Here is a 513,704-nt window from a genome sequence, read left to right as displayed (position 1 = left end):
TTAGTTATAACGGAATTTTAACTTGAGAGTTAAAATTCCTTTATAGGGGAGAGTGTTATGGGTTATATTTTATATTATATATTATCTCTTTAAAAGAGATTGTGGGGGTTTAGTGTCGGTCACTTCACAGAGTAATGCTTCACATCTAATTTAAAATGCAAGACCTTTGCTGAAAGTGAGACATTGAGGCACCAGTGCCTTTGAAAGCAATGAAAACTACTTTGGAAGGAATTTCAAAAAGCAGGTGCAAATAAACAGACCAAGTTCAAAGTACTGATAAAGATCTTTCAAGGATTGGGTTACCCCTGAAGGAAGTTCTGGTTTTTACAAGCAGAGAGAGAGGAAAGAACCAACTGGATTTCTCTTTAGAGAGAGAGAGTTCTGCAGTGGCTTTTAAAGCAGAAACATGACAAGCTGGTGAAACCCCATTTTGAAGATGGGTTGCAAGTTCTGAGTTCAGCCTGTTGAAAAACCCTTGTACTTCTTAAGAGGAAATGACTGGCAAGAGTGTTTCTCTTGAAATAATGGAAACAAGAGGAACTCTATGATGACCTGGAAGAAGAGGTTATCATTTGGAAAACCCATTATGGGGCAAGTTTCTTCAGCAAGACACTGAAGTATTAATTGTGGGTAATCAGTTTGTGTGTCCAATGAGCAACAAATCTCACTCTGAAACCAACTAGAACCTTCCTGAGCAGTAACCAATTACCTTTTCACGACAGCCTGATGCAAATTCATAAATGTTAAATTCTGTGCACAGTATAAGAATTGCCTGTAACCAGTGAACTTGAGGAGTGAGAAGTGAGATTGGACTGTGATTCAAAGAATTTTCCTGAATATATACACATTAGGTACACGTGTCCTTAGAATTAGAAGGGGATTAAGTTAAGTTAATAGTAATAAGTTAAAATTTGATATATTTTTAATGTTTAAAGAAAATTAAAAGCAACTTTTGATTAAATAACCATTTGTCTTGGTGACTTTCTATTGGTGCTAGGTTTTGGGGTCCTCTGGACATAACACCTGGAAATAGACTAATGAATTTTCACTGTGTCCTCTCTATAGCAACTAATTATACCAGAAGGCTTGCAGATGTTGGGGTTCAAGTGCAAAACAAAAATGTGCTGGAGAAACTCGGCAAGTCACACAGCATCCACAGGAAATACAGTGGAATAGTCTAAAAGTAATCACACTAACCATAACCCTTTACTTCCTATGGATGCTGTGTAGCCTGCTGAGTTTCTCCAGCACGTTTGTGTATTGCACTCTATGGCAAATATAACTATTTTAAGGTAAAGAGATCAAAATTGTACATAATACTCAATTATATCTTACCAATTCCCAACACAATTACTTATAAAATATTTTTTTCTTTTGAACTCAAATCCTTGCATAATGAAGGCTAACCTTGCATTGCTTTCATAATTACTTGTTATACCTTGTTATATGATTTGTGTTCAAGGACACCTTGGTACCTCTGAATATCAACATTACACCATCGCATGATAGAATAATACTCTGATAAGGCCGCTGGTAGAGAAGCTGTCCTCACTGGGACTTTACACACCTCTCTCTAACTAGATTCTGGAGTTCCAAATGGAAAGGTCATAGTCTATCTGGGTCAGTAGAAGAACGTCAAGCACAGTCACTGGTGCACCTCAGGGCTGTGTACTCAGCCCATTCCTGTTCATGCTGCTGACCAGTGACTGCGTCACCAGATCCAGCTCCAAAAGAGTCATGAATTTTGCAGATGGCACAACAGTAGGTGGCCTCGTCAGCAACAACAACGTCACACCACAGAGAAGAGGTGGAAAATCTTGTGATATGGTGTGAAAGTAACAACCTGAGTCTCAGCATGGACAAGGTGATGGAGATTATTGTTGACTTCAAGAAGACTAGGAACGATCACCCTCCTCTACATATCAAAAACTCCATAGTGGAGAGTGTGTGGAGTTCACTTAACTAGTAACCTATCATGGACACAAAACAGCTCCTCACTTGCCAAGAAAGTGCAACAGCAACTGCACTTCCTGAGAAAACTGAAATGGGCAAGGCTGGCAGCCACCATTATGTCAATCTTCACCAGAAGTTCTATTAAGATCATCCTGGTCAACTGCATCACACTGTGGTATGGTTGTCAATACACAAAACCATAAAAGTGACAGAGAAGATCATTGCAGTTTCCCTCCCCTTGCATCAATGTGATCTTCTGGGATTATTGTCTGAAGAGGGTGTGCAAAATCATTGAGGACCCCTTCCACTCTGCACACAATATCTTACAGCTGGTCATGTTGGGGGAAAAAGATACAGGAGTATCAGATGAAGCACCACCAGGCTGAGGAACAGCTTCTGCCCAAGAATATTGACAATGCCGAATGACCAAAGGAACTGCTCACACGACTATCCAAAATTCTCATACTTACAAATCAATATTTATTTATTTGATCATCCTGCATGTGTATTGCATATGTATTATTTGCCTGTGTGTGTTATGTCTGGTTGTGTATCTGTTACACTGAAGACTGGTGAACAGTGTTTCATCAGATTGTACTTGTGCAATCAAATTATAATAAACGTACTCTGGTTGGTTGATGATGTCACCTTTTCCACATTATATTCCATTTCTACTGAATTCTAATAATTAGTCTAACATGATTTCATAAATCTCCAATAATATAGACATACACATTGATATGGAGATTATAGTATGCTCCATTCTTAAATATTACAAAGCAGCTGTCTTTGTCCCTTATCACCTGTTACATGCAATCTGTTATAAGATTAACAATTGACATGGCCTGAATTACTTTCTGTGGGAGAAGGTTCCAAACATACCTCAGTTTTTGCATGTTGAAATGTGCACAATTTAGTTGAGGTTATTGAAGAGAACAAATCAATATTGCCTTTAGAGCACTTGATCTGACTATTTTATAAATGTTTTATGTAACAGGATATATCCAAAGTGTACACACTTGGCGATCTTGGCTTGCTTCCCACAGAGCTGTTCCACTAGTCCCATTCCCCTTGCCTTATTTCCCTATAGCCCTCTACTTCAGGTATTGGTTCCATAGTATCAAAAACAAGAATCCTTCAGGATGCTGTGGCTCCACTGAGACCTCCACAGCTCCTTGTTATTAAGTATGGTGCAACTTTGGAGGGGCGCCAGTGTTGATTCCTTTGATTTGTGCTGCATTCTTGGCAAGCCTCCAATTGTATAATGGATCAGATATACAGAGTTTGCAGAGAACAATCTTCAAAGTGGGAGTCAGGGACATTCCTTCCAGTGGCTTTGGAATGATGTTGGGATCCAGTAAATTGCTATTGTCCTCAATGGAGCAGAAGGCCAACTTTAATTGCACATCCAACATAATATATCGATCTTTTATCAATCAGAATTGCAATACTCTCGAGGGCAGTACTGAAAGTCAAATGACCTTTATCCAGTTCAACATATACGGTAACTATTACAGTGTTGTATTTAGATGCCTGAAGGCTGGAATATGAATCCCAGCAACGCCTTTGACATTTTATCATTTCTTCTGCTTTTGCTTTTATCTTCTAACAGTTTTTTTAACAGTTCTCTGTTCCAAAGTACATGAACCAGATATCCAACATTCAAAATATATGAAAACAAAATGGCTTAAAGGTCTTAGTGGTTTTAGATCCAGCTGTCAAAACTTTTCTTGTTTTAGCTTCATTTGAGTCAAACATTGTCTAATCCTGTCAGGTGATACTAAATTAGGGAGGAGTTGCCTGAAGAGATTAGAGTCCTCTATTACTAACGTAATGAAGTCATCTCTTCAAACTTTTTGCCTGGCTTTGCATTACTTGTTTGTTCCAGAAATAAAGTAATTCAAAAAGAGGGTCACCTTTGCTTCATGATATGAAAAGAAACAAAATGGCATATCATATGACCGTAAACCTAGCATGTTCCTTTATACTCTTTCACATAGCAACACTGACAGAAAGCAAAGCAGGTTGGGGAAACTACAATATAAAGAACAAATGATAGAAGCATTCAATTGGACAGGCAGCATTCATAGAGACAGAAACTGAGTCAATATTTCAGGTTCCAGCTCTGTTTTGAAAACTGACACACCCTTCCACTCTCCCTTCAGTTCTAAGCAGGGTTTTTGAACTAAAACAATATCTATTTTCTCCTTCCACAGATTTTTTTAAATATTTTAAATTTCCATATATGCATTAATGTCCAAATACTGAAAAATATCCCTTGTGTATCTCAGACTGATAATACATGATGTTATATACTCTCAACCCTTCCCATCCCTTCCCTTCAAATAATAACCCCAAAGACCAGGAAAAAAAACAAAGATGTAAGAGAAAAAAACACATCTGGTTACTAAAATTTCAATACATTCAGTCAACTTTTGTCTTTATATTAATCATATAATAATTCCAAGGAGTTGATAAGGTTCTCTGAGGTTCAGGGGATACCTTTCATAAACTAATACCTACAATGTGCAAGTATAGGCACCAATTTTTTTGAAAAGTATATTTATTTCTTAAATTATATGCAATTTTCTGAAGACATATACAACTATGTATTTCAGCGTGCCATCTGTCCATTCCCAAATGTGAATCTGATTTCCATGTCACAACTATACATTTTCTTGTGACTGCTAATGCAACTTTCACAAATTCCTTTTCAAACATATTAAGTTTTAATTTTGGCCTAATCCTTGATATATTACCCAATTTAAAAAAAAAAAACAGCATTGGAGCTTGATGAAATTTAACTTTAGTAACCCATTCTAAAAATACTCCTAATTCCATTCAAAATAGTCTGTTTTGGACATGACCATGTGGAGTATATATAAATTACCAAACTCTTGATTACATCTGAAACATTTATCTGATAAATCTGATTTCAGTCTATTTAATTTCTGTGGGGTAGGATATAATTGATGTAAGAAAAAGTATATTGAACCAATCTCTATCTGACATTTATTGTATTTTTCATACCGTCATGACCCAATTCCAACCAATTTTTCTCCCCAATACTAATTTTTAAGTCAGTTTCCCATCTGTCTAGATCAATGAATTCCTTGTTTTGGTATTCCCTTTTGCAATAATATGTACATAGCTGAAATGAACTTTAAAAAGGTCTATTACAAATAAAATTTTCTATTTCACTCCTTTCAGGCAATATCACTGTTGGACCCAATTTATTCTGCAAATATACCTTTATTTGATAATTAAAAATATTGTATTATTTTGTATCACTTATTTATTTTTCATTTGATCAAATGACATTGAACATCCTCCTTCAAAACAATCCACTATTCTCCTAATTCCTTTGAAAAAACAAATATTTAAAAAGTCAGTTATTCATTGTAAATGGAATAAGTCTATTTTGATGCAATGACATTTTGGGGTATCTCATAATTCCTCATTCTCATTTCAACATTTACCTTGTTCCATATATTAATCAAATGTTTCACTTCTATCTTAATCTAGGCTGGTTGCTCTCCTTCAAAAAAGAAGAGAGAAATCTCATTTGTGTCACTTTATAATAATTTTTAAAGTTTGGAAGTTGTAAACCTCCCAATTCAAATTTCCAAGTTAATTTTTCTAAGGAGACCCTTGGCATCTTGCCCTTACAAAGAAACTTTCTAACTTATTTATTTAGTTCCTAATAAAAGTTTCTGTGGAATTAATATAGGCAATGTTTGAAAAAGATATTATAACCTAGGAAAAATATTCATTTTTATACAATTAACTCTTGCTTATAAATTAATAAAGTAGTTCCATCCATTTTTAAAATTCTTAATCAATTTTCTTAAGTAAAGGATTATAATTCAGTTTAAATATATTTTTAAGTTATTGTTTATTCATATCCCTAAATATTTTATTCCATTTGCTGGCCATCTAAATTGAATATCTTTTTTACACTGTGCATAATCACCCATAGTAAAAGGCATAATCTCACTTTTGTCCCAATTTACTTTATAACCAGATACTATTCCATATTTTAATTTTCAACATAATTAATGAACTTTCCAGTTCCATCAAATAGATTATATTCCTCTACCAACTCTAAAATCTTTAATATCTGAATCAGACGATCAATTCTGCCAATCATTTTATTGCTAAAATAAATAAGGCTAGTGACAATGGACACCATTGTCTACTGGATCTAGTTAATTGAAAAATATCAGATGTCCATTTGTTACCACTTTGGCTTTTGGTCCATTATACAAGGCTTTAATCCAATTTATAAATGTTTGTCCCAGTCCAAACTTTTCAAATACTTTGAATAAAAAGTCCTATTTTAATCAATCAAACACTTTTTCCACATCTAAAGCCACACTTGCATCTGCTCCTATCTGTGCTAAATCTAGTCACTTTATCCATTGACTTTAAAACCAATCCAGTTTGATCCACATTTATTAACTTTGGTAAGTATTTTTCCAACCTATTTGCTAATATACTTTTATACTATTTTATAATTTACATTTAATAAAGAAGATGGCTTTAAAGGACCTCTATCTTTGTTTTGGAATCACTTATTATTGCTGTTTATAAAAAAAAAATTCCATAAATGTATGTTACATCTGACTGCTTTAATACTTCCATAAAAGAGGGAATTAATAAATCCTTAAACTCTTAATAAAATTCAGGGAGGAAACCATTCTCTCTGGGAGTCTTGTTACTTTGTAAAGAGCTCCGTGCCTCCCTAACCTCTTTTAGTGTAAAAGGAGCAGCCAATTCTCTCTGAATATTCAAATTTAATGTAGGTCAATTAATGAGATTTTTAAAAATATATATTTTATTATCATCTTTTAAAGACTGATTTATGTAAAGTTATTTAAAATAAATTTCTTGAGGTTTATAAGAAATTTGAATCATTCTTGGTTGCAATAATTGTTCTCAATGCTTGTCCTGTCTTTTAATTGCCATGCAAGAACCTTGTGCGCTCTTTCATCCAATTGATAATCCCCCTGTTTAGTTCTCATTATCACTTTCTCTATTCTATGTTTGTAAAGTATTATACTGAAGCTTTTTTATTTATAAGAGATCTTCATTTATCCTCTCTAACATGCCTCTGTAAATCTTTTTCTAAATTCGTTATCTCTATCTCTAATTGTTCTACTTTTATATAATCCTTCTTAACTTTAGAGGTATAACTTATTATTTGACCATATACATGTGCTTTCATTGCATCCCATAAAGTAAATTTATTTATAACAGAATTAGAGTTGTTTGCAAAACAATTCTTATCTGTCTAATAAATTTTCCTTTTTACTAACAAAGGGTTAAACCTCCATCTATAAATTGAATATTTATTTGTCTATTCTTTTATATTTAATTATTTTTCTGTCTCATGATGCATTATGGTCATTTAATTTGTACTGTTGTGTAATTTGTGTGTCTGCGTGGATGTATATAGTACTGATGTATTAACAATAAAATCTCTTATTTATTCTGATTTGTTGGAAGTAGATGTAAAAATGAATGAGAACAGAGAAGATAATTTAAATTGCTACATATGTACTGACTGAGAGGGAAAGATTAAGCAGGATACTCGGAATGCTTTCCTGTAAATTGTTATGGAATCCTTCTTGATATGGGAGAGTTTGGATTTTTCACAATTTAGCAATTTTCAGAATTTTTGAGCAAATTGATGCACTTCTACTTATCAATTTTCATGATTGAATTGTTTTTGCCATTGAAAAATTTGCTGATGACACCAGAGTAGAGGACTGTATAAATGGGAGTGGGGAGTCAGCATTCAGAAGGAAAACATGGCTAAATAGTGAACCAACAACATCTCGCATTTAATATCACCAAAACCAAGGAACTGATTGTTGACTTCAGAAAGCAGAAGTGTATGATTCAGTGATCATTGAGGGATCAGAAGGTGGAGAGGGTGAGCAAACTTAAGTCCTTGAGAGTCATTATCTTGGAGGATCTTTCCTGGACCCAGCACACTAATGGCACCATGAAAGAGTTTTGGTATGACATCGGAAACCCTGGCAAATTTCTACAGATGTGTGGTGGAAAGTATGTGGACATATCTACACCATGGTTTGATATGGGACACAAATACCCTTGAGTGCAAAAGCCCTGAAAAAGGTAGTAGATACAGACCAGGACATCATAGACAAAACACTCTCCACCATTGAGGATATTTACAGGAAATGCTGCCATCAGAGAGCAGCAGCGATCATCAAGAATCCACACCACCCAGTACACTCTGTTCTTGTCGCTGCCATCAGGAAAGAAGTGTAGGTGCCACAAGACTCGCACCACCAGGTTCAGAACAGCTGCTACCCCTCCATTATCAGATTCTTCAACAACAAACTCAATCAGGGACTCATTTAAAGACTCTTACTTTTTCACTTTTTTTCTCTCTGTATGCACAGTTTGTTTACATTTGTTTTTACATGTATGCATTTAGTACAGTTTGTTTTCACTTCCAATAAGTGGTAATTCTGCCTCGCTCACAGGAAAAATAATTTTTTGTGGTAGTGTGGGGGCGAGTGCACCGAGAAGAACTGAGACAGGAGGTTGTGAGTTCGTTAAGTACAACTAGTTTACTTTGAGTTTTGTGCTGCAGCCTTTAAGGCCCTCTGGAGTTCACTGCTTACCAACCAGAACTCGCATCACGCTGACATAAGCACGTAAGCGTACTTCTGGTCTGTACCAGAAGAGAAGGACCCACATTACCATCTTTGCTGTGGCTGCTCCGCTGATCACACGTAACAAGTGGACCCAGTTCACCACTACCAATATGTACACCACCACACAACCCCTCCCCCCACCCAAGAACTGGCAATGGTGATCTCACTGTGCATCGTGGGTAAGGTCTCCCGCTTCGGTAGCTGACCCCTGTTTGTTGGCGGTGGGACCTCCACAGGCTGTGACAAGTCCAAGTGTGCCAATTTGAGGCAGTCTAGGGTGAAAAGTTGTTCTTTGCCCCCAATGTCAAGCATGAAAGTAGATGCATTCCTGTGAAGTACTTTGTAGAGTCCCTCGTAGGGACGCTGGAGGGGTGGCCTGTGTCCATCCCTGAACACAAACATACAGTCGCAGGTGTCTAGGCCATTGGGTAAACTGAGGGGGGGGGGGGGGTGTGAGTGAACCCAGTTTGTCTCTGTCTTTCCAGTATGATGGTGGTGCTGCTTTCACGCCCTAGTTGTGAAGGCCTGGAACTGCTTGGGGTTCACCCCCATAGACCAGCTCAGCTGAGGAGGCTCACAGATCATCCTTTGGCACTGTGCAGATTCCTAGGTGGTCCCATGGCAGTTCGCCCACCCAGTTTGGCACCTCTAGCTTTGCCATCAGTGCCGAAATAAGGAGGTGGTGAAAGCGCTCGACTAAGCCATTGGACTGGGGATGATGGTAAGTGGTTGTGCAGTGTAGTTGGGTGCCCAGGAGTTTGGAGAATTCATTCCAAAGGGTGGAAGTGAATTGGGCCCCCTGGTCAGTTGTGAATTGGACTCCAAATCATGAGACCCAAGCAGAGAGGAAGTCCTGAGCACAAGTGTCACTGGTGGTGTTTGGGATTGGGACGGCCTCTGGCCACTGACTAAATCTAGCCACCATCATGAGCAGGTAGTGCAACCCTTGGGAGGTTGGTAAGAGGCCCACAATGTCAAGGTGGGCATGCTGGAACCTGTGAGTCAGTGCATCAAACCGTTGTAGGTGAGTCTTGGTGTGACACTGAACTTTTTAAGTTTGTCAGTGCGTGCAGGTTTTCGCCCATTCACTAACCTGCTCGCACAGCCCATGCCAGATGAACTGAGAGGATATCATCCACATTGTCGTTCGGATGGAGGGATGGGTAAGGCTGTGCAACATGTCGAAAACCTTTCATCTCCATTGGGCAGGGACAATTGATCAGGGTTAGCTGGTGGAGACATCGCAGAGCAAGGTCACACCTTTGGTGTCCAGTGGGATGTCCTGAAGCTGCAGACTCATGATCACCATCCTGAAGATGTGGGTCTCAGTGTTATTTTGCTGGGTCTGTACCAGTTTGTGGTAGATGATGCCATTCAACAGGGCATGAACAGCTGACCTGGAGAGTGCATCAGCGACTACGTTCCTTTTGCTGAAGAGGTGGTGGATGAAGTTAATGAACACCAAGATGTAGGATAGGTGCTGCTGCTGGCAGGTGGACCAAGGGTCGGAGGACTTGGAGAAAGCAAACATCAGTGGCTTGTGGTCCATGTAGACCGTGAAACACCACCTCTCCAAGATGAAGTGGAAATGGTGGTCAGCTCTCTGTTGAACGCACTGTACTTCAGTTCAGCCGCTCGTAAGTGATGGCTGAAAAAGGTATCAAAGGTTCCATGATACTGGCTACTGCTGTGTTGTATGCATCAACAGTGAGGGCTGTGAGCATGTCCATGCATGGGTGGACAAGCATCATTGAGGCAGCCAGGGCCCCTTTAGTTTTCTGGAATGTGGCCCATGCCTCGTCAGTCCAGTCGAGATCCTTCTTGGAGTCTGACATTAATGTGAAGAGTGGGCACATGATGCTGGCAGCTGTGGGAATGAACTTGTAAAAGTTCACCATGTCCATGAATTCTTGCAGACCTTTCAGGGTCGTAGGCCTGGTGAACTGTCGGATGGCCTTCAGCTTGTTGGGTAAAGGAGTGGCACAGTCCTTGGTGATCCTGTGGCCCAAGATGTTGATTTCATCAAGGTCGAACTGGCACTTTGCTGGGTTGATGAAGAGGCCATATTTGGCTAGCTGGTCGAAAAGCTGGTTGAAGTGGGAGATGTGCTCCTCACATATTGCTCTCTACCAGGATATCATCCAGATGGATGAAGAGGAGTTGAAAGTCCCTCCTGACCATGTCGATAAGGCTCTGGAAGGTCTGGGCTGTGTTCTTTAGGCCGAATGGCATGCAGAGAAACTCAGAGGCTGAAGGAGGTGATGATAGTGGTCTTCTGGACATATTCCGAGTGAAAGGGGATCTGGTGGAATCCCAAGATCAGGTCTACCATGGAGGTTTGCTGTGAAATTCTGTATGGGCATCAGGTAGCAGTCTGGTGTCCTTGTGTCATTGAGGTGCCTGTACTCTCTGCAGGGTCTCCAACTGCTGTTGGACTTGGGCACCAAGTAGAGGGGAAAGGCCCATGGACTTTCGGGCCAGTGGATGATACATAGTTCCTCCATGCGCTTAAATTCTTGGCAAGGATGAGCCAGGTGCCGGGCTCAGGAATGTATGGGTGAGCCTGTAGTTGCAGAGTGGTGCTGGATGCCGTGCTTTGGCATGGTGGCAGTGAACTGGGGACACAGAATGGAGGGATAGCTGGCAAGGAGGCAGTTCAATTGGTAATGCAAAGTCTCCACAGAGGTGAGCTGGGTGGCTAGCTCTTTGGGGTACTGCCTGGAAGGTCTCTGCATGGACCAATCAACTGCCCTGGATGTCTACCAGTAGGCAGTGTGCCCGCATGAAATCTGCTCCCAGAAGTGGCTTGTCCACAGATGCCAGTATGAATGACCAATTGAACGTGGTCTCATTGAAACATACAGGGATGTGCCTTTTACCGTAAGTTTTGGTAGAGGTGGTGTTGGTCATGTGCTAAGTAGGGGAGTCTTGTGCGATGTTGGGGGGTGGGGGGGAGGAAAATGATGCCTATCTCCACTCCCATATCAGTGAGGAATCTGTGGCCCAAGATTCTGTCCAAGACATGGAGTAGACTGCTCAACTGGCCAGCCGCTGTGGCCAATAATGGGAGCTGACCCTGTCATTTCCCTGAAATGAGCATGGTTTGTGGCACCTGCAAACTCCTGCGCCCCACTATTGGTGGTAGAAGCACCACTTCGGGTCGGGCTTCTCTGTTTGTGGGAGGGGTGGTTCTGGCTCACATGCTGGTCTTGGGCAGCAGTTTTGTAACGCGGTTGATGGTCCCTGCAAACTCGAGTTTAGAGCGGTAAAGGTCGTCTGCCCATACTATGACCTTGCACAGGTCGCTGAAGTCTGCGTCGGCCAACAGCAGCTTAATGTCTTTAGGTATTTGCTCAAAGAACACCCGCTCGAACATAAGACAGGGCTTGTGTCTCTCTGCCATGGTGAGCATCTCATCCATGAGGATGGACGGTGTTCTGTCCCCTAGACCGTCCAGGTGGAGGAGCCTGGTGGGCCTTTCTCATCTTGAAAGCACGTAAGTGTTTATGAGGAGGGTCTTTAGACCCATGTATTCACCTTCCTCTGGCGGTGACTGTATGAGGTCATCTTCTCATGCATCGGCCTCCTGGTCCAGTGAGTTGACGATGTGGAAGTAGTTTGTTGAATCCAAGGTAATCTGCTTGATCTGGAACTGGGCCTTCACTTAGCCAAAAGGAGTGCGGGGTCTGTTCGTTCAGAATGTGGGCAGTTTTAATGCAATGGTGACGACAGCTGTGGTGTCCATTGTGCCGAACCTTCAGAACGTGGAGACTCGTCAGGGTCACCAGTATTGTGGGTGTGCAAGCACAGCGAGAAGAACTGAGACAGGAGGCTGTGAGCTCGTTAAGCCCAACTAGTTTATTTTGAGTTTCGCGCTGCAGCCCTTGAGGCCCTCTGGAGCCTGCCATTTACATACTAGAACTCGCGTCATGTATACAAGTGCATACATGTACTTCTGGTCTGTACCAGAAGGACCCGCGACGCCATCTTTGCTGCGGCTGCTCCACTGACCATGCATAACAAGCGGAGCGGTTCACCGCTACAAATGTGTGCCGCCACACTCTGACAATAAATCTGAATCCTTTTTACTCCTCTTTTGCTGATGTCAACACCTCAGACAATAGCAAGAACTCCTCCTCCTTAATAAGAATGTGTGTACGTACACATAAATATCACGCATCTCCTAAACTATTCTTTCACAAGCAAATTTAAATCCTTTTGTAGTCTCTGAGTTCCAACGTATTCACCATCCATGTGGTTACCACACTGCTTGTATAATTTTTGAATCACTTCTTTAATCAATTTCCATGTTATACCAATCAATCTGAGGCGCCTGCAAGCTCACACCAAGACACAAGAGAAACTTATCCGTGAACTACTCTTTGCAGATGATGCCGCTTTAGTTGCCCATTCAGAGCCAGCTCTTCAGCGCTTGACGTCCTGCTTTGCGGAAACTGCCAAAATGTTTGGCCTGGAAGTCAGCCTGAAGAAAACTGAGGTCCTCCATCAGCCAGCTCCCCACCATGACTACCAGCCCCCCCACATCTCCATCGGGCACACAAAACTCAAAACGGTCAACCAGTTTACCTATCTCGGCTGCACCATTTCATCAGATGCAAGGATCGACAATGAGATAGACAACAGACTCGCCAAGGCAAATAGCGCCTTTGGAAGACTACACAAAAGAGTCTGGAAAAACAACCAACTGAAAAACCTCACAAAGATAAGCGCATACAGAGCCGTTGTCATACCCACACTCCTGTTCGGCTCCGAATCATGGGTCCTTACCGGCACCACCTACGGCTCCTAGAACGCTTCCACCAGCGTTGTCTCCGCTCCATCCTCAACATCCATTGGAGCGCTCACACCCCTAACGTCGAGGTACTCGAGATGGCAGAGGTCGACAGCATCGAGTCCACGCTGCTGAAGATCCAGCTGCGCTGGATGGGTCACGTCTCCAGAATGGAGGACCATCGCCTTCCCAAGATCGTATTATATGGCGAGCTCTCCACTGGCCACCGTGACAGAGGTGCCCCAAAGAAAAGGTACAAGGACTGCCTAAAGAAATCTCTTGGTGCCTGCCACATTGACCACCGCCAGTGGGCTGATAACGCCTCAAACCGTGCATCTTGGCGCCTCACAGTTTGGCGGGCAGCAGCCTCCTTTGAAGAAGACCGCAGAGCCCACCTCACTGACAAAAGGCAAAGGAGGAAAAACCCAACCCCAACCAACCAATTTTCCCTTGCAACCGCTGCAATCGTGTCTGCCTGTCCCGCATCGGACTGGTCAGCCACAATCGAGCCTGCAGCTGACGTGGACTTTTTACCCCCTCCATAAATCTTCGTCCGCGAAGCCAAGCCAAAGTGATGTTATACCTTGTTAAGTAACCACACTTGAATTATTTAAAAAATGTTAGTCCTGTCAAAAAGATAATTGAGCACTACTTTTCCTTCTCTTCATTTTTTTAAAAACTAATTTTCCAAACTAGTTAAACAAAAGCATCCCCTAAATATCACCATGGAGAAATATCCTGATGGTAGAGCCAAACTAGGGGAGGGGAGAGAGCAACTTTCATCATTTCCTCAGGAGCCAAAGAACAGCTGGAAAAAGTCCTTTCTGGCTTTGATGAATTCATTTCCATTCTTGGTTCACAGCAGTGCAGTGCCTTGGCTGTTGGGGCAGAGAACTTGTGTGTGTCCAGTTCACATGCTTTGTAAAGTGTATGCATCTGTGATGGTCCAGACAGAAAGATCTAGGGGAGCTGTTGTGCACAGTGGGATTCTGGTGGGGGAGCCTTCAGAATTCCTCCTGAATATGGTTGATTCTGAACAGCCTCCTCAGTATGGGAGAGCTTAGGGATGACTAATACAGGTTTGTGTGCAAACCACATCACATGAATGAATACTTCTGAGAGAATTTCATGGTAGCTAGACTAAATACTTGAGATTAAATGCTTTTCTCACCCTCTTTCCAGAAAGTGCACTATCTGCACTTCTATTTCCTTATCCACCTGTTCCTCGCTGCTCAGCTTCCTCTCTGAAGTTTTGCCCCAGGGACGGGTTCTCAGGCTTGTTCCTTCAGTCACCTTCCCTATGGTTTCTATCTTCCACAGAGCTCCTGTTGTGCTTGAGCAACAAGCAATAATATTCCAGTCTCCATCTCTTTCAACTGGTCAACTTCATACATTGGATCCAAATGGTGCTCCATAGCAATCTAATAACATTGACAATTGGTGAAGTTCCATGGTCAGCAATAACCTGGCAGAAGATGAACAGTGGTTTAAGTCTGATTTTGTAATATTTTCTATATCATTTTGAATAGATTTAACAATCAACAACCATACAAAACGTCAAGACCACCCATTCCTCCTCCCCCCCCCCCTTCTGTATGTCCAATTAAATGGGAAAAATTGAAGAAAAATAAACAGAAAAATCCCATTGTCAGTCTTGTTTGAGGATGTCAGCTAATACTATCCCAGGCCCATACAGCAAACTCAGTCAGCCAAATACAAAAGTCTGCAGTAAAAGCACAACCTGCCAGTCTCGCAGTATCCATGGGAAGTGAAGATATATAACTGAATTAATGGGCTGGGGAGAAGGAAAGAAAGGGGAAGAAGAGGAGCATAGACCAACGGACAAAAGTTATTAATTGGATATGGTTAGGACAGGAGAGAGGAAAGGTCAGAATTGATTGGGGCAGGGAGGTAATGAGGGGGAGGGGTTGGTACTGTAAATGAAGAGCTTGGATAAAGGAGAGGAGAGAGAGAGAGCAAGAGGAAAGGAGACATGGGGGTAGATGAGGGGGGGGGGGGACAAGGGTGAGTGGGAGCTGACAGAAACTGGAGAAGTCTGTTAATGCCATCTGGTTGGAAGGTACCCAGATAGAACATGAGGTGTTGTTCCTCCAATTTGCAGGTGTTTTCTGTCTGGCAGTGAATGAGGCCACGGACAGTCATGTCAGCAAGGGAATGGGGAGCGAAATTTAAATTTGTGGCCACTGGGAGATTCCCACTATTGTGGCGGACAAAGTCGAGGTGCTCAGTGAAAAGATCTCCCAGTCTGTATCCACAATAGGAACACCAGATGCAGTAGGAGACCACAATAGGAACACCAGATGCAGTAGATGATCCCTGCACGTAGATTCCAGTTGGGCGATTGGTGGGAAGGGAGGAGTGGATAATGCCCCAATTAACCTAAAAACCCCAGTATGTTTGGCTGCAGCAAGTAAGAATATCTTTGCATATGTACAGTGCACAATGTACATGACAATAAACTCATTATCACTATCAACACCCAGATAATGTCCAGATTAGTACAGAGCACCTCTGGTCATATGTTCTGAGAGTATTCGCACAATGGCTATTACAGGCAGAGAGCCAATAGGTGCTTTTAAGCTGCAGCACCTGGGTAACCCTCCTGGGATCCAGATGCAATTAGTGGGGCAAAGGTGCCTCCAGCACCTTTTAAGCTGAGTGGAAATAGCCCCAGTAAATTGCAAACCCGGCAATTAAAGGGGGATCCCACCCCCCACAATGACGCGGTAAGTGATGTGTGACACAAACTAGTCTTCCCCATTCCCCCCCCCACCAACTGTCACTCTCCCCATCCCCCCAAACCTGCGGCAGCAACCTCTCTCCCTTGTGGCAGCAACCCCTCTGGACCCCCGCGACATTGACCTCTCCCCCATGGTAGTGACCTCTCACTCCCTACCCACTTCTCTACCCCGAGCCCTGGAAGCGGCCCCTCTCTTTCCCCCCCACCCCCCGATCACCACAGACATTTCAACTGGGATTTCGCTGTGATGCCAGTGTGTAAGCGCTGTCATCACCAGGAGTAACCGAGTTGGCCATTTTGCTGTTCAACCAGCCGAACAACACGTCCTGGGTAAGTTTAACTGGGTTCTCTGACTACCTCCAAGGTAGGGCAGGGATCTGATTGACTTTGGTCAACGCTGACTGGGTCGGACCCTTTCAAGCTGCCTTGTGAGGGGGGTGCTAACCGGGCAAATAACCCGGTTAACCCCATTTTACAAGGCAGTTTGAAAGCACCTACTGTCTCCAGGTTCCCTGCCGGTCAAAACTATCACTGAATGTTTGAGAATGACTTCCAGAATCATTCAAGTACAATCATCAAATAAAAGTATTTCTGTATTCAAAAGTTTTTTTTAAGTGAAAATAATTTTAAAAAATCACCAACACTTAAAAACAATCAAATATATTTAAATCAATAGAATTATTTCCAATATTAATTAAAATATCTTCCTCTTACCCTTGTGTCTGCTGTGGTTTCTTCCCTTTGGGGATGTTGTTTTTGTGCCAAATTTTCAAGTGCAAGTCCATGATACTGCCCCATTGGATCCACTAGTACAGTGCTGCTATCCCAGCCAGGGCTCCCATCACCCAGAGTATAAAGACTTGAAGCCTTGCTTTAGCTTGCACTCAGAAATCCTGAATTTCTACTAGTACTATCAGAATTAAAACAGGAGATATTGCCTTATTAGGTATTAAATGAACATGCCACACTCCCTTATATGACTTGCAAGTGTGCTCTTAAGTTTCTGCTTTAGGCATGACACATTAATCTTCCTGAGTGAGGCCTATGGACACAATTAGGATGCACCATGGTAGGCTTAAAAAAAAGTTCAAAACTTGACATCAAAAAGTAATTTCCAAATATGCTCTAATCTCTGTTCAAAAATTGCTATTGTAACCATTTAAGATGTGCTCATTTAAATCCATATCTCTAAATTTCTTGATAAGTTGAGAGCTTCATAATCACTTCCAGGTCTCAAAGATTTAAATTGAGGCACAGAGCAAGGAAATGGGCCCTCCAGCCCATCGAGTCCATACTGACCATCATCCACCCATTAACACTACTGTATATACTCCTGTAAAAGTCAGGATTTTTGGACCAATTTTTCAGGTTAAATTTGGGGTGGGGATGTTGAAGTTTACACACATCATACTTTTGACTTCAGGAAGTCCCTGTGTCATTCAAGACGTTAGGAGATGGTAAGCCTGTCTTCGGGGCATCGGGTGCTTGGATGGGTGGGCAGCCAGAGCCTAGGATAGAGTCTCTGGTTGGAGTGTCAGGAGCTCAGATGGGTTAGTGGCCAGGGTGAGTGTCAGTGGTCAGGGCATCGGGAGCACAGATGAGTGGGGCATCGGGGCATACGGATTCAGATGGGCAGGCAGATGAGGGGAGGATTCGCATGATGGGAGCTCAGATTGGCAAACAGTCGATTGGGGCCAAAAATAGGTGAGGGGAGGGAAAGAGAAAGGGGATTAACACAGCTGAATATGAGGCAATAGGTAGAAGGGTAGAAGAGTAAGAAGTTGTGAAGTGATGGGGGAGGTGGCAGAGGGCTAAGAAAGATAGGTCTCTGATAGGAGAAGGAATGGAAGTGGTGGGGAGCTGGAGGAAGGGAAATGAAATTTGAAGAAGTCAATATTGATGCCATGTGGTTGAAAACTGTCAAGATGGAATACAAGGTGTTGTTCATCCAATTTACCAGTAGCTTCGGTTTGGCAGTACACGAATCCATGGTCAGAGACGTGGATGTGGAACTGGGATATGGAATTGAAGTTGGCTGTTGCAGCAGAGAGAGCAAAAGTGCTCAATGAAATTATCTCAGTCATTGTCCAGTCTCCCCGATGTTGAGGAGGCCACGCTGTGAGCATTCGATGCAGAAAATGACCTCAACCGGTGAGGTGTTGCTTCATCTGGAAGGACAACCTTCCCAGATGGTTCCCCAAACAGTAGTGAGAGAGGAGATAAGTGGAAGTGTTACACTTCTTGCAGTCACATTTTTAGAGACCAAGGGGGAGTGGGCTGGGCAATTGATGGGAAGAAATGAGAAGACAACAAGGGAGATGCAGAGGGAGCGATCCCTATCAAAAGCAGAGGGTGGTGGTGGATGAGAGGAAGCATGTCACTTTTGTATTTTGTTTCATGTTAGAACCAAAGAACATTACAGCACAGAAACAGGCTGTCCATGCGTGACCTGCCAAGTTTCTCCAGCAACTTTGTGTACAGTTAACCATATATAACCATATAACCACTTGCAGCACAGAACAGGCCAGTTCGGGTCTACTAGTCCATGCCGTAACAAATCCCCACCCTCCCAGTCCCACTGACCAGCACCCGGTCCATACCCCTCCAGTCCTCTCCTATCCATGTAACTATCTAGTCTTTCCTTAAATGTAACCAATGATCCCGCCTCGACCACATCTGTCGGAAGCTCATTCCACATCCCTACCACACTTTGCGTAAAGAAATTTCCCCTCATGTTCCCCTTATAATTTTCCCCCTTCAATCTTAAAGCATGGCCTCTAGTTTGAATCTCCCCCTTTCTTAATTGAAAAAGCCAATCCACGTTTACTCTGTCTGTCCCTTTTAAAATCTTAAACACCTCTATCAAATCCCCTCTCAATCTTCTACGCTCCAGAGAAAAAAGCCCCAGTCTGCACAACCTTTCCCTGTAACTCAAACCTTGAAATCCTGTCAACATTCTCGTGAACCTTCTCTGCACTCTCTCTATTTTGTTTATATCTTTCCTATAATTTGGTGACCAAAACTGTACACAGTACTCCAAATTTGGCCTCACCAATGCCTTGTACAATTTCATCATAATCTCCCTACTCTTGAATTCAATACTCTGATTTATGAAGGCCAACATTCCAAATGCCCTCTTCACCACACCATCTACCTGAGTATCAGCCTTGAGGGTTCTATATACCACAAATCCCTTTGTTGCTCTGCACATCTCAATAGCCTACCATTTAATGTATATGACCTATTTAGATTTGCCTTTCCAAAATGTAACACCTCACACTTATCTGTATTAAATTCCATCAGCCATTTCTCAGCCCACACCTCCAGCCTTCCTAAATCACCTTTTAATCTACAGTAATCTTCCTCACTGTCCACAACACCACCAATCTTTGTATCATCCGCAAACTTGCTTATCCAATTCTCCACCCCTACTTCCAGATCGTTAATATATATAACAAACAATAGTGGACTGAGGACCGATCCCTGAGGAACTCCACTAGTCACCGGCCTCCAATTGGACAAACAATTTTCTACCACTACTCTCTGACACCTCCCATCCAACCATTGCTGACTCCATTTCACTACCTCCTCATTTATACCTAATGCCTCCACCATTTTTTCCTAACCTCCTGTGGTGAACTTTGTCAAAAGCTTTACTAAAGTCTAAATAGACAACATCCACAGCTTTCCCTTCCTCAACCTTTTTTGTAACCCTCTCGAAAAACCATGCTGATTACTCCCTAGCAATCCCTGTACCTCCAAATATTTGTAAATACCATCCCTCAGAACACTTTCCATCAACTTGCCCACCACAGACGTCAGACTCACGGGCCTATAATTCCCAGGTTTACATTTAGACCCTTTCTTAAACAAAAACTGAAAGTGTTTAATCACCTCAAAGTTCAAGGCAAAGCAAAATAAGATTGGGAAGTCTTGGAAGAATAAATTCATTCATGTTGGACTCCCTTGAAGCTGATATCAAAGAGGAAGATTTGACATTAATTGAACTAGATTGATGTTAAACTGCAACCTCAAGAGCAAATATTTATTTACCATATATGTCATTGTATAGGATGATACAAAACAAAATTTTCGCCTGAAAATCAGGTCATTCTTTACAGAGAATCTCAAATTCTTACCTTGATGATGAAGTTGCAATGCCACCGGCATCTTCTCTCCAGCAGTAAGACATGAAATTCTGCAGACACCGCAGTGGAAGTGAAAGCAATGCTGGAGAAACACAGCAGGTCAATCAGCGTCCTTTATATAGTAAATATAAAGATACATAACCAATGTTTTAGGCTTGAGCCCATCATCAATATATGGAAAAATATCAGCAGGTGTTCAACAAAAAGGTGAGGGGGAAGGAGCAAAGTCCCAAAAGCAGGAGGTAATAGGTGGAGAAGGGAGGAAGGGCACAGCAGCAAGCAGGGGGGGTGGGGGGAGAAGGGATGGCCAGGTGAATAGAGAGGGTATTAGCTCTTTACTCCCTTTTATCTCAATTCACCGAGCCATTTCCCCTCTCCCTGCTTGCTGATGTGCTGTCCCTCCCTTTCCACCTATTACCTCCTACCTTTGGGACCGTGCTCCTCCCCCCACCCCTCGCCCCCTACCTTTTTGTTTGGATGCCTGTTGACATTTTTTCATACCTTAATGAAGGGCTCAAGCCCAGAACCTTGGTTGTGTGTCTTTGCTAATATAAAGGATACTGTTTGACCTGCTGAGTTATTGTAGCATTGTGTTTTTACTTTTTTTTTATCTTCCTGCTGGCTCTGATTCAATCTCGCGTATGTCCCGTTAGTTATTTGTGAAGTTTCAGCGCACCTCTGCATGGTCTATCTGCCTGGTCTGACTACAGTCGGCTCTGTACAGGCTTTAAATGGCCTGTTATCGGAGCAGTCAGTGGTTTATTTTAAAATATCCAAATAAAATTTAAACCTTTAAATCAGTGGTTCTACCTTTCTCTTTCCACTCACATACCACTTTAAGTATTCCCTATGCCATCGATGCTATGTGATTAGTAAGGGATTGCTTAAGGTGGGATGTGGGTTGAAAGAAAAGATTTGAAAACCCGTTTTAATCGTACCTAAATGACTCATTACATTCACAGTTTCATAACTCCAAAGGAAATGGGCCAATGACAAATTTTCTTAAGCAAAATATTTCAGTAACAATTGGGTCTAGAGCAGTGATTCTCAACCTTCTCTTCCCACTCACATCCCACCTTAAGCCATCCCTTACCAATCACAGAGCACCAATGGCATAGTGATTACTTAAAGTGGTATGTGAGTGGAAAGAAAAAGATTGAAAACCACTGCTATATATTTTTAGATATGCTACGACATGCCCCTCGTTGACTGTGCCTGAAACTCTTCCCACTGATCCCTGAATAAAGGCGACAGTGCCACAGCCCCTTTCATCAGTCCAGCATGGACAGGCATCCATTCTGTAGTGAATAAAAGCCTATCAGTTTCTCTACAATTTCTAATCCAGAGGTTCTCAACCTTTTTCTTCGCAATATCGGGTATTCTCCACCATCGATTTAAAGTTGGCATATCACCCGCTCCCTATCTTCCCAGAGGACTGCCAATACACAGCCTTTGAGGCAGATGGCCACCTCTACCCTTCTGAGGGCCTCCTTTGGAGCCACCAATGGGGTCTTGGTCTTCCAGCAGGAGATGGACTGCATGGTAGACCAGTAGGAGCTGCAGGCTACCATCCCGTATCTGGACACTGTCACCATTTGTGGCCATGACATACAGGATCATGACACCAATCTCCAAACATTTTTCCAGACTGTCAAACTCCTTAATCGTACATACAATAAGGATAAGTGTGTGTTTTGTACAACTTACCTTGCTATTCCTGGCTGCATCATAAAGAACAGAGTCATTGCACCCTCTTTTGAAACTCCCCCTTCCTCATAGTTTCAAGGCCCTAAAAAGGTGCATGGGCTTCTTCTCTTATTATTCCCTGTGGGTCCCCAATTATGCGGACAAGCCCTGGTCCCTCGTCAAATCCACTTCTTCACCCTTGACGTGTAGCCTTCAGCTGCATCAAGCAGACATTGCCAAGGCTGCAATGCATGCAGTGGACGAATCCACCCTGTTCCAGGTGGAGAGCGATGTATCCAACTTCACCATGGCCACCACCCTTAACCAGGCGGGCAGACCCATTGCCTTTTCCTCCTGCACCCTCCAGGACCCCAACATCCACCACTCCTCGGTCGAGAAGGAGGCCCAGGCCATTGTTGAGGCGGTACGCTAGCTACTGGAGACACTACGTTCCTGACAAACAATTTACCTTGCTGACTGACCGACTTGCAGACACTTTCATGTTCAACAATCAGCAGCGTGGTAAAATAAAAAATGACAAGATATTGAGGTGGAGAATCAAACTTTCCACCTACAATTACGATATCTTGTACTGGCCTGGGAAATTCAATGAACCTCCAGGTGCCATATCCTGTAGAACATGTGCCAGCACAAAAATAGACTGGCTGAGGGCCCTCCACAATGACCTCTGCCACCCCTGAGTCACCAGGTTCTACCACTTTATCAAAGCATACAACTTATCTTTCTCCATTGAGGATGGTCAGAAATTTGGCGTTATTGATGTTGCATCAATTTTATTCACAATAGTTTTAAACAATGGAGCAACCTGTAGTGAATAAAAGCTTATCAGTTCAGGTTCGGCACCAGAGCATATGTTAGAGTCAGAGGGGGTCAGAGACTGTCCTGTCAACGAGGGGAGGTGCTAGAAGGAGCTTACGTGTCGATGGTGGGTGGGGGTGGGGGATGTTTTGCTAGCAAGAGGCTACCTGACGTGGAGGCCATCCCTCTGACGTGGGACAAGAGGGTGCTCTTTTTATTGCATCAAGCTTGACGCTCGCTAGTGATGCAGCCAGGGGCTGGTGGAGAGTCCCTAGCATGCATCAACCTAGACGCTACAGATGCAGGAGGGAGTGGGGCGGTTCTGATGGCCAGGATTAGCCCCGACCATATGGTTGGGGGGCACAGCACCTTGTTGGGGAGGGGGGGGGCGCAATGCCTACGGATGCCTCTCTTGATACTGACCTGTATCAGTTTCTCTAGTCTTTGAAGTTATTGATGGTACATCAGTGACAATAAACACTTACTCAATCTATATAAACTCCTATGACACTTCTTTACAGCCCTCCCAAAATCCATTCAGTTACACCTCTTTGAATTCCTGCCAACATAATCAGTGCACAAACATACTTCTGCATTCTGCTTTCTGTCTCACCGACATATTTTATATGAACTGTATGGATTGTAATCCTGCTCTCAACATTTATCTACATCATGGTTCTGTGGGGAAAAATACCAAGGGGACATAACAGGCCTTGCAAAGTCCCACTGCAAGCAGCCTTCCAGTCACTTAAAGCACTATTATCATTCCCTGAGCATATCTTGGATGCAAATTGTTGCTTTCCTCCCCTCTCTTAGTACAGGCTTCAGCTGTCTCGCATGCATTATTATACCCAAACAGGACAGTGCAGCCCCACACTGCCACCTGGGGGACAGGTGCAGTTTATAGATGCTAGGAAATATTTTAATTCCCTTCACCATTCACACACACCATGATCTGTCCTCAGCCTCATCCATTGTCAGGTAAGGCCAAATGTAAACTTGATGAACAACATATCTTATTCTACCAGATTTTTTGACAGCCCAACGGCATGAAGATTATTTTCTAACGTTAGAAAATTGCTCAAAATGCTCTCATTTCATCTTCTGTAGTATGTAGTGAGGATGGGGGGTAGGAGATGAACTTTCCTCAGCCTTTGCAGGAAATAGAGACATTGCTACTCTTACTTGGCTATGGAACTGGTGTTAAGGGACCAGGTGAGATTCTCCATCAAGCGCACACCAAGGAACTTGATGCTCTTGATGATCTCAACAGTAGAGCTGTCAATGGTCAGCAGAGAATGATCCACACCCCCCCGCCCCCCCCCCCCCACCCGCCCCCGTGCCCTCCTGAAGTCGACAACCATCTCTTGTTTTTTTAACATTTTTTGTTTAATTGTATTATTGGATCCAGGATATTCTTTGTCCCTTTCACACTGGGCTATCCAGCAGACAAACATCAGATCACCCCAGGGATGATACACCCTACCTAGGCGATCCATCCCTAGGGTGATCTGACGCCTACATGTTGATTCGCAAATGTTCACACTGGCACATTAACTGGTATATTGGCAGTTAATTACTGGGATAATTCAGGTTGGGACCTTTTCTTGAGAGTGGGAAGGAATTGTGGAAAGGCCAAAATGTGATGCGATAGTGGACCAATAAAGGTGGAAGAAAGTGTAGCCCCCTTCACCCCCCTCAAGCCAAAGACCCAGCCCACCTCTTTTCCCTCACAAGGGGACCAGGAGACCCAAGGAGTCCAAGGCCCTCTGGGGCTAAGTGGCTCCACCAGGATTTCCAAACCCCTGGACCGCTTAAATTTGTAAATAACAGTATATGTTTGGACTTTTTTCTTCTCTGAACCCATGTTCTCTGTCTTCATTCACAAACCTTAAATTCTACAGGAAGATGTGAATCCAGTGAACTGGGATTCACTGGTAGCATGTTGTGCTGATGGCTGGCCCTTCCTCACGGCTCCATCCCATCTGCTCACCAATAACCCTGGTTTCCCACTTAAACCCAGAACCCTTCTGAAAACTACCGTGAGACTTTACCCATAGTTATAAACTAATAAAAGTGTTTCTTCTCCTTGCAGTTCTGAGAGCTTTTATTCACACTACACACAGGAGAAGGGGTCTTCAGTGGGGGGGTGGTGGAGAATCATGGTGGAAGAAGTAGGCAGGGAAATGGAGGTGACGGAAGATGAGTTTGGCATTGTGGCATGCATTGAAATCTTGAGAAGTGGACAAAGGAGAATGAAGGTGAGGCTTCTAAAGAGGACAGAGTATTCCATCTCTGAGAGAGGAAGACCAGAGGGGAATAGTAAAGAGCAGACAGGAGTCGATTGTCAGTGGGGTTAAAGCTGTTGGTGGGAGGATGATTGGGGAAGTCATAGGGTGAAAATGAAGAGTTGGGGAGGTTAGAGAGTTGAGGTGGCATGTAGGGAATGTCAAAGGCAGGAGGAGGAGTGTAGAGGCTTCAGAGGAGAGTTGAGGGGTAGATGAGAGGGTTAGGGGAATGGGAAGAAAAGGGGAGCTCAAAAGTATAGATGATCACTGCCCTATGAACATAGTCAAATCCAATATAAAGGGTTACAATCAGTGATTACACACCTTTCTGCATGTAACTATTCTGTCTACAACTGAAATAATTCCTAGGTGTTTTGTGATAGGAAACTCTTTAGCAACATTGCGTAATACATTTTTGGGCTGTTTAGTCAGTGCATTAAGCCCTTGCTTGAGATATCTCAGCTTCAGAATTATACACCTTCTGTAACATGATTATGAATTTCAATAAATTCTTGAAATGTGGAATTGCTGGCATCCAGAAGTATTGGCCTTGAGACGGTGATGACCTGCTTTCATGACCTGTCAATTTTTGTTGGGGCAGATACTTCCTCTCTGGTGGGAATGGCCAGGATTTTAACCAAGGATGATGAAAGAACTTCAGGGTATCCCCAACTCTGAGAGGAACCTCGAGATATTCCTATCTGCCTTCTATTCTTGGCCTAGTGTTAGGTCTGCTTTGTTCATGAATGAGTGAGACAAACACCAGGCTGAGTCGAAATCAGGGTTCTTTGTTCTTTATTACCGGATTGTAACACTTGCGACTAACCATGTTAGTCGGAGAATGCATTCTGCCGTTATCAGCAAAATGGTGATTTTTTATACCCTTGGATATGTGCTTAGAACATCATCATATCATTACTTGTCCAATGACTAAAACTGTTGCTATCCTTTCCCTGCTAGCTTCCTGCCTCTCAATCCATCAATGTCTCTCTTATCTTGTAAGTACAAGGATGCATTCACATCTTGTTACAGCCCTGCACATTCCCATCTCATGATGTTTTACCTTACACTAGGGGCTTGGGAGTCAAAGGAATAGGAGTCATCAAGGACAAAACTCTTGTGAACAACTGCAGAGTAACCTGTAGGTCATACACAGGGCAGCCAAAACATTAGTTATATATCTTAACCTTTGTTGTATAAAGGACACGGTTTGACCTACTGAGTTTCTCTGCCAACTTCAACCACGGTGCCTACAGATTTTTATGTTTTTAAACTTGTGCAGCCAAGATACACTGATAATGGAGAGTGGAACATTGGGTAACAATCATATAAAGGACTTTGACATGGACAATGTGAAGCTTCATGGGCTTTGTTTGAACTGCCCTTATCCAACCAAGTAATTTCAGAATTTTTCAATGCTGATGTGCCTTCAGAATAATGAAAAGACTTTGGGGAGTTCTGAGGGAGTTGCCCACTGCAGTATACCCAGCCTCCAACCTACTCTTGCAGCCATTGGATTTACATAACTGAGTCAATTAAGAATGAAGATTTTTGGTGCAGTTGAAAGTAGTATTTTAATATATTTCTGCAAATGTCAGTGTGGTAAACCACTGTTTGTATATTTAACTGTCTAGGGAACCCCATTGGTCAACTGTACCTGTGGCTCCTCCCACAGACTCCTGAATAAAGGTGATTGTTCCACAGCCCCCTCCCCAGTTCAGGACGGGGTCCATTCTATTGCTAATCAAAGCTCATCAGTTTTACATAACTTGCAGCCTTTTGGGAGTTCTTGATGGTGTGTCAGTCAGCCTTTGCACTGACAGGATTCATGCCTACTCATCAGTACATTTCCCAGCCACTGTTGCAATCTCTTTCCTTCGAAGCAGACTGTCAAAACATATAATTGTACAAGTCATATCAAGTTAAGTCAATCCTCAACAATTACAGGGCAGGTGAATTTTGTGTATTTTGCTCCAGTGTTTCTCCACAGAAGGCCCCTTTCAAATGTTTTAACCAAATCAAATTGTGTCAGTTGGAAGCAGAGAATGGCTGTTGACTGTTCATGCTGCCAGGAAGAAGATCAGATGTGTTCAGAAGTGGAGATGTAACGTTTTACATCTGTGCTGAACAAATATATGTAAATAGCATGCAGGTTGATCTGAACAGTCATTGTTGTTTCGAGAAATCAGGCAATAAAACTGCACGTTCATGTAAATTCATGTAAATACTTTTTTAATAACTTTTGATGATGCAGCACAATTAGTCTTAAAATTCTATAAAACTCAAAACGCAATTCTGAATCAGTGGGTCCTGTTTTGCACCAAATACTGGGTAATCATAAAAAGAGGTCCTTAGGCTCATAATATCTGTACTGAACATGATGCCAAATTAAACTGAAACCCTGCTGCTTGCACATATAATGGATATCCTTCTATCCCCTACTTATTCATGCATCTATTTAGAAGCTTTTTAAATATCACTTGTGATTTGAGTGTTGGAGGTGCTGAAAATAATGTGGCCTGTCCTGTAGGATAAGTTTACTTCCTTTGTTATTACCTCTCAGTTTGCAGACCCAAATTTTCCCAGAGATCTGACTGGGAACAGTACAACAAGGAGAATGGAGACTGGTCTGTGATGTGGCATTGCAGAGGACACCTGAAGATCATTGCTTGTGGTTTTGTGGTATCACTGCTCTTGTCAGGAGGAGAATGTTAGGCTGAAGCTCTCTTCTGGCTATCCATCCCACAGGATGATGATGGTTCATTTCAGTCATTTTGTGGGATTTGATAGGATACTCCACTCCTCAGAAAGGAACAGTGTGTGCATGAATGAATTTTAGATGAGTAGGTGTTGGACAGGTCCAGACCCACCCTCTTGACATCCCCTCCCACATCCAGTGCCATGGTGAGGACCAAAACAGCTGGGGTGCAGTGATTGGCCAGACCAAGCTTCGATGCAAGGGATGCCCTTTCCGCAGTTCACGGCACCAGTTTGCTAGACAGCTGTTGACCCCATGGGCAGGCTTGTCTGCCCTTTGACAGGTCTTGTTTTTCACCCTGCAGGGTGTCTGGCCACCCTCTGTACCAGGCAAGCCTGGTGAGGGAGCCATTTTAGTTGCTGACCACCTGTCCACGTGACTGGTAGTACTGGGCTACATGGTACCAATAGCACTCAGGCAAGTAACCTGGGGTCCAAGTACTTCATGCACACCATTCAGTCTGGAAATGGCTTCGAAGGAATATTAATAGACTACAAGATAGAGGAACAGAAATAGGCTATTCAGGCCATCGAGTCTGCCCCACCATTCAATCATGAACTTATCCATTTTCCCACTCAGTCCTACTGCGTGGCCTTATACCCATAACCTTTGATGCCCTGGATAATCAAGAACCTATCAATCTACGGATCTACGATTGAAGAATCTAACTCCGTTATAATAAATATTTTTGAATTGCCAACTTTCAAAGTAAGAAAGGTTTCCACTTAAATAACATAGCTTTTCCCAAGGCATGTAACAGCCAATAAACTCCTGCAATAGAATTATTAATTCAGCCCATCTGCTCTACACTGTCTCTCTGCAATTGCAATATGGTCTGTCGCTTTCTCCATTTCTTTAACAGCTCTCCATTTTTTCCCTTTAGTATTTTCTCAAAAGTCCTTTTGAAAACTATGATTGAATATCCTTCCACCAGGTTTTTAGTCAGTGAACCATATCTTCATAAAATAGATTTTCCTCATGTCGCCCTGGGAGTCTCGTTGTTTTAAATGTGCATCATCTGCCCCTTGATTTTTCAACCAATGGAAATGTCATTGACTGTTTCCAGACCCTCCATAATCTTAATAATTGCCTTGAATATGTTCTGAGTTTCAAGACCACTTTTGATGCACAACAACATTCATTGGCTCGGAGGAGACATTATCATATGAAGGATCACACAACTGGTTTGACAATAAAAGGTTAATTGCATCAATGGGCCAGCCTTAATTAACTGCTGTAATTACACCTGCCAAAGAGGGAAACCTGATCAACATTCTCTGAATTAAGGGCAGTACATGAATCCTTTAAAATAATAAAAATAAACCAAGTATTCTGAATCTGGTCATTTTTATCAGGCTCTTAAACCTCCCATTTTACACCAGCCCTTTCAGAGCTGTGTGCAGTATTGTTAAGCCACCTTATTTGCACAAGGATAACAGAATATTTATATTTTTTGCATATTTATTGTCTTTTTAATTCAATTCAGTATTATTATGTAGTTTTTTGTCTTTTTTTTAAAGTACCTGTTCAACTGCAGCAAGCAAGGATTGTAGCGCCTAAGTCCATAGTACAATGTAAATGACAAGAAACTCATTATGATTATTATTATCATTTCTCTCTTCCTATTGATGTTGCTGAAATACATGTTATGAAAGGAGCCTTGATGTAGTTTTGGGTATCCCCATTATGCTAGCAAATCTTCATATTGCTCTAAATCTGCCATTCACAACCATTTTTCAGCCTTGGCTCCCCCCCCCCCCCCCACCCCCCACCCCCCACCCCCGACACTGCTCAAATTTTACGGCCCCTTTCCCTGTGGAGCAGACAAGGTTTGGTTTCTTCCATACTTCCGCTGACTACATGAAAAATAATAATGTTGCGGGAGGCTTTTACTGAAATGTGCTGTAGCCCCCGGTGAGGGGAGGGAGTTGGGAAGAGTGTAGGGCTCTCATTGAGAAAGGCTGCTCTAAATAAACAAAGGTAACTTTAGAAAATTAATTTTCCTTGATCTGTCTTTTCTCCAATATATACACTTGAAGCTTGCGGTTTAAAGAATTATTCACATCAATTACTATGTTATTGTGAGACATTTTAGTAAAGAAGTCTGCTGATTCCAGGAAACTAGAGCAACAGAAAATGCTGGAGGAACTCAGTGGGACAGGCAGCATCCATGGAAAGCAAAAGACAAGCAATATTTCATGCTGAAATCCCTTCATCAGGAATAGCAAGAACCAGGTAGATGCCCAAATGAAAGGGTGGTGGGGGTGGGTGGGGGGGGGGGGGGAATAGAAGTGGCTGGCAGGTGATTGGTGAATACAAGTGGGAAGGAGGAAGGATGCTGAGAGGTAATGGGGAAAGAGCAAAGAGTTGAGAAAGGTGCACTGATAAGAGTAAGGAAGGGAAAGAGTTGGGGCTATGGAGAAAGGAAGATGTTAATGACAGGCCTAAAAGGAAGGATAGAGGATGGGAAAGAAGGAAAACAGGAGGAGGAATGGGGCCAGAAAGATAATGTAAAGTGGGGGGGGGGAAATGGACAAGGGGAGAAAGTGGGCTCTTCCCTGATAAGAAGAAGGAAGGGTAAGTGGTAGGGGCTGGAAGAAGGAGGCCACATATAAACCTTGTATTCCATCTTGGCAGTCTCCAACCAGACAGCATCAATATTGACTTCCCCAATATCCAGTAACCTCTTCTTCATATTTCATACACGTAGATAGGGTGTTAAACTAGGAAGAATCTACTTAAATAATTATTCACATCAATCATCAAGCCATTTTAGCACTCATTTTTTCTAAATGAAACTGGCTCCCTTTGGGAAATTCCTGAGATAATCAATTTGCATGGAATTTTCATATGAGTTTAACATAGTAATAAAGAGTTAACATTATTGAACTAACAACACAAATAATAAATTGCTTTTATCATATATTTTATTTTAAATATTATTTTTTTTAAAAGAAAATACAGTCATGAAAATATAATTACAATGTTTATTTTTACAAGAAATTAGTTAAATTGGCTGTATTAAGAGAAAGGAATTTAACCTGGAGGTTAAAGTATGTAGTTATTTAACTAAAGTAAATACAAGAAAAAAGTGTATGCTTCTGGTTAATAATGGTTTATCTATAAAAAAAAATTAATCTAAACATTATCACCAGGCCTTGAATATCTAGTACTGGGTTCACATGAGGAAGTTCAAATGAGCAATTAACTCAAAACAGACAAGTCTCTGGAAACTTGCTTTAGAACAAAGGATTACATGCCAAAGTACATATCTCCTGAGACTCCAAATCAGCAGAACCAATTTATTCTCATTGTTGTAATTTTATGGAAATACAGTGAAAAACAAAATAGTGTTTGGCTTCCTTCGGAGAAAAAAATATATAATTTAGCATTCAATCTTAATATAAAGCAGAACAGTGGAGTGAACTTGAAAAGATAGAACTGTCAAAGAAAGTTACATGGAAAAGGAAAGGCAGAGACAATACAGTGAGAGAAAAACATAATGGGATTGAACCTAATGTTAAAAGAGGAGTGTAATCAGAAAAGACACAAATCACTACTCCAATCTCTTCTTCACCTACTCCTGCACCTTCTCTAACATTTCTGGCCCCACACTCCTTCCTAATGGTTTCTCCTCTACCTATCACTCCACCACTCATACCTTCTGTCCTATACTCATCACCTACTGGCTCCTCCCCCATCTTGATCTTCCCCCCCCCCACCCATACATGAAATTCCACCTATTCTATCTGAGCCTTTATAAAGGATTCAGAGCCGAAACGTTGACTATTTCTACCCATGGACGTTATCTTACCTCCTGAGTTGTTCCGGCAATTCTTTATTCATCTGCACCTCTTGTGTTTCTGTAAGATGCAAATAAAAATGGGAATTGCAAGGGTAACATGCATTAATTTAATGAGTGAATGTGCTAAACAAGGACAAAATAACTAAAAAAAAATTTCCAACAAGATGACAAATGACAAAGACTCAATACTGAACATTCTTATTAATTTTTAAAAAAATGTAGACATACAACACAGTAACAGAGCATTTCAGCCCATGAGACCGTGCCGCCCAATTTACACCCCATTGAACTACACTCCCATTACATTTTTTTGAATGGTGGGAGGAAACCAGAGCCCCCAGACACACAGACACGGGGAGAATGTACAAAACTCCTTACAGACAGCGCAGAATTCGAACCCTGGTCTGATCCCAATCGCAGGCACCACCATGCCAACCGGGCTGCCCTCATGTTCTGGTACAGGAAAGGATTCGGGGATGGGGATGAGGAAGGTTAGAGTGCAACTGGAAACCATCTCCCAGTTTTAGAGCAAAATCTCTTTTACCTCTGAGGTTGTATTCTCAGTGGTTATGCTCCAACCATGTGCGCTGCCATATACATCATAATGGAAGGAAGTACAGCCTCCACTCCTTTGGACATTCAAAGGCAACCCCGCTCAAAGCTCAACATGTACTTTAGAAAAGTGTCAGCTCAGAGAAGGCATTACGCTAAAATGTAATGCAGTTGCATTTTGATTCTCTGTTGAGTGAAGAAAACAATACAACCTATTAAGATTACAGAACATTACATGAGGGACAGTTTTCAACAATGAATACAGAACAGAAAAATTAAAATTGTTTTCATGGTGTTTTTATATTTTTTCTTATAAAAGAGAAATTTCCATGCTGCTATAATTCACTTGTGCTAATAATTTGCTGCTTCATTGCAATTCCATAAAACGTGGAATTGTCTCTGAAGAGCAGAAGTACTTTTTTCCCCCCACATCCTAAGTCTCTCGGTCATAAGTTATTAGCTTACTGATACATACAACTCAATTTGGGAACACTGTCGTATACTGGAATATTTTCATGTGGGACATTTTCAGGGAGTTCATTAAAAATAAAAATACAACACTTCAGTATTATCTCAGGAAAAGATTTACACCACATTTAATTGTTATATTTTTGGTCTTAGCTTTTTGGAGTTCATTTTGCAAAATACAGAAGGCAAAATGAAGGTTCTTAAAATGACAATGCAGAATAAACTTAAATTGGAATTTAGTTCATGGGGTCTGGCCATACAAGAAGCTATATTATTATGTTTAGAATTCAGATCAGACACCTCAATTAAAAAAGTCCTTCCAAGATGCATTATAAGTTGGAATTGAGTTGAACTTTACATTAGATTGTTTTTAAAATAGATTCATGGTGGTTTCTATTAAAAATAAAAAATACAGTGGTGATATTTTGTAGAATGAAGTATGTACTATATTTTTCCACCAGTGAAAATTCAGAGCAATAAGGGAACTGGCAACAGCACCAGTACAAGAGACTCAGTAACCTTACCACATCGGAAGCTATTTGGTTGATCTAGAGCTGGGGTGGCTAAACTACGGTCCATTGCCCATTATTAAGTCATCCAGAGTGAATTTTAAAAATAAAATGGAATATATCCTGTTATAGTCTCTTAACAATAAATTACACTGTATATACATTGCACTTACACTAGATGTCACTGCCATTTTGAACAAACACAAGACCAACTGTTACAATGCTACTCATCAATTAAAACAGTTACATCAATGAAAAAAAAATGTTTACCTCACTTGATTAAACATGTCAGAACAGAAAAAATAGTAAATAGCAAGGGAGTGCCAGAAATTTCAGACACGGTAGAAAAATAAATACTTTTTCACAGAAGTCAAGGGGAAACATGTTTCTTTGATTTGCAAGAAATCTGTCAATTTTAAATGCCTATTGTTATGCTGGCATCAGCAGTCTGCCTGAGTTCGGAAGCCACTCAGAACTGTCAGTTACTATCAGGCACCGCCTAGCCTCTCCACCTGGCCAACCAGATGCATGCTCGCCCACCAGCCAGAGCATGCATTGGCATTGGCCAGGCCCCATATAATAGGAGCCCCTGCTCCTCAGGGCGGGTTATTTAAACCACAGCCCCCATTCTCCATTCTTTCTGCCTTGTGGTCAACTCCTGCACTGTTGTCAGGGCTGGACACCATCCAGAGGGGAATTTAGGTATGGGATACAAATCCCCTATGATGACCAGGGTGTCACCATCAATTGGGTAGTCAGCGGTAGAGCAACCACAGACTTCCACTAACCGGGGATTAGAGGCAGTGTATTTTCCCCTTTAAACCAAGCCACCTGTATGGCACCTCATCCAGAGTCAGAACCCTTCCTGCAGGTTGTTATTCCCGAGCTGTAGTGAGTGCCCATGCACATTCTAATGCAACTGAGCCTCTTCCCCCAGTTAGGTGCTAGCCAATTGCGAATGTTGTGGTACTGTACAAGTTAACTCTGTGTGCGTGTGTGCGACTGACTGTTTCACAGCTGCATCCTGTTAACTTGTTTAAACCATTATTTTAATAACTGTGTACTCCAGGACTGCCCCAGAATTGATCTCATTTCGTGACTAATAAAGCACGTGTTTTACAGCACCATACTGGGTCTTGGACTCTAGTTCTTGTTGTACCCAAACAAACTCAGTGAGAAGGGTACAGAAGGACCAACCGGACACAGTCTTGCCATGGAAATGTGGAAGACTGAATTAATTCACCCAGACATGATTCCCTTACTCCACTCTGGGGGGAGTAGTGATTGCATGGATAGTGACGGGGTGGTGCACGGGCTGTAATAGCCAAAGGTGACCTGTCCGTAGCGATAGGGGACCCAAGCCCAAGCAACCTTTGCTGAGTGGCCTAAGGATGAATAGAAATTTGGTTGCCTGGCAGTTTGGCTGGCGCAGTATGCTACACCAGTTGACTGGTTGCTTGAGGCCGACCCCGGAGGAACTTCCTTGAGAATCTGGCTTCCCTTACCGCGGGGTGCCCACATGAGTGCCATTCCCCAGACAGATCGTAAAAGTAAGTACAAGCCTCCTGCGAGCTGATTCGGGCAAAGCAGATCAGGGAAACCCACTGGGCTGGTAGGCAAAGTAGACCCAGTTAAGGTTAGGGCGTTAGTAATGTAGGGCAAGGAGCCAGAGATGTGGACAGGAGGATGGATGGATGGCAGTGTCACTGGAGAGAGCGAGCCCAAAACCAAACATACCCACCCAAGCACTCCAACCAGAAGAGAAGCTGCCCAACACCATGATCTGTCCCATAAAGGGGCCCACAAAACCTAAAAGCTCAACCTATGGTCAGCCGCTCCCAGTCCCTCCAGAACGGACAAGCTAGCCCCTCAGGGGAGCAAGAGCCACCCCACTGGGATATCGCTGAGCAGGAATTCACTACAAAAGAGTTCACTGCTCTTGCACGTGATAAAAGTGCAGATTCCAGATTTTATGAAAGTTCATTTATAGAGTTTGATTTGACCATGGAGAGAAAAAACTTTTTATATATCCCTTGCATGCAATGATTGCTTGAAGTCTGTGACACAAAGACATCACCAGGTGCTATCTTCTCTGGTGATGCTCTGCTGTTGCAGCTATTTTCTACTGGAGTCATTTTCAACTCCTGTTTGTTCCAGGATTCCCTTAAATTTTCACTTCAGCATATGGAAGACATGTTTAATTGCATTTAGATCAGGTGACTGACTTGGCCATTCACGAATTTTCCAGTTTTTGGCTTTGAAAAATTCCTTTGTTGCTTTAGCGGCATGTTTGAGATCATTGTCTTGCTGTATGATGATGTGCTGTCCAATGAGTTTGAAGGCATTTTCTGTACTTGAGCAGGTAAGAAGTTTCTATACACCTCAGGATTCATTTTGCTACTGCCATCAGCAGTTGTGTCATCAATGAAGATAAATGTGTCAGTGCCTGTGGCAGCTATTCATGCTCAAGCCATTTCACCCCCCCCCCCCCCCCCATCACATTTCACAGACGAGATGGCATGCTTTGGATCTTGGGCAGTTCCTTTCCACCTCTACAATTTGCACTTGGTGTCTCTGATTCATCTTAGTCTCATCTATCCATCAGAATTTGTTCCAGAATTCTGCAGACACCTTTAAATACTTCTATGCAAACTCTAACCTGGGTATTCTGTTTCTACAGGCGTTTGGGGACTTTTCTTCGTTATGATGGGAATTTGCCTGTCATCAGTATTAGACACCTTCTTTGGCCTGCCTGTCCCTTTGCGATTACTGAGCTCACCTTTCCTCCTTTAGTCTTAATGGCATTCCAAACAGATGATTTTGGTAATCCTAGAGTTTGGGCGATGTCTCTTACTGTTTTATTCTTGTTTGTCAGCCTCATGACAGCTTCTTTGACTTTCATTGGCACACTTTGGTGCTCATGTAGAAAAATGGCAACTATAGACTCCAAAGCCAATTAAAAGCTTAGAAGCAAGCCTAGCTCAATTATACCTGACCAATGAAGCAATTAAACAAACCTGGGTACTCACAAACACTGTTAAGCCAAATGCCCCAAACATTATGGTACCCTGAAATGGGGGAACTATGCATCAAAAAATGGTATAATTTCTACATGGTCAAACCAAAATATATACAAATAATCTTGAGTAAAATCTCAAGTGGGAAAAATCCTGACATTTATTGCCTTTAAAGGTTAAAGAATGTTTGTGTTTGCAGGACATTCTTGAATCAGGGTGGAATTATTTTGTGGCGATAATCGTCAACCATAGAGATATAGCTGAGAATGCCCAACTAAACAAATATTTTCTGCCTCTTACTTTGCTCTTTGTTTCACTTCAACACCACGCTTCTCTCAAAAATGATCGAAGACCTCTGACAGAAACTAATAGGATTTGTTAACCAAAATAACTATAAAATTCTAACATTAACTTGAATACACGAATAACTGATAATGAAGAATATTCAGAAGGGCACAAAATAATGTGGTCTGAAATGATCAGGTATATTTGTGATTTCATTGATTTGCCTCAAGTTACATTTTTGAAACAAAAACCAGGCCACTTAGTTCGTTTATCCATATATTAAATAAAGAATCAGATTTTAGTATGAATTTTGGCCGAAGTAAATGTAAAATAATCTAATTGATTGTTTTCCACACATTGCAAACACTGAGAAGTATCCAAAAAGCACTGAAGTTAGAGTTTGTATGCTGTGGCTTTTATTTAATCAGACCAGAAAGCATGAAGTTTTATTTTTTGTGGAAAAAGAGAGGAAAATTAAATGTATTTGTTCTGTGAAAAATGCTTATGAAATCTATTCTTCAGAAATAACTTTAATATTAGGCAGCACAGTTAACACAGCGGCTACTGCAATGTTTTTTCAGTGCCAGAGAGCGGGTTTGAATCCGCATTCTCTGTCAGGAGTTTGTACCGTATATTCTCCCTGTGCCTGCATAGGTTTCCTCAGGGTGCTCTACTTTCCAGCCACCCTCTATAAATGTATGGGGTTTGTAGGATAATTGGGGTATTGGGGCAGCATGGGTCAGAAGGGGCTATTACTGTGCTGTATGTCCACATTAAAAATTAAATTCAACTTTCAACAATAGTGAATGAGGGGAGGAGTCACGTGATGGAGTAGTGGCCGGACGGTGAACTCCAGCCCTCTCCAGAAAAGTCAGAAAAAACAAAGGAAAACACAAAGGCACAGAAATAAAAGTTAAAGAAACGTGAGTATAAAGGTGGAAAGAAGATGGCGACAAAAAAAGAAAAATCGAAATCAACGGTAAGAAGAGAGGAAGAGAAGACAACGGAGGAAGAAGGAGAAGGCCTTACCTGTCCGAAGAGGCCCGCTGTGGAGAGAGAAACCCGCTCCCTCAGGTCGGTAGAAATGGAACTACAAAAATGGCTCGCTGAGCCGAGTAAAAGTGCGCAACCGCGCATGAAAAAAAACACACCGACGGGAGGGGGGACCAGCTGGGGAGTCGATCTCCACAGCCGGCAACGACAGCTGCAGAACACCTGCAGCAAGAAGAGACCACAGAGGACAATGGAAACAAGAAAGAAGAGAAGAAAAGGGCAACAAAGAAACAACAGATGGCCAACCCAGAGAAAGAAGAAGAGGAAGAGTACAGTGAAATAGAAGAAGGGAAAGGCAAGGTAAAGGATATACTTTCTCTTGTTAGAGGATACATGGAGTCATTTAAAGAATGGCAAACACAGGAATTTAATGATTTAAGAAGAAGAATAAACAACACAGAAGAGAAAGTGAATAAAATAGATATGACCTTAACAGAAATGGGAAAGAAAATGGACAAGATGGAAAAGCGGGCAGTAGCACCAGAAATGGAGGTAGAGGTCTTAAAAAAGAAATTAGAGGAATCTAATAAAAAAGCTATAGAGACACAAGAACTGTTAGCTCAGAAAATAGATATAATGGAAAATTATAACAGAAGAAATAACATAAAGATAGTGGGCCTTAAGGAAGATGAAGAAGGCAAGAATATGAGGGAGTTTATAAAAGATTGGATCCCTAGGATCCTAGGATGTCCAGAACTACAGCAAGAAATGGAAATAGAAAGGGCACATAGAGCATTGGCCTCTAAACCACAACCACAACAAAAACCAAGATCTATTTTAGTAAAATTCCTAAGATATACTACAAGAGAGAAGATACTGGAGAAGACAATGGAAAAAGAAAGAGAGGGCAACAAGCCACTGGAGTACAAAGGGCAAAAAATCTTCATTTATCCAGATATAAGTTTTGAACTCCTAAAGAAGAGAAATGAGTTCAATACAGCAAAGGCGATTTTATGGAAGAAAGGGTATAAATTTATACTAAAGCATCCAGCGGTATTGAAAATATTTATTCCAGGAAAACAAAACAGACTGTTCTCGGATCCAGAAGCACGAAAATTTGCAGAACAACTACAAAATAGACGGAGAGATGAAGACGTGTAATGAGAGTAAAAATGATCACGATTGATATGTATGTGGGTAAAGAGGTATAAGAGTGTATAGGTATAATGCGCATACGTGAATGTATCGTTACTTAGAGGAAAATATAGATAGTATAGACAAGAATTAATAAGGGAAGGTAAACAAAAATAGACTGACGGATGAAGACGGGTAATGAGAGTAAAAATGATCACGATTGATATGTATGTGGGTAAAGAGGTATAAGAGTGAATAGATACAATGTGCATACGTGAATGTATCTGTACTTAGAGGAAAATATAGATAGTATAGACAAGAATTAATATGGGAAGGTAATGGAATAGAGAGAATAAGGAGGGAATTAAAAGAGTGACCTTTGTTACATATGAAAAGTGAAATCTTTTCTGGGAGGGGCTGGGTGGGGGGGAATAGCGGTCACTGCAAAATCAGTTGACGCTTGCGAGTGAATTCGCAAACCCAAATGGAGACGGGAGATGTGGTTGTCCGACAAGTGATAAAGGACAACTCAGGAGGGGAAGGGGAGATTGGGGCTAAAGAAGATATAAATAGGAGAATAAGGAAAATGTTTGATGTTGTAGGAATGTTGTCTTATAAAGAGTTTAAAATAAGAAAACAGAAATGGAAAAGGAGGAAAGGTAATGATGGAAAAACGGAAAGAGAAGATAAACAAAGTATAAAATGGCTACGCTGAACTATATGACTTTAAATATTAATGGAATACATAACCAAATTAAAAGGAAGAAACTACTAAATTTACTGAAAAAGGAAAAAATTGATATAGCATTTGTCCAAGAAACACATTTAACTGAATTGGAGCACAAGAAATTAAAGAGAGACTGGGTAGGACATGTAACAGCAGCATCGTATAATTAAAAAGCAAGAGGAGTGGCTATATTAATTAGTAAAAATGTGCCATTTAAAATAGAAGAGGAAATAATAGATCCAGCAGGGAGATATGTTATGATAAAATGTCAGATATATTCGGAGTTTTGGAATCTACTTAATGTATATTCACCTAACGAAGAAGATCAAAAGTTTATGCAAGATATCTTTTTGAAGGTAGCTAATACGCAAGGGAACATACTAAGAAGATTCATGTAGAAAGAAATAAAACAAATTATCAATTACCAAAACTAATATTGACGCAAAATAAGCTACTCCCTTTTACAATAGATAACCTTTCCTTTAGAGAATGGGAAAAAAAAGGGATTAAAAGAATAGAAAATTGTTTTTCAGGAAGTAGATTCTTATCCTTTGAACAAATGAGAGATAAGTACAATATAACTGGAGATACAGCGCTGGCATATTACCAACTGAGATCCTACTTGAAGGATAAATTAGGAAGCAATTTGAGTTTGCCAGAGGGAAGTAACCTTGAATATGTGATTACAGATACAATGTTAATCAAAAGATTTATAACAAATATGTATATTAAACTGCAAGAAAAGGAGAATGAGGAAACAAATGGTAAAACTAAACAAAAATGGGAACAAGATTTAAATATAAAGATAAAAAAGGAAACATGGGAGAAATTATGTTCTGGAACGATGAGAAATACAATAAATATGAGGCTATGTATGATACAGTATAATTGGTTACACAGACTATACATTACACCTCAAAAGTTAAATAAATGGGACCCAACAGTATCTAATAGAGGTTTTCGATGTAAAAAAAGAAATGGGAACAACAATTCATGCAATCTGGACATGTGAGAGAGTAGAAAAATTTTGGGAAGATCTCAATCAGATATTAAATAAAATAACAGAAAACAATATACCAAAGAATCCAGAGATCTTTCTCCTAAGTAACATAAAAAACAAAGAATTTGGAATTGATTTGGAGGATGCACAAAAAAGATTTGTTAAGATAGCCCTAGCCGTAGCAAAAAAATGTATTATGTCAACCTGGAAATTGGAAGATAATTTGAAAATAAAACAATGGTATATAGAAATGAATAAATGTATTCCATTAGAAAAAATAACATATAGTTTAAGAAATAATATTGAAATATTCGAACAAATATGGGAGCCTTACATTAAATACAATAGCAAAAACCTACCAGGGACAAACATTACCTAAGTTGATGGAAGGAGAAGGAAAGAAAAGAATGGACTCAGTAGAATTTCTGGTGTATTTTTGTTGAATGACAACATTGTCTGACTGGTTTAATGCAACCTAGATTGTATACCTAAAATGGATGAGAGGGGTGGGGGGTGGGGGGGTGGCTTGGGAGGAGTGGGGGGGGAGAAAAAGTCACTGTATATGTGTGAAAAAGAAAAAGTGTGTATCATGACTAATGTGATTTATGGTGTGAAAAATAAAATTTTTTAAAAAAAAACCAAAAAAAAAACAATAGTGAATGAGTACAAAGACATTACGAACAAAGTGATATCAAGTACTGTGTCACAAGACTCACAGCCTTGTTTATCAATATTTCAGAACCATTAGTTTTAAATGCAAACCCATAAACATTTATGTTAGTACATCCTGTTACAAAAATACAGATTTAATTCAGTAATAAGGTAGTCTTCATGGCATTTTGTCTGGGTAGCTCTTTTCTAGTTAGCACCGTCATGGATTGAATCTCCATAATGTTGCAAGTTTTCAGTAATCCCATGATTACTCTCTTCACTGGCAACTGCATCCACAGGAAAAACTGCCAGATTAAGCTCCAAATAAAATTACACATTCCGGAATCACGAGGACAGGATGGACCCAGATAGCTGGAAGGTTTTACTCAGCAGATCAAAAGCTACAAAAACCACCAGTTCAATTACACAGAATTGTTGGTTTAGGAACATTCAACTTAACCTAATGTTGCATATGCAAAATCCTTTCAAGAATAAAAGGAATAGCTGATATGTTTAACATCATAACTATTTATATTGAAGTGCTTTCATCATTGAAATATTTTTGCTTAACTTGTTCAGAGGAACTAAATATGAACTGCATAGTTCTGTCAACAGGAAGTGAAGCTGCAAGTTTACTAGAATCGAGTCATAGAACTATTACATCACAAAAACAGGCCAAGCTGCCTTTCTGAGCTGTTGTCTGCATTTAGCGCATACCTCTCCCATCCAAACTGAATCATTGACTGGCATGTATACCAAAATACAATGAAAAGCTTTGTTTTTAAAGCTATCCAGTGCAAATCAACCCAAACATTAAACGCAGCACATATTGTAATAGTAAAACAAAAGTGCAGGATAGAGAGAAAAGTGCAGTTATGGAGTGCAAGGGCAGCATCTTTTACCAACAAGAGGTCCAAATAACAGCAGGAAAGAAAGTACCCTTGAATCTGGAGATTTGCATCCATGTACCAGCCAAAATTACATTTATTTAAAACATTTAGATAGTGCATGGTGACCGGCCCTTCTGGCCCATGAGCACATCACACAAATACTTCAATTGACCTATACGCTTATTAGTACCTATAAATCTGTACATTTTTGGAGGGTGGGAGGAAATCAGAGCACCCAGAAGAAATTCACGCAGACACGGGGAGAACATATATACTTCTTACAGACAGTGCTGGGTTCAAACCAAGGTCACTGGCGATGTAATACCATTGCACTGTTACGCTGACTTTGCAATGTTACCCACCTCTACCATTTCCACTAGGAGCTTGAACATCATACTCATTATCTTGTCTGTTGAAAAAGTTGCTCTTCAGGTCCCCCTTAAAATCTCCTTTCACTCATGCCCTCAAGTTTCAAAGCCTGGCTGATTAATATTAGCAAAAATCTCAATTCATCATTTGCAATCTTTGGAGTTGCTTTCTTGTGAAGGCAGACATGGCATTTGTTTAACTACAATTTTCTCACTCCCCATTATATAACGGAGGAATTTTTATTAAAGAATACAGACTGACATATTCTATGAAGTTGTGTTAGGTTTTCAGGTGCATACAAATTCCTCTTGCTGGCAATTGGTATAGTATATTCTGTACATCCTTTTCCCAGCTATTGTCTATCTAGAAGCCTCTTAAATTCTACAATTGCACCTGCTACTATCAAATCTGAATAGGGACAGAATTGACATAGAGCTCATTGGTAACAACTGTTGTGTAAATTGTGAACTATCTTCTTGAATTTTCTTCAGTTTCTCAGTGCTTTTAGGTAAAATAGTTCCATCTGTTTCATTTTCTCAAATCATGGTGCTACCAGCAGAATTTTCAGGGGCATTGTTTAAAATAAATTTTACATAATAGAAATGTTATAAATAGTAATTCAACTGAGGTAAATGGTTTAATATTAAAATGCCAGTTTGTAAGCCAAAAGCATTAAAACATATGGGTAAAATGTGGCGTTGGATATAGTACAAACTTGGCCCCCTAAGCCTGCTCTGTCAAAACAAACTGGCTGATCTCAATTTCACAATCTTGCCTACTCCCAATAACTCTTCACTCCCTTGCTTCAGATAAATATTCATTTTTTTCTTAAAACATTCAAGATTCCACCTGCCACTGCCCTTTGAAGAACTGATCCAAACCTTCATTATCCTCAAAACATTTTGCTTCATCTCCATTTTAGTTATACAACCATTTTTAAAACAACAATCATTTGTTCCGCATTCTCCGATGAAGGAAACTTCCAATCTACATCCAACTTTTCAGTAATTGTGATAGACAAATTGCAGTAGGTCCAGTCTGGCTATGACCAACCTTCCAAATCATTTCATCACAGTAGATGTTGGTGCTACTGGGTGATAGTCATTGAGGCAGCTCACAATACTCTTCTTGGGTACCAGGATGATTCATGCCCTTTTCAAGCAGGTGGGAACCTCTGACTGCAGCAAGGAGAGACTGAAAATGTCTGTAACACTCCAGCTAGTTGGTTGGCACAGTCAGGGCCTGATACCTTGCAGATTTTAGTGTAATCAGTATTTGCAGGGATTTTTGTAGGCACTGTTGAGTTCTCCTCAAGTTGGGCAAAGAAGGTGTTCAGCTCATTATTTAATAAAGCATCACAGCCATCTATGGTGTCCGCCTTCGCTTTGTAGGATGTAATGGCCTGCACTCCCTACCACAGCTGGCTTATATCTGTCTCTAGCTTCCTCTGGAATTGCCTATATATTGCAAATAGCCTTCCACAGGTCATTCTTGGACTTTCTTGTAGTGATCTAGATCTATAGCTTTAAGAACCCCAAAGGACTGCCATTAGGACCACAGGGTGCCCCTTACAGTTCGAGAGGAAGAGAAGCAAGAGAGTCCTTTCAGAGTCAGTGTCTGTGGATTCACTGCCAGCACTCCCACAGCTTCTGTAGCCAGACTCCTGTGTGATTCATGAGCAACCCGAGTTCCAGATCCAAAAGTCTGATACACTAGGAAGCTTTCAGCGCCCAAGGCACTTAGGGAGTCCATCTTTCCCTCCACACACTCTCAGACTGCAGCTCCGATACCTGGACCGGACTCTGCGTGGCTGCAGGAGCACTGGAGGTGAATTCAGACACACGGTGATTCTGGGAGAACTTTTTTTGCATCTCTTTCTCTGATTTTTAAGTGGCACTTCATGCAATTTCTGCCGATGGTGAATTTGTCTGCCTTACAACTGGCAAAAGGAATTTTGTGTAGTATGAGATTTTATTGCATGACAATAAATTGAATCTTCAAACTCGCTTCCTATGAGCCAGTTTCCACCAGATTGCAGTCTCTTCATGCCCCCCCTGTGTGGGTCCTTCAGCTGCTGAACCCCCTTGTTGATGTGGTCACCTTCCCTCTGTCTCCTTTGCTGTTCCTCTTCAACGAGGGGTAGTCTCCCCATTTCTGGTGCCTTGTGCTGGTCCGGTGCTGCTGAGTCTGCAGTCTCTCGTGGCTGCTGCCGAGCACAGGCACCAACATCTTGAGCAGAGACCTCCGTGGTGGCAGGAATTTACTTATAAACATTGTCAGCTCCATTAACAAGCCGGACAACTCAAACCGGTCCTCAAAGAGTCAGCAGTGGAGAAACCAGATTCCTAGATGTCAACATCTCTGAAGACTTTCCTGGGACCATCATCAGAATCAGTATTTATTGTCATGAACAAGTCAGGAAATTTGATGTTTTGTGGCAGCATCATAGAGCAAACATACATATTATAACCGTCTTATGACATTACTGTAAAAAAATAAAAATAATACCAACAACAGTGTATGAAAAGTAAGGCAGTGTCTTTGGTTCATTGATTATTCAGGAACCTGATGGCAGCGGTGAAGAAGCTGTCCTTGTGCTGCTGAGTGCTTGTCTTTAGGCTCCTGTACCTTCTCCCATGGTAGCAAAGCCTGGGCGATGGGGGTCTTCGAGGATAGCGGCTGCTTTTTTAAGACACCACCTTGTACATGTCCTCCATGGAGTGAAGTCTAGTGCCTGTGATATTTCAGGCCAAGTTAACAACCCTTTGGAGTTTATTCTTGTCCTGAGAGTTGGCGCCTCCATACTCTCCATACACCTGTAGAAGTTAATGAGGAGTCTTCGGTGTCAATGCATTTATGAAAAAGGCATGCCAGCAGCTATGTTTTGTCAGCATTTTGAGAAGGTTTGGTATGTCACCAAAAATTCTTGCAAATTTTTTCCACAGGTATACCATGGAGAACATTCCGACTTGTTGCATCAGTGTCTGATACAGAGGTGCCAATGCCGATGTAAACTCGGCCAGCACCATCATGGGCATTAGTCATCCTTCCATTAATTACATCTAAGAGGCAGCGCCTCAAAAAAAAGCATCGATCATCAAGGATCCCCACCACCAGGTCATGCCTTTTTTTCCATTCATATCATCAGGGAGGAGATACAGGAGCCTGAAGAGACACACTCAAAGTTACCAAAACAGCTTCTTCCCCTCCACCATCAGATTTCTGAATCGACAATGTACCTCACTTTTTTCTTTTTGTTTTGCACTACTTTTTAAAAAATAAATCCTGTATTTACACAATTGTGATTTTGCATCTTGTTCTGCACTGTACTGCTGCCGTAAAACAAACAAACAAAAAATCGTGACACGTTCATGTCAATAAACCCGATTCTGAGCTGTGCTGCAGTATGCCAATTTTTCCTTTCTACGGATGTAGCTTAACCTGCTTTAGTTTTCACTTTTGAAACATTACAATAGTTACAATATGGAAGTACACATACAAATAATGAGGTCACAATGCTTTCAAGAATTTATTGTGCCTTTTGCAATTTTTGATACTCATTAAGGAGAAATAGAAAACTTATTTGATTCCACTATTAGCCATTGTCTGAGCCTTGCAAACACCCTTTCCTTTCACAACAAATGGGGTTCCTTTGTATGTGGCAATACATTCTTCATTTGTGCTTAGGTCAGGCTGAATTCGATCCCATATTTTCTTCTTTGGATTTAGCTCCTTGTCAGGTTCACCTGAAGAGGGAAACAGAATCAATTAAAAAAAACAGATTCAAGGAATCAGGAAAGGAACATCCAGATGGAGGATAGAGTCCAATTTGGTGGACAGGAGCATAGACACAATGGGTTCGCCAGGACAATTGGGTTTGTGGATCTTGGGTAGGAGGTGTGGGTTTGGGAAACAATAAAGTTAGAGGCTGTACCAGGGAGTTACCAGAAATGAGGAGTTCAGAGATGCTGCATAATGGTGATTGGATGAGTTTTAGCGGGGAACCTGTTGGAGGGGTAAGTAAGAGGAGGTGTCGCCTGGCTTTGGCCAGAAAGAGGCAGTGCACCAAACCAGAAAAGCACCATCCTTGCCTGCAGGTTGAAGATCAACACTATCTAAAGCAAAAGTGGCAGGATAGCTTGCATGACGACTTTTAAAAAGTTGGGAAGGAACACAGAAATCAAAGGGAAGAGAGACAATGAGGCAATTCTATAAAGGCACAGAAACCACAGAAAAAAGAAATTTAAGATTTTATTACATATTAAATAGTGAACCTACATAAGGTAGACAATTGACCCTGTGCTCACATCATCTCTCCTTCTACTTGGTGCATTAAAGATATTCTCAATAACACTAAATAAATACATCACCTTTACAACTACTGCCTTTTGGCCATTCAAAAGGTAAATTTCAATTAAACATGTCATCTGCTTTCAAGTTAAGAATTCAGTACCATTGGAGACCATAGTAAATATGCTCAAGCGAGGCTGAAAAAGTAATTGTACTACATCTCCCCTGAGATCTCAGATTTGGAGTAAAAGTGGTTGTTCTCTTAACTGAGATCTAGTGTGGATTTAGGTTAACAATTCTGATATCCCAATGATTATACCAAGAAGTTAGCATAATACTTAAAATAAAATTAAATTTGGAATGCATTCTTCTTATTTAACTAGATTTTATTCTATTATTCTATGCATTAGCTGAACAGCCAAGTGTGGCCAATCTTTTCTATAAACACCATATATGCCAGTGCACAAGACGACTCGTGTATTAGACAAACCCTTGAATTTCCACCTAAAATGTAGGTTTTGAGCTATACTCGCTGTATAAGACTACCCTAAGTTGGGCACCTACCACTGACCAGTTGAGTGATGCTGCTAGGCACATTTAATATACTAATTCATAATCTTTTTTTTCTTTGGCTTGGCTTCGCGTACGAAGATTAATGGAGGGGTAAATGTCCACATCAGCTGCAGGCTCGTTTGTGGCTGACAAGTCCGATGCGGGACAGGCAGACACGGTTGCAGCGGTTGCAGGGGAAAATTGGTTGGTTGGGGTTGGGTGTTGGGTTTTTCCTCCTTTGTCTTTTGTCAGTGAGGTGGGCTCTGCGGTCTTCTTCAAAGGAGGTTGCTGCCCGCCGAACTGTGAGGCGCCAAGATGCACGGTTTGAGGCGATATCAGCCCACTGGCGGTGGTCAATGTGGCAGGCACCAAGAGATTTCTTTAGGCAGTCCTTGTACCTCTTCTTTGGTGCACCTCTGGCACGATGGCTAGTGGAGAGCTCGCCATATAACACGATCTTGGGAAGGCGATGGTCCTCCATTCTGGAGACGTAACCTACCCAGCGCAGTTGGATCTTCAACAGCGTGGATTCGATGCTGTCGGCGTCTGCCATCTCGAGTACTTCGATGTTAGGGATGAAGTCGCTCATAATACTTTAAAAGCAAATTACCTAGTAAGGGTTTAAATTTTATCAGTATATTTTAAAGCTTGTACAGAGTGGCCAGCAGTTGGAGTGGACAGCAGTCAGACTGGATGGCTGGACCCCATAGTGGAGTGCTGAAACTTTGCTTTTAAGGTTCAGATTTTATACTTGGTGTGGGGGGGCGCTAAGACTTTGCTGTTCAGATTTTATAATTGGTGTATAAGACGATCCTGGTTTTTGGGGAGACATTTTTAAAGTTCAAGCCCTGTCTTATATGCCAGAAATTATGGTATATTTCTTTACGTACTTCATTGGTCAGACCACATTTGAAGTACAGTGAGCAGATTTAGCCCCAAATCAAAAGATATGTTGGCGCTGGAGAGGGTTCAGAGGTTTACAAAAATTAACCTATGAAAGGGTTAACATACAGAGAGCATTTGATGGCTATGCGCCTATAATTGCTGGAGTTTAGAAAGATAAGGGGAACTCATCCAAATGCACAAATATTGAAAAGGATAGAATGGACATTGAAAAGGTGATTCTAGTAGTGGAACAGTTTGGGACCAGAGGGCACCACCTCAGAATAAAAGGGTGTGCCTTTCAAACAGAGATGAGAAGTTTCTTTAGCCAGTGAATCTTTGGAATTCATTGTCAGAGACAGCTGTAGAGGCCAAATAACTAGATTTATTTAAAGCAGAGGATGATAGGTTCATGATTAGTAAGGGTGTTAAAAGGTTAGGAGAAATCAGGAGAACTGGTTTGAAAGGAAAAATACATCAGCTATGATTTGGATGATGGAGCAGTCTTGTTGGACTGACTGGCTTAATTCTGCTCCCATGCTTATTGGTTTTTAGTCTAATACTGTTGCTGCAAAATGCAGAAAAAAACTTACTTAATTCAACCTGTAACAAACAAGCACACAATTACAATTTTGAATCTAAATTTGTTAATTTAAACTATTCAGTGCTTTTCATTTAGAACTCACAACAATTGCTTGGGTTCCTTCATATTTTTGTAGATATTAAATTGGAATCACCCTCCATTTTTACTGTGCTTCTCTTGAGTCTATGACTTCCTGAATAATTCCACATTCTTCCTTTCTGCATGACAAACCTATCTTTATTTGTAATCTTAGAGATGGTGTTTACCATATACAAGCCATCAACAGAAAGAAAAGTGGACCTAGCATGGAGTTCTGGGATTCTCCACTTTCAATTCTTCTTTATACTTACTGAGTTGGTGCATTAAGGATGGCAACAAATTTCATTATTGATATTTGCTGCCATCCAGGGGTTGTTTATAAATATGATTTCTAGGGATTTTGTGAACTAATTGTCAGAAGGCAGGATGGTGGTTGGAGGAGTGGGGAATTTGATGGAGGTTGGTAAATGACCTCAAGAGTGCCGAGTCTTGGGCCTATCCTCTTCCATATTTTTGTTGTCTTGTTCATCATTTCTTGGAGCTCAGCCACTGAGTGTATGCAAACACAAGTGTCACCTACATACTGAAGTTCAATGACCTTGGTTCTGCAATGAAATCTCCAAAGTTGAAACAGTTCCCTATTATGGACTCTGATTATGTAGAAATCCCAATGGTTCAGCACCTGGCCCACCGGGGCTCCATATCCTTCACTCTCCTTCTGGGCCTGTTCCTTCTGCTCCCTTTAAAGTTAAATTGGGTCCACTGAAAAAACATTATACCAGTATGGAACATTTAAAAGAATATGGATTAAGTTTCTTGGGAATAATTTAGAAAAAAAAACTGGCCAGGAGTGAGGGTACTGGATTATTGGAAGTTTACTGCAGTTTTGAAGATCATCTCCACTTCCTAAGAAAGAAACAATCATTAAATCCACAATAAAAGCTACAGATTCAGTCTACAAGTATGCTTTTAGTGCAAAGATGAAGTTTGGAATCACTTCATTGCAAATAGCTATTCCAAACAGATTTGAGAGGAAAGTTGATATTCAAGGAAAAATTCCACAAGACAAACCTGAAGGCAAATCAGTTAATTAACTGTCCTCACATCAAATGTTAAAAGAGTTGAGTTGCAAACCAAAAAATAGGCTGGCAAAACCATGTTTCGCCAAAATCTTTCTGGTCAAGCATTCAATTGAAATTAGACATTGCACTTGTATGGATCAGGTTCTTACCAAGATAATTTTCAAAGATTATTCTATCTCCAGGCAGAGCATCAGATGGAGGATCCAAGATTTCAATTTTCTCTGGTGAGCTTGCACACATTACCATAGCCTGTGAAACTACTCCCCGCATTTTCGCTGGTTTAAGGTTGCACAGCATTACTACCAGTCGATTTTGCATCTGTAGAAACAGAAAACCTTGTGTTTATTGAACATTTTTCATAAACCTTAAACTTGTTTGGAAAATGCATAATTCAAGATCACAATAATTTTGCAAAACTTGCTGCAGGGCATTCTATTTGTACATTTAGAGTCCAATTTGTGAAGTATTTGATTTGCAAGTGGGGCTGTGAAATGGATTACAATTGTGAAATATAACATCATTAAATGTGATGGAAAGGTACAAAAACTAAACAAAAAAGCCCACAGAATCCTCCCTTTATCAGCAAAGGTTTATAGCAGGGGTGGGCAACCTTTTAATTTAAACATACAGCATCGTGGGGTATTTTACGACCTTAACAATTGGTTTAAAATTTGAGAAATTTCAATTGGCATTTATTCGCTTAGCACTGGCAATATCCCGGAAATGTATTGCAGTTACTTGGAAGAATGATGTGGAATTGAATATTCAGAGATGGTATTCTGAATTAAGATCTTGTATTTATTTAAAAAAAAACATAATTTGCATAATAATTACTTTTTTTTAAAAAACTAAAACTTGGACCCCTTATTTGAAATGTATGGGGTTAGATATAGCTTAACTACAGTTTGTTTTATGATTTTTTTTAGGATTCATTTATTATTGCTGTTGAGGATATAACACTCACTACAGCAGTATTTATAGTTTTTGTATAGTTTTTTTGGATTCTTAGACATTCACATTTTCATACACATATATTCATATATATATATATATTATACACACACATATATTTTTTTAAAATTAAAAAAAAATATATATATATAAAAAGATTTGTATTTGGGGATTATAGGAGGGGATGAGGGGGGCGGGGAGGGTTAAAAATGGATCAATTGTATTTTAGTATATTTTTTGTAAAATTTTCTTTTTGTATTAAAAAATATATATTTTTTTAAAAAGACATCCAGCATCATAACAGGCCAATTCGGCCCACGAGTATGTACCGGGGGTGTAGGTTAATTGGGCGGCACAGACTCATGGGCTGAAATGGCCTGTTAAAAATTAAAAAGGTTGCCCACCCGGTTTAGAGTAATTTGGTGCCTAAAGAAATTTTGTAACAATAAATGAGTAATAGAAATGGTAGTTTTGCAACAAAAGATTTGCCAGAATGGTACCAGAGCCACTTGAATAAGATTATTAGACATACAGAAATTCAGCTATCAGTGTGAGAGTATCTCACCTCCTGTAGGCCTAAAACTGGATGTCATAATGTTAAGATCAGAACTAGGCAATTCAGAAAAGAAATGGGGAAATACATTGTGCAAAAGATGGCAGATGTTTAAGGTCCCTTTTATTATAACATAGCAATGCAATAAAAATGCAACATACCAGACATATAGTACAATCCTGATTATCCGAAATTGTCGGGACCAGGCCTATGTCGGATAAAGGATTTTTTTTTCAGAGAACTGGTCATTTTTTTTAAAAAACAGCCCAGTAGCAACAGCATATCACTTGTAACAATGTTGTAACAACCACAAGGGAAGGCTTTTTAGGCATTAAAATAATGTTTAAATCGCAGCAAAAAAAATGCTGGCCACCGCTAATTACTGACACCTCCCCACCTAGGCTCCACTCCTGCCGGGAGCCCAGCGTCCCTGCTTGCCACTGGCATCCTGACTTCCACAGTCAGTTCGGCTCCAAAAAAAATTGAAGATTTATGATTTGTTTTGGATATCCTCATTTATCCGAAATGTAAAAAAATATTTTGGATAAATTAGGAAATTTTTTTCAGAGAAATGAGAATTTTGGAAAATCCGATTTTGGGTAATCGGAATTGTACTGTACTAGTTTAACTTTTGCCTGTGTAAACAATAGGAAGTGGAGAGCAATAGATGGAGTTATAATTAAAATCACCTATAACTTCACTGAATACTGAACTGGATTCAAGTGATGTTATGGTCAACACCACCACTAAGTTCATCTAATTTTAATTACATCCCAATGTGTATCATGATTGAAATATTTAGGCAACAATTAGCAGCAGTCCATAATATTTACAGAATAATGTAGTATTGGAATGATTTAAAGAAAAATGCGTATGCAGTTTGCCCTGATGTATAGGGCTGAACAGTAACTAAGAAACATAGCAAAGCCATTTCAGGGTGAATGCACAAGTTGTTATTGATGCAAGTACAAACATTTAAAACCTGACCCTAAACATGATTGTACATTTATCAAGCTTGTACCTTAATACCATTGAATGCACAGATAACCTGAGACAGAGTTATTTATACTCTCAGTGTCTTTGATTGGTGACCAGCCAAACTGCAACGCAAGATTTAGAATCTCAATCCAAAAGGGGGCTATGTGAAGCAGGCAATCAGCACAAAACATACCCAGCTGCCAAATCCATATTCCAATGTATTCCAAACATACAGACTCAATAGACCTACACAAGATGACGCAATTCAGTAAACTTGTATACATGACAAAACAGACCTCTGTGAATTTCTTGTGCTTAGGGCACATAATTATAATTGGTAGAATCATGTAGAGCAGACTACAACTGAGCCAAAGCATATTGCACCAAGTCAGAGACATATTTCAGGAGCTTAAAATCTTTTAAAAGGTAAGTATAACTATCCAGATTTGATCGGCAGAACGCTCAGATGAATTCTCTCATGCTGCTAATATGACCAACATGAATGAGTAAAGAATTTACAGGCAGGATAGGAATTGGGAAGAGCTGAAATGGGGTAATGAGAAGGCTTAAAGTAGGATTTTTAAAAAAAGGTGGGGAAAAAAGGTGGAAGAATGGAAGAGGAAGGAGTACAGACCAACAGACAAAAGGTGTTAATTGGATATGTCACGTCAAGTCCATTGTCATCTGATTGCAAAACGGCATTCTTGATCCTGAGTGCCAAACACGCACACCCACAACTAAACACAAAACACATACAGACAAACAATACACATGCAGAACAAGTGCTCATATATACAAATAAATATAGTTTTGTGAATATGTGACTCCAGAATGGTTAATGTGAGCAGTTCCTTTGCTTGTTCAGCATTCTCACTGTCTGTGGGAACAAGCTGCTCCTCAGCCTGGTGGTGCTGGTTCTGATACTCCTGTAGCTCTTTCCCAATGGGAGCAGCTGAAAGATGCTGTGTGCAGGATGGTAGGGGTCCTCAATGATTTTGCAAGCCCTCTTCAGACAACGATCCCAGTAGATCACATCGATGGGGGTGTGGAAGTCTTTAGTGCCACTTATGGTCCTGTAGGTTGACTTCCAACCCATTTCTCTGCAGCAACCACACCACAGCAAAGGTAATCTGCTTTGGATCTTGGGTATTTCTTTAACTCCTCCACATTTTGCTCATGCCATCACACTGATCTTAATCTTGGTCTCATCTGTACACAAGACCTTTATCCAGAATTCTTCAGGCTCTTAAATAGTTCTTGGTCAAATGTAATCTGGCCATCTTGTTTCTGTGTCTAACTAGTCATTTGCATTTTGCAGTGTAGCTTCTGTATTTTTGTTCATGAAGTCTTCTGCAGACAGTTGTTATTGACACATCCACACCTGCCTCCTGGAGTGTGTGTTTCTGATCTGTCACGAGTATTTGGGGAGTTTTCTTCATTATGATGAGAATTCTTTTGTCATCAGTAGTGGAGATGTTCCTTTGGAATACCAGTCCCTTTGCTTTTTCTTCTTAATGATGTTCCAAACAGTTGATTTTGGTAATCCTAAGGTTTGGGCGAGATCTCTTATTGTTTTATTTGTTTTTCAGCCTCATAATGGCTTCTTTGACTACCATTGACACAACTCTGGTCTTAATGATGAAAAATGGCAACTCCAGGCTCTAAAGATAATCAAAAGCTCGCTTATACCTGAAACATTCCTGAGTACTCACATACATTTTTTTCTTTGGCTTGGCTTCGCGGACGAAGATTTATGGAGGGGGTAAAAGTCCACGTCAGCTGCAGGCTCGTTTGTGGCTGACAAGTCCGATGCGGGACAGGCAGACACAGTTGCAGCGGCTGCAGGGGAAAATTGGTTGGTTGGGGATGGGTGTTGGGTTTTTCCTCCTTTGCCTTTTGTCAGTGAGGTGGGGTGGGACCTGTGAAGTCAAATGTCCCAAACATTATGGTGCCCTAAATTAGATAAATTTCAAACGGCATTTTTGAGATTAGCTTTAGCAGTGGCAAGGAAATGTATAGCTATTTCATAGAAAGATCAAATGGATCTTAATTTACAAAGATGGCATTTGGAAATAAGATCGTTTATTCCAATGGAGAAGATAGCTTACAATCTAATGGATAAATGTTATGTATTTAAAAGGATTTGGAGCCTATACTTGATTATTTTAATTTGTACATTTAAGGCTAGTTCTGAGTGCCGCTGGGCCTCCTTACTATATAGTAAATGAATGGCGTTTGGTGTTCTCTTTTTCTCTTTCTATTTTTTTCTTTTTTAGGGGGTAGGAGGTCTAGAGGTAGGATAGAGGGAGGGGGTAGTTTTAGGGTCGGAGGGGGGGTTTGGTTTTTTTTTTGGTAAGATTTTCTGTTGTGCTTTTTAGTTTATATTTAACCATGTTTAAATTTTGACAAATAGTTATATTTCTTTTTATGTAACTGTGGTTATTGCTTTTCTTTTATAAATATTTTTTTTTTAAAAAGGTACCCTGAAATGAGAGGACTATGTATAAAAAGTCCTGTAATTTCTACCCGGCCAAACCAAAGTGCATATACATAACTTTAAATAAAATTTAGAACGTGCACTTTAATTACATGTGAATTATTTGATTGCAAATGTAAAATTGTGACAGCATAGGGGGAAATAAAGGAGAAAAAAAAAGGTGTCTTTGTCCCATACATTACGGAAGGCAGCAATATTTTGTGCCGAAGCACTTGAAAACTGATGCAACCCAAACTTTTCAAGTTAATAATTTGAGTTATCTTCAATATATATGATGTGGTTGCAGTAAAAGGATATGCAGCTTAAAATGGGAAATGTTATTCCAAAACATAACTGGTTGACCATTTTGAGTTTTGTGTGCCCGATGGAGATGTGGGGGAGTTGGCTGATGGAGGACCTCAGTTTTCTTCAGGCTGACTTCCAGGCCAAACATTTTGGCAGTTTCCGCAAAACAGGACGTCAAGCGCTGAAGAGCTGGCTCTGAATGGGCATAAACATCGAGTTCATAAAGATCAAGCTAAGGAAATGTTGCTGCAAATGAAGTGTTGGATAGATGCCTGCTTTCAACCTTCTAGAGGAGCTCTATCAAGGGCATCCTGGCCAACTGCATCAGTGTGGTATAGTTACTACAGATAAACGGATCAGAGGACCATGAGTGACAGAGAGGATCACTGGAATCTCCTCCCCCCACAATGACGTGATCTCCATGGATCATTGTCTGAAGAGGGAACACAAAAATCATTGAGGATCCCTTCCACTCTACACACAGCATTTTTCAACTGCTCTTGTCAGGCAAGAGATACAGGAGCATCAATCATCACCACCAGACTGAGGAACAGCTTGTATCCACAGCAAGTGTGAATGCTGAATGACCAAAGGAACTACTCAAACTAACCATCTGAGACTTTCATTTGTACAAAACAACATTTTTTTTGTATCGATAAAATACTTGCCCTGCTTATGTATTGTTTGTCTATATGTGTGTAATGCCTGGTTTAGTATCTGCATGTTTTGTACTGAGGAGCAGAGAATGCTATTTTGACAGGTTGTATTAAAATTAAATTATTTTTTTTTTAAATTATTTTTTAATTTTAAATTTAAATTTAAAAAATAAATTTAAACTTTAAATTATGATTTTTTTTAAAAGTTTATTTAAAATATTACAAAATATAAACAAAATACAAAAGTATAAAAAAAACACCTCCCTAAATTACCCCCCTACCCTACTATCCCACCTTTTACTATCCCTCCCCCCCTCTGGAGCTTAACAAACACAAAAAAAGTATTAAAACAAACGAAGAGTGGGTTAGATTGCAATACATCATTTCAACAATTCAAACAAGAATAAAAAAAAAAATTTCTTCACATCTAAATTCATACATTTCAAGTGTGGAGTCCAAATTTTTTCAAAAAAAAGAACAATTATTTTGCAAATTATATGTAACTTTTTCTAAACATAAACATGATTGAATTTCATTATGCTACCTCTGTATACTCATTACGCATCAAAATTATGATATTATAATAACATGTTAGACATACAGCACGCTAACAGGCCATTTCATCCCAATTAAACTACAATGGGGAGGAAACCAGAGCACCTGGGGAAAACCCACGCAGACCTGGGGTGAAGATACAAACCCCTTACAGACAGCATAGGCTTTGAACCCACTGTTCTTTTTTTTTTAAACTTTAATTTATTCGTTCAAAAAACAAATATATGACATGTGCAACAATTAACCATAAATATGAACTTTTTTATATATACAAAAAAAAAGAAAGGAACCCCCCCTTCAGCCAACTCTCCTAAGGAGAGCCATAAAGACAGAAAAAAGAAATATTAAAAAAAATTAAATATACATATTAAGATCTAATCAATATAAATTGAAATGTAAATATTCTGAATATAACAACCACTTATTAATAAAAAAATTATAATCATCATGCAAAACAATATTTCATCTAATTATGCCATCTATTAATATCAATCATATTTATATCTTTCCACGTACTAGCAATATATTTTTTCGCTATGGATAAAGCTAAATATACAAAAGCAAGCTGAAACTTATCTAATCCCAAGCCTATCAGAGGTTGCAAACTACCCAATAAAAATATTGTTGGATCTAAAACTATTTTAATCTTATACAGATATTCTAAAAACGATTGAATTTTCTTCTAAAAAGATGACCAAACAGCATGAAAAAAAGTTCCAACCGTATCACCATATCTAAAACACAAATCTGATTCATGAAAACCATACTTTTTAAATTTTTCAGGTGTTAAATATAATTGATGTAAAAAATTGTAGTTAATCATTGCATAATGTGCATTTATCAATCTAGTTACAGTATCATAACAAATATCTAACTAATCATCTTCGGAAAAAATAAAACCAGTATCCGCTTCCCATTTACTTTTAGATCTATCCTAACCCTTTTTATCCATACCCTCCTGTAATATTTGATACATAGATGAAATATAACCCTTCTCTGGTACCTTCATAAGAAAAGTCTCAAATTTAGTCACTTCAGGTAAAATCATATCTCTACCAAACCTACATTTTACCAAAGATCGAATTTGATAATAAAGAAAGAGTTCTTATCAATACCAAAACCTTCCCTCATCTGATTAAAAGATAAAAATATACCCTCTTTAAAACAATTTCCCAAATTTTTCACACCTTTAAATCTCCAATGCAATAAACTTTGATTATGTAATGAAAAAGAATTAAGTTGATTATTAAACAACAGAGTCAAAGCAGATAATTTACCCCTAGAGCCTGTTATTTTATTTTTTTTATCCATAACTTCATTAAATGTTTTAGTATAGGCACATTATATTGTTGTAACAAATTTATATTCCATCTAAACAAAAATTGATGTATTTCAAATTCAGAAATACTTGCCATCTCAATTTTAGCCCAACTAGGAAGCCGTACCAAATCCATCAATGAACCAATAAATTTAAGTTGGGATGCTTCATAAATAATTTTGAAAATGTGGTAAACGTAAACGTAATTCATATTTCCAAGTTAATTTATTCAAAGCTATTCTTGAAAATTTACCTCTCCATAAAAACTCCCTAACCATTTTATTCAAATCTCAAAAAAAATATTATCAAGTAAATACGGAATAGATTGAAACAAATATTGTATACGCGGAAAGATATTCATCTTAATTGTATTTATTCTACCCATTAAATTAATAGGTAAATCTTTCCATTTAATGAAATCAGTTTTAATTTTTTTCATTAATGGAACATAATTTAATTTATATAAAGATTGATAATTAACATTCAAAATTATACCCAAATATTTAATTCAATCAGTCCATTTCAAATTAATAATATTCTTATAAACTGAATAATCTCCTTCACTTACCGGTAATATTTCACTTTTTTCCCAATTAACCTTATATCCAGAAAGACATCCATATTGTATTAAACACTCCTTCAAGTGCAAAAGTGACTGAGCTAGATTTGTTAAATACACCAATACGTCATCAGCAAATAAATTAATTTTATACTCCTCCTCTAAAACTTTCATACCTTGTATCTGTGTATTTTGTCTTATCAGCTGTGTTAAAGGTTCAATCACTAACGTAAACAAAGCTGGTGATAAAGGACATCCTTGATGAGTTGATCGAGTTAACTTAAAGGATTCTGAAATCAAACCATTCGTCAAAACTCTAGCTACTGGTTTACTATATAGAGCCCTAATCCAACCAATAAAAAAAGGACCAAACTTAAATTTCTCCAAAACTTAAAAAAAAATTCCATTCAACTCTATCAAATGCTTTTTCTGCATCTAGGGATATCACAATCGGGTGATCTGAAGATTTTTTAAATTTATTAATTAAACTAATCATGTGCAAAATGTTATCTGAAGCATATCTATTCTTTATAAAAACCTGTTTGATCAATATAAGGCAACTTATGTAAAAATTTAGCCAATCTTTTCGCTAATAAGACGTCTCCAAATATCTACTAAATTAAGATCTTTCATCAATGCTTGAACCTGAATTGCCATCTTGGATTTCTTAACTTTCTTCGGAGATTTATCTAATAAAGGTTCCAAAACACAATTAAAATCACCACCAACTAAAATATTATCATTAGCCTGACCCAAACATAAACATGCATCTGAAATAAATATTTCATCATCTGCATTTGGGGCATAAATATTAAGTAGTCCAAAATTCACTAAAAATCTTACAATTCAATTTAAGAATACATCCTGCCTTTTCGTCCATTTATTGTAATTCAAAGATAAATTTTTATGTATCAAAATTGCTACATCTTTAGCCCTAGAATTAAATGAGGAAGAATATACATGCCCAACCCAGTCCCTCTTTAATTTCATGCTTTCCTTCACATTCAAATGTGTTTCTTGTAAAAAAGCAATATCAATTTTCATTTTCTTAATATACGCCAAGACTTGCTTACGCTTAATCGTACTATTTAATCCTCGAACATTAAAAGTAGCAAACCTCAACTTTGACATATTTACTATTATTACTAAAAATCAATACTAACTTTATATAAAAACTCAAATCAATGTATATAGGCCCTCAAATAGAAAAAAAAATCACAAATTAAAAATTAACTAAAATGAAAATAAAAAAAAATAAAGAATAAAAAAGAAAATCTCCCCCCCCAAAAAAAAAGCTACCAAAAGGTAGTAATCCCCTAAGCAAAAATTGGGTGTGGGTCACCCACCAATGGCTGATGACTAGTCAAGAACTTAGAGCAAATCTCTCCCTCCCCAGCCAAACAATCAATAATATCAAAATATCATAATAACAAAAAAGAGTAAGAAAAAGAAAATTCTTCTTTTCATCCAGAAGATTCCAATCTCGAAGATCCCATTTCAGAAGGAGTTGGACTCTTTCCATTCCCGTTTTTCCTATTTCTGCCATTTCTTCCATTTCCAGAACAACCAAATTTTTCTTTAGGAGATAATGGTGGACTACATCTTTGTCCTCTTATATCTGGCAATTAATCAGCAAAAATCATTGCTTCACGATCATTTTCAAAAAACCAAAATTGATAGTCTCCATAAAACACCTTCAACACTGCAGGGTAGCGAAAAGTAGACTTATAACCTTTACGCCACAAAACTTCTTTAACTGGATTAAATTGACGTCGACGTTGAATGACCTCTTGACTCAAATCAGGATAAATAAAACTCTGCTATTCTGAATCAATAATGGAGTTTGTCATTGTCTCGCATTTTGCACTGCTAGTCGAAGTATTGCTTCTCTGTCTAAATAACTCAAACATCAAATTATTACCGGTCTCGGTAGTTGACCAGCTAAGGGCGTTTTTCTTAAAGCTCTATGGACTCTTTCCAGTGCCAATCCCCCAGAAAAAAATTCTTGCCCTAATACTTGCGGGATCCAGTCTTTAAAGAAACGAAGAGGATCTTGTCCTTCTGGCAAACCAACAATTTTCACATTATTCCTTCTGCTTTGATTCTCCAAGAAGTCTATTTTCCTCTCTAGCTCCTTCTCACGTTCTCCCAATTCCATGACTGATTTTTCAACCTTCAACACTTTTTCTGTATTAGAAGTCACTTGTTGTTTACAGTCCAAAAAAGCAGTCTATCTTCATAAGATGCATCCACAAGTGCTTTAACTGTATTTAATACTGAACTTATACTAGCATTAATTTGAACCATCTCATTCATTAGAGGTTGAATAACTGCATTTAATTGCATACACTGTCGGTCAGAAAACCTCAGCCCTGCTCTCTCTGACGTAGTGGCAGAACAAGGTAACTGCAGCTCCTGCTGCAACTCAACAGAAGGCATTTTAAAAGTTTTACTGTAGGTCTGGACTCCCAGCAACGGCACCCCGACTTCCTCAGGGGGTCGCCGCTGGTCTCCCCCCCCCCCCCCCCGACCCGCATCTCATTGTTTTTTCATGAAATCACGAAGATAAGCGATTTCTTCAGATTGAAGTGCTTCCTGATGCATTTCCAACACATGGAGTCGTCTTCCTGCATGCTCCCTCCGTTGAAATCGAAAGGCTTTCCAAATCGGAATCCACTTCTTGGGAACACGCACCTTCTTCCAGAAAACGGGCAATTCCAGCGCCATCATTCACTTGGTGAGTAATGGACATTTTTTTTTCCAGCTCCCACAGGCAGTCTTTGAGGTTTAGACACTGAAGAGATTAAGCCTGGGCTGTATCAAGTCATCTAGGCCCCAAATCTTCAGCACTTCGAAAATGTAACTTCTTCAGCTCTTGAGGTTTAATCTTTTTACCATTAGTGGCCATAATAATTCCTTGATACTTTAAACTAAAATTTAAAAAGTTTAAACTTGAAAACAAAGAGTTAAAAAACGGGTATTTAAAAGTCTGGCCAGAGAGGTCGAGATTACACGTCTAGACTCTACGCCATCTTGCCACGCCCCCCCCCCCCACTGTCCTGATCACTACTGCTGTAACGGTGTTGCGCTAATGCCACGCCAACCATGCCTTGTACAATCATATGACAATAAACTTGACTTGATATTTTGTCCCGTCCTTCATTCTTATTAGATCTTACTTATTAATTACTAATGAATTATATTAATCCCTTATATTTAAAACAAAAATGCTTGTTTGTTTTCAAGTTTAATGCATTCTATTTGAAAAGTTCCAAACTAAGGGGGAAAAAAAAGTCCTCTTATTTACCACTGTGAATGCTCCAACACTCTTAATTTTCCTGGCATAGCTTTAAACAAAGTGGTAGTCAGATATACATGCACATGGTAGCACAGAAAATAATAAATGGCAGAAACAACTAACAATGGCACATAAATCATGCTTATAATAGCATTAGCAGATGTATTGCTGGTTAGCAGATGGGCACAGATATGTGGAACTCCTAGATCAGTGTTTAAAACAATGATCATGGCAGAACATCAAATTTTGAGATTTTGGGTTGTGTTTGACATGATTTTTAAGTTTTTAACCATACACCACAAGGCCCTTCCAGCCCACGACACCAGAAGAGCCCAATTACAACCAATTAACCTACCAACCCCATATATTTTAAAGGGTGGGAGGAAACCAGAGCACCTGGAGAAAACCCACATTGGTCACAGGGGGAACATACAAACTCCTTACAAACTGTGGCAGATTCAAACCTGTGTTGCTGGGGCCTTAATAGCATTATGCCATCCACTATTCTAACCATGCCACCCATGATAACTGATGGTGCCATCCACCACCCACCTGAAAAGTCAAACAGCAGGACACAGTATACTGAAGATTGTTGAAATAAAAAATATGTAAGGCAACTACTGGGTTGTCTGAAGAGAATTTCTTGTGTTGGAATCCCAAAGAGCAGGCTACGTTTCTATTTTTAAATGTTCAGATCATTACCAGAAACCTGATGATAATTTTAAGAGGCTCTCTCTTCTCATTTGACAGATGTAACAATTGGTTACAGATAACACATTAAAATGCTCAATTTATCTCAGCAGTATCATCAGGTCTGCAATGGTGCAAATCAATGGCAGAGTTTATGCTCAATGCTTAAAAGGAATAAGTATGGATAATTAGCAAAAAAAGAGCATCAGCTCCAGCTCATTCCTCAATCTGTTTAATATTTTGAAGCAACAGTTATAATTTTAATACAAAGTTTTGCAGATGATTAATCAAATTAAAATAATTTGTAAATTATATCTTTATGGATAAACATGATTATTATGTGCTATGTGTGTGTGTGTGTGTGTGTGTGTGTGTGTGTGTGTGTGTGTGTGTGTATAATGATCTGGTTGTTTAGGTGCAGTCAGATGATAATAAAATTGAACTTGAAAAATGCTTAATATTAATTAATTGGAAGACAAAACCCATGAAGCCAAAAGTGATAAACATTAGGAAAACAAAGACTACTTTAGACATTTTTACTTTTGTATAAGGGCAAAAATGGATGCCAGTGATAAATAAAAGTAGGCCAAAGTGACAAAGGAAAAAGAAAACACTTTCACTGGACCACAAAAGTTAGATGAGATTGAAGGGGTTAAGCAGAATATAACTGTTTTCTTCTTCTGTTAACCAATTCTCTTCTGGTGTTTATAGTAGGATCAAGAGAAATGATAAGAGTTAAATAAAATCAGGTGGGCATAACAATATTCCATACATTTATTATTTTGCATTTATTCACCAATCGAGCCTTTTTTTAAGCATGGCAAAATAATAAAAATCGGGCACTCTTTTATCAAATACTCTCTGTGATCTTGTTTTAATTCCTAACTAATAATTAATGTTGGGTACAGGATCATTGACTAGGCTGATAATTATTGCCCTTTATTAATTGTTCCTAGTTTTAATTAGTGCCTTTCCAGGGAAGTTGAGAGTTATCTATATTCTCCAAGGTCTGAAATGCACCGGCTAGACCACGAAAGGGCAGTAAATTCCCTTGTTACCATTACCAATGATAGGTTTTCAAGAAAAAAAATCTAGATTTACTTAAATTGCCCACTTGCCATATCTGATTTATTTATCTCAATTAACATTTCAATCTCTGATTTCTAGTCCAATAACATAACACCATGTTACTACAGCCATTGTTCCCAGTTTCAACTTCTTTTTCTTATATTTTCGTTAGTAACCAGGCATACCTCCTCAATGGACACATGTCTCACCAGTCCACTGACAACAGTTCTTGGATTTCCTTCTCCAATATCAATCTCTTCCACATAAAGTGAGTCAGCATCAGGATGTTTTTTAGCAGAGATAATACACCCAACGCGGAGATCCAAACGAGAAACATCAATTGGTTTGGAATCATCACCTCCCATTGTCTGTTTCTTCTCTCTTTTTTCTTTTGCAAATATAAAAAAATAAATATCAAAAATTTCAAAAAGTGTATCTCGCTTTGGAATATTAATAGGAAATATTTTAAATGAACAGATAAGTTTGCACTTTATTGAAAAGTGTTTACAGATGCACAGTATCTTCTGCAGTAAAACAACTAAAAAGAACAATAGATTACATACTGAAATGATAGGATTATATCTATTTTTAGGTCATAACCACTGTTGTAATGCTGTTATTAACAACATTTTGTATGTTGCAGGATTTGGAATGATGTAAGGCAAATACTTCTAAATTATTCCTTTTGAAAAATGAACTAAACCTTCAAGAACAAAAAAGCATGAAATCAAAACACTGAAGGAACAATTTTAAAATGGTCTTCTGAAGATATATCCAATGCTCTAATTGAAAAAAATCTTTGCTGACAAATAGTTTGAGACCATTCAGAAAACTGTAACCAGGCCATGAACTAACGAGAGAACTAAAATGTAACAGTTTATACAGAAGGTCAGCATTAGGTTTTGTGTTTAACAGTTAAACACGCTGTTACAATTATGCATAATTCTGCATGGCTTTATTAATAAAATTTAACAAACACAAAAGCAATGAGATCAATATTTCAACCACAATACATATAGAAAGTCAATGTGTCATTATACAACAAAAAAAAGATGTGTGGAGCTCTCTATCTGAATTTGGGGAAAAACACTGAAGTGATACAATCCTTGGGGGTTAAGAAGATTTTAAACAACCCATTAAAAATCTCTGAGAACCACTGTGTCAAGACTCGTTTCTACAATTATTGTTGACCAGTTTTCCATCCAAAATGCCATTAATTGGGATGTAATTAACAAGAGGAATTTCTCCACAAAATAACTCAAACACAAAGTCAAAAGACCAGATCCATTCTTGGTGCACTCTCCACCTGACTTAAAACAATGGGAGTACCCATGCTTCACCCAAAACTAGCAGTAATTGTGCACATTTTTTTTCTTGAAAAGTTCCCAATTACATTGACACAAATCATCAATTAAATGTTCAGTATATCCACAAAGATAGGAATTTTTGACAATCAGCAGGATGATGTGAGTCTGCCACTTAAAATTTGAATTGCTGTACTCTTTCATTTAGGATGAAAGCTCCAAAGACTTATGGCCCCAAAAGCTACACATTTGCCTCTATTCTTTAAATGCACAAAAACTCAGCAAGTCCTGCAGCATACTTTACAGCAAAGATACATAACCAACATTTTAGGCCGAAGCCCTTCATCAAGGCCCAAAACATTGATTATACATCTTTGGTATAAAGAACACGGCGGGACCTGCTGAATTTCTTGAACATTTTTGTGCATTGAAGTACAATCACAGTGTCTGCAGACTTTCCTGTTTAACGTCCTTCTAGTTCTACTCTCCCACAAGAAACATGCTCTCTAAATCCACTTTGCCATGACCCTTCTCACTTCTAACCTTTACCACACTTAGTCTGTCCGACCTTTTCTCACGTGATAACTATTCCATTCAAGATATCATTTGGATAAATCTCTGAATTATTTCCAATGCATCCTTCTTTGAATAAGGAAATCAGCTGCAAATGTCGTATTTTAGATGAGACTTTACCAATACTCTACATAACTGAAATATAACCTTCCAATTCTAATATTCAAGGCTCCCACAATAAATAGTTGTGAGCTTTAATTATGGTACTTTTGTAAACCATGCACAGATACCCAGATTCTTCAGCAGCTGCATTCCAGCATCATTTAGATAACACATTTTTTAAAAATTTTTCATGACAAAATTTACACTTTCACACATTATACTTCATTTGACAGATCTCTGCCTAATCACCCAACTTATTCATATAATTTTTTTTTTAGCCTCCTTTTGTCCCCTCCATATCAAATAGGGGCCAAATCAACAAATATATTAATGATACCTTTGCTACCTTCACCCATGCCAAATGCAAATTGAGGAATCTGCATTGCCGAGCATGGCACACAATTTGCTAATACGAAAAAGCCCTATTAATGGTTACTCACTCTCTCGTTAGTTAGCCAGCCACCAACTTTCCCCACTCTTATCTCCTACAGCAGCTTTTAATTCTCCACAATAAGTCAAACACTTTCGATAGGATTTCCAGAAGACATCCTAAGAGGGATGCCCTAATATCCAGTGGTTCTCCTTTATCCACAGCATAAAACTGCATTATCCTTGCCCAATTATCTTGAATTTTTGGAGTAAAATTGAATTCATATTCCTCAAAAGCAGATGTGACATTTTTGGCCAAAGTGAGATGTGCTGCACAAAATACACAATCTTCAATCAAAGGAAGAATCTTCCAGGAGTGAAAATATATTCAGAACATTTTTAAAATTTTTTGAATAATATCACATCTTTACAGACTCATGATAACCACTAGCCAAATAGTGGAAGTGACACACAAGATCCTACCTGACCCCTGGAGTAAAAAAAATGAAAGAAACGGTGAAAATGTGATTAGAGCAGAGAAAATCTCAGTTTAGATAAAGATAGAATGGTGAGCAAGCATTTGAAAATAGGCATACAATCAAAGGCCAGGGTGGTTCTGATATGTCAAATGATCCTGAGTTTGCTATTGCCAAGATGAATTTGTGATCAACAATTCATAACAGCAACAGTTATGGATTATGATGAAGGGATGAAATCAATGACATTTTACCTGACGAATGATAGGATGAGTTTCTATTGTTTAAATTACAACGTATCATCACATCGACAAAAGTAGTAAATTAACCATTCAAATGAATTGGAATGTCACTGGAAATAGTCTTGGAAATGCTGCCTATGTTTATCAACAAAACAATTTGGTGAAGGGAGGATGAGGTATAAAAACTACCACGAGTGATTTTTTTCTCTAATTTTCTTATCTTATTTGTTTTTCTTTGGCATTCTCTCATTTCTGAAAATATTTTTTCTTCTTTCTGACTGTAACTTTAGTTTGCACCACACCGCAAACCTGATGGATCAAATGCTTTTAATGATTTCATCACAAAACCAAAGACTATAAAATGCTGGAAACCTGAAATAACAGTGGGCATTAACACATTTTCTCTTCACCCTTTAAGAATATCCAACCATAATATTTTCTGTACACCTCCAGGTTGTATTATAGTCTGTTTAAATACCTTTTTTATCTACTGGTAGTTTCTTTTCCGACTTATCATTCTTTTTCTTGTTTTCACTACCTTCCATTGTTTTCCCATTTGCATTTGCAGCAGCCACTACGGTTTGTGGAGACAAATACGTTGAAGGCGTGGACTGAACTGAAGCCATTGCCGTAAACGGAATTTGTTTAACTGGAAATAAAATATTTTGATATTAGTGGTTAAATAAAAATCTACATTAACTGCACTATTCCACTCTAAAAAAAAATTGTTGCTTTCTGGCCAATTAAAGTAATTGATACAATTATTCTATGTACTATCAAGTCCTTTTATTATAATTAAATTCATAACATGTTTTAGTAATAGTGCAGGAGCCATGTCAGCGAGTCACTGAAAATATAGTCTCTTATTACCTACTTAAAATAGCTAAAAATATCATAGCTATATTTTATGCACTGAACAAGGAAATACATTTCTGCATCCGTTAAAAGTTGTGACATGTTAATAAAAGCATTCTATTAATTTTAGAAGAAGTTAACAGAATTGGATGACAAGTCAAACTGGATATGGAAGGTTGGAGATTTGTACATTTTCTAAGCTAATATTGAAGATGCAACAATTTTGCAATATTTATACTAATTCAATCAAAATTTAATAGGTGTTACAATTGCTATGGAGGGCAATGAATGACATTAGAATGGTCAAAGAATTTAAGAGATCTAGAGTAGCAAAGACCCAAGTTATCAAGGAGATCTGGGGCAGACATCCAAAGGAACAAAATATTGACAAGATACTCACCAATGAAATAGTTAGCCCGAACCAGCAAGCACAATCAGGCATTTTCAGTGTAATGGAGATTGCTGTGCTTAATTTTCATTGTCTAATACAGTATGTTTCTGGTTAACTAGATTTTTCAGATAACTGAATAATAGCTTTAAGCAGCCAAGTAGCATCAGCAGAATACTTATATGGGCCACCGAAGTTCCCCAAACCTCCCCATCATCGTCACAGATCCTGCCCGGGAGCCAGAGGTTCCCACTCCTGCTGCTGTTGCCGATCCCTAACATCTCCTCACTGCCCATCATTAATCCTGCCTGGGAGGTCGCTCCCTTTGATGATGCCGTGACAGCAGAGAACCATGTACAGTGGAGGATAAAGAAGAAATGAAAAAATGGGGAGGTAGTGACCTGAAATGAGGCCAATTTCTGCCTGATCCGCCAATCCAGATATTCATTGATGGCTCTAGATTTCAACCTGCTTTTCTGAGCCAGTATCTACCCATTCAGCATCCATCTTCCAGGCTGGTTCAGAGCTCTGTTATTACCAAAATGGTGCTAACAGCTCATCAGAGCCCCACATGAGCATATCGGGTGAATTTGCCACTGAAGTTCAGATAACCGAGTTTTTTGGTTAACTGATTTTTGGATAATCGGAAAGGTACTACAGTACATTGCTGCAAAACAAATACCCTCAATTTCTATTTTACTCAAAGCCTAGAACTTCATCTGCCATGTTATTGTATGTCTACATCTACTGAAGACATTCTGCTCCTCTACCAAACTCATAATGAGCTTAAATTAGTATCATCCAGCAAACTTTGAAACATAGTTTTGTCCCCTCAGACAAATCAGTGAAATTAATTGCAAAAAGCCAAGTACCGAGCACAGATCCCTGAGCAACCCCACTAGTCACAGCCTTCCAATCTGAAAATAATCCATTTGTTCTTGCTCTTTCTGACCAATATCCAATTCTCCAGCCAAATCAGTACATCATCTTTGATTCAACAGACTTCAATGTTGTTCATCAACCTTTTAAAATAGCTCACCAAACTGGTTTGCAGGTGCAAGTATTTGCATTATCTACACTTCCACTTACTCTGTCGTCTTGCTATAAAAATGGTATGTTTTGTTTTGAGATGCTTAGTAATTTCAACATGATTTTTGAGATTTTCTATATTTGAATCTACAAAACACATTTTTCTTATTCATCCCCAATAAATGTGAGAATGCATTCTCATACAGGGCCTTCCAAAATGTTTGGGACAATGACACTTCACCCCCCCCCCCCCCCCCCCCCCCCCCGTTTATGGTGCTCCATAGTTTTATACTTGTATTCAAACAATTCACATGTGATGAAAGTGCACATTCCAGATTTTATATTATTTGTAAACATTTTGGCTTGACCATGTAGAAACAGGACTTTTTATACATAGTTTCCCCCATTTCAAGGCACCATAATGTTTGGGACATTTAGCTTAACGGCATTTGTGAGAATGCAAGTATATTTAATTGTTTTATTAGTGCAGGTAAAAGAGAGCTGGGTTTGCTTCTAAACTTTTGATCACTTTTGGAGTCAGTCGTTGTCATTTTTCAACACAAGGTCCAGACTTGTGCCATTGAAAGTCAAAGAACCATTAGATGTCTGAAAAACAATAAAACAGTAAGAGACAACATACAAACCTTAGGATTACCAAAACAACTGTTTGGAACATCATCAAGAAGAAAGAGCATACCGGTGAGCTCAGTAATCGCAAAGGGACTGGTATTCCAAAGGAGGATCTCCACTGCTGATGACAGAAGAATTGTCATCATAATGAAGAAAAATCCCCAAATGCTCGTGACAGATCAGAAACACACACTCCAGGAGGTAGATGTGGATGTGTCAATGACAACTGTCTGCAGAAGACTTCATGAACAAAATAGAGGGGCAGTACTGCAAGATGCAACCACTAGTTAGCCACAGAAATAGGATGGCCAGATTACAGTTTGCCAAGGCTTCTTGAACAAGGTCTTGTGGACAGAGGAGACCAAGATGAATCTGTATCAGAGTGATGGCAAGAGCAAAGTGTGGAGGTGGAGAGGAACTGCCCAAGATCCAAAGCATGCCATCTCGTCTATGAGACATAGTGGTGGGGGGGTGAAATAGCCTGAGTATGAATAGCTGCCACAGGTACAGACACACTTATCTTCATTGATGATGTAACTGCTGATGGCAGTAGCAAAATGAATTCTGAGGTGTATTGACATATCTGTTCAAGTTCAGAAAATACCTTCAAACTCATTGGACAGCACTTCATCGCACAGCAAGACATCGATCTCAAACATACCACTAAAGCAACAAAGGAATTTTTCAAAGCCAAAAACTGGAAAATTCGTGAATGGCCAAGTCAGACACCAGATCCAAATCCAACTAAGCATGTCTTCCATATGATGAAGAGAACACTTAAGGGGTCAAGCCCCCAGAACAAGCAGGAACTGAAGATGGCTGCAGAGAGGTCTGGCAGAGCATCACCAGAGAAGATACTCAGCATCTGGTCATGTCTATGAATCACAGACTTCAAGCAGTCATGGTATGCAAGGGATATGCAAAAAGGTACTAAACATGACTACTTTAAAATACATAACTTTGCTATTTCCAAAACATTATGGTGCCCTGAAATGAGGGGACTATGTATAAAAAGTGCTGTAATTTAGACATGGTTAAACCAAAATGTATATAAATATTTATTACGAGTCCAGAGGACCCCAAAACCCAGAAGCAATAGAAATTCACCAAGATAAATGGTTACTTAAACAAAAGTTGATTTTAATTTTCTTTAAACATAAAACAAGATCAAATGTTAACATTACTATTAACTTAATCCCCTTTAATTCTAAGCACACGTGTATGCAATGTGTACAAGTTCAAAAAAAGTTATTTGATTCGCAGTCCAATCTCACTCCTCCAATTTCACCAGTATCAGGCAATTCTTGTACTGTGTACAGAATTTAACATTTATGAATTTTCACCACGCTCTAATGATGAAAGGTAAATGGTTACCACTCAGGAAGGTTCTCACTGGTTTCCAAGAGAGACTCGCTGCTCATTGAACACACAAACTGATTCCCTCCAATCAGCACTTCAATGTCTTGCCAAATAAACTTTCCCCATCATGTCTTCTTTCCTTTTATTTCAGGAGAAACACTCTAGCCAGCCATTTCCTCTTGTAAGGACCACAAGGGTTTTTCAACAGGCTGAACTCAGAACTCACAACACATCTTCGAAATGGGGTTTAAACAAGCCCCTGCCAGTTTGGCATGTTGCAGCCTCCAAAAGCTACTGCAGAACTCTCCAACTGAATTCTCTCTAATATATATCTCAGAACTTTGAGCCTGGACTGTTTATTTGCACCTGCTTTTTTAAACTTCCTTCCAAAACAGTTACATTGTCTTTTGCAAAGCCATTGGTGCCTGCATGACTGGCTTCAGCTAAGCTCTTGCATTTTAAATGAGATGTGTTTTGCAAGTATATGTTTGTTTGTGAAGTGTCCTACACTAACCCCACAATCTATTTCTTTTAAAGACATATTAATATAAAATATAATATACCCTATAATATAATCTTGAAGAAAATCTGGAATGTGCACTTTAATTACATGAAAATTGTTTGATTACAAATTTAAAACTGTGGTGTACAGAGGCAAATAAAGAAAAAATGTCTTTGTTCAAAATATTATAGAGATCACTGTATCAAATATAGTTCAGGATATGACCTCATGGACGTTCTTATCTTTAGTCCAGATATTTTAAAAAAAGCAGGCTATGTATCAACAATGAAATATGACAGATCTTCCTATTTCTGTTTTCGACTTGAAAGGCTGCAGTGATTAGGTCAAGGAATCCAGGAATGCTCTCTGTACCACACCTGTCAGAAACCAAATGCAGTATCCAATGACTGCTTTCATTAAATTAGAAATTAAAGGAATGAAACAATTGTAATGGGTCAATGCGCCAAATGGTGTAATTTAGGAAGTTTAATAGGGCTTGGGAAGCAGTATTTTTTTTTTTGAAGAAAAAAATAATACATTGTAAAAATAAATAATCTTTGACATTCTCAAATTTTGGAATGGATATTTTTTCTGGATTAATATTTTAGCAGATATGAACATTTTAAAAGATCAGAATGGTAAATGGTAGACGGAATTAGGTAGACTAGTTATGCATTTCCCAATAAATTTAAATAAAATGATTGGACCAAAAAAAAATTAAAGATGTGATAAAATCACTTGTCCAATTTTTTTCAAATTGCTACATTTGATCTTATAGGATGGCAAAATGAGTGCAAGGAGCTGAAAGACCTTCTCTAGCTTCCATTTCTGTTCTCCATTTAGCTGGTCATAATTTATTCCCTAGCACTACCTACATGTAATCTTGCAGCAAGAAGAAATTCAGATTGCTGAAGGGGAAAAAAAAACAACTAAGGTGGTTTCCCACCATCATTTTCAAAGACAACCAAGCAAACTCCAAGAAAACATGCAAATTTGCAAGTGAAGTACAAAATTATTAATATGCTCAGTTTATAAAATGGACTTTAACAACAAAATGCAATACACAAAAGTAACTAACGCTTTGGACAAGGCATGAGCAAAAAACAGGCAGGTGTCTGAATAGAAAGCTGGGGGAGGAGTGGAGAGAAGGGAGAGAGGGAGGCATAGTCCAACAGGCAAGAGGTAATAGGTGGGAAAGCTGCAAAGAAAAAGCTGAGAAGTGATGAAGGAGGGAATGGATGAGGGAGTCCCAGAGTGAGCAGTCTGTACAAAGTGGAGAGAAGAAGACTGGTCTGGTGGAGGGATCACGTTGTATTTGGCATTTTATTAAACATTTTGCACATAGCTTTTTGTTGCAACTTTCTTGGTGTCAAAAGTTCTACCTCCATTGCGGATCTCCGCTTCAATAAGATTCTGCTTTAAATCCTCAATTTCCTTCTTCAATTTTGCATTTTCAACACGGAGTCTCTTTTCTTCTCTTTGGGATGCTTGTAGGACTTAATTGCCACACGAAAAAAAGATAAAAGAAGAAATATTTGATATACACAATTGAGATTTGCTTAGAAAAGCTACCCAGAAAAATCAAGATTCAGAAATAATTTTAGCATGATTCTGACCCAAAGTATTAACACCATAATCAAACCTTACACTCACTGGAAATTTGTGTGACAGGTTGAAACTCATATCCAGCATTTTTTGGAACTTGACCGGTACTTAGCCAACAGAAATAGCTTCAAGAAACCCCTCATAAATATATGCCTAACCTCAAAGCTTCTATGTTCACTCTGCACATCCCTTAAATTGTCTCCCACGGAACTAGAAGCCTGCAGCATATTGTCCTCTGTTAACTAGTCCAATTCTTCATATTTTGTATTCCTGCTCAACCCCCATCACCCCAAAAATGCCATGAGTAAATTTTTAATTCTTCATCTCAATTTTTGGTAATACAAAAAAAAACGTAATGTAAAAAAAAAAAGTTAATTTGCTCTATAAAACAAAGGCATCAGATTTTGGATAACGATGGTGTTGGACCAGAGAGTTTCAACACGTAACTATTCTTTCTGAAATATGTAGTGAACAATTGAAAATACAATGCACAAATTTCCTTGGCAGACAAAATTAACATTGAATTGAAAATACTATTTAACAGATTTTTGTGTTTAAACAACATAAGGGAAGAACTAATGTTTTATCAATAATCCAACATCTTAGTGACAAAATGCATGAAATTTCTATCAACTTTTTAAGAGCTTTGTTTTAAAACAAATGCATAACCTTTTAAAAAGACGTACATGATAATAGTCGGTAATAGTCGATCCCATGTAATCACTGAACCCCCCCACCCCAATTGTTGACCCCAAAAAAGTGTTTTCCGTATGACCAGGGGAAATGATGATCCCCCTATTTTTGGCTCTACCTGCCTGCCCATCTGAGCTCCAGACACCCTGACCACAAATCCTCACCTCAGCCAGCCAGCCACCCACCCAAGCTTCCAACACCTCAACTGCGAACTCTCGCCTCAGCCACCTGCCCATCCAGTGCCTAATGCCCCAACTGTGATCTTCACCCCAGCCGCCTGCCTACCTGAGCTCGCGATGCGCCGACTGCGAAATCTCACCCTGTCCGCCCGCAAGAGTGCCAATGCCCTGTCCGCGGATCCTCACCCCGGCCACTCGCCCACCAGAGCTCCCAATGTCCAAGCCACAAACTCTTTCCTAAGCCAGCTGCCCACCTATCCCCGACACCTCAAACAGGATATTACCAGTTGGTACCAGCCATCAGAGATCTTGACACCTTGAACAAAACAGGTACTAACCGTGGTCATAAGTATAACCCATGTAAAAATTGATCCCTTAAATTTGACCTGAAAAATCGCTCCCTTAAATTTGACCTGAAAAATTGGTACACAAATAAATACAGTACATTTTGTATTTTGTCAAAATAGAACTCCCAAATGAAATGTCCCTTGGTTGTGGATGTTGAGAAGATTACACCAGAAGGAAGCAAAGCAGTTTTGGTCTCAACATACAGGATTTAGGTTTTCAGTTTTGGAAATTTTGCTTTCAAACTAACTATTAAATACTAATAAAAAAACTCAAAATACACACAATCAAATTAAAATTAAAATTTAGGCATATAGCACAATAACAGGCCATTTCTGCCCACAAGTCCATGCCACTCATTTTACACCCAATTAACCTACGCCCTGGTACGTTTCAATCAGTGGGAGAAAACTAGAGCCCTCGGGGAAAACCCATGCAGACACAGGGAGAACGTACAAACTCCTTACAGCCAACACTGGATTCTAACCCTGGCCCTGATCATTGGCGCTGCAAAGGCGTCATGTAAAGGCCACAGGATTTTTGCAAACACAAGAGTTTTTGGAAATAATGAAGAGTATACATATACATACAATCTAAGTCTTGGAATGAATGACATCTGATCCATATCCTAATCTGCTGAGCATTTAACAAATTTAATTTTGTTGGAGAGTATCCCAACACAACATGTAGTGGCCATTAATGAAACTTGGCTCGAAGGTGGTCAAAATTGGCTGATGCACATACTGACGGTTTAGATGTTTAAAAAAAATAGGATGAGAGGTAGAAAATGTGAGTAGTACCATTACTGGTCAGGGATATTACCATGACTATAGAAAGGGAGGACGCTGCAGAGAAAGTGTCTACTAAGTCAGTGTGGGTGGAAGTCAGAAACAGGAAGGGAGCTATCACTGTGCTAGGAGTAATCTATAGGCCCCCAAATAGCCGTAGGGACACCGACGAGCTGATAAGCAGGCAGATTTTGGAATGGTGCGGGAAATACGAGGTTGTAGTTATGGGTGATTTCAACTTCCCTAATATTAACTGGCACCTACTAATTGCAAGAGGGAAAGAGGAGTCTGAATTTGTCAGGTGTGTCCATGAAGGATTCCTGACACACTAATGTGGACAACCAGCAGAGAAGAGGAGAAGTCGATCTGGCTCTGGGAAATTAACCTGGTCAGGTGGCTGACCTCTCGGAGGGGGAGCATTTTGGTGAGAGGGACCATAATTCCCTTAGCTTCAACATTGCTATGGAAAAGGATACAGTCAAACTGGGAAAGTTCTTAACCGGGGAAGGGCTAATTATGAAGGGATGAGACAGGAGCTAGTGAGAATAAATTGGAAACAGATGTTCATGGATGGAAGTATTATGGAGGAAGTTTAGGGACCAACTCTGCAGGGTTCAAGATACATGAAAAACTTGGTAGGAAAAGGGAACCGTGGCAAAACAGGTGATGCAACTAGTCAAGAGGAAGAAGGAAGCATATGTTAGATATAGGAAGCAGAAAACAGGAAAGGCTCATGAGAAGGCCTTGGCATGTAGAATTAAGGAGAACCCCAAGGTATTCTATGTGTATGTGAGGAACAGAAGGATTATGAGAATGAAGGTGGGGCAGCTAAAGAATAAAGGAGGGAACATGTGCCTGGAGACAGAGGAGGTTTTGGGGTGGGGAGGTCATAAATGAACACTTTGCATCAGCATTCACAAGAGGAAAGGATCTTGATCACAGTGAGGTCAAAATAGTACAGGCCTGTGTGCTGGACAATGTGGTGATTAAGGAAATGGAAGTGTTGGATCTTCTTAAAAACATCAAGATTGTTAAGTCCCCAGGGTCAGACACGATATACCCCAGGCTGCTGTCCGAAGTGAGAGAAGAGATAACTGGGGCAGTACCGATGATCTTTGAGTCCTCTTTGGCCAAAGGGGATGTGCTGGTGATTGGAGAATGGCAAATGTAGTCCCCTTGTTTAAAAAAGGTAATAGGGAAAATCCTGGGAATTACTGACCAGTAAGTCCTACATCAGTGGCATGCAAACTAATGAAGAGGATTCTTAAGGATAGGATCCATGAGCATTTGGAGAAGTACAGTCTACTCCAGGATAGAAAGCATGGATTTTGAAGGGAAGATCATGTCTCACGAGTCTAATTGAGTTTTTTGAGGGTAGGCCCATGGATGTGGTTTACATGGATTTTAACAAGGCATTTGGCAAGGACACCCACAAGAGACTCATCAAGAAAGTCATGAGGCACAGGATCAGTGGAACCTTGGCTGTGTGGATGAAAAAAATTGGCTTGCAGGAAGAAAGCAGAGTAGTAGTAGAGGAAGGAAAGTATTCTGCCTGGACGTCAGTGACTAGTGGAGTGCCACAAGGATGTATTCTGGATTCTTGCTCTTTGTGATTTTTATAAATGACCTGGATGAAGAGGCAAAAGGAGGAGTCAGTAAGTATTCAGATGACACAAAGGTTGGATATGTTGTAGATGGAGCTGAAGGTTGTTGAAGGTGACAAGAGGATATATATGCAGAGTTGGGCAGAAAAGTGACAGATGGAGTTCAAACCAGATAAGTGTGAGGTAATGCATTTTGGAAGGATAAACCAGAAGGCTGAGTACAGGATTAATGGTCACTTACTTAGAACGTGGATTACCAGAGGGACCTTGGGGTTCAAATCCATACATTCCTTAAGGTTTCCGCACAGGTTGCTAGGATAGTTAAGAAGGCCTATGGGATGCTTGGATTCATTAATGGGGGATTGAATTCAGGAGTAGAGTGGTGATGTTGCAACTCTACAAATCTCTGATAAGACCATACTTAGAAATATTGTGTTCAGTTCTGATCACCTCATTATAAGAAAGTTGTGGAAGCTATGGAGAGGGTGCAGAGCAGATTTACAGGATGTTGCCTGGATTGGAAAACAAGTTTTATGAAGCAAGGTTAACAGAGCTGGGACCTTTCTCTTTGGAGCGTAGAAGAATGAGGAAATTTGATAGAGGTCCACAAGATAATGAGAGGCATAGATAGGGTGGACAGCCAGTTCCTGTTTTCCAGGGCAGGATCAGCAAACACTAAAGGACACAAGTACAAAGTTAAGTGAGGGAAAGTTATGGGAGGCATCAGGAGTAAGTTTTTTTAAAATATAAACACAGAAAGTAGTGGGTGCCTGGAATGCCCTTCCAAGGATTCCGGGGATGGTGGTGGAGTCTGAAACATTAGGGCATTTAGGAGACTCTTAGACTGACACATGGATGAAAGAAAAATAGACAGTTATGGGGTAGGGAGGGTTTAGTACTTTTTTTCCCTGGGTGGTTATATGGGTTGGCACAACATTGAGGACTGAATGGCCTGTACTGTATAGTGTTTTTAAATTAACTCTTTCAGAAATAATCAAGAAAAATACCAGAAAAATGTATTTGGTATTGGGACAGTTTGCTATAAATCATGGCATTAAAATTGAGAGTAAAAACATATTATGACATGCTTAACTTTAATTATTTATCTTTCAGATGAGAAGCAAAATAACTCAAGTTACTAAAACGGCTCCTCTTTGGTTCTCTTTCTATTCATAGAGGAGTTTCTCTGCTGCACAGAATTCTGGGAAGTCAAATCTGTCATTGCTTTTTCCACAGTCTTTATAAATTGTGCGCTATAGTGCTACCAACTTTCCCACGCTGTTTAAAAATTGTCCGCTATTGCTATTCATTTCCTATCTCTCTCCCCACTGCAACTTTCCCACAGCCAAGTTTAAATCTTCACTTTAATGTTTTCTTCCTTCATGTTCCTGCACTCAAGTAAAAACTTGGGCCATTTCAATCTCACAATGTAAATGCCATTTCACACTTGCATGATTGCATCGCTGGTGTCACTAGGGGTCGAAATAGTCAATCCCCGGCATGAGATGACATAATCTGACATCTGTGTTCAGCTGATTTTGCTTTCCCACTATACACTTTAAAGGGTAATCAGCTGTTAATTCCTAGGATCACTTGCAAATGTGAAAGGGGCTTTAAATAGACAAAATTAAGTCTGCAATATATGAAAAAATACCCAGTCTATTTCACAAGAAATAAAAACTCCTGATACATAAATGTGACAAAACCACCAAGTAGTGAACAATCCTGTACTGAAGTCTCATTACAGGGTTACAGATGAAAATCTCTTTCACTCAGGAGCATTAAACACTACAGCTTCAAACCAAGGATCAGAACATATCAGATCTAAAATGAATGCATTTTTAAACTTCCTGCACAGGGCAAAAATTCAAAAGATCCTTTCTATTTTCCCTCCTTAGTTGTCAACCAAGAGCTTCAACTCCTACTGTTCTGCAGTTCTATACACTACAACAACTTCTTGGCATCTCATCTGAACAGGTCACTTTTGGACATTCTAATATACTTTCACACAAATTGGAGAGGAATCTTGCATCAATTTCTCCTATTTTGACCCAAAGTTTGACATCCAGTTTAGTTTCTAATGGCACATACTCTCTAATCACCATGACTATTTTCTTCTACTGTTGCAACCATCACTAACATCTACCCTATTTCTGTTTACATGTGCATAAATAGCCACCTTCCCATTGTTAGCACCAAACTATACAATACCAATTTAATCCAACCCTTCTTCCCACCTTCAGTAAATGAGCTCACAGCAAAAACATTGAACATCTTAATATGTCCCAAACTCCATTCACACTTCACCCTTGTTTGCTAAACTGCTCTTCATTGGAAATGGTTTAGTTTTCAAACTCTTAGGTGTGTTTTCTCACTCTCTGATGGTCTCTCTCTCTTCACTTTATTTGCACAACATTTCTAACCCTATAATGCTTTGAAATTTTAGTAGCTCTCCAATTCCTTACCCTAACATCCTACAATTTCATCAATTTGCAATCCAGGGGCAGGTCTTCAGTGTATTTTTTAATTACATAAAGTGGATAATGGTGGCTAAAATCAATGAAGGCCCTTGGAAAATGAGAAATGGGAATAAATACTGGGTAAAATGGAAATGGCCAAGGCCTTCAATTACTATTCTGTGCCCATCTTCATAGTGGAAAACATGTCCAACGTGCCAAAGAATCATGTGATGAATGCAATGGAAGGAGAGGCCCTCAATACAATCACTATTGGCGCTGAGCAAACTTGTGGGCCAAATGTAAATGAGTCACTGGTTTTGATGGAATGAATCTCAGGGTTTGAAAAAAGCAAAGCCTTATAGACATTGAGGCCATTAGTGAAACTTGGTTGCAGGAGTGGCAGGACTGACAGCTCAATGTTCTGGGTTTCCATTGCTTCAGATGCAATAAAAAGAGGGAAAGGTGGGAAAAAAAAATCAAAGGGGAGGAGTGGTATTGCTCATCAGAGAAAATATCACAGCTGTGCTCAGGATGAATAGACCAGAGGGCTCATCAACTGAGGCTATATGGGTGGAGCTGAGGAACAGGAAAGGTGCATTCATGGGGTTATATTATAGACCACCCAAAAATCAACAGGAATTGGAGGAGTAAATCTGTAGCGAGAGACAGCAGATAGCTGCAGGATACACAAGGTTGTGTTGTAGGAGATTTTAACTTTCCACATATTGAGTGGGACTCCCATACTGTGAAAGGGTTGGATGCCTTGGAGTTTGTCAAATGTGTTCAGGAAAGTTTTCTAAATCAATATATAGAGGTACCAATGAGAGAGATGGCAATACTGGATCTCCAATTGGGAAATGAGACAGGATAGGTGACAGGGGTGCATTTTTGGTCCAATGATCATAACGCCATTAGTCTCAAGATAATTAAGAGAAGGATAGATCTGAGCCTCTGGTCTTTCTCCCATTTAGAATCTCAGCCCATTTTCAAGAAATGAGGAAGGATCTAGAATGCATGGATTTGGGATGTTGTTTTCTGGCAAGAATGTGTGAGGCAAGTGAAGATATTCAAAGGTGTAATTTTGAGGATAAAGAGTTTATATGTTCCTGTCAGGATTAAAAGCAAGGTTAACAGGTAAAGGGAACCATGGTTTTCAAGGGATATTGGGGATCTGATTCAGAAGAGCAAGGTGTATAACAGGTAGAGACAACATGGAGCAAATGAGGTAAAAATGCAAGAAAAACCTCAAGATATCAGAAAAGCTAAAGGAAGACACAAGGTTGCTTTGGCAGACAATGTTAAAGAAAATCCTAAAGGTTTCTACAGGTATAGTAAGAGTAAAATAGTAGCAAGGGAGAAAATTGGTCGCCTTGAAGATCAGAGTGGTCAGCTTTGTATGGATCCAAGAAAGATGGGGGAGATCTTAATTTTTTTTTCCACCATCAGTATTCACTCAGGAAACAGGCACAGAGTTGTGGGAAGCAAGAAAAAACAAGCAGTGAGGTCATAGAAGTCAGAGATTAAAGAGGAGGAGATACTTGCTGTCTTAAAGCAAATAAGGGTGGATAAATCCCCAGAGCCTGACAAGATATTCCCTTGGACCTCAGTGAAGCTAGCATAGAAAATGCAGGAGCTTTGGCAGAGATATTTAAAGTGTACCAGGGTGTTGTGACAGAGGACTGGGGGATAGCTTACGTTCCGTTGTTTAAAAAAGGCTCTAAAAGTAACCTTGGAAATTATAAGCCAGTGAGCCTGATGTCAGTAGTAGGTAAATTATTGAAAGGTATTCAAAGCGATTAGATATACAATTATTTGGATAGCCAGAAACTGACTAGGGACAGTCAATATGGATTTGTATGTGGTAAATCATGTTTAACCAATCTTAATAGCATTTTTAAAGAAGATTACCAGGAAAGTTGATGAAGGAAAGGCTGTGCACGTTGTTTTCATGGACTATAGTAAGGCCTTTGATAAGATCCCACATGGGAGTTTAGTCAGGAAGGTTCAGATGTGAGGAATTCATGGTAAAGTAGTGAGCTGGATTGGACAATGGCTGGATAGGAGAAGCCAGAGAGTAGTGGTGGATAATGCTTCTCAGACTGGAGGCCTGTGACCAGTGGTGTGACTCAAGGATCAGTGCTGGGACCATTGTTGTTTGTTATTTATATCAATGATCTTGATGAAAATGTGGTAAATTGGATCAGTACGTTTGCAGATGACACAAAGATTGGAGGTGTTGCGGACATCGAGAAAGGTTTTCAAAACTTGCAGAGGCATCTGGATCAGCTGAAAATATGGGCTGAAAAAAATGGCAGATGGAATTTAATGCAGACAAGTGTGAGGTTTTGCATTTGGAAGGACAAACCATGAAAAGGACATGCATGGACATGCACGGTAAAGGTAGGGCACTGAGGAGGGTAGTAGAACAAAGGGATCTGGAAATACAAATGCACAATTCCCTGAAAGTGGGATCATGGGTGGATTGAGTTGTAAAGAGAGTTTTTGGCATCTTGGCATTCATAAATCAAAGTATTGAGTATAGGAGTTGGGATGCTATGGTAAAGTTGTACAAGGCATTAGTGAGGCCAAATTTTGAGTATTATGTGAAATTTTGCTACCCAACTACAGTAAAGGTGTCAATAAGATAGAAAGAGAGCAAAGAAGATTTACTAGGATGTTGCCAGACTTCAGGAACTGAGTTACAGGGAAAAGTTAAACAAATTAGGACTTTATTGCCTAGAGTGTAGAAGAATGGCAGGAGATTTGATAGACATATTTAAAATTATGAGGGGATAGATAAAGTAAATGTAGATCGGCTTTTTCCATGGGTTAAGAGTGAAAGGAAGTTTAGGAGAACTTCTTCACACAGATTGGTGGGTGTGTAGAATGAGCTACCAGCTGAAGCAGTAAATGCAGGCTCCATTTGGAGGCCAGTGACCAGTGGTGTGCCTCAGGGATCTGTATTGGGCCCATTGTTGTTCGTTATATACATTAATGATCTAGATGATGGGGTGGTGAATTGGATTAGTAAATAGGCGGAATAGTGGATAATGAAGAAGGTTTTCAAGGATTGCAGAGGGATTTGGGCTGCTTAGAAAAGTGGGCTGAAAAATGGCAGATGGAATTTAATACTGATAAGTGTGAGGTGCTTCATTTTAGTAAGAAGAATCAAAACAGAACATACGTAGTAAATGGGAGAGGATTGATGAATACAGAAGAGCAGAAGGATTTAGGAGTAACGGTACATCGTTCCCTGAAGGTAGAAACTCATGTGAATAGGGTGGTGAAGAAGGCTTTTAGTATGCTGGCCTTTATCAATCATTGCATGGAATATAGGAGTTGGGAAGTGATGTTGAGATGGTATAAGGTGTTGGTTCGGCCTAATTTAGAGTTCTGTGTGCAGTTCTGGTCGCCTAATTATAGGAAGGATATAAACAGAGTGGAGAGAGTGCAGAGAAGATTTACCAGAATGTTACCTGGGTTTAAGCATCTAGAGTACAGGGAGAGATTGGGCAGATTAGGTCTTTATTCTTTGGAGCGTAGAAGGTAGAGAGGGGATTTGATAGAGGTATTTAAGATTATGAAAGGGCTAGACAGAGTGGATGTGGATAGACTATTTCCGTTAAGAGTAGGAGAGATTGAAACAAGAGGACATAAGTTAAGAGTTAAGGGGCAGAGGTTTAGAGGTAACATAAGGGGGAACTTCTTTAGTCAGAGAGTGGTAGCGGTGTGTAATGAGCTTCCGGGAGAAATAGTGGCGGCAGAGTCAATTTTATTATTTAAGAAAAAGCTGGACAAGTATATGGATGAGAAGAAGGTGGAGGGTTATGGTCATTGTGCAGGTAGGTGGGACTAGAGAGGAGTGTTTGGTTCGGTGTGGACTAGAAGGGCCTAATGGCCTGTTTCCGTGCTGTAATTGTTATATGTTATTTTACGATTTAAGAAGAATTTGGACAGGTACACAGATGGAAGAGGTATGGACTGGGGGCAGGTCAGTGGAACTAGGTAAATAAAATAGTTTGGTACACATTAGAATGGCCAAAGTGGTCAGTTTTTGTGCCGTAATGTATTCAGGGCAATTCTGTGGACAGGTCTTGCCAGATTAGATTTCAAGGCAGCAAACATGCAAAAGTAAAGTCATAAAGTATCTTCTTGCTAAATGCCTCTGCCTCTCTTGATTTCATTAAGACACATTATACAATTTTGACCTTCTTTTAATGATATTCCAGGAGAGGTTTTGGTTAATTTACCCAATTAAAACTGCAATAGGAGTGATAGCAGTGCTGTTGTTAACTAAGAAATATTGAGACAATTTTTTTTCATTTCACAAAGGAACTGCAGTCAAACTCCTATCGCTACATAGGTTCGTAATCAATAATGACAGCAAGAACAAACACTGATTTAGTTCAAATATAATTAATACAACACAAAATTTGTTGAGGGTAATCACAATTTATGAGGGGTATCTTAATAATGAAGAAAAAAAAAGCAACTCAAAATCTAAAAAATTCCTGATAAGTTTTTCCAACCCCTCAAATCAACTGAAAGTGAGGGTGGCATGGAACACTGCTATACCATTTGCTTGTCCACTTAAGAGTAAAGTGATCATGGTATTTCTCAGCAGTAACCTAAACTCCTATTGGTTAGCCAGAGTAACACAAAAGCAGTTTGAAAAGCAACTCCTTAGACATTTGTCAATCTAGCACACTATCACAGCGCATTGTGAAGTCTTTCCAAAAATTCATATCGCCAACCAAAGTTAAGATGCTTGGGTAATTTCAATGTCAGTCAATCTTGGTTACTAGACCTCTACAAATGATCAAGTTTGATTTCACGCACACTTATTAAGTACGCTTCACTTGATTTCTTTTGGAAGAAATCATCCTGATTCTATTCTGAACAATCGTTGCAAGTTTCTGTTTTCTTACTACTTGGAATAGATTATTTTCCAATTAAAATAAATGTTTGCTGTGATTATTGAGGCTACATCCCATCCTATATTAAACTCTGGATGATGCAGTATTATCGATAATGGGCATTGTTAAGACATATAATTGTATAAAAACAAGAAAGTAATCCGAAAAATACATCAACCAATTAATACATTCCAAACTTACTTGCTTTCTCTTTAAGTAATGCTACTTGTTGTTTAAGGTATTCAATGACTTGGTCAGCGTCTGCAGCCCTCTGCTCCAAGCGATTTAATAGAGCACGATCACTAGACATCCTTATCAATCGATGAATCAGAAACCTGAGGAACAAAAAAGAAGAAACTCAGTCCTCACAAAGATGCCAAGCCACAACAAATTTTAAAAAAGAGTTCCAAGTCTGGAAATACCTGCTTTGCAAGAACTAAATGTTCAAAGAAATTCTAAAGCACTACATAACACATGAACAGAACCCCAATTTTTTTCATCCTAAAGTTTTAAAAGGTCTGCTAATATCACATGATGCTTTTTATACAATTCTAAACAGAGACAATATTAATTACACTTCAAGGCAAACTATGTTTTGAAGTTCCTGCACTTAATAAATTTAAGGAGTTTATAATACAAAGTTGTTTCATCTTCTCTGAAGGCTATTTATTCACTTTTCAGGATACAAGCATGGCTGATATCAATCTCCAATGCTCCTGCAGCTTCTGCTACCTCACAGACTCCTATTCAAACTATTTGCAACCCAAGGTCCAGATCCAAACCTTCAATATGCTTAGGAAGGCTTCAGTGCCTGATGCCCTTCAGAAGCACTTCTTGCCCTCAGCACCATTTTGAATTCCAGTTTCAATACCTGGTTGCCATGATCCAGCCTCTTGCACCTTGCAGACTGGTGTGAGCCCTTTGACTTCAGGTTGCCAATATCCATAACCTGTGTGAGTCCTTCAGCTACCGAGTCCTTTGCTGGCACAGTCTTCATCCTGTTGGATCACCTCCTGTGCTTCTCCTTCTCAACAGAGGGGTGTTCTCCCAGTTTTTGGTGCCCAGTGCCAGTCTGCTGCTCCCCTCTTAAGTCTGCAACACCTCATAGGCACAGGCTTAGTGATGCAGGATTTTAAACAATGATTGTCAGCTCCTTTAACAGGCTATTTAAAGTTGGTATGGAGCAGTCAACATTAGGACTGGATGGTAGAGTAGCACTTATCTCCATTCCCTGCCCTTCGCACCAGTGACAACGCTGTCGTTACAGCGGCTCCGCTGCCTTTTTTTCGATGAAGGGCCTGAACTGTATTTCCAAATCAGCAACTTGGAGAACATAAACGCGATACTTCCATGAACCCAAAGTTTTGTCTATCTTGGTACAACAGTTGTGAGATGCTATTGCACAAACATCGACACATGAAAATGATCACTGGCTGACAAAGGTTTTCCAAAATTCCAACTGCATTCGCACAAGAAATCAGCAACTTCAGGACAGAAGGACAAGGGACAAAATTACAGAACAGATGGGAATACATTAATATTGAGGCTCTAGTTGAGAAGAATGAAGTGCATATCAGGTACAAGCTCCAAGGAAGGGAGTGTTAAGAAACACAACAGAACACCAGGAACTCAGGAGGGCTAAAAGAAGGCATGATGTGGCACTGGCAGACAAGCTGCAGGAAAATCCCAAGAGCTTCAATGGATATATTAAAAAGGAGAATATGGGACAAAATTGGTCCCATTAAAGACCAGAGTGGTCACCTATACATGGAGCCAAGAAATGAGGGAATTTTTTTAGCATCGGATTTTACTCGGGAAATACACAGAAGTTAGGGATTGCTGAGGACAAAAAGTGCTTATTGTCTTAAGGCAAATAAAATTGGATATTCCTTTTGACCTGAAAGGAGGCCAAACAGGTTATTTCAAATGTCCTTAGCCACGGGTGAAGGGGCAGAGGATAGCTAATGTTGTTCAGTAGTGGCCCACGCATGGAGGCACGGACCTGCCCACAAAATGCCTGACGAACGCAATGACTGCGCGGATCTGGGGGTGACGGCGGCCATTGTCCCAGGGGACATCCAGCACAGCAGGAAGGCGTTGAACTGCGGAAGGCCGGCGCTCTGATGACGCAGGCCCTGACGTCGGCGCCTGGGCCCATATAAAAATAAGATCCAGTGCAGCAAACCAGTCTCAACTTCCAAGGCTTTGGTCTGCGTGTCGTTCTCCTCCACACCCATGTTGTATGACCCTGACAGGTCCAACTGGCAGTTGGACCCGAAGATAACAAACCAGGTGGACCAGTGGCCATCTATGCGGTCTCACTCAGGCTCCTAAAGTTTTGGATGTCACAGCTGAATGAGGCTCAGTTCCAACTTCGACACATCGCCACCGCCGACACCCGCTATTTTTACGTTGTGAACACACTTGATCAGGACACAGCTACAAGGGTCATAAACATTCTATAGCAGCCTCTAGAGCAAGGCAAATATGTGGCCCTCAAAGAGCTGTTAGCCCGCACTTTCAGGCTCTCCTGGCACGAGCGCTCAGTCCATTTGCTGCATATGGGCATATGGACAGATTAGGGGGACAGGGCTCCGTCCACCCAAATGAGCAAGATGCTCACTCTGATGAAGGGCCACAAGCCTTGCCTGCTTTTTGAGCAGACCTTTCTGGATCAACTGCCCGAGGACATCTGACTTTTTCTCATGGATGCGGACTTCAGCAACCCCTGGAGAGTTGCGGCCCAGGCAGACATGCTCAGGAGAGAGGATACCAGCATCGTCAAAAGACCACATCAGCAAGCCCCACAAATAACCAACTACGAAACCAAGACTAGCAGAGAGGCGTTAGTACCCTGGGACAATTCTGCTACTATAATCAGCAATGGGGTGCAGAGCCCTGTCAATGCCACCCACCCTGCAGGTTTCGTTGATGGTTGGCCCCTGTGATAGCCTCCACTATGCTTGGGACTCCTTCTCGGGTAGGCATTTCCTTGTTCAACACTGGCACCGAGTTAAGTATCCTGTCCCCAGCAGGCCTTCAACATCCGCAACAGCAAGTAGGGCCCAGCACTGAGGGCAGCCAACAACTCCTCCATCCAGATTTTTAGTACCCACACCACCCCACTTCAGTTTAACAACAGCCGGTTTACATAGACTGTTAACCTCGCAGCAGTGGTGCAACCGTTCCTGGGGCCCGACTTCATTCATGCCCACTGCCTAGTTGTAGACCTCAAAGAATGGCGCTTGGTGCATGCCAGAACTTTTTCATACTTTACCTCTGGGGAAGCCAAACTACCTGCCCCCCACCTTGACTCTATAACGCTTTCAGATAATGAGTTCACCCACATCCTGGTGAAGTTCCCCTCAATAGTGGCACCACAGTTCTCCATGGCCGAGCCAAAGCATGGGGAAAGGCATCACATCCTGACTGAGGGTCCCTACATCAAGCCAGGGCACGCTGGCTCCCTCTCGGAAAAGCTCAGACTTGCGAAGATAGAGTTCAAGAAAATGAAGGAGCTGGGGATTGTATGGCACTTCGACAGTCCATGGGCTTCCCATCTCCACATGGTGCTTAAAAAAAACACTGGTGGGGGGAGGGGGTGGAGGCCATGCAGCGACTACTGTCACCTCAATGAGGCCACCACATCTGACTGATATCCTGTGCCCCATTTCCAAGATTTTGCCTCCATCCTGCATGAGGCATGAGTGGACTTCATCTAGGGCAGGGGTGTCAAACTCAAATTCACGGAGGGCCAAAATTAAAAACTTGGACTAAGTCGAGGGCCGAACTAAATATTCATTGAAAATTTTCAACAACATCTGCATGTTTTCTCTTCTTTCAACATATGTAATGTTAAACTTTTTATTATTAAAATAAATGTTTAATAATAGTTTTGGATAAACTCTTTCATTGTCATTGTCATTGGCCCATTTCCTTTAGAGTTCTGAAACCGTGCACATGACGAGTCAATGAGGGATGATTAAAGCAGTGGTCTTCAAACTTTTTCTTCCCACCCACAGACCACCTTCAGCAATCCCTTACTAATCACAGAGCACCAATGGCACAGGGACGCGAGTGGAAAGAAAAAGGTTGAGAACTGTTGTATTGTGGTAACTCCACATCTGATTAGGTTAATTGTTAGGCAAGTGGTCAGAGAAGGACCCCCCCCACCCCAAGAAAGGCTTAAATCACAGGAACAAAATAAGCTTCCGTCTCACTGCTCCCAATCTTACACACAGTCCTGATGTGGAATGTGGGGTCGCAGCTCCACATTCACCCGAGTTCAGGTGCTGTCTGTGTGGAGTTTGTACGCTCTCCCCTTGTCTTGGACTAACAGGTCGGTCGCCTGACGAAGGCACCCGAGCCCCCCGTTGAAACGCCGGCGTCCGGGGCGGTGGAGGAATTGGCTGAGAAGAGCGCGTTGCTCCCACCCCCCTCCCATGGTTGGAGAGGGATTAAACTGCGATCTCACGGCGCCAGGCTCGTCTCCAACAAAAGGAGCGGGAGGCAGGGTCCGCCGCGCACGGAGCGAGGGGGAAGGCATCGCCAACGAGATGTTCGATCTGGCGTCGCCGCTGAAGCGCAGACCCAGCGAGGATGGTCCCCAACTCCAGCCGCGTCTGTGTGTCCGGGAGCCGGGCGGGCTGAGTGCGGCGCTCTGATCCCCGGGATTCGGGACTCTGAGATCCCTCCACAGCTCCGGCGTCTTCATTTTCACCTTCAGTGTGCATGCGCTATACTGGCGCGGCGGCCAGCGGGCCATCTCTAATATATATTTAATATGATCTTGCGGGCCAAATATAATTATATGGCGGGCCAGAGTTTGACATGTGTGATCTAGGGGATCCACCAAATCCCAGTTCACCTGCAGGATGTTCCCAAGACTGTGATTATAATCCCCTTTGCCCTGTTTGAATTCCTTTGGATGCTCTTTGGGAGAAAAACGCACCACAAACTGTTCAGTGGCTGATGGACGCAGTGGGCTGGGACCTCCCATTTGCGTTCATCTATTTGGATGATATCCTCAGCGCAAGCCACAAAGACCATGCTGCCAATCTGAGACAACTGTGCACCCAGCTGAGTGAATTTGGTTTGACAATTAACCCTGCAAAGTGCCAATTCTGCCTGGACACTATTGATTTCCTGGGGCATAGAATAAACAAACAGGGCAACACCCCTCACTGAGAAGGTCGAGGAGGTCCGGCACTTCTCCAAGCCATGTACAGTAAAGGGGCTACAGGAATTCGCCAGTATGATAAACATTTACCACAGATTCATACCGGCAGTGGCCCACATCAGGCACCCCTTCTTTGAGCTAATGTCGAACAAGTCAAAGGACATTACTTGGGACAATGAGCCTTCGTGGGCATTCCAGAATGTCAAAGACCCGCTGGACAATGCCACCCTCCTGGTACACCCCAGACCTACTGCTCTGATAGCCAACGTCTCCAGCACAGCAGTAGGAGGTGTACTGAAAGATCATTGAAGGCCAATAGCAACCCCTGGCCTTTTTGAGCAGACATCTTTGCCTTGCAGAGCTTTCAACCAAGTGCTATTGGCACTGTACCTGGCAGTAAGACATTTCCATTACTTTCTGGAAGGTTAGCAATTTAAGGTCTGACCTTCGCCCTCCATAAGGTATTGGACGCCTGGTCGGGCTGACAGCAGTGACACTTATCCTACATGTCTGAATTTACCATGGATATGTAAGCACATCGGAAGTGGGGGGGAAATCAATGTGGCAATTGAAGCTCTGTCATGTCTGTGATCGAATTGGTCCATGCCCTGTCCTGGGGGTTGACTACGTGGCCCTTGCCAAAGCGCAGCAGGATCCGTGTATAGGACAATCGTCTCTGGTCTCAGGGTGGAATATATCCCTGTCAGCCCAAATAATCTGACATTAATGTCCACCGGCAGACCTCATATCATCGTCCATGCACAAAGATGCAGAGCAGCCCACAAAAATGGCCAATGAACGTGGTGACCATGCAGAGCTGGGGATGCACTGGGTATTATCTCAGGTGACCTCCCACACAGCAGGAATGCTAGCCAATCCTAGGCCAGCGCTCCGATGACGCGGTGCCCTGACATTAGCGTCTAGGGCCCATACAAGCGTGATGGCTAGTGCAATAAACCAGTCTCGACTTTAAGGCTTTTGGGTGGGGGGGGGGGGGGGTTTGTGTGTGTGTGTGTGTGTGTGTGTGTGTGTGTGTGTGTGTGTGTGTGTGTGTGTGTGTGTGTGTGTGTGTGTGTGTGTGTGTGTGTGTGGCTCTTCTCCACACCCACGTAGCGCAAATGCTACAGTTCCATTGTTTACGGAAGGCTCCAAGAATAATCTACGTAATTATGGGCCAGTGACCCTGACATTAATATACCTTTCAATAACTTACCCACTGTTAAAAACACCAGATAAACAAGTACTTAGACTGACAGAATCTGATTAGGGAACGTCAACATGGCTGTGTGCATGTTAGTTCATGTCTAACCAAAGCTGATAGTTTTGAGGTTACTTGGAAAGTTGGGAAGGAAAGGCAGTGTCTACATGAACTTTAGTTAGGCCTTTGAAAAGGTACCACGAGGGAAGTTTGTCAAGAGGTTGAGTCACTTGGTATTCACGATAAGGTATTAAATTAGATTAGAGGATGGCTTTGTGGGAGAAGCTAGAGAATGGTAGTGGATGATTGGCGACCTGAGTGGACATTGACTAGTTGTGCACCTCCAGGATTGGTTTTGGGTGCACCATTTGCCATCTAGGTCAACAATCTGCAGATGACATTAAGATTGGAGGGGTGTAGCAAACTGTAAGGAAGGCTTTCAAATCTTGCAGCAGGATCTGAACCAGCACGTAAAATTGGATACAAAATGGCAGATGGAATTGAATGCAGACAAGTGAGGTGTTGCAATTTGGGAGTACAAACCAGGTTAGGATTAGCGTAAATGGAGGGGACTGCAGAGTGAGGGATCTGGGAATACTGAAACACATTTTCTTGAAAGTGGTGTCACAGTTAGATAGGGGAGATAGATTTAAGATTGCGCTGGTGACCCACGGCGACGTTCTGCAGGGTGAAATATTCCTTTAAAATACTTACCTTCTGAGCTGCTTTAAATGAAATCAATTGCATGCCTTTTTTTCCCCTCTTGGACCAGCTGCTGAACAGAATTAATGATCTATAAATCTCCTGGGTAACAGCTGAGTCAGGAACAGGCCAGCTGAGAAGCAGAGGCCTTTAAAGGGCCACACCACCACCAAGGTCGAGGCTGGAAACGTGGAGTGAGAGCCAGGATCCAAACAAGAATGAAGTGCAGGAGTCTGAGACTTCCCTTACCATCTTTATTATTGGTGAATGCCCAGTCAACTAGAGAATAAAACTGAAGTCACGAGGGCGAGGCTGCTTTATCAGAGACAGGCAAGACAAATCTCAGCCTGGTCTTAATGCAGCAAGCAACTAACAGCAAGCAATCAGATGGTTTCACCTTTTAGTACTGGATCAGAACTCAGATTCTGGCAAAGAGAGAAGGAGCAGTGTGCGCTTTTCAGATAATGCTGGTGTAGCACAGGCATTTGGAGTTACATCAACCTTCTGCTCTACTGCCTGAGAGAAAAATCTCAATTAAATGCAGATCCTTCTATCTACCAGGAAAGTTCTCAACAGTGATTCTCACCGGAGCTTATATCCCTCCCAATGCTGAATACAAATCGGCACTTGCTTTGCTGCATGATGTGGTCAGTAAACAATAGACAACCCACCCCACGCACAACAAATCTTAGTTGGCAAATTTTACCAGGTCGGAATAAAGAAAACCCTGCTAACACCAGCATGTAACCTGCTGTACCAGCAGTCCCAGAACACTCAATCACTGCTACACCAAGATAAGGGTGGCCTACTGTTCTTTCCCGAGACCACATTTTTCCCAAGTCAAATCACCTGGCTGTCCTACTTCTGCCTTCATATTGACAGAGCCTAAAAAGAGATGCTCTGGAGAACAGGACACCTAGAAAGTGGCCACAGGAGGCTGAAGAATGGTTACAGGACTTTAAGTCAGCAGATTTGATGGTGTTCAAGGACTCTGCTCAGGGTCTAAATGATTATAGCAGGGCTGTCACAAACTTTATCAGAACCGTTGTGGACAAGCATGTCTCAACAAATCATTTAGGGTATTCCCCAACCAGAAGCCCTGGAAGAACAATGAAATCTAGAACCTGCTGAGAGCCAGATCACAGGCATTTAAGTCTTGATATTAAGGTCAATACAGAAGGAGCAGGTATGACCTATGGAAAGCCATCTCCTAGGTGAAGTGGAAATCCCAAATGAAAATGGAAAAATATTGAAGGACACCTGACATAATCGGATACAAAACCAAATCTGGTGAGGTAGCAGATGGCAAAGCTTCACTCCCATAAGAACACAATGCCTTCTACTTCCTATTTTAAATCACAGTAACGGTGAAGAATCACCCTTCTGCATCCCCAAGCCCCTGATGATCCTCTCCTGTCCATATACAAGGATGACGTATGAGCTGCCTTCGGGAGAGTGAATCCAATGAAAGCATCCAGTCCGGACAGAGTACCAGGCCTATTAAAAATCTGTGCTGACCAATTTACCAATGTATTTATGGATATATTCAATATCTCACTCCAGCAGGATGTGGTACCCACCTAATTCAAATAGGTGTCCATCATACTGGTGCCCAAGAGTATAGTAACCTGCCTAAATGACTATCAACCAACAGTAATTACATTAACAGTGATGAAGTGTTTTTGAAAGGCTGGTGTTGAAGACACCTGGACAGCAAAGATGCATTCATCAGAATCCTCTTGATCAACTACAATTCAGCATTTAACACTATCATCCCCTCAAAACTGATGAGCAAATTCCAGGACCTAGGACTCAAACCTTTCCTCGTTCCAGCACACTAATGTCTTCATGAGGAAAGTACGCCAGTGCCTCTTCTTCTTCAGGAGTTTGCGGAGATTTGGTATGACATTGGAAATTCTGGCAAATTTTTTAGGAGTATTGTTTTTAATATAGCTTTTTCTGTCCTATAGGTTTGTATTGTATTATATCTTGGCTTTTTATTCTCCAGTACTTCTGCCATATGTTCCCTCTTAAGATTCTTCGTATAGGATATAATTTGTCCCCTTAAACATGCTTTAAGTGAGTCCCATATCAGAAAACCTATTAGTAGCATGCTGTGGATCCTTGACAATTGCTGCTGCTCTCCGATGGCAGCTTTCCCTGGGGAGGGTTTTGCCTGTGATGTCCTGGACTATAGCCACTATGTTTTGCAGGGATTTATATTCAGATAATAAAGATAAGCGTATACAGAGCCGTTGTCATACCCACACTCCTGTTCGGCTCCGAATCATGGGTCCTCTACCGGCATCACCTACGGCTCCTAGAACGCTTCCACCAGCGTTGTCTCCGCTCCATCCTCGACATCCATTGGAGCGCTTTCATCCCTAACGTCGAAGTACTCGAGATGGCAGAGGTCGACAGCATCGAGTCCACGCTGCTGAAGAATCAGCTGCGCTGGATGGGTCACGTCTCCAGAATGGAGGACCATCGCCTTCCCAAGATCGTGTTATACGACGAGCTCTCCACTGGCCATCGTGACAGAGGTGCACCAAAGAAAAGGTACAAGGACTGCCTAAAGAAATCTCTTGGTGCCTGCCACATTGACCACCGCCAGTGGGCTGATATCGCCTCAAACCGTGCATCTTGGCACCTCACAGTTTGGTGGGCAGCAACCTCCATATAAGAAGACCGCAGAGCCCACCTCACTGACAAAAGGCAAAGGAGGAAAAACCCAACACCCAACCCCAACCAACCAATTTTCCCCTGCAGCCGCTGCAACCGTTTCTGCCTGTCCCGCATCGGACTTGTCAGCCACAAACGAGCCTGCAGCTGACGTGGACTTTTACCCCCTCCATAAATCTTCGTCCGCGAAGCCAAGCCAAAGAATATTCAGAGGTATTAATGTCGTCACACCAGACCGTAATGCAACCAGTCAGCACATTTTCCTCCATGAAGCCTTAGTCAAGGCACGAGCAAAACTAGGGTGGCCAGATATCCAGTTTTAGGATGAACAGTCCGGCTTTTGAGCTCTCTATCCTCCGTCTGGTGCCACTTCAAGCCGGACATCAGTTTGTCCTCCATTCGGGGGGTGAAGGGCCAGAAAGGGAAAGGGAGGCGGATACTCATCTTGTGAAATGGGGCATCCTGGGATCCATAGGCCGTGCGTGGCTATGTTTCTTCTTGCGGGTATGCACAACAGAATGGAGCACTGGGGCTGGTTGGTGCATGCGCGGTGAGCCCGCAGACAGGGGAAAACACAGTTCTGATGCAGTCAGCAGTGCTTCGAAGTCAATTGGAGTAGTGGCGACTTTGAAGAAGGGTGAGTGAGGCTCCACATTCATTTCTTTATTTATACTGTATGAATGCATGTATTGTATGTAATAAGTAAAATGATAAATCACAGAATAGGAAAAAGGGCTCTAGCAGAAAATCAGATTTATGTTGAAATAGCTAGGTTTTTGCTGGATTTATATGGGCAAAAATAGTTTCATGTTAGCATTATTATTTAATAAAATAACCAAGGTGATCATCTGTTTGCCTTTGCTGCTTTTGCAATACATTTTATATTTTTATTTTATAAACACACTATTTATATTATTTATATAGTCCTCAGAGCCGGCATCAAGGGGGGGGGGGGGGGGAACATTTGCAGACATGCCCCCCCCCCCCCAAGACAGGTTATTGTACCCCCTCCACCCTTTCTTCTTTGGCTTGGCTTCGCGGACGAAGATTTATGGAGGCTAATGTCCACGTCAACTGCAGGCTCGTTTGTGGCTGACAAGTCCGATGCAGGACAGGCAGACACGGTTGCAAGGGAAAATTGGTTGGTTGGGGTTGGGTGTTGGATTTTTCCACCTCCACCCACAGCACTAGCATCAGCATGCAATACAAGTAAGCCAAGCCCATCCCCACCCCTCACCCGCAGAGAGAGTCTTTGAATGGCAGTTTGTGCCCACCCCATTAGACTTACATTGATGCCAACCCTGCATGTCCTCCTTTTTGGAAATTTGGAACTGACTGCCTGTCCTCAGCAAACCATAAGAAAGCATCTGAATAAAATGGTGTGGGGGGAAGAGGCACAGGTCACAAGCAAGATATCGTAGGTGGATTTGGGTGAGGACAAAAGAGAAACAAAAAGTTGAGATCTGATGGTGGGGGTGGGGGGGAGGATTGCTCTCTAAATGGAGAGGGAATGAGGAGGTGAGCAGGAGGAAAAGGGACAGAGGGATGGGGAAGAGAGGGAGGCAGGGGTGTGACCTATCAGAAACTGGAGAAGTTGATCTCAATGCCATTTGGATGAAAAGTGCCCACACAGAAATTTGGCAACCCACTGTTCAAAACTGTTCAATATTAATGTCAAATGGTAGCTTGATCAATTCTCATTGGCATCTGGCAAATCATTCTGGAAGGAGGTGACCAGCCAATTATCAAGATGATATTGGTACCAAAGAAACAGGAAAAAAGGATGAGGTCCAACAAGCTGAATTTAGGAAGCTAGGAGATTAATTAAAAAAATAGGATCTGGTCATATGAGGAACAGCAGAATTATTAGGATGAATAGGAGGCTTGAGAAATGGTGCAAGAGAGAAGATTTCAGATTCCTGATTGATTGGTACCAGTTTCTGGGGAGGTGGGACCAGTACAAACAAAACAGTGTACACCTGGCTAGGCCCAGGATTAATGTTCCAGGGGAATTGTTTTATAGAGCTGTTAGGGAGGACTTAAATTAATATGGCAGCAGGACTGGAATCCATGCAGAAAGACAAAGAGAAGCAATGTAGTGACCAAAGCAAAAGTTAGAGAGGGAAAGATTGCAAAAAGACAAACATTACTGGTTTCCGAAAGGACAATTCGTACAAGACACTTTTTCTGAATGACTCTTGTATTAGAAGCAAAATTAATGAGCAGAAATCAGTAAAAATGAGTCTGCTTTAATGGCCGCTACAGAAATGTAATGGCAGGGTGGAGATGATTGGAAATCAAAGAAACAAAGGAGGTGGCATAGCACCCTTGATCAAGGATGAGCTCAGGGCAAAAGTGAGAAACAACGTACAGCAAAATCCCCCTTATCCAGAATTCAAGCATCCAGCAACCCCAAGCAAGTGGCAAAAAAGAGGAAACAAATAAAGATTTAAAATAAATAAGGATTAAAAATAAAAAGTTTAAATTGTAAAAGTAAATTTTCTCCAAAGTAATTGTTACAGGTTATATGATATATAAATGTCTTTAAAAGAGATAACTGTGGGGGTTCAGTGTAGGTCACTTCACAGAGTAAAACAAATTTCATTTAAAATGCAAGAGCTTTGCTTGAAGCGAGGCATTCAGGCACCCAGTGATTTTTGCAAAGACAATGGTACTACTTTGTAAAGGATTTCAAAAGCAGGTGCAAATGAAAAGTCCAGGCTCAAGAGCTGATAAAGATTATTCAAGGATTAGGTTTAGAGCCTTGGGAGGAGGTTTGGTTTTTATGGGGGAGAGGGGATTTTGAAGATGGGTTGTGAGTTCTGCCTGTTGAAAACCCCATTTTGAAGATGGGTTGTGAGTTCTGCCTGTTGAAAACCCTTGTAGTCCTTTACAAGAGGAAATGGCTGGCTAGAATTTTTCTCCTGAAATAAGGGAAACAAGAGGAACTCTGCAGTGACCTGGAAGAAGAGGTTATCATTTGGAAAACCCATGATGGGACAAGTTTCTTTGGCAAGACACTGAAATGGCTGATCGGGGGAAATCAATTTGTGTGTGTCCAACGAGCAACAAATATCTCTCTGAAACCAACAAGAACCTTCCTGAGTGGTAACCAACCACCTTTAAGCACCAGAGCCTGGTGAAAATAAATAAATGTTAAATTCTGTGCACAGTATAAGAATTGTCCGATACTGATAAACTTGGAGAAGTAAGAAGTGAATGATTGGACTACTAAAGCAAGGAACTTTCCTGAACATATATACATTACACACACGTGTACTTAGAATTAGAAGGGGGTTAAGTTAGGTTAAGTTAATAGTAATAAGTTAAAGTTTGATCCTGTTTTTACGTTTTAAGAAAATTAAAAGCAACTTTTGCTTAAGTAACCATTTGTCTTGGTGATTTTCTATTGCTGCTGGGTTTTGGGGTCCTCTGGGCTTGTAACACAACACATAAACTCTCGGTGAAGATGGGAGCAAGCATTCAGCCAATCATATCCCTCCCATAGCAGCTGTTTGAATAAAGTTGTGTTTGAACAAAATGCTGTCGCCCAAGATGAAGATCCAGCTAATCCCGCCTACCTTAGGGGAAACTCTCAAGAGTCCCCCTCTCCTTGCCTATTAAGAGTCTTTATTACTAAATTATTACATTTAATAGTAAGACTTTATCTGTAAACTTGGGAGATGGGGCAGGGTTGTAATTATGACATTGGTACAGTTAGCATAGCTGTTAACACTGTTATGGTACCAGCAACTGGGATTCAAATTTAAATTTAGTAAGTAACAGGAATTACCTGATTAAAGTGAACTTTACTTAAGGTCTACAATTCAGATATTTTTCAAATTACTTTACATTTTGCACTGTCTTTTAAACTGTTTATTCTTAATGCAAGTATAATAGTTAAGCATTGGAAGGGTCCGGCAACCAGAAAATTCACATATCTGACATCTGTAATCCCCATACGTTCCGGATACTGGGGGTTTTACTGTAATGTACAAGGAACTGAGGTCCTCCATCAGCCAGCTCCCCACCATGACTACCAGCCCCCCCACATCTCCATCGGGCACACAAAACTCAAAACGGTCAACCAGTTTACCTATCTCGGCTGCACCATTTCATCAGATGCAAGGATCGACAATGAGATAGACAACAGACTCGCCAAGGCAAATAGCGCCTTTGGAAGACTACACAAAAGAGTCTGGAAAAACAACCAACTGAAAAACCTCACAAAGATAAGCATATACAGAGCCGTTGTCATACCCACACTCCTGTTCGGCTCCGAATCATGGGTCCTCTACCGGCACCACCTACGGCTCCTAGAACGCTTCCACCAGCGTTGTCTCCGCTCCATCCTCAACATCCATTGGAGCGCTCACACCCCTAACGTCGAGGTACTCGAGATGGCAGAGGTCGACAGCATCGAGTCCACGCTGCTGAAGATCCAGCTGCGCTGGATGGGTCACGTCTCCAGAATGGAGGACCATCGCCTTCCCAAGATCGTATTATATGGCGAGCTCTCCACTGGCCACCGTGACAGAGGTGCACCAAAGAAAAGGTACAAGGACTGCCTAAAGAAATCTCTTGGTGCCTGCCACATTGACCACCGCCAGTGGGCTGATAACGCCTCAAACCGTGCATCTTGGCGCCTCACAGTTTGGCGGGCAGCAGCCTCCTTTGAAGAAGACCGCAGAGCCCACCTCACTGACAAAAGGCAAAGGAGGAAAAACCCAACACCCAACCCACCAATTTTCCCTTGCAACCGCTGCAATCGTGTCTGCCTGTCCCGCATCGGACTGGTCAGCCACAAACGAGCCTGCAGCTGACGTGGACTTTTTACCCCCTCCATAAATCTTCGTCCGCGAAGCCAAGCCAAAGAAAAGAAAAGAAGACAAGGAACAAAACGTTGAATCCATCTAGGTAGAGATTAAGTTTAGTAAAGAGAGAAAGAAAAAAAAACTATGCCACTAGATAAAGCATTACAGTAGTGCAGGCAATTATCCAAGAACTATCTGATGCATTTAAAATTGAAATGGCAGCTGTTGGGACTTAAACATTAGACAAAACAAATCGGTTGAGGTAGCTTTGAGGAAAACCTCAGAATGCATCCATGGTAGCTTTCTTGAATATAAAGTTACCAAAACTACAGATAGATCGACCTTTGCCAATCAAGGGTTACGGAGAACAGGCAGGTAGGTCGAACCAATTAAACAGGCATATTAGAATATAATCTTATTGAATGGTGGAACAAGCTCAACAGACCAGATAGCCTAATCTTGCTCATTTCTTATTTTCTTATGTAAATTTCACAAGGGTACACTTTTGTTGGGAATGCTGTTCAATTTTGATCCACTGCCAAAAAACAGAAGTTTTTGATCTTTTTCTTCACTGATGGTACACATTCAGAAAATTAACAATTCAATTTTTTTTTCTCTGATTTCAATTTGGAAGGTACAAGTTACTATGAAATTATTAAAGGTCATTTTAAAAAGTGTCAAAGTTTTACACAATCATGGTTTGAACCTAACATGCATTCATTACAGCAATTATGTTATGTAGGACTATTCCTTATGGTTAATATCCCTTATTGCACTCCTGAGACTTGCTGCCTAGACTCTGCAGGGTATCCAAGTGAGTGGTGGCATCTTCTGAGTTTGGCCACCCTCCTTCCTCAAAGTTTTGCTGATAGATCCACGACACCTCCAGAGGGCTCAGCAGTGAATCCCAGCATCCTGAGCTCACCCCCTAGATACCATTCACTCATTTGGGTGATCAGGTGGAATGCTTTCTCCTCATCCAGAGCCACTGACTACTCTTTTCATCAGCTCTGGAGAGATCTTTAATTATTCAATTTTGCGAACGATCAACTTCTTTTGGCTCATAAAAATATCCCATCTGCTTGATCATATTTTAAAATCAAATGTTACTGCTAAACAGATCTACACATTCTTCCCTGCAATTAATTCAATGCATGTTTGGAAATCAACACTTCCAACTCATTCTTAATTTTCCTTAGTCTTCCCCCTGATGTAAACACAACAAAAATACTGCTAGAGAATTGATACGGCCTTCAATTGTGCTCCTTATCATCTGAGCTGTCTTGCTCTAGCTCCCCTTTTTTTTTCGTGGAGCACCTCATTCTTCCTCCAGTTCAGCTTTGAAACTGTTAAACCCTCCATTCTCTACCTTGGTTCTGAGGAAGGCTTCAAAAACATCAACTGATTTGTCTTTTCCATACAAGATTGACTGGCTGAATTTTTTCAACATTCGCTTTTGCTTTCGGCTACTTTCATACAATTAGTTTTAACTTTCACAATAACATTACTGTTGCACCCTTCCCCAAAATAATCATTCTAATGTTGTCCTTAGCTCAGTAAGAGAACACAAGCCCCATTCTGAAGAATTTTGCAGATAATTTTGTCAGATATCTCACTGTTGTTGGCGCAAGTTTGCACAGGAATAGATATATTAATATACAATGTTTAAAGGCTAATTGTCCAGTTGAAAAATTCTCAGGGGAATCAAAAGGTTGTAAAATGATACAAATACAATTTCCTGTTAGATCCAGAAAAGACTTCTGACAAAAGACCATCAACATGAAATATTATGCTGTTTCTTTCTACATATGCAACCTCGTGCTGATTATTTTCAGCTATTGTGGCAGCTCACCACAAGGCAGGCGAACCGGCCCCGCTTGTAAGCAACGGAGTGGGGCAGCCGGCCAAAATGGCGCCGTCGGGGGGGGTTTCTCTTCCTTCCAGCACAGGGCTCAGAAACCCGTGCTGGGGGACCACATGACACCCAGGTGACGTCAGCACCCTCTAGTGCGGTTCTCAGCCAGGTCCGGGCTGGGAGTAGTACAAGTGCAATAAACTAGTCTGCTCACTGAGCTCAACCCGTCTGGTTGTGTGTGTTATTGCAGGAGCAGTGTAGCCGCCACTACACTATTTTCTTTTTCTCTACGAAGTTCTTTGCAAACTCTTATTTTGGGTTGGTTACCATTCAACTATAATCAATGTTATTTCAGAAAATTTGAAATAGGGCAGCCACAATGAATGGATGTTCAGGAACAATTCAAAATAGCTCATTTAAAATGCTAACTCCACAGAAGTAGAGCAACCTCTATACAAAAGTGATCAACAATCTTGTCAGAGATGAGCTAATACTCAGAAAATTAGGGAATGGGGGGGCATGGCAAGATGGCGTAAGGATCAGACGTGCCTTACAGTCCTCTCCTGACTCTATCTTATTGTTTTGTCTAGAAATGCCCGTTAAAATTCTTTAAAAGTTTAGATAACTTCAGTGCTGTTAATTTAACTTATGATGGTACAATTGGTGGAAAAGAGCAAAAAAAAAACGACAACAGATTATCAAAAAACTACATTTTCAAAAAGTTCAAGTTTTGGAGCCTACCTACAGGAAAGACATCGAGACTCAGCCTGAAATGGATCCCAGGAGAAAGGTACAGCTTTCGGATGTAGAGTTCAATATTACATCGGTAGAGCCCTCTAAAGAGGGCGCCAAACAGCCTTTAGAACAAAGAGTTACTCAGGTTCGCACATGTGCAGTAGCATCTGACGGCAATGTTATGAATGAACCACTTGTAGTAACATCAGTTGAAGTACCGGCTGGGGAAAGGCATTTGTCAACTGTAGCGGTGGCACTGCAAACTGCACCTTTTGAGATAAAAGAACCTATACAACTTGATGTACTGGGAGAAATTAACACATTATGGACTGGGGAAAATCCCGGCCAGCGTCCTCCAGTCATTGCTGGAGAGGCTGTGGCTGGGGTTTCCACACGCAGCTATACTACAAGGAAGGCAACCTGAATGAAGGAAGCAACAGAAGACCCTTTGGTTATGCAGAATAAGCAGGAATCTGTTGAGCCAGAAACTCTTCCAATTGAAAAGATTCTTGTGAATCTTGAATCTAAATTATCTTATACAATGCAGGGATTATCTAAGATAATGACTGAACTTGGTACTAGGTTCAATACTCTGATGGAAATAAATTCTCAACAGATGGCTGAGATTGGAGCTTTTAAGCTTGAAGTGAAAGATAAATTTAATTCGTGTGAAGAAGATATAGACGAAATACGAGATCAAGTTTCAGATGTGACCAAAATGGTCGAAGACTTACAAACTCAAAATAAAAATTTGGTGAAAAAGATTGATTATTTGGAAAACCAATCCAGACGGAACAATATAAAGATTATTGGTTTGCCGGAAGGAATGGAGGGACCAGACCCAAGAAATTTTTTTACTGAATGTATTCCGCAGGTGCTGGGTCAAGAACATTTCCCGGAAGGTATAATACTGGAATGTGCTCACAGAGCCTTGCGTAGAAGACCTATTTCAGGTCAAGGTCCAAGACCTGTTTTGGTTCGTTGCTTGAATTATTACGACAGAGAAATAATTTTACGAGTGGCTATTAGAAATGCACAACAGAGAAAATCACCCTTGATGATTCAAAATAATCGAGTTTTCTTCTATGCAGATTTGAGTCAAGAAGTTATGTTCCAACGACGGGAATTCAACTCTGCTAAAGAGTTGTTGTGGAAGAAAGGTTATAAGGCAACCTTTAGATATCCAGCTGTTTTGAAGGTTTTTCAAGATGGTTACCAACCAAAGTTCTTTGATTCTCCAAAGGAAGCTATAGCATTTGCTCAAGAGCTGCCAATTACTCAGTTTCAACAGAGACGTAGTCCGCCGCGATCTTTAAGGAGACAAGAGATGGAAGAAAAGAGCCATGCTCCAAGAAGGAATGGTTGTAATGGTGACTCGGCAGTTGGAGCTGATTAAAAGAAGAGTTGTTCTTTTTTTTTCTAATGTTTTTTTTAAAAAAAGGAATATTAAATAATGATGATGTTAGTTTAAGATGAAGTGAGAGTTGGGGAGAGAACTGGATGGGCACTATTTCCTGAAAGTCATCTGCTACATGTGAGTTATCTCACACCCATTTTTTTTGGGAGTTACCGCATTGCGCGTTTTAGACGGGAGGGGGTATTTTTAACCTCCTACCCATTTTTTTGTTCCTTTTTTTGTATTATTAGATTAAAGAGTGAAGGGTTTTTTTTGTAAAGTTTATTCAGTAGATAAGGAATATTTGAAATTTAAATGTGAATGGGATGGATAAGTTTTTTTTTAATATTTTTTCTTTAACTTTAAGGTGAAAGGAGTGATAATTCTGGTGTATATTATTTTGCTATTTTAGTTATAGAACGAAGGGAATAATGGTGAAAGTTATAAAATGAATTGTACAATTCTTAATGAGGCTTGAATTTTGTTTGTGGTTTATGCTCCATTTGTTGAAGATATAGATTTCGTTGTAGATGTGTTTTTATTATTTGGATATCTGAATTTTAACGTAATGATTGGGGATATTTAAATGTGGTATTGGAGTTTTTATTGGATAATTATTCGAGTAAAAGGGAAAAATGGTGGGAGTACTAAAATTGAATTGTACAATGTTTAATGAGGTTTGAATTTTGTTTTAAGATGGTGGTTTGTGTGACTAATATGATGATAGATGTGAAGTTAGTTGATATTTGGTGAAGGTTTATCTCTATAGAGAAAGTTTTTTTTTCATCTTTTTTTTCTCACGCTACAATTTTTTTAAAAGAATTGATTATTGTTTAAGAATTTTTGATAGACAATGTTACTAACTTTACTAATTTTTTATATTAAGTTTGAGTTAAATATATGTTTCATCTTAACTCTGTTAAATATATGCATTTAAGTTTGATTTAAATATGTTTTTTAAGTCTGATATCTTAGTATTAATTACTTTTCTTTTTGTTAGTATTTTAATCGGTTATGTTTTTGTTTTTTTGTAAGTGTGTTTTTTTCTCACATATATTATTAACTTTATTAATTCTTCACTCTTTATTTTGGGGGGAAAGGGGGGGTTGGACTAATTTGAGTTGGGTTATTAATGTGTAATAATTATTGAGGAGGGTATAGTTTATTTAGATTACTGATACTGTATTGTAATTTTATTATTTTGTTCTTAATTTTTTTAAATGTAATTCTATATGTTATTCATGTTATAAAATCTTAAATAAAGTTTAAAAAAAAAGAAAATTAGGGAATAAATCAAACTTGACGCTGGAATTTACAGGAAGATAATGGCATATGAATGACAAATAAACACCCATTTTTGGCAAAGGAGATAGCTGTAATCATTAGCTTTCACCTGATCCAAAATAAAATCCAAAATAGAGTAAACACAAGTCCCTTGTAATATTAATTGGCACTGATTCCAAAGGAGAACATGGAAAGGGTAGAGACATCAGATGAATGCTGTGCATTTACAGTATCAAGTAGAAGCCAGAAAAGCTATTGACAAACAGCGAGACACCTAGGCCTATTTTAGAAGGACCTGGAGATATTGTTAACGACATTGTTTTAAAGAAGTGAATGAAATTAAAAAGACAAATTGCCTGGAATCTTAGACATTATGACTGACCAAATTTCATAGTTTAAAATTTAGAATCCAATACTGAGAGGTGTCCTGTATTTGATCTTCTGTTATTCATCCAATCTTGGGATAGGTCCACAAATCAAAATGTGACCAACCTGGCATGTGCCCTCCATGATATTAGAGTCAAAGACAACTCCCTACCCCCCTTTATTTGCCCGTGTTCCACAATTTTAAATTTGTAATCAAACAAGTCACGTGTGATTAAAGTGCACATTTCAGATTTTATTCATTCCAGATTTTATTCAGGGTTATTGGAATATATTTTGGTTTGACCATGTAGAAATTATAGCACTTTTTGTACATAGTTCCTCCATTTCAGGGCACCATAATAATTGGGACATAGCAATGGTATGTATATTAAAGTGGTCACATTTAGTACTTTGCTGCATGTCTCTTGTTTGAAGTCTGTGATTCATAGTGTTACGCATTAACAACCCTTTTAATTATGTTTGGGACCAAAGAGTTTTTGTTAGAACTAACACAGGAACAGCAATAGAAAATTCACCAGTCAATGGCAAACTCAAAATAATAGTTTTTATTAAACTATTAATAACATTTCTTACTTAACATGTATGTCTGTAAAATTCAAAGTCCCACTCTGAAAAGTCAATCTTTAAAAGTTCAGCATCATTTTAGTCTTGCTTGAAGGTCTTAAATTCCCAGTCCAAAAGTAATTATAAAGCGGTTTTAAACACTACATCTTCAAGCCTCTCTTTCTCACAATTATGTTTTCCACACGAAGAATCTACCCTCTTCTCAAAGACAACAAACGTGGCTATTTTCTTCCACAATTAATTCACAAACCCAGACAAGGGTTAAACAACTGTGGTTATCTTCTTCCACGATGAAGTCATAAACCAGACAAGGGTTAAACAAAGTGGCCAAACACAAAAAAAGACCAAGTAGAATTCTGTCCTCTTTTCCAAAGAGACATCAAAGTGGTCTTCATTAATTCAAAAGCCATGGATTCTGTGTTCTCCTTCTTCTAGGAGTAACGCACAACAAACAGCAACAATTCTGGTTTTCAGGTGGATCCTCTGCTTTGAGGGTAGCCTCAAGGTGGCAGCCCTAAAACGCTGCTTGCAGCATTGTCTGGTTCACCTTAAAGGGCCCATTCATATCTGGAGGCGCAGTGGGGCGGGGAAGAAGCTGCCATGCAATGGGGCGGGGGGGAGGAAGCTGTCAGGCAGCGGGGAGTTTGGTCGTCAGCTAATGGAATCATCAGCCCGCCCCCAGGCAGCTGCTTAGAGCGGCTGTACATTCAGGTGTGTTGGTGGAGTGTGGCAGCCCGCCAATTATAGGTTGGCATCGGCACCTCAGAGGCACTTCTGCTGCATTCAGGTGAGTACATATTTAGCCGGGGGAGATTATGCGGCTTTACACTGGGTGTTCAGGCCACCTGAAAGGGCCTTGTAACTCAACACTGTCTTTCACAAGGATTCAACCCTGTACATCACAGGGTTTGGACTTTTGTGAACTCCAAGCTGAACTGTTCCAAAACTGAAAACAAAATGCCTGAATTCAGTAATATATTTCTACAAGTCATGTGACTATTACATTACTAAGGCGAGTCTAATTCTTGGAAACTACATGACCATCAGTTTTAATTCTACCAAAATTCTGTTTCTTTTTCAAAACCATTCCATCACAATCTCTGACCTCATCTCTGTTTAAAAGGCTTAAGGAGCTTTGATTAAAAACAGATGGTTTCCTCGGCAGTTCTTGAATAATTAAGACTCACTTGAAATCCATTGGTTCTGTCTGTCCAAGACAGATCAACTCCAAGAATGAACTCTCTTCTCTGAAAACAATGGTTCTCTATAAATGTGCTGTAACCTGTGTGTGACCCTGTACCAACCCACAGCTAACTTACTAAGAATACAGGTACAATATTTTAACTTTATAATTTAATTTGCTAAGACATTTTTTATAAAAGAAATATAGTTTAACTGTAGCAGCCAGTGCATGGAGATGCAAAATGGCCAACGAACATGGCAACCGCGTGGACCTGGGGGTGACACTGGCCATTGCCCCAGGTGCTCTCTGCACAGCGAAAAGATGGGAAACTCTGGTGGAAATGATGGCCTAAATTCCGATGATGCGGGGACCCTGATATCAGTGCCTGGGGCCCAAACAAGCATGATGGCCAGAGGAATAAACCAGTCTTGTTTTCCAATGCTTTGGTGTGCATGTCAAATGTTTTATAACATTAAAGATTAACACAAATCCATTACAATAGATTTCACCAGGAGCTGAGTATCTTCTCTGGTGATACTCTGCCAGGCCTCTATTGCAGTCATCTTCAGCTCCTGCTTGTTTCGGGGGCTTGTCCCCTTAAGTTTTTTCTTCATCATATGGAAGGCATGCCCAGTTGGATTTATATCGTGTGACTGACTTGGGCATTCAAGGTTGATTGCAGACAGTGACCACAGCCAATAAGCCTAGATGTTTCTCCTTCTTATCCCATAAGCTGATGAAAATAATAATCCCCTTCCAGCACTGTAGTTGACGTCAGCCAAGTCACTGGAAGCTGAAAAAAAAAATCAAACCTGGAACCTACAGCCCATGAATTAGATGAACTCGTGGAGCCAACACTATAGTATTAAATATTTTTAAGGAGATAGCAAGAGTCAAGACGATAACTGGAAGTGTTAAATTTATAGCTATAAAGTATTTAAAACTGGAGCTCTCGAGTTTTGTCAAGATATTTGAAGACTATAAAGCATTAGCATAGATCTGGAATATACTATTTACTCAGGAAAGCAAACTCAATATCACGAACAAGTATTTAGTTGTGGCTTAGATGAACAGAGAGGGTACAGAGTTGTCCGTCTCCAATGTTGGTGTCACAGAGCAGTGGTCCTATTATTAAAACTGAACAGCAATGAAACAGGCAAAAGATCCTCATCTTTTCTTTAGTATCATATTATCCATCCTCAAATCAATATACGAAATTAATCTTGCTACAAAATCTCTCATTATTACACAACAATTCCAATATTCCCCAAAACTCTCATTTTGACAAATAGGATTTAAAAAGTTGCATCACAATAAGAATGAACTTCAAATAATCAAAAACTGTATCACACTTTTGTAACATTATTTAAATTTTTCTCCACTGTTACATTTAGCATATCAAAATAAAAAGTGATGTTCATCACTTTCCAACCAACTTTTTTTTAAACTATTATTTAGAATCATTCTCTGGTTAAAATTTAAGTTTTTTTTTCTATTTTAATAAGCAAGACAACTCTGATAAGACAACATGTGCTACTCCATAAATAGATTCTCCATGCCCATGTTATCTGAAACTACATTCCTTACACAGTTCAAGCTAAATGAAATTGCAAGCATATATTTTATTTAAAAACTGAATTTCACAGGCTTATACAGGTGTTTTGAAAACCTTTCAGTGCCAGTTACTGGTTGAGTTATTACAAAACACTCTTCAACAGATAATTAAAATGAAGGTTTCGATCATTTAAAATTTAAGCAATGCAGAATGGTTTTAAAGTTCCATCATTACAGCAAAACAGCCAGGAAATCCAGGAGCTGCTGGCAAAGAAGCGAGCTGCCCACCAGGCTCACCTTACAAAGCCGTCCTGTACAGAGAAGAAACAAGCCTTCCGTCGCGCATGCAGCCATCTTCAGCGCAAACTCCGGGAGATCCAAAATGAGTGGTGGACTAGCCTCGCCAAACGAACACAGCTCAGCGCGGACATTGGCGACTTCAGGGGTTTCTACGAGGCTCTAAAGGCTGTGTACGGCCCCTCACCCCAAGTCCAAAGCCCGCTGCGCAGCTCAGACGGCAAAGTCCTCCTCAGCGACAAGATCTCCATCCTCAACCGATGGTCAGAACACTTCCAATCTCTTTTCAGTACCAACCGCTCAGTCCAAGATTCCGCCCTGCTCCAGCTCCCTCAACAGCCCCTAAGGCTAGAGCTGGATGAGGTTCCCACCCTGGATGAGACATATAAGGCAATCGAACAACTGAAAAGTGGCAAAGCAGCAGGTATGGATGGAATCCCCCCAGAAGTCTGGAAGGCTGGCGGCAAAACTCTGCATGCCAAACTGCATGAGTTTTTCAAGCTTTGTTGGGACCAAGGTAAACTGCCTCAGGATCTTCGTGATGCCACCATCATCACCCTGTACAAAAACAAAGGCGAGAAATCAGACTGCTCAAACTACAGGGGAATCACGTTGCTCTCCATTGCAGGCAAAATCTTCGCTAGGATTCTACTAAATAGAATAATACCTAGTGTCGCTGAGAATATTCTCCCAGAATCACAGTGCGGCTTTCGCGCTAACAGAGGAACCACTGACATGGTCTTTGCCCTCAGACAGCTCCAAGAAAAGTGTAGAGAACAAAACAAAGGACTCTACATCACCTTTGTTGACCTCACCAAAGCCTTCGACACCGTGAGCAGGAAAGGGCTTTGGCAAATACTAGAGCGCATCGGATGTCCCCCAAAGTTCCTCAACATGATTATCCAACTGCACGAAAACCAACAAGGTCGGGTCAGATACAGCAATGAGCTCTCTGAACCCTTCTCCATTAACAATGGCGTGAAGCAAGGCTGTGTTCTCGCACCAACCCTCTTTTCAATCTTCTTCAGCATGATGCTGAACCAAGCCATGAAAGACCCCAACAATGAAGACGCTGTTTACATCCGGTACCGCACGGATGGCAGTCTCTTCAATCTGAGGCGCCTGCAAGCTCACACCAAGACACAAGAGAAACTTGTCCGTGAACTACTCTTTGCAGATGATGCCGCTTTAGTTGCCCATTCAGAGCCAGCTCTTCAGCGCTTGACGTCCTGCTTTGCGGAAACTGCCAAAATGTTTGGCCTGGAAGTCAGCCTGAAGAAAACTGAGGTCCTCCATCAGCCAGCTCCCCACCATGACTACCAGCCCCCCCACATCTCCATCGGGCACACAAAACTCAAAACGGTCAACCAGTTTACCTATCTCGGCTGCACCATTTCATCAGATGCAAGGATCGACAATGAGATAGACAACAGACTCGCCAAGGCAAATAGCGCCTTTGGAAGACTACACAAAAGAGTCTGGAAAAACAACCAACTGAAAAACCTCACAAAGATAAGCGTATACAGAGCCGTTGTCATACCCACACTCCTGTTCGGCTCCGAATCATGGGTCCTCTACCGGCACCACCTACGGCTCCTAGAACGCTTCCACCAGCGTTGTCTCCGCTCCATCCTCAACATCCATTGGAGCGCTCACACCCCTAACGTCGAGGTACTCGAGATGGCAGAGGTCGACAGCATCGAGTCCACGCTGCTGAAGATCCAGCTGCGCTGGATGGGTCACGTCTCCAGAATGGAGGACCATCGCCTTCCCAAGATCGTATTATATGGCGAGCTCTCCACTGGCCACCGTGACAGAGGTGCACCAAAGAAAAGGTACAAGGACTGCCTAAAGAAATCTCTTGGTGCCTGCCACATTGACCACCGCCAGTGGGCTGATAACGCCTCAAACCGTGCATCTTGGCGCCTCACAGTTTGGCGGGCAGCAGCCTCCTTTGAAGAAGACCGCAGAGCCCACCTCACTGACAAAAGGCAAAGGAGGAAAAACCCAACACCCAACCCCAACCAACCAATTTTCCCTTGCAACCACTGCAATCGTGTCTGCCTGTCCCGCATCGGACTGGTCAGCCACAAACGAGCCTGCAGCTGACGTGGACTTTTTACCCCCTCCATAAATCTTCGTCCGCGAAGCCAAGCCAAAGATTACAGCATTTAGGCTTCCTGAGCAATTAATAAAGATGAACACTTGAATAGATTCCATTTTTTAATTATCATGTGCAGATCATCTTGATCTCATTACATGTTTGAAACCTGCAGCTCCACGTTCCATTCCTACTTTTTATATTTATTTATATTTAAGATTTACCTTTTTTTAAAAAATAAACATACCACTTACTATTTTGTATTCCTCTGCAAGTTATTTTTTTAAGTCTGTGATCCAATTCTCTCTGGATGCTCCTCAACAGTAATACTTAATTCTGCAACACTTCTCTGCACCATTCCAAAGTTTGAATGTCTCCCTTCTGTCTCTGGAACCAAATCCCAAATACAGATCTGAAAATATATCTGAACAGAACACATGACACTTGGGGACTTCACCCATTTGTAGTTTCAATACTCTTTAGGCTTTGAGTTTTCAAACGATGTTTAGTAAATCACTGCTGCAAAACTCCAGTCTCCTTCGTCTAACCTCAAGAACATTCAAGTCACATTTTGCCCACACCTCTTGCCTGTTTGCCCTAATATGAGCTCTTGACTACATTTCCACACTCTTATATCGATGTCACTTCCACTTTCATGTCACCAAAATCATCTCCTCTTTCAGCTTGTCTGCTACAGAAATGCTCATTCACATCACATTACCTCTGGATTTGTCAGACCACCACCTTTTGATGACCTCCCATTCATTACCACTCAGAGGCACTTTCAACCAAAGTTCTATTTTTGAACAAATGCAAAATTATTATTTCAAAACACCTCATCGACTGAGTAACCTTCACTAGTTCTTAATGAGGTCTCTCAATATTATTAAAATGTGCACACCATTTCATGGCCCAATTCCATCGCCGATAGCTCAACCACCCCGAGATATCATGTTCCTTCATTTCTGGCATCTTGAACATCCCTGTTTTTATTTGTTCTACTGCCATTTCTAGTAACAAGCCTCCAAGATCTGAAACCCAACCTGAAACATCCTTATCCGACTATTCTATTTGGATTTTTATTATCCTTGGGATGGATAATATTTGATGGATAATATTTTTGATATTACAGTACTTGTCATTGTCTTGTCAGGAGAGTTGCTGTGATAAGCTTTGTCTGCAGCACATTAAATGGCTTGCAGTCTTGCATATCTGCTTGCAGTACATAAAGGTTTGACACTTATTTTTATGTCACCATCTGATTTGTCAAGTGTGATCCCAATCATCTTTGGGAATCCGGTGCTCTTGTTGTAGAGAAGACTGTAGCTGGCTGAGCAATCCGCAGTTGATGCCACGTGTTGCTCAGGGAAACTCCTCGCTTCCAGGTGGCGCACCGCCAGCCAGGGAGCGACGCCCTGACATCACTTCCGGAAGCCAGCGCACACACCATATGAAATGGGTGTTCCCCTGTGCGCAGCGCGAGGAATTCAAATAAGTCAGTTACTGGTTCGCCCTCGAACCGTGTTCGGCGCCTCTATTCCGTAGCACTGCCATAGCAGATGCTATAGTGGTGACCCCCAACGGTTCCAACATTTTTGGAATCCAACTCGAGTGCGACAGGATGCAGGATACTGCAACCACTAAAGTCTCAATGGCTGCGTCCAATGCGGTGGGCGTGCATTTGGCGCCCTTCTGGTGACTGCAACTGGCTGAGTTAGTTCTACATCAGAGGCATGGTCTCAGAGGACACCGAGTTCTGGCACGTTGTCAGTGCATTGGACACCGCCTTTGCAGCTAAAGTAAGCTCCTTCATGGAGAATCCTCCCATGGTGTGCAAGTACAAGCAATTCCAGTGTTTCCTCCTCAATTCCCTGGAATTCAGCCGGTACAAGAATGCTATTTATATCTTAAATATGCAGGGCCTGGGTGACAGGAATCCCTCCAAGCCCATGCACAAAATGGTGGCCCTAGCGGATGGACTCACAGACTGCTTCCTCCTCGAGGCCCTGTTCCTTTCCAAGTTGCCGGTCCACATTTCCTCAGCAGTTTCCAACATGGATTTCAGCGCCCCACAGACAGACTGTTCCGTACCCCAAACAGAACTCCATCCACGCACAGCCCATCCACTCCGTCGGCACCGCCATCTCAGCAACCCCGCCAGGGCCCCCAGCAGTAGCCGCGGCCCAACCACAGATTAACAGATGCTCAGACAAACAGAATAAGTGCGTTTCTATTACCGCAAATGGGGCTGAAACGCCCAGTGGTGCACCCCGGCGTGCTCCTAACCCACTGCCAAACCAAACCGGCTATGGGAAATGGGTTGGCTGGCCGCTGATAGTGGTCTCAATGGTTGGCATTCATAAAGATCTACTCTACCTCAGGGATCAACGAACAAAGAGGGACTTTCTAGTCGACACGAGCACAGAGATAAGCCTCATCCCACTGACGTATTTCGAGACCAAATACAACCCCAAGCACCCAATGGCTTCTCCATCCCAAGCTATAGCACCTGCCTAGTCACAATCCATGCAGTGGACACAGTTTTCCTGTGAAAGTGCACAATTGCGGCCGTGGGATAGGCCTTATTTAGAGTGGACTTCCTCCAGACACATGAACTTTTGGTGGACGTGACGAGATGCTGGTTGGTGAATGCTATCACTTTTCAGTCGTATCCCCTCACCCTGCAGCAGCATCCTTTTCTGGAATTAGGAATTCTCACTTTGGACCAAAATGAGTATGCCCACCTACTGGCCAAGTACCTGGCCCTACTAGCAACCAATTTCCATGAACCTAAACCGCCACATGGCGTGGAGCATCACAGAGAATACTGGGCCTCCAGTACAGGCACAGGCTCAGCGTCTCTCATAAGACAAACTCCAGCAAGCCAACGCGAAGTTCCCCACCATAGAGGAGCTGGGGATTGTCTGCCATTCAAACAGCCCCTGAGCCTCCCCACTCCACATGGTGCAGAAGAGCTCCAGCGGTCGGCGCCCTTGCGGCGACTACAAGCAGCTGAACAATGCTACAGTCCCAGACAGGTACCCTATCCCATATGTCAAGGACTTCGCCATGAGGCTCCAAGGCTGCTGAGTCTTTTGCAAGGTAAACTTTGTCAAAGGGTATCAGCAGATCCCAGTGCATCCCAGCAGCATCCCAAAAATGGCCATCACGCCCTTCCACATTTTTTGAGTTCCTGCGAATGACATTCAGACTGAAGAATGCAGCCCAGATGTTCCAGCGGCTGATGGATGTGGTCGGCAGGGGCCTCAACTTCACCTTGGTCTACCTGGACGATATATCATCAGCCTCGATGCCAATACACACAGGATGCACTCGACTTGCCTTTTAGGCAGGCTGCAGCAGTCGGACTCATGGTGAACCAGGCCAAGTGCCAGTTTGGCCTAGAGACAATAAATTTCCTGGGACACATTATCACTCCAGGGGGAGCCACACCACTGCCAGACAAAGTAGAGGCCATCCAAAACTTTCCCAAGCTGAGCACGATCAAAGGCCTGCAAGAGTTCCTGGGGATGGTGAACTTTTATCATGCTCCCTGCAAGGAGCGGCCACGCTTATGCAGCCCGTTTGACGTCACCCTTGGTGACGCAACGCTCCAGTGGACGCCAAACACCACAGAAGCGTTCCAGACCACAAAAACAGCACTAGTGCAGGCCACAGTCCTCGCCCACCCAGACTTAACCTCACCTCTGGCCTTTACAACAGACACGTCTGACAGAGCAGAGGACGCGGTGCTGGTGCAATGGGTCGACAAGCAGTGGCGACCCTGGCCTTCTTCAGCAAACACCTCCGGATGCCTAGCACAAATACAGCATGTTCGACCACAAGCTGTTGGCCCTGTAGCTGGTGATACGCTGCTTCCGGTACATTAGAAGGATCTTAACTGCCTTTACAGACCATAAACCACTCACCTACACACTCAGCAAGGTCTCAGACCCATGGTCAGTGAGGCAACAGCGTCACCTCTCCTACATCTGAGAGCACAATGGACATTTGCCACATCGCAGGCAAATCCAATGTGGTGGCCGACACGTTATCCAGACCCCCAATCACCGCCATCTCAGGGGGGCTCGATGTCACCCTGCTGGCCAAGGACCAGATGGAGGATGCAGACATCCAGGCCTACCAGACAGCCATCACCAGTCTGAAGGTCAGCAATTTCTGCCCCTCACCAGGAGGCCCATCTCTACTGTGTGACGTATCCACAGGTTTCCCCAGACCAATCCTACCCACGACCTAGCAACGGCAGATGTTTGACCAGATCCACAGCCTGTTCCACCCCTCGATAAAGGTCCACGGTCCGCCTGTTGTCCGATAAGTTAGTGTAGCACGGCCTCCGCCACGATGTGACCCTGTAGGCTAAAACCTGTTTGCAGTGCCGATGCACCAAGGTGTACACACACCAAAGCCCCACTCCAAACTTTCGAGCTGGCGCAGTGCCGATTTGAGCATGTACACGTGAACATTGTCGGGCCATTCCCCATAAGCCAAGGTATGTGGTATCTGTTCACAACAATCAACTGCTTTACCTGTTGGCCAGAAGCCATACCCCTACCCACGTGACGCAGAGACTTGCGCCGGAGCCTTTTTATCCACTTGGGTCGCACGTTTCAGAGTCCTGACCCACATTACCTTGAATCGAGGGGCATAGTTCACTTCCTTGCTCTTTGCTAACCTACTCAAGTTCTGCACACTATGGCCTACCATCCTCAGACAAACGATCTGGTCGAGCGTTTACACCGCCACCTGAAAGTAGCTCAGAAAGCTCAACTGCAAGGCCTGAATTGGATGCAAGAACTTCCATGGGTGCTCTTAGGCATCCGTACAACACCAAAGACCTACCAGCCTCGAGATGCTGCACAGTTTCCCAATTCACTTCACCCACAGTCCAGTGCCCTAGATGTCCTCCATAGGTTGAGGGTGCAAGCAGGTAAACAGGTCCCCCATCCACCATGCCACATCCCGCGGACCTGCAGTCCACCGACTATGCCTTTGTGCGGAGAGAACAACAAGGAACACCCCTACAGTGTACCTATGAAGGCCCATTCAAAGTGTTGCAGTGGGACAGCGTCATCTTTACACTTGTCATTGGCAGACAACAGGACAGGTTCACTATCGACTGCCTCAAGGAAGTGCACCTGCGCTTGAGCCCGCCAGCCCTGGACCCCCAAGTCAGGCGTAGAGGCCGCCCACCTAGAAACCGTGCAGTAACCTGTTCAGAGGTGGCAGCAATTCTGGGGGGGGGGGGGGGGGGGGTGGTGGAGTGTGTGGTGTAGTGCACGAAGAGACCACGTGGTTAGGTGGGCTGAATCGCCGCCCCCGTCATCTGACTCAAAATGGTGCGGGCTCTCTTTCACTCCCGAGAAGCCCGCGGTTGATGCTATGTGTGCCCAGATCTCCTTGCTTCCGGGTGGCACACTGCTGGCCAGGGACTGATGCCGCAATGTGCTGACATCATTTCCAAAAGCCGGCACACACATCATCGGAAATGGGTGTTCCCCTGCGTGCAGCACGAGGAATTCAAATAAATAGTCAGTTACTGGTTCACCCTCGCACTGTGTGGGCGTCTCTTTATTCTGTAGCACTGCTGTAGCAGACAGTACAAGACCACATCAGAGAGAATGGGTGCAGATTGGGAGATCCCTTTGCTGAGCACCTCAGATCTGTTCACCACAATAGCATAGATCTCCCAGTGGCCATCCATTTCAATTCCCCATCCCATTCCCTTGCGGATATGTCTATCCTTGGTCTCATGCACTTACAGACGGAGGCCACCTTCAAATTTGCGGAATGTACCGTTGGTGTAGGCTAATTGGATGAAAATTGGGCAGCACGGACGTGGGGTAAAATGGCCTCTTACTGTGCTGTCTGTTTAAATTTAAATACCTCATCTTCCAGATGGCAGTAACATCAATTTCTCCACTTTCTTTTAAAATCTCCCCTCTCTCATTTAGTTACCCCATCTCCTTTCCTCTAAATCTCTCTCCCCCCCCTCCCCTTTTCCCTCTTTCTCCTTTCACAGAGGCAAAATCAACTGTCAGCTTTTCTCTTTTCATATCAAATCACAACTTTTTGCATGTTGGTCTGGACTCTCCCCCCTCCTATTCTTCCACTTTTATCTCTGTCTTTATTCAGACACCTGCCTGCTTTTTGCTTATATCCTGAAGAAGGGCGCAAGCCCGAAACATCGGTAATATATTTTTACCTCCTTTGGGCACCATGAGACCAGCTGAGTTCCTCCAGTATTTACTGTTATGTATTTACTACCATCACAACATCTGAAGACTTCACAGTGTTTCACACAAATTTTGTACAACATTGCTACTTCCTAATGTAATTTGTGCAAGGCTTCACCCAGAGTCCTATATTCTCAAAGTCTGTTAATTCTTCTGTTTCATCCCAATCCTTAATTTCCATCCATGTTCTGGTGAGTTAAACTCTCACCACCCATATTAACCAATCATAAGATAGTAGCATCACTCATCCAGCATGGAAACAAACCAGTTGCACACTCCGACCCAAAATGTTCTCCCCACACTAGTCCCACTGCCTACGTTTGTCCTATAATCCTCTAAACCTGTTCTATCCACATATTAGTCGAAATATTTCTTAACAATTAAATAGTAAGTACCTGCCTCAACTAGCTCCTCCAGCAACTCTTCCCATACACCCACCAACTTTTGTATAAAAGGTTAACACTAAGGTTTCTACTAAATTTTCCCTCCTCACCTTAAACCTATGTCCTCTGGTTCTCAATTCCCTCACTCTGGGCAAAAGAATACAGAGGTTTGGTTCTATAAACCAACTATCAACATTACCAAGAATTTCCAAAGTCACATCTTCCAAATAATTTTATAAAGATTAGGTCTCATTTCAAATTTTTCATAAATTGCCAGCCTATTTTACATTTCACTAACGTTGTTCCCTTTATTCCAGATATGACCTATAATAAGGAACATAAAAACAGAAGTCATCTGATAATTAATTTAAATTTTAAATTATTTATGATGTCTATCTTTTATAACAATTAAAAAAATTCCATTAAACAGATAAAAATAATCAATCAACGTGATCTCCAACCTTCAGCAGCCTGTCTGCACCATTGGAGACAGCTTCACAAGTTAAGAGGCCTACAGTTGTTGTCATGGCACCCATTGTGGCAACATTGGTGGGGGGGGGGGGTGGTAAACATCTCAATATACAATAGAGATTTATACTTTATAACAACTCAGGACCTCTGCATATTCCATAGGAGAATAACAAGAAAAGCAAAATTCACAGCAAATAGTGCATAATCTAAAATAATTCAACAATGTTACAACAATCCATCAACCACTAACTTATTGTTCTTTGAGGGATCTTCCTGCAGTCATGTACAAAGAGCAGGTTAGTGGTTACCACAACTATTCCAGAGCCAGTGATCAAGGTTTCAAATCCAGCACTGTCTGTAAGGAGGTTATATGTTCTCCCCATGTCTGCATGGGTTTCCTCCAGGTGGTCTGGTTCCTCCCACATTCCAAAGGCACACAGGGTTAATTGGTTAATTCATCATATGGGTGTATTTTGGGCAGTACAGGCTCAAAAGGCCACAAGGGTCTGTTAGTGTGCTGCATCTCTAAATTAAAAATAATTTAAAAATAAATTTCAATAAATTACTTTTCACAAATAACCACAAGTACACTACTTAGGTTCAATTTAGAACAGGAAACATGTTAACCAACTTTTTTTTCCACTTTGGGCCTTAAATATTAACATTCGACTCACTCTTTTCCACCAGTATCACAAATAGAACAAATAAGCACAGCATCATAAAGCCCCAAACATCTCCTTTGTTTTTATTCTTGCACTACCTGTTGTATTGTAAAAAATGAAGTTTAAGTTTATTACCATCTGATTACACAAGCACAACTCAACAAAACAGCGCTCTCCAGTTCTCAGGGCAAAATATGCAGACACACAAGGCAATATGTACACAGGGCAAAAATACATCTATAAAAATTAATAAATGAATGTTGCTCAGTAAATATTAGTCTTGAATGGCTAGTGTGAACATTTCCTATGGTCGCTCACATTCTCAATTCCCGTAGGAAGTGATTTTGCAGCTTGGTGGTGCTGGCTCTGATACTCGTCTATCTCTTTCCCAATGGGAGTAATTGAAAGATTCCGTGGTGGTGGTGGGGGGGGGTGGGTAGGTGTTCTCACCAATATTGTGCACCCTCTTCACACTACAATCCTGGTAGATCACATTGATTGGTTGAGTGAGGGGGAGAAAGAAATGGAGACCTCTCTGATCCTCTCTGCCACTCTTATTATCCTATGATTGACCTCCACCCCTATTCTCTAGAGCAGGGGTTCCCAACCTTTTTGTTCCTCTGTACCCCTTGGGTATTTTTATAGATTCCCGTGTACCCCTAAAAATTAAGAATTAAAAAAAACACGACGTTGTGCAATCTGACTGCAGATAACAACACCATGTATTGTACAGTAGTGGTTATTCTCTCAGACCCAATGTACCCCCTGAAAAGTGCAAATATACCACTGGGGGTACATGTACCCCAGGTTGGGAACCCCTGCTCTACAGCAACACTGAGATGCAGTCAGCCAGGGCGTCTCAATAGAGCTCCTGTACAAGGTTGACACGATGGTAGCTTTGCCCGCTTCAGTCTTTTCAGGAAGTGCAGTCACACTTGCACCTTCTTGACAAGCAGATTTTGTGTATCCACAATAGGTTACTTGGTACGTGGACTCCAAGGAACTTGGTGCTTTCCACACACTCTACTACAGAACTGTTGATGTGCAAAGGTGGCCATTCCTGGTCCTCCTGAAATCCACGATCATCTCTTTCATCTTGTCGATGCTGAAACTTGGGTTGTTACTCTTGTACCATATTCAAGATTTTCCACCTCTTCTCTGTAATGCAAATCATCATTGTTGCTGATGAGGCTAAATAGTGCTGTGTCATCTGCAAACTTGATGACTCTGTTGGAGCTGAATCTGGCGATACAGTTGTGGGTCAGTTGCACAGCCCTGAGGTGCACTAGTGCTCAGCGTGCCAGTGCACAACATTCTGCTACTGACCTGGACAGACTGTGAACAGTCATTCCATTAGTCCAGAATCCAGTTACAAAAAGGAATGCTGAGTCCCACCAAGGACAGTATCTCCACCAGCCTTTGAGAAATGACTGTATTAAATGCTGAGAGAAATCAATGAACAGCAGCCTGGCATATGAGGAGGTGGGTCAGGATGAAGTGGAGGGACAAGGGTATATTATCATCAGTGGGACCGTTGACTTACTTGGAAAGCATTCAAAAGTATTTTTTGAAACTATATCTCAGTACATAATTATAAACTCAATATTCCTCCACTTTCAGGTGTTTCCTCCTTACATTACACAATGAAAAGCCTCCTTGCAGTCTTTCCTTCATAACTCTTGCCTCTGATCACGCTGGATAAGCGCTACATTTATTTTGGGCATAACAGGTTTCCCTGAGGGTGAAAGCACCATATTATAATGTTGGTTATGACGAGCGTGATGGAAATGCATTGACAATTACGTCACCTAGGTGAAGAGAGAAGAGCCCAGATGGGTCACCTAACTAAGGTCGCCAGTTGGGCAGATTTCATGCCCAAATAGGCTTGTTTTAGAGATCGGCTGCAGGAAATTTAGGGTGCTTGTGGATTTTGGGCTATTTTTAAGGGTGTGCTCGGTTTTTGGGTGGTACTCCATCATGAAACTATGACATCGCTGACAGAGTCACTGACAAATCATTTGAATCATCAAAAGTGAACAGTGCAATTGCAAATTCTATGAAACTTTAATTATTAATTTGAACAATCAAACCAATTTTAGCGATCTTGAAAGGCAATTGCTATTATAGCGCAAAGCTGTACTCCATCTAAAAGTATGTTTGAAAACATTGTGGGGTCATCCATAATTTATCACCTATTAGTAATTTAACATAAAGCACATTCAAATTGCAGTAAATTACACTCCCGTCACCCTGTCTGCTTTCGTCATTATTTGATCTTACCCTCCCACCCCTGCTGTCTTTTGCACCCATAGGGTACGGCAAAATCCATCAGTTGTTATTTAGCCCTCAGCCAAATGTAGGCTATTTCTGTGTATTTTTGACAGTTTCAAATTAATCTATCCACTTTTGTTAGTTAACTTTAACTATTTATTCCTTCAGCAAGGTGCATCCCTCATGGGTAAAGGGTCAAATTTTCCGAAGTGTTATTGTGAAGCTTGGAAGAGAGAAGCTGATTTTAAGAAATCGATCCAGAAAGTGTCAAGTGATGTTACAAAAGTGTACTACAAATACCAAAGACATGAATATGGAATGTTCTCCACTCCAGTAGGAGATGATATCAAGATAAAATGCTGAGATTATCTCATTGAGTAATTGAACCAGATGCTGAAAAGACTTCCATCAAATTCCAGCTGTTGGAATCTTTAGTTGATTTAGCCCATCCATCATTCTTGGTTCAAAAAGACCACCTTTGTTTAAGCTCTCATTTTTGTCAACATTTACTTGAAATGTAAATGAAAGGATATAAACAGAGTGGAGAGAGTGCAGAGAAGGTTTACCAGAATGTTGCCTGGGTTTAAGCATCTGGAGTATGGGGAGAGATTGGACAGATTGGGTCTTTATTCTTTGGAGCGTAGAAGGTTGAGAGGGGATTTGATAGAAGTATTTAAGATTATGAAAGGGATAGACAGAATGGATGTGGATAGACTATTTCTGTTAAGAGGAGGAAAGTTTAAAACAAGAGGACATGAGTTAAGAATTAAGGGGCAGAGGTTTAGAGGTAACATGAGGGGGAACTTCTTTACTCAGAGAGTGGTAACTGTGTGGAATGATCTTCCGGGAGAAATAGTGGCGGCGGAGTCAATTGTATTATTTAAGAAAAGGTTGGACAGGTATATAGATGAGACGAAGATGGAGGGTTATGGGCATTGTGCAGGGAGGTGGGATTAGAAAGGGGTGTTTGGTTCGGTGCGGACTAGAAGGGCCTAATGGCCTGTTTCCATGCTGTAATTGTTATGTTATGTTATGTTATGAAAAGAAAACCTTGGGCTGTTAGAACAACAGAGGAACAAACTTCATTTAATGTCATGGTCAAACATACATGATTTGAATGTTCAACAATTCTGGATCAATATCACCAACCATACAGATGCAGCAGATGAACATGACTTATACAAAATAGGTAATTTCACATTAATAATCTTGGCATTGCCTTTCAGCAATGCAGTCGTTGAAAGAACTTTCTCTCAGATGAACTTTATCAAAACAAAACTGAGAAACAGACTGCAACAAAAACTGCTGGAGAAAATATTAAACATTCGTCCAGAAACAATTTCAACTGTAACAGTTTCAAGCCAACTCCATCTATGTTGAGTCATTTTACATCAGGTTACGACGATAATGCACACAACTTGGATTTATAGCCTTGTTTAAGATTTTTTTTGTATCCAGTTATTAAATGCAGGATTTTTTTTGTCAATTTGTCTGCATGTAATGCAGGACTTTGTCGAGAATCTTCCATAATTAATTGAATCTTGAAATTGCAATTTTTGGCTATTTTGGGCTAGATTTTGTGACGGGTTGTACTATATAAAAAGATTTAGACATCACTACCCTTACTCTTAACACACCTGACCCCATGCGGCCAGGAGCACTCCGCGCCGTCCGTCCGCCCACCCACACCAGAATCATCCCCAACCGCTTAAACAAATGGCAACACCACACCAACACGACCACCATCGCCGCCCCACATGCCAAAGAAACGATACGCCAGGCAGGGATGACAGGACCAAAAATCCACGACTCACATCGACTCCACCAACCATTCCAGGGTCCTCGACGCAGACGTCTTTACAACCGCCTGTCTATATCTACAATTCCAATGTGGATAACTAAAATTCTACATACAAAAAAAAACTCAACCTCATCACGAACTGGAAGAAAAACACTCAATTTCACTACGAACTGGAAGGAGAAAAAAATCCATTTAATTTGCTTCTTACATGAAAATAGATCCACTTGGAAAATTGATCGAATTATATTGAAGGGCCGCGGGCACCCAAGGTCTTGGCCCCCTCGCCGACGCGATGGCGCAGAGCATTGTGGGGGATGTAGTTTGCAGAATGCCTAATTCTTGCATCGTAAATTTTAGCAGAACTACAGGTTCCAGTGTTCAACTGGAGCTCGGCGACGAAACGGTTGACAAGAAGCTACAAGCGGTAAGGATTTGGGGCTGTGATGAGGAATTTAATCTGCAAGGAAGAGGTTATGGATTTTGCATCCGCAATTTAACAATTTTAAATGGTTTTACTCGTCAAAATACCACGTCAGGCATCTGTTACTTGAATACGTTATATCTGGATTTTTCATTACACCTTGCACAATCACCTTGTTCCTTAGATTTGTACTGCATCCTTTAGACGTTAACAAATGAATGCCATTCTGCCGGTCAGGGTTCTCGTAACTGGTAGCCCTTCGTCCTCCATCACAAGATTCAGATAAAATTTAACAGAAAAGCAAAGTACTGGAAATCCTCAGTAAAAACCTACAGAGAGGAAAGCCATCAACATCGATCTATGTTCTGCACTTTTATGCATTTTCTGGATTTACTAATTTCATAACGCGGGGTGGGGTGGGGAGGGGGGACCTAGAATTAAGAGATAAAGAGCAGGTGAATAGGGATAATTTGATCCTTTATTTCAAGAATGAGACTATGGGCCAAGTGGCCTAGATTTTGATGTTTAGTCAGTTTTATCTGAAATTGCTTCCCAAACAGAAAAAAAAACAAAGTTCCGTTTTAATTTAAACCCCCAAAACTGATTCTGTTCCTATATTTTCATCGGTGCAGCTTGGGACCTTCAACTTCCTAATTTCCAAAATGAGATTTAATGCGTATTTTAACTGCAGAATTAGAATATGTTAAAAGTCCATAATAAAGACTAATTCAATTGGTCATGGGGTCTTTGTTTATGTGAATAAATTCAGTGGGTTTTGTACAGTGATTTTTTTGTACAATTGATCTGGCCTTAGAAGTTGATTGAAGGGCCTATCTTCATTGTGATTTCCTCTACCAGCAAAGCAAATTATTTCTTAAAATTACAAATGTTTTTTTAAAAAAAATTGTTTAAAATAATCTGTGATTTAGATATTTTTGTATGAATGAACAGTTGTGTAGTTTTTTTTCTGATTGTAATTATCCCCTTCCCACAATTCCCTTGAATAGGGGTGACAGTAGTTCATAAATTCACAGTTTCAACCCAGAAACAACATTGCTTACTTTGTTATGCTCTCTAGATACATCATTTAGGGATTATTCCAGATTCTTAAACTTGAGACTTTGGAGAAGGACTTGAAACTATAACCTTCCAACTCAGTGAGGATGCTGCCAACTAACTCACCATTACCACTTGCCAAAATAAGATTTCTCTGAATTTTGTAGAAAATGTCAGTCCCCAAATTGTTGCACATTGCTGTTGTTGTACTTGTCTTGCTTTACCTCACAGTGTTCTCTACTACTTTCTAGTTCCATACTGACTTCACAGCTGTTTCACAGGGGAATTTAGAGGAGGCTAGTACTAGCTTTCTGTTTGATATCCCATACATCATTTGGCTTTGTTGGATTTCTTGTGGTCTTTTCAGTGATTTTTAAATTGAGATTGGGACATCGGGTATCAGGGGAGCTATGCCATGTAAAGAAGTAGATATTTGGAATGAAGAAAGTAATGGAACTTAAGAAATAGGAGCTGGAGTTGGCCATCGAGCCCATCGAGCCTTCTCTGCCATTCCATGAGTCATGGCTGATCTGATGATAGGCTCATCTCCAATTACCTGCCTTTTCCCCATATCCTAAAATTACTGACAAAATTTATTTATGGACATCTGAAAACACTGAACATGTTTGTTACATGGATACGGCTTTCATTGTTAAGTGGATCATGCTCTTCTTTGGTTCTACATTGACAATGTTGTTGTCCATTAGAAAAAGTTGTTTCACAACAATACAACTGGACCTTTGGGTCATACCTTCCCAAGTACTTGAAACTGATGATTTATGCTCCCCACTTATAATAATTTGGATTTTCCTTCAAAAGAAATAGTTTCAGCAAAAGAGGATAAAAGGCACTGGTCAGAAAGCATCATCATGTCCTTCAGGAATACAACCTCAAGAGTAGGAGTGATTGAAAGATCTTGGAGGCAAGATGTATGTTTTACGTGTCATATTTAGTGATCCATGAATGAGTATTTTTGAATGCTTGTGAGTATAGTGTCTGCAATTAACTTTAATTTACATGATCAATAAAATAGATGGTAATAGTGAAATCCATTTTAATTCTTGAGTCAATTTTTAAAAGTCAAATGTATCCAAGTGCTTGACATCTAAGAAAGCAAAATAATAAATGAATTAGTGTTATTGCAAATCAGCGAGTTTGCAGCATGTCACAATTCATCTAAATTGCAATGGAGTGAATGGAAAGTGAAGATTGAATTCCAATCTGATGGTAATTATGAGGTCTACATTGAAATGTCAGGCTAACGGAACGAAAGTACATATTTTCAATAATACTGCACTTTTCATCACATCCGGTTGTCCTAAAGCAAATTGCAGTCAATTAAATTATTTTGAGTTGAAACCATTGTTGTAATACAGGGAGACAAAAGTTTGAGAGTGCGCAGCAAGCAGAGACTGTAAAAGCATCTAATTATGACAGTTATTCACAATTAGTTAAATGATTGAGCAATACATTTACAATTTCAAAGTTTATAACCACTTGATCTTCAGGATTTTGACCACATTACACCTTCCTGACTGGTCACTCATCTGACGGAGTATTCAAGGAGTGTCCTCGGCTCAACCGTTTTTAATAACTTCATTAATAGCATAAGTCAGAACAGGAATGTTCACTGGTGCTTGTACAATGTTCAATTCAATATATTAGTTCTTTGTAAATGAAGCAGTATGCATCCTCATAAAGCAAGACTAGACAAACATCAGGCATGGATTAGTAAAGCTGTAGGTCATATTCATGCTGTAAAGCTGCCAGGTACTGACCACCTTCAACAAGAGAGAGTCTTACCATCTACCATTTCACATTCAATGGCATTACCATTGATAGTGTGCCCTCAACCCAGAGATCACTATTGAACAGAAATTCAATTGAATCAGGCTCTAGTTTCTGTAGTTTCATCAGAAGGTCAGAGGCTGCATATTACCATGGTGAATGACTCAGTTCCTGGTGCACCATGGCTTTTCTGTATCTATAGACACAAGTCAGAAGTGGAATGGAATACTCTCTCCTTGCCTGGATGAATGCAACTCAACAACTCTCAAGAAGCTTGACACCATCCAGTATGAAGCAGCCTACTTGATTAGCACCTCCACACCACATTCAGTCCCTACACCACTGTAGACAGTGGTTGCAATGTGTACCACCTACAAAATAACTAATTACTCAGCCAGGATACTCTGGCATCTGTGAAACCTGCTCTCATTACCAACAAGAAGGTCAAGAGTAGCAGTTTTATTTGAACACCATTGCTTCCAAGTCTCATTCCATCCTGATTTTGAAATAGATAGAGAGTTCCTACCAATGCAATTGGATCGCCTTTACCAGAAAAATGTGGAAATTCAAGAAGAGAGCTTACCACCATCTGTTCAAGGACAATGTTGAATGGCAATAATGTCCGGATATTGGAAGATTTTTTTTTAAATGGTTAATCTTTGTATCATCAAGGTGTGAAGTAAGGTTGGAATATTCTTAATTTTTTAAGTAGTCCTTTGGATTTAAAGAGATTTGCTTCCATTCTAGTTTTATGGCTTATGGAAAAGGGTACTTTTAGATCAGGTTCTGTAACAAAACTGGCACTCAATGAGCAGCAATTATTCACTTCTGAAAGTTGAGAATAGCAGACTCTCTCATAGATGGGGCAGAAGGTGCCTGTAGGGATAGATGGGTGATTAGCTTGCTCCTTCCTCTATTTTTACATTGCTTCTGAGCACTCTTAAAGCATGGAGACAAAATTCTTGATACTATTTTGAATCCCCATTCTCCACTCTGAGCAGATTCTGGTCAGAGATTCCAAGCAGCCTGTGAGGGGGAATTTTTTCTTCAAGGAAGCATTGAGCACAAGTTTGAATCTTTTATCCTCTCTGTCTGATAATTTCTTCTCATGATAGAGCTTGGAATAAAGTATCTGTTTCAGGGGTCTAGAGTTAGTCTGATATCAGAACTTGTGCATGCTTGGAGGCTGAGATCCAAGTCCTTGTTGGCTCATTCACTAAAGCATGCAAGAGGATTGGTGCTACACTGAACATCTTGTAAGGCAAAGGTCCTCTCCGAAAAATCACTGCTGCACCACCTTGCCCTTGGATAATAAGACTGAAACCACTTCTCTTGGGGAAGGCAGAAGTTGACGATGAAATTCACTGATGTCTTCATGCACCAGTGCAGCTTTTGATTGACCAGGGAAAAGATTATTTCAAGATCAGGATCTGGCACAAAACTTAAATTGAAGAGAGACAACAATAATCTCTATCCCTCTACAAAGCAGACACCTCAAAGTGCTGGAAAAATATCACTCATCCTCTAAATTCAAGAGAAATATAAACAAACCAACATTGCTGTTCTCTTCAAGGCTAACATCCTGAGCATTGAGCCCCAAGTTATTACCAGTTGTCCGCTTTAGACAAGACATATTGTTCACATTCTTCTCTAATCTCTGCCTCTCTTTTGGACATAAGAGCAACAGATGGTGAGAATGTTCCTTGATATTTGATATCCATACATTGTCTCATACTGTTACTTGGGTTGTAACACTGGCATGGAATCAAAGCTTTTGTGACTTTTAGAATTAAATACTAGTTAGCTAATTAGCTTGTTCAGTTTCCTTTCAAGGCACAATTCAAATGACTTGTTCCATCTACAGACAAAATTCTTTATTGGTTTGCATTGCAAATATAAACTTCAAAGTATTCAGAGTGAATAGTGTTTTCTGATCATGTCAAGGATTTTTTTTATATTGTTCCCTTAGTGATAAGTCAAATTATCAGAATAAATTTTAAAAATGTTAAGTGAAAAGACAGTTATTAAGACTATTTCTCTTGATATTTCTATTCAATTACACCAGATGTGTGGCATGTTTATTGTCATCTACATTGTATAATATATATATCAAAATTCATACTTGCTGCAGCCAAACAAGTACTTTGAAGAAAAAAAATAACTACAATGGCATACATGAAATAACTACAAAAGAAAAAGAGATGATAAATGTTGTAATGGATTCAAATATTAGTTTTGGCTATGTGCTGGATGTAGTGCCACAACCTGATACCATCTTTATGCACTTTTTATGCACCATCTCATGATCCTTCTAGAAATAGAGCTGAGACTTAAATGTTAAATCTTCCAAGTTTTGGTTGGAATTTGTAATCTTTGTAGTTGATGATTTGATTTTGGAAAAATTACGTGATTAAAAAGATGTATCCTGGTCTGGTATGATAGCCAAATGAAGTTCATTGCAATTTTCATGAGTAAATTTTAAAAAAAAAGATGTGACCTCTAATTAATGTGATTTTGAAGCTTATTAATTTATTGAGAAAAGTGTAAGATTTTTCATCAGTGAGAGTGAACTATTGCCTTGAAATAAATACTCATTTGGAATATACTTGTATCCATGGAATTACCAGATTTATATATAGTCAATCAAATGTATATAGTTATTTTTCATTGAACAATTAGAATAATGATCCATAATCAATGAATATGTGCTTTCATTGACTAATAACACAACTGTTCCTCCTACTTGAAACTATCTGTAGCCTTAAAACATTTTTAAGGCAAGCCCTGAACCATATATTTAGTAGAGTTAAACAAGAAAGTCTGCAGATGCTGTGAGTGTAATTCTATACTCAAAAATGCTGGAGAAATTCAGCAAGTCATGCAGCATTCTTTCTGCAGCAAAGATATGTACCCAACGTTTCGGGCTTGAGCCCTTCATCAAGGTATAAGCATTAGTGGTTTCCTTTTTAATAGAACTGAATGGGCTAACTAGTTAATGGATTGGAAGATCAGGTCAAGTCAAGTTTGTTGTCATCTTATTGCACAAGTACAACCTGATGAAACAGTGTTCTCAAGTCTTTGGTGCAAAACATACAGACAGACAACCAGACATTACACACATACAGACAGCAATACATACACAGGACAAGAATTCATAAGTACAAATAAATAACTAAATATTGTTCTGTAAAGATGAAAGCCTTGGATGGTTACTGTGAGCAATTCCTTAAGTTGTTCTGCATTCTCACTGTCCATGAGAAGAAGCTGTTCCTTGGCCTGGTGGTGCTGGCACTGATACTCCTGTATCTCTTTTCCAATGCAAGCAGTTGAAAGATGCTGTGTGCAGGGTGGAAGGGGTCTCAATTATTTTGTGCATCCTCTTCAGACAACCATCCTAGTCGATCACGTCGATAGAGGGAAGAGATAGTCCTGTGATCCTCTCTGCCTCTCTTCTTGTCCTGTGATTTGACCTCCAATCCATTTCTCTGCAGCAACCTTACCACCTTGTGATGCAGTCAGCCAAGGAACTCTTGATTGAGCTCCTGTAGAAGGCTGATGTAATGATCAAACAATTTAATATTAAAGATTTATTGAAGATTTGCTTATCCAGATGAATTTTCTGACACCCCTTTGGATAATAGTAGTTTCACTACTTATTCCAATGGGCAATGATTTTATCTTTGAAAATCCACATGTAGATTCAGAACACTGAATTAATGTAGACATACAGCACGGTAACAGGCCCTCTGGCCCACGAGTCTGTGCCACCCAATTTACACCCAATTGACCTATACCCCTGGTACGTTTTCAACAGTGGGAGGAAACCGGAGCCCCCAGGGAAACCCCACGCAGGCATGGGGAGAACGTACAAAGTCCTCACAGACAGCATAGGATTGGAACCCCGCCCCCCACCCCTCCATCCTGAGCACTGGTGCTGTAGCAGCATTGTGCTAACTGCTATGTTAACTGTGCTTTCAAGGTATTTGATAACATGATTGAAATGAATTATAAAACTTTCCCTTGCTTTTTACAAATTGGAGCAGATGCCCCAAAGTTTCTCTATCAATTTGCTCTATCATAACTGTTATATATGTTGTATGACTTTTTTTATTTTAATTGTGGTTTTAAGAAGATTCAAGCACCAACACAAGATTGGGTAATTTTGTAGAAAAAGATTGAAGATTAGATGTATTAAATCATTCAGTAGTTTCTCCACAGTTTACAAATATGTTGATACGTTAATTCTCTTAAGCCTGCTCCACTGTATCGCTCAATACCTTTACCAACCAATTGCAGACAACCTCCACGTTACAGCTGTTAGAGTAACACAAATGCGGAATTCAAAAATCACTACTCAAAAATTTGAGATATAAATAAATTTCAGTCTCACAGAATTTACGTGAAGGAGAAATAAATAAATAAATGTATATTTATTTTCAATTCCTGTTTCTTGATCCATAGTTGATGTGGCTTTGCAATATGGAAAATTGCAACATGGACTATTTTGAAGAAGACACCCCTGAATAACACAGCGGTCACCCATATACATCATTATCACCTTCAAAAGTTACAGCATTACAGCACAGTGTAGATATTAAGTCCTAATTGATTTAACATCATGTTTCTACTGTAATTTGCTTGTATTTGTTTTCAATAGGGATTAGTTAGGGATTGAACATCTAAATTACAATTTATAGCTTTTAATATTTAAATAGTAGTATGATTTATTACTGTTCCACTCTATAAGGTTTGCTTGCTGCAATAAACTGTGTGTTCTAATGACTTTGGTAGCTTAAAATTACAGCTCTTATCCCATACCTAATGACTTGTTTATTCCTTGATTCTTTTCAGATATGTCATAACACTCCATTGAGAATAAAATGTTTCCCCTGAAGGATGCCCAGCTTGGAGCCTTCACGTTTTTTGCTTCTGCCCTTCCACATGACGTGTGTGGCAGTAATGGACTTCCACTCACCCCAAACTCTGTCAGAATTCTGGGACGATTCCAGATCCTCAAGGCCATCTCTCATCCCAGGCTCTGTCAGTATGTTGATATATTACGTGGCAAGCACGGTGGGTTGCTTCTCATATGGCTCATTCCATGTAAATTACCATTGGCTTTGAATCAAAGACTAAGTACCAGCAACACTGATCAAATTTTCCCTGCCATGGCTTACCTGCTGCAGAAATTCTCGCCCATGTCTTTGTTACCTCAAAGTTTTATTCCAACATAAATTGTTCCATTCAGCCTTCCACAAAGTTACCTTCCAAATTATAGCCTTTATTCTAAGTTACTTTCCCCATTCACCCAGCACTCCTGCGCTTTTTGTTCAAATTTGTTTCTTATTTAGCAGCATCTGAGTTTTATCATCAATGTGCTGAATCATGCAAGATCAGCTGTTCAACATTCACAGTAAGTCCCAGATTTGTATAAGATTCATTGATAGGCATGATGGGAAGCCAAGTTGATAACTATTTTTGTTGCTGTACTCCCAAAGGAGTTCAATTGCTGTGCCAAGACTTGTTTGGATTTTTATTATTATGCTGGGAAATTTGTCTCTGAATCTAAAACAGGCCAGACCTTGCTTTAGAACTGAGACCTCATTGATTTCAAAGGGCTGTTTAAATTTACTGATTAGGAATCAAAGTGAAAGTTCAGATCTTTTTAAAAGAGCAATGTCTTTCTTTAATTAAATGTTGCTTTTATTATTTTGTGTATATGTTTTTGATTTCTTTTAAAATATAAAATAATTTTTAATTGCAATAATTTGCATGAATTGTGATGGTTTTTAAAAGTCTCTGAATGTCAAGAGTTCAAAATTATTAAAAACAATGATGGCTTTGACAGATAGAAAATTCCATCCCCAAACTACTCTCTGTCATGGACATTTTTGGATAGAATCTACAACCTTTGCAATCTGGATCTTGCGACTGAGCCAGGAAGCCCTCCATTTTCATCCCAAGTGGTTAAAGGGAGGCAAGAATTCCAGAAGATGCTGTTTGGCAATGGGCATGTTCTAGCACCGTGCAACTTCTTGTTTTCAGATCTTTCCATCAACTTGATCCTCTCTATTTCTGTGATTTCATTTCCTATAGTTTTACACTATGTAAACAATTACTTGAGTTAGATTGATGGTAAACAAAATAGTATGGGGCACTTTAATATAAGTTGGCAATCATGGTTACTTACCTTTAATTTTTTGTTCATTTGAAAAAGGTTTGGCAAAATGAAGAATGTGTTTCTGCTAGATGGTTGAAAAATAACGTTTTTAAACATGCACATGATTAAGTACATCACTTTTGATGTATACATCTCCGATGTGCTTTGACTGCGTGCTTTGACTGTTTTAAATTTCAGAAGACTCTGGTCAGCAGCCATTCTCCAATTTGTATGTGCGTGTTGACTTGAGGAGCAACTAATTCTATTGTCGAATGCACTCATTACATGCTAAGATGTAATTGTACCACAATAGCTGAATTAGTGAAATTTCTCTCCCATTGTGCTTGTGAAGTTGGAACCAAAACAACATTTATTCTGTTGCCATGGATAGGCTGCTGTGACAAAAATGTATCAACATGTATTGCTGCTGTTTTCCACACACAAGCTTTAAATTAGCTTGGCAAAACCAATTAGCTAATAAATCACAAAAACTCCAATTTTCAATCCAAAAGGACGATCCCCCAAAAATGTTATGAACCCAGAGGACCCCAAAACCCAGCAGGAATAGATACTCACCAAGACAAATGGTTACTTAAACAAAAGTTGCTTTTAATTATCTTTAAACATGAAAACAGGATCAAACTTTAACTTATTACAATTAACTTAACTAACCTAACTTAACCCCCTTCTAATTCTAAGCGCATGTGTATGTAATGTGTATATAAGTTCAAAAAAAAGTTATTTGATTCACAGTTCAATCTCACTTCTCACTCCTCCAAGTTCACCGGTATCAGGGAACTTCTATACTGTGCACAGAATTCAACATTTATGAACTTCACCAGGCTTTGGTGATTGAAAGGTAAATAGTTATCTCTCAGGAAGGTTCTTGTCAGTTTTCAGAGAGAGATTTGTTGCTCATTGGACACCCACAACTGATTCCTTCCGATCAGCCACTTCAGTGTCTTGCTGAAGAAACTAGCCCCATCAGGATTTTTCAGATGCTAACCTTTCTTTCGGATCACCACAAGTTCCTTTTTGTTTCCCTTATTTCAAGTGAAACATTAGGCAGCCAGTCCTCTCCTCTTGTATGAACCACAAGGGCTTTGACAAGGCTGAACTAAGCACTCACAACCCGTGAATGGGTTGTCCAGCTTGTCCTGTTCCAGTCCCAGCTGCTGCTGCTGACTGTAGCACTGCTGAACTCTTTCTCTCTCTCTCTCTTTCTCTCTCTCTCTCTCTCTCTCTCTCTCTCTCTCTCTCTCTTTCTCTCTCTCTCTCTCTCTCTCTCTCTCTCTCTCTCTGCGTGCAAAACCACATGACTCTCTTCGAACAGCAAGTTCCATTCCAGACAACCTGTGGCTCAGATGAGTTCTTTCATCTGTCGCCTTTTTGTAAACAACATTCAAACAACAGTGAAGTCTCTTGGGCACTCTCCAAAGCATTTGCAAAGGCTCTTGAAGCCAGCCTGTCTAGCATGAGCAGACCTCCAGTATTTTAAATAAGATCTGTTTTAAAGTGTTTCTATGTGAGCTACACTAAAAAAAATTTGCCCCATTTTATCTCTCAAAAACATATCTATAATTTGTCACACTGCATATCCATCCAAGTGCAACAGCTGTTGACACTACTTTGCCAGAAGGTAAATGGATCTGAATGTTGAAAGTTCAGTGTTATACATTTTACTTTCTCTTTATCATCTTGAAACTATTATTTAGGAAACAAGTTTGGTTATCTTAATTAATATTTTGAGAGTTTCTTTCCATTTGAGCTACTGCTTAAAAACACTGGTATTCTCCACAATGATATAAAAGCATTTTCCAAGGGCTCTATATGCTAAATCTTCACAAATAGTCTGTAAGGCTATGATTTCAGTATTATATCAAGTTCTGGACACCATGCTTCAGGGCTCCATGGTATAATAAAGATGACTTATCCACAATTTAAGATAATTTCCAAAAAAAAGCAGAAATAAGTGAGATTCCTTTTTGACAGTGTGTTATTAAAATGGAGAAATCATAGCCTCACCACTGGTGAAAGTAGATTTGATAGTAACATTAAAAAGAGAAATTTTATCAGAAAAGGAACATCCCAGGGTTATGGTGAATTGAGATTAATTAGGTAACTCTGAGTCTGAAAGGCTTCAATCTATTCTATAACATGTAATGTTTGTAACCATATTTAAAGGAAATAGCTTGGAGTGTGTTAAGTCAGTTATGTTGCTGTGGAGATATTGGTGCAAAGTAGTGCAAAAGAATCAAGAAGGTTTATCCCAACAAAGAAAGGTTTTGTGTAAGTTTGTCATCGATGTTAAAATACAAATAAATCAAAACAATAATTCTGGTTATAGGGAAATGACGGTCAAGTAAAGACTATGATTCCAAATGCCAAAACACAAATTCAGAAAGAATCAATGGTTGAATTTATTTCTAACTTGCAGCATGTTGTTTACAAGAGATCAAGGGGAGGAAGAGATGTAATGAGATAAAAACAAGATAAATGACCATCTGCTTGCAGATGTGCATTGTTATCCATTGCAAGACTCTTCTCTCCAAGCATAATGCCCTCAGTATAGTTATATGGAAGTAAAGAACTCAGTTTTAAACCCTCATTCATGGCAAGATATCAAGTTTCTTCTCACTAGCTTTTGGGAAATTGGCATACATATCGTGAAAAGAGAAAAAAAATAGCTGTATATTTTTCTCTTGGGTACTGATAACTGACATTGTGTGAAGGCAACATCTTTGGTGCAGTGACCCCTTGCAAACTCACAACATTTGGGAAGCTCACTATTCTCTAAGTTCTCTAAGAACATTAAATTGTAGAAGGGGTAGGCAATTTTTTCAACTCATACCTATTTCTCAATTCATTACGATGATGTATGATCATCTGAGTTCCCATTTTCATGTGCTAATTAATTTTCCTTTAATATTCAAAAAATGTTGGTATCTGCCTCAAAAATACCCTCTGACTGTGATTCTACAAACTGCCTGGGCAGCGGATTTCAAAGATTTATAACTACTTCTGAATGAGTAGCCCTATATTTTATTGTGCTTGTAACCTCTAGTTCCAATCCAGGAGAAAATATCATCTATGCCCTGATAAGAGTGAAAAGAATTTTATATGGAGTCACAAAGCATGGAACAAGAGTTATGGCCAACTCATCCACGCTGACCAAATTGCCCTTCTGGGCTAGTACAATTTGCTTGTGTTTGGTCATATCCATTGAAGACCTTGCCGTTAATGTTTGTGTCCAACTGACTTTTAAATGTTAAAATTATACCTGCTTCCATAGCTTCCTTTTGCGGTTTGCTTCAGATATGTTTTACCCTTTGAGTTTAAAGGTTGTTCCTCATGTCTTTCTTGAATCTCTCACCTCAAGCCTCTGTCCTCTAGTGCTGGAATCATCTACTGGGGTGGGGGCGGGAGACTGAGCATTCACTTTATCCATGCCCTCCATAACAAACCTCATTGCCAACTACCAGCCTAATTTTCTAGATGCACCTCCCAATAAAGGCAAGCATGACAATTGCCTTCTTCATCACCCTGACTCACCACTTTCAGGGAACTATGTAGCTGTCTTCCTTGGTCTCTGTTCTACAGCATTTTACAGGGCTCAACTGAATTGTTTGAATAGGTTGAGCTCTTTTTCCTTGGAGGCTGAGGGATGATCTGTTGGTGGTGTATAAAGCTGAGTCAAAATCTTTTTAGAAGAGATAATGAATTTAAAAGGGGGATGTTTGGAACACACTGCCAGAGGAGATAGTGGATATAATCATTACATTTAAACAAGTATTTGATGGGCAAGGCATAGAAGAATATTTACATAATATGTGCAAATGAGACTGGTGTCAATGAACCAAAGGGTCAGCATAGAGATGGTGATATAGAACTCTGTCACACCATGATTTGAGTACAGGAGCAAGGATATCTTGCTGCAGTTGAATAAGCTGTGCTCTCCTCAAGGAAAGATACTCTTGCAAAGGAGGGAGATCAGCAAAGGAGGGAGATCAACAAAGGAGTGTCTCATGAGGAGTTATTAGATTGGTTAGGCCTTTGGAATATGGAAAAATGAGAGGTGTTCTCAGAGAAATCTATAACTGAGTAACAGGAATAGACATTCAAGACAAAGGGAGGAGACATTTCTTTACCCACAGAATGGTCAACCTCTGAAATGTTCTGACATCGAAGGGAGCAGAGGCCAACTCAAGAAAGGAAATTTTGCCCATTGGTATTAATTTCACCAAAATGTTTAATATCTTGGGGATCCTGTTCTTTCTTTTATACAGAAAGATTGGTGGTTGTAACTGAACATTATGAAAGGAGTCTGGAAGATTTATTGAAGGAACAAAAGTCGACCAGGTAATATATTAAACCTCTATTTATTCCATATCTGGAAAATATCCATAAAAATGTTTCACATAATTATGTAATAATTTGGAAAAAGTCTGAGTCTTCTGATTCTTTTTCATTGAGTTAAGGTCTATGCATTTGTCATTGGTAAGAATAATGTGAATTAATTGCAATAAATAGTGACTTGAGCTAGAAATTATTGGAGCTTGTGATCAAACAACTTACTTAATTTTCCTCAGACTTTGTAATGGAGGTTGATGTAAAGAAATTCAGCAGCCTGAAAATGTAGAATTTAAACAAATGTACTGGGTGGATTTGTGCACAACTGCCTATTTAAAGCCATTCTGTATGATATGAACTATCTTTGTCTAGCAATTTCACACTTTTTGAGAAAGTGTGCCAATTCATAATGTCAGTGATGTTTAATGAAATGATTTAGAGCAAAATGCTAGTGTTATTATGCCTTGTGCTGTAAATTTTCGCAGATGATTGTAAGAGGCAGGCACCATGCAAATGACTGCAGTTGTGAATGGTAAATATGGAAAGTTTTTTTGATCAGTGTGTCAGAAGTAGGCAACGTGATTTCAAAATGAAGACTAAGTGCAGATAGTACAACCCTGTTATAGTGGCAGCGACAGACATTCAAATCCAGCGTTGTCTGTAAGGTGTTTGTAAGTTCATCATGTGTCTGCTTGGGTTTCCTGCAAATGCTCTGGTTTTCTCCCACCCTTCAAAAAGTACTGGGGTAGTAGGTCAATTGGGTGTAATTGGGTGGCATGGGCTTGTAGTCCAAAAGGGCCTGTTACCATGCTGTATGTCTAAAAAATGTTTTAAAATATAAAGTGTATCAAATAAAATCCAGCAGGAAATAGTGTCTGATGAAATACAGCAGGCTGAGGGAGTAGAAAGAGTGGACAACATTTTAAAATACTTTCTGTTGTAATTAACACCTTTTTGAAAGGATATGCTTTTGATCTTTTGATGCCCTGTTGCCTTAAGGCATATGGCTGATTATTTATTTATTTCAGTTTTTAAAATAGTACAAATTTTAAAATTTGAACTGCTTAAACTAATCTAGAAACTTCAAGTCAGTGTTTGTATGTTTGTGGAGGGGAACTGAACTTACACCGAAAATTGGTTAATGTTAAAATGTTCCTTCAGACCAAGTTGATTCTGGTGCTTAGTTTGATATTTTATTTGGGTTGCTAGATAAAACTGTTTTACATGTGAATGAATAAAGCACACTGGGGTTGTACATTTTATCCTTTAATGTACAGCTAGTCAGAAAAATTGCAGATAACATCTCTAGGAGGTGAACATTAGAAAGGGAAATTTGAAAAATGAATAAGTGCCTGGGCAAAACAGGTTTGAACAAATGTTGAAACAGATTGGGTTCAGCATAAATGACCATAGTGGGAATCTTGACACCTCTCACTGGGCAAAGGAAATATTCTATAGTTTCAAAAAGCACCCTATTTCTTTGCAAGAAAGTAATGTTACTTTAATATTATATAAATGGTGACGTGTAGGACTGCTGGTGCCATTGTGGAACAGTAGCAAGGCTTCTGTTGTCAACAGTCACCAAGGCCGAGGAGCTTATTGCTGATTTTTGGAAAAGGAGGCTGAGTGACCATATAACTGTCTTGACTGATGGGACAAAAATGGAGAGAATTAATACCTTCAGGTTCCTTGGACTGCATATTTGAGAAGACCTATCCTGGAGCCAGCACATCAAGGCAACCAAGAAGAAGACACAACAATGCCTCTGCTAACTAGGGAGTCAGACGAGACTTGGTATGTTGTCATATCAAATCTCTGCAGGTGCACTGTGGAATAGATATAGACTAGTTGAATCACAACCTGATTTGTTAATTTGGATACCCAGAAATGCAGAAGCCAATAAACTTAGCCAGGTTCATCACAAGCTCTGACCCATCCATCAAAGACATTTATGTGAGGCACTGCCTCAAGAAAGCAGCCAACATCATAAAGGATCCCCATCAATCTGTGGTCTCCTGATATAGGAACTTGAGGTTCTCACTGCTACTTTGAGGCAGAAGGTACAGAAGCCTGACGACCAGCACTTCTAGGTTAAAGAACTGTTTTCTACAGCTATTATGCTCTTAAATCTCCACTGATCATGGACTATTCTGTTATTGCAAAATGAGTGCTCTATTTCAAAGTCACTTTTTTCTAGGATAACTGAATATTTATTATCTATATTTTTTTACATTTATTGTCCCTAATTCAAATTATATATACTATTGTTTCCTTTTTTTAAGTACTGTTCATCTGCAGCAAATCAGAATTTTGGTGCATTTATACTGTACATTGTGCAATGTATATGATAATAAATTTTTCATAATTATGCTTGCAACTCTGCAATCCAGTTTTAGTCAGGACTTGCAGCTATCTCCATGGAGTTCATACATTCTCCTTGAGACTGTATGGCTTTCCTTTGGACGCCTTGGTGTCCTCCCACGTCAAAGACATGTTTGTCATTGTAAGATATTTCTGGTTTAGGTATGCACTCAGCAAATCAGAGAGGAGTTGATGGTCTTGTGAGAGAGAATAGATAATCATGAAATAAGTGAGAGAATGTGTTCATTTGGATTCCTCTGAAAATGACCAGAAACTCAGCAAGCCATATGTCCTGCGATGTCAAAAGGAAAAAAAATGAGAAACTGTGGCTATATATTTTGATATGTGTAAGCAGCTAAATATCTTCTTGTATTTACCACAATACACAATGATCAATCTGTCGATCCATAATAGACATAAATTCAGCTGTCATTCATATCTCAGTGGACACGTACTTACAAATGGATAGAATAAGGATTCAAATTCTACTTTAAAATGTTGAGTATATCAATGTAATACTGAGGGAGTGTGGTACTATCAAAGATGCAGCTTTCGAGTAACGCATTGGATGTAGAATATTTACGTCAGCTGGAAGACCATGGGCTTTTCCAGGTTTACTGGCATTGTTATTCTTAAACATGGAGACGGGAAAATAGTATGCGAAGTAAGCAATGCACCCCAAAACGATATTTCAGTGCCTCTCCCCTTGATTTACAAGCTTGTGCATCACATTAAGTGTATTGTGTCTTTGGGATCCTTGCTATGGTTGGGAGTTCTATGGGTTAATCACCCTACTAATCCTAATGTCTTGCCCCATATCCTGAGACTGTGACCCCTCATTCTAGATTCTCTAGTCAGAGGAGACTTTTGCCCGCATACAGTCTGTTGAGCCCTATCAGAATTTTGTACTTTTCAATGTAATTGGATTTCAATGAGAAATTTTTTTAAAAGCCCTCCCAAAATGTCTGTTTTTTTATATTCCCAGGCAGAGCTTGATATACCAAATTGACTCTGCATTTCTTATTAAATACATATGATCCATCAAAAGTATTTCATTAAATATAATCCCTTCAAGACAGTGTGTGCTTGTGGAAGGTATATAAGTACATGTATTTTATACTTATAAAATATTCAGTTATGCTTGTTAACATCATGAATTATTTTCCAACTTGTGCATATTCTAGTTTAGACTCTATGCTAGTCACATAGTGGCAGTATGACTGGCTGAATTTCTAATTGCCACAAAAGAATTGTCTGGTGTAAGTAATATTGATTTATCATTGACCACATTCTACATTGGTCTATGCCAGTGGTTCTCAACCTTTATCTTTCCACTCACATCCTACTTTAAGTAATCCTTATGCCATCGGTGCTCTGTGATTAGTAAAGGATTGCTTAAGGGGCATGTGAGTAGAAATAAAAAGTTTGAAAACTACTGTTTTAATTGTATCTAATTGACTTATTATGTGCACAATTTCATAACTCTAAAGGAAATGGGCCAATGACAAATTTTCTCAAGTAAAATAATTCAGTAACAATTGAGTCTAGAGCAGCGATTCTCAACCTTCCTTTCCCACTCACATACCACCTTAGAAATCCCTTATAGCATAAGGATTACTTAAAGTGGTATGTGAGTGGAAAGAAAAAGGTTGAGAAGCACTGATGTATACGATCCTGCTCTTTTGGCCAAGTAATTGAATTCTGAAAATACCAAGTGAACAAAATTATCATTTTAAGGCAATATACTTTGATATGGCTAGTGCCTTTTATCTATTTTTTTGTGCAGAATGTGTTAATACTAACTGAAAATGAAAGGCTTTGATGATCTGTCATTTCCTTCCATCCCTCTTGCTTCCTTTGATTAAGAGGTAGAATAGTGTTAGCAAGAGCTTTGCCTGTGTATGATTAGCAGGCCTAAAATGGCTGATTAATCCCTGGTGTCAACTACTTCAGATGGTTATTGCATGAAAGCCTGGTTAAGATTTTATTTTGCATATTGTGTTCTGTGAAGATGCATGTGTTCCGAATAATTCCTCTTATTTCCCCCCCAGCATATTTAGCTATGGCTTAACTGCACTTTTTTTAACGTATCGGTGAAACTCTAAGGGTCCCCCAATATCTGATATTTCATTGCTCCCTTTATCTTGCTGAGATGCATATGTTAAATTAAATTTAGACAGGCAAAACAGTAACAGGCCCTTCCAGCCCATACCACCCAAATACCCTAATTAACCTTGCTGTGTACTTTTTGAAATAATTCTAATTTTTCTCGAGATTTGGAATGGTGTGTGTGAATGCAAACACTCTTTTTAAATTATGCTAAAACCCTGTCCTCTAATGCTGTCTGTGTAGAGTTTGTATGTTCTCTCCAACTTTGCACCAATTTCCTCAGCTTTGATTTCATTCCCCCATTTCAGAGACATGATTGAAGGTAATTAACTAGCTACTCCTAGTGTTGATGTGCAAAAGTGTCGAAGGTAATTTGATAAGCATGTGAGAAAGTGCATGTTGCTCCAATGCTTCTTCTCAGTGGGAGTGTTCTCCCCATTTCTGTTGACCTGCGGCAGTCCGCTACTCCCTGAAGTCTTCAATTCCTTGCGGCCACTGCCAGCACAGACATCGCCATCTTGGGCACAGACCCTGAGATTGCAGGATTTTAATTAAAAACACCGTTGGCTCCTTTACCAGGCCATTTAAAGCCTGTATGGAGTGACCGGCATTAGAACCGGGCAATTTAACCTTTTAGAGAGGCGCTGTATCTTCACTCTCTGGGTTTGCACTAATGGCAGCGCTGCTGTTACAGTAGTTCTGGCATGCTCCCTTTTATTTTTTGTTCAAAGGGAAATTGGGGAAAAAATTGAAAGCTGTGCATGTAAAATTTCTTACAGCATTATTGAAAGGTGATCATGTTAATTCTCTTGCTCAACATTTTTCAGCAGATATTCAGGATTGAGGATGGTCTACTTCCACACTAGTTTTGTGGGTTCTGAGGAGACTGACAAGGCCAAAATAGAAACCACAGACTCCTCCAGAGTTGGGATGGGTAATGTTGAATAGGTAGGCAGATTTCTAAGATGTGTGCTCCTTCTACCCTTTGCACAGGATTTCTGTGGCCTCCTGATGTATGGCCTCTAGGTTCTCAGTACTAACTCGAATGCTCTTTCTCCACTTAAGTGTTCATTCACCAGAGATTCCCAAGAGTCAGTGGGGATATTGAATTTTTTTCAGAGACTTTAAGAACATTCTTTCATCTTCTTGTCTTTCCATTTGGTAATCACACATCGCTTGGAATAGACCATGTTTCAGCAGTCTACTCATGGCCATTCCAAAGGAGGACAGGGTCATAGGTTACCATATTCTTTCCTTCTTTGGCTTGGCTTCACGGACGAAGATTTATGGAGGGGTATGTCCACGTCTGCTGCAGGCTCGCTGGTGACTGACAAGTCCGATGTCGGACAGGCAGGCATGGTTGTAGCGGTTGCAAGGGAAAATTGGTTGGTTGGGGTTGGGTGTTGGGTTTTTCCTCCTTTTTCTTTTGTCAGTGAGGTGGGCTCTGCGGTCTTCTTCAAAGGAGGTTGCTGCCCGCCGAACTGTGAGGCGCCAAGATGCACGGTTGGAGCCGATATCAGCCCACTAGCGGTGGTCAATGTGGCAGGCACCAAGAGATTTCTTTAAGCAGTCCTTGTACCTCTTCTTTGGTGCACCTCTGTCTCGGTGGCCAATGGAGAGCTCACCATATAACACGATCTTGGGAAGGCGATGGTCCTCCATTCTGGAGACGTGACCCACCCAGCGCAGTTGGGTCTTCAGCAGCGTGGATTCGATGTTTGCGGACTCTGCCAGCTTAATTACTTCGATGTTGGTGATGAAGTCATTCCAATTAATGTTGAGGATGGAGCGGAGACAGCACTGATGGAAGCGTTCTAGGAGCCGTAGGTGATGCCAGTAGAGGACCCATGATTCGGAGCCGAACAGGAGCATGGGTATGACAACAGCTCTGAACACGCTGATCTTTGTGTGTTTCTTCAGGTGGTTGTTTTTCCAAACTCTTTTGTGTAGTCTTCCAAAAGCACTATTTGCCTTGTCGAGTCTGTTGTCTATCTCTTTGTCGATCCTTGCATCGGATGAAATGGTGCAGCTGAGTTAGGTAAACTGGTTGACCGTTTTGAGTTCTGTGTGCCCGATGGAGATGTGGGGGGGCTGGTAGTCATGGTGGGGAGCTGGCTGAAGGAGGACCTCAGTTTTCTTCAGGCTGACTTCCAGGCCAAACATTTTGGCAGTTTCCGCAAAACAGGACGTCATGCGCTGGAGAGCTGGCTCTGAATGGGCAACTAAAGCGGCATCGTCTGCAAAGAGTAGTTCACGGACAAGTTTCTCTTGTGTCTTGGTGTGAGCTTGCAGGCGCCTCAGATTGAAGAGATTGCCATCCGTGTGGTACCGGATGTAAACAGCGTCTTCACTGTTGAGGTCTTTCATGGCTTGTTTCTGCATCATGCTGACGAAGATAGTAAAGAGGGTTGTTGCGAGGACGCAGCCTTGCCTCATGCCGTTGTCAATGGAGAAGGGTTCGGAGAGCTCATTACTGTATCTGACCCGACCTTGTTGGTTTTCGTGCAGTTGGATAATCATGTTGAGGAACTTGGGGGGGCATCTGAGGCGCTCTAGTATTTGCAAAAGCCCTTTCCTGCTCACGGTGTCAAAGGCTTTGGTGAGGTCAACAAAGGTGATGTAGAGTCCTTTGTTTTGTTCTCTGCACTTTTTTTGGAGCTGTCTGAGGGCAAAGACCATGTCAGTAGTTCCTCTGTTTGCACGAAAGCCACACTGTGATTCTGGGAGGACATTTTCGGCGATACTAGGTATTAGTCTATTATGGAGAATCCTAGCGAAGATTTTGCCTGCAATGGAGAGCAGCGTGATTCCCCTGTAGTTTGAGCAATCCTGCTCAATCAGCCCTGCTCCAGCTCTTTCAACAACCCTTGAGTCTAGAGCTGGATGAGGTCCTTACCCAGGAAGAGACATATAAGGCAATTGAACAACTGAAAAATGGCAAAGCAGCAGGTATGGATGGAATCCCCCCCAGAGGTCTGGAAGGCTGGCGGCAAAACTCTACATGCCAAAGTGCATGAGTTTTTCATGTTCTGCTGGGACGAAGGAAAGCTGCCTCAGTTTGCTCTGCTGGGACCAAGCATGAGTTTGCTCTGCTGGGACCAAGGAAAGCTGCCTCAGGACTTTCATGATGCCATCATCATCATCATAGGTTACCATATATTACCATAATAAATATATATGTGGTAATATATGGTAACCTATGTCCCTGTCCTTCTTTGGAATGGTCATCCTAACTGGCAGTCAAATGGCTAGCCCAGCTGAGCCAATTGGATATAGCTAAAGCCTGAATGTTTGGGCTGGAAGAGAATGTTGACATTCATTCTCTTGTCCTTCCAAAGAATTCAAAGAATTTGCAAAATTTACATTGTTCTGCATCCTGGGGCCTTTCTATTGGATATCTTGATGGTAGGCAGATGTCCAATAGAAATTTGGTGACCTATGAAAAGTTATTGAATGCCTAGAGTGCAGGAGGTTCAGTACCTCACTAATAACCATGAAGTGTACAGCCAAGGCCCTACCTTAATGAAAGCTGAGAACTGGGGTGAATTTATTAAGGGCAGAAAGGCAATCAATGCTCGTGAGGAGGAACACTTCCAAGATCTCTTGACCCATTGCTCTGTACTAACATGGACACCCTAAAATCCATATCAGGAGCCTAGAAAGGCAAATCTCCTGTCCACCAAAAGAGAAGAAAGGCCATATCTCAAATAAAAATATATCAAGGCCTTGGGAGCTTATAGTATCTCACACAAAATTGGCAGAGAAGAGCTTCAATCCAAATCCAGAATATCCATGTCAGGAAGAGCGGATGTCTGATGTTGTAATTGTGACCATCTTCAAGACCAGGATCTTCCTACTGTGTGCCATGGAGAAAAGCATTGTCTGCTTGGATTATGGGTATGTTAGCAGCATGGAGAGAAATGTAGAGAGGCACCAAACACCAAATAAAGTCTTTACTCGATCTCTCTTAAAGTATTTATTACCATCAATTGGGAAGGATTTTATCTGCAGCCCTTGGTATATTGTGTCATCTTATGTTTGCTTCATGGTGTAGTGTGCAATCAATGATGCTAACCTGCAACAGAGCCAATCTCAGTGGAAGGTCATGTTAAGAAGGGCTTTGTCATTAGAGACACAGGAAACTGCAGGTGCTATAATCTTGACCAAACAGTATGAAGCTAAAGGGACATAACAGGTCAGGCCACATCCACTGAGAAAAATGTACAGTCGGCATTTTAGGTTGGGACTTTAGTTTGAGACTAGGGTGGGAAGGGGAGATGGAAAGCATAAAAGGGTGGATGGGAAGGTGTGGTGATCCTGGTATTGCATGCATGTATGTAGTTGCTCTCTGCAAGCTGGTATGGAGGATCGGCACTATAGGCTGACTAGGGGAAAGTAGCCCACTGCTCTCAGTTCAGATTGGGACTAGCCTTGTAGATGGCTAACATTGCCATGTTCTTGCTAATAAAAGCCTATGTTATTTGCATAACTCCTGTTTTGTGAGTTATTGACTGTGGTTCAATTTTAATATCAAGATTCTTTTGAGATGACTTCAAAAGCGGTGCCTGATCTGAAAACAGAGTCAGGAGATGAAGACGATGGAACAGTTGGTGGAGCATAGGCTTGCCGACCGGAGGCTCTACACCTGCCTCTGCTCTCTCCTCTGGGGGCTGCAGCACCGGCACTTGTTCAAGTCCCTCAGCTAGTGCAGCCTCCAGCACCGCTGGAACAGATGCCTGCACCCAGACCTCAACTTCTGGTAAGAATAGAGCAAATTATGAAACCTGGCAGGCTTGAGCTAGACCTATGGCTCCTGGAAGCTGCCACCCACTTTGAGCATTGGCTGCGGTGCCTGGAAGCATTCTTAAATGTGGCTGGAATAGTGGATGACGAGCAGAAGCTACTCATACTGGTAGGCACCAAGACTTTTGTGCTGATAAGAGACAAGGACACTTATTTGGCTGCTATCGTAGCTTTGAGAGAGCAATATGTAGGCAGGCGGAATGAAGTGCATGCCAGACATTTGCTGGCTACACACAAGCAGCAGCCAGGAGAGTCGATCAGTGATTTTATCCTGACCCTTCGTGACCTGGGTAGAGCATGCTTAAGGAGAATGGAGTCTGCTGAAGAATTTGTTCATATACTGGTTCTAGATTCATTGGTCTCTGGAGTAAAATCAAATTATGTGAGACAACGGCTGCTAGAGAAGAGTGAGTTAGATTTAAATCACCTACTCTCTCGACCTTGTGCTTAGAAGGCGGGATATCTAATCATCTGAACCAGCTGCTAAATTATGACTGCATGCTCCTACTGTAGTCGATACCCTGCAGAACCACCTGAATGGCTGGACTCAAAACTTGGTGGGTGACCCTGTCATGGCTGCAGCTCCACAAAATCAGATGAAATGCTACTTCTGTGGTCAAGCTAAGCACCTGAGATCCCGATGCGCTGGTAGAGAGGCTGTGTGTGTTACATGTGGCAAGAAGGGTCACTATGGAAAGGTCTGCAGAGGGCTTTCTAAAAGGACCACCAAAACTACTCTTATATCTGAAGAGGAGCAGAAAAAAACCATTAATCCCTCTGTCTGCTTATCTCAAAATCTCCCGCTGGCTCACAATGCTTTGTGCGAATCTAGTTAGAGATAAACGACAAGTGAAGAACAAGATGATTACTCACTGACAATGCTGGACTCACTGGAACTTAATCAGGCAAGTAGCCATGATTTAACTCATTCCATGCTGAACATAGAAGTGGATGCTGCACAAACTGCTTGATCGACAGTGGGAGCACCGAGAGTTTTATCCATCCTTGTGTGACTGCCCTCTGTGCTCTAGAGGTGCGAAACACTGACCATAAAATTCATCTAGCCTCTAGCTCCCTCACTGCAGAGGTACATGGCTACTCTCTTGCCGATCTGTCGATTAAGGACACTGAATATAAAGATTTCCAATTGCTAGTCTTACCCAATCTCTGTGCCCCTGTGATCTTAAGACTGGATTTCCAGTGCCAGCAAGAAAGTGTAACCCTAGCTTACAATGAACCTCATCCACCTCTGTTAGTTGGACAACCCTCCTGCAACCTCTCAATGCTGAGAGTGTCCCCATCGCGACTATTCACCAATCTCTCACCTGATTGCAGACACATAGCAACCAAGAGCCAGCGCTACTTTCTGACGACAGGTCATTCATCTACTTAGACAACATCACAATATGCGGCTACAACCTACAGGACCACAATGTTAATCTCGACAAATTTCTCGAAATTACCAACAATCTAAGCCTCAAGTACAATGAACAAAAATGCACCTTCCGTGCAACTAAATTGTCTATCCTGGGCTGAGGTTCAAAATGATGTGATCAGCCCAGATCCTGACTGAATGTGCCCTCTCCTGGAACTACTGGTTCCTACAACTCATAAAGTCCTTAAAAGATGTCTAGGATATTTCTCCTACTATGCCCAATGGGTACCTCGCTAAGCCGACAAACCCCAACCCCCTTATCAAAATGTCCTCTTTCCCCATCTCTGAACAAGCACTGGCTGCTTTCACTAATATCAGGCAAGACATTGCCAGAGCTTCCATGCATGCCGTCGATGAATCTAAACCATTCCAAGTGGAAAGAGATGCCTCAGATTTTGCCCTAGCTGCTACCTTAAATCAAGCAGGCAGACCCATTGTCTTCTTCTCCCGCACCCTGCAGGGCCCTGAAGTACAACATTCATCGGTTGAGAAAGAGGCTCAGGCAATTTTCAAAGCTGTCAGACTCTGGCGACACTATCTAGTGGTACAGTTCACCCTGGTAACTGACCAACAATCAATGGCTTTCATGTTCAACAATCAGGCTCGTAGCAAAATTAAAAATGACAAAATACTCCACTGGAAATTAGAACTATCAACCTTCAACTATGACATCCTGTACTGCCCAGGCAAACTCAATTAACCTTCTGACGCCCTATCTAGAAGTACTTGTGCCTCTCCAAATTTCAAACATTACACAATCAATTATGCTATCCTGGGGTATCAAGGCTCTACTACTTTGTGAAATCCCGCAACCTCCCTTACACCATTGATGAGGTTCGCACGGTCACTGGCAATTGCCAAATCTGCACAGAGTGCAAACCACAGTTCTACCGACCACCACACTAACCTCATCAAATCCACCCGTCCCTTTGAACGCCTCAGCATTGACTTCAAAGGATCCCTATCTTCCACCAATGTCAAGACATACATCATCACCATTTTCAATGAATTCTCCCATTTCCCTCTCGCAATTCCCTTCAAAGAAACTTCCATCACTACAGTGATAAAGTGCCTCAATCACCTTTTCTCCCTCTCTTCGGTTACCCAGAATACATACACAGTGACAGGGGTTCCTCCTTCATGGGTGACGAACTCTGCCAATACCTGCTAGCAAGAGGCATTGTTAGCAGCTGTACCACTAGCTACAGCCCACAAGTAGAGAAAGAGAACTCCACAACCCCTGGAACCATGCTGCTCAAGTGTCATGTGAGACCCCACAAATTAGATCTTTTAGTCAAACCTGTTCAAGTCCTCCATGCCAACCCATATAATGCTTTTGTTGTTTTTCCAGTCGGGAGGGAGGACACTGTGTCTTTCCAGCACCTCACACCAGTTGGGGCTCCTGAGTCTCCACCTCTACCCCAGGCTCCACCACATCAAACACCTAGCCCACCTACACAAGTATCGCTCGGTATCCAGCCACAATTGTCGATCCCACTTGCGTACTCTTCACCTTGCCATGTCTATTTTCTTCCACAGGAATCTAAACCCAGACCTACAAATGATAGTACTGAATCTCCATCCACAACACCATCATTTCTGCCATCCCCTGTGACACCCACCACTGGACCTTCTCCAGCTCAGGTACCACCACCACAAGAGTCTCCAACTCAAATCTCACCATGCCAGGAGTTGAGACAGTCCAAATATCACATCAAGCCGCCAGACAGACTGAACCTGTAATTGTAACTATAAATACTCCAATTGTATACCCTTAATTTAGCCTTGGTCCATTATTTTACCAGTCTGTCATGGCTGGTTTCCATTTTTTTTAAAAAGGGGGGAGACAATGTAGTGATCCCTGGTATTGCATGCATGTATGTAGTATGTAGTTGCTTGTAGGTGCTCTCTGCTAATTGGTATGGAGGACTGGTACTATAGGATGACTAGGGGGAAGTAGCCCCCTTGCTTGCACATTAGTGTTCCTGTTCACTGCTCTCAGCTCAGATTGGGACTAGCGTTGTCGATGGCTAACATTGCCATGTTCTTGCTAATAAAAGCTTATGTTATTGGCATACTCCTGTTTCATGAGTTATTGACTGAAGTTCAGAAGGGCTGATGAGGAGCTGAGATGGAAGAGATGGAGAGGAAGTCTGTGTCATTGCCCCAGTACATTTTTTCTCACTGCAGTTTTGCACCATCCCTCCAAGCAACTTCCTGTTGGGGTGGAGCTAATTGGAATTGATCAAGGTATGCACCTGCACTTCAGAATCAAAATTAGCAGTTTATGAAGAAACCCACCCTCACCTTCTCTGGGCAGCAAATGAGATGTGCAGAATTAACTCATATCCTCAAAATATCTCCATTAATTTGAATTATCAACTTGTACACAGTCAGCTCAAAGAAATTTAAGGGGTATTATCTATTCTGACACTTGAACACAAGTTCGGCTATATTAATTTCATATTTGATGTGTTAACTATGGGATAGTGGGTCAATTTTAATAAAATATCCCATCAGTAAGAGACCATCATCTACAGTAGAAGCCCAAAAAATCTGAACTGCCTGGGGATTGGGTCAGTCTAGAATTTTGGATTTTCTGGATTCTCAGTCAGTACTTTTAAAATTCCAATCTAAAGAGGAATAAAGATGAACAGGTAAATTTGCTAATTTATTGATGAGCAAATACAGCATGCTTCATTTACCAAAATGAGCAGTTTTAAAGAAAAGAGTGGTCACTTGTTGCCGTTGTGTACCTGTGGCGCTTACGCAGCATGCACGCACACAGAGGCCTGCTAAATTTTAAAAGTTTTCGAAAAGTCTGGATTTTTGGGTGGTCCAGATTTGTGGCATCCAGATTTTTGGACTTCTACTGTATCTCCTTTCCATTGAACTGCAGTTTTTATCTACAGAATTAATTATTAAGTCTCAATTCCTTCTACCATTTCCTCTTCTCATCAAGGGCCTACAGAAGAGAATTAGGATCTGCTAAATTGGGATACACTAAATTGATTTTTTCCACCTGCCACATCTCTTTACTGTTAATCCTTTTGGTCAAGCTTTTGTAATCAGCTACAATTTTCTTCCAGATTGTTTTTGTGGGTCCTTGGGTGTTGATCCTATAGATGGGACAAGTGATAGCTTGCAGGTGGGTGATAGATGATTAGTGAGATGATCCACATGTTACACAGGGCATCTATACTACAATGCATGGTTTCCTAGGTTCTCAATATGTTCCAAATGCTGCTTCTCTGCTTTGGAGTAGTCGTAGCTCAGAAATTTCCAGGAGTCCACAGTGATGTTGCTTCTTCAAGGATGCTTTGAGATATTATTTGATTTTTTTCCACTGTACATTTTGTAATCTCAAATCTTATTATAATGTTTTATGAGTCTGATGTGAAGCAAAATATCAGTATTTGAAAGTACCTTTCCCTCATTGTACTGAGCTTTCAAAAAAAAAGTTGAAACAAGTTTTAGTACATCAGGCAGCATTTATGGAGAGAGAAACAGTTAATGTTCCAGATGAAGGACTTTTCACCACTTTTGAACTGAGGATTGTCAGTTAATGAAGTAGGATCATATTTATTTTCATCCAAGATTATCAAAACACATTTTTTTTAAAAATGAAACATGATGTCTTTAGAAAGAACCAGTATTTATTATCCATTGGAAAATGTAGTTTGTGTTAGTAAGCCATTTTGGAGGCCAATTAAGTGACAACTTTATTGATATCTCAAGTTCTATAAGTGAAACAAGGGAAATTTCCATCCTAAACCAAATTATTTTCAAGACAAAGACAGAAAATGCTCAGAATACTTTGCATCTGTGTAGCAAAACATATCAGGTCTGTTCACTGATCTGCTGAATCTCCCTGGTATTTTCTGTTTTTATTTCAGATTTCCAGCATTTGCCATTTTTTGCTTTGGCTTTTTTCTTTTTAAAATATGTTTACTGATATTCAATTAAAAAATGAACAATACAATTATGATATGTGCTACAGAACTAGTAAAAAAAAGTTACAATAATGTAGAATTCCAGAAGTACAATAGCACAAACATAATAATACGATAAAAACTACCCAAAATAAAGATAAATTCTAAACTCCTTCCCCTAAGCAAGGTAGACAATTAAAAATTCAAGTAGCAGAATCTTGGAGCGAGACAACACTATGCCAAAATTCCAAATCAACACTAACTCTGAAGGTTATGATAGTCGTCCATAAACAAGCCCGATATCATTTGGAATTTAATATTTGAATCAATAACAGCATATCAAATTTTTTCCAAGTTTGAACAAGATTTAATATCTCTTAGCCATTGTGCATGCGTAGATGAAATATTGTCTTTCCATTTAATCAAAATTTCACATCTGGCCATTAACAAAGAAAAGGATAAAATGTGATGTTGAATTGAAGTTAGTATAGCCTCATCATCACAAAGTATTCCAAAAAGAGTGCTTTGGCTTTTAAGACAGTCTGGTAGTTTCTTTGTACTTGTTCCTTTTTTTTGAATATTTTATTTAAATTCCACATGTATTAATCCAAATACAGAATATATCAATCATGCACTTTAATATGTATAATTTCATCCTCCATATCCCTCCCACCCCTTCCCCCCAATAATAAACCAAAAAAAGAAATGAAAAGGTAGAAAAGAAGGAAAAACTAAACAGAAAATAAAAAGTGAGAAAAAAAAAGAACACACCTGATTATTAAAATTTTCATAATTTAATTGAACTTGTATCTTGATATTTTAATCATACATACATTAATTAATTGACTTCAAGGAGCTGATAATGTTCTCAGAGGTCTAGGGGATAGCTTTTATAAATTAATACCTACAATTTGTAAATATGGACACCAAATTTTCAAGAAGGAAACATAGGTGTTTCTTAAATTATATGTAATCTTCACGAGAGGTATACAACTACGAATTTCAGCATGCCATTTATCCAATCCCAAATGTGAATCCAATTTCCATGTTACTGCTAGACATTTCCTTACAACTGCTAATGCAATTTTCACAAATCTTTTTGAAACAGATTAAATTTCATTTTAGACATCCCAGATACATTATCTAATAGGAAAAGCATAGGATTTTTTTAATATAATTTTTTTATTTTTCACACTGTGAACCATATCAACAAAAATATATACAAATGTTTCTCATTACACAGTGGAATTTTCTCCCTTTTACCCCCCCCCCCCCCACCACCCTCCCTCCCCCCCTTCCCACACCCCTCCAAAACCAATAAATATTCAACATATACAATACAATAAAACCATTAAACAATGTCTTCACACAATGAAAAATAAACAAGAAAAATGTGTCATCACACTGGATCAAGTCGTTTTGTCTTCTTATCATTTTAGGGGATGGAGGTCCAAGGCAAGCCCTTTCTGTTATGTCCATGTATGGTTCCCAAATTTGTTCAAATAATGTGATTTTATTTTTTAAATTATATGTTTTTTCCAATGGAATACATTTATTCATTTCCATGTACCATTGCTGTATTCTCAGGCTCTCTTCCATTTTCCAAGTTGACATTAAACATTTTTTTGCTACTGCTAAGGCTCATAGTAAATCTTTTTTGCACTTTATCCAATTTGAGGCCTAATTTCTTACTTCTCATGTTACTTAGAAGAAAGATCTCTGGATTTTTTGGGATGTTATTTTTTGTGATTTTATTTAATATCTGATTTAGATCTTCCCAAAGCATTTTCACTTTCGTACATGCCTAAATTGCATGTACTGTTGTTCCCATTTCCTTCTTACAGTGAAAACATCTATCTGATAATGTTAGATCCCATTCTTTTAACTTTTGAGGCGTTATATATAACCTGTGTAACCAATTATACCGTATCATGCGTAACCTTGTGTTTATTGTATTCTTCATAGTTCAAGAACATAATTTTCCCATGCTTCATTTTTTATCTTTATGTTTAAATCCTTTTCCCACTTTTGTTTAGGTTTATAGCTTATTTCATCATTTTCCTTATCTTGCTGCTTAATGTACATGTTTGTTATAAATCTTTTAATTATCATTGTTTCTGTAATCACATATTCAAAGCTGCTTCCTTCTGGTAATCTCAGTGTTTCTCAATTTATCCTTTAAATAAGATTTCAGATGATGATATGCAAACATTGTACCATGAGCTATTCTATATTTATACTTCAACTGTTCAAATGTTAATAAATTATTTCCCAAAAAAACAATTTTCTATTCTTTTAATTCCTTTTCTCTCCCATTCTCTAAAGGAAAGGTTATCTATTGTAAAAGGGATTAGTGGGTTTTGTGTCAATAACAATTTTGGTATTTGGTAATGCATTTTTTTTTCCTTTCTAAGTGGATCTTCTTCCATATATTAAGTAAATGATGCAATACTGGTGAGCTTTTATATTGCACCAGCTTTTCATCCCACTTACAAAATATATGTTCAGGTACCTTCCCCCCTATTTTATCTAGTTCTATCTTAGTCCAGTCTGGTTTTTCCCTTGTCTGGTAAAAATCTGATGAATACCTTAATTGTGCTGTTCTATAATAATTTTTAAAGTTTGGTAACTGCAAACCACCTTGGTTATACCTCTCTGTTAATTTATCTAACGTTACCCTCAGTTTCCTTCCTTTCCACAAAAATTTCCTTATTATTCTCTTTAGTTCATTAAAGAATTTCTCTGTTAAGGGAATTGGCAATGATTGAAATAAGTATTGTATCCTTGGGAGGACATTCATTTTAATGCAATTTACTCTCCCTATCAATGTTTGCGGAAATTCTTTCCAATGTTCTAAGTCTTCCTGCAACTTCTTTATGAGTGGCTGATAATTTAGTTTGTACCGGTGGCTTAAGTTATTATCTAACCTGATACCTAGGTTATTGCCATTTGAATGGTGATTCTTTTTTAAATTCTGTATAATCCGCATTACTCATTGGCATCACTTCACTTTTATTTGCGTTGATCTTGTACCCCGATATTTCTCCATACTCCTTCAATTTCTTATGTAATTCTTTTATTGATATTTCTGGTTCTGTTATGTATACTATGATGTAATCTGCAAATAAGCTGATTTTATACACCTCCTCCTTTATTTTTATCCCTTTTATTTTATTTTCTGTTCTTATCAGTTCTGCCAATGGTTCTATTGCTAAGGGGAATAATGGACATCCTTGTCTAGTTGACCTACTTAATTAAAATTGGCTCGATACATCTCCATTTACTGTTACCTTCACCAATGGTCCATTATATAATGCTTTAATTCAATTATATTTTTCTGGTAGATTGAACTTCTGTAATGCTTTAAATAAATAGTTCCAGTCTACTCTGTCAAAGGCTTTTTCTGCATCTAAAGCAACACCCACTGTTGGCTTCTTATTTCCTTGAACTGCATGAATTAGATTAATAAGTTTACAGACATTATCCGCTGTTCGTCTTTTCTTAATAAATCCAATTTGATCTTGTTTTACTAGTTTTGGTACACAATCGGCCAATCTGTATGCTAATAATTTTGCTATTATCTTATAATCTGAGTTAAGTAGAGATATTGGTCTCTATAATGCTAGTGTTAATGGATCCTTCCCCATCTTTGGTATTACAATGAGGGGGATAGTGGACATCCCTGTCTAGTTGACCTACTTAATTTAAAGTGACTCGATACATATCCATTTTCTGCTACCCTTGCCAACGGTCCAATTTATATATTTTTCTGGTAGATTGATCTTCTGTAATACTTTAAATAAGTAGGTCCACTCTACTCTGTCGAAGGCTTTTTCTGCGTCTAGAGCAACAGCCACTATTGGTTTCTTATTTCCTTGAACTGCATGGATTAGATTAATAAGTTTACAGACATTGTCTGCTGTTTGTCTTTTCCAGTTTGATCTTGTTTTACTGTTTTTGGTACACAATCGGCCAATCTGTTAGCTAACAATTTCGCTATTATCTTATAGTCTGAATTAAGTAGAAATGTTGGTCTATATGATGCTGGTGTTAATGGGTCCTTCCACGTCTTTGGTATTACTGTAATTATTGCTGTCTTACATGAATCTGGCAAGTTTTGTATTTCTTCTATGTGGTTCATTACTTCCATGTATAAAATTCTGTTGGAAATCCATCCTCTCCCGGTGTTTTATTGTTCAGCAGCTTTTTAAATATATCCTGTACTTCCTCTCTTTCAAATGGTTTTATTAGTTTGTTTTATTTCCCCTTCTTGTAATTTTGGCAGTTCAATTTTGAGCTAAAAATTCCTTTATTTTGTCATCTTTCCCCTCATTCTCAGTTTGATACAATTGTTCATAAAATTCCTTAAAATTTTCATTATCTCTGTTAGTTATATGTAATTTGATTGTCTTTTTTCCTTGATGCCAGTATCGTTCTTTTAGCTTGTTCTGTTTTAAGTTGCCAGGCTAATATTTTATGTGTTTTTTCTCCCAGTTTGTAATACTTTTGCTTTGTTTTCATTATGTTCTTCTCCACCTAGTACATTTGTAATGTTTCGTATTTAATTTTCCGTTCGCCAATTCTCTCCTTTTCATTATATCATCCCTTTTTACTATTTTCTTTTCTGTACTTACTATCTCCCTTTCCAAATGCTCTATTTCCTGATTGTAGTCCTTTTTCATCTTAGTTACATAACTTATTATCTGCCCTCCAATGAAGGTTTTCATTGCGTCCCATAATATAAATTTGTCTTTAACTGATTCCGTGTTTATTTCAAAATATGTTTTAATTTGGCATTCAATAAGCTCTCTAAATTCCTGCCTTTTAAGTAGCATGGAGTTTAACCTCCATCTATATGTTCTTGGTGGGATGTCCTCCAGTTCTATTGCTAATAACAGGGGTGAATGATCAGATAGTAATCTAGCTTTATACTCAGTTTTCCTAACTCTCCCTTGAATATGGGCCGACGACATAAACATATCAATCCTTGAGTATGTTTTATGCCTACTCGAATAATATGAATATTCCTTCTCTCTTGGGTGCTGCCTCCTCCATATTTCCATAAGTTTCATTTCCTGCATTGACTTAACTATAAAGTTGGCCACTTTATTATTTTTGCTTGTCTTTTGTCCAGTTTTATCCAACATTGGATCCAAAATAAGGTTAAAATCCCCTCCTATCAATATATTTCCTTGTGTATCTACAATCTTCAAAAAAATATCCTGCATTAACTTTTCATCCTCATTAGGTGCATATATATTGAGCAAATTCCAAAATTCTGAATATATCTGAGACACTTTATCATTACATACCTCCCTGCTGGATCTATTATTTCCTCCTCTAATTTTGATTGGTACAATTTTATTAATTAATATAACTACACCTCTAGCTTTTGAATTATATGATGCTGCCGCTACGTGTCCTACCCAGTCTCTCTTTAATTTGTTATGTTCCACTTCAGTTAGATGCGTTTCCTGCACAAATGCTATATCTATTTTTTTCTTTTTTCAGTAAATTTAATAGCCTCTTCCTTTTAATTTCCTTTTAATTTCAATCTTCTTCAGCATGATGCTGAACCAAGCCATGAAAGACCCCAACAATGAAGACGCTGTTTACATCCGGTACCGCACGGATGGCAGTCTCTTCAATCTGAGGCGCCTGCAAGCTCACACCAAGACACAAGAGAAACTTGTCCGTGAACTACTCTTTGCAGACGATGCCGCTTTAGTTGCCCATTCAGAGCCAGCTCTTCAGCGCTTGACGTCCTGCTTTGCGGAAACTGCCAAAATGTTTGGCCTGGAAGTCAGCCTGAAGAAAACTGAGGTCCTCCATCAGCCAGCTCCCCACCATGACTACCAGCCCCCCCACATCTCCATCGGGCACACAAAACTCAAAACGGTCAACCAGTTTACCTATCTCGGCTGCACCATTTCATCAGATGCAAGGATCGACAATGAGATAGACAACAGACTCGCCAAGGCAAATAGCGCCTTTGGAAGACTACACAAAAGAGTCTGGAAAAACAACCAACTGAAAAACCTCACAAAGATAAGCGTATACATAGCCGTTGTCATACCCACACTCCTGTTCGGCTCCGAATCATGGGTCCTCTACCGGCACCACCTACGGCTCCTAGAACGCTTCCACCAGCGTTGTCTCCGCTCCATCCTCAACATCCATTGGAGTGCTTACATCCCTAACGTTGAAGTACTCGAGATGGCAGAGGTCGACAGCATCGAGTCCACGCTGCTGAAGATCCAGCTGCGCTGGATGGGTCACGTCTCCAGAATGGAGGACCATCGCCTTCCCAAGATCGTGTTATACGGCGAGCTCTCCACTGGCCATCGTGACAGAGGTGCACCAAAGAAAAGGTACAAGGACTGCCTAAAGAAATCTCTTGGTGCCTGCCACATTGACCACCGCCAGTGGGCTGATAACGCCTCAAACCGTGCATCTTGGCGCCTCACAGTTTGGCGGGCAGCAACCTCCTTTGAAGAAGACCGCAGAGCCCACCTCACTGACAAAAGGCAAAGGAGGAAAAACCCAACACCCAACCCCAACCAACCAATTTTCCCCTGCAACCGCTGCAATCGTGTCTGCCTGTCCCGCATCGGACTTGTCAGCCACAAACGAGCCTGCAGCTGACGTGGACTTTTTACCCCCTCCATAAATCTTCGTCCGCGAAGCCAAGCCAAAGAAGATAGTCATATAGTTCAACGTGGCCATCTCATATCTTGTTTACACCTCATTTCCGCTTCCTCACCACCACCACCCTTTTCCCCATTTTCATCTCTGTTTTTCCTTTTTAAATTCAATGTATGAACACACATTGAAAACATAAAATACTCCAACAACTCCCACATCCAATATTACCTTAACCCCAAATGCCTCCCCCCTCACCACAACTCCCCTTTCCATTTGGATTACGATCCTCTTCGCAAGCGTCAACTGATTTCGCAGTGATGGTTATTCTCTTCCCCCCAACCCCCCAGAAAACACTTTTTTTACACATATAACAAAGCTCTCCCTTTTTTCCCCTTCCATCCTTCCCTTCTCTTTTCCTTCTTTAGTTCTTTACATATACATTGTTTTTACATCTTTATATATACTTTATCGCAGATCTTCATTCTTATTACATTTCTTCATCTCTCCTTCTGTCCTGCAAACGTTCTTCAAATTCTTGAGCTTCCTCCGGATCCGAGAAAAGTTGGTTTTGCTCCCCGGGGATAAATATTTTGAGCACAGCTGGATGTCTTAACATAAATTTATAACCTTTTTTACATAGGATCGATTTTGCTGTATTAAACTCCTTCCTCTTCTTTAAGAGTTCAAAACTTATGTCTGGGTAAAAAAATATTTTTTGACCCTTGTATTCCAATGGTTTATTATCTTCTCTAATTTTATTCCTTGCCTGCTCCAGTATATTTTCTCTTGTCATATATCTAAAAATTTTACTAAGATGGATCTTGGTTTTTGATGTATCTGTGGTTTCGGAGCTAGTGCTCTGTGTGCCCTTTCTATTTCCATTTCTTCCTGCATTTCTGTCGTTCCCAGTACCTTCGGGATCCATGCTTTTATAAATTCCTTCATATCTGTGCCTTCTTCATCTTCCTTTAGGCCCACTATTTTTATGTTGTTTCTCCTACTATAATTTTCCAACATATCAATTTTCTGAGCTAACAACTCTTGTGTCTCTTTAATTTTTTTGTCACTTTCTTCCGATTTTCCTCTTGTCGTTTACTTCCATTTCTACAGCCGTTTCTTGTTCTTCCACATTTTCTACTCTTTTCCCTATTTCTGTCATGTCTAGTTCTAATCTTTGCACTTTATCTTCTGTTCTTTTCATTTTTCTTTTAATTGCACTAAATTCTAATGACAACCACTCTTTTAATGCTCTCATTTGTTCTTCAAAAAAGGCTTTATCTATATTCTGTCCATTGTTTTACCTTCTATTTCTCTGTTAAGATCTTGGTTTTCTTCTTCCTCTTCTTCTGTGTCTGTACCTGTGTTTGTGTCTTCTTCTTCTCTTCTTTGTATCTGTATCTCTTCTGATTTTCCTGATGAGTTGCTTGTCTCACTTTGTTGGACCTCTTGCTGTTGGTCCTCTCTTTCTGAGCTGCTCATCTGTCGGGCCTCCTGCTGCTGCTCCTCATGCTGTTCACCCCGTTGACTTTCTTTTTCACCTGGTACTTCACTCCCTCTCCTACCACCTTCCTCATCTTCCAGCTGAGAGCCCTGGTGTCGGGTGTCCCTCAGCTGGTCGCGCTGTGGTTGCCCACTCCTCAGCTGAGCCCCCTTCACGTCGGTGTTTTCTTTTACCTTAGATTGCGTACTGCTCATGCGCGACTCCTCACGCATGCACAGTTGTGCACTTTTGTTTGGCTCAGAGAGCCATTTTTGTAGTCCACCGATTGGGGGCTCATGACTCTGCAGGGTTGACACCAACCTCAGAGAATGGACGTTCTTCGCCACCATGGCTCCCTGTTCCTTCGTGCAGATAAGGCCGCCTTCTTTCTTTTCTGGTGACTTCTTTTTTTCCCTTTGTTTTTACTTTTTCCTTCTTGGGGTCCATCTTCTTTCTCTTCTCTGCAACTTTATCTTTTATTTCTTATATTTTATATTTGCTGAACGTTGTCTTTTCTTGACTTTTTTCTTTTTTTCTGGAGAGGGCAAGTTTTACCCTACCGGCCACTACCCAATCACATGACTCCCCCTGAAAACCATAGGATCTTGAGGAAATTTAACTCCTGTTACCCATTCTAAAAATGCTTCTAGTTCCATCCAAAACTGTCTTAATTTTGAACATGACCATGTGGAATGTAAAGAAAAAAGGTACCTGTCTCTTGATTGTACCTGAAAAACTTATGCGATAAATCTGATTTCAGTCTATATAATTTCTGTGGGGTAATATACAATTGATGTAAGAAATTATGCTATACTAATCTATATCTAACATTTATTGTATTTGTCATACTATCATGACAGAGTTGTAACCAATTTCTCTCCCCAGTACTAATATTTAAATCCATTTCCCATCTCTGCTTAGATCTATGAATTCCTTCTTTTCACATTCCTTTTTGCAACAATGCATGCATAGCTAAAATACATTTTTTAACAAATTTATTACCAATCAAAATTTCTATCTCACTCCTTTCAGACAATAACATTACTGGACCTAATTTATCACATTAATGTTGTTATTATCAAATAAAGGCATATTTTTCATGATCAAATGTCATTAATTTTCCCTCTTCAAAACCATCCATTATTTCCTTAATTCCTTTATAAAACCAAATGTCAAACAGCCAATTATTCATTGTAAATTGAATGTCTATTCTGTGTCTTTCTTTGAGGAAGAGAGAAACCAACATGGATTAAAAGAGAGATGGATAAAATAGGAGAGATGACGTATGAAGATTTTATTTATAAATGGGACACGAGATTAATAACTGGAGATAGGGATACTCCATTACTGAAACATTTGAATGTTGGAAATGGAAACATGGAATAATGTAATCTTAAAGAGAGAAATCTCATTTGTGCTGTTTCATATTAATAATTATAATTTGGAAGTTGTAACCTTCCCATGTTAATTTTTCTAATGAAGCCCTCAGCATTTTACCCTTTCAAAGAAACTTTCTTATGTATTTATTCAATACTTGAAAAACTTTTGTGGGGCAGATATAGGTGATGATAACCTTGTAACCTTGGAAAAATATTCATCTTCATACAGTTAACTCTGCCTAGTAAAGCTATAGGTAAATCCATCCATTTTTTTTAGATCCTCATAAATTTTTTTATGTAAAGGATTGTAATTCAAATTAAATATGTTATTTAAATTATTATCTATTAGAATCCTGTAGCAGCTGCTACTGCTGGAGAGGTTACACTCAAAGAAGAGGCACACACTAAGGGAGTGAATTGAGCACTGGTTTATTGTGCTGGCAACTCTATTTATAAAGGGCTCAGAAGCCCATCTCTGACATCATCATGCCACCCGACTGGTGGGATTACGATCAGGTTCCTGGGATTGGTTGTTTCGTGCTATCTGGGGAGCAGCCAATCAGTGAGCCCCTCTTATCCCCAGGTGTGGCTTCATCCCTAGTCCCACTCGATTGGCTGTCGCTGGACAGCCCATTGGAGTGGGGTGCTACAGCCTTGTGCTGCTGAGTTGGGCACCGACTTCGAAGAGTGTAGCCCATCTCAACCGGCTGTGTAGGCTGTGGGCTCCTGGTGTTGGATCACCGCTTTGGGCATGGCGCATTTGGCGGTCTACTACATGACCTCCCCCAGAATCCATGCTAGGTGAGGCCTTGAGTTTGGGATGCCTGCCCCTTCTGTGTGGGGGTGGGCATGGATTGTGTGGTCAGCGTCAAGGAATGCCGGCTTGAGCCAGTCCAGGGTGAAAGACTTGTTTCTCCTCCCAATATCCAAAAGACACGTTGACCCATCGTGTCATATAATTTTGTATGGGCCTTTGTAAGGTCTCTGTCGTGGGGGGGGGGGGGGGGGTTCAGTGCCCCACGTCTGACAAATACATATTTACAAGTCTCAAGTTCTTTAGATATGAATGTCACCCATGAGCTGTACTGCTTTGGCTGTGTCGGGATGAGTGTGCCCAGGCGGTCCCGCAGGTGGGTCAAGGCGGCCACAGGGAAATCTTCCCGATTGTCTTTAGCAGCCAAGAATTTCCCCAGAATCACTAATAGTGCTCTGTACACCATTTTGGCTGCAGAAACTTCTAGGTCCTCTTTAAGAGTGGCCCAGATCCCCAGGAGTACCCATGGGAGCTCATCCACCCAGTTCGGGCCATTGATTCAGGCCATGAGAACTGCTTTAAGGTGTCGATGGAATCGCTCCTCCAAAGCATTGGCTTAAGGGAGGTAAGCCGTGGTATAGTATGATGAATTGAAGGATTTTATAATAGCTTGTTCATTTGTTAATTTGTGAGTTCTGATAGTTCCGTGTTCGACTTATTAAGTAAAAGTACAAGGCATCTGACTATACAGGACTGCTAATTCATTTAAAGTAAACTTTTTTTCATTTTATGTCATACAAGGCTTTTATAAGGAATCCTTAAAAGTGAAAATTTTGATTGCTGCTATGGGGAAATCTGTTTTGCATTTTCTCCCTTTGGTATGGATTTCCATTAACAGGACTTCATAAATCTTCATAAATACAAGTGATTTCATAACTGGTAGGTGGAGCACTTTGCTCCAAAGAGCAATGTGTGAGTCTGACCATCACAGACCAGGTAGTGGCAAAATCAAGAAGCTCTAAACCTCAACAGAGTATTTGCCATTTCCAGTGTCATGCATATCTGGAACATAGCACTAAACTTAACTCAAACGTTGGGAAGATTTGCTGTCAGTCTCATTAAGAATGAGTGGAGTTAGCAAATCTTCAAATAGGTTACGTGGAACCACAGAGGGAGCAGACTATTAATCAATTGGATTCAAACCAAAGCTCAGGGGTAACTGGAAAGATTAATTCATGGATGGCTTCTTGTGTTGCCAGACAATGCCGTGACATTGACAGCATCTCAAGGGCTTTGTGTTTGTGTGTGTGGTGTGTGCGACATACGCCTTTGCCAATGGGAATGCAAGGAGAATACATTTTATTTACAGTAACATCCAATGTTAAGGTTGGCACTGATATAACAGGTTGCATAAAAGCCAGCCATCTTGCAAAGGACTTGACTTTACACCCAAACGAGACTGCAGCTTTTCAAATGACCACACATCACCCTGGCATCTTATCCTTCATACATGTATTTGCTTTGAACTTAAATGTCTCAATGCTATCTGATTAAATTACTGCCTCTGCAATGGTTTCCAAATTCTCACCCCCTGTCCAGAGAAATTCTTATAGAGTTTATTATTTGATGCATTGATGATTACAATATATTTATGCAACCTTGTTCTGGATTCACTTACAATGGGAAACAATTTTTTGCATCCCTGCAATCAGTTACTTTCATAATTAAATAATTTGTCTTCAGCAGTAACTTAAGATGAATATGCCTTCAACTTCTGCCTAATAATGTGTCTTGAAGGAAATTTGTTACACTTCTTTAAATAATTAATTGATACTCATTGCTGGAGTCCATTTAGTTTCATTTTAATTTAGAGATATATCACGGTAACATGTCCTTCTGGCCCACATGTCTGCACCCCCAAAATACACCTATGTGAATAATAAACCTTTTAAACTAAACTTTTTTTAATGTGGGATGCAACTGGAGCACCTGGAGGAAATGTACGTGGACACAGGAAGAATGTACAAACTCACAGTCAACACCAGATTCGAACCCAGGCCACTGATGCTGTCATCTTTTTCTTTGGCTTGGCTTCACGGACGAAGATTTATGGAGGGGGTAAATGTCCACGTCAGCTGCAGGCTCGTTTGTGGCTGACAAGTCCGATGCGGGACAGGCAGACACAGTTGCAGGGGAAAATTGGTTGGTTGGGGTTGGGTGTTGGGTTTTTCCTCCTTTGCCTTTTGTCAGTGAGGTGGGCTCTGCGGTCTTCTTCAAAGGAGGTTGCTGCCCGCCAAACTGTGAGGCGCCAAGATGCACGGTTTGAGGCGATATCAGCCCACTGGCGGTGGTCAATGTGGCAGGCACCAAGAGATTTCTTTAGGCAGTCCTTGTACCTTTTCTTTGGTGCACCTCTGTCACGGTGGCCAGTGGAGAGCTCACCATAACACGATCTTGGGAAGGCGATGGTCCTCCATTCTGGAGACGTGACCCACCCAGCGCAGCTGGATCTTCAGCAGCGTGGACTCGATGTTGTCGACCTCTGCCATCTCGAGTACTTCGACGTTAGGGATGAAAGCGCTCCAATGAATGTTGAGGATGGAGCGGAGACAACGCTGGTGGAAGCGTTCTAGGAGCCGTAGGTGATGCCGGAAGAGGACCCATGATTCGGAGCCGAACAGGAGTGTGGGTATGACAACGGCTCTGTATACGCTTATCTTTGTGAGGTTTTTCAGTTGGTTGTTTTTCCAGACTCTTTTGTGTAGTCTTCCAAAGGCACTATTTGCCTTGGCGAGTCTGTTGTCTATAGCATTGTGCTAACCACAATGCTTTCATTACCTTGATGTGGTATGATTGTAATAAGAAATACAACAGGTGTTTGAAACCCTCCAAAGTGTTCACTTGTTTGTGCTGTAGAAAGTAAGCATTCCTTATTTCCCAAACCAAAATCACTGGATGCAAATGCCACCTGGAGGCAAAAAGCCCAAATGACAGAAACTATTAAAACAATTTTTTTAAACTAATAGTAATTTCATGTCTATCTATTGTTTGGAGAGGAAAAGATAATTCTTAAAAATGTAATTATATTGCATTTGACTTTCCTTATTATCTTATAGCCCTGGAAGGGTGCTGCAAATAGGCTTTGAAGTGTTGGAAGGACTAGAATATATGAACAAACATGGAATGGTTCACCGAGCACTTGCACTGCACAATATTCTTTTGGATTGTGAGGTAAGGTGATGATAATATTTACCTCTTTATGGTGAACATTATGCTTTATAAATGGGTTGTAAAGTAAAGCTCAGATACTCTGGTTCAAATTGTTGGGACACCTCAATGGTCTGGAATGTGATGCTGAGATCCAGAGTGCAAAAAGCCACTGGGGTCCAGATACCCAGCTGGAGCTGGAGTTGGTGTCTGGACTACCAGGACTCAGTGATTAAGGATAGGTTTGCAGCTGGACCAGCACCCAGGGTGCTTGAATCATTCCTGGTCTATTTAAGCATTCTGAATTAACTGTACAAGTAAAAATAATGAAATTAAAGTGTGTCCACAACTAATGATCTGGAAAATCTGCTTACAGCACTACCAGAGACCCAAGGGTAATTAATTAATGGAGTTTTAATGAATATCCAGTATTACTAATGCCTGTGCTGATAGTAGGGTGCTGGAAATTCAGTTGTGTTATGCCACTTTTTGGAATATTTGAGAAAATAGCATTCATATCCTAGAGTGACCTAACCTGTTGAGCAGGTTCAGGGATTACCTTAGATTTTGAAGTGGTCTGAGACTGGAAATCGTTTTATGGGCATCACAGCCAGAGGAGCAAGTTTCAGGATGGCTAGTTTCAGTGAGGTGGGTTTAAAATGGTCAGTTTTGGGCACACGGTTCAAACAGCAAATCTTAGAGTCTTGTGCTTTCAGACCCTCCTCTCAAAAGTGGCTCCTTCCCATGTGCCATCGGGTGATAATGGAGAGATTTGTTTTTTGATCAGATCGAGATATAGAGTTTCATAGTTCAGAAATGAGAGAAGTGAAGGAGACCTGTGATGTGGTATTCACCAAGAAGTTACAAGGCTGAGATAAACTTCTCTGGTATGAATTGTTTATAATCTTTATATGAATTGCAGAAAATACTGTTGCAGCATTAATGAGATTCCCATTACATGACTGAATTGTTGGCATATATTAAATTAGTCTACATTTGTGGACCTGATCTTTCTGTCAGAAAGTTTTGGAAAAGTATAGTATGCTTCTTTTGTTGAAGGAAACTACCTAATTGAAAGCATAATCTTTGGCAACATATTCTTCATATGATGGTGAGCATATTTCAACTGAAAGGCTACTTGAATGATCTACCTAATTCATATAGCATGCATTGTAGGGAACATGATTTTAATGTATATTTTTTCTGCTTACAGGGTCACATTAAACTGAGCAAGTTTGGTCTGTATCACATGACTGGTTACAATACTGATGTCGACTTTCCTATTGGGTAAGAATTTGACTAGAATTCAGAGTTAGACCTATCCAGCATGGTGTATACATGTTTGATGGGAGCATATATGAAAAAAAATCATTTAGTAGGTTTTAGTAGTACACCAAATGTTGTATTAAGTATCAGTTGGAATGTTTACTTTCCTGAGGTTGATCATAAAGGTCATCAAAGTCAACATTGATGAAGCTGAAACATCGACCTGAAACATTATTAAATTGTTTTCTCCATTCCTTGTTCAACCAGCTGAGTTTCTCCAGCTGATTTCTTTTCATCATGAAGTAAATCCCACTTCCGAGATCTGATCTAGTTTGATACTATGATGCAGTGCTGAGGGATGACATGCTGTCAGAGATGCCTCCTTTTAGATAAGATGCTTGTTAACATGAGGCCCTGTTGGCTATAAAAAGATCCTGGCATCGTGGCATTCTGGCAGATGTTAACCCCTGTCAAACTCTGTTGTTTAAATACACCTTCTGGTCTTTGACACATTGCTGTTTATAGAACCATGCCATGTTCAAATTAGCCTTCCAACTTTATGACAATGGCTGTGTTTAAAGGTTGTTAAGGAGCATTTATAAATAGTCTTTAATGTAAATTACTGAGAAAATAATTTTAACAGTGCATTGGGAAGAAAAACTGAAATTGAGAATTGGAGATCTTGTTGGATTGAATTGAGTGATTGTATCAATGCATACATACCCAATTGGTTTTCTCTTTCTAAATGAATTTGTGGATTAAAATGATTTCCCTGGACAAACTTTTGAGGTGGACCAAATAAAACCTGATTTGAAGAAGTACATCTGATTCACTCAAAAATGAAATTTCCCATTTTTAATATATTAAAAAAACTACTTAAGAAGCTGTTCAACTAAGAAAGGAATACATCAATGTCTTCAACTAGATGGTTGCCTTACTCTTAATCTGTCAGCTAATAGTATGTATGGCTTCTGTTAAGGTATCCTTCCTATTTGGCGCCTGAGGTTATTGCTCAAGGAATGGTGAAGCCCATTGATCAAACAAAGATTGAGAGTTCTTCACCCTCAGGCCCAAAGGTCGATGTGTGGTCACTTGGTATGATACTCCTTGAACTCTGTGTGGTATGTGGCAGAATTGTTTGTTTGCTCTTTTAATAATCGAGCTTAACCTTGTGGTACAACATATTTTAGTGATACAAATTGTATTATAAACAGGAATATTTGTGTCTAACCAATTCTCATAGAGGATTAAAGTTATAAAATTCTAGGGACTCGAAGTGACTGTTTTTTTCTGTTGAAATATTGTATCCAAACTAATCTTCCAAGAAAAAACTGAAGAAATATATTGGGGAGGCTAAAAGAAGACATGAGGTTGCTTTGGCAGACAATGTGAAGGAAAATCCTAAGGATTTCTGCAGGTACATTAAGAGAAAAAGGTTAGTAAGGGATAAAATTGGTCCCCTTGAAGATCAGAGTGGTTGGATGAGTTTGTATGAAGCCAGAAGAGATGGGGAGATTTAAATGATTTTTTTTTTTTGCATCAGTATTTACTCGGGAAACTAGCACAGAGATTAGGAAAGTAAGGAAAATAAGCAGTGAGGTTATGGAACCTATACAGATTATAGAGAAGGGGGTACTTGCTTGTCTTAAAACAAATAAGGATGGATAAATCCCCAGGGTCTGACAGAATATTCTCTCAGACCTTGAGGGAGGCAAGTGTAGTAATTGAAGGGGCTCTGGCAGAAATATTTAAAATGTCCTTAGCCACGGATGTGTTGCTGGAGAATTGGAGGGTATCTCATGTTGTTCCGGTGTTTAAAAAAGGCTCCAAAAGAAATCCTGGAAATTATAGGCTGGTGAGCCTGATGTCAATAGACAATAAATTATTGGAAGTTGTTCTAAGAGATTAGATATACAAGTATTTGCATGGCCAGGGACAGATTAGAGATATGGCTTTGTGTGTGGTAGGTCATGTTTAACCAATCTGATTAAGTTTTTCGAGGAGGTTACCAAGAAAGTAGATGAAGGAAAGGCAGTGGATGTTGTGACGGGCCGAGATGTCCACAAAACCTAGCAGCAATAGAAATTCACCTAGACAAATGGTTACTTAAACAAAAGTTGCTTCTAATTTTCTTTAAACATAAAAATTTCTAATTCTAAGCACACATGTGTGTAATGCGTGTGTAAATTCAGAAAAGTTATTTGATTCACAGTCCAAACTCACTTCTCACTTCTCCAAGTTTACCGGTATCAGGCAATTCTTATACTGTGCACAGAATTTATCATTTATGAATCTTCACCAGGCTTTGGTACTTGAAAGGTAAATGGTTACCGCTCAGGAAGGTTCATATTGGTTTTTAGAGAGATTTGTTGCTCATTGGACACCCACAACGGTTTCCTTCCGATCAGCCACTTCAGTGTCTTGCCAAAGAAATTTGCCCCATCAGGGTTTTCCAGGTGATAACTTCTTTCCTCCAGGTTACCACAGAGTTCCTCTTTGTTTCCCTTATTTCAAGTGAAACATTATACATCCAGCCATCTCCTCTTATATGGACTAAAAGGGCTTTGAACAGGCTGAACAAAGAACTCACAACCCATCTTCAAAATGGGGTTTTTCCACAAGCTTGCCAGCTTGTCATGTTCCAGTCCCAGCTGCCCAGCTGCTGCTGCTGATCTGTAAACTCAATTCTCTCTCTCTCTCTCTCTCTCTCTCTCTCTCTCTCTCTCTCTCTCTCTCTCTCTCTCTCTCTCTCTCTCTCTCTCTCTCTCTCTCTCTCTCTCTCTCTCTCTCCCCCCGGACCAATCTTCTGAGTTCATTCATCTGTTGCTATCCAAAAGAATAATTCATTACTCCACAACATGTCTAATTAACACCTACTTGTGAAGTATCTATAGGCATTCTTCAAAGTTTTTGCAAAGCCACTTGGAGCCTGGACTGTCTGGCTTGAGCAGAGCTCTGGCATTTTAAATGAGATCTGTGTTGTGAAGTGTTTGTTTTGACCTACACTAAAAAACCTACCACAATTTATCTTCCAAAAACATATCTATACATAATATAAAATATAACTTAATCTGTTACAAAATGTTGTCTACATGGACTTCAGTAAGGCCTTAAACAAGGACCCATATCGGAGGGTAGACAGGAAGGTTGAGACGTCAGTTATTCATTGTGAGGTAGAAAACTGATTTGACTTTGATTATACAGGAGAAGCTAGAGAGTGGTAGTGGATGATTACTTCTCAGACTGGAGGCCTGAAACTAGTGGAGTGCCTCAGGGATCAGTGCAAGGATCATTGTTGTTTGTCATCTATATCAATGATCTGGATTTTAATGTGGTAAATTAGATCAGCAAGTTTGCAGATGACACTAAGATTGGAGACATTGTGGACAGCAGGAGGCTTTCAAGGCTTGCAGAGGGATCTTGAACAGCTGTTAAAATAGCAGATGGAATTTAATGCAGACAGATGTGAGGTTTTACATTTTGGAAGGACAAGCCAATAAAGGACATACACAATAAATGGTTGGGCACTGGGGAGTGCAGTAGAACAGAGGGATCTAGAAATAAAGATACAGGTACACTATCTGGAAACCTTGGGGGACAGTATGTTCTGAATTTCGGATTTTTTCAGATTTCGGAAAGCCAGATTTAAGACCACCCAAATTGTGCTACTGTATCCATTCCCACCCCCTTCCAATCGTGCTGCAGGTCTCCCTCCCTTACCTGCTCGACTCGCACTGCCGGTCTCCCCATCTCTCGCCCCCCCAACTCGCGCTGCCGGTCTCTCGCCCGCCTGACTTGCGCTGCCGGTCTCTCACCCACCCGACTCGCGCTGCCGGTCTCTCCCCCTCACCCACCCGACTCACACTGCCAATTCTCTCCCCACTTGCTGGATTTTGGAGCTTTCCGGATTTTAGATGTCCAGATAAAAGATTGTGTACCTGTACTTAATCCCTGAAAATGGCATCACTGGTTGGTAGGGTTATAAAGACATTGTTGAGGCCAAATTTGGAGTATTGCGTGAAGTTTTGGTCACTTAACATCAGGAAAGATATCAATAAGTTGGAAAGAGTGCAAAGAAGATTTACTAAGATGTTGTCTAGTCATCAGGAACTGAATTACAGGGAAATATTAAATAGGTTAGACCTTTGTTCCCTGAAGTGTAGAATAATGAGGGGAGATTTGATACAGATATTTAAAATTATAAGGGGTGTAAAATTATGGGGTGGCATGGTTTGTGCAGTGTTTAGTCCAGTGCCGGCAATTGGGTCAGGGGTTCGAATCCTGCATTGTCCGTGAACTACTCTTTGCAGACGATGCCGCTTTAGTTGCCCATTCAGAGCCAGCTCTTCAGCGCTTGACGTCCTGTTTTGCGGAAACTGCCAAAATGTTTGGCCTGGAAGTCAGCCTGAAGAAAACTGAGGTCCTCCATCAGCCAGCTCCCCACCATGACTACCAGCCCCCCCACATCTCCATCGGGCACACAAATCTCAAAACGGTCAACCAGTTTGCATCAGATGCAAGGATCGACAACGAGATAGACAACAGACTCGCCAAGGCAAATAGCGCCTTTGGAAGACTACACAAAAGAGTCTGGAAAAACAACCAACTGAAAAACCTCACAAAGATAAGCGTATACATAGCCGTTGTCATACCCACACTCCTGTTCGGCTCCGAATCATGGGTCCTCTACCGGCACCACCTACGGCTCCTAGAACGCTTCCACCAGCGTTGTCTCCACTCCATCCTCAACATTCATTGGAGCGCTTTCATCCCTAACGTCGAAGTACTCGAGATGGCAGAGGTCGACAGCATCGGGTCCACGCTGCTGAAGATCCAGCTGCGCTGGGTGGGTCACGTCTCCAGAATGGAGGACCATCGCCTTCCCAAGATCGTGTTATACGGCGAGCTCTCCACTGGCCATCGTGACAGAGGTGCACCAAAGAAAAGGTACAAGGACTGCCTAAAGAAATCTCTTGGTGCCTGCCACATTGACCACCGCCAGTGGGCTGATATCGCCTCAAACCGTGCATCTTGGCGCCTCACAGTTTGGCGGGCAGCAACCTCCTTTGAAGAAGACCGCAGAGCCCACCTCACTGACAAAAGGCAAAGGAGGAAAAACCCAACACCCAACCCCAACCAACCAATTTTCCCCTGCAACTGCTGCAACCGTGTCTGCCTGTCCCGCATCGGACTTGTCAGCCACCAACGAGCCTGCAGCTGACGTGGACATTTTACCCCCTCCATAAATCTTCGTCCACGAAGCCAAGCCAAAGAAAAAAGAAGAAAAAATGTCTAAATAAATAAATAAAGTTTGATACATTTTTTAAAAACAGAGTAATTATATAGGTAGGCTTTTTCCATTGAGGGTAGGTGAAATACAGACCAGAGGCCATGGGTTAATGGTGAAAGGGGAAAAGTTTAGGGGAATATTGGGGGAACTTCTTCACACAGAGAGTGGTGGGTGTCTAGAACAAGCTGCCAGCTGAAGTGGTGAATGTTGGCTCAATTTTAATTTTATGAAGAATTTGGACAGGTACATGGATAGAAAGGTTTTGGATGCCTATGGACTGGGTGCAAGTCAGCAAGAAAAGGCAGAATAATAATTCAGCACAGACGAGAAGGATCAAAGCACTTGTTTCTGTGCTGTAATGTTTTATAGTTATTTGGTTCTTTCTGTTATCCACCTAAAAGAATATGGGACTGGATTTTAAAATCATGTTGGGATTGCATATGATTGATGGAGGTGAACTTTTGCATGCAGGAGAATTTGGTATCAGAGCAGAACTTCTCTGTGGCTTTTTTCATTCAGCAATTGGATTTCTGTACAATTCCTGAGTTTCCCCATGAAGCCCCAACCCTGATTTTAAATCAAATGAACTCAATTTTTGTATTTAAAGTGATACTCCTAAAATATATTTTTAATTCAAAAATGAAAATTGAGAAAATTGATATAGTACAATGAGAATGTGAGGGGACTCAGCAGGTCAGGTAGCATTCATGGGTAGAAATGGTTGGTCAACGTTTTGGGTTGGGACCCTTTATTGAGACTGAATAGGAAGCGGTTATATCAGGTTATATTAATGGGCAGGAAGGCTGAGGTGATAGGGTGTTAGATAGAATGTGGAGTCAAGTGGAAGGAAAGACTACTTGATCAAGGTGGGAGGTTAGTAAGATAAGAAAAAGTAAAGAGCTAGAAATAGTGAAATTAGATAGAGGTGGAAGTGACCTAAAATTGGTAAAAAGGATGTTCATGCTATTGGGCTTAAGACTGTCCAGGAGGAATATCTGTGTAAGAGAAAGTAAGATGGTTGGCAACCAGGAGTTCCAGGTTGGACTAATAGAGTGAAGATGTTTGGTGAACCATTCACCAAATCCAGTACCTGCTAGAGGCTGTCCTAGATGGATATTGTTACCAAGAGACTGAAATAAGGCATATTGAAAATAGCAGAAACAATGGGACCTGAATGTGATCCACATTTGAAGAGCTCATGTAGAATAGTCATTGAATTTTGCATCTCGTAAACACATACTTTGGCCCACCTTTTTCACATCAAATTTGGCTACCTAAGCTAGTACCATTTGTTTTCATTTGGCTGAAATTCCTCCAAAGCTTTCTTATCTATTTATGCATCTGATGTCTTTTAACCATTGCAATTTTACTTCCCTCTACCAGCTCCTCTAACAGCTTGTTTCGTATACCCACTACTCTCTGCATGAGAAAGGTGCACCTTTTAAATTTTCCCCTTTCACCTTAAATTTATACCCTCTAGTTTTAATTAAAGGTCTCTTTCCAACTGTTTTCTCCATATTGAGACCCTTCACGGTGGTCTCCAAACTCAGTGTACTTTATTCTTTTGATCAAGTTAAACCTATATTCTACCAGCAATGACTATATTAATATTCAAACATTGACATGTTTCTGCATCAGCCAGTCCGCTACAAAGAGCTATTTGCTCCACTATTTGTAATGGGTCTCCATAATACTATTCACAAATGGGCAGTCAGAGTCACATAATGAATGTGATTAAGCTTTAAAAATAATTAATGTGCCTGAGAAAGTGAAAGGTGTTTCTTCTATATCAGCTGCATTTCAGTTGAACTTGGGGACAATTATAACTTATGCAGAATTAAGAGACTACAAGTTTCAGCTCGGGCATTTCTTCAACAGTCTTGGCACTTTAAGCATTGAGACACCTTTCTTTCTCATGAACAAGACTTTGTTCTGTCACCTCATGGTATCAGAATGGAGTCCTCTATCTGATAGTTTGTTCAGGAGAAAAAAATACAATTTTTTAATCTATAAAACATTTTGAAGTCCTCACGATAATTTTATCTTGTTCATGCTTTTGCTTGTCTGACTTCCCTCTGCTTCCCACCCCCCAAAACCACCTTGCACAATAATATTATAAGAATTAATCTTGGATTTAGATCATTAAAATGAATTCTGAATAGATACCAGTTTGCAAACACGAATGACGCAGATGTGAAACTGAAGCCCTCAACTTTTCATCCTTATGGAAAATATTAAAACTGAATAGTGATGGAATTGCAAGAGGTGAACCAGTGTAAGACATTTTGGTTTGAGATTTGTCAATGGTAGATTTTCAGTCCCTATTGTTTTTCTGCATTTATTTTGGTAATTGAGATAATATATATTTTCAACACCGTATGTGAGCGAAATGAACATCATACTCTTCCAATGAGTTTACAATTGGGAGCAATTATTCCTGAAGCTTGTATGTACACAAATTTGGAAGCTGAAATTCAAGCTATTGAATCTTAGAGAAATACAGCACGGAAACAGGTTTTTGTCCATATTAACCAAGCTCTGATGACAGGTTTAACCCATATCCTTCTGAACCTTTCCTATACACAGCTTGTCCAACTGTATTATGAATTTAACATTTGACCCCCTTCTACCACTTTCTCAGGCAGGTCATTCAATATACCTATAATCCTCTGTGTAATGAAGGTGGCATGGATCCCTTTAAGATCATTCCTCTCTCAAAATCTATGAATTTATGCTCTCTAGTTTTATATTCTTCCACCCTCAGTAAAAGATCATGACTATTTACTTTAACTGTGCCCCTCATGATTTTATAAACCTTTATAAGGTTCAATCCTTAGCCTTGAATGCTCTAAGAAAAGTCCCAGTCTATCCAGCCTCTCCTTATAATTCAACTCCACCCCCCCTCCCCCCAGTACTGGCAACATTCTCATGAGTGTTTTCTGCACTCTTTCTAAATTTTATAGTTGAGTGACCAAAACTGAGCACAATACTCCCCGGTGTGGTTTCACCAATGACCCGCGGATGTCTCTGCTCCTGTACTCAGTGTTACCTTCATCACCCATGTCACCACTTTCATAGATCTGTGTACTTGTACTCCCAAGCCTCTTTGCTCTAGAACATTACTCAGGGCCTCACCATTAACGTTCTTTTTAAAAATCCTGCCCTTGTTTAATCTATTAAAGTGCCACACTTTCTAAAATCAAATTCATCTGCCATCCCTTGACCCACTTTCCCAGTTCCTGTTGTAATTTTAGATAATCTTCACTGTCCACTGTGCCATAAATTTTGGTGTCATCTGAAAACCTATTAACCATGCTAATGACATTGTCCTCTATTCTAACAACTTGGATGACAAATAATAGTGGACTGAGCACGGATGTCTGTAGCACATCAAATGATCATAGATCTCCAATCTGAGTAACAACCTTGTCCTGCCATCAATCCAATTCTGTATTCAGTTGACTTGCTCACCCTGGATCTGACCTTCTACAGCAGACCAGCCTGCCACTCAAGACCTTGTCAAAGGTCTTGTTAAACTCCATATAGACAACATCTGCTGCCTTGCTGTTATCAATCTGCTTGTTCACCTCCTCAACAAACTCAATTAAGTTTGAGATTTTCCATACACAAAGACATGTTTACTTTCTCTAATCAATCCTTGCCTGTCCAAATGAAAGTTAATCCTATCTTTCAGATTTCCCTTCAGAAAATTACCCACAGCTGATATTGGACTCACTGGCCCATAAATCCCTAGCATATCATTGCAGAATTTTTTCAAATAATGGTCCGACATTAGCAACTCTCCAGTCTTTGTCATCACACCTGTGGTTAACAGTTTTAGAAAAATCTCTGCCAAGTTTCTTACAATTTCTTCCATAGATTCCCATAACATCCAAGGACACACTTGATCCAGTTCCAGAGATTTATCTACTGTAGGGACCAAAAGGGGGTTACTTACCTTTCTTAGATTTGTTGTGGATGTCGGCAGCATCCCGTTGAACCAGCTGTGGGCTTCAGCAGCGTCCTTGGGGTTGACGCTGCCGTTCTCCGCCATTTTGCATCCACGCATGCGCTTTTCTCTTTTGGTTGATGCATTAAGGTCATGGTTAGGGTACTGTGTACTGGGGACAATTGGTGCATGCACAGGGGTTTTGGTGCGAGAGACTCATAGTTCGTTAGCCCATTGACTGGGGTGGCAGGTTGTATAAGAAGGGTGAGTGAGGCTTGCATATTTTTTGTTGACCATTGCTACTGTAATTTATAGGCATTTCATAGAACGTTAATAAAGATCATTACATCAGTCATAATTATCATTGTTATCAATGGAACATTACGTTATTATACATCGCTATAAGTCTTTTGTGTGTTAATAAATAAATTATTTAAAACTCATCTGGACTTGGTGATGAATCAATCAAAGCACATTACAAACAGGACCCCACCTAATCTCCAAGTGGCTTTTATGCACAGTAGTCGCTACATCTACCTTAATATGTTTTAAGACAATGGATTTTCTTTAGGATATTGCTATTTATTTTGCATAGTTCCCCATCCTCCATCTCTTTCTCTGCAGGAAATACAGATGAGAAATAACTGTTAAAGATCTCGGCCATCTCCTCTGGTTCCACACACAGCCCTTCCTTTCTATATTTAATGCTCACTTCTCCTCTCTCCTGTCCATATTCAATTAACACTTTTTGTATGTTGGTCTGCATTCCTCCCCCTGCTTTTTCTTTTAATTCGGGCACCTACCTGCTTTTTACTCATACAACGAGGAAAGGCGCAGGCCCAAAACTTTAGTTATATATCTTTACTTCCTGTGGACGCTGCGTGACCTGTTGAGTTCATACAGCATTTCTGCGTTTTTACTCTTCTTTGTCTAGTTATTCTTTAGGCCTTGTAGAATTTCTTATGCTCTTCCTTAACCTTATCTACCAGAGACATCTTGTACCCCATCCTCATTTCCCTCCCATGAACTCCTACATCCTCTATACTGCTCAAAAGATTCATTTGAATTTAATTGTATATAACTGACATTTTCCTCTTTTTATTGATCAGAGCATCAATATCTATGGTCATCCAGGGTTCCATAATCTTGCTCATCTTGCCCTTCACTCTAACAAGAACATGATTCCCCTAAATTTTCCCTTTCTCTTTTAAAAGCCTCCCACTTGCTAGATGCCCCTTTACCTACAAATAACCCCTCGTAATCAACTAGTTATTCTCTAATCTGCAGAGGGTAATGGGCTTTGCATTAATTGTATGGAATGTAAAAGTCCTCAACCAAAATACCCCATCCATACTGCACTGCATACCCACCCCAACATCAATGGAATTTGTTAAAATCCACAATGACAAGCTATAAATGCATGAAATTTTTCATAATTTGGGAGTCAACTCTTACAAAGGCCAATTTTGATGATGAAATTGTCTATCATGTATGACTGCAGCCTTCAGCCATCTATGTGAAAGTGTGTTTAAAGATGAATTCCTCAAAACCAGCACTAAGCTTATTGTCTACCAGGCAGCAATGATGCCCATCTATCTGTGCACTTGAGAGACTTGTACATTATATAACTGGCAGCTCAAGGCATTGGAGAGGAATCACCAATGTTAATCTCCTTTTTAAATATATTCCCAAAGCATCTTTTAATAGATAGAGCACCTTCTCTGACTTGAAAAGAGGATCTGACAAACTTTGAATCGCATTTGTTTGTTTTTTTCTGAGCCCTTTCTGCTAGTGCTGTGACTTTCAAATCCAGCTGCATCGTCAGATCTCTCTTTCCCTCCAGCCTTAAAATACTTTGTTCAGTAACCACTCTCAATGAAACATTTTATGTATTAATTTGCTCTCCTTATTTAATTTTCTTTTGCAATTCTATCTCTTGTTTTCCACTCCTTCTTTGTTCTTCACTTTTTAAACCAATCACAATGATCTTTTAAAATATTTAGCATAGATTTTTCTCTCCATCACTCTGTACTCTTTTTTAAATCAGATTAACACGGATAAACTATAGTTTATTTTTTAAACATTCTGAAAACTGAAACCACTGACTTCATTATCATGTCTCTCATTCCATGCTTCTTCCCTACCTACTATTGGCAGCTTCATTTCCCAAATTTATTGTGCACTAATTGATTTCCGATGGGATGAAGCCCCCAGTGTTCGGGTGAAGTCAGCCACCAAACAATATTTAAATTTGTATGAGCACAGACAATTCAATCCCCATTTATTCTGTAATAGATATTTTTTTGTATCTGCATCTTCCCATCATGCAAATACTATATGTCTGTTTTTTATCAAAACCTTCTGCATTCTTCTTTGAAAATTCACTGTGCTGTTTGTATTTTTGTGGCAAACTGCACAGACTATCTAAATTATAACCTCCCAGATGCAGAGTCACCAATGGTAGGATAGTCACATACAATTTGTCAAGCTTGCATATGTAGATCTTAATGTAATCAAAAAACGTCTAGGAGTGTGCACTGGCATAAGATTATGTGGGATAGATTTACATGCATCAAACTGCATCTGCAATTGACCTCCCAACATGTCTATTTCTATTAAACCCAATTGCATTCTTTTGTGAAAGTTCACGATGCTGATGACAGCTATTGAAATCAAAGGGAGTCTGGTGCATTGTGTGATCAGTGAATTAGCAGAATATACCAGGGGTTCATGTTAGAGAAAACACAGAATGTATCTTTAATGTATGCAGACAAGTTGTATTTAAACAATTATGATGTATGTGAATCATATGCCTGACATCTAAAATAAAATGTGACTGCTTATTGTTTTATTCAGGGTCATAAATTGCTTCAGAACATGGATATTTCTGAAAGGCTAAAATTTATCCTAAATCTAGGTATGTTACTTTTTCTGATGCTTGGTGTTATTTAGTGATCTTGTTTTTTCAACAATGTACTTATTCCTGATTTGCTTTGCAGATTGTGTGGATGACGTCTTGACTGTCATATCTGAAACACATGGCTACCTCAAGATTACCACGGTTTGCTATTCACTTGTTTGATAAATGACTGCAACATAATTGTTAATATTTTTAATTAGTTGATTTGCATTGTGACATGTTTCAATGTTTTAAAATTATTTTGAATTTTTATCTGAGAGCTAACTCCTTGTTATAGAAAAAAACAAAAAAATGCAGTGAAAATTTTCTTCAGGTCAGACAGCATCTATAAAGAGAAAAAAATTAGTTTGTGTCAATGACTTTTCATTTGTTCTGCTGAAACATTAACTCTGTTTCTATAGTATTTAGTTTTTATTTAATTTTCTTTTGCAAGTCTACTTCCTACTTTCCACTCTTGTCATATTGCCAAAGTGTATGTTTCTTATCCTCTCATATATAATTTCCCTATCCCCTCCTTGTCCATTTCAGATTAGCACGAACCCCTCTGTTCTGAGTGCCCTGCTGTGACTTTTGAAAGTCAGTGGTTATTTTTAGATCCTTTGATGCCATCTCCAAAAGGAGCCTGTTACAAAACATCTCAATCTAAAATTTCTACATCCTTTGATGCCATCTCCAAAAGGAGCCTGTTACAAAACATCTCAATCTAAAATTTCTAGATCCTTTGATACCATCTCCAAAAGGAGCCTGTTACAAAACACCTCAATCCAAGTCTATTTTCCATGTACAGGTATTTTAAGTCATTTTAGATTTAAAAAAAATGTGATTGGCAATAAACTTTCAACACTAGTCTTCAAGCTACATGACTTGGATCTCAGCACTGTCATCTCCAATTGGATCCATGACTTTCCTACGGGTCATAATCGGTGAGAATTGGTGACAATGCCTCCTCCACGATTATCCTCAACAATGGGGTGACAGAACATTATGTACTCAGCCTCCTACTATATTCCTTGTACACAAGAACGTGATAAGTAAAAATTATTGGCTTTAAAAATGAATCATGCAGGTTTAGAAAATGATAGAAATAACAGCTGAAGAATAGGAGCAGGAATAGGCTTATATATTTCCCAGATGATTATGCCAGTCATTAAGATCATACTCATTCCCAAAGTGAAATCCACTTTGCTGGCCTAACCCCAGATTTCTGATTCTCCATCCAAAAATGTTTCAATCTTAGAATTCATCATATTCAGAGCTAAGAAACTCTTCTCACCTCAATCTCAAATGGTTAACATTAGATCTATATTTTCTACTTTGTTCTATCTTCATTGAATGCTGATAAAAATCCATTAAAGTATGTTAGAGGAGTTGTTATGGAGAAGGACCTCAGGAATTGATGTGTACAATTTAAATAAGCAAACTAGATATTACTTGAGAATGGTCCAATTTACACTTGATACCTGAGGCAGAGGAAGGGGTTAGAAAGAATAGAATACTTTAAGGTAAATATACATTTTAATATAAAGAAATATAGATTTTCTTTTCCAAAGGAAATTAGGGATGTGTACAATATATTATGAATGAAATAAGAGACCCAAGCAATGCAGAATATTAATGAACAATGCTTTCAGGGAAAGATTTGCAGAAAACATTATGTATTGTCTCTTAATGGAAAGTGAATTTGGGCAGCTGGCAAGTTGAGTAAGGCATTATTGGGCCAGGCATTATTGGGCCAGGCATTATTGGGCCAGGCATTATTGGGCCAGGCATTATTGGGCCAGGCATTATTGGGCCAGGCATTATTGGGCCAGGCATTATTGGGCCAGGCATTATTGGGCCAGGCATTATTGGGCCAGGCATTGAGATATCATGTTAAAATAGATGAATTGGATGGATTACGATGAATGATTAAATAAGGTGTATTGTGGCTGTCACATACAAGGCACTATGAATCAGCCAACTCTTCCTGAACTCATTAATCCTGGATTGGCTCTATTCTTTTTGTAAATAAACAAAGTGTATATTTTGTTAAGTTTCTTGCTTCAAAGGCAGAGAGAAGTGTGAAAGCTATTTTACAAGCAAATCAATGAATGGGGATGAAATTGAAAGACAATCTCTCCCAGTTGTTGAGGGAAAAACAAAGAAACATTTTGGAAGTTGGCAGAGTTTTACAAATCAGAGCATGCACTGACAAGGGAAGGTTAAAATAAAAAGATAATCCTTTGCAATACAAAATGGCATAGAAAGAATGATGACAGAAGCAAGAAAGTTAATCTACAGCATGAATAAGGCAATTGACTTGAGTAGATAAAGAACTGGTGCAGGAACATGGCAGGTCAAACAATGCCAACACCATTTCTACCCATGGATGCTGAGTTCTTCCACCAATTCTTTGTCTGCTCAAGACACCATCATCTGCAGATTTTCTGCTTCTTTAAGGCACTTGGCCTCATCATTCAAGACAATTAAACATTAAATGAAGCATTGCCTATATTTACTCCTTTAGCTGTTTAAAGCTGTTTGATGATCTTGGCTCCATGAACTGCTTTCAGCAAATGAAGGACTGGAGAAATAGTTGTAATTGCACTCGTGAAAGACATGAGACCCAATTTAAATCACAAGACCTCCATCGTTACATCTGGACCATGCCATTGCTTGTGTAAATATTGGATAGTAAGATCAAGCATGGTGTTCTGAGTATTACTATTACCAAGGATAAAATTTGCACTCGTGCTACAATGAGTAGTTTTCCTAGATCTCCTTTCCAGTTAAATTTGCACTTTCTGTCTCTTGTTGTAATTAATATACATATCTTGTTATCAAAGGATTTACCCAAAGATGTTTTAACATTACTGAAAAAATGTTTGACCTACCAGCCTTCCAAGAGGTACGTGCTTGCTTTATATCAAGGCAAATGCCAATATGCCAAATGTGATTTTTGTTTTAATATTCTTGACAGGTGATGTCAATGATTATTGTTTTGTTTTCTTAGTGCCAGACAGAGTTAAGGTACATTAATAACACTACATCATTAGATGCTTTCTACAAATACCAATCAATGTAAGAAATAGAAGCAGGAGTTGGCCATCTGGCTCTTCGAGCCTGCTCCACCATTAATAAGATCATGGATGATCTGACCATTGACTCAACTCCACTTACTCACCTTTTCCCCATAACCCTGAATTCCCTTACTAAGTAAAAACATATCTATCTGTGTCCTAAGTATGTTTAATGAAACAGGCTCTGCTGTGGACAGAGAATTCCACAGATTGAGGAAAACCAGTTCCTCCTCATCTCTGTCCTAAATCAGTAACCTCAAAATCTTAAGGCAATGTCCCCTACCTCTAGTCTCACCTACCAGAGAAAATAACTTTTCCCCCCGTCTTATCAATCCTTTTCATAATTTTATATGTTTATACGGTAATCCCCTCTTTGAATTCCAATCAATACAGTACCTGTTGACCCAATCTCTCCTCTTAGGCTAATCCTCTCCTCACCAGAATCGACCTGGTGGATCACCTCTGCATAGCCTCTGAAGTCTATATGTCTTTTCTCAAACAAGGAAACCAGAATTGCACATAGTACTCTAGATGCAGTCTCACCAGTACCCTGTACAGTTGAAGCAGAACCTCCTTGCTCTTAAATTTAATCCCTCTAGCAATGAAGGCCAACATTGCATTTGCCTTGTAATTACTGATATTCAAAATATAAATAGTATACTTGCTCAAAATCTTACTTGCGTAAAATCTTTTAGCAGTTGCATTGCATTTATGAAAAGAAAAACTGAGAATACCAATGCAATCACCATAGAGTCTCAGATCCACTTTTTAAAAAAAATCTAATGATTAAATTTTTACTGAACTCCATTTATTTACATTGAAACTATTTTATCTTGGACCTGAAGCGAGCATTACCAATTTAAAATTTGCCAATTAAAGTCCAAGTATTCCTAATTTGTACTTTTTGGAAAATACATTCTCTGATGTCCAGGAGTTTGAACACAGACTTTTGCAAAAGATATTAGCAAAATTGAAGTACTCTGATGTTTAGAAAAAAAACCCTTTTAGATATTTTTTCATGGTGTTATGGACTAACAACCCTTTCAATTATTTTTGGGACTAAAGGGACTTTGTTAGCACTAACACATGAACAGCAATGGTAAATTCAAAATAATAGTTTTTTTATTCAACTATTAGTAACATAACATTTCTTACTTAACTCTAAATTTAACCCAACTATGTGCAGATATAAATGTGTGTGTGTGTGTGTGTGTGTGTGTGTGTGTGTGTAATAAAAGTCCCACACTGAAATGGCAATCTTTAAAAGTTCAGCATCATTTTAGTCTTGCTTGAAGGTCTTAAATTCTCAGTTCAGAAATTATAAGCACTTTTAAGCATTATGTCTTCAAGCCTTTTTACTCATTAATGTGGTTATTTTCTTCAACGATGAAATCTCAAACCCAGACAAGGGATAAACAAAGTCGCTATTTCTTCCACGATAAATTCACAAACCCAGACAAGGGTTAAACAAATGTGGTTATCTTCTTCCATGATGAAGTCACAAACCAGACAAGGGTTAAAAGAGATGGTGAAATGGTTTTTCTTATTTCAAAAGCCACTGATTCTGTGTTCCCCCTTTTCCAAGAGTAACACACAACCACAGCAACAATTCTGGTTACTGTCAACACTGTCTTTCACAAGTTTTTAACTCCCGTGTTACAGGAGCTTTGACTTCTATATTCTCTAAACTGAATTCTTCCAAAACTGAACTCAAAATGTCTGAATTCGGTCATATATTTCTCCAAATCATGTTATTGTTACATCATCACTGAGGTGAGTCCCAATTCTTGGAAACCATGACCATCAGTTTTATTTCTACAAAAATTACATGTTTCTTTTTCAAAACCATTCCATAACCTCTTACCTCATCTCCATTTGAGAAGCTTAAATGGCTTTAATTAAAACAGATTGCTTCCTTCAGCAGTTCTTGAATCGATACGGAGTGGCCAATGGGACTTACTATTGTTTTCTCCAGCTAAGATCATTCCTAAAAGAAGAATGGGAACCAATGTTGACCCCACCTGAAACTAGTAAAATGGAACAAATGGTATGGATGGAGAATACACCCAAATTTATAACAAAAATGTATTATGCTCCCCAAAGTGAAAGTGCAAAACCAGGTTTACAGATGTCAAGGGAATGATGGGAGTCAAATTTATGTGTAGTAATCTCAGAAAGAAACTGTTCAAATTGGTGTACGGACTGTATGACTTCAATTATAAACACAAGATATAGACTAGTTCAGTACAATATTCTGCACTAATTATATCTTACTCAACAGAGTTGCATAGATCAAAAGTAGAAATTTCAGAGATGTGTTTCAGATGTAAGACTGAAATAGGAACTTTTTTACATGCTACGTAGTCATGAGTAAAGCTGAGGTCATTTTGGCACGATATCACAGAAAAATTAACCAGGATTACAGGAATGGCCTTCACATGCAACCCAGAGTTATATATTTTAGGCAATTTTATTGAAATAAGCAGAAAATTGACCAAATATCAAATCTCATTTACAAAATATAATTGGCTGTAGCAAAAAAATGTATCATGATCACTTGGAAGTCCAACTCTCCTCTACTTATAGCACTGCAGAAATGAACAGCTGTATACCTATGGAAAAAACACATAATTTCAAAGAATAAATATGACACTTTTGTAAAGATCTGGCAGCCATACCTGGACCACATAGAGGCCCAAATACAGTAACAGAAAGGAATATAAATGCTGATATTATACATACCCAAAAGTGAATTCCACAACTGTATTTTATATATTTAAAAGATATGTAAGCTCTGATGGTATGCAGATCTGTATGTATAGAAGGGGGTGGGGTGGGGGGGGTGGGTAGGGCATGTTTTGGTTTTTGTTGTTGTTTGTAAGAAAAGTTTAATACATTGTGTTTTGAAAAAAAAATAATAAAATATTTAAAAAAAACAAAAGGGGGACACTGAATAAGTAGATTTCAAAAGAGAAGCCTACTTCTGACTGTCTCTTTAAGGGAAAGAGGGCAGTTTCATTGTTTAGTAAACAGATTCCAAAGTCTTCATTTAAAATAAGATTTCATCCTGGAAAGCCAGGACTTGTATGTGGCTAGAAGATTGTCACTTCTATTTGAAGAACATCTCTCAAGGGCAACTCATGGAAAGAATTGTGAGTTTAAAGAGGCCTGAAGATATGATGTGTATGTGGGACTAGAGAGGGGTGTTTGGTTCGGTGCGGACTAGAAGGGCCTAATGGCCTGTTTCCATGTTGTAATTGTTATGTTATTATGTTATGTTAATTATTTATGAGCCGAAAATTTAAGACCTTTAAGCAAGACTAAAATGATGCTGAAGTTTGAACATTGACTTTTACACACACACACACACACACACACACACACACACACACACACACACACACACACACACACACACACACACACACTTACATTTGCACATAGTGGGGTTAAATTTAGAGTTAACTTTAGAGATAAGTAAGAATTGTCATGTTATTAATAGTTTAATGAAAACTATCATTTTGAATTTTCCATTGTCTGGTGGTAAATTTTCTATTGCTATCCTTTTGTTACTGCTAACAAAATCCCTTCAATCCCTAACAAAATTAAAGGGTTGTTAGTTCATAACACTCCCATACTCACATATCTGTCAATAGCCTTATGTACAATCCCTCCAGGACCAGATTAGAAGAACAACATCTGATTTTCCATCTGGACACTTTCCAGCTAGATGGCATTAACATCGACTTTCCCAGTTTCTCCTAACCTGCTCTCCTCATCCCCCTCCCTCCTTTCCAGTTCTCCTCCCTCCCTCCCCCCTCTATTCACTTAGCCATCCCTCCTCCTCTTGATCTCTGCTGTCCCCTCCTTCCCTTCACCACTTAACACCTCCAGCCTTTGTAACCACGCCTCCTCCCATTCTTTTGTTTGGATGCCTGCTGACATTTTTCCATGCCTTGATGAAAGGCTGTAGCCCAAAACTTCGGTTATGCATCTTTGTCTTTGCCTCATAAAGGACACTGCTTGTCCTGTAGAGTTTCTCCAGCTTTGTTTTTACTTCAACCACGGTGTCTGCAGATTTTCGTGTTTTACTTACAACTTTATTCAAACAGCTGCTATGAGCAAAGCACGACCAAGACACTGCTCCGCTGGCTAAATATTTTCTTCCATTTTCACCAAAGGTTTATACGTTACTTCAGAGAATATTTACTTTTACAAATTTAAACTTGCATATTTTTTGCCTATTATTTTAATTTTTCAAAATTTATTTTCCTTGATTTTTTTTTGCCAATTGCTTGAATTCTGTATACCAGGGACTTTACTGTACATTTTATTTTTAAATGTTTGATGTTTTTTAGTTACTTAAATTTATATGAATAGTTTTTAAATGTGACCATTAATCTGGTCATAAACCACTCTGCCTCACAAGATGCCATTCAAGTGTGGAGGCCTGATTAGCTTATTCTGTTCTCCAAAGGTAGGTTTGGGCAGCAAGCAACTTACCATTCAAATAGGATATGCCCAGTATCTACCTCCAAGTTGTTATAGATGAAGCTTGGAATAACAGTTCCATTCAATTTATTAAGCAATAATACTGTCCTCTCTCTTCACTTAGCATTCATCTAACCAGACTAATTAGGGTAAAAAAAAGAATTCCTGGTCAGTGAGCAATCAACATCAAAGTAAATGCAGTCAGACAAGAAAGTCTTCAGACACTGATTGTAGTTTAATACACAAAAATGTTGGAGAAACTCGGCAGGTAACCTGCTGAGATTCTCCAGTACTTTTACATCTTAAAATCCAGTCAAATATAAAAGTTTCATACTTAATCATAGCAAGTTATTGGAAGTCCAGTTACAGTGTGAATGATTTTCCAAAACATACTCTCCTTCAGCCAATGATCTTATTCCTCTTGGCATAACGCTGCTGTGTTTGGAATTTGTTTACCTGGCAGGCCTAGTCCAGCAGAACTATTGAAAGACAATTTATTCAGCGAAACTTCTGTCTTATACACACCATTCCGCAAACCTGATGGCCTCTTTTCCTCCTCTCTTCGTTGTGCTGATCTGAGCATCCCCGATTACTTGGGAACATTCTGTAAAGGTATGGCATATTAGGGAATTATTTTTATACTATACCAGTCTTCCTAAAATGCAGTATAACTTGCTGATTTGTTTTTGTTTATGAAGATGAAGAATATCTTTCAGAAAGATCTATTGATGAAGTCTATTACCTATGGTGTTTGGCTGGAGGAGACTTGGAAAAGGAACTTGCAAGCAAAGGAATTATTTGTTCTAAGCCACCAATTTGCACATTGTCGAAGTAAGTCAGCACCTTATTCTTGCATCACCCAGCTACACCTGCATGTGTGTTTGTCAGTGAAGTGTACTTTATATTGGGGTAAAAGTCATCTGACAGTCACAGATGAGTTATATAATTTGGCGATTGTGATTGTGTAGATGACCTTTGCCCCAGATTTTATAAACCAGAGTTTCTGTCCAATCACTTTAGAATAATCGTCCAATCACTTTAGAATAATCGCAAAAATTATTGGGCATGTTCAGGGAATCAGTTGATATTTAAGGAAAATTAAAATAGAGTTGTTATCTTTTAAATGATCCCTTAGAGGCCCAATTCAGAGTGCAAACTGATGATCATTGATTGAATTTTTAAAAAATAAGCTTAAGAATTCTTAAAGACCTTGAAGATAAAGAAAAAGCAACTGTTTGTGAACAATGGATTCAGTGTTGTGAGAAAGAATGGAGCATCCATTGACAAATGTAACAGGAAACTAACTGGCTGAGGCACTTCAATGTACAAGTTATATTAAAAATCTTCAGATCGTTTATTTTATTACATCTGTCCTTGTGCAAATGTCTTTATTGCAAATGTCTGTGTACATGGAAATGATAATTGTAAACTTATGCTATTGTATGTAACATCATTCTGACAATGGAGGCATTCTTCCACCAACATAAAAAATATGGTATAAATCAGTCATTTTGCCTTTTGAGATTATCCTCTATTCAGAGAGACCCCAACTCATCTATAAACAAAGGCAAATCCATTTAACTGCTTTTGATCTATATTTCTTCATACCTTTAGCTGACAAAGGCTAAGCTTTTAGCTGGCAGTAATGCTCGGGATTTCAAATTTCACCACGCAGTTCCTATTTTAAAATATTTTAATTTTATACTGGGAACTTGTAACATAAATATTAATTCATAGATGAAAATGTATTAGCCACACCTAGTTGCTAACCTACTTTAGAGACCAGGCCTCCTTAGTGCCTGTGTAAACACTGCTGGGCTTTGGATAGAGTGTTTGCATATTCACAGAGAGTAAAATATTTGGGCAGAATCTTGTTGGGAAATACTGGCAAGTAAGTGGTAAATTACTGATATTTACACCATAAATAGAAATAGGGACTTTTTGAATCTGTGGATGCATTTCAATGAGATTTAAGAGGGACCTAAGGAGCATTGTTTTCACACAGAGGAGGTTGAATATTTTGTCATACTTCTGAAGTTATGATAGCCAAGAGAAGCAGATTATGGTGCCATGATCTATTAAGTCCATACATTTTGTAACATACCATCGACGATCGATCGATCATCACCATTTTCCACATTCTTCAGTGGCAACTTCTTCTTTTGATTCTCTTGCCTTTTATATACATTAAGGGGCAATATACAGCACAAAATTAAACTTGCAGTGTGTCTTTGGGATGAGAATTTGGATGGCAACCATGCTGTTAAAGGGAGGCAAATACAACAAAGAGATCACCGCACAAGAAAATAAAACTTGAGTCCCTGGTGCACCAATTACTGTACCACTGTGTCACTAATATATTGCATAGCATAAGAAATTTGTTAAATAAATAAGTCCTTAGATTTCCTTATTTAATACTGTTCATGATTTTGGGTGTTGTACTTCCGTATTCAGAGCAGCTATAACCATTTCTAAATTTAATAAATTTAGGCATAGAGCATGGTAATAGGCCCATGAGTCCTGCTACCCAATTTACACCCAATTAACCTGCACCCCCAGTACATTTCCAATGGTGGGAGGGAACTGGAGCCCCCGGGGAAAACCCACGCAGACAGAGCGTACAAACTCCTTAAAGAGACCGCAGGATTCAAACCCAAATCCTGATTGTTGGCATTGTAAAGGCATTGCGCTAACCACTATGCCAACTGTGCCACCCCAGATTCTGTCAGATTGTGAGTAGATTTTATTCAGTACTTTCATTTAGACTATTCTGCTTCTGCAGTAATAGCAACTCAAATTCTTGTTATGTTTAAGTTTTATATTAGAAGATGGAGAAAGTTTTGGACAAGTGAGAGATAGAAGCTTCCTGCTGGATGATACAACATTAACACTGTCTTTATGTCAACTCAAGAATGTAAGTGATAAAATTAATCACTCATTATATTTGTTTGTACATAACTTCTAGTAAATTGTAATAACTGATTACTTGTGCAGATGTGACTAAAACTAGACTAAAGATCATTAGTGTATTAATTAAATAAAAATCTTAGTTACTGTTGATTTTCAACATTTTATAGAAGTATTCAATGTATTAAAATTATGGTGTTTGGAAGAGATAACACAATAAACATTGAAACATAGATTAGAAGCTACCATACTTGGAGTCTAGAATGCAATCCTTGCACCTGCACATAAAGTCCCACGTACTGACTGTCCTCAAATGGTCTCATAGGTTAATTTGATGGTCTTTATTTTAATTTTCAAATCACAACTTTATTTAACCTATCAAAATTTTCAGTCTTCCAGTACTTTTGCTGTGCTTTGCTATCTCTTTGCCTGCCAACTATGGCACTGCTCTTTCTTTTTATCTCCCTTCATCCACCTACATAACGCTACCCCCAACACTTTAGCTTGGCCTTTAGTATTTTCCTGTCCTGATATGGTTAGCTAGCATAGTGTAACACTATTTCTGTGCTAGCAGTTGGAGTTCTTCCTGTCTCCACGAGGGTTTCCTCCCACGTTCCAAATACATACAAGGTCATGGAGTTCATTAGTCAAGTGAGTGTAATTGGCAGTGCAGGCTTGTGAGCCACAAGGGACAGTTTCTGTTTTATCTCTAAATTTAAAAAAATAATTAACCTCAGAAAATACTCTCAGAACGCAAGGGCATAACAATGGAAGTCTTGCTAATTAAAGCATTGCTCTTATTGATTACTAAATTTATAAATGGGGAAAATTAATTGGTGTATTGCATTTTATGATGGAAACCTACATATAAACCACCTTAGTATTTATTTGTTTGTATTATCAGGCTAGCTTGGTATCTTCATAACATTAACACGGTATTTTAATCCATTTATTTTTCACCAGAGATTGAAAGATGTTGCTGGAGAAGCATTTTATCCTTTGCTGGAAGATGAGTGAGTGTTGTCAATTAATTGAATCTTGGTGTGAGTTCTGATTTACTCAGGATATCAAGTTATATCAGGAGTGCCAGACTAAATCTTAATCACTTATGGAAATGCATAAGTCTCTGCTGTAATGGGAAGAGGTCAGGTCTGTGACATGTTTGTACAATAAGTTCTGATTCTGTTATGAGTGATGAACTGAGCAATTCAAGACAGAAATTGGTAAATTGCAGTTACAACTGTATATATGTTTGGATGTACTAGGACACACACCCCTTGCTGACTGTGCCTGAGACTCCTCCCACTTAACTCTGAATAAAGGCAACTGTGCCACAGCCCCTCCTCAGTCCAGGACAGTCGGCCAGCGTGGATGGACATCCATTCTATTATGAATAAAAGCCGATCAGTTTATCTACAACTTCTAGTCTTTGAAGTTATTGATAGTGCAATAAATAAATATAAAAGGATTTTATCATGAAATGATTTTCTTTGAAACAAAGGCAATATAAATCATGATCAGTAACAGTTTGTAATGACTATATTAACATACGTTAACATTTTTAATGTAGATAGGCAACTTTGCCAAGCTACATATTTACAGTGGGAGCACAATTCAACTGGTAGAATCTCTCTGATTATTCCATTGGTTGGTCCAAGTGTTCTGAGCTCAAAACACCAGTCACCCAAAATAAACAACTTTTGAAACAATGTTGAGAGATAGGTCACTTGATGTATAAAAAGTCAGGATATGAGGTGACATAACAGATGTATCCTGAACTCTGTATTAAGTGGCAGGCGTGTGTCTTTAACAGTGTTTTAATGCAATGTCCCACACCCAAAGATTGTTTTTTGATAGACTTAAAGTATATTACAGGAGATAGTTTTCTCTGATCTCCTCATGAAAGTTCCAGTGAGAGACAATTAACATGCTTCATAGCCACAATGGTTCAGAATGTTCCATGCTCATTGACTGGTCTCTCTGGTCTAACAGTATCTGTGGAATAAATTATAAGCAGATTTTATTCTGAAGGCCTAGTTCTTATCTGAATTTATGCTTGCTATATCCAAATAATTCTGTAGCCCCCTATGGAAGTATTCATGACCGCAGAATAGACCCTCAGATCCACTGTGATCTAAGTTGGCAATGTAAATGACTGAGCTGACATATTGTTTCTGTTCTTTTCTTGAGGATTTGAGTTACTTTGATTCATCCTTTTCTTTGTGTTTAATTATTTTCTGTCATTTACCATCAGCTCTGAGTTTGCATTATACCATTCCCTGAAAGAAATAAGCAATTTGCTTGTAATGTAGCTTTATAGCTGGTTAATAAAGCTATCAAAGTGGTTCTTCCAATATCCTACAGCATGTTTTAGATTGTGAATGGTATGTAATGTGCATTCAATTATACGTCACTACTGGATCTGTCAGAAACTGAAATGAAAATAATGCAGGATTGATTTTTAAACCCCTGCTGCCATCAATGACAAAGATTGTTCAACTCAAAACATTAATCTATTTACTTGTTTCACATTTCAAACAAAAAGCAAACTTACAGTTGACAATTGGAAGTAAAACAGGAAAAGCTGAAGAAGTTCAGGATTTCAATCAGACATTGCAATCAGACATTGCAGAGGAGACAAAGAGACAGTGAAGCAAAAAGAAAACTGTAGATACTGAAAATCTGGTATAGAAAATGCAAAAATACTCCATAGGTCAGGAAGCCTCTTTGGAGAGAGAAAACAAGATTAATATTTTAGGCCAAGGAGTTTTCATCAGAACTGGATAATAGAGCAAAGAGGCATGTATTAAATCACAGAGAAACTCCTTTCTGTTTTCAAAGATTATTCAAAAGCCTCAAGATTTTGTATACCCCCATAATTCCAAAGTGTCTTGTGCTCTGCCAGAGGAAAAAGCCCCAGCCTATGCAGTCTCTCCCTACTTCTCAAGCCCTTCAGTACTAATAATATCCTCAGACATGTTTTCTGAACCCTTCCAAGCTTAATGGCATCCTTCTTTAAGTTGGGCAAATCCACAGAAAATATTCAAAGTGTGATCTCACCTGTGTTTGTACAGTTGTAACACTCTTGCATTGAATGCCCTTACCAATGAAGGCAAGGATGTTAAATGCCTTCTTCACCACTCTGTCTAGCTATGGTTTTACTTTCAGGGAACTATGTACCTGTACCCCTAGGTCTGTCTGTTGTACAACATTTGCCAGGGTTCCATTATTTACTTTGCAAGTTCTGCCTTAGTTTGAGATGCTAAAATGTGTCTCCTCTCACTTGTTCATGATACCTTACATCTGCCATTCTTTAGTGCACTCTCTCAATTAATCTACATTGTTTTGTAAACGTAAACTACATTTCCCACTGGACACTTAACCACAAACTTTGGTGTCATCTGCAAACATAGTGACCATGGTAACCACATTGTCATCTAAATCATTAATGTAGATGACAAACTACAGTAGAACCAGCACGGATCCCTATGGCACACCACTGGTTATGGATCTCCAATCAGATTAAAAAACGCCCTTCACTACTGCCTTCTCTTTTCAAACACCAAGCCAATTTTGAATTCAATTGGCTATCTTACCTTGATCTGATCTGGACCAGCCTACCATGTGGGACCTTGTAAAAGGGATTACTTAAGTCCATACAGATAGTGTCCACAGCAAATGCCCCTATCAATCCCCTTGTTCCCTGCTTCAAAAACTTCTATTACATTTGTGAAAATCAAAACTCTTAATGAGATTTAAACATAGTAACATTTCGGAAAAGTTCTTACTAGTTGCTCCCATTTTGTTCCAACGTCAGTGGTTTGTGCAATCCAGCAAATTCATTTGTAGATCAGGAAAGTTTCATGACCAATTTTGTGAGTTTCATTGAGTCATGTTGGTCACAATCTGAAGAAATATAATATTACTAGGCTAATTTGTACTGATGTTTTTTCCCTTAACAAAGATAATTTCAAATATTGAAAATCACAAGTCAATCTTAACTTTTTTTAAATGTGTGTGTGGCAGGATGACATGCAACTGTTTTTGAGAAAGATAACCATATTTAAATTAATTTACTAATCGTCTAACAGACTTGAAGATAGTTCTTTTTGTTGTTGAGGCACTAACCATGAATGAGAACTTTGAGAGAACAAAATATTTGTTTTCAGCTGAAATCTCTAAACTTTCTGTTCTTTGGCTGTGTAAGGAGCATTGCGTGAACAGATGCTGGCCAAAACAAATGAAATTGATTTGTTCCCATTAATTGGCATACGACTCAATCTGCCCACATTAACAGATCTTGACGTTCCAGTTTAGGTTTTTTTCCATCAGGGAGTCATTCGTGTGAAGAACAGCCAATACAAGCCTCCAGGGTAACACAATTCAAATGGACTAAACCAATAAAAGAAAGCATACAAGTAGTTGCTTGGAATTCATGGGCCCATTTCCCAATACTAGAAGACCACAATTTAAACAATGAATCCAAGTTGGGCCCATTTCTATTGAAGTTTTAGTTTTGTTTCAGTGATATTAGTGCACCATTCCTTTGAATTTTGGTGATGACTGTTCAACTCAATTATGCCTTCAGTTAGTTATCTTTTATCCTATTGATATGCAGTATTATTCTAATATTTATAATCTTTCTAATATTTAAAATTCTTTCATTCATTTTCAAGGCAATCAACTATATCTCCTTCGAGCAGCAACCAAGAGCTTTCTGCTGCTGCCTCGCTGCCTCTCATTATTCGAGAGAAAGATACTGAGTACCAGCTAAATCGAATTATACTGTTTGACAGACTGCTAAAGGTATGATTCAAATACAAACTCTGATGCATTCACAAAGGTAGAGAAGCTGTTCAATGTTGGTCTGGCAGTATGCTTGGGAGAGGAAAGCCTTTTTTCACTGTGATTTTAATGAGAAAGTTTTAATCATTTTGCCATTATCTGAATATAATGAAGCTTTTTATGTTAGCTTTTTTGTTTTCCTTTTGCTACTGTCTTTTGGGCCATACACCACTTGCAAATTCAAATATGCACCTATTCCTTTATTTTATTCAGATGAATGGATAGGACAAGTGCTTCACCAACAAATTAGGAACTAATTTCTTGTTTCACTTTCTATATAAATTAGTTGGCTTTGAGCATACTTATGATCAGTTATTTGGCTTTATGTCTGTTCTGAGGATGTGTGTAATAGAAATGGAGTTCTCTTTTCATCCCATCTCCATTGATACCACTTGACAGTTTGCCTGCATTTGGGTTCAGATCTTCCTGCATTTAGAAAGACAATGATTGATTAGCTATAATCGGCTTGGCCTTGTGTGTGAGAAATCTTGTCTCACAAATTTGACTGTTTTGTAGAGGTGACAAGGGCAAGAGAGATGCTGTTGTCCACGTGGACTTTATCAAGGCCTTTGTAACAAGAACCTGCATGGTAGGCTGGTCCAGAAGGTTAGAATATCTGGTATCTAGTGTGAGCTAGTCAATTGGATGCAACCTTGTCTTGGTGGTAGGAGACAAAGGATGGTTGTGGACTGTAGTTTTTTTTTCAGATTGGAGGCTAGTGACCAGTGGTGTGCTGAGGAGATCTGTGCTGGATCCACTGTCGTTTGTCACCTTCGTCAACAATTTTGACGACAATTGGTTAATAAGATAGTTTAATGAAATCATTGAATCTGAATATAGAGAATCCCACATTTGGCACCTCTCAATAACTGACTTCAGACAAGAAAAATTGGCAGGTTTCTTCAAGGTCAGAATGGGCTTCCATTGCTTCAGATGCAGTAGAATGGTGGGGGAGGGGGGGATGAAAGAAGGAGGAATGACATTGCTCATCAGGGAAAATATCACAGCTGTACTCAGGCAGGACAGACCAGAGGGCTTGTCCACTGAGGCTATATGGATGGAGCTTAGGAATGGGATTGTATTATAGGCCACTCAGTAGTCAGCTAAGAATTGGAGGTCCAAATCTGTAGAGATAGCAGGCAGCTGCAGGAAACACAAGGTTATGTTGTAGGAGATTTTAATTTTCCACGTATTGACTGGGACTCCCATACTGCAGAGGGCTGGATGGCTTGGTGTTAGTCAAATGTGTTCAGGAAAGTTTTCGAAATCAATATACAGAGATACCAAGTAGAGAGAGTGCAATACAGGATCTCCTATTAGGGAACGGGACAAGTATATACAGGTAGACCCCGAATTATAATAGGATTCGGTTCCATGACTCATATCGTAAGGTGAAATTATCTAAAGTCAGGGTTTAACTGTACAGTTAGCTTCCTGAGCCACTCATGTTGGAAGGATGACATCACTGCTCCTGCCAGTAGCCTCCTGGCAGGAGCAGGAACGTTAGCCTCCCTCCTGGTGGCAGCAGGGACGTTGGCCTCCGGACAGCAGGTGGAGGCTGACGTCCACACTCCTCCTGGGAGCCCGAGATAGCACCTGATAACTAGGGCCAATGGCGTCACTTCACAACCTATGTTATGATTTGGAACACACGTGCAGTTGCCGTCACTTTCTCTCCCCCTTCAATCTCTGTCCCTCCCCAGCAACGGTAATCTGCACAAGCATTCTAAATCACCTTTTTAAAAAAAAAACGGCGTTAGGTCCTACAAAGCTCATTTCTTTGATATTACTACAAGAGAAGCACTGAAGTGAAGACGTTTGGTGGGGGAGGTGTGGGGGGGGGGTGGAAAGTGGTGGTGGAGATTGGATGGAAGCATTTCCTTCAGAAAAGGAAAATAAACCATAATGATGTAGGTAGACCCTGACTTACCTTTATTCAAAATCCATCGTAACTTTGAAATATCGTAAATCGGAGCATCATAAGGGGAATATTTTGGGTTTCAAGTTAATTATAGAGAAGGATAGGTCTGGGCCTCGGGTTGATATTCTAAATTGGAGAAAGACCAATTCTGAAAAAAATGAGAAAGGATCTAGAATGCATGCATTGGGATAAGTTGTTTTCTGGCAAAGATGTGTGAGGAAAATAGAGGACCTTCAGAGGTAAATTTTGAGAGTACTGAATTTGTGTATTCTTGTCAGAATTAAAGGCAAGGATAGCAGGCATAGGGAACCTTGGTTTTCGAGGGATATTGGGGATCTGGTTTGGAAGAAGAGAGAGCTGTAGGAATAGGCAGCATGGAGCAAATGAGTATAATTTGAGGAGTATAAAAATGCAAGAAAAACCTTCAAGAAAGAAAACAGGAAGGCAAAAAGACATGCTGCTCTGGCAGACAATGTGATGGAATATTAAGAGCAAAAGGTTAGTAAGGGACAAAATTGGTCACCTTGAAGATCAGAGTGGTTGTCTTTGTATGCTGTCAAAGAGATGGGGGGCGATCTTAAATGTGTATTTTGTATCAGTATTCACTCAGGAAATGGGTGCAGAATCATGGGAAGTAGGGAAAACAAGCAGTGAGTTCATGGAACCTGAACAAATTAAAGAGGAGGAAATGCTTGCTGCCTTAAAGCAAATAGAGGGAGGATAAATTCCAAGGACCTGACAAGATATTCCCTTGGTCCTTGAGGGAGGCTAGTTCAGAAAGTGTAGGGGATCTGGCCGAAATAGCCTCATGATGGCAGAGGATTGGAGGGTAGTTCTCGTTGTTCCATTTAGGCAAAAAAAAATTGTTTGGCACAGACTAGAAGGCTGAAGAGCCTATTTCTGTCCTGTAACACTATAGTCCTATGGTTCTAATTGCAAAATCCGAGTTTACATTAAAATGGATATCTTTAACTTCCTATCATTATTCCTTTGCAACAAATTGAAAGAGTGGCCCTTAATTTGACTTGGTTTAGTCCTCTTATTTGTCCTTGCCTATCACCACAAATCTTCTTGACCCCTAACTTGGTGGAGCAATTGCTTGGTTTCTGCTTGCTTTCCCAGCTACTGGAGATTGAACTTCCGATTGCACTTCATCCCAGAATGCCTATGCTGATCCATAGAATGTCTATTAAATGTCTTTAATTTGCTAAATTCGTAAAGTATTCTGGTTATTTCAGAGTGTGTGTGTGTGAGTGTGCGCGTGGGGGGGGGGGGGGGGGTGCGCGTGCGTGTGCATACTAAAATTTACAACCAGAAATTGGGAGTTTTCTTACCTCTTCCCTATTATTCAGGCTTACCCATATAAAAAGAATCAAATTTGGAAAGAAGCAAGAGTGGACATTCCTCCATTGGTGAGAGGTTTGACCTGGGCTGCACTACTTGGAGTAGAGGTTAGAGCAAGTTGTTACAAAAGTATATTTTTCTCATAAATAGTTTCATTCCTATACACTGATAAAGTAGGAATCTGTTTCCCATCTAAGTTCTTAAGCAATGACTGCATTTAGGGAAGAAACTCAGTCCAAATGTCACAGTTATCACACGGTAAAGCTAAAATCTACTGACCCATATCGACTTTAAGTACATCAGCAGATGAGACGAACAAACTTAGTCCATTGTGTAACAGTCATGTGAATGGGATAAAATTAATTTATCTCTACTCCCAAATATCTGATTTAACGGCAGTTTCTATTGAATAAATATGGCTACAGTTATGTCATTTTGACCACTAAAATGGTTACATGGATCCTCGAGAGTGTAATTTTGCCTTGAGTGAGAGTAGAAATCACAGTATTTTCAGTTTAAAATCAGGTACTCTTCCCTTATTTTTGAGGTAATTTATTAATTGATTTTAATTGCACAGTGGAGCTTTGAGGAGAAATGTAATAAAATTGGAGTATTAATGGAAAAAATTGGCTTGAAGTGCATGCACACATGAAACTTAATAAATAAATGCTTAATTATTAATGCTTCAAATTGCTTTGGAGAAGCCTAACAGTTTAAAGTTGCAAATGTTTTGCCCATTTCATGGTTGACGACAATTTTTCCAATCCTGAATAAAATTGGATCTGTGCATGGTTCTATTATATTCACTCATTTAGAGTTAAGAGAAGTTTAATTAACTACCTACAAAATGTGCACTGCTGGAAATGTATTCACAGTACTTGACTATTCTTAAATAAAGCAGCTATACATAGTCATGGTCATATATAGATTTCTTTTTTTTAAGAGGAGAGAAAGTATGTAAAAAAAATGTTACTTGGTTTTTGCAAACTCTCACAATAATGGAAAATATTCAGGTCATTATGCTTGTGAATACTTAGACATGACAGAGAGGCATTATACTTGTGAATTCTTAGACATTAGACAGATTTTTAGACAGGCCTTTTCTATAAGCCCGAGCTGACCAATTACATTTTTTGAACAGTGGTAGGAAACTGGAGCGCCCCATGCAGACCTGGGGAGAATGTACAAACTCGTTACAGATATCGCAGGATTAGAATCCCAGTCGCTGACATTGTAAAAGCGTGGTGTCAACCATTATTGACACAACCATTGTCTACTTATCAATTAAATTTTATAGGTTTTGAAGGAGCACATCAAAATGCTAATATATCTTCTATGTTGCAGCATTGCTCCACTTATAAATCAATGTATCCCACAGTCAAGCATTCCAACTGGTAAACAGCTGACTAACTGCTTAAAAAAGCTGACAACTCAAAGATAGTGACTGAATATAGAACACTGAGTAACACAAAATGTGCTGTGAGGTCCTTATCATAACTTGCATTCCTAATATGGATATTCTTGATTTGGAAAGTATTGGGTAATGTTCCTTGATTCTTGCAGAGCAATTCTAAGTGACTGAATGTCTATTAGTACTTACCAGTGTTTATTGCTTTAAAGTTGCTTCTGAGGCAGTCTCTTTTTGCTGCCCTTCCCTCCAATTTACAGGGCACTTTAATTTCCCAGTTCACAATCTATACTTTCTCAATGTAATTGCTAATTATAGTTTTTAAGTTTGACATTCACTTGACAAAATATGTACAGGTATATAAAATGTTGTCATTAAAGCTAGAAGTTGCTGTAAATCATAAGGAATATTTAGGTTTAGGATTGGATGATTGTCAGACCAATAATAATAACAAGATCAGCTACAAAGCATAAATTGGCTTTGTATGTTTCAGAATAATACCCTATTTGTTAGTTTTATTACATAATGGGCTATTCTAGTTGAAGAGAAACCATATTCCAATAACATTGGTGAGTATGAACATAATGCCTTCATAAAATACCATCTTGTGGCGGCACACATCCTCATGGCGATCCGGCCCCGCTTGTATTACCACGTAGTGAGGCAGCCATGGGGAAATGGCATCGCCATAGGTTTCTCTCGGAATCAAGCATCCCTTCCAGCGCCCACCCTGGGCAGCGATTATGATGTCACAATGCACCAGGTGACTGAGCTCATGCTGCCCTTAAAGGCACGTGCTGAATTTGAATAAAAACAGTCATTAACGCCCCTCAATGTGGTGGCTGTGTTTCTTCTACTGCTCACACCGCCACAGTGGTGACCGCGACGAGCCCAGACATTTTTCTGGACTTGAAACACCATGGATTCAGCAGATGTTAACGCTGTCTCCATCAAGCTTCCCCCACTTTTAGGCCCACCGACCAAGAACATGGTTCGGGCAGGCAGAAGCACAATTTCAACTCCGCAACATCTCCTCAGATGCCACAATGTTCTATCGTGTCGTGAGCGCTCTGGACCAAGATACGGCAGCAAGGGTGGACAACATCATCTACCACCACCCCCCCCCCCCCAGCCCCCCAGCTACGGGGAAGTACACTGGCCTCAAAGACCTGCTGCTTGGAACTTTCGGGCTAACTCCCCAGCAAAGGGCTTCCAGGCTCCTTCTCCTAGTTGGGCTTATGGACCGTAGTCTGTCGGCGCGATGGACAAAATGCTGGCCCTGGTGGAAGACCACAAGCCTTGTTTTCTCTTCTGCCAGATATTCCTGGAACAGGTGCCGGAGGACATCCAGCTGCTCCTCACTGATGAAGACTTTTTGAACCTGAGGAGAGCAGCAGCCCGTGCAGATGCCCTCAGGTGCACGAAGAGGGAGAACGAGGCAGCCCTCAACCGGGTGGCACGACCAGGAGCCAGCCGACCACAAGCCACTCCCAAGACCAAGCCAGAGGAGGGCCAGTCGGCCTGGTTTTTCTACCGCCAGCGCTGGAGAGCGCAAGCCTGTAAGTGCCACCAGCCCTGCGGGTTTCAGGGAACCAACCAGGCTAGCCGCTGTTGATGGCTGAAACGGCTGGCCACACAAACAGCCTCCTTCATGTGACAGACAGATCCACTGGCTGCCGATTCCTGGTGGACACAGGGGCTGAGCTCTGCGTTCTTTCCCCCCACAGCATTAGAGACTCACACCCGATCTCGAGGTCCAACCCTGCGGGCAGCTAACGGCTCCACCATCAGGACCTACGGCACAGATCCAGATCGGGAAGGAGAAGTTCCACTGGAGGTTCATCCTAGCCTCCATGGGCACTGCGCTGTTAGGGGCTGATTTCCTCAGAGCTCACGGCCTACTGGTCGACATGAAGGGCAAAAGGCTGGTCAATGCCCGAACGTTCCACTCCACCCGATTGGACACAGCACAAGCTAGCAGGCCCAAAATCGCCGCCATAGCCGCCGCCAGGAATGAGTTTGACAAGATCCTCCATGAATTCCTCGCCATCTTAGAGCCTCGGTTCAACACCACCATGCCCCAACATGGGGTCTTTCACCACATCACCACACAGGGCCCCCCACTGCACGCTAGACCCAGATGGCTGCCACCTGAGAAGCTCCAGCAAGCAAAGGAGGAGTTCTCCAGGTTCCAGGAACTGGGAATCGTCCAGCGCTCGGACAGCACCTGAACATCGCTGCTCCATATGGTCCCAAAATAGTCCGGGGCTGGAGACCATGCGGTGACTATGTTCGGTTGAATGATGCAACCACCCCTGACAGATACCCGGTGCCCCACATACAGGACTTCTCTGCCAACCTCCACAGCGCGTGAGTCTTCTCCAAAGTGGACCTCGTGTGGGGATACCATCAGATTCCGGTGCATCAGACGACGTGGGTAAGACGGCCATTATCACCCCTTTCGGCCTCTTCGAGTTCCTGCGTATGCCTTTCGGTCTAAAGAACACGGCCCAAACATTCAGCGCCTCTTGGACGTGATTGGAAAAGACCTGAATGTGTTCATTTACTTGGATGATATTCTCATTGCCAGTCGCAACCGCAACAAACACAAAGCCCACCTCCGCACACTCTTTGCCCGGCTGGCGGACTTCGGCCTCACGGTCAATGCGGTCAAATGCCAGTTCAGCAAGGAGTCCCTCCAGTTCCTGGGGAACACCATTTCAGCGGATGGGGCCACGCCGGCGCCAGAGAAGGTAGCAGCTGTTCAACGATCCCCAAACCCTCCACCCTGAAAGGCCTCCAATAGTTTCCGGGGATGGTGAATTTTTACCATTGTTTCATCGCCGGAGCCGCGCGCACCATGCGCTCATTGTTCGCGTTCATGGCCTCCAAAGAAAAGACTTTATCATGGTCAGAGGAGGTGGACAGGTCTTTCATCGCGACAAAGGAGGCTCTAGCCAGCGCCACGGTGCTGGTGCACCCGCCACCAGAGGCGTACACGGCACTCTCTGTAGACGCCTCAGCTACAGCAGTGGGGGGGGTCTAGAACAGTGGCTTGATGGACATTGGCGTCCATTGGCCTTTTTCAGCAAGCAGCTGCGTCCGCCAGAGCTCAAATACAGCGTCTTCAACTGGGAGCTCCTGACGCTGTATTTGGCCATCCACCATTTCCTCTACTTCCTCGCGGGCTGGCCGTTCACAGCCTTCATGGATCACAAGCCCCTCACTCAAGCACTGGCGATGGCCAAAGATCCGTGGTCCGCCAGACAGCAGCGCCACCTCTTGTACGTGTCTGGGTTAATGAACGACATCCGACACAGGGCCGGCAAGGACAACGTAGTGGTGGATGCGCTCTCCCATCCAGCCATCAACACTCTCGCGCCTGGCCTGGATTACAAGCAACTGGCTCAGGCACAGGGGAATGATGCGGAGACGTAGGCATTGCGGACCTGTGACGTCTCAATAGGCACGCCGCGCCAGTGGTCTTGCCGCACTGGAGGTCTTCAGTCTGATCCACGATCTCGCTCACCCAGTGATAAAGATGACTGTGCAGATGGTCGCGAAGCGGTTTGTGTGGCAAGGGGTGAAGAAGGAGGTGGCGGAACTAGCCAGGAACTGTACCAGGTGCCAGACCTCCAAGGTTCAGCGACACACACGAGCCCACATCCAGAACTTTGACCCGGCAGTTCGCAGATTCCAACACATCCACGTTGATGTCGTCGGGCCCCTGCCGGTGTCCAAGGAGGCTCATTACCTCCTCCCGGTGGTGGATCGGGCCACAATGTGGCCAGAGGCCGTCCCGATTAAGGAGGCTTCCACGGGGACGTGCGCCAGGACTCTGGTCAGCCAATGGATCGCCCCTTTCGGAGTCCCGGTGCACATCACTAGTGACAGAGGGGCGCAGTTCACGTCTGCCCTGTGGACTCAGATGGCGAAGCTCCTGGGGGGTCAAGCTCCACCACACCACAGCATGTCTCCCGTAGTCCAACAGGTTGGTGGAGAGGTTCCATAGGCACCTGAAGGCATCGCTTATGGCCAGGCTCTGGACCAGACTGGGCGGACGGGATTAGGACGGCACCCAACGAGGACCTGCAGGCTTCAGCAGCGGAGATGGTCTATGGCGCACCGCTTTCCCTGCCAAATGAGTTTTTCGGCCCAGACCCTGACACCACGGCCACCGACCAAAATCTGCTTGTGGACCTACGCAGGTGACTGGCTTCCCTAGCTCCCCCACCCCCGGCATGCTACGGCTCCCGGCCACTTCATCTCCTCAAAGAGCTCAACTCGGCCCAGTTCACTTTCGTGTGGAGGGGTCCACGAGGGGCCATACAAATTCTTGCACCGGTTCCAGCAGAACCTTCACCCTGAATGTTTGGGGGGGGGTGGTGGGGAGAGAGAGGAACTTTTTACGGTGGATCGCCTGAAGGCGGCCCATCTGGACTTATCACAGCCGGTGCAGATGGCCGTGCCCAAGCTCCGGGGCCAGCCGCCAAAGCGACAGGACACATAGCCAGTTCTGGGGGGGGGGGGGGGCGGGTTGTGTGACAGTGCACATCCTGATGGCAAACCGGCCCCGCTTGTATCGCCACGTGGCGGGACAACCATAGGGAAATGGTGTCATCAGAGGTTTCCCTCTGACTCCAGCATCCCTTCCAGCATGCACCCTGGGCAGCGATTATGATGTCACAATGCACCAGGTGACTGAGCTCATGCTGCCCTTAAAGGCACGTCCTGAATTTGAATAAGAACAGTAGTTAACGACTCTCAATGTGGTGGCTGTGTTTCTTCCACTGCTCACACCACCACAATCTCTTATTGTGGCTATCCTTCCTTGATGTTTTCCCAGATTCTCATTCATGTATGTAACCATCCAAATTGTAAAATCAATCTGTGCAATATTTTTGATCCAAATTCCCTTGATCACAAAAACAACTGTGGAGTTTCTTTTAGTTGAAAAATGTTGGTAGTTTCTTTGTGCACTTTTGGGTTCAGTCTTTCTACTGATATCAAATTAAATATTTTTTGTGGATAAATTTAAAAACTTGTTGTTGCTACACTGAAACTGATTTTTTTTTATCCTGAATGAGTCAATGGGAAAAGGTTATTATATATTATATATTATATATAACCATAGGACCAGGACCTGAGCAGTGATTAAGTTTGACCTATGTTTTTAGTTGACTTGGAAAAAGGTGAGCCTTCATCCTTGCGTTTTATAGATTTTATGTTACGATCCTTTATCCGGACATCAAACTCTGGCAAATGGGGAGAGAGGCAGCAGCGCGAGTCGGGCGGCTGAGAGACCAGCAGTGCAAGTCAGGCGGCCGAGAGACTGGCAGCTCAAGTCAGGCGGGCGAGAGGGGGAGACCGGCAGTGCGAGTCGGGCGGCCGAGAGCGGCAGCGCGAGTCAGGCAGGCAAGGGGGGGTTGGGGGAAGATGGCAGGGTGACTAGAAGGGGGTGGGAGTGGATACGGCAGCACAATTTTGGTGGGCTTTCCGAAATCTGGAAAAATCCAAAATTCGGAACACACTGTCCCCCAAGGATTCCGGTTAAAGGATTGTATACCTGTATTCTCATTTGATAAAAGTGTGAATTCACACGCTTGATCATAACCAACTTTGTACATAAAACAGGATAACATAGTAACAAGTCCTTCAGTTACAATGTCTATGCCAACCATGTCACCAAATTAAATGAATCCAATCAGGCTATGTGAACATGATTCATATCCTTTCTTTCTCTGTATATCCATGTGCTTTTCTAGAAGCCTCTTAAATGTCACTGTCAAATGGGTTTCCTGGCACCTGCCACTCTCTAATTATTTTTTTAATTGCTTCAAAATCTCCTTTAAACTTCCCTCTCAGCTTAAATCTATGGCCTCTAGTATGTGACATTTCTATCATAGGAAATAGAGTGTCTACCCTACCTATGCTTCGCATAGTGTTATAAACTTTTATCAAAAACAATCCAAGTTGTTAAATCTTTTATCTGTTGAATCCAGGCAACAACCACGTACTCAAGTACTCATTTAGTACCTTGCCAACTTCCTTTGGATCCAGGCATACATTGCCTCTTTGTCCTTGAGTTGGCCTTCCCTCTCCCCATTTGCCCTCCTGTTGATGCCTGAAGGTTTTTCTTAATTCTATTTGCCAAGAAAATTTTTGTGCCCTCTTTTGGCCTTCCTGATTCCCTGCTTGTACATTAAGGATAGATTAAATAATAGATCTGATTAACTTGTACATCAGTGGTTCTCAACCTTTTTCTTTCCACTCACATACCACTTTAAGTATTCCCTATGCTATAGGTGCTCTGTGATTAGTAAGGGATTGCATAATGTGGTATGTGGGTGGAAAGAAAAAGTTTGAAAAAACACTGTTTCATTTGTACCTAATTGACTCGTTATGTGCACGGTTTCATAACTCCGAAGGAAATGACCCAATGACAATTTTTCTCAAGCAAAATATTTCAGTAATAATTATGTCTACAGCAGTGATTCTCAACCTTCCCTTCCCACTCACATATCATCTTAAGCAATCCCATACTAATCACAGAGCACTGATGGCATAGGGATTGCTTAAAGTGGTATGTAAATGTAAAGAAAAAGGTTGAGAGCCACTGTTGTACACTTTTTCCCCTTATTCTATTGCATTTAAAGATAAAAAGTTCCATTATTGTCACAGAATACTACATCTAGAAAGTAACGCATTAAATTCTTTAACTTTTGTCAACCATAAGGCCGACAGAGAGTTGCCATTTTGTCCAGTGCTCCTCACAGAAACCTATAGCACCTGGTATTCCAAGGCGGTCTTCCCTCCGAGTACTGACCAGTCCTGTGCCTGCTTAGCTTCTGAGATCAGACCATCCCAGGCGTATTCAGGCTATTAGTTGTGGATTGACAAATTGGTCCCAACAAGTGCAAAAGAACCTGACAAGGCCTGTAATTGTCAAGATCTTCTCTAGATATCTGCTTTGAGTTAAATATTCTGTACTTCATTTCATATTTTACCTTACTTGACATTTTGATCATTTTTTAAATGTTTTCAGCATCTGCAAATAAACAAGAAAATCTGCAGATGCTAGGATCTAGTGCAGTACAGAAAAGTGCTGGAGTCATCCAGCTTCCATGGGATGTTAATATCGACTGCCTTTTACTTCCTTTGGATGCTGTGTGACCTGCTGATTTTCTCTGACACTTTTGTATACTGCATAATAATTTGTACTCTCTTCAATGAGCAATGAGAATTCCCTTAAAGCCAACAAAAGTCAAAATGTTTTGTATTTAAATGATTTCTTTAGATGAAAAATATAGTGTTGGACTGGCAGGTTCTTCAGAAAAATTGCACACTGCCTGAAAATTGAAGTCTTTAATGGACAACATTTGGTGTTGTAAACTTCTTAATCATTCAACTCATCATATCACATTTTCAGGGGGACATTCAAGCAAAATATGATGCGATTGATAAAGATACTCCGATACCAACTGATCGTCAGGTAAGGGAGATAAAATGAAGTGAATTTCCATGCATTTGAGTTCTCAGTGCAGGGGCATTTTGTTCAAGTTTTTATCATCTGAGTACATATACAAATAGATGACAGCATTATACACACATATACACAATATTCACAATCACATGTATACATAAAGATATAATTTTAAATGTCAATATTTTGCGATGATTTACTCAGTTACGGGTTACTATTCATCAATCTCACAGGCTGATGAGGAAGCTATTTCCCAGCCTAGCAGTCCTGATTTTTGATGTTCCTGACCCTCTTTCTTTTTGTTTACTTTTTTTCTTTTTTAAAATCTTTTTCTTAACTCCTCACCCCTCCTCTCACCGCTGCCCCAGAGCCCCCTCCACTCCCTCCCTGCCCCAGAGCCCCTCTTCCTCTCCCTCCCTGCCCCAGAGCCCCCCTCACCTCCCTCCCTGCCCCAGAGCCACCCCCTCCCTCCCCACCCCAGAGCCAAATCCTCTCCCTCCCCATAGCTCCCTGTCCACTCCCCACCCCAGAACCCCCTCCTCTCCCTCCCCATAGCACCCTGTCCCCCTCCTCACCCCAGACTCCCCGACACCCTCCCCAGACCCCCGTCCCAACCCCTCACAACCCCCGACACCTCCATGCCCCCCCACCATCCTCCTTCCCAGACCCCCATCCCCAGGAATCTCCTGTTCCCCTTCTTTCACCGACCCCTACCCCTGTCCCCAGGAACCCCTGTCCCCAGGAACCCCTGCCCCCGGGAACCCCTGCCCCCGGGAACCCCTGCCCCCAGGAACCCCTGCCCCCGGGAACCCCTGCCCCCGGGAACCCCTGCCCCCCGGGAACCCCTGCCCCCCGGGAACCCCTTCCCCCCGGGAACCCCTGCCCCCCAGGAACTCCCTGTCCCCCATCTCAAGACAACCCACATCTCCTGTCCCATCCCCCTCCCCAGCACGTCCCCAGGACTTCTCCGTCATCCTCCCCAGGATGTCCCCCAGACTTCTCCGTCCTCCTTCCCAGGAGGTCCCCTGGACTTCTCCGTCCTCCTCCCCAGGAGGTCCCCCGGACTTCTCCGTCCTCCTCCCCTGAACGTCCCCCGAACCCCGAATCCCCCTCCCCAGGACATCACCTGGTCCTCACGTCCCCCCTCCTCCCCAGGACCCCCCATTCCCATCCCCCCTCCTCCCCAGGACCCCCCATTCCCACCCCCCCTCCTCCCCAGGACCCCCCATTCCCACCCCCCCTCCTCCCCAGGACCCCCCATTCCCATCCCCTCTCCTCCCCAGGACCCCCCGTTCCCATCCCCCCTCCTCCCCAGGACCCCCGTTCCCATTCCCCCTCCTCCCCAGAACCCCCCGTTTCCCTCCCCTCTCTGCCCCAGAACACCTCCGTCCTCCACACACAACCATAGATAGGTTTTATTCTCATAGTTTCTCCACACCCTTCCCCTACCCCCCACCCCACCAACGCCGGTACCTGCTCGCCACCCCCACCACCAATGCCGGTACCCAGTTACCCCACCTCCCGTACCCCTGCCACCCCCAGGTCCCCCACACAGCGGTATCCTGCTCCTGCTGGTCGCCGGTTGCCCTCATACCCGAGCGAAAACGCGCGCGCCCGCTCCAATGCCTCACAGTCCTCTCCTCGCGCTGTTTCCTGACCCTCTTTCTTGATGGTAGAGAGCCACAGATGCTTTGTGCTGGATGGAAAGGCTCCTCAATAATTCTTTGAGCCCTATTAAAGTAATGCTTCCAGTAAGTATCATCAATGGACGAAAGGGAGATCCCAATGATATTCTTGACCATTTTAATAATCCTCTGTATTGACCTATCTGATCTTTTTTAGCTATCAGACCACACAATTATGCAGCCAGGCAGAACACTCTCAGCTGCGCTCCTGTAAAATGTTGTCAAGATGGGGGCCGACAGCCTTGCCCTCCTCAGCCTCCTTTGGAAGTGTGGTGCTGCTGTACCTTGGGGATATGTTATGGTTCCAGAATAAGATGTGCTTTATATGGACAATAAGGAACTTTGTGCTCTCCACACTCTCCACAATGAAGCCATTGATGTGTAATGGAGAGTGGTTGACATTTGTCCCCCTGAAAAATAGTTTTGTACAATATTTATTGTTTTTAATCATATTGTAGAATTCTATTGCTTGACTATGCATAATAAGTGAAATTATAGTCAAATTATGCTATCCATTTTATGAGTCCCAAGTCTTGGAGTTTGCTGATCTGTTTTGAGGAGTTGATGGTGTTAAATGCTGAACTATAGTCGATAAAGAGCATCCTGATAAATGCATCTTTATTGACCCGGTGTTCCAGGGGCTTGCGTAGAGCCAGTGAGATGGCATCCACTGTAGACATGTTGCTGAATAATTGAACTGGAACATTTTCATGTCACTGCTCAGACAGGAGCTGATCTGCTTCAACAGCAGCCTTTCACAACAATTCATCACTGTTGATGTAAGTGCTACAGGTTGATAGTCATTAAGCAGGTTACTATACTCCTGCTTTGCGGAAACTGCCAAAATGTTTGGCCTGGAAGTCAGCCTGAAGAAAACTGAGGTCCTCCATCAGCCAGCTCCCCACCATGACTACCAGCCCCCCCACATCTCCATCGGGCACACAAAACTCAAAACGGTCAACCAGTTTACCTATCTCGGCTGCACCATTTCATCAGATGCAAGGATCGACAATGAGATAGACAACAGACTCGCCAAGGCAAATAGCGCCTTTGGAAGACTACACAAAAGAGTCTGGAAAAACAACCAACTGAAAAACCTCACAAAGATAAGCGTATACAGAGCCGTTGTCATACCCACACTCCTGTTCGGCTCCGAATCATGGGTCCTTTACCGACACCACCTACGGCTCCTAGAACGCTTCCACCAGCGTTGTCTCCGCTCCATCCTCAACATCCATTGGAGCGCTCACACCCCTAACGTCGAGGTACTCGAGATGGCAGAGGTCGACAGCATCGAGTCCACGCTGCTGAAGATCCAGCTGCGCTGGATGGGTCACGTCTCCAGAATGGAGGACCATCGCCTTCCCAAGATCGTATTATATGGCGAGCTCTCCACTGGCCACCGTGACAGAGGTGCACCAAAGAAAAGGTACAAGGACTGCCTAAAGAAATCTCTTGGTGCCTGCCACATTGACCACCGCCAGTGGGCTGATAACGCCTCAAACCGTGCATCTTGGCGCCTCACAGTTTGGCGGGCAGCAGCCTCCTTTGAAGAAGACCGCAGAGCCCACCTCACTGACAAAAGGCAAAGGAGGAAAAACCCAACACCCAACCCCAACCAACCAATTTTCCCTTGCAACCGCTGCAATCGTGTCTGCCTGTCCCGCATCGGACTGGTCAGCCACAAACGAGCCTGCAGCTGACGTGGACTTTTTACCCCCTCCATAAATCTTCGTCCGCGAAGCCAAGCCAAAGAAGAAAAGAATACTCTTGGGCACCAGTATGATTGACACCTATTTGAATTAAGTGGGTACCACACCCTGCTGGAGTGAGATATTGAAGATATCCATAAATACTTTGGTAAGTTGGTCAGGTACTCCATCAAGGCCAGATGCTTTCCTCGGATTCACTCTCCTGAAGGCAGCTCGCCCATCATCCTCTTGTATGATCATAATGGAATCATCAGGGGACATGGGGGTGTGGAGGCATGTTTCTTCACTATTACTGTCAACAAATCAGGCGTAGAGGGCATTGAGTTCTTCTGGAAGCTATTTGGTTTTGTAGCAGGTTATGGCACGTAGGCCCTGCTACAGCTGTCAGTGTCCTTTGTTGTTTTGTTTTTCATCTGGACATCTCCACTTCGTCAGGGAGATAGTTTGTTGTAGGTCATATGTGCTCTTTCTATATTGATCTGGATTTCTGAACTTAAATGCCTGTGATCTGGCTCTCAGCAGGTTCTGGATTTCATTGTTCATCCAGGGCTTCTGGTTGGGGAAAACCCTGAACAATTTGGGGGAACACACTCATCCGCAGCTGTTTTGATGCTATCTGTGACAGCCACGTCCTTGAACACCGTCCAATCTGCTGACTCGAGGAAGTCCTGCAACTGTTCTTCAGCCTCCTGTGACTACCTTCTAGCTGTCCTGATCTCCAGAGTCTCTCTTTATAGGCTGTATGAAGGAAGAAGGAGCACAGCCAAATGATCTGACTTGCCAAATTGCAATCTTGGTGTAGTAGAGATCGAGTGTGCTGGGACCTCTGGTACAGCAGGTTACATGTTGGTGGTAGTTTAACTTCAACTTTAATATGCTGAAAATGGGTACCATATGCTACCAATAGCTCAGTGGTTAGAGCACTGGTCTCGTAAACCAGGAGTCGCAAGTTTGTTCCTCGCTGGGGCCTCATTTCACAGGCTTGACAAAGTGATGACTCTGTCTGAATTGCATGTATTTTACGTTCTAAATGTAGTATTACGTGACAATAATAGAACCTTTACTTTCATTGGGCATCATACCTGTGACCATTTTGCAATATGGAGTAAATTTGCTCCTTTGAACATCATTTCCATTCAATAATTCCATGAATAATTATATAAAGGTGATTTCATATTACATTTTAATTCTAGAATTAATTTATCTTGAAAAATTTACTTTGAGAATAAATAGTAAAAATCCTGTAAACTGGCATTGTAGAAACTAGATTAATAAAATCCCTTGCACTATCTCTGGTTGTACTTTTAAAAACACATAAACAAGTTGTTTTGATCCAGACACAGAACATAATTTGCATTTCACTTGTAGATCATAAGATGGGATTTAACAGTTCAGCTTGCTTTTAGTATGCAGTTTCAAGACTCAAGAGGAGGGTAACTTTATTTTGTATGCTAGCCAAAGAAAGAAAATATTTGCTATGGTCCCCTTTCACACAGTGCTTACTTCATTTTTCTTAAAATCAGGCAGAAACATGTTACATTGCATGGTTCAGCAATAAACAAATTGTATTTGACAAATAAAAAATGTGCCATAATGCTTCAGTAGAGCAGTGTTAAACAAAAAAGTCATTGGTGCTAAGCCATAAAGGAGATGTTTGGAAAATGGCCAAAATGTACAGTAGAGAGAGAGTGCCTGAAAATAAAAATACTGTACATGGTAGAGAGGCTTAGAAAGAGAATTACAGAACTTCAGGGACTATTGCAATTACAGAAAATTATAGCTTTAGGGCCTTTGCAATGGTGAACAATAGTGATCAACAGACAGAAATGGAGAAACACAGATGTGTTGAATTATGGGGCTGGACAGGATTACAATTATATGAAGAAATCAGGCCGCAGAAGAAACAAAATGAGGAAGGGAATTTATTATTGAGTCACTGCTTAACCAGAAGTCGGTGTAGGTAAACAGGTACAGGGATGATGAGAGTAAGGAATGAACAGAAACTTATTGAATGATCCAAAGTTTATAGAGGACATCAGAAAGGAATGTGGCTAAGAGTGTGTGAGAACATTTGAGCCTTGCAGCCACAATATCATGGTTGAGTATTAGGTGAACCAAAGTAGGGGCATTGGCAGGTGACATTACAGAGATCAATGTTAAAGATGTGAAGTCTGAAATTAAACCCTGTAAATTGTCTTGTACAATGTAAGTCAGTTGGCATGAAGAGACTTGGAGTCACCATCATTTGTGCCTAATTATGTTTCATTTCTCTCATAATCAACAAACTCTGTTTTAAATCCTTTTTTCTTGGCAAAGTTCTGGATTGGAATTTATTTTTGCAGTGTTTTTCCAATTCAATATTTTTTTCTTTCTTTTGGTAATTGACTTTCAGATTGAGGTGGATATCCCACGCTGTCATCAGTACGATGAGCTGCTGTCATCACCAGAGGGTCATGGAAAGTTCAGGCGTGTTTTGAAGGCCTGGGTAGTCTCCCATCAAGATCTGGTGTACTGGCAAGGTGAATTTAATTACTTTGTGTGAACTTGGTGGGACAAAGGGCCTACTTCTGTGCTGTATGACTCTATGATTTAGATGGCACTGAGTGGCAATGAGGATAAAGTAGAAGTGGTTAGGAACAGACCCTTGCTATCATTTGGACCTAATTAGGAAAATGAAGCATGAAGAAAGCCTCAGTGGAGTGTTGGCTATTAGATTTGTTGAAGTTGAGAGATGCTATGGTTAGGCTTCCACAACTTGATATTGACATCCATAGTTTATGTAATTATGATTTATATTCTTGACTATGGTCTTGACTTGATTATATTCTTATCCTAGGTTTGGACTCACTGTGTGCACCGTTTTTGTATCTGAATTTCAATAATGAAGGTAAGTGTGCAATTTCTTTGAGATAAATATACTGAGTTGACAAGTCAAAACTATGAGGAGAATCTAGAAAAATGTGGCCTGGTAATTATTCAGCACCATCCCTGTGCTCCACAGTTTTAAATTTGTAATCAAACAATTCATGTAATTAAAGTGCACATTCCAGATTTTATTCAAGGTTATTTGTACACATTTTGGTTTGACCATTTTGAAATTACAGCACTTTATATACAGAGTTCCGCCATTTCACAGCATCATATTGTTTGGGACGTTTGGCTTCACAGGTGTTTGTGAGTACTCGGGTATATTTAATTGCTTCATTGGTGCAGGTATGAGAGAGCTCGGCTTGCTTCTAAGCTTTTGATCACCTTTGGAATCTGTTGTCATCTTTCGACATGAGGACAAGAGGTGTGCCAATGAAAGTCAAAGATTGAAAGTCAAATAACCCATTATGAGGCTGAAAAACAAGAATAACATAGTAAGAGACATTGCCCAAACCTTAGAATTACCAAAATCAAGAGTTTGGAACAGCATTAAGAAGAAAGAGCTCAGTAATCACAAAGGGACTGGTCTTCCAAGGAGGATCTCCACTGCTGATGACAGAAGAGTTCTCATCAGAATGAAGAAAATCCCCAAATGCATATCTGACAGACCGGAAGCACTCTTCAGGAGACAAGTGTGGATACGTCAATGACTACTCTCTGTGGAAGACTTAATGAACAGAGATACAGAGGCTACACTGCAGGATGCAACCATGGCAAAGGTAGTATGCTTTGGATCTTGGTTAGTTTCTTTATGCCCCACATTTACTAATGGTATTCAGTGATAGGTTTTAATGGGGAAAAAGTTCAGCTACCTTATGAAATTTCTAGTGTCGAACTCTTCATATTTCAATCTAGAAGGTTTAGATGAAATCCAACTGATAGATGAAGGATTCAAATTCAAGGACTACTGGTTAGTGTACAGTAACGAGTTCATTGCCACAGTATAAATGGAGAGATTAAGGAAAAAATTACCCAAATGTCTGTTAAAGTGCAAAGTACATTAATCAAATGTTGTCATGGCAGGTTTTTTTTTAATTTTTCACACCATTGACCAAGATACATACATTTTCCTTTTCAAATATATACAGTGTCATTTTCTCCCCCCCCTCCCATCCCACCCTCCCTACCTCCCCCCCCATTCATTTAAAGTACAAAATCTAAGATACATTAAACCAGTCAAAACATTCAATAAAAATAAACAAGAAATTCCACTGAGTCAATTCTTTCCATTCCCTTCTCCTTCTGTCATTTTAGGTGGTAGATGTCCCCGATAGGTTTTCTCTATTGTGTTTCATGTAAGGCTCCCATATTTGTTCAAATATTTCAATATTATTTCTTAAACTATATGTTATTTTTTTCTAATGGAATACATTTATTCATTTCTATATACCATTGTTGTATTCTCAAGTTATCTTCTAATTTCCAGGCTGACATAATGCATTTTTTTGCTATCCTAACAAATCTTTTTTGTGCTCCATCCAACTCAAGTCCAAATTCTTTGTTTTTTATGTTACTTAGGAGGAAGATCTCTGGGTTTTTTGGTATATTGCTTTCTGTGATTTTATTTAATATCTGGTTTAGATCTTCCCAAAGTTTTTCTTTGATAAGTTTTTAATAGGAAGGTAGAGTAATATTTGAAAAATAAAAACAATTGTGTACCTGTGATAAAAAGGTGAGGGGACAAAACAAAATAGATGTATCATTGGCATCTGAACATTGTAGCAATTATGACTTTTCAAGATTCAATTTATTGTCATAGTAATAAAGCAGTGTCATGTTACGTGAAATTTCTTTTTGCCTGCTGCAAGGCAGACAGATTTTCCACTGGCAGAAATTGCCTAAGTGCCTCTTACAGTTGTGACTGATTGTTATATTTTATATCATATATAGATATGTTTTATAGGAGATAAATTGTGGCAGATTTTTTTAGTGTAGGTCACAGACAGATCTCATTTAAAATGCTGGAGCTCTGCTCAAGCCAGACAGTTCAGGCTCCAAGTGCCTTTGCACCAACTTTGAAGGATGCCTATAAGGACTTCACAAGTAGGTGTTAATTGGGCATGATGTGGAGTAATGGATTATTGCAGGGGTGGCCAAACCGCGGTTCGCAAGCCACGTGCGTCTCTTTGATATGCTATGTGCGGCTCATGGGCAGGGGAGGTGTCAGCAGCAGGGAGGGTAGGTTTTGGCAGCAGGGAAGGTGGCTGTCACCAGCGGGGAGGGTGGCTGTCAGCGGGTCGCCAGCTGACTGTCAACAGCCTGCCAGCTGCTAGCTGCTTTGCCTTCCTACTTTCAGGTGCCTAGGGGGAACGTTTGGTGTGTAGACTTGATTAGAAAAAAATCTTTTGCAAAATTGTTCCCTTTGAAACAGGGCTTCTTCACTATCTGCAGTGTATCAGCATTTGGCAATGGATGATTTGCAAGACAAGGAATGGAAAATACTTTCACCAGGGGTGGGCAACCTCACGTGCCGGCCACCCCAGCCCCGTAGTGCCACACCGGCCATCCCAGCCCTGATGTCCCATGCCGTAGGGCTGTCAGGCAGCGGGGACTTGGATCGCCAGCTGATTGTTATCAGCTTCTCCCTGCTAGGCACTTGAAAGCGCTATAGCCGCTTTCAGGCTGCTGCTTTCAGGTGCCTAGGGGGAGCGCTCGGAAGCAGAGAATATATCTCCCCAAGGTGGGTTGAGAAAGTACACCTCGGGGACGGGTTCTCCGCTTTCAGGTGGCCTCCCGACAGCTACATTCGGGTATTTTAGTTGGCTTTACATTCGGGTATTATGGCCACCTGAAAAGGGCTAACAATAGTGTTAGAGGGAGTGGCTTGCGATCGCGTGATTGCTACGACTTTCAAACATCTGAAGTTTACGGTATGCAGCTCTTATGTTAAGCAAGTTTGGCCACCCCTGAATTATTGTTTTGAAAAGCAACAGATGAATGAACTCAGAGGATTAGGTCCAGAGCCACATTCTGTCTGAGTGCAGTTGGCTGTTCTAAGAGGGTCATGTGGTTTTCTCTGAGAGGGAGAGAGAGAGAGAGAGAGAGAGAATTGATTCTACAGTTCAGCAGCAGGGACTGGAACATGACAAGCTGGCAAACTTGAGGAAAACCCCATTTTGAAGACTGGTTGTGAGTTCTTAGTTCAGCCTGATCAAAGCCTTTGTGGTCCATACAAGAGGAGAGGACTGGCTGCCTAATGTTCAACTTGAAATAAGGGAAACAAAAAGGAACATGTGGTGATCTGAAAGAAAGGTGAGCATTTGAAAAACCCTGATGGGGCAAGTTTCTTCAGCAAGACACTGATCAGAAGGAATCAGTTGTGGGTGTCCAATGAGCAACAAATCTCTCTCTGAAAACCGACAAGAACCTTCCTGAGAGATAACCATTTACCTTTCAATCTCCAAAGCTTGGTGAAATTCATAAATGTTGAATTCTGTGCACAGTATAGAAGTTGCCTGATACCGGTGAACTTGGAGGAGTGAGAAGTGAGATTCAACTGTGAATCAAAGAACTTTTTTTGAACTTATGTACACATTACATACACATGCGCTTAGAATTAGAAGGTGGTTAAGTTAGGTTAGTTAAGTTAAAGTTTGATCCAGTTTTCATATTTAAATATAATTAAAATTTGTCTTGGTGAATTTCTATTGCTGCTGGGTTTTGGGGTTTTCTGGACTCAAAACACAGTTCGTAAAATTAGATACAGTCAGTCAGAGAGAGAACTAAAAGAGAACCCCCAGAGTATCCGTAGATTTACCTCCAGTGCTTCCATAGCCCTAGCAGCCACACAAAGTCCAGTCCAAACCATTGGCAACCCGAGCTCCAGATCCAAACCTCCAACGTGGTCAGGAACCCTTCAGCGCCCTTGGCACCTCCTCACATCCCAGTTCCAATACCTGGTACTCCTCCAGCCAGTTCGAGCTAGTCTCCAGCAGTCCACATGCCGACAGCAGTCTCAAGCTTCCATGGATTCCTTGCCTCTAGTCACCAGCAGACATCTCAGCTGCAGAGACACCTCCCTGGTCCTCTGCCGTGGTCACCATCCCTGTGGATCATCTCCTCCGCTTCTTCCTCTTGGATGGTGGGTGAGCTTCTTGTTCTCTGGTCCCCTGCTTCAGTCCTCTGCTTCCCCGAAGTCTGCAGCCCCTCATGGCTGCTGCCGATTAATAGGTGCTGCCATCTTGGGCACAGGCCCAACACAGATGAATTTCTCCAATGCTTATTTTGATTTAAACCATCACACAAATTCAGCTGCCTGAACAGCTCTTCCTGATGTTCAGCTGAACTTGCCTGGCACATTTTTCAATTTCACTGGTGTATGTATGAGGAGTTCAAAATGGAAACGGGAGTACTGAGGCAAGTTTAGGGCACTAACTTCTGCAAGTGAATGTGAACTTTGGCATCCACATTAATGATTCCCGATTGTATGTGACACGGGGAAATGCAGAGGTTAAAAATAATATTGTTATTTGGATTCTACTTGCTGTAATAGGGTACTTTCAAATTCTCCTAACATTGTTAATGTTTCTTTTTATTGCAGCCTTGGCATATGCTTGCATGTCTTCTTTTATTCCCAAATACTTGTACAATTTCTTCTTGAAAGACAATTCACATGTAATACAAGGTAAGTCATTTTATACTTCTAGTGTATGATGTGTGAATGCATTTCTTTACTGCATGGTTTGTAAAGTTTTTCATTGGTGATTTCCTTTTAATTGAATTCTTTATTATTGTCACATGTACTAAGACAGTGAAAACTTTGTTTTGCATGCTAACCAAGCATGTCAACTCAACAGATAGTGCAAAATAAAAGTATAGAATGAAGTGTTACAGAGTGCTATAGAGAAAAGCATCATTATGATAGAGCTGCCAGAAAAGAGAAGAGAAATTTGAATATGTTATTATTAATCATGGAATGCAATATCACTGCTAGATCTGTATTGCTATCTCTCCTTTGTTTCACTGCCCCTTCCTTAACTGGAGAGGCTGCCTGTTAAATAGTGAATTCAAAAACAAAGTTAAATATGGTGCAATACATCTGTTCAAAAGCAGCATTTGTCTGTCAGCAGATCTTGAAACAGTAATAGAATATTCTGTGGCTGTTTTCACATGAACAATTCACTTCTGTGTTTCATATCATTCAGCGTACTTAATTGAATTATTGCCTTGTAAGACTCTATTACCCTTTAAGTTGAAACATCTGGATTGGAATTAATTCCAAAGTATTGTCTAACAGTGCTTTGTTATGTAGTTCACTGTGGGGAGGGTGAGAAGTTCAGGTGATCTTGGCTCATTTTGAATTTGACAGTTTAAAAAAATTCAAGCCCTATGGGTTTGTGGACCCATATTTTTAGTTCAGCCAGTGTGCTGTGAAAAAAAAATCCCTCTATATTAGACACATGTATTATTGTTCTTGAAACTCCATGAACAGAAAAGTATGGGGACTGCCATCACCTTAACATTATGCCAGGACACTAAAACTCCTTCCAGACAACCAGCAGGTAATATGAAGCCGCAGCCTTTTCCTTTTCTCATGTGGGAGTGAGGTGATGACACGTATTCAATTCCCACAAACCCTCTGAGGTATGTGGTGGAACAAAAGAAATTCTTTCTCCCTGGATGTTTTTTTGGACATTTTGTTTCTAAGCTTGTCTGTTTAACTTTGGGATTTATCCTGGTATTTTGGAGCATGACTTGGTTGAATGATTTTAGGGGGAGTAAGTAGGCTCAATCATTTTGTGTTTTTGAGATGGGGCTTCAACTTGCCACAAACTGAACAAATGTTTGGAAGCCTTTAATACCAATGTTCTTTTCCTAATACTGAGAGCCAAGGAATCATAGAATTTTACAGTACGGAGGCAAGCCCTTCATCCTAACTTATGCCCACTGGCTAAATTGTCGACCTAAGCTAGTTCAATTTGCCTGTATTTGACTTGTATCCATCTAAATCTTCCCTATTATGTATCTGTTGAAATGTCTTTTAATTGTACCCACCTATACCAGTTCCCCTGGCAGCTTGTTCTGCATAGATACCACCTTCTGTGTGGGGACAAAGTTGTTATCATTCCCTTTTAATTCTTTCCCTTCTCTACCTTAAGTCTATGCCCTCTGGTTTTAGACTCCCCACTCTTCAAAAAAGATGAAGACTATTTGCCATATCTAGGCTCATGATTTTTTTAATACTTCTGTTTCATCGCCCATTCACCTCCTATACTCCAGAAAGAAAAATCCCAGCCTACGTCTTCTCTCCTTGTAACCCAAGTCTTCCAATCCTAGTAACATTCCTGTGAATCTTTTCTGTTTTCAATGCAGATTAATGACATTTCGTCATGGAGAACTGACGTTTTCATTTTTCTGCCTGATCTTTATAGTAAGATACAATTGCATTTTAGTAATCACCCCCTAATAACTCTCAGGCTGAAAGTAATTTTGTATGGGCACAAAGCTACTATCTTCTGAGCCTGATGTAGGTAACATGAATACAAAATAATGAGAGTTGAGAGCTAGATGGCTCCTTCATTGAAACTTGGCATGGTGCATCTGCTGTATGCCTTTGCTTCTTACTGAGTTAGAAACAGAGCCAAGGGTCTCAATGAAATATCAAAAAGCTCCTCATTAAAATAGCTATTTTAGACATGTTTTGGGCTCACAGACTCTTCATCATGGGTGGTCTCCGTACAGAGCTGTAAGTAATCTGCATACTCATTTCAAACATTAATCTGTATTAGAATGCAGTAATGACTGAACAGTTCTATGTGATATGCTTATTTCATGATCCTTAAACTAACATAGATTAGAAGTATTTAATAAGGCTGAAAGGGCTATGGGACATAATCATATGGTCACACTACCTCTGGTTATAGGCTGTGTTAATGTTTCTAAATAAATAAAAGTTGAGCATTACAAGCCAATCCCCTTTTTACTGAGAAATGGTGTTTGTTTTCTTTTAATATAACTTTCTTTTGCTAGTTTTTGAGTTCAAAGTGATTCAGGATGTGAATGAATTATAGACTTTTGAAACTGATTAAAGATTGAACGGCAGAAGTTTCAAGTTACGTTAAAGCAGAGAAACCCATGCATTGGTTTATGGGAATTCTTGGATTTACCTTATGAAGCGAAGCACTTCTGATTTTGATACTGAAAAATAGATATCCATCTGAAATGTCAATTTCACCCCATTATGTACAGATTACATGTACAATTTGCCAATAACCAATGAACCAAGGTCGTTGAGAAGCCATACAAGACTGTTATTGTTATCTACTGAAACATGGTGTTAAAGAGCAGAAGCACAATATTGGAATGGTATATATCAGTAGTTAAACTCCTGCAAGAAGATTGTACAAATTCTGGTCACCAAATTACAGGAACGATGTGATAGCATGAAAGAGACTGCAGAGAAGATTAATTCTAATTACAAGAAGAGATTAGATGGACTGGTATTATTTTATTTGGAACAGAGGAGTCCAAGGGACAGTTTAGCTGAGATACATAATATTTGTTTCCTTGTCAATTAATAATTAGAAGGCAAAGACTTGAATAAAGAAAAACAAAGATGCTGAACACTCATCTTATTGGGCAGCATCTATGGAAATAGAAATAGAGTTAAATTTTCAGATGTGAGATCCTTTTTTCAGAATATTGAAAGAGAAAATATGTTGCAGAGAAGGAGGGGTGGGAATGGATAGAATAAAGGGAATATTCCTGAAAGGATGAGGCCAAATGTGTTAATGTGACAATTAAACATAAATTATACTTTTTGTTTTGTGTTGCTTATAGCAAAGCTTTGAGACATCACTAGGAAGTTAGATTGTATTAATCATAGAGTTATACATGCCAACTGAGCTGCATACACATGCTAGTCCTGTTTGCCTGTGTTAGGCTTATATCCCTTTTTTCTGTCCATACCTTCCAAAAGATCCTTCAAATATTGCTATTATACCAATCTCTACCATTTCCTCTGACAGCTCATTTCATGCAGCTATTCCTCTGTGTGGAAAAACATTCAGTTACCCTTTAAATCTATCCCCTCTCACCTTAATCCTATGCCCTCTAGTTTTAAACTCCACTACCCCTAGAAAAAACATTGCCTGTCTATTCTGTTCATGCCTTTTATAATTGTATTAATCTTGATAAGATTACCCTTCGGTCTTCTTTGTTCTTAAAAAATAGTCCCAGTCTAGCCAATCTCTCCTTGTAACTCAATGCCTCCAGGCAAATTTTCTATGAATCTTTTCTCCACCCCATCTAGCTTAATGGGGAGAGAAAATGTAGCCATATTCACTGATAGATGACTGGCAGAGTGGCAAGTTCTGATGCAGTAATAAAGAGTGAATAACTTGAATATGGAGAATTTGATAAAGCTGCCATGTGCTCAGGCTTTGGGCTTCATTGCATCAGGCATAAACTTGAAATTCTTTGAGGATGAATTAGAAGGAGTTAAGGAAGTATTTTCTTTCCACTTAAAGAATAGTGGGCATCTAAAACTCACTGCCTGAAGAAAACAGAAACAGAATCCCCACCATATTTAGAAAGTGCTTAGATGAGCACTTACAAGACTAGATGTTAGAAGATGAGGAAACTCAAAATAATTTTATTTTCTTTCCCTGCAAGGGCAGGTTGGGCTGAATGGCCTCCTTCCATGCTGTAAATTTCAGTTGTTTTACATGGATTGATTGTTTTATGAAGGATTATGAGGTTAGTAAAGGCAAGTGGCACTTACGTGAAACATTAGCATTATTGAAAAGCAGCAAGAAACAAGAAGCCAAATGAACAAGTGCTGCCTTTGTTTTTAATGTTCTTGAGTTCTAAATGGGAATTAATGGGACTTTAACACAGAATGTGAATATCTTTCTGATTCTGTGCTTCTTGGCCGCACTCTACTTGCATATGTGAATCAGCAATTTTAAGGAGAATAGCAGTTTTTTTACACAAGAGTGTTGCAATGAGACTTTTTAGCAGAACATTCTTCTAATTGCTTTGTAAAAAAAAAAATAGATTGATGTTTAGTCTTCTCCAATTTGAAAAAGACCTTCTAAGCTTAAATGTTTGGGCATTATAACAAACAGCAAATGCTGGAAGTATTCAGCAACAAGGCTGCATCATAGAGTTATACATGCCAACCGAGCTGCATACACATGTTAGTCCTGTTTGCCTGTGTTAGGCTTATATCCCTCTTTTCTCTCCATACCTTCCAAAAGATAAACATAGTTCAAGTTGAAGATGTGGCTAGTTCGGCTGAGTATTTCCAGCATTTTCTGTTTTAAGTTTGGACTTCCTTCCTCTACAACTTTTGTTTTGATTTTCAAACAATAGCTTACATTATCCATTATGTGGCGCTAGAGATACATAATAACTGTGAGGTCTTGAAATGGGATCTCATTTGATCACTGCTTATCTAATTCTCAGAAATATTAGATGATACATTGTTTAATTGTACAGTTTAATTCTTTTGATGTTTGACCATGCTGACTTATGTGAAACAATGTATTGTTATAAATTGATCTTGCACAGCTAGTCAAACAAATTTCAGCTATCTTTTGATTACAATGCTTTCTATTTATATAGAAACATAGAAACATAGAAGATAGGAGCAGGAGTAGGTCATTCGACCCTTCGAGCCTGCTCTGCCATTCAACGAGTTCATGGCTGATCTTAAAGTTCAGTACCCCGTCCCCACCTTCTCTCCGTAACCTTTAATACCCTTATACTGAAGAAATAGATCTAATTCCCTCTTAAATAGATTTAATGAACCTGCCTCTACTGCCCTCTGTGGCAATGAATTCCACAGATTCACCACCCTCAGGGTCAAGAAATTCCTCCTCATCTCGGTCCTAAATGGTTTGCCGATTATCCTCAAACCATGGCCCCAGGTTCTGGATTTTCCCATCATTGGAAACATCCCATCTGCATCCATTCTGTCCAGTCCTGCCAGAATTTTATATGTCTCTATGAGATCCCCTCTCAATCTTCTAAACTCCAGCGAGTACAATCCCAATTTGCGCAATCTTTCCTCAGAAGTCATTCCTGCCATTCCAGGTATCAGCCTGGTGAATCGCCTCTGCACTCCCTCCACTTAACATAGCAAAAATGTACCAGAGGATTATCAAGCAGAAATGTTCTTTGCCAAACGTCAGAAGAAAAGCAGATGATTTTTTAAAAATGTCATAATGGGAATTGCCTTAAAGAAGGAAAGAGAGGGCATAGAACAGAATCAGAATCGGGATTTATTAACACGAACAAGTCAGGAAATTTGATGTTTTGCAGCAGCATCAGAGTGCAAACATACATGTTATAACCATCTTATGACATTACTATAAAAATAAAATAGTAATAACAATATAGTGCAAGAAAAGTAAGGCAGTATTTTTCATTATTCAAGAATCTGATGGCAGCGGGGAAGAAGCTGCCCTTGTGCTGTTGAGTGCTTGTCTTTAGGCTCCTATACCTTTTCCCCAATGGTAGCAGAGTGAAGAGGCATGGCCTAAGTCTTTGGGGTCTTTGAGGATAAAGGTTGTTTTTTTCAGACACTACCTCATGTAGATGTCCTCGATGGAGTGGTCTGGTGCCTGTGATGTTGCAGGCCGAGTTAACAACCCTCTGGAGTTTATTCGTGTTCTGAGAATTGGCATCTCCATACCAGGCAGTGATGCAACCAGTGTCTATACTTGGTGAGTTGTCTGAGGTGGCTCTGTAGGTCACCAAAGAGGCTTGTAAACTCATCAAAGTGGAGACTCCAGGACAGATCCTTTGAGATGTTGACAACCAGGAATTTGAAGTTCTTGAACCCGTGATGGGGACTGGGTTGTGTTCCCCTGTCTTGCTCCTGAAGTCCACATTCATCTCCTTGGTTTTGCTGATGTTGAGCGCAGGGTTGTTATCGTTCTACTATTCAATGAGCTGATCTATCTCCCTTCTGAACATTTTCTCATTGCCGTTTGTGATTCTGCCGACAATTGTGGTGTCATCGGCAAACTTGTGGATAGCGTTGGAATTGTGCCTGGCCACACAGTCATGGGTATATAATGAGTAGAGCAATGAACTAAGCACACCTCCTTGGGGTACACCTGTGTTGATGATCAGTGAGGAGGAGATGTTGCTTCCAATTTGTACTGACTGTGGTCTTCTGATGAGGTCAAGGATCCAGTTGCAGAGTGGGGTACAGAAGCTTAGAGTTTGTAGCTTCTTGACCAGCACTGAAGGAATAAAGGTATTGAAGGCCAAGTTGTAGTCCATGAAGAGTATGTATGAATTGCTGTATTAGAGGTGATCCAGAGGCGAGTGGAGAGTATTGCATCTGCTGTTGAGTGATTGTGATGATGGGCAAATTACAATGAGTCCAGATCTTGGGTACGTGTTAATTCTGGCATGACCAGCCTCTCGAAGCAGTTCATCACAGCAGAAGTTAGTGCTACTTGACGTTAGTCATTGAGGCAGCCTACGATACTCTGATGTCGAGATTATTGATGCCCTTTTGAAGCTGGTGGAAACCTCTGACTGCAGAAACGAGAGGTTGAAAATGTCCGCGAGAACATTTGGTTGGTGCCGATTTTCAGTATCCTGCCAGGTACGCCATCAGGGCCAGATGCCTTGCAAGGGTACACCCTCTTGAATGATGTTCTGACATTCCCCTCAGAGACAGATGTCACAGCTTCCTCAGCCTTTTCAGAGATTCAAGTAGGCACATCAGGTAGTGAAGCATCATTGCCATCAATAGTGTTCACCCTTGCTTTGTAGGCTGTAATAGCCTGCACTCCCTGCCATTACTGGTGTGTATCTATCTCTGTCTCTGGTTTTCTCTGGAATTGCCATTTAGCTTTGGAGATGGCCTTCCGCAGGTCGTACCTGGACTTCTTGTAAAGATCTTAATCCCCGGCCTTAAAAACCCCCCTTGTTCTCGCCTTCAGCAAGTTGCGGATTCTCTAATTCATCCACAATATTTGCACGTGGGCACACTCTCATCCACGCAGGTCTTGATGACATTTGTTGCACATTCATTCAAGTCTATGGATGAGTTCTTGAATATGTTCTAGTCCACCAATTCAAAGCAGTCCTACAGACTCTCCTCCACCTTCCTCAACCACACCTTCGCCATCTTCACCAGTGGTGCTATGATCTTCTGTGTCAGCTTGTACACTGGCAGTAGAAGTACAGTCAGGTAACCAGGCTTACCAAAGCATGGTCATGGTATGGCTCAGTATGCATTTTTCTTGATTGTGTTGCAGTGATTGAGTGTGTTGGTTCTCCTGGATGAGCAGTTCCTTTAGTTGTTCAGCATTCTCACTGACATGGGAAGAAGCTGCTCCTCAGCCTGGTGATACTGAATCTGATATTCCTGTATCTCTTTCCTGATGGTCGTATCTGAAAGATGCTGTGTGCATGGTGGAAGGGCTCCTCGATGATTACGCGCACTCTTTTCAAACAGTGATCCTGGTAGATTATGTTGATGTGGTAGGAGGGAGACTCCAGTGATCCTTTCTGCCACTCATGTGATCCTGTGGATTGACCTTCGATCCATTTTGGACCCTCTCGATTGAGCTCCTGTAGACATAATAGTTTTACCCACCTTCTCAGGAAGTGCAGATGCTGTTGCATTTTCCTGACAAGTGAGAAGATTAAGTGATTTTTTTGAGGGATAAGCCAGCATGTGGATATCTTAGAAGCTTATCATTATGGAGGAAATTGTAAAGATATTGATACTTGCAATATTCCTAAAGGGAGTGACAATCAAAATTGGGATTGATAATCCACAGGGTCAACAAGTACTGGAGTTATGGGAAAATGGAATGGGATGACCTCAAGTTAAGAAGGGCAGAACAAGGATGGGGGGTGGGGGGGGGAGGGGTGGACGGACACACAGCTAGAAAACCATTAGAATAGTCTGAAAGTAATAATGATACTAATAAAGGCTTCAGGAGCACATGAGATGCTCAAGATTCTGGTGATCTGAAGCAGATGAAAATAACAACTATTTAACTATCTCCTTGCTCCACACCACAAAGGCAAATCTGTATTCAACTTTGCATGCACTCTGCAAATTTACACGAACTGGCTGAAGAGCAGTTGTAGAAAAAAATATTCAAGGGCTCTCCAGATTACTGAAGACCTGATATGGAATTCAACTTCACGCAAATTATGTTTGGGGGGGAGGGGGATGAGGTTTTATACCATCATGTATCATGGATTTGATACTAACATTTAACAGCTGTATTTTTCATTTGGCTATGATTACATGACTGGAAAAATTTTAAATAAATTTTTCAAAAAATGTCTCTTCATTTTGAGCAATGTAATTTTATTCAAACATCTTTATTCAAACTTTATTCAAAAAACTGCTATGAGCAAAGCATGACCAAGACATTCCACTGGATGAATATTTGCTTCCATCTTCAGAAAACAATTACTTTTGAAATTTTAAACTTACAATTTTTTTCCTACTATTTTATTATTATTTATTTAAATATTTTTAATTTATTTTCAATTTTATTTTGCGGGTTGTTTGAATTTTGGATACCATGGATTTTACTGTATTTGATTATTATACACACTCGTGATATAATTTTTAAAATTTAGACATACAGGTACAGCACAGTAACAGGCCCTTCTGGCCCAGGAACCCATGCTGCCCAATTATACCCAATTAACCTACAACCCCCATACGTTTTGAAGGGTGGGAAGAAACCGGAGTATCCAGAGGAAACCCATGCTGATACAGGGAGAACGTACAATCTCCTTACAGACAGCACCTGATTCAAACCCAGGCCACTGACATTGTAACAGCATTATGCTAACTGCTACACTAACCATGCAGCCCCAGATAATCAGAACAAATTAAACACTTGGTAAGGCATTGCATATTTACATACAATAAAATTAATGGCTGGCAACATTTTCTCTCAGTCTACAATTCAGCATGAATTAGAAAAAAAATAATCAAAGCTGATGTTTAAAGCACCATTCAAAAGGACAAACATCCAAAGCATGAAGTTAAAATCATGCTTTGTTAAAATCCTTTCAGAGATTCCACAGTCTGCAACTCGGTAAACTCCTAAAGCTCTTAATCAGTAATCGTTTAGGCCTGACAAGATACAACAATTCATTTCCACACCCCACACAAGTATGTCATCAGTTAACCAAGTATGGGGGCATTTTGCTACCACTGAAATACATTACAGAAAGGGATCGTACAAAACACATCTCCATTACAGGCAGTCCCTGGGTTATTGAAGAGTTCCACTCCTGAGAAATATTAGCCAAATTTTCCATAACAGAAAGGTCAATTAATATAAATATTGTTTTATTGTCTTCTGTGATGTGGTTACAATGGAACAGAACCAGAATATATAATATCCAATGGCCAGTTTCGATTATCTTATCAGTTTCCAAAGCAAATCCCTTGAGTAGCTTCCTTCTGTTCATCAACAGCTATCATCTTAAAGATAATGTATCTGAGGAGATTACATGTAAACAGTCTTTTATTTGAAGACTGGTTATCTTTTGAATTAAATAGCTGTTACCCCTATTCCATTACTTCTTAAGATATTTGCATTTCTGTGAATTTCTTGTCATGAAAAGTGCTTTAAAAAATTACAGTACAATTGAGTGTTTGGTCTAGCTGCATATGGAAGCTGAAAAGCATCGGACCAGAAATCAATACAGACGATCATCAAAATGGCCGAGAAGATCATTGTGGGTCTCCCTTTCTTCTATTGACGACATTTACTTGAAGCATTGCCCATCTCGAGCTCAAAGAATTATTGAGGAACCTTTCATCCAGCATATAGTAGCTTTGACTCACTATCATCAAGAAAGAAGTACAGGAGCATCAAAATCAGGACTGCAAGGCTGGGAAATAGTTTCTTCCTCCAGTTTGTGTGATTAATGATCAGTCAGAATCCAAATTTATTGTCATGAATATGCTACAAAATTCCTGTAATTGAGTATCTTGTAATCGAGCAAATCATCCCAAAATATTTATATATAAAATCAAAATCCTTATGTGCTTCATATTGTGTATCCAGAGAAATACTGTTTCATCTGGTTGTAGATGTACGGTCAGATGATAATAAACTTATGGGTGAATTTGCGTGAAGTCGAATTCCTTATCTGGTCTTCAGTAATCTGGAGAGCCCTTGAATATAAACTATTTTTTTCTACAACTGCTCTTCAGCCAGTTTGTGTAAATTTGCAGAGTGCATGCAAAGTTGAATACAGATTTGCCTTTGTGGTGTGGAGCAAGGAGATAGTTAAATAGTTGTTATTTTCATCTGCTTCAGATCACCAGAATCTTGAGCATCTCATGTGCTCCTGAAGCCTTTATTAGTATCATTATTACTTTCAGACTATTCTAATGGTTTTCTAGCTGTGTGTCCGTCCCCCCACCCCCCCCCCCAACCCTTGTTCTGCCCTTCTTAACTTGAGGTCATCCCATTCCATTTTCCCATAACTCCAATACTAGCTGACCCTATGGATTATCAATCCCAATTTTGAACATTTGCATGCTTGATTGTCACTCCCTTTAGGAATATTGTAAGTATCAATATCTTTACAATTTCCTCCATAATGATAATAAAATGAAATAAGAAAAAGCATAGAAAAAGAAAGAAAAAGAAAAGTAAGAATAACAAGAATAGAAACCTGGTTTACCGACGGACACCCCTCACCACGTCTTTAAGACTTGCAAGGAGGTTAACAGGGTTCAAAGTTTAGGGAAAACACCTATAAATTAATTCCTCAATTAGTAAATACAGGCACCATATTTTCAAAAATACAACATATTTATTTCTCAGATTAGAAATAATCTTAAGAAGAATGCAGCTATGCATTTCTGTGTTCCATCACTCCATACTTAGATGGGAGTCCAATTTCCATGTTACTGCTATACATTTTCTTGTTACTGCCAAGGCAACCTTTACAAATTCTTTTTGATATATAGGTAATTTCAATTTTGGTCTTATCCCTTCAATATTACCTAATAAAAAAATAACATTGGGTATTGTTGGAATTTAATTCCTGTAACCTGTTCTTAAAAAATTGCCAAATTTATCCAAAAAGATCTCACTTAAGGACAGGACCAAGTAGAATATAAAAAAAGTACCAATCTCCTGACCACATCTAAAACACTGGTCTGATAAATCTGATTTCAATCTATTTAATATCTGTGGTGTGAGATATAATTGATGTAAAAATTATATTGAACTAATCTGTATCTAACATTTATAGTATTTGTCATACTATCTCGACATAACTTTGACCAATTCTGTTTATCAATATTAATATTTAAATCCACCTCCAATCACTGTCGGGACCTATGTATTCCCTGTTTGGGAGTCCCCTTCCACAATAAACTGTACATAGCTGAGATAAATTTCTTTATATGTCTATCACGTATCAACATTTCCACATCTCCACATTTTGGACCCAATTTATCTCTTAAATAAGCCCTTAATTGATAATAACAAAATTGTATTATTTTGTATCCCATATTTATTTTTTAATTATTCAAATGACAGTACATTTCTTCCTTCGTAACAATCTAAATCCTTTCCAAGACCAAATGTTTAAAAATTGATTAACCATTGAAAATGGATTATCCATTGAAAATGGAATAAGTTGATTTTGTATCAAAGGCATTTCAGGCAGGACAACCCTTTCTTGTTCCAATTTTGTTGTTTACCTTTTTCCAAATATTAATCAAATGTTTCAACAAAGCTAGGTCCCTCTCTTGAGATATTAATTTCGATTCCCATTTATATATAAATTCTTCTGATATTCTCTCTTTTATTATTATCAATTTCTATTGGGTGACTCTCTTAAAATGTCTCCTTATCCCTGCTTACTAAGAATTTCCATGGTTAGAAGCTTTAACTGTAAACTTGGGGGAGGGAGGAAACTAATTATCTTTAATATTATTCTTTCGGGTGGCTCCATTGGATGTGGAGGAACCTACAGATGCAGAAACAGTTAAATATTTTCAAAGAATGTGTCTGAAAATAAAGCACAATACTTTAAAGTTTATAAATTCATGCAAGTTAAGTTTGTTCAATATAAGTATAATCTTTTGTATTTTAAACTATATATTCTTAATGCAGGTGAACAATCAGAAAATACACTTATCCGGCATCTACCAATTTCCATAGGTGTCGGATACCAGAGGTTTTACTGTGCTATATTGAAATGTATCATATTTCAATTCTGTTTCAAAATGTTGACTGTTTTTCAAGTCTTTATGCCATATATCATAGAGACATTAAAATAGGAATGAGAATTAGTCTTGCGGCTCTGAACCCATTGCATTGATAAGTATAATCACCGCTCATCTGTTCTTAGACTTGCCCTGCATGATTCTAATTACTCCTTTTATCAAGTCGAGTCAAGTCAAGTTGTGTTTATTTGTCGTTCATACCATAAACATTGCAGTGTACAGTGAAAAATGAGATAGTGTTTCTCTGGACCGTGGAGCTGGTTATTTACATGGATAAATTACATCAGAAACTTTTTTTATAAATAACATATTACTTATAAATATCATATTACATATGCTAACCCTGTGTACCCCTGGAGTTTATAAGCCTCACGGCTTGGGGGAGAAAGTTGTTACGCCATCTGGTCATGAGGGCCCGAACGCTTTGGTACCTCTTCCTGGATGGCAGGAGGGAGAATAGATTGTGGAAGGGTGTTTGTTTGAAGTACTTCATAAAGTTTATAGCTTTCTGCAAACAATGGCCATTTTAAATGTCCATCGTGGCAGAGAAATAGACCCAAATGATCCCCTCAGCAATCTTTACTATCCACTGGAGGGACTTGCATTCTGAGATGGTGCAGTTCCCGAACCAGGCGATAACGCAGTTACATAGGATGCTCTCAATGTATCCCCTGTAGAATGTAGTGAGAGTGGAGGGTGGAAGCTGAACTTTTCTCAACTTCCACAGGAGGTGTTGTTGGGCCTTCTTGGCAATGGATCGGTGTTGGAGGACCAGGAGAGATTCTCTGCCATGTGCATGCTAAGGAATGTGGTGCTCTTGACTACCTCGAGAGCCATCAGTGGTCAGCGGAGAGTGATTTCCCCCCCGGGATGTCCTGAAGTCAACCCCCATCTCCTTTGTTTTGTTGACATTCAGGTATAGGTTGTGTCTCTGCACCAGTCTGTTAGTGATTGCATTTCCTCTTTGTAAGCTAACTCATTGTTCTTGCTGATGAACCCTACCACGGTCATGTCGTCAGCGAACTTGATAATGTGTGGTAAACATCAGTGACTAAGCACGCAGCCCAGGGGGGGCCCCGTGCTCAGTGTGATGGTGTTTGACGTGCTGTTTCCAATCTGGATTGACTGAGGCCTTCTAGTCAGAAAGTTGAGGATCCAGTTACAGAGGAGGGCCAACAGGTTCAATTTCCTAATCAGGTGCTGCGGTATGATTGTGTTGAATGCACTTCATGACAGTGGACGTGATTGTGACAGATGGTCGCCATTAAGACAGGTCACTGAGGGCTTCTTCAGCACAGAGATAATAGTGGCAACCTTAAAGCACATTGGTACGAAGGCGCTGCTCAGTGAGATGTTGAAGATGACTATGAGGACGTCAGCTCGTTGGTCTGCAAATCCTCTGAGCACCCTGCTAGTGATCTTATCTGGTCACGCAGCCTTACAAGGGTTGATCTTGAGCAGCATCCTTCTCACCAGCCTTCCTGAGATGCAGTGCCTGTTTGTATGGAGGAGGTGTGGACTTCCTCGCCTCCACATCATTTTTCAGCTCGAAATGTGTGTAGAAGTCATTCAAAGCGTATGGGAGGGAAGCATCCCTGGCACAGGCAGCTGGTGTGGCTTTGTAGTTGGTGAGTGCATGGATGCCCTCCCACATGCACCATGTGTCACTGACTCTGAATCTTCCAGGCATGAGCCCTCTTTGCCTCACTGATGGCCTTGGACAGCTTGGCTTTTGAGTTGACCAAGATTGCCTTAATACCTGCTCTGAAGGCAGAGTCATGGTTCAACAGCACCCGCACCTCTGCAGTCATCCATGGCTTCTGGTTGGAGCAAGTAGTGATGGTCTTGGGCAGGGTGAAGTCAGCAGGGCACTTGCTAATATAGCTGATCATTGATGCCATGGATTCCTCTAACTTGATGCGATCCCCGTACGTTGCTGCCTCCTTAAACGTGCTCTCAAAGCCGTCCTGAAGGGCAGGGATTGCTTCTGGCGGCCAGGTCCACCTGCTCCGTGGCTGGTCTTGGCATTTGACAAGTGGTCTCTGTGCTGGGATTAGCATGATAGAGATGTGGTTTGAGTAGCCAAGGTGGGGGTGGGGCTCTGTCAAATACACATCGGGGATGTTCGTGTACACAAGGTCTAGCGCGCACACTCCTCTCGTTGCAAAGTCTACATACTGATTGAATTTTGGCAGCACAATTTTGAGGTTCGCATGGTTGAAATCGCCAGACATGATGAGCAGACTATCAGGGTGTGCATTCTGTAGTTCATTAATGACTCCATACAGTTCAGTGAATTTTTGCTGAGGGGGTGTACACGCTGACAACGGTGAATTCCCACAATAAATGGAATGTTCTGCATCTGACAGCCACAAGTTCCACAAGTGGTGAACAGTGGCTAGTGACCACAACGGCATCCTTACACCATTCTGTATTGACGAAAACGCACAAACCCCCACTGCGGGCTTTGCTACACAGTGGAACGTCCTTGTCAGCCCAAAACAAAGCGAACACATCCAGCTGAAGGACAGCATTCGGGACCCTGTCACTGAGCCACATTTCGGTGAAGGTGAGAACTCAGCCGTCCCAATACTCATGCTGTGCAGATCTCTGGACTCAGACGTAGTCCATCTTGTTGTCCAAGAAGCACACATGGATAAGTAGGATGGATGGTAGAGCTTGTCGATAGGGGTTTTCTGTCAGCCTGGCAAATACCCCTGCCCACTTGCCACGTTTCTTCCTCCTCTCGCATAGCCTCCTCTTTCACGTGCTCTCCTCGCCCTGCTTCTGAGGACTACCATCAACTCTGCCAGTTGCTCCCTTCAGGTCCCTGAAGATGGCTTCTGACAGCTCCTCAATGGCTCCGCGCTCTCAAGGCTCTGCGTTGGCTCCACGACCTACTCGAGTCTGAGGCTTTGAGGCTGTGGTGCAGCAAGCACCACAAAACACAGCAAATGCTGTACTACAGGCTTTAATCCCCTTGAACTCTGTTGTATACCAGTAGTAGTCTTGATAGCTCCACGTGTTACTGGCCTGGGATGAGGTCGATTCAAGTTTATATACAGGTCGGTGATTGACAGCTGGCCAGGTGTGGACTTCCTGCAGGTATAGGCTGGTGGGAACACGGCCCACTGCTGTGGTTGTATCACCCCAGAGGCCTAGACCGGTATGTAGGCCCTGGTCGCTTCCGGCAGCTCCCTTTAGTTCCTTGTCAGGGGACACCATTGGTTCCACATCAGCGGCTCCCATCTGGCTCTGCGCTGCCAAGGCTCTGCATCGGCTCCGCGAGCTAAGTGAGCCGAAGATTTTTCAGCCTAGTTCGCAGAGCAGGCACGGGACCCTACCTTCGGCTCCTGCCCAGCGCTCCCATCCCGTCAGCTTTGCAGGTCCAAGACTTGTGTCAGCTCCATGACCTACTCAAGCCCAAGGTCTTGAGGCTTAGACCGCAGAGCAGCCCAAGGTCGCACAGCTCCTTCATGTTTTCATGAAGGTGAGTTTCTTTCCTTTTTAACTAAGGGCCATCTAAATCATATTTCCTAACCATGTATCTAACTTTTTTCTTAAAATTTCTTACTTCCTTTCCTAACCATGTATCTAACTTTTTTCTTAAAATTTCTTACTTACTTTCTAAGTGTGAGCAATTTCTTTGGTCATTCAGGATTCTTACTGCCTGTGGGAAGAAGCTGTTTCTCCGCCTTTGGCACTGGCTCTGAAACTCCTCTATCTCTCTAATTTTGGAAAGATGTGAGACTGTGTTGAAAATCGAGTATTCTGGAGCATTACAGGGATAAATTTACAAATTTTATTTATGGCTCCCCTAAAATTACATAAATTCATTAGCATGAAATATAATGGATTCTCTCTGATATTTTGGACTTTATTGTAAAGAAGATGGGAGTACAAGAGTAAGAAAGACACTGCAACTGTACAAGATTGTGCCAAGTCCACCCCTTGAGAACTAAACACAATTTTGGTCTCCTAACTTCAGCAAGGATAAACTTGCTTCTGAGCCTGTGCAGCAAAGATTCACTAATTTAATCCCTGGAATGAGGGGATTTTTGTTTTTAGAAAGACTGAATAAAATGGGCCTGCTCTCTGGTGTTTAGAGGAACAATATAAGATCTCATTGAATTAGGTAAAATTCTGCAAACTTTTGACAGGTTAAGCATTCAGAGAGAAACAAATGCGTAGTCTCAAGATATGGGATTACAACTAGAGGACTGCATGGAGATTCACCATGGAACTGATTTATATACTTCGGGAGTATAAATCACATAAAAAACATAGTTAAAAATGGTGGCACAGCACAGCTGTAGCAGCCATTCTGGACCTGTGAGTGTTTTGTTGTAAGTTTAGTAAGTGACAAATTATGTTGGTCAGCCTGAAGAAAACTGAGGTCCTCCATCAGCCAGCTCCCCACCATGACTACCAGCCCCCCCACATCTCCATCGGGCACACAAAACTCAAAACGGTCAACCAGTTTACCTATCTCGGCTGCACCATTTCATCAGATGCAAGGATCGACAATGAGATAGACAACAGACTCGCCAAGGCAAATAGCGCCTTTGGAAGACTACACAAAAGAGTCTGGAAAAACAACCAACTGAAAAACCTCACAAAGATAAGCGTATACAGAGCCGTTGTCATACCCACACTCCTGTTCGGCTCCGAATCATGGGTCCTCTACCGGCACCACCTACGGCTCCTAGAACGCTTCCACCAGCGTTGTCTCCGCTCCATCCTCAACATCCATTGGAGCGCTTTCATCCCTAACGTCGAAGTACTCGAGATGGCAGAGGTCGACAGCATCGAGTCCACGCTGCTGAAGATCCAGCTGCGCTGGATGGGTCACGTCTCCAGAATGGAGGACCATCGCCTTCCCAAGATCGTGTTATATGGCGAGCTCTCCACTGGCCACCGTGACAGAGGTGCACCAAAGAAAAGGTACAAGGACTGCCTAAGAAATCTCTTGGTGCCTGCCACATTGACCACCGCCAGTGGGCTGATAACGCCTCAAACCGTGCATCTTGCGCCTCACAGTTTGGCGGGCAGCAACCTCCTTTGAAGAAGACCACAGAGCCCTCCTCACTGACAAAAGGCAAAGGAGGAAAAACCCAACACCCAACCCCAACCAACCAATTTTCCCCTGCAACCGCTGCAACCGTGTCTGCCTGTCCCGCATCGGACTTGTCAGCCACAAACGAGCCTGCAGCTGACGTGGACTTTTACCCCCTCCATAAATCTTCGTCCGCGAAGCCAAGCCAAAGAAAGAAGATAGATATGATTTTGAGAGATATATTGAGGAAAGTTTTTTAGTTTAGGTCACATACAAACATTTCAAAACAGATCTCATTTAAAATATTGGATCTCTGCACAAGCTAGACAGATCGGCTCCATGTCTCTTCGCAAACACTTTGAAGAATGCTCAAGAGACTTCACTAATGATTGTTGTTTTGAAAAGCAACAGATGAAAGAACTTCGAGGAGTAGATTTGGAACTGCAGGCTGTCTGGGAGTGCTGCTTGCTGTTCTAAGAGGATTGTGTGGTTTTGCAAGCAGATAGGGAGTTGAACTGGCTTTTTTCTGAGAGAGAGATCAGTTTTGCAGTTTTACAGTCAGCAGCAACAGCTGGGACTGGAACAGGACAAGCTGGCAAGCTTGTGGAAAATCCCCATTTGGAAGACGGGTTGTGAGTGCTTAGTTCAGCCTGGTCAAAGCCCTTGTGGTTCATACAAGAAGAGAAGACTGGTTGCCTTATGTTTCATTTGAAATAAGGGAAATGAAAAGAAACTCTGGTGACCTGAAAAAAAAGGTTATCATCTGGAAAATCCTGATGGGGCAAATTTCTTTGGCAAGATACTAAAGTGGTTGATTAAAGGAATCAGTTGTGGATGTCCAATGAAAACAAATCTCTCTCTGAAAACCAACATGAACCTTCACAAGCAGTAACCATTTACCTTTCAAGCACCAAAGCCTAGTGAACTTCATAAATGTTAAATTGTGTGCACAGTATAAGAATTGCCTGCAACCAGTGAATTTGGAGGAGTGAGTAGTGAGATTGGACTGTGAATCAAAGAACTTTCCTGAACTTGCACACACATTACATACATGTGCCCTTAAAATTAGAAGGGGGTTAAGTTAGGTTAGTTAAGTCAATAATGTTAAGTTAAAGTTTGATTCTGTTTCCATGTTTAAAGATAATTAAAAGCAACTTTTGTTTAAGTAACCATTTGTCTTGGTGAATATCTATTGCTGCTGGGTTTTGGGGTCTTCTGGGCTCATAACATTTTTGGGGACTTGTCCTTTCGGATTAAAAATTGGAGTTCTGGGATCTTAAACTTTTGGAGTTTTTGTAATTTATTTTCAAGCTAATTTAAAGCTTGTGTGTGTGGGAAAACAGCAGCAATGGATGTCAGTACATTTTTTGTCACAACGATCACTTGCAGAACAAGAGAAAAGAGGAACTGATGGTTATTTCTAAGACATTAAAGCTGACTGAAGTCAAACATTGGATGAGGAAAATTCAAATACAGAGGATTATAGTGAATTATTATATAGGTGAGGGAAAATTTGCTGATAAAGACAGAAAATTTTCTGGAGGATAGATCTTTTGAGTTGCAATTGGAGTTGGAGAAAATGAAGGTGTTGGAGACTGAGAAACAGAGACAATATGAGGCAGACCAAGCTGAAAAACAAAGGGAGGAGGCTGAAAAACAGGAAATATGAGTTAGAGATAGCTGAAAAATGGAGGGAAGAGGATGAAAGACAAAAAAAAATGACAGAAAAGATTGAAAGGGACAGACATTTTCAATTGGAGGTTAAAAATTGAGATGGAGGAAGATGAGAGAATTGAGGCTGTAACTCCTGGGGAGAATTTTTTGACTAGTAGAGAGGTAAATCTAGTTCCTCCTTTTGATGAGGGAGATTATAGATACATATTTCCAGCTTTTTGTCAAGGTTGCAGAGAGCTCAAGGTGGCCAAAAGAAAAATGGCCTCTTCTGCTCCAAAGTGTATTGAAGGGAGAAGCACAAATTGCATCCTCTAGTTTGACAACAGAGCAAGTGGCAAATTATGATACTGTTAAACAAGCAGTATTGAAAATTCATGAGTTGGTTCTGGAAGCGTATAGACAAAAATTTAGGAGTTTGGTGAAAACATGTAACCAATCTGATAAGGATTTTGCTCTGGAAAAATCTGTATAGTTTGACTGTTGGCGTACCTCAAAAGGAATAAATACTGATTTGACGGTCTGAGAGAATTGATATTAATTGATAAAATTAAAAGATGTGTCCCAGAGGAGATTAAATTATACCTGGATGAGAGAGACGAGGTTATGTAATGACAAACGGCTAGGTTAGTGAACAAATTTGCCCTAATTCACAAAAATAAATTTCAGAATAGTGAGCATTTTCAGAGAGTTAACGTGGAACAGATTAATAACCCTGTTCAGAGGGTTAATATGGAGCAGACTAGTAAACCTGAAATTAAGTCTGAGGGGAATGTTAAGGGAAAAGATGAAGGTAAGGTGGGAAAGGACTGAACTTCTGGATTTCTATGTCGCGTGTGTAAGAAACCTAGTCATCTTATTGCGAATTATCTTGTTTTGAAAAAGAGATGAGAAAAAGAGGTTTTACCAGAAGCATGTATTCAGACAGTTGAATTTAAGGAGATCAGATGTTCCGAACCTGGTAAGGATGTCATGGATGTTTTCAAACTTTTTGTGTCAGAGGGCTTGCTTTCAGTAAAGGAGGGAGAATCACAGGTTCCAGTTAAAATTCTTCAAGATACTGGGGCTGCTCCGTTACTGTTGTTGGAAAATGTTTTAACTCTTGATGAAAAGACTGACACAGGGGAGATGACTTTGATTAAAGGTGTTGTTGGTGAGGTAAGAGTCAATAGCTCTTCACAACCTAGTGCTGAATTCAGAATTAGTTAAAGAACCGGTTGTAGTAGGAGTAATTTCAAAGTTACCCATGTAAGGAGTCTCATTTTTATTAGGGAATGATTTGGCAGAAGATAAAGTTTGGTCAGTTTTGAGATTCACAAATCGGCCAAGGATGATGTTAAGGAGGATTATGAGATGTATCCTGCATGTGCTGTAATAAGGTCTTTGTCTAAGAAAATGATGAGGGCTGAGGAAGATCAGTTTATAGAGACTTGCCCAGTGCTTCTGAAAAAAAATCTGAGACTCTCAATATTCATTTATTTATTTATGTATGTGAATAATTGTCCTGCTTATCTATTGTTTGTCTGCATGTGTGTTATATCTGGTGGCGTGTCTGCATATTTTGCCCCAAGGAGCGGAAAATGCTGTTTCATTGCGTTGTACTTTAGTAATAAGGTGATAATAAACTTGTCTTGACTCTCCCAAGTGGAATTTCATTCACATAGAGAAAAGGTCAAAAGATTGGCTGCAGACCTTGCTGAACCAGATCTAGATCATTAAATTTAGAATTTGCATGAAATTCCACATTGGGAGCAAAGTCTTTGGGGGGGAAAACAAAAAAAATCTGAAATAAAACAGAAAATGCAGGAAACTCCCATAAATCAGACAATAACTACAGAGGTAGTTTCTATTATTTTAATTTTTTTTAAATTTAGACATACAACATGATAACAGGCCATTTTGACCCACAAGTCTGTGCCGCCCAATTTACACCCCATTAACCTACACCCCCAGTGCATTTTGAACACTAGGAGGGCCGAAGCCCCTAGAGAAAACCCACACAGACACAGGGAGAACATATAAACTTTTCAGACAGTGCAGGTTTCGAACCCAGTTGCATCCCAGTCACAAGAACTGTAAAGGCATTATGCCAACCATGCTGCCCTGTTATCTTTTAAGGTTAATGGCCTTTCTTTAGAACTGAGAAAATTTGGAATATAGGCATGTTTAAACTTGCATAGAGGAGACTCAGAGTGGAGAGAGCAAAGAAAATGCTGGTTAGAGGCTGGAGATCAAGAGAAGATGGATGAAACAGCTTGGTGTTGAATAGGAGATAGTGCTGAAAGCTTGTTGACACCAGCTAAACTGCCTGGAGGGGATGTAAATGGAGAACAGAGAAGATAAAATAAACCTGTTGAAACAGCAAGGTGCAGCACTGGAACCTGAAATAAAAGAGTGCCTAAAACACTCAGCCGGACATGTTAATTTTTCATTCCCCTCCCACTTTCACTTCAGTCTTTAGCCTCTTCTACTGTTTCAGTGAAGCCTGACGCAAGGCTGAGGAACAGCATCCCGACATCTGTCGCCGCACACTTTAGCCCTGAGGGCCCAACAATGAATTTCACACTTTCAGGTAAACTAGACTGATTTGCAGAGCATCTGTACTCAGTCTACAGTGGCCATCCTTAGCTTCTGGTTGCTTGCCATTTCAACTCCCCTTCCAATCCCACTTAGACCTGTCAGTTGTTGATCTTCTCCACTTCCAGGGTGAGATCCAATGCAGGCTGGAAGAAAAATACCAGGATTGCTTACAAACCAATAGAATGATCATTTAATTTTCCACTTTCAAGTAACCCTTGCCTCCTTGCTTCACCACCCCACCCCCAACTCTCTCTTTCCTTCTGATCCTGCCCTGATCCTCCCATTTTTGTTCCTTTTCCCATGTGTTCCTTCTGCCTCACCTTCCCTTCCAGTTTTATCTACTTACCACCAACAAATTTCACCTACCATATCTGTCATCTGGTCTCCCTGAATAGTTCCTATAATTACCTTACCTTACTGGCTGATCAGATTCTACCAGTTCTCATCAAGGAGTCAGAAGTGGAGAAGGTCAAAAACTTCAAATTCTTTCGTGTCAACATCTCCGAGGATCTGTCCTGGAGCTTCCATGTTAATACAATCACAAAGAAGGCCCACCAGTGGCTGTACTTAAAGAGGTGTCTGAGGAGATTCGGTATGTCACCTAAGACTCTACAAATGTACTGTGGTTGCATCACTGTCTGGTATGGAGGTGCTGAATCTCAGGGCAAGAAAAAACTCAGCCTGCAACATCACGGGCACCAGATTCCACTTCATCGAGGACATCTACATGAGGCTGTGTTTTAAAATAAACAGCCTCTAACTTTAACCTCCGTGCCCTCTTCACTCTGTTACCATCAGGAAGGAGGTACAAGAGCCTAAAGATGAGCATTCAGCTTCTTCCTCGCTGCCATCAGATTCCCGAATGATCAATGAACCAAAGACACTGCCTTACTTTACGTGCACTACTATTTTTTTATTTTTTAAAACATATTATTGTCTGTAAGATGGTTCATAATATGAATGTTTGCACTCTGATGCTACCACAAAACTCCAAATTTTGTGACTTGTTCATGACAAATTCTGATTCTGGTGGCCTTTGTGTTCCAGAAGCTGTCCCCCCGTATCCTTCTCCTTCCAGGTTCCATCTGCTTTTATTATCCCGTGTCTGCTTCCACCAATCACACACTTGTCTGTCTCCTGACTCTCAGGTCCATCTGTCAATCGTCCCTCACCCCTTCTTGCTCCACCTGTCACCTGTCTCTCCCTTCCCCCTCTTTATACTAAATATCTTCCCTCTCTCAGTACTGACACAGGGACTCAATCCGAAACATTGAAAATTCCTTTCCCCCACAGGTGCTGTTCATTCGGCTTTCTATCTGCATTTTGTTTTTTGTTGCAGATTCCAGCATCTGCAGTTTCTTGTGTTTAAAGTGATTATGGGACCAAAGCTAGTAGATAGAGTACAGAGCAGGCATGACCCAAGAGAATGAGGCAGTGAATGACCTGCCCCTGTTCCTGTGTTCCTAGTAATGGTCAAGCTGACAAATGTTTAACTGAATACATGATATTATCAGGTTGATGGATAGATTCCCTAATCCTCCCTATTCTAAGACAGAGTTATGATGCCATAAAATTAGATTAAATGTGATATTTTTTCTCAGTCATAGACTCAGATTAATTCTTAGCTTATTCTTGGAGAATGTACTGCTCAAAAGTGTTCTCTGTAAAACAAAATTAGAGTTAGTTAGACTGAACTCAGAAAGTTCAATCTGATTAACTCCAATTTTGTTTCACTAATGACTCGCTCTACCCCTCCTTCAGCTGCCAGTTGCTTCATATGTGGAAGATTGTGTCTCATTGACCACCTCAGAACATGCAAAAATAGAATAGAAATAGCCACCTTCATCCTGGGACTGCCCAAGAAGACTGTGATTATTTTATGTAGAGTAAGTAAATAGATGGCCAGATAATGTTTTAATGATGTTGAGTGAAGTATAAGTAACACCAGGGGATTAGAATTATTTCTACTTTTCAGAATAGTGGAATGAAATCTTTTGTATTCATGTGAATGAACTGACAGGATTTTAATTTAATGTGTCATCTGAAATATAGCGATCCAGTGATGGAAACTGTCTCCACCATATGAGAGTGACTGTCAAAATTTTATGCTCAAGCTTGAGCTGAGATTCAAACTCAATGATTTGAAATAAAAACTGTGAACCATACTGGTTCTGGATAATGAACCTGGTCAGGTGGCGGACCTCTCGGTGGGGGAGTATTTTGGTGAGAGTGACCACAACTCTCTTAGCTTCAACATAGCTATGGAAAAGGATAAAAACAGTCAAAATGAGAAAGTGCTTAACTGGAAAAGGGATCATTATGAAGGGATGAGGCAGGAACTAGTGAAAGTAAATTGGAAACAGATGTTTAAAGGTGAAAGCACAGAAGTAATGTGGAGGAAGTTTAGGGACCACTTGTGCAGGGTTCAGAATAGCTTTGTCCCACTGGAACAAATAAAATATGAAAGGAAAAGGGAAATTGGCTGACGAAACAGGTCAGTCAACTAGTCAAAAGGAAGAAGGAAGCATATGTTAGATGCAGGAAGCAGGAAACAGGAAGGGCTAATGAGAAATGAATGGTAGCCAGGAAGCAGCTTAAGAAAGGACTTAGGAGAGATTGAAAGGGGCATGAGAAGGGCTTGGTATGTAGGATTAAGGAGAGCTCAAAGTTGTTCCATGCATATGTGAAGAACAGAAGAATCACAAGAATGAAGGTGGGATCATTAAAGGTTAAAAGAGGCAGAGGAGGTTGGAGAGCTCCTAAATGTATACTTTGTATCAGTATTCACAAGAGAAAAGGACCTTCATCAGGGTAAAGTTGAAATTCAACAACCCTGTGTGCTGGATAATGTGGAGATTAAGGAAGAAGAAGTGCTGGATCTTCTTAAAAACATCAAGATTGATGAGACAATGGGGCCAGACAAGATGTAGCCAGGTTGCTGTGGGAAGTGAGAGAAGAGATAGCTTGGGAGTAGGTATGATCTTTGAATCCTCTTTGGCTGAGGATTGGAAAATGGCAAATGTAGTTCCCTTGTTTGGAAAAAAAAGGTAATAGGGAGAATCCTGGGAATTATTGACCAGTGAGTCTTACGTTAATGGTGTAAAAACTATTGGAGAGGATTCTTAATGATAGAACCTATGGGCATTTGGAGAAGTATAGACAACTCGTAGCTTTGTGAAAGGAAGGTCCATGCTTCACAAGCCTAATTGAGTTTTTTGAGGAGGTAACAAAAGAAATTGATGAGGGTAGGGTGGTAGATGTGGTCTACGTGGATTTTAGCAAGGTATTTGACAAGGTCCCACATGAGAGACTCATCCAGAAAGTCATGAAGCAGAGGAACCTTGCTGTGTGGATTTTTTTTAAATTGGCTTGTAAGAAGAAAGCAGAGAGTAGTAGTGGAAGGAAAGTATCCTGCCTGAAGGTGAATGATGAGTAGAGTGCTGCAAGGAACTGTTCTGGGACCCCCTCTTCTTTGTGATTTTTATAAATAGCCTGGGTGAAGAGGTGGATGGATGGGTCAGAAGGTTTGCGGATTCATCTGATCATCAAGTCATCCTATTTATAACTCTTATGGCATGAAGAGCTATCCTACTTGGATAGAAAGTTCCTGTTCCACCCACTAGTACTCAGTGGTTATGTCATGCCATGACTTGCCTTAATTTAGAAAAGACCAGGTGTTTTGCGTTGCATGCTAACATTAATTTTCATAAAATTTTGAGTCCTTTTATGGTCTATTTTCATGTTCATTTAATCTGTTTGACTTGTACTAAATAAATACATTCAATGATCATGGTTTTCCTTCAGTTAGTAATGTTTTGTAGATTGAGTAGAACTATACTACCTATAATTTTATATCAAAACTTCCCAGATTTTTTTCAGTAGGGGGTTAGAATTATTTTCTTCGGATTTTTTTTGTCTTTTTTTGTCATTCTGACCACATTGTATGTGGAAGGGGTATATCACTATTTTTTTTATTAATTTTTGGAAATGTACTTATATTCTTCATATTTGTTAACCTTGTGTACTCTATACAATCTGTGCTTGTTATTTAAACTCAATAACATGATTGAAAGAGAAAGTTTGCAGATGACGAAGATTGGAGGAGTTATGGAGCTGAAGGTTTTTGAAGGTTACAAGAGGATATAGACAGGATGCAGAGTTGAGCAGAAAAGTGGCAGATGGAGTTCAATCTAGATAAGTGTGAAGTGAAGCATTTGGGAAGTACAAACCAGAAGGCTGAGTACAAGGTTAACGGTCACTTACTGAAGAGTGTGGATGAACAGAGGGACCTTGAGGTTCAAATCCATACATCCCTCAAGGTCGCAGCACAGATTGAAGGATAGGTAAGAAAGCCTATGGGATGTTGGGCTTCTTTAATAGGGGGATTGAGATCAGGAGTAGAGTGGTCATGTTGCAACTCTACACATCTCTGGTAAGACAATACTTAGAGAATTGTGTTCAGTCTGGTCACCTCATTATAGTAATGATGTGGAAGCTATGGAGAGGGTGCAGAGGAGATTTACCAGGATGTTGACTGGATTGCAAAACTAGTTTTATGAGGCCAGGTTAACAGAGCTGGGACTTTTCTCTTTGGAGCATAGAAGGAGACTTGATAGAGGTCTACAAGGTTATGAGAGGCATAGATAGGGTGGACACCCAGCACCTATTTCTCAGGGCAGGATCAGCAAACACCAGAGGACATGTGTACAAAATGAAGGGAGGAAAATTTAGGTGAGACATTAAGGGATTTTTTTTTTACACAGAGTATTGTGGGTCCCTGGAATGCCTTGCCAGGGATGGTGGTGGAGACTGAAACATTAGGAGCATCTAAGAAACTCTTAGACTGGCACATGGATGAAAGCAAAATAGACAGTTATGGGAAAGGATGGGTTTAGTACTTTTTTTTAAAGGAATATATGGGTTGGTACAACATCGAGGGCTGAAGGCCCTGTACCGCACTGTGGTGTTCTATGTTCTATTAAAGCAGAGAACGTTGCAAACACTCAGCAGACCAGAGAACATCTGTGAAAAGAGAGTCAGAGTAACTGTTTCAGATTGCAGATCCTTCATCAAAACTCCCACAGTCTTCCAATTCATGAGGGCATAGCATACAGTCTGGAAGCTTGACTCTTTCCATGTAAAATATAGGTTTATTCTTGGCAATGTAAACTAAAAAAGAAAAGAAACCCCCCCCCTCCCTATTAATCCCTCCATCTAAACAAGGTTTGCTTGTATATCTAAAATACTTAGAAAATGAAAGACTAAGTTCTGAAGCCAGACTGTGCTGTTCAGGAGCATCCAAACACCCTAATTCGTTAAATTATGGTCATACTCCATGAATGGGCTCCACATCTTATAAGGAATCATTTTTAGATCTTTAGCGTGGTATCTTTTTATCTAACCCATGACCTCCTGCAACCATTGAATATGATTTTTTTTTTCCTTTTGCGATATTTTGTTAAAGTGGTTTGATCCAGAGGAGTACACACAATTTTCATTTGTATTATTTGAGTATTATTGGAGAAGTATAAATTGTTTGTCTTTTTTAACCTGTTAATCTATGTATTGGATTAATATGTGTGTGTATTTTTATTAAACTCAATAAATATATTTTTAAAAGAAAATGTGTGGTAAAGTTAGTGTGACATAGATGAGCACCGATTGTGCAGATGGTGCTGATGATGTGACCAACATGATGTTACATCTGAGTATCTTGGCATGAGTCAGCCAAGCTGCTGTGGTATTAGAGCCCAATATCAACTAGACTTTATATAAATGGACATTATTTTTCCTGAAAGAGCATGAGTAAACTAGTTTTTGTTTTGGAACAAATATCCAATATCTTCTTGGTCACTTATTTCCAGAGTTCACTTAAATCACCAATTTAAGGTGATCAAGTTTGAATTCATGGACTATGGATTGTCTCACACATCTTGGTTGTCCAGTCCAGTAATGCAACTATTCTGGCAGTGAAATCTAAATGTTTGGATGATTGACCACTTTTTCGATCTATCCAGATATCCTCGATGTAATTTTCTCATCAGAAATATTTTCTTCCTGTTAAGTCCAAAGTTACAGCAAACTTCTGATACAAAACTGTCTAAAAAGATCTGCATTTTTGAAACTTGTAGCAATGTCAAGTGTGCTTTGCCCTATCATAGCTATGGTAGTTTTCTGAAAAAAACCTATCTGCTGAATCTCACCTACTCATTCTCCCCTCTTGATCATTCCCTCATACCTTATTAAGATCAGTTTAAAATATCCTTGTAACCTATTACAAATTGTCAGAAAGAATGCCATTTGTATTGCTTTCATTAATTACCCTATGCATAAAAATATTTTCCCAAACATATCCCACTATTTTTATAAAGATAATCTTGACAATTACTCCAATTCTTTTAATTACTGACAGCAATCAACGGAAATAATTTATTCTTGGTATACCTATTAAGGAAACTCAGTCATCTCACACATCGCAAGAATCAGCGAGCTTATCTGTCAACTTTATCCTTATGTGTCTGTGGTAGCTTGGAGAATTTGTTTCCGTGCTATTTGGAAGGAAATATCTCCGTTATGCATCTCTCTATGTCGACAAATGTTGATGAGATAGATTGATATTGGAAGGTCAAATACAGCTCATTCTGATGAGATCACAGGATGGGCTTAAAATAAAAAAACAAAGTGAGACCTTATCCATAATATGCCCCTATTGCACTGTCTGGCGGGTGAGATAATGTAACATGAGGAATGTGGAACAAGACATCAATGCATCAGGCAGCTTGCATATTTTTAATACCTGAAAACCCAGTCTCAACTTTGCTTCTTTATGAATGAAATTATTGGAATATGTAGAATTTTACAGCAATCATGGGAGTTGTCTGGTCATAGCATAGACTGCTACCTGAAGAAATTATCTGTTCAATTTCATTGCTCCACAAATTATCAAATTGTTTTCTTCCTCAAATATTGTTTAAAGCATTCAGTGATTCTTCTTCAATGACGTGATATTTGTTTTCTCAGTTGCTTTCTTGTTAAAAAAAACAATCATCATATTTTTAAAATCATTATTGTAGTGGACAGCAAGGAAGGTTGTCTTAACCTATTGAGATGGAAAGTGGGTGGAACATTGGCAGATGGAATTTAATCCTGACCAGTGCAGGCTGCTACGTTTTGGAAAATCAGGAAGGAGTCAGACAAATACAGTAAATGATAACTGTGCAGCCTCCAGAGAATTTGGCGTTGCTGAGAGTATCTCAGGCTTTGGAGGAAGCAGAAATCAGAGATAGCCCAGTTGCCCATGACCAAACGTGCTCGTAAGGGAAAGTAGGCTCTTTATCCAGATCTGGAGAAGGCACTGGTTAGCTGGGTAGAAAGGCAGAGAAAGTATAGCTACATTGTCACCTGTTTCCATATCCAACTTCAAGCTAGGAAACTGCAGAAAGATTGGAAATATGGAGTGAGTGGCACATTCAAGGTCTCAAATGATTGGTGTCAGAGGTTTATGAAGAGGCACTCCCTGGCCACACGACAGAGAACCAAGATATCACAGAAGCTTCCCAGTGACTTAGATGACAAGATAATTAGTTTTCACAATTTTGTGATTAAGTTAAGGATGGAGCATGACTTTGATATGAATAATATCAGCAATATGGATGAAATTCCCTTGTGTTTTGATATGCCTGGTAACAGAACTATTGACAAAGTGGGTAGTAAGACGGTTTATGTAAGGACGAGAGGTCATGAAAGGACCCATTTCGCCGTAGTTTTGTGCCGTTTAGTTGATGGGTCCAAGTTCCAGCCAATGGTGATCTTTAAGCATAAGACCATTACAAAAGGAGAAAAGTTCCCACCAGGCATTCTTGTACTCTGCCATCCCAAAGAGTGGATGGATGAAGAGGGTGTCAAACTGTGGTTGGAGAAGGTGTGGAATAGAAGACCTGAATCTCTTTTAAAGAAGCTGTCATTGTTAGTGTGGGACCAGTTTCAAGCCCATCTGACAGAACCAGTAAAGAAGCAGCTCAAGCGATTCAAGGCACACCAAGCTGTTACTCCTGGTGGCTTGACAAGTGTACTGCAACCCCTTGATGTCGTGCTTAGTTAATAAGCCATTTAAGGACCATGTTAGAAAAGATTGGATTTCCTGGATGGCCAAGTGGAGAAAACAGCAGGGGGAAATCTCAAGAAACCAGGCCTATCCACTTGTTTCATGGGTAAAGCAGGCCTGGGATTCACTTCCAAGTAATATGATCTCTCTGAGTTGTTTAAAGAAAGGAATCAGCAACAAAATGGATGGGACTGAAGATGATGTTTTATGGGACATTGCAAGTACCACCACTACTTCAGACTAGGAACATGAATCTGAAGATGAAATAACAGACACAACAGGCTGGGACACGGATGAGAAGATCAACAGAGAAGAATGGGATGCGTTTTTTGGAGAATCTGATGACGATGAGTCTGATTTTTAAGGATTTTAAAATAATGTTTTTCTTTTTATTTACATATATATTGTGAACAATAAATTGATTATGTTTACTACGATAATTTTGTAATTTCGTTCAGTACAACACCAGTTTTCTTCCACAACCTGTCAAAGTGGCACTTCCATGATGATTTTGGGCCAATACAAAGGGGAGTCGTATTATACACGGGGGGGGGGTTAAATTTTTTCCCCCTTTTCCCCTCAAAATTGTGGGGGGGGTCGCATTATACACGGAACGCATTATACACTAATATTTACGGTAACCCTTCCTGCCAAAGTAATCGGTAAGTCTTTCCATTTCTACAAATCATTCTCTGTCTTCACTAATGGGGAATATAATTTAATTTGTACAAATTCTGAGTTATTGTCAGTCATTTTTCCTCAGTATATGATTCCATCTACTTTCCATTTACATCGACTTCTTTTTGATATCTTTTATAATCAAAGTTTGTCAATGGCATTTCTATCCATATAAATTTTATAACCTGAAACTCTTCCATATTTTTTTTTACTGTTGTTTGTAATTTCTCTAAAGACTCCGCTGAGTCAGATAAATATAGTAGCACATCATCACCAAATAGGCTGATTTTATGTTCTTCCTGTCCAACTTTGAAGCCTTAAATATCCAGATCTATACTTATAATCTCCACCAGCAGTTCAGTCATAAGGATAAAAAGCACTAGGGACAGGGGACACCCCTATCTACTTGATCTACCTAAAGGGAAAACCCTGACATTTCACTTTTAGTTATAACTTTGGCTTGTGGTTTATGATGGAGAGTTTTTATCCAAATTATGAATGTTCTACATATTCCAAATTTCTCCAACGTTTTAAATAAAAAAGAGCATTATAAGTGGTCAAATAGCTTTTCCATGTCAAGAGAGACTGTAATAATGGAATACAACTTGATTTAGCCATATGTATTATATTAAATAGCCTACCCCGACTATTTGAAGAGAGACTTCCTTTGACAAATCCCACCTGATCTGTATGTATTAATTTGGGTAAATATTGCCCAGCCTATTGGCTAATGCCTTCACCAATATCTTATAATCAGCATTCAAAGACAAGATAGGTGTAAATGATGAAGTTTTTAATGGATCCCTGTTTTTTTTCACAACTTTATTTATTCGTTCAACAAGGTTATTACATACAATAAAAAAAAGTACATAATGTGAACAATAAATTATTTTATATATAAAAAAAAAGAGAAAAAAAAGAACCACCCCTCTCAGCCAGCTCTCTTTAGGAGAGCCAAAGAGAAAAAAAACTAAAATATATTTACTAAAATCTAATCAAAGTAAATTTAAGTGTAAATATTCTGAATATAAAAACCACTTATTAAGAAAATTATCATGTAAAACATACCTGATTTTTTTCCATTACCAAACAAGTTATCTCATTATGCTATCTATTAATATCAATTACATTAGCATTTTTCCATGTACTTCCTATACTTTTTTTGCTACAGATAAAGCTAAATTTATAAAAGCAATCTGAAATTTATCTAATCCCAAATCTTTTAAAGGCTTCAACTTACCCAACAAAATTATTGCCGGGTCTAAAAGTATTTTAATCTTATACAAACGTTCTAAAAACAATTGAATTGCTTTCCAAAATGATTGTATATGTACACATAACCAAACAGCATGAAAAAGAGTCCCAACCGAATTACCACATCTAAAACAAGAGTCTGATTCACTAAAACCATATATTTTTTTTAACTTTTCAGGTGTTAAATACAATTGAGGTAAAAAATTGTAATTAACCATTGCATAACAAACATTTATCAATCTAGTAACACTATCATGACAAATATCTAACCAGTCATCCTCAGAAAAAATAAAATTAATATCCTTTTCCCATTTAATCTTAGATCTATCCCATCCTTTTTTTCCAACTCTCCTGTAATATTTGGTACATCAATGAAATATATCCCTTCTTTGGTACAATCACAAGAAAAGATTCAAATTTAGTCAATTTAGGTAAAATCATATCTCTACCAAATATTTGTTTTACTAAAGATCGAAGTTGATAATAAATGAATAAAGAATTCTCATTGATACCAAAATCTTCCCTCATTTGATTAAAAGATAAAAATCTACCTTCTTTAAAACAATTGCCCAAATTTTTTATAACTTTAGATTTCCAATGTAATAAACATTGCTTATGCATTGAAAAAGGATTAGGTTGATTATTATATAACGGTGTTAAAGTCAATAATTTACCCTTAGAACCTATCGTTCTATTTTTCCTCATCCATAACTTCATTAAATGCTTTAGTATGGGCACATTATATTGTTGTAATAAATTTAAATTCCACCGAAACAAAAATTAATGTATTTCAAATTCAAAAGTATTCACCATTTCAATTTTAGCCCAACTAGGGGGCTGTTCCAAATCCATTAAAGAACTACCTCATAATAATTTAACTACCATTAAAGAGCTGCCTCATAATAATTTTGAAAATGAGGTAAACGTAATCCTCCTAATGCATATTTCCAAGTTAATTTATTCAAAGCTACTCTCGGAAATTTACCCTTCCATAAAAATTCCCTAACCATTTTATTTAAATCTCAGAAAAAATTCTTATTAAGTAAACACGGAATTGACTGAAACAAATATTGTATATGTGGAAAGATATTCATTTTAATTGTATTTATTCTTCCAATTAAATTTATAGGAAGATCCTTCCACCTAATCAAATCAGCTTTGATCTTTTACATTAACAGTATATAATTTAATTTATATAAAGATTGATAATCAACATCCACATTTATACCCAAATATTTAATTCGATCAGTCCACTTCAAATTAATAATATTTTTATAAACTGAATAATCTCCTACACCTATCGGTAAAATTTGACTTTTTTCCCAATTAACTTTATATCCAGATAAAGATCCATATTGTGTTAAACACTCCTTCAAGTGTAAAAGTGACTGAGCTGATTTTGTTAAATACACCAATACATTGTCAGCAAATAAATTAATTTTATACTCCTCATCTAAAACTCTCATACCTTGTATCTGTGTATTTTGTCGTATCAGCTGTGCGAAAGGTTCAATTACTAACGCAAATAAAGCTGGAGACAAAGGACAACCTTGTCGAATTGAACGGGTTAATTTAAAAGGTTCCGAGATCTGACCATTTGTCAATACCCTGGCTATTAGTTTATTATATAAAGCTTTAATCCAACCAATCAAAAAAGGACCAAACTTAAATTTCTCTAAAACTTTAAATAAAAAATTCCACGCAACTCTATCAAAGGCCTTTTCTGCATCGAGAGATATCACCATCGGATGGTCAGGGCATTGTCGATATTTATTAATCAAACTAATCACTTGAAGAATATTATTTGAAACATATCTATTCTTTATGAAACCTGTTTGATTAACATGTATCAACTTAGGTAAAAATTTAGCCAATTGATTCACTAATACTTTAGCTATTATTTTATCGTCTACATTTAACAAAGAAATTGGTCTATATAAAGACACCTTCAACGGATCTCTTTCCTTCTTAGGAATTACAGTAACTGGAGCATGATTCAGGTAAATCATAATGTTCATTAATCTGTCGTATCACATCTCCAAACACTGTAGATAAATCATCAAAAAATACCTTATAAAATTCAACCGAAAATCCGTCATCACCAGGTGATTTTCCATTCGGCATTTCCATATTAGCCAATTTAATTTCTAAATCAGTAAAAGGAGCCTCCAGCTCTAATATGTCTTCTTCTTCTAATACCGGTAATTTCAACAATCGATCCACTCTCCTGTTTTTCCTCAGAAGTATATAGTTTCTTATAAAATGAGTAAAACTCATCATTAATCTCACGAGGTTTATAAGTAACAGTCGAATTTCGTCTGACTACATTAATAACCCTTGATACCTGTTCTTTCTTTAACTGCCATGCAAGTACCTTCTGTGCTTTCTCACCCCATTCATAATACCGTTGTTTAGATCTGTTAATCAAGCATTCAAATTGATAAGATTGCAACATGCTGTATTTCAGTTTCAATCTAGACAACTCTATTTTCTGATTTTTCTGTCACATCTCTCTGAAATTCCTTTTCTAATTCATCAATCTGTTTCTCTAATTCAAGGCTCTCGGTCAAATAATTATTTTTAACATTAGAAGTATAACTAATTATTTGACCTCTCAAGTAAGCTTTCATAGCATCCCACATATAAATTTACTCTGAACAGAATTAACATTCTCTTCCAAGAAAAAATTGATTTGTTTTGTAAAAAATACAATAAATTTCATTTTTTTAACAACATCGTATTGAATCTCCAACGAGAAGCTGCACGAATTCTTTCAGAACTCTCATAAATAAAATACAAGAAGGAATGATCTGAAATTACCCTACTTTTATATTCTGCTTGCAATATTTTCCCCTGTAAATGTGCCAATACTGAGAAAAAATCAATTCTAGAAAAGGATTCATGTCTAAATAAATAAAAAGAGAAATCCTTCTCTGTTGGGTTGAGACGTCACCAAATGTCCACTAAATTAAGATCTTTCATCAAAGCTCGAATTTGAATTGCCATTTTGGATTTTTTAACATTTTTTGGAAATTTATCTAATAAAGGTTCCAAATCACAGTTGAAATTTCTTCCAACCAAAACATTTTCATTACCTTGTCCCAGAAGCAAAAATGCATCCGAAATAAATGCTTCATCATCCACATTCAGTGCATAAATGTTAAGTAAAGTCCAAAATTCATTAAAATTCAATTTAAGAATACGTCCTGCATTCATTTCCATTGATTGTCATTCAAAAGATAAATTTTTATGTATTAAAATTTCTACTCCCTTAGCTTTAGAGTTAAATGAAGAAAAGAAAACATGTCCAACCCAGTCCCTCTTCAATTTCATACTTTCTTTTTCATTCAAATGTGTCTCTTGTAAAAAAGCATTATCAATTTTCATCTTTTTGATATATGCCAAAACCTCTTATGCTTGATCGGTTATTTAATCCCTGAACATTAAAAGTAGCAAACTTCAAATTTGACATATCTATACAATTGCTAAATACCAAAAATAATCAAAAAATGAATAATAATAAAGAAAAAAAAATATATATAGAACCCCTCCCCAAATTAAAATATATTGGCCCTCCAAATAAAAATAATATTCGTTAATAAAAAGAAGAAAAAACAACAAAAAAAGACCCCAAAAAAACTACCAAAAGGTAGTAACTCCCTAAAAAAAACTGGGAGTGGTTACCCACTAGTGACTGATGACTAACAAAGAAATTAGTGCAATCCCCTCCTCCCCAGCCAGCTAATCAAAAATATTAACATATTACAAAAAAAATTTCAGCCTTGAGATTCCAGTCCAGATGGTGAACTCATTTCAAGAGTAGATGAACTCTTTCCATTCCCGTTCTTTCCATTTCTGCCATTTTTCCCATTTCCAAGACCAGCAGATTTTCTTTTAGGAGATAATGGTGGACTTCTTTGTCCTCTGACATCTGGTAGCGAATTAGCAAAAATCATTGCCTCATGTTCATTCTCAAAGAATTGAGACTGATAGTTTCCATAAAACACTTTCAACACAGCAGGGTAACGAAAAGCAAATTTGTAACCTTTACGCCATAAAACGTCTTTAACTGGATTAAATTCACGTCGACGTCTGATAACATCTTGACTCAAATCAGGGTAGAAGAAAACTCTACTATTCTGAACCATCATTGGAGCTTGCCTTTGTCTTGCATTTTGAACTGCAAGTCGAAGAATTGTCTTTCTATCCAAACAGTTCAAACAGCGAACTATCACAGCTCTTGGAGGTTGACCAGGTAAAGTGTTCTTCTTAAAGCTCTATGTGCTCTTTCCAATACCAATCCATCAGGAAAAGACTCTGCCCTAACATCTGGGGAATCCAATTTTTTTTAAAATTGACAGGATCTTGACCTTCTATACCTTCTGGTAAACCCACAATTTTCACGTTATTTCTTCTGCTTTGATTTTCCAAATAGTCTATTTTTTTTGTTAATTCTCTTTCCCGGGCTCCTAAATCTTTAAGTGATTTTTCCACCTTTATTATTGTTTCTGTATTGGATTGTACCTGTTGTTTACATTCAGAAAAGAAAGCTTCAAATTTTTTTAAGTTTTCCCAATTTTCTTTAGCTTCTGCCTTAACCACATTTAAGTCTGAACTCCTATCAGTATTCATTTGAACCAGCTGATTCAATTGACCAGTAATGATATCCAAATAAGAAGCAATACCTTCAAACATCGTGTAAACAGGTTGAGATGCAATTTGGAATGCAGGATCCAGTTCCACAATTTGTAACTCACTTTCTTCCAGCTCTTCTTCCATTTCCTGTATAGTGGTAGAGTAAGGTAAGTCCTCTTCTGGTTGTAATTCAAAAGGCAGCATTCTAATCATTTTGCTGCGAGTTTGGACACCCAACGACGATCCCCCGACTTCCTCAGGGGGTCGTCGCTGTCCTCCCCCCGCAGACCATTTTTTAATAAAATTACGAAATCCTCCATAATTAGCAGCACTACTTAAACCCCCAGTCACTATAGACTGTGTGTCTAACGTCACAGCTCTCTTCCTCCGCGCCTCCAGGCTCGTGCCCAACTTCTAGGGAGCGTGCTCCTTCTTCCACAAAATGGGTCAAACCAGCACCATCTTGAGACTGGTGAGTGGCTGTTACTTTAACTTTTGTCCCCACCGGCGATCGCTGAAGCTTGGGGATCGCTGAAATCGAGTCAGAGGCTGTTTCAGGTCGTTTAGGCCCCAAGTCTTCTGCACTCCGAAACTGTATTTTCTTTTGTAACTGAGGCTTAGGTTTTTTTTTCTATTAGTAGTTATAATGGCTCACCAAAATATCAAACAAAAAATTTAAATTTTAAAATTAAAAATAAAAGATTAAAAAATGGGTACTTAAAAGTCTGACCAGAGAGGGCAGGGATTACACGTCTAGTCTCTACACCATCTCGCCACGCCCCCTGTTTTTTTTTCTTTTGGTAACACTAATAATAGCGTTGAAATGAGTCTGGGAGAGTCTAAGTCTCCACTGCCTGGTCTAGCATATCCATTATAAGAGGCACCAGCAGGTCCTTAAATCGTCTATAGAACTCGGGCAGAAACCCATCCTCCCCCGGAGACTTATTAGCATGCAGAGTGTTCAGAGCCTTCTCAATTTCTTCTCTTGTGAATGGGTCGTCTAACTACATCTGCTCTCTGACCTCTAATTTTGGAAACTAAACATTCGCTCAGAACTTGTCTGTCTCATTGACATCTCCTAATAATTCTGGTTTATATAGTTTTGTATAATGTCTAAAAAATATTATTAATCCCTTTCAGGTGTATATTAGAATGTCAAGTTCCATTTTAATTGCATTTATCATCCTGAGTAACTCCTCTGACTTTACTTGCAAGGACAAAACCTTATGTTTTCGTTCTCCTAATTCATAATATTTTTGCTTTACTTTTTAACTTTTTTCCCATTTTATACATTTGCAGTGTGTTATATCTTTTTTTTATTTTCTAAGATTCGATATATTTCTTGTAAAGCCATCCTGTTAGTCTTGTTATATCTTTCTCCAAGCCATCTAACTCTGCATTATATTCTCTTTTAAGATTTTTTGAATAAAAAATAATTTGCCCTCTCAGATATGCTTTAAGCCACACATGTCAAACTCAGGCCCACAGGCCAAATTTGGCCCAGAATATCATATCAAATATGTATTAGACCTGGTCCGCTGGCTGCCGCACCAGTATAGCACATGCACAGCTAATACTACAAATCCCAGAATGCTTTGCAAATGCATTGGCGCTGGCCTGTCAGCCCACTAATCGCCCCCACCTCCTCTCTTTACTTCCATTAGCATCTGCTACCTGTCGTCTAACTCACATGTAATAAACCCCTTACGAAAAATGGCCAAACAAAAGACAGAAAACAGGACCTTTCAAGACAGGTGGGAGGCAGACTATATGTTCATCATTTTAAAAGACAAATCTGTTTGTCTTGTGTGTGGAGCCAGCGTGTCTGTAGTTAAAGAATATAACATACGATGACACTATGAAACGAAACACCAGGACAGGTATAAGGATCTGAACGAGAAGCAAAAGCTCCAGAAGGTGGAGGAGATGAAAAGAAATCTGGTTTTACAGCAAACTTTATTTTATATTTTATTTCTCATTTGTTAATGTTCTTCTGGAAAGAGTTTAACCAAAACTATTATTAAATATTTATTTTAATAAGAAAAAGTTTAACATTACATATGTTGAAAAAAGAGAAAACATGCAGATGTTGTTGAAAATTTTCAATAAATATTTAGTTTGGCCCACGACTTAGTCCAAGTTTTTAATTTTGGCCCTCTGTGAATTTGAGTTTGACACCCCTGCTTTAACCGTATCCCATATCAAAAAGCTGTTATTGTTGGAAGGGAGATTCGTCTTACAAAATAGTTCCATCTTCTAATAAACAACGTGGCATTAAGACGCCATCTGTACACATTTTCTTGTTTCTCCACTATTGCAATAATTCAGGTTAATGGTGATAGTCTGATAATAGCCTCACCAAGTATTCCGTTTTTATCACTCTGCTTTTTAACTGTGCAAACATTAAGAATAAATCAGTCCTTGTATGTGAATCATGGACCCTTGAATAAAATGAGTAGTCTCTCTCTATCTGGGATTGAGTTGCCTCCAAATATCAATCAGATTTAAATCCTTCATGCATGATAACGTCGTTTTTGCTGCTTTTGCCTTCATTACCATTCTTGCTGATTTATTCAATATCAGATCCAAACAGAAATTAAAATGCTCCTGACCAATATATTTTGTCTACCCTCTGCTGCTTTTAAAAAGATATCCTTCATAAAAGTTTCATCATCATAGTTTGTAGCATAGATTTTTTAAACGTCATGAACTACAAAACGGAATACAGGAAAGAGATTGAAAATCTAGTGGCACAATGCCCAGATAGCAACCTCTCACTTTCTCAACATTAATAAAATGAAGGATTAACATTGTCTTCAGGGGAGGGGCAAGAGTCCGCACCCATGTCCACATTGAGTAGATAGCTTCAAGTTCTTTGGAATAACTATCTTCACTGACAAAGGCAAACACATTGACACCACAATCAAGAAAGTGCAACAGCACTTCTACTTTCTTAGAAGACAAAGGATGTTTGGCACAACACCCTTGTCCCTCACAACTTCTATAGCTGCACAATCAAAAACTAAATTGTTGGATGCATCACTGTGTTATGGAAGCTGTTCTGCTCAAGGTTAGAACAAACTATAGAAGGAGGTGAATGCTGCTCAGAAAATAAGTAATCTTCCCTCCCTTCCATGGACTCCACCTATCTTTCCTACTGCCTAGAAAATGCAGGCAACACTGAAATACCCATCATACACTTCCCCGCTCCTTCCCTCCCTCCCTCAGGAGACATTTTAAGAGTGTGAAAGCGATCACTTTAATCCCCATCAGGTTCCTGAATAAACCCCACAACAAAACCATCACGCTTGGTGCTAATTGACCTTCCTTTGCATTGAAATCTGTCATTGTGCATTTTACATGGCTGCATGAATGTTGGGGATAGCCTGTTTGCTTGCTGAAGAACCCTTTTCACTGAACTTGATATCTTGTAACAAACTTTGTGACCTAAACTTTAGTCTCAAACCAAAAGTTGGATGTCTTTGGGTTCAATTTTGTACTTTATTGTGTCTGTGATTTGGATGTTATTTGGCTTTGATAGTTTTTTGATTTAAGCAAGAGCTTTTTGCATTGGTAAAGTTTATGCAGCCACCCTGGAAACTGGCTGTATATTATCAAGTATATTTGATGGCGAGCTCCCTTTCTCTGAGGGGTAATGAAAACAATTATTCCTTACACTGGTATCTCATTGGCGGAGACGTCGCCGCAACTGCCGCGACTACTTGGGTGACTCAGGAAACCAAAAAATGGCTTGCGCTCTCACCAAGGCAATGCCAGGGTGACAACCAATTCGCCCGGAAGTCGCGGGAACATCTCCAAGACTTCTTCTCAGTTGCGGTGACGTCTCCGGCAGTTGCTGCGACATCTCCGGCAGTTGCTGCGACGCCTCTGCGACATCTCCGACAGTTGCTACAATGTCTCCATCAGTTGCGGCAACGTCGTGGAGACTAATTTTGTCCACGACTGGGGAGACATCTCCGTGACATCGCCGCAATGTCTCCTCAGTCTCCTTGGTCTCCAAAGAAATCGAGCATGTTTGAATTTCCCGTGACTCCCCGGAGACCCAGCTAGTTTCCACAACCAGCGGAGACTCGAGACGTCACCAGGTCACCACCTAGTCTCCAAGCCAATGAGATAGGCCCTTTAAAGACCGGTCTTTGATCAGATGTTTTCTGTTTGATGATTTTTTTTTTCTTTATCCACAGAATATCTGACCGTGTTTTCTCAAATGATTGCTTTCCATGACCCAGATTTGAGTAACCATCTCAATGAGATTGGCTTCATTCCAGATGTAAGTACTAAGGGCATCCATAAATTCTCCACTTAATGTTTAATTGCCCTCGAACTTGGTTTATAAAACTAGTGGATATCGATCTGTTATTAATGAATTTACAAAGGGTAATGTTTAGAAGATACATGCCCCTCATTTGCTTCTCTTTAGCCCCTTTAACACTGCCAACCCTCCTAGGAAGTGGTAAAATTTACCGGGCCTGTTGCACTCAGGACCGTTACCCACTGTACCATGATTTACCTGGTTAATCGGCAACCCGACAGTTTAAGGTGGGGGGGGGGGGAGGTTCCTGCCTCCAGCAGTGACAACGAGAGAGTGGGTTGTGCTTTCATACAACCAGAAGGTGATTAGTGAGTTAACTTGCCCCCACCAAGTGTCAGAGCCCGGTTGAATTTAACTCACCTGCCAGGTTGAGATGTTTCACACAGCACGATTCTAGAAATAGACCTGCTAAATTAGCCAGTTAACCCACACGGAATTGGCAGTGAAAAAAAGGGGCAACACTAATGGCGACTCTTTGTCTTTCTGACTGTAGGCAGAAGGAAATTTTGTGTAATATTGTATGTTCTGTACCATTACATGAAAGAGAGTATAGTTATACTTGTTTGACTTTTTCCCCTGATGATATGAAACAGAATAAACAGAAAAACATTACATATATATCTATTTATACTATTTATTTTGTGGCTTGAGGCTGTAGTCTGGTTGTCTATGCTCTGCTTAGCACAGAAATCATTTTTGTTAAGAGATAAAGAGATCTGCTAAAATGCAGTTGGGGTCACAGAGAAAATAAATTGTTATTTTCTTTCTTATCATTATGCACCAGATAGTATTGGCCTCCAAATAACATTACAATGCCACAGGCAATAAACTAAGTAAAATCTGATCCACATAAGAATGTCATGTGTCACATTAACTTGTATGAGGAAGTCTTGAGGGGAACTTCATAAAATGCATTCATGCTAGCTTTCTTCAACGACATGTTAGTGAACCTGCAAGGGAACATGCTATCTTACATCTGGTTCTGTGCAGAGACAGGCAAAATTAACAGTCTGGTCATTGGGAACTTTTTTAGAAAGAGTGATCACAGTACTAATGATTTTCTCATTCGAATGGAAGGCCATCTAGATCAATCTACTACCAGTGTATTGTGCTAAGCAGGATAAAGGAGGAGTTGGCTCATATAGACTGGGAGCACAAGCTATATAGTGGGAAAGTTGAGGAACAGCAGAAGAATTTCAAAGAGATTTTTCAGTGTTCAAAACAATTACATATTGTCATTAAAAGTAAGGACAGTAAAGCTAAAGAAGGCATCAAACTAAAAGCTCATGAATACAAAGTTGTCAAGAAGAGTGAGAAATTGAAAGATTGAGAAAACTTTAAAAAGCAAATATTAAGGAAGGGAGAGATAGATTATGAAAGTAAACTTGCACAAATTATAAAAACAGATGGTAAAAGTTTATTTACAATTTTGTAAATCAGAAAAAGGAGGCTAAAGTTAACATAGGTCCTTTGGAAAATAAGAAGGGGAAATTAATATTGGATACTGTGGAAATGGCCAAGGCCTTGAACTACTATTTTGTGTCAGTCTTCACGGTGGAGGACATAGCTAACATGCCAAAGAGAGATGTTATGAATGCAATGGGAGGTGAGGAACTTGATACAATTGCAGTAAAGGCAGATAAGTCCCCTGGTACTGATGGGATGGATCCCAGGGTACTGAAAAAAATGGTGGAAGTTCGAATAGAGGTGTTTGTGATGATTTACCAAAATTCTCTGGATTCTGGGCAGGTCCCAGCTCAGTGGAAGACTTCAAATGTCATGCCACTGTTTCAAAAAAAGATGTAGACAAAAGGAAGATAACAATAGGCCAGTGTGCTTAAGAATAAATGCTTAAGAAAAATAGCAAGACACTTGGATACAAATTGTTTTATTAGGTGGATGAAGCATAGATTCAGGAAGGACCAGTCCTGCTTGACAAATTTAGTGGGGTTCCTTGAGGATAATTTTGTTTGTCTAATAAAAAATATAATGAGTGTAGTGGATAGAGTTTAGGTGAATGTTGTATAGTTGGATTTTGAGTAGGCATTGATAAGGTGCCACATAAAAGACATTCTTAAGAGAAGGATGCATGGAATTGGGATAATATATTAGCATGGATAGTGCATAGTGAAATAATAGAAGGCAGAGAGTTGGAATGAATGGGTATTTCTCTTTGGCAATCAATGTTGAGCTGAGTGCCATGGGGGTCAGTGGTGGGCCCAAAACTATTCACAATATAACTGTTCATGATTTGGAAGAGGAAGAGTGTAGTGTGTCTTAAGTTTGTTGGTGACACTAACCTGAGTGGAAAAGCAAACTGTGCAGAGAGATGCAGATAGTTAAGTGACTGGGCAGAGGTCTGCCAGATGGAGTACAATGGTGGTGAATGCTAGGACACCCATTTTGGAAGTAAAAGTAGAAGATCATATTACTTAAATGTAAATGATTGCAGCATGCTGTTGTGCATAGGGATCTGGGAGTACTTGTGCATGAATTGCAAAAATTTGGTTTGCATGTGCAACAGGTAATCAAGCGGGAAAATGGATTGTTGGCCTCCCATTGCCAGAAGGATTGAATTTAAGAGCAGGGCAACTCTGCTTTAACTGAACAGGGTGCTGGTGAGGCTGCACCTGAGGTACTATGTGCCGTTCTCATCTCCTTACTTTGCTAGGATTCTCCTAAATAGAATAATACCTAGTGTCGCCGAGAATATTCTCCCAGAATCACAGTGCGGCTTTCGCGCAAACAGAGGAACTACTGACATGGTCTTTGCCCTCAGACAGCTCCAAGAAAAGTGCAGAGAACAAAACAAAGGACTCTACATCACCTTTGTTGACCTCACCAAAGCCTTCGACACCGTGAGCAGGAAAGGGCTTTGGCAAATACTAGAACGCATCGGATGTCCCCCAAAGTTCCTCAACATGATTATCCAACTGCACGAAAACCAACAAGGTCGGGTCAGATACAGCAATGAGCTCTCTGAACCCTTCTCCATTAACAATGGCGTGAAGCAAGGCTGTGTTCTCGCACCAACCCTCTTTTCAATCTTCTTCAACATGATGCTGAACCAAGCCATGAAAGACCTCAACAATGAAGACGCTGTTTACATCCGGTACCGCACGGATGGCAGTCTCTTCAATCTGAGGTGCCTGCAAGCTCACACCAAGACACAAGAGAAACTTGTCCGTGAACTACTCTTTGCAGATGATGCCGCTTTAGTTGCCCATTCAGAGCCAGCTCTTCAGCGCTTGACGTCCTGTTTTGCGGAAACTGCCAAAATGTTTGGCCTGGAAGTCAGCCTGAAGAAAACTGAGGTCCTCCATCAGCCAGCTCCCCACAATGACTACCAGCACCCCCACATCTCCATCGGGCACACAAAACTCAAAACGGTCAACCAGTTTACCTATCTCGGCTGCACCATTTCATCAGACGCAAGGATCGACAATGAGATAGACAACAGACTCGCCAAGGCAAATAGCGCCTTTGGAAGACTACACAAAAGAGTCTGGAAAAACAACCAACTGAAAAACCTCACAAAGATAAGCGTATACAGAGCCGTTGTCATACCCACACTCCTGTTTGGCTCCGAATCATGGGTCCTCTACCGGCATCACCTACGGCTCCTAGAACGCTTCCACCAGCGTTGTCTCCGCTCCATCCTCAACATTCATTGGAGCGTTTTCATCCCTAACGTCGAAGTACTCGAGATGGCAGAGGTCGACAGCATCGAGTCCACGCTGCTGAAGATCCAGCTGCGCTAGGTGGGTCACGTCTCCAGAATGGAGGACCATCGCCTTCCCAAGATCGTGTTATATGGCGAGCTCTCCACTGGCCACCGTGACAGAGGTGCACCAAAGAAAAGGTACAAGGACTGCCTAAAGAAATCTCTTGGTGCCTGCCACATTGACCACCGCCAGTGGGCTGATATCGCCTCAAACCGTGCATCTTGGCGCCTCACAGTTTGGCGGGCAGCAACCTCCTTTGAAGAAGACCGCAGAGCCCACCTCACTGACAAAAGGCAAAGGAGGAAAAACCCAACACCCAACCCCAACCAACCAATTTTCCCCTGCAACCGCTGCAACCGTGTCTGCCTGTCCCGCATCGGACTTGTCAGCCACAAACGAGCCTGCAGCTGACGTGGACATTTACCCCCTCCATAAATCTTCGTCCGCGAAGCCAAGCCAAAGAAAAAGAAAGAAGACTTGAGAAAAGATGTACAGGCTTTGAAGAAGGTGATGCAGAAAAGGTTCACCAGATTGATTCCAGAGATGAGAATTTAGCTTATGAGGACAGATTGGGTTGCATAGGACTAAATTTGCTTGAATTCATTTGAGAGGGAAATGTAGAAATGTTCAATTATAAAAAGTAGATATAAAGGTAGGAAAGTTATTTCCTCTGGTAGGAAGATTTTGGGGAGTAGATATAGGATGGAGGTGAGAAGAAACTGCTTTTCCCAGAAGAGTGAACTCTGGGATTCTCTATTCAAGGAAGCCGTAGAGGTTTCCTTATTAAATATACAAGTCGAGTACTCCTTTTCCAAAGATTCAAAAACTGAAAAGATCCAAAAACAAAAAAAAATTTTTTTAGTGTTGACCTGATGTCTTAAGTGGAAATAAAAATTCAACATCTGATTTGCCAGTGTGAGGCTCTGATGCTCTGTTTGGTGCCAGTTTGATTACAATAACAGTTAAAAAAAAATGAAATCTTTGCTTCTGACGGGAAGATGGCTGAATGAAGCTGGGTCCAAGTCTTCAGCATTGGCTGCAGCTGGAGTAAACACGGCGGCTCCACTCTCAACATTGTCCGCATTGAAGAAGTCGCTTCGGGCTCCCTGGCAGGAGTGGGGTCTGTAGTCAGGGACCAGCAACAGTCATGGGGAGGAGTGGGGAGTGGCGGCAGTGGCGGTGGGGAGGTGGTCTTTTTTTCAATCTTTTTTATTTGTTTTTGAAGAAATACAATACAATGAAGAAAATCATATGAAACTGAAAATACAGTATCACATCTGTGTGTATGTGTAGATATAAAAAACTTCAAACAGTATAAATTTGATTCCTCCCTCCACTCCAATGGGTGAAAATGAAAAGAAATCAAAAGTACTGTATAAAAAAGGCCCACATAATCTACTCTAATTTTTTTAAAAAACAACTAATTTAAAAAACCAGCTGAGCAGCTTATCCAGAGGGTTGCATATATTTTGTAGTGTTTGGTTCCTACCTTACATCAGTGTGGTAGTCTTCTTTTGTAAGCAGATCTTTGTTTTTTGTAAGTACTAAACATTATCTCATGTAAATTTTCCACTTGTAGCATTATGTGAGTGTTCAAAAAGCCTTCCGTTGTTTGTTGTTGCTGTTTAACCGCTGATACAGGTATTCTGTTGATACCTCTGTACTGTTTAGTTCCATTGTTCCAACATCAGAAAACACCCAAGATCCAAAAAACCTTTTGGTCCCAAGCATTTCAGATAAGGGGTACTCAACCTCTATTTGAGAAATGGATAGATTTTTCACAGAAGGGGAATTAAGGGTTATGGGGAAAGCCTGCTAGGTGGATCTGAGTCTATGGCAGATCAGCCATGATTTTGTTGAATGGCATAGCAAGTATGGTGAGCCAGCTGGCTTACTTCTGTTCCTATTTCTTGGGTAGATATCATAAATGTTGTGGATCAATGAAAAAATATGATGCAAAATGTTTGATCCCTCCAACAACAAAGATGTGACTAGCTAACTTGCTTGGGTGGTATTAGTTGAAAGAGAATGGTTTTGTAAAGCCTATATGTTTGGTTAGTGCCATACAATCTTCCACATCTGTTAAAAATTGCACTGGTCATCAGTTTAGCTTTGAACCCTCAGGCAAGATTAACTGATCTCGCCTTCAGTGAGACACAAATATCATCTTCTGAGTCCAAGGAAAACATATTAAACAAAGGCAGTGAATCTTTTGGTCTTTTTTTCCCAAATTCTGTGATTCATTGTGTTAAGCCACTGCTGACTAAAGCTTTCAATAATGTCATTCTGAAAACTTAGCCTGTAAACCTGTGCTGACCATCCCTTCAGTTTGGTGAAGAAGCCAAATAGTAAACAAAGAAAAAAATTCAGTATGTTCACAGCCAACATTCCTGCATCAAGTAAAACCTAAAAGAGATCAACAGGCCATTCAGCTCACACTTTATATAGTTTTGTCTTCGGTCAGTTTTCTTTCAGTAATGGTTTTTAGACTTCAGGCATGTAACGGCACAAGTAGGAATTTTACCACTACACAAGCAGTCTAAAAAGGAATGTGCAGCAATTATGAATCAATTCTTGCACCACAATTTATCCTGCAGGACCTCTACAACTTTTTAGAGGAAGCCTGCAGAGTAAATTGTACCAGAAAAATTAGTTGACTGTCATCCACTCAACTCCATGTCCAACCACCAGGACTATTGCACTCAGGTACTTGCAGTCTAGAAAGTGTAACAGAGTATATAGATATGTTTTTGGGAGATAACTTGGGAAAGATTTGTTAGAGTAGATCACATACAAACACTTTAAAACAGATCTTATTTGAAATACTGGAGCTCTGCCCCATGCTAGACATATCAGCTACACAGCTTTTGCAAGAGGTTTTGAAGAGTGTTCAAGATACTTCACTAATGGATTGTTGTTTACCAAAGGCAACAGATGAAAGAGCATGCCGGAGCCGCTGCTGTCTGGAAGCGAGCTTGCTGTTGTAAGAGGGTCATGTGGTTTTGCAAGCAGAGAGAGTCAAACTGGTTTTCTCTCACAGAGAGAGAGAGAGAGAGAGAGAGATATCACTTGACAGTGTTACAGCCAGAAGAAGTAGCTGGCTGTCTAATGTTTCACTTGGAATAAGAGAAACAAAAAGGAACTCTGTGATGACCTGAAAGAAAAAGGTTATCATCTGGAGAACCCTGAAGGGGGCAAGTTTCATCAGCAAGACACTGGAGTGGCTGATGGAAGTACATCAATTGTGGATGTTCTGGAACAACAAATCTCTCTCTGAATACCGATTAAGAACCTTTCTGAGCAGTAACCATTTACCCTTCAAGCACCAAAGCCTGGTGAACTTTATAAATGTTAAATTCTGTGCGCAGTATAAGAATTGCCTGCAACCAGTGAACTTGAAGGAATGAGAAATGAGATTAGAATGTGAACCAAAGAACTTTTCTGAACTTACACACACATTACAGACACGTGTGCTTAGAATTAGAAGGGGGTTAAGTAAGTTAGTGATAAGTTAAAGTTTGATTCTATTTTCATGTTTAAAGATAATTAAAAGCAACTTTTGTTTAAGTAACCATTTTTCTTGGTGAGTATCTATTGCTTCTGGGATGTCTGGGCTCGTAACAAAAGGCACCCAGTGTGAACGACCACATGGGCAGTAATTATGTTAATTTTTTCCGTGATTTTCCTGACATTCCAGTCTAAAAAATATTCATGGTCAATCATGAGAAACAGGGGAGGAGTCACGTGATGGAGTAGTGGCCGGACGGTGAACTCCAGCCCTCTCCAGAAAAGTCGGGAAAAACAAAGGAAAACACAAAGGCACAGAAATAAAAGTTACAGAAAAGTGAGTATAAAGGTGGAAAGAAGATGGCGACAAAAAAAGAAAAATCGAAAGCAACGGTAAGAAGAGAGGAAGAGAAGACAAAGGAGGAAAAAGGTGAAGGCCTTACCTGTCCGAAGAGGCCCGCTGCGGAGAGAGAAACCCGCTCCCTCAGGTCGGTAAATAATGGACTACAAAAATGGTTCGCTGAGCCGAGTAAAAGTGCGCAATCGCGCATGCGCGATGCGAATGAAAAAAAACACACCGACGGGAGGGGGGACCAGCTGGGGAGTCGATCTCCACAGCCGGCAACGACAGCTGCAGAACACCTGCAGCAAGAAGAGACCACAGAAGACAATAGAAACAAGAAAGAAGAGAAGGAAAGGGCACCAAAGAAACAACAGATGGTCAACCCAGAGGAAGAAGAAGAGGAAGAGGAAGAGTACAGTGAAATAGAAGAAGAAAAGAAAGGCAAGATAAAGGATATACTTTCTCTTATTAAAGGATACATGGAGTCATTTAAAGAATGGCAAACACAGGAATTTAAGGATTTAAGAAAAAGAATAAACAACACAGAAGAGAAAATGAATAAAATAGAGATGACCTTAACAGAAATGGGAAAGAAAATGGACAAGATGGAAGAGCAGGCAGTAGCAGCAGAAATGGAGGTAGAAGACTTAAAAAAGAAATTGGAGGAATCTAATAAAAAAACTAAAGAGACACAAGAACTACTAGCTCAAAAAATAGATACAATGGAAAATTATAACAGAAGAAATAACATAAAGATAGTGGGCCTTAAGGAAGATGAAGAAGGCAAGAATATGAGGGAGTTTATAAAAGAGTGGATCCCTACGACCCTAGGATGTCCAGAACTACAGCAAGAAATGGAAATAGAAAGGGCACATAGAGTATTGGCCTCTAAACCACAACCACAACAAAAACCAAGATCTATTGTAAAATTCCTAAGATATACTACAAGAGAAAAGGTACTGGAGAAGACAATGGAAAAAGTAAGAGAGGGCAACAAACCACTGGAGTATAAAGGGCAAAAAATCTTCATTTATCCAGATATAAGTTTTGAACTCCTAAAGAAGAGAAAAGAGTTCAATACTGCAAAGGCGATTTTATGGAAGAAAGGGTATAAATTTATACTAAAGCATCCAGCGGTATTGAAAATATTTATTCCAGGACAACAAAACAGACTATTCTCGGATCCAGAAGAAGCACGAAAATTTGCAGAACAATTACAAAAATAGACTGAGGGAGGAAGACGGGTAATGAGAGTTAAAATGATCACGATTGATATGTATGTGGGTAAAGACAAAAATAGACTGAGGGATGAAGACGGGTAATGAGAGTAAAAATGATTACGATTGATATGTATGCGGGTAAAGAGGTATAAGAGTGAATAGAGACAATGTGCATACGTGAATGTATCTGTACTTAGAGGAAAATATAGATAGTATAGACAAGAATTAATAAGGGAAGGTAATGGAATAGAGAGAATAAGGAGGGAATTAAAAGAGTGATATATGAAAAGTGAAATCTTTTCTGGGGGGGGCGGGGTGAGGGGAAATAGCGGTCACTGCAAAATCAGTTGACGCTTGCGAGTGGATTCGCAAATCCAAATGGAGAGGGGAGATGTGGTTGTCCGACAAGGGATAAAGGACAACTCAGGAGGGGAAGGGGAGATTGGGGATAAATAAGATAGAAATAGGAGAATAAGGAAAATGTTGGATGTTGTAGGAATGTTGGCTTATAAAGAGTTGAAAATAAGAAAACAGAAATGGAAAAGGAGGAAAGGTAATGATGGAAAAACGGAAAGAGAAGATAAACAAAATATAAAAGGGCTACGCTGAATTATATGACTTTAAATATTAATGGAATACATAACCAAATTAAAAGGAAGAAACTACTAAATTTAAATGAATAAATGTATTCCATTAGAAAAAATAACATATAGGTTAAGAAATAATATTGAAATTGAAATAATATTGGCGACTTCAGGGGTTTCTACGAGGCTCTAAAGGCTGTGTACGGCCCCTCACCCCAAGTCCAAAGCCCGCTGCGCAGCTCAGACGGCAAAGTCCTCCTCAGCGACAAGATCTCCATCCTCAACCGATGGTCAGAACACTTCCAATCTCTTTTCAGTACCAACCGCTCAGTCCAAGATTCCGCCCTGCTCCAGCTCCCTCAACAGCCCCTAAGGCTAGAGCTGGATGAGGTTCCCACCCTGGATGAGACATATAAGGCAATCGAACAACTGAAAAGTGGCAAAGCAGCAGGTATGGATGGAATCCCCCCAGAAGTCTGGAAGGCTGGCGGCAAAACTCTGCATGCCAAACTGCATGAGTTTTTCAAGCTTTGTTGGGACCAAGGTAAACTGCCTCAGGATCTTCGTGATGCCACCATCATCACCCTGTACAAAAACAAAGGCGAGAAATCAGACTGCTCAAACTACAGGGGAATCACGTTGCTCTCCATTGCAGGCAAAATCTTCGCTAGGATTCTACTAAATAGAATAATACCTAGTGTCGCTGAGAATATTCTCCCAGAATCACAGTGCGGCTTTCGCGCAAACAGAGGAACCACTGACATGGTCTTTGCCCTCAGACAGCTCCAAGAAAAGTGCAGAGAACAAAACAAAGGACTCTACATCACCTTTGTTGACCTCACCAAAGCCTTCGACACCGTGAGCAGGAAAGGGCTTTGGCAAATACTAGAGCGCATCGGATGTCCCCCAAAGTTCCTCAACATGATTATCCAACTGCACGAAAACCAACAAGGTCGGGTCAGATACAGCAATGAGCTCTCTGAACCCTTCTCCATTAACAATGGCGTGAAGCAAGGCTGTGTTCTGGCACCAACCCTCTTTTCAATCTTCTTCAGCATGATGCTGAACCAAGCCATGAAAGACCCCAACAATGAAGACGCTGTTTACATCCGGTACCGCACGGATGGCAGTCTCTTCAATCTGAGGCGCCTGCAAGCTCACACCAAGACACAAGAGAAACTTGTCCGTGAACTACTCTTTGCAGATGATGCCGCTTTAGTTGCCCATTCAGAGCCAGCTCTTCAGCGCTTGACGTCCTGCTTTGCGGAAACTGCCAAAATGTTTGGCCTGGAAGTCAGCCTGAAGAAAACTGAGGTCCTCCATCAGCCAGCTCCCCACCATGACTACCAGCCCCCCCACATCTCCATCGGGCACACAAAACTCAAAACGGTCAACCAGTTTACCTATCTCGGCTGCACCATTTCATCAGATGCAAGGATCGACAATGAGATAGACAACAGACTCGCCAAGGCAAATAGCGCCTTTGGAAGACTACACAAAAGAGTCTGGAAAAACAACCAACTGAAAAACCTCACAAAGATAAGCGTATACAGAGCCGTTGTCATACCCACACTCCTGTTCGGCTCCGAATCATGGGTCCTCTACCGGCACCACCTACGGCTCCTAGAACGCTTCCACCAGCGTTGTCTCCGCTCCATCCTCAACATCCATTGGAGCGCTCACACCCCTAACGTCGAGGTACTCGAGATGGCAGAGGTCGACAGCATCGAGTCCACGCTGCTGAAGATCCAGCTGCGCTGGATGGGTCACGTCTCCAGAATGGAGGACCATCGCCTTCCCAAGATCGTATTATATGGCGAGCTCTCCACTGGCCACCGTGACAGAGGTGCACCAAAGAAAAGGTACAAGGACTGCCTAAAGAAATCTCTTGGTGCCTGCCACATTGACCACCGCCAGTGGGCTGATAACGCCTCAAACCGTGCATCTTGGCGCCTCACAGTTTGGCGGGCAGCAGCCTCCTTTGAAGAAGACCGCAGAGCCCACCTCACTGACAAAAGGCAAAGGAGGAAAAACCCAACACCCAACCCCAACCAACCAATTTTCCCTTGCAACCGCTGCAATCGTGTCTGCCTGTCCCGCATCGGACTGGTCAGCCACAAACGAGCCTGCAGCTGACGTGGACTTTTTACCCCCTCCATAAATCTTCGTCCGCGAAGCCAAGCCAAAGAAGAAATATTGAAATATTCGAACAAGTATAGGAGCCTTACATTAAATACAATAGCGAAAACCTACCGGGGACAAACATTACCTAAGTTGATGGAAGGAGAAGGAAAGAAAAGAATGGACTCAGTAGAATTTCTGGTGTATTTTTGTTGAATGACAACATTGTCTGACTGGCTTAATGCAACCTAGATTGTATACCTAAAATGGCTGAGGGGGGGGTTGGGGGGTGGCTTGGGAGGAGGGAGGGGGGGAGAAAAAGTCACTGTATATGTGTGAAAAAGAAATAGTGTATATCATGGCTAATGTGATTTATGGTGTGAAAAATAAAAAAATTTAAAAAAAAAATCATGAGAAACAGGCACAGTTCGGGCTGAGCAGTATGTTTCAGGAAAGTAGGCACTTAACCAGAGAAATTCCTTAAATATTTCCAACTTTTGAATTTGTTTATTCCTTTGATCTGCAGTCTTGTAATCTAAAACACTAAATAGATGATGTTAAAAAGGAAATTGTTAATAGAGTAAACCATATAAGAAATGGCAATTGCCATATGTGTGTCTGCATAACTTTAAATCTTAAATAGCATAACTGATGTTTGTTTGGCAACATTCATTCAGGTCATACAAGTTGGACTATATGTTAAGGGAAAGGGTATGTCATGCATAATAAAGGATTCAGTTGTGAGGTATGTGAATCATATTCTCAGGGTTGACACTTATGTTTTTTACACAGCCGCTGCATTCCATGAAATTATTCCCAATTTCCTGGAACCCAGGGTGTGTAAAAAGATCGGTATGAGAATAAGGGACTCATTCCTGTTCTGACATTTTAACTCTCAACCTCTAGTTATTTTCACGGTTCGGCTGCAGTCTAAACTGAACTGCAGGTGATCCATGAGCAACGGGCTAATGAATAGGACATCCAGCCTCCTTAAATACTACACTTCAGGTATACTATTTAAACTCATGGTGTGATACGGATATTTGGAGTTTTGGTTGTTCCTGTTTGAAACGACCACTCCTGGAAGGTAGGGTGGCACTCCAGAACAGAAAAATCATTTGTTTTATGTAAAAAAAATATATCTATGTGCCATGTCTCATGATCTCATCCAATGCCAAGGAGTGATTAAATATTATGTGAATACAAACAAAAATCTAACTTTCATAATTTTCCCATTTGCTCATGGAGATTTACAGCGTAAAAACAAACCCTTCAGCCCAACGTCCATGTTGATCAAGTTGCCTTCCTGAGCTAATCCTACTTCCCTGCTTTTGGCCCAGATCCCTGAGACAAACCCTTTCCTATCCATGTACCTGTCACAAGTATATTTTGACTGTTGCAATTGTACCCATACCACTTCCTTTGGCAGCTAGTTCCACATACCCACCATTCTCTGTGCAAAAAAGCTGTCTTTCAATCCCTTTTAAACCTTTTCCCTCTCACTTTAAATGTATGCCTTTTAATTTTAGACTGCCCTATCCTGGGGAAAAGATTATGATTGCTTACCTTATCTATGCCCCTGATGATTTTATCAATTTCTTTTTTCACTCTCAGTCCCCGCACCCAAGGGAGAAAAGTCCTTGCCTATCCAGCCTTATCTTATAGCTGATGATGTTTCTGTAAATCTTTTTTGCATTCTTTACAGCTAGCTGATATTTTTTCCTATAACTAGGTTCCCAGAAGAGCTCCCAAGTGTGGTCTCACCAACATTTTGAACACTTGTAATATGACATCTCAGCTCCTGTACTCAATGCTCTGACAGATGAAGGCAAGCATGCCAAGCTCCTCCTTTGTCTACCATTTTTTTCACTTTCATGGAACAATGTACCTGATTCCTCAGATCTCTCTGATTCACAACACTCTTCAGGGCCCTCCCATTTACAGTGCAAGTTCTGCTGTGGTTTAACCTACCAAAGTGCAGCACTCACTCGTCCCATATAAATTCCAAAGATGTTGAAGTAATAAAGAGAGAAAAGCTGAGAAGTGATGGGAAGGGGATGGCTCTACAATGGAAAGGGAAAGCGTGGTGGAGAGCTAAAAGAAAGGGGACCTATCCCTCCCCCGTCACTTCTCAGCATTTTACTCTTCTGCCCTCCCACCCATATCCACTTGTCGCCCTATGCCCCCTCTCTCCACCATTTTATTCAGAGTGCCTGCCTTATTTTTCCTCATACCTGATGATGGCCTCGGGCCTAAAACTTTAGTTATGTATCTGCTACATAAAGAATGCTGCATGATTTGCTGAGTTTCTCCATCATTTTTAGGTAAACTACAATTGCAGCACCTGCTGGTTTTCTTGTTTAACTCACCTTTTAACTAACATTTTTTTTTAAGTCATAATAAATCTGGTAAATAAAACCATCTGATATATAAACATAAGCCTTCAAATCAATTATTGCACTGGAGCAAGTAAGTTAGCATTATTTATGTGCACAGTGTACTAAACCAAATCCAATAAATAACATCTCTAGAATTTTTTTCCCACACAGTAGAACAATATTCACCTGTAAATAGTTAAAATGTTTGCACAAATTTGGCATGGTTCCAGTTGCAATGGGTCATGTTTTCTCTGCAACTATTTGTTAGATTAATTTGACTTCCCTTTCTCTTTTGATAGTAAGTAGACATCCGTACTCCTGAAATTGTCAATTACCAGCTAATACATTTTCCATAACATTTTCTTAATTGCAGTAATTTATAGTGAAACATTAGCAATGAGATTTTGTTAATTAAAACATAGAACATGATGCCCAAGTTAAACTAAATCTCTGCTGCTTACATTTGATCTATATCCAGCTATTCCTAGCATATTTATGTGTCTATCCAGAAGCTTCCTAAACCCTATAAGAGTATCTCTCTCCACCATGACTCTTGACAGTCCATTCCAGGTACCCTAGTACTCTGTTTAAAAATAAATGCTTGCCCCACGGAACTCATTTAAATTCCTCTACCCCCACCCACCCCGCCATCTTAAGCATGTGTTCTCTAGTGTCTGACTGTATACCCTATCACTGCCTCTAGTAATTTTTTAAACAATCAAATCACTCTTCAGCCTCTGATGTCCCAGAAAAAAAAACAAGTTTGTGCAGCCTCTACTTGAAACTTGGACCCTCAAATCTAATTCTGGTAAATTTCTTCTCCATCCTTTCCAAAGCCTCCATGTCATTTCTATAGTGGGGTGACCAGAATGACACACAATTCTAAGGACTGCCAAACCAAACTTTTACATAACTGCAACATGACTTCCTTACTTTTATATGCAATGCCCTGACCAATAAAGCCATGTATCCCATATGCCTTGTTTAGCACCCAATTTATTTGCATGGTCATTTCCAAAGATTTATGGACCTGAGCCCCAGATCCTCTTCACATTAATACTTTTAAGAGTGCTGCCATTAACCTCCCAAAGTGCAGCCTCATACTTGTAGAGATTAAACACCATCTGCTATTTCCCTGCCCATTTCTATAACTGATCAATATCTTTTTTTTAATCTTTGGTAGCTCTCTGTCCACAGCTCCAACAATCTATTCTAGTCATCTGCAAGTTTTTCAATACATCAAGGTATATTTTCATTCAAATAATTTAAATATATATCACAAACAACACCAATCCATGTGGAATCCTAAGAACCAACCAGTTCCAAATTCAAACTATCAATTTACTGTGAATCCATGCAGCTGTCACCTAGCTGATCTCCTTCTGCTTTCATGGGGATAAAGCCTGAAAAGAGAGGCTCCAGAGATTAGGACAGCTAGAAGATGTTCGCAGGAGTCTGAAGAATCGTTACAAGACTTATTCAAGTCAGTGAATTAGGCAGTGTTCAAGGACTCAGATTAGGATCTGAATGATTACTGCAGGGCTTTCACTGCCTTTATTAAAACAGCTGTGGATGAGTGTGTCCCCATCAAATCGTTCAGGATTTTCCCCAACCAGAAGCCCTGGATAAACAACGAAATTCAGAGCCTGCTGAAAGCCACATCACACGCATTGAGGTCTAGAGATCCAGATCACTATAGAAGAAGCAGATATGACCTATGGAAAACCATTTCCTGGCCGGTAGAATTTCCGGATGAAAATGGAAACAATGAAGGATACCTGACAGCTGTGACAAATGGCAAATTTTCACTCTTAGATAAAATCAACGCCCTCTACACCTGATTTGACCACAAGAATAAGGAAGAACTACCCCTCCGCACCCCCATGACCCCTGATGATCCTATCCATTCCCTATCCCAGGATGATATGTGGGATGCCTCCAGGAGAGTGAATCCAAGGAAAGCATCCAGTCCAAACAGAGTACCCGGTTAACTATTAAAAACCTGTGCTGACCAACTTGCCAGTATATTCACAAACATCTTCAAAATTTCAGTCCAGCAGGGCATGGTATGCAGCTGTGTCAAGCAGTTTTTTTTTGGACTACCAATATATGGTAATTCTGCCTCACCTGCAGGAAAAAGAATCTCAGGGTTATATGTGAAGTCAAGTATGTACTCGGGTAATAAATCTGAGTCTGATCTGAAATCTGGATCAGTCTTCCATGAGAGACCTTGTCAAATGACTACTAAAGTCCATGTGGACACATCCACCTTCGACACCTCCTCAAAAAAAAAATCATGTGTAAGACATGAGATGCCCACAAAAACTAACTGTCCCTAATCTGACCATGTCTTCCCAAATGTGCATACAGCCTATCCCAAAATATCCTCTCCAATGGTATCCCTGCAACTGATGTGAGGCTTACTGGCCTATAATTTCCTGGATTATACCCAATTCCCTCCTTGAACAAAGGTACAACATTGGCTCATCACCATTTTCACAGGACCTCACTAGTTACCAGTGAGGAAACATAAGTCTTTACTCCTGGGATCCACCTTAATGTTCTTCAAAAGACCCAGTCCTATATCTTTCTTGATCTCAAAATGCCCTGACATGTTAGCATTCTCCATACTATGTTCCCTATCAGTATCCTCTATGTCTTTATCTTTGTGAATACTGATGCATAGTTCTCATTTAGTCCTCACCCACTTCCTCTGACTCCAAGCATAAATCTCTGTCTTTGTCTTTGAGTGGCCCTATCCTTTCCCTAGTCCTATATGTATTTTTAAACCCAAGTATGAAATGCCTTAGAATTCTCTTTAATCCCACTCACAAAGGGCATTTGTGATCCCCTTTCGGCCTCCCTAAAGCCCAACTTGAGTCTTCTCTCATATTCCTCCAGGACTTTGTCTGATTTTTCACTTCCAAAACTTTGCATATGCTTCCTTTCTCTTTTTGATTAGATTAATGACCTCTTTTGACATCCAAGGTTCTCTTATTTTACAATGCCTGTTCTTCTTCCGAATTGGAACCTGCCCATCCTGGACATTAACTAGCAAGTCCTTGAACAACTCCCACGTGTCAGTTGGAAACTTGCCCAATAACAACTGCTTCCAGTTCCTGCCAAACAATGTCATAATTTTCCCTTTCCCAACTTAGTATCTTTCCATGAGGTCCAGGCCTATCATTATAGATAATTATCTTGAAAATAAGGAATTATGACCACCATTTGCAAAATACTGTCCCACTGATGGCCCAATCACCTGGTAAGAATTATTTCCCAGTACAAGATCTAGTATAGCCCCTTCCCTGGTTGGACTTTCTGCACCCTGCTTCAAGAAACTTTCTTGGATGCATTTAACAAATTTTGCCCCATTTAAGATTCCAACACAAAGGACGTCCCACTCCAGTTTAAACCATCCAGAGTTTTGCCCTATTGTTAATTGTTTTTGTAATTCTCTACAATTTCAAAAGTGTGTTGAATCACAAAATAGATGCAGCTAGAGATTATATGTCATTGTAGAAAGGATAACAGAAGGTAATTACAGGGAGATGGAAGCTTGAAGAGATGCAATCAACTGTGTGGATGAGAATGGGTGTTGATTGAAATGCCCTGGAATTTCACATCCTAATCACATAAGTGAAGTTGGTTTGAATGGATTAACTATACTAGCAGATGTGTGACAGGAAAGTAAATAACATGCTTTCAACTTGTCAGACCTCTCATTTCACAGCACATGGACTTTTTGTGCATCAAGTGAAGTTATAGTTCTACAATGTTTGTTGCCCAAGACTAGTGGCTGTCGTGTTTAGTGTTCAATGGCTATGTCCTGGTTTGAATTGCATGCTATCTGACTGCAAATCATAATTTATTGCAAAGATGTTGCATGCACACAAAACCCTGTTTGCTCTTTAATTAGGTTTTCATCAGATGGAGCAGGCTGGATCATTTTAAAAACTATGAAAACTCCGCCAGCTGTTTAGAAAACATTAGAAAGTCTAATGTAGAAAACAATTTATTGGAGAAATTCAACAGATCAAGCAGCCTCAGTGGGGGAGATAGAAAATGACAGTGTTTTGGATTGAAACATTTTACCAAGAAAAGTAACTCTTTACCCCCTGTAGATGCTGCCTGCTCAATCACTAATTTCCTGCAGCAGATTTTTTGTTTTTTGTCCTGCAGGTTCTGATGTCTGCAATCTCTTGAAAGCCCAATTGATTATTTTAGCAATTTTCAACCTTATTTTCACAGGAGAGACCAAGTAATGTGTAATGGTATGCTGGAGAGAGGCATACCACTTTAACTCTAAAGCACTTCTGAGTCATTTTATGGCTAATTTTAGACTAATATGCACCCAAAAGTTTACCTTTTGTTTAGTTTACCTCCATCTCATTTCTCTGCTGTGTACTAAAGGAATAGAGCACTGTAAAGTATTAGGTTGAGATTCATTGACGTAAACAAACACTTAAAAAATGCAGATGCTGGAAATCTAAAATAAAAACAGAAAATGTTGGAAACGCTCAGCAGGTTAGTCCGCATCTGCGGGAAGAGGAAAGGTTTTAGCAGGGGGAGCCTGTTGTCGTTTTGGACTAAATTATGTTCTCAGGTTCATAAAGTGCGACTTCATCTCCTAACCTTTTAAGTTGCAGCCAAGAGTGCTGTGAGCTGAGCCAAACCTAACATTTGTAAACAGAAACCTTGCAGAGTCATAAAGCACAGAAACAGCCCATTGATTTCATGTCAAACATTCAACAACTCTTATGTTGATCCTATTTTATTCTCTCTTCAACTCTCCCAGATTCTACCATGAGAGTCAATTTACAAAGGCAATTGACCTACCAAACCACATATTTGCAATGTAGAACAATACCAGAGGTGCATAAACCCAGATATGGTTTCAGAAGGAACATGCAGACTCCACAGAAACACCACTCACTGTAGGTCATATTTGAATCCACGTCACTGGCATTGTGAGTCAGCAAATGTGGAATCATGGTTGATGAGCAGCTAATGAGTTGCATTTGTATACACACCAGTCCTTGATTTTTTTTGAAAAGTACCTGTCCTTGATAATATATTCTGTTCATTTTTGATGTTTTTTAAAAATTAAGAATTACTTCAGAAATAAAAATGAAATTCTGAACACCCAGAGAAAGGTGGAATGCAATCCCGAAAGGTCCTGCTCGGTGGTGGTATAATCTTCACAATTTAGCCCCAGTAATTTGATGAAGAAGTCCTGTTTGGAGGTGTAAAATCAGTTGGTAGATGTTAGCATGGCTGTGAGAGTCCATTCGTGGCTTGAAGTACCTGCCCTCTTGATACAATTTCCTACATAGATTTCTGGACCCTGTGTTTTAATCTGATGCGGTATTAGCCCATTTACAAATATATTGAGATCTAATGTTTGTTTGTGAAGTCTGGGTAAAGCTTGTTTTTGATTGCTATGTTAACAGTGAATACTGTGCACATATTCTGATGTTCAGTAGTCAAACTGGGTGGATAAAGATACCACTGGAAACTGCCTCACAGAAGCCAAATTAACATTAACTGTGAAGTGTGCTCCTTCATGTCAGAATTTCAGGCTGATGCCAATTCACATCCCAATACCTCCCTCCTAATGGTGCTCGTTCCACTGCTTCTGAACTGTATGGTCCCTGTGATTTTCAGGAACTGTGATCTTTCTTCAGGACTTTAATTGTCATCTGCTACTATCCAGTATTTAACAGTATTCTGGGATGAAATCAATTGAACTGATCAGCCTGTGTCTTAGCCACATTTCTGTGAAATGAATACTAATTTATTGGCCAATGTAGCCAACCTTATGACCATTCACTCTTGAATTGTGTACAATCCAATGTCAAAGCAGTCATTTTTATATAAAGATATTAAATATGTAGCTGAAGAAGAGTAAGCCAATATTATCTCTCTGTGGACTTGTGATAATATGAATTACCCACCCAATTCACATTATATTACACAAAATTTCCTTCTGTCTGAGAAAATGAGAAACTAAATTAAAATTGATTGCCTGCTCCAGCAGTGCTTACACAGCTTGCTAAAGATCTGATTTAGGATATTCCAAAGAACAATTTCTGAACATCAATTATATTTGCTTAAAAACATAATAGCTTAATTTAATCATCTTAATGAGTCAAGAAAATGCTTCAAAACATTCCACTTTTTAAGTGCAGTGATCTTTTACGTAGGCATATGTTTCAGTCATTTAATGCCTGCAGACACCCACATACCGATTATATCATGTAGCATATCTACAGGGAGATTAATTAATAATGATCAATTCATCAGGAAACGATTGTGTTGATTGACAGGAGACCCTCTCCGGTTTATTTTGTATAGTTTTGCAATAATCCGTACTTGTCATCAAGGAGAGAGCAGACAGAAAAAATATAAAAACTGTTATTCTTGGGGAGGGGTGGGTGGAATTAATCTGAGAGGATAATGTAGAAGAAAAGATCTTTCACAAGGAGATTAAGTAAAACACAAGAGTCTGCAGAATTAATGTTTGAAGTAAAAACACAATACTGGAGAAACTCAGCAGGTCAATCAGTGCCCTTGATAGAGGAAAGATAAGTGAGATTTTGTCAACTCCTTACACAAGACTAGAAGAGAGAGAAATGATGGACAAAGCAAAACAGGCAGATGGAATCCCCATTGTGGGGAGGAGCACAACTTTAAGGGTGACATTGCTAGAAGACAAATGGCAATGAATTCAACACCAGATGGAAGTCAAAAAGTGGGAGATGCTGAAGAACTGAAACAAAATAGAAGAAAGAGTCAGCTGGTCTGATAGTATCTATGTGGAGAGAAACAAAGACTGATTCTCTTCCACAGATGCTGCCTGGCTTGCTTTGTGCTTCCAGAAGTTTCTGCTTTTGTGTGCTATAGAATAAGAACTTGGGCTTCAATGGACTACAAAGGCCACATACCTTGATGAAGGGCTCAAGCAAAAATGTTGGTGATGTATTTTTATCTTTGCTATATAAACAACACTGCTTAACCAGCTAAGTATCTCCAGCACTGTGTTTTTCTTTCTCTAGGAGATCAACTTGTGTGTTCTTAGCAGATTCAAAAACAGTCAATGAATCACATCAATATATTGGCTTACAAAGCAACTGATCAATTCATTCAAAAGAAAATCCCATAAATGCCAATGAGGTCAACCACCAGGTGGTCAGTTCTTTGTGACATTGATTGAGCTAAGAAAGTTAGTTAGAAACCCGGATTCTCTTTGAATAGTGCCCTAGGATGTTTTCATCAGAATAGACGGGTTACGCCTTGGCTAAACATCTTGTCTGTAGTTTAGTATTGCCAATAACTTGGCACTAATTCAGTATCAAAACAAAGCAATAGACTGTATTATGTGATACAATGGGATTTAAACCCAGAACCTTCTAACTGTCAAGTGAGAGTATTATCACTGATCCAGATAGAAGTGTCACATCTGCAACTGCTGACTGTGTCAGGTTGGGGTCCAAAGATTTGCTTTGATATGACCATACACACTACATCAGATGTACTGGATGATAGTTAATGAACCTGACCACCTCAGGAAATGAACATTGGGATGAAAATCATGAAACTGTTGAAGGAGGAAAGGACATTGAAAAACAAATGTGCACAGTAACTATTTTGCCATTGGTATCCAGCTTAGATAGAGTGGCAGCTGGCAACCAGTCCAGGAGTGAGGGAGCGCGATGAGCTCCCCTTCATCAGCAGATCAAGCAGCCTAGCTGGTCCCATATATATTGACTCTCATCCTTCCTGTAGACAAATCTGAGGAGGGGACCACTGATAAGTGAGCAAAGCACTGTTTCCATATTAACTCAAGAAAAGGTCCCATCCTGAAACATTTATCTCCAAGGATGCATCCTGACCCACTGGGCCCTTTTTGCCTCTCTTTGTTCACTTAAGGTTCCATCATCTTCAATTTCTGCGTTTATCCGTATTAACTGCCTAGCCACACAAAAGGAGAGGGCATTCAATTTTGCAGAACAGCAGAGAAAAATGATGGTACTTTAATTCCATTTAAATAGCATTTGCCATTAGGATCCCAAATCCAATTATTTAATCTCAACACAATTTGCTGGAGGAACTCAATGGGTTGAATAGCATCAGTAGGAGAAAAAGAATGGTTGACATTTCAGACTGGAGCCCTTCATTGATGAATGCTTGATCTTTTGAATTCTTCCAGCAGATTGTGCTTAGCTTCAGGTTCCAGTGTGTCTAATTATTTAATCCATTTTTTCACAACCTGGAGTGAATGGCCCTTCTCTGGGGAAGGGCACTAAAGATTATGGAGGATTTGTGAGACTTCCATAAAATGGAACTAATTTAAATTAAAACTTTGCAGTAAGGTAACTAAAAATATATTCACAATGGCAGCAGACCCCAGAATTCCCATGACATTACTAGCTCTTTTGAAAAGAATAGCATGGAAAAATAATCGTTTTAGCAGAATTAATACGACCAATCATAGTTAAAGATGGTGGCCATCTGGTAAGAATTAATTTAGTTTGATTAACTAATACTAAAATTTTCTACAAAAAGATTTTTAAAGTTCTTGGTTATCGTAATACCTAGATATTTAAATTGTTCATTCACTATTTTGAATGGCTAGTTAGAATAGAAAACCAGTAGGCCCTTCAATGGTAGTAGTTCGCTCTTACGTAGGTTAAATTTATAACCTGCAAACTGGTTAAAATGTGAAAGTAACAACAATATGCTAGGTATAACTATCTCAGGGGTAGAAATTTTAAAAAGTCATCTGCCCTCTAAACAAACCTATAAAATCTTGATTTTATGATACAAGGTGAACTTGCTAGTAGTTCCAGCACTTTTGTCAAAATGCAATGGGCTAAGGGGATAACCCTGCCTCGTGTTTCATCCTAATTTTTAAAATTTGGGTTGTTGGGAATTAATGTGAATTGATGCCATTGGAAATGCATATAAAAGTTTTATCCAAGGGATAAAACCTGGATTAAAATTAAATATTTCTAAGGTGGTGAATAAGTATTTCCATTCCCCTCTGTCAAATACTTTTTCAGCATCTAAAGTTAAAATACATTCATAATTATGAGTAGAGAATATTATGATAATAAAGCCTGTTTAGTTCAAATTAATTATTACTGTAAAGATATTCTCTAACCAATATGCTAAAACTTTTGATAATATCTTAATGTCCAGAGATTAAGTAAATAAAATCTTAAGTAAAGAGATCAATCTATAGGATGCACATTCTTCTGGGCCTTTGCCAGTTTTTATGTTTATTCCAAATACTACCAATATTTATTTAAGTCCTTTTTTGACATATTAGACTTAATAATTATGTCATATATATGGCAAAAAAAAAAGAAACCGAGACTGAATAAAATATATCTCCAAAATACAAGAAATAACAAGGGGCTGGTGCTACCCAATTTTAGATTTTACTACTGGTCTATGAGCATAAGGAATATGTTATTGTTGTTGCAATGTGAAAAAACAAATGCCTGCCCTAACTGGATTGAGATGGAATTGAAATCCCTTAATAACATTTCTATACGGACAGTATGGGGTTCACCTATACCTCTTTCTATTTGAAAACTGACAAAGAATTTAAGGATGATACATAGACTGAAGATTTGGAGGCAAGTCCTATCTATTTTAGACACAGATTTTCTAGAACAGAATTTTTCAGGAATTAAAAGTTTTAAGAATCTGTTTAAACAACAAAATTTCATATCTCTACAACAATTGATGATCAAATTTATCTATGAAATAGACATTTTTCCACACTTTCTGCACCGCAACTTGTAATATAATTTCTCTGTCCTGATATTTCAAACAACGAATCAAAACTGCTCGTGGTGGTTGACCTGGAAACATTTTTTACTCAATGCTTTATGTGCTCGGTCTAGTTCCAAACCATCCGGAAAAACTTCATGGCCCAGTACCTCAGGAATCCATTTCTTAAAAAAACTTTACCGGATCTGAAACTTCCATATCTTCTGGAAGACCTACTATTTCTATATTATTTCTTTGACCTTGATTCTCCAATGAGTCAATCTTCTTCAATAATTCCTTCATCTGAATTCCCTAATCCACAAAAGAAACCTCCACTTTTTCCATTTTTCTCTATTACGATCCACTTGATTCTTACATTCAAAAAAAGCTTCTTCAATTATTTTTTTTAAATTATCCTGTACAGTGTCTGTTTTTATACATCTACTAACATCACTTTTAACAACAGTCATATCTTTCTTCATAGAAGTTATCTCTTCACACACACTATTCATTTTAGTTTTCACTTCCATGAATCCTTGATTTATCGGACATGTTTTCCATTTGATGAGCAATCCCTTCCAATATTGTAAACACAGAATCCAGTCCAAGGTCCATCACTTCCCCTTGAGGCCTATCTTCTCTGGTCCCAGTCCCCATATATTCTTCCTGTGTTGGTTCCAATAGTGGTGGGGTCTCTTCCTCTTCTGACACAATGATTCCTCTTCCAGCGCGGCTGCGGGTCTGGACACCCGTCGACAGCATGCCGACCTCGTCAGCCTGCCATCTTTCGGGCTCCCCCACAGCCCACACCTTCTCTAATAATTCCCGAACTCGCATTGCACCGCACATTCCCGGAAGAGTCACCAACCGCGCAGGTGCATCTTCCAACGCTACACTGCACGCCCCTAGACCACCAGGCACTACTGCGGGCTCGTGCGTCTGTCTCTGCTTGGCCAATCCGCCTACACATCCGGGCTCATGGGGGCACGAGTCAGGACCGGCCGACCTTGTCACAGAACCGGCGTCATCTTGTGGACGCACGATCGGCGCCGGCGTAATACTCAGCCGAGCAGGGGTCCTTTAAGGGTTGGGAGCTCCAGTTGACGACTCCGTGGCTTCAACTTGGTAGGTAGGCCTCAATTCTTCAACACTTTTATAGGGTAATTTCTTTTGTAACTGAGTTTTTGATTACTTCACATTTGTAGCCATTTCAATCCTCCACTATTCATGTAAATACTATTTTTAACCATTTTTACAAATTTTAAAATCGGGTATTTATAAGTCTAACTGGGGAAAGGTGGAACTGCACGACTTCCCTCTGCGCCATCTTGCATTGGCTATTGAACCGTTAGCTCAGACAATATGATATAGAATGATAAGTTTAAAGGGATGAGAATTGCGGATGATGAATATAAGATTAATTTATTTGTGAATGATGTGTTGGTGTATTTGACAGACCTGGAGCAGTCTTTAAAATATTTACAAGATTGTTTGTTGACATATGGGGAGTTATCTGGATATAAGGTAAACTGGGATAAGAGTGAAATACTACCAGTTGGAGAAGGAGATGATTCAGAATTTAAAAATATTATAAAATTAAAATGATCAGATAGAATTATATCTAGGAGTAATAGTAAATGCAGATTTTCAGTCTTTATATAAATTAAATTATGTTCCTTTATTAAAAAGGATTAAAATGGATTTGATTAAATGGAAAGATCTTCCGTTAACATTAATTGGTCAAGTAAATTGTCTTAAAATGAATATTTTTCCTCGAATCCAATATCTATTTCAGTCGATACCATGTTTACTTTCGAAGGGCTTTTTTCAGAATGAACAAAATGAACAGAGCAGTGCGGGAATTTTTATGGAAGGGGAAATAAGCAGGAGTAGCTTTGCATAAACTTACATGGAAATATGCATTAGGTTGGCTTCAGTTACCTCATTTTCAAAATGAGCTGCTCAGTTCAAATTTGTCAGTAGATTGATGGATATTGATCAAACCCCGAGTTGGGCGAAGGTTGAAATGGCTTGTATTTCTGAAGTTGATGTGCATCTGTTTATATTTAAGTGGAATATGAACTTATTGCGGGAATGTAATATGCCGGTATTAAAACATTTGTTAAAGATATGGGTTAAAGGAAATATGGCTTTAGGATCGAAGGGTAAATTATCAATTCAAACCTTATTACATATTAATCAGCTTATTCCTTTTTCAATGTTCAATAATCATTTAAAGAGATGGAATTCTCAGGGTATAACGATAGTTCAGGACTGTTTTGAAGAAGGTCAATTTCTTTCTTTTAACCAATTGAGAGAGAAATTTGATATATCTAAATTCTTTATTATCATCTCAGAGCTTTGATAAGAGATAATTATGGTAAAGAGATGAATTTACCAAAGGTTGACAAAATTTGAATCTTTGATTTCCCCTATACCAAAGAAAGGCTATATTTTGGATATGTATCAATTGTACAAGAAAGTATGGATAAACCGGAATGGGAGAAATCTAGGACTAAATGGGAAAGTAATTTAACTTATGTTATCCCTCAAGAAAATTGGGAAGTTATGTGTTATGAGAGTGTAACTAAATTGATGAATGTAAGATATGGAATGGTTAATTATAATTTTTTACATCAGTTATATTTGACTCCAGAGAAACTGAAAAAAATATGGATTTAGTAATTTTGACTCTTGTTTTAGATGTGGATTATGTACTGGAATTTTTTTACATGCCATTTGGTCTTGTGTTAAAGTACAACCATTTTGGGAAGGAATTAGTAGGTTGGTTTTGGAAAAATTATTTAAAATTAAATTACTATCAGACCCATCGATTTTTTTTTGGGCTATATGGTCTCTTTGAAGGAATTGGGATTGGATAAATTTCAAATTGCATTTGTATGCTTAGTGTTGTCTGTAGCACGAAAATGTGTAGGTAGTACTTGGAAAGATAATGTGAAGATTAATATAGAATGTTGGCATAATGAATTGAGAGCTTGAATTACTATGGAAAAAATTACATGTAACTTGAATGATAATTATTCCTTTTTTGTTAAAATGTGGTCTTCCTATTAGGAATATATGAATTTGGAAATACTTTGAAATATTGTATATATTCTGTTTTATTTTTTTATTTGGCTCCCCTTAAGTGGGAGGGTTTTTTTAAATACACATATATATATATATATATATATATATATTTTTTTATATATATATATATTTTTTTTTATATATATATATATATATATATATTTATATATATATATATATATATATTTATTTTATATATATATATATATATATATTTATTTTATATATATATATATATATATATATATATATATCTTCTTCTTTGGCTTGGCTTCGCGGACAAAGATTTATGGAGGGGGTAAAAAGTCCACGTCAGCTGCAGGCTCGTTTGTGGCTGACAAGTCCGATGCGGGACAGGCAGACACGGTTGCAGCGGTTGCAGGGGAAAATTGGTTGGTTGGGGTTGGGTGTTGGGTTTTTCCTCCTTTGCCTTTTGTCAGTGAGGTGGGCTCTGCGGTCTTCTTCAAAGGAGGTTGCTGCCCGCCAAACTGTGAGGTGCCAAGATGCACGGTTTGAGGCGTTATCAGCCCACTGGCGGTGGTCAATGTGGCAGGCACCAAGAGATTTCTTTAGGCAGTCCTTGTACCTTTTCTTTGGTGCACCTCTGTCACAGTGGCCAGTGGAGAGCTCGCCATATAACACGATCTTGGGAAGGCGATGGTCCTCCATTCTGGAGACGTGACCCATCCAGCGCAGCTGGATCTTCAGCAGCGTGGACTCGATGCTGTCGACCTCTGCCATCTCGAGTACTTCGACGTTAGGGATGAAAGCGCTCCAATGGATGTTGAGGATGGAGCGGAGACAACACTGGTGGAAGCGTTCTATGTATAAATTGATTTTTTTCTGTTGTTTGATTGTAACTTTTCAAAAATCTTTTAAATAAAGTTTAAAAAAAAAAGAAATAGACATTTTTTTCAGGTTTTATCAAATTCCACAAATCATTCCAAGCTTTCAACATTTCCATTTCTTTCAGATTCAAATTTTATTGATGAACTTTTTAAATTACGATTAGCTCATAAAGGTATAATATCTGCCCTATATTATAAATTATTGAATATGAAAATAATTTCACTAATTGGGATTAAAACTGAATGGGAGAATGATGTTAATATCTCTTTTTCAGACAAAGATTAGATGCCAATTTTGGACTTGATTTACGACTCATCAATGTGCACTAGGCACAGTCTGATTCAGTTCAAAAGTGGCGCATTGAATACATTTTGCGACACCTCTTTGATCCATCTGTTTTGGTCATGCGCTAAATTGCATAAATATTAGACTGATATTTTTAGATCTTTTTCAACCATTTTTGGGATTAATTTGGATCCATGTCGGTAATTGCAATGTTTGGCTTTTCCAGAGACATAAACATAAAACTATCCACTAAATAAAAAGAGGTTTTCGCATTCTCCAATTTACTAGCAAGAAGAGCAATATTGTTAAAGTGGAAAGAGAAGTTTTGACCTACTGTCACAAATATCAAAATTTCTTTTGATAGGACCTGGGGTCCATATATGGCTTACTTTCACAATTGGACTAATTAGGTGCGATGAAGGTTGTAACTGGACGTGCTTTGTTTGGCTCTCCCAAGGCCGTTGTTTGATGTTATCTCAACTTATAATATGAATTACAACATTGGTTGGCATTGGGTTAGATTTTTTACTTTCCCTTTTTTTCTCTTTCTTTACCTCTTGTACTTTCTTTACCTCTTTACTTCTTGTACATATTCATTTGAGGCTTAAATCAAAGTACTATTGTCACTAATATGCTATTATCTTAAATGTGTAAAAGTCTCAATGCAATGGATTTATATGAAAATAACTTTAAAAGAAAAAGAAAAAGAATACCATGAGATGGGTGATGGGTGAATGAACTGGTTGCATATTTTATCAAATGTAAAGAAATGAGATTTGCAATCAAACATTTGCATCCTCAAATTAATCAATCAGCCTATAGAGCATTTAAAGTGACTTTATCTAATAGTAACTTGCTTTATTTTCTTTATCCCAGCTTTATGCAATACCGTGGTTTCTCACAATGTTTACACGTAAGTAAAACTTTGAAAAATTTCTGATCAAAATCAATCTAGAGTTATGAATGTTGATTACCAAACAAGAATATTATCTGTTGATTGAATTTGAATTTTGAAAAACAACAATCAGTCTATAGGTGGAGATTAAATTTTTTTATTAATGAAAAGGTCAGATTTCTGTTCTTTTATGAGACAACATATACAATTATTTTGTGATACTAATTTGCATTCAACAGAGGACATGTTTATAATTTGGGATGCATTAAAAGCTTATTTAAGAGGACAAATTATAAGCTATTCTTAAAAAGGAATATATGAAGTATATAGATAAATTGGAAGAGGAAATTCAAAAATCATCTTTTGAGGATAAATATAGGTTTAGTCAATAAAAAAACTACAATATAATACAATGAATAGAGAAAATGATATTACAGTCTAAGCAGAAATATTATGAATTAGGGGAACTAACACAAAAAGTTTTAGCTTGGCAATTAAAAGCAGAACAATCTTCCAGAACAATTAATGCAATACAACAGAATAACAATGAAGTGACATAAACCAAAAAAAAATTAATGGATGTATTTAAGGAATTTTATGAAAACTTATATACACCTGAATCATTACATGATGAGGAGGCTATAGATGAATATTTGTCACAATTGTTATTACCAAATTTAACTCAAGAAGGTAAAGATAATTTAGATAGTCCTTTCACTGAAGAAGAGGTTTATGATGCACTTAGTAGTGTACAAAATAATAAATCTCCAGGAAAGGATGGGTTCCCCAGTAGCATTTTATAAAGAATTTAAATATTTATTGATTTCATTATTTATGAAAGTAGTAGAACAAGCTTTTGAACAATATGGTCTACGGCGATAATTATAGTCATACCTAAAAAAGATAGAGATCCATTAAAACTAGCTTCACATAGACCTATATCTTTATTGACTGTTGATTATAAAATTATAACAAAAGTATTAGTGAATAGAATTAATAATTATCTTCCTGAATTGATAAATATGGATTAGGCAGGTTTTTGTCAAAAATAGACAAACATTGGAAAATATTGTAAGGTATTAAGTATAATTCATCTAGCTCAGATGAAAGAGGATTTAAGTGTTATAGTAGCTTTAGATGCAGAAAAGGCCTTCAACAGGTTAGAATGGGATTTTTTGTTTAAGGTTCTAAGTAAATTTGGCTTTGGTGTAAATTTTATAAAATGGATTAAGGAACTATATAGAAATTGAAAAGCTAAGGTGATAACAAATGGACAGATATCTCAATCTTTTAATTTAACTAGATCTAGTAGAAAGGGATGTCCTTTATCACCAGCTTTGTTTGCTTTAGCTATAGAACTTCTTGCACAAAAAATTTGAGATGATTGCCAGTTGAAAGGGTTTGAGATAAATCAGACTAAACATAAAATTAGTTTATTTGCTGATGACTAATTCGTTTATTTAACTCAACTGCAATTATCATTGCCAAGACTTTATAGTCAGTTGTCAGAATATGGGAAAATCTCAGGGTATAAAATAAATTGGGATAAAAGTGAAGTAATGGAATTGGTAAAAGGAGACAATGTCAACAAAATGGTCAATTTAAATGGATAGATAAGATTAAATATTTAGGTATATGTATTGATAATAAGTTGAAAAATATATGTAAATTAAACTATATTCTAATATTTAAAAAGAAAAATGAAGATTTAAAGAGATGGGTAAATTTACCTATTACATGAATTGGGAGAATTAATTGTATTAAAATTAATATTTTTCCAATAATTCAATATTTATTTCAAACTTTACCTATATTGGAACCTCAAATATACACACAAAAATAAGTACAGATATTTATATATACATATATAATTTTACACACATACACACACACACACATACACACACACACACACACACACACACACACACATATATAAATATATATATATACCCACAGACTCATATATATATACTCATATATATACCCACAGACTCATATATATACCCACTCATATATATACCCACAGACTCATATATACAACATATATATATATACATACACACATACACACACACATTTCTATATATACAGCTGTATGTATATATACATATACACATATATAGTGTATATATCAATATATATATCAATCTATACATATATCTATATATATACACACATGTATATGTACACGTGTACAAATATATATTTGTGTGCATATCTGTATGTACAGTACATATATTCACACACACTATACAAACCATATATATATTATATATATACATACACATCAAAACAACAATAGATGCATCTTTAGAAAGTTTAATTTAAAAGAATGTGAGTTGAAACATGGGTTATTGTGCTTGTGTCAAGTGTCGTTTAATGTTCTCTTTTTGCTCAGATATGGTACTTTTTTTCCATTGCCCTTGAACATCTCCATCAATCTATTATCTGAACTTGGACTGATGATAATGATGTTGCACAATTCAGTTGGTTTAGGAGAATCAATGAAATTAATTTTTATCAGGTTGAAATTGAAATTACAACAGCATATTAAAGGATTAACCATATAACCATATAACCATATAAGCACAGAAAAGGCCAGTTCGGCCCTACTAGTCCATGCCGTAACAAATCCCCACCCTCCTAGTCCCACTGACCAGCACCCGGTCCATACCCATCCAGTCCTCTCCTCTCCATGTAACTATCCAGTCTTTCCTTAAATGTAACCAATGATCCTGCCTCAACCACATATGTCAGAAGCTCATTCCACATCCCTACCTTTGCGTAAAGAAATTTCCCCTCATGTTCCCTTTATACTTTTCCCCCTTCAATCTTAAACCATGCCCTCTAGTTTGAATCTCCCCCACTCTTAATTGAAAAAGCCTATCCACATTTACTCTGTCTGTCCCTTTTAAAATCTTAAACACCTCTGTCAAGACCCCCTCAATCTTCTACGCTCCAGAGAAAAAAGCCCTAGTCTGCACAACCTTTCCCAAAAACTCAAACCTTGAAATCCTGTCAACATTCTCGTGAACCTTCTCTGCACTCTCTCTATTTTGTTTATATTTTTCCTATAATTTGGTGACCAAAACTGTACACAGTACTCCAAATTTGGTCTCACCAATGCCTTGTACAATTTCTTCATGGCCTCCCTACTCTTGAATTCAATACTCCGATTTATGAAAGGTAACATTCCAAATGCCTTCTTCACCACACCATCTACCTGAGTATCAGCCTTGAGGGTGCTATTTACCATAATTCCTAAATCCCTTTGTAGCTCTGCACATCTCAATAGCCTACCATTTAATGCATATGACCTATTTAGATTTGCCTTTCCAAAATGTAACACCTCACACTTATCTGTATTAAATTCCATCAGCTATTTCTCAGCCCACACCTCCAGCCTTCCTAAATCACCTTTTAATCTATGGTAATCTTCCTCACTGTCCACAACACCACCAATCTTTGTATCATCCGCAAACTTGCTTATCCAATTCTCCACCCCTATTTCCAGATCGTTAATATATATAGCAAACAATAGTGGACCCAGGACCGATCCCTGAGGAACTCCACTAGTCACCGGCCTCCAATTGGACAAACAATTTGCTACCACTACTCTCTGACACCTCCCATCCAACCATTGCTGAATCCATTTCACTACCTCCTCATTTATACCTAATGCCTCCACCTTTTTTCCTAACCTCCTGTGGGGAACTTTGTCAAAAGCTTTACTAAAATCTAAATAGACAACATCCACAGCTTTCCCTTCATCAACCTTTTTTGTAACCCCCTCGAAAAACTCAATCAAGTTTGTCAAGCATGATCTACCCCTGACAAAACCATGCTGATTACTCCCTAGCAATCCCTGTACCTCCAAATAATTGTAAATACCATCCCTCAGAACACTTTCCATCAACTTGCCCACCACAGACGTCAGACTCACGGGCCTCCAATCCTTTGGCACTACCCCCGTGGCCAGTGACATCCTAAATATCTCTGTTAATGGCCTCACTATCTGTCCACTAGCCTCCCTGAGTGTCCTTGGGAATATTTTGTCCGGTCCCGGAGATTTATCCACCTTTATCTTTTTCAACACAGCCATCACTACCTCCTCGGTTATCCTTATATGCTTCATTACCTCCCCACTATTTTTCTTTACCTCAACTGGTTCAATATTTTTTTCCCTAGTGAATACCGAGGCAAAGAAATCATTCAAAATTTCCCCCATTTCCTCTGACTTCTCACTCAGCCTACCCTCGCTATCTACAAGGGGTCCAATTTTATCCCTCACTATTCTTTTACTTTTAATGTACCTATAGAAACCCTTTGGATTTATTTTTACTCTGTCTGCCAAAGCCTCTTCGTGCCTTTTTTGGGCCTTTCTAATTTCTTTCTTAAGATTCCTTCTACACTCCTTGTAGTCCTCCTTCAAATTCTCAGCTCTCTGCTCTTTATACCTCTTGTACACCTCCCTCTTTCTCCTAACCAAATTTCCAATATTCTTCGAAAACCAAGCCTCCCTATGACTTCCAGCCTTTCCTTTGATCCTCACTGGGACATATCTACTCTGTACCCTCAAAATTTCTTTTTTGAATATCCTCCATTTTTCATTTACATCCTTACCTGAAAATATCCTGTCCCACTCAATACTCCCCAAATCCCTTCTTATTCCTTCAAAATTTGCTCTTCTCCAATCCATAACCTCAACTTTAAGCCCCTCCTTGCTCTTCCCTAAAACTACCCTAAAACTAACAGAGTTATGATCACGAGACCCAATTTGTTCTCCAACATTAATGTCCGATACCTGACCTAGCTCATTCCCTAACAGGAGATCCAGTATTACACCATCCCGAGTCGGTTCTTCTACTAATTGATTTAGAAAACAATCTTGAACACATTTAACGAACTCTAGCCCATCCAGCCCTCTAACTGTATGGGTATCCCAATCAATGTGAAGGAATTTAAAATCTCCCATGATCACTACCTTATGATTCTCACACATATAAGTTATCTCCCTACAGATTTGTTCCTCTAATTTTCTTGGCCCATTTGGTGGTCTATAATACACCCCTATTAGCACCCTCATGCCTCCTTCGCCCCTCAATTCCACCCAAACAGCCTCACTGGATGATCCCTCCAGACCATCCTGCTACCTCACATAGTCAGTTAGCAAACTTGTTAATCCACTAAATTCTCCTAATTAAAGCCAAGGCAACAGAAAAATAACTTCAATATTGACAAGAGAACAAGTATTAATACAGCAAAATACCCATAATCTGGCACCTACGAGGATCGCTGATGTCTGATATGGGAATTTTCCGGTTGACTGAAACTCACTCTTACAATACCTAATACACTTGCACTAAGAATACACCATTTAAAAGGCAAAAGACAGTGCAAATGTAATTTGAAAGAAAATAAGTATTGTAGTCTTTAATTATGTAAAATTCACTTTAATCATGTAATTCCCATAATTTACAAAATTTAAATTCAAATACCGGTCTCTAGCACTGTAACAGAGTTGCATTAGCCACTACGCTAACCATGCTGTCGTCATAATGAACCCCCTCCCTCAAGTTTACAGATAAAGTCTTACTAATATAATAAAAATAAAGCCACTTTCTAGGCAGTGATAGAGAGGCACTTTGGGAGAGTCACTACAGTGGTAAGCAGCATCAACTAACTCTTCATCCCAGTGGCCGGTCAGACCCTTTGCACAACTCGACTCACTTCCATGCCAGTGTCCCTGTCAGGCCTTCTGTGCAACCAGACACCTCCAAGCAAGTGTCCCAGTCAGGCCCTTGATGCACCTTCCTTGCATTGACAACCGAACTCACCTCCACGCAAGTGGCACGTGCATTGAGAGGCATTGTCCATTCAGCAGTTCAAACCTGCGCATATCCACTGAAGTCTCAGTGCTCCCCCACGGGGTCCATCTGCCCAGTCTTATTAATTTGAAACTATTTATTTATTTAATTCCTCACTTTTTTTTTTAGTTTCCGATTCATTGAATGCCAAGTAATGGGGATTTTATTGTAATTTTCTGTAACTCAGATGAACTTTTCAAACAAATGTAGCATAATGAGTACAATTAATTCTGTGCTTCTCACTAAGTGGCTTATTGTGGTTTATTAACCTATTGTTACTGTGTTCAACTTTCTGACCATTTCTGCAGATGTGTTTCCTTTGCATAAGATCTTTCACCTATGGGACACGCTACTTCTGGGCAATTCTTCGTTCCCATTCTGTATAGGAGTAGCCATTCTTCAACAGTTGCGAGACAGACTATTGGCCAATGGATTCAATGAATGCATTCTACTGTTTTCAGATTTACCAGGTAAAGAACTCCTGGAGATTTGGTAGTGTGTGATAATCTATGATACTGTACCAGAGGGAAGATGCACAAATATGTACTCAATTATTTGGTTGCACTGTAGCATTCATGATACGTGAGGATGGAGAAGAATGACACGCACACCAAGCCTTGAAGTTGAGAATGGTTTATAGCACTGTCCATCGTGCTTATATGGGCCCCAGGTGCTGACGTCAGGGCACCGCTTCATTGGAGCTCCAGCCTGGGATTGGCCGGCATTCCTGCCACAGTTTACTGTGGTAGGCCACCTGGGACAACGACTGGTGTCACCCTCAGGTCCGCGCAGTCGCCACATTTGTCGGCCAGTTTTTTGGGCCGGTCTGCATCTCTGTGCACAGGCCACTACATGACCCCCACCACCCCCAGAACCGACGATCAGACCATTGTCTGTTGACTTGGGCGGTCTGCCTCTGTGTTGCAGGGGAGGAGTGGAGACCGGCTCGTTACATCTAAGTATACCAGTTTCAGGCAGTTGATGTGAGGATGAAAATGGATCTGTTGACCCTGAGGGGCTTGTAAGGCCCCTTGTAGTAAGGGTGGACGGCGTTCAGCCATTCGCACGAACACATACTGACAAATTTTTAAGTCCCTAGGGATGTTATGTTTGGGCTGGCGGTGAGGTTGGGGACCAGGGAACCCAGTTTTTGCTGGAGCTTCTCAAGGGTGGCCGCGGGGTCTTCCAGGCAATTGATGGAGACCAGGAACTCCCCCAGAATGATTAAAGGTGCGCTGTAGACCATCTCCACTACCGAGACATTGAAGTCTTCCTTCAGCACGGCACGAATCCCCAGCAGGACCCACAGCAGTTCGTCCACCCAGTTGGGACCCTTGAGCTGGGCCATCAAGGCTGTCTTTAGGTGCCTGTGAAATTGTTTCACCAACCCATTGGCCTGAGGGTGGTACACCATGGTGTGGTAGAGCTGTGTCCCCAGGAAGTTAGCCAGCACTGCCCAGAGCCCAGAAGTAAATTGGGCCCCTCTGGCTGAGGTTAGGTGCTCTGGGACCCCGAATCTGGATACCCATGTGTTGATGAGTGCCCTGGCACGGGTAGTATCAGCCAACGGGACCACCTCAGGCCACCCCGTGCAGCGGTCAACCATGCTAAGTAGTTATCTCACCCCACTGGAAACTGGAAGTGGCCTCACTATATCAATATATATATATATATATATATATATATATGGCTGAACCTACACCACGCTGGTTCAAAAGTCTGTGTGGACACTTTCGTGTGAGACTTCATTTTTGAGGACCGGCAGTGCATACAGGCCTTAGCCCACTGGCTAACCTGCCTCTGAAGTCCATGCCACACAAACCTGCTAGCCACTAACTTGACGGTGGCTCATATGGCCTGATGTGCCAGGTTGTGTATGGCGTTGAAAAACTGGAACCTCCACGCAGCTGGGACAATCTCCATCAAATGCTGGTGGAGATGTCGCACAGGATTGTCAGTTTACCTGGGCCGATGGGGACGTCTTCCACCCTGACACTGGAGATCGGTGCCTTATACATGGGGATCTCAGGGTCCTGCTGCTGCGCTTTGGTGAGGGCCACATAGTCAACCCCCGGGACAGGGAGTTGACTGACTCGATTGCGGGGATGACAGAGTGTTGGCTACAACATTGCTTTTTCCCGTACTATGTTGTATGTCCATGGTAAATTCAGACACGTAGGACAAGTGTCTTTGCTGCTGGGCTGACCACAGATCAGATACCTTATGGAAGGTGAAGGTCAGCAGCTTGTGATCGGTGAAGACCTTGAATTGCCAACCTTCCAAAAAGCAATTAAAGTGTCTGACCACCAGGTACTGTGTCAGTAGCTCTCGGTCAAAGGTGCTATATTTGAACTCTGGGGGGTGGAGGTGTCTTCAGAAAAAGGCCAGAAGTTGCCACTGGCCTTCAATGAGCTGCTCTAGTATGCCTCCTGCCGCTCTGCTGGAGTCATCGACTGCCAGACCAGAAGGTGCCTCTGGTCTGGGGTGGATCAGTGGGTGGTGTTAGCTAGCGTGTTTTTGGCTTTTTGGAATGTCCTTGAAGACTCATTATCCCAGGTAATGTCCTTTGACTTGCTCACCATTCGCGCTAAGAGGGGACACATGACAGTATGAATCTGTGGTAAAAGTTTATAATACCAGCGAATTCCTGTAACCCCTTAACTGTTCATGGCTTGTCGAGGCTCCAGACTGCCTCGACCTTCTTGGGGAGGGATGTTGCCCCATGTTTGTTTATTCTATGCCCCAGGAAATCAATAGTGCCTAGGATGAATTGGCATTTCGCAGGGCTAATTGTCAAACTAAATTCACTCAATTGGGTGCACAGTTGTCTCAGGTTTGCGGCATGGTCTTTGCTGCTGCGGCTTGCAATGAGGATATCGTCCAAATAGATGAACGCAAATGGGAGCTCCCTGCCCACTGTGTCCATCAGCAGCTGGACAGTTTGTGGTGCGTTTTTCAGCCCAGAGCATCCATAGGAATTCAAACAGGCCAAAGGAACATCCTGGGGTGAACTGGGATTTGGTGGTACCCCCAAATGAGGTCCACCTTGGAAAATACCCGTGCCCCACACAGGTTGGTGGCGGTCTTCGTTGAGGGGTACAGGATATCATTCAGGCATGGTGGCCTCATTGAGGTGGTGGTAGTGGCCACGTGGCCTCCACCCCCTGGGCTGTTTTTGGCACCATGTGGAGGGGAGACTCAGGGTCTGTCAGAGTGCTGCACTATCCCTCGCTTCTCCATTTTCTTGAACTCCTCCTTAGTGAGGCTGAGCTTCTCAGGAGGGAGCCAGCATGCCCTGGCATGGAGCAGGGGGCCCTCTGTCAGAATATGGTGCCTTACCCCGTGCTTTGGCTCAGTCACGGAGAACTGTGGCACCACTATTGAGGGGAACATCTCCAGGATACGGGCGAACTCATTGTCAGAAAGCATTATAGAGTCAATGTGGGGGGAAGATAGTTTGGCTTCGCCCAAAGGTAGAGTGTGAAAAGTTTTGGCATGCACCAAACGGTCTCCCTTATGGTCTATGAGCAGGCAGTGGGCATGAAGGAAGTCGGCCCCCCAAGAGTGGTTGCTCCACTGCCACTAGGGTGAAAGACAGTGTAAATCGGCTGTTGCTGAACCGAAAGGGGATGGTACGGATTCCAAAAGTTTAGATGGAGGAACTGTTAGCACCCTCAGTACATGGCCTTGCTTGCCACTGCGGGTGACAAGGCCTGAAGGGGGAAGGATGCTTATCTTGATGCCGGTGTTGACCAACAAACTCCTGCCCGACACGGAGTCCCAAACATAGAAGAGGCTTCACGTGGGCCAACTGCTGCAGCCATCAAAATGGTGGGCCAGGGCGTTCCCTGGAAACCCGCAGGATGGGTTACATTGATGAGCCTCTGCACCCCATCGCTGATAATAATAGCAGAATTGGCCCAGGGTATCAACTTGCCTCTCCGCTGGTCTTGGCCGACCTGGTCTACGACAGTGCTGGTATCCTTCTTCACTATCCAGAGCATGTCCACCCGGGCCACGACCTTCCAGGCGTCACTGATATCCTCGACCGTAAGCAAGAGTTGGATATCCTCGGGCAGTTGCTTCAGAAAGATCTGCTTGAAGAGGAAGCGAGGCTTGTGGCCCTCGGTCAAAGCAAGAATTTCACTCAATAGGACAGACAGGGCTCTGTCCCCCAATCCATCTTTGTGCAGTAATCAGGCAGCACACTCACGTTGGAAGAGCCCAAAAATCTGGGTTAACAGCTCTTTGATGACCATGTATTTGCCTTGCTCCGGAGGCTGTAGGAAGTCTACGACCCTTGCCACTGTGTCTTGATCGAGGGCGCTCAAGATGTAGAACTAGCGGGTGTCATTGGCGACGCTATGTCAAAGCTGGAACTGAGCCTCAGCCTGCTCGAACCACACGTGTGGCTGCGACATCCAAAATGTTGGGAGCTTAAGTGAGACCACGTGGATGGTCACTGGCTCTGCCTGGTCCGTCATCTTCAGGTCCAACTGTCAGTGTCATGAATGTAGCATTCGCGCTATGTAAGCATGGAGAAGAATGACCTGCACACCAAAGCCTTGAAGTTGAGAGTGGTTTATTGCACTGGCCGTCATGTTTATATAGGCTCCAGGTGCTGACGTCAGGGCACAGCTTCATTGGAGCACCAGTCTGGGATTTGCCCGAATTCCCGCCACAGATCGCTGTCTTTCTGCCATGCTGGAGGTCACCTTGGATGATGGTCAGTGTCACCTCCAGGTCCGCGCAGTTGCCGTGTTCTTCGGTCATTTTGTGGGCTGGTCCACGTCTCCGTGCGCAGGTCACTAGAGTACAGTATTTCATCAAGTGTACTTTTTTAAAAATGTCAACTTTTTAAAAAGCGTGCTTCAAAAGCATTGATTTACAGTGTCTGTACACTTAAATTGTTGATTCCAGAAGTGACTCAATTGTTGACTTTTCATGAATTCCAGTTTTGGTAGCATTATTAAAATCTACATTTAAAAGACTTTTAAAGCAATGTTTAATTTATACTACTTTGCTGTATTTGATTTTGGAAACTGATGTGTTATTTCTCCTAATTGGATATTATTTAACAAGACTCATTAGCTCTGAAATTTTTGGACTTGCTTATCAGGATGGCATTTACCTGGAGGAATTTACATGGTCTATTTGGAGTTCACTTCATTCTTTCTTCTTTCTTCTTTGGCTTGGCTTCGCGGACGAAGATTTATGGAGGGGGTAAAAAGTCCACGTCAGCTGCAGGCTCGTTTGTGGCTGACAAGTCTGATGCGGGACAGGCAGACACGGTTGCAGCGGTTGCAGGGGAAAATTGGTTGGTTGGGGTTAGGTGTTGGGTTTTTCCTCCTTTGCCTTTTGTCAGTGAGGTGGGCTCTGCGGTCTTCTTCAAAGGAGGTTGCTGCCCGCCAAACTGTGAGGCGCCAAGATGCACGGTTTGAGGTGTTATCAGCCCACTGGCGGTGGTCAATGTGGCAGGCACCAAGAGATTTCTTTAGGCAGTCCTTGTACCTTTTCTTTGGTGCACCTCTGTCACAGTGGCCAGTGGAGAGCTCGCCATATAACACGATCTTGGGAAGGCGATGGTCCTCCATTTTGGAGACGTGACCCATCCAGCGCAGCTGGATCTTCAGCAGCGTGGACTCGATGCTGTCGACCTCTGCCATCTCGAGCACCTCGACGCTAGGAATGAAAGCGCTCCAATGGATGTTGAGGATGGAGCGGAGACAACGCTGGTGGAAGCGTTCTAGGAGCCGTAGGTGGTGCCGGTAGAGGACTCATGATTCGGAGCCGAACAGGAGTGTGGGTATGACAACGGCTCTGTATACGCTTTGTGAGGTTTTTCAGTTGGTTGTTTTTCCAGACTCTTTCTAATATTCTAATTAGACTTCATTCTAATAAACAAACAAACTAACTCCCATTCACAGAAAAGTTATCAGAACTGGTCAAGCCTCACTCCCAGCAAAACAGAAAAAGTTTGAATATGTGCGAGTGTGTCTGACCATTTGCAAATATTAAAAAGCTTTTATTTTAATCATGAATATAAAAATATATTAAGACATTTAAAAATGCAAGAATTGAAACTGAAACTTGCTGGAAAAATTTTCAAATAATCAAATATATTTAACTAAATTAACACAAAAATTGGGCAATCTCCCCCACAACTGTTCAATAACTGAGATGAATGGAGCTGTTGAATCTGAACCGATGATGTAAAATGTCAGTTGGTGCATAGTATAAATTGATAAGGTAGACCTTTCAAAGTTTTGCAGCAAGGTGTTATCATAGACACTGTCCTCAAATGCTGCATTGGGTTTACCCCTCCACCATCAGACCCCTCAACAACAAACTCAATCAGGACTCTTCTTTTGCACTTCATTGATTTTTTTTCTTTCTGTATTGCATAGTCAGTTTGATTACATTTCTTTATTTGTTTACATGTATACAAATCTTCTTCAGTACAGTTTTTTGCATGACAAATAAGTGGTAATTCTGCCTCATCCACAGGAAAAAAAATCTCAGGATTGTATATGATGTTATGTGTGTACTCTGACAGTAAATCTGAACTTTGAATCTGTAGCCATTTGGCTTAGGGGAAAGAGCAATGCCAGTCCAGAATGGAAGAAATTGATTTTAAAAAAAAATGAGGGTCATTTCAGATCTGTGATCTTACCAAATTTTGCATGGACTCAGTTTACATCATTGAATATTTGTACTCATTGATGCTTTCAAATTATATCAGGCTATTTGTCCAGATGGAACTCAAAAAACGAGCAATATACTCCAGTAAATATGAAAGCAAATTTTCCCTCACCAGAACCCCCCCCCCCTTAATGGTTTCTCTATCACTCACATCATCTGTCTTATCACCTGTAGACCTCTCCCCCAGTTCTCTCCCCCTTCATGGATTTAATATCACTCCCTTCCCTCCAGTCTTGATGTCTGACCTTCTGAGTTCCTTTAACAATTATTTGTCTGCTCAAGATTCCAATACCTGCAGCTTTTGAGTTTCTTTAGAAATATACTCTGTCTGAATGCTGCAGTTTTACCATCACTCTAGAAAATTAGGGCTTCACTCTAGAAAATTAGGGCTTGTTTTAAAGGATTTGTTGTACTTGATATGCTCATTCCTCACTTTGTGGGCGTCTTATTATTAAATGAAATCATTTGTTTACTATTAAAAACTGTAGTCGTATTGTTCCCACAACTATAAGGAAGAATGATACCCTGCAGGACTAAACAATGGTATCAACACAAAACGCTTTAATCCATGCTACAGGCAACTGTTTGAGTGCAGTAAAAACACAAAGCTGGATGAACTCAGCAGGTCAAAAGTATCCTTTATATTGCAAAGATAAAGATACATAATCGACATTTCGGGCTTAAGCCCTTCGTCAGGATATCAAATATTGAGTGCATCTGTCTGGATGGATACTCTTCAGGACAAGTGAAGAATAGCCTGAATGATCAGCAACCAGAGGAAGAAGTGTCATCTTTTAAAACCTGCTTTATGAAATCTAGCAGCTTTTTTTTAGCAGCTCAATCGTACAACAGAAGCCTCCAGGCATCACCATGGTAGGTAGTTGAATGCACAGCTTTTAACTTTCAAAAATTTTGATAGGAATCAGTGCTTCCTGCGATAAGTGCATCACCCAGGGCCAAGTAGAACCACTCAACTGAGAAAGATCCTGTACTTAGCATTAAATCAATTGACAACTACGTTGGTTTCAATGTTTCAGGGCTGTGGAAATAGGCATGTTTGTTTGTGATTGCTGGGCATTTGTCTTTATTGGAAAGTGTTTGACTCACATAGGCTGGCCATATGGATGAATCCCAGGGATGAACAAATGAAGCAAGGAAGGTGGAATTCTATTCCCTAACAAGATTACACTTTCAGGAGATATAGGATAAAAACCCAGAAAGAGGGAAGAAAGCTATGACTATGATCATCCAAGAAATAAAGCAACCTGACAGTATTCATTTGTCTTATAAATAGAATAAAAGAATAGGCACTTTCAGGTGGCCAAAATCCCCAGATGTAAAGCTGCATATTATGCCCATATGCGGCTGTCAGGAGGCCACTTGAAAGCACAGGAGGCGCATGCGAAGCGAACTTTGTACTAAAAGCGACTGCTAAGGGGATGACAATCAGCTGGCGAGCGCCTGACAGCCCCCCTCCTCGCTGCCCCTACCCCCTGGCACGGGATGTCAGGGCAGGGGTAGCCAGCATGGGCTGTCAGTGCTGGGGTGGCCGGCGCAGGCTGTAGAAGTTGGGGCGGCCGGGGCGGGCTGTCAGCGCTGGGGCAGCCGGTGTGGGCAGTCCCCACACTGATCCCACTGCCCCATGCTCTCCCCACACCCCTGTATCAGTCCCCACGATGTGGGGCAGCCAGCACGGGCAGAGCAGTGGGATCAGTGTGGGGACCAACATGGGGCTATGGGGAGAGAGCAGAGCAGTGGGGTCAGTGTGGGGACCGACATGGGGCTATGGAGAGAGAGCAGAGCAGTAGGATCAGTGTGGAGTCCGACATGGGGCTATGGGGAGAGAGCAGAGCAGTGGGATCAGTGTGAGGACCGAAACGGGGCTATGGGGAGAGAGCAGAGCAGTTGGATCAGTGTGAGGACCGACATGGGGCTATGGGGAGAGAGCAGAGCAATGGGAAGGGCTGTGGGGAGAGCGCGGGGCAGTGGGATCAGTGTGGGGATTGACACGGAGTTGTGGGGAGAGCATGGGTCAGTAGGATCAGTGTGGGGATCGACACGGGGCTCTGGGGAGAGCACGGGGCAGTGGAATCGGTGTGGGGACCAACATGGGGCTATGGGGAGAGAGCAGAGCATTGGGATCAGTGTGGGGACCGACACAGGGCTGTGGGGAGAGCGTGAGGCAGTGGGATCAGTGTGGAGATTGACACGGAGTTGTGGGGAGAGCACAGGGCAGTGGGATCATTGTGGAGACAGACCGCTCCGGCCGCCCCAGTGCTGACAGCCTGCGCCATCCGCCCCACCGCTGACACCCCTGCTGCCCCAACCCTGACTGCCCGAAGGGACAGGAGCCGGAGTGTGCTCCGAGGTGCCTCCTGCGCAGCTTTCCCTTTCAGATGGCCAGTGCTGCACTTTCAGCACTGCCACCTGAACGACCATTCCACAGGTCTGAATCCGCTTCTGCAGGCGCATTCTCGGTGGAGAATGTACCTGAAAGGGATTAATCCCTCCATATACAATGCATTTAGAAGTGCGGTATTTAAAGGTCTGCCTGTCCCGCATCGGACTTGTCAGCCACAAACGAGCCTGCAGCTGACGTGGACTTTTTACCCCCTCCATAAATCTTCGTCCGCGAAGCCAAGCCAAAGAAAAGAAGAATTTAAAGGTAGATTTGATTTCAGTGCATTTGTTCTTTCTGAGGTGACAGATCACTGCCATTCTTTGTTTTTGCCTTTTTAAGATTATCAGTAACATTTTAAGTCTGAGTTGATGTTCTTTGAAGATGTGTTTGTGTGGGGGAAGAAAATGCTTTGGAAAGGTAGATTTGATATTCCATTGTTCTGTTTTATATCTGGAGTCTATGAATGAATCAGCATCAAAGGAACTTTATATCCTTGAACTACTGCACAGTTTATCTGGACATATTTAGCTAAAGCTTTGACTGATCTTGTACAGATTATCTTGATGCTGTATCAAACATCTTGCATATAATTTTAAGGTATTAGAATGCAATTCATTGCGTACATATAATTTACTTAATGGATAAAGAGTCAATTAGAACCTAAGAAATACAGGAGTAGGCTTCTGGCCATCAAGTCAACTCGGCCATGCAATAAGATCATGGCTGTGGACTCAATTTACCTGGCTGCTCCCATAACCCTCAAGTTCCCCTATTTAAAAATCTATCCATTTGTCTCTTAAATGGATTTAATGATGTAGCCTCTATTACGTCACTAGGCAGATATAAGACTCAAGCAAATTGCTGCACACACGTCTGCTCCTTGAATCATGGTTGGAGAATATGACAAATACAATTGCCCCAGGAGAAGAAATTCCTTTGCACAATAATTCATGTTTTTTTTTACTTGTGGCTGCTTGAAGCAGCTAGTTTTATCTCAGTGTGGCTCCAATGCCTCAAGGGATTTTTTTTACATCAAATATTTATTTAGCTGCTGTCTCTTTTTGATACAAAGTTGCATATTACACAACTAAAAATTCAACAGATTAGGCATAAGTTGGTAGAGTTGTTCAAATTTGATAATTAGTTTCAGTACAGCAGGTGAAGCCTATAAATACAGGGATTACCAGTAATTAAAATATTAAAAGACTGCAGATTCTAAGAAGTCCTGATTAGAATGAAGGGTCTTCAACCTGAAATGTTGATTCTTTCTACACATGGTCTCTGACCAGCAGTGTTTCCAGCATTTTTTTTTTTCATTTTTATTTCACATCTTTAGTATGATGATTGAAGGAAGAACAGCAAAAGTCTTTACAATTTTGTTTTTTTTAAATCACATTAAAATTTTCTTTGCTGTATTAGAGATGTAAAATTGAAATAATAGATGTAAGGGATATGATGAATCATGAAGAACTCTTGCTTTTCTTAGACAGACTTTCAGAGTAAAGGATGACTTGCTTCCAGGAGTTAAACAAGAAAATTTGCAGATGCTGGGGTCAAGTGCAAGACACAAATGTGCTGGAGAAACTCAGCAAGTCACGTACCATCTATCGGAAGTGAAGGGTAACCATGACCCAAAACATTGGTTACCCTTCACTTCCCATAGGAGCTGTGTGTCCTGCAGAGTTTCTCTAGCACATCAGAATCAGGACTTACTGTCATGAACAAGTCATGAAATTCGGTGTTTTTGTGGCATCTTACAACATTACTATAAAAAAATTACCAACAATAATAGAGCATGAAAAGTAAGGCAGTGTCTTTGGTTCATTGATTATTCAGGAAACTGATGGCAGTGGGGAAGAAGCTGTCCTTGTGCTCGTCTTTAGGCTCCTGAACCTTTTCCCCGATGGTATTGAAGGCCATATTGAAATACACATTTGGGTATGACTTGCTTCCACTCTAGTTACTGTGGGTTCAGAGGGAGCTGATGAGGTCATTGTAGGACCTGCAAATTCTCCCATACATCGGTAGAAGGTGCTTGATACTGCAGATTGGTGAGTAGTTTAGGAAGTGGTGCTCTCCTGCTGTTTATCCTGGACTCCTGCACATTTCTAACATGGTTCTCAGTACCATCCTGAATGATCTGATTCCATTTTGAGCAGTCTTGGGTCAAGGATTCCCAAAGGTTGGTAGAGACTTTTCCAGTAGGCATTGAGAACATTGTTAAAGTATTTTTTTTAACTTTTTTTTCAGAAATTGACATTGAGCGTTGTGTGCGAGAGTCTATCAATCTTTTCTGCTGGACACCAAAGAGTGCAACATACAGACAGCATGCCCAACCACCCAAGCCTGGATCTGACAGCAATGGTGTGCCCCGACCATCATCTTACTATTCAGCAGACTATCAGGATGTCCCCAAGACTGATCTAGTGAGTACTCCTGACACATCACTTACTGAGTTTCTAATGTAGGTATATGACTTAATTTAAAAAAACTGCAGTCAAATTCCAGTTTTAGATAACTTCTACAATAAAAGGGAAATCCTCCCCGTATCAGTAAATATGAATAATCTCAGGTTATGTACATTTTTTTAGGTTTTAGTGTTCTTTTTGATTTACTTTATTGACTTGTGGCAGATAGAAAGGGTAGTTTAATATTCTGTCCAGACATCCTTGTTGCTTTGTATTGAAAACTAACATAAGATTGCTCATTAAATGGTTAAGATGCAGTTTACAACTTTGCTACGACCGCACAGAACTGTCGATATAACCACGTACATACATTGAGCATACTTATACTATTGAGAGTGTGCATCTGTTTGCAAGACTTTTAAAGGTTTCTGTTCTCAAAAACAGATCCCAACCTAAACATTGACTGTCCATTTCTCTCCAATGATGCTGCCTGACTAACTGAGTCCCTCTAACTCCTCTTTATTTGCCAATGCCTTTTAAAATGCCACACTTTAAGTAGAGGAATAATTCTGACACAGATTGCAACCTTTCCAATAATATCAAATAGAACACATCATTTGGTGCATACCTGAGGAGATGGACATTCTGTATTCACATGCTTTGTTCTCTCAATCTTTTTATTTCCCATTCTCTTTTTTCATCACCTTTCAGTTTGTCTACTTTATTTATAAAACTCATTTATCATAGGGCTGACCGATAGTAATGAAAGTTTATTGTCAAGTGTGGAAAAGTACAATGTACAGATGCCCTGAAATTCTTACTGCAGCCAAGATACAGCAACCACAATAGTATAAATTAAATTACCACTGTATGCCAAAATAACAAAAGGGATAATAAATGTTCTTCTTCTTTGGCTTGGCTTCGCGGACGAAGATTTATGGAGGGGGTAAAAGTCCACGTCAGCTGCAGGCTCGATTGTGGCTGACAAGTCCGATGTGGGACAGGCAGACACGGTTGCAGCGGTTGCAGGGGAAAATTGGTTGGTTGGGGTTGGGTGTTGGGTTTTTCCTCCTTTGTCAGTGAAGTGGGCTCTGCTGTCTTCTTCAAAGGAGGTTGCTGCCCCCCGAACTGTGAGGCACCAAGATGCACGGTTTGAGGCGATATCAGCCCACTGGCGGTGGTCAATGTGGCAGGCACCAAGAGATTTCTTTAGGCAGTCCTTGTACCTCTTCTTTGGTGCACCTCTGTCACGGTGGCCAGTGGAGAGCTCGCCATATAACACGATCTTGGGAAGGCGATGGTCCTCCATTCTGGAGACATGACACACCCAGCGCAGCTGGATCTTCAGCAGCGTGGACTCGATGCTGTCGGCCTCTGCCATCTCGAGTACTTCGATGTTAGGGATGAAGTCACTCCAATGAATTTTGAGGATGGAGCGGAGACAACGCTGGTGGATAATAAATGTTAAAGGATCGATAAATCTCAGTGAGTTTTGTAATTAGTGTTGTTGCTATGATTTTTATTATAGCTGAACTTACCCTTCCTTCCATTTTCTATATCCCACTTACTGATGTTTAATAGAGAATCACTGTTAATTACACAGTCAGCATGTTGCAAAAAAGTTTCATGATCAAACTTTAATTTTTATAGTTACTTCATATTGAATTCATCTCCTGTAAAGTGTTGGGATTAGTGTGGAATTTGGTTAATTTTCAAAGGAGCATGGTCTATGAAAGCTACAATTGAACTGAAGAAACAGAATAGCCAATGGCGGCATTAAGTTGCAAGCACTTAAGGATTTGACAAAGCATTTGTTATTTAAGATTCTATTTTGTCCCTCCCTGTGCTGTTTTTTCTGCTCCAGGGACAAGAATTCATTTGTACTGCTAACTTTTCAATGCTTCCACAGAATTGTTAGGATATGTATGTTTTTCTTTGGACGTGGTGTTAAATAGCCTGCTGTTTTCCCTGACCTGTTGGTTGATAAAGATCTTGCACCAAATGTTGTGACATGTTATCCCAAGGAGAAAATTTGAGCAGTCATCTGGGCACAGGCCTGTCAACTTTCATTCCTTTGATTGAAATGAAATGAAACCTTGACCTCCTTTGTTTCCTTTATTGTTAAAAATAAACACTTTTATATTTTAGTTTGAAAGTTCTTGATCTCAAATTGAAACATGGTTTCAAGACAAATGGTTACTTAAACAAAAGTTGCTTTTAATTATCTTTAAACATGAAATTAGAATCACACTTTAACTTATCACTATTGACTAAATTAACCCCCTTCTAATTCTAAGCGCACGTGTATGTAATATGTGTGTAAGTTCAGCAATGTTCTTTCATTCACAGTCCAATCTCACTTCCCATTCCTCCAAGTTCACTAGTTGCAGAAAATTCTTATTCTGTGCACAGAATTTAACATTTATAAAGTTTACCAGGCTTTAGTGCTTGAAAGGTAAATGGTTACCGCTCAGGAAGGTTCCTGTCAGTTTTCAGAGAGAGATTTGTTATATGCTGGACACCCACAACTAATTCCTTTTTAATCAACCACTTCAGTGTCTTGCCGAAGCAATGTGACCCCTCAGGATTGGGTTCTCCAGATGATAACCTCTTTCTTTCAGGTCATCACAGAGTTCCTTTTTGTTTCTCTTATTTCATGTGAAACATTAGGCAGCCAGTCCTCTTCTCTTGTATAAATCACAAGGGCTTTGACCAAGCTGAACCAAGCACTCACAACCTGTCTTCCAAATGGGGTTTTCCACAAGCTTGCCAGCTTGTCCTGTTCCAGTCCCTGCTGCTGTTGCTGACTGTCAAACAGCAGATCTGAATTCTCTCCCTCCCTCCCTCCCCCCCCCATCTCTTTCTCTCTCAGAGAGAAAGCCTGTTTGACTCTCTCTGCTTGCAAAACATAAAACCCTCCCAGAACAGCAAGTTCTTCTCCAGACAGTCTGCGGCTCCGACAAGTTCTTTTATTTGTTACCTTTAGTGAAATCTCTTGGGCACTCTCCAAAGCTTTTGCAATGGCTCTGGGGCCGACATGTCTAGCATGAGCACAGCTCTAGTACTTTAAATAAGATCTGTTTTAAAGTGTTTGTGTGTGACCTACACTAAAAAAAACCTGCCCCAATTTATCTTCCAAAAACGTACCTATATACAATCCAAACACAACATAATCTGTCACAGTACCCATTCCATCCCTCCCTCTTCAACCACCTGATGCCAGACTGCAACCCCATTGCGCCCAAGAACATTGCGTTACTGTGCAGCCGACAGGACTCTCATCAAGGCCGAGATGCAACGGCTTCTAGCTGAAGGGGTAATAGACCTCAGCACTAGCCCCTGGTGAGCCAAGGTCCTGGTGGTCAAAGGGGGCAGTAAACTGAGGATGGTCATCGACTATAGTCAGACCATAAACCGATACACCAACTAAACACCTACCCATTACCCCGTATTGCCAATATGGTCAACGAGATAGCCCAGTACAGGGTTTTCTCCACCATTGACCTAAAATTGGCCTATCATCAGCTCCCAATCCATGCCTGGGATAAGCCCTATACTACCTTCAATGCTGACAGGCGCCTTTACCAGGGTCCCTTTTGGGGTCACAAATGGAGTCTCTGTGTTCCAGAGGGTAATGGATCGTACGATAGGTGGACATAAATCTAAGAGCCACCTTCCCATACTTGGACAATGTCACCATCTGCAGCTATGACCAGCAGGAATATGATGCCAACCTGGAGAAGTTCCTCTGGACAGCAGAGGCATTAAATCCTACCTACAATAGGGAGAAGTGCGTGTTCAGCATCACCCACCTCACCTTCCTTGGGTGCATCGTGGAACATGGTGTCATCAGTCCTGACCCTGAACGCATGTGCCCTCTGATCAAACTTACCCTTCCTCACACTCTCAAGGTCCTGTGCAGATGCCTAAAACTGTTTTCTTACTATTCCCAGTGGGTCCCCGTCTCTCAGTTAAGGTCCACACCCTCATACCCTCCCCCCCCCCAGCCACCACCTCCCCCCCCCCCACAAGTGCCCTTCACCCACATCAGAAGTTCTGATATCACCAATGCCACGATGCATGTTGTGGATGAGAACACCTCATTCCAGGTGGAGTGTGATGCCTTTGATGTTGTTCTTGCTGCCACCCTCAACCATAGGGGAAGACCCGTGGCCTTTATCTGCTGAACCCTCCACAGCTCAGAGTTCAGCCACTCCTCCATCGAAAAGGAGGCCAAGGCGATCATGGAAGCAGTCCTCCACTGGCACCATCACCTGGCAGGCAGGAGGTTCATCCTCCTCACAGACCAGCATGCTGTGGCATTCATGTTCAGCACCACCCACAGAGGCAAGATCAAAAATGACAAGATCTTACGCTGGAGAGTTGAGCTGGCCAGGTTCAGCTATAACATTCAATATAGGCCGAGGAAGTTCAACGACTCACCCAATGTCCTGTCCCGGACCTGGGCCTGCGCCAGTGCACAGTCCAGCCAACTTCAGATGCTGCCCTTTGCCACCCGGGCATCATGCGCCTGTACCATTTCGTAAAATCCCAAAATTTCCCCTTCACTGTTCAAGAAGTCCGGACCATGACTGAGCCCTGCCTGGTCTGTGCAGAGTGCAAACTGTGCTTCTTCCGCACAGCACAGGTAATAAAGGCCACTTGGCTCTTCAAGCGACTCAGCGTTGACTTTAAGGGTCCACTACCTTCCATGAACAAGAATGTCTATTTCCTCTCAGTTATAGATGATTACTCCCGTTTCCGTTCACCATCCCATGCCCCGATATCTCCACCACCTCCATAATCAAGGCACTGGCACAGATTTTTACCATGTTCGGATCTCCAGCATTCATCCACAGAGACTGGGAGTCCAGCTTCATGAGTGTGGAGCTGCACCGGTACCTAATAATGCGAGGCATTGCATCTAGTTGCACAACTAGCTAAAATCCCAGTGGCAACAGGCAGGTAGAACATGAGGACAGGCTAATCTGGAAGGCAGTTCTCCTGTACCTTAGGTCTAAAAGATGGTTCACTAACTACTGGCAGGAGGCCTTTCCCGAGGTGCTCCATGGCATATTGTCACTTTTATGTATGGTTACCAATCAGACCCTCACGAGCAACTCTTTTCCTTCCCCAGGAAATAGGCAACGGGAGTCTCACTGCCAGAATGGCTGATATCTCCGGGACCAGTCCTCCTCTGTAGACACATGAGGACTCACAAATCCAACCCCCTGGTCGAGCAGGTGCACCTCCTCCATGCCAACCCACATTATGCCTGTGTGGTGTACCCCAATGAATCTGAGGACACAGTCTCGATTTGGGACCTGGCATTGGCAAGGGGCCATCCCGGACATGCCTAGCATCTCCAGAACCCTCCTGGAGCTGACATCCTCTCCCCACCCACCATCAACCATGGGACCCCACTGCTTGCAGATCCACCCCAGACCTACACCCCCTCACTGCCATGCACCACCCTGCCCATACCGTCAGCTTCCTCAACCATCCCTGACCCAGCCAACCTTCAGGCGGCCCTGACCCACTGACCATTGACCATGAGCCTGTCCTGCGATGGAGCCAAAGGCAATGATCGCTTGAATTTGTAAATCTGTAAATATGTTTTTTTCTCCCTACTACTCTGTATCTAACAGACACTCGGCATGAAGACAGTGGTGGACCCTTTTTTTCTCCTTCCCAGGTGACTCATTTAAGAAGGGGTTGAATATGGTGATACAACCACTGGACTGTCTGTGACTGGCTGCACCTGTCTGCATTCCTGCCTGCATAATGCAGGGGGAAACCTACTGTACCTGCAGGGAGGTAACCTGGGAGGCTGGCTCCACCTACTCCCTGCCAATCACTGCCCCCATTCAAAGGCTCATGCTGGCCCTTGGGTGGGAATAGAGCACATGGAGCCAGAAGGGATGCTGAACTTTGTGTGAAAGTTTTAAGCTAATTAAAGTCTGTAGTACAGCCTTCATAGTTTGAACTTGTCTGCTCGCACTGCAGCACATAACATGTAGAATCCCGCTTACTTTTTAAAGCCAGGAACCTCAGATATTGCCTTTAAAGTCCCATTAAATTAGGCCCAAAATGCTTTTGCACTTCTAAATCATTGAATTTTCATTCAGAGCTTGTTTTTTTTTTGGTTAAAAGATACTCATTGGTACTCCCTCACACAAATTGAAACCAAATTCTATCTTCTGCTTTATGTCTCTTTTGCCATCTCATCAAGAAGCCAGGGGTCGGGGAGTCACGTGATGGAGTAGTGGCCGGACGGTGAACTCCAGCCCTCTCCAGAAAAGTCGGGAAAAACGAGAGAAAATACAAAGGCACAGAAATACAAGTTAAAGAAAAGTGAATATAAAGGTGGAAAGAAGATGGAGACAAAAGGAGAAAAATCAAAATCAACGGAAAGAAGAGAGGAAGAGAAGACAACGGAGGAAAAAGGTGAAGGCCTTACCTGTCCGAAGAGGCCCGCTGTGGAGAGAAGACCCCACTACCTCAGGTCGGTAGAAAGAGAACTACAACAATGGCTCACAGAGCCGAGTAAAAGTGCGCAACCGCGCATGCGCGACTCCTCGCGCATGCGCGATGCGCATACAAAAAAACACACCGACGGGAGGGGGGACCAGCTGGGGAGTCGATCTCCACAGCCGGCAACGACAGCTGCAGAACACCTGCAGCAAGAAGACACCACAGAAGACAATGGAAACAAGAAAGAAGAGGAGGAAAGGGCAGCAAAGAAACAACAGATGGTCAACCTAGAGGAAGAAGAAGAGGAAGAGGAAGAGTACAGGGAAATAGAAGAAGAAAAGATAGGCAAGGTAAAGGAGGTACTTGCTCTTGTTAGAGGATACATGGAGTCATTTAAAGAATGGCAAACACAGGAATTCAATGATTTAAGAAGAAGAATAAACAACACAGAAAAGAAAATAAATAAAATGGATATGACCTTAACAGAAATGGGGAAAAAAATGGACAAGATGGAAGAACGGGCAATAGCAGCAGAAATGGAGGTAGAAGACTTAAAAAAGAAATTGGAGGAATCTAATAAAAAAACTAAAGAGACACAAGAATTACTAGCCCAAAAAATAGATATAATGGAAAATTATAACAGAAGAAATAACATAAAGATAGTGGGCCTTAAGGAAGATGTAGAAGGCAAGAATATGAGGGAGTTTATAAAAGAATGGATCCCTAAGGCCCTAGGATGTCCAGAACTACAGCAAGAAATGGAAATAGAAAGGGCACATAGAGCATTGGCCCCTAAACCACAACCACAACAAAAACCAAGATCTATTGTAGTAAAATTCCTAAGATATACTACAAGAGAAAAGGTGCTGGAGAAGACAATGGAAAAAGTAAGAGAGGGCAACAAACCACTGGAGTATAAAGGGCAAAAAATCTTCATTTATCCAGATATAAGCTTTGAACTCCTAAAGAAGAGAAAAGAGTTCAATGCAGCAAAAGCGATTTTATGGAAGAAAGGATATAAATTTACACTGAAGCATCCTGCGGTATTGAAAATATTTATTCCAGGACAACAAAACAGACTATTCTCGGATCCAGAAGAAGCACGAAAATTTGCAGAACAATTACAAAAATAGACTGAGGGATGAAGACGGGTAATGAGAGCAAAAATTATCACGATTGATATGTATGTGGGTAAAGACAAAAATAGACTGAGGGATGAAGACGGGTAAGGAGGGTAAAAATGACCACGATTGATATGTATGCGGGTAAAGAGGTATAAGAGTGAATAGAGACAACGGGCATATGTGAAAGTATCTGTAATTAGAGGAAAACATAGAAAGTATAGACAAGAATTAATAAGGGAAGGTAATGGAATAGAGAGAATAAGGAGGGAACTAAAAGAGTGACCTTTGTGACATATAAAAAACGAAATCTTTTCTGGGGGGGGCTGGGTGGGGGGAAAAGAGCGGTCACTGCAAAATCAGTTGACGCTTGCGAGTGGATTCGCAAATCCAAATGGAGAGGGGAGATGTGGTTGTCCGACAAGGGATAAAGGGCAACTCAGGAGGGGAAGGGGAGATTGGGGATAAAGAAGATAGAAATAGGAGAATAAGGAAAATGTTGGATGTTGTAGGAATGTTGTCTGGTAAAGAGTTGAAAATAAGAAAACAGAAATGGAAAAGGAGGAAAGGTAATGATGGAAAAACGGAAAGAGAAGATAAACAAAATATAAAATGGCTACGCTGAACTATATGACTCTAAATATTAATGGAATACATAACCAAATTAAAAGGAAGAAACTACTAAATTTACTGAAAAAGGAAAAAATAGATATAGCATTTGTCCAAGAAACACATTTAACTGAATTGGAGCACAAGAAATTAAAGAGAGATTGGGTAGGACATGTAACAGCAGCATCGTATAATTCAAAAGCAAGAGGAGTGGCTATATTAATTAGCAAAAATGTGCCATTTAAAATAGAAGAGGAAATAATAGATCCAGCAGGGAGATATGTTATGATAAAATGTCAGATATATTCAGAGCTTTGGAATCTACTTAATATATATTCACCTAACGAAGAAGATCAAAAGTTTATGCAAGATATCTTTTTGAAGGTAGCTAATACGCAAGGGAACATACTAATAGGAGGGGATTTCAATCTGAATTTGGATCCAAATATGGATAAAACGGGGAAAAAAATTAACAGGAAGAACAAAGTAACCAAATTTATAATTAAATCAATGCAAGAAATGAAACTTGTGGACATATGGAGGAAACAAAACCCAAAAGAAAAGGAATACTCATACTACTCGACTAGACATAAAACATACTCAAGGATAGACCTATTCCTGTTATCAGCCCACATACAAGGGAGAGTTAGGAAAACGGAATATAAAGCTAGACTATTATCGGACCACTCACCCCTGTTATTGGCAATAGAGCTAGAAGACATCCCTCCAAGAATGTATAGATGGAGATTAAACCCCATGCTACTTAAAAGACAGGATTTTAGAGAATTTATTGAAAAACAATTAAAAATGTACTTTGAAGTAAATACGGAATCAGTGGAAGATAAGTTTATACTATGGGACGCAATGAAAGCATTCATTAGAGGGCAAATAATAAGTTATGCAACCAAGATGAAGAAGGACTATAATCAGGAAACAGAGCAGTTGGAAAGGGAAATAATAAACATAGAAAAAAAATTAGCAATAAAGGAAGATACAACCAAAAGAAGAGAATTGGCGGATAAAAAAATAAAATATGAAACATTACAAACATATAAGGTGGAGAAGAATATAATGAAGACAAAACAGAAATATTATGAACTAGGGGAAAAAACACACAAAATCCTAGCATGGCAGCTTAAGACAGAGCAAACTAAGAAAACGGTATTGGCAACAAGGAAAAAAGACAAACAAATTACATATAATCCAAAAGAAATTAAGGAAAACTTCAGAGAATTCTATGAACAATTATACCGAACCGAAAACGAAGGGAAAGAAGGGAAAATAGATGAATTTTTGACTAAAATTGAACTACCAAAACTACAAATAGAGGAACAAAATAAATTAACAGAACCATTTGGAACAGTAGAAATACAAGAGATAATAAAAAATTTACCAAATAATAAGACACCAGGAGAGGATGGACTCCCAATAGAATTCTACAAAACATTTAAAGACCTAATAATACCGCCCCTCCTGGATGTAATCAACCAGATTGATGAGACACAAAACTTACCAGATTCATGTAAAACAGCAATAATTACAGTGATACTAAAACAAGGGAAAGATCCACTCTCACCAGCGTCATATAGACCAATATCTTTGCTAAACACAGATTATAAGATAATAGCTAAACTATTAGCGAACAGATTAGCAGAACAGGTACCGAAAATGGTAAATTTAGACCAAACTGGATTTATCAAAAAAAGACGCACAACAGACAATATTTGTAAATTTATTAACTTAATTCATGCAGTAGAAGGAAATAAAGCACCGGCAGTAGCAGTTGCTTTAGACGCAGAGAAGGCCTTCGACAGAGTAGAATGGAATTACTTGTTCAAAGTATTGCAAAAATTCAGTTTACCGGAGAAGTATATTAATTGGATTAAAGCATTATATAAGGGACCGTTAGCGAAAGTGACAGTAAATGGACATGTATCAAAGCAATTTAACTTAAGCAGGTCAACGCGGCAGGGATGCCCACTATCACCATTATTGTTTGCGCTAGCTATAGAACCACTAGCAGAATCGATAAGAAGAGATAATAATATAAAAGGAATAAAAATAAAAGACAGGGAATATAAAATCAGTCTGTTTGCGGATGATGTGATAGTGTACTTAACAGAACCAGAACTATCAATAAAAGAACTATATAAGAAATTGAAGGAATATGGAGAAGTGTCGGGATACAAGATAAACGTAAATAAAAGTGAAGCAATGCCTATGAATAATGCGGATTTCTCAAAATTTAAGGAGGAATCCCCATTCAGATGGCAAACGCAGGCAATAAGATACCTAGGTGTGCAAATAAACAAAAATCTAGGCCAATTATATAAACTCAATTACAATCCACTAATGAAAAAACTACAGGACGATTTAGAGCATTGGAAAGAGCTACCACTAACACTGATAGGAAGGATAAACTGTATTAAAATGAACATTTTTCCAAGGATACTATACTTATTTCAGGCATTACCAATACAACTGACAGAAAAATTCTTCAAAGAGTTAAAGAAAATAATAAGGAGATTTTTATGGAGAGGGGGGAAACCGAGGATAGCACTAGACAAATTAACAGAATGGTATAAACAAGGAGGCTTACAATTGCCAAACTTCAAAAATTATTATAGAGCCGCACAATTAAGGTACCTATCAGATTTTTATCAAACAAGGGAAAAACCAGACTGGACGAGACTAGAATTAGATAAAATAGGGGAAAAGATACCTGAACACATATTATATAAATGGGACGAAAAATTGGTACAACATAGAACTTCTCCAGTATTACACCATCTCCTCAATATATGGAAGAAGATACATGTAGAAAGAAATAAAATAAATTACCAAATACCAAAACTAATATTGACGCAAAATAAGCTACTCCCTTTTACAATAGACAACCTTGCCTTTAGAAAATGGGAAAAAAAAGGGATTAAAAGAATAGAAAATTGTTTTTCAGGAAGTAGATTCTTATCCTTTGAACAAATGAGAGATAAGTACAATATAACGGGAGATACAGCGCTGGCATATTACCAACTGAGATCCTACTTGAAAGATAAATTAGGAAGCAACTTGAGTTTACCAGAGGGAAGTAACCTTGAATATGTGATTACAGATACAATGTTAATCAAAAGATTTATAAAAAATATGTATATTAAACTGCAAGAAAAGGAAAATGAGGAAACAAATGGTAAAACTAAACAAAAATGGGAACAAGATTTAAATATAAAGATAAAAAAGGAAACATGGGAGAAGTTATGCTCTGGAACGATGAGAAATACAATAAATACGAGGCTGCGTATGATACAATATAATTGGTTACACAGACTATACATTACACCGCAAAAGTTAAATAAATGGGACCCAACAGTATCTGATAGATGTTTTCGATGTAAAAAAGAAAGGGGAACAACAATTCATGCAATCTGGACATGTGAGAGAGTAGAAAAATTTTGGGATGATCTCAATCAGATATTAAATAAAATAACAGAAAACAATATACCAAAGAATCCAGAGATCTTTCTCCTAAGTAACATAAAAAATAAAGAATTTGGAATTGACTTGGAGGATGCACAAAAAAGATTTGTTAAGATAGCCCTAGCTGTAGCAAAAAAATGTATTATGTCAACCTGGAAATTGGAAGATAATTTGAAAATACAACAATGGTATATAGAAATGAATAAATGTATTCCATTAGAAAAAATAACATATAGTTTAAGAAATAATATTGAAATATTCGAACAAGTATGGGAGCCTTACATTAAATACAATAGCGAAAACCTACCGGGAACAAACATTACCTAAGTTGATGGAAGGAGAAGAGAAGAAAAAAATGGACTCAGTAGAATTTCTGGTGTATTTTTGTTGAATGACAACATTGTCTAACTGAATTAATGCAACCTAGATTGTATAACTAAAATGGATGAGAGGGGGGAGGGATGGGGGGGTGGCTTGGGAGGAGGGAGGGGGGAGGGAGAAAAAGTCACTGTAAATGTGTGGAAAAGAAAAAGTGTATATCATGGCTATTGTGATTTATGGTGTGAAAAATAAAAATTTTTAAAAAAAAAAAAAAAAAAAAAAAAAAAAAAAAAAAAAGAAGCCAGGGGTCATTGAAAAGCAAATAAAAGTTCCCAGATAATGAATCCTGTGGGACTGAGCACCCAGCCAAGTATCATGATTTTTTAAAACTCTTAAATTTTAAATCCATTGCTGACCTTCTCATCTTTCCAAACCTTTTAACCTTCACTAACGATCTCTTGTCTGAAGTATTTGCAAAAATTCATGGTGGAAAATTTGTCTTTGGACACTACCACTAAACATCCCTAAGAATATCATATTGCCAGACCATATGACTGCCCAATTTTCAGCTAATATTTGCATGTGTGTATAGCAGCTCCTTTTTCATTTTTTTTTTTAGATAGGTTTTGCCTTTCTTGACAATTGTGATGGCCCTTAGGATTAATTTCTCCACTCATCCAGTACATTTCTCTCACACGAGTTAGAATTGGAGGAGAAACATGGTTCATCATCTGAGTGGTCCAGTTCACCATTTCATCATGAGCTGGATGGATTCCTGAATATGAATTGCTCAAGCCTGATTACCTTTTGCTTCCTATGTATGCTGTATAACCCGCTGAGTTACTCTAGCAATTTTGTGTATTTCATTCGACCCAGCAGCCACAGATTTTCTGGTTTAACTGAATGCTCGTAATGCAACTTTGCAAAATTGGATTTTCTGTTAGAACGTGGAACACTACAGGACAGAAACAGGTCCTTGGGCACATAATGTCTGCACTGTATCATGATGCTAAATTAAACTAATACTCTGCTACTTGCACACAATATATACCTTGCTACTTCCTGCCCATATATGTGTCTATCTAGAAACTTTTTTACGCATTATCATATCTGCTTCCACCAGTACTCTTGGCAGCCTGTTCCAGACATCTATCGCCACTCTCTGTAAAAAGAAAATGTGCCCCCCTTCTTTCCACCTTAAAGGTCTTACAGGCACATCAAATACCTCTAGTATTTGACATTTCTACTCTGGAGAGAAAGCTGCTCTCTTAGAAAATATGGCTGTTTCCCAAAGAAAACTCAGCTGGATGGCATTCTTTCTTGTGGAGGTGTTAAACGTCAATGCATTTCTCCAGATTGAATATGAATGAATGTGTCTTAGCTGATGTACAAGAACAAGGGATATGTTGCTGATATCATTCAGGTATAGAAATGGATATGGTGTACCCATCTAGCTGGTACTCATGTGAAAAGTAGCAGAATAAAAGTCCCATGTAATTTCATGAAACAAAAATTCTCATGATATTTTGGTCAGGGGGTTTAAATTGAATTATTCCATCCAGTTTAGAAACTTCTTAGATTTTAGTGTTCTAAATGAAGTTCTGATATCTTGTGTGACCCACATGTTGGATGGACATCACTTAAAAGGCGTGTTTTAAAAGTATTAAGTGTCTTTTGACCATTTTAAAGGGGTATGCTCTCAGGCAAGAATGAAAAGTGTTGTAACTCCTTTGAGGTCGATTGTAAGAACAATATTTTGCGAACTTCCTTGCAGAATGTAGCACTTTCAGATTAGTCTCATCTTCTGATGGAGAAAGATGAAGACATTGGGAAAGGGGAATGAGAAATGCATCATTGTTGTGGAGTTGGGTGGGAGAATGGCTTGAGGAAATGGTCCGACTTTCTGCGACAAGTAGTAAGAATTGTTGCTCTCATTTTGCTTCCATTTTTTTACTTAAATACAATTCAGATTATCCTAAATTAACATGCACTACAATTACGAAGGTACCAGCAAATCTAGACTTTGCAGTCTAACTGACGTACAGGAATCTACACTGTATCATGTAATGTAATTAAACTTTCACTTTTCACCAGGTTTGGCTCTTATTAATCTCACTGTTTCCTCTGTTCTTGTTGAATTCCATCCACGTTATATTGTTCTTTTTTTTTTAAAAGCACACTATATCAATAATTCGAATAACTATTCTGATGATATCTCATCAGAATTAATATGCTTCAATTTGTCATATCAAATAATGTTCTAGGTAAAAACATTATGCTTCCATATCTGGTCTCTGTATCAGAATGTACATCTTCGATATATCTCCAGAAATGCTGGAGAAACTCAACAGGTCACACAGCGTCCATAGGTGGAAAAAGTATATAACCAACGTTTCGGGCAAGAAGCCCTTCATCAGGGTACATTTTGTGTATTAATTATCAGGTGTCTGATTATGTCTTGATAGGATTCTCTTTATCTGAAAAATAATTGCTTTGATACATTTTTCTGCCTGGGCACGCGAGTATCACAGTTGGATTGTGCTTGGTTGTGTTAAATTAGGTTTCATGCAGATGGGAGATTTTTTTTCTGCTCTCTCTTTACCAAGTAGTAAATGTATTTGAATCATTTTACTGGTTTGTGCATGAGGTAGATTTAAACCCTTGATACTATGATGGAAAGCAGAGTTTTGTGAGAAATCAGTGAAGTTTCAAAATTGTGAAGGAGACTGATTGTGATAGATAAGGTACTGCTTAAAAATGTTTCAAATTAGAACAAAGGGAGCTGTGCGGTCCTCTCTAGGATCTTGCTGCCCACTATTTCACCACACCAGCATATATTGGGTATTTTTCATGATTATTTTGTTAAGAATCTGCCTTGCAGTTTTAGTCCCTCGGAAAACAGAATTTTGCAAAAACAAAATTCCTGCCTCCACATTCTATTATATCTATTTTCCTGATGCCTAATTCCTTGCTTTTACCAAGTGTTATAACATTGAATTTTGGTGCAATGTCGGGGTCCTATCGATATTCCCTCAGTGTTGAAGTTTTCAGTCTTTTTATAGGCAAAATAATATCTTTATTTTCTCCTTGAAATTCAAGATCCTTGATGTTAACGACTGAATCTCAAGTAATGAGTGCAATTGATTTTGATTTCTGATAGTTATATTAATGTTCATCACTGTTTATAAGTTACTTCATAGAGAAGCTAGCAATTTTTCAGAAGACAAACAGTTGGGTTTTTTTTAAAATGTATTTAGATTGTCCTTGAACTTGTACTTCAAACACCTCAACATCTTTGTGCCTAGTATAAAAATATGCTTCTGTGTTTAGGACTCTGCAATTTTTATTTTATTATTGCAGTACCTGTTGCACCTAAGTATGGGTTGACTTACCTGGCTAGCACACAAAACATGTTTTTTCACTGTATCTAGGTACACATGAGAAAAAGAAATCAGTTCACAATTATGTCTTCAAGTAAGTATCCAGTTCCTTTTGCGTTGAAGTGATCTGGCAAATGCAAGAGATTAAAGATTTTGCATGCTAAATAAGGCACACTGAAAATGCAGTTAGCTCAGGGATGTTTTCTGACAAATACTCAACAGGGAATGATGACAGGTTTTTCAACTTAAAAACATGAAGAAGTTGTGTGGAGAATACACAGCTAGCTCACTTGTCACTCTTCCAATTTCAGTTTAAAGCTGAATGAGCTATATTTCAAGTTTTAGCTATTATATAGGTCGTCAAGTTGTAAGCCTGAGTAAGGAGAAAATTGTTCTAAAGTCTTGAGATACTGTTTCAAGTTTAATCTTGTTTGTTGGTGCATAACTAAAATGTAAAAGCATACATGGGATGGAAATGAATGCCATCTGCTGAATGAATGAACCAATATAATTGAATGCTTTTCACTGCACTATGTTGCTAATCAGTGAAAAGTAACCAATTAAGAAGTGAAGACTTTTTCCTCTTAAAACCTTTTACTACCCAGCTCAATCAGCTCAGCAGTTAGGGAAAAGTCCCATTGATGTGGACCTTGTGTGACTCAAGGAAGGTTGTATAGGAAGTCTATAGGTTAGAGAAAGTATTAAAAGAAGCATGCAAAAGTGAGAAGATGTCATTAACATGGTAACTTAAACTTTGTTGTAGTCAAGATTCTTTTTCTTTTTCAACATTTTTATGGAATATTATATAATATTACAGACATACACAAAGAATGATGCATAAAACTAATACAAACAATTCGAGCAGACGGGGCGTGGCAAGATAGCATAGAGTCTAAATGTGCAATCTTGACCTCTCTGGCCAGACTTTTAAATACCCATTTTTTAACACTTTGTTTCCAAGTTTAAACTTTTTAAATTTTAGTTTAAAGTATTAAGGAATTATTATGGCCACTAATGGTAAAAATACTAACTCTCAAGTTCAAAGGAAAATACATTTTTGAAGTGCTGAAGATTTGGAGCCTAGATGACTTGAAACAGCCCCAGGCTCAATTTCTTCATTGCCTAAATCCCAAGGATCACCTGGGGAGGCTGAAAAGGAAATGCATCAGGCAGTATTACAATCTGAAGAAGTCGTTTTTCTTCGCGAATGGATGAGAAGACAAGATGCGGGGGGAGACCAGCGGCGACTCCCTGAAGAAGTTGGGATGCCGTCGCTGGGAGTCCAGACCCGCAGTAAATCTTTTAAAATGGCTTTTGTTGAATTGCAGCAGGAGCTACAGTTACCTTGTTCTGCCACCGTGTCAGAGAGAGCAGAGCTGAGATTTACGGATTCACAATGTATGCAATTAAATGCAGTTCTTCAACCTATGTTGACATCTCTAATGAATGAGATGGTTCAATTGAATGCTGGTATAAGTTCAGAATTAAATATGGTTAAGACACGTGTGGATGCATCTTTTGAAGAATTTTTAAAATTTCAGACTTTTTTTGGACTGTAAACAACAAGTGACTTCTAACACAGAAAAAGTGTTGAAGGTGGAAAAGTCAGTCATAGAATTAGGAGATCGTGAGAAGGAGCTAGAAAGAAAAATAGATTATTTGGAAAATCAAAGCAGAAGGAATAATGTGAAAATTGTTGGTTTGCCAGAAGGTACAGAAGGACAAAACCCTCTTTGTTTCTTTAAAGACTGGATTCCGCAAATATTAGGGCAAGAATTTTTCTCTGGGGGATTGGCACTGGAAAGAGCCCATAGAGCTTTAAGAAGAATACCCTCAGCTGGTCAACCCCCGAGACCGGTAATAATTCGATGTCTGAGTTATTTGGATAGAGAAGCAATACTTCGACTTGCAGTACAAAATGCGAGACAACGACAAACCCCATTATTGATTCAGAATAGTAGAGTCTTTTCTTATCCTGATCTGAGTCAAGATGTTATTCAACGTTAACGTCGATTTAATCCAGTTAAAGAAGTTTTGTGGCGTAAAGGTTAAGTCTACTTTTCGCTACCCTGCAGTGTTGAAGGTCTTTTACGGAGACTATCAATTTCGGTTTTTTGAAACTGATTGTGAAGCAATGATTTTTGCTGACTCATTGCCGGATATAAGAGGACAAAGACGTAGCTCACCATTATCTCCTAAAGAAAAATTTGGTCGTTCTGAAAATGGAAGAAATGGCAGAAATGGGATAAATGGAAATGGAAAGAGTCCACCTCCTTCCGAAATTGGATCTTCGAGACTGGAGTCTTTTGGATGAAATGAAGAATTTTCTTAGTTTATTTTTTTCTTTTGTTATTATGATACTTGGGTGTTACTGATTGTTTGGCTGGGGAGGGGAAGATTTGCACTAAGTTCTTTATTAGTCATCAGCCACTGGTGGGTGATCCACACCCAATTTTTGTTTAGGGGATTACGACCTTTTGGTAGTTTTGTTTTGGGGGGGAATTTTTTAAATTGTGTTTTTTAATTTTTTTTTAACTTTTTCTCTTAGTTTTTAATTTGTGATTTTTTTATTGGAGGACCTATATACGTTGATTTGAGTCTTTATATAAAGATTATTGGTATTTAGTAATAATAGTAGATATGTTGAAGTTGAGGTTTGCTACTTTTAATGTTCGAGGATTAAATAGTATGATTAAATGTAAGCAAGTCTTGGTGTATATTAAGAAAATGAAAATTGATATTGCTTTGTTACAAGAAACACATTTAAATGTGAAGGAAAGTGTGAAATTAAAAAGGGATTGAGTTATAAAGGTACCAGAGAAGGGTTATATTTTATTTATGTATCAAATATTATAGGATGGTATGGATAAAAAGGGTTGGGATAGATTTAAAATTAAATGGGAAGCGGATATTGGTTTTACTTTTTCTGAAGAGGATTGGTTAGATATTTGTTGTGATAGTGTGACTAGATTGATAAATGCATGTTATGCAATAATTAATTACAATTTTTTACATCAATTATATTTGACACCTGAAAAATTTAAAAAATATGGTTTTAATGAATCAAATTTGTGTTTTAGATGTGGTGATACAGTTGGAACTTTTTTTCATGCTGTTTGGTCATGTATACATATTCAATCTTTTTGGAAGAAAATTCAACCTTTTTAGAATATCTGTATAAGATTAAAATAGTTTTAGATCCAACAGTATTTTTATTGGGTAGTTTGCAACCTCTGAAAGGTTTGGGATTAGATAAGTTTCAGCTTGCTTTTGTATATTTAGCTTTATCCGTAGAGAAAAAATGTATTGCTAGTATGTGGAAAGATACAAATATGATTGATATTAATAGATGGCATAATGAGATGAAATATTGTTTAATAATGGAAAAAATTACATATGTTTCGCATGATAATTATAATTTTTTTATTAATAAGCGGTTGTTATACTTGGAATATTTACATTTCAATTTATATTGACTAGATTTTAATATGTATATTTAACTTTTTTTAAATATTCTTTCTTATTTGTTTTATGAACGAATAAATAAAGTTTTAAAAAACCCCCAAAAAAACATTTCGAGCAGACAAGATAAAACTATTTTTTTTCTTATGCAACAGTATTATTCATAGGTAAATTGGAAAAAAAAAGAAAACAAACAATATAATTAACTAATCTAAACCCCAAACCATTCCCAAGTTGCGTGTCAATATAGGAAAAAAAAACTGCCAGTAGAAATAAATAAACGCATAATCACAAGAATCACAAAGAACCTGATTAAGGTTCCCATTAGAGGCTGTGAAAATAATTCAAAAAAGAACCACAAAGATTGGCAAATTTTAAATTCAAGCCCATTATGGAACATCTTATTTTCTCCCAAGGTTAAATATGATATCATATCATATAACCATTGATTATGAGTGGATAGGACAGCATCTTTCCATCTGATCAAAATAACACATCTTGCAATAAGAGAGAGGCAAAGGCTAATACATGACATTGAAATGAAGGCAATTTCACTACCCTCTGTCAACCATCCCAAACAAGGCCACCAATCGGTCTGGTGCTAGGTTAACATTAATATTTATTGATAAAATACAAAAGACCTCTTTTCAATACTTGGTAAGGGTCAAACAACACCGAAACACATGAATTGATGATCCAACCTCATTCTTATATCTGTCACAGAATGATACTAGCTAATTAACTTTAGACATATAATTTCTATGCACAACTTTGAATTGTGACAGTGAGTGATGGGCACAAAGAGAAGATGTATTAACCAACTTAAAAACAGAGTTCATGAATTATCAGAAATAGAATTATAGCAGTCATGGTCCCATGTATTTTTAATTTTATCCATGAAGCTTGCCTTGATTTCAGCAGAACATCATATACAATAGCTATTAACCTTTTCTGAGATGGTGAAGATTGTAAACTGTTTCTATCAAAATCGTAACAGGAAACTGCAAGAATCTTGAAGATTGAGAATAGAAAAAGTCCCTAATCTGCAAATATCTATAAAAGTGAGGATTGGGTAAATTAAATTTAAAAGAAAGTTACAAGATTATTATCAATAAACAAATTAATAAAACATTTAATACCTAATTTGGACCATTCCTGAAATGCAGAATCCATCAAAGAAGGTTGAAAAAAGAATTGTTAAAATAGGACTGAAAAGAAGAAATCTTTGAAGCCCAAAATATTTTCTGAGCTGAAACCAAAATCTAATTGTATGTTTAACCACTAGATTATCAATGTTTTTACCAATAGGAAAAGGTAGAGGCACTCTAAGTATTGAAACAATAGAGAATTTCTGGGTTGAATTCAGCTCTAAATCAACCCATGCAGGACCAATAGTTTTATTATCATAATATAACCAATATATAATATAGCAAATATTGACAACCCAATAATAAAATCTGAAATTGAGTAGAGCCAAGCCTCTGTTCTTCTTAACATTTTGGAGATATACTTTACCTACATGATATGATGGAATCAAATGAGTCAAAAAAGATTTAGGAAAACAAAAATTGGAATAGCTTGAAAAATATATTAAAAATTAGATAAAATATTAATCTAATGATGTTGGATGTTATCCAATTCAGGACATCAAAAGAGGAAACAACTGGGATAAATATTTCTTCACCTAATTTAATAAGGCAAGGAAATTCTCTTTAAACAGATGTTTGTGACTCTTCGTAATTGTTACACCAAGTTATATAAATTGATTTTTAGCTATTTTAAAAAGAAAAAGCAGTATGTAAGGGGGCTAGAGTGTTCAAAAGAAATAATTCACTCTTTTGTAAATTTAATTTATATCCAGAAAATTGACCAAATTTCTGAAATAATGTTAGTAGAGCAGGAATTAAGGAGTTAGGATCCGATACAAAAAGCAAAAGGTCATCAGCGTAAAGAGAAAATTTATGAACCAATCCTCCCCTAAAAATACTTGAAATATCTTGAGATTCACTAAGGGCAATAGCCAGAGGTTCTAAGACTAAATTAAACAGCAATAGACTAAAGAGGGCATTCTTGTCTAGTCCCAAGATAACGTTTAAAAGGACTAGATAATATAGAATTTGTGAGAATAGAAACCAGAAACAAGTATAATAACTTGATCCATGGAATAAATGTGGGGCAAAAATTAAACTTTCCTAATATTGCAAGTAAATATTCCCATTCAACTCTATCAAAAAAATTTCAGCATCTAAGGAAATAGCATATTCCAAAGAAAAAAAAAGAAGGGGAATATATAATATTCAAGAAGCAGCATATATTGAAATGTGAATAACAATTTTTAATGAAACCCACCTAATCCTCAGATATAATTAAAGGTAAGATATTTACCAATTTATTGACCAATATTTTAGAGAGAATTTGTACATCAACATTTAAAAGAGAAATTGGTCTGTAGGAGGCACAAACTGACAAATCTTTATTCTTTCTATGGATAAGGAAGATCATTGCTTATAAAATGTAGTTGGCAAATTGCCAGATTTAAAAGAAAAAAAAGATTCTGGTGAATAATAAGGTTTGGCTGCTTAACAAGGAAATATGAGTACTAAGAAAATGATCTCGTGCAGCTGAGTACCTAGTCTCATATCAAAAGTAGCAGGAAATGTCAATAAAGGATTTAAAAAGACCAAATCAATTAAGTTTCTTTGCATTAATACTTCTTTCACTTGAAGGAATGCATTTTGGAATTACAGTATTTGAAAATTGGAATGTTGACTCTGCTTTTGTTCCTGACATTTGTGAGTGAATGAATGAAACTGTGATCATCTCACAGCAGTGGTTAGTAACAGAAGTTAGAGTGAAGAAAAGCTGCAGCTGACTTAATAACCAGTCTTACATCTGAGACATATGAGTGTTCTTTAACTTCAATGCCATGTATATTGTTATTTTAATTTCTGAAATGATTCAATGTTTTTTTAGTCAAATTTTGACATTTTCAGTTAGGTTAATTTAACTTTACAGCAAATGAGAAAGAGATTAGTGAGTGAGCACAAGTAGAATTAAATAACCTATGGTAAAGGAAAGTGACAGGAACAAGAACTGGAGGTCGACGAATTGATGACCAGGTCAATCATACATGGTGTTTATCGTTATGGCAATTAGCATAGGTTCCCATGCCAAGACTTGTTTTTAAAAATTGTGAATATAATTTGTCAAGTTGGATATTTCAATGCCACTAGCACAGCTGAGGAATAGATGCAAACAAACACATTTTGAAGAAATATGTTCTGAGAAATTTAAAATGAAAGTTAAGCTAAAAATAATTAAAGCATAATTTTTTTAGAATATGGAAAGAGGGCCCTGGTCCAATTATCCCATAACTTCTAATTATTTTTCAATTGCAAATTACATGTTTATTACAGCACTGGAAATTGATACAAAAGCCAGTATATATTTTGTGCATCACACCTCAGTTCTTTCCCATCAATGGCTTGTCGTCACACTTTTACCTGATTGGTTCCATTTGCCTATTCGTGAAGCAATGGCAAATCTATAAAACAGATTTGGGATGAACCAATCAAAAGTAAATCCATTATAACGTCCTCTGTTTGAATTTTATATGCATGGTATCTTTATAAACATGCCATTTTTTAATTGTACTTCCTGGCAATGTTTTCTTTTGTGGAATATGGGTGTTAAATTGTTCTCGAATTTAGATTTTCACAGCCATTCCAGAAAACATTTAAGAATCATCCATATTGTGTGTCTGAAATTGCATATATGCTGGAGAAAGAGATGGAAAATTTCCTTCCCTGATGCGGTTAATAAACCAGATGGGATTTTATGACAATCCAGTAGTATCATAGTCATTTATTGTAGTGTTGAAGCATTTAATTTATTCTGAAATTTGTCTTCTCAACTTCTCAAATTGCTGTCTGTTTTGTAAAACAGTAATACTTGACTAAAAAATGATGACCAAGTTTACTGAGTGTGTGTTGTTTAATGAATGAGGCATTTATTTGCTGCTATCTATCCTGTTACTTAGAGTTGACATGAGAAAACCTTGTACCAATTGATGGAAATCTTTCAAAATTAAAAACATGATTAAAACTAGTTGCTTTAGTTTAATAAGATTTGTTTAATGTCATTTAGGAGATTGTTAATATGTGTATGCCTTCAGCTTTTTAAACAGAAGTTGTCTCTTTCCTTTAGTCACGGGAACCTATTAGATTAACTGAACTCAAGGCCGAAGTATCTCCTCGGATATCTGCAGAGGACCTGATTGATCTGTGTGAGTTGTCTGGACCAACCAACTCCAAGATGCCCACTAAAAAGACAAAATCAGGGAGGCCAAAACTGCTCGTGGTGGACATTCGCAACAGTGAGGAGTATCCTTGCACAAAGTATAAATACTTTTTCTACCCTTAGATTCAGGTTACTGAATGGAAAGGAGATGCAAAATTATCTGCAATAGTGTGTGTTATTTACTGAAGGTAGATTTTTGAATGCCAAGAGGTATAATAAATGGGTAGGAAAGAAGATACTGCACAGGGTCAGGCACCACCTTATTGAATGGCAGAGCAGGCACAATAGAACACATTGTCCATTCCTCCTTCTCACTGTCATGTTTAACAAAAGATGATTTCTTTGCATCTTGCTTTATCAGAAGTAAGCTGAAAAAATGTAGGATATGTGTAATATATAAAGTAGACAAAGAAACATTTGAGTATATATACTTGGTAGCCAAAAACATTAGTCGCATTCAATAATGATTTTGAAATTTAAATGTGCATCATTTTTAAATTTGAACTTGTGTCATAGTGTCATGGAGTTTTGGAGCATGGAAACAGGCCCTACAGCCCAACCTGTGTATGTCGATCAACTTGTCTGTCTAAGCCAGTCCCATTTGTCTGTCTTTAGCCCATAGGCCTCCTAACCTTTCCTTGTACCTGTCTAAATTTTTTAAAACTTTGCAATTGTATCCACCTCTATCACTTCCTTTGGCATCTCCTTCCACATACCTTACCATCATTTGAAACTAGGACAAAATATATATTTGCGGAGCCACTCTTTATAAGTTGACAAGTACATATTAAACCACATAACTATTTTTAGCACTGCTTTCAACAACTAATGCTTATTTTGTATTTTATGAGCTGCTTTATGAGATTTGACATATGGTTGATAGGTAAAATGAAAGTCTGCCATTTGATCAAATGAATAAACTTCAACTTGCATTCAGTTTATAAGATCAGATGAATAAGAGCAATTTTATGACCCTGTTCAGAACCATCTTTTTCAGGGCTATTCAACCATCCCATATTTTACTGTCAAGTCCACTTTTTAAAAAAAAAAGCAGTATTTGAATTCTTGTAGTACTTCACGTCAAAGCATCCCACAGCACTTTAAAATCAGTGAAGCAGCCAAGGTTGTAATAGAAAATAATGTAGCAGCCAATTTGCCATCAAGACCAGACATACCAATGTGGAAAAAAAACAGATAATTGATTCAATGACATTAGCCAAAGGATAAAAATTGTCCAACATGCCAAAGAGAACTCTCCTGTTCTATAAAATATTGACCCTTGATCTCTTAAGACCACCCAAGAGAGCACGTAACCCCTGGGTATGAACCTTTGCCTTGATTTAACATCTCATTTGAAAGGTAGTTTCTGAAAAGAAAACCCTGAATCATTTTCAGTGGTGGCATTTTTTTAAATATATTGGACACTTAACTTGGAATTTTCTGCATATATTTTCAGGTGAGAATTTCAAAATGGCAACTATCCTTGTGTTATTAAATTCACTTTTCTTTCAGTCTTTTTATGTTTAGCCATAATGGATTGAACATTGGCTGAAAGGGAGAGGCCAGAGAGTGGTAGTGGATAATTGTCTGTCAGGTTGGAGGCCGGTGACCAGTGGTGTGCCTCAAGGATCTGTATTGGGCCCATTGTTGTTCGTTATATACATTAATGATCTAGATGATGGGGTGGTGAATTGGATTAGTAAATATGCAGACGATACTAAGATAGGTGGAATGGTGGATAATGAAGAAGGTTTTCAAGGATTGCAGAGGGATTTGGGCTGCTTAGAAAAGTGGGCTGAAAAATGGCAGATGGAATTTAATGCTGATAAGTGTGAGGTGCTTCATTTTGGTAAGAAGAATCAGAATAGGACATACGTGGTAAATGGGAGAGCATTGAGGAATTCAGAAGAGCAGAAAGATTTAGGAGTAACGGTACATCGTTCCCTGAAGGTAGAAACTCATGTGAATAGGGTGGTGAAGAAGGCTTTTAGTATGCTGGCCTTTATCAATCATTGCATGGAATATAGGAGTTGGGAGGTGATGTTGAGATTGTATAAGACGTTGGTGCGGCCTAATTGGGAGTTCTGTGTGCAGTTCTGGTCGCCTAATTATAGGAAGGATATAAACAGAGTGGAGAGAGTGCAGAGAAGGTTTACCAGAATGTTACCTGGGTTTAAGCATCTAGAGTATAGGGAGAGATTGGACAGATTAGGTCTTTATTCTTTGGAGCGTAGAAGGTTGAGAGGGGATTTGATAGAAGTATTTAAGATTATGAAAGGGATAGACAGAGTGGATGTGGATAGACTATTTCCATTAAGAGGAGGAAAGATTAAAACAAGAGGACATGAGTTAAGAATTAAGGGGCAGAGGTTTAGAGGTAACATGAGGGGGAACTTCTTTACTCAGAGAGTGGTAGCCGTGTGCAATGATCTTCCGGGAGAAATAGTGGCGGCGGAGTCAATTGTATTATTTAAGAAAAGGTTGGACAGGTATATGGATGAGAAGAAGATGGAGGGTTATGGGCATTGTGCAGGGAGGTGGGACTAGAAAGGGGTGTTTGGTTCGGTGCGGACTAGAAGGGCCTAATGGCCTGTTTCTGTGCTGTAATTGTTATGTTATGTTAATAAGAAGAAATTGCATTGCTGATGGAAGCATTTGAATCTCTCTCCTCTGATATGTAAGTGCTCTTCTTCACACATACATTACCTGCGATTGATTATTTCCTTTCTCAGTTCAATGTCCATTCCGGTTTCTACTTGCAAGCCATGAAATGGATTGCTTTAGGCTAGTTTGTCTATATTCTACACCATTTCCAATTTGATGCCAGTAGGATAACAATGAACTGTTTTTCTCATCCATTGTTGTAGTCTCAGAGTATATCATCCTATTTTCTAAAAAAATCTAACTTGGAAAATTGTTCAGAGAATTAATATGAATATTTCAGCTCCTAGATCATTCTTTTCTATGAGTCTTTTGCAGTGATATTTACAACTAAATCATTCTTAATGTTTCAGTTATGGCAATGCATTTGCTGATGCTGTTCAGGTTCATTTTGCTTTAGCCCTTGACAATGGAGAAAGTGTCAGACAGAAGTTAACCTTGGTTTTGAGAGGTTAAAAACATTGTGCTGAACTGCTCCAAGGCATCAGATGTATAACATTTCAATTTAATTTGGCAGAATTAACAAAACAAACAACAAAAGAAGTTATTCAGCTCATCTAGATCATGCAGCAAAGAAGCCCAAAATAAGTAATAAAGATGGAAGTTTTAAATTGGCAATCGTTCATCAATCGTGCAACACTGAGTATATATTACTCCTGGGAGTGAATAAGTTCTTTCTAATATAGATCCTGGACTTGACATTTTTTTTAAACCAGTTAGCTGTTACATTCTCTTACATTAAAATTGCTTTCAGCTTGCAGTGGCATTCTAACTTTACTCATGTCTTTCATCTTCCAACTAATGTTTCAAATATTTAATACAGCTGGACTGTATTCCTTTGTAGACATGTACAACATTATAACTGCTACTGGAAGGCTTTGCAATGCACATTTGGGACATAATTGTAGTGTTTAATTCCAATAACCATGTGATCAATCTCTGAGACAATAGACCTATTAACTGGCTTTGATGTTGAGAGCACAATGGGCAAAAAGGAGACATGAAGAAGCCATATGTTGTCTTTAAACATGGAACATTGAAAATTACAGCACAGGAACAGGCCATTTGGAAGTTGTCTGGCAAAGCATGATACCCAAATTAAACTAAAACACTGCTCCTTACACATTCCTTTCATATTCAAGATTCAATGTAATGTAATAAAAATAAGTGTAATATTACACAAATTGACGCATCTGCCATAAGGCAAAGATTTGCCATCAGCAAGGGAGTCAAAGAGAGAGAGAGAGAGAGAGAAGAAAAAAGAAAGTCCCTGAGAGTCACTGAGTATCCATAGATTCGTCTGCAGCACTCCCACTGCCTTCGCAATCACACAGATTTCAGTCCAAAATATCGGCAACCTGAGTTCCAGATCCAAACCACTGATATGATCAGCAAGCCTTCAGTGCCCTCGGAACCCTCTCACATCCCAGTTCTAATAGCTCATATGTCTTTAGCCAGTCTCAAGCGAGTCTCCAGTGGTCTGCAACCTGGTGTGGGTCCTTTGACTGCAGTCACCAGCAGCCCACAGTCTGCATGGGTTCCTCACCTCGAGTCACCAGAAGCCCACTGCCTGCGTGTTGTTCAGCCGCAAAGCCCCTCACTGGGCCGCCACTGTGGTCACCATCCCATAGGGTCGTCACCTTCTCAAACAGGGAGTGGTCTCTGCACCAGTCCTCAGTTTCCCTGAAGTAAATAACCCCTTGAGGCCACTGGCAAACACAGGCACCACCATTTTGGGCCCAGACCCAACAGTCACAGGATTTTAAAATGAACCACTGCCGGCTCCTATAACAGGCTATACAGAGCTGTCAGTCGTTGGACTGGGTGGTAAAGCCCTGCAGAGGAGCATAGTTGTTGCACTATCAATAACTCAAAAGTCTAGAGTTACGGAACTATAGGCTTTTATTTACCATAAATTTGAAGGTCATCATGTGCTGTGACTCAGGCTTTCTAGGGAGGGGTTATGGTGTTGGAGCCTTTATACAGGGTCAAGAGGGAGGAGCCACGGGTTCAGTCACAGGATGGAACGGAACCAGATTAATGAGTGTAAAGCAGTCCACCACAGCCGTGTCTCATCTCCTCATTCTCTGTGGGTCTGTACCAGCGGCAGCACCACCACTGCCATTTTCTTTTTCGTGTGCCTTTGTAGAAATCTCTTAAATGCTAGTATTGCATCTGCTTCCACCATTACTTCTGATAGTCTGTTCCAGACATCTACACTCTCTTTAAAAAATTTTGATTCACACATCTCCTTTAAACTTTCCTTCTCCCGTCCTTACCCTGGAAAAAGGATTCTAGCAATATTATTATTTTGTAAACTTTCATCATGTCTCCAATCAGCTTCTGACATTACAGTGAAAACAACCCAAATGTGTTTGACTTCCCCTCTCTCTAATCCAGGCAATATCCTTGTAAATCTCTTTTGTACTCATTTCAAAGCCTCCATACCCTTCTATAGGTAATACTCCAAGTGAGGCTTAACCAAAGTTTTTTTTAAATGTCACATCAGAGTGACTTCCTTTTGTACTCAATGCCCTGACCAATAAAGGCAAGCATATCAGACCCATTCTTTGCCACCTAATCTAACTTGCATGGCCACTTTCTCAAGGAGCTATGAATATGAAACTCAGATATCACTACACATCAATGGTTTTAATTGTTTTACCATCAACTGTACACTGTCTCCTTACATTTGAACTCTAAAGATCACACACTTGTCCAAGATTAAACTCCATCTGCCATTTTTTTTGCCCATATCCTGTTGTATTCCTTGATTCCCCTATACTGTCCCCAATTGTAACAATAATTTAGTCACCTGCATCTACAAGCTTTAACATTTGTGTGGATTAATTGGGGTGATACAGTTAGCGTAGCGATGAGCACAATGCCTTTACAGCACCAGTAATTGGGACTGATGTTCGAGTCCTGCACTGTCTGTAAGGAGTTTGTACATTATCCCCTTGTCTGCATGGGTTTTCCTCCTACAGTTCGAAACATATATGGAGTGTAGGTTAATTGGGTGTAAATTGGGCAGTAAAAATGGCCTTGTACAGTGCTTTGTCTAAATTAAATTAAAAATTAGAATTAATCACACATTGTTGGAGTCATAGATTTGTACAGCATGAAAACAGGCCCTTCAATCTAATTCATCCATGCCTACCAAATTAGCCATCTCAGCCAGTCCCATTTACTTTTGTTTGGCCCATATCCATCCAAACATTTTCTATCCTTGTTTCTGTTCATTTGTCTTTTAAACATTTAAAATTCACCAATTCACAGAATCCTGAGGTTCAGAGCTATACAGCACAGAAATGGGGCCTTCAGAGCACCATGCCTATGCAATCCATTTTGTTCACCAACACAGATCTCATTAGGTCCATATCCTTTCATGGCTTGACTGTTTAAGTGTCTGTTTAAAAATAATTATTGTATCTGATTCTTCCACTATTATCTCTGGTAGTACTTTCCAAATATCAAAAATAAATGTAACCCACGGATCTCCTGTGAAAAAAAAACTCCCCTTATTTTAAGTGTTTGCCCTCGTTTCAAGTCCCAAGAAAAAGTCCTGATCGAAACAATAACTGACCATTTTTCTGCATAGATGCTCCCTGATCACTGAGTCCCTCAAGCTTCTCACTACTCAAACGTTTCGTGTTTCTCACCAATGTTGAAACAGGGCTGGACAAGGCCTTGGAAAAACTGACTTACATCTGGGGATAACCAGGTAAAGTTATATTGCCTTCATAATGTCACAGCAAGCAACCTAATCTTCCTACCAACTAAATTTTCCCACTGGTTTAGAAATGGATGAACATTATATTTATGTAACATTGCAAATGCAGGTTAAAAAGTACTGAACACAAAATCAGCTCCATATTTTTGGATTACAGTATAAGTCAAATTTTAGAAGAATGAGCTTGCAGTTAAAATTTCTAAAACAGGGATCATAATATAAAATCTTAAAGTTGCCAGTGCAAATATGAAGACATGACTAATGCAGTAAATATGGTCTAAGTATAGCAGCTAAAATTCATGATGCCAAAAAAAGTTAAAGCAGAGTAAGTTCCTCAGCTATATCCACCCTTTCCAAAATGCAGCCTGCATGCCGACTGTAAAAGCTTAGTTATATTACGGAATGACACAGTTTAGAAAGAGAATGTCCCATACGTGAAAGGAATATCTATTTGGAACCATTCCTTGCCCTTTCTTCTGGTCCTGCAGTTGTTGTTCCCTCTCTCAACTCCCTACCTTTTCCCATTTGTCCTTTTGAAAGTTGCCCTCTCCTGATTTTTGCTTAAAGATTCTGGCTCAAAGGGTTGATTATATATCTTTCCCTCCTATGGACTCTCTGAGACCTGCTGAGTAGCTGCATTTTTGTGTTTTTATTCTCCTTCCTTTACCCTTTTAGGCCATACATTTTAAATTGCAGCTAGCCAACATTAAATAAAAAGGAATTCTCATCTTCCACTGACCCTCAATTAAAAGCTGATCGGGATTTTAAGTTCAAAAACTGCCACATGCAAAAGTACCTTTCAAATTGTTTTTTTTTAACATGGTGTAAATTGAGAGTTTAAATCCTGGTTTACGAATTCTTAGAGACATACAGCACAAAATAGTTCCATTAGGTCTGCACCAACTATCAACCACCCATGTTTGGACTAAATATTAATTCTATTTTTTTATTCACCACATAGCTCTCTTCAGTTCCCCACATATTCTACCATTTCACGCACAAACCAAGGACAATTTATAGTGGACAATTAACCTACCAATGCAAACAGCTTAGTTTCTATTTCGTAGATAGTTGGAATGGCAGCCAGGGAAGGGTCATGTCCTCTTGCAGGATGTGGATAGTCAAGGAAGCCAACAGTATCATCTTTGTGAAGTGCATCCAGCTGCAGCTTCTTGGAACTGGAGATGAATGATCATTTGGGAGGCTGAGGAGTTGATAGAAGTTACAGGGACACTATCACATCTATGAGCCAGGATAAAGGTAGCTGGATGACAGTCATGAAAGGGAAAGGGAAAAGGCCGTCAGTCCAGGGCACTCCTGCGGCCATTCCTCTCAATAACAAGTATACCATTTTGGATACTGTTTTATGGAGGGGGGGGGGGTGACCTACCATGGACAAGCAAAGGCGGTCAGGTCTCTGGCACAGAGTGGACTTGTGGCTAAGAAGGGAAGGGAGGAGAAAGGGTGAGCTCTAGTGATGGGATCACATTAGGGAAGTAGATAGGTTCTGTGGAAGAGATCGAGAACCTTGGATGGTGTGTTGCCTCGCTAGTGCCAGGGTTTGAGATATTTCAGATTGAGTTCACAGCATTCTCAAGAGGGAGGGTGAGCAGCCAGATGTTGTGGTCCATATAGATACTGATAATGAGGATAGGAAGGATGATGAGGTCCTGCAAAGAGAGTTCAAGGAGTTAGGCTCTAAATTGATGGACAGGATCTCCAGGGTTGTGATCTCAGGATTACCATATGGTCTCTATAGATGAGCCCTCTGGGCTGCCATATTTAAGCCACGCTGTGATATTTTCCTTTCTCTTGCAGCTTGATGTACATGTTTGTTATAAATCTTTTAATTATTATTGTGTCTGTAATCACATATTCAAAGCTGCTTCCTTCTGGTAATCTCTGTCTGCTTCCCAATTTGTCCTTTAAGTAGGTTTTTAGTTGATGGTATGCAAACATTGTACCATGAGTTATTCCATATTTGTACTTCATTTGTTCAAATGATAATAATTTATTTCCCAAAAAACAATTTTCTATTCTTTTAATTCCTTTTCTTTCCCATTCTCTAAAGGAAAGGTTATCTATTGTGAAAGGGATTAGTTGATTTTATTTCAATAATAATTTTGGTAGTTGGTAATTTGTTTTTTTCCTTTCTACGTGAATCTTCTTCCAAATGTTGAGCAGATGGTGCAGTACTGGTGAACTTCTATGTTGCACCAGTTTTTCATCCCACTTAGAAAGTATATGCTCTGGTACCTTCTCCCCTATTTTATCTAGCTCTATCCTGGTCCAATCTGGTTTTTCCCTTGTTTGATAAAAATCTGATAGATATCTTAATTGTGCTGCTCTATAATAATTTTTAAAGTTTGGTAGCTGCAAACCACCTTGTTTGTACCATTCTGTTAATTTATCTAGTGCTATCCTCGGTTTCCCCCCTTTCCATAAGAATTTCCTTATTATTCTCTTTAGTTCATTGAAGAATTTCTCTGTTAAGGGAATGGTAACAATTGAAATAGGTATTGTATCCTTCGGAAGATGCAATTTACCCTTCCTATCAGTGTTAGTGGTAATTCTTTCCAATGTTCTAAGTCATCTTGTAATTTCTTCATTAATGGCTAATAATTTAATTTGTATAGGTGGCCTAAATTATTATTTAATCTAATACCTAGGTATCGGATTGTTTGTGTTTGCCATTTAAATGGTAATTCTTTTCTAAATTTTGTGTAACCTGCATTATTCATTGGCATCGCTTCACTTTTATTTGCATTGATCTTGTACCCCGATATTTCTCCATATTCCTTCAATTTCTTATGTAATTTTTTTATTGATATTTCTGGTTCTGTTAAGTGTACTATGATGTCATCTGCAAATAGACGGATTTTATATTCCTTCTCTTTTATTTTTATCCCTTTTATTTTATTTTCTGTTCTTATCAGTTCTGCCAATGGTTCTTGCTAAAGCGAACAGTGAGAGAGATAGTGGACATCCCTGCCTAGTTGTCCTGCTTAATTTAAATTGGCTCGATATATATCCATTTACTGTCACCTTCGCCATTGGTCCCTTATATAATACTTTAATCCAATTAAAATATTTCTCTGGTAGGTTGAACCTCTGTAATACTTTGAATAAATAATTCCATTCTACCCTGTTAAAGGCTTTCTCTGTGTCTAAAGCAACAGCCACTGTTGGTGTCTTATTTCTTTGTCTTTTCTTCTTTGTCTTGGCTTCGCAGATGAAGATTTATGGAGGGGGTAAATGTCCACGTCAGCTGCAGGCTCGTTTGTGGCTGACAAGTCCGATGCGGGACAGGCAGACACGGTTGCAGCGGTTGCAGGGGAAAATTTGTTGGTTGGGGTTGGGTGTTGGGTTTTTCCTCCTTTGTCTTTTGTCAGTCAGGTGGGCTCTGCGGTCTTCTTCAAAGGAGGTTGCTGCCCACCGAACTGTGAGGCGCCAAGATGCACGGTTTGAGGCGATATCAGCCCACTGCCGGTGGTCAATGTGGCAGGCACCAAGAGATTTCTTTAGGCAGTCTTTGTACCTCTTCTTTGGTGTACCTCTGACACGATGGCCAGTGGAGAGCTCACCATATAACACGATCTTAGGAAGGCGATGGCCCTCCATTCTGGAGACGTGACCTACCCAGCGCAGTTGGATCTTCAACAGCGTGGATTCGATGCTGTCGGCCTCTGCCATCTCGAGTACTTCGATGTTGGGGATGAAGTCGCTCCAATGAATGTTGAGGATGGAGCGGAGACAACGCTGGTGGAAGCGTTCTAGGAGCCATAGGTGATGCCAGTAGAGGACCCAATGATTCGGAGCCAAACAGGAGTGTGGGTATGACAACGGCTCTGTATACGCTTATCTTTGTGAGGTTTTTCAGTTGGTTGTTTTTCCAGACTCTTTTGTGCAGACTTCCAAAGGCGCTATTTGCCTTGGCAAGTCTGTTGTCTGTTGTCGATCCTTGCATCTGATGAAATGGTGCAGCCGAGATAGGTAAACTGGTTGACCGTTTTGAGTTTTGTGTGCCCGATGGAGATGTGGGGGGGCTGGTAGTCATGGAGGGGAGCTGGCTGATGGAGGACCTCAGTTTTCTTCAGGCTGACTTCCAGGCTAAACATTTTGGCAGTTTCCGCAAAACAGGACGTCAAGCGGTGAAGAGCTGGCTCTGAATGGGCAACTAAAGCGGCATCGTCTGCAAAGAGTAGTTCAAGGACAAGTTGCTCTTGTGTCTTGGTGTGAGCTTGCAGGCGCCTCAGATTGAAGAGACTGCCATCTGTGCGGTACTGGATGTAAACAGCGTCTTCATTGTTGAGGTCTTTCATGGCTTGGTTCAGCATCATGCTGAAGAGATTGAAAAGAGGGTTGGTGCGAGAACGCAGCCTTGCTTCACGACATTGTTAATGGAGAAGGGTTCAGAGAGCTCATTGCTGTATCTGACCCGACCTTGTTGGTTTTCGTGCAGTTGGATAGCCATGATGAGGAACTTTGGGTGGCATCCGATGCGCTCTAGTATTTGCCAAAGCCCTTTCCTGCTCACGGTGTCGAAGGCTTTGGTGAGGTCAACAAAGGTGATGTAGAGTCCTTTGTTTTGTTCTCTGCACTTTTCTTGGAGCTGTTTGAGGGCAAAGACCATGTCAGTAGTTCCTCTGTTTGCGCGAAAGCCGCACTATGATTCTGGGAGAACATTCTCGGCGACACTAGGTATTATTCTATTTAGGAGAATCCTAGCGAAGATTTTGCCTGCAATGGAGAGCAGTGTGATTCCCCTGTAGTTTGAGCAGTCTGATTTGTTTTCGTACAGGGTGATGATGATGGCATCACGAAGGTCCTGAGGCAGTTTTCCTTGGTCCCAACAAAGCTTGAAAAACTCATGCAGTTTGGCATGCAGAGTTTTGCCACCAGCCTTCCAGACCTCTGGGGGGGTTTCTATCCATACCTGCTGCTTTGCCACTTTTCAGTTGTTCATTTGCCTTATATGTCTCTTCCCGGGTGAGGACCTCATCCAGCTCTAGTCTTAGGGGCTGTTGAGGGAGCTGGAGCAGGGCGGAATCTTGGACTGAGCGGTTGGCACTGAAAAGAGATTGGAAGTGTTCTGACCATCGGTTGAGGATGGAGATCTTGTCGCTGAGGAGGACTTTGCCGTCTGAGCTGCGCAGCGGGCTTTGGAATTGGGGTGAGGGGCCGTACACAGCCTTTAGAGCCTCGTAAAAACCCCTGAAGTCGCCAGTGTCCGCACTGAGCTGGGTTCGTTTGACTAGGCTAGTCCACCACTCATTTTGGATCTCCCGGAGTTTACGCTGAAGATGGCTGCATGTGCGACGGAAGGCTTGTTTCTTCTCTGGCCAGGACGGCTTTGTAAGGTGAGCCTGGTGGGCAGCTCGCTTCTTTGCCAGCAGCTCCTGGATTTCCTGGCTGTTATCGTCGAACCAGTCCTTGTTTTTCCTGGAGGAGAAGCCCAATACCTCTTCAGTGGATTGGAGTATGGTACTGCATAGATTAAGTTACAGATTTTGTCCATTGTTCGTCTTTTCTTAATAAATCCAGTTTGATCTACTTTTACTATTTTTGGTACACAGTCGGCCAATCTGTTTGCTAATAGTTTTGCTATTATCTTATAATCTGAGTTAAGTTGAGATATTGGTCTATATGATGCTGGTGTTAGTGGATCTTTCCCCATCTTTGATATTACTGTAATTATTGCTCTTTTACATGAATCTGGCAAGTTTTGTGTTTTTCTATCTGGTTCATTACTTCCAGGAGAGGAGGAATTAATAGCTCTTTAAATGTTTTATAGAATTCTATTTGGAGTCTGTCCTCTTCAGGCGTTTTATTGTTTGGTATCTTTTTTTATATATCCTGTATTTCATATAGTTTTATCAATTTGTTTTGCTCCTCTTTTTGCAATTTTGATAGTTCAATTTTAGCTAAAAACTCATCTATTTTGTCTTCTTTCCCTTCGTTCTCAGTTCGGTATAATTGATTGTAGAATTCCTTGAAGTTTTCATTGATCTCTGTTGAGTTATATATAATTTGTTTGTCCTTTTTCCTTGATGTCAATGCAGTTCTTTTAGCTCATTCTGTTTTCAGCTGCCAGGCTAGTATTTTGTGCATATTTTTTTTCCTAGCTCATAATACTTCTGCTTTATTTTCATTATATTCTTCTCCAGCTTATATGTTTGTAATGTTTCGTATTTTATTTTTTTGTCTGCCAATTCTCTTCTTTATGTTGTATTTTCCCTTATTGCTAGTTCTTTTTCTGCACTTACTATTTCCCTTTCCAGCTGTTCTATTTCCCGATTGTAATACTTTTTCATCTTAGTTACATAACTTATTATCTGCCCTCTAATGAAGGCTTTCATTGCATCCCATAATATAAATTTGTCTTTCACTGATTCCGTATTTATTTCAAAGTACATTTTAATTTGGCGCTCAATAAATTCTCTAAATTCCTGTCTTTTAAGTAGCATAGAGTTTAATCTCCATCTATATGTTCTTGGTGGGATGTCCTCCATTTCAATTGCTAATAACAGGGTGAGTGATCAGATAACAATCTAGCTTTATGTTCCGTTTTCCTAACTCTCCCTTGGATATGGGCTGACCACTGGAACAGGTATGTTTTATGTCTACTCGAATAATATGAGTATTCCTTCTCCTTTGGGTGTTGTCTCTTCCATATATCCAAAAGTTGCATTTCCTGCATTGATTTAACCATAAATTTGGCTTCTTTGTTCTTTTTGGTAGTCTTTTGTCCAGTTTTATCCATCATTGGATCCAAATTAAGGTTAAAGTCCCCCTTGCGTATCTACAATCTTCAAAAAAATGTCTTGCATAAACTTTTGATCCTCTTCATTAGGTGCATATATATTGACCAAATTCCAGAGTTCTGAATATATCTGACACTTTATCATTACATATCTCCCTGCTGGATCTAGTATTTCCTTCTCTATTTTGATTGGTACATTTTTATTGATTAATATAGCTACACCTCTGGTTTTTGAATTATATGATGCTGCAGTTACGTGCCCTTAATTTATTATGTTCCACTTCACTTAGATGCGTTTCCTGCATGAATGCTATATCTATTTTTTCTTTTTTCAGTAAATTTAATAGCCTCTTCCTTTTGATTTGGCTATGTATTCCATTAATATTTATAGCCATATAGTTCAACATGGCCATCTTATACTCTGTTTACATCTCATTTCCGCTTCTTCACCACCACCTTTCCCTTTTTCCCCATTTTCATTTCTCGGTTTTCCTTTTTTGAACTCAATGTATGACAACAGTTCTAAAACATAAAATACTTCAACCACTCCCACATCTAAAATTCCCTTAACCCCAAATGTCCCCCCCCCCTCCTCTCTGAGCTGCCCCTTGTCCCTTGCCGGGCAACTACAACTCCTCTCTCCATCCGGACTGCAAACCCGTTCGCAAGTGTCAACTGATTTCGCAATGACTGTTACTCTCTCCCACCCAACCCCCTCCAGAAAAGACTTTTATCTTCACATTAAAACAAAGATCCCCCTCTTTTCTTCTTTTTTTACCCCCTTTTCCCTTACTTCCCTTTTCTTCCCTTCTTTAGTTCTTACCTATACATTATTTTTTCATCTTTATATGTAGTTTGTCGTCGTTCTTTGTTCTTGTTACATCTCTTCATCTATCTTTCTGTCCTGTAGGCATTCTGCAAATTCTCATGCTTTCTCTGGATCCGAGAACAGTCTGTTTTGCTCCCCCAGGATAACTATTTTAAGCACCGCTGGATATCTTAACATAAATTTATAGCCTTTTTTCCATAGGATCGATTTTGCTGTGTTAAACTCCTTCCACATCTTTAGGAGTTCAAAACTTATGACTGGGTACAAAAAAAAATTTTTAACCTTTGTACTTCAATGGTTTTTTGTCTTCTCTAATTTTATTCATCGCCTTCTGCAATATATTTTCTCTTGTCGTGTATCTCAGAAATTTTACTAAAACGGATCTTGGTTTTTGTTGTGACTGTGGTTTCGGGGCTAATGTTCTGCGAGCCCTTTCTATTTCCATTCCTTCCTGCATTTCTGGCATTCCCAGGACTTTTGGGATCCATTCTTTCATAAATTATTTCCTATCTTTGCCTTCTTCATCTTCCTTTAAGCCCACTATCTTTATATTGTTTCACCTACTAGTTTTCCATTATATCCATCTCCTGAGCTAACAACTCTTGTGTTTCTTTAACTTTTTTGTCACTTTCTTCCAATTTTCTTTTTAAGTCATTCACTTCCATTCCTAAGCCATTACTCGTTCTTCCACATTTTCTAATCCTTTCCCTACATCTGTTATGACCAACTCTATTCTACTCACTTTTTCTTCTCTACTTTTCATTTTCATTTCACTAAATTTTAGTGTCAGCTATTCTTTTAATGCTTTCATTTTTTCTTGAAAATAATTTTTATCTATGTACTGTCTGTTCATTTTACCTTCTATTCCTCTGTGTCTGTGTCTCTTCTGACTTTCTTGTTGAGCTGCTTGTCTCAATTTGTTGGGTTTTTTTTCATGGCTTCTTGATGTTGGTCCTCTTCTTCTGGGCTAGTTATCTGTTGGGCCTCCTGCTGCTGTCTTTCTTTCTCATCACTCCCTTTCCCATTGATTTCCTCTTCTTCCAGCTGAGAGCCCTGCTGTCGGGCATCTGTCAGCTGGTCATGCTGTGTAGGTTCACTCCACAGCTGGGCCCCTCCTCCCGTCGGTGTTCTCTTTTACCTTGTTGTGCGCATTGCGCACCTCTGTTTGGCTCAGTGAGTCATTTTTGCAGTCCCGCGGTCTGGAGGTCACGACCCTGTGGGGTCTCCACTAACCTCGGGGAGTGGGCTCCTCTGTCCATGGCAGGTCCCTGCTTCTTGCAGGCAAGGCCTTCTCCTTTATCTTCCAGCATCTTTCCTTCTTTTTTTCCCATTGTTTTTGTTTTTTTCTTTCTGAGGTGCCATTTTCTTTCTTTTCTCCACACCTTTATCTTTTATTTGTTGTGTTTTGTGTTTCTTGAGCTTTGCATTTCCTTCACTTTTTTTCTTCTTTTCTGGAGAGGGCTGGTATTCTACCGGCCACTACTCCATCACGGGACTCAATCTTATAGAGTTTTTTGAAGAAGTTTCCAAGAAAGTGGATGAAGGAAAGCCTGTGGATGTTGTCTACATGAAAGTTAATAAGGTCTTTGAAAAGATCCCTCATAGGAGGTTAGTTCAGAAATTTCAGACACTGGGTATCTATGGAGAGGTTGTAAACTGGATTCAAATTTGGCTGAATGGAAGAAGACAGAGAATGTTAGTCGATGATTGCTCTTTAGTCTGGAGGCCTGTGACTAGTGATGTGCCTCAGGAATTGGTGCTGGGACCCTTGTTGTTGGTTGTCTATATCAATGATGTGGATAATAATGCGGGAAATTAGATTAGCAAGTTTGCTGATGACACTAAGGTTGGAGACGTTGTGGGCAGTGAGGAAAGTTTTCAAAACTTGCAGAGAGATCTGGACCAACTGGAAAAATGGGACAGAAAATGGCAGATTAAATTTAATGCAGACAAGTGTGAGGTGTTTCATTTTGGAAGGACAAACCAAGGTAGGACATACACAGTAGGACATAGGGCACTGAGGAATGTGGAGGAACAAAGGGATCTGGGAATACAGCTACATAATTCCCTGAAAGTGTTATCACATGTAGACCGAGTTGTAAAGAAAGCCTTTTCGCATATTGGCCTTCATACATCAAAGTATTGAGTACAGGAGTTGCGATATTATGGTGAGATTGTATGGTGAGGCCAAATTTGGAGTATTATGTGCAGTTCTGGTCACCAAACTCCAAGAAGGATATCAGTGCGATCAAAAGAGTTAAGAGAAGGTTTACTAGGATGTTGCCAGGTCTTCAAGAGTTGAGTTACAGGGGAAGATTAAACAGGTTGGGGCTTTATTCCTTAGAGTGTAGAAGATTGAGTGGAGATATGATAGAGGTGTACAAAATTATGAGGGGTCTAGACAGAGTTAATGTAGGTACACATTTTTCACTGAGGTTAGGTAAGATACAAATCAGAGAAAATGGGTTAAGGATGGAAGAGGGGAATGTTAAGGGGTCTAGTGGCTGCTACTGCTGGAGAGGTTACGCTCAAAGGAGAGACACACTGCAGGACTGAATTCAACACTGATTTATTGTGCTGGCAGCTCTGCTGATAAAGGGCTCAGAAGCCCATCTCTGACATCATCATGCCCCCCCGACCGGTGGCATTACGATCCGTTTCCCGGAATTGGTCGTTTAGTGCTACCCGGGGAGCGGCCAATCACTGAACCCTTCTCGTCACCAGGTGTGCCTGTTTCCCTAGCTCCACCCGATTGGCTGCTGCTGGTCAGCCCATCAGAGTGAGGCGCTGCAGCCGCATGCTGCTGAGGCAGGCACCTGGTGTCAGGTCACCGCTTTGGGTGTGGCGCATTCTGCTGCCCAGTACAGGGGAACACTGGGGGAATTTCTTCACGTGGAGAGTAGTGGGAGTGTGGAACGAGCTGCCAGCTGAAGTGTTAAATGCGGGCTCAATTTTAACATTTAAGAAAAGGTTGGATGGGAGGGGTATGGAGAGCTGAGGACTGGGTGTAGGTCAGGGAGACCAGGCAGAATAATAGTTTGGCACAAACTAGAAGGGGTGAATGGCCTGTTTTCTGATTGGGACAACATGCAAACTCCATACAGACAGACAGCACCCAAGGTCAGGATTGAACCTGGGTCTCTGATATGGGAAGCAGTGTAAATAAGCTCCATCAGGTTAAATTCCAAATCAAGAGAAAAGTTTACATTAATCTGGTTTATATAAAGTTAAATTTAGAAGATTATGATTAGCTGATTGATATCTCTGCTAAATGGAATCTGACCCATTTGAAACCTTAAAGATTCAGATCCACAGATTTTTAAATGTTGAGGAATGTGGGATCACAGGAGGATAAATACATATAATATACTCAACACCCATGACACTGAATTTGAATGAATGGCCCTGATCACAATGAATGGTGCAAAACGCTAAAGGGCTGAAGAGCCTACTCCTGCTTGTATTTTTAATTTCTCACCTGCACCTATGGTGGAAAAAGAGAAAGAGAGATAGATGAGGAAAGTATTTAATTTCCTACCACAACTTGATAGAATTTTTAGTGAAATTTATTACAGTAGCAGGTTATATACAGATTTTTAAATAGCAGTGGCAGAAGTCATATTGGAAGTTATTGACCACAAGACGTAGGAGCAGGGTCAGGCTATTTGGCCCATCAAGTCAGCTCTGCCCTTGTGTCATTGCTGATGTATTTTTTCCTCAATACCATTCTCCTGTCTTCTCCCCATCATGAATCAAGAACCTATCAACTTCTGCTTTAAATATTCCCTGTTGGGGTCGACTGTGGCAACTATTTGTACAGATTTGTCACCCTCTGCAGAAATTTTTCCTCATCTAAAGAGATGTCCCTTTTTTCTGAGGCTGTGCCCTCTGGTCTTCAACTCTCCCACAACTGAAAACATCTTCACCATATGCTCTCTATCAAACCCTTTCAACAATTGATTTGAGAAGGAACAGTACAAACTGGAAACAACAGTCTTGAACTTCAATCCACTGAGCTAGTCAGTAATACTGATTTAAAGGATGAATAATCCAAATGATTAGAACATTGTTTTTTTATTAAAATCATAATTGTTTGTCTTGAAATGGTCATTTAACCTGCACCAATAATTCACATGTCAAAATTTTATAAACTGGTTATACTTTCAAATGGATCAAATCCCACCACAACCATTCTGAGAATTTGCATTCACCTTAAACAATATTGATTTGTCAAACTGATAAAAGTGTCATGAAACTATTGCATTCTTTAAAAAAAAATAAAACACTGGCTGACTATCGCCCTTTATGGACTAAATGCAAGCACTATCTCAGGCTGTGTGGTTGACAGCAAATTATCTAAGGTGTCCTTAAAAGGTTCAAAGTTTAGAGTACATACATGACATCACATACAACCCTGAGATTCTTTTTTCCCCTGTGGGCCAGGCAGAATTTCTACTTGTCAGCTGTGTAAACTGTACTCAAGTAAATGATATGTATACAAAAGAGAGGGATGTAAACAAAGAAAAAAATGTAAACAAACTGATCAATGCAGAAAAAAATATTCAATAATAAATAATGTGCAAAGTAAGAATGCATAAATTCATCCTGATTGAGTGTTGTTTAGGAATCTGATGCTGGAGGGGTAGCAACTGTTCCTGAACCTGGTGGTACAAGTCTTGTGGCACCTCTCCCTCTTTCCTGATTACAGCAGTGATAAGAGAGCACGTCCTGGGTGGTGTGGATCCTTGATGATTGCTACTGCTCTACAATGGCAGCATTTCTTCTAGATTTTCTCAATTGTGGTGAGCATTTTGCCTGTGATATACTGGGCTGTATCTATTAACTTTTGGGCTTTCCACTCAGGGGTGTTGGTACTGCCATACCAAGTTGTGATGGAGCCGGTTAGTACACATTCCACTACAGACCTGTAGAAGTTTGCCAAGATTTCCGATGTTATAGCGAACCTCCACAAACTCCTGAGGAAGTCGAGGTGCTGATGTGCTTTCTTCACAATGACATTAGTCTGCTGGCTTCTGAAAAGTTCTCCAAAATGGTGACTCACAGGAATTTAAATTTGCTCACACTCTCCAATTCTGATTCCCCTCCAATGATCATTTCATCCATATACCTCCTGTTTTCCCTTTCTAACGTCCACAATCAGCTCCTTGGATTTAGTGGCATTGTGTGAGAAATTCTTATTCATATACCATTCAGCCAAGTTTTTCAATCTCCCACCTGTATATAGCCCACTAATGTGATATTGTAAATAATGGTGTATCAAGCCACACAGTCATAGGTGTAAAGTGAGTCGGGTGGGGTTATGTCAGTTGCTACCATCAGCAGCCCAGCAAACGGTGATCACTTTGCAAGAATGAATATTGAAATGCCTGCTTCTGCTTAATCAATTCCAGTAACTTGTAACATGCTCTATGAATAATATTTCTTTTGGCTGACATTCCCAGGTCTTTATGTTGTGCTTTTGAGCAAATTTTATTGAAATGCCTAAATTAAAATGTTGGCCTCTGCAAAAAGGATTCACGGCGACCCATGTTGTGTCCACCTGTTCTGGAAAGTTTACAACCAAGCTGGTAATATTGTATGCATCGTCTCCAGGGACAATGAGGCACAGGTATAATCTGGGAAGAAGACCTTGAACTGACTCTGTGGTACTAATGCTTGGACCTTTGAATGTCCACCTTGGTCACACCCAGGAGACTACTGATCCCCTAACCATCTTACCTCTTGTGGTACCAGATGGCCAAAGTTAGGAGCTAAAGTACAACACAACTTGAGGAGCAGCCATTTCAAATGCTCAAAGGCTGCAATCTTGTGCATTCTGCATACATGTGGAAGAGAGATCTAACAGACAGCTCCCAGTAGCAGCAGCTCTGAGAATGGTACCTATCTCTTATTGGAAGTTTTTATAAGTCTGAGATAAAGTTGCCTCGAATTAGAATGATTTCCCCCCACCCCACCATTGGAAGATAGTTTGGCTGTCAGTGTAGTGGTATGTAAGACAGTGGAGAAGGACAGTTGCTGCAACTTCCAGGATCGCTATCGCTGTGGGTGTCGAGCTCGCAAGGGAGGGTAAGGGGTAACCCGATCTTGTTGATCTCTGTTCAGCCAGAATTATTCATTGGGCCCAGGCCTTAACCTTCCTTAAAAGTTGGTCCCACACAAATCATTTCTGGAATGCTCTCCATGCTGCTCCACACCAGGTAGAGGAATTTCCTTTATGGGCAGCTCTTCACATTCCATTTCCTCTGCCTTGCCTGCCATTTAAACACACTGTGGCAATCTGTTCTATTGGTTTGCAGGGGAAATCTCTCTGTTTTGATCTTTCTACGCTTTGTATTAGGGATCTGGATTGAAAGGTGCTGCACAGCTTAGACCTTTGAAACAGGTCCGGTTGACATTTCTACAGCCTGGACAACTGTACAAAAATGGAAAAACTTAAGTCGCACAGTTAGCGTAGCAGTTAGCGCAATGCTATTACAGTGCCAACGACCTGAGTTCAAATCTGGCACTATCTGTAAGGAGTTTTTACATTCTCCCCGTCTCTGTATAGGTTTCCTCCAGGTGGCGCGGTGGCCCCCCACCCTTCAAAATGTATTGTGGCCATAGGTAATTTGGGTGTCATGGGCTTGTAGGCCAGAAGGGCTATTACCATGCTGTATGTCAAAATTAAGCAATGGCATCTTTACAAAATATAGTAAAGTTAGAAAAAAAGTCTTTAGAAAAACGTGTTAAAATTAAACTTTTTTCATAGCAAGTTCACTAAGAATTTAACCAAAGTTCAAATACCCACATATGGTATTTTTGTAGCAGTGATTTAATGAGGTCAGATTCTTGTGAAGCGTCTGTAAACAGTAGTCTAGCTCAAGCAGCATGCCAAGTGCACTTGGGAAAGGAAAGAAAAATCATATCACATAATGCCAAACCTCCCTGTTTATTATTTCAAAATGCAGGTTTGGTAAATATAAGATCTCATCATTCCACACCCACTATGTTAATATTCACATTTGGAATAGGATAAGACTATTCAGCTATGTTGGCCTGGTTTTATACGATAATCTGCACCAGCTGTGCACAGTCTCAGCAGTTTGTAGTGTTGTTTCCTATTCAAACCACCTTTGCCCAAGACTTATAGTAACTTATTTTAGTAACGTTCTTCACCTTACACCTTTTGCTGCTTGGATTCTTTTTCATGATCAGATATTTTCCTAAACCCAATAATTTACTTAACTTTACCTGAGTTCCCACCAAACTTCTTTATCCATTAAATTGTACTAGCAAATTTTACTATTCAGGTGCTCTTGGCATCAGGCCAATCATTGATTCTTCCTCTGATTCTCAAAATGTTCTGGGACAAAAGATAGATGGCTGTTGGCACCCCACTCCAAACCTCCATTTCACACAAGACCTTGGTCATATCCGAAAAGGCATTGCATATTCTCTGGAAGGTGAATTTGTGATGGAGGTCAGGTTCAGGGGGTTGGAATGGTTGGTGGTCATAAGATTGATTAGGCTTGTGCTGTGAGAGATGGGAGAGCATTGGAGCCCATTCCTTTGATTGAGGAGGAGCAGAGGGAGCATAATCTAAATCTAAATGTGACCAAAGCATGGCTATTTTTAAATAATACTATGGCTTAGAATAGTGATTCCCAAAGTGGGCGTTGCCGCTCCCTGGGGGCAGTGGAAAGATCCGAGGGGGCGGTGAGGAGAAAGGGGGCAGTCAGGGGGCGGTGAAGAAAAAGGGGATAGTGAATGTTTGTTTCTTGATGACATGCTCTGGACAGGACACGCGCCATGTTCACATCTGCAAGGGACAAGGCTCCAGATTTTTAAGAATTTCAAATTATCGTCAAGCTGTAATGTACATTTAAATTACATGAAAATACACTGACCGACCCCAACCCCCTATTTTTGGTCCTGATGTCCTGATTGCAGATCCTTGCCCTGGCTGCCTACCCATCTAGCTCCCGATGGCTGATCCTCACCCCGGCCACATGCCCATCGAGCTCCCAACACTTGAACCTTTCCCAGGCTGCCTGCCCATCTGGCTCCCAATGGCTGATCTTCATCCCATGTGCCCGCCTTTCTAGCACCCGATGGCTGATCCTTCCTGAGCTGTCTGTCCATCGAGCTCCCGAAGGCTGATCCTTGCCCGGGTTGTCTGCCCATCGAACTCTGAATGGCTGATCCTTGCCTGGGCCTTCTGCCCATCGAGCTCCCAATGGCTGATCCTTGCCCGGGCCTTCTGCCCATCGAGTTCCTGACGGCTGATCCTTGCCCAGGCCTTCTGCTCATCGTGCTCCCGACAGCTGATCCTTGCCTAGGCTGTCTGCTCATCAAGCTCCCGACAGCTGATTCTTGCCCGGGCTTTCTGCCCATCGAGTTCCCAATGGCTGATCTTTGCCCAGGCCATCTGCCCATCAAGCTCCCGACTGTTGAACCTTGCCCCAACCAACCACCCATCCAGCACCCAACAGCTGATCCTTGCCCCAAATGACCACCCATCCAGTACCCAACAGCTGATCCACACCCCGGCCGGCTGCCTATCGAGCTCCAGATAGCCTGATCGCAGATCCTCACCCTGGCTGCCCTCCCATCCAGCATCTGAGTTGATCCTCACCCCGGCCGCTCACCCATTGAGCTCCCAATAGTCTGAAGACAATGTAGTTACAGTTGAGATATAAATTTACCCTTTCATATTGCTAAATAAATTGGTTTATGAAAAGTTTTATTTTTTAAATACATAAGCTTGTATATCGTGCTGTTTGAAATTTGTGGTAGTCCTAACACCAAGAAAGAGGTGTGTTTTCATTGTATTTGTGTGGGATGTGGCCTTGGGGTTGAGAGAATTAAATTTGGGGTGAGTTGCATAATTAGCCTGTAAAGATTTGTGCAAAGACAAAGAATAGATTTGATTGAAGTGTATAAAATGTCAAAATTGTTTAATGTAGGAGATGGAGAAATTATTTCTTCTGGTGATAGTTTCAGACACAAGATAGTTATCTTAAGCGAGGCAAATCTGGAGAAAAATTCAAGATTCCATTTATTGTTATGCGCACAAAACATCTATTCTTTGTTTGCCCTGGAAGATAAATTAAGAGTCACCATGTCATACAGCAGCATTATCAAAACAAGACAGAAAAGCAAGTGACATTGAGTGACCGTGGACTCACTGCCTCTTCAATGTCACTGGCTTTGGTGCCTTCTCCCATGACCTCTATAGCCTCTTGAAGCTTGAGGTACAGTATGAAGACTGCATATTCTCAACCCCTGGTTCCAAATCTGCCACTCAGCTCCTCACTGGAGCCTACACATGGCAGGTCACAGTTGGCAGCTGACATCCCATACAGCAACCTTACACGATTGACAGAATATTCCCAAGCAAATTCTTACAGCTCGATCCTGGCTGACCTGGTCCACTGCTGTGGTTTTTCTTTTCTGTTGGGTTCTCTTAAAGGTGGAGGGATGTTCTTTGGCCCTTGTGCCCAGTTCCAATATGCAGCATCCTTTAGGCCCACAGCCCTCTGGTACCGAATCAAAATGTTCATTTTCCACAAAATGTTGTAGAGGTCTGGAAATCTTTCACCCAAAAGCCAGTGGCTGCTACAATTTAGTTAGTCCTAATGGAGAGGGAATGATCAATCACAATCTCATTTGGGCTAACATGGTAAATTAAGTCTAAATAGTTTTTGGATGAAGGGTCAGGTTTGGAGTATGAAATAATTGAATGCAAATAAAACACAGGAAAAATATAGACCCCATTTTTAAACACACTCTTTTAATCCTTACTTCTAGTTTCATTTATTGAATTAATCAGCATTTTGTACAGTTAAAATGACTAACGATAATTTAATCTTGCTGCCTACACTGCAACACTCCATTAACATTTTGGTTTGATCATTTTGCGTAAGTAGTTAATATAATATAGGCATTAGAATTCGGAAAGCTAATAGAAAAATGCAGGGCAAGCAGATTTTAATACAACATATTACTAAATTATATTGTGGGAAAAAAAAATGGAAGACATCATGGAACTACTCAGTTTCTGAGGATCATTCATTGAGTTTTGTACTCCCTGACTGTTATATTATAAGCATGTCTACTTTGGGCATAATATAAAGTTCTACCTTGAACAAATGTGCCATGATTTTTCAGAAATGTTCCTGCAAAATTACTGATTTCTAAGTTGTTACGAACTGCACATAATCACCTGCACTTGTCAGTGAAACCCATCCGGTGCAGAAGAATTGAAAACTCTGATATCAGAGAGAGAAATTGTCATTGCAATTTATGTGCAGTTTGCCACCTTCCGAAAAGATTTATAGCACTAAATTTTAAATTTAATTTTTAAAAAATTTAAATTTAGACATGCAGCATGGTAATAGGCCATTTTGGCCCACAAGTCCATGCCGCCCAATTTACACCCAATTAACCTACACCCATGCTACATTTTGAATGGTGGGAGGAAACCGGAGCAGCTGGAAAAAAACCCATGCAGACACAGGGAGAACATACAAACTCCTTGATGCACGATCAATTACACAAAGACTGGAGTTTGCCAAGACTGAAGGCTTTTATTTACAAGAGATGGACAGTATCCCTGTGTTGGTCACTCACACTGACCCGGAATCGAACTGGGGGCATGCTTGTGGAATGACAGTCTTTATGGGGAAAAAAGAGGAAGGAGTCACGAGGTGGCCAGTGAGAGCAGGGTCAACCAGGAAAGGTCATGAAGGTCATGACATTAAAATATGGCATGCAAACATATACAATAGTGGTTTCACCACATTCCTTACAGACAGTGTGGGATTCGAACCCCAGTCCCAATAGCTGGCACTGTAAAGATGTTGTGCTAACCACTACACCAACCGTGCCACAAAAGTTGAAAGCTCTTTACTGTGCTACGGGCATGAACTCTAACCTGTGGAAACTTCCTCAGAATTTTAATCAGTGTAACAACTGGATAGGTGAAAGTTGATTGAAGCAGAAATCCTATCTTCTTACAAACAAAGAAAAATTGCAGATTTCTACAAAGCTTTCAAGGGAAATCAAATAAAGAAGTATATTTACATAATATCTTTCAGAACATTGGGATCTACAGCCAGTGAAGTACTTTAGTGACCAATCTGCACCCAACAATATATATCTGAAATGATTGCAAAATCAACTTTGGTTGTTGGCTAAGCCATTGACATTGCTCAGTAATAGGAGTCAGGGTCTTTTGTGTGCATCTGACCGAGCCAACCAGGCCTTGCTTTAACATCTCATGCAAGGGCAACATTCCCTCAAAATCACACTATAGCGTCAATGTTTAACTTTCTGTAATTGACTTGAGCTTATTTCCAGCTTGATACTTCATTCCATTCCTGAAAGGGTGTTGCATTGTAAGGAATTGTGTCTTTTAGGATGCCATCAAGTACATGTTCTCGCTGAGTTCACAGGTATATGAAAAAAATCTAATCTTATGCAAAAGAATAGGGAGTCCTATTAATTTAAAAACACGGTAACTATTCCATTTATCTTATTTTCTTGTTTATCATTTGGTTGTCATCTTTATGAAACATTTGGTACATTCAGGAGACATGAAAAGTGTCATAAAAATGATAATAATTTAGAAGGAGTTCTCGTTTGTTTCAAAATGTTACTTCATTATTATACAGACTACAAAGTGAGGTTACGTTATTGACTCCAACATGATTTATGAGGGAGAATTGGCAAAATTCAGTTGCTGCCTCTCAGCTCCAGCAACTGGGCTCAGACCTGATCCTGGGATTGTCCATGTGGAGTTTACATGTTCACCTTGCCTCTGTGGGCTTTCTCCAGGTGCTCCGATTTCATCCGACATGTTAAAGGTGTGCAGTTGTTAGGTTAATTGATCGCTGTAAACAGTCCTTGATATATGTAGCTGGTTGGGTTGATGGAACGAAAGTGAGAATAGGGAAAAAAATAGTGGGGAATGGGTTTGCCCTGCAACCCAGGTTAGACTTGATGGGCCAAATGGCCTTGTGTTTTCTTTTGAAATTTGGAATAAAAGGAGTAAAATAGCATGCTTGAAAATCATTTAAAAGTTTTTAAATTTTGCATTCCACTAATCCTCTCCACCATTTATAGAATTATTGTATGGCAATATTTATAAATTATAACCCTCCAAGGAAAATAGAAAATGCAGAAGAATTTTTCACTGTAAAGGAACAAAAAACTTCATTGTTAAGCAATTCTAAAATTTAGCTTCCTCCACAGAAGGTCACTAAGAGCAGAGAAATCAGATAATAATGCTGAAAGATTAATGTACATATTATTCTTATGTAACTTTGATCTTGCCTTCAGATAATTAATCAAACATTTATTTGCTTGGGTGTAGGTTTAAAAGCTAAAATTTAACAAAGCAAAGGATATGGTATTACAGTAGTTGTTGCTGGCCTCAGTTCAAAGCCTAGACCAGTGGTTCTCAAACTTTTTCTTTCCATTCACATACCACTTTAAGTAATCCCTATACCTTCAGTGTGCTGTGAATGTAAGAAATTGCTTAAGTTGGTTTGTGAGTGTGAAGGGAAGGTTGAGAACCACTGCTGTAGACCCAATTGTTACTGAAATATTTTGCTTGAGAAAAACTGTCATTGGCCCATTTTCTTTGGAGCTATGAAACCATGCACTTAATGAGTCAATTAGGTACGATTAAAACAGTGGTTTTCAATTTTTTTCTTTTCAACCACATATCATCTTAAGCAATCTCTTACTAATCACAGAGCACCTATGGCATAGGGAATACTTAAAGTGGGATGTGAGTGGAAAGAAAAAGGTTGAGAACCGCTGGCCTAGACTATTGATATAGAACAATAGAGTGGGAGTAATATATAGTCACTATTGCAGACAGAGCAAAGGTGGAAAGAGCAAAGTAGAGTGCAGGAACAGGCCCTTCAGTTTATCATGGTGCCACTTTAAACCAATGCCATCTGCTTACATGTGGCTTATCCCCATCTGATCCCATCTGTATATGTGCAGATCCAAATGCCTCATTCTCCTTTCACTACCTCCCCTAGAAGCATTTAACAGACACCAATCATACTTTTTTGTATATAAACTTGTCTCATAAATCTCATTTGATCATTACCCCTCCCATCTAATAAGCTATCCTCTGTAGAGTTTGGTATTTCAACCTTGGTTTAAAAAAAAGTGGCTATATGCCCTGTCTATGCCTCTCATAATTGTATATACTTCTATCAGGTCACCCCTCAGTCTTTGACACTAGAGGGAAAACAATCCAAATTTGTCCAATCTCTTCTTATAGCTAATACTCTCCAATTGAGGCACTATCCTGGCGAACCTCTTCTGGCAGATCCCTCTCCATATATTTTCTATAAAACCGTGACCAGAATTGTACACATATGTGGCCTAACCAAAGTTTTGTACAGCTGTAATGTGACTTCCTGGATTTTTACTCAATGCCCCAAGCAATGAAGGCAAATATGCTGAACTCCCAAGCAATGCCCCAAGCAATGAAGGCAAATATGCTGAACTCCCAAGCAATGCCCCAAGCAATGAAGGCAAATATGCTGCCACTTTCAGGGAGTGAGGGACATGCATCTCAAGCCCCTTTTTACATTAGTTCTGTCAATTATCTAACCATTTACTTATTTAATTTTAGTGTGGCCCATCACATACACCCGGAGTGTTCATTCAATATTCTGCCAGAATATATAGCAATGGAAAATTAAATACTCGTTACCCATGTTCATGAACAAATAAATAAACAGGTGTAATGTTTTATCTCAAAAACTTAAATCCTCAAATTATTTCCTGGGAATTGACAAAATAAGTGAAAAAAATTTTACAAGGACTCAGCAGCTGAGTCTTGAACCCAATGTATTTGATCATTTCAAAAGTTTTCCATTCTGAGCCTGATGAATGTGGATTTGAGTTGTGGTTTAAACACAGAGGAATAAATCTTAGCAGGTAGTCTTTAGAATTCAGCACGTTAGTTTTGTGAAGTATCAGCTGTTTGATTTCATTTATGTGATATTTATTTAAAATAGTAGGTGAACCACTCCTGTCTATTTTTGTTCTTGTTTGGCCTAATAATTCTCTGAGGCTCACAGATGGAATAGAAAGCAATGAACTTTTCCCCATGGCAGAAGTGTCTAAAATCTTAGGGTAGATATTTAAGATAAGGAGAATGTGGTTTAGTGGAATTAAGAAAGAATTTTTCTCACTCTGCAGACAATTGGAGTTTGGAACATACTGCCTGAGAGGGTGTAGGGGCAGGTACCCTCACAACATGAAATATGTAGACAAGCACTTGTCAATGCATAGAAGGCTGCGGACCAATTGCTAATAATGAAATTAGTATGGATGGATACTAAATCGTCCATATAGATAATGTGGCCCTAAGGGCCTGTTTCTATGCTGTTGACTGTAAACACCAACAGTTATTGCTTCTGTGTCTTGATTACCATTGGTTCCATTCCAACTTTATGACATAATTATGGTTTATCTTTGATGTGGCTCTTTTTCATTTGTTGAAATCTTACTTTGAATAAATGGGTTCCATGTAATCTCAACAATACATCTACTTGAGAAATCAGATCATTGTCTCTGAAATACTTCTGAGATTGCTTGAGATCACTCAGGACACAATATGAAGGTTCAATTATCTAAACTATTTGTTTCTCAATACACCTTCCCATCATAGCTGCAGCAATATTTCAATCTGTTATTATCCATTCTTGACATTTTGCAGTAATTTTACAACTCGCTATGCTTTGCCTGAAAGTCCATTCCCTACCCTGAGTTTAAAAAACGCATCTTTTTCTTCATATCTTCCTGTCTTCTTTCCTTTCATACCAATTCTCACCTACTATTAATAAATGATAACTGTAAACAATGCTTCTAAAAATTAGTACCATTCTATTACTTCTTTAGACATTTTACAGCAGTAAAATCAAAACTTCTTTCCATCTTCTTCGGCCATTAACATTAATTCAAATAGAAGACGTTAGAACGAGAAATAGCCAAGATTTCATTTTATGCTACAATGGGGCATCATTTGCCAAAAAAACTTGGTTGCTTGTTTAAAGAAACATTTTTCACAGGAACTCAGAAAGAAAGCCCAAATTCCTTGGTTTGAGTGTTACACCTGAACCTCAGATCACATCCATTAAGGGCTGAGAGCCTACTTCTTATACCTGAATTGTTCCAATGAATGTGTGTTTGGGCAAGTCAATATATTTGTGATGCACAAACCTGCTTCTAAACATTTCTTTGCAAGAAACTGAAGAACATTTAGAGCTTTAATTTTCATTCTGTAACTGACATCATTGTTGAAATAACACATGGACATCATGAGACTCAGTAAATATACTGACCATCTCTTTCAACGTGAGACCTGCTGAATCTCTAGCTTCTCTTTGTTCACTCAATATATTTGCAAGTTTGATTCTGTAGCATAGCTCACCAGGACTAGTGTTTTGTTGTAGCTTTCTTCATCAAGCTGTAATAGCATCCAAGTGGATGGTGGAATGAGCTGTTATGTTAGAGTTAAAATGCTTCCTCAGTCTGGTGCTAAGAGCATTATGTGAACCTTGCATGTTTTTCTCTGGTCTGTTGATGTCTAATACTAACAATACATAAGAAAACATTAGGGATAAAGTTGACTTTGTGATTATGTAAAATGGGAAATATCAGAACAGCTGTATTGTGTATTTTTCTGTGATGAGAATCTTGTGTGATAGTGCCCCAGTTTATAAATTGACCATAGATAAACTTACCCAACTGAATTCCCTAGTGCTTATGTTGATGTTGTTAATGGACACCAATTAACAGAAATCTGTGAGGGGGTTGTTTTATAATCAGTATTTAGATTCCAACATGTTATTCAGGCAATGATGACAGCTACAGAATCAAGATAAAAGCCTGAAAAGTCCATTCAACATATTGCAGAGTAAAGGCACAATGCTGGAGAAACTCAGCAGGTTAAACAGTATTTTTTTGAATATGTTATTTATAGATTTAAAGCCACAATAAATTTGTTCATTTTATGTATATCATTCAAATCCCAATGCATGTGGTAAAGAGAAAAAAGAGATAGCTAGAAATATAGACCACCCAGACCACCCGTCCTCCACTATATCCCATACAACCCCCTACTGAAAGAAAGAAAGGGACCAAAGCTCTTCAACAAGAGTTTTATTACTATAATATTTCATGATATTGTATATAGAGAGACCTTAGAAGAAATAAAATATCAAAAATTCAGTTATATATTTAAACCCACCTTTTGTAAATATGGGCTCCATATTTTCAAAAATATATATTCATCACATAAATTTTACGTTATTTTCTCTGGTTGTATACAGCTCTGGACCTCAGCATGCCATCTGTCCATTCCAAAATGTATATCTGATTTCCAAGATATGGCTATAGCTAATGCAATTTGCACAAATTTAATTTGATAAATATTCAGTTTTAATTTAAATTTAATTCCTTTAACATCTCCTAGTAGAAATAATAATGGCTCCTGTGGGAATTTAATCCCGATTATTTGTCAAATGGTATTCTTTCTATCGCAAAGATAATGATACTTAACCAGCATTTCAGGCTTGAGCCTTCCATCAAGGTATGAAAAAATGTAGACAGGTGCCCGAACAAAATGTCTGCAGACTTTCATGTTTTTACTTCTTGCAAAGTAAAGGGATGTTTAGAACCATGTTTGGGCATTCATCCAAGTGGGTGTCCAATTGGCACATACAATACAGAACAAGACACATCTTTGCTTTTAACTGTCTTTTATTCCAATTCTTATAAGTTGTACAAGTTTTTGTGTTCAGGAAAAAGGAATGTCTTTATGGCTTAAAGCAATAGGAGAGAATTACCACTCACCCATGAAAAGAGTTCATGTTACAGAGTACTTGGAGGCACACTACAAGATATGCCAAAGCCACTGTGGTTTCCCTAAGGGAAAATCTTACTTGCTAAACCAATTGGAATTCTTTTAAGAAGTGACAAGCCAGCTAGATAAAGGAAATGAAGTGGATATTGTGTATTTGGATTTTCAGAAAACCTTTGACAAGATACAGCACATGAGGCTACTTAACAAGATAAGAATCCATGGTGTAACAGGGTACATATTAGTGTGGCTAGAGTATGTTTATTTTGTATATTAATGATTTAGATTATGGAATGAATGGCTTTGTGGCAGAGTTTGTGGATGATATGAAGATAGGTGGAGGAGCAGATAGTGTTGAGAAGCAGGGAGGCTGCAGAAGGACTTAGACAAATTGGAAAATGAAATACAATGTCGGAAAGTGTATGGTCAAGCACTTTGGTAGAAGAAATAAACAGGTAAGTATTTTCTAAATCAGGAGAAAATTGAAAATACCGAGATGTAAATGGGCCTGGGAGCCCTCTTGCAGGATAGCCTGAAGGTAAACTTGCATGGTGAAGATGGCAAATGTAATGCTAGCATTCGTTTCAAGAGGAATAGATTACAAGAACATGGGTATGATGTTGAGGTTTTATAAGGCACTGGTGAGATCACACTTGGAATATTATGAGCAGTTATGGGCTCCTTGTTAATGAAAAGATGCGCCGCTGTTGGAGAAGGTTCAGAGGAGGTGCACAAGGATGATTCCATTCCAGGAATGAAAAAGTTATCATTTGAGCAGCATTTGACAACTCTTGGCCTGTACTCATTGGAATTTATGAAAATGTGTGGGGGGGTGGGGGGGGATAGAATCTAATTGAAACATTTCAAATTTTGAAATGCAAGGACAGAATTGATGCAGAAGGTTGTTTCCCATGATGGGAGAGTCTAGGACAAGAGGGTACAACTCAGGATTGAAAGATGTCCACCTAGAACAGAGATATGGAGGAATTTCTTCAGCTGAAGGGTGGTAAATCTGAGGAATTTGTTGCCACTGGTGGTTGTGGAGGCCAAGTCATTTGGTGTATTTAAGGCAGAAATTGATAGTAGTTGATTAGCCAGGACACCAAAAGTTATGGGGAGAAGAGCAGGCAGTGGGGCTGAGTGGAAAAATGGATTAGCTTGTGATTAAATGGTGTGGTATACTCGATGGTATGTCCCTCATCGGACTTGTCAGCCACAAACGAGCCTGCAGCTGACGTGGACATTTACCCCCTCCATAAATCTTCGTCCGCGAAGCCAAGCCAAAGATACTCGATGGGCTGAATAGTCTACTTCAACTCTTATGTCTTTTGTTCTTGTATATTAGCATTAATGAATTCCCAAGTGTTGTGTAAGCAGATTCACAAAAGAACCGACAAAGAGCTGTAAATTTAAATTTGCCGCTAAAAAGGCCTGATTTTTTTTTCAAGGTGCTCTGTCTCCAAGGACACAGCTAGTATAAAATTAACTGAAAGTGGAAGGCTGTGCATTTTTCTTAGAACAGAGAAGGTGATTAAATCTTTGGAGGCAGACAATAGTGAAATGTGAGCATTAGGATGATGACCCTTGTTAGAACATCTTCCTCCTCCAAATGAGGGGCAAGGGGCTTCCTCAGTGTAATGAGAGGCCTAGGGCAGTACTGGGAGATGTTAATTTACTTTGGCATTTAAAAATAAGATGATGATTAGTTGATTAGTCCGAGATGTGACAGGAGATTCATCTGCAAAGCAAGTTCTTTTGAAGCATCATTAAATTCCAGTTTATCACTGCTTGTAAATAATTTATCTTTCTCTGTCATGTATTTAAAGTTGGCGGAGGGATAAATCATGTATATGTTTTATGCAGAGAGTTTACTTTGGATTATTTCAGTTGATCCAGTTGCATGGTGTAAAGGAACAACTGGATTCCTGTTTTGATCATACACCATCCATTTATTTCAACCAAAAAAGTCATATCTGATTTTTTTTTGACAAAAGGAAATAATATGTCACAGCATAAAGGGTAACAATAATATATTAGATTGTCAAAATGATGCATTTTGTTTGCACATGGTGGCCCTTGTTATTAGATGGGACATTTGCTACCATTGGTGAGGACTAAACATATTGCCAACCCTAATTGCCCTTATTGTTAATGGCAATCTCACTATTACAAATGATATACCACATCATTCATGGCTTCACCTCACTAAGGAAAGGGTGGAGAAGTTGGGTCAATTAATCCAAAAGTGTTTAAGACAACAGGCATATAAAAAATAGTTTCACATTCATGGATCCAAATTAAAAGTTATACATTTTATTAATAAATTTGCAAGGAAGTTTAGTCAAAGCTCCTGCATTTAAAGAATGGAACTTTGCCACAGGATCTGCAATGAAAAGATGTATAGAAGTGGGAAATAGCTAAATGAAAAGATGATGTTAAATTGGAAAACACTTGTGTGAAATACAAACATTAGTATAGTCCAGTTGAGCCAAAGGTCAAAATGTTGAAACTGCAGTCCTCAATGTAACAGAATGCATTGGTTTATACAAAAACAAAAACTGCAACATATTCAGACCACCCAACAATAAGGTGAGTATATATTTATGTATGATTTAAATAAAATATATATAATAGATACCTTGTTATCAAAAATTGCCACTCTGTGGCATTTAGAGCATAAACTAAATAACCACATTGAGATTTTGTTGAAGTTAAACAAGAAAGTATTGGCATTGTTTTCCATTGTGTGTGGAAGTGATTTTAGCATAATTGGTACATAAAGCATGATTCTTAAACGTTGACTTCATAAGCACCACAATTAAAGATCAAAAAGAGATTCTAAATGGGTGTGTGGCAAGTTCGATACCTACATAGGCCACCTATGCTGAAGTCTCTATTACTGCTGCCGGTGCAAGTTTCACTGAAGCCATCTCATATTTTGTGACTAACCTGTCTTTCTTGTAAGTTCCTGTGTGAAAAAACATGATTAGTGAGAGGTAATGATGTTTTCACTTGTGTAGTGTTTAATCCTATGATTATTTTGTAGATAGAATTTTATTCTCTATTTATTTCAAGTGTGCAATAAATCAGTATGATAAAAACCTATGGTAAGAGTGCTTCATTATTCAATAATTTTGCCAGCTAATTTAATGGAATAAAATTGATGTTTGTATTGAGTGAAAAAGGGAGCTTCGACCCCACATTGTTCAGTTCAGCATGTGAAATGGATGGCAATTGCTCCTTCCCCCCAGCAAGGAGCTATTGTGCATTTACTGGGTTCATTTTTTCTCATGTTTCTCACATGATTTGGAATTTTCTTGAATCTTTTTCGCCATAAATCCTTGTCTGGCTCTGATGTCGTTTTATTTGTTTATATTTCAATGGAATTTAGTTAATGGGCCCTTGATATTGTAAAATGAAACTCTCACTTATATTGCAGCTTTCTGAGTCATTTACAGGTAATTAAGTGTAATATAGTGAACATGGGAGCCAATTTACATGCCACTAGATCTCATAAACAGCAATGAAATAATATGTTTTGAAATGGTATTATTAGGACACCTGTGAGAATTTATCTCTGCTTCAAATAATGCCCATCAGATATTTTATGGTAACCTGGAGCTTTCCTTTCAGGTACCACATGATGGATCACATCTTCAACAGTGCAGCATTTCCTTGTTACTATGGTGCAATGTTATGCACGCTACTAAAGCTCCCCAAAGCTAAAAGTTGTTTTTTTACCTAAGCTCATTCAGAATTAGATGATACTGATTGATGATGATGAGTTTATTGTCATACACATAGGACAATGTACATATGTATCAAAATTCTTACTTGCTGCAGCTGAGCAGGTACTTGTAAAGAAAAACTATAATAACTAATTGAATTTAATTAAGAGATAATAAATACATAGATAATCATTATTCACAGTAAAAATGTGACATGCAACAGTGCAGTCAGCCTTTCAAAAGCAGTCAGAGCAGTCTACAGTTACTGTAACAAGGGAACGTTCAAGTGTCCGACAGCTGTTGGAAAGAAACTATTCTTCAACCTAGAGGTTGTGATTTTCAGGCTACCTTCTTACTGAAGGTAGCAGTGAGAAGAGGTTATGACAAGGTGATGGGGGGGGGGGTCCCTTCATGATGTTGATGTGTAGAACATCATTCTCTGTTTGCTATCTGCAAATTTGGCAATGAAACCACGGTTGTTGCCAGAATCACGGACAGTAATGAGGATGCGTACAGGAATGAGATAGATCAGCTAGTTGAGTGGTGTCACAACAACCTTGTACTCAATGTTAGCAAAATCAAGGAGATTATTGTGGACTTGAGGAAATCAGAAGAACACAAACCAGTCCTCATTGAAGGGTCAGCAGTGGAGAGGGTCAAGAATATCAAATTCCTGTGTGTCAATATCACTGAAGATTTGCCCTGGAGTCTTCATTGATGCAAATACGAAGGCTCACCAATGGTACTCTTTGTGAGGAGTTTGAGGAGATTTGGTGTGTAACCAAAGACTCTTGAAAACTTCTGCAGATGTACCATGGAGAACATTCTGGCTGGTTGCATCACTGACTTGTATGGGAGTGCCAGAGGGTTGTTAACTTGGCCTGCAACAAGAGGTGTGTCTTAAGAAAGCAGCTTCTATTCTCATGGACCCCCACCGCTCAGTAGCCTGAAGACGAGCACCCAGCATCATAAAGACAGTTTCTCCCCCTCTACCATCAGATTACCTCACTTTGTCTTTTTTCTTTTTATTTATGTTGAAATATAGTTTATATAAATGTTTGTACTGTGATGCTGCCACAAAAGAACAAATTTTGTACATGTTCATGGCAATAAATTCTGATTTGGTTTGGACCTCTGTACTTAATATCAACAGGTTACAGCTGGTGGTGGAGTTCAGGCCTGGGGCAAATCAGACCATAATCACATTGGCTTCAGAGACCAGGTGGCTTACTCCTCCTCCTTTGATTTTTCTGTGGTCTTGTGACCATTATGAGAACAGATAATGACCAACTTCAAAAACCAAGGCCTTTTGTCTCAGTACTAAGTCGAACATTGCTGTGCATTTCTTAGATTTACAAATGAACAAATTAAATGACTCCTTGCGATGTTGATTGGGGTGGATTTTAATCAAAATTAAAAATATTGGAATATCACTGAAAATGTAAATGGCAGGATATAATAGATGAGGTATCATGGTATACTCTTATATTTTTTTATGTTGAGCAAGGTTAGAGATGTCATTAATGTTGTAGGATACTTTTAAAGGAGAGCAAACCCAAAGCATTGAATGGATAGGGCTGGAATTATTATCGAGCGTCACAGATGAGATTTCTGGCTTCTTTTCTTTGAAAATAGAAAAACAGCATGGGTTAATATAGAATTGAACAAAATAGGAGAAAAGTAAGCAGAAGAATTTATATATAAGTGGGAATCAAATCTTTTGCTTGCTGATAAAGAGACATTATTATTGAAGCATTTACTGTTTGGAAATAAAATAAATCAGGATATTGGTGAAGGGCTTATATCACCTAAAATGCCATTGTTTTATCCTTTTTTTTCAAGAGATAATCAGTTCTTAAATATATTATACCATAAAGAGATTGTTAACGTGGAAGATTGTTACAAAAAAGGTCAATTAATGTCATTTAAGCAATTGAGTAACAAATATGCTATACCATGTTTGAGAGATAAGTTGGGACCAACAATGCTTCTGTCTAGCTGTTCTGAAGTGGAACTTCTTATTAGGAGTGGTACTGTTAAAAAATTTATTTCTTTGATATATTTATTATTACAAGCAGGAACTCCTATATTAGGATTATATATAGATCTAGGCAGAGATGGGAAATAGATTTAAATATTACAATAGACCAAACAGTGTGGGAAAATATATATAGCAATTGTATGACTAATAATATCGTTGTAAGATACAGACTAGTTCAATCAATTTTTTACATCAATTATATCTTACAGCACAGAAATTGAAATCAGATTTATCAAATCAATGTTTTAGGTGTGATGAAGGTGTAGGATCTTTTATGCATCCAACGTGGTCTTGTCCCAATGTGAAAGCTTTTTGGGTGACTATATGTAATTTTTTGGAACAAGTTAGAGGAGTTGTTTTTCTGTTAACTCCCAATTTATTTTTATTAGGAAATAATGAAAGTACAAATCCTAAATTGAATTTATCAATTGAAATTTGTTAAAATTTCATTAGCTGTAGCAAGAAAATGTATTGTAATTACTTGGAAATCAGATATATCTTTAACATTGCCAAGGTGGCATGCTAAAATTTAAAGTTGTATCTTTTTGGGGGAAAAAAATTATTTATAATTTAGGAAATAAATACTCTTTTTACAAATTTGGCACCCATACATTCAAATGGAATTAAATTTGTAGAGACAGCCTTCTTATCCCTCTAGCCCTATAGAATTCTCCACTGTATGTTAATGTTGGAACTGATGAATTGTACTCTCTGCAATCCAAAGATTCATTTTTACTTTCTCTTTTCTTTCTTCTTATCTTTTCATACTTGTACAACATTTTATTTTTACTTTTTTTCAATTTGTATATTTTTTTGGGGGGGATGGTTTGGTGGAAGGGAGGAAGGGATTTTGGGGTGAGGTAAAAAAGCATCATGTAAATAATCAATTTGTTCTTTTTTTGATATCTGTACTATTATCTACTAATTGTAGTTACTGCATGTATGAAATATTAAATAAAATATTTTTTTTAAAAGAATGCATAGGGCTTAGAAAATGTTAAAAATGTAGTTTGTCAAGTCAATAATTGTAAGTATTAAACATCCTGTTTTTTAGAGAAATAATAAGTTACCAGTTGGTGGATTTTGAGGTTGCTATTCAGAACTGCTGGAATTATGTAAAAATATTGGATAACTGCTATTTTTTTTTAACCAATAGTGTTTTCCTTGACTATATTTGTGCCAGATTCACTCGTGGCCACATCAATGGCAGCATTAACATTCCATATACTTCTGCCTTCAGCCCGGATGGGGAGCTGGTACAGTGTGCATCTACCAACTTGCTGCAGAGTTTCAAGGGACGTGTCATTGTCATTGTAGGGAACGTGGTCAAGAACACAAGCAATGTAAGTTGATGCCACTTTTTATTCTAAAATCCTGAAATGTTCCAGTGATATTGTCTTAGTTACACTAATGCATTCTTGCAGAAGGCAGATTTATGGAACAAAATAGCCCTGTAGTTCACTGCAAGGGGTTGAGGACATTTTGGCATCCATGTTTTGGCTCCAGACATTCTGGCCCTCACAGTTTAGCGCCCACAATTTGGACATTTTGGTGCCCAGAGTTGGTCCTGGACATTTTGGCCCATCACCCCACTCACTATCTGCTGGCTGAGTCCATTCCGCTGGCCACCCTGTTACAGCCCCACTGGCCACCCTTTGACAGCTGCACCAGCTACTTTTACCAAGGGAAGCAGTTTCCTGGCGGGAGGAATTTTCTCCAATGCAGGGGATTCAGGCAGTGCTGTAACGTCACGGGAAGCCGGACCTATACCAAACATGAACCCAAGTATAGCAATACCAAAATGTTTACCAGGGATGGGTTCTTCTTCTTCTTCTTCTTTGGCTAGATTACTTATGTTTGTATAATAAGTGATTATTTAATAAGTATAACATTAAATCCCAAAATGTTTCTGAAACACCGCAACACTGGGGGTTGCCGTGCCAGTGCCAAACTGTGGGCACCAAAATGTCTTAAGGGCTACAAAAGTTTTCTTCACCAAAAAGTCCATCACCAAAATGTGGGTGCCAAAATGTCCAATTCCGCACCACAAGTGCTGAAACTGAGGTGGTTGAATCCTTATGGAATGACGACAGTAATATGTGGCTTAGGATGAACTGTGTGGAGTGATGAATTGCGCTACCTACCTTTATGATCCTGAACTCGATATCTGGAGCAACCTGTTACCAATTTACACTTGGAACATTTGAAAGAGCTACTTTCCCACTGAAACCATTTTATTTTCATAATATATTTACAAAACAATTGTTATTGTCTTTAATAAAACTATTAGGATTCAATAATTAGCTGATTTTGGGGGTCTGGAGTAATCAAGAGTTAGATAGGAAAATGAAGTTGATGCTGATATCAGATCAGACATAATGGAGAGGGTCCTATTCCTGCGCTGTAATATTTTGGGGTCTACATCTGTGTTCTAATGACAGCTACTCCTGTTTTTTTGGTGTTCTTATTGACTTTAAAATGTGTTACAAAATAGAGTATCGGATGTACCATGGTAGCAATGAAATATTAAACAATAAATATCTGGAGTACAATTGTCTTGACTTCATCACATTAGTATTAATTCTGCTTTGACACCTGAGTCAGGACTCTACCTGATTAGTAAGACATCCTGCAAGTCTCATAGACAGCTAAGCTGTTCCTATCTTGTACAAAGTTTGTACTCTGTACACTATTGTCTTATGATAAGGAAGATGTAGGATTAATTAATACAACACATTTACCCAAGTCATGTATTAACACTGGAGGATTTGCATATTGGAAGCTCTAACCCATCCCCAGAGCCATTAGCCTAGGAGCCTTAGTCAGGATTAAAGCAATGTTGTTTCAGTTAACTTTATGAGTACTGAATTGACAGATCACCTTTTTAACAATATAGTTCACCAGTGGCAAATGATTCAGATGAATGTGAAAATCTTACAGCTACACTTGAAAGAGAGTAGGGAGTTCCCCCATTAAGGGGGGAAGTAAAGATTCCATTATTGTCATGTAATACTAATTGATACATGAAATTCTTTTGGCTTTTATCTACCGTAAGGCAGGCAGAGAGTCACCACTTTGTCCAGCACCCCTCACAGAAACCTACAGCACTTAGTGTTCCTAGGCGGTCTCCCCTCCAAGGACTGACTAGGCTTGAACCTGTTTAGCTTCCAAGATCAGGCAATTTCATGTATTTTCAGGCTATTGGTATCCTGTGACTAACATTAATATCTCAAAAAGAAATTGAAAGCAAGCTAACTGATCATTTATCTCCGTTAGAGCTAATGGAAATTTGCTGTATAAAATTAGATTTGATTTTACCTACACCATGGTAACTGCATTTTATGAAGCACAGACAAATATCCTGCAGTTCTACCAAAGCACTTTAGAAACATAGTTAATTCATTTGTTTAAAATGTCCTAGGATATACTCTAGTAAATGTGTCTGCCCTAAATTTTAGTGTTTGGATAACACAGAGTTGTCTCACAGTCCTCTCTAACAAGTTGACTGTTAACTCCAGGGAGAAGTGTATTTTACAAGTGCCTATCCAAAATGTTTGGCCTGGAAGTCAGCCTGAAGAAAACTGAGGTCCTCCATCAGCCAGCTCCCCACCATGACTACCAGCCCCCCCACATCTCCATCGGGCACACAAAACTCAAAACGGTCAACCAGTTTACCTATCTCGGCTGCACCATTTCATCAGATGCAAGGATCGACAATGAGATAGACAACAGACTCGCCAAGGCAAATAGTGCCTTTGGAAGACTACACAAAAGAGTCTGGAAAAACAACCAACTGAAAAACCTCACAAAGATAAGCGTATACAGAGCCGTTGTCATACCCACACTCCTGTTCGGCTCCGAATCATGGGTCCTCTATCGGCATCACCTACGGCTCCCAGAACGCTTCCACCAGCGTTGTCTCCGCTCCATCCTCAACATCCAGTGGAGCGCTTTCATCCCTAACGTCGAAGTACTCGAGATGGCAGAGGTCGACAGCATCGAGTCCACGCTGCTGAAGATCCAGCTGCGCTGGATGGGTCACGTCTCCAGAATGGAGGACCATCGCCTTCCCAAGATCGTGTTATATGGCGAGCTCTCCACTGGCCACCGTGACAGAGGTGCACCAAAGAAAAGGTACAAGGACTGCCTAAAGAAATCTCTTGGTGCCTGCCACATTGACCACCGCCAGTGGGCTGATATCGCCTCAAACCGTGCATCTTGGCGCCTCACAGTTTGGCGGGCAGCAACCTCCTTTGAAGAAGACCGCAGAGCCCACCTCACTGACAAAAGGCAAAGGAGGAAAAACCCAACACCCAACCCCAACCAACCAATTTTCCCCTGCAGCCGCTGCAACCGTGTCTGCCTGTCCCGCATCGGACTTGTCAGCCACAAACGAGCCTGCAGCTGACGTGGACTTTTACCCCCTCCATAAATCTTCGTCCGCGAAGCCAAGCCAAAGATCCAACTAAGGCAGATATGGAGTTCCAAGCAGGCAATACAAACAGGGTGTTGCTTGACTGAAAACTAACTCGCAGCTATCTCTTCTTCTTTCTTCTTTCTTTTCTTTGGCTTGGCTTCGTGGACGAAGATTTATGGAGGGGTATGTCCACGTCTGCTGCAGGCTTGTTGGTGACTGCCAAGTCCGATGCGGGACAGGCAGGCGCGGTTGCAAGGGAAAATTGGTGGGTTGGGGTTGGGTGTTGGGTTTTTCCCTCCTTTGTCTTTTGTCAGTGAGGTGGGTTCTGCGGTCTTCTTCAAAGGAGGTTGCTGCCCGCCAAATTGTGAGGCGCCAAGATGCACGGTTGGAGGCGAGATCAGCCCACTGGCGGTGGTCAATGTGGCAGGCACCAAGAGATATCTTTAAGCAGTCCTTGTACCTCTTCTTTGGTGCACCTCTGTCTCGGTGGCCAGTGGAGAGCTTGCCATATAACACGATCTTGGGAAGGCGATGGTCCTCCATTCTGGAGACGTGACCGACCCAGCGCAGTTGGGTCTTCAGCAACATGGATTCGATGCTTGCAGACTCTGCCAGCTCCAGTACTTCGATGTTAGGGATGAAGTCGCTCCAATGAATGTTGAGGATGAAGCGGAGACAGCGCTGATGGAAGTGTTCTAGGAGCCGTAAGTGATGCCGGTAGAGGACCCATGATTCAGAACTACCACTACAGTGTTACATATTGTTTTAGCTGCTAATGCAGGTTAGTTATTTGTAAAGCTAAACATTTTGTACACACTTATTTCACTAGCAATCACCAGCACAAAATGCTAATAATGGGATAGTATAGGGAAATCTTGATTTTGTAAGATTACATAAGCTTCAAGGAATTATGTATTACCAAAACTTTACTTACAAGATGATAAATCGAAGGCAGGTGAGAAATCCCCAATTAGCATTATTGTTAGGAAATTACTGATGTACAGGCTTCATGTGCAATAAGAGATTCCACAATCTCAGATTAAAAGTCTACATTGTTATCCTAAATTAGTTAAAATATTAGAACTGCAAACCTTTAAAGTTGGGAGCCTTCAGTTTTTGCAATAACCAAAGATAGTAGTTCAAAATTATTGCCTAATTTACTGCATTCTTAAGAATAATCATGTTTATATTTATTGGAAAAAGATGAATGAGATGTTCATAATGCTTAAATCTTGTGCATATTGTGGCACAGTAGAAGATTTAAGGATTGTATTTTTAATATATCCGCAGCACATAAACCATCTGGTTTGTGTATCTAACATACTCCTGATTTTATAGTGCCAACAGTCATGATGACCTGAGCTTACAGCTCCTCCACCATGAACTGTTAACATATGTTTAACTTTGACCTATAACTTGTCCATGGTGAATTAGGTTTCCATTAATAACTGACTAGGTCTATTTTCATTCATTTAATTAATGAACTGCTGAAACCGGTTTATTCCCATCCTTCTGGCAGCAGTTTTACCATCAGAGGAGAGATGGCACCATAAATTTAGAACAGCAGAATTTGAATCCAGGCAAAAGGCTGGCATTTGGCAAAGCTTGCATCAAACCTCTCAATTGCAGGGACCAGTGTACACCAGTGAGCTAGAACCCCACAAGATCCTTCAGAGCTGCCCATCGTCATTAAACATGTCCAGATGTGAATCCTTCCTCTTGGCCCCATAACGTGCGTTTATACACTATTAAACACTAATCCTATTTTTATTCTCACATTCCCCTCTGCACCCCATCTAAGATTTTAAGGGCAATTTACACTAGCCATTGAACCTTCCACATCTTTGGGATGGGGGTGAAAACACACATGGTCAGAGTAAGAACAGGGAAACACCACAAAGACAGACAGCACTAGAGGTGAGGACTGAACCCTGGTTGCCAAAGGTGTGAGGCTGTGGGTCTGTTAGCTGAAAGAAGTATTATTCAATGCCAACCATCCATTTCAGTGGCTGGTGAGGCAGGTCAGAGGAAATGATGATCAATTTAAATTGGACTCTAGTCAACTGGTGCTTTAAACACTATCAGTTTCTGATTCCAAGAAGCAGGCTTATGGGTTGTGCAAGAAAGAACTATGCAACAGCTTCCAGTGCTCTCAGTTCTTGTTAGTGAACAGCCTGGTAGATGGGAGTTTCTCAGCCTAGAGACGAACCATTAAAGAAGTAGAATTGGGTAGTAAGTGATATGAAAATTACTAAACTGGGGCAATGCATTGAAATAAAGTAGTAGAATGGGGCACAGGCACAAATCAATGAAAGGCATTGGAAGGTGGCTTTCATATTGAGAGAGAATAAACTCTGGATAGTAAAACATGCATTATATTGATGTGGAGGCAATGAGGTATGTCCAAATGGATAAATTGAGGGAAGCCAAATAACCACAATTCTGAAATCACATTGTAGCAAATATTCACATTATAAAACTGCCTTTGTAAGTTAATTGCATGGACAATTAATTGTAAGTTGAAATGAAAAACCGTGGTTTTAATTTGTGGCCCTCAGCGACTGACATCGGTATTTACTCAGCTTTAGCTGAGGTCCATTTTAGTTTGTTTACATCATGTGCCTTACATTTTAGCAAAGAACTATGCTGGAATTGCACGACATGCTCTGTCACTAAGCATCCGAGGTTTAAGGGCAGAAATTCAAGAATTTCTAACACAAGTCAGTCATTGTCATTCTCAGCCTAATTTGGCTTCCAGCAATATGGTGGAAGGGCTGAAATCTCCTGCTCAAAGGCCAACTAAGGTGCATGGTTAGCATAACAGTATGTAACGGCATTAGATCTCAGGTTCAAATCTGGGGTTGTCTCGAAGGAGTTTGGATGTTCTTCCTGTGTCTGTATGAGTTTTCTCCGTGTGCTCAGGTTTCCTCCCACCTTCCAAAAAAATGTATGGAGTTTGTAGGTTAATTGAATGGCATGGGCTTGTAGGCCTGAAGGGCTTGTTACTGAGATGTATCTCTAAATTTAGAAACATGTAAACATTACATGGAGGACTGAGAGCTTGTGATTCCTGGTGTTCTTGAAATGGCAAAGTTCCATTCATTGCATGAATGCAACTTGATTGTGTCTCTTGGAAGCCGAAATTGCTTGATAATACAGACATGAGATAAAATCTTACAATTCACAAAAGTGCTGGAGAAGCTCAGCAGGTCACACAGGATCCACGGAGAGCAATAGGCAGTTGACATTTTTAGCCTCTTTTCACAAAATTTTACAGAAGACATCTTCAGAGTATGGAGATACATATTTTAAACCATTCCCAAAGTATAATTTACACTGTATTCCCACCCACCCACTCGCACCCCCCCCCCCCACCCCCACTACCCCTTTACCTGTCGCTTCGGTAGCATTACTTTTTAAGTCACCTATGCCTCATTGAACTGAACAGGCTGGGTTCAGATTATTATATTGCCCATTAGCTCTTGTTTCCCTGGATCTGATGTAGAGGGCCAGATGGTCTGGCTTTTCATCCTGAGATGGGGTAGTGAGATGCAGCAAGTATTCAGCAAAGATGAGACATCAGCCAATGTTATATTAAGGTCCTACTCAGAACACTCTGACAGCTTTTGAATGGAGGTCAATTGCCCCCTCTCCAAGTTGAGAGGCATATTCACTAGCATTTAGTAACTACTTAGAAAGATATATTTTTTTAAAATGTATGCAAGAAATTTGAAAAATAATAAATACAATATATTTTTGCTATTGATCTCCAGGACTTTTAAAATGAATGTGCCCTATTTTGAATATGGGTTTGGTTGACGTAAAGTTGCCAAGGTGTATTCACCAGCATAATCTGGGCATTTATTAATGATTAGACTCCACTGTTGTATTCAAACTGGAGCCCAACCATGGAGTGGATTGATTGATATGCCAGTATCTGTCACACAAATCAGCCTGGAGTTACATCAGTAACACACTGACCTCATAAGGTGATGAGGTCCTGCAAAAAGAGTTCAGGGAGTTAGGGGCTAATTGAAGGACTAGCCTCCAGGGATGTGATCTCAGGATTAGTACCTGTGCCACGTTCTAGTGAGATTAGATATATGAGGATAATGCAGCTTAATGTAACTAAAGAGATGGAGGAGGAGGGTGGGCTTCAGATTTCTGGATCATTGGGCTCTCTTCCAGGGAAGGTGGGACCTGTTCCAGTGGGATGTCTTGCATCTGAACTGGAGGGGGACTAATATCCTTGTGGGAAGTTTTGCTAGTGCTGCTCTGGAGGGTTTTAAACTAGATTTGGCAGGGAGATGGGAACTCGGTGAAGGCAGAGAATAGAGCAGCTGGTGGAAAGGTTGATGTAATCTGTGATGAGCTTGTGAGGAAGGACAGGCAGTGGATTGAGCACAAAAGTAGTCAGTTTGAGGGTTTTGGATGTGTTTTTCAATGCAAGAAGTATTACAATGTTGTGACCATTACAGAGACTTGGTGAATGTAAGGGCAGGATTGGTTGATGAAGATATCAGGGTTTAAATGTTTAAAAAGGGGGATACACTGAAGGAAGGCAGTGGTAAAAGAGGTGGGGAGTAGTCAGGGGTAGTATCACAGCTGCAGAAAGGGACGAGGTTGTCGAGGGATTGTCCACTGAGTCAGTGTGGGTGGAAGTCAGAAACTGGAAGGGAGTAACTACTATATTGGAATAATCACTAGGCCCACAAATAGCCCTCGGGACACTGAGGACCAGATAAGTAGGCATATTTTGAAATGGTGCAGAATAATAGGGTTGTTGTTATGAGAGACTTCAACTTCCCTAATAATGACTGGTACCTCCTTACTGCAAAGGGATAGGTGGGGCAGAATTTGTCAGGTGTGTCCAAGAAAGATTCCTGACAAAGTTTGAGGACACGCTGATCAGAGCAGAGGCTATACTGGATCTAGTACTGGGAAATTAATCTGGTCAGGTGACAGACCTCTTGGTGAAAGTGACCACAATTTTTTGACCTTGAGCATAGCTATAAATAAGGACAGGATAGACAAAATGGTAAAGAATTTAATTGGTGAAGGGCTAATTACGGGGTGGGGGGGAGCATAGAAATAATGTGGAGGATGTTTAGGGACTGCTTGCATGGGGTTCTGCATTAGTTTGTCCCACTGAGACGGGAAACAATGGTAGGATAAGAGAACCATGGTTGACAAAATACATGAGACAGCTAGTTAAGAGGAAGAAAGAAGCATTTAGAAGGTTAGGAAGACAGAAAGGAGAAATATATGGTAGCTAGGAAGGAATTTAAGAAAGGACATAGGTGAGCAAGAAGGGAGCTTGAGAAGGCCTTGGCAAATAGGATTCAGGAAAACACCAATGCAAACACTATGCATACGTGAAGAGTGGAAGCATGATGAGCGTGAAAGTAGGGCTGCTTAAGGATAAAGTAGGCAGCATGTGCCTGGAGGTACTTTGTTTCTGTGTTCACGGGAGAAAGGGGCCATGGTCAATATGAGGTAAGTCTAGAACAGAGGTTTTCAAATGTTTTCTTTCCACTCACATACCACTTTAAGTAATCCCTATGCCATAGGTGTTCTGTGACTAGTAAGGGATTACTATTCACAGACCACCTATAGCAAGGGTGGCCAAACTTGCTTAATATAAGAGCCGCAAACAATAAAGCTCAGATGCTTGAAAAGCCGCAGGACAAGAACAAAATTCACACATACGTTTTTATTGTTACATACACATTTTGTAACAAAAAAATTATATAAATTTTAAGAAATGCATATTAAATGCAATAATATTTATTCATGCATGCAGTTTTTAAACTGATAATTTGTATTAATTTCAGTCATCACAAAGACACAAGTATGTTAAAAAAAAGTAAACAAAAAAAATCAGATTTCCACCTTACAAAATTAGTCTTATTATAATCGTATTTTTTATAACTAAAATACAATGCTACAAATATCAGACTATGAAAGACGCGAGTCGGGTGGGCGAGGGGTAGAGACTGGCAGTGTGAGTCGGGTGGGTGAGTGGGAGAGACCGGCACCGCGAGTCGGGCGGGCGAGGGGGGGACCGGCACCGCGAGTCGGGCGGGGGAGAGACTGGCAGCGTGAGTCGGGCGGGCGAGGGGGGAGACCGGCATTGCGAGTCAGGCAGGCAAGTGGGGGGAGATTGGCAGTGCAAGTCAAGCGGACAAGAAACTGGCAGTGCGAGTCGGGCTGGCGAGGGGGGAGACTGGCAGCGAGCCGCATATTAAAGGTCAAAGAGCTGCATGTGGCTCGCAAGCTGCAGTTTGGCCACCCCTAACCTATAGCATAGGGATTACTTAAGGTGGTATGTGAGTGGAAAGAAAACATTTGAAAACCACTGGTATAGAACAGGCTTATGTACTGGGTTATGTTGAGGTTGAGAAGGAGGTAATACTGGATCTCCTTAAAAGCATTATGATTGATAAATCCCCAGGACTGGACAATATATACCCCAGGTTAACTTAAGAAATGAGGGAAGAGATTGCTGGGCTTTGGCAATGGCCTTTGTATCATCCGTGCCCAGAGGTGAGGTACCATATGATTGAAGAATGGCAAATGTGGTCCCCTTGTTTAGAAAAGGTAATAAGGAGAATCCTGGGAATTATAGGCCAATGAGACTTGCGTCAATGGTGGCCAAATTATTGGGGTCAGGATTTGCAAGCATTTAGAGAAGTATAGTCATCTCAAGGAAGGTCAGTACGGCTTTGTGAGGGGTAGGTCATGCCTCATGAGCTTAATTGTATTTTGCGGAAGTAACAAATTGATGACAGTAAGGCAGTAGATGTGGAGTATATGGATTTTAGTAAGGCATTTGACAAAGTCCCCCATGATAGACTAATTCAGAAAGTCATGAACATTGGCTGTGTGGATTCGGAAATTGCTTGCCTGCAGAAAACAGAGGGTAGTTGTAGATGAAACATATTCTTCCTGAAGGTTAGTGACTAGTGGAGTTCTGCAGGGATATGTTCTGGGTCCTCTGCTCTTTGTGATTTTTTAAAAAATAATTCTTTCTTTTCTTTGGCTTGGCTTCGCGGACGAAGATTTATGGAGGGGTATGTCCACGTCAGCTGCAGGCTCATTGGTGACTGACAAGTCCAATGCGGGACAGGCAGGCACGGTTGCAGCGGTTGCAAGGGAAAATTGGTTGGTTGGGGTTGGGTGTTGGGTTTTTCCTCCTTTGTCTTTTGTCAGTGAGGTGGGCTCTGCAGTCTTCTTCAAAGGAGGTTGCTGCCCGCCGAACTGTGAGGTGCCAAGAAGCAAGGTTGAAGGCGATATCAGCCCACTGGTGGTGGTCAATGTGGCAGGCCCCAAGAGATTTCTTTAAGTAGTCCTTGTACCTCTTCTTTGGTGCACCTCTGTCTCAGTGGCCAGTGGAGAGCTCGTCATAGAACATGATCTTGAGAAGGCGATGGTCCTCCATTCTGGAGACGTGACCCACCCAGCGCAGTTGGGTTTTCAGCAGCATGGATTCAGCTTGCGGACTCTGCCAGCTCGAGTACTTCGATGTTGGTGATGAAGTCATTCCAAATAATGTTGAGGATGGAGCGGAGACACCGCTGATGGAAGCGTTCTAGGAGCCGTAGGTGATGCCGATAGAGGACCCATGATTCGGAGCCGAACAGGAGCGTGGGTATGACAACGGCTCTGTACACGCTGATCTTTGTGTGCTTCTTCAGATGGTTGTTTTTCCAGACTCTTTTGTGTAATCTTCCAAAGGCGCTATTTGCCTTGGTGAGTCTGTTGTCTATCTCTTTGTCGATCCTTTCATCAGATGAAATGGTGCAGCCGAGGTAGGTAAACTGGTTGACCATTTTGAGTTCTGTGTGCCCGATGGAGATGTGGGAGTCTGATGGTCATGGTGAGGAGCTGGCTGATGAAGGACCTCAGTTTTCTTCAGGCTGACTTCCAGGCCAAACATTTTGGCAGTTTCCGCAAAACAGGATGTCATGCGCTGGAGAGCTGGCTCTGAATGGACAAGTAATTGACCTGGGCAAAATTTACATCAGTAAGTTTGGAGATGACACAAAGGTTGCAAGTGTGCAGATAGTGTAGAACAGTTGTTCTCAGCCTTATTTTCCACTCACATAACATTATAAGTAATCCTTTACTAACCACAGAGCACCTATGGTGTAGAAGGTTATCATAGGTTACAGAAGGATGTGGACAGGATGCAGAGTTGGGATGAAAAGTAGCAAATGGGGTTCAATCCGATAAGTGTGAAGTTATGCATTTTAGTAGGTCAAACTTGATGGCAAAGTACACGGTTAATTGCAAGATTTTTAACAGTGTAGAAGAACAGAGGGACCTTGGGTCCAAATCAATTGCTCTTTCCAGGTTGCTGCGCAGGTTAAAAGGTGTAGTTAAGAAGTTATCATGTGCTGCCCTTCATTAGTAGGGGAATTGAGTTCAAGAGTCAAGAGCACCACTATAAAACTCTGGTTAAACCGCACTTGGAATATTGTATTCCGTTCTGGTCCCCTCATTGTAGTAAGGATGTGCAAGCTATGGAGAGGGTGCAGAGGAAATTTACGAGAAAGAAGCGTGGATTGGAGAGCTTTCCTCGTGAGACAGGCTTTTCTCTTTGGAGCGAAGGATAAGAAGTGTAGATGTCTGCAAGATTATGAAAGGCATAGATGGCCAGCATCTTTTCCTGGAGTTAGAGGAGCAAACACCTGAGGGCATCTGTATAAAGGGAGGGGAGACATTTAAGGGAGAGGTCAGGAGTAAATTTTTTGCATGGAAAATAGTGAACACTTGGAATGCATTGCCAGGGTGGTGGTAGAGGCTGCTACAATAGGGACATTTAAAAGACTCTTAGACAGGCATTTGGATTTAGTTTGTTGAGTAGGTCGCTATCATGGGCCGAAGGGCCTGTACTCTGCTGTAATGTTCTATGTTCTTATCTAGGAGCAGATTAAATGACAAAGGTAGTACCCTTCAATTGCTGGCAAATGTCATTGTGATTCATCTGCAGAAATTTCCATTCTAAATCTGGCCATGGGAAATGTTGGTCGGAGTGTGCAGAACTGCAGGATTTGTATGTGAAGGGCATTGCTCTTTCAACAAGTGCAGTTATTAATTTAGGTAATTGTTGTATAAGAGGGACAACGCTTATTTACTTTGTGAGATTAATCTTTTTGCCACATTTTTCAGACGAGTCTTTACACTAAAGTCCCCAAGTTGTGCTCTCAGGGGAGCACAAAGATTAAGCCAAGTAGCTGCCATCTGTGTCATGGTCGATATTTATTCCTTGAGCAACATTACTCAAATTAGTCAAGATCACATTGTTGTCGTTTCCTACATTTTAACAGTGACTACACTTGCAAAAATATTTGATTGTAGAAGTGTTTTGAGATTATGAAAGGTGCTTTAGAAATACCAAAATTTTCTCATGAAGGTGTATATTGCTGGTATTTTCCTAGTTCCCAGTATCAAACCTATGATACTGGCAGCAACCATAATCAGTATGGAAACAGGCCATATCGGCTCCTCTAGTCCGCACCAATTTAAGTGAACTCCACTAGTACCACCTACCTGCTCCCTGCCCATAACCCCCCATCCCCACAACCCCCTCACATCCATGTACCTGGTTACCATACCACAGGAAGGATATAATAGCACTAGAGGAGTTGGGGTGGGATTTTGGGATGTTGCTCAGGTTTTAGAATTATAGGTATGAGAAGAGATCAAATGAGATAGCTTTGTTTTCTTGACAAATTTTGGAAATTTTAGTTGTCATAAAATAGGGAACACTGTTTTTCCTTATGTTCTCAAGCAACCTATTCATTAGCTCTCCCTACAAAAGCAGTGGGAAGTAAATAAGTTGATTCCAAACATTATTCTTTATGTCTAAGGAAACCTTGGAGCTGGTGTTACACTAAATGAGTGAAGGAGTAGGGGAGTGAATGGGAAACTGACACACTGCACAGCTAGTAGAGTTGCTCCTTCACAGCTCCAGCTTCCCAAGTTCACCCTTGACTGTGGCTGCTGTATGTGTGAACATTGCACATTCTCCCTGTGGCCTGTTAGGTTTCCTCCGGGTGGTCTGGTTTTCTCCCATATCCCAAAGGCATACAGGTTGGTGGGTTAATTGTCCATTGTAAATTGTCCCTCCTTTGTTGGTGAATGGTAGAATCTGAGAGGAGCTGATGGGGTATGAGGAGATTAAATGGGATTAGTGTAGGATTGGTACAAATGGGTGAGTGGCTGGTATGGACTTGGTAAGACGAAAGGCATGATTCCATGCTCCATAATTTGGAGGTTGGATCAGTCATGATCTTTTTCAGTGGCAAAACAGGATTCTGGGGCAGATGGTTTCTTCTGTCCTCTTGGTAAATTTTAAATGCAATGTAAGGAGGTAGGGCAGTAATTCCTTCTTGGAAATGGTTTAGCCTGGTGTTGTACTTGGTACCAAACTAGAAAGCAAATAGGCCTCATCTTAATGACTACTAATGTCTTATCTTAATCTTTAAAAATACTGTTAGTCCAAAACATAAACAATTTAATCATGCAGTACAAACAAAATGAGCCAGGAATAAGAAAAGCTTTCAAATTAATTTTGATGGAATCAGAAACATCTTCAGGCAAAAGATTAAGGCAAAGTGCACCATGCACCTAATACCTTGTTACTGAGGCAACAGAAACATGAGCGAAACGGATGATAGAAATACAGACGTAGTGATGAAACAGCAAGAAAGTGAAAGATTAACATCAGAGAGGCAGTTCTATTCATTGGGATGTCTGAAGTCCCTTTAGTTGCATTTCATTTCAGGAGTATGTTGACCTTGGGGTTACGAGCATAATCTCTTGGATATGACAGCATATCCAATGTTACTCTAATTTTTCCAAAGTCTGGTTATGTCCAACTGTACTTACCATGGTTATGACATTACTTTGCATTTGAAATAAACTGCTGGTAAATGTCAGTCAAAGTATTTTTCAGTAAATTGCAGCTACTAAAAAAAACTGTAGATGTAATTTCCAGGCGTCTGGCCCCAAAGTAATGTAGAAAGACCTCCCGCATGCTCAAATTAAATGGCTTCAGGATAGATACTTCCATTTGAGAATTGGGGGGTGGGGTGCTAGGAAATACTGGAGAGGAAAATAACAAGCACAGAAGATTACTTCTTAAAATATTTTTTTTTAATGACTAGTTCAGCACCAACATTCAGCATTCACTGGAGGGTGAGCTCCATTTCTCCTGGGTCACCTGTTGCGTTGATAGCTTTGTTTTGTCTGGAGAGTGATTATACTACATTCTCCAATATTAGGCCCAAAATGTAGTGTGTCCAGACCCTAGCCTGATTTTCTGACATAATGACACATTCCTTTCATTGTTATTTGTGGGAATGCGCTGCAAACTTTCAACATGGGGTTCAAGCATTTTTAGGGGGACCAATAGTTGCAAATGGCTATTAGATCATTCTGTGTTATCACTGATTCCATTAAAATTAATCTTGGGTCGTATACATATTATTGAAATCAAATTAATGTTTAGGCATTAAATGTGGACAATATTTGATTCACTGGGCCTTCAAAGTTGGCATGATGTCGGACACTTTGTAGTATAAGTCCTGAGTCAAATAAAATGTGTAAAACATGCTCAAAACATAAAATTTCTCTCTAGTTTAATCACAGGACCAGTGGAGAATTGTGTCTATGCCCAAGATTCAATGAGCAATAAGTATTGAAGCATGACCACAATGTGTGGCTCTCTAAAAATATTCGTCAACTCACTGTGCTTAATTTTATTTTCCCAGATTTTTTAAAAAATTCCCAGAACAAGTTCTTAGAGTTCAGATCCCAATTTTCAGTGTTACACCATGGAATGAAGGAAAGTTTCCATGAAAAGGTTTTTCTGAGAAGATATTTTGCTTTTCCTTCCCCCCACAATCATGCCTCTCACAATACAAACAAGTGCCTCGTTCATTGTAGCAGACCTCAGTCCTCTACTAACTCACTTGTGGAATCAATTCTCTTTCACATCTGTGGTCCATTTGGACCCTTCATCTTTGATGTTTAGCTGACACGTTTGTTAACCATTTAATCAATAAGTTATATGGAGCCATAAGCCAAATATTGAAAGGTCATTTCCAGCACAGCCTGAAATGTGTTCAACATTTGAGGCTTTTCCTGAGTCCAGACAGTTCAGAAAATGAAGAGTTCATCGCTGACTCCAGAGATTTGTACCCTACTTTAATGCTGTCCCAAAAGGAAACAGATGAAAACATGATTGTACAATCTTTGAACCCAACTCAGTTTTATTTGAAGTAATTGACTCTTAAGTTACAAGATTGACTGACAGAATGTTATATCCAGCTTTAAGGTTATCCTTGCACACCTCAGGCAAATAATAACATGGCTCTGCCCAGAAATGAATGTCATTATATATTCAATTACAATGTGCACTCTCATTTAGAAAGTAGATCATTTTTAACCAGCACTCTGGAATGTGAGAATTCAAAAATCCCTTTTGTGTTGACTTCTGGCGATGCATTTTAAACTGCTGGTTACCGTGGTCTCTGATGTTTGGAAAATGTGAAGGATTTTATCAAAAAGCCCTTAACACAGAATCAGTCGTGGATAGTTAATATTGCTATCTCATTTATTGTTTGCTTTATAGCTAAACAATGATTAGTGGTGAGAGTTGCGTTACTCTTGGATCAGTGACAGCACTTCTGCCTTGGAGTTAAAATAAAGTCTTGTCTTGGAGTTGGAATGAAAATGAAGAATTCATCGCTGACTCCAGAGATTTGAAAAGTTCATTAAGGCTAATGTGCGCATGTAGAATAAAGGGAGTACTGCACTGTCAGAAAGAAGATCCCTATTGTATTCATTGGTGTTTGTGGACTTTGCACTGAGCAATTTCTTTCTATTGTAACACTGTTTGAAAAATGCATTGGGACATACTGAGTTTATAAAATGTGTTGCATTTTTTTTTGGTTGGAGGATAATAATAATTTCTTTGGCTTGGCTTCGCAGACGAAGATTTATGGAGGGGGTAAATGTCCACGTCAGCTGCAGGCTCATTTGTGGCTGACAAGTCCGATGCGGGACAGGCAAACACGGTTGCAGCGGTTGCAGGGGAAAATTGGTTGGTTGGGGTTGGGTGTTGGGTTTTTCCTCCTTTGTCTTTTGTCAGTATAATCTATCAGTAAGATAGTGGGAGATAGCTGCATCTTTGATGTCTGAGAGAGAATAGATTCAGATTTCAGATTTATTGTCACGAGTGTCATGACTCATCATGTACAATCCTGAGACTTTTTTTCCTGCAGGTGAGGAAGAATTACCACTTATTGGTAGTGCAAAAATAACTGTGCACAACATACACATGTAAACAGATAAAGAAATGGAAACAGATTGCAATATAGAGAGGGGGAAAAAATCAAAGTGCCAGAGTATAAGTCCTTAAATGAGTCCCTGATTGAGTTTGTTGTTTTTTTTAAATTATTTTTCACACTATGAACCATATTAGTCAAAATACACCCTCTTGAATATACACAGTGTCATTTTCCCTCCCTTCCCTTCCCTCCCTCCTTCCCACCCCCCCCACCCACTGAACATTCATCATATACAATACATTAAACCTATTAAACAATGTCATCACACAATAAAAATAAACAAGAAAATTGTGTCATCTACTTTTACACACTGGATCAGGTCATTTCGTCGTCTTCTCATTCTATCATTTTAGGGGGTGGAGGTCCGCGGTAGGCCCTCTCTGTTGTGTTCCATGTACGGTTCCCAAATTTGTTCAAATAATGTGACTTTATTTTTTAAATTATATGTTATTTTTTTCAAAATAATACATTTTTTCATTTCCATGTACCATTGCTGATTTCCAAGTTGACATTATACATTTTTTTGCTACAGCTAAGGCTATCATAATAAATCTTTTTGCGCTTCATCCAGTTTGAGGACTAATTCTTTACTTCTTATATTACTTAGAAGAAAGATCTCTGGATTTTTTGGTATGTTGCTTTTTGTGATTTTATTTAATACCTGATTTAGATCTTCCCAAAATGTTTCCACTTTCTCACATGCCCAAATTGCATGTACTATTGTTCCCGTTTCCTTCTTACAGCGAAAATATCTATCTGATAATGTTGGATCCCATTTATTTAACTTTTGGGGGGTGATATATAGCCTGTGTAACCAATTATATTGTATCATGCGTAACCTCGTATTTATTATATTTCTCATAGTTCCAGAGCATAACTTTTCCCATATTTCATTTTTTATCTTTATGTTTAGATCTTTTTCCCACTTTTGTTTGGGTTTATAGCTTATTTCATCTTTTTCTTTCTCTTGCAGCTTGATGTACATGTTTGTTATAAATCTTTTAATTATTATTGTGTCTGTAATCACATATTCAAAGCTGCTTCCTTTTGGTAATCTCAGTATGCTTCCCAATTTGTCCTTTAAGTAGGTTTTTAGTTGATGGTATGCAAACATTGTTCCATGAGTATAAACAATTTTCTATTCTTTTAATTTCTTTTCTCTTCCATTCTCTAAAGGAAAGGTTATCTATTGTGAAAGGGATTAGTTGATTTTGCATCAATAATAATTTTGGTAGTTGACAATTTGTTTTTTTCCTTTCCAAGTGAATTTTCTTCCAAATGTTGAGTAGATGGTGCTGTACTGGTGAACTTCTATATTGCACCAGTTTTTCATCCCACTTATAAAGTATATATTCTGGTACCTTCTCCCCTATTTTATCTAGTGCTATCTTGGTCCAATCTGGTTTTTCCCTTGTTTGATAAAAATCTGATAGATATCTTAATTGTGCTGCTCTATAATAATTTTTAAAGTTTGGTAGCTGCAAACCACCATGTTTGTACCATTCTGTTAATTTATCTAGTGCTATCCTCGGTTTCCCCCCTTTTCATAAGAATTTCCTTATTATTCTCTTTAGTTCATTGAAGAATTTCTCTGTTAAGGGAATGGTAACAATTGAAATAGGTATTGTATCCTTCGGAAGATATTCATTTTAATGCAATTTACCCTTCCTATCAGTGTTAGTGGTAATTCTTTCCAATGTTCTAAGTCATCTTGTAATTTCTTCATTAATGGCTGATAATTTAATTTGTATAGATGACCTAGATTATTATCTAATCTAATACCTAGGTATCGGATTGCTTGTGTTTGCCATTTAAATGGTGATTCTTTTCTAAACTCTGTGCAATCCACATTATTCATTGGCATCGCTTCACTTTTATTTGTGTTGATCTTGTACCCCGATATTTCTCCATATTCCTTCAATTTCTTATATAATTCTTTTATTGGTAATTCTGGTTCTGTTAAGTATACTGTGATGTCAACTGCAAATAAACTGATTTTATATTCCTTCTCTTTTATTTTTATCCCTTTTATTTTATGTTCTTATCAGTTCTGCCAATGGTTCTATTGCTAAAGCGAACAGTGAGTGAGATAGTGGACATCCCTGCCTTGTTGACCTGCTTAATTTAACTTGGTTCGATATTATATCATTTACTGTCACCTTCGCCATTGGTCCCTTATATAATGCTTTAATCCAATTAATATATTTCTCTGGTAGGTTGAACATCTGTAATACTTTGAATAAATAATTCCATTCTACCCTGTCAAAGGCTTTCTCTGTGTCGAAAGCAACCACCACTGTTGGTGTCTTATTTCCTTGCACTGCATAGATTAAGTTAATGAACTTGCAGACATTGTCCGTTGTTCATCTTTTCTTAATAAATCCAGTTTGATCTAGTTTTACTATTTTTGGTACACAGTCGGCCAATCTGTTTGCTAATAGTTTTGCTATTATCTTATAATCTGAGTTAAGTAGAGATATTAGTCTATACGATGGTGGTGTTAGTGGATCTTTTCCCGTCTTTGGTATTACTGTAATTATTGCTGTTTTACATGAGTCAGGCAAGTTTTGTGTTTCTTCTATCTGGTTCATTACTTCCAGGAGAGGAGGAATTAATAACTCTTTAAATGTTTTATAGAATTCTATTGGGAGTCCGTCCTCTCCAGGCGTTTTATTGTTCGGTAGCTTTTGTAATATATCCTGTATTTCCTCTATTTCAAATGGTTTTATCAATTTGTTTTGCTCCTCTTCTTGCAATTTTTGTAGTTCAATTTTAGCTAAAAACTCATCTATTTTGTCCTCTTTCCCTTCGTTCTCAGTTCGGTAAAATTACTCGTAGAATTCCTTAAAGTTTTCATTGATCTCTGTTGGCTTATATGTAATTTATTTGTCCTTTTTCCTTGATGCCAATACAGTTCTTTTAGCTTGTTCTGTTTTAAGCTGCCAGGCTAGTATTTTGTGCGTTTTTTCTCCTAGCTCATAATACTTCTGCTTTATTTTCATTATGTTCTTCTCCACCTTGTACGTTTGTAGTGTTTCTTTTTTTTTTGTCTGCCAATTTTCTTGTTTTTGTTGTATCTTCCCTTGTTGCTAGTTCTTTTTCTGTACTTACTATTTCCCTTTCCAGCTGTTCTATTTCCCGATTGTAGTCCTTTTTCATCATAGTTACATAACTTGTTATCTGCCCTCTGATGAAGGCTTTTATTGCATCCCATAATATAAATTTGTCTTCCACTGATTCCATATTTATTTCAAAGTACATTTTAATTTGACGCTCAATAAATTCTCTAAATTCCTGTCTTTTAAGTAGCATGGAGTTTAATCTCCATATATATGTTCTTGGTGGGATGTCCTCCAGTTCTGTTGCTAATAACGGGTGAGTGATCAGATAACAATCTAGCTTTATATTCCGTTTTCCTAACTCTCCCTTGGATATGGGCTGACAACAGGAACAGATATGTTTTATGTCTACTCAAATAATATGAGTATTCCTTCTCCTTTGGGTGTTGTCTCTTCCATATATCCAAAAGTTGCATTTCCTGCATTGATTTAACCATAACTTTGGCTACTTTGTTCTTTCTGCTAGTCTTTTGTCCAGTTTTATCCATCTTTGGATCCAAATTAAGGTTAAAGTGCCCTCCTATCAATATATGCCCTTGCGTATCTACAATCTTCAAAAAATTATCTTGCATAAACTTTTGATCCTCTTCATTAGGTGCATATATATTGACCAAATTCCAGAGTTCTGAATATATCTGACACTTTATCATTACATATCTCCCTACTGGATCTATTATTTCCTCCTCTATTTTGATTGGTATATTTTTATTGATTAATATAGCTACACCTCTGGCTTTTGAATTATATGATGCTGCCATTATGTGCCCTACCCAATTTCTCCTTAATTTATTGTGTTCCACTTCAGTTAGATGCTTTTCCTGCACAAATGCTATATCTATTTTTTCTTTTTTCAGTAAATTTAATAGCCTCTTCCTTTTGATTTGGTTATGTATTCCATTAATATTTATAGTCATATAGTTCAACATGGCCATCTCATACTCTGTTTACATCTAATTTCCACTTCTTCACCACCCCCTTTCCCCTTTTCCCCATTTTCATTTCTCGGTTTTCCTTTTTTGAACTCAATGTATGACAACACTTATAAAACATAAAATACTTCAACCACTGCCGCATCTAAAATTCCCTTAACCTCAAGTGTTCCCCCCCCCCCTCATCTCTGAGTCACCCCGGGCAACCACAACTCCCCTCTTCATTCGGACTGTGAACCCGTTTGCAAATGTCAAATGATTTCGCAGTGACTCTTATTTTCTCCCACCCAACCCCCTCTAGAAAAGACTTTTATCTTCACATTAAAACAAAGCTCCCCCTCTTTTCTTCTCTTTTTCTTTTTTCCCTCCTCTTTTTTTCCCCCCTTCTTCTCCCTTGCTTCCCTTTTCTTCCTTCCTTTAGTTCTTACTTATACATTATTTTTACATCTTCATACATAGTTTGTCGTCGGTCTTCATTCTTGTTGCATCTTTTCATCTCTCTTTCTGTCCTGCAGACGTTCTGCAAATTCTCGTGATTTCTCCGGATCCAAGAACAATCTGTTTTGCTCCCCCGGGATAACTATTTTAAGCACCGCTGGATATCTTAACATAAATTTAGGATCGATTTTGCTGTGTTAAATTCCTTCCTCTTCTTAGGAGCTCAAAACTTATGTCTGGTTAGAAAAATATTTTAGACCTTTGTCCTCCAGTGGTTTTTTGTCTTCTCTAATTTTATTCATTGCCTTCTCCAATATATTTTCTCTTGTCATGTATCTCAGAAATTTTACTAAAACGGATTTTGGTTTTTGTTGTGACTGTGGTTTCGGGGCTAATGTTCTGTGTGCCCTTTCTATTTCCATTCCTTCCTGCATTTCTGGCATTCCCAGGACTTTTGGGATCCATTCTTTTATAAATTCTTTCATATCTTTGCCTTCTTCATTTTCCTTTATGCCCACTATCTTTATATTGTTTTGCCTACTATAGTTTTCCATTATATCCATCTTCTGAGCTAACAACTCTTGTATTTCTTTAACTTTGTCACTTTTTCCAATTTTCTTTTTAAGTCGTTCACTTCCATATCTACCGCCATTACATGTTCTTCCACATTTTCTAATCCTTTCCCTACATATAACCATATAACTGTTTACAGCACGTAAACAGGCCATGTCGGCCCTTCAAGTCCGTACCGGTTCACTTGAACAACTCTACTAGCTCCTCCGCAAATTCCTGAGGAAGTAGATGCCATTGGTGTGTAGGTTCCAGGAAAGATTTTCCGAGATAGTGACTCCCAAGAACCTACATTTGCTCATCCTCTCAGACAATTAAAATTTGACTTTAACAGTGGTAACATATGTAGGTAGTGATATTGACTTATTCATCTATAGCCCCCATCTTCACCAACCTACCTCAAATTTTAATTACACTAAGCTGAAAATTCCTCCATGGCCTAACTGCAAATTACTAACCCCTCTCCAGCTTTACAATCCTACAAGATTTCTCAGCTCTTCCAATTCCAGCAAAACTCAGAATTCAATCATGCAGAGCTCTGTTATCTCCAGCTCTATTCTACTCACTTTTTCTTCTGTACTTTTCATTTCACAAAATTCTAGTGTCAACCATTCTTTTAATGCTTTCATTTGTTCTTGAAAACATTTTTTATCATTCATTTTACCTTCTATTCCTCTGTGCAGAGCTTGGTATTCTTCTTCTTCTTCTGTGTCTGCTCTTGGGTTTGTGTCTTCTACTTTTCTTGTATTTGTGTCTCTTCTGACTTTCTTGTTGAGCTGCTTGCCTCAGTTTGTTGGGTTTTTTTTTCATGGCTTCTTGATGTTGGTCTTCTTCTGGGCTGGTTATCTGTTGGGCCTCCTGCTTCTGTTTTTCTTTCTCATCCCTCCATTTCCCGTTGCTTTCCTTTTCTTCCAGCTGGGAGCCCTGCTGTCGGGCATCTCTCAGCTGGTCATGCTGTGTAGGTTCACTCCACAGCTGGTCCCCCCTCCTGTCGGTGTTCTCCTTTTACTTGTTTGCAGTTGCACACCTCTGTTTGGCTCCATGAGCCATTTTTGTAGTCCCGCGGTTGGGAGGTCACAACCCTACGGGGTCTCCACTAACCTTGGGGAGCAGGCTCCTCTGTCCATGGTGGGTCCCTGCTTTTTCATCCAGCTAAGGCCTTCTCCTTTCTCTTCCAGCGTCTCCTTTTTTTTCCCCATTGTTTTTGTTTTTTTTCTTTCTTAGGTGCCATTTTCTTTCTTTTCTCCACACCTTTATCTTTTATTTGTTGTGTTTTGTGTATCTGGGGCTTTGCTTTTCCTTCACTTTTTTTCTTCTTTTCTGGAGAGGGCTGGCATTCTACCATCCACTACTCCATCACGTGACACCTCGATTGAGTTTGTTGTTGAGGAGTCTGATGGTAGAGGGGTAGCAGGTGTTCCTGAACCTGGTGGTGCGAGTCTTGTGGCACCTACACCTCTTTCCCGATGGTAGCAGTGAGAACAGAGTGGGTGCTGGGTAGTGTTATCTTTGATGATTGCTGCTGCCCTCCAACGGCAGCATTCTCTTTAAATGTTCTTGATGATGGGGAGAGTTTTGCCAATTATGTCCTTGGCTGAGTACACTATCATTTGGAGAGCTTTACACTAAGAGATATTGGTGTTTCCATATCAGACCCGTGATAAACCCAGTCAGCACACATCTGTAGAGATTTGCCAACGTTTCCAATGTCATACCAGACTTCTGCAAACTCCTGAGGAAGTAGAGGCATAGACGTGCTTTCTTCATGATGACATTTGTGTGTTAGGTCTAGGAAAGATTCTCTGAGATGGTGATGGTCAAAAACTTAAATTTTCTCACCCTGTCCACCTCTGATTCCCCCAAAGATCACTGGTTCGTACAGCTCTGGTTTTCTCTTCCTGAAGTCAGCAGTCAGCTCCTTGGTTTTGGTGGCATTGAGTGTAAGATTGTTTTTGATGCGCCATTCAGCCAAGTTTTCAATCTCCCTCCTGACTCTAAGCACCAGAATGTAGTGCAGACGTCCCTCCAGATTATACTGTGAGTTAGATGAAGAGGTGCCTTCATCTTTGAAATACTCAAAATACTCATTGAAACTTCAGCTTTGAAATACTCAGCCTTGATTTTAGCTCTTTCTGTAGTTCACCCCCTCCCGGTTTTTATATTTTACTCTTGCCTTGCAATCTCATTCTGGCCTGTGCAATAGTCCAGTGGTGGTTACTTCTGCTTTGATAGCCATCCATTCATCTACTGAGGGACTAAGTTCCAGAATTTCCTCCCTAATAGAGTTAAACAGGAAAGTCTGCAGACTCTGGGATTGATTGCTATACACAACAGTGCCGCAGAATCTCAGCAGATCACACAGCATCCATGGAAAGTAAAGGATAACCAATATTTCAGGCATGAGGAACTTCTCCAGCACTTTTGTGCATTGCACTTCTTTTCCTAATTCCCTTTGTCCTTTGAGCTTTATTTTCCTAAGATGTGCCTGGAGCTCTATGACCAAACTTTTAGGTTGCATTGTAATATGTTGCCCACTTTTTTTTGTTGGTATCATTCCTGTGACAGTGGAACAATTTACAATGTTTGCTTCTAAATGAAGTTGTGGTTCTTTTTGATGTTTTCCATCAAATGACAGTTCCCATGGCCATTCAAAAGCTATTACAACCCATTGTGGGATATGATTTTTAACTAATGAATATTGATTGGAAAAAAATGAAATTGTTTCAACAGTTTGAGGCATTCCCCATGTTTTGAAGATATTGGTCAGGTAAGGAGGAAGTTAACTACAGAAACAGTGTGGCACTAACTGCTACACTAACCATGCCATCCATTTAAAATCTCCCGTCGGTCTCTTTGAATTTTAATTTAACTTAATGTAGACATATGTGCCCTTGCTGCCCATCTTTACAGTTTAAATATTTTTTGATATATTTGTGATCTGCAATGTGATGACTAATTTTATTTTTCTGGTAATTGTTTATTTTCACAAGCATGGAGATGCAGTAAAAAAACTGTTTTTCACGCAATCCAGGCAAGTCAACCCACACTCAATACTTTAAGTAGTGCAATATGGAGGCTGAAGCATTTTAAAAACCTGTAATGCAAATCCAATCAAATGGAGTACCCCATTCTGGAGATATGGAAGAAAATGAAACTTTCCCTCATGCTGATGGTAGGGAAGCTTGGTTTTGTAAACTCAGTGAGGCAAATACACTCTGAACATTTGCAAAAACATCCAGTAAAATTGAGTTTACCTCTTGGTTGATTACTTGAGATTGGCAAGCAATCTGTAATTCAAGCTGATAACTTCTAAGGTTTGCCAAAAATTGCAAGAAAACCAGCTCAAAATATTACACGCTTCTCCTCCTCACAAAATTGTTCTTAGCCATTGATCTTCTTTTTTCTTTTCTTTGGCTTGGCTTCGCGGACGAAGATTTATGGAGGGGTAATGTCCACGTCAGCTGCAGGCTCGATTGTGGCTGACAAGTCCGATGCGGGACAGGCAGACACGGTTGCAGCGGAAAATTGGTGGGTTGGGGTTGGGTGTTGGGTTTTTCCTCCTTTGTCTTTTGTCAGTGAGGTGGGCTCTGCGATCTTCTTCAAAGGAGGTTGCTGCCCGCCGAACTGTGAGACGTCAAGATGCACGGTTTGAGGCGATATCAGCCCACTGGCGGTGGTCAATGTGGCAGGCACCAAGAGATTTCTTTAGGCAGTCCTTGTACCTCTTCTTTGGTGCACCTCTGTCACTGTGGCCAGTGGAGAGCTCGCCATATAACACGATCTTGGGAACGCAATGGTCCTCCATTCTGGAGACGTGACCTACCCAGCGCAGTTGGATCTTCAGCAGCGAGGATTCGATGCTGTCGGCCTCTGCCATCTCGAGTACTTCGATGTTAGGGATGAAGTCGCTCCAATGAATGTTGAGGATGGAGCGGAGACAACGCTGGTGGAAGCGTTCTAGGAGCCGTAGGTGATGCCGGTAGAGGACCCATAATTTGGAGCCGAACAGGAGTGTGGGTATGACAATGGCTCTGTATACGCTAATCTTTGTAAGGTTTTTCAGTTGGTTGTTATTCCAGACTCTTTTGTGTAGTCTTCCAAAGGCGCTATTTGCCTTGGCGAGTCTGTTGTCTATCTCGTTGTCGATCCTTGCATCCGATGAAATGGTGCAGCCGAGATAGGTAAACTGGTTGACCGTTTTGAGTTCTGTGTGCCCGATGGAGATGTAGGGGGGCTGATGGAGGACCTCAGTTTTCTTCAGGCTGACTTCCAGGCCAAACATTTTGGCAGTTTCCGCAAAACAGGACATCAAGCGCTGAAGAGCTGGCTCTGAATGGGCAACTAAAGCGGCATCATCTGCAAAGAGTAGTTCACGGACAAGTTGCTCTTGTGTCTTGGTGTGAGCTTGCAGGCGCCTCAGATTGAAGAAACTGCCATCCGTGTGGTACCAGATGTAAACAGCGTCTTCATTGTTGAGGTCTTTCATGGCTTGTTTCAGCATCATGCTGAAGAAGATTGAAAAGAGGGTTTTCAGATGAAGTGCAATGTGGCTTGCTGTTTGTGTTTGAGAGGCAATTGTGGTGAATCATTATTTGCTGAATATTATCTGAATGTAACAACAGTGGTGTTGTTTCATGGCAAGATATTGAGATACCTTATAAGAGCTTCTTCATTTTTGTTTTTAATTCATTTACTACGTTTAGTATTTTTTTTAAACAAAACAATTCATTTAGAAAATCTGCATTTGGAATTCTAATACTGAAGAATGATGGTAAAGTTCACATTGCTATATTTGAAGGCTCAGCAGACACATGCACAAGTTTAGTTTGCCAATGTGTTTGCAAAGCAGAGGGCTTTCAAGTGCTGCCCAGCAATTCTGTGATTCTGTCATTGGACCATGAGAAGCGCATATTACCTCAAGTCAACTAGGATGTGAGAGTGAGTGTTAGCGGGTCAGAGAAATTGAAATCCCTGATTTAGAAAGACTGGTGAAGCTGCCAGTCATTCCACTGGGTGAACTAATCCACAGTTAAGTCTGTAGAGTCATCTATTCATATGATCTGCTTCTAATTGTTTGTTAGATTGAACTCATTGGCATGGTGAAGGTCATCACATACCTACATGACACCATTTGCCCTTCCTTCTGGACATTATTTCCAAATATCTGTAGTTAAATTTATCATCAAAATGGTCTCCTCACTCGTTTTCTTTTAATTTCACTGCCTAATCTGGTCTCAGATGGTAGTACTCTCATCCCTGATTCAGATTCCCAGGCTCAATTGCCATTGCATGGAGGCAAGCTCACAGGATAGGCTGCCTCAGCTATGCTGTACTGTGGGAGTGCTGCACGTCAGCAGCACCATTTTCAAAACCAAAGCCAAAGGTCTTCTTGTCTCATTTCCAGCTGGTTCATGAAAACATCCCATTACATGACTGGATAATGTTTGAATGTGACATTGCCTTTTTACCCTTGCCCTCTGCTCACCAATCTTTTTTTTAAAAAACTGTCATCAAGGTTCAAACCCAATTATGGAAAACATTTTTTAAGTAAATTATTTCACATGATTTTGCTCTCTTGATTGCCACTTGTCCTAAAAACCAATGACTAATCCCTGAAAACATCAGGGTAATCCTGGATGACTGACAACCCTACACAGGAACAAGTGTGCAAGTCTGAGTCTGCCTTCTGCACAGGATGGGTATTCAGTATAAAAAAAAAACACTCATTCAACATCAATTGGACATTTCACTCAAAGAGGTTACCAATGATCTGATATGGGAAATGGGAATCTTTTATAGTTGTAATATGGTGGTTAGGTCATGACTAGTCAAATGATAGGAAGCAATGCAAATATCTCTTATCCACAGTTGATCCTACATTGGAACTTTGTTCAAAACTGACATTAGTTTAGGGCAGAGTAGCGGGAGTTTTGTTCTGTTTCTTACTATGCTTAGAAGACTTGACACTGACCCAAAATACTTAAATGAGATGAGCTCTGTTTCCTGCATAAAATATCCTACATGATTAGCACAAAAATGTTCCGATACCTGTAATTAAGCACAAAGGCTATTATAAATGGTTGTGAAATGAGTGTGTGTGGAGGTAGCTATGAGCTGCAGAGGAGGATATATTCAACGTCAAAAAATTGAAGCTAATGACATTGATCTCATAAAATTGCAGAAGATACAAGGCAGGAGAGGCAGAGTACCCGAATAGGTTTTGGACTGCTCTGGTGTAGTGTTGGCTGAACATGTGATAGGCTGAATGAACCCCTTCCTTGTTGAAAGCTTCCAAGACACTGTCGTTACTTTAGTGCAGTGCAAGAAGCTTCCCTGGCCAATGTCCATTTCAGCACAGAAGAGCAGATGGCAGTGCAGCAATAATTGAAGCAAAACATGAGACTTGGGTGCCAGATTTTGATTTGTATATAGTTATGAGGATAACACTCTTTCTGTATTATCAATTTTGAAATACAAAATAATTTATTCATAATCTGTCTTTATTCAGCTAACTGCGGTTAATTTAATGTAATGGTGTATATTTTATAAATAATTCCTTTGGTTAACCAGTTTGAACCTATTAAAGAAACTTTTATTTGTGTTTTAGTATGAAACAGATATATTAATAACCCTTTTTACACATTTCCAGGTTTTTATTCTGCTGTTCTTTAAATGGATTTTCCTATCGCATTGGGTATTTTTATCTTGTGGGCAAGAAGTTGTAAAACTGTCTGCTGCATGAGAAGTGTTTGCCTGGACTAAATCTGCATTCAATACTGGCTTCTGTCAAAGAGACACTGTTAGTGTGCATGTCATTCACTGTGTGTATTTTATGTCACGTGACCTTGAATCAAAGGATATTGTAAAGTTCAAGAGCCTCATTATAAACAATGGGTGACAGGTAACCAAGAATTTCAAGCTTATTAGTCACAAGGTGGAAGAAATCAGTTAACAAATGTTATACCTCTGTACACAGTCTACTGATTTCCTTTCTTGCTGGAGAGTGGGAAATGTGAAGATAAATTTTGACAAATTTCTTAATTTTTAAATATGTTAAGTGCTTTGTTGCAAGATAGATGTTAAGCTCTGATTAATCTCTTTTGCTGGTACATAAAGTGAGGTTTGGCTTATCTAAGGGATTCTGAGGCTCTGGAATTATCTACTTGAAAGAATGGATTTAAAGGGTTCTTAGATGAAATTTGGAGAAGCATAATCCTCAAGGCTGCAGATGGTGAGCTGGGAAGAATCATTACAAGAGTGGTTCTTTGGCTAGCAGTGCATGGCAGGTTGAATGGCAATGCTTCACAAGTTCTGATGAAGGGTCTTCAACCTGTTTCCCTCTCCAGAGATGCTGAGCATTCCCAGTGTTTTCTATTTTTTATTTCAGATTTCTGACATCTGCAGTTTTGTTTTATTTTAATTCACTAATGATTCCTGAGGTTGGGTGCGGTGGTGGGGTAGGGTAGCCATTCCAAAAGGAGGACATATATATAACTGTGTGTTTGCATTTGTTGTTTTTGCAATACTGTTTATATCTTTTTTTTTAATTTAAACACACTGTGTGTGTGTGTGTTAACTATAACCATGTCCTCCTTTTGGGGGGGGGGGGGGGTGGTGGCAGTGGCAGTGAGGCAGTTATATTTTCTTACAAGAAGTGGTTAAGCAGACCAGGCCTTGAAGTGGGGAGAACTTGCTTCACCCAGAGATTGGTGACTCTGGAATTCTTAACACACAAAACCCTGTGCGATCTGAGTATATTCAAGAAAGAGCAATAGACTTTTTGGAAAATAACTGAATCAAGAATACTGAGTCAATGCAGAAAAAGAGCACTGAGTTAAAAGAACTGCTGTCATCTTGTTGACTGGTGGAGCAGACATGTTCAGCTCTCTAGTCCCTAAACATGCTAACATTCTCTTTATGGTAATGTTGATACTGGAATTAATGTTTCAGTATGTGGTTGAATCATCGGTGGTGGTGTAGAAGGAGGAGTGAGTTTCTTATAAAGTTTAAGAATTTGCTTTTTAATTGCCTCAGCTGGCTATTTGTTATTCTGACTGAAGGCACTTTATAGAATCTGTCATCCTGCTTTGTGTTGCAAGCATGACAGAAACCATTTTTAACATTGACGATATACTCTCTCCACCTTGGGCCCAATTAAAAATGGTTGTAGCTGCCCTGCCCAAAATGATACAAACCTGCCTGGGGCTGCAGGTTTTCACAATCATCGGCTGACTGAGTCAGAGTTCGGCTTTAAAAAGTTTACAGGGAATTTGCCAGGATTAAGTTTGAAATTATACTTGTAGTTCTAAATAGTAGGTGGGAATTCTTTACTCAGAAAGCTCGTTGGTTATGGTTTTTGCAGACACCCCGTCTCACTGTCACTAACCCTGGAGAAGATTCAAAGCTCAGTTTGCTTTATTTAACCGGACTTAAATAAATAGAAATATAGGAAGTATTTGTAGAATAATAGGAATTGTCTTTCTTATTGGATGGTCCCTCAGGATCAAAGATGGTTTGTTTCTACTTCTGTGGGTTTTAAGGGAACTAATGAAGCCAAATTGACCTTGGATTCTTCCATAGATGGTACACCAGGAGCCTGATGAGGTGGATAGTTTGTCAGATTGGTGCATTCCTTTGTGTTTTGCACTGTGCTTCTCTGTGTGTTTGTGTAACATGGGCTCTCAGAGCAAATGCATATTTCCTTTTCCACTCAGATTGAGATGTGTGGATAATTATTTCAGGGCTCCAACAACAGCAGGACAAAGATGGAATGGAGTGGGTGTTGGGTTGAATGGGAGGGAGGGTGTTTTGGTTGAGGAACAGGCATTGAAGGAGGAATAATTGATAAGGTTCATAAATGTAGTCAGTTGCCAATCAATTGTCAATGGTTATTAATAGCACTTCTACAGAAAATGTTTGCTATTAATCCCTACCAATCTCTTGGAACATTGGTCGAATTTAATGATATTCCTTCCTCCACTGCTGTTCTCCCTGAATCCGGTCAGGATTTGCTGCTAATTAGTTAGTGCAATTGCTTGCCATAATTATTCAACAAAAACCCCAGAAGTAGTTAAGACCAAATCGATGGACTTCATCTTCTATCATTTAGAAATGAACAGATTTTCTCTCGCTCTCTGTAAGTCTGCCTTCTATACTTTTTTATTGCTGTATGGGTTGACGAACTGGATTGCAGAGAAATCAGACTTTCTCATTGCACCTGACACATAAACTTGAGCTATTGAATTTTATTTTAATATGTTTGTACCTATCTCTCAATCTTTATATGTGATAAGAAATCACCTTAATAAACAAAGGGGACTTTTTATTTCTTTGTTCATTACTGGGCAGGCTAATTTTAATCACCTATTTCAGTGAAGTAAAATACATTTTGATAATTAGTTTATTGTCATGTACATTGCACTGTGTACATTTGAATTGAATTTTTTATTTACTTTATAAAAAGACAACTATAATAATTATTTAATTAAATTAAAAAGACAATACCAAAAAAATGTATAAAACATATTGACAGTTATCCTAGTGCAAAAAAAAATTTGCTATATTGCAAACAATTGAGTCATTGGTAGCTCAGAAATTTTGCTTCTCTAAATAACATTAGGGGACTGGTTCCTCAGCAGGTCATTACCTGGTCCTTTGCTGGGTATTTTTTGTGACGTTTTGTTGCTAATGGGTCTGCCTCTCTTCAGTTTGCAGCACATTTAGTGAAGCTGGCTTATCCTCGAGTCTGCATTTTGGATGGAGGGATCAACAAGATGAAGCCCACGGGTCTGCTGATTGTGCCCTCGCCTCAAATCTGAGCCTTTTCAACCACAGCACCAAACCTCCCTGAGGAGCTGGCAGCAGCTGTATCAAAGAAGAAATCCTTGTCTGTGAATCCTTAATCGTGTGTGATCAAGACCCGCAGCTTGCAACACTGGTAAAACTTGGCAGAGCAATGTTATCCAATGAAAGACATTAATTCAGTGGAGATTTACATCTGAGAGTTATTCACCAAAAACCCAAATGAATCATGTTTTTCCATTACATTCAGAAATGTAATACCTGTTCATTATGATCTGTGATTTTTAATAGCATGCTTCAGCAAAAAACTTTATTTAAATACCAAGCACAAAACTAAATCCTTGTTGCTGTTTTATTAATTAATTTTAAAATGTATCTAAAAGAGGGTCTTTATTGACAGGGACGGAACTCTGCCACAACCCATTTACCATAATTAAGTAAACCCAACAGATAAGTTCAAAGGAATAGTGTCTTTTAAAAATAACTAGGAAATAATTACCAAAGGACAGAAATTGCTGAAGATGGAAATGTGCTATATATTCCTCAGTGGCCCCAAGCAGAGAAGACTCTCTTCATATATATGCCCAAAAATTTTATTTGAACAACCTGCCCCCCCACCCACCCCACCAAACCTTTGTGTCTCATTTTTTAATCAAGCCATCTGTTTCTGAAGACCATGGCCACTGTTCAGTCTGTCCTGTTGTTGAACATGCTGCTTGTTATCTAATATCTTAAGTTCTGAAGAATTATTTTTGGTTCAACCTCATCAGAATTTAAGAGAATCAAAATAGAACAGCTGTGGCTGCAGCTGTAGTTTACCCTCACCATGGAATCCCACAGCAAAGAAAGATGCCCTTCAGCTCCCTGAATTCATGCTGTACATCCATTTACACACATCCTATTTTATTCTCCCCACATTTCATAACCTCCTCCCATATACAACTACATACCACAGGCCATTTACAGTGGTCTGTCAACTAGCTAACCCACAGGTCTGTGGTATGAGCACCCAGAGAAAACCTATGCACTCATAGGGAGAATGTATAAACTCTGCACCGGCAGCACCTGAGGATAGGATTGCACCAGGTCTTTCCAGCTGTCAGGCGGCAGGTCTACCTGCTGCACGACTGCACCGACCCATAAGGGCAACACACTTTGCAACACTATACATAGTCTGCAGAATGTCAAGCGCTATCTTTCATTGCCAAATATAAAAAAAGGCAATCCAAACTTGTAAATAGTTGTGGAGGAGGTTATCCTACATCAGGTCATACCAAAAATGTGTCTGTCTAAGAACCATTCTTTATTTACAATCATTAAATGATCTATTCAGAAGCAAAGTCTGCGTTTACTAAAGCAGCCACAAAATATGGAAAACAAATAAAACTGCAGATGCAGGAATCTGATTCAAAAATAGCTGCAGAGTTGGCATAGCAGTTAACACGATGCCTTTACACTGCCAGCAATCGGGACCCGGGCTTCAATTCCTGTGCATTCTGTAAGGACTTTGTGAATTCTCCCCTTCTCTGTGTGGGTTTTCCCCGGAGGCTCCAGTTTCCTCCCACCATTCAAAACGTACTGGGGATATAGGTTAATTGAGTGTAAATTAGGCACCATGGACTCATGGGCCATAATGGTGATTATTGTGCTGCATGTCTACATTTTTTTTTAATTAGGCCAGCATGGTTAGCGCAATGCCTTTACAGCACCAATGATTGGGACAGGGACATGGGTTCAAATCCCACACTGTCTCTAAGGAGTTTGTATGTCCTCCCATGTCTGCGTGGGCTTTCCCTAGGGGCTCTGGTTTCCTCTCACCATTCAAAAATGTACCAGGGTCAATCAGATGTAATTGGGCAGCATGGACACATGGACACATGGGCCAAAATGGCCTGTTATCATGCTGTATATCTAAATTTAAATTTAGCAATGAAGAAAGAACTCAGCTAGTCAAACAAAGAAACTTGTCAACATTTCAGAAAAAAAGATCCTTCATCAGATCTGAGTAGAGAGAACACAATTGGTCTACAGACTGGGAGGCCAGTGGGAATGGAATGGAGAATTGAAAAGGCAGGCAATGGAAACCTGAGGGTCACCCTGTGGACTGAAAGCAGGTGCTCTGCAAAATGATCACCCAATCTACATTCATCTCTCTAGGTGGAGGAGCCACGTTGGGAACACGGAATGCAGTTCAGTAGCTTGCAAGAAGTGCAAGTGAATCACTCTATCACCTGGAATGATAATTTGAATCAGCTGTCAATTTGTCACAAAGAGTGACAGAAAATCAATCAAATTGTGGAGGGATTAAATAACTTTTCATTCTGAAATTTAATTACATTCATTAGCAATGACTAAATATCTCATTTCCTAGAAGATGAGGGTCAAATAAGGAAGAATGTGTTAAAGGCACAGAAGGTCAATCAACATCCATAGAGCTTGCAGGTAAGCTAACCTATCAATATCCTCTTCAAATAAAAAACCAGGTAAATGTATAGTTACGGTAATCAAACTTGGGAAGTACAGTGATTTGGGAAGTAAATTGATGTCTTCACAGTTATATTGCCTCATGCAAGAAACTATCTGCTGGAGAAACTCAATGGGTCGAGCAGTGTTGTGGGAGGAAAAAAGGGTTGATATTTCTGGTCGGCACTCTTCATTATTGTCTAGTGACTGGGAACTGTGAATGGATCTGAATCAGTGATGAAACTTTTTGTTCTGAACTTGTGTAAAGAATAAAATATTAAAATAATTGTGGATTATTGCCTCCGTTGCAAAGGATGATAATGTGGATAGTTGACCTTTCACCCTGCATTTGCTCAGGTATGTTTGTTGGAGCCTGGCCCTGAGTGTGAGTTTTGTCGGAAGCATAGGCTAAAGTGTTTTAGGTCTGTACAGTTTCTCAGAGCAGCCATCTGAGAGTTTATCTTGTTGCCTGGCAGTTACCACACGTTCTAATTGTCCATGAACAATAGAAGCATTGTGAGAACTTTCTCCTTTGTAATTGTGACCACTGTTAACAAAACCTCTTGTGCACAAACAAGGATTAGAGTGTTAGTTTTTTTATATAAATTTTTTATTTTTCACACCATAAATCACAATAGCCATGATATACACTTTTTCTTTTCCACACATTTACAGTGACTTTTTCTCCCTCCCCCCTCCCTCCTCCCAAGCCACCCCCCCACCCCCCCCCCCCTCTCATCCATTTTAGTTTGAGGAGTGAAAGAAGTCAGAGTTTCAATCTGCATTCTAATAAGGCAGCTGCAGGCTTTAAGAGTAAAGGCTTTACTAGAGGAATTTTCCACCAGATAATCTTGTGAGGGCATTTAAATTAATTAAAGTACAATCTCCATAGAGATTCAATATCAGTGTTTAGTAATTCATCATGAATCTTGAAGACTAATAAGTGGGAATACTTAATACTTGTATTTAAAGAATGCGCAATGCTTTTTATTTGTACGACACATTTTAAGGAACTCTATAAATGGTAAAAAATAATCTTTTCATTGCTCTCATTCAAGTATTTAGGTTATTCCCCAGAAAAGATCATTGACAAAATCCCCTAGCTGTTTACCTGTTTATGTCTTGATGCCCAATATGTTTGTGGGCCTTTATCTGTTTGCGTTGAAGCCTCCCAACCTTCTCAAATCGGTTTGTAATTACTAGCAATTTACATCTGCCTCAGCTCATCTGTTGCTGAATCTTCTCATATGTCTCTTTTCCTGGTTATCTGATTAATCCCTGGCCTCATGAAATGTTCACCTGAAGTACCATTGCCAGGATCCTAACTCACTCATCTTCCTCACAAAATTCATCATTCCCTATTGCAAAAGCATTCACTCACATCTATTGCCCTGCATTGTATTTGTGAATACCTTGCAACATCTGATTCATTCTCAAGACCAGTTAGTTTAATTTCTGCACTCTTCTTGGATTATCCCCCTACACCGACCATGATTGATGTCCCATTACACATTGTTGAACTTGTGCCTGATACAGTAATTGAGCCTGAAATAGGCTGGATTGACAGCCTATTTCCTTCAATGCCCAAAGATAAAGATGCAACTTGGATCTGATTTAGAAATCCAGGAATTATCTGGTGCTGACAGAGTATCGTAATGGAAATCTGAGATGTATTTTTCACATACTATAAAGATGATTTTGAAGCCCAGTATCTCCTCATTCGCTATCCATTATTCTTCTACCAAAATTAAGGCAAATAATTCCTTAAACCGTGACTTAATTTAATTTCAATCCGTGGTAAATGGTGACAACACCTACTTATGATCTTCCATGAGATGCTCTGGGTGGCAGCATTGAACCAATGTGGTCCTCATTATTGATGGTACTTCTACAAGACTGTTAAATGGGTACTCCCAAGGTATTGACTAGTCGAAGGAAGGGTGATGCATGTTGTCAGGTTAGTGAATGCTTAATTCTTGCATTCTTGGAACAATTTCTTGCAAGCTACTTTGTGTATACCCTTTGTTATTTAAATATTCCTCAATTCTTTCACCAACCTATCTGGATTTAATGCACCTAATCTTTCTATTTCTCATCTATCAATCCTTAGCCCATCTTAAATTTCAACTTCACTCTCCTTTACTGAGAGTCACTTGGACAAACAATGTCCTTGATGGCTATCAAGTCCTATCTACACTTGTCCCATTTGTTTTTGTAGACCTGTTTGGCAACTCAACTGCTCATTCAGTTGCTGCTTAAGTGTTGTGAGATATCTACTCCACTACCTTCTCAGGCATTGCATTCCAGATTGCAACCTCCCTTTGCATGAAAAAATTCTTCATAGCCCCTCTAAACCTTTCACTCCTCTTCTGAAATCTAGCCCTTCTGGACTTGGACGCCTCTGTCATGGGTAAATATTTCCTATAATCTTGTCCTATCTAGGACTCATAATTTTGGTTACCTCTACCAGGGCCAGAACTAATTACAATATTCCAGCTGTGGCTATATAAAGTTATACTAAGGCCTCCCTGCTCTTATACTCCTACCTAATGAAGGCAAGAATCCCATATGCCTTTTTCACTTCCTATCTGTCACCTTCAGAGAACCTTGGGCTTGTGAACCAAGGTTCCTTTGTCTCAAGTTTTCGTGGTATATGGGCTGCCTTTGTAAAGTACTCATTTAGTGCCTCAACCATGTTAGTTTTTATTTCCATTTCATCTCTCTTCAAGTTTCTGCTTTCTTTTCTTTTGAACATGTTTGGATTCCTATTTAAGCTTTCTGCCAGTCTTTTCTTATGTTCTCCCTTTGCCCCTCTTCAAAATCGGAATTTATTGTCACGAACATGTCAGGAAATTCATTGTTTTGCAGCATTATCACAGTCCAAATATTTATATAAACCACCTTACAAAATCAAAAGAAATAGTGCAAGAAAAAGAGAAAGACAAAGTAAGGCAGTGTCTGTGGTTCATTGTTCACTCAGGAATCTGACAGAAGAGGGGAAGAAGTTGACCTTGTGCCACTTTCTTTTTCTGTAATCAGTTTTGTTTTGCATATGTTAACAGCCTGGCATTTGCCATGTTTCCCAGATGTTCCTGCATGAACATCTGCACCTGACCTGGTTCATTTCCCAGACCCAACTATAGCAACAGCACCTTCTTCACTGGTCAGCAAAGTCCTCCTAATCACTTCACAAACTCTCTCTTTACTTTGCCCATTGTTTTATTGTTATCCAGTCCCATTATCTCCTCATATGACCTTGGCATTTCTGTAATTTGCCTGCAAATTTCTTCTTCCACATCCTCATTAAGGGGGAATGAGTAATTGCAATGGTGCGTGTGTGGTTTTTTTTAACATAAACTAAATAGATTGAGTCCTTGATCATCCTGAGATGTCCTCCCTCTCCACCAATGCCATATTCTGCACAGTCTGCTCTGTCATTCCCCCCCCTTTCCTCCCATCCTTTTCCAAGCATGTTGTACCAGAAATACTTTGAACCCATTCCTGCCTTCTTTTTTGAAGATAAACAAGAGAGACGGCAGATGCTAAAAAACTGGAGAAACACACAAAATGTTAGAGAAACAGTACCAGAGGATGTTTGTTTAAGGTGAGTGGAGTGGAGACATTTTTTTAATACAGAGAGTGGTGTGTACCTGGAATGCATTGCCAGGGGTAGTTGTTGAGGCTAATACAATAGGGAGATTTAAGAGACTTGGAGAGAGGCACACGGACATGAGAAAAATAGGAGACCGTGGAGTATGAAGGAGGGAATGATGAGGTTGTTTATATGGTTCGGCACATCACTGGCAATCATTTGCCTTCCATGGATGCTCGAATGTGTTGTTTCTCTTGCGCTTTTTCGCCAAATGTCTGTTATTGCGACAACATTGTTTTCCCACATGGTACCAACAGTGGCACGATTAGTGTAGTGGTTAGTGCGACACTATTACAGTGTAAGTGACCCATGTTTAAATCTGGCACTGTCTATACCAAATTTATACATTCTACCTACATCTGCAGGTTTTTTCCCCAGGTGCTCCAATTTCCTCTCACTCTCCAAAACCTACGGTGTAGGTTAATTTGGGCGCAATTGGGCAGCATGGGTAAAAATGGCCAGAATCGGCTTCTACTGAGTTGTAAATAAAGTTTAATTTAAATGTAATTTAGAAACCTTGTTGAATATACTTTCTTCCATTTATGAATGCATAGCGTAAATCTATCTTTGTATTTCCTTTTACTCCTGAGCATTTTTTAAATCTGGTCCTATCTTCTCTTCCAATCCATTCTTCAACAATTTTCCCCTTTTCAAATATACTTACCCTGCCCTTCCTCTCTGCCACACCACATTTCCCCCCCCCCCCCCCCCCACCTCTGGACAATCATCTCAACAGTCTGTTCAAACTGTACACGTCAACTCTCCTTCCTCCACATCACTTTATTTGTACCACTGCTGTGGCATTTAACATTGCCTTCTGAAAGTCCATATGCTCAGTCATGGTTGATGTTACTTCATCAAACAATTCTATTTACCACTATTGTATCTATTCTCAAAAGAGAAAATATGGCATTACAAAGTTTTAGGTATTACACTTGCAAATACAAGCAGCTGAGTCCTAGCAAGAATCAACCAAAGAAAGTATAAAGCTAATTGCATTGAAACAGGAAAGACTGCAGACGCCGAGATTGTATCAAAAACACTAAAATGCAGGAGGAACTCAACAGCTCACAAGGAGTCCATAGAAGGTAAAGAACCTTCATACCTTGAAGGGCTTAGCCTGAAACATAAATTATTTAGTGCCCTCCATAAAGTTTGCGACAAAGACACATTTTTCCACATTTACCCCTGTGCTTTAGTTTTAAATTTGTAATCAAACAATTCACATGATTAAAGGTACATTCCAGATTTTATTCCAGTGTAGCGGGCTGAGCAGCACAGTGGGCTGAACCATTCCCCATGCGGCTCGCTACTCACTCACCTGGCCAGAGGGCCGCGCACAGCACTGCGAGCTGGGTCACAGCACACTGGAGCACTCACTTTCAAGATGGTGCGGGGCTCCCATCATCTTTATTTTATTGGCAATCCCTGGCTTTCTTTAGCCGCCACCTATGGCCATCAGAAATGAAGTACAGCGCACTTGATCAAGAGCTATTGGTGTTGTACCTGGCCACACAACACTTCCTATATGTTTTGGATGGCCACCATTTCACCACTTTCACAGACTATGAGCCACTCACTTTTTCCTTCAGCAAGATATCAGACCCGTGGTTGGCCAGGCAGCAACGCCACTTGTCGTACATTTCTGAATTCTCTACGGATTGTGTCATGTTTCAGGAAAAAACAATCTGGTCGCTGAAGCGCTACCCAGACTGGCAGTGCATCATATCCAGGGTGGCGTCAATAACTTTTTTTTTCCCAAGACATTGGTCTGTGTTTACTAACTGTTTTATTGCACCACCATCGTGCTACACTTTAAAAGTACTTCATTGGTTAAAAGTCAATTCACAATGTGAATGAAAAGCACCATTCGAGTCATCAAGTTTTACATCACAAAAACAGGATCTTCGGCCCAATATCCACAGCAAATAAGTCCTACCCCCCCCCAAAAAAAAAGATGAAAGGAAAGATGGAGAAGAATAATTAATACAAGACATTTAAATATGTGTCATGGTTTGGGACCACACCACCCATGTATGGGAAAATATTTTAACAATCCATGAACAGACTCCAAACTTCAACAAAAAAAGGATAATTATTTTGTAAATTATATGTTATCTTCTCTAAAGGAATACATGACCTCATCTCTGCATACAATCATTGAATATTCAATTGAATCTCATTCTTCCGTGTAACTGCAAGACATTTCCTTGCTACTGCTAAAGCCAACCTCAAAAAAGCAATTTGGGATTTATCTAATTTCAACTCTAAACACATTTAATATTACCCAATAAAAATATCATAGAGTCTAATGTAATTTTAAATTTAAACATAACTTCAAAAAATTCTTTAATTTTATTCCAAAAGGGTTTAACTGTTTCACATAGCCAAACTGAATGTAAGAAGGTTCCTACTTCCTTACAACATCTAAAACATGAATCTGAAGTGATATATTTAAATTTCTTTAATTTCTCAGGAATTAAATATAGTTGATGAATAAAATTATAGTGAACTAATCTATACCTCACATTCACAATCTTGGTCATACTATCACATATCGACATCCATTCTTCTGGGGGATAGTAATCCCCAAGTCTTTCTCCCATTTCACTCTGGCTTGAAAGTTTTAGCCTGCAATAAGTTATACATATTCAATGTGAAACCCTTCCTTGTACCATCAGTAAATAAACTCTCAAATTTAGATCTTCTCGGAAGGTACACCCAAAGTTTTCTAACAATAAAGTTTTAACTTGATAAAAAAATTTTTTTAAAGTACTCAAAGGTACATTATATTTCTCTCTCACTCTTTGCAAAGAAATAAAATGTCCTGCCTCATAACAATCTTCTACCAATTTCATTCCTTTTTGTTCCCATAACTTCAATAATTGATTATTAACCGTAAATGGTAAAAATTTATTTTGAAATAAAGGTGTCTTAGTTGAGTCTTTACCTTCCATGCCTAACTGTTCATTCTTATGTATCCATAACTCAAGCAGATGCTTCAATACCAGTAAGTTATAACTACATATTAACTGGGAATTCCATCGATAAATAAATTGACCCATCCTCTTTTCACCAATCTGAGATAATTCAATAGTGGCCCAACCCAAAAGAGTATCCACTTGAAACATTCTATTTATAAATTTTAAATAAGGCAACATTCATAGTACTGCTGAAGTTGTCGACCATCCAGTGCATATTTCGATGTTAATTTTTGTAATGAAACTTTTGTTATTTTGTCTTTCCACAAAAACTTCTTTATCAAGGAGTTAATATCCTTAAAAAATTATAAGGGATCTTACATGGAATAGATTGAAACAAATATTGAATTTGAGGAAAAAAATTCTTCTTACTTATAATTCACCTGTCCTATTAATGTTATTGATAAGTCTTTCCACCTATTCAAATCATCTTTAAATGTAGTCAATAATGGTAAATAATTCAATGTAAATAAATTATCATAATTATTATCGATAATTATTATCAATAAATAATATCCAAATATTTAATACAATCAGACCATCTAAACTCTACAATATTTTAAGACACGAGCCCTATAGGTGAGTGGCAGGCGCTTGGTGATGCCACTTCTGGTTCCGAGCTGGGAGGGGTTTAAAAGTGGAGGCAAATTCAAATAAAGTGTCTTTGCTGACTAGCACTGTGTCTGGTGAATTAATTTAGTAGCTCTACTGGAGTAGTCGCTACACCAGGTTATTTGTATACATTTTGGTTTGACCATGTAGATATTGCAGCACTTTTTCCCCTCGTTTCAGGACACCATAATATTTGGGACATAGCAATGGTGTGTATATTAATCGTGTTTGTTGCATATCTCTTGCATGCAATGACTGCTTGAAGTCTGTGATTCATAGACATCACCAGGTGCTGAGTATCTTCTCTGGAGATGCTCTGCCAGGCCTCTACTGCAGCCATCTGCTTGTTTTGGAGACTTGTCCCCTTAAGTTGGGTTATGAGTGCTTAGTTCAGCCTGGTCAAAGCCCTTGTGGTTCATACAAGAGGAGAGGACTGGCTGTCTAATGTTTCACTTGGAATAAGAGAAACAAAAAGACACTGTGGTGACCCGGAGAAAAGAGGTTATCATCTGGAGAACCCTGAGGGGGAAAGTTTCTTTGTCAAGACACTGAAGTGACTGAAGAAAAGAAGTAAATCAGTTGTGGATGTCCAGAATACAACAAATCTCTCTCTGAAAACCAACAAGAACTTTCCTGCGTGGTAACCATTTACCTTTCAAGCTCAAAGCCTGGTGAACTTTATAAATGTTAAATTCTGTGCACAATATAAGAATTGGCTTCAACCAGTAAACTTAGAGGAGTGAGAAGTGAGTTTGGACTGTGAATCAAAGATCTTTTCTGAACTTACACACACATTACATACACATCCGCTTAGAATTAGATGGGGGTTAAGTTAGGTTAGTTAAAGTTTGATTCAGTTTGTATTTTTAAAGAAAATTAAAATCAACTTTTAAGTAACCATTTGTCGTGGTGAATATCTATTGCTTCTGGGTTTTGGGGTCCTCTGGGCTCGTAACAATACTTACTCCTTTGTTGCTTTACCAATGTGTTTGGATCATTGTCTTGCTGTAGGATGAAGTGCTGTCTAATGAGTTGGGAGGCATTTGCTCAAACCTGAGTAGATGTTTGTATACATCTCAGAATTCATTTTGCTACTGCCATATATGCCCAGGCCATAACATCCCCACAACTATGTTTCATAGATGAAGTATGCTTTGGATCTTGGGCAGTCCCTTTATATCTCCACATTTGGCTCTTGCCATCACTCTGATACGTGTTAATCTTGGTCTCATCTGTCCACAAGACCTTTTTCCAGAAATCTGCGGGTTCTATTAAATACCTTTTGGCAAAGTGCAATCTGGCCGTCCTGTTTCTTTGGCTGACTAGTGGTTTGCATTTTGCAGTGAGGCCTCTCTACCTGTATTTCTATTCATGAAGCTTTCTGCATATAGTAATCATTGATGGATCCACACCTGCCTGTTTCTGATCTGTCAGACAGGCATTTGGGATTTTTCTTCATTATGATACGAATTCTTCTGTCATCAACAGTGAAAGTTTTCCTTGACCTACAAGTCCTTTGAGATTACTGAGCTCACCAGTATACTCTTTCTTCTTAAATATATTCCAAACAATTGATTTTGGTAATCCTAAGGTTTGGGCAATGTCTCTTACTGATTTATTCTTATTTTCCAGCCTCATAATGGCTTCTTTGACTTTCATTGGTGCAACTCAGGTCCTCATATTGAAAATTGGCAACTACAAACTCCAAAGGTGATCAAAAGCTTAGAAACAAGCCTAGCTCTCTTATACCTGCACCAATGAAGCAATTAAACATACCCAAGTACTCACAAACACCTGTGAAGCCAAATGTCCCAAACATTATGGTGCCCTGAAATGAGGGGACAATGTATAAAAAGTGCTCTAATTTCTACATGGTCAAACCAGCATGTATACAAATAACCTGGAATAAAATCTGGAATGTGCACTTTGATTACATGAGAATTGTTTAAATACAAATTTTAAACTAGAGCATAGGGGCAAATACAAGAAAAAAAGTGTCTTAGTTCCAAACATTATGGAAGGCACTGTATATCCTAACTTCCTGAGAATGCCGCTTGATCTACTGAGTTCCTCCAGCAGTTTTGTATCTTTATTATTAAACTACCGTATATTTGCCTGTAATAGTCAATACCATGTCAAAGTCGACCACCTATTTTCGACCCCCAAATCTGGTATTTTCCATATACCGTGCGTAAAAGTCGGCCCCCTATTTTTGGCCCCGGCCGTCGACCTACTGGAGTTCCCAACACCACAACCTCAGACTTTCACCTAGGCCCCGGCCACCCACCCATCCGAGCTCCAAATGCCACGATCACAGTCTCTTGCCTAGTCCCCTGCTGCCCACTATCTGAGCTCCCGACGCCCCAACTACCTGCCCACCCATCCGAACTCCCGACACCCCAAACAACCCAGGAACTACCGTGGTCAAAAGTAGTATGCATCTAATAGTCGACCCCCTAAATTTTATCCTAACGATTGGTTCACATAATTCAACTATTTCACACGTATATACAGTAATAGCACTGTTTTTCCTTATCTGGTGTTAGCCATGGCTCAGTAATAGCAATCTCATCTTTGAACCAGAAAATTGTGCACCGAACTCCAGCTCTATCCATGGTCTTGAATATGAAACATCAGTCAATATTTTAATGCAAAAGGGAAGCTACGCTGTACTGTCAGAATTGCTGATTTTGAGTGGCAGCCTCCTCTTGCTCTCTCTCTCTGGGATGTAAAAGACAGCAAAAATGATAAGAAGTTGTAAGTCAGTGACCCAGCTTCACTGCTGAATATGGCTTATCCTGTGCCTTGTCCACTTTGTTGCTCAAACTCCATATCAGGTTCCCCAGTGTCCAAAGATATTGCGTCCTCAGTCTTGGATTTAAAGTCTGAATATACTTCAGTGCTTCTCACTGTTGCTTGTGAGATCTCATTCAACACATGCTTATTTGCATCGGAGATAATATTACAAGAATATTTTATTACCTTTAAAGTGCCTTGCAATACTCTGAGGTTATGAAAGATGCTGTATAAATGATCGTGTTACTTCCAAATTGCAACCCCACTGCAAACATTTTCTCTGTTAATTATCCTGATAGCTCCAGTCAATCCGGTTAACTTCATAGAGGAATTACAGAGATTAGATGTATTTGACGAAGCAAAATGTTTTGAAATTGCAGATTTGCTTTATACTCATCATCAATGTTTTGAATTGATAGCTCAAGCCAATAAAAACCCTGGATATTGTTTTGTTCCAAAATACTTCAATATTAGCTCATAAAAAGTTGGAAATTAGCAAGAGTTTATACAGTTGAGAAGTTGAACTTTTATTAAAAAGAAAAAAGATTACCATAAATAGCATCCATTGTTAAAAGTTACCAGAATCCAAACAAACAAATGCCTGGTAATAACCCATGCATATCTTCACTATATCCTGTGATAATTAATCAAGTCACAGTTATTGTCATCTGACTGCTCACGTACAACCTGACAAAACAGCATTCTTCGGTCCTCAGTGCAAAACCTGCAGACACACACCCAGACATGCAGACAAATTATACATATGCAGAACAAGTATTTTATCTATAAAAATAAATATTGTTTTGTGGGAAGAAGCTGTTCCTCTGCCTGATGGTGCAGGATCTTATACTTCTGTATCTCTTCCCTGATGGGAGCAGCTGAAAGATGCTGTATGCAGGGTGGAAGGGGTCTTGAATGATTTTGTGCACCCTCCTCAGACAACAATCCAGTACATCACATCAATTGGGGAGGTGGAGGGAGACTCCAATAAGCCTCTCTGCCACTTTTATGGTCCTAAGGACTGGCCTCTGATCCATTTCTCTGCAGCAATCATACCACACTGTGATGCAGCTGGCCAGGACACTCTCAATAGATCTCTTATAGAAGGTCAAGTTACTGGTGGCTGATAGCCTTGCCTTCTTCAGCCTTCTAAGGAAGTGCAGTCCCTGTTGTATCTTCCTGACAAGTGAGAAGATGTTGAGTGTCCATGACAGGGCTGTGTTCTTAGCCCCCTGCTCTATTCACTTTACATCTATGAATATGTAGCTTGGTAGCACAATAACACCATCTACAAATTTGTCAATGATACAATGAGTCTACCACAGTAGTGGATTGTACAGAGGATGAGGATGAGGCAGGATACAGGATGGTGCACCAATAACAACCTTGCACTCAATGTCACCAAAACTAAAGTGCTGGTTGTTGACCAGGATAGGGAAGCCACAAAGTTATAAAATCCAGTGATGATTAGAGGATCAGAGGTGGAGAGAGTGAGCAACTTTAGGTTCTTGGGAGTCACTCTCTTGGAAGACCTTTCCTAGACCCAACACACCAATGGTGCCATGAAGAAAGTACGTCAGTGCCTCTTACACAGGTCTTCCAAGTCAAGTTGCCATCACTCTGGTTTCAGCTCTTCTACTGTATCAAGGCCAGAGACAGCTTCATTTAAGCTATCCAAAGATAAAGAAGATGGTGCTGCTGTTGGACTTTCAAAGTGGGCTTTCTTTCTTTGGCTTGGCTTCGCAGACAAAGATTTATGGAGGGGTATGTCCACGTCTGCTCGTTGGCGACTGACAAGTCCGATGCGGGACAGGCAGGCACGGTTGCAGCAGTTGCAAGGGAAAATTGGTTGGTTGGGGTTGAGTGTTGTGTTTTTCCTCCTTTGTCTTTTGTCCGTGAGGTGGGCTCTGCGGTCTTCTTCAAAGGAGGTTGCAGCCCGCCGAACTGTGAGGCGCCAAGATGCACGGTTGGAGGCGATATCAGCCCACTGGTGGTCAACGAGGCAGGCACCAAAAGATTTCTTGAAGCAGTTCTTGTACCTCTTCTTTGGTGCACCTCTCTCTCGGTGGCCAGTGGAGAGCTCGCCATATAACACGATCTTGGGAAGGCGATGGTCCTCCACTCTGGAGACGTGACCCACCCAGCGCAGTTGGGTCTTCAGAAGTGTGGATTCAATGCTTGCGGACTCTGCCAGCTCGAGTACTTCGATGTTGGTGATGAAGTCATTCCAATGAATGTTGAGGATGGAGCGGAGACAGCGCTGATGGAAGCGTTCTAGGAGCCGTAAGTGATGCCGGTAGAGGACCCATGATTCGGAGCCGAACAAGAGTGTGGGTATGACAACAGCTCTGTACACGCTGATCTTTGTGTGTTTCTCCAGGTGATTGTTTTTCCAAACTCTTTTGTGTAGTCTTCCAAAGGCGCTATTTGCCTTGGCGAGTCTGTTGTCTATCTCTTTGTCGATCCTTTCATCAGATGAAATGGTGCAGCGAGGTAGGTAAACTGGTTGACCGTTTTGAGTTCTGTGTGCCCGATGGAGATGTAGGGGGGCTGATGGAGGACCTCAGTTTTCTTCAGGCTGACTTCCAGGCCAAACATTTTGGCAGTTTCCGCAAAACAGGACATCATGTGCTGGAGAGCTGGCACTGAATGGGCAACTAAAGTGGCCTCGTCTGCAAAGAGTAGTTCACGGACAAGTTGCTCTTGTGTCTTGGTGTGAGCTTGCAGGCGCCTCAGATTGAAGAGACTGCTATCCGTGTGGTACCGGATGTAAACAGCGTCTTCATTGTTGAGGTCTTTCATGGGTTGTTTCAGCATCATGCTGAAGAAGATAGTAAAGAGGGTTGGTGCGAGGACACAGCCTTGCTTCATGCCATTGTCAATGGAGAAGGGTTCGGAGAGCTCACTGCTGTATCTGACCCGACCTTGTTGGTTTTCATGCAGTGCCTCTACTTCCTCAGGAATTTACGGAGGTTTGGTATGACATCAGAAGCTGGCAAATTTATTGAGGTGCGAGGTGGAAAATATGCTGACTGGCTGCATCATGATCTGGTATGGAAACATCAATACCCCAAACATAAAGCCCTCCAAAAGGTAGTGGACACAGCCCAAAACATCACAGGCAAAACTCTCCGCACTATTGAGTACATCTATGGGGAACATTGCCATCACAGACCCACACCAAGCAACACACACTCTGTTCACACTGCTGACATCAGGAAAGAGCTATAGGTGCCACAAGACTTGCACCACCAGGTTCAGGAACAGCTGCTACACCTCCACCATAAGACTTCTCAATGACAAACTCAGAGACTCATTTGTCACTTTATTGATTTTATTTTGTTCCATCTGTATTTCACAGTCAGTTTATTCATATTCATTATCTGTTTACATTTACACTGTGTACAGTTTATTTTTTGCACTACCAATCAGTAGTATTGCAGTGACTGCAGGAAAATGGAATCTCAGGGTTGTATGTGATGTCATGTATGTACTCTGACAATAAATCTGAAATCTAATAGGTCACTAGTTAAGCAAACTCCAAGGAACTTGGTACTCTCCACTCTCTACTATAGAGTTGTTAATGTGCAGTGAATAGTGGTCATTCCTGGTCCTCCTGAAGTCCACGATCACCTCCTTTGTCTTGTCCACATTGAGACTCAAGTTGATACTATTGCAAATGATTATGCTGCAAAAGGAGAATTTCAGCAAAAAAATTTCACTTTATCTGGTCGACTTACCATTTTGTGTATTACAAAATCTTTCCTGTAGATTCCAATTATATCTTCATCATGCCTTCTGATTTTCCACAAGTCTGTTCACCTCCCAGATCACTACATCTGAGCATCTTTCTCCTGGGTATTCCAAAGCCATACTGCCTTCTCCCATCTTGAGGGCAATCATTCTCCACTATGCATTAATGGTTTGGTTGTAGAGAACACCAAATTCCTTGGTGTGCATATAAAGGATGACCTATTCTGGACCCACAACACCTCATTAGGAAGGGACAACACTGCCTCCACAGTTTGAAGAGGGCAAGGCTACCAGCCTCCATTTGGACAACATTTTACAGCACAACTGAGAATGTCCTCTCTGGCTGAATCATTGTGTGGTATAGTAGCCGCAAAGAATCGGACCCAAAGTCGATACAGAGGTTCATAAAAATGACTGAGATCACTAAGGTCTCCCTTTCTTCTATTGACAACATTTACCAGGAGCATTGGGCTCAAAGAATTATAGAAGATCCTTTCCATCCAGCACACAGTATCTTTGACCCACTACCATCAAGAAGGAGGTATAGAAGCATTAAAATCTGGTCTGCCAAGCTGGGAAGTAGCTTCTTCCCAGAGGCTAGGAGACTGATTAACAGTATTAGGTAACTTAGTAAATCATCCCAAAATGTTTATATACATTTTTTTAATTATATCTTTCTTTATATGTACTGTGTTGAGTGCTTAACTTTAGTCTCCTGTACCTTTATCCCGATGGTAGCAGAGTGAAAAGGGCATGGCTTCGATGGTGAGAGTCTTTGAGAATAGAGGCTGCTTTTTTAAGACACTGCCTCTTGTAGATGTCCTCGATGGAGTGAAGCCTGGAGCCTGTGATGTTGCAGGCTGAGTGAACAACCCTCTGGAGATTTTTCTTGTCCTAGGAGTTGGTGCCTCTATATTAGCCAGTGATGCAAGGTCTCATGCTAAACCTATAGAAGTTTTCAAGAGTCTTTGGTGACATACCAAATCTCCTCAAACACCTCAAAGTATAGCCATGGGCAAGCCTCTTCATGATTAAATGGAAGCTCCAGGACAGATCCTCAGAGATGGTGACACCCAGGAATTTGAAGTTCTTGTCCCTCTCCACTACTGCCCCCTCGATGAGGACTGGGTCGTGTCCCCCTGACTTCCTCCTGAAGTCCACAATCATCTTCTTGGGTTTGCTGACATTGAGCATAAGGTTGTTGGCAATGCCACCACTCAATGAGCTGATCTATCTCCCTCCTGTACACTTCCTCATTGCTGGTTGTGGTTTTGCCAACAACTATGTTGTAATTAGCAAATTTGTAGATAGCGTTGGAATTGTGCCTGGCCACACAGTCATGGGTGTATAATGATTAGAGCAGTGGGTTAAGCACTCATCCTTGAGGTGCACCTGTGTTGATAATCAGTGAAGATGAAACATTGTTTCCAATTCATACTGACTGTGGTTTTCTGATAAAGAGATCATGGATCCAGTTGCAGAGGCCCAGAGTTTGTAGCTTCTTGACTTGCACTGAGGGAATAATGTTGTTGAAGGGTGAGTTGTGGTCAATGAAGAGTAGCCATATGTATGAGTTGCTGTTTTCAAGGTGATCCAGAGCTGAGTGGAGAGCCAGTGACTTTGTGTCTGCTGTGGAGTGATTGGGACAATAGGCAAATTGCAGTCAGTCTAAACCTTTGCTTAGGTAGCCTCTCAAAACATTTAATCAAAGTAGAAGTTAGTGCTACTGGGAAATATTCATTGAGGTAGCTCACTCTGTTCTTCTTGGGCACCAGGATGATTGTTGCCCTTTTGAAGCCAGTGAAAACCTCTGCGAGTTGGTTCGCGCAGATTTTCAGTACCTGGCCAGGTACGCCGTGAGAGATGACCGTTCACCCTCTTGAATAATGTTTGAGATGTCATCCTCAGAGACAAATATCACAGAGTCCTCAGTTTTTGCAGGGATTCTAGCATTCGTTGTTTGGTCTCCTTCTCAAAGCGGCCATAGAAGGTGTTCAGCTCATCAGGTAATGAAGCATCACAACCATCTATAGTGTGCACCCTCGCTTTGTAGGCTGTAATGGCCTGCACTCTCTGCCATAATTGGCGTGCGTCAGTCTCTAGCTTCCCCCGGAATTGTCACTTTGCTTCAGAAATGGCCTTCTGCAGGACGACCTGGACTTCTTGTAGATATCTAGATCCCTGGACTTAAACTCAGGTTGTGAATCCGCTGATTGATCCAAGGTTTCTGGTTGGAGAACACCCGGTATGGGCACACACTCATCCACGCAGGTCTTGATGAAGTTGGTGACACCTGTTGCATATTCGTTCCAGTCCTACAAACGCGCCTCCACCTCCCTCAACCATACTTTGGCCGTCTTCACTGCTGATGCTGTGGTCTTCAGCCTCTGCTTATATGTTGGGAGTAGAAGATGATCAGACTTGAGGTGTGATCGTGGCATGGCTCGATAGGCATTCTTCATGGTGGTGTATCAGTGATAGAGTGTGTTGGTTCCCCTGGTCTCACATGTGACGTGTTGGTGGCAGTTTGTCAAAGACTTCTTCAGGTTGGCCTGAATGAAGTTATTCTCACCATCTTCTCTCCCTATAGGTGCAACTTACAGTGTTCAAATTACCCACTAGCCAGCATATTGTTGGTATGTGAAAGGAACCCAAAGTACTCAGAGGAAACCCTTGTGATTAGAGGGAGATTGTGGAAACTCCACGCACATGCCAAATTGAACCCAGGTTAATGGAGCTGTGAGAAAAAAGCTCTATTAGCTGCACCACTGTCTTTATCAGAATCAAAGCTAAATTGACAAGGTGGTTCCAGGTTTTCTGCTCAACTCAGAATCATCTCAAATGTTTCATTCTCTCTTTTGTTCCTGGATAATATAGCTGTTCCCATCCAAGTTTCATACAATAAATGTGGTGCCCTTGATAATACCGAGAACAAATACTGCAACTTTTTGAGTCTGGCCAGCTCGAAGTACACCAGCAAAAATTAATCAGGTGAAGTAGCAGATTTCTAATCCTAATCTTTATAAAATAAATGCAACAATCATTGAGCAAAATATTGCATAACTTATGGATCTTATTATTAAATATTACTTCACCTTGGTTGTATTTATCTTTCAAACTACTCAAATTGGAGCAAAAATCATATTAGGTCTCTTCCTGTTTCCAGGAACTGCAGAACTCAAAGACCATCTATTATTAAAGAAAACCACAAAGCCTTGATTGTTTAATCTATTTAGAAGGATAGTCAAATAGCATGGAAAAAGACCTTCAGCCCACCAAGTCCGCGCTGACCAAGACTCAACCATTTACATTAATCCTACTTTTTATTCAACCCACTCATCAATCCCCCACAGATTCTCTCATCTACACACCAGCAACAATTTGCAGTGCCCAATTAACCTATCAATTTGCATGTCTTTAATATATAGGAGGAAACTCACATAATCGCAGGGAGACTGCAAATTCCACATGGGCAGTGCCAGAGGTCAGGATTGAACCAAGGCCCCTGGGCCTGCTGTCCTTCAGGAGAACTAGAGCTTCTCCTGACCTTGTGGAGTCACCTCAATCCTATTGTGATCATTTAAAGGCAAAACAAAGTTAACTAAATAATTTCTTTAAACTGTTATTATGTGTTAACTGACACAAACCTTTCCTGCAAAATCTATTGGAATATTGATACCACAGCATACTAGTTTTCCTTAAAGAAGCCTCTTCACTTCATAACATCATTAGAACTTTCCAATTTAAGTTTTTAAATCAGCTGGCCTAATATCTCTACAGCACCATAATGCTGTTGGTTAATACAGTTTTTTCAAATCTCTTCCTTTTTGGAAACAGATGAATTTACATGATGGCAATACCACAGTAGAAATATTTCATGTTTAATGATCATTTAATCTGAGAGACCATTATTTTGGTTGAGCATAACATAATCCTGAACTGATTTGATCAGTTAATTCCACAAAACAAAAAAGGTTCAGTCACACTCCCTACCTTTAGGTTATCTGCTGTTACACCAGACTATTCACCAATCCCAGAGAAGAACCTGGGTCAAAAGTGGGAGGTGGGTCTAGTTCTTACAAATGGGAGTATCATAGGCATGACAAGCTGTATTGTCTCATTCTGCACTGTGGAACTCTATAAAAAGATAAACAGGCACTGAAAGTTTGGAGACATGCAGTTTTGGGTTCTGATATTCACAAACAATAACATCCAATCATGGAAGCCAAATAATCTATCCAAAGGCCAACAATTGGTCAACAAGTGCCCTTCAAAGAAAGCAAGCTATCGACCTTACCTCATCACTCCTATATCTGACCCTCCTCCCACACCAATGTGAATTAGTTTTAATAACCCTCTTCAGTAACCTGAGTCAACACAGTTCTGTAAAACTTGCCTCCACATTCTCCTGGCAACTGGAAATTAATGCTGGCCTTATCACTGATGGGAGATTTTGGTTTCAAAACGCACCAGAAGAAGGTTTGTTTCAATACCCAATCTTGGCAGATCAGGAAGATTTCAAGTATTCCGTGGCTTGTTTTAATAATGCTTTTGGAGCATTCACTTCCATCTTAAAGTGGTGTCGCTTCCAAAAAGCACATAGGTTAGTAAATGCCAATTTCTTATCATCCATGTATCCACTGGCCTCTGCACATGCTTCTTCCCAGTCTCCTAGCCACAGGTCTAAGCTGTAAGGTAAAACATCATGAGATGGGAATGTGTAAGGAGTTACCCTGTACAGGGCTGTAACAAGATGTGAATGCATCCTTGTACTTACAAGATAAGAGAGACATTGATGGATTGAGAGGCAGGAAGCTAGCAGGGAAAGGATAGCAACAGTTTTAGTCATTGGACAAGTAATGATATGATGATGTTCTAAGCACGTATCCAAGGGTATAAAAAATCACCATTTTGCTGATAACGGCAGAATGCATTCTCCGACTAACATGGTTAGTTGCAAGTGTTACAATCCGGTAATAAAGAACAAAGAACCCTGATTTCGACTCAGTCTGGTGTTTGTCTCACTCATTCATGAACAAAGCAGACCTAACAAAGCACACCTTAACAGTGTTAGAAACATCACCAGTCTGGCCCTTGGTAACTTCAGCTGGCTCAGGGTCACATCGTGGCAGGCAGGAGGAAAAATCTTTTTAGCAATGATTCCACCAAATGGACTACCATCAAGGACATTATTACTTAAGGATTCATAATCACCAATAAGGACAAGCACTTTTACAGAAGTCAAATTTTATTGCAAAATCAGCAGTTTTTTAAGCCTTGAAATCCCTTCCAGTGAACGGGTGGCTTCAATTGAATAATGACCAGTTTAAAACAAAAGTCGACTTGCTGCCATTAACTTCAGAAATAAATCCCACTGAAGCCTGTATCAAATAGGCTCTAATAAATATTCCATCATTGCCTACTAATGGCCTGTGTGTTGGATTCTCTGACTGCCCTTAAGTGCAGACAGTAGTCACATCTAATGACAAGTCTTAATCAGGTATGTAGGGGCATAAAATATATTCAGACCAGAATGTTTACTAATAGAATGTGACCTCAAAATAACAAGTGACAACTCTAGAAAACATAACCACCTTTGTAAACAATAGTACCATTGGAATCACAAAAAAAAGTTCTGAGCTTTAGTGCCACCCAGTACTGTTCATGGGTGTTGTTTTACACGGTTTATTAAATAAACCAATAAATGTGAACACAAAACAGGGACATATTCAAGGTCTGAAAATTCCTACCCATGCTATAATCATAATTGGTGGTTATACTATAGACATAGGCACAGCTGCAGCCTTACACTCGTAACCATGATGCAGTGAAGGCTATTTAACAGAAGTGAGCATAGCCAAGGCAAGAGATTCCACTCATTCACTCTGGTCTAGGTTCCTGTACATTGGCTACCAAACAAGGGCTAGTGTGATCTGGACAAGTTGCTTCACACTTCCTGAAATGAAAACATTTTTTTCCAAACATTGTGTTATTAAAAAAATAATGGGCATACTTACCATGTAATTCTTTGGGTTTGTAGCACTGTTTCTGTGCTCTGGTAAATTGGGAAGTGAGATTTATATTCTGATATTCCCCGTTAACACTGCAATTCTAAATCACTGCTACAAACCTTCTCAATAGCTGCCTGAAAATCAGTACACAGTACAACTGAGTATTTCCCTGCAGTGGTATCGTACAGTACTATGGAGTGCCTTGACAAATAAAAACAGTTTCAGTAAGTACATGCTGAAGTAAATGCGAAATCCATTTTAAATAGAGTGAGACAATCGTCCAAAACAATAATAAATTCATTTACATGTAAATAATTTTTGAATGATTATAGTTGTGGTTCAATGTCAATTGATAAACAATTTTTTAAAAAGCACGTTATAGGAACATATTTATGGAAAGACATTTCCACTTACAAACTATGAAGTGCCTAAAATGTGAGGGAGAAACACAAATAGATGATCATACCACAGTCTGTATGCAGCTCTGCTGTCATGAGGTCCTGGACAGTGAAGAGTAGTTTCCCATCATTACTACAACATGTTATATATGGGATGGGGTGTAATGAAGCCGAGGACACAAAGATATAAAGCAGCCACAAGGAAGACTAAGTCCTTGCAATGTGCAAGAGCAAGAGTGAAAGGAAGAAAAGAGAAACAGAAAGGTCGAGGATCACTGAAGCAAAGCGGTTACGTCCCACCCATCAATACATATTGTATAAATCAGGTATGTCATTTTAAAAAGGAAACGCTGGACTTAAGTTTTGGGGTTCATAAGAAATTTCCTATCTGACGGACAGACTCATCAAAATGCCTGTCTTGGAAGTTTCCAGTCAGCAGTACCTTACCCAAATAACAATTGCGCAAAAACAATTCAATTAGACTTGGAAAGGGTTGGCATCCAGCTTGAGACGTGCTGCAATCACATCTAAAGTGGAATCATGTCAATTGATGAGCCGTTATATTTAGGACTGCTGTTCAAACCTACACCCTACTAATTATGGAGATTTCTTCACCATACTCATCAGTTTACTGGATTGCACACTAATGGCATAAACACACAAGATAAGGATTATTAGAAATGCAGAGTTTGAGACCCTTGTGCCCTCAAAAAGCTTTTTCCAGGGCAGATTGTTTGCACAACTTGAATGCAGGAGCCAAATAGAATGGCAGTCAACTGCCCCTCCCCTCGCATTCAGTCCTCGCACAGATAGAGAGGCATCAGGTGGTATCCTTTCAACGTGCAACCCTTTGATTTCTTTTATTTCTGTCCCCAAATTTTTCCAGAGCAGTGACCTTTTTGCATGCTGATATCATCCAGACCAATGACTCCTCTCTTTTCCTCTTGAATCCCTTTGAAGATGACCTGGGGGTAGAAGGAGAGACCAGGTGAGAAACGACTGAAGAAGACCATCCATCTCCTCATTCCTGTGAAAACCAGTTCCATGATCTGAGCCTTTGGTGCTTATATTGGCTAAGCCTCTTTGCAGCTCAACTGTAAAAGTTTGCGCGACTTCACCAAATGAACCACGTTTCACCTCACACTGATTTCTAAACAAATATGTCCAAACCTACCAAGTGTGTCCTCTCCTTAGTTTTTCATTCTGATTATAATTTTAAAGGCTAAATAAATATTTTCTTTGCAGAATTGTGCAGTTTTTCCAGGACTGGGTAAAGAAATAGAGTGCACATAAAGCTCAGTTTTGTTATGCTAAACTATGCTGGAATAGATAGCAATCTTTTTGGCATCAAACTCATGCGGTGGCTCAACTAAAACAATAAAAGGGGGTAAGTGTTGATTTTGAGGGAGTTGTTCTGTTCGTCAATGGGGAAATAAATATTTTGATCTACTTACACCTGTCCCAATTAAATCTCAGATTTCATTTCTTGTTCAAAGACATCCATTCTCCAGAGTGAGTTTAAAAAAAAGCAGAAATAACGGTATGAAATTTAATGAGTGGCAGAAATGCTGGTTATATGCTTAAAGAAAACATGTAATTGAGTCTCCAGATGGGATCTTGGAGGAAGTGGTGATGCGATAATCTTCTGATATTCCTGATTTTGGAGGTCCCAGAGAAATGGAAAATGGCATCTTTTATACCTTTGTTGAAAAAGGGGTGCAAGGACAATGTTTGGTTACCGCAGGTTAACTGGATAAACCCCAATACTGGGGAAATCTTCTGAAACAATATTTAAGGAGGAAAAAAAATAACAGAAGAACTCTAGATTTCTTCATGCAATCTCATGTTCAATTCACCTAATTAAAGTTTTTGGAGCCACACAGGAGCCCAAAGATGCTGAATCTGAGGTTAAACACAATCTGCTGGAGGAACTCACTGTGTCGAGCAGCATCAGTGGGAGAAAAAGAATGGTTAATGTTGCAGGCTGGAACACTTAATCAAAACTGAGAATGCAGGGAAGAGAAGCCAGTGCAAAGAGGACAGGTTGGGAGGAGCAAGACTGGAAGCCATGTGGGATTGGTGGACCAGGGAGAGGGAATGGACAGTGGCAGAAGATTGGTAGGTGCTGGACAAAGGGAGAGAGAGGCAAGAAAAACCATAGAGGAAGATGTGTTAAAAAAGATAGAGGGGGGCTTAGCATACAAAGGGAGAAGGCAAGAATGCTGGTATAAAATGAGGTCAGATGGAACCAATTTGGGAATGGAGGGGAGGGGTGGAGAGTAGAAAGATTTGGGAAAATAGGGGTGGGAGGGGATTTTGAATTTTTAATGTGATGGAAGAGAAGGTTAATGAAGAGATTGTAGTAGATGTGATCTATGTGGGGTTTCAGAGGGTGTTTGGCAAAGTCCAATAATTGAGGAGTATAAAATAAAATGGCGGGAGAAAGAATGAATCATAAAATTGACAAAAATATAGTGATGAAGAGTCACTTGGCAAGATGGCACATGGGCAGATTTCAGATTTATTGCCAGAGTACATACATGACATCACATACAACCCTGAGATTCTTTTTCTGCAGGCAAAGCAGAATGGTAGTGCAAAAAAAATGTACACCATATACATGGAAACAAATAAAGAACTACACTATAAGCAGGTAACAAATTAACAAATGTAAACAAACTGATTGTGCATACAGAGAGAATAAAAAATTAAATAAATTACACAGATAAGCTTCCTTAAATTTGTCCCTGATTGAGTTTGCTGTTAAGGAGTCTGATAGTGGAGGGGTAGCAGCTGTTCCTGAACCTGGTGGAGTGAGAGCAAACCAGTTCAGAAGCCAGTTTTTACTATTATCTATATGTTGTCAGGGCACACCGCTTTAATGTTTCACCAGTCTGCAGAAAGTTACGATCAAGATAAGAGAACAAATGTTTATCAAGTGTGCACAAGAATGTTTTCTCAGAAGCATGCACATTAATAGTGTGATAATTCCTGTGAAAGTTTTGATCAATATGCAAAGCCCATCGATGTGTGTTGACTGGAAATCTGCTAATCTACACAATCAGCTGCCTGCTTTATTTTGTCACCATATCATCTGATTTTTCTCAAAAACACAAACATTCCTACACCAATTCCTATTCCCTTGGGCAATTTTCTAACTTTCACCCAGCTAATGGTGTATTTTTGTAGTTAGCCTTGGTGTTTTTGCAGCAATACATTGGAGTTAATATGTGCCCAGGTAGATTCCTGAATCAGATTTTTGATTAACGGTTGAGAGAAATGTCAGCCAGAGAAGCTACTGCAAACTACTACCATAGCGAAAACACAGACATGATGGAGGAATCCAACAGGTCTCACAGCATTCATAGGAGGTAAAGCTATATTACTGACATTTAGGGCCTGAAATCCTTCCTCAATGTATGCAACAAATCTTTTAATTTCGCCTCTCAGGCCAGACAGTCCCGTGTAAATCATCCATGCTTCTGACCCCTTTGATACAGCAAACAATTCGGTGAGAGACTTGCATTCCACCAATTCTGTGCTCTTGTGCACCCCGATTATCAATGGGTTTTCATGTGCCTATATATCATGGTGAGATCTTGGCTCAATAATGGAAAGAAATAGCCACCAGCTCCTGGAGTAGGCCTCAGAAAGGCTCTTTTGTCTATTTTTCCTACAAATATCCCTAGAATTATTTCCAATTGCAATACCTTTAGCAGATGCAAACCAGTGCATGGTTTTCCACAGCCATCAAAAGCATATCTTGATTAGGCTTTCTCAGACCAGGTGTTGGCATAGAAACACAGAGACAGCTGTTGGTGTGCACATGGCTTTGTGAGTCTGACTAAATATAATTTGACTTGATGCTCTCCCCTGCACACACAAAACAAACCTATTCTTGCAAAAAAAACTCATTTTCCACTATTCTCTTTGTATCATATAAGGGGGACTTTTTGCAAGTTTGTAACTCAGTAAAGTAAATGTCAATATTTAAGGATAATTAATGGCAGCAATGTTTCCCACCAACCATATCTGACCATCTTCTACAACCTCATCACAATGACATGGACATTCTAGGAACAACAACTTATTGGGGACAGGGGTTTGAGTCACAAGGAATTTTATCCTTGGTTCAATATTTCTTTAAACTTAGCAAAAGGGAGGGTGGATCTTCTGCCTCCTATCAACTTCCACCTCACCCTGACATAAACACGGCACATCGGAAGAATACGAAGCCATCAAGCTATCCCAGAAACAATGATGCCCATAAAAGTTACCAGAATTAAAGACTGCTGTGATCCTCACTGAGCCCTGATTTGTACTATTGAGAGCAAAAGAAGGGAAAAATGTTTTTGCCTTATCTACGTCATATCACCACCTGTCCTTCCTTCTAGTGGTTTGAGGAAGGTAAGATGCCTCTAACACATCATGACCCATTCACTAACCACTTAGTTGAAACATAGAACAGATAAAGCTGGTGCTCTGAAGTTCTTGTGTTGGCTGAGTGCACTCAGAAAATGTGTGCCACTTGTTCTGTATCTACTCCAATACTAATCCATAGTTTTTACAGTCCCACAGCTTTAAATTTAACAGTACTCACACTCTCAAGTCCCGGCCCTCTTAGTGTGAACCGACTTGTCCTCCAGCCGTGTGCTCTGTTCCTCTCCCACAGCACATGCCCATACATGCCGCTTCTCTTCACAAACACCTGGATCTTTCCAGCAGAGTCTCCCGACAACTTATGCCTGAAGGTAAGACAGAGGTTGCCTGCACGTGTCATTCGACCCAGCGCAAAGAGAAGATGGGCGGCCTCCCTCTGTTTGTGGTTCGACACGGGAAGAGAAAGATACCAACCACGACCTAAAAACACAGCCAGGAGAAAATGTACAAGGGTTGCCATTAAAATGGGACAAGCAGGCATGACCAGTCAAATCGGAGAAAGAATCAGCTTCTCGTCTTGATGTCCCACAGCATTTATCTGCCAATTAAGTCCTTTTGGCAGGTAGTCAGTTAGTACTATTTGCAAAAGTACTCAGCAAGGTCTAACAAATGGCATTGTGATTAACAACATAGTCATCTGTTTTAGTAACTTTACAGATTGGCACCACACCTCCTTTAGATAGGTTCTAGGGAATTTTTATATCCACTTAAGATGACAGCGGGGGCTGAGGTTTAACATTCTGCCTGAAGGATGGTCACGTACTGCTCTGAATGCTTCAGCCTAATTCAAATTCTTGCCCCTGGAATAAGACACAAATGCTGTCAGGGTGAAAGCCATCAAATGCTCGGACCTAATAAAAGCATTGGGTCTGAATGCTGAGCCAAAAATAATTATCTGCATGTTTACTAATTGACATGAGGATGGAGTTGTGATCACTTTTTTGCCAGTCCTGAATACAGCCTACCTTTGTTATTATAGTGATGCATTGTGAGATATTTCCTCATTTGTAAGATGCTATATAAATGCAAATTTTATTGCAGATGGAAATAATGTGGCAGGAACAAAATTCTAATTTAATTAATGTACTAAGTTTCTATGTGTTTCTGTTTTGTTGCCCTTGTCGCAAGAGGTGACTTGCAGTGATGCATCGCACAAAAGAGGCTGAAATCTGAATACAGGTTGACTTTCAAAGAGGCATCTGTGTAAATGCCTCAGAGCCTACCCTCCTCGATAAAGGGGAAAGTGGAGAGGCAAGGTTTTTGTGTATTTTTTTCATAACCAGCAACATCACAAACAGATGCTCGAATAAAGAGCTTTGAAAAATGTATATGAGTTGAGTGGTAAAAACAGATTTAAGATAAATTAAGTTTTTATACAGCACCTTTCACAACTGCAGGACCTCCCAGTGTGGTTTACAATCAATAATCTACTTTTGAAATGTAGTCATGTTGCAGAGATTGGCAAAAGAACCAGGGAAGATTAGGAGATTTTTTTATTTCTTATTATGACTTAAAATTGACTGTTTTGAAAGGGGAGGGAAGGCAGAATCGATATTAGCTTTCAAAGAAGGAAGAGGGGCAAATATGCTCTCTCAAAGATTTGACAGAGATACAATGGATCAAGTGGTCCATGTATTATAATCACATGATTTTGTGCCTAATTTAAAACTTATTGTCAACAACTCGTCAATGTGCCTCCAATTGTTTTCAAATGCTGCCAGATCCCTTTTGCAATTTTGGTCCATTGTTGCCCAAGCTCACCCTGTCTTTGTTCTTCATGCACAGCAGCTGTCAGCCAAAACATCACTACATTCACAGACATAGCACAAAGCTCAAATTTGTCATTTTGAAGACGCAAACTATTCAGCTTTGCAGGGACAAATGGCTGGTTTTATTTAAGCCTAATCACACCTAATGTATACACACAATAATCATGCTAAATGATCCATGAAGTGAAACATGACGAAGGGCTCAGGTCCAAAACGTTGGTTATATATCTTTACCTCCTACGGACCCTGTGAGACTTGTTGAGTTCCTCCAGCATTTCTGTGTTTTCACTAAATGTACCTCATAAATCTCTTCTCATTTATTTCATGCCATCTTACCAGCATATTCTTCTGTTCCTTTCTCTCTCTCCACTGCTGATATAATTTCCATAACATTCATTACCACAGCCATTTGAACTATTCCTTTTGGTTCCATATTCTAATCACAATGTTTAGAAAATGCTTTTCTGCTCAGTTTCCATTGGTGACCATATCTTTGGACTGGGCCTATAAAATTGAATTATTTCTAGGCCTATCAAATTATTGGCCTCCTTGAAGAGACTTGTCCTCAGGAATTGCCTATGGTTCATTCAAGGAGGTTTTAAAATGTGCTTCTTTCTTCCAATTATTCTAGGAAGAGTGTGGACCTTCTGTTAAAGCATACTTGTGAACATTTATTGTACTTTTTGACAATTATATATGGCGCCCAGTTTTGGACTGGGAGCATGAAAAGGAATTATTTTAGATTTCCATCAATACATTCCTCAGTTTATCTTTTGCATACTTTTTTCCTGTTTATTGGAGAGGGTCATTTGACCCATCCATGCTGTGCAATTGCAGGATTGGGTAAATATTGCAAGGATTTCTTACCTTCCTTGTACTTGTATAAAAATGGTTCTGCCATTATCTCATTGCTATTTACAAGATTTTGATGCCTGCAAATTAGTTGTGTGTTTCCTTCATTACAACAGATATTGTATTTTCTATGAGTAAACAACAAGAAACAGAGGGACTTAACAGGTCAGGCAACAGCCATGGGTCAAAATAGTCAACATTTCAGGTCGGTCGGTCCCTTTATTGAGACAGCATTGTCTATGCTTTGTTGGATATGAAGCACCCAGAGATCTCAGGGTTGTAAACACCCAGCAGTGCAGATGGAAATTTGGACTTGAAGCTGAACTGTAATCTGAGAGATGACTGTTTACACTAAAATATAAGAACAGAGTTAAAATCCTCTCACTCAATAAGCACATGGAAAGGAAATCTAGTGAAGGTAAACAAGAGGTCTCCAGATGTTGGGGTCCAGTGCAGTAAAGTGCTGGAGAAACTAAGCAGGTCACACTGCATCCATAGATGGTCAACATTTCAGGCCTGAGCCTTTCTTCAGGTATGGTGAAAATCAGGCAGATACCTGAATGAGAATGTGGGGTGGAGGGTTTGATAAGCAAGGAGCAAGGTGATAGGTGGAAAAAGAGAAAGGAGCTGAGAGGAGATAAGGGAAGGGCTGTAAAATATGCCTTCTGATAGGAGAAGGAAAGGAAGGCTAGGGACATGCAGGTAGGGAGACAGAGGAATGAGGAAAAAGGAGAGAACTGAGGGAAGGGGGTCACCAGAAATTGATGCAGTCTGGTTGGAGACTGCCGAGGAGGAATATAAGATGTTGTTCTTTCAACTTATGAGTGGGTTCAACCTGATGGTACAGGAGGCCATGGACAAACAGGTCAGTGTGGCAATGGGTTGTGGTTTGCCACTGGGAGGTCCTTCCCATTGCAGCAGACAGAGGAAAGATGTGAAAGGATGCTTGTACTATTTCTATGTGTTTAGAATTAATCCATTAACTGTAAAAGCAATCAATTAAAAGGGGGTCTTTGTTAAGATGTTACTATAATCAATAATAATAACTAGCTGTTTTGAACTAATGTTGACCTGAATTGATCCCCTGCCTGCTGTGCTACTGTGAAATGTTGATGTATTTGGGAGCCATTGAAGCTGGTATCCAAGTGATATTCTCCAATCAACGAGCACCAGCTTTTCCCCTGGACCCCATATATCATGGTCTATGTCACCTGGAGGGTTGTGTGAGTGTGTAGTTAGACACAGAAGCTGAACAGGGACGTCAAACATTTTGATTTGTCTCTGCATCTCATTGACCTTAGTGTCTGCCCTCATTGGCCTCCTGCTGTCTCACTTAATTTGTTCTGCATACCTGTCTAAATTATAGCTTCCCTCCAGTGCTCTTCTGTCAAGGGTATTCTCACAATTCACTGTTGCCATGCAGGCTTCGCATGTCACAATTTATTCTAGCTCAGCAGCGAATGTGAAATTCAGATAACTCCTCAGTTAATTCAGTTAGTGGAACCTTTCAGCATTTACAAACTGCTGTTTATTTCAGATCTGGAGTTCCTTTGTCAATATGAGGAGATGAATCCTCATCTCCCGTAGATCTATAGCAATTTTTAGGTTTATAGCACTTTTCGATGATAAGTGATTTTCTAAAACACTTTGAAGGAAGTTAAAACTTTTGAGGTACTGTGAATGCATAATGTAAGGAACATGGCAGCCAAATTTATCCATAGCAGAATCTGGTTAAAGTTAATTATATTGAACAAAACTGTATCTAACATTCACAATAAATAATGAGATAGGAGCAAAAGGAAGTATATCATCTAATTCAAAATAATTTTATACCTTTTACTAAAGATAACCCTTTTTTATAAACTTGATTTCATAGCAGTATTAAAAGATTTCATAGCAGTATTAAAAGATTGTTATGAACAAGATCATTTGATGTTGTTTCAACAGTTAAGAAATAAATATGAAATTATTCAAAATACACTTTTTTTTGCTATCGTCAACTTAGGAGGTACAAACAGGAAGAATTAGGTCCAACAATGTATTTACCATCTTATAGAGACTTGGAGGTTGTTATTAGGAGAGGTTACACCAAGAAATGTATTTCTGCAATGTCTTTTTTATTATAAGCAGGTGCTATTAAAAAAGAAATACATAAATCTAGACAGAAATGGGGGGGGGGGTCAACTTAAACATTACAATTGATGAAAAAAGATGCATAAAACTCTGTCAAGATTGTATAGCTAATGAATCTTGAGCTAAACACAACCTGCTGGAGAGTCAAGGAGCTTCAGTGGGAGAAAAAGAATGGTTGATGTTTCAAGCCAGAGAAGGGTTCTAGCTTCCACTGATGCTGCTCAATTCTCTGAGTTCCTCCAGCAGATTGCATTTAGCTTCACACATCTGCATCTACAGTTGCCTGTGTGTGTCTAAAGTATCTTGAGCAATGGTTCCCTTGGGCCCAAAACACAGCGAGTAAAATTGCTGAGAAGTGCATATGCTAAAACAACAAAAATGTCTTCTTCTATAATTATTGTTAATGAACTAAAATGTGACTGGCCACAGATTATCATAAAAAAGCAAAAGAAAATCCTTTTGATTTCTATTTCTTGTGTCTGTCTTCATTTTAATATTCTCATACTTCTGCTGAATCACTCCATGTCTATGCTATTGCACACTCTGTAATCTCCAATCCTGAAACCCTGCAAGCATTGAGCTTCACAAATGAAAGCCCTTTAGTCATACTGTGCCAACTGATTATAAGCTCTAAAATTCCTCTCCTGCACGACCAACTCTCCACAATTTCACCCCCTCCTCTTTATTTAGTTGTTTCTCTTTCAGTCAATCTTCATGATAACTGTTACTTTGTTTTTAAGTCAATATTTAAGTTTATTATTGGGTTAATTTCCTCACTTTTTGTCCTCCTGCCATATATTTGAAAGCTAAGCAACAAAGAATTTACCTGATTGTTCAGGAACTCGCTCCCAGTGAAGTCCTGCGTTTTTATCCTGCATCCATCCACACATCCCATGGTCAAAATTGCAGCTGTTCACCAAAATATCTGCCACAAACCAAAAAAACACAGTCATCTAAAGGAGAACCATGGTCTGTCTATTGGTGGTTCCGGGTGCCAGTGATCCGTAGGAGTGAACATAAGCATCATGCACTGCAAAACTGAGGCCACCTCCAAATTTGAGGAATAACACTTAATATTCCATCTGGACACTCTCCAACTAGATGGCATTAACATCAACTCCATCTTCCATTAGGTCCCTCTCCTCCAGTTTCCCACCCCTTCCCTCTCCATTCAAAGACCTATACCCTCTGTGATAGATTTGTTCTACTATTAATCTTTAATTATAAAATATATATTTCTTAGAAAAGTTAGCTTTTGTGATTTTGGACACAGGGACACACAGAAACCTTTTTGAAAGTCGAAATGTCTGTTGAGCCATTGTTCTGCTGGAAGCCTGTTTTTTTTTAATACTTTATTTTAAAATTTTAAAACCACAATAACATCAATTATAATAAAATTCATATACAGAAAAATATGTGGATAATAACAAACCTCCCACTCCCTCCCCACTAATACCCACCCTCCTTCCCCTATATCTACCACTAAAGAAAAAAAGCATCTATATATATATATATATATATATATATATACACATATATAAATATATAATTCAACTATTCAGCTATGAAACCAAAATGTCTCACCAGAACGGATTGAGAACTTAAATCTTCAAACCAAGAATTTTCATATATGGGCTCCATATTTTTACCAAAAAAATTATATTTGTCCATCAAATTATATGTTATCTTTTCAAGAAGGATACAAAATTTCATTTCAGTATGCCATCTTTGCATTCCTAGAGCCAAACCAGATTTCCAAATAATAGCCAAGCATTTCTTAGATACAGACAAGGCTAAATGTAAAAATTAAATTTGATACATAATCAATATTAATTTTATAGCAATCATCTGAATATCTCCTAATAAAAACAACATTAGATCAAACAGAATTTTCCAAAAATAATTTAAATTGTATCCAAAAAAAACTTAACTTTAGGACAGATCCAAGTCGAATGAATCTTTACCACATCTAAAACATAAATCTGAAGACATTAAATTAAACCTCTTTAATTTTCGAGTGGTTAGGTATAATTGATGTAAAAAATTATATTGCTCTAATCTGTACCTTACATTTATAACCTTAGTCAAATTATCTTTACATAAATTCCTCCAAACATTTTCATCTATCTTCCTATTTAAATCAGTTTCCCATTTTAATCTTGATTTATGAATATTTGGTTTAGACATTTTACTTTGTAATAATTTATATATCTCAGAAATAAATTTATTTATATCTCCTTTAATAAGTAATAACTCTAAAGCAGATTGTCTAGGTAATTTTAAACTATAGCCCAACTTTTCAATTAAAAAAGCTTTTACTTGATAATAACAAAAAAAAGTATTAATAGGAATCTCATATTTTTCCCTCGTTCGATTAAAAGATATAAATTTTGCCACTTCAAAACAATCTTCAACATTTTTAATCCCCAATTGATTCCATATCTTAAAAAAACTGATTATGCTGGAAGCCCGTTTGCTTAAAAAACCTGCTAATTCAAAAATGCAAACAGTCATAAAAGGCTTGTGACTGTTCTCCTTTGAGAACTAAAACAATAGGTGTTTGTTCAGGAGCAGGTGTGTACCTGTGCTGCCATTCTGCTGGTTAGGCTTACAGATAGGCCATAGTCCATTGGCTCAGGATTCATACTTTTGAAGGGAGGAGGGATGGGGTTGTTTTGTTTATTCCTTTTCATTTATTTTATGTATTTGTGATAGTTAATTCTTGATACTTGTTTGACGACAAAACTAAAATAAAATATTTTAAAAACGAAGGCATTATGAACTTCAAAGACAGAAATGATGTCACGTGTCATGTGATTGAGACATTAAGGAGAAACATATTACTGAACGAGAGGCATTCTGAGACCAGAAAAAGCCTGGTCATCTTGCAGTTTACACAGGATAGAAGCAGTTGCTTGGCCATCCTGTCAGTAACAGAATTGAAATACAGTAACCATAAAATATATTGTTACATGTTACTCCTGGTTAAAGAACAACACAGAATAAGCGGCTTTTGAAGGAGGAACACCACTTTTGACTGTCTCTTTATCTTAAAGAGGGCAGTTGCACTGTGTCCTTTTCTTTTCGGGCATTTTGTTCAACCTTTGTCTGGGTTTGTGAAATCATCATGGAAGAAAATAGCCACTATGGAAATAAGGGCAGATTCATCATGTGGAACACAGATTATAAAATCTCCATGCAAGAGAGAAAATTGTTCATATGAAGAAACATTGCTCTGAACACAACTCTACAAGAAATTGGGGTGTTTTAAAGAGGTCTGATGACTTGATGTTTCAAAATACTTCACAATTGCTTTTGAGCAACAATTGAAAGAAATCTGATGCCTCACACTTATTCCACAATTGCTTTTGAACAGCAGTACAAAAGACTACGTTTCAACATAAAAGCTTTCTGAGAATGAACTTTGAAATCATCGCTTCAGAATCAAACTTACACTGTAACAGTTTTGGTTTACTCCCGCCCCCACACACACACTTGTGCATAGTGGGGTTGTTAGAGTTAAGTTTAGAGTCAAGTGAGAAGTGTTGTGTTATTAATAATTAATGATAAAATAATATTGTTTTGAGAATACCATTGTCTTGGTGAGTTTTCCATTGATGCTGCTTTAGTACATTATACCTTCCCATCACTTCTCATCATTTTTCTCTTCTGCTCTCCCTCCCATATCTACCTATGACCTCTTACCTGTGCTCCTCTCCTGCCCTCCACCACCATTTTATTCAGATGCCTGCCTGCTTTATGCTGATATCTTGATGAAGGGCTCAGGCCCAAAACATTGGTCTGTATCTTTATCTTTACTACATAAAGAACACTGCATGACCTGCTGAGTTTCTCCAGCATTTTTGTGTAAACTACAATCACAGCATCTGCAGACTTTCTTGTTTAACTCCAAAGGCACGTCCAAATCGGATGTGAGCTTATCAGCAAAGAGGGAAAGGGTGAGGCAGGGCCTTTGCCATCTAGAGGAGAACTTTGTTATTATTGTGTGGCTGCACTGAAATACTGATGTCTTAAAGGAACCAGCATCTTCAAGTAATCTGAGCTTCTTGCCATTTTAGGAAAAGATCCCTCTGGGATAGTGCAATCATTTCAGTTCGGTTATATAACATGGCTAATGCTTAACATCAGGCAGGGTAACCAATCAAAATTGTGCATTATCTCATTGAGTCAGACCACTTGCAATCAACAGCACACCTAAATAATTAATTCAGAAGATACATCTACTAATTTGAGCCAAACACAGTCACAAGAGAATGATGGTTGAAATTATTTAGAGTGGGTTCAGCAAGTTTTGCCTGAAGCATGAATTGTTCACCCAGTAGAGGTCTCAGAGGAAAACAGATTAAACAGTCACAAACAAATTGAAACACCGCAGACTTTTGAACAGAGCTCTACAAACTCCAGCATAATCTGTTTTTTGAATGTTTTGTTGAAGACTTGTAATCCTCAAATCCCAATGAAAGTGGTTAAGTCATTGAGAGAGTATTCAGGGGCAAGTGTGACTGATATAATCGGAATCTGAACAGTACAGGTTTGGGTTTTGGCATGGATAGCTACAAATAGAAACTGATGTTTGGTCTTGTGTGTTAAATGAGACATAGTGGAACAATGAGTGGAGACACTGCCTCACATCTCTAGGAACCTGGGCTCAATCCTGACCTCACTGTCTGTGTGGAGTTTGCACGTACTCCCTGTAATTGTGTGGGTTTCTTTCCACATATTAAACATGCATGGCTCAGTAGGTTAATTGACCACTGCTAGTTGCCCCTAATTTGTAAGTAACAGCTAGAACTAGGGGATAATTGAAGGGAATGTTGGAAGACTAAAGTGGGTTTGAAGAGGATACATGTAAACATGGATGTTTGGTGTTTGGCACAGATTCTGTGATCTGAAAGACTGTTTCTGTGCTGCATTTCTCTAACCCAGATCTTGGATTGGTTATGGCTTTGCCTTTCTGAGAATTTAATATTCCCTCTTTGAGGCCTTCCCCGCTTGCTTTGGAAACCTATAATTATTTTCACAACGCGATCACCCTTCTCTTCAACTCCATCCAGTTCTTTTACATTTCAAAAACAGATTACTAAACAGTAAATTCCAGATGAAACCATAGCCTGGGAATTTCAGTGCATAAAACAAGTCATTTATGCCAAGAGCTTCTTTGTATTTTATTGCAACATTTATTTCTATTGGAAAATTGAACCAGTTCTGCCAGCACAATTCACCCCAGAATGGTTGATACTTTTGGGGCATAATTTGTGTAAGTGAAGACATTGTAAACATGCACGTTTCTGTCCTAGCAACAGAAATTGGTATTGCTTTTAATGCAGTAAAATAAGGAGAATAGATAATGGCTAAATATTAATTACAGGGTTCCCATAAAGACTACAATGCTCAGTTTTCTCTATTCTTTAGCTTTTAGTGCTCTGCATATCCCACACAGCATTAATGGATCTCACAATGCTTAATGCAACTTTGAACTGAACAGGTTCATGTTGTGCCTTCTGAGCCCATGACTGGCAGAATGTGTGGATCCATCCATCAAAAACGTGGGCAAGTAATAATATTGGAAATATTGTGTGTAAGCTGCCACCTCTCCACCATCAAAATCCTCAACCACAAACTCAATCAAGGACTTGTTTAAGGACCCTTACTTTTGCACTTCATTGATTTTTTTCTCTCTATCTATATTGCAGAGTTTGTTTACATTTCTTTATTTGTTTACATGTGTACGTTGAGTCAGGTTTTTTTTTGCATTGCCAATAAGTGGTAATTCTGCCTCGCCCACAGGAAAAAAAATCTCAGGGTTGTATGTGATGTTATGTATGTACTCTGGCAATAAATCTGAAATCTAACCCAATGAAATTGTTTGTAATTTAATGAGAATGCTTGCTCTCTCACTCTCCTCTTCCCCCCCCCCCCCAACTTCAATAAAAGACCACCACTGTTAGACTGAATGCTAGTGACTAGAACAAAGAAATAAAAGAAAATGTCCACATTTCTGTCAGGCAACCCAATGAAGCTTGGCACTCTGCATTCCATTTGTAAAGGTTCTCTTGTAAAATTAACCAATGCCAATCATGCCAAAAGTTCAGTGATTCACTTAATTCAAATCAAGATTGAGAATCTTATAAACCATTCACTTTTTGCAGACAAGGGCTATTTGCTTTTATTTCACATACTTGGAGTCCTACCTGGAACAAACACTGTGTGAATGATAAGACTGGAATAAATACCTTGGTCGTCTCCAGCACCATTTTCTTCTGCAGTAATTCCCTCTTCAATGTCATCAACATCAAGCAATGCCCCAGGCTCACGTGGGACTGCAAAATAAACGAAGAACAGTTAGAAGCAACTCAAGAGTAATTATGTTCACATATTCCTAGTTGCATCATTGGTGAATGGGTAAAAATGAATCATTTTGAATGTCCTGCACACATTTGATCTTTTTGCCATCGAAACAATGCCAGACTGTGGAAAGCAAAACAGCAAAGCATTCCATTCAATGAGTCCCTGTTAGATTATTATGTGTGCTGATGCATCCTGCAATTAACCACCTGCTTGCACCATTGTAAAAAACTGAGTTTGGGCAGGGTAGGGCAGGTGGAAGCAGGTTAATTTTGTTCTTGCCAGCAAATGCCCACTTCTTGTGAATGATTAACTCACAGAAACAGAAAGTTCTTAACAACTAGACAATCTACTTCTGTCATGTTGATTGAGAAGCAAATATTTGCAAGACTTCAGGGGAGGACTCCTTCACTAATCCTCAAAATAGCTCCAAAGGATCTTCATACTAAGGCATTTTTGAAAAAAAAGATGCAGCATGGAATTATGCTATAGAAACACGATTCTTTTGTTCTCTCTGGAATATGGAAGGACCTATCCAGTATTTACAACATATTTTCTTTTACTTCAGATTTCCAGTATTATGCCTCTTCTTTTTTAATATTAGAATTTTTTTCCTGGGCTCTCTGATGACTGTCTTTGTCTAGTCAGTTATGAATTCCACAGGTTAGCAGGATCCTTGGTTTGATCTCTGACTTCAGCAATGGTAGGTGTAGATTCCCAATCACCAGCTAACAATTTCTTTTGGAACGATACCGAGAAAATGTGAGACAAGACTGACTCCCACTTCCCTTACAACTGAGTTCAATCCACCAAGACTATGTCTGTTCACAGAACAATCCAACTCACCACTACTTTTATCTGTAATCTATTCTTCCCTACATTCCTGCCAGATATCCACCCTCCCTCCAAAATACACCTCTCTATTACACACTGGGGGAAATTTACAATAGCCAATTAATCCACCAACCCATCCCCACCCCTCTCCAAGCCTTGGAAAGAAATGGAAGTGCCCGAGGAACAAGGACCTGACAGCGCCAGAGATGGCAATTGAACCCAAGCCCATAGAGATAAGAAAGACCAGTTGAACTACAGACCATGCCAAAACAAAATTGAAATACTGTATATTAAAAATTTTCTCAGCATTTTTCACAACCTCAGGACATCACAAAACATTTTACAACCCACAAAGATATTGGGAGATCTTTGCTATAGAGACAGAGACACACAGATAGAAACAGGACATTCAATTGCACCTATCCATATAAATATCAACTTCTTGATCATTTGTTCCCTACATTCCCAAATAAAAACTCCACTAATTCCCATTTATAAAATGCATTTGCTTCTCTTTAAATACCTGGTGGCATCAAAGGCTATCTCTTTGAAAGAATTCAGACTTAGCGCAGTACTGTTAGAACCCTGTCAGTGAGGTCTGCTGACATGATAAGTATATTTTTTATTTGCTTTCTCCATATGAGTTTTGTTGCTATATTACCTCAAGTTTAGAAAACTCTCTAGCACCCAGAGTGGGTTGTATTTCTAGAGTTGGGAACCACTATTTAAGATGATGACAAAGGAACTTTGGCATTATGTGAAAGAGTGGGTGATCTGAGCAAGGGCACCACCACACATTGCAGTCCACTGAATTTTTAATATCAATTACACACTCCAGATCTCTGCAATGGGACTTGAATATCAAACCTTCTCCCACACTGATCCAAGCCTGTACACCTGGACAGGTTGGGTTACTGGGCAAAGACCCTAAACTGGAAAGGACATCAAGAACATCTTGTGGTAAACAATGAGACAGTTAAATAAGGATAAAATAAATATGACCTGCTCTACAATTCCATGTTAATTCTTGACACCACATTCTTGAGGATAACAAGAGAAGAAAGAATAAAGTTGAAGCAAATCCAATATCAGAATGCTGCCACTTTACAAAAGTAAAATGCAGTTTTACCATGTGCCTTGAGCTAAGCTGTCTATGTTATTCTGTTGCTATTTATGTCCATGGTGTCAGTGTTGAAACATTCCCCAGAGCAGAATGAAGTGGGCCAAGATTCCAGTCAGTGTGATAAAAATGAATGGTCAGAGTGGAACGCTGCAGCCATGGCAGAGCATCATTCCTCTTTGAAATATTACAATATTCTAAATGTCATTTAGGACACTTCCCTATTTAGAACCACACCACATGGTGTTGAAGTCCCTGAGTTATCTTTAGCAAATGGAATGGAGTGAGATGTACGACGGTGCATTTACTGTGTCATCCTCATGTTCGGCATTTAGTGTAAATCAACTTCTAGGCAGGTTTCTTTTGGAACGATACCGAGAAAATGTGAGACATAACTGACTCTCACTTCCCTTACAACTGAGTTCAATCCAGCAAGACTATGTCTGTTCACAGAACAATCCAACTCACCACTACTTTTATCTGTAATCTATTCTTCCCTACATTCCTGCCAGATATCCACCCTCCCTCCAAAATACACCTCTCTATTATACACTGGGGGAAGGCTAATATATTAAAAGACCCCACCCTTCCTGACATCTGTCCTCCAAGGCAACACTTAAGTACACAACTGATGACAGAATTTTATCTTATTCTGTCATCAATAACTCCGACGTTTGTCCCACAAAACATCAGTAAAAAGAGTTCAGCTTTCGTTAATGTATTCATCTGAATAATAACATAACAATTACAGCACGGAAACAGGCCATTAGGTCCTTCTAGTCCGCACCAAACCAAACACCCCTCTCTTGAATGCTTCCTGGTGTGTAGTTTAAAAATAAAGATGGTGTGGCTCAGATCCAGTTGAAGCTTTTCATCCTTCTCCAGAATTAGAAGCACAAAGCTTTGTACTGCTAATGCCAGAAGATACAAAGCCAATTTGTGCTAGTGTGGCCAAAAGCGTTAAGGCTTGTTTGAGACAGAATGAGGAAGAGAGAGCATTAGATCAGTTAAAGAACAACAGTGAACAAGTAATTCTGCTCCTCAGCACTGATAATTCAAACATTATTGAGAGTCTATCTATGACTTATTTCTCTCTTTACTATTTCACCATGAAAGAGGAAATTAAATATTGTGACCTGAGTAACATCAGATTGTCAGTGTGAGGTGACTCAGAAGGAGTGAATATGAGGTGAAGTAACCAAGGTAGGACATACATGGTAAACAACATGGCACTAAGGAGTGTGATAAAACAGAGGGATCTGGGAACAGATACATGCTTCCCTGAAAATGGCATCAGAGGTCGATAAGTTTTTGGCACGTTGGCATTCATAAATTAAAGTATTGAATATTGAAGTTGAAATGTTATGGTGAAGTTGCACGAGATTCCTTATGACCAATAGTGATCTACAGAAATCATTTATGTTTGCAAAATATAAATGATTTGGACAAAATTATATGTGGGCTGATTAGTACATTTGCAAACGACACAAACATTGGTGGACTTGTGGATTCTGCAGAACATAGATCATTTGGAAATATTGACAGGGAAATGGCAGATAGAGTTAACCCGGACAAGTGTGAGGTGTGGCACTTTGGGAGTCGAATGTAATAAATAATACATTTGTATGTGGGAAACACAGGAGCCTCAATGTACAGAGAAATCTAAGGGTTCAAGTCCATAGCTCCCTGGCATGCAATACAAGTAAATATAACGGGAGAGAGTCTGCTTTACCACACAAATAGGGTTGTTAAAAAGATGTAGGGGTGCCATGATTAGCATAGCAGTTAGTGCACCACTGTTACAGCATTGCTGTTGCAGTGCCAGCCACCAGAGTTTGCTGTCTGTAAGAAGTTTCCACATTTTCCCTATGTCTACTTGAGCTTCTTCCAGTCCTTCAGTTTGTTCTCAGATCCCAAGAACCTGCAGATTAGTGGGTTAAGCACAATCTGCAGGAAGAACTCAGCAGCTGTTCCTCCAGCAGATTGTGCTTAGCTTCAGATTCCATCATCTGCAGTCTCTTGTGTATCTCCAGAGTGATGCATTAATTGGCCACTAAAACTTGCATTATGTGTAGATGAATCTTGAAAGAGTGGTGGGAATACGAAGAGAATTAAATGGGTTAATTATAGGATTGATGCAAATAGCTACTTGTTGGTCAGCACAGACTTGATGGATCGAATTGCCTTTGGCCATTGGTCTAGAGTCACAGCATAAAGATTCAATCTCCATGCTGGATGGCTCTGTAACTCCAGATCAAATCTGTGAATGAAAGCAACAGCCTCTACATTCAGTTGATATATAAAAATATCAAGATGAATTCACGAAGAATCATTGAAAACATGGCCAATAGGATAATCTGTTGAAGAGATTTGGCTTTGTAGTTCAAAAGGTCTCTACAAAGTTTGCTAGCATTACTAAGGAGCACACATGAGCAAGCTGCTCCAAGGATAGGCTTGAGCCTATCAAATAAGAACTGTCACATTGCCAGGTGAGATGAATACAAACATGACAGAATATAATAAACCTAAATTACTTGATGAAAGTTTCCCCAATTAGGTTATGGGGGAGAGGAAATGAATTGTTTCGTAGATTATGTGTCACTGGGGCAAATGTCATGTGATGGGGTAAACTATCCAATCAGGAGCACACTTTACATCTCACTGAGCTTTTAGTTACTTCGACTTTAATGCAATTTTTTTAAAAAAGAGAGAAAAACAAGCATAATATATACGGTACTACTGAGAAACACAAAAGCTGCTGATATTTGAGCAAAGATTTGCTGGAGGAACTCATTAGCTTAGCATCAATGGATAGAAAAGGTCAGTCAATGTTTCTGGTCTGGACCCTCTAGACCAGGGGTGTCAAACTCAAATTCACAGAGGGCCAAAATTAAAAACTTGGACTAAGTCGTGGGCCAAACTAAATATTTATTGAAAATTTTCAACAACATCTGCATGTTTTCTCTTCTTTCAACATATGTAATGTTAAACTTTTTCTTATTAAAATAAATGTTTAATAATAGTTTTGGTTAAACTCTTTCCAGAAGAAGCATTAACAAATGAGAAATAAAATATTCAATAAATAATATTTCTCTATAGCCTTTAAGCTCCTTTTAAATGTTTTTATTTTTCACAAGTCAACAAGTCAAAAAAATAACAACTTGCTTCAATGAAAATCCAATCTTTCAACTATGAACAGTCCAAAGTTAACCAAAGAAAATATGAATCCAAGCTTAGCTTGCTACACTGTGATTTACTCTGATGCACCTGGGTCTAAAATACATCTCTTCTTAGATGCAAGTTCATCAAACTCTGGGGTCAGAGTTTTCCTCCCACCTGTCTTGAAAGGTCCTGTTTTCTGTCTTTGGTTTGGCCATTTTTCATAAGGGGTTTATTACATGTGAGTTGGGCGACAGGTTGCAGACGCTAATGAAAGTAAAGGGAGGAGGTGGGGGCGATTAGCGGGCTGATGGGCCGGCGCCAACGCATTTGCAAAGCATTCTGGGATTTGTAGTATTAGCAGTGCATGCGCTATACTGGCACGGCGGCCAGCGGGCCAGCTCTAATACATATTTGATATGATCTTGCGGGCCAAATATAATTATATCACGGGCGAAATTTGGCCCGTGGGCCTGAGTTTGACATGTGTGCTCTAGACGATATATACTATTGATGTTTTGGATTGTAACTCTGCTTTAGAGACATTAACTGTGAGTCCTGAAGCAAGGCTTCATCCCAAAATGTCGGGTGTTTATTTCTCTCTATGGATGCTGCCTGACCCGCCGAGTTCCTCCAGCAGTTTGATTTTGGCTCTAGATTCCAGCATCTGCAATCTCTTATGTCTTTAATACTACATTATCTTTTCTGAAATCCCTTTAATTGTTCTGTAACATCTCCCTTCATACACAAATTACTTAAATTTTCCATTTTAGTTTGTGATTAAGTTTTTTTTCTCCTGTGGTTCTCAATAATATAAAAGGATGTAAAAGGATTTTAAGAAACCTGATAGATAGAGCAGTTAGCAAATTGATCACTGATTGGCTATAATATTTACATGCACACTCCTTTTATGGTCATAACCTAAAAACCTACATATAATACAAAACTGACAACCATTTTCCTGCTTTGTTTAGCTCAGTGATGTTACATTTTCCTACAGGGGTACTATTCTAAAATGGTCGCCAGGATGATAAATTCTCATCTTATTTCATACCACATCTTGGTAAACAAAAATAAAAAACTGCTTGTTCTGAAAGTACCCAAAAGACATAAGGGAATATGGTAAGAGAGATACATCCTATAATCCCTTGCTTAGGAGTAGATACCCAACCGTATTAACAGCAGCCACCTGATACATAATCTTGCAAAAACCACTATCTCAAGACCATCTCTTCTCTGCAACAATCCTCTCTGTACCTCTGTGTCATGACCCTGCAGAGTTCTAAGAAAAGTTGCAAGAATTTGGAATTCATTCCTTGGCCTTTTGCATTCTATTTATCATATCTATTGCCCGAAATAGACTGTTTTGGCTCATTTCTGTTAGAATTCTGGCAGAGAATATAGGGGGAATGAGACACAAACTTGGATCCAGAGTATTAGATTTAAAATGTCAAGAGGAAACAAGCCAATGCCTTTCCAAACACAGTCAACAAGCTTCAAGCCAATGTCTTGTTCATTGTGTTCATGGAATGATAGGCTTTAACTAAGAATGGAATGCTTTATTGGCTTGGTGATATGGGATATGTTTGTGCTTTGCCACAAAGCTGTGCAGAAGAGCATCATGGTCCTTCTACCTCCCATCTCCTCATCCCTGTTGAAGGTCAAGGAAATGTGCAAGTACCATGCTCCAGTGGAGATGGGGGGATTGTTCTGGAAAAGGAATTGCTGGGTGCCTTCACCTGTCAGAGACTCAGTCTGGATATGAGAAGTATAAAGATACTAAATGGGAGGACAATAAACAAAAGTATGAATTCATTTTTGTTCAGTCGCTTGACATCAGTCACATTATATGGACTCTGAATATCTTTATTCCCATTTTGTTTTCCACTCACCCAATTAAACTTCTAAGGGTGAACTGTAGAAAAGGCAACTGGCTGGTTGCATCACAGCCTGCTTTTCATTTCAAGTGCCCAATATTGTAGAAGATTGCAGAAGGTAGCAAACATAGCCAGATCATCACAGGCTCCAACCTCCCATCCAGTGCAGTCATCTAAGAGGAACACTGCCTCAAGAAGGTAGCCAACATCAAAAAGAATCCCATCACCCTGGTCACAACCACTTCCCACTGCTACCTACGGGCAGAAGGTACAGAAGCCTGAAAATCAGCACCTCTTAATTCAAGAATAGTTTCTTTCTAACAGCTAGCAGACTCTTGGTACATTAATCATGGACTGTTCTGACAACGCAAGAGGACTGTTGACTCGATTGCAAGTCACATTTTTTGCAATAGATTACTGTGAATTTATTATTTATGTATTTATTGTCTCCTTCATTTTAATTCAATTAGTTCATTTCATAACTTTTATTTACTAGTACTCATTCGGCTGCAGCAAGTAAGAATTTTGGTGCATGAGGGCATTCTACAATGTGTATGACAATAAATTCATCATCATCACTGAACCACAAGAGTTTTATACAGTGCACTAAGACACACAGATTCATTCAAAGATGTCTTGAGAGGTTCTCCCACAGATGGAGTAAACCATCGCAAAACTTAATCCAGCATCATAATCAAGATATTAACACTCTTCTCCCTTTAAAGAGACATGCTTATATGGAGAAATTTTACTCTTTTAGTATTATGAACATGCAAATTGAAGTCCACTTAATTGTATTTAAATGCTCGTGAAGTGCTGTGGGGTATTCTAAGTTTTTAACATTCTTTATAAAGGGGACATTTACTAATATTTCTAATCATAAGGCAACTCAGTGACTTCATCGAATCAAAATTACAACCTGCTAAATGCAGTGTGAATGAATTTGTTAATTTTTTTTCACACAGTCTTTAATGTAGTAAAAATAATTAATTCATGTTAACATAGAATACTGCAGCACAGAAAACAAGCCATTCAGCCCTCTAGACTGGACGATCATTATTCCAGTAGCTCCATTGACCTGTTCCCATTCCATAACCCTCCAGATGTCTCCCATCCATGTATTTATCTTATTCTTAAAACTTAAGATCGAGACTGCATTCACCACATTAAATGGCAGCTCATTCCACACTCCCACCACTCTCTGAGTGAAGAACATTCCCATAATGTTCCCCCAAACCTTTCCCCTTTCACTTTAACCAATGTCCTCTGGTTTGTATTTCATCTAGCCTTAGTGGAAAAAACCTACCTATATTTTCTCTGTCTAGACCCCTCATCATTTTAAATAGCTCTATCAAATCCCCACTCATTCTTTTACGCTGCAGGGAATAAAGTCCTAACCAGTTTAACCTTTCTCTGTAACTTAGTTCCTAGTCTGGGCAACATCCTAGTAAATCTTCTCTGCACTCTTTCAATCTTATTGATATCCTTCCTGTAGCTAGGTGACCAGAACTGCACACAATATTCCAAATTTGGCCTCACTAATGACTTAAGCAACTTCAACATAACATCCTAACTCCTGTACTCAATATTAGATTTATAAAGGATAAGATGCCAAAATCTTTCTTTACAACCCTGTCCACCTGCAATCCCACCTTCAGGGATCTCTTTGCTTCTCTGCACTCCTCAGTGCCCTACCATTTATTGTATATGTCCTACCTAGGTTTGCCTTTCCAAACTGCAACACCTCACACTTGTCGACATTAAATCTAACTGCCATTTTTTGCCTCATTCTCTCAATTGGTCCAGATCCCTCTGCAAAATAAAAAAAATTACAAAAAGTAAATACCCTACATCTTTCCTGTCTTGCCCATCACCAGAGTTGCTTCATAGATTCTAGGTAAGTATTGGAACAATTTCTCTAACTCCCAGGTCAATGAGGTAACATCTATCAGCAAAATATATCATAGTTCAGGTACTTACTGAAAACATCTCCTCTTTGCGGTGGGACCTCATTAGGGATCCTGTTGTCCACATCTGTGGCTAAGGTTGTGGATGCAATTAGGTTTGTAGTTGTTGTGCCAATTGTTGTCCTGGTTGTGGTTGGGTTTGTGGTCAGGATGGGATTTTCTGTTTTGACCTCTGGGTTCTTGCTAATGAATGGTGGGGTCATTGTAGTTGGCTTCCTTCTATTAATTTCAGTGGTGATGCTGACTACATTCACAGTTTCATTGTTTATACCTCTGGGTGGGACTGTAAACAAGGGGTATTTTTTGTCAGCTGAAAAAAAAGAATATCAGTGCCATTGATTAATGACTTGTTTGCAAATGCTTAAGATCTTTTTGTTGTTTGTTGAATATAGTAGTTCAAAGACCCAGCCAGCTGATGCACTATTTGTTAGTAGCTTTGAACCCACTCAACATGATCTTGGATTCCAGGCACTATCCATAGGTTATGGAATGGTCATCAGTCTGGTTTAGTCTCACACACCAACAGACGTTCTTCAAGGTCTTGAGATAAGTGACTAGCAAACATCGAATAGACAAAAAAGGGATATGAAAAAATGTGAGAAAGTTGTTTTTAAATGTTTTATTTTGTCAATAATTTTCCAATTATTACTTATATATTATTTTATTGTAATGTAGTCCATTCAGCCTATTGTAGTTATAATCTACCTTTTCAGTTCTATTCCTCCACATTTCCTTTCTCACATGCCCCTCAAGTACTCCTTCATCTCCCACCACCCTAAAGCAGGGGCAATTATGGCAGTAAAATATCTACCAACCAGTACATTTTGGGGATATGGGATAAAATTAACCATCTTGGGGAAACCCATCCAGTCACACTTATTATGGAAAAATAGTTTACAACATACAGTCACAATAATAATTTTTTTTAGATAAGGATAACTACTTATAAAATGTTATTAAGAACCCAAAGTTTCTAGAAGTGGGACAAAAATGTTAGGTTTCAGGTGCACGAGTTATTTTAAAAATAAGAATATATTTATTTAACTGTCTGGTTTTTTTTACTCTGAATAAAGCATGCAGTAAGAAAAATAGAAAGTTTGAAATTTTTGGAAAAAGATATTTGGAAGATTTTGTTAAATTAAAGATCATCATACACCTGGTTGTAGGCAATGGTTGCCGAGAGTCTATGTTAAGATAAATTGGTGGGAAGTCTATACCTTTTTAGGAGTGGTTAGCTGAAACCAACTACCTTATTAACTCATATTCAGCAGGCAGGCTTCACTTTAGTTGCAAAGAGAGTCCATACCTATTTTATAACACAGACTTATGCTTTGAGTGACAAAAGACTGTGATTGGGCTCTCATGCAGTCTTTATTGTGAACTTTACTGTGAATCAGTCACCTTAGGAAAGCACCTCATTATTGTGCTAACATGTTCTTCCTTCCAAATGTGATATTGGTTCATAGAATCAAGCAGGATCTAAAAGAGGCCATTCAGTCCATCACATTTGCACCAATGCTATGAAATGACTAATCCAAATACTACTACTCCATTTTTTCACCTTTGCAAGATAGTAATAAAAATTATTTATTTAAAATGTTACAAGCTATTCTAAGACAAGGGTATTGGGGGTCTTTGCCTGAACTGGCATACGTACCTGTGCAGCTGTAACCATTGCCTTTGTAGCCTGTTATACACTTGCATTTATAAAAGCCTGGTATATTGTAACAGGTAGCAAAAGCACTGCATTTATGTGTCCTCCTGGCACACTCATCTATATCTAAGATAGAGCAGAACAAATAGGTTAATGTAGCTTCTCATTCTGATCAAATGTACATGTTTACCAATCATACAAAAGCTGTGGTGGAAGCTGATACACGAGTAGCATTTAAGAGGCTTCTAGATAGACACATGAATATTCAGGGAATAGAGAGATATGGATCACGTGCAAGCAGCGGTGTTTTTGTTTCACTTGAGTATTATGTTTGCTGCATACACAAAGGCAGAAAGAAGTTACAGTGCCAATCTCTAGTCTCCACGTGCACCTCCTCTTCATCTACCTTTCCCAGCTCTATTAACATAGTTGTAGCAACTATAATGCACCCAATATACACATAATCAAACGAATACACTCACTCATTCATCAGTACAAAATGGAGTGGACCATCTTTATTCCTCCTGGTCACAACAATGAAATCTTCATTCCACCAACGTCAGAAGACAGGTAATTGGGTGACTGTCAGGAGTGGGAAGGGGATGAGGCAGAAAGAGCAAGGCACCCCTGTGGCCATTCCCCTCAAAAGGTATACTGTTGGGTGGGGAAAGGGACAAGTTATGGTGGTCACATCTCTGGCACAGAGGCTGGCCCTCTGGCCCAGAAGGGAAGTGGGAGGAAGAGGAGACCTATGTATTGGGGATTCATTGGTTAGGAGAGCAGACAGGAGGTTCTGTGAACATGATCGAGGCTGCCAGATGGTATTTTGCCTCCCAGGTGCCAGGGTCAGGAACATCTCTGATCAAGTTCATAGCATTCTGGAGGGGGAGGGGGAGCAGCCAGATGTCATCGTCCATGTGGGTACCAATGACATAGATAGGAGTAGTGACGAGGTCCTGAAGAGGGAATATTGAGAGTTAGGAAAGAAGTTAAAAAGCAGGACCTCAGAGGTGGTATTCTCATGATGGCTGCCTGTGCCACGGACCCAAGAGTGTAGAAACAGAAAGTTGTGGCAGATGGTGCCAGGGTCAGGGGTTCAGATTTGTGGATCATTGGGACCTCTTCTGTGCAAAAAAAGAACGGGCTGCTTCTGAACTAGAGGGAACCAATATCCTGGCAGGCAGGTTTGCTAGAGTTGTTAGGGAAGGTTTAAACTAGTTTGGTAGGGGATGTCAATCAGAATACTAGTTCAGAGATTAGGATAGATGGACAAAAATGATGTCATGTGTTCTGAGTTGGTGAGGAGGACAGGCACGAGACAAAACATTAAAGGTAGTCAGTTAGAGGGTTTTAATGTCACTATTTCAATGCTAAGGTATAAAGGGGTTGAACTTAGAGCATGGATCAAAACGTGGAATTATGATGCTATGGCCAAAACTGAAACTTGGCTTGAGGAAGGGCAAGATTGGTTGATGCATTTACTCGGGTTTAGTTGATTAAGAAAAAAAGGATGGGGGGGAGCGAGCACCATTACTGGTCAGGGATAGTATATAGTATCACAGCTATAGAAAGGGAGGACACTGCAGAGGGAATGTCTACTGAGTCATTGTGGGTGGAAATCAGAAATAGGAAGGGAGCTATCACCATGCTGTGTGTAGTCTATAGGCCCCCAAATAGCCCTTGGGACACTGAGGAGCAGATAGGCACAATTTGGAATGGTGCAGGAAATACAGGTTTTGTAGTTATGGGTGATTTCAACTTCCCTAATACTGACTGCACCTCCTGACTGCAAGAGAGATGGATGGGGCCGAATTTGTAAAGTGTGTACAAGAAGAATTCCTGACCAGTATGTGTACCGGCTGACTAAAGAAGAAGCCATACTGGATCTAGTTCTGGGGAATGAACCTGGTCAGGTGGCAGACCTCTCAGTGGGGGAGCATTTTGAAGAGAGTGACCATAATTCCCTCAGCTTCAACATAGCTATGGGAAAGGATATAAACACTCAAACTGGGAAAGTGCTTAACTGGGGAAGGGCTAATTGTGAAGGGATGAGGCAGGAACAAGTGAGAATAAATCAGAAACAGATGTTTAAGGGTGAAACCTCAGTAATAATGTGGAGGAAGTTTAGATACCACCTGTGCTGGGTTCAAGATAGGTTTGTCCCACTGGGACAAGGGAAAGATGGTAGGAAAAGGGGAACCGTAGTTGACAAAGCAGATGAGGCAACGAGTCAAGAGGAAGAAGGAAGCATATGTTAGATATAGGAAGCAGAAAACAGGAAAGGCTCATGAGAAGTATATGGTGGCCAGGAAGCAGCTTAAGAAAGGACTTAGGAGAGATTGAAAGGGGCATGAGAAGGGCTTGGTATGTAGGATTAAGGAGAGCTCAAAGTTGTTCCATGCATATGTGAAGAACAGAAGAATCACAAGAATGAAGGTGGGATCATTAAAGGTTAAAAGAGGCAGAGGAGGTTGGAGAGGTCCTAAATGTATACTTTGTATCAGTATTCACAAGAGAAAAGGACCTTCATCAGGGTAAAGTTGAAATTCAACAACCCTGTGTGCTGGATAATGTGGAGATTAAGGAAGAAGAAGTGTTGGATCTTCTTAAAAACATCAAGATTGTTAAGTCCCCAGGGTCAGACACGATATACCCCAGGCTGCTGTCCGAAGTGAGAGAAGAGATAACTGGGGCAGAACCTATGATCTTTGAGTCCTCTTTGGCCACAGGGGATGTGCTGGTGATTGGAGAATGGCAAATGTAGTTCCCTTGTTTAAAAAAGGTAATAGGGAGAATCCTGGGAATTACTGACCAGTGAGTCTTACAATTGGAGAGGATTCTTAAGGATAGGATCTACAAGCATTTGGAGAGGTACAGTCTACTCAAGGATAGTCAGCATTGCTTTGTGAAGGGAAGGTTGTGCCTTACGAACCTAATTGAATTTTTTGAGGAGGTAACAAAAGATATTGATGAGGCTGGGGGGGGTAGATGTGGTCTACATGGATTTTAGCAAGGCATTTGACAAGTCCTTCATGAGAGACTCATCCAGAAAGTCATGAGATCAGTGGAACTTGACTGTGGGGATAAAAAAAATAGGCTTGCAGGAAGAAGGTAGTAGTGGAAGGACAGTATTCTGCTGGTAATTAATGACTAGTGGAGTGCCACAAGGATCTGCTCTAGGACTCCCTGCTCTTTGTGATTTTTATAAATGACCTGGATGAAAAGGCGAATGGATGGGTCAGTAAGTTTGCAGATGACACAAATATTGAAGGAGTTGTGGATGGAGCTGAAGGTTGTAAAAGGTTACAGGAGGATATAGACAGGATGCAGAAATGGGGAGAAAAGTGGCAGATGGATTTCAATCTGGATAAGTGTGAGGTGATGCATTTTGAAAGGATAAACCAGAAGGCTGAGTACAGGGTTAATTGGTGGTCACTTAAGAGTGTGGATGAAATCTTGGGGTTCTAATCCATATATCCCTCAAGGGTCTTTGGGGTTCCATTCCAAGGTCTCTGCACAGGTTGATAGGATAATTAAGAAGGCCTACAGATGCTGGGATTCATTAATAGAGGGATTGAATTCAGAAATAGAGAAGTCATGTTGCAACTCTACAAATTGGTAAAAGCACACTTAGAATATTGTGTTCATTTCTGGTCACCTCATTATAGGAAGCATGTGGAAGCTATGGAGAGGGTGCAAAGGAGAATTACCAGGATGCTACTTGGATTGGGAAACAAGTCTTATGAGGCAAGTTTAGTGGAGCTGGGGCTTTTCTCTTTGGAGCGTAGAAGGATGAGAGGCATAGATAGAGTGGACAGCCAGCATCTGTTTCCCAGGGGAGGATCAGAAAACACCAGAGGATATGTGTACAGAGTTAAGGGAGGGAAGTTTAGGGGAGACATCTGGGGTATGTTTTTTTTAAACACAGAGAGTAGTGGGTACCTGGAATGCCTTGCCAGGGATGATGGTGGAGGCTGAAACATTGGGGGCATTTAAGAGACTCTTAGACAGACACATGGATAAAAGAAAATAGAGGGATATGGGGTAGGGAGGATTAGGTACTTTTAAAAAAAAAGGAATATATAGATTGGCACAACATCAAGGACTGAAGGGCCTGTACTATGCAACATTGTTCTATGTTCAAACACCATCCAGCCAAAACTTTCTCATTGGCTCTCCATCACACAGGTGATCCCACCACCCTCAATCTCCCCCTCCTGCATCGAGATCCATCACAGTAAACGTAGCCTTCTGAACTAACCTACATGTGCGTCCTACTACTCCCACCCATCGCCCCAGATACATCATCCTCGGCGACTAGCATTGCTCCCAACACAGGTAAGTTCACGACTGCGGCATTGTCTTCTGCCCCTTCCTTCCTGATGCATTTGTCAAGCTTTGTTTCATGCTATTCACTCCAACCACTCCATTATTTTTAAAAAATTCTTCTGAATTCTTTATTTGAATTTTTTCCCACAATGTGCCTCGGAGAGAATTGTGCAAAAGCGAGGAATGGGCAGCAGCAATACTGAGTCCACACAGATGTGACCTGAGAAGCAGTACAAACATGCTATAAGCCTTCACTCCTCCATCACTGGTCACTAGCTGAGTTAATGAGAGCATCAACAGTGAGAACAGGGTCAGCAACTGGAACAGCAGGATCCTGCTTGGGACCTGAATGGAGGTGATAGGCAAAGCAAACAATCTGTGTTTGATCTCCATAGTGCATTTTATAAGATGCTGAAAGATTTACAAATAGCTATTTCATCTGCAGGAAACCACTGCAGTTTTAATGCCCCAGGAATTCACTAATATGTTTTAATTATAACTCAAGGAGAGGTGAAGGCATTCAATGCATAATATTACAAAATAAGGAAAAAAGCAATGCACTTGATTGTCTTAACATTGAGGGCAGGAGCCACATTGTGAGTGGAGAGCCTTCATTAAAATTCCCAACATGAACACCCCATGCCTAAATAGTGGCCATTGTTGGTCAGAGTCCTCACACTCACCTAGACACCGGTATTTACCATTGTAGTACCGCAGATCAAAACCTTCATGGCATTTGCAAAAGTAACTTCCAAAAGTATTGATGCATTTACGGAATCGAGGGCACACAATTCTGCCAGAAGAACATTCATCAACATCTAAAAGGAAATTACATGAGGAGGTCAAACTAGTTCAACAGCAACTTCCATTCATAGCTTTTAACAATGTACAAACATCCCAAGCCACCTCATCGTAACATCATTGAACAAAATAAACATATGGAGTCTACTTCTTTCTTTGGCTTGGCTTCACGGACAAAGATTTATGGAGGGGTAACGTCCACGTCAGCTGCAGGCTCGTTTGTGGCTGACAAGTCCGATGTGGGACAGGCAGACACGGTTGCAGCGGTTGCAAGGGAAAATTGGTTGGTTGGGGTTGGGTGTTGGGTTTTTCCTCCTTTGTCTTTTGTCAGTGAGGTGGGCTCTGCGGTCTTCTTCAAAGGAGGTTGCTGCCCGCTGAACTGTGAGGCGCCAAGATGCACGGTTTGAGGCAATATCAGCCCACTGGCGGTGATCAATGAGGCAGGCACCAAGAGATTTCTTTAGGCAGTCCTTGTACCTCTTCTTTGGTGCACCTCTGTCACGGTGGCCAGTGGAGAGCTCGCCACATAACACGATCTTGGGAAGGCGATGGTCCTCCATTCTGGAGACGTGACCTACCCAGCGCAGTTGGATCTTCAGCAGCGTGGATTCGATGCTGTCGGCCTCCGCCATCTCGAGTACTTCGATGTTAGGGATGAAGTCGCTCCAATGAATGTTGAGGATGGAGCGGAGACAACGCTGGTGGAAGCGTTCTAAGAGCCATAGGTGATGCCGGTAGAGGACCCATGATTCGGAGCCAAACAAGAGTGTGGGTATGACAACGGCTCAGTATATGTTAATCTTTGTGAGGTTTTTCAGTTGGTTGTTTTTCCAGACTCTTTTGTGTAGTCTTCCAAAGGCGCTATTTGCCTTGGCGAGTCTGTTGTCTATCTCGTTGTCGATCCTTGCATCCGATGAATGGTGCAGCCAAGGTAGGCAAACTGGTTGACCGTTTTGAGTTTTGTGTGCCCGATGGAGATGTGGGGGGGCTGGTAGTCATGGTGGGGAGCTGGCTGATGGAGGACCTCAGTTTTCTTCAGGCTGACTCCGGTACCGCACGTATGGCAGTCTCTTCAATCTGAGGCACCTGCAAGCTCACATCAAGACACATAAGCAACTTGTCCGTGAACTACTCTTTGCAGACGATGCCGCTTTAGTTTCCCATTCAGAGCCAGCTCTTCAGCGCTTGACGTCCTGCTTTGCGGAAACTGCCAAAATGTTTGGACATATGGAGTACATAAGCAGCAAATAGTGCAATGACCAAAGGCGAAAACTTCAGGGAGTGTCTTAAAGGAGGAAAGAGGATTATTAGAGGAAGGCAAATGGTTGAGGACCTTGGTTACTGAAGGCGAGAGTCAACAGTGGTGGAGTGAATAAATAACGGAGGACAGGATTTAGTGAGTAACAAATATCTGGAAGGTAAAAATCAACAGCAACAAAACAAAAAGTGGCACTTGCTGGATAAACAAAAACTGAAAATGCTATAAATACTCAGCAGGTCAGGCTGCATCTGTGGGAAAATAGAATCAACATAAATATTAATTCTGATTCTCTTCCCACAGATGCACCCTGACCTGCTGAGTATTTACAGCATTCTCTGGATTTTTTAATATTTTTATTGTTTAACATATAAATCCTGCATATAAAATCATCTAATATAACAAACAATAGGTCATGCCATATACATATCACAAATTAAACATAATCTAAATCAAAAACCTATCCATAATTGTTTAATTAACTTATTTCTTTTAGATCTCAAATTCTATTACTATGGTAATTAACAGTTTATCCCTTTCTCATGATATATTCCAATAAAGTTCTGGATAGAAAATAGGTAAGACCTTTACATAGACAAAGGATGCATTCTATCCTAATTAATGAAATGATCCATGACATATTAAACCCATGTGACTTAATCAAAATTAATTAATATGAAAAAAGAAACAAAAAAAAAACAAAAATCATCTGACTAATCTAAACAAGATTAACTTGTGAAATAGTAAAGATATGGCTCAAATAGCGACTTTCAGACACCAGAGAGTCTCCAGAGCATCCAGACTCCTTAAAATTTCCAATTATGATAGTAATATATGAATGGTCCCCATGTTTTGTCAAATTGAAACTTTATATCTTTAATGATGTATCTAATCTAACCTCACGTAACCATTGGACATGAGTAAGTGGAGTCATCCTTCCATTTCATTAAAATTGCTTGTCTAGCTATCAACAAAGTAAAAGCTAAAATTTTCTCATGGGTTGAAGTCAAAAGTATATCCCCTTCTCGAGAGAGAAAAAAAAACAAACAAAGCAATGAGAGGGCATGGTTCTAATTTGATATTTAGAATTTTTGATAAAATCAGAAAAATATCTTTCCAAAGTTTTTCTAAATTAGGGCATTCCCAAAACATATGAATCAATGAAGCTTCAAATATTTTACACTTATCACATCCGAGAAAAATGAGATAATTTGACTTTGGACATATGTATCCTATGCACCACCTTAAATTGTAACAAACAATGTTGTGCACAAAATGAGGATTCATTAATCAAGTTAAGAGTGGAAAACCAATTTTGGTCTGAAAAAAAATGTTTAAATCGTGTTCCTAATAATTCTTAACCACAGTCATTGAGGATGCTCTTAAATCTAACAAATTATTATAAATAATTGATATTAATCCATGCTGGGAGAACTGCAAATCAAAAATTGTATCTACAATATTTTTTCTGAGATTTGAGGAAAATTAGAAAGCTTAGAATGAACAAAATGTCTAACTTGTAGATATCTTTAAAAATGTCTATTGTGAAGTTTAAATTTGGCTTTCAATTGTTCAAAAGAAGCAATTTTTTTTTAAAATATAAAGATCTCTATAACTTTCCATGCCTAATCTAAATCATTCTTTAAAACCTGCATCTAACAAAGAAGATGATTATAATAGGACTGGCAAGAAAGAAATGATTATGGTCAAAAGAATTCCTAAATTGTGTCCATATTCTAAACATATTTCTCACTATCAAATTGTGTGTCAATTTATAAGAGGAGAAGGGTAAAGAGGAACTTAAAATAGCCAACATAGATGAATTTTTAGAGAAATTCAGTTCAATTTCTACCCAAGATGGGCGATTCACTAGTTTATCAAAATGTAGCCATAAAAGTAGATTAGGTATGTTAACTGCTCAATAGTAAAATCTAAGATTTGTAAATCATAGTCCCTCGTTCCATTTAGTCCTTTGAAGATGAGCCTTATTTATGCAAGGTTGTTTTCCTTGCCATATGCAGGATGAAATAAACAAATCTACAAAAGCAAAAAAAATTTAGGAATGAAGATAAGTAAAGCTTGATAAAGATATAAAAATTTAGGTAAAATATTCATTTTAATCAAATTAATATATCCAATCATTGTAATGGATAAAGGTAACCATCCCAATAATTATTCTTTCACATGATTAACTAATACAAAGACATTTTCTTTTAATAGATTTTTATGACTTTTTGTAATTGTAATTGTATTTTTTTAATTTTTGGTATCTATCAAGGCTGTAGGACTCTAATATAGAGTATGAAGATGGGGAGGGCCAAGGTCACATTATCCCCTGCACCTTTGTTTTTATTTTTTTTCCAATCTGTTCTATTATGTTTCAGCTGACTTGCTTGGATAGCACTTAAAACAAAGCTTTTCACTGTATTTCAGCACAAGTGACAGTAAACAATTTAACTGCCACATTTTTCCGCTCTGAAGGGCTGATCAGCAGACATATCAGCAAGAAGAACCCAGAATAATGTGAAAAACACAGGAAACGAAGAGATTTAGGTTTTGACTCTATCCCTTGTATGGTTCATGCAGGGAAGGAAAATGCTACCATTGTAATTTGTAATGTGGAGTCAGGTCAGAGAAAACTGAGCTCCATGTGAAAACATGCAAGTTCTTCAGTATTAGGAAATGTAAAGCACATTTTTTAAATGATCTCCATTGAGATCTACAGCTGTCTCCTGATCCTTTATCTGGAACATAACCTAGAAAGATGGCCCTTTGTGAAGAGGTTTCAACATGCTCACCTATGCAGGTCCTGCCATCTGGAGCAAGCTGCAGTCCAGGAGATGGGCATCGGCAGTGGATTTCTCCTTTCGCCTCGTCACAGCCGTACTGGCAGTTTGCCATTGCACATGACCGCATATCTGTCAAAGCAGACAACCAAATTAATTCACCCAACAACATGAGTCACCAATCCCACTAATCCTTGGGCATCTTACATTGGCAATGTGTTCCCTGGCCAATTAATCTCTGAAGAAACATATAGTTAATGATTCAGACTATGTCACCTCACTTTAACTCTTATCCCACTCTCATTCTGACTTGTCCGCACTCCTATATGCAGGGGAAAAGCTTGCCTTTCTGTACGACACAACTCTCCAACAATAATGACTCATAGCAACAATAATGACAATGGAAAGAAAAGCTTGAAACAGTGAGGGTTACCTACAATTAGTGATAAATTAAACCCTCTCTTTCTAGCAAGAATGTTGAAATTACTTCTAATAAGTACCAACAGCTCACAGCTAAAAACAATCTAGAGCATAAGCCTAAGGCCCCTTTGCAGTCTATAAACTCCAGGAGAGGGCAGATTTTTTTGGTCATACAACCTTGGTTACAATCTGTTGCTGAAATCAGTGAAAATAAAACCAATGTTCATCAGTGTATTTGGCAATAATAGGAGACCTGTTATAGGACATACAGTTACAAGAAAGTTAGATATAATGTGTGCATTTGCATTGTGTGGCTTCGAGTGCATGCATTATATTCCTTGCAGGCATTTCTTTCAGTAGCAGAGGAGAATATAAAGATGTGAATGGAAAAATCTCTGTTGTGTCACACTGTATTGTTGTGAAGGGACAACAATAGTGTGGAGCCATCTCTCCCCACAAACCCCAATCGTTCCATTGCACATCACACTCAGGCAGGAGACAGCCAAGTCATGGACCCTGCCACCAGTATGTGTTGAGCTTGTATGTTCTGCCAGTGAGTGAAGAGGCTTTGGTAGATGTTCCCATGTTCTCTTCACTTCCCAAAGGAATGGGAGCTGCCAGGTAAATAGCCATTGTAAAATTGTTTGTAGGCAACCTACCCTTAGTTTGCAATAAAATAAGAACTTGGAATGTGATAGGAAAATGAAAAATTCACCCCAAATTCTCTTCTTTCTAAAACAAGTATGAGAAGATTTGGCATGTCAATGAATGCTCCATTAAACTTCAACATGTATACTCTGGAAAGTATACTGGCTGAATACATCACAGCGTGGGTTGGATTCCCAGGAACTCAGAATGCTGCAGAAAATGTCAAATCCATCACGGACATCGACCCCCACCCCCCCCCCCCCCACCCATCCATTGAGAAGTCTCTATGTGAGATGCTGCTTCAAAATAGCTGCCAACATCATAGAGGACCCTCATTACCCTGGTCACAACCTCTTCTTACTGCCCCCTTCAGCCAGAAGATACAGCACCTCCAGGCTCAAGACATTTTTATCCAACACCTATCAGGCTCTTGAACTTCCCCTTACTACCCTAACCATGCCCTGGAACCACCAGGACATTTTTCTATATTTTGATGCATCTGTTGTACTTGTGTATATGATAATAAACTCTCACTGAACATTGAAGTGGGGAGAATTAAATGGGATTAGTGTATGATTAGCCTAAATACATACAGTATGTGCTTGATTCTCAGTGTCCCAAAGGGCCAGCAAATTTCCATGCAATCTGACTCTGTGACCCACCATTATTATTGGAAGTTCAATCTAACGTGAAGAATGAGATTGCATTTTGTGAAAAGCAAGTCACTCACTTGCACATGATCCATCAGACATGAGCATATAGCCATTCAGGCAGTAGCATTTGTAGCTGCCGTATGTATTCATACACCGGTGCTTGCATGGACGAGGCTTCATTCCACACTCATTAAAATCTGTTCAGGAAAATAAGTTCCAGAGTTAATGTCAACAAATCTCATCATAGTTTATAAAAGTGATTCTGTAGAATCACTTTATCCTGCATCCTTTATCCTGCAGGATAAATGCTGCAAGTAGAGTATTCTGCACTGGCACAGGTGAAAAACTGTTATCTCCACCTGCAGATGAAGATGTGAATGCATGGAAGAAAGTGATAAGAAAATGGATGTAGCTGGTTTAGAATGAAGGAAGCCCATTTTCCATCACTCACCGTACTGATCCTCTATTCCCTGATATACACAAGCTAAATACTGGCCACTTATAGATGTTTATAATTTGGATATTCAGCAAAAGCAGTAGCTGTAACAGTAGGAGTTAGTCAGCAGTGGAGAGTTCTCTGTTCCTTGATCAACAACTCAAACACATTACAGTAATTCCTGCTGTGATTAATTGTTTAGCACCAACCAGGCATCAAATCAATTCTACCCTGGTTTGAGTGAGCTCATTGACATGCTACCCAAGCAGGCCTGGGGGTGCAATTTGCTATTGTGAGCTTTGAACCAGTGACCTTAATATTTTCAGCTAAGTACCATAACCTTCACATTTCCACCACATGTAACTACAAGTTTTAACTTTAAGTACTGGTCTGGTCTGAATTTACTTCCCTTCTCACTGAAGTCAGTGCTCCATTTTAAAAAAGTAGAAAATTCTCATGTTCACACAGTGCCCTGTATACACAAATGGAACACAGAAAACATGCAGACTAAACAATTAATATTCTCTTTACATTTTACATAGAGTCAATACTGCAGATAGCATTTTTTTCTTCTTTGGTTACATCAAATGGGTCTGAATTAGTTCATTTAACTAATGGCTGCACATTTCACAAAGCCAATGTTTAGTTCCAACATCAACTATACTGTAATTACTTAAAAAGGGTTATTTTACAGCAAGGATAAAATTTGCAACTTATTTGTTTCAAATAATGACTGAATTCTCATTTCATTGCAAAGTCTTTAAGTTTTCTATTGCAAGACCAATTTCCCTACCTCGCCAAGCAACTCCATGACTCTATGACTGTAAAGGAGCATTCAAAATTACATTCACCACTTTATGTCCATAAAAATATTTTTTGTAAATTCATTGCTTCTTTATTCTTGTCATGGATATTTCTTATTTACGCTGCAGGGCTGGATAAGGATGTACACAGGCCTGGGAATTATAAGATTTTGACATCTCAAGCGCCTGCAAAGGAAAAAAAAATGCCTACTGGTCTTTTACTGCAAAGAGAACAGTTAAAGAAATTCACATTCCATCCTAGTTGGATTTGAATCCAAATATTAAGGCAATAAGCAACATGTAATCTAACCTCTTAGAATGTCCAGTTCCTTTACTGCTTATTTTTTAAATAATAAATAATAAAGATAAATAAGCTCAGCATTTTACAATCCAACTGGATTTTTACCAGTGTTGGGCCCATGACTGTTCACAAATAACACTTTTCATTAAAAATCACAACAAACGCCACTTCCTTACTGGTTGCTGGCAACCAAATGAAAACTTTGAATAGGGAAGGATGGGTTGGATTCAAGTTCCTGACAGCTTTGTACTGATTAATCCAGTTGGTCTTCCTGCTATTAATCTGATGGTTTGCTACAGTATATAAAACAGGCTTTATCAGAACCATTGAAGATATCCCTACTATTTAATCCCCACGTTTATAAATATCAACATCAAAAGGAAAAATTAGTGTCAATTCAGTATCACCAATAGGTTGTATGTCTAAATATCAAAGTTTCCAAGTATTATGGGAAAAGATCTCGGTCTGCTTTTAAATCTTGCCAGAAAAGAGAAATGTCAGTTTCTCTAACAATCTTGTTATGAGCCCAGAGGACCCCAAAACCAAACAGCAATAGATATTCTCCAAGACAAATAATTACTTAAACAAAAGTTGTTCTTAATTTTCTTTAAACATAATAACAGGATCAATCTTTAACTTATTACTATTGACTTAACTTAACCCTCTTCTAATTCTAAGTGAATATATATGTAGTGTGTATATGTTCAGGAAAGTTCTCTGTTTCACTGTCCAATCATTCACTTCTCACTTCTCCAAGTTCACCGGTATCAGGCAATACTCATACTGTGCACAGAATTCAACATTTACAATTTCCACCAGGCTTTGGTGCTTAAAGTTAAATGGTTACCGCTCAGGAAGGTTCTTGTTGGTTTTAGAGAGAAATTTGTTGCTCATTGGACACACACAAACTGATTTCCCCCAATCAGTCACTTCAGTGTCTTATCAAAGAAACTTGCCCTATCATGGGTTTTTCAAATGATAACCTCTTCTTCCAGGTCACCACGGAGTTCCTCTTGTTTCCCTTCTTTCAGGAGAAACATTCTAGCCAACCATTTTGAACAGGTTAAATTCAGAATTTACAACCCATCTTCAAAATGGGCTTTTTCAACAAGCTGCCATCTTGCAATTTTGCAGCCTCAACTGCCACTCTCTCTCTAAAAGTGAAATCACCTGTTTGTTTATTCTCTCTCTGTTTGTAAAATCCACATGATCTCAGGGCTCCAAACCCAATGGTCAAAATTTCTTATCAAAATCTCTGAGCCTTGACTTTATTGCCCATACACCTGCCTTAATATTTGGGTTCAAATCAGCATTCTTCATTGCTTCTGCAAAGTCAATGGGAGCCGCAACGTCTAGCTTCAGCAAGGCTCTTGCATTTTAAATGAGATATCTTTTGTGAAGTGTTACTCTGTTTGTGAAGTATAACCTACACTAAACCCCCACAATCCAACTCTTTTAAATACATATTTTATCCATAACTATTCTAAAATATCCCATAACAATACAGCCAAGTTCAGGAAAAACAATGGGAAGTTCCTTTCCAACTCCCTAGTGGCAATCAAGCAGAGCTCCAGGAGATCACTGAAATTTGTGGTACATTACCAGCAGGACTGACACTAATTCTAACTATTAAAAGATCAAAAATTGAGCTTCCCTTCACCGCTGCTCCTGCCGGATCTTGGCAAGTCTCGTCGTGTCAAGGTCAGGTTTCTCGCCGCTACTTCTGTTTGGCCTCGACTCGCCAAGGAACTGGACTTGGTGAGGCAAGGCCCGGCAGGAGCAGCGGTGAGAAGTACATAAAATGCAAGAAAAATCTCAAGAAATAAATCAGGAGGGATAAAAGATGACACAAGGTTGCTTTGGCAGACAATGTGAAGGAAATTTCTAAGGGTTTCTATGAACAAAAGGATAGTAAGGGACAAAATTGGTCCCCTTGAAGATCAGAGTGGTCGGCTTTGTATGGAGCCAAAAGAGGTGGGGGGAATCTTAAATATTTTTTTCCTCAGTATACACTCTGTAAATGGGCACAGAGTTGTGGGAAGTAAGGAAAACAAGCAGTGAGGTCATGGAACCTATACAGATCACATATTGCTGTCTTAAAGCAAATAAGGGTGGATAAATCCCCAGGGCCTGAAAAGATATTCCTTCAGACCTTGAGGGAGGTTAGTGTAGAAATTGCAGGGGCTCTGGCAGAAATATTTAAAATGTCCTTAGCCACAGGTGTGGTTCTGAAGGATTGAGGGAAGCTCACTTTGTTCCATTGTTTAAAAAAGGCTCCAAAAGTAACCCTGGAAACTATAGGCCAGTGAGCCTGACATCAGTAGTAGGTAAATTAATGGAAAATGTTCTAAGAGGTTGGATATACAATTATTTGGATATCCAGGGACTGATTAGGGATAGTCAACATGGCTTTATGCATGGTAGATTGTGTTTAACCAATCTTATAGAGTTCTTCGAGGAGATTAACAGGAAAGTTGACGAAGGAAAGGCTGTGGATATTGTCTACATGTACTTTAGTAAGGCCTTTGACAAGGTCCATCATGGGAGGTTAGTCAGGAAGGTTCAAATGCTAGGTATTCATGGTGAAGTAGTGAACTAGATTCGACCATGGCTGGATGGGAGAAGCCAGAGAGTAGTGGTGGATGATTGCTTCTCAGATTGGAGGCCTGTGACTAGTGGTGTGCCTCAGGGATCAGTGCTGGGACCATTATTGTTTGTCATTTATATCAATGATCTGGATGATAATGTGGTAAATTGGAGCTCTTATTCAGTGGCACCCTCCTGTAGAAACCTTCAGACCAGTTATGGGTTATCGCTTAAAATTTGGACGTAAAGATTCCACACTGCTCACAACAATGGAATTCACTGAGATGGATGACCATTACACTGCAACTGATATCCATAAGGGCACCTCTTATGTCTTCAAACTTTTGGCAAAAAATAAAGTTGGCTTCGGTGAAGAGATAGTGAAAGAAATCATAATACCAGAAGACTTTCCAAGTGGATTTCCCCAGAATACGCACGCTGTTAGCTCCTCGGCCACATCAATTGAGCTGAAATGGCAACCTCCAGTTTTGGCAGAACGGAATGGTTTAATCACTAAATATGTTGTGTTGTACAGAGATATCAACAGCCCAAACAATCCTATCGAGTTCTCTGTGGCTTCACCTGAGACAACTTTGAAGCTTGTCAGCCTAAAACCAGACACCACTTATGATATCAGAGTGCGAGCTCATACAAGTAAAGGTCCTGGTCCATATAGTCTTAGTGTTCAATTCCGGACACTGTCGTTAGATCCAGGTAGGATTTGTCTATTTGTGTCCTCCTTGATGCAGGTGGGTGACGATATTAGTGAGCTGGGTCTCAAGATTACACATTATATCTCACTTCTTTGCACCAACTTTGAAGGTAATGTTCTTGAGTCTTAATTTACTTTGGGACTTCCATCCTCAAGTAGCTGCAATCTGTTGAGACTGCTTAATGTTTATAAAGGTAAGTTTTAGTCGATAAGATTTTCGGAGATCCAAGTTGATGACCATGAGTCAGAAAGCAGGATGGAGATCAAGAATCTGGTTGTGTGGTGCCAGGACAACAATCTTGCTTTCAATTTCAATAAGATTCCACCTGCATTGATTTCGCCCATCGTTATTGAATGAAGATCTACTGGGACCAATGCCTGAAGAGGGCGCACAAGATCAGTGAACCGGTGTGGACTCGAAAGGCCAACATGGCCTGTTTCCGCTCCGTACATGGTTATATGGTTATATGGATTAGTAAATTTGCAAATGACACTAAGATTGGAAGTGTTGTAGACAGTGAAGAAGGTTTTCAAAGCTTGCAGAGTGATCTGGACCAGCTGTTAAAGCGGACTTAAAAAATAGCAGATAGAATTTAATGCAAGGAAATGTGAGCTATTGCAATTTGGAAGGACAAACCAAGAAAGGACATACATGGTAAAAGGTAATGAGGTAGAACAGAGGGATTTAGGAATAGAGATACATAATTCCCTGAAAGTGGCATCAAATGTGGACAGGATTGTTAAAAAAAAGCTTTTGTCACATTGGCCTTCATAAATCAAAGTATTAAGTACAGGAGTTGGGATGTTATGTTAAAGTTCTATGTTAAAATTGGTGAGGTCAATTTTGGAGTATTTTTATGGAGTTTTGGTCACCTAACTACAGGAAGGATATCAATAAGATAGAAAGAATGTAGAGAAGTTTTACTAAGATGCTGTCTGGACTTCAGGAACTGAGTTACAGGGAAAGATTAAACAGGTTAGGAGTTTATTTCTGGAGGAGTGATTTGATAGAGTTGTTTAAAATTATGAGGGAAATACACAGAGTAAATGTAGATAGGCTTTTTCCATTGAGCGTGGATGAGATTCAAACAAGAGAACATGGGTTAAGGGTGAAAGGGAAAAAGTTTAGGAGGAACATGAGGGGGAACTTCTTCACTCAGAGTGGTGGGAGTGTGAAGTGGTAGATACGGGCTTGATTTTAACATTTAAGGGATATTTAGACAGGTATATGAATGGAAGAGGGATGGAGAGCTAGGGATTGAGTGGGACTAGGCAAGAAAAAGAGGTTTGGCACAGACTAGAGGGGCCAAAATGGCCTGCTGTAATTATTTTATGATTCTATGGCATTTAAGTTGATGCAGAGACGGATGAAGTTACAAGTTTTAATTTAAATATTTTATAACTTAAAAGAAAAATAATGTAAACATATTAAGTTCCTTTCAAGATTTCCCAGGATTTGGACATTTGTGGAAATGCTTTAGTCATTGTTGTAATTCAGGAAGTGGGAACAGGACATTGAAAGTTTTAACCTTGAGAATCTGAATACAATTTCCTTTCCCTGTTCTGACTCAGGGATTTTAACCAAAATATTAGCCTGTCCTGCTAAATGTTTCTGCATTTTCTGTTTCACATTTCCAGATCTTTTATTTCCTGAATAACATAAAACCAGTACACAAAAAAAAAACAAGCTAAGGAACTAGAATATACAAGTTTATAGATTCTACAAGCATCTGAGAAATAATATGATGACTTCAGTGTATTAAATGTTTGTTTCTACTGCATTAATGGTGCAGGTGCTCAGAGCTTGCTGCCTTGTAGCTCTAGCGACCTAGATTCAATCCTGACATCTAATGTTGTCTTGTGGAGTTTACACAATCTATCTATGACCACATGGGTTTACTTCCAATACTCTAAAACACAACTAAAGACTAGCAGACTGGTTGGGTTTATTGGTTCCTATAAATTGCCCAGAATAATGATGGGTTGTGGAGATGAGCTGCAGGAAAAATGGGAGGGAACTGATGCACAATGAGAAGCGAATACTGTGAAACCAGTAGGAGAATGGATTCCCTTAGAGGAGGCATTAATTTGATGAGCATTTATAAAATATAGACAAACAAATAAGATCATATTTACATTCCAGCATGTGCATTCTGGATATACAGCATAACATGAACATGTATGGCCCAGTATAAATGTGGCTACTGCATGCGATAACTAAGAATTTTGCCTATTTTGTATATAAGCTCAGGGCATGTTTTTATTTTCAAACTATTGTTAATGGTTTAACCAGTTTCTCCACAAGCAAAGCAATGATTCATTCTGATGTCATCTCAACAGTTCTCTTTAACATTATTTCCAATGTAACCAAGGTGCCTCTGAGAGAAGCATTTCATAAGAATAGATAGGGCCATTGCTTCACCTTGTCCTTACCTTGATTGCATGTTTTGCCTGTGTACCCTGGGTAGCACTTGCATTTATTTGGTCCCACACACTCGCCATGTTTGCATCGGTGTTGGCACACAGCTGGCAAGAGCAGAACAAACAAATTAGCATTTAAAACAACTGCTATATTAGCCAGCAAACACTGCTGTCAAATTAGTCTTTCCCGATCAAGAAGGATTCTGGTTCAGTAAATTAATTTCTGAGGTCCAATCCAACAAACCCTAACTTCATTTTAACAAGGCATAATTGGAAGCAGATTTCTCACTCAACACTTTGTTCACAATGACATTGACTTTAATGGGCAATGTTTGACAATGAAAGTTCACATAAAACATATGTATCCATCAATTATAGTGACATTGAAGCCAATGGATTCCCACAAAAACATATCTTGTGTTTTAAGGTCTTACCTGGTATGGCCTGTCCATCACTTCAGGCTCATGGCAGTGTTCACTTGATTCTCCTCCAGAATGACCTAGTCAGCCACTTGTTTCCGAGAAGGGAGCTCACCACCCCATTTCCACAGCATTCAGTTATAATGCTGGCCCCTTCAACAACACCCGTGAATGAATATCAAAACATTAAACCTGTTTTCAAAATGACAAGCTCCAGGATTTTATTCATCCAAAAACATGCGCTTTCATTTTGAAGTGTTGAGCATGAAATATGCTCTGTCTGTGATATGGCACATCTTCCCCTGAGATTTGTGACATCCATCATTAAAAGGCACGGCTTACAAAGGGAGCTACTAACTTCAAAATCCTGTGCTTCTCACTCAGTTGAGTGCACCTTTGCGGCAGTAAAAGTCAGCCACAAGTCCCATGAATGACAAGGGGTCCATGTGCAGGGCTGCCCAACTGCCTTTAAAATTCACCTCAAATTCGAAAGATGTTAAATTTGGGTTTGACATTCCTGGCAATGGGATCACCTGGTACTTGCAATGGTAGAGCTATTTTCAGTCTGGAAACTTTGCTCTGCCTTTCCCTCAGAACATTGTTCTTCATTTAATGCATAAAGTTGATCTTATTTCCATCGGGATAAAGAGTTTGTGCAAAATGAGCACTGTTGAGAATGGAACAAGAAAACTTGGTCCTTGATTAATGTTGAAGTTACCCAGTCTCAGCTGGAGCAGAAGTCACACTGTGCACAGTGAAGTAGGGAGAGTTTTGTACAGTTGGCCACTTTCCAATATCTGCTGCTGGGTTGGGTGACAATGCATTGCATGGCCAAATAATTTGCTGATCATTTTCACACAGAGGGTGGTAGATATGTGGAATGAGCTTCCAGAGGAAATGGTAGAGGCAGGCATGCTTGCAACATTTAAGACATTACAAAGGAACATCGATAGGAAAGATTTTGCAGGATTTGCGCAAATACAGGCAAATAGGGCAAGATCAGACAGACAACTTGGTCAGCATGGACAGATTGGGCTGAAAGGCCTGTTTCCATACTGTAAAACTTTATGACAAGATGACAACAATCATGGGCTACTGGTGAGGTGATGGATGAGAAGGGAATTAGGGGACAGGTTGGGAAGATGTTGGGATAGAGATTAAGCATGACCCAGTCATTAACATTTATGGGAACAAATGGAACACAAATTCTGCCTTCAGTAAAGTACTTGTTTAGCTGCATTATGCATTGGATAACTCCAAGGATATAATATCATATAGCTTTAGCAACAGAGGTAATGGACCACCTACAAACTACCCACCCACCAGATGGTCAGCACCTGACCCATCTGGGGAAGTGTTTGCGGTTCCCACATCAGCCACCTCATAATTCAACAAAGTATTTCATTTTCAACTTCATGGGATTGCCCAAGATAGAAATGCATATCATGGAGTCATTGAGCACAAAACAGGTCCTTTGGAACAATTCATACATGCCAATAAAGTTGGCATTCTGGGCTTGTCCCACTTGCCTGCATTAAGCTCATATCTTTACAAACACTTCCTCTCTATATAATCTGTCCAAATACCTTTTGAATGTCAAAATCCTACCCACTTTTAAATCCTCCTCAGGTGACTAATTTCAGATACAGACAACCATCTGAGTGAAAAAATGTTCCTCAGGTCCCTTTCCACTCTCGCCTTAAGCCAGTGCCCTTTAGTTCTAGAATCAGTTACCTTGGGAAAAAGATTGAACATTCACTTAATCCATACCCTTCATGATTTTATACATCTCTTTAAAGTCACCCTCAGTCTCCTTTACTCCTGGGAAAAGACTATCCAGCCTCTCTCTCTCTATAACTCAAGTCCTGGTAACATACTGGTTAATTGTGTCTGCACCCTTTCCAACTTAATTCTAGAATTCTTCATTTCTATAATCTTGCTGAATGGCGGAGAAGGTTTGCACTGGCCTTATCTGTCACATTTATATTTTCTCATGGCAGAACACGGAAAGGAAAAACCCAAAATGAAATGTTCCAATTGTAAGAATAAAACATCAAAAGAAGCTCATTAATTAGGGGAATCTACAAAGAAACTACGACTGGAAATCATTTTTATTAACAGGTAAAATACATGAAATGCTCTGCTGAGAAAGAGAAAGAAGGAAATTAAATGGTATTGTTCAGAAGGGATTGGATATATCGCTGAAAAAGCCAAACATTTACAGAGCAGGGGAGTGAGACTAATTAGATAGCTCCTTCCAAGAGTCAATGATGGGTCAAATTCCTTTCTTCCAAGCTGCAACATTCTGTGATTATAAGAATTTGCCTGAAATCTAAGAATTAGTCTTCATTAACTATTTGCTTTATACTTTCATTGAAGTTGCAGTTAAGCTTTTCAATTATGTAGTGTATAGCATATGGGAAATGAGGAGAGTTGAGCAATGTTTCTCTGCACATGCCATGTTAGCTCAAAAAACGAAGTAGCCAGATATTTTTTTAAATTGTCCCAAGCAGTAACCAGACAAGTGCATCTGCACAATCATTAATTGGTCTTCATTTACTGATGTTAGGTCACTGACATGAAGCATGAATTCTGTTTTGCCCTCCACAGATGCTGGCTGGCCTTCTGAACATTCCTATAATTTTCTATTTTTATTAACTGTACTTTGCAAATGTAATTGTTCCTGCAGAGGAAGCTGATTGAAAGCTGTTGATTTTTATTGTTTGAGGAAGAACAAAATATGAAGGACACTCATCACCCACTGAAGGGAGGCATGGGTGAGCTGTACTCAAATGTATTATCCTGTCCCGATTATGTATGGGGCTGAAACTGAGGAATGCAATGTGAAGAGACTGCCAACCCAATGAACAGAGGAAGGAGACATAGAAATTGGAAAAAGCCCTAAAATCCATTTTTAGTTCATATCACTTTGCTTTGTTGAAGGGGAAATGAGAAATGGAGGCTAAAACAGCAGAGAACAGCAAACAGTGCGGAGCAACATGCAGAATGAACATCATGCAGAGATGGGAAATGTTCACAGTGGGACAACATGAGGGGTGGAGCATTGTGCAGAGTCGGGCAATACCGGGATGCATGGATAGGAGAGAAGTTATGCAGAGATTTATAAGAATGTTGCAGGGACTAGTGGCCTAAGCTATAGGGAGAAGTTGAGCAGGCTAGGCCTTTATTGCTTGGAGCGCAGGAGAATGAGGGGTGATCTCATTGAGGTGTACACAATCAGGAGAGGGTGAACGAACAGAATCTTTTGCCCAAAGCATGGGAAATTCATAACCAGAGGAAATAGGCTTAAGCTAAGGTGAGAGAGAGATTAAACAGGAACCTGAAGGGTAGCTTTTCTTTTTACACAGAGGGTGGTGGGTGCGTGGAATGGGCTGCCAGAGGAGGTGGTTGAGGCAGATACTAAGGCAATGTTTAAATAAATTGGATGGATTCATGGATAGGATAATTTAGAGGGATATGGGCCAAACACAGAGCAGGTGGAACTAGTGTGGGTGAGACAAGTTGGGATGAAGGGACTGTTTTCAAGCTTTATAGCTATGATAATGTGCACTAAAGATAAGATCATGGTAGATACCGTGTGTTTTTGGAGAAATAATCAACAATACCATGTTTTCTCAGAATGGGGTCAATTAGAATCAAGATCTTGGGCTCCTCCAGTATTTCCTGGACTTGATTCCCTTACAGACTTGGACCTTGTTTCACAATAATAGCTGGTGAAAGTGAGTATGAGCATATAAAACCACAATTTGTCCTTTCATTGCAGAATAGAGTCTATCAAGAACTCTAAGCACCTAGCAGAACAACTTCAACTTAAAATCCATTTAGTTTGGTTCAATTAGAAGGGAAAGTTTCGGTTTCTAAAGTTAGAATTTTTGGATAGATTTAGGAAAGTGTTTAGAACAGATTGTTAGTACTGTAATTCCACAAAATCAAGATTTATTCTTATTGGGGAACATAGAAGGAACAAGTCCTAAATTAAAAACTATAATTTTATCAAGTCAAATTTATCAAAATAGTTTTAGCAGTGGCAAGGAAGTGTATCACAGTGCACTTGGAAACCAGATGCACATTTAGGTATGGAAAGATGACATTTGGAAATACAAAGTTGTATACCTTTGGAGAAAATTACATATAATTTGAGAAATAAATATTCAACTTTTGCACAAATTTGGAGCCAGTATATACAAAGTTTAGGGCTAAATATGTAAAAATTTACTTCTGGCCCCTTAAAACCTGTAATAATCTTCTTCCCTAAAGTTGTTTAGTATAAATACTGTAAGAACCAAGTGTGTGAGCCAACCCTTTGTGCAATCCAGATTAATATTAGTTTTTCTTTATACTTTTCTTTATTGTTTTATATAATTCTTTTATATAACTCAACCGTGGATAACAAGGGAAATTAGAGACAGCATTAGGTCCAAAGAGAGAGCATATCAATTGGCCAAAAAAAGTACCACAACCGAAGACTGGGAGCAGTTCAAGATGCACAAAAGGAGGACAAAGGGATTAATCAAGAGAGTAAAAATAAATTACGAAAGTAAGCTTGCGGCAAATATAAAAACCGACTGCAAAAGCTTTTATAAATATGTCAAGAGGAAAAGATTGGTGAAATCCAGAGTAGGTCCTTTGCAGTCGGAATCAGGGGAATATATAATGGGGAATAAGGTAATGGCAGACCAATTAAATTCTTACTTTAGTTCTGTTTTTACAAGAGAGGATACAAATAACCACCCAAGGATGTTGGGAAACATAGAGACTAATGCAAGGGAGGAACTGAAAGAAATTAGTATCTCTAAGGACATGGTCTTGGGGAAATTGATGGGATTGAAGGCAGATAAATCCCAAGGACCTGATAATCTACATCCTAGAGTACTTAAGGAAGTGGCCATTCAGATAGCAGATGCTTGAAGAATTATTTTCCAGAACTCGATAGACTCAGGATCAGTAACCCATGGATTGGAAGGTAGCTAATGTTACCCCACTATTTAAAAAGGGGGGTAGAGAAAAAGCGGGGAATTATAGGCCAGTGAGCCTTACATCAGTAGTGGGCAAAATGATGGAATCCATTATTAAGGATGTAATAGCGGAGCATATGACTAGCAGAGAAGGGATTGGACGGAGTCAACATGGATTTACAAAAGGTAAATCGTGCTTGACAAATCTATTGGAATTCTTTGAGATGGTGGCAGGTAAAATAGATGGGGGAGAGCCAGTGGATGTGGTGTACCTGGACTTCCAAAAGGCCTTCGATAAGGTCCCGAATAAACGACTGGCTTCCAAAATCAAGGCTCATGGGATTGGGGGCAAAGTATTGATGTGGATTGAGAACTGGCAGGCAGGTAGAAGACAGAGAGTTGGGATAAATGGCTCATTTTCTGAGTGGCAGGCGGTGACCAGTGGGGTGCCACAGGGATCTGTACTGGGACCCCAGCTGTTCACAATTTACATTAATGATCTGGATGAGGGGATTGGATGTAATATCTCCAAATTTGCAGATGACACTAAGCTAGGAGGGGTTGTGTGCACGGAAGAGGGGGTCAGGAAGCTCCAGTGTGATTTGGATAAATTGAGGGACTGGGCAGAAACATGGCAAATGCACTACAATGTGGATAAATGTGAGGTTATCCACTTTGGTAATACAAACCAGAGGGCAGATTACTATTTGAATGGCAATAGATTAAGAGATGGGGAAGTGCAGAGAGACCTAGGGGTACTTGTACACCAGTCTCTGAAGGCGAGCATGCAAGTACAGCAGGCGGTTAAAAAGGCAAATGGTATGTTGGCCTTCATATCAAGAGGGTTTGAGTATAGGAACAAGGATACCTTACTGCAGCTGTACAGGGCCTTGGTGAGACCCCACCTGGAGTATTGTGTGCAGGTTTGGTCACCTTATCTAAGGAAGGATGTTCTTGCAATGGAGGGAGTGCAGAGGCGATTCATCAGGCTGATACCTGGAATGGCAGGAATGACTTATGAGGAAAGATTGCGCAAATTGGGATTGTACTTCCTGGAGTTTAGAAGATTGAGAGGGGATCTCATAGACACATATAAAATTCTGGCAGGACTGGACAGAATGGATGCAGTTGGGATGTTTCCAATGATGGGAAAATCCAGAACCCGGGGCCATGGTTTGAGGATAATAGGCAAACCATTTAGGACTGAGATGAGGAATTTCTTTACCCAGAGGGTGGTGAATCTGTAGAATTCATTGCCACAGAGGGCAGTAGAGGCAGGTTCATTAAATCTATTTAAGAGGGAATTAGATCTATTTCTTCAGTATAAGGGTATTAAAGGTTACGGAGAGAAGGCGGGGACGGGGTACTGAACTTTAAGATCAGCCATGATCTCGTTGAATGGTGGAGCAGACTTGAAGGGTCGAATGACCTACTCCTGCTCCTATCTTCTATGTTTCTATAAATTGAATCTATTTTTTACTACTACATCTTTTAGAGGAGGATAAGAGAGAGGGGAGGGTGGGTAAGGGGGAGGGGTTAATACCATGTAATCTTAATTTTAAATTTAACTAAGTATTGACTGTCTGTACAATATATAATTACATGGATGGAAATTTTAATTAAAATATTCAAAAAGAAGAGGCAGAGGTGAGTTGGTTGATAAAACTCTGCCTCCAAGTCTCATCATGACGAGTTAAAATTTCCAATATAAAAGCTTGGCTATTAATGCAGTCTAGAAGAGACATTGGCCTGAAGACCTGTCTATTTGCTGAGATGGTTTGCACTCATTGGAAAAGTGCAAGGGATTCTCTCTGATGTGTTGACTACGCTTATCGCAGGAACCATTTATCTGGCTGGAGTTTTGGTAATTCAATTCTTGACATTACAACAGTGGCTACATCTCAAGGTACTCTGTGACTGTAAGATACTTTAGGGCATCCTGTGTTATGAAAGGCAGCACAAATGTTGCTCTCTTCTTCAGAATGGCTTTTAGCGAGTTCTATTTCCAAGTAGAACTCGTGTCAAGGATTGGGCAAAATAAATCTCTCCTACTTCTGTCCACCTCTGTTCCCCAAATTCCTCCCCACCACTGCTCCCCAGGAGTAAAAAGAAAGGTTTTGGCATTGATCCTTGTTGGAATTTGTGTGAAAAGTTTTATGGATTCATGTTACCAGCCACACTGTATAGAAATATCTCATGTTAGGTGAACAGTGCATCAGGTTTGGCTCTGTTTCCATCCATAATAAATGTCCAATCCATTTGACCATTGAAGATCAGTCACTTGGAGGTCCACAAGAGGATTGCCAGAGCTGCTGGAAACCACACTGCAGAGAGGGTTAATGATTTCATGATAATGGAATAATTTGGCAGGAGACCAATGCAAAAACATTGGAAAAAATGTGCAAGAAACTTTACTGAGAGCAGGAGCCGTTTTTCTGATTAGAAACAGTGCTACAAAATATGTGAATAAACAAACAGCTTCCAAAAGAATGGCCGAAACACTCTGACCTCATGAATCTACTGTCTCAATGATACTTTGCTTTAATAGGTCTGATGAGCTATTGCTGAATATAGTTTTGTTAAAAAAAATGCCTGCAATTATATAGCATTTTAATTCCCTCAGTATGGCCCCAAATGGTCCAAAATCAATGAAATCATTTTGAACTATAGTCACCTTCCAGAGTGTAGTAACAGCATTGGTCAACTTGCACACAGCAAGGTCTTTCTCAGACTGAACCAGATCATCTATTTTAGTGAGGCTGACGGGGATGGGTTGTGATCTGGATGCTGATCAGCAGGATTTTTCAGGTATAGGACTCAACAGGGCAGCATAGCAATAGAGCTACCACCTCACAGCTTCAGTGACCCAGGTTTATCTTTACCTTCGACAATGTCCGGGTGAAATTTTCATGTTCTCTGGGGAATTGAAGTGGGTGGCCTCTAGGAGATACACACTATTGCGGTGGACAAAGCTGAGGGGCTCAATTCCCCATCCCATTCCCTTGCTGACATGTCTGCCCATGGTCTCACAAGCTGCCAGACTGATACCATATGCAAATTGGAGGAACAACACCTCATCTTCCATCTGGGCACCTTCCAACTGGATGGCATTAACATCAACCTCTCTGATTTCTGTTAAACCCCTCCCCTTTCTTCTTTCGCATTACCTTTCCCCCAGCTCTGTATGACTCTTTGCTTTTCTCTCTCTCTCTCTCCCCTTTTCCTTCAGTCCCCTTTCACAGAGCCAAAATCAATTCTCACCTCCACTTAGCATATCCAATTAACACCTTTTGTTGGTTTGGACTCCTCCTCCTGCCAGTCTTCAGTCTTTATTCTGGCCCCTTCTTGTTCATTGCTTATACTGTGAAGGGCTCAGACCCGAAATGTTGATAATTTTATATGGACGCTGCGAGACTGGCGGAGTCCCTCAAGTATTTCTGTGTGTTTTTGCTATAATCACAACGTCTGCAGACTTTCATGTTTCACACCACTGGATTGGGGGCAGTATTTCCAGCTTTTGATTCTTATTCAGTCATATTGGCTGACAGTGATCATTTATGGACGAGGACAGACAATACAAGGGAACAATTCTTCCTGCATTGGAATACCTGATAATATTCATGATCCAAGCTAGCAGCTGTGAGACACTGGAACTGCCTTTCCTTGTAAAACGGAATCCCCTCCCCCCTCCAAGGTAAAATTCAATGAACAAACAAGATTAAGAAATCAGATCATTGTTTCCACCAGAACATACTACGTGTATAGTTCCAACAAACGGGTTTATAAGAGATAGGGAGGTACATTAATTCCTCTTGTCGCTTTGAAAGCTAGCTTTAATGCAGAGGATTAACTTCATGGTGGTCTGGTCCAATGTTTATTCAGTATCTTGTGTGTGAATCACAGAAAATGAACAAATAGTCCTCAAACTTACAGGTTTTCATTTATAAAAGGGTCTATTCTCTCAGCAGTTTCTCTTGATTAATTCTCACATTTAGCATGTATGTATTGCATATATTAGGCACCTCACCCTTAAAGGTCTCCTGATGTACGCATTCAAGTCACTGATTGGTATTACAGGCACATTTAAAAAACAAAGTATTTTTTGATTCTCTTGGGAATGTTTGATGACACAGTGAAAAGGGAGCTTTGCATCTAACCTGTTTTTATTTTGGCCTTTGTTCATCATCTCCATTTTGTGTGGTTTTATTTACTTTCTACATTTTTAAATAACTACTACATTAACAAATGCTTGCTTTTAATGTATTGGATTTATGCCCACCAATTCTTTGACGAGTCAGAGAGGGAGGGGCTGGGCCCCAGTCGAAAAATAGCTTCCATGACTGCCAACCTCACACTCTGATCACGTGAATGAGAAATAATAGTATTTCAAAACTTCTCATTTTCCTGTAGTTTGAGTGGGCAATGCATTCAATTTCTCTCTTTGTGTGTTTCATTTAATTGCTCTGACAGAAATGTTAAGGACTCTGATAGGCTAAAGATACTCTGACCCTTTAATGCAAGGCTTCTACTATCCACTGCCCCAGCACTCAAATACAACACTTTCTGATAGTACATTTAATGTCATAAATCAGTGGAAATTGCTGCCAATTGAACGCATTATTTTAAATCTCTGACAGCTCCCTAAATTATCTTCGGAAAGAAGTAATAATGTTTGCATTCTTATTAGCCAAGCATTTAAACTTGTTGCACTGATGGGTGCCCTTCTATTATACAGTGGATTAAGGACATAGGTTTCTTTATTAAACTGGAGAAAATCAAATATACATTAAGAGGGTCCTCCCAAAATCTTTTCCATAAATGGCAACCCTTCATGCACTATTTCACTGAATTACGAGTGTTTACGGAATAAATACCTAACTGCAAGATGTTGTATTAGTACAATCAGTAATATATAGAAGATACTGCCAGCAAAGTTGCCGAGGTGGTCAAGGAGTGGGGTATTGGGTATATGTGTTAGTTTTCCTGTTTAAAAAAAAGGGGGAAACAACATACTTCTGTATTCTGTAAGTTAAGTGTTTTTGATGTTCAATATATTAGGAAAAAATATAAATCAATGGAGATAAAATGTATGGTATTTTACCCTGTTCTGGGTTACTGTAACATTGCATTGTGTATTCCAACAGCCTCAAGGAGCAACAGCTGTGGCCAGGGATTAAGACAAATGTTGACAGAAGATCTTCAAAAAATATCCTGCTGTTAAGATGGAAACATTTATTTTAAATCATCACTCTTGTAATAAATTCATCCCTTAAAAATCAAGGACCTTTATAACTCATTGCTAACAGCATGCCTTTGTAAACATCGCAAAGGGAGATCCATGGCCAATAGAATGGGCGGTGCTGCTTTTTCAAAGATTCAGTTAACACAGAATAAGAAGAATTCTGTGGAGAATGACCTAGTCATTTTTCAGGAACTGTCCACATCTCTAGATCAAAAAGAAAGGATGTTTTACTGAATGTCAGGACATTAAAAAACACTTTACACCCCATAATTAACTTAGGGAGTACACTGCAGGAGACACAGCAGACAATTTGTATGCAGCAAAGTCCAAAAACAAAGAACTAGATTATCTGATTTAATAAAGTTATCTGAAGGATAAATGTTGGCCTGGACACCAAATGGAACTCTTGCTCTTCTTTGAAAGCTTTCGGAGAAATTTTATATGTCCACCTACGAAAGCAGACAGGTGTAACAAGCAAAAGTCAACATGGCGCAGCACTCTCTCAGCACTATTAGGCAGCGTCAGGCTACATCTCAGGAGTGGGACATGAATCCACAATCCTCTGACTCAGAGGTGAAAGCACTACTGCTGGGTCAAAACTGACCCTTGTCATTGAGATTATGCTTCACATACCCTCTCTTTAAGGCACAAGTTAACAAGATTGTTGTAAAAAATATGTTGTTAGCCTAATCTTTCAGAGGGTGCATTGCTTAGCATATTCTCTGCAATAAGGGGATGAAAGCTGGAAAACAAATATCCAGAGAATTCCAGACCTTTTTTTCCAGATGATGGACTTAATTTTGTTAATAAGCCATATTTTGGTACCTACAGACACACATATCGATTCTCTAAAACATATAACGTAGATCAAAATTTTTTTTGGTGCTGGTCAAGACCACACTGTTTACTCAGCTTTAACTGTTTACGTTAATAAGTGAGAGATAAAGCGAGAAATGTACATGTTTCTCTCCAATTTGATCCCTTCTTAATCTGGAATACAAGAGGATGTCACTTAGCATGTGCCAAGATTGCACTTAATGTCTAATTCCCAGTACAAAACAGAAGTCAGTTAGAATAAGTGTGTTTGTTGTTGTGAAGTTGTTAGGAACTCCAGTTTTACAATGTCAGCTTGCAAACAGTATCAACATCATTCACCCCCGTGGCTGCAGCAGACATGCCATTTTACTGACATGCTCTTACAAGCATCGCTTTTGATAGCTCTCAATGATTTTGTATTTTGAAAAATATATCAAAAGAATCTTTTTGAACAGCCATTGCAATAATTTATTATAAAGCTTCTTAAAAAAAAATTAACTATATTTTACAAAAGGAAGAATTTGTTTTTTTTAAATTTGATTAAGGAACCCCAACCTTGTAATTAATAGCAAAAGGAGCTTTGAATCTGAAAGTGAAATGCCAGCATCAAATGAATCGGTATCATAATTACTGTATTTGTTATCACTGTAGTTAAATGAATGGGCAAACCTTTCTGCATGCAAAGTCTCAGAGATGCTCTTCTCGATGGCAGTGTATAAAAAACTCCTGTAGGAACTCGGACACCTGTACAATAAGGGCAATAAACCGTCACCAGTGATGTCCCTGATACAAAGACTGTAACAAATGAGCAGAGGGGTGGAACTAACTGGATCACTCTTCAAAAGACCAGAGCAACCTGATGGACCAAATGACCTCTGCTATGACTTTATGGTGCACTTTCAACTGCCTCTAGGGAAGGTCATTGAGGACAGCTTGTTCAATAAAGCACTGATGGAAGATTATTTGCAAATAAGTTGAAAAATTGAGAATTTAAAAAATATTACCCACTGTACTTTTTCCCAGCCTGACCACCAACTACTTGGCCTTGGCTATGACTATTTTGTCTTTCACTTGTATCTTCAGGTTTACCAATAGTGTACATCACCTGTCAAAATAACTACCAGTTTCAAACTACAAAGTCATCTTATTTCTGAAGCTTAAAAATTGGGGTGTGCTTTGGTAGGTGGCAGGACAAGTGGATAAGGTTGTTTTAAAAAAGCAGATAGCATCCTGAGCTTAATAAACAAAAAGAAGCACAGTTGAACCTTTCCAAGACTGAATTTAGCTGGAATATTGTGGACATTTCTGGAGACCACACTTCAGAAAGGATATGAAGGATATGGAGAGGAGTGATGGAATTCTGGAACATAAAAATAATATTTAAAAACTGGATTTATTCTCCTTAGAACAGAGATGGTTAAAAGGTTTAAGATCAAGGTTCAGAATAATGAAGTTTTTTTGATTGAAGCTCCATTCACTGAAGGGTTTGTAACCAGATGACACAGATTTAACTCAAGTGGACCAGAATGAAAGTGAAGAGTAAATTTTATGTAGTGACATGGAATCCATTCTCAAAATGTAGAAAATGATGCAAGAAAGGATTTGTATTGGGGGAAAAAAAAGCAGGACAATGGGGTGGAGCAGGGAATTATCCTTCTTCAAAATGTTGGCATTAACATTATGGACTAAAAAAGATGTGCAGAAGAGGTGCAAAGCAATTTAAATTTGCTGGTTTTTGGAGAACACAGGTGCATGAGTCTGTACCATTATAGGGTGAATGCAATGACATGCTGTGAATATATTTTAAAAGATTATTGCAGGGATCTGCATCCTTCTCTGTGCACACCTCTTTTTCCAGAACACTTAAAAAAATTGTGTACTAGAACAGGATATTCAAAGCCATGATAGCTTTTCATATTTCATAGAGCCGGACAAACCTGAGAAGGTTGAAGGCCAAACCACAAGGTGCTGCTAAGAATATTATCCTGCCTGCTGTCAAACTAATAAATAACAGACAAAATTTTCAGGCAAGAATGAAAGTGAGGGAGAGGTTGGGCACTCACTGAAGAATACTAAGGAAAGGCCTGATTTATTTGGAGAAAGATTGTGATTAGTGGCATCGAACCAACAGTTAATGCTGCCATTTTGAAAATGACCTCTGGAACATTGCAACATGCAGCCTTCCACTTTAAAATTTAGTGAATATATCTGCCATCTACTCAAGGTGATACAGTAAGCATTTTAGAGTGAAATAGCACCAAGATTGCACAAGCCCCTTGCATCTAAATTCCCAGCAGGATGCCAGTGCCCTCAGCAACCTTACTTAACACCAGGCAAGCAAGGTCAAAAATAGACCACCTGGAGTAAGGATGAACAGCCATTTGCCAAACACATTAGAGTCTTCTGCAGTCATAATTAAACCTATAACTCGTAATAAATAAAACACTCCTCCCCAATCCAGCAGCCCCAAATAGTGCATAATGCTTCAGTGCAAGTATTTAAAAAAACCTTGATAATAAATAAATGTTTGGGGTTTTATTTTATAGGATCATATGCAAAAGATAGAGTTCACTTTAATGCCCTGATGGATGGTCAGTTGCAGGGGTAGGAGGGATGGCTATCATAAACTTGCATTCAAATCTCTTCACTGTAGATGACTGAGGGGTGACCTGATCTATGTGCTTATAAAAATTGTTACCTCTGATAATGGCAACTGAGAAAAGAGGGAATGGGAGGAAATAATTTTGCTATTAATGCTGAATCATTCTGGATTAAGATCAGGAAATTGTTTACACATAAATGGCAGTAGAAATTTGAAACATGTTCTCCAAAAGTTTACGTTTCCAGGGATCAGTTGAAACTTTCAAGACCAACTATTTTCATTCGGTAAGTATGTTACTAAATGTGGAGAAAAATTGTCATATTGTGTGGAAAGGCATGGGACCAAAGGAATCAATTGTTATCGCAGGTCCAATATTTGTGATTAGGCCTCCTGTTCTTCAGAGTCTAGATTTATGTAAAAGCAAAACTCTGCACAAACTCTCCCTCGGCAGCATTAAAAACCGGTATTCTCTACACAAAATCATCTTAATAATACTGTTCTGTTCATACTGCTCTGAGGGTAAACATTATGTATTATCTCTGTCATTTAATATGTTTTGCCTCAAAGACCTTTAATGTGCTATTTGTGTCCTTCCTCCTTGATAGTATCTAAATAACCCAATACTGCATAAAAACTTAACCTCCAGTTGAGGAATTGGTGCAAGCTTCATATTGTACACCCTTCAATATTCAACTCTCCTGATGTTCTGAAGCCCTAGATTTATGTAAACTCCTATGCATACCCATCAACTATATGTAAAAACACCCAAAGGGTATAAAATTCCATACATCTAAAAGACTTCAACTACTGTAACTGCATGCAGAAGTCTCTGCCATGTGTTTGTAAGTGTACTAGCTGTGTTAACAATTCAGCTGTGTGCAAAAGCTCCAGATACAGGTGCGCAAAAGCCCCAGCTCCATGTTATGAAAGCCCCAGCTCCGTGCAGAAGCCCATGCTAGCAGGTTGAGGTACTCACGTTGGCACTGTCCCCAGGGTCTGCGGTTCCACCCCCAACAGCAGTCCATCCGAAATCCATAGCGACACATGCCCATAAGAGAACGCTGCTTACGGACCCTGAACAGAAAACAAGGTCAGAACAGGGTCAGTGATTTATGGCAGAGAGAGATGAACCACCAACCAAAGAGCTGTATGATAATGAAAGAGGCAAAACACTCTCCATCAATTAGAGCCATAGGTCAATACAGTGTATTGGCTACAAGGAGAGTATGGAGCACCAGAGGGTGAGACATGTCCCGAATTAAGTTTATAAAGTTATGAGATGCACAAATATGGTAGGAAATCAGTTTTTTTCCCCCTCCAGGGTGGAAATGTCGAATACTAAAAAGCATACGTTTAAGGTAAGAGTGGCAAAGTTCAAAGGAGATTTGCGAGGCAAGGTATTTTTTATACACTGAAACACACTGCCAGGGGAGGTGGTGGAAGCAAATATGATATTAGCAATTAAAAGGCATTTAGGCAAGCACTTAAACCGTCAGGGAATGGAGGGATACAGACAATGTGCAAGTAGATGGGATTAGTTTAGATTGGAATTGTGGTCAGAACAGAGCTGGTGGGCTGAAAGGCCCTGTTCGTGTGCTACACTTTATTGCATTGTATGCTCTATCACTCAGAAACATGGCCCATTGCATCCATGCCAACCATCTGTCCTAATCTCATTTCCAATGCCTTGCCCATAATCGTCTATTCCTTGATGATTCAAGATGCAATAAGAGCACCTGCAATGACCACCTTTTTGGGTATTGATTGCAAGCACTTGCCTCAAGTGTCTGCCTGGAGACTTTCTTCAAGCATCTTGAGGGGTTAGAATGGAGTAAATTAGAAACCGTTCCCACCGACAGGAAAGTAATCACCAGAAGACACCGTTTATAGCAAAGGAACCAAGTTGCGTTGGTGGGCATGGATGAATGAATGTGTAACCAGCCAGAAGGAGAATCACTTTCATGCATCCACTTGTTGCATGTTAACTAAAAGATTAGTGGAAACAAAATCCTTAATTTAAAGAGAATTTGAACCCTAACTGAAAATAAGTTGCAGAAATACGAAGAGCGTGGAGTATGATCTTTAAACCAAGACAGCTGGATGGATTTATCTACTTATTGGTAGCAACTTTTTTATTCAACAGGATGTACTTCAGACAGTAACAGAAAAATTGCAATAGACTGAAAAGGGGTAATAAAGGATCTCCATATAAATAAAACTTCCTTTCAGAACAGTCTTGATCCAACTAGCTAGTTCAAAGATCGAACTCAGGAACAGTTCCACTATTTTCCATTCGAAGTCTGTTTTTTTTTTGTTTACATTTCCCTCAAATAGGGATCGTCGATTCCTTGAGATACTTCCCACACTTTAATGAAGTCGGCGCGCTCGCTGAGGTACAGATCATGCGGGTGAAGTTACATTCCTGACACCCCGGCGAAGGCGCAACGTTACAACACAAGCCCTAACTTGACAGCAAGCCGGTGCCTGTGTGTCTGACAAGCTTTAATCGCAATGATCGGAGATTGGGCGCACGTTTCTCCTTTTGTACATCCTGGCTCTGTTCTTTGGTTTCATTTTAAACTGCAAAATTGTTTTTAAATGAAATCAAACACTGCGGCGCAAACACCCCAGAGTCAAACGTGGCAGGTGTTACACAGCGTTCATAATGTAAAATGTGGACAAAGAATGATATCAATTCGAACTAAATTGCATGGAAAATACATAGTGGCCAGTGACAAGACTCCAATGTATGTCAACCTGTTACAGGAAGAGGTTCCGAGTCCCTTTGCCTGGTCTTACCTGTGACTGCTGCTTTCCTCGGCCGTGGCACACAGGTACAACGTGGACACGGCCAGCAAGTGTCCCACGAACCCCCTCATGATCTTCCCCTTGCAATTCCTCTCCCGGTCAAAACAAATCGAGTCCAACTGTTTGCTCGGCGCGGGTGACTTTGGTCTGTTGGGAACAGGCTTAAAATCTTCTCGCCACCGCTCTCTCCTGGTATTGCTGGGGAGGGGCGGCTGGAGTTAATTCGCAGTCGGTCGAGAAAGCGTGTGAATGAAGTGATCCCGGGGCGATTTCTTGCGCTCAGAGAGTCCAGCGTTGGGTTCCCCCTCCTCCCTGCCCTCCTCGCTCTGCGGATTCGATTCGCGTTCCCTCTGACAAGTCCGCGGACTGCAGGGGAGGTGAATGGGGCTGTTCTGGTGAGAGCAGGGAGGTGCTCACACCCCCTAACCCAGCCTCCCCGCACTCACCCAGCCATTGCTGGTGGCACTCCGAGGCAAAAAAGGGGGAGGGGGGAAATGGCAACGATAATGGAGAAGGAAACGACATTTAAAAATGCAGAACGTGGCCGGAGTGAGAGAATCTACGATAGAACGAGAAATGAAAAAGGAGGACAGAGTGATTCCAAGGTCAAGGAGTTTGAGAGGAGAATTTCGAGGGCAGGGGTGGAGAAACGGTCGTCGGTGGGTACAGGGCGCACGGAGAGCAGAGGGAGATGTCACCCAGGCGACTTCATGAATTAATCCACAACCGCCAAAGAAACCCAAATTGGAAGGGTGGGAAACCGCGGGGGCGAGACGTTGAAGGGCTGAAGTCACTCCATTAAGTTTGCCGCCGGTCGCACTGGAGATTTCGCCAAGAGAAGATGGATCAAGCGGTTCATCTGAGTGCTCCGTCAACGCATTGGAGTTAAATGAGGTCTTGTATACTTGGGCAGGTGGGCACCTTACACCGGATTGTCTTGCACCCAAAGACCTGAACGAATGCTGTCAGGGTGAAGTGACCACGGGGGTTTTATTCTTAGGAGCAGAGACAAATGTCTATCGCTCTGCATTATTTTCAATCGGCTGTTCAAGGTACACACCAGCCACCAGACGAGTCCTTGCATTCTTACTCAGGAATTGTGGATTTCCCAACAACTTATTTTTAAAAACAATTTAGAACTGGCCGAGGACCGTACGTAATTTCGAGAAACTGGGGAGATTAAAGAGCAAATCAATACTTTTGGATTCACCAGAGCTCAGTCCGGACTCAGAGACTGACAGAGTTAAAAAGCGGTGACCCATTTCTCCTGTGTCTTAATGGCCCAGAACAAAAATAAGCGCACCGAATAAACACCTCCAAGGGGACGTCCTAAAGATGGCTCAATTTACTCTCTGGGCAATCCCATGCAATCAAAAGCACCTCAATGAGGTGTGTGCTGAGAATGATGAAAGATCATTTGGTGTCCATGGCAGAATCCCAGAAACACGTCCACCCATCTCCCACTTAGCAACGATTTCAATTCCCTCCACTATTCTCACACAGATATTTCTGTCCTCAGCCTCATGCAGGTTCAGGGAGAGGCTAAACATGAACTTGAGGAACACCACATCATATTCCTCCTGGACAGTCTTAAGCCCAATGGCATGAATACTTTTTTTTCCCAAATTTAGGTACACCCACGTCTATATCTTCCACTGTTTCCTTCTCTCTCTTACCTACTTCTGTTCTAACTTTTCTCTCTCCCCAATAGTGTTTCCCTCTACCTGCCTCTCCATCTCTCCCAACTTGTCTAATGCCCAATCACTCCTTGGACCCTCGACAGCTTTCCCCAAATCTTTTCCCCTGTCCCTTTATATACTTGATATCACCCCTTCCAACTTTACTCTCAATAAAGGGCCCCAACCCAAAAGGTTGACTGACCATTTATCTCAGTAGATGCTGCCTTGTCCACCAAATTCCTTAAGTTTGTCTTTGCTCCCTCATTTGCTTTGTGTGATTGGATGATCTGAACTATATGAAGAGGAAATGAATGGATCAGCTTTGAGACAAAATATAAAATTTATTTCCCTCTGGTAACTGCTTTTCTGCTCCTTTCCTAGTTTCTATTTCTTTGTCATTTTTTTCTCATGTTTGGAATTATTTATTTCAGGCTTTCAACAACTTCCTATACCCATTTTCTAGCTATCTCATTCTTCATCCAACTTTACTCTATCTCTGTATTCTATACGCCTCAATTCATGTTCTTTTACTGACATTTGATATAATAAATATAAGAAGCAATGACAACAGTTGAACAAACAGATCCCTGAGCATGCCCTGCCTCTGTAAGGTCATTGTTGATCCACTCTTTGGCTCATCACCACTTCCCTACTCTCTCACCACTCTTTGAATCACTTGCAGTTTAACTACCCTCCTTAAATATATTAACTGATTCCACCTCCATGACCATCTATAGTATTCTGAAGAGCCACAACCTTCTGAGAGAAGAAATTCCTCCTCACCCCCAAAAGTGGGAGACCTCTGAAACTATGCCTTCTAGTTTAAATACCCCATTAGGTTTAACATGCGCCCAGCATCCATCCTCAGGATCTTATACACTTCAATAAGATCACCTTTCATCCTTCTATACTGCATCAAGTCTGAGCCAAACCTAGTCAGCCTTTCTTCTTATGCCAACCCCTTCATCCCGAGGATCAACCTCTAGAACCTTCTCTGCATTGCCTGCAATGCAAGTGTATAATTCACATGGAGGTGAAAACTGGATGCAATGTTGAAAGCTTGATTTTACCAGCAACTTATAAAGTTGCAACAACACTTTCCTATATTTCATTGCATACCTCTTGCAATATATACCGTCCTAATTCCTTGCTGAGCCTGCATGCTAATGTCTTGAGTTTCATATATGCCCAATCCATTTTCTAGTTTCACTTCATTTAAAACATAATTTGCTGCTTCTTTTTTCCAAAATGGATAATCTCACATTTTTTCCACATTATACATAATGTTATTTCCTCAAAGCCTTTCAAAAATATATGTCAATCTCTGTAATATATCCAACCTCATGTCAATCATGTTTCTGTGACTTGTAATTTTCTTGCAATTTCATAACATCAGTCAAAACAACTGTCTTATCACCCATTGACTTTGCAGGATCCTTTTGTCCTTTACACAATTTGTTAGCATGCCTATCTTTATATCAATATTAGCAAATTTGGCAACATCCTTCATCAAAATGATGAATATAGATTGTACAGGTTGAAGTCCCAGCACTAATCCCTGGCACCCTACTAATTATTAGTTAATAAACTACTTGCTTTATCACAAATCTCTTTCTTTCCACTTTCCAAACCTCTGCACTCACAAGGAATTCCTTTTTATGTGGAATTTTATCAAATACCTTCTGAAAATCTAATGAGACAGCTGGATTCATTTTCAACAATCACGAGCAAACTTACCAAATTCATCATTGATGCTCTTTATTTAGCTTATGGCTTTTGAAATGTTTGCTGTCACCTCCTCAATGATAGATTCCTACCTTTCCAAGATTTTCAGGCTGTGGAGAAACAAGACAACCATTTGGAGGTAATTTGAGGCCAGTTTTGAGAAGGAAAAGCAGTCTGCTTGGGTAGAAGAAAGTAAAAGATTAATATGAGAATTCCAAAGGTTGGTCTAGATGAGGGTAGGTGGTTGGTCCAAAATGGATGTGTGGGGAATTTTCTATCCCACCTAAAATATTAGGACATATATATGGTTATATACTTGGGATTCAATTAAATGCAGTAGGATATGTTTAGAATTTTCTTTTACAGAAGCAGATGGTGGTTTTTCATGGTATATAAAGTACTACTCATGATCCATTCAATCCACATTTGTTCTTCTGACAGTTGTCCAGCAACAAGCTGAAGTACATTTCTTCCTATTTGAAATCACACCATCTGTTTGCCATCCAAACCTCCAGTCAATGTGTAATTATACTTCTGGAAGCAGTTTGATCAAAGGTCCATTTTCAGTCAGAAATAGGTCCTGGGTTCATTCCCATGTAGCTGTGGGAAGTACAGTCATTTTTAGTTTCCTGGGGAAGCAGAGAATTGAGAACTATTTCGTCTGAATGCCACACATCTAGGTTTGGATATCTGTTATGATGATGCACAGATGCAAAATAGTTCACTGGCATTCAAGTCCCAGTATGAGAATGAAATGGAATGGTCAATTGGTACAGGACTGGAGAATCCAGGAAGCTTACACAAGAGTGTATACCCAGTGTGATGTTGAAAATGTCTTGTATTCTTGAGGCACAGTTAATATAGTAGTTAGTACAATTATTGTGGCCCCCGGGGTTCGAATCTGGCACTGTCTGTAAGGAGTTTGTACATTATCCCTGTATCTGCATCGATTTTTTCCGGGTGCTCCAGTTTCCTCAAAGCCTTTCAAAAATATATGTCAATCTCTGTAATATATACAACCTCATGTCAATCATGTTTCTGTGACTTGTAATTTTCTTGCAATTTCATAACAACATCAGTCAAAACAACTGTCTTCGTCCTTACAATGTACCCTAATCTTCCCTGTATTTTCTCATCTATATTTACACCCCATTAACTGACAAGTCTATTTTAAAAATTTCACCATAACTAATTCTTTTTTTTATTGAGTTTAACAGATAAGTGTACATAAAAAATGAAATTACATAGTAATTCATTTAGTACCATGCAACCACGTCAGACCCATTTATTGAAATAATTTGATAAAATAAAGATAAAAGAAAAAATGTTAAAAACTATAAACTAAACAAATCTAGTCCCTCCCTCCAGTCATTACCTTATATATTTAGTAATGAAAAAAAAATCAATAATAAATGTGGAGACCCCTTGAGAACAGACAAAGATCTAATTCCTAAGTTAACTCTGTATCTCTTAGGTGTATGGAGTCAGAAATGAAGGTTTAATCAGGGAGAGCAGGCAGGGAGACACATGTCTATGATTGTATGGCATACTAGGATATCAAAGGTGAAGAAAACTGTCTGAGCACATCAGCGGCTGCAGAGATTAAAGACAAAGGGTAAGTGTTTTGTGTGTGAAGGAAACATGGCCTCCTTGCCTGTCTGGAATGTGTGTTTGGCAGATGGTCACATGTCCTCCCTGTCTGAAACTTATTCAGAAGTCACATCTCCTGTCAATCAAGTTTGGACTCCGGCCACACATTAGTGCGCACCTTGCTGAAGGTTAATTTAAATCACCTCGGGTCTTTAATAGCTAGAAGCACAGATTAGTACTGTATAAAACACCAATGCAAAGTACATTCTTTCTTTCTGCCTCATGGTCCAAGCCCGACATCGCGCCCTGCCAGATCACTACTTTGGACATCGCTGGAAGTGTCATGGGATGGGTAAGGTGTGCACTATACTGAAGCTGAGCCAATAGTATTCTAATAGATCAATACTTGCAGGGAGCTGCACCCCTGTTGGATAAGGAACTGGATGTGTGTAAGTGTCCATGTTTGTAGTGTGTGAGCGGGTTGAGTTTAGATTTACCGTTGTCAGAGTCCAACCGAATTCAGAGGTGAATGTTTATATTCAGCCGTTTGGCAACTTGGCTGGCAAGGTATGCTATGCAGGTTAGTTGGGTAGACAGGTTGGACCCCCAAGGAGAGTAAATAGGGCACCATGTGGTCTCCTATCTGGAGTTACTGGGATTTCCCAAGGCGAGGGGGAGTTGTGGGGGCAGCCCTATGGGTACTCATATCCGTACATAGGTGCCAGTGGAGCATCACGAGTTAAGTAGTCAGGGTGCCAGAAAGATATGGAGATAAAATCCCTGCAGCATCACTGTTGCGAACCGCAAGAGGCAGTGCAGATTGCCCAAGGGCAAGTGACCAACTTAGAAATTAAAATCATGGAGGCAGCTTCCAAGCTGATTGAAACACAGCAGCTGCAAGCAGCTCGCTGGTCTGACTCACAGCTTGACTCCAGGAGGAGAGGGGACGTTTGTTGGATGGGTATGTGTGGATAGATGGTGATAATTCTTGAGGAAACTGAGTTCCATGACACACTTCCTCCTCCCTGCATGCCAGGTCTGCCACGAGGGCACCCCGTAGATTCTACAAAATGGAGAAGTAGCTGAAAATGGGGGACCTTGAGTGAGCACGTAGGTGGTCATTGAGATAATGGAATCCTGGGACTACTCTCCTAAGGGGCTAACCAGGCGAGGGGACTGTTACCACCAATGGCCAGGTGCACACTTAGCCATGCTGCTGTTTCATTTGGGAGATGAGGGGGCTCCCAATTCCCTTCTCTCTCATCAGAAGTGAGCACCCTGGGTGGTCTGACTCACAGATGATTGCCAATGCTTTGTGGGCACAGCCAGAAGGGGTTGATCATGGCACACTGTGGGAATGCATAGTGAGTGCAGTCTGGGCCAGGTTCCCTACCCTCCTACAATGGGGCCTACACAGCCGACCACAGTGGCACATCATTGAGTGTAGGGAGTGGGCACTGATTGTAGGGTGCCTGCGAGCACCACCTCCCAGGGAGCATGAAAGTGACTAATGCCTTGGCAGGCTATTTAGTCACTATCGCATACCCCAACCAGAGAGGAGTGGTCTTGCCCCTCATGGGACTGGCAATGGGAAAGGCAGTCCGGGAAGGCATTACCCTCCTGGAGGGATTGGAGTACACGTAGCAGAGAGCTCCTGCTCAGGTTTTCAGGGCTAAGGATAAATTTGGTGACGTCACCCTGAGGGCGACTTCCACTCTGAAATGGACCAGAGGTGACCCTTAACTAATCTATCTTTTGAGCTCTCCAAACCCCCCCCTGCCCCGCCCCATTCCCACAGTAGAAAACTACCCTTTAAGCTGTTCCTCTTCTCGATGCGAGGGTCTCCGACATGCTCATTTCAACAGACTGCCGAAATCCCATCACTGATTTCAGCTAGCACCGTTCCAGCAACTAGCAAGAAACAGACAGCTTTTGTCATCTATTATACAAGACAGGCAAGAGATGTTGCCATAGAAATCTCAGCATTAGACAATTGATTGCATTTATTGTTACTTGCATTACGGGCGCAGACTTTGTAATGGACTTTATGTGTGTTTTTTCTCCTATTTAATCAAATAACAGCTGCAGAATGTTGTCCTTACTAAGCACTTGCACTCTCAGGGAATTGAAGTCACAATTGATAAGCAGAGCATCACAGATTCAGTTACAATTTATAACACGGCAGGCAACCTTTTACCATGTGTGGGCCTGTGTGTCAGTAGTTGACTGGAGGAGTGCACTGAATTTTTTTAGACATACAGCACAGTGATAGACCTTTTCGGCCCTCAAATCCGTGCCACCCATTTTACAACCCAATAACCGACACCTCCAGTATGTTTTGAATGGTGGGAGGAAACCAATGCCCCCAGAGAAAACTAACGTAAACAAACTCCTTATCCAGGTCTGGTCCCAATTGCTGGCACTGTAAAGGTGTTGTAGTAACCGCTACACCAACCATGCCACTCAATATGCTACCATAAGTAAAATAAATAATGAAACACAGACATTATGTAATTGGTTTTCGATTGTCTCTGCTTGAAGTATGTAATGTACAACAATTTATCAAAAACCAATCCACAGAAAAAGTTCAAACAATGAGATGAACCATATTCCTTCTAAAAAAACTACAACGATAGATTTCAGGTCAGGGAAGGCATCTTCAAATCTGGAAATGCACTAAAAATCACGAGTTAATTATTAAAATGGCACAATTAAAAAAACATAAAAGTCGAAATGGAGAAAAAATAGACACGATGAAAACAAAATAACCCCAAAACAGACAACAGCTTAATTAGTGGGAAACTTGATCTTGTTTGTTGTTTGACAGCATTTCGATATTGGGTGACATAGTTGTTGATGTATAATTTTTGGTCAAATTTGAAATATAGCACAACAAATTTATCTTAGTTTGGGGTGCAGTGTCAACAAAAGAAAAAGGTTTTCAACCTTTTGACAACTGTTTGAAATCAGATCCCACTGCCCGCTTGGCACGGCAGCGCTCAATTGTGACACACTGCACCATGGTTCCCAAAAAACCACTTTCACTCAAGCTGCTAATGGTGGTGGGGTTTAAAAAAAAGTGTAGCTAATTGCTGAGTGTTGGGCTGCAGGCCAATTAAATTTGGATCGCAGGCCAGATCTGGCTGTCCCCAGCCACCCCTGGTTTATAAGTAGAGCATCATTGATCAGACAATAGAAAGAAACTTTGTATATATTTTGTTTCACTTGACAATGACAGCGTCATCCCAGAACTCCCATTAACAGAAACAAATACCTCATGGGGTGGGGGATTCAGAGGCTTTTATTTAAAAATCACATTGGCTAACTTTCAGTCCTGATTCCTCCTGGCTATCATTACAGAGATCAAACACAGGCACTTGTGGCACCAGTTTAAAGAGAACGCAACCAGGCATCCTGGTGTTGGACAACCCAGGGAAATGGGACACCCCATGTATACCAAAGATACATGCCTGACAGCCTGCTCCCTGCCTCACCACGGGATAGCACGGCTACAGCCATCTGAGCTCTGTGCTTAGGGAGCGCCCAAGCATGAGGCCAAGGCACAGGATGCGCAAGCCAAGAGAGGGCCCTGTCACCTGATGGATGAGCTTGCACTGGCTGCTCATAGATGTTGGTTGTAGGGTTTTCACGTTCGCCAGCCAAGCCAGAGAGACCAGGCGACGCGAGTCAGTGACCAGACATGTTTCTTTCTCAACCCTCTCCTTTGACACTAGGGAGCAGCTCTGATAGCACCCTGCTCCATTGGAAACACAGCAACCTTGTTTGATTAAGGGGGATGTTGGTGAAGACTGGTCATTGAATTTTATTATCTGCCTTGTCCAGCATACAGAAGGCACGTGTTTATATTGATCCTCTTGATTGTTCTTGTTCTTTTTTACATGCTCTTTTGTTCCTTTACTTTCTTTTATAATTATAACATGTACATAGTTATTGTCTTCAGTGATTGCAGAGTAGTGTGTCTATTAAGACACTCCCATTTCTCTCTCTCTTTCTCTAACCCTTGTCTTTCTCTAAGCCTGTCTCCTTTCCTCCAGAGTTGCCTCCAACTCCCCACCCCTTCCCTCTCCATTCAAAGATCTACTCCCTCCCACTAACACCTCAGCTTTGTTCTTCTTTTGCTCTCCCACCCACATTTATCTATGTCCTTTGGCCTGTGCTCCTCCCCTTGCCCCTTCTTCCCTCCTCTCCACCTCCCACCTTTTTATTTAGAGGCCTGCCTGCTTTTTGCGCATACCTTGACTAAGGGTTCAGGCCCAAATGTTGATTATCCTTTGCTTTCTATCGATAATGTGCGACCTACTGATTTTCTCCATCATTTTTGTGCATTTCACTACTATCATAGAGTCTGCAGAATTTCCTGTTTAATTTTGCAAGGTTTTTCATGTTTTAAAGTAGAATACTGATTATTTTATATTACAAAATTTACTATTGCATCTATTAACAAAAATAACCATATACTGTACTCTTTTTTGCTAATTTTTATTCTTGTTAATTGCCAGTTTATCACTTGCACTGCCAAATATAACTGATCTAACCCAGATGACATCAGTGTAGACTCTTTTTTTCCATTTGTCTATCAGCTCAGCTCTCTTGTAATTGGCCACAAAATTGATAGTTCTTTGACAGATACAATTTCTCTTTTCCACCTCTTAAGTGATGACAAATTGAGAGAAGAGTTTGTTAAGTGCATGGCAAAAACATAGTTGAGAGATACAGTGTATATTAGGTCAGGTGGAATAAAATTTCTATCAGTGGAACTGACCAGCAAGACAAATAGTATGCAATTCACTCCTGTTACATTCTTGTTCCTAAGTGCTGGCCACAGGACATGCCTCAATGTGATAAATGATACATTATGGACCTTTTATTTAATCTGAGTCAACATCAAAATGTTTCTTTAATAACTTTCATTTTTCAGGATTCCCTGAAATGATTTATATAAATTCTTCCTTGGTATCATCACTTATAATAAAATGATAGCAAAGTTACAGATGGCAAATTCTACAAAGTAACGAGCACATAATCTGATCTTGAGTTGGTGAAGAAATAAACACTGAACAAGAGGGGGACAACATAATTGTTTATCTTAAAGATGGTGCCATTGGATCTGACATTGTGCCTTAGTAATTTCTCACCTAAAAGACAACACCTTAATATTCACTCACTGCTGCAGTAGAGCCTCGTAGATAATGCAATTTAAGTACAAAGTGAGAGGAACAAAGTTTAGGAGAGACATCAGGGTAGTGGGTGCCTGGAATGCATTGCCAGGGTGGGCTTGGAGGATGATACAAAAGGGATATTTAAAAGACTCTTAAAGACAGACATATGGATGCAAGAAAGATAGAGGGCTATGGGTGTAAGGTAGGGAAGGTTTAGTTTGTTGAGTAGGTTTTTATGGGTTGGCACAATATCGTGGGCCGAAGAGCCCGCATAAGGGTGTAATGTTCTATATTATACATGTCCGAGGAATGGGGTTGAACCCACAATATTTAGGCCAATTTAAGTTTTGACAAACTATGAGGGGTTCAGAAAATTGCAAACTATGAATCAGCATCAACACAGCCCCAAACATTACCACTACAAACGGCATCTTATTAGTTCTAATGTTTCAGCTCAGGTATTTTAGTCAAAACTACCAAATGCCTGAGATAAATATGGAATAATAGATACCTGAGACTGTTGTTAATATTTGTAATTCAGTCAACTGCTTCACATGGTGTTGCTGGAACAGTTTCTGAGGGCCATCCAATCCCCATTATCAAATGACATGGTTGAGCTCCATGCCAGGTGTTTTTCTTTTTAAACATATACAATATTTCTACCATATAAAAATATATTAAGTCTTCATGTATTTGTGACCAATCTTTAAAAAAATTTATATATAAAATAAAAGAAAAAGAGCAGAGGAAGGCGCTTAATTAGATTATAGTTTCAGAGGTGACAGCCGGATTGGGTCAAATTCTATAAATTCCTATGTCTACACATAATAAGAACTAGTTCAATGAACAGGACACACTGTAATAATACCCCTCATGATAAGAGAGGCTCAACAACATCACCACTTGCAACACTATGTAATTACACTGTGATGTTTTTATTACAAATGAAAGTAATAAGAGACTGCTTAATTGTAAATTAGGACTGAATTACATTAGAGTCTCACAATCCAAATACTCAAAGATAATAATCCTGCTTCACCCAAAAGCTATATGTTTTGTTCCACTCCTTTCTATGCAATCCTTACTGAGATTGATCAATATTTTATCATAAAGAGCATTTAAGTTCAAAACAATACTCACTTGCTGGTTGCAATATTATGATTTTGGCATAACAAAAACATGAAAAACATTGCATGACCGATCAGCCATTAAAATCCCTGTAAGTGATGACTGGTATGCTATGATAAGTAAATAATAGCTTAAAAAACATATAACAAAGCATATATTCTTCCACAACATGATTCCAAGTCAAAATTATGTCAGTATTATTTAAATATGCTCAAAACTAATTGTATGTATTTCATTTAATTTTACTACTGAGTTTAAGACTCACATATACATAATTACAACATTGGATGATATTCAACCTGGCTCCACCTGCCCATAATTCCCACCTCTCCTAACTCCATCTATCACCTACCAGCTTCTGTTTCACCCCTCCCTGTCACCTTGTTGTCAAGGCTATTTTCCCCCCTGCACTCTCTGTGCTGATGTAGGGTCTTGACCCACACTATCTACCTCCACAGATGCTGCTTGGTCTGCTGAGTCCTTCCAGCAGTTCATTTTTTACTTCAGATTCTATCGTCTGTAGACTCCAATATGTTTTTGTGCTCTCCATATATACCACCGTTGGAAAACATTTTAATTTATCAACATTGGACGTCTTTAGAACTATTTTCAAGGGAATTGAAGGTAAAGGAGGGGGAGTGTTGAGATAGATGTTGATAGGTGATCAATGGAAAAATAAGAGTAAAAAGCAGAACCAAGTGTGGGAGGGTGGGGGATGGGAGGGGCGGTAGAGACAAAGGCATGTAGGTTATAAACTGATCCAAATAATGGAGGAAGAACAGGCAGTGGGAAGGAGGAAGGAAAGGTGAACCAAAGGAAAAGAAACCCAGGAACATGGATCAGGGGCAGGTGGGGGAGGGAAAGGGGAAATAGTAGAGAGGCTGGTAGGTTATCGATGGAAACAGATAAGGAAGGGATGATTAACAGATGGAACAAGGTGGAGGATGGTGATCATTGGGTAATTAACTAAAGTTGGCAAATAACATACAAAAGGATACTAAGAGTATTTTAAAATATATGAAGGGTAAAAGAGAGACACGGATAGATATAGGATCAATTGAAAATGATGCTGGAGAAATTATAACAGGTAACAAAGAGATGGCTAAATGAGTATTTTGCATCAGTCTTCACTGTGGAAGATATTAGCAATATATCTGATGGTTGGAATAGAATTAAGTACAGTCAAGATTACTAGAGAGAAATGCTTGGTAAGCTAAATGGACTAAAGATAGATAAGTCTACCACCCGGATGAGGTGCACCCATGGGTTCTGAAGGAGGTGGCTTTAGAGATTGTGGAGGCATCGGAAATGATTTTCCAGGAATCAATAGATTCTGGCATGGTTCCGGAGGATTGGAAGGTTGCAAATGTAGTTCTGCTGTTTAATAAAGGAGGAGGCAGAAAAAAGAAAATTACAGGCTTATTAGTCTGACATAGGTAGTTGGAAAGTTATTGGAACCAATCCTCAAGGATGAGGTTATGAAATACCTCGAGGTGCATGACATGACAGGTCCAAGCCAGCCGGGTTTCATGAAGGGAAGATCTTGCCTGACCAACCTATTGGAATTTTTTTGAGGTAATCTCAAGTAGGATGAACAAGGGAGAGAAAGATATTAGATCGGGTGGAGCATTGGCTGATAGGAGAAAGCAAAGTGTAGGAATAAAGGGATCCTGTTCTGGTTGGTTGCCGGTTACCAGTGGTGATCTGCAGGGGACGGTGTTGGGGCCGCTTTTGTTTACAATGTATATCGATGATTTAGATTATGGATTAAATGGTTTTGTGGCTCAGTTTCCAGATAACACCAAGATAGGTGGAGGACCAGGAGCGTTGAAGAAACTGAAAGGTTCCTGGGTTTCTTTTCCTTTGGTTCCTCCTTCCCACTGCCCATTCTTCATCCATTATTTGGATCTGTTTATCACCTACCTGCCTTTGTCTCTACTGCCCCTCCCATCTCCCATCCTCCCTCATTTTGTTCTGCTTTTTTATTCTTATTTTTCCATCTATCATCTACCAGCATCTATTGTCAACACTCACCTTCCTTTTCCTGGCTCCACCTGCCCATAAATCCCACCTCACCTAGCTCCGTCTATCATCTACCAGCCCGTTTCACCTCTCCCTGTCACCTTGTTGTTGTGGCTATTTCCCCCCCTGCACTCTCGACCCAAACCATCTACCACCACAGATGTTGCTTGGCCTGCTGAATCCTTCAAGTGGTTTATTTTTTACTTCAGATTCTATCATCTATAAACTCCAATAAGTTTTTGTGTTCTCCATCGAAAAACATTTTAATTTATCAATATTGTACGTATTTACAACTACTTTCAAGGGAGTTGAAATGATCTTGCAGTTTCTGATATCACCTGAACCCCCCAACTTGCTTTGGTCTTCCAACATTCCAATTCTGCATCATCCAAAACATTTCCAATCTCTATCAAGTTAACCATATAGGAGAAGCATCCACTAATGAATTGAAGTATTGACACACAATGCACAATGCTAATAAATATGTACAAGATGAAATAGTTAAGAGGTTGCAAAGTCAGTGCAAAAAAGACTTCACTGGCTCATATTACAGAATATTTTTATGCACTTGCCTAAAAATAAGAATGTTTGACAAGCTTTCAATAACAATCATCAATCAAAGCATTAATCTAGCTTTCAATCACTAAATATTTAGAGAGTAGTCCAATTAATTTTTCTATTTTTTGTCACTTACCAGTTGGTTAGATTATGACTCATGGACTCAACAACAAAAAAAAACAATTGGAAAAGGAAAACCATCCAGATTAGATATAGACAGCTGATTCAGTCTAAGATTTTCATGCATACACACCTTACAGTTCAAAAGAAGAAAGCCTTTTAAAATAATGCTTGACATTCTTTCTGCCCTTCCAGTTTGGTGATAATATCCTTGGAGATTTGACTGAGACTATTATTAAACAACTTTTTTAGATATTGAATGCAGAAATCTTTGGTATGAACAAACAAGCTAGTTAAAGAAGAACCCTTGGGAACACATTGACCTTTGGTTTGGTTAATGCTATTCTTTGTTCATTGTAAATCCTCAGTGTTACATGGATAGTAACTTACTATGAGCATTGCCTAAGGAGTATGAAGTAAAATGGATGAACAATTAACCTTTGGATGAATCATATTGATTTTGGCTGATCTGTAAAAATTATGGACATTAAAGCAGGGCCTACTTGACTTGAAACAAGGTATATGGTTTTATTTGTTGATTTAACAACTGTTTTAGTTTTAGGGATCATTACGCCCATGAAGTAGGTGCATGTTTTAAATGAAATGTTGATCAAATTAAGTATTTTTGGATGAGGGTGTGAACTGCAATGTCAACTGAGGAATGTGGCATATTTCAACACAAAAAGAATTGATCCTTCACTTTCTGACTGATAGATGATTGGCTACTGTAAATTATATGTGGCATGGGTGGCAGCAGAATCAGGGGTGATGGGAATGTGAGGGAAATGTGACGGAATAGGACAATGATGCATCAAAATGTGGACCCCATTCCCATTATGGTAATGGTAGTGATTATTGTAGTATCAAAATAGGTCATAGTTTAACCCATTTAGAACAAAGATTATTCATATATTTAAAATTACTCAAATTACCTAATTCAACTTCCAAAACAAGATTTTGGATTCAATCTTTCAAACAATTCAACTAAAATGCACAGCTGAATCATAATACATAAAAGGGCATTTTACTTAGCTGCAATGTATTAATATAACCATATAACCACTTACAGCATAGAACAGGCCAGTTCGGCCCTACTAGTCCATGCCGTAACAAATCCCCACCCTCCTAGTCCCACTGACCAGCACCCGGTCCATACCCCTCCAGTCTTCTCCTATCCATGTAACTATCCAGTCTTTCCTTAAATGTAACCAATGATCTCGCCTCGACCACGTCTGTTGGAAGCTCATTCCACATCCCTATCACCCTTTGCGTAAAGAAATTTCCCCTCATGTTCCCCTTATAATTTTCCCTCTTCAATCTTAAACCATGCCCTCTAGTTTGAATCTCCCCCACTCTTAATTGAAAAAGCCTATCCACGTTTACTCTGTCTGTCCCTTTTAAAATCTTAAACACCTCTATCAAGTCCCCTCTCAATCTTCTACGCTCCAGAGAAAAAAGCCCCAGTCTGCACAACCTTTCCCTGTAACTCAAACCTTGAAATTCTGTCAACATTCTCGTGAACCTTCTCTGCACTCTCTCTATTTTGTTTATATCTTTCCTATAATTTGGTGACCAAAACTGTACACAGTACTCCAAATTTGGACTCACCAATGCCTTGTACAATTTCATCATAACCTCCCTACTCTTGAATTCAATACTCCGATTTATGAAGGCCAACATTCCAAATGCCTTCTTCACTACACCATCTACCTGAGTATCAGCCTTGAGGGTACTATTTACCACAACTCCTAAATCCCTTTGTTGGTCTGCACATCTCAGTAGCCTACCATTTAATGCATATGACCTATTTAGATTTGCCTTTCCAAAATGTAACACCTCACACTTATCTGTATTAAATTCCATCAGCCATTTCTCAGCCCACACCTCCAGCCTTCCTAAATCACCTTTTAATCTACAGTAATCTTCCTCACTGTCCAATAAGTTATATAATGGAACAGATTATTCATGTTCTATATAAATAGTAAATCTTCACTTTACCATTGTCCAGATTAATGCACTTTCACACCTCACTGAGCTGCAACAATTTGGATTTATTCACATTGTTTCTTTTATTCTTGACATTTTCCACTTTTCAATCAAAATGTTCAACCTAATTTTCAAAAATTTTAACATAAAAACAGTGACCCCAGGAAAAAAAACCAACTAATTTTAATGACCAGTGTTTTTTTAAATGACGTTACAAAGAAATTATATGTTCATTTTAAACATTCAGGTCATCAATCATACTAAGCAGATGGCCTTTAATCAAATTGCACCATATATGAACAATCCTGGAAATATCAGGAATACTACAAAGCCATTGAATACTGTAACTATATTAGAAATATATCACTTTCTTAAAACTCATTAAAAGTATGTTAGTTTTACCTACTGCTCACTGCTTCTATGTCTTCTGGCCTGTGCTGATAAAAACAGGATTTTACAAAGGAAAGCATTAAAAAAAACCCACAAGAACAATGATATTCAGCTTACTAAATTTAAAAAAAATTGAAATATTATGGAAACAGTTCACTGAGAAAAGAAAAACTCTTGAAAAGTATAATGCCACCTTTCTACATTAGCATGTCTTAGTTTCTGGTTCTGAAGAAACTGACATAATTTCTTTCAATGTGTTTGATAGAAATAGTTCGTTGAAATACATTGGAACAGAGTGAATTTTATAATCATAATGCTATTAAAAATTATATAAATCAGGAAAGGTATCTAAAAATTCTCAATTATACTTGATAATTCAGTTAATTTCTTTGTTCAGCCTGACAATTCACAGAAAGGTGGAATTTATAAATGAAGTATAGGTTAGATGCCAAGATACAACAGATTGTGGAATTACAGGTGGCTTTCTATTCCTGTGTTGAGGCCATCAGAAGAAACTAAGGGTATAGGGGCATTCTACAGGGAAACACTGATACGGACCTCGCCACTCTGCTACTGTGGAGTATGAAAATGGAAAGAACTAATTTCAAAATACCCTAGATCTTAGAAATAAAAAGAACAGAAAATGTTGGAAAGACTCAGCATCCATGAAGAAACAGTTAAAATGTCAGGTTGATAATCTGTTTGTCAGGCTGTCAGAACTGATCATCAACTTAAAATGTTAATCCTATTTTCATCTCCACAGATCAGACTCCTCTTGCATTTTGTTTGTTTTAAACAGTAACAACTGACCAACATCAAATTTCGTAAAGTGAAACATCTCACTTTTCTTTTTGTCCAAGCAGTTTGTTATCTTTGGGCAATTATGCAGTTAAACTATGACTTTGGGCTGCACAGTTCCCCACTATCAGGTTATTTTTTGGTGAACAACTGTCTGGTTCCATGGATGTCACATAGACCGTGTACCCATGTTCCTCTGCAGCCCATGATCGGTCGAGGTCCACTAAACCCATGCACTTCTTCCCTGTAAATAAAAGAGATTCCATTAATAATCACAGTAGGTGATAACCTTGAATATTATTTGAAAATCCTAAATAAAAAGAGAAACAAAAAATGCTTAAAATTCTCAGCAGGCCACATAGTACCTGTATCTTTAAAGCAAAAAAACTCCACTACAACCATAAAGCACCAATTCATACCAATCCTGCACAAATCCCATTTTATTGCCATCAACCACCTTCTCACCCTGCCAGATTATACCACTTACTTTCACGTTGGTGCAATTTAGAGTAGCAAATTAATCTATGGCAAGAGAAACATAATTAATAGGTTCTATCAGGGGCTTCCAAAGTGGACGATATCAACCCCTGGAACTATCCACAGGGTCAATAAATGCCTGGGAGTCAAAAGGGGGGGGGGGTTCAATAAATGCCAGGGTAGGGAGGGTCAATGAAACTTTTGGGGTCGAAAGCTGACATTCGTATAAGAAATAAAAATACATAAAATACAACTTGCTGATATATATTTTTGATTTATTTATTAGTTTTCAATTGTCTATTTATTTTATATTCTGTTTATTGAAACATAATGATAATAATAGTTAAAATAATTTATTATTGGTTGGAATCACAAGACAATAGACTGTTTCCCTGTTTCCCAGGGACGTATCTATGGAAAATAGCACCTATGGCAGGGGTGGACAACCTTTAACATTTCATGCATCAAAATAAATGGTGACAAGGTGGCCGCCAGGTTGTATTTGGCTTTAGCCTTTTAATAAGTTGAGATGAACGGGAGGATGTAGAAGAGAAGAGGTGTATGTTCTTTGTATGTCAGGGGGTGACACTGGCAGGGGTTGGTGAGAGATATTCATGGTGGAAGGGGATACAGAACAACAGTCTCGCAGAGCTTGGTATGTAGTTTTCCTCACTGGTGTAGATGGAAAGCAGGATTTGGTATGCATTTTCTCCCACTAATATATATGGAAACTGTCCATCTATCTATTTATTTATTTGTTTGTTTGTACATGCCTGAGGGTCGATGAGGGAGCAAGGATTCTATGAAGGGGTCAATGGCCTAACAATTTGGGGGGGAGGATCTTGTTTAGATTAAAGAGGGTTTTTGATCTTTGACCTGAAATGAAAACTCTTGCTTCTCTTTCCACCAATGGTGCCTGACCCACAAACATTATTATTGTAAAATCATGGGTTGAAATGTCTGTTCGTTACCCAGCATGCATTTAACCTGTTTTGTCATAGAAACTCAGCTGTTTTGATAGTATTCTTAATAAAATACATTTGCCAATAAATCTTTATTGACCACCTCTGAGAGACCCCTGACAGTTAAGAGTCAGCTATCTTTGGAGATCTAGAGGCAGATCTTGGCTCGTCAAGATAAGGATGGTTGCTTTCCTTCCATATAATGAAGTAGATGAGGTTTTATTACAACCTATTAATTTTGGAACACTATTTTGGAATCCAAGCTTTTTATTTCAGATTTGTTTCATAGCCTGAATGGAAGTTTCCCTAGCTGTGTTCTGGGATTCAAACTCAACCCTTTGGTAATATACCCACAATACTCCAGTTGCCAATTATGTTATAGACTGTAAATTTGATTGAAAGTCTAATAAAGAACATAAAACTTTCTCTTCTCTTAGATTTCTATAAACAGAACATTTATAGATTGAATGTAATGCCTGAAAAAATTACAAAATTATCGGTCAATTGAACACTAGCTTCAAGGTTTCAAACATTGTACAGAGGTTACATAGGAACATAGGAAGTAGGAACAGGATTCTATAGATTCTGATAAAACCAGTGAGTTCCTGTCTCAATTAAAATAGCTAAGTTCACTGCCCAAAGCCCTGGCAAATAGATTAGCAAAACATTTGCCAAAACTAATAAATAAGGACTAACGGGGGGTTTGTACAGAAAAGACAGGCAGTGGCTAAAATTGGCAGACTGTTGAGTATCATGCATCTGGCACAAAATAGGAATGAAAGGGGCTTAGCTGTGCCCCTGGCAGGTTGGAGTAGGATTTTTTAATTCAAAGTGCTGGGAAAATTGGGGCTAGGGCCAACTTCTATAAATTGGATAAGGGTATTCTACAATGCACCCAAGGGTAAAGTTGTGACCAATGGTCAAATCTCTCCAGGCCTCCCACTGACAAGATCAAATAGATAAGGGTGCCACTATCTCCAGCTCTGTTTGTACTAGCCATGGACGCATTAGCCGAGGCTATTCGCCAGGATCCAGACATTAAAGGCTTCAGCAAAGGTCAGGAAGAGCATAAAGTTAATTTGTTTGTCAACAATGTTCCGATATATCTGACAGACCTGGCAAACTCATTGCCCAAGCTGTACTCCACTCTGAAGGATTATGAGGAGATCTCCAGGTACAAGATTAATTGGGATAAAAGCAACGTCGTGCCACTTATAAAGGGGAATTACAGTCAACATCAAGAAAATAGTTAACTAAAGTGGCCGTAAAATAAGATTAAATATCTCGGAGTTAGAATAGATAACAACTTGAATAATTTTTACAAGTTAAATTACACCCTTTGCTTGGGAAAATCGAGGAGGATTTAAATAGATGGATGACCCTGCCCATAATATTAGTGGGCTGAGTTAATTGCATCAAGATAAATGCATTGCCAAGTCTCCAGTACCTCTTCTAGACACTGCCCGTGGCATTGCCCCAGGGATTCTTCAAAAATTTCAGGAGTAAGGAGATTCCTATGGAATGGAAATGTAGTCAGGGTCTCTATGGAAAAATTGATCTGAGATTATAGTCTGGGCAGATTGTGAATGCCAAGATTTAAAAAACTATTGGGCAGCCCAATTGAGATACATCGCCTCAATCTTCAAGGGGGGAGGTGTACCATCCTGGGTACAAATCGACCTGCATGTGATAGGTGAGCAGTTAGCAGAGGACTTTATTTATAAATGGGACGCTAAATTGCTATCAATAAAAAAAAGGCAATCCCACATTAAAACAAATAATCCTCATTTGGAACAAAATTAACCAATATGTAGGATCCAAAGTGGAGCAGTCTCCAAAAACATCCCGACTCCAAATAGATTAATACCACTGATGGTGGGTGACAAGATCCTGGACACCTGGCATTGTAATGGCGTCAGGAGTGCTATGAGCTAGAAAGGCTAATGTTGTTTGAATAATTTAGGAATAATGCGATTTATCAAACAAATTTCTTCAGGACAAATTAGGTCAGACTATGGCTCTACCAGTATGCAGTGACAGAGAGACCACGATTCAAAGTGGGAGCACACAGAAGGTTATTTTCATGTTCAAAATGGAAGGACCTAAACCTGGCCTTGACAAATCGACGCAGAGGTGGGAGTTAGATTTAGGAATAATGATTGATGAATGGTGCTGGTCTGACATGTATCATTAATGTGAGGTACAGGCTGGGACAACACAATTTTCTACACCAGCTGTACCTGACACTGGAAAAATTGAACTGACCTAAACCAGAATTATCAGACCAATGTTTTAGATGGGGCATTGTGACCGGGATATTTGTGCACACAACCTGGACATGTGCCAAGGTGACATCTTTTTGGGTGGAATTAGGCCAAGCCCTGGAAAAAAAAAAAAATCACAGTTAAAGAATTCCCACAGGACCTAGTTGGGAAACAAAATGGATGTAAGGCTTACAATTAAGCTGTTCAAATTTCAAATCCAATTTGTCATGAGATCATTGGCGGTTGCCAGAAAGTGAATAGCAGTTGGCTGTAAGTCCGACTCCTCCTACCTGAGCATTGAATGCTGGAACACAGAAATCCAGAGTTGGGTTCCCCTGGAGAAAATGGCCCATAGCCTAAGGAAATACAGCACTTTTTTGAAGGTCTGGCAGCCCTACTTAAACTATCTAGGGCCACAACTGCAGCGTGGATCATCTTGCCTTTCCACCCTACCCGACCCTCCAAATCCACCCCTCAATTGGTGGGGGAGAAGAGGGGATCCATCCCATTCTAACCCATAAACCCCCAAATACAAGTTTCATTCCTTTGTTCTGAGTGTTTTGGTTATTGTGTGTAAATATAATTAGTCTCGTTGACAATTGTTGGAGTTTGAATGGAAAAACTAAATAAAATATTCAAAAAGAGATGTTCTACAGCTATTTGTATAATTTTTTTTTACATTCTCAGGATATCCCAAAGCTCCTGCCTGACCCAATGAATGTTTCAACAACTTTGAGCAAACATTGCAATTAAATTTTATTTAGGTGGACGGCCAAGTACCATTAAGTACATAAGTAGTTAATTTAGCTATGGTTAGTCATCTGAGGGGTACAGATTGGGAAACTGTGGAATAATTAACTTAATGCTTTCCTTTATTAAACATTTGGCCAAGGTATTCTGAATTGCACTAAGGCAGATCCCAAACAATGGGCCACAGCATATTTGGTTGTGGGTCTTTAAAAATGTTAAATAAAATACTTTAAATTAGATAAAGATGTATTTCTTACAGAGCTGCCTTTGACTTGAAAATATTGCTCAGTCATTGCCATGGCATGTTACGCTGGTTGCCAGGTGGGCTTTGGACAAGAAAGATTGAAAACCGCTGCTAAGTATTTTGACATCCACCTGAATGGATAGTTAAAAGACTCACCCAGCTTACTTATATTGTTGATCAAGCAAAAATAATTTAAAAATGCTATTCATTGTTGATTCCCATATATCCAGGAGCAATTCTTATTGTTTTTCAGTGGGAACTAGTCTTCGTTCTGATGTATTTTACAAAATTTCAATGTAAACAGAGATTATTATCCATTTAAGGAAATGTTAATTCCTTGTGAAATTCTCTTACATCGTGAACATAGACAGAATTTGTTAGGACTGCAATCAGGGCATTACTCAACTAAAATGATTTAAAGTGTTTTGTACATGTATTCCTAAATTACATTTTTGTGAAGCTTTGCTAATTCACTTCTAACAAAATTGGCATATGCAGATGACAAAAATGAGTAAAATTAATTTTGTTTTAGTCTACTAAATATCATAAAAGAGTAAACCGATTTTGCTATTTATTATATGACAATGTAGTAACCTGATGATCATTAACTAACTGTTCTGGAAATTGACAACTATTTATTATGTTTATTGAACTCGTTTTCCCATGTGGCTTGAAGTATGCTCCAGCTCATAACATCACGTTTTCACTGAACTTTAGTATTTACTTTGACCCAAATATGAACTAAGCATGCATCAGAAAGTACACAGCTCAATTATGGTGAGTTTTACAAAAAATGGAACAAATAAAATTTTGTTATCCCAGATTATGAGTCATTTTATACAAAGGGCAACAATACAATCTAGTCTCAGGCACAGACCCTGTTAACTTTCCTCTTGTCCCACTAGTGGTTACAGCCCCCTTGCAATTATGACTGGGATTGGGATTTTAGAGTGTGTTGTCCAAGAACATAAATATCAGAACATGTGTCTGGTAAGAAAATGCTTGGTAAAGTGATCAAAGCCTCTTTGGGATCTGGGTTTTGGTAAAACTTTTTTTGTAAACCTCCTCTCAATGAAGATCCTTGGCAAAATATATCTGCATAGATTCAATTTCCTCTTAAATAGTTTAAAAAGGATGGTGGAAACAAGGAGCATAGAGAATGGGATTAATTGGACAGCTCAATCAAATAGCTACTGCAGGCACAATATACTTAATGGCAACCTGCAATATCATTGGACACCTATTTTTTTCTCTAAGAATTGCATTTTCAAATTGAACTTGGTGTTCACATCACTATGATTTGTAGGCACCAAGAAATTATCAGCTTCTATGGTTTGAAAATTTAAGCAATCAGTCCTGGCTATGTGAAAGATGTTTCATTTTCTTCCACCATTCTCGAAGGTGGAAGCACCTGTATATCTGTCCTCATACCAATTAGCTGACGCTCTGCAGGGAGTTGAACAGCTGTCTGATCTGCAAATCTGCACAAAACCATGTGTTCCTAGAATAAAAAGTACAATACCAGCAATTTTAGAATGATGAATTAATCTTAATTCAATGTCAATTGATAACTACAAAGAGACTTTAAAGATAAACAACAGAAAAGAGTAAATTAAAAATAAAAGTTGACAAAATAATTTATTAGCTGAATGATGCGCAATGGGGAATTAATTGACAGTGGGCAAACTCAACATAGAACACTATAAATCCACATGTCTTATGGCTAAAATCCATTTCAATGTGAACTTTTAAGTTATTTATGAATTCACAGACAAATTTGATTCAGACCAATTTTTAATTAAAGCAAATAATATGTTGAGCTTGAATCAGTATGCTCAGCCATTAAAATGACCAATGGCTGCTTTAGTGTAAATGCAGAGCTTTCATGAATTTAATTAGGCTACTTCCACACCCATCTGTCTACACTTTCAAATAAAGTACTAGTGCATAAGTACAATTATATTGTTCCTTCTGGTTAATTTGGTTGCATTCTTTTCTGTATCGAAATTATCACTTTCTTTATATGCTGAAAGCAGTAATACTAAATTGAAAGCTTGAATATTCATTGTCTGCAAACTTCATTTTAAAAAGGGAAAGTATTTGATTTTGTTTCAGATTTTCTAGATCGAATAATCCTGTTAAAATACAACACTATTTACATTAGTTGTAGCTTCTCAGTGGTGTCCTTTTACAGTAAGAATCTGAATGTGCCACTATTTATAAAAATGATAGCCAGAATAAAAAAAATAGATGCTGGCTCCCTATTAAAATCATAATTCTCAAATTCACTCCCCCCTGTAATTGCTGATTTATTTAACTTTTTAAACTTGCATGTGTCAGGTCTATGTGCTCTACTTTCTTAAATCAAAATATGCAAAGAAATTGCATTTATATCACTTTTCACAATCTAGAACAGCCACTCTCAACGGGACCATATGCCACCTCCACCCCACCCCAAACATTAGAGGGGAGGCCATGGACTTAAATCATTAAAAAAATGATTTTTATGTAGCTAGTCAGAGAGAATTATGAAAGAAACCAACTAAACTTGATCAAGTACTTTTGAAGGGAAAGATAAAGATGTTTAAACCTGTTACGTGAATAATTCCACCTTTCCTCCACCGATGCTGCTCAACATGCGGAGTTCCTCCAGCAGATATTTTTGCCACAAAAATCAGTTTTGGGTCCTGAGTTATATACAATCTATTATTTATATTTCACACAAGATCACAAGATATAAAAGCAGACTGAGTCTGCTCCGCCATTCTAACCATGAGCTGATCCATTCACCCACTCAGCCTCACTCCCCAGCTTTCTTCCTGTAACCTTTGCTGCCCTGACTAATCAAATACATGTAACCTCTGCCTTAAATAGACCCAATGACCTCCTCACTTCCACAGCTGCCAGTGGTAATGTTCCACAGACCCACGACCCTCTGACTAAAGAATTTTTTCCCATCTCTGTTTCATATTGACATCCTTTTATCCTGAAGTTGTGCCCTCTGGTCCTAGACTCCCTACCATGGGAAACATCCTTGCCAAATCTATTCTATCCAGACCTTTCAACATTCGAAATACTTCCATGAGGTCCACTCGCATCCTTCTGTATTCCAACAAGTACAGACCAAGAGCCAATAATCATTCCTCATATGCTCTTTTATTCCTGGTATCATTTTAGTAAATCTTCTCTGAACCTTCTTCAACACCAGCACATCTTTTTTTCAAATAAGGCACCCCAAACTAGTGGTTTATGGAGTCTCAACATTATATTCCAGCTCTATATGCTATTCATCTAGAAATGAATGCCAACATTGCATTTGCTTTCTTCACCACCGACTTAACCTGGAGATTAATTTTTAGGGTATCCTGCACGAGGACTCCAAAGAGCCTTTGCACCCTGGAATTTTGAATTTTCTCCCCATCTAAAATAATAGTCTGCCCATCTATTTATTCCACCAAAGTGTATGATCGTACACTTTCCAGCATTGTATTTCATCTGCCACCCCTTTGCCCATTGTCCTAATCTATCCGTCTCTATGCAGCATTACCATATCCTCAGCATCATCTGCAAATCTACCCACTAAGCCATCCATTCCTTAACCCAAGTCATTTATATACAATATAAAAAGTGGCCTCAACGCTGAGCCCTGCAGAGCACCACCGGTAACCGTTAACCAACCAGAATAGGATTCCCACTCTCTGTTTCCTGCTGATCAGCCAAAGCTCTACCCATGCTCATAGTCTTCCTGTAATTCCATGGGCTCTCATCTTGTTTAGTAGTCTTATGTGGCACTTTGTCGAAGGTCTTTTGAAAGTCCAAATACCCAACATCCACTGCATCTCCCCGTCTATCCTACTTGGAATCTCTTCAAAAAATTGCTTTAATCGCTTTAATGCTGGTTTGGGCCTATCTTTTCATGCTCCTCCAGGTACATTGTAACCTCATCCTTGATAATCGACTCCAATAGCTTTCGAACCACTGACGTCAGGCTATTAGGCCTATAATTTCCTTTCTGCTGTCTCATTCCCTTCTTACTTAAACAGCGGAGTGATATTTGCAATCCTCCAGTCCACTGGAACCATTCCTGACTCCATTGATTCCTGAAAGATTATTACCAATATCTCAAATCCACAATCCCTTCAGCTACCTCCCTCAGAACCTGAGGGTGCATTTCATCCAGGAGATTTATCTGCCTTTAGACCATTGAGCTTCCCAAGTACTTTCTATCTTGTGATCTTGACTGCACTCACTTCTCTTCCCAGAGAGCCATGAGAGTCCAGTATACTACTAATGTTTTCCACAGTGAAGACTGATGCAAAATATTCATTTAGTTCCTCTGCCATCTCCTTACCTCCCATTACAATTTCTCCATTGTCATTTTATATCGGTCCTATTTCTACTTTGGTCACAATTTTACTCTTTATATATTTTTTAAAAATCTTTTAAATATCCTCTATGATATTACTTGCTAACTTCCATTCATAATTAATCTCTTCTAATCACTTCTCTAAGTTTTTAAAAGTTTCCCAGTCCTCTATCTTCCCACTAATTTTTGCTTCCTTGTATGCCCTCTCTTTTAGTTTAGCTTTAACCTCCCTTGTCAACCACAATTATCTCATTTTTCCATTTACAACTTTCATTCTTTTTGGTATGTGCCTGTCCTACACTTTCTTCATTTCTCGGATAAACTCAAGCCATTGCAGGGCAATACATTTGTGGGCAATACATAGAATGCAGAAAGATGAACTCTGATAGGGGCTCAAATGATACAGAGAAATTTACTGAGTGGGTAGATGGATTACCCAGTGGAAAAAAAAAATGAGATACTTCAACTTACTAAGTAGTGGCATAGTATTGGTGCTTTGTGTTGGCAGATTAATTAGAGAAAGTTTACAAGTAGATGCCAAAACAAACCAGGGTCTCAATGACATGTGGTCATTATTGGAAGGATAGCTAAAGTATATGGGATAAAGGCTTGTTGCAATAGCATGGAGATTTACTGAATTCATAGGTGGACTATCATGTATGGTTTTAAACTGCATACTTTTGGAAATGGAGTGATTTATAAAACTGATTTCCTGGGAAAAGGTGGTTGTCTTAAAAGGAGAGATTTTGCAGTAGGTATGTGCATTATGAATGGGACTATATGCAGTGCCACTAGAGAGAGGCAAACAATAATTTCGGAGGGGTTCACAGAAGATTCACCAGGATGTTGAATTATTGGAAGATTTGAATTATTGCAGTAGGTTGGATATGCTAGATCTTTGTGTTGTAGGCTGAGTGATAAATTATAGAGAGGTTTATAAAATCATTCAATCATGGATCAAGTAAATACTCATAGTCTTTTTCCCAGGGTAGACTATTCTAGAACTAGAGGGCACAGGTTTACAGTGAGAGGGGAGAGGTTTAAGAAAGACCTGAAAGACAATTTTTTCACTGAGAGGGTAGTCTGTATTTGGAACAAGCTGCCAGAGGAAGCAATAAAAACAAGTACAATTACAATATTCAAAGACATTGGGACAGATATATGGATAGGAAGAGTTTAGAAGGATATGGAAAAATACAGACAAATTTAAAGAGGCCAGATTGCCAAGTTGGTTGGCATGGAGAAGTTGGCCAAAGAGCCTATGTCTCGATGACTCTAAGTAACTATCACTAGCTGGGCTTTATAAGAGTGAGAACTCTATGAATCTCTGGAAGTCAAGGGATATGAGGGATAGGAGGTAGATGTGCTAAAAGATCAACCAAGATAACATTTAACAGTTGAGCAGGTTTGGGCAAATTCCAATTTCTATTTATTATGAAATTAATAAATTCATGCACTATATGTTGTACTGAATGAAAGGATCGTATGTTATCTATGATGACAAAGGACAGAGAACAATAAGAATGAAATTGTCTGAATGCCACAGAACTGCATTACAGAATGTTTTAGATGTCAGCTAGTTTGGAGAACTGTTGTTGTTCATAGATCTATATTCTTTTAAATCACTGAATACAGGCTTATGAGAGTTTGCAAATAAAATGTTCTTCACCAGTAAACAAGCAAGTCATTGAGTAAAATTTACATACCTTATTTGACAAAACATTCTTGAATTTCTGGCTAAAAAGAGATTAAACATAACTATCAGTTCTTACATTCTAAATATAATACAAAAAGTGACACTCATTTCACCCTGAAGTACAGACCAATATTTTTTCATTTACTGTAAATGAAGATGTGCATGCTTATATGCATTTGGAATGAAGTTTATTTTAGAAGCATAGTGAACAAGGTAGACGAGCTTAGAGCATGGACAGATACTTGGGGTCACGACATTGTGGCAATTAGTGAGACCTGGCTACAAGAGGGGCCGGACTGGCAACTTAACGTTCCAGGATACATTTGTTTTAGATGTGATAGATCAGGGGGTAAAAAAGGGGGAGGAGTTTCTCTGCTTGTTAAGGAGGACATTACTGCCGTGAGGTGGCAAGATGGTCTGGAGGGATCGTCCAGTGAGGCTGTTTGGGTGGAATTGAGGGGTGAAGGAGACATGAGGGTGCGAATAGGGGTGTATTACAGGCCACCAAATAGGTCAAGAAAACTAGAGGAACAAATGTGTAGAGAGATAACGTATATGTGTGAGAATCATAAGGTAGTGATCATGGGAGATTTTAACTTCCCTCACATTGATTGGGATACCCATACAGATAGAGGGCTGGATGGGCTAGAGTTCATTAAATGTGTTCAAGATTGTTTTCTGAATCAATTAGTAGAAGAACCAACTCGGGACAGTGTAATACTGGATCTCCTGTTAGGGAATGAGCTAGGTCAGATATCAGACATTAATGTTGGAGATCCAATTGGGTCTAGTGATCATAATTCTGTTAGTTTTAAGGTAGTTTTAGGGAGGAGCAAGGAGGGGCCTAAAGTTGAGGTTCTGGATTGGAGAATAGCAAATTTCGAAGGAATAAGAAGGGATTTGGGGAATATTGAGTGGGACAGGATATTTTCAGGTAAGGATGTAAATGAAAAATGGAGGATATTCAAAAAATAAATTTTGAGGGTGCAGAGTAGTTATGTCCCAGTGAGGAAGATTACCATAGATTAAAAGGTGATTTAGGAAGGCTGGAGGTGTGGGCTGAGAAATGGCTGATGGAATTTAATACAGATAAGTGTGAGGTGTTACATTTTGGAAAGGCAAATCTAAATAGGTCATATGCATTAAATGGTAGGCTACTGAGATGTGCAGACCAACAAAGGGATTTAGGAGTTGTGGTAAATAGTACCCTCAAGGCTGATACTCAGGTAGATGGTGTGGTGAAGAAGGCATTTGGAATGTTGGCCTTCATAAATCGGAGTATTGAATTCAAGAGTAGGGAGGTTATGATGAAATTGTACAAGGCATTGGTGAGGCCAAATTTGGAGTACTGTGTACAGTTTTGGTCACCAAATTATAGGAAAGATATAAACAAAATAGAGAGAGTGCAGAGAAGGTTCACGAGAATGTTGACAGAATTTCAAGGTTTGAGTTACAGGGAAAGATTGTGCAGACTGGGGCTTTTTTCCCTGGAGCGTAGAAGATTGAGAGGGGACTTGATAGAGGTGTTTAAAATTTTAAAAGGGACAGACAGAGTAAACGTGGATAGGCTTTTTCAATTAAGAGTGGGGGTGATCAAACTAGAGGGCATGGTTCAAGATTGAAGGGGGAAATTTCTTTACGCAAAGGGTGGTGGGGATGTAGAATGAGCTTCCGACAGACGTGGTCAAGGCGGGATCATTGGTTACATTTAAGGAAAGACTAGATAGTTACATGGATAGGAGAGGACTGGAGGGGTATGGACCGGGTGCTGGTCAGTGGGACTAGGAGGGTGGGGATTTGTTACGGCATGGACTAGTAGGGCCGAACTGGCCTGTTCTGTGCTGTAAGTGGTTATATGGTTATATGGTTTACTTTTACCAAAAAGAGATTTTATTCACAATAAATTATTTACAAAAGGAAAACTGTTCAAAGTCTCTTCCCACCCTTAGTTTCATATCCATATATTTCCATCACTGAACATTGTTACATTCATTTATATTTACACTATTACCACCACTGTGGTACCTTGTCATCACTTTCCCTCTGTTGTTTGAGGGGCTTCCCTTTGGTCAAAGCCCCTCAATGCTTGTATAGGAAAGACTCGATAACAGCCATTCTCAAGGGGCCAGATAATTTACATACAATGTAAAAAGCGGCCTCAACACTGACCCCTTACCCACTGGTAACCGTTAGCCAACCAGAATAGGATCCCTATATTCCCACTCTCTATTCCTGTTGATCAGCCAAAGCTCTACCCATGCTCATAGACTTCCTGTAATTCCATGGGCTCTCATCTTGTCTAGTAGTCCTTTGTGTGGCACCTTGTTTTTTTTTATTTGCCTTGTTGAAGGCCTTTTGAAAGTCCAAATACACAACATCCACTGCATCTCCCCATTCATCCTACTTGTAATCTCTTCAAAAAATTGCAATAGGTTTGTCAGGTATGATTTTCCTTTAATGCTGACTTGACCCCCTGGGGCTCACAACACATATAGTTACAGCTTTGTTTCCTTTACACCTCACATAACATAAAAAATTTATTGTTTTTTTTTATGTTGAGAGGAGAGAAGTTTGGAAGTAACCAACTAAATTTGATTGCTTCATCATAAACTTTGAGCAGAGTCGTAAGGGGGCCAAAGCCATCAATGGGTCGAGAATGGTTGCTCTAGATTGTGGTCCTTCCCCACGGTACCATCGAATTTGCGGCACCAAGCCTCAGGGTGCCCCTTCCTGCAGGCTGGATGTATCAAGTGATTGACAATGAACATTTTTGCCAAGGTATTCATAAGAAAGATTTATTGATAACTTGTGAACGTATACAAATGTAAGAAAACAAAACTTTACTTAAGGCAAATTTAACAACTAGTTCAAAAACAAAGTGAGACAATTACTTCGAACAGTTTTTTAAAATTAAACCAAAATTCTAAAACTAAACCAATCTTATCAACTAACCAAATGGCAGGCAGGTGGTCGACTCCAATCCCTTTGACAGCTAATTTGAACCGGTATCTGCAGTGAACTGGAATTCACTGTCTATGTATTGTTCAGATGGCTGGCTCCTCCTCCCTTGGCTCCACTCTCACCTACCCCAATATAAACCCTGACTTTCCTGCCTGACCTCAGATTCACCTGAGGACTATTGTATCTACCGGCCATTGATTGTAAGCTATTAAAAGCGCGTTTGTACTCCTCACTTGTCTCTGAGTGCAATCAGTCACATTGCAGCAATAGCTGGGAAATAGCAATAGCTCTGTCTCGGTCTGCCTACCCCTTACTAATAATATGAAAAATATCTTGCAAATAATTTAACAGTTTTAACATACTGAAAGGTCCCAGGGTTCTCTGTCAGGAAACTGATTATTCATTTGTTCACTTGCAACTACAGCTTCAATGGTTTTGGTAAAAGTTAATAATCAAAATACTGCAAAGTAGCTTTTTTGCATGATTTTATTAATACAATACCATGCAGACAGAAAACATTTTCACAAACCTGATTTCAGAGTATTGATTAACATATAAAATGCAGGATCAGAATGTTTATGAAGCAGTATGTAAATTCATGAAATTGAGCCCTTAGGAATTTTTCATTTGATTTCAAAAAGCAATTTCTTTCACTGTTTTCTGACATCCTATGGGAAGCACAATAACAGGTATAAAAGGCTTTTAAAAGTGCAAGCATTATTCATCTCTTCAGATAGGAGCCATAGTTTAATCTTCTAATAATAACATTATGAGAGGGTGGGGGGAGGGAAGCTGAAATATTCTGAGGACGTTTATAAATTATGCTGACGCTCCTTAAAATTCACTAGCAAAGTTTTTACTTTGTTAGGTCATAGTGTTCAATTTGCTGTGATCTGCCCTGCCAATGCAACAGAATTGGGAGGAATTGTTGCCACATTGGCCACTACTTTCTTGATCAAAGTTGCACTCCCCAACTAATCATTGGATCACCAATGTTCTGCTTGGATTCTACTATTCAAGTTGAAAACAGATCAGTCTGGAGAGGTCCCTTCCATCTGACCCTTTATCATTATTCAATACTGTACTAAGAAAACCATCTTTAATGGAGCAAAACTTCCCAAGACAATGCACAAAATGTGTATTTACACAAAACCTGGCAATAAACCAGAGAAGAAAACATTTGAGCACCTGGCTGATAATTATAATCTGGTCAAAGAGGTAAATTTTAAGGCACATCTTAAAAGAGGAGCGATAGCTAGAGAACACAGCAGAAGCAACTCTCTTGTGAGAACCAAAGAAATGAAGGGCCAGGGTTGGAGGAATGTACAATTCTGAAGGATTTCAGGATGAGAAAAAGCTTGGCAGAATATCAGCGAGGAAACAACAGTGTGGAGCTGGGGAAGAGCTAGATCAGCCAATCTCAGTGAGGGCCATAGCCCATTTAAGGGAGACCATGAACTGAAATCATAAAATGTTTTTTTTTATATAGTTGAGAGAGAAGTGTGAAGAAAACCAACTAAACTTGGCTGCTTCACTGGGATGGGGCCTATAAACTTTGAACAGAATTCTAAGGGAGCCATTACCAAAAAATGGTTGAGATGGCTGATCTAGACCCTCTTCTAAGAACCAGTGCAAATAGAAAAGTTTTAAATTATCTATATGGGTGTGGGTATTGAATGAAGATACTCTAAAGATTTACAAATAATCAGAGACAAGCTCAAAGAAGAGATGATACCACAAAACTGCAATACCCACCTTCTTGGGAATGTGTACTTAACCGTGTTCTGTATAAAGCCATAACAGCATGGGCAAATGACAAAGGCTGCCTGTGCCATGATACAGTGATCAATCACCATGTCTGTCGCCACTCCGCACGCGTGAAGTGCAACCTGTAAAGGAAAAGTAGGAGTTAAGAAGAACATTCACATAGAAAGTGCAAAGACCTCACAAAGCATCAGTTATCACAGTACAGGTACACAATCCTTTCCTGGACATCTAAAATCCGGAAAGCTCCAAAATCTGGCATTTCTTTCCTGGTGCTTGTACAGCAGAGGGGGGGTGGGGGAGAGAGAGAGAGAGAGAGAGAGAGAGAGAGAGAGAGAGAGAGAGAGAGAGAGAGACAGCAGCGCAACTAGGTTGGAGGGGGGAGGAGAGAGACGGCAGCGCGACTCAGGTGGGCATGGGGGAGAGACGGCAGTGCGTCTTGGGCAGGCAGGAAGAGAGACAGCAGCGCGAATCAGGCGGGTGGGTGGAGAGAGACGGCAGCACGACTTGGGTGGGGAGAGATATGACAGCACGACTCGGGCGGGCGAGGGGGAGAGAGATGGAAGTGAGACTCCGGTGGCCCAGGGGAGAGAGACGGCAGCACCACTTGGGTGAGTGAGGGGGGAGAGGGATGGAGCGTGACTCAGGTGGGCGAGGGGGGAGATGGCAGCGCAACTTGGGTGGGCGGGGGGAGGAGAGAGAGAGACGGCAGCGCAACTCAGGTGGGAGGGGGGAGAGAGACGCCAGTGCGACTGAAAGGGGGTGGATATGGCAGCATAATTCGGGTGGGCTTAAATCCGGAAAATTCCGAAATTTGGAATACACTGTCCCCCAAGGGTTCCAGATAAAAGACTGTGTACCTGTATTAAAATAGATGTGCTTGAAAATTTGACAACCTCTAAAATGATTTTTATGCAGTTTGAATAACTAGAAAGAACAAGAGACTAAATTTTCCCACCTTTATAAGACTTTAAAAAAAATTTATAGATGCCATACGATCAATTACACTACATACATTTCATTTACAATTAATCATACATGGCTTTTGCAAGTTTGGAAAAAAATAGAAAAAAATGTAAAAAGAAAGAAGCCTCCCAACCCACCCCAATCCCCCCAAAAGCACTAAGAAAAAAAAGTGAAACTCCCCACTATTGGCACTAAAGTATAGCACTACCACCCTATCATGCGGGATGTGGCTCATTGCCACCACAAGCCCATGAACAGCAGCTGATGGACTCCGACAGCCTTCTCTTCCCAGGTATTAAATCAAATTAAAGTCACTTATTTACAAGTCCATTGCCTCATTCCAAATAGTTCCCTATCATTTACTCAGCCTATTAAAAGGCAAAGTTTCCACAAAATCTGATGCCGGTTTGTAATGCATAAAAAATTTATTTTGCCATCCGGCAGTACAATCTTCATCACTGGGTAACGTAACATAAACTTGTATCCCTTCCCCTCTTATCTTTGTTCCATAATTCTTGCTAAATCTTTTCAAATTCTCCATAAATTGACGAGATCATGAAGAAAATTTCCTTTTGTCCCTGAAATCAATCATCTCACTCAGATTCAATGATCTGACCTCACTGAAAGAATCTGTTTTCCTTGGCCCGACACCATCTTCTCCAGCCAGCCACGTTTATAAGTCTTGGCACTTCAAACGCAGTGATTAAATTTCACTCGTATGTTTTTTTTTTACACAGCCGCCGCATTCCAGGAAATTATTCCCAATTTCCCGAAATGCAGTCTGTGTAAAAAATTCATAACGGGAATAAAGAATAATCTCCATTCTGACATTTTACCTCCTGAATCCCTAGTTATTTTCATGGATTGCCTGAAGTCTAAACTGAACTACAGGTGATCTGTGAACAATGGGCTAATGAATAGGATATCCAACCTCCTTAAATACTGCACTTCAGATATTCTGTCTAAACTCGCAGTGTGATATGAATATTTGGAGTTTAGGTCATTCCTGTGTGAACAGCTGGCTCCTGGAAGGTAGGGAGACACTTCAGAATGGAAATATCACACAAGTTCTATGTAAAAAAGAATCTGATTTTAAAATCCTACTCTATTCAGTTTTGTTAGTTTCCTTCTCCTTCATTCTTTGGGATTATGTAGTCCACATCTGTGCATTAGGGCAGTGATATCTAAATCCTATTCATTCTATGTGAGGTAAAATGAGAAGAAAGAACCTATAGACAAGCAATCCAAATGTGACAAATTATGTTTTTTCACGTGCCTTCCAGATGACTGATAGCAGAAAACCTGGTCATTTCTCTCTAAATCTGCATCCAATGTAGCTGAGGAATGCTTTCTCAACATAGCCTCATTGAATCTGGAGGTCTCTCCTGATCAATAGGATTTGCCACACAAGGAAGTTCACTTCTCCAAACTCATTAAAATTGATGGAGCATAGGCAGCATTCTTGATTTAATTAAAGATATGTTTTATTGCATCATTTTAAGTTAGTTACTGATTACCATAAAATTCTAAAATATTAATTTTCTGCTCTTTTCTACACTGAATCTTTGCATGTGCAATTGTGTAACCAGGTTTCAAGAAATCATTTGGAGTGACTGCAACAGGACTCATCTCAATAAAAAGACTGGGTCTTTGACACTTGCCAAATTCTGTCTCTTTTGTTGAAACATAATTCTGAAAACTATTGTAATT

The 513,704-nt window shown here is 39.9% G+C and overlaps 4 protein-coding genes and 1 long non-coding RNA gene across 17 annotated transcripts in view; 1 reads left to right on the top strand and 4 right to left on the bottom strand.

Annotated features, from left to right (window-relative positions):
• Positions 1-45,802: 45,802 nt before the first annotated feature.
• Positions 45,803-121,553, bottom strand: aimp1a (aminoacyl tRNA synthetase complex interacting multifunctional protein 1a). Of its 4 annotated transcripts, none has more exons than XM_069925753.1 (7): positions 121,533-121,553; positions 83,753-83,886; positions 72,345-72,458; positions 66,678-66,848; positions 63,319-63,521; positions 49,875-50,043; positions 45,803-46,043 (listed from the first exon to the last, which is right to left on the bottom strand). In XM_069925753.1, coding segments are annotated over exons 1-7 (960 nt in total). In that variant the 5' UTR covers positions 121,535-121,553; the 3' UTR covers positions 45,803-45,876. The 4 variants fall into 4 exon arrangements, with proteins under 4 accessions (XP_069781854.1, XP_069781857.1, XP_069781856.1 ...); XM_069925756.1 differs by lacking the exon at positions 121,533-121,553 and adding an exon at positions 121,338-121,410; XM_069925755.1 differs by lacking the exon at positions 121,533-121,553 and adding an exon at positions 121,255-121,316.
• Positions 116,711-394,852, top strand: tbck (TBC1 domain containing kinase). Of its 4 annotated transcripts, none has more exons than XM_069925750.1 (26): positions 116,711-116,886; positions 129,441-129,662; positions 135,036-135,108; positions 163,114-163,228; positions 164,418-164,491; positions 165,450-165,591; positions 176,566-176,626; positions 176,709-176,770; positions 179,455-179,516; positions 184,643-184,791; positions 184,878-185,010; positions 186,994-187,093; positions 188,050-188,099; positions 191,763-191,892; positions 195,205-195,303; positions 204,034-204,096; positions 209,877-210,003; positions 210,321-210,371; positions 214,953-215,036; positions 255,799-255,884; positions 284,688-284,724; positions 290,885-291,046; positions 301,930-302,105; positions 325,135-325,310; positions 363,063-363,222; positions 394,421-394,852. In XM_069925750.1, the coding sequence occupies exons 2-26, from the start codon at positions 129,470-129,472 to the stop codon at positions 394,529-394,531; spliced, it is 2,676 nt and encodes an 891-aa protein (XP_069781851.1). In that variant the 5' UTR covers positions 116,711-116,886; positions 129,441-129,469; the 3' UTR covers positions 394,532-394,852. The 4 variants fall into 4 exon arrangements, with proteins under 4 accessions (XP_069781851.1, XP_069781853.1, XP_069781849.1 ...); XM_069925748.1 differs by lacking the exon at positions 116,711-116,886 and adding an exon at positions 121,701-121,748; XM_069925752.1 differs by lacking the exons at positions 116,711-116,886; positions 129,441-129,662 and adding an exon at positions 121,670-121,748.
• Positions 184,396-185,550, bottom strand: LOC138757812 (uncharacterized). Its single transcript, XR_011353904.1, has 2 exons — positions 184,922-185,550; positions 184,396-184,783 (listed from the first exon to the last, which is right to left on the bottom strand). It is a non-coding gene; the product is annotated as an uncharacterized lncRNA (long non-coding RNA).
• Positions 394,853-416,001: 21,149 nt separating the features above from the next.
• On the bottom strand, positions 416,002-478,805 carry npnta (nephronectin a). Of its 2 annotated transcripts, XM_069925746.1 has the most exons (13): positions 478,360-478,805; positions 476,537-476,634; positions 473,628-473,702; positions 461,518-461,610; positions 454,324-454,443; positions 452,538-452,657; positions 448,364-448,498; positions 443,355-443,477; positions 441,711-442,007; positions 432,629-432,715; positions 427,201-427,299; positions 421,781-422,040; positions 416,002-418,145 (listed from the first exon to the last, which is right to left on the bottom strand). In XM_069925746.1, the coding sequence occupies exons 1-13, from the start codon at positions 478,437-478,439 to the stop codon at positions 418,041-418,043; spliced, it is 1,692 nt and encodes a 563-aa protein (XP_069781847.1). In that variant the 5' UTR covers positions 478,440-478,805; the 3' UTR covers positions 416,002-418,040. The 2 variants fall into 2 exon arrangements, with proteins under 2 accessions (XP_069781847.1, XP_069781848.1); XM_069925747.1 differs by lacking the exon at positions 473,628-473,702.
• A 15,719-nt stretch (positions 478,806-494,524) lies between these two features.
• gstcd (glutathione S-transferase, C-terminal domain containing) overlaps positions 494,525-513,704 on the bottom strand; it is a 198,849-nt gene continuing 179,669 nt past the window's right edge. For 3 of the 6 annotated variants that reach the window (XM_069925739.1, XM_069925744.1, XM_069925738.1), the window contains 4 exons: positions 511,020-511,153; positions 506,314-506,344; positions 501,673-501,742; positions 494,525-495,788 (listed from right to left, as the gene is read on the bottom strand). In XM_069925739.1, the coding sequence (XP_069781840.1) occupies positions 495,628-495,788; positions 501,673-501,742; positions 506,314-506,344; positions 511,020-511,153 (396 nt within the window). In that variant the 3' untranslated portion in view covers positions 494,525-495,627. Of the gene's footprint in view, positions 495,789-499,248; positions 499,365-501,672; positions 501,743-506,313; positions 506,345-509,793; positions 509,933-511,019; positions 511,154-513,704 lie in introns of those variants that run through there. The other 3 variants (XM_069925741.1, XM_069925742.1, XM_069925743.1) reach the window with 3 other exon arrangements.

Source organism: Narcine bancroftii, chromosome 3 (assembly GCF_036971445.1).
Source record: "Narcine bancroftii isolate sNarBan1 chromosome 3, sNarBan1.hap1, whole genome shotgun sequence".
NCBI classification, from domain to species: Eukaryota; Metazoa; Chordata; class Chondrichthyes; order Torpediniformes; family Narcinidae; genus Narcine; species Narcine bancroftii.
This window is presented reverse-complemented; position numbering and strand designations above follow the sequence as displayed.

Excerpts from the sequence above, each read along its gene's own strand:
- aimp1a (XM_069925753.1), bottom strand. Across the intron at positions 50,044-63,318 it reads GACATGTGTCCATTGAGGAG|ATGCAAAATCGACTGGTAGT; the intron begins GTATGCCTGGTT and ends CTGTTTCTACAG. Across the intron at positions 46,044-49,874 it reads AATCTTTGAAAATTATCTTG|GTGAACCTGACAAGGAGCTA; the intron begins GTAAGAACCTGA and ends TTCCCTCTTCAG.
- tbck (XM_069925750.1), top strand. The coding sequence starts at position 129,470 with ATGTTTCCCCTGAAGGATGCCCAGCTTGGAGCCTTCACGTTTTTTGCT. Across the intron at positions 129,663-135,035 it reads TATATTACGTGGCAAGCACG|AAAGATTGGTGGTTGTAACT; the intron begins GTGGGTTGCTTC and ends TCTTTTATACAG. Across the intron at positions 184,792-184,877 it reads CTTGGGAACATTCTGTAAAG|ATGAAGAATATCTTTCAGAA; the intron begins GTATGGCATATT and ends TTGTTTATGAAG.
- npnta (XM_069925746.1), bottom strand. The coding sequence starts at position 478,439 with ATGAGGGGGTTCGTGGGACACTTGCTGGCCGTGTCCACGTTGTACCTG. Across the intron at positions 473,703-476,536 it reads ACCCTGGGGACAGTGCCAAC|GTGTCCGAGTTCCTACAGGA; the intron begins GTGAGTACCTCA and ends CTTATTGTACAG. Across the intron at positions 461,611-473,627 it reads GAGACTTTGCATGCAGAAAG|CTGTGTGCCAACACCGATGC; the intron begins GTTTGCCCATTC and ends TGCTCTTGCCAG.